General features: G+C 42.1%; 17 protein-coding genes across 44 annotated transcripts in view; 7 read left to right on the top strand and 10 right to left on the bottom strand.

The window, feature by feature from the left end:
* The window catches only part of lrrn3b (leucine rich repeat neuronal 3b), a 19,528-nt gene extending 1,410 nt beyond the window's left edge, over positions 1-18,118 (bottom strand). The window contains exons 1-2 of the mRNA XM_030440204.1: positions 17,729-18,118; positions 1-3,082 (exon numbers count right to left, since the gene is read on the bottom strand). The exon at positions 1-3,082 is cut by the window's left edge and continues 1,410 nt beyond it. Of these exons, the coding sequence (XP_030296064.1) occupies positions 516-2,642 (2,127 nt within the window). The 5' untranslated portion in view covers positions 2,643-3,082; positions 17,729-18,118 and the 3' untranslated portion in view covers positions 1-515. The remainder of the gene's footprint in view (positions 3,083-17,728) is intronic.
* A 143,404-nt stretch (positions 18,119-161,522) lies between these two features.
* On the top strand, positions 161,523-225,064 carry cald1a (caldesmon 1a). Of its 12 annotated transcripts, none has more exons than XR_003986686.1 (17): positions 161,526-161,811; positions 192,825-192,910; positions 202,367-202,504; positions 205,618-206,044; positions 206,140-206,172; positions 206,266-206,481; positions 208,192-208,307; positions 209,790-210,057; positions 211,440-211,577; positions 215,832-215,875; positions 216,112-216,187; positions 217,105-217,248; positions 217,422-217,517; positions 219,253-219,321; positions 219,625-219,676; positions 220,977-221,013; positions 222,824-225,064. XR_003986686.1 is itself a non-coding variant. In XM_030439709.1 (16 exons), the coding sequence occupies exons 2-16, from the start codon at positions 192,834-192,836 to the stop codon at positions 222,835-222,837; spliced, it is 1,893 nt and encodes a 630-aa protein (XP_030295569.1). In that variant the 5' UTR covers positions 161,523-161,798; positions 192,825-192,833; the 3' UTR covers positions 222,838-225,064. The 12 variants fall into 12 exon arrangements, 10 of the variants coding, with proteins under 10 accessions (XP_030295569.1, XP_030295571.1, XP_030295572.1 ...); XR_003986687.1 differs by having other exon boundaries at positions 161,535-161,811; positions 217,108-217,248; XM_030439709.1 differs by lacking the exon at positions 219,625-219,676 and having other exon boundaries at positions 161,523-161,798.
* Positions 225,065-226,169: 1,105 nt separating this feature from the next.
* tnnt2e (troponin T2e, cardiac) lies at positions 226,170-244,035 on the top strand. 7 transcript variants are annotated; one of them, XM_030439266.1, is made up of 19 exons: positions 226,170-226,302; positions 229,501-229,548; positions 229,650-229,657; positions 229,764-229,787; positions 232,648-232,671; positions 233,297-233,317; positions 233,970-233,975; positions 234,292-234,306; positions 234,828-234,848; positions 236,710-236,721; positions 236,912-236,933; positions 237,357-237,417; positions 237,523-237,639; positions 237,733-237,810; positions 238,377-238,490; positions 238,815-238,927; positions 239,143-239,233; positions 240,079-240,119; positions 243,849-244,035. In XM_030439266.1, the coding sequence occupies exons 2-19, from the start codon at positions 229,517-229,519 to the stop codon at positions 243,886-243,888; spliced, it is 840 nt and encodes a 279-aa protein (XP_030295126.1). In that variant the 5' UTR covers positions 226,170-226,302; positions 229,501-229,516; the 3' UTR covers positions 243,889-244,035. The 7 variants fall into 7 exon arrangements, with proteins under 7 accessions (XP_030295126.1, XP_030295129.1, XP_030295127.1 ...); XM_030439267.1 differs by lacking the exons at positions 226,170-226,302; positions 240,079-240,119 and adding exons at positions 226,737-226,846; positions 241,928-241,965; XM_030439265.1 differs by lacking the exon at positions 226,170-226,302 and adding an exon at positions 226,737-226,846.
* A 100-nt stretch (positions 244,036-244,135) lies between these two features.
* Positions 244,136-258,057, bottom strand: LOC115595132 (dynamin-1-like protein). 2 transcript variants are annotated; one of them, XM_030439263.1, is made up of 19 exons: positions 257,807-258,057; positions 257,178-257,319; positions 256,363-256,409; positions 256,212-256,283; positions 253,900-253,986; positions 253,378-253,540; positions 253,172-253,292; positions 252,618-252,749; positions 250,566-250,772; positions 250,236-250,356; positions 249,864-250,019; positions 249,684-249,773; positions 249,480-249,572; positions 248,680-248,733; positions 248,261-248,341; positions 247,049-247,180; positions 246,846-246,955; positions 245,148-245,307; positions 244,136-245,054 (listed from the first exon to the last, which is right to left on the bottom strand). In XM_030439263.1, exons 1-19 carry the CDS (start codon positions 257,906-257,908, stop codon positions 244,998-245,000), a joined length of 2,127 nt encoding a protein of 708 aa, XP_030295123.1. In that variant the 5' UTR covers positions 257,909-258,057; the 3' UTR covers positions 244,136-244,997. The 2 variants fall into 2 exon arrangements, with proteins under 2 accessions (XP_030295123.1, XP_030295124.1); XM_030439264.1 differs by lacking the exon at positions 248,261-248,341 and having other exon boundaries at positions 257,807-258,056.
* A 45-nt stretch (positions 258,058-258,102) lies between these two features.
* Positions 258,103-259,635, top strand: stmp1 (short transmembrane mitochondrial protein 1). The gene is made up of 3 exons (XM_030439273.1): positions 258,103-258,295; positions 258,580-258,633; positions 259,021-259,635. The coding sequence occupies exons 1-3, from the start codon at positions 258,281-258,283 to the stop codon at positions 259,090-259,092; spliced, it is 141 nt and encodes a 46-aa protein (XP_030295133.1). The 5' UTR covers positions 258,103-258,280; the 3' UTR covers positions 259,093-259,635.
* On the bottom strand, positions 259,134-260,564 carry smkr1 (small lysine rich protein 1). Its single transcript, XM_030439272.1, has 3 exons — positions 260,407-260,564; positions 260,198-260,251; positions 259,134-260,098 (listed from the first exon to the last, which is right to left on the bottom strand). Exons 2-3 carry the CDS (start codon positions 260,198-260,200, stop codon positions 259,838-259,840), a joined length of 264 nt encoding a protein of 87 aa, XP_030295132.1. The 5' UTR covers positions 260,201-260,251; positions 260,407-260,564; the 3' UTR covers positions 259,134-259,837.
* A 56-nt stretch (positions 260,565-260,620) lies between these two features.
* dhx57 (DEAH (Asp-Glu-Ala-Asp/His) box polypeptide 57) lies at positions 260,621-269,642 on the bottom strand. 2 transcript variants are annotated; one of them, XM_030439260.1, is made up of 25 exons: positions 269,431-269,642; positions 268,756-268,789; positions 268,494-268,667; positions 268,016-268,378; positions 267,727-267,933; positions 266,689-267,593; positions 266,407-266,591; positions 266,177-266,298; positions 265,777-265,972; positions 265,483-265,607; positions 265,211-265,344; positions 265,070-265,124; positions 264,743-264,957; positions 264,512-264,628; positions 264,325-264,421; positions 264,046-264,219; positions 263,692-263,892; positions 263,210-263,486; positions 262,956-263,051; positions 262,784-262,867; positions 262,492-262,629; positions 262,313-262,387; positions 262,060-262,194; positions 261,789-261,989; positions 260,621-261,673 (listed from the first exon to the last, which is right to left on the bottom strand). In XM_030439260.1, the coding sequence occupies exons 3-25, from the start codon at positions 268,661-268,663 to the stop codon at positions 261,530-261,532; spliced, it is 4,416 nt and encodes a 1,471-aa protein (XP_030295120.1). In that variant the 5' UTR covers positions 268,664-268,667; positions 268,756-268,789; positions 269,431-269,642; the 3' UTR covers positions 260,621-261,529. The 2 variants fall into 2 exon arrangements, with proteins under 2 accessions (XP_030295120.1, XP_030295119.1); XM_030439259.1 differs by lacking the exon at positions 269,431-269,642 and having other exon boundaries at positions 268,756-269,202.
* Positions 269,643-269,671: 29 nt separating this feature from the next.
* Positions 269,672-271,921, top strand: morn2 (MORN repeat containing 2). Its single transcript, XM_030439262.1, has 6 exons — positions 269,672-269,933; positions 270,050-270,082; positions 270,162-270,212; positions 270,289-270,395; positions 270,485-270,621; positions 271,696-271,921. The coding sequence occupies exons 1-6, from the start codon at positions 269,927-269,929 to the stop codon at positions 271,796-271,798; spliced, it is 438 nt and encodes a 145-aa protein (XP_030295122.1). The 5' UTR covers positions 269,672-269,926; the 3' UTR covers positions 271,799-271,921.
* A 650-nt stretch (positions 271,922-272,571) lies between these two features.
* On the bottom strand, positions 272,572-305,526 carry strip2 (striatin interacting protein 2). 4 transcript variants are annotated; one of them, XM_030439719.1, is made up of 23 exons: positions 305,202-305,526; positions 299,334-299,403; positions 296,766-296,840; positions 292,523-292,657; positions 292,258-292,378; positions 291,192-291,260; positions 290,367-290,473; positions 289,491-289,618; positions 289,157-289,345; positions 288,590-288,640; positions 284,667-284,705; positions 283,721-283,953; positions 282,812-282,877; positions 282,664-282,727; positions 282,316-282,387; positions 281,469-281,543; positions 281,151-281,248; positions 280,191-280,317; positions 278,974-279,074; positions 278,555-278,621; positions 278,317-278,421; positions 277,043-277,247; positions 272,572-276,333 (listed from the first exon to the last, which is right to left on the bottom strand). In XM_030439719.1, exons 1-23 carry the CDS (start codon positions 305,310-305,312, stop codon positions 276,083-276,085), a joined length of 2,559 nt encoding a protein of 852 aa, XP_030295579.1. In that variant the 5' UTR covers positions 305,313-305,526; the 3' UTR covers positions 272,572-276,082. The 4 variants fall into 4 exon arrangements, with proteins under 4 accessions (XP_030295579.1, XP_030295581.1, XP_030295580.1 ...); XM_030439721.1 differs by having other exon boundaries at positions 305,292-305,524; XM_030439720.1 differs by lacking the exon at positions 284,667-284,705.
* A 5,208-nt stretch (positions 305,527-310,734) lies between these two features.
* On the bottom strand, positions 310,735-357,438 carry ahcyl2b (adenosylhomocysteinase like 2b). 2 transcript variants are annotated; one of them, XM_030440180.1, is made up of 17 exons: positions 357,019-357,438; positions 328,276-328,384; positions 320,575-320,718; positions 319,560-319,660; positions 319,354-319,456; positions 319,087-319,181; positions 318,605-318,711; positions 318,228-318,344; positions 318,016-318,079; positions 317,087-317,175; positions 316,923-316,993; positions 315,791-315,885; positions 315,193-315,291; positions 313,242-313,310; positions 313,049-313,127; positions 312,223-312,343; positions 310,735-311,277 (listed from the first exon to the last, which is right to left on the bottom strand). In XM_030440180.1, the coding sequence occupies exons 1-17, from the start codon at positions 357,352-357,354 to the stop codon at positions 311,271-311,273; spliced, it is 1,806 nt and encodes a 601-aa protein (XP_030296040.1). In that variant the 5' UTR covers positions 357,355-357,438; the 3' UTR covers positions 310,735-311,270. The 2 variants fall into 2 exon arrangements, with proteins under 2 accessions (XP_030296040.1, XP_030296041.1); XM_030440181.1 differs by lacking the exon at positions 357,019-357,438 and adding an exon at positions 330,671-330,841.
* Positions 357,439-358,254: 816 nt separating this feature from the next.
* Positions 358,255-364,840, bottom strand: tmem209 (transmembrane protein 209). Of its 2 annotated transcripts, none has more exons than XM_030440182.1 (15): positions 364,767-364,840; positions 364,254-364,414; positions 364,043-364,101; positions 363,617-363,748; positions 363,278-363,507; positions 362,953-363,157; positions 362,477-362,652; positions 362,317-362,388; positions 361,958-362,054; positions 361,118-361,243; positions 360,888-360,985; positions 360,331-360,445; positions 360,060-360,157; positions 359,246-359,319; positions 358,255-359,026 (listed from the first exon to the last, which is right to left on the bottom strand). In XM_030440182.1, the coding sequence occupies exons 2-15, from the start codon at positions 364,391-364,393 to the stop codon at positions 358,972-358,974; spliced, it is 1,677 nt and encodes a 558-aa protein (XP_030296042.1). In that variant the 5' UTR covers positions 364,394-364,414; positions 364,767-364,840; the 3' UTR covers positions 358,255-358,971. The 2 variants fall into 2 exon arrangements, with proteins under 2 accessions (XP_030296042.1, XP_030296043.1); XM_030440183.1 differs by lacking the exon at positions 364,767-364,840 and adding an exon at positions 364,512-364,679.
* A 648-nt stretch (positions 364,841-365,488) lies between these two features.
* Positions 365,489-371,507, bottom strand: prdm4 (PR domain containing 4). Of its 2 annotated transcripts, none has more exons than XM_030440818.1 (12): positions 371,440-371,507; positions 371,042-371,104; positions 370,757-370,872; positions 370,450-370,638; positions 369,605-370,360; positions 369,284-369,433; positions 368,694-368,812; positions 368,521-368,606; positions 368,302-368,429; positions 367,624-368,196; positions 366,644-366,812; positions 365,489-366,493 (listed from the first exon to the last, which is right to left on the bottom strand). In XM_030440818.1, exons 3-12 carry the CDS (start codon positions 370,869-370,871, stop codon positions 366,133-366,135), a joined length of 2,646 nt encoding a protein of 881 aa, XP_030296678.1. In that variant the 5' UTR covers position 370,872; positions 371,042-371,104; positions 371,440-371,507; the 3' UTR covers positions 365,489-366,132. The 2 variants fall into 2 exon arrangements, with proteins under 2 accessions (XP_030296678.1, XP_030296679.1); XM_030440819.1 differs by having other exon boundaries at positions 370,757-370,903; positions 371,440-371,484.
* A 2,962-nt stretch (positions 371,508-374,469) lies between these two features.
* Positions 374,470-375,276, top strand: LOC115595672 (achaete-scute homolog 4-like). Its single transcript, XM_030440416.1, has 2 exons — positions 374,470-374,604; positions 374,683-375,276. Exon 2 carries the CDS (start codon positions 374,693-374,695, stop codon positions 375,212-375,214), a length of 522 nt encoding a protein of 173 aa, XP_030296276.1. The 5' UTR covers positions 374,470-374,604; positions 374,683-374,692; the 3' UTR covers positions 375,215-375,276.
* Positions 375,277-379,076: 3,800 nt separating this feature from the next.
* On the bottom strand, positions 379,077-382,493 carry LOC115595250 (suppressor APC domain-containing protein 1). Its single transcript, XM_030439452.1, has 4 exons — positions 382,258-382,493; positions 379,842-380,012; positions 379,439-379,594; positions 379,077-379,233 (listed from the first exon to the last, which is right to left on the bottom strand). The coding sequence occupies exons 1-4, from the start codon at positions 382,354-382,356 to the stop codon at positions 379,144-379,146; spliced, it is 516 nt and encodes a 171-aa protein (XP_030295312.1). The 5' UTR covers positions 382,357-382,493; the 3' UTR covers positions 379,077-379,143.
* Positions 382,494-395,017: 12,524 nt separating this feature from the next.
* Positions 395,018-401,803, top strand: cdkn1d (cyclin-dependent kinase inhibitor 1D). 2 transcript variants are annotated; one of them, XM_030439815.1, is made up of 3 exons: positions 395,018-395,145; positions 397,890-398,371; positions 398,804-401,803. In XM_030439815.1, exons 2-3 carry the CDS (start codon positions 397,894-397,896, stop codon positions 398,860-398,862), a joined length of 537 nt encoding a protein of 178 aa, XP_030295675.1. In that variant the 5' UTR covers positions 395,018-395,145; positions 397,890-397,893; the 3' UTR covers positions 398,863-401,803. The 2 variants fall into 2 exon arrangements, with proteins under 2 accessions (XP_030295675.1, XP_030295673.1); XM_030439813.1 differs by lacking the exon at positions 395,018-395,145 and adding an exon at positions 395,383-395,639.
* Positions 401,804-402,156: 353 nt separating this feature from the next.
* slc37a3 (solute carrier family 37 member 3) lies at positions 402,157-411,542 on the bottom strand. The gene is made up of 14 exons (XM_030439812.1): positions 411,415-411,542; positions 408,961-409,192; positions 407,481-407,586; positions 407,241-407,333; positions 406,769-406,852; positions 405,997-406,142; positions 405,501-405,597; positions 405,316-405,400; positions 405,027-405,229; positions 404,781-404,922; positions 404,453-404,554; positions 404,119-404,318; positions 403,928-403,993; positions 402,157-403,600 (listed from the first exon to the last, which is right to left on the bottom strand). The coding sequence occupies exons 2-14, from the start codon at positions 409,035-409,037 to the stop codon at positions 403,508-403,510; spliced, it is 1,494 nt and encodes a 497-aa protein (XP_030295672.1). The 5' UTR covers positions 409,038-409,192; positions 411,415-411,542; the 3' UTR covers positions 402,157-403,507.
* Positions 411,543-412,645: 1,103 nt separating this feature from the next.
* Positions 412,646-424,237, top strand: LOC115595109 (DENN domain-containing protein 2A-like). Of its 2 annotated transcripts, none has more exons than XM_030439226.1 (20): positions 412,646-412,980; positions 413,964-414,035; positions 415,423-416,529; positions 416,613-416,704; positions 417,161-417,255; positions 417,336-417,545; positions 417,634-417,727; positions 417,845-417,889; positions 417,981-418,183; positions 419,133-419,242; positions 419,549-419,618; positions 420,397-420,474; positions 420,579-420,719; positions 421,133-421,281; positions 421,911-422,088; positions 422,200-422,241; positions 422,862-422,970; positions 423,086-423,349; positions 423,433-423,519; positions 423,624-424,237. In XM_030439226.1, the coding sequence occupies exons 1-20, from the start codon at positions 412,949-412,951 to the stop codon at positions 423,653-423,655; spliced, it is 3,210 nt and encodes a 1,069-aa protein (XP_030295086.1). In that variant the 5' UTR covers positions 412,646-412,948; the 3' UTR covers positions 423,656-424,237. The 2 variants fall into 2 exon arrangements, with proteins under 2 accessions (XP_030295086.1, XP_030295085.1); XM_030439225.1 differs by having other exon boundaries at positions 417,839-417,889.
* The last annotated feature ends 79,765 nt before the right edge of the window (positions 424,238-504,002 follow it).

Raw genomic sequence — 504,002 nt, 5'->3', positions numbered from 1 at the left:
ACCATAGTCACTGTTATTTGTCTACTCTACTAAATCTCCCTTCCCAATATAGACAGGTGTTATTACTGTATCTCTAACTCGTCTATGGAGGTTTTACAAAGCACAGACGGTATTGCTTGGGACCACATGTACAGTTCCACAACTCTGAACACATTTAACAGTCAATTACAAGAGAGTTGACCTTCATCAATCGTCTTCACCTTCTTTCCTCGGCCGGCATTCCTGTCTGAATGGTACTGAAATATATCATTTTGCAGTAAATGCCCCTTCCTGGTTGATGTTAGCTCGGTTTGATGCAACAAAGCCACCACTTCAGCTAGGGTTGAAACTGGGAGAGCATTGAGTCTATTATAAACTGTTCCATCCCAGTCGGGTAATAGTTTTGCCTGTGTGTCTGAGCTGGGGGACCAGCAATGGGTAAGCCTTTGAAACAGTACTACAGATTCGTCCACCCCTGCCCATGGCCTCGTCCATTCAGTGGAGTTGGTGTGTGGTGCTCTACAAAGCAGCGCTCCTTAAAAGGCATTGTCAGATACATTTATGACTGTGGCTTTCACTTCCACTCCGCTTGGCAGTCCCTTCCCTGTAACCCACAGATTTGTAAAGAAAGGAGAGTGCATACCGGTAGCTTCCACTGGTGTCAGCGAAGCTTTAGAGTCGCATTTCCTTATATCCCCATAAAGGTGGTGGTTCCTCAGAGACACATAAATAAGCAGGCATGCCACAGATATCACAGCCAGGAGCACGCCAAAGACGGTGATTACCGCTGCGTCCCATTTTTCTGTGTCCTTGGCTGCCAGCTCTAATCCCTTAGTGGTGACATTGACACATTTGGTGTCATGGTTGTAGTGGATGCTGCGCACATCCACACAGACTTTGTAGTGAGTGGCGGGGCTGAGATGGGTGAGGTTGTAGACCTGGACGTCAGAGGGAACCCTGGTGGTAAACGCCGTGGTGGGATGCTCAGTGCCTGAAGCCGTGTACCACTTGATGTTTGGAGCCAGGGTGCCAGGGCCGGCCTTCCACGAAACCAGGATGGAGTTTGACTCCACTGATTTGATTCTGACATTCAGAGACCCGTTTGTAGATTTGGGGAAATATCCATTCACCTCTACTGAGACAGATTTAAGATCGGCTCCGACTAGATTATGCGCAACACAGGTGTAAAGACCAGCTTCATTTACTGTGATATCATAGATGTCAAAAGTTCCCTCCGGGTGCATGTAGAACTTCTCAGACACAGTGTTAGGCAGGACCCTGGTCCCAGACGGGGTGATCCAGTAGATGTCCGGCTCTGGTTCAGCAAAGGCCCGACAATGGAGAGACACAGAGCTCCCATTCTGTGCTTTAATATGCCCAGGCATGCTTTCGGGAGAGATGAGTGGCAGACAAATCTCCATCATCTCCCTGAAGTGCACCTGTCGAACATGCTGGCCCTCGTACTCGGGAGGCTCCACACAGAACAGAGAATCAGGTTCCATGAAGCGAATGTTGGTTTTGTTCATGTTCATCCAGCGGACTACACAGTCGCACCGTATGGGGTTGCTATGCATGCTAACCTCTCGGAGATTAGGGAGGGACTCGACAGTAATCCTGTGGAGGGCACTGAGCGCATTGCCATTTAGCATTAGGGTTTCTAGGCGCGGTAGTTTGTAGAAAGCATTAGGATGGATATAGGAGAGTTTAGGGTTGTTGGTGGCTTCTATTTTTGTCAGCTCGGGGAGGTTATTGAGGGCAAAGCTGTCGATGGAAACTAGCTCTGGCATGCTATTAATCCCCAGTTCTTTCAGATGGAGCATATCCACAAAGTCCCCTCTCTGTATCCTTGTGATTGGGTTTTTATTTAGGTCCAAAAACTTGAGATTCTTTGCATTTTTCAGTGCAGAATGAGGCACCTCAGGGAATGTGTTATCATAGAAAGAGATGCTCTCCAGATTATCAAGACCGGCCAGCGCATCGTCAGGAAGCTGAGACAGGTTCATTCTGGTGAGAACGAGACTGTGGAGGTTACTGAGGGGTTTGAAGTTCATATCATCGATGGAAAGAACAGGGTTCTCGCCGATCATCAGGATCTCCAGATTTGGCATGGGTTCGAACCAATCTCTTTTAATGACCGTCAGCTTGTTTGAGTTGAGGTGGAGCCGCTCAAGGTTGCTTAGACCCTGGAAAGCCATCGGGGAAATGGAGGAGATGAGGTTGTGATTCATGTAGAGCTCCTGGAGGTTAGCCACCTCAGCGAGACATCGGTCTGGCAGCTCTCGTATCCAATTTTCCTCCATGTGAAGGGAGAGCAGCTGAGGAAGATTCCCCAGATGGACATCACTGATGGAGGATAAGTTGTTTTGCGATAAATCAATCTCTGTGATGTTGGCCAGGTAATCCAAGGGTTGGTCAATCCTTGCAACATTGTTTGTTTGCAGTAATAGTACTTGTGTGCCCACTGGCAATTTCTCCGGCAGGCTAAAGAGTCCCAAGTCATTACAGTCAACTGTCTGCGCCTCCATGTACACCGAACTGGGAGAAAACCAGGGTCTAATCTCGCATACACAGAGCTTTGGGCAATCGGGCCTCTCCTCTGTAGCCACAACAAAAGAGGCCATGGCCAAGCCAACAAAGAGATCCACAAATGACACGTCCTTCATATTGGACCGATTCCCTCCAGTAAGAAATTGGTCCTTGTAGATTAAGTGGTCTGAGCTGTTAACTTCACAAATAATGAATCATTTGTTGCAACTGCTGAGGCGATTGACTCACCGCCCCCCCTGCCACAACCACCAACAACCGCAGCAGGGCTCCCGAGGGTTTTTTTGTCTTGCTGTGTAGACGCCCTTGGATGTAATGACCAATCACTCAGTGCTGACTGCTGGTGTCAGGGTTCAGGGCCGAGGCTGCAGTCAGGCAGACTCGAGAAGGCGGGAGTGGGGAAAAAGGAAAAAATGGATGGAGTGATATTAAACCTCAAAGGACTTGTGTTGGGCACATTTATAGGTATCCATGAAAAACCTGCTCTTTAAAAATGGATGTCCTCATTCACTGATGGCCGTTACTAGCTTCCAGAGTCCACGGCCCAGTCCATTCATACCTGTGTAAGACAAACAAGACAGAGAGAGGATTGGCATGAGTATTACATGATATTGCGGTGGTCAGGGAATGAGAGAAGGATTTGGTCATATTGACATTTGTTATAGGCACACTGATGCATGTTGACATTTGTACAAGCTCCCTTCATGACAGAGAACCATGGATTTACATCTGTTTGACCTTCTAGACTTCATTCGGGGGACTTACCAACCTGCGCCCCCCCCCCCCATTATGGCATTCAATCCTGATGTTGGCCATGTGAGTCTATTATTGGACAAAGAGAAGGCTTTATTAAGATTCTTAAATGGCAGACATGCCAGGGCTTAAGCATTAGCCTTTAGGCCAAGAGCTGCTTAAAGGAATATGTCGCTCACTATGGCAACACGTAAACGGCCAGCCGATGACGCACACCATGTTGAGACAGTAAGACTGTACATGCAAACTAGGTATTTGACACGGATGTGGTTCACACCCAAATATGCAGCAAACGGACAGCCAGGGGAGATGGAATTGCATTTAATGTGTTGACATAATTAATCTGTGTGCAATCAACAAATCTGCACGCTAATAGGATTTAATATTTGGGAAAATTACCAGTCATGCAGTTCAGCAGTGGCCACGCATTGCAAACAGCAATGTTGAGGTTTTTACACACACACACACAAACACACACAGGCCTGAAGGGAAAACATACGTAATTATGATTCTGTGCGATCAGACACGCATGTTCACCAATAACAATAATGAAATCTCAAAAACAGATTACCACAGGATTTATCTGTGGATCTTGCTAAATGACATTTCTTAACTCCACTCTCTATGTTAAAGAACAAACAGTAGTTTAATCTCGAATGAGCAGAGAGTAAACACGATGAATGAATCATCAGCACTTTGCGTCATCACTCACAGGTGTGTCATAGAAACCAATAAGTGCAGAAATTAATTTGATAGAAACTAGTGAATATCTATTGTGGGAACTTTTTGAAGCAGCTATATTAGTGGGTTAGATTAGACAGTAAGAGGGTTGAGGTTAAATATACTGCCCTATATAGCAAATATGGAAAGACTTTGTACACAACCCTTGTGTTAATGGGATGAAGGATCGGGCTGTGACAGATCTTACTTAGCTTTTATATGTACAGAACAGAGTTGCAGGGATAAATAAAATGTTCCAGTTATACTGTGGTGTAAAGCTGACAGCTATCATACTGTGTACTTTTGCTTATGTATGGCATTGAATTTTAGCATACGAATGCAATTAAAAATAATTAAATATCAAGTTTCATGTCTGTCAGGACATAACATTCTATGAAATAATGACAATGCTTTTGTTCAAGTAAGAAACCATCTCAACCGTTGCAACCCTAATGCAGAACAAAACTGTATTACACCATGCTCAAACACACTGCAAGTAGGTTTGCAGCAATATACAAGTTTTAAGGTATATCATGGTACAAATAGTAAAGGTAATAATACCATGTACATTTGCTTTTCTAAGGTATTGAAATCTACTGTATTACTATATATATGTACTACTCTATATATTTCAAGTTCATAATAGGTCTCATATCTGTTAGGACCAAGGGCGATTTTAGACATATGCAATTTAGGCATTGTAATAGGGGGATTAGCATGAAGTCAGATTACATAATTACATTGGGGAGCAAAAAGCGTAACGCAGTTGAAAGGGGCAGAGTCTGTGTAACTCCACGGCCCTTAATGCAAAAATACTAATCATATAACACACGATAAGGTCGACCAATCAAATATGCATCACATCCACAACTCCAACACCATGTCAATCTCTTGACACGGTTTCATGTGTTCCATAACAAATACATATGTTGTATTATTACCTGATTAATAATGTAAATGCTACCTTGTGTATTTTTAATTTATTTTCTGAGGTGGTTATCACAACGTTAAAACCTGATACCGCTGCAATCCTGGCTGCAGGTTTCTTGAAATGTTTCACTGACAATCAATGAGGATAGTGTCTAGTGTGATTTTCTGGGGTTAGGGCTAAATTAATAGTGCTGTTATGAAACATGGCACATTTAACAATTAAAGCTTAAACAAACATTACAGACTCGACACCGCGAGCAGATGTTGTCCTTTGATTATCTGTCATTTATAGTGTAGCAGAGGCGATAGGGCTCGTTCGGTTCTCACAGGAACAAATATTGATTAAATTGTCTGTGAACATCTTCATACGAGAAAAAAGTAACACACTGCAGAGGACAAATAGAACTGTGGTACATCCTCTTCCATAAAGTCTTTTTATACACGGAGTCCCTTTTACCATCATATTATCCGGTCTCCATCGTCTGAAACTCCACAGCTGAAGTGTACCATGTAATTTGTCGTATGTAACCGCCTCTTACCGAGCAGATGGGTTCGATGGTGCTTGGGATATTTCTGGCCTATAAGAGCGCGCACCACATCATGGGAAAAGTCAAGAGAGACAGGGGATGAAATGGAAAGAATCGAGGGAAGAAGTGTGACGGCAGCTGGGAAGTGAGAACAAGGAAGAAAAGAAATGGGTTCATTTCATCACCCTTGCTGTTTCCACCTCAGTGGCCACGGGGGAGATGTGAGGGGAGAAAAATAGAATAATATAAATAAATATATATATATATATAGAGACAAAACTTCTGAAGGTAGAAGAAACGCTGCAGTTTGCCCCGCTGGCTGGGCGAAACCAAGCCAAGGGTTCATTCCTCAACCTCTGCTCCAGCACTGGCTGGAGTCTGGTGTGGAGGAGGGAGGGCAGACACTGAGCTGGGGATGGAGACCGAGAGAGAGGAGGGGGTATTATTTTTCAAAAGCACCTGGCACTTTAATAAGCTGCAACATCCAGAGCGTTCTGATAAACAGGGCTTAGCCTCTCTCCCTCAGCACTGGCTCTTCATTGTGGGCTGATCCGTGCCCTGGAAACACAGGCTGGAGACTGTGATCCAGCCGACAGCGCTCGGGTCTCACCTCTGCTCGCTCTGGCTTATTGTCTCTCTGGTAATCACAACTGCGAGCAGTGTAATGTGTTCAGGTTGCTGTTATGATTGTTATTTGTCTGACCAGTGATTCATAATGTAGAATAAAGGCTACTGCTTCCATTTTGTGATTGAAATTTTCTGTAGGCACTCCAAAATTAAGTTCTAGGAATCGGAAATCTTATTGTAGAATAAGACAACGACTTTAAAACAGGTGTTACTTTACTGCGGAAGGATATTACTGTTAGAAAGGAATTATTGAAAGAAGCAGATTGAGAAAAAATATGTCTTGTGTTTAATGTTAATGTCTGGTGTTCCACATTGGCGAAAAATCTAGGGTGGGATTAGGAAGGCTTTACCGGACAATTTGCAAGATGTTGTGGACCGCAAACACAACATATTTCCCTGCTAATTAGTGAGGATCAAATGATGTTATGATAAGCCAACACTTGGTTCATGAAAATCTTGATTTTAGGCCTGGGTGTGTCGGTTACTGTGTGTATTATTCTTTAAAATGCCAACACTTTGACTGTGGCAGCAGAGTTACAGTTACGACCGCTGTTTGGAATGGTAGTGAAGGGGCACATTATTTTCTTAATTGATTGATTGTTTGCCTATAAAATGAAAATCAGGATCCCCATTTATTATTCACAGACCCAAATCTGACACATACTGTTTGCTTTGTAACAATCCCAGACCCAAAGATCAGCTAAAAAACAGGAAACGTATCCATTTGAGAAGCTGTAACCCAGCAATTTTTTATCCTAAAAGGTGCAATATGTAGGAATTTTACTTCAAAACATTAAACAAAAATCGCTAAGATTACAAGAAAACACTCCCCTGTGCTCCGCGCCTCCAGTCAGATTCGAGGCCAGCTAAAACGGCTGCTAAGTGCACCGCTAACTAAGCTAACTAAGCTAGCTAGCTAGCTAACTGCAGCTACAGTTATAAACAGTTAGTGTTTACTTTAGTGATTTGCTGCCCCCTATTTGTTGAATTTAACAGCTGGCCAATTCTTACACATTGCACCTTCAAAGAAATTACTTCAATTGAATTCAGTTTCCAACCATTCAGTTTAGTGGACAGCGTCACCCAAAAACGATAATGAACTCATTATCTAGTCATCCTAGCGTTGCAGCACTCTTCTAAACAACTGAAGTAGATTGGGACTTGTTTTAAAACGTAAAAAAAAACAACCTGCAAAAATAACTTGGTTCCAGACAACTTGGCTGGTGAAATTAAAGTTTCCTGAAGCCCAACAATCCCAAATTTATTTGAAAAGAAGTTATTTACACTTTTTTGAGCCAGAATTGTCACTTTAGCTGATGAGCTAAAACTATAAATAGTTTCTTTAAAATTCAATATGGGATCACACGTTGTATAAAGCCTGTTGTGGCTCATAAAGTCTGATAAATGGCCTCATGTGATCACTTGAGTTATCATCTGGCTGTTTCGTCTGAAAAATATGCAAGAAAGAGAGGGTTTACCATCGTCTGTAGTCCACACTTTATCTCCGCTTGAGGCTAACGGCTCAAGGTTATGATAGCTGCTACTAGTATAACACACCTGAATCAATTTGCATTGTTAATGTAGGTGCCAGGTTTTGACAAGGAAGAATAATGTGTGGAAAAGAGAAAAGCTATAACCTTCTGCTGCATCGATTTTAATCTTTTTTTTTTTTTCCAAACTTTTCATGTTATAACAGCTTGAGGTAAAATCTACTACAATATCTTATTGCACACTGCGCTAAAACTTTGCTAAGTCGACCCATTACATTGTTTAAAATGTTCTCTTTAGAATAATGATCAACTTAAATAATATAATATCGAATGAATATCAGAAGGACTCACTTTTTCATTATGCATTTATCTCACATTGAATCCAACATGAGCCTATAATGGAATCGTACTCATGTTAAGGGCAGATTTACCTCAAAGTGCTTCCTTTGACATCCAGCCTATGCATTTAAAACAGAGATTTAGTTTGAAATTATTCGTAATGCTAATTTCCAAATGTACGTCTCTGAGGCAACACCGGATTAAACATTACACCCCTTTCATTGTCACAGAAATCCAAACCTTTTACGTGTTGTGGACAAATGTATGTAAATGAGGTTTGATTTAAAGTCGTCGGGATGTCAGCCGGGGTCCCAGTGAAGGGCTGTCGAAGGGAAACATTTGTGCAAAAGAAGCTGACTAGATAGGAGGTGACATCTTGTGTGGCAATGTGTCTGATGCGGCGAACGCACTGAGTCTTCGGGCGTGCTCGCCATCTAAGCAGAGTCGATGACTTAGTTACATAATAAAACAGTTTGGAGTAAAGACAATCAAGGCTGGATGGCTGACTGTGTAACAAAACCAATGAAATGTTTTGACAGTGCGTGCCTTCAGATTATCTGCATGTAAATGAAAAGTGGAACATCCTTGGAGCTTTTTTATTCTTAATCAAGATATGTGTGAGAGGCTTTCGACAACACAGCCTCCATTAAGGATGCACAAATAGAAATAACGCACTTCGTCGCACTTTGTTATAAAGTTGAAATACTGCACCGAACTGCATCCTCTTAAGTGAACAATCCTAATCATCCACAGGCAGTTGCACAGGGAAATTGGTATTGTGCGACTGCATTATGTGAGGCCTAGCGAAGTCTATAATCTTGGAGGCCTTGCACCGTGACTGCTGTGACTACAGAGTCCACACAGCGCTTGTACTAACCTATTAGTAAGAGGGCCAGTCGAGCTACCCAGCCGCAGCCCCCCACACACACCCACTGCTACGAAGTAGAGCTAATTTCCCACAATCCGCTGCTCAGTCGCCAGTAATTGAGGTGGAGGGGAAAAGGGAGAGGGGCGATCTGGAGGACAGAATGACTTGCTGGGGGAGGAACTTGTCGTAGTATCAGAAGTGGTGTATTAACCTCTGGCGACCCTGAAATGCTGTCGTTGCGGGACATATTGACCATGAAGCGGAAGGATTAGCCAAAACGCAGTTAAAAGGTGGGGGGGAAAACAAGGACTTCCAAGAAAAAAAAGACTGTTGTGGTGTATTAAGTGGCAATAACTTGGCTACGCAACTGTTGGACCAAGAGAAATGCGGTTAATATGGCTGCGGCAAATAGAATTCAAAGACGAATGCTTGTAATCTGCGCCTGGAAAAGCCTCTGGAAATCTTCAGCGGAGAGATACATAATCAACAGCCGGTAATTTGACCCGGAGAGCACGAAATGGGATCTCTTGCAACCTAATGTCTAACTGCACTAACGCATTACGCCTCAGCTTTGACATTTGCTCGAGGAGCCAATGGAAGCCTTTTATAGGTCAGGCTAAGGTGTTCACTCATGGAGCTAACACGAGTGCCCAGGTGTCAGAGGAAGGCGGGGGGGGCAATCATTCAAGCCATGGTCTCCAAAGCACCTCCATTACAGTAGGAGGCTGACAGACTAGCCCACGGGCTTTTCACTTTCACTAGTGTTAATCTCGACGGTGAACATTACAGCAAACAAGCTCCTGGTATCTAGTTTGTTTGAGGACGGACTCAACTGTGTGAAATACATCGGTTACTTGCGAACAGCTCATTTGTAGGTTAGTTGGCGACCACAGAACACTAAGGACAACACGGAAATGCTTCTATGTTGATATGAAGAATTTATTAGCATACACCTATTTACACATTCAGCAGGAACTAAGGAACAATTGAATTCCTTTAAATCCATGTGTCTGGCCACCAAGTGCAATTTTATTTACTTTAAGCTCTGAATTGGTCTCATCCAGGATTAGGGTTACAATACCATGCTACCTGCTATTTCCACCAGCTAGTTGCCAACTTTGTCTATCTGCAGTTTTAGAGCTTCATAGTGAAGCTAAGAACTAAGGGTTGGGCAATATGGCCTTAAAATAATAACGCAGTGTTTTTAGGCTGTATACTATCACCATATGAGATTGCTGATAAATAATCAACAGTACTGCTGGTATAATGATTAAATGGGAGAGACAAATATTAGAACAAGTCGAACAGTCTGGTAAGTTCAACAAATGACATCACTTTACTATAACACAGCCTTGAAAATGTCTTGTGCCATATCATGATACAACAACGATATCTAAAGGCTCAAACGGTGTACAGTCTCATGTCACCATAACAGTTACTGTCTTTTATATTGCCTAGCCCTTACACGAGTAAGCAATCTTGACACTGATGGCTTATTTTCTTTTGTGTGTTTGACCAAGATGCATATTAAGTAGGACATTTTACAGTTACAGTTTAAAATCAACTTGTTTTTGCTCTCTGTTGAACAAACTTTGAGTCGCTGCCTCTATATTAGGTCAGATCTATTTTCAATTTTCAAGTTACTTGTCAGCCAACATTTACATAACAATACAGTAATCCGTATCAGTAAGATTATATCCGCTACTATAGTAACAATCACAATATTTGTCAACTATAGCCTTCAGGTAGAAAATCCCTACATCACACACTAGCTTAGAAACAATGCAATTATCTTTTTTTATTTCAGTGTCTTTCATATCTCATTTATGAGAATACTTTTAGTGTTGTTCGTCCGAGATGTTGCTGTTGTGTAGGTGCGCTAGCAAGGCAACACAGTACATGAATGTTACAGTTACAGCTAAAATTGACAAACGCAATAAATATGTTGCTGATTTCACATACAGTACGTCAACAATGCAAATAAGCCACAAGTTGTGGAGCAAGAAATGACACTTATACCAGCATTGCCAATTAGTTTGTTACCTCTTCATAGTACAAGTTACTAAGTTTTTTAGCAATTGCTAATATAAAATCTATTTATTTTAACCACTTTAAGATATATCTGTATTTCAGTCTGGCATTTTTCATTTTTTCAAGTGTTGCTCCATCACCATTAAAAGTTGGAAGCTGCCGTCACTACTACTAATCTGTATATTTATTGACATTTTCCAACTGAGAAGCTGTTCAGAGGTGTCATTGCATCACCATTATAAACTGGTATGTCTCCAGTCCTCGTTAGGCACTGATTCCACTCTTAATTAGTGTGACATTTGACTGAATAACTTGGAATCTGTCCTCATTAAAATGCTGCGCATTGAGGTTACTACTGTTGCCAGGTAAAAAAAAAAAAAAACTCAAATATTTTTTGTTCAATGCTAATCACAAACAGGCACATTCTTTCTTTCTCGTGGGGATTTTTTTTACTTATTTGGCCAAAACTGGGGAGATATTGGGAGATAATTTGCTCTCATGTGGAAATGGCGCCAAGCTCATCATGATATACCCCAACTGGGTCGATGCTACATTTTAAGAGGTTCAGCCGCTGTCAAGGTGAAAAGCTTTTCCATCCAGACCTTGGCAACACCTCACACTTGCTATCCCGCCGGGCTGCCTCCATTATGCTAACACTGTGGCTGGTGTGGACAGTAATGGCACAAATACAGTTTGATTAGAGACCAGTGAGATATGACCACTTTAAATTAATGAGTGTGCACAGTAGGGGCAGAAAGCGTCGGTCCTGGTGGCTCTGCGGCCCTAATTCAGGCAGGCCTGACTCAGGTCGGCCGGGCAGCCAAACAGCCTGGCGGAACTGTTTGTTTTATGCTGTTTATTGAAATGAGTTATAAATCCTCCCCTGTCGCCTCGCGTGGGCTCGGATGCGCTTTAGCGGAGCCGGGGAAGTAAAGGCGATCGCTCAGGTCGGGGGGTGCTCGTCGATGCCCTGCCCGCGTTGCGACAGGTTGACCTACGGTTCGTGCAAAAAAATACGATCATTTGTTCTATAAAACACAAGTTCTGTGTGGCTCACGGCGGCCGCGAAGCAGAACGAGAACCGAGCTGCGGAATAAAAGCTAGATGTAGGTTTTTGTGGGAGCATATTGGCCCTCCGGGAGATGATTATGAGGCCTGCACTGTTTAAGTAGTAACAAGGCAGTATCGCATCTGCTGAAAGGTAGACATTACACTCACTGTGGTAAAACTGGGTGGAAGACATAAAGGTCAGACGTAAGTGGAAAGTAGGGCGCAGCCGAATTGCCTCCTCTTTCAGGAGAATAGCCCATGTATTGTAGAAATGGTTGGCTGGGAATTTTGATCCACTGGTAATAAGCCTCGCAAGGCTTTCTTCTTCAAGTCACCCCCCTCTCTCTCCCCCTCTCGGGCTCTTTCTTCTCTCTCCCTCCTCGCTCTCTCATGCGCTTTTTCTTACGACACTGCGAGCCCCACATCTCTCTTTATAAACCTTGTCCTTTTCATTTCACATTTGTCTCCGCTTTTCAAACCCTCCCAGCCAACATTCCTTCTCATGTTCGCCATTTACATCACGATCCATCCGAGTGACGGGCTACGGAGGAGCTAGGCATTTAATTTAGTCTCCCTGCATTTTCAGGTTCCTCTCTTTCTCTCCGGGCATCCGACTGTCTCGCTGCTCGTTTGCTGTCGGCCTAATTGCCTTCTCAATACTTGTCACCCCCACTGTGCCAAATCTAGCCTATCTGCATACCGTCTGACTGTCTACCTCAGTAGCAGCTATTTCCTAATTACCAATGTCCATGTCTGTGAGGGTTTCTTTTTGGCCTGTGCAGCTTTGACGTTTTTGTAGTAACCCTTCCAGGACGTGGACAAGTCGTGTTCAGGTGTCAGAGCCGCTGCCACGGCCAACTGCCCTCCATCCAGTACAATGAATTCCACATGTTCTTTTTCTTCACTCCACCATCTTTATCTGCCTGATTAATGCAGGACCAGTTTGCACCTCTGGCATCACTTCTAAATGTAAATGCTATAAATGCTATAACCCTAACCCTATAAATCAATTTACAATCACAATAATGCCAAATGATACGTGTCTCGCCCGTGGTCGCTGTTTAAACAAATCTGCGTATCTCCAGTTTGGTGATGTAGACTTTTATTCTTAATATTCCTATCGGGCTCAAGATATAAATAAAAACATTTTAAAACCAATTCGATTGGATTATCTGTGAGGGTTTCTTTTATCTGGAAAAGGAACTGTCAACAAGCTAAAAATGGCATTTTTTAGACCGAGATCCTCTGAGACTGCAACACAATTCCTTTCAATGCACTGTAGACTTGATTTTTGTCTCCAGGGTAACCTGTTTGTATCCATTTCATACTAAGCTAATTGTTATTTGCCTGTTCTGCCATGTTTGACATGCACCATTTCTTGTGAGGTCATTGCCGAGACTCTGATGGGGTGAGGCTGCATGTGAATGTTGAAACAATCGAAATCAAATTACACGCTATGTAAAATGACAATATGTGTTTCTTTGTAGAAAGTGTTCCTCTTTCCGGGGTTAATTTCCGTATATAATGTCACAGCAAGGACAATTAAGTGGGAGGCGCTTCGGGTGGACACTGGATCCTCTGGGTAAGCCCCTAGGTGGATGGGGGGCCCTCCGGAAGGCTCTGCTGTCCCTCCCTCTGCCCTTCACCCCATTGATTCACTCTAAGGTAAGAGAGAGTCCATTAAAGGGAGCCTTTTATGCGGTGTGTATGCATAATGAAGCTTCCTGTACGTAAGTGTGTGCGTGTGGGAGCGGGTGGAAACCACGAATGGTCATGAATCAGCGGTGAGACGGCTGTTAATGTAAAATCAATGCTCCAAATTAACCACAGGACCCTCGTCTGGGATTTTTAAGCCCATTTCTGGGGAAGACATGCCCTTGGGCCGAGTGAGATAGAACACACATGCTGCACTATTGAACGCTGTAGCACGCCCACCTGCACTCACACACACACACACACACACACACACACACACACACACGAGACGGAAATGCACAGAAAGATGCATGCATCGCGCACACACAACTTGGCCGACAACGTTCTCGCAGAGCGCACAGAAAACAAACTGAGCTCATTCGCATAATGCATGCATAGCTCGGCCGCACAGTGAAAGAGCACTGCTAGGTCCCCTTGTCTAATTCACATCGTGCTGCATCTATTAAAATTAAACCAAGGTATCCAGCTTAAGGCTGCCGCTGATAAGGTCAAAGGCGTAGCGAACATTCCAACAGTCATTTCTCCGGCAACATAATCGCACTCACTCTTGACAAAAATCTGCATAATGTTTCATGTATAGCTGGTAGCCAGAATGAGAGAGGGAGGTGTGAGGAGAAGCAAGGGGGGGGGGGATGGAGCCAGCGGCATATCCCTCAAAGTCAGAGCCAAATTGAATCTGCAGGTGCAAATGTGGCATGTGTGCTGCCTCTGAGATGCGCAGCTATCTATATTTATATGAATAATATATGGCTGGTCAAGGGGCCACAAGCCTGCAGGGAATAAGTTCCTACGGCAGACGGAATCAATCATTATATGCCATTGAAATGCATTTATCGCTGGCTCGGACCTCTTTATTATGATTTCATGGGGTTTTATATGGGCTTTCTCTTTCTGTTTTCGTCCCCAGCATCTCCTCCTCCTCGGCTGAAACACATGAAAGATAAGGCGCTCGATTGGCTTTGTGTCCATTGAAAGGTTTAGTAGCACGACGAGACAGTAATTGCCACGTGTATATGTGCATATTGCCGCGCATGTGTGCATATATGCAGGCCGGCTTCATCCATCCATGAGCGTTCGGGTTCGCTCTCGTGATACAACTTCCTCCCGAGCTTTTCATTAGTGCACCGAGGGCCTATACGTATCAATCTGAGTGCAGAACAGATGGACGGCACAGCAGTAGCCCTTAGATGTCCTCCTTCCTCTCCGCTCATGTTTGAAACTGCAATATGGGCATATGTCCCTATCATGTCTAGCTCTGATTTGAATCTGCAGAATAGCAGACTAATTAGTGCTTAATAGCTTTGATTTTTGTTTTTTTTTAATTATTATTATATCATCAGCATCGGTCTACCTGACATTTATCAAATACACATAATCATGTTTTAGTACCTCTTTTGTTAAAGTGGCGTGGATCCAGCACACTCTACATCGTGTGCTAGCTAAATACCCCCAAAAAATGCTAATGTGGGAGTAAATGTCATTGGACACAAGGCAAGCGCCGCATCCCCGTCCTGACCTTTTGATACGGGCCGCGGACACCAAAATGTCATGGATGCCGCCATCAAACCGCGTTTTGATCCTATTGTTTCCCGTCTCTCTTTGTGTCTTTTCGCATATTCCAGCTCTCCTCCGTCCACCAGATCCGAGACCAAACGGGCACATCACTCCCCCTGTTCACTGTTCCCTTTGCCCTCTGCCTGTGCTTATTCCACTTTAATGGGTGCCTGTGTTTGTTTGGGAACACGATGCTATCAGAGAGCCTATGCATGGCTGCACAGGCTTAATCCTCCGCAGCCGTCTTGTGAATATGTTTACATGAATTTCGCTCAGGAGGCCCCCCCACCCCCCACCCGATCCCCTGCAATATAGATCCTGGGGCATCTTGTTACCGCCATTATGGGGGGGGGACAAAACAACATCTTGAGATTAATGCGATTTTGATGGCGCTTTAATTGTATGAACTCCACTTTGACTCTGAACCGGTTGCAGCGTTTGGCAACCCACACATCCACTCACCTCCCGGGGAACCTGCTGCCCTCCGCCTATAGAGAGAAATTAATATGGAACACCTACAGCGCCTATCGTGCTCTCCAAGCCTCCACAAGGCCACTGCAGGCACAATACCTTTCTCCCTCTCCCCCCGCCCGCCGCACTGCTTCTCACTATTTCACACGCGGATCGATAGGCAATTCGCAAAGCCACTCGGTTTAAGCGTATGACTTAGTACGGACATGTAATATTGATTTGTTTTGAACAAATGTGCCCAAATTAATAAGGTGACCCATTACCGCTTCTGCTTCACTGGTCTCACCAGCGTTGGGTGGGGGTGGGGGCTTTAAGGGGCGCAGTGTAGTTAATTTAACGCATTTATTTTTCAGGAACTGAACAAACAGGAAAATAAGGTCCCCAGAACACTGTCTGAAGCTAGAAAGGTGGCAGGGTCCGCCACATATAAACCAAGTAAAACAGTAGTACATTTTTTCATTTGTCTTTGTTTATTGGGTTGATTTAGTCACAGTTTTGTGCTTTTCTGTTTTTTACCAGTGTGGGGGAGTGACTGCATGTAGCTGTAGTGTTACGATGCGAGCACAAGCTTAAGGGGGCACTATGTAGTTTTGAGGCTGGAGGGGTGGCAGGGTCCACCAAATGTAAAAAAAACAAAACAAAACAAAGAGTTTGTTTAAGTAAAAAGGAATCGCTCGATGAAGATCGTTCTCTTCTCTCCCCGAAAACCAAACAGTGCTCCTTTAATAGCCAACCTCGCAAAACATTCTTAGGGTGAGGGTGCCTTCGATGTTTTAGCAGGAATCGCCTTCACAAATATTTGCTCTCGTGAATCGACATCGGCTGAGCATGGTAATGTAAGCGAGCGGCCTCGGCTCGATCGGCAGGAAGTCAAATCATCCTGGAACAATGCGTGGTGTGTGGGCCGAGAGGGTTTTTTTTTTTTCTTTCTCTCAGCGTGCCGCCGCGTCTGATGCAAGGGGCACCGTGGCTCCTCATGTGGCATTTGACCGTGAGTTTCAAAGCGAGCAGCTGCTTTGGGGTGAGTCATTCGCACTGTGGAGGCCAAAATCTATTGTATCCATCACCGGGAACAAGCAGCAGCAACACACACACACACACACACACACACACAAGATTACAGCAGTCACATTGAGCAGCCCCCTTGGTGAAAATCCCATTTGTCATCATCAGCCATTATCTGTTTATCTGCCTTTGAAACATTCATGAGTAACACATCTGCTGCTGGATGACATACATTTTGGACAGGAGAGAGGGTGTGAGATAAAATGGGAGGGAGGGGGAGAGAGAGAGGGTGGAGAGACGCCCCAATGCAGTTAAGGGATTAGTGAATACCTCCCCCCCACTCCCCCACTCTCCCCCTTTCTCCTTCCCCCTCTCTTTCTCTTGCCAGCCGGACCCCTGGATGTGTGGGTGTGCGGGCACAAGCAGGTGAAGTGGTGACGGTGAATGCGCTCCAGGATGACTCTCTGTGGCAGCGTTAATTCCCGCAAAAGCCCCCTGGATGCAACGGTGGAAGCAAGTGTGTGTGTGTGTGTGTGTGTGTGTGTGTAACACACTTTCGTGGCGTGTGTCGGTAACGACTTCTCTGTTTGCAACAGGAAGGTTTAGAGGAGATAGTGGTGGTGGTGGTGGTGGAGGAGGGTGGAGGGGGGGTCGGCCACCATTCTGTGGATTTCTTCGAGACGTGTCTGGTGTGCGCTCACTAAGCTGGACCCGGGGACATGAGACTGCCAGTCCATCAGTCCACACACACACACACACACACACACTTGTACACACACTTGGATTTCCTTAACTAATTTGGCTCTTAGCCGATCGTGAATCCGGTGCGGCTGAGGCGCATCCTGCATAGTTGCGCAAAAGCGCGTCTCCGCGTCAAAAAGACGGGTTCGAGGCCACTGATAAGCACAATTATCCTGCTATATGTTCACTAATTCTTGTAAATACTTCAACGAAACGACGCGTCTTTATGAATTCCACGGCGACGGATTTGGTAAAACGTCCCCGATTCAATGAATTCAGGCGGTTTTTCCACATTAACTTGGAAAATGCGCTGCGCAGACGCGACCGCGCGGTCCGTGTGAAATGTCAGGAATACATTTGAGGAGTAAAGCAGAGTAACTTACCCGATTTCACCATCGCAGCCTTTCGAAGCAGCAGTATGTGTTTTTTTTCTATATTCCCATCAAGCGCGAAGCTCCAATGACGAGGGAGCCCCAGCGCGCAACATAAAGCCAGTCAACAATGTGTGGTCTTATTTTCACGCAGCTGATGAGAAATCAGTCCGAGCCTCCGGTCCACACGGCGAACCAAAAAAAAGAAAGAAAGGGGGGAAAAAGAAGCGAAGTCCAAAAGCAGGTTGGAGAGAGTCTGGAGAAGAGATTCATGTGTTCCCTGTGCCCTTCCCTTCCCGTCTTCACAGCGGCTGGTGAGGGCGCATCTCTCCCCCTCGATCAAGTGTCAGGCGGACCACATAGATGCGCCGCCGTCTCCTCAGCAGTCATTAATATCAGAACAAACCCCGACTCTCCAGAGAGCAGCCAATAGCGTCAGAGAAGCGGGCGAGGTGCGTGCAGCGTCCCTGCTCTGGTTGGCTGAGAGGAGCCGTCAGTCATCTCCAAGAAGCCTGTTCTCATCTATGTCTTCTTCTGTTGGAGGTGAAGAACGCTGCAAAAAATATCCATAAACGCAAGTCAGGAGGAAAAAAAAAAAAAGATAAGTGTCTGTAAAAATATGCTTAAAGCCATTTTGAGGCGTTTTGATGCTTCTACTCAGGCATCTTTGCTTTGGTCGGTATTGTCTGACTGCACAGCTACAGCCCGACCAACAAGAATATCAAGCGTGTTGGATATTGATCGGTGTGCTCTGAGGTCAGGAGTGTGGGAGGCACACAGCAGGACTTGCTGTAACCAAACACTTCAAGTATTTGGAGAGGCCAAGGACCAGTGGTGGAAGTGCTATTTAGATCCTTCACTCGAGGAAGCGCACAGAAAATATAAACATACAAGTAAAAGTTGTGCCGCTGTGAGTGTTAGGCCTATATTCTAATATTGGCTACAAACTTAACAAATATTTACTTTTTCCATAACTGAATAAACAAGCTGTTCTCAGAGGAAAATAATGTCCACCAAAACACTGTTTGAAGCTAGAAAGGTGGCAGGGTCCGCCACATATAAACAAAGTAAAACAGTTTAAAATTGCGTTGTCCTTTAAGGTCAGTTTGTTTATTCAGTGTTTTTCAGTCATGAAAGCAAAGAGAGTTTGTTTATCTGTTTAGTTTGTTTGGGCATAAAAACAACAGTCAATGAAGATCTTTCTCCCAATGAAGAAAATGCATAGTGTTCCTTTAATGTGCAGCTAATTTAAACTATTGTATAAACTGTACCATACTGCATGTATTTTAAAAAACTTAGTGGAGCCCAAGTATTGAATACCCAGAGGTTAAAGTGTTAGCGCACACCCACAAAGTTTTGCCTCCACCGCCTCCATTTCACCGATTTATTATGTCCGTGTCGTTTCGGGCTATTTGGCTTCAACGGAGCATGAAAAGCACAGTATTTCTTCAGAATTGTAGTGGGGTGGAAGTGTAAAGTAACACAAATTAGAATTACTCGAGAATCCTCAGATTTCTACAGTGTGTATGTGAGTACAGTATTGATGGATGAGTAAATATAATTCCATGGTGGCTATTTCTTTTGTTTGGAGCGTCTAGAATGATTTATCAAGTCAAATTCATACTCAAAACCCACAGAGCAGCATATCACTAGAGTAACAGCTAACTGTCACTGCTGTTAGCTAGTTAGCTCGTTCAGCAGAGCATCTACTGGTCCAGTGTTGGTGTTTACACCACTTGCACAGGAGCTTTGGACCGGAACGGGCTAGGTGGTTAGCATGCAAACTTCAGTAGATATCTCTGTAACATAATATACATATGTTAAGAAATGTTATTTCTTTACATTCTGTTGATAATGTTAATGCATTTTTGTACGTTGTCACCAAAATTCTTACATATTGCCCCTTTAACAGGCATTACTGGGTCTTATCCAGTGTGTGGTGGGAAAATGTGTAGTTTGCAGCAGTGTGTACAGCTGCTGTCATATGTTCTAACATGACATAATTTGCAGCTATCTGCTGATCTCTGATAATTAAAGCTTGGGATTAACAATATACATGGCACATTTATACTATCGGTTATTCATTTGTTCTGGTGAAACTGTAGCCTTATATACATAGAGCCAATAATATGAAGCCAATTTGCATTGATTGACTTAACAAGCACAACATAAACAAACTTCAATAAAGTAGATGGTTGTGTGAACCTAAAAAGTTGGTTTGTGGTCCATCAATAAACAGGAGTATAATTCAGAATATTCAATGATCCTTTATCTGATGATCTGCACCAAATGTTAATGGGGTTTTTTTAGGCTGAGACCCATCCTCCATCCAAGTTTCATTGAAATTCCTCCAGTAATTTTTGTGTAATCCTGGTCACAAACCAACAATCTACCAACCAACAAACAAGTAGACATAAGTGTTAACATAATCTCAAAAACTTTGCCTACAATTATTTCCATCACAAAGTTTAACTGCTGGACACAAGATGTCTCCTAAAGTCACATTTTTGACCACGACTGGCTTCCGAACTTGTGATCGTCACAATTCGGTATGTCACAAAATCCTGCTCACTCTTACACGACTTTAACTCTACTCTAAGGTGTGAAACCTTCCTCCTCAAGTCGATGAAGGTGAAAACAGCTCTCTGGTCTCAAACTGCTTACAAGATTGTGGATTGTTTCACTGTGCACAAACATTCTTGAGTAGAGAGGCAGTTTAATAACACACACTTGTGAACGTAACAGCTAATATCTTGAATATAAATGTTTATTCTGATGTTAAGTAAAGGTACTTTAGTCATTTACTATGTCTTTGCACAGTATGACTTATCATAGTTTCCCAGTTAAATAAGAAATGTCAAATAAAGCAGTTGAATATTATATTTTGATTTGCCATCACTTCCATTTCGTAATGGCCATCAGCACTCAAGTGCACTGATGCTGCTGCTTTTCTAGCCGCGGTAGTTGGGAGTTAAATTCATGGCAAACACTTGCAGCCTGGCCAGCAGCTGCCACTCTCTGTGTGCAAAGTACAGTACGTCTGAGATGGACACTTTTTGCAGTGCGGGGGGAATGAGGAAGAAGGCAGCAGGCAGGGAAGAAAATGGATATCTGTACCTATTAGCTCTGGAGCTCCCGACTCAGATCCCAGGAGGATTTCTCACACAATGTTCTACAAACTGATGTTCCTGGAGGTCGGGCAGGGTTATCCGCAGCCTCCGAGAGAAAGACGTACCTCATCTGCCAGCCCAAAGGGGTTCTGATCCAGACTCTGTATGACTGGGGGCTATTCTAACTCCACCTGTGTCTGTTTTCATATACAACTTTGTTATGTTATATACAACCGTTATTTTATGTTCCACCTTCCTGTAAAGCCGTGGAGAGTTTCAGGAGTTTTGTTTGGCCCATTAGTTCCCTTATAAAATATTCAGATTTCATGTAAATTGCATGAAATAATTTATTTTTGAAAGTTTACTCGTAAACGGATGACCTTTGTGAATAAACAGAACACCGTAGACTGTTTAGATTGTTGTCTTTAATTGGATGCAGAGGAGTTTGCCGTGCCCCAGGTGCTACTCACTCAAACTCTGCTAATTATGCAATTCTTCAAATACTTTCCATATTTTCTCCTTTCCTTTTTTGCTTATTCTGCATTTTTCATAATGCCGCTTAAGATTTGCGTGTCTGTGAATTTAAAATACTGCCCTCCGCCTGTGATAATGGGACAAATGCCCTTTCAAAAAACACACCGGCTTTGTATAATGATAGGAGGGAAAAGCAGTGGGCGGTTTTAATCCAATGCAGGTAAAATAGCAATGGAGAGTAATGTGTATGTTCTCATTTTCATCATATTATGTTAGTATGTTCGGTCTCGCTCAGTCTAACATGTATAGTGAGATAAAGTCAGTTATTCTCACTGACAGTGTCCTCTTTTTCACACTTTCTTTGTTCTTCCTGTCTGCCAGCTTCATTGACAGGACCTGACAGAGTGACACATGTATTGTTCTCATCAGCACGTATGTTATAAATAGACAAAGAACAGTAAGGTGATTGATGCCTGTTGCATATTTTAAAGATAGACCAAATATATATTATGTAATATTTATTTATTGGAGTAGAGGTCCAGTTATACATTTATGCACCTGTTTTGCCCTCATTGGCAAACTAGACATTTCCAACATGAGCAGCATTATACAGTAGTATGGACATTGGCTGTGCAAGCTGCTCAGTCCTATACTGAAATTCACTGTCAGACGGAAACCTCTAGTGGCCGCAGTAATTACGACGGGAGCAAAGGAGGAAGTCAGGTGATGTACTATAAAGAGCAACAAACCTCAGGGACGAGGAGTGTTAAATGGATGGCTCAGGCTGCAGTGCAAAATTGGGGGCGCTGCAACACTCGACAGACAAATGGTCATCACTCAGATTGTACATCATCAACAGGTCTAGTCCAGCCAACACAAGTAGCATCCACAGAAACTAGATGGCAAAAACCAAAGGAATGGCTTAACCAACCAGACAATGGACTAGACTAAAGGCAAAGTTGTGGTATAACCCAAGTGCTGAAACAGCATCTGGAAATCGCCTCCTTCCAAACTTTCCATCGTCTGTGTCGGATATATCACTTCTTGCCGTTTCCTGCCTCTTTTTTAATCCTGCCTTCGAGTGTGGCCTTTACCATCAGCTATAAATACTCTCACTCTCCAAAGTGGTCCTTCTCACAGCTGAAAGTGGAGTGAGACGATGGAAGTCACTGTGACGCACATACAGGTCTCATTTGGTTCATTACCATATATAACATGCTAAACACATACTGTGCTTCTTTTTTGTATTTGCCATAGAAATCGAACATTTCAGTAGGCACGATGTAACAGTAACAGCCCAGGTACAGTCTGACATGGTAATGAGGCTCCACAGTGATTTTAAAACCATGGTGCGGCGGGGAAGCTTTCACCAAGTGACACACTATTGCGAAGACTAAAGGCAAGACTAAAGCAGCTCTTATTTGCGAATTACGTCTTAAAAGGGGCAAAATGAATACAAAATTTGTTTTGTAGTGTGGCTTTTGGATTTATCAAGGAAAATGGAAGGTGAGACTATCAACCCCTGGCAAAACATTGGATTTCTTTAGCTTTGTCTCTGTTGCATCAGTCGATTCTTTGATTCATAATTGGGCAAAAACACCACAATCAGACAAACCATTAACAAGAGTTCTGTAGCAAAAGATGTCAGAGTACAAATACTTTGTATACAGCAGAACGTGACCCCTTGCAAAACAGGAAGTACGGTAGCTGGATAATTAATTTGAGGTTGCGTTATGTCGTCAACCTGCTCGCATTTCACTGCTTCAAAGTGTGTTGTGTCTTTGTTCTGCCAAAAGAAGCTAAATATGCTGTTATGTATCATTATTCCATCGTGTGCACACCTGGACCTTGTTCTATTCAATTGTGGAGTATAGTTACTGACAGAGACATGGAAAAACACTTTAGCACACAGACTGTCTGCGTATTTAACCTTCTGCACTTTGAATCCTGTCTTACACGAGATTCTGCAATTGAAAAAGGGCTATGAATATTTAACGCTTCTAATCCCCCATTCACACTGGACAGAAAAACCCTCTAACATCCAAAAACATCTGGCTTTTGTCTTCAATGAGAAAGGGAACAGTCAGCATTCATTAATGGGTCAACTGACTGCAGTAGTATTCATCAGCTCCAGCTACAATCGGCAGTGATGACAACATGTCACCTGTGTGTACACGTTAATTTTCGCCCCTTTTTGTGATGCCATGACACGCGTCGACAGAGTTTTCCATCCGTCTCTGTTTAAGTGACACCTCCAAGTTGGCTTTAACTTTGACAGAGTGACTGGAGTAAAAGACATTGAAAAAAATGAAAAAGTAAAAAAGCAACCACCGGAACATTGTGACTATAATACTTCATACTGTTCCCCATTTTCCAGCACGTTCTCGCCACACCAGAAATACAATAGAAAAAAGAAAACCCATCTCCTGGCAAGAGACCATACTCACACAGCAGCCATTTCCCTCTGCAGTCACACCTAGAGTGGGACACTTGAATGCTGAGATAATGTTATGCTGCTGCGTCCCGGATTACAAGGCATATGCATGTAGGGAATCTCACACATTTCCATAATTTCACTGCTTCCTGATTGATCAGCAACTGAAAAGATGCTGAAATCTGGAAGGCCATATTTCAAGGTAAAACTACATATTTGATAACCTGTTAGCTAACGTTAGTATTCTGTACATCAAGGATGTTTCCCTCCCAGGCATAGAAAAATGTGTCTTTATATTTCAGAATTAATTTACACCTTTCCTATTGTATTGTGTAACACTATCAACCCATAACGTTTGCTAGGAAGTGGTTGAATGCCAACGTTTTAGCTCATGTTTAACTGAAGATAACGGGTTATCAAATATGTTGTTAATCTTGAAATAAGGCCTAGTGTCCCTCCATATGTACACTATAATTATCTTTTCAGTTGCAGATCAGTTGGGGAGTGGTGAAATTATAATAATTTGTCAGATTCCCTTTGTTTATAGAACTTGCAATCTGGATCACAGCCATAAAACATTTGAGCTTCCAGCCCTGAGACTGTTTTAGCCGATTATCCACATTTTAAAATTCTGCATATACAGTTAGGTCCATATATATTTGGACACTGGACAAGTTCTGTTTTTTTACCTGTTTAATGAAACATATTCCAATTATAGTTATATTATCATTTGAGGGTATCCACATTCAAATTTGAGCTCCTTAACATGTGTCACCCTTTTTTAAAAAGGGACCAAAAGTAATTGGACAATTGACTCAAAGGCTATTTCATGGGCAGGTGTGGGCAATTCGTTCGTTATGTCATTATCAATTGAGCATATACAAGGCCTGAAGTTGATTTGAGGTGTGCATTTGGAATATTTTGCTGTGAAGACAACATGCGGTCAAAGGAGCTCTGAGAAAACAGAAAAAACCCATCCGAGAAACTGCTTCAATATTAGGAGTTGCTAAATCTACAGTTTGGTACATCCTGAGAAAGAAAGAAGGCACTGGTGAACTCAGTAACGCAAAAAGACCTGGACGTCCACGGAAGACAACAGTGGTGGATGACCGCAGAATCATTTCTATGGTGAAGACAATCCAATTCACAACAGCCAATCGAGTGAACAACACTCTCCAGGAGGTAGGCGTATCAATGTCCAAGTCTACCATAAAGAGAAGACTGCATGAAGGTAAATACAGAGGGTTCACTGCATGGTGCAAGCCACTCATAAGCCGCAAGAATAGAAAAGCAAGATTGGACTTTGCTAAAAAGAAAAAAAAAAAAAACATCTAACAAATACCAGCACAGTTCTGAAAGAAATTTCTTTGGACAGATGAAACTAAGATCAACCTCTACCAGAATAATGGCAAGAAAAAAGTATGGAGAAGGCGTGGTACAGCTTATGATCCAAAGCATACCACATCATCTGTAAAACACGGCAGGGGCAGTGTGATGGCTTGGGCATGCATGGCTGCCAGTGGCACTGGGTCACTAGTGTTTATTGATGATGTGACACAGGACAGAGGCAGTCGGATGAATTCTGAGGTGTTCAGAGACATACTGTCTGCTCAAATCCAGCCAAATCCAGCCAAATTGATCGGGTGGCATTTCATAATACAGATGGACAATGCCCCAAAACATACAGCCAAAGCAACCCAGGAGTTTATTAATGCAAAGAAGTGGAATATTCTTGAATGGCCAAGTCAGTCACCTGATCTCAACCCAATTGCACATGCATTTCACTTGTTAAAGACTAAACATCAGACAGAAAGGCCCACAAACAAACAGCAACTGAAAACTGCTGTAGTAAAGGCACGGCAGAGCATTAAAAAGGAAGAAACCTAGCGCCTGGTGATGTCCATGAGTTCAAGACTTCAGGCAGTCATTGCCAGCAAAGGGTTTTCAACCAAGTATTAGAAATGAACATTTTATTTTCAGCTATTTAATTTGTCCAATTACTCTGAGCCCCTGAAATGAAGGGATTGTGTTTAAAAAATGCTTTAGTTCCTCACATTTGTATGCAGTCTTTTTGTTCAACCCACTGAATTAAAGCTGAAAGTCTGCACTTCAACTGCATCTGAATTGTTTCATTTAAATTTCATTGTGGTAATGTCCACAACCAAAATTAGAAAAACATTGTCTCTGTCCAAATATATATATTTAACTGTATGTGCTATATTTGGTTTAAAAATGGTATCACTGATGTTATATGTACAGTAATTTATGACACAATGTTAAAAAAAAATTGGCAACCAAAATCCAAATCATCTTCAGCTTATCCATATTCACAAAGGAAATAATCTTTCATGCAGCCTACTTTCTTGGGTGAATTTGGCAGTGATGTCACTTTACCCACAACTGATGCGTGTGCATTTTGTGCCTCCTGGACCTCTATACCACTGAACCTTTACTGTACAAGTTGACCGCGGTGACTTCACACCTCATGAAACCAGTCAAGGGTGCACTCAGTGCATCATAAAAAACCCCCTCCAGCACAGCTGGGAAGTGTCGAGGAGGAGTCAGGATTTCTCGTAGACAAAAAACAGGATATCGCCCCTCTGTGAAGAATATGCATCAAATTTAATGCAATGAAACATCATTTTTGGGGAGGGGAGCTTCCTGTGAAAAAGCCTGAGGTGTTTACAGTGTGAGTTATGCTCTCACTCACTGTTGTTTATTGCAGAGTTTGGGGAATATTCTGAAAGTGTTTCATGGTGACATTTTGCGATGTGTTCCGCAGAGGGAGAAAAGGCCGCAGAGGGCAGTAGAATTTATTGACTGAATTTCACAGTTATAAATGGGTCTTTTACAAGTGACATAAAGAAAATGATCTGTTCTGCGCCTAGGCGGTGGAGATCTGTAAACTTGTTCTGTGTACTGCCAGCAGTCATGGCAGATGTATTGAATAAAGTTTCATTCAATAGACTATAACTTTGCTTTTGATAAATATTGTGCATAAAATCGAAGATGGAGGCCCAGTATTTAAAGCACATGAATTGTTTCTTGCACCGGAAAACATGTATTCCGTCTACAAGCAACAATATGTTTGTTCTCCTTAGGCACTGTATGAACAGCCTGCATTTGCATGTTTTTGGAGCTATGTTCTCTATCATTGTTTTATATGTTTTGTTAAAACCTTAGGATTCCTTTCTGCACTGAAGACAGTCTATGCGGAGATCTCCAGAGGAATAATCGTCTCCAGAGAAAAGCCGTTTACAAAAGAGACCACTGTCTATGCTGCACAGTGTTATTCAAACAATCCATATCCCTCACAAAACCACCCCAAGGCTTTAATGTCTTTCCTCAGACTGCTGCGGTATGAAAAATACAGCTGTAGTGCACGCTGCAAAAATGGTGGAGAAATCAAGCAATTTCATCTAAAACAGAGTCGGAGAATTATAGTTTTCTGCAAACTGGGAAACTTTTTTCAGCAAACAAACAACTTGCTGTCGCAGAGGTGAGACAGTCTGAGGGTGACAATATCTTTGAAACAGACGCATCACTCATTTTTTTCCTCCCTTCAAAGTAAAGTCAGATGATTGAAGAGAATTCAAGGAGCAGGTTGTTTCTCACAGGAAGCAAGTGACTTTGTCTCCGTCGCTCGGAAACAGTATTGCATGAAGTGCTCAGATGTTTTACCTAAAAAGGTAGCTGATTATGAAACATTCTCAATTGAATCACCTATTTATGACCTACATAATCAAACACACCCAGCAGCCAAAAGATTGGCTAATTTTGTAGTTATTATAGTTGGTCTTGATGCCTGTCGACAGGTCAGATCTGACTCATCCAGGTTGTAAAAGACATAAAATCAGAACTATTTTTGAGGAAAGAAGCTGCTCTCTAGTCTGGTGCTACCTTAAATTAAGTTTACATGCACAAGCCAGATCAAGATCTCTCAACAGGAGGCAGTGGTGCTCATACCGCTTTTGTCCACAGGGGCCACCAGAATCACCCAAACAAACATAATAGTTTTTTTGTTTGTTTTTATTAAAGTAAGTTAAATGTGCAATATCTGACGTAAAATTTGGCCTAACCCCTAACCCTAACCCTAACCATCAACTTCATTCTCAAAACAAATAGCATTTCACCGGAGTTACCGCTAGATGTTAGCTAGTTAGCTTAATTAGCCATAGAGCTAGCAGTCTGGACTGGCAGCTCTGCGACCAGGGGCTGGTTGTTGCTCAGACCTTTAGCGCAGGAGCTGTTGATCGCAAGTAGTTGTTAGCATGCTAATTTTAGTAGCCTCTGCAACACAATACTTGTTGTATAACATGACGTCAAAATTGTTATTTTGACGATTCATTTTGGTTCATTTTTTAATGTTTACAACTTAAATTCTTACTTATTGCACCTTTAAAGTTTAAAAAGTAGAATTACTCAAATTTCAAAAATACTTTATAAACCATACAATGAGGTTCTTTAGTCCAGTGGTTCCAAATCGAGTGGTATTGCCCCTCAGAAGGGTCACCGATTAAAGTCGCCCTGAAAGAGTTCTCAAACACAAATATGTATTCATATGTCATTGTCCTTGTCTCTTATCTTTGCTCAGACTTCTGCTTTAAATTCTTCTTTAAGTTAAACCAGTTGTGAAATTTAAAAAGGAAAATGCGCTTAGGTTTAAACGCTGCCGAACTCATCATAGACATCTGATAAATGACAAGAGGCCCAGAGGGGTCAAAAGCCACAGGGGTTCAGATTGACTGGTTTAATCTTTAAAAGTGCTTTGTGTTTTATAAACGTGTCATATGTCTTTTAGTAAGTGGCATAGCAATGTCAAGTCCACCACTTAGGTTTAGAAATATCTCAACAAGTCTTATAGATTGCTATGAAATTTATTGCAGATATCCGTGCTGCCCAGAGGATGAATCATAATGACTTTTCTTCGAAATCCACCATAAAGGCAAACTTTTAATGGCTCCAAAACTTTGGTTTGTACCTAAATACCTTCATAACTGATGAAATTCCCACCAGCCTCAGCTGAACTTTGTGTTAAGTGCTAATTAGCAAATGTTAGCATGGCGTTAGCGTTCCGCTCAAAGCACCACTGTGCGAAAAGGTACAGCCTCAGACCGCCATTAGTCTATGAAAAGCAGCTGAAGCACAATCGAGCTGTCAGATTAATTTAACTGAGTGAATTGTACATCGTTATAGAGGAAACTCTCAGGTGAAGCACCTCAAAGCTGTACTTCATTCGTCTAACTTTCCACCAATGTGAGAAACAGGAGATACGAGTACTGGACACACTGTAGCGGGGCTGTAATGACTGACTGAAACTACGTGTACAAAATCAAGCTCCTTTTACAAATGACTAGTTTATTCAAATTCTATTCAAATTCTGGGTGCTATAAGCTGTCAGCGCTTTGTCATATTTGCACGGAACCTGACAGGGATCACCTGTGTGGGCAGCACTGTGACAGCTTGTATTTTCTGTCAATGAAGTTTGAGTTCTTGTCAGTGGCACGATTTCCTTTGTCTATTGAGTCATCGTGACTACAGCCGCTTATGCTTTCCGCCAAGGTTTACTTCCATGATTTAAAAAGGAGCACTACGTAGTTTTGGAGAAGAAATTCAAACTCAGAAATGTAATATTTACAATAGTAATGAGGTAATACTAACGCAGAGATATTTTTTTTTTTCTGTAACTGATAAACAAGCTGTTCTAATATCCTCAGAACACTGTTTGAAGCTAGAAAGGTGGAAGGGTCCGCCAAATACAAACAAAGTAAAGTAGTATGAAACTGTGTTGTCCTTTGAGGTCCGTTTTTTTATTCAGATTATTCAGTCGTGGCAACGAAGAGAGTTTGTTTATTTAGTTTATTTAGATCAGTCAGTGAAGAACTTTCTCTGAATACAATTTCATCCCCAAAACTACATTGCGCACTTTTTAAGCAAACCGTTCCCTGTGCTCCCCTCTGAGTTTATTTCTCAGAAAAAAAAACAAAAAAACAGAGGGAGTGGTTGTTTTATATAGATTTATTTCAACCTGTCACAGAAAGAAGGAATGAAAAATGAAAATATAGCACCACTCAGTTGTAATTCATCAATATTCTCCAGTGCCGGAGGCCTGAAAAGCCAGCCACATTTCCTGGAAGATGCCATTCATAGCTCTGATTCAAAATCTATTTCCAGCTAATCACACCCACAACAATAGCAGTGACGTCAACCATTAGGCCTCACGGGTGCTTCTTTAAATAGTAGTTAAGACTCACAGCACGGGTTCGGGCTCACAGCGTCTGTCTAAGACTGAACAGCCAGCCCGTGTTTCGGATAAAGCCCCCAAGAAATGACAGACCTGGACGTCAGCGGACTCCACAACTTGAGGTCTCAAAATTCTAATCATGCTCTTTATTTTCTTGGTATTAGCTTTGCATTTGCCGTGGATAAAAAGGAAAAAGAAATAAATCTTGGCTCTGTTTTGTTGCCTGGATCATGCTGTGTCTGACTGATTTAAACTTCGTGCCCCTTACAAACAACATTGTATTCTCTTCTTGATGATTATATATGTAATGGGTGACTTAAGAAAATCCCCACAAATAATGACTGTGACTTGGTTCAAAATCAGCATGCCACATATGACGTTACGCGTAATGTATTTCCTGTTTGAATTTTTTCAAAATCACTTCAAACTCCTCTGTAAATGAATACATAATCAGATGTACAGTTACAAAATACAAGCCTATTTACGTCACCACCCGTGGCGTTGGAACAGGAAAACGTCAATTACTCCTCCATCAATTTGCGGCATGTTCGTCGTTTGTGCAAATCTCTTTATCTCCGATAAAAAAAACGGACAAATGCTCGGAGTCAGCATGCAGGATCCCGAGTGAGTCATTATGCCACAGTATGTGATGACCTACTTCACATTAAAAGACTATCTGGCTGTTGTGCAGCAGGCCAATTTACTTCATAATGATGACAGAAGGAGAGAGTGTGACAGGGAGCAAAAGAATGAGGGAGAGAGAGGGTAAGAGACGTGTCATGTTAGCTCTACAGACCTTGTTCTTCTAAGGCAGTCAAAATGCCTCAGCTGCGCCCACACACCTCTCTAAACCTCCTACACACATACACACACACACGCACAAACACTTCATAGCCTCAAGCACAATCTCTGAGTGTGGTTAAAAAAGAAGAAAAAAAAAAAAACTTCAAGTGGTAATCAGTTTGAAGGAGAATTTAGAATTAAAGTGAAGCAGCTTCCTCAGAAACTCACTATGGTCATTTTTTTTTTTTTTTTGCCGAACACCCACTTAGTGGCTATACATCTGAATCCTAGACATAATAATAGGATTCAATTGTGCAAATTATGGGTGTGACTTCCAAGAACCTCCAGTCAAATAATCAGAACTGTCTTATGCCATGGAAACTGGACGTTCCTTTTCGTTCCGATTATCATTTATTCGTTAAGATCAAGGTTAGCAACTTATTAGGGTGAATACCACTAACCCAATTATTATTGCTCACTTAGGTAATGATTATAAAAGTTTTGAAAGAGCCATCGGTGCGTCAGTTATTATAATATCTTGTTATTTAGCTAGCTCCGCTGAGCACTGCATCATACATAAATGTTTCCCAAGTGGCCCTCCTAGGACATGTAAAGCTTTTTTGTTCTTGCACAAAGTTGTGGATTCAAGATGTTTGAGGGGCAGGCATGAAAATTATTTAAAAAAAAAATAAAAAAAAACCTTTGTTGCGGTTCCGTTAAGGTGGTTTTTGAGTGGTAGTTGTCCCAGTAAACACTCCAATCTCTTTCGTCTCCTTCCTGGTCTTCTGCTGCTTCTCTCTGGGCCGTTTGCTGTGGCATCCAGCCTGTTCGCTCTGACTGATTTGCCCGGAGACACTGCAGCTGCAACAGCCGAAGAGGTTGGTGTGTTTTCTGAAATAAGGAAGGCAATAGGCCGGTGGGATGGGATTTTTTACTTCACAAATAACAGATATGGCACATTCACAAGGGGTTAAGATCACAGACATCCTCTGCAATTATTACAAATGACTTGAGGTTCACAGATAATACTAGCACGAATAGGGCTTTAGAAAGGCAGAAAACCAGATCCCCCAAACTTTACACAGTATCACTCTATTACTACAGCCCCTTGCAGACCACTTGAACAAAGCTTGACAGGCCTGTTGGGCCTAGTTACAGCTGATAAGCTATGATCGGACAGTAGCTGTTAGGGTAGCGGTGTACTGAGCGGCCAATTTATCAGGCCTATAAAATAGCTGTCTTCTACGTTTAATGCGATAGGAACAAAATAAAAAAACATAAACATAAATGTATTAAATGATGCGGTCTGTGTCAGCAGGTCAACTCGGTCACGGGTTCATTCCGCTCAACCTCGCTGGAAGCCCGCGGTGGTTGCCCTGGTGCCCTTGTCAAAAAGATCATACCTCACAAGGAACAACCTCATGCCCTACCCTCCATGTTTTGCAGTCAAGGGAGAGTTAACATTTGTATTCCTCATCATCCTCACTACACTGCACTCACTCCTAAGCCCTGTCTACAGCGCAGCAAAGTTTACGCCATAAAAGCTAAGTTTTTGTCTTTTCACCGTGAGAGAGCTGAGGCTGAGGAATATTGCCTGAGGATGTTTCATATCCCCACAGCCCTGACTGCACACACTCTGCTTCCCTCTTTTATCTCTTTTTCTTAATCACTCGTCTTTTCCTATCGTATTTTATCTCTGCCCTTCTCTCCCGCTTTGTCTCTCTGAGACAAACCCGTCTCTTTTCTCCCGCTGCAGTTTTCTTCCATCCCCACGCCAGTTTTTTTTTTTTTTTAACTTGCCCCTCGTTCTGACTCTTCACATTTCCTTCCACTTCGCGGTTCATATCTGCTTTTTTTCTTGCCTTGCCTATCTTGGCGAGAGTGCAAGCAGGTCACTCTGTGCTTTCTGGGCCTCCCCTCTCCCCTCTCAGCCCGGTAGAATCATGAGGAAGAGGCAGCACAGGGGATGGAAAGAACATGACACGGAGGAGGTGTACAGATGACAAGCCCCTTCATTGGGGAGTTTTGTGAAGTGAGGGAGCTGCTGAAAGGGAGGAAGAGAGAGATGGGAAGGAAGGGAGGGGGACACCAGCAGGCGTGCAGGATGTTTTTTTGAGGAGAAACAGCTCAGGGATGGCACTCGTGGCACGTCTCCCCACAGGTTGGCTGTTCTGAAGCCGCCTCGAATGAACTAGCCCGACTGCACGGCGCGCCGGGCAGATGCTGCTCACATCCACCTCGATGGCTGAATGCATAATGCACTTGTTGTTTACATAAACCAAATCTTACCCGTCTGCTGAAGGTCACGGCGCTTCATGCAACATGAATATATCGAGTCGGGAAGACAGAAGGCGGCTCTCCCAAAGCCGTGTGCATTCGCTTCACGACTCGCGGTTTAACCCATTTTCTTCACGGGTGAGTACATGTGTGGTATAGTCATGTACGGCTAATGTTTTGATACATCTAACTCGGAAAGCATACATGATCATCTGAATCTGAATTATTGATAGGCAGTCGTTAGTTTAACATTAAAGTTTAAGCCAGGACAGTGTGAAACCCTGAAAAGTCATTCGCTGGTTTAAATGATGGAATGCTGTGCCCCCCTTGGTCTTCCTCAACCGTTTCTATCTACTTTTCAGTTGCCTGTCATAACACGTAATAAATAAAGCTCTTTCACATCACAGGGCAGCTGCATTTATTTTGAACAATTCCACATGGAAGGTTGTAAGGCCCGTTGATCACTGCCCATGCCATTCTCTTTGATGTGCACACATACGTTTTTCCAAGTTAAGTAATCCCTGACTGTGAAAAAGGGCTCTGCAGAAGATTCGTGTTTGTCCCTTTGACACTGCGCAAAAAGATCAATGACTGGTTTTTTTTCCCCTCCACGGAGACTGTCAAAAATAGTTTTATCACTGCTCTTTGGATCAAAAAGTTTGACCTAGAGATTCAGGAAGTTGCTGTAATAGTTTCTCTGAGTGAAGCTATCAAAAGTCATTGGATAATTAAAAAAAAAAAAAAAAGCAGGTCAGTGTGGAAGTGGCTGTGTCGTCTTGTGTCCAGCTACCATTGGAGGAAGATGTCTAGACAAGAGACTGAAACGGGTAATGTGGGTCACACTGTTAGCTAGGCCAGTAGAGGTCCAACGTGAAAGATGTCAAGCACTGAAAACAAAAATTAGCGGTACAGTTCTGATTTTCTCTCCTGCGTGTCACAGAGTTAGTAAAGTCTGTGTAGCATGGGAGGCATCACATCTCGACATACAGACTAGCATGTTAGAATTTTTTGCTTTCTCTCGCCTACTCTGACAGCTTCTATCAAGTATTACTCGAAATTGACCCACTTATGTCCAATACCAGGGAGTTGTATATGTTCTATATATGATGCGGCACAAGCTGGGTTGGAGCGTGTTGATGCAGGACAGAGTTCATCTCCCATAAAAAATCGCGCTTGAAGTTTTTTATTATGTGTCAACACAATCTATCCATATCACCATGTGTTTGTGGTTGCCCTAACTTCAACATTGCTTCGCTCAGTAGGCGATTTGAGGGGGGATGCCATTCCCCTTGTTAGCAAAATTACCAAAACGCATCCCCCTTGTTAACCTGACATCAGTCTCCATCCGCAAGTAGCAGATAGTGTGCTAAAATCACAAGTGGCCGCGATCAGCTCCGACGCACAGTGGAGTCAAGCCGGGCACGGCTGCTTTGCGATCCGGCTGCCCGGTTTATTTTTTTTTTTACAAAAGCCGCAACAAGCTGCACAGAGCAGATCGCACCAACAGGAAGTCAGAGACATGGGAACGGCATAGAGTATCCATCCAGTTTTCAAAATAAAACACTCTGTGCAGACTCCCGACTTTATAAAAACGAAAAATTACCAGATAAACAAAGTCTGGCAGGCAAAAGACTCCGCTTCTGAAACGTTCCCCTTATGATGCCGTGTGGAGGGCGGAATAAAACCTGTAGCGGACGCACATGTTTATTTTCAGTAATGTTTAATTTTTTTCAGAGATGAGTTTTTTCTGACAGTTTAATATTAATAGTAAGTTTGTTATTTATGTTCTAAAACTAAATGTTACCTTTTGTGAGTGTTTTTAGTGTGTCAGTTAAGAACATGGTGGCTTATGTTATGTTGGCAATTGTCATTTTTGTGCTGGTTTATAGTTTAACCATTAGTGAGGTAGCTGTTACATTTCCGAGCTGTTTTACCCCCCGTCGAAACGCACCCTGCAGGAGTGACTTTCTCCAGTCTGTATTTGTAGTTTTTAAATATAAGGTCTTCACATCGGACAATATATTCACTGATACCGATATATCTGTGATAATATTGGATAAATAGATATAATAAATAGCTAAAATCGGCCAACAAATAAGTCGATCAGGCTCTACTATTTTGCACAATGTTCATTGAGTGTCCTTCAAGAAATTTAGATGGTAAAAAATTCCAAGTGTGAGAAACATGAGAAAACCCTGCCTGAATAAACTCAGTCCACTGCATACAGTTTCAACGTGTACTTACTCAATACTTTAATTCAGTTATAAAAAAGACCATTGTAGTTGGTAGAGAAGGAAGATAACTGGATAAAATGGAATTGTAGAATTAGAAATGTCATAGTTATGGTTAAGAGTGTGTACATAGGTGTGTCGGGGCAGGGTGATGCTCGCGTAGGGCCCTTGTTAAAAATTAACAAATCACCCACTGGCTTCGCTTAATCAAACCCATTGCTGCCAACCGCAGATATCCAAGGAAGCAGTCACTGAACGTAATACAGAGTTTAGCAGAACTCTTTAAAAGGTACGTTTGTGGTTTTAGGGGAAGACATTTTAGAAGTGAAAGTTTATCACTGACTTTTTTTTTTTTATTATTGCCTAAACAAACTAAAAAACAAACGCTCTTCATTTTCATGACTGAATAAACAAACCGACCTGATGGAACGACACAATTTCATACTGTTTCACTTTGTATACATTTGGCAGACCCTGCCACCCTTCTAGCTTCAAACAGTGCTCTGGGGAACTTATTTTGCTGTGATAACAGCTTGAGTAACAGAAAAGATAAATATTTCTTAGTTTGCATTATCACCTCATTAATATTGTAAATATTAAAGTACTGAGCTTGAATTTATACAAAGGGCCCCTTTAATACTGATGTCCTTGTCTTGTGATAAGGTTTGTCAGGCTACACAGTGTCAGCCCAGTAATGTCCTGAAGAGACAGACACGGTGTGAGGCGAACAAAAGTGCTTGTTAGAAGCGACAATTGCCTGCTTTGTCCAGTGCAGTGGAAGAAAATCAATGCAGCGTGGGACACCTCTGGACAATCCTGACAAAAAGAAACCAGCATGTTGTAATTTTTTTTGTTATGTATGATCAGAGAAAAAGGACCCAAACCCAAAATCCAAAAAGCAGGCAACACAAAAGGGATTTAAAAGCGGTAGACACAGATGAACCAGCAAAGAGTGAGGCACACAGAAAACAAAACACAGGCGTCAGTTTAAAGTAACTGATTAACTAACGAAACAAAAGTGTACACAGAAAAAAGGGTGAGGGAAAGACAAAGACAGGAAGTGGAAAGTAAAACATGATGCACAAGGATATAATCTACGAAATTAAAGAAATCTAAAACCATGACAAGCCATCGTTCCTCCACAGCCTTCCAAAGACAAAAGTCGACATGAAAAGAGAAATGATGTTTGTGCAGGCAGGCGAATTTTGGTCACCTTTGTATCGCATGCATACTGGGAGAATCAGCAAGCTATGACTGCTCAGTGTCAAACATGTAGTCCGCGTGTCTCAGCCAAGTCACGGCAAGATTTTGTGTATTTACGATTGCCCCTCACTGCACAGTAGCCCCTCTGAAGATAAAAAAATTATTGCATATCCTGGTTTTTAAAAAAAAAAAGGGGTGATGCTTTCTGGCTGACCTGTACAGATTATGTTGCGCTCTCCATTGGTCCAATCTACTAAAAGTGATCAGAAAGCCCGACCATGGACCATGTTCTGAACAGAGTCTGTTAATGCTGCTAATCCTGCTTTCGCACACGTTGCTGCACCTTGCACCTTCCATATCATTAAACCGACTGGACCATAATGAAAAGGGCTGTACAAGATCCGGTAGCCTCCAGAGACATCAAAGCACACCTGAGCCCCCTGCACACAGCTGAGGTGGAAGAAAATCCTCTCTTATGCTCACGTCTCTGCTACAACCCGGAGTTGGCTCATTTACCGTATTTTTGTTATTAAAGTGGTTTATTTCAAGGATGTCATTTCCAGCGCATAAGGGAAGATCATTCATCAAAGATTAGTGGTTTGCTGCGGAAGAGCTGCGATAACGCAGCACCCCCAGGCAGTTTGGTCAGTCTATAAAAACAGTCTGCGGTAAGAAATATGAGTAAACATCATCTTATGCAGAGTTTATGCTAATCTAAGTAGTGCAGTAAAATAAAGTGTACAGGCTTGCTTTGCACAAGAACTCGTGCTTGAATTCGCAATTAGAAACAAAGTTGGGAGAACTAAGCGTTGATTCAAAAGGCAGGTGTATCTGACGGCACCTTCTGCTTCCACCTACTGCGATTGTTGCAACAGCATGTTTGTTAAGGATAAGAGGATTTTTCTTTTTTTTTTCCCCCACATCCCACTCTCTGGCTCACCTCTCCACAAATACAGCTTCTCAGCAGCCTAAGTAGGCTACACCGCGTTACGCAACACGAACACTTGGGGACACAATGGCCAAAGTGTTTTTTTTTCCCTTTTTGCGATGTCTTTCCCCCCCCCACCCCCCAAAACGGATGATCACTACATCCCTTTTCCTGTTTGCTGGCGTTCTGTGCACAATATCAGGCGACAATGACTGCCCCCTCAGTGCGAGTCTTCAATGGCTCCCTGAAATGCTTCTTGTTTCTCTGTTGCCTCATTATAATCCTTTGTATGTCCTCCGTGAATGGCTGATGATGATTATGCAAATGCTCCATCGGAGAGCAGCATGGGTAATTATCACAGCAGAGAATGAGGCTTTTTGAAAATCTCTGACTGCTGAAGAGAAAACCATGGGCCTTCAATGTGCGTGAGAGAGTATATTTATCAGTTTGGGCGTGGAGATTGCGGCCATGGTGATGCTTACCAAACCCTGTGACGAGTTCTGTGAGCTTCGTGCATTGTGAGTTTTAATCCCATGTAGAATTCACCCATCTGCACAGGAAGTGTGAACTCTGAATTTTTCCAATTTTGAATCTTGAATCTTGTCTTGCAATGAGGTTAATTACCTCTGCCAAGGATGTTATGTTTGCACCCATGTACGTTGTTTGGCCGGTTGGTTTTTCAGCAGGATTACACAAAAACTACTGAATGGTTTTCCGGGAAGGATTGGTCTCAGCCCAGAATAGACCCAATTAACTTTTGTTGCTGATTCAGAGAAAACGGACGGATTCAGGATTTATTTCTGACCATCTTCATTTGAATTCCCAGTCAGACTAAAGGGAAAGTGTTATTTGCTTCCACATGTTTACCTGTTTACTGTAAAAACGGTGAGTTGACGATATTGATTGCTGTTTATCGTATCCAGTGAATGTGAATTAGCCGACTCTGACTGGTTCACCAGGCGCTCTTGGTTAACACAGCAGCGATGGATGACCGGCCAAAGGTGACCTAACACAACGGTGACGACTGGGACCAAGGTGGTTTTCTTGCGTATTTACTTTGGCTCCCAAGAAGGTTGAGTGATACAGGGCTATCGAGTTTGACGCTGGATTAGGCTTGATTAAATTAAAGAGGAGCATTGGACCACTCCACTGACTGCCAGTCTAGTTTTATCCTGCAAAACCAGTTTTAAGGCAACTTGAATTCATTAGAGCCTGTTGCAGGGTCTGCCCATCACTTATCGACAGGTTGAGTCTGATTTTTATTTGCACGCACCCATAACTGACACCTGATGTATGATGATTTATGAGACACATGCAGAGCATCAGCATTCAGTCAGGCACTAATGAGGGCAGCTCGGAGGTGTAGGTACCCCCGCGATGAACAGGTGGGCTCCTGGCAGCAGACCTCAGCATGTTTCTCGGAGGTGTGAAACTCCTCTTTATGGGTGTAGAGGTGTACGCGGAAAGAGAAACAGATGGATTAAGACAGACAGACTAAAACTTGTTCTCGAGAAAGTGGGAAAGGCAAAGACTCCCAGAGTGAGCCCAGCTTTGAGAGCTTTAGTACCCAGGCTGAGAGGCCCCGACTGGGGTGAAGGGAGGAAGACTGCCTGGGGTCAATTAACCTCCTGAGCTGCCCGAGCCGGGCTCCAAGGAACACTGGTTTTTATAGATACTGACGATGCACAATTTGTCTCCTCGAACTGCAAGAGCGCTTGCATAAAGCAGGTCACCGGGCAATGAGGCGTAGGAGGCATACCAACTAAAAACGATCCCCTCGTCTTCGGCCCTGCATGTCACTTCCTCTCAAGAACTCGTCCTCTAGTGGGGCCAGGCGCCGGGCTAACTCTTGAGGGAACTTTCCCGGCAGCAGAAAAAAGTTGGTCCACAGCAGAAATTGCATTTTCAATTGATCCATTTTCATTGTTTTCGAGAACAAAGGCATGTCATCTCCAAGCGATCCGAACAATGGGTTGAATCCAGAATCAAGTGGACTCGGAGTGGCTTAGATCGCCGCAGTCATTGAGGACAGAAGCACAACATAAATCATCACCCCGGAAAAAAGTTGCCTGCCCCTTTCAAGGAATGAAAGTCCATTTGTCAGTGAAGTCAGCAAACTTCCCGCAGTACCCGTAGCTGCATGGCACGCCGCCAAATAACCCGACTGAGCAGCAGGGCCGAGGCCGCAATGTGTGCATCTGCGAGGGTATGACATACTCCATTCTCTTCTTTCGCATTCCTAATGTGATTAAGTCAGCCCGGTTAATGTAATAATCCTGCAACAATGCTCAGTATAATGCTCCAATCAATGCCAATTAAATGTGCGGGCCGTCCTTCTATTGGCCCCTGACGATGTTTGCTCCTCCTCACCTCCGTCTCTTTCATCTCGAGCAACAAATAAACAACAATGACGAGAGATGAAGGGGAAGGAGGAAAGTGACACCGCCATTCACATGAAATATAAAACAAGAGCCTTTCAGTATCGTCTCTGTTGCCTTCATGTAAAGACAGGCGCTATCTCCTCGCTGTCTTTCTCCCAAAGTCCCTGTCTTTCTTCCTCTCCTCCCATCGCGCCGTGGGAAGCTGTCAGAGAGGGCGGCAAGCGCACATCACAGGGAAATGGCAGCAGTGCATGTAGTGGCCTGCGTGGATCGCAGCCGGTCTAAGGGCCATTAAAACTCATCATGATACGACTGTCTCAGCTGCGGCTCTTAAGAACGGGGGGGAAAGGAGGAGGAGGAGGAGGAAGAGGAGTCAATTGGAGGGAGGCGAGGAGGCAGGCATTTGGCGTTCACCCTGCCTTCTGACCGCAGGGAAGCTTTTACACATCGACGAAGCAGTGAAGGGTTTCTCCCGCTGTTTCTTGGTCACCCTCCCGCAATTTGGTTGTTTATCTTCGCCACATTTTATATTCCATCTCTTTTCATAGTCACTGCAAAAATAAATCGACACCAAACCTGTAACCTTCTTCCGGGCACAACTCCTGGTGATTTTTCCTTGGTTTGAGGTGGAAATGAGGATCACTTAGTCTATTTCTATTTTCTGATTAGTTTCATCAGCTCAGTACAGCAAATAGTTTTCACCTCTTTTTTCAAACCAGATTCAGAATAAGGGTGAAAGCCAAGAAACACCAATCGGGCCGGAACAGACCAGAGTTTCTGGCTGGCAATCTAAGGGGAATGAGGTCCCACTTTCGCCAGGGACAGATTCAGAGCGAGGGTGAGAGCCTCCTGTGTGTGATTCCCCACCTCCCTTAAGCCTTCACAAAGAGGGCGTCGTCACACCGTGGTTGACTCGGAGGGAAATGCCCCAAGCTGCTTCCACTCCTCAATCAGGAGTCAGTCTATCCACCCTGCACACAGGTGATCTGAGTTACCTGCAATCAGTCTTGAGGGATTTTGAAAAAAAAACGCCCAAAACAAAGAAAGATAGCAAGTCTCAGACAATTGGACTGCTAAAAACCAGAAATGTCAGAAAATCAGGCAGATAAAAACAATATTCTTTTAACTAAATAAGACATGTTAGACATACTACTACATATGTTGTGTACGCTGAATGTGACTGTGTAACTTCTTGGTGCCTCTAGGCCAGGACTCCCTTGAAAAAGAGGTTCTTAATCTCAACAGGATTTTCCTGGATAAATAAAGGTTAAAAAAAAATAAATAAATAAAAAAAATAAATACTAACCAGATTTTGACATTATTTTTCTGATTGTATAAATGTGTTTTCAATGACAAAAGAGAAATTTTACAATTCTATCTCCCCACCAGAGGAGGCTCATCCATAGAGGCAGGGGAGGTTGGTCCTCCTCTATTTCTGAGAGGCAAGAGGAAGATCAGTTTTTTTTTTAAGAAAGAGTAACTGGTTGAAATAAATCATTACAAATCTCAGTATCATTTATAAAATATGATATATATATATATATATATATATATATATATATATATATATATATATATATATATATATATATATATATATATCATAAAAAAAAGTTTCTTCTTTGGAAGAAAATCCACTTAAAACGGTTCAACAGCGACAGCTGCAGACGGAGGAGACAGAGCAGTCTGTGAGAGGAGCAGGGAGCAGGAAGGTGGGGGCTAGAGTAGGACGGAGGGCTTCTGTCCTCCATGGGAGGGATCTCCTTCCATTCACTCAATGCATTTAGGATTTTTTCATGCTGATCTATGATTGGCTAAGACACGTCAAATGACGCACTAAGGGAGGACGTCCTCCCTTACCAATCAGCAACCAGAATACAAGATTGACAGCAGGTTGGTCCAATAACAGTTACCAAATTTCATTCTCACATTTATACAACCATAAACAAAAAATACTTATATGTATTTTACAGCTTTCACTGCCAGCCATGCTCGGACAAGAAATATGGAGTTTTCAGCGATATTGGAATCGGTTTCAAAGGAAATATAAGCAAATTTCTGAAAGAAAAAAAAACCTGTTCAGAGAAATCAGAGAGAAACAGTCAGAAAGATAATTCATAGTTTTTTGTTTCGTTCATCCTGCTGGAGGACATAACATTAGCGGCACGACCAGGACAACAACACAGTTACAGAGCACACAATACAGAGCAGCAACAGATGCACTGTTGTGTAGATTGTGTATTGACAGCTAGGGTGGCATACTGGTTAGAGCGGTTACCTGCCACACAGGTGACAGGGGATCACATCCCGGAAGGGGTACACATTGGTGTTTCTTTTTTCTTGTACATTAGCCATTTAATGAAATGTTTTTTTAAAGAAGTCTTGTAAGTCATTGTTTTATTGCTTAATTTTCATTGAATATAAGAAAGTAGGGTTAAGTAGTTGACTTGTATAAAATAACATGACACCGTGGACTGGTTTTCCTCCTGTCCTCCCCAATTTTTTCAGTCACCAGCCACCACTGCTCCCCACCATCCACTGCATTCAGGTAACAACACCGCTGTTGTTCAAATTATCTGCACCCTCAAGTGGTTGCCAGTTTGTTAGTTAGCATTTCTGCATTTCAACATTGCTAATGCTTGCTAGCTAATGTTGGGGCAGTAACTATCTGCACTGGTTTGGTTTTCCGAGAGTAGTGGATTTCACAATAATTTCAGAGGTACTTGGTGCATCTCGTCTTTTCTCCGCTATTTAGAATTGATGATGCCATAACTCAGAATGACAAAGTGATATAAAGATAATATTTAAGAGGCATTTTAGACGGGGCTTTGGGGGTCCACCGTCTAATGACTGGGATGTGGAACTCGAGCTTACATGGTTAGAAATGGCTTCCAAATATCTGTCCACTGTAGTGAACGCCATGCATGAGAGGCTTATTCGACTGGATCGATTGAAAGAAAATTCACCTCAAGCTACTTTGATAACTGATTGAACAAAAATATCAACCACAGGCTGATTCCAGCTTCTTTAGGGTGCTATATGTAAGAATATGAACAAATTCATGGGCAAAATGTCACCAGAGTAACCACGAGATGCTGCTAGCTAGCTGCTGTCCTGTCAGCTGACTCTGACTAAACTGGGATCATGCAGCAAGATGGAAATGTTGATGTTATTTATGATTTATCACCTCACGAGGTACAAAGTGGCATTCGATTAGCATGCTAACTTCAATAGAAAACTCTAATATAGAAAACACTATACAGAGATGTCATCGACATGATGTCAAGACTGTTATTCATTCACTGTCTGGTGAGAATTTTCGATCATTTTTCATTGTTCCAAACAAAAGCGAATAGTCTTTGGGTTTTGGACTGCTGGTTGGACAAAAGAGGCAATTTGGAGACATCACCATGGACTATAGGGAATTGTGATAAATTCCTTTGACATTTTCCAGACTAAACGATGAATCAATAATCAAAGTAATGGTTAGTTGCAGCCCTACAACCTTGGTGATACAGCGGCTTTGTGGTGACAGTCTAGGAGAAGCTTGCCCTAATACACCTCAGTATGAAAAAGGAGGACAGGCCGGGTAATTCATGTCTCTGCTCTTCTGGAGTGGAGAGTGACAATGGTGGGTCGGCCCTTCCCTTGTACCAGCAATGCCTTTGAAGAGGTTGCTGATGCACAATACCACTCCAGTTCCGCAGGAACACTCTGCCACTCCATATCACAATGGACTCACTCAAGAGGGGGGCAGAAGAACAAGCACAACACTTTGTATCGAACAGAATAGTGGAGTGATAAATTGGGTAGCCTACCTGCAGCACTTTCAGGGCTCGTGTCCAGCCGCTCCAGAGGGTGAAACAAAACCGAGTCCTAGAGATGTTACGTGTGGATGATGTCACTTCTCAATCAGCAAGATTGTTTGCAGGCAGCTCATTGACTGAGGTCTGTTCCATTTACCGCACCATTGGAGGAATCAATGGGACATATAGTTAATGAGGAACAACTGGAACTAATGGCTGTCTGCTTCAGTGAACACTCATGGGCCTGAGTGCAACATCCGATTTACGCTTATTATCTTGCATTAAGCTGCTCATGTTATCAATTAGCAACTTTGTACATTTATGGTATTTACAGTGGATTTTTTTCAGGACTATATCATGATGCTTGTTAGAGATGGCATGCATTTTGTTCATATTTTCTCATATTAAAGGTCATATTGATAATATTTTTAAGACAAATCATTAAAAAAAATACATAGGAAAAGTGTAGAGTAAAAGTATCTATTTTCCTTAAAAACATTATACTAATTGTAAATCAGTACTGTTTAAATGTTTGTTGGGTCCACAATGATTGTTTTTGTTTATCAGTGTGCAGGAATTCTGACAGTTGGTTACAGATTCTGACAGGGTTTGAGACCCATTAGTCTGTTGGTAACACTGTTGGTATCATGGTGTCTGTGTTTCATCAACGAAAAGTCTACCTAGTTTCCAGTTTGTGGAAAAGAAGGTAAGTTGTATTGCATGCACCCAGCATACTACTGTATATTACCCTATTGTTAGCTAGCTCGCATTAGTAAAGTTAATGTTAGCAAGCATGAGCAAAGTTAACTAACGTTTGCCATCTTGCATCAGCAACGTTAGCTTACGTTTGCTAGCTAGCATTGGCTTACATTTGGCAAAATCGAAATTCCTCAAGACAATGAGGTCCGTTTGTAGAGTTAAACTGGATGAACGGACAATTTTTTGCCAGCAACAGTTTCAGCCGCTGTCTCCCTGTTTCCCATTGTCGGCCAGAGACAAATAAAAGCTGGCGTGAGCGAGGAAAAGTTGTGGAAAGTGTGTTTAGACCGCACTAATTAGCAGAGAGGCCAGCTGGACAGCTGATGTTTTATTCTACATGCTTTCAGTTACTATCATATGTATTTATGCATTTTATTCTATTGACACAGAAAATTTCAAAAAAATGTGTCATACAGTGGATGAAATCAAGATTAGTTGTTAAATGAGGCATAATTTATTGGGTGAATGGAGCATTAATTGTCCAAAATGTATGGGGTATGATCCATTCTTGTCAATGAATGATGCTTGAATGTTTTGTTCTGCATTTGTGTCAGTAATCTACAAAGTGTCACATCTCATTAGGAGCAACAATCCAGCTTTTAAAGGTGTTATTGATAACATTCCGCCATGTTAGCTGGTTATCGTTAGCTAGTTATGCTTACGTAACTTATATATTATTGTATAGTTATTATTATGCTAATATTGAAATTGATAGTATGCTAATATAGCTAATTGTGAATGCAATAATGAGGGGGGATTGAATGCCACATTGTTAGCATAAGCAACACTAACATGGCTAAATCATATCAATCAAGAAATACAGCATGAATCGAAACAAGAGATGAAGATAAGGATATAGAATAAAAAGCAAAGTAGACAATGAAATAAGATAAAGTATACAATCTCAAGTGTTCTCAATAACGCCTTTAAAAGCTGGATTGTTGCTGCCAAAAGATGTGAAACTTTGAAGTTGATGGACACGAATGCATAAGAAAATATTTCCAGCATCATTAATTTGTCATTGCCCATACGTTTTTAACAACCCTTTCAACCAATACATTAAGCCTAATCAAGACAACAATCCTTATTTCACCCACCATATGATGTATAATAGGTTTTTATTTGTCTTTTTCTGCCAGTGCAGTCAAATGTCAATCATCCATATAATAAAATGCATAAACTCATACAAATAGGAAGAGAAAGCATCTAGAATAAAACATCAGCAGCCCAGCTGGCTTTACTGCTAATTATTGGGGCCAAAACACAACTTTTCTTTCTCTTAAATAAGCTTTTATTTTTCTCTGGCCAACAATGGGAAACAGGGAGATGGTGGCTGAAACAGTGGCTGGCTAAATATGGGCCTTTCATCCGGCTTAACTCTACAAATGGACCTCATTGTCTTGAGGAATTCGATTTTCTGCCATTCTGCGTGCACGCTGTGTCCCTCTCTGGGGCCCCCTGACTGCAGCGAGCGAGGCCCTTATCAACAGCACTCAGGGTGTGGAATTGAGGAATTGAGTTCTGCCTCCAATCAAACCACGAGACAGAGCGACAGGGAGAGAACAGGAGGGAGAGGATGAAGAAGAAGGGAGAGAAGGGGAGAGGACGGGGATAAAATCTCTAGATGCTTCCACTCGCCCACTTAGACACAAGCCACACACACATCACGCTCGCTCCTGTTCGCAACACACGCATACATTATAATACCACGTGGACACACATGAGCGCACGCACGCACTGTGTCAAATTTGCCAGTCAACCCATTGATGGCGCTCCCAGTGGGGAAGCTTTTATACGCTCTAATTTCCAGTGTTATCTTCCAGTGCTCGGAGCCAGTGCCCAAATAGAGTTGTTTTTATCTACCAGATAAAGGCCGTGTGTTGCTTTAAACGCACGTGTGAACTTGAGTGCGTGTTTATTTGGGTGTGTGTGTTGATGCTCTGTGAGGCATGCCCACATTTACAGTACCACTATTTGCACAGTCCACACATTGCTTTCTGCATCCTGTCCTTGAGAAAGCCTGAGAATATTTTTGTCCGTTCTGGTTAAAATTGCATTTGATGTTGAAACAGGGGAAGAAAAAAACATCAACTATTTTGTCACAGAGCCCATGCAATAGTAATTATGAATAATTGTGAAATGCCATTAGTCTTAATCAAAACAATAAAAATGGTCTGAACCACATGAAGGAAAAAGTAATAGCTGTCATGTATAAGCCCAATTCCGCCAAAATTGGCACACTGCGTGTGATATGAAGAAAAACAGCATGTGATATCTGCAAGTCTTCTGGTTAACTGACTTGCATTTACAGTATACGGTGCTTTTCTTGTCCACTGGACAGTCAAAGCACTTTACAAGGACATAATATACAAAAAACGCTAATGGCAAATGGCTGTGGTGCAAGGAGCAGAGCTGCTGATCAGGCTAATCAATATATTCATTATCTGCCATACACACACACATATACAACACACATACAAACTGATAAACCTTATTGTTTTTTGTAAATATAATTTCTTTTGCTGCGTGGGGTCCCCTCTCTCTCCCCCGTCCTTTTGTGCCCAAGATCGAAGCGTCAGTCTGAAGTACCTCGCCTGCTACTAAACCTACTAAATATTTGCCTTGTGTGAGCGTTGTTGTTTTTAAGGAGACGTGCGAATTGACTGTGACACGCTAATTCAATTAGCTGAAGTCCTTGTTCGTGCATTACACGAATTATGACGGCGCCCATTGCACCGAACTCGAGAAAGAGACTATCATTCTCTTGTGAGATCCACTTCACCAGAGCTCTCATTGCTGTGACGAACCGTGAATGCGGCGCCGGCATCTTATTTTTGTCACTGCTCTCTCTCCCCCCTCCCCAGGCGGATGTCATGCCTCCCATTAACCAATTAACCAGAGAGGGAGCACAAGGGAGAGAGAGAGAGAGAGGGAGAGTCTGTTACAGGTAAGGACACGAGTTCACACTCGTACACCACAAATACACACGCTGCTACTATCCACTACTTTCTGATGTGAAGTGGTGCCATTTGCAGCAGGGCAGAGTGCTGAGTCACCTTGCTTGTGAGTGTCATTCGCCAGGACACGGTAACTAGGCCCAGTGGTGTTCCTCAACCACCGCGGGGCACAGAGCCAGCGTGCAAGGTGTCAAGGCTAAGTTACACGTGGAGGTGTGACATTACCGCCAGTTGTTGGGACAATAAAGCAGTGTTGCCGGCTGCTCTGCGGGAGCTTTTTTACCTACTGAGCTCAGGTTATCTTGGCCGCAGCCTCTCCCAGCTGCGCTCTGCGGGCCAGGCTTCGCATCTCAAGTAGCAGTAGCCGAGAGGCAGAGTCGTAATTTAACCTTTTTCTGATTTTTCATGGATGTGGAAGGATTTGTTGTTTTCCAGCCAATAGGGGCAGTTATGGGTCATCCGCAGGCTTATTTTTGCTTTAAAAAAATTTAAGGTGAGACAACCAATGAATAATTCAGTGTGTTCAAACTCATAAAGATTAATGTCAGATGCACTTACAGAGCTTGGAGGGGGGGGGGGGGGGGATATCGTCTTATAACCTTTAAAAAGAGCCCTAAGAACAGGTTAAAGGTAATGGAAAAAAGGGTGGAGTATGTTCACGTCGAGTTGTGAGTCAATATTTAGCAACTTTACCAGTCAGAATATTCAGGTAATAGCACAGAACTTATCCAGTCCAGTAATGTGTAGGTGGGTTATGGGTCCGTTTTTGAAGGAAATAATGCGTTTGAAAAAAAGCCTCATTAGATAGCAGATAAAGAAACAAATCATGATGGATGTAGATGCAGCTTTTATATTATTCTGCAAGAATAAGTGAATATGCAGAGTTTTAAATTGGGTTTTTCCTGGATGAATGTCTTGTCTGCCTGACATTATGTAAAAAATAAAATACAATACCCTGCACCAAAACATGATCTTTTCTCCCTGTGATGTCTGCATGTAATACAACAGCCACCAGTCGTACAAGTGCTCAGGGCACACATGCACCCTGGTCCCTCCCACTGGGCAATAACATGCCCACATATAGCCTGGTAATGATTTTTAGCTGTGGGGAGGCGAGCCTCACATGCACCGCTAGCAGTCGTACCAGAGCAAATGATGTTGCTCATTTAGCAAGCACATTGATATGCTTCACAAAGCTCGAATTATGATGGGGAAGTGTGTACAAGCACCTCAGGGCTGTTGACGTGTGTGCCTGGGAACATATGATGTGATCTTTACTGGTATTGACTGGCGATCAGCAGCGCCGGTCCATTCATGTGTGCGAGGGAGGGAAGTTGCCCAGATGACCTTGACCAGTTCTTCACCTCTATTATTGCTTCTTCCCTTTTATATATGAGAGCATGAAGGAGAACAGTTAGAAGTATATGCTCGAACTTGTGAGACCCTGACCGAGTGTAGTGCTTTCAAGATTGAATGGCTGCTTGTGTAGCATACAAAAGCGCTCCATCTGCACACACTGCAGCCATTACTGCTATTTTTGCACCCTTTCTTATTTCAAATTATGTGGGCATGTCTATTAAATGAGTAATCACGTTATTAAGTATTATTTTTGGTAAAGATTCAGCGGAACAGAGGCTGAGATATCCTGTATACATTTCATAAATCTGTCATGCTGCTGCCTCATTTGGCAGTTTGGTCGACCCTCCCTGTCTGATCCCTCATCTTTCAAACTGCAATTTGTTGTATAGTTTTTCAACCTGAATACTTTATAAATGAACAGAACTTCTCTCAAGCTCTACAAGTTAAAATGGTGAAAGGGCAATTGTTCCCTTCTTAAAATCACAGCTCAAGTCCCAGTCCGGGCATACCACTGATACGTTCACATTTATATTGCCAACATTTGTTCTGCCGATCAGGTGAAAATAATGAATTATACATAACAAATATTATGCCTGAGAACTAAACTATTATTAAAATGTAAAACTACCTGCGCTTCACAATGTATTTCAGATGAGACTCGATTAAGAATAAATCAGCTAACTGACACAAAGCTGCTCTGATACTCTTCAGTTTAATAAGTCGTTTTGCAAGTGCTTGCATTCGTAGAGTGAAGACGTGTGTGTGTGTGCATGTGTGTGTGGCGAGTGTGAATAAGGGCCTATGCAAATGCATATCTGCAGGTGCCGTACGAACTTGAGCAAAGCCACTGCTCGAGGTCCGCGCATGTAATTGAGGTCAGCCCACTTGCTTCCCAGCCTTGTTCTCTAGTCAAGTCTCACCAGTTTTTTCTTTTTTCTCTCTGGTCATTTCTCCGGCAAAAATGTCCGCCATTAAAAGCGCCCGACAACGACGGCCATAATCCGGCCCCATTAAGAACTCGATTCCCCCTTGTCCTCTGAGGACAAGATGTAATAGCTCAAAAACATCTATTTAGGCGGATGGGATTGGATTTATCACAGGGGCGTTTTTCATGAATATAACCTCATTTTATCATCAGCCGAAGCACTTTTGATTACGGGCCTTAATAAGTGAGTGTCTTTCAGTAAGGTGAGCGCCCTGCAGCTGACCTGGACCTATTGATAAACTAGAGGAGTCGGCCATTGGGAAGTGTTCATTTCGTCTGCCGTTAGTGAACCTTAATTAAAAACTGGTAGGAATAAAGGGCACACACCTGCAGTCCTACACCTCACATCACTGGGGAGTGAAGAGGACCTCTGAGGATCTGAGCGGTAATGAAACTTCTGCTATGATCAATGCAGGCTCTGTGTTAGCGGCTTACTCACGGGATGGAGACAGTGCATGCATGCGCGTGCTCCCGGGAGTTATGAACTAGCACGGGGCCAGCCCTAAATGCGTTTTGATTTATTCGTGTAAGCGCACAATATTTTTCCTCTACATTAAATGCTGGCTCGGAGGCTAACCTTTACCTCTTGAGTGGAAGCCCGGTTCGGTGGAAGAGGGAATTATTTCAGGGTCAGACGCTGTGCACATGAAAGCTCCGGCTCGGCACAGAGTTGTTGTTTACTGCACTGGGAAGAAGCATTGGAGATTTCTTCGGGGGGTTTAAAGCTAAAGGGGGGTTGGGGGGCTTTGAAGCAAAAGAGATGAAGCAGGACTTCTGCACGCAACATGAAGACATAAAGAGACACGCATGGTGTTTTAAAATGAAGCACTGACTCCATTATCGTGCTTTTTTTTTCCGCCAAATATAACGGCGCGCAAGCTCACTGCGATAAAAAAGTCTCCCACCGACTCAGCGAGCCACCCCTGTCATTCGGTCACACCGGGTTCACTTTGTGATAGCAGGGCTTTAATTCATTTGTCTTGTACGGGGGCAACTCCTTGACCTTGTGGAAGGAGATTAATGAAGAGCTTTAGTGGTGATGAAGGCTATCAGGCACCATGCTCCCCTCGTCTAATAGAGCAAGAGTTTTACATAGCCAATTATGTCGTTTGCATTCCGCTTGTAAGCACAGCTCTGTCAGGCGGGGGAGCCCGGTGGTGTACTCGCGGTAGTAAAACATCAGGGTCATTTGGACAGAGGAGGCGGGAATGTTTTAATAATTCGATTCCTAATTTTTTTTGTGATGATGAAAATGAGAGAGAATTGAGCTATTTCTTTCAAAAATAGTCACCTGAACAGCTGATCTAAACATTTGACATGTCATCTCGCACAAATAAACTACAAAGAAGACGTCCGTGTGCCACTCCACAGTTAGACACTCCGGCACTTTCACAGCCTCTCTGATCACATGGTACAAAGTGCACGAGTGCAATTGTGAGCCATTACCACTCTCTGGCTGCAATTATTGTCAGCCAGCTTCTTTGGGTGTTCTGACAAAGGGTGAAGAAATATACGCATAGGAGGGGGTGATAGAGAAATCTACTGTAATCAATAGGTGTGTAATTGGAAGCTGTCAGCTAAATGTTTTAGTATCCCTGTTGGTAATAGCGGTTCCGTCGTTTTCTACACAAGATAAGGCAATTTGGTTCAGGCTAAAAATTGTGCTCAGCAGGGCCCTGTGTGATGTGAGGGGGAGCCGTCTCTCTTTAACCATTCAGAGCGGATGCGTCTTTGATAATGTTCAAATGACAGGCGCGCTGTTCGCTCATCATAAAGTGTCAGGCTCACTTTTTACTGATGGAGGATCTTTTCAACCCCAGGATGAAGAGATATGAAGAGTGATTTGTACATCACATCTCGCAAGAACCCTTTGTACTATATGTTTTCGCTCAGTATAGCTCGTTATTCTTGCATGTCAGAGCTAGTTTTTTTCTCTGAGTTCAATCTGGATGAGTATATGGGTGTCATTGTCCATGATTGCAGCCGTGCGGTTAGGTGCCTAGCAACCTTAATGGATCCTGAAGTGTTTTGGGTTGTGCACAAGAGTGTCAACAAAAGGACACTTTTCAGATGGTGGAAACTTAAGTTTTAGTGGCGCCGAACCATAACCATCAGCTACGCCGTGGCATTTTAAAATGTGCTTTTTTGCAATTACCCTAATGGAAAATGTCAGATTAGGAAGCAGGAACAACATGTTCCAATAAGATTGTGACATGCAGGCTAGTGCACATGTTTCAATCTGTCCGTGTTAATGGTGTACTGGGTTCTACTGAGACACCTCAAACTGATGCACTGTATTTTAGTAGATATGGATATTTAATATAATATTCCCTATTTCAAGAAACAGGGAAGTTACAAGTGAGATGATACCAAGAATAGTTTGATAATTTGGGAAATTGGCTTTCTTGTAGAGAATATAATGACGGGGCGGCCAGGTAGCTCAGCTGCGGGCCCAGGGTTTGAATCCACTCTTTGCTGCACGTCATCCTCCCTCGCTCTCTTCCCATTTCCGGTCATCTCTCCAAGCTGTCCTGTCTAATAAAAGCCATGAATAGGCCAACAATAATAATAATAATAATAATATAGGAGAAGTTGAATGATACCACTCTCACGCTTGAGTGTTAAGTGTTGAGCTGGAGCCGGACGATGATTTGCATGGCTTAGCATAAAGAGTGGAAGCAGGGAGATACAGCTGGCCTGGCTCAGTTCCAAGGTCAAAAGTAAACCTACACTGTACCATCACCTTTAAAAGTGCAATATGTAAGTTGGAAATGCTAGACTCCAGGAAAATCAATGCATCCGGCTACTATCTGTTGAACCCATAACTCTACTCTGTTAAACTACAAGGTTATTGAGCTTCAGAGGTTACTTTGAAAAGAGAGCCAGGCTAGCACTTCCCCCCTTTCAGTCTTCATGCTAAGCTAGGCTAGTCACCTCCATGCTCTAGCTTTGCATATTGATAGATAGATATAAGAGTGTTATCAGTCTTTTCATCTATCAGCAGAAAGTGATTCAGGTGAAAATATTACCAGCCGACGTTGTCGGGGCTTGTAAATATGTTGATTATTTTGGAAATTGCATTCCTTGCGGAGAGTTCCATTAGAGAAATGATCTCACTTTCATGCCTGTGTGTTAAGTGTTGAGCCGGAGCCAGGAGATGATTAGCGTAACTATGCATAAAGACTGGAAACAGGGAGAAACAGCCGGCCTGGCTCAGTTCCAAGGTCAAAAGTACACCTGCATTGAACAGTCACTGTTAAGCTCACTCATAAGCATGTTGCATAGAATTTGTTTAATCAATTCATAAACACCAATGTAATGAGTGCGATTATGAACTTAAGATGTGCATTTATGTGCAAAAGGGGATTCTAGACTCCGAGAAAATCACTGCATCTGACCTCTATCTGCTGAGCACATGATCCCCGTAAAACTACAACATTACTGAAGGTGAGAGGTAACTCTAAAAAGAGAGCCAGGCTAGCTCTTTACCACCACTTTCAGTACTTTGCGCTAAGATTGGCTAATCACCTACAAGCTTTAGTTTTAAATTTGATGGACAGCCACAGAGTGGTATCAAGCTTCTCATCAGCAAAAAAGGGATACATTTCAAACTATTCCTCAATGTCATTATTGTACGATCGATTGACTGAAAAGTGTGGGCCGGCCTTTTGTTAGAGTGTAGACTGAGTGGTTTGGCCCTGTGAATTCAGAGGGCGACAGATGTCAGAGAGATCATTGGAAACCTGGTCATTTCCTGCCAGTGCCAGCCACACGGCAGCATCGTCTGCCTGACTCGGTCCCCGTGGATCGGCCGACGCTCCCGAGCAGGCTCTTAAGTGGGATCCGTGATGTTGCCATCAACCTCTCTGCACTGACAACACACTCTGCGGTAGTGACGGCTGTGCGCCCGGGCCCGTCCCCGAGCATCTGTTCTGTCCTCTCACTTTCTGGCTGGTTTCTGACTGTCACTCCGGATCTGTCTACATGCATCTTCTGTCTTTGTACCTGTCTGTAACTGCTCCTGTCTCTTGCGCTCCCTGTAGGTGTCCCTCTTGTGGTCTGTATCAGTGAATCCCTCACTCCACATCTGAGGATTGTTTTATGTCATCAGTTTGCTTCCTTGTCTGAAGTGGTCACTCAAACTTAAAGGTCGTTGGGTTCAGCATTCTGACCCTTGTCTGCCCTCTCAGTGCTGTTCTTTGTCACCAGCTATCCTGCTGGCAATAATAACCATTATGCCCATATTAAACCATCCCTGTAATCTCTGCCATAAGCTGTACACGCTTATAGTCAAAGTTTATGTCAATAGTACAGTATGTGAAGGTTGTAAAAGGCTTATCCCCAAAGTATGTACATTCAATCGTTGATCAGTACAGATCAATACTAGAGGGTTGATAAAGGTCAGAGTCACGAATCAACAGACACTGGGCAGACACTTTGTTGAGACGGCATGTGAGCATAACAAATACCATTCTGTACCCAAACAATAAGTTGAACCTGAGAAAATTGTATGGTCCAAGGCCAATGCCAGTTGTACATGGCAGGATGTTGTTATAATGTGCATCAACAATGTGAGATAACTTAGGTACGAACACTGTGCCACTATTGTGAGTTATCACAAGTTCTTCTGAGCTGTGAAGGACTCAACCCTGTAAATCGGCACACAAGAGTCATTCGATTGAGATTCGTCTAATATTGTCCAACTACGTTCTTAACCAATCAATCAATCGATCAATCCACGATGGAGTTGCTGAGCTGGTCAATGAATGCCATCGACAGAGTGTTCTCAACACGGCGTGCGGGTTCTGGTGAACCGACATGCCCGGACGGGACCTTTATGTCCGGCTACGTTATGGATGGTTGGGGAAAGTGGAGAGTCATCTGCCTTGCCGCACTGGATGTGGAAGATGTCGAGGACGTGTACATGTTCACGTTCATGACAATTGGAACGATCGCTTTGGGATTTGGAATCTTTATGCAATATTGGAAAATGAGAAAGATCGCTACTGAGCAGACCAGTGCGAGGGCGGACAACGCCAATACTCGGAGTGCTGTGGTCGGGATACGCTCTGACATCTCAACAATCCGCGACTTCGTGATACAGATGCGAGTTGATGTAGCCACCAATCGGGAGGACATGGCGAAGCTAGCAGCCATAAAAGCTGCAGAGGAGACTGATGAATAACATGAAAATGCATTAAAGGGCTCTTACACCATCCCAACACCATCTCAACAAATAATAAATACACTGGACTTTTGCTCTCTCTCAATTGGATATTCTGACTTTGTGGCAAGCCTGGCTATAAGATGAGGCCATAAGATGAGACTGTTGTTCACTCATGATGGACTAATATGGACACATGTGCAGACACACATGTAATCTGTATGTACTGTCTAGAGCTTGAATTCAGCTCTATATGCTACTGCTGTAATATGTTTTGTCAAAGATCATAACAAAAGAAAAAAAGAGAAGAAAAGAAAAAAGTAATTTGCAAAAGACAAGAAAAGATCAGAATGAAGATTTTATACTGTGGGTAATGGGGGCGGGACTTGATAAGCTTTGGCTTCTCCCGCTTTTCCCTTTCGGCCATGTGTGTTGTATTATTTGAACAATGATGAAATGTGATGCTTATGAATTGACATGTCCGAAACAAACAACATAAATAAATAAATAAATAAATAAATCCTCCACTTGATGATGCAAGCATGAGATGTGTTGTTCAGTCGCATCCCAAAGAGCTCTAATTATCCCCCTTCTTTTTCTTTTTTTTTTTTACCAGAAACAACAGAGTGTGCAGATTATCTTGCCTGTGACCATGCCAAGTTAAGGGGAGGTGAACAGTGCCTGCCTGTGCTATACAAAGAGTATTGATAGGTGTAATGGTGTATGTAAACAAGAGCATTAAGATAAGATTGAAAATCAGTAGAGTAGTCATTCAAGAAAGCAGCCAAAATCACCCCGATTGTGGGTTTGATGCTGATAATAAAACACTGGTTTTGTAAAGTGAGCTGCCGTGATTGCCAAACAAGCCCAGTTACACCCCGGTGTGAAGTAGAGGGTCTTCATCACCATTAAAAATGCTCAATTTTGCAATAATTGCCGGTTTCTTGTTTATTACCCTGCGTATGTCATGGCTACTCACCAAGATATGCTGACAAGTAATGTTAATTATAAGGTCAACTCATTTACATAATAATTGGCAGGACCCAAAGCACAGAAGCATCTGAGAGCCAATCGTGTTCATGTAATGAAATTAAATATTGTATCCGTCAAAAATATCAACACTGATACAAGACCAAGACTTTCAGGGGTTGAGACTAACTCAAGACCAAGACCTGAGAGCCTCAACACAGAAACAAGACAGAATCTTTGAGAGATTGAGACCAAGACTGAAGTGTATCAATGCTGAGACAAAATGAAAACTTTGAGGGGGTTCTCAATGAGTTCTCTTTTTCTGAGGCAGAGAGAAGATTCAGTAAAACTCCAACTGATTCTGAGAAGAGATTAAGACCTTTAAAAAAAAAAAAAAAAAAGTGATCTTGAGACCAGTCTCAAGACTAAGGCCCATCTGGAGTAGTTCAACATTACCATGCTATATAATATAATCTGCCGATAAGGGGACTGTCAATGAAAATAATCAAAAGAAGAGACGTGGCATGAGGTAACATGACATCAGCATGGAAGTGGCATGACTGGTAAGCAACCACCATTGCCGATGAAAATCTATCTCAGACAAAAACGTTTACAAAGTATTGTATTGAAGTTTTAATCAAGTTGCGTTCAGGCATGTTCACCAACTTCCCCTCTCCTTATCTAACGTATCATCTGGTCTTTCTCCAGAAGCTGACAACGGCAAACAGGGGACTTAATGAACTGCACCAACCTGTGAGTGAAATTACAGATTTCTCTGAGTTTGAATGTTGTTGGAAATATAATGCAATACAAAACTCAACAGAGATGTTACATATTACATGTTTAATGCAAAACATGAATGGCAATCATTGATGTTAGCCTGAACTGGTCATCCTATGTAAAGGTGGAACAGCCTCAGTAGACCAACTGCACCATCCCAGGAGCGCAAATACGAAACCGATGCCGACATCTTTGACCAGAGATAGCACAGGCAGACCATGTGATGGGTCAAACCTGTAAATCGAGAAGGTAGACCATAACAGTACCGAGGTTCTCCCTGGTCTTTACACGCTGACACATACACAGTGTTTGAAATAATTTGCAGACGACTCGGCATCAAACAAGAAAGGAGGTGGGGTGTTGGTGTGGGGACAGGGGGCTGGGCTATGCAGCCTCTAAATAATGAGGAAGGAACGAATTCAGTTGGGATTTCTAATTCTGCCAGACTGTGATTAATCCCATCAGTAAACAAAGCAGAGGTCATCGTGTTTTGGAGAACTCCAATTAGAGAGTAATCAGTGCTAATCAGACAAGCTGCTCACCGGCATCTTGGTGATTTCGGCAGTAAAGGGCTCTCTAGTGAATAGTCTGCCCTCCACACTGAGAACAGCCGACCCACACTCTGTGATCCTGTGTTAAGGGAGTGGGAGGCAGAAGAAAGAAAGGAGGCTAATTAGCGGTGCCATTCATTAGTGACTGTGTGTGATGTGTGCCCGGGTGGGCTGGCGAAATGTGAGTGCTGTTCTGACGTTGCGAGCGTGCTTTAAGTCAGTGTAGGTCTTTGCGTGTGTTAGCCCAGGTGCAGTTATATCTGCGCACGGCTTCTCAGATTAAGAGTCAAGAAATCGGGATATTCATTTGCTTAGATATCACCAGAGGGCATGCTGCTACAGATGTAAATGAACAGTGACTCACTGTTTTCTTTTGGTGTCCAGTCTTGAATCATAAAACTTGCCTTTGCATCTGATGCCAGCATTCAAGGTTAAAAGGCCTGGCTGGATGAGATGGTTTGCCAAACGATGGGACACTTTACATTTGCAGCTACATAGGGAGAAAAAAAAAACACCTATCACCTTTATTGTAATAACTACATGGAAAGGCACGGTTTGTTGTGATATCACTCTCAGATGCATGAAATCAACCATAGCAAACTGTCACTTCTGCGCAGTGATGTCAAGGGAAAATCGAGGAATAGTTTGAAATCAGGGGAAAACACGCTTTCATGCCTCGTTGCCAAGATTCAGACACATGGATCGATACCACTGTATGCATTTATAGCCAGACCTATCTACATAGCACTGTGTCAGCGCTGCAGAAAGGGTTAGCTGCACCAATTTCCAGTCTGGTGTAGGGGAAAAAAAACACTCTGTTCACTTGTTTGTATGTCTTTAAACTAATCACAGTAACCTTGGGCAGTGCTTAACCCACAATGCAGCAAAGGTGCCCCTTGTTTTGCATGTGGGGAAGCGAGTCCTGGTATTAAAATGCTTAAATCCCTGCAAAAGGTAAGAGCTGTTAGCTTCTTTATATTCATACTGTTAGTGACCAGGCAAGTGTTGGAAAAAACTTGATCATTTTTAGCATGAAGGATGGTGTTGTTGTTGTTGTTTGCTGTAGCGACATGGACTTTGAGAACAGTTAAGTTAAACTGGTGTGTTCAATATCAGTCTGGAGCATAAAAACTAGTAACAGTCGGAGACAGCAAACATGGCTATGCCCAAAGTTAACCGCCTCTGGCACTTTTAGAACTCATTTGTTTATATATCTATACAAAAACTGAAGCAGAACACTGACAATTTGTTGGTTTGACATACTTACATACTAGTGACTTCCTGGAGTCTGGAAGAGACGGGGGAATCGGCTAAGCTACTTCTCTCCAAACGCAGCAACAACCACCTCCTTACCTCCAAAGCAGGGTTGCCCAAATCTAATGCAGCGGGCCAATTTCAGCCCACCATAAGGTTCATTTTAGATGTTTCTAACAAACAAATAACAATAAGTTTAAGAATATGTATATATATATATTTCACCCTGTGCAGGAAGTCAGTCAATTAAAGGAAATTAGAATTCTACTACAAACACAATAGGTGCTGGCCCACCATTAAGTTTCAGTTTTGCCCCCTCTCGCCTCCTGCTCTAAAGTTACACAAACCAACCACTTTTCAGTTTTATGGCAGGTTGTGTGCCAGCACATTTAGATTAGATTAGATTAAATCTTTTGTTATTGCTCTGTATAAATACTTTAGCATCTAAACTGCTGCTTTTGTACCAGGACTGATATTTACCAAATGTGCAATACTTTTGTTTACACTTTTCACTTTTACTATTATTGCATTTCAATATAATTATATAATGTTTTAATTTTTGTGTTTGCTTGCCTGCTGTTCTGCGAAACCACACTATTAATCATGACTGCTGCTATTGTACCAGGACTGATAGTCAGTACACACCCAATGTCCAATGCTTCTGTGCACTTGTGGCTTTTTACTTTTATGCACAAATCCTGATTTTAACATAGAAGTGTTGTGGTATATTTTATTAATCTCATTCACTTTCATAAAGTTGTTTTTCTTTTTGATATATTTATATGACTGCTGTTGTTATTGCTACTAGTGCTCGTACTGTTGATTTACCCATCCAACATACTTAAATGTACCACTGACCCCCCTGTTAAATAACCTACATATGACTAGTAAAACTGTAACTGAACGCCAACTGAAATCAAACAGAAGTGCGAGAAGTGTTGTGGTTATTCAGCGTTATGTACATATGCACAGAAGTGATAAATAGAATTAACAGCAGGAGGAGGATTTTCTTCTTCGTATTGAATGCACAGAAATGAGACTAGTATCGATCTGCTCATCTGGCTCTCAACAAAAAAATGCATTTTCCAAAATGTCGAACAATCCCTCCCAACAAATATGATTTGTTATTGGTGCTCCAAGCACACCAACAGACCTTTGTCTCTCTCTCTCTCTCTCTCTCTCTCTCTCTCTCTCTCTCTCTCTCTCTCTCTCTCGTTCTCTGTAGCAGCATGATTGGTCCGCAGGGAGCCCTAATCAAATAACTCGCAGGCTATTGCAGCTGCCTTTTCAGCCACTTCGGCGGAATACGCACAGATGTCGGGTGGGTTCCCTTCTGGCCTATCAGACCAAACAGTGATGTAAGGCTTTAGTCATCACTATTACCTGTCTCAGTTTCTGAGACATTTATGGGCCAAGGAGTGAGGTGCTATAATGAGTTTGTGTTTATTGCTAACGTGTTGCCCGGTAGAAAATGGCAGATCCTAAGTGATTTGCGAGTTTAATTCCTCCACCTGGCCCCTCTGATGGCCTATTGTCCCCCCCCCACCCCTACGCCACAATATACATAAATGACATGTTAATGACTCGTACAATGATAATAGCTTCTGTGGGCGGTGATTTGTTGGGTCCATTCACACCTCAAGGTTATCTGTGAATCATACTTCAGACTGTGAGCCATGATTGCTCAACAGAAAATCAATACACACTTTTAAGTTGTTTTAAGGTTTCTCTTTCTGTCGGAGAAAAATAAAAGGATTGTGTTTTTGTCTTGAGGCTTTGGGGAGGGTCCATGATCAATGTTCATTATGTCATCGACATGTCGAGGTCGCTCTTTTACTCCCTCCTGATGAAAGAGCAGTCAGGGCTGCGACTGCTTTTCATGCGCTAAGCTGTTTCATGTCTTCCTTGCATTGCATTTACACTGCACAGCAGGTCTGATTAATTTTCATAGTTGTGTTATTCAAATGAAAACTTCTAAGGGAAGAATCAAAGGGCAAAGCCACAAACAACTTGCTGACACTATGCTCCATACCTTTCTTGTTCTGTCATGTTTGCAGAAACCTAAAAATAAATGCTGTTTTGGGGATAGAAAAGTACCACCGTCGCCCCCTTTTTCCCTAAAAGACTGATTAAAAAAAGAATGTAGCCTCGCCTTGGCTAGCACAGCCTCCAATTAGCATCTAGTTAAGCTATTTGGAGTAATGTTACTGTGGAATTTGAGGGCAGTCCGTTGGGAAAGTCTTTCTCGCTGAGGGAAGAAAGGAATCCTTATATCCCCCTTAATTAAAACATGATTTACGCTTAGTCCCAGCTATGAAGTTGCCTTTGATCGTTCTTTTGTCAATTAAAAGTAAGTCCTACAGCAGATTACAAAGCACTCATTACAAGCAGGTTATTCTCAAGGACACGCAAGTTCTGCTTTTCAAGTAAAGGAGCTGCTGGGCGGGTTAGTGCAAGGACACAGAAGGGAAACTCACGAAAATGAATAAGATTCCCTACTTATGTGTTATGCAACTCTTCTGCAGCGGGCTCGTCCCTCAAGAGTCTCTCACACCTCCTCATTCTCCCTCCTCCGATGCCTTATTCCGTCCTCCACACAAACAAAAGTGGACGTCTCGTTGCTGGCGTCCGACGCGCGCCTCGATGTTCTCCCTTCATGTAACGGACGCGGCTGTTATCAGCTGAATCCTGGGCTGCACATCTGCCAAAGTCCTCACGCTCCATTTACGCCCTGCCATGCAAACACCAATACAGCACTTATGCACTTCAAAAAAATCTTAGCTTGCCTGAAAGATAAGGGCAGCATGAATATTTAACACGGAAAGTGCTTTTGGATACTTGCAGGGGAAAAAGGGGGCACGGCTGGTTTAAATGTCTTTAATTGATGAGACCGAGACAAAGAACGAGCATCCGGCTGCCCTGTAGTCACCTCAAAGCTGTATTTGGGATATTCATCGGCCGTGATGGAATGAATAGTATGTCAGAGCATTGAGTGCAGTGCTGGAGGTATTCTCCCGCTTTGAAATTCAGCAACAGAGGCTGAAAAAATGGTGTTATGTCACCAAGGTTTATCTGGCATAAGAGAACTTCATATTCGTCCCTGTAATAAATCTTCCATACGCTCCTCATACGCTTAATGGAAAAGCTGAAACCTATTCCACTTTTTTTCCCTCCCCCCCTTTCCAGGCTTTTTTTGTGCAGACTAAAATTGCCATTTTGAAGTTGCCGTTAGGTCAGACAAGAGAAACTCTAAGAGCTGTTCAATATTCGACTGCGGATTCAATATTGCTAATTCCCCTTCTGGCCCGGAGAAAACAGCTTGCCATGATTTAAGCTGACAGCCCAACAGCAGAGTGTATATTTGAATGAGACAGTAAGATATAAGACCCCCTCCTCCTGACATTAGTCACCTTGCACCCTCACAATCTATCGTAATACAGCGTCATTGCTTCCTTGCCATTTCCCGGCCGCAACGGCCCCTCCCACGCCTCCGTCTGCTGGGTTGTAGGTGTAGATTTAAATGGAAATCGACAGGATCAAATGGGATCAATTTTTAAATCCGCTGTTTGACAGAGGATGGAGTTAGAGGTGGGTGAGCGGAGAGCGAGAGAGGCTTTCCCAGCGTGGAGTAATATCTTTCATGGCTGGAAAAAAAAAAATTGAAGATTTGTGCAGTCGAGCGGGTAAGAAAAACAAGCCAAGCAGTGGCACGATTGACAGTTTATTTAAGAGGCCATTAACTTTACATACGTTGCTTTGAAAAGACATACACTTGAGTTGCAGTCGAAGGCCCCAAGGCACAGAGTTTCCTCGCATCCGCGATGCCGAAAAAAACACACTAGATTAAAGCGAACACTTCTCTAATGAAAACATTTATTGGCTCCTCAAGAATGAGCGCCCTGTGTTGCTACTTATATTTCATGTTATTCTGCTAATAGAACCAGGAGAGGTACAGAGCACATGACAGCTTGACCTTTTGAAATTCATGTTGGTCTTATGGAGACATTTCACTAAGAAATGTACATTAATCACATTCTGTGTATTTTTTGTGCCATGAAACTTCACATTTGAAGTCTGGAACACAGGGCTCGAGTCTACCGGCTTCCTGCTGTCCCAGGGATGATGGAAGATTTGTTTGGGACAAACAGATCCTCCCTGAAACAGCATCGGTATAAAAAGAGATTTTTATATGTATGTATTTATGTATAGGCCCAACTATTGTTTAACAAAAAAAATTGAGCAAGAAAAAAGCATGTTTTGTCATGCTCCTACTTTCGTTAGCCTGCTATCACTGACTGGCCAAGCCTCTACGCCAACCCTCATGCTAACCCCACATGTGATATACAAACAACCTGACAGGTTAAAATCGATAAGGACAGAGTAAACTCTTAATCGTGAGGGAAGACGCCCTATATTTACCCTGATAATGACCAACAAAGCTGTGTTAAAATCAGCAGAAGAAATGCTAGTTAGCCTTTAGCAGTTAGCAGGGGTAGAGTGTGTTTTGCTAACGGAGCTAATAAAGCTAGCATTTAACAGAGTATATAGTGTTTGCAGATAACAGCCCAAATAGCTTAGCTAAGTGAGCTAATAGAGCTAGCAGCAAACAGAGCTTATATAGGTAGCTGCTAACAGACCTAATACCGTACAGCAAATGGAACTAATAGAGCTAGCAGCTAATAGACCTAATAGCTTATAAAGTTAGTACCTAACAATGGAACTAATAGCTTGCAGCTAATGGAGCTAGCAGCTAACAAACTAAACACACAGCAGAACTCTGCAGTTTAGGGGAACACAAGGCATTAAGGCGAACTGCAAATTAATGAGACAACAAATCACGTTTACAGTCAAAGGGGCACTTTGTAGTTTTGGAGAGGAAATTCAAACTACTTATAAACTAATATTTATAATATTATTTGTGACGGTTTGCATTCACTTTTGGGTGGTAAAAAAATATAGTTTTATGGAATGGTGGAAAGAAATTAGTCTGGAGCCCTGTTGGGACAAGTGATCAAGACAGAGAAGAGGGAGAAAGCCAAGAAAAACAGTCACTCCAGTGTCTTCATAATTGCCCTTTGTTTGCCTAGATGGGTTTTTGTGCATATTGAGACAAATAATTTGAAGAGAAGAAAAGATTTGGCATGAAAAATATATGTCAGAGACAGTTGCACTTTAGAATTAGTTCTCTCTTGTCGTTTTAACTTCAGAGTTTGTCTGCAACGTCTAGCATTTAAAGATTCTACTTTAACACAGCCATGTAATTATCTTACACAAACAACACATTTGAAGAGACTGGCAACCTTTACAAGTGTCTGCACTTCTGCACCCACATTCTGAAAAGTCAGGTTATGCTTCCGAGAGGAGCGATTAAACTGGAAATACTGTTATTTACAAATGTCGCACTTCTTTCCATTACAGCGTAACTTTAATCGTTCATGTTTAATGCATTTTTGCTTTTGTCAAGGATTTAAATGGCTTTTGTCCTTGAAAAAAAGGTGTGTCAGAGATATAGAGGAGAGGCAACATCATATTTGAAACAGGAAGCAATCAGGTTTAAGGGAAATTGGTGCCTTTAAGGATGTTATTCTTAAGAGACCAGAACCAACAATATGATCGTCCATCTCTCAATACTTTCCGTCTTCCATCTCCTGTGGCACGAAGCCCCAAGCCTATTTGTTCATATGAAAGAATTACATTTTTATAAATGGGTCACAAATGTAAAGGCCCAGTCATACAGAAGAACATTAGTTGTGGAATCCTTTCAGCTGTGGATAAATACATATTTGGTGCTTGAGTGAGTATTTACAGCAGCAGCAAAATAGACTACTGCCCATGTTTACTGTAATAAAAAAACATGTCTGGATCATAAAGTAGAATTTTGGGTTACTACTAGAACAGGTTTACAAGCTTAAATGCTCAAAAAACATATCAGTTGTCTCATACTGTCCAGTGCTGCATCACGGAACCCCCCCTTTCTCTGAAATGCTCTGTTTTAGCTCCTGTCTCTTTAAGAGACCCCCTTCCGAATACACAGTCTCCTCTGATTGGTCTGCTCACACATGCCTGACCAAGCATAGCTAACAACAACAGAGCAGCTGTGCTATTGCTATATGCCAAACTAGTCGCTAGGCAAAAATTATGCAAATGTGTAACATGGTAAAGTAGTGTGATGTCAGAAATTCATGGTATTAAAGGCGGGACTACTGACGAGGCGTTTCAGGAGCAGTGTTTTATGTAGGAGAATGGAGCTTCTGTTGGTGTGGACTTGCACAAAAGCCTATTCAACACACTGAAGGGCGGACAAAAACAACACAATGTGACTAATCAGATCAATGCTATCAGATCAAATAATTGGTTTGGCAACTTTTACTTTATTAGCAGAATTAATTCATTGTTGGTCAGGTCTTTTTTATGGGAATTGTTGAAAATCTGAAAATACAGTATATCACCAAACCCATAGTGTTCCCCAAACCTCGAATACTGGACATATAAAATAAAATGGATCCAATATCAGTCAGACAAGATATTTCATCATGCACATCAAGTACTTCTCTGGTAGCAGTGTGGCAGACCGACTGTCCATCAACCTGAGGGTCTAAATGTAAGCATCTATGACAGAGAGCCTTGCTGAAGAGTCCCTCATGTTCATCAGTAGTTCGGTAGAGTTGTCCTGTATTTGATCGTGACCTCCGACCTCCATGTTCATCCGAGCTGAGTACAGACCTCCCTCAAGGCCTGAGTGCAATCGAAAACTACCTGATCCTAGTCCTTGCTCATGCCTGAAACAGCTTGGGATAATGTCAAGGGTTTCTCCCTCTTTTGTTCTGTGGCACCCAGCTGGGTCGGATAGGGTACTGACTCAGCACAGTGAGGCGGCCGCAGCAAGGAGCTGATTTAAACCACCGCCGAACCAGGGCTCAACTTTCATTAGCCGCTGTCATTATTCCCCAGCCGCTGTCTGACAGATGGCATTGTGGGATATCGGATTTTATGGCAGGTCATCTTTCATATCCAATTTCTTTTCCCATTTGATGAGAAGTTCTCGCTCCAGTCAAATTCATTTTGCAGTTTGAATATTGATCGGACTCTGCACTCCCTCTTTCTCTCACCCGCCACCCCCTCTCTATCACTCTCTCTCTTTCTTTACCGCCTGCGAGTCTCTCAAGACTTAATGGTCTCTTGCTCTTGGCACTCGGTCTGAGACGCTGCTGCTTGTCTCTCTGATGTACAGTGAACCACCAGGAAAAAAATATGAATAAATATGAAGTGGATATGGAGGTCAGTTAATAGGCCTGCATTTGTCAATTCTCAATGTTCAACTCTGCATTAATACAATCATTCCCTATAATTACTGTAGGGCCTAATTACCAGAGCACATTTAAATAAAATTGAATCGGTAATGCAGTACAAACAAGTTTAATGGCGTATAGGAGCACACTGGCATTATAATGCCGCTCTGCCTAATCTATTATATCAGCAAATCCTTTGAGGGCTGTTGAAATTAGCTTTAGCCTCACCCTGAAATAAACCGATGGCTTTTGAAAGGTACTGTGCGTCTCGCAGTCGCTCTGCAAGGACATTAGGGGTCAAGATGTGGCTCTGATATGGCAGCAGCAACCTTTTATTCCCTGTCGGTCTGGGTTTTTTTTTCATTTGGCAGACAGGATATAGATGGGGGATCAGTTGAGATATTTTGCCTGTGCAGACGGTGACCTGACAGAACCCTATTCCACCTGTTTGCACTGACAGAAGCGCTGCCGGAAAATGGCAGACCGTAATGACCCATTAAAAATTCAGTATTTGGCGTAATGAGATGATCGTGCCCTGCCAGTAGTGTCTTGGATCTGAGGAACATTGCACAGAGGAGGGGGCACGGCGACGCAATATTACATTCTAACTGATAAAAGGCTCGAAGGGGACTCTAGATATAAGTAGATTGGGTAGATGAAGAAGTCTTTATCATGTAAATATGACTTGCTTCAGTGAGGCTGTGAAATATGGGGCCTTTGGTCAGAATGAGCTTTGTGTCATATTAGTGTAAGTAATGGCTCCTTTCTGAATAACACGATTTACTAAAACAACCCATAAAATGACTTTTTTGGTTAGGCACGGAATGAGACAATCCAACCTAAAACTCGCAAAGCATGAAGGAACAGATTTGTCTTGGCGAAATATTGCAATTTGAGAAGTGATCAAGCATGAGATAATGGAAATTTCAATCTGGACCTGTTCATTTCAGAGAACTATTTTCGCTCTCTGGGGCTACAAGGCAAGCTGTCAGCGATGGTGACACCTAAGTGTTCAGAATGCAAAAAAACTTTGATGCTTGTTTGTTTTTCTGCCCCATCAACTCGGTTCCCACAGAGGTATGTCAAATACAACGAGGGCTGCAGAGAATCAACACAGCTGCCTGTTCTTTTTCTCCCAAACCTTCTTATGTGCAATCACATTAGAGAGTGATAAGCCAGATCTCTTCTGTTTTAATGCATCAGTAGGCTTGGACATCGTTTTCCATCACGTTCCCATGGGAGGCTATGGGATCTCCATGGACCAGGAGGTTATCCACTCATGGACTTTGAGCAGGCCTGGCAGGAGTCAGCTATAAAGAGCCCCTGGCCAACTTAACAGTGCATGAAACACAAAAGCCTCCGTGGTCCACTGGTCCTCCCCAGGGTCAAAGTGAATGGAGAGCATCACAAATAGTAGGATATATTTGAGCGTGTGTGCAGAGGGAGGAGAACAGTAACGTCTCCTGCACAGCATCTGTCCAGTTGCCAGAGAGACCTTCATCCCCTCCCTGAGCTGTGGAATGTACGGAACAATGTGGAACTGAGCTACAACTGGCTGGCAAACGACCCCCAGCGTTGTATCACAGGCGTGACACTGGAGCCGGCTGCCAAATCCTGTCGTCACGGGAATGAGGCCTCAGAGGTTCTCAGGAGACTCTTGGCGGAGAAGGATAGACGAGAGAGGCATGTGTTTTTCTGTGTTCCTGTCTGCATGCAACTTTGCATACAGGATTTAACATCGGATTTGTGTTATGTTTTTAAGTCATTGCCAGGGTTATTGTTCCAGTCAGCATTTTGGGGCTTTGTGTCTACATGTGGGTGAAGGGGATGTACCTCCCTTTTGTTCTTGTCATGCCACTTTTGTTTATGTGCCTTCAACAGAGCAACTGATGTAAAAACGAAAAGACAAAAAGAACAAGCCATGCTAACAGGGCTGTACTTTAAGCTGAATGCTGCTATGCTCATGACAGTGCTAACAATGTTAAAGTTTAGGAGGTTTATTGTTTTGTATGCACATCAACTTAGTTTTGTGTCCTCGCATGCTAACATTTGCCTATTAGCACTAAACATAAAGTACAACTGAGGCTGCCAGATGCAAACAGATGTTCAGTCTTAAACCAAAGTAATAGATCAGTTTAAAGTTGATGTAATGACTGTGCCCTCTGAAGAGTTAAACGTTGTTACCAAGCACACTAGTGGGGCGATGCATGTCTGTTCCATGGATTTCATTGAAATCCATCTTAAAGTCGTGGACACACCACAAATGTCACCTCTGTGGTGGTGTAAGGAGATCCCCATAGTTGGCTGGATACCTAATCTGGGGATCATGAATGTTTTGTACTAAATTGTGTTCCAAGTCATCAAGTATTACTGGTTTATAAGGAGCTGCTTTAGCTAATACCATGATGTTGGCTAGTTGTCTTCCGGTCCGAGACATAAATCATGAATTCTGATGTACAATTATATAAATTCCAAAAATTTCAAGCAACACAATACTTTTTCAAAGATCTATCATCAAGTTTTAAATCAGCAAGCAAGTTGAGTCATCTACTGTTAATTCATAAAGTCAGTTTGTTTAGTACTCTTTGATAGTTCTCTTAAAGGTCCCATTTGTAAGGAAGTTGATTTATCAATACTGTCGTTTTGGGATTGTAGGCTGGGTCGGCCACCACCCCAAAGCATCAGCGTGTAGAGAGTTTGGAATGATACACAAAAATCAACTCCTTACAAATTGGAGCTTTCAAAGCATCTCTGATATTTGTTCTACTAGTGTGATTTAATTCCATTATGTGATGGCTCTGTAAATTACAGTGGATTAGAATCTAGGTGGTAAGAGATATCCCAAACCCGACTTGTCTTGGTTAATAAAATACTGTTGTGTCCTGTTGTTAAAGACATCCCTGAGGAAGATTAGAAGACTGGCATTTCATCTGTTCTCTATAGGAAGCCATGAGAGAATTCTCTCCCTCTGAGGAATATTTGTGCACATTGAACAATGGTGAGCCAATCTGGTGTCTTTATTCTGAGCTAGTGGAGTTTTTAATTGTTTTCAATCATTCATAGCTGAGCATCAACAAATGACTAGACAGTGCTCATGATGTGACAAAACTAAAGCTTTGATTACGCGGTTCAGAGTGTGAGATGCTACATACCATTGTATGAGTCAAGTCTGAGGTTTTTCAACAGACGAGTGACTTACTTTGACCCTCCGGTGGTCACAGAAAAAAGTCAGGGAATCACTAAAGGCTTTAAGATCCGTCATTTGTGCATTATGGATATCTAAACCAAATTTTCTAAGTAATCCATTCAGTAGTTGTTGAGATATGTCAATCTGGACAAAAGTGGTGAGCAGACCATCGAAAGAGCAGTGGCACTACCATGACATAACTTTTGACAGCACCAGTTTAGACGTCTGTGTCTTCAGTATGTTTAATAAAGAATACTACTAACCTGAAATACTCATCATGGTATCTTAGTTGCCATGTAATTCGGAAGTCCGTCCTACAGTTTCACAGGTTTAATCACTGAAACACGAGTCCTTCAGATATTATGGTGCATATTTTAGTGCAGGATTTTAGCAATCTGAAAATAGAATGGAAACCGGAATGAAATGGCCAAATCCTGTAAGAAATAAATGAGCATTCATACGTACAGACAAGGCGAGCTCAAAAGTATGGGTGAGCATCAGCACTGTTCTTCATGGCAGATTGCCTGTGCTTGCCATCTGCTTCTTTAATGCATCTAGAAGGCTCGTGAATGCCAGTTTCTTCAGCCTCAGGCTAGATGCTGTCCTAAGGTAGACCTACCCCACAGGGTTAGGGTGAGCTGTAGAGTTCAAGCCTTAACCTGCACTTCCTGGATCAAAAAGACATGTTTAACATTTGAACTAATTCATCAATTCTATGACAAAATGTACTGGAAAGACACCTGCATGAATATGATTGGACATGACAATTTAACTTGTAGCCACCCAACTCCGTCAGTGGTCAGAGATTGTGAAGCATGAATCAAACAGCTGGTGTAGTGGCAGCTCCAGTGCATCTGAAGGGAAATCAGGCCAAATTTTTAGGTAAAACTAAACGGAAGCAGTGAAATGATAGGGATTTGTCAGATTTGTCCCTTTGTTTACACGACTTGCAATCTGGAACACAGCAGTACCACAGTTAAAGCGAAACTCTCGCCAAAAAGCAACCTCTTAGTGTTCTAAAAATAGCGATTTTGATGCTAGCATATCCTGCCCCATGCACTCCCGTTCAAAATTAACGTGCCCGAAACGGAAACTACGGTAAATCTTAAAAGTGCCTCTTTCGTCGTAATTATGCTTTTACACGAAGGTTTGACTCATATTCAATCCCAAATAAAGCCTCTGTTGCTTTTTGGCGAGAGTTTCGCTTTAAGCTTGGTGTTAGAGGAAAATGGCCTCATTGTAAATACGGTCAATTGCTGTCACTAAACTACCGCAGACTTTTCTCCTTTTTGGTCATTGGATACATTTTTGATGCTTTGAGGCACCAACACAACTACCTACCTGTTACTCTCACGTCAGAAACTGCAGAGACAAGAAAGAAACAAGTGACGAAAAATACAATTTTTACCGTTAATGCACTCTTTCAAATGAATATGTTGGTTAAAAAAAAACTATTTCAAGCTAAGACTGACCTTTTCAAGCATTCCATACAGTTGAATTTCTTTCTCTTTAATGTTCAGCATTGCAGCCTTCAATTACTCTTTATGTGTTCCCACTTTTCTTGCATTCCTCAGCTCTCTTCTTCTATACTGCAAAGGATTTACAAAGGTTGCTCTTGAACTCTTGTTTCTCCGGTTCAGACGTCAATAATGCCGCTTTGTTTTGGCCCGTAAGTCAGTAAGTGAATTGCATAAAGGCCAGGCCGTTAAATGTGTGGGAAGATCGTCTGGCGTTTGCATAGAGGAATATTAATAGGGGCCATTGCTAACTTCACAGGAATTTTTTCATTTGGAAATTGGCTCGTCCACTGAGGTGCTTTTGAAAACTGCTGCCAAGCCTAAAATAATTAGGCAGTGGTAAATATTTCATGATGGAGTGATTTTAGTGGTCCTAAAATCTTTGTCAGCTTTATAACTAATGCCAGAATAATGAAGCTGACACTTGGGGCAAAAAATAATTATATCTTAAACTCGTAAGGTCACTAGAAGTCAACATCTTGTTTGAACTTTGAGTCAAACCGAGACGGGATGGATTGTGGAGTCGTGGACAATGTTGTAACATGCTGTAAATGGATTTTGGTGGGCATGCCAATTGATGTCGCACTCCAGCTCTGGCTCTCATGTGAAGCATAAACAACAGATGTGCGAGACAAATGGAACATTTGATGCATGTTAGCGTGGGCATAAAACTGTTCATGTCGCTGCAATCGACTCAACCGCGTCCCCGATTGGAAGCGCCACCCAGGTTCAGCTTGGACCTGAGCACCACCTGACAGCTTGAGGCAAAGCTCTGGGCCAATACGCAAAGATGATTGAGAGCATGATTCACTTTCTCCGGTTTCTAATTTAATGCAAGCTGCTGAATTGAGTTTCCTTCCTTCCCCTTCTTCCTGAGAAAGTGGGGTGAGCATGTGTTCCTCTTCCTCCTCTTCCTTCCCTATTCTGTGAGTCATCTTCCTGCGGAGACAGGTGTTCTGATGAAGATTGATCTATATGAACATTTACTTTGAAAATCCCACCCACAGCAGTGGATATGTTAATACAGACATATAACCATATCATTCAATCTCCCCAAATCGTCCGCTTACATATTCACAGCGTAATGTAAATGAAGAACTGCCGGCGCGCAGCTCCCATCCAATTACTGTCTGGGATGCTAAAGGCTGCCACATGATGGACAGCTGAGCATTCTGGCAGCAGAGGATCTGAAGCTCAGAGTGGGATCTACGCTGGGGAGGGAGGGGAAAATTGATTTTGATGCTGAGGCAGAACAAGTCAGGTGCAGTGGAAGCATGTTGAATTATCTTCAAACAGGAGTAGTCACTGGTGATGAACAAATCAGCGACACACACGAACACACACACTCACAGGCCTCTGGGTGCGCTTGCCATGTGCGGTATGAGTCACAGAGGAGGCTTAATATTTTCGGGCTGGGAAATAACATAGATGAGAATTCCCTCTTTGCTCCTGGTGGGGAAAAAAAAATAAAGACGACACTAAGGGACTTCGTTTCCGGGACAGTTTCAAAGAGGAGACAGTTGGTGGCTGCTGGCACCGCCACGCAGCGTCGCCCCGTCCAAATGATGGCGGAAATATTCATTCAGAGCTTGTTGCAAATTTCCAACAAAAAAAAAAACCCACTCTCGACATCAAACAGTTTTCTTGGACACGGATCACAGAAACTCATGCAATCGGCGGTGGATAATTTTAGATGCTAAAAATACAAATTAGGTGGAGGACGGCCCCTAGAATGTTCTGCATGATCACAATATAACAAGAAGACACTGTGTCAGCGATGCGAAGGCCCTGCCGTGAACAGTATCAGAGCTGCAGCTGCAATCCAACACACGCCACCTATCGGCCGGAAGAGTAACAGCAGCGGCGACAAAAATATAGAAATGATGTTCGGGTTTCAATGTCGTGGTGCTTTTACTTTCTTTGGTGGGACTTTTGTAAACGGCAGCTGACTTTGGCTAGTCAGCCCTGTTAGCCGCGCAGTTAGTGGCTGTTACTGATATTTCTTCACATTCTGTTCATGATTTAAGCACATTTTAAATGTTTGTGTGTTATTTTTTCTAAAAATGTGTATATATTCCACTTTAAGCACTGTTACTTTGCCACAAATCTGACTGCTTTTCATCGTAGTTGTTCCAGAACACTTGCAAATTAAGGTCAGCACGCCTCTAGGTAAGAGGGAGGTGGTAATGCAGAGTCGGAGCACTTTAGCAGTTTAGTTACAATGATAAAGTGCTCATTAACTTACAACATTTTCATTAACAAATTAACCCATTTGTCTTTTCATCAAACCTAGCAAAAGCAAAGAGTACAAATGGATAGGCAGGCGCTTTTATCTTTTGAATATCTGGCAGGAATGTGTCTCAAACTACCTCACAAGGCTGCTTGAGCAATTTAATTTCAATACGGCTATTTCCTGTCATTATAAAACATGTTATTCATACGGTTTATGACTCATATTTTTGTGCCTCAAATGAAATAAAAAAAAAAGAGGTAACTTATCTCGCTTTATCAGAAAAACATACAAAGACATATTTTTGGTATCTTACCGTGCAGATAGTCTTGGGTTTTATCTGCTCGACTTCTGAAATATCCACCTCTGCTGCCACCACAATACAGTGGCGGTGAAATGTGATGTTGTCTGAGCTAAAAGCAATCAAAAAATGACATTTGAAAGACTCGGCTGTGTTTTTTTTTTTGTTTTTTTTTCTTGAAAAAAAGAGTTAATTCACAGACCCCCATTTTTCACTGGAGCCACTTCTGCACCAGAGAAACAGCCTCTGTGTGAAAACTATTGATGCTGAGGTCTGTGGATTATCCCGAGTAACAGGGCATTGTTTCTGGTAATTGCTGTCATATTTTCTCTCTCTCTTTTTTCAATTACTTTGAGGGACTGCATAATCAGCAACTCATTTGCATTTTCTCTCAGTTTTACTCTTTACTTTCTGTTACCAGAAGCATTTTCTAAGCTTGCAAAAAAGGACCTAATTTACAGTAAACTGCGGCGGAAAGTACAACGAGAACATTAAAGCCGTGTGAAAATGAGGTTTGAACAATCCACTATTACTGGGAAAAAAACTTTTATAAAGCAAAAACTGCTGCAAAATGAATCATGGGATTTTTTATAAAACAAACGGAGGGTGTGTTTTTGGTGGAGCAACTGAGAATGCCTGTAAATGCTTTTGTTTCGGCAGAGTTTGTTTGTTTGCGTGCCTGCTCATATTCACTAAAAAGCCAAAAAGAGTGAACGCATTGGGATGCAGGCGATGTTGCCCCTTCTGGGATAAACTGCTTATTAATCTTGCGCTTTCATTTGTGCATCATTTACCCCAGCAATTCTGCCAAAAACGCAGCCACAACTGGCGTGGTAAATACATAAACAGCTCACAAAAATAGTCCTCCTCTGTCCTGTTGTGTCACGGTAATCACACATTCCCTCCTGCTACTGTTTTCAATAATTCAAGCTGTTTATATCACCCTTAGTTAGAATGCAAAGTATGTGTGTGTTTGTGGTGCGTGTGTGGACGGTTTGTTATATATGCGTCACATATTTATATTTGTTTCAGACAAATTTATCTTCTTTTATTGAAGACCTGTCAGTGTGCATGTATTTTTAAATCAAATTAAAGCAGCAGTGGCTGCCAATCGCCGTGCTCCTCGCCGCCGTGTGTGCTATGAATATAAAATGACTCTGAAGTATATGCTCTGCAGACCTGGGAAGCATCCAATACTGTGTGTCCATCTTACCTTGTTACTTACCCTTCCCCGGGAGACATTTTTATCATGGTAATCTCTCAGTGAGTAGACTGAGAGTGTGTGTGTGTGCGGCTGTGAAGGCTTTTCCCCCTGCAGGGATTCCCACGACCAAGCTGTACACAGATTCATACAAACTGCATGGCTGCACCTTGTTCCATGCCTTGTTTGTTTCCCTACAGTGAATAATGGTTTTAGTTTAAACAGTAGTGCACTTTCCCCGGCCCCTCCGTTCTACTGTTTTTGTGTAATGTATAATTCAGGCGAAACCAGGAAAAACGCTGTGTTTCGTTTCCCCCACACCACCTTCGAACACACGTTTTAGAACTATGGGCAGTTTGGTTTCAGTGCACACTCAGATTTATTCAGCTCAGGTAAATTATGAATATGTGTTTTTCAAAAAGGCTGTGATAAAAAAAAAAAAAAAACGACCTTCCTTACATTAAAAATACATTTATTTTTTTTTTTTTTTAAATGGGCAAACAACAGAAGTTAAATAAGGAACGACTGTAGCTCATCTGCATTGTGCAAAAGCAGTTTGCAGGGTAAAGATAGCTTTTTTTAGCTTCACCCTGCGCACACGTGAGGGCAGGAATAGAGAACGAAAGCTAGATCAGGAGTTCACTGTTTTTTTTATGTTGCCAGGGTGTACTGGATGCAAACAATCCCCCCGACAATGCCTGCGGGGGCTATATGCGAAATTAAAAGCCACGGGTGACAAGTTTGACGCCGCATCTCAACGCGAGTTTTGAAGGGCTCATTCATTTGAGATGCCGGGGTCCATTATATGCATGAATCATCATCATCATGCATTTCCATCACATTCACTTCTCGGGCTGAAATATGCATTAGGTTTTCCATTATTTTTTTTTTCCCCCTTCTTCTCCCTTGCGAGAGAAAAAAAAAACGCTTGAAGTTAGCAAAAGTAAGCACATGGTGAAGTGAGGAAACAAGGGTGTAATATAGATTTTTATTTCATTTCCGAACAGAGATCCTTTGCCGAGATGAAATGCACAAAAGCAGAGACGACACAAAGCGAATGTTAAAGCTTTGTTTACGCCATAACAGCGTATTTCTTTGTCTTAATATGTTCCTTAATCTAGTTTCTCCTTCGTGCCACAGTCTGGTCTGTCGCGTTATCGTGAACGATGTGGAGCTCTGCTGGAAATACGAGGCAATTCATCCGGGGTTCAGTGGTGCTGGTATGCCACTTAAACATTTTATTGTGCATTACATGAAAGGTCCAGGTCACCGAGTGGACGTTTTGCTACGCTTCTGGGCAGAAATGAGCAGGAGCAGGGAAAAAACATCAAGATTTACCACACACATTTAACACACACACACACACACACACACACACACACACACACACACACACACTCGAGATCCGTCCCCGTGGGTGGACAGGAACCACTTCCTCATCCACGCTGCCTTGCATAACGCCTCTCTGCTCTGGATTGCGTAGGGTACAGCCAGTCGCAAAAACTCGCAGGGCTCCTTCAGAACTCGCTCTCCCTCTTGCCTGAGTTTGTTCCTGCACCCCAACACCCAAGAGCTAGCACCAGCAGGCGAGGGGAGGCCCCTGCAGCTCCCGCTATAGATCAGCATCGAGGTCTGACACAAAAGATTCCAGGCAGACGAGCGGTGGAATTCGCTCGAGGTCAGAGCTCAAGATGTTTGGCAAAAGCTCTCTCGCGGTTGCCAACTGGGAGACAACCTACAAGGTTCCGAGACTGTGTGAACCTCGCTCAGCCTCTGGCATGTGTGCAAACCCCCTAAAGGAAGCAATATCCACAACACTTGTAAATAGAATAGGAAATGGATATTCAGAAAAAGTGAAACTTTCTGAAATAAAATCCCCCCCAGGATGCAATGCACACAGACACACACAGGCATTCTGATGTGTTCACCATGATTTATACAGTTGATTTAAATCTCATTTAGGAAAAATGTTGTAGTTGTGAATAAGTTGGATCGCTGCAAGTCTGGCTGGGCGTGAGTCAAATTCTCTCTACGCTTCATGCATCATAAAATTGTCTTTATCTTTTCTCGTACGGGGCTCTCCAAGTCAGATTCACCACCTTCTCTTAAATTTGATGAACGCCACCTGCTCACGAGGAGATTCAATCGTTTGCATAATTGACACCCACATAATTGGCTGCCCGTTCTGCTCCAATTGTGAGGGAGTCTCATTCACAAGAAATGTTACCTGAGTGTTAGAAGAACTCCAGCCCCGTCGTCAGAAAACAAAGAGGGAAGATGTTAATGAGATGGCGGCAAACTATGACAGAAATGAGAAGATTTTTTCAGACATGAAGGTGAGATGTTCAAAATTGTGGGAGTCGACAAAGTGTGTGCACGGCAGGAAGTTTTGACCTGTCATAGCTCGAAGACTACAGGTGAAACAAATTTTACTAACGATGCCTCAGTTGCATCGTTAAACAAAAGTGTTCCGGTAAGAGATGCTCGCGAGCCAGCCTGCACAGCGCCGGCAACCTGGAACGAGTACAGCTAAATGGAATTGCTTGTTTTTGAAAATTATCAATTACGCCTCTGCTTTTCCTGTTGCGGCATCCGCAGCTGATGGAGTGAGAGACTTTCCCTAGAAAACTACTGAAGTGTAGAAGCAGCCATAGTCAAATATGACAATAAATATAAGGTATGTACAAGGTGGTTTATACGTAAATACACAACACAGGGTTGCACAAAGAAAGTTCTTTTAGCGACAAATTGCAGAACATACATGCGGATATTTACATGCAAATATACATGAACACCTAGTTCGTTATTTGGATTTGCGTCAGGGTGGATCTAAGCAGCAGCAACAACACTGTCCATTCACTTTGACTGGGTGCGAGCACCAAGCATCAACGTTATACACACAGAGTCCACCTCTCTGGTGGGTGAGCTTGTTTGTAACTATATATTAATACATCTTGACAGACTGGACCGGATGAAGCCTCAGGCCTGGCAGCTGAGATGAACCCAATGAATTCATCCTCTCTTTCCAAGCTCTGCGAACTGGCACTGTCACTACTAGGTCTGCAGTATCATATTAATGTGATATTATAGCCGTGTCGCAAATTTGTGCCAGTGCCAGTTTGAATAGTTTTGATGCAGGTAGGTATTCTGCATTTTCGTCTTGTTTGTGTATCATGTCCCTGGTGCGTAAAGGCCCTGAGGCAGAGGTTTTTACAAACTCTGATCCTGCGGGTGCCTCCTGAGACAAAATCTGAAACTTCACCTCCCAACTTCCCCTTTTGTTGAGCCAAAATTTTGTTTACATTTTGGCAAACTGGCCCCGTTTTAAATATGCTAACCCTGCTGGCTTTTTGAATGACTTGCATTCTGATGATAAAGCCACTATGAGAAAGGCTTTGTGATATTTCTTCCTCGTTGATACAATCTCATATAATTGTAGTGTCTGGATCTCTTTTTGCTGGTTTGCAAGAGCACCCGGCATAATTTCTATCCACGTTGCTTTACATGGAGCGACCAGGCATTTACTCTATATGCCGAATATCCTATTAGCAGTTCCTGTTTGCACTGAACCACTGGATGTGCACAGATCACTATCGCTGGGTTACTTTCATACTGAAGAAACCTCACAAATGTCTGCCAAGTGGTTTTATCGATGCATTAGTGATGGACATGGGGAAAAAAAGGATAGAAATAGAAATCACACAAAATACAAAAATATTATATGCGGACTGTGTCTTTGTGTTGAGATATATATATGATGCACTCTGCTTCTCCACATTGGGAGCTGTCCTACATACAGTAAAGGAAGTAAACTTTAGGAAAGACGGGCTATACATTAATCAGAATTATACAAAGCCCCAAAGAGAAGCGGAAGAAGAGATTTAATGTTCAGTATCCTTGCTTTTGCGTTCCCTACCAAAAGTTTTAACATTTAAGCAAAAAAGGCACTAAGACAAAGATTTACAGGAAAGAAGTGATGACTCCAGCTCATGATTTCGAAGGTGCAGCATAGACAAAGAGGATACAAATGGAAAAAGCCTGGAGACGATGAGCGTACAGCTCAGTGTTATGATGTTGCTCCTAATATTTAATACATTTGATATACTATGCAGTTTGAAAAGCAAAGTGTCTCCATCATCGGAAGAACTCCTTTAAGCCGACAGGCGTCGTAAAAAAGATTCACAATAATGGGCTTCCATCAAGATCGCGGTGAACTCTTGTCGTCACATCCACAACTATCCATTAGACACCTGCTCATAACGGCATCCTTAACCCCTGCATGCTTATCCGGGCAAGCGTGCCCCTCCTGTAAACATTTAGCACGACAATTCTGCTCCGTCACCGGTGAATGATGCACAGGTAGAAACCGCAATATTGGCGTCCAAACAATAGGCGAGGCACTACCGTTAAGTATTTCTCCAGAGAAATCTAAAATCATGTTCTCTCAAGGACATTGCCGACCGAGCATTAAAAAAAAAAATGGAAGAGGGGAAAAAAAAAAAATGGAAAGGGGAGGAGGAAATTGCAGAGCACCCTGTTTCGCTCCACAGCTGTTTACACAGTGCTGCAGAGGCTGTAAATTCTAAAGCGCTGAAGCATATTGGGCATCATCTACGGCACCCATCATTCCAGAAATTGCCTCTCTTTACCCAGCTCTCTGGAGGAAGCACACAGTTCATTGCCGTGCCCCGCGGATCCCTTTGCACTGTCACTTTTGGCGGTGACACTCGGGGGCCCCATAAACAACCAGCCTGTGCACTACAGTATCTCAAGGGTATGAGCCCCGGATTGGACAGCTGTCTACTCAAAGATATAAAGGGAAATAATGTTTTCCTTACCTAGACCTTTTCTCCAGCTCGTCACGGCAGGGGGATGTCGGGCTTCAAGCAAGACATGAAAGCCGAATGCTGTGCAAGCTCCCAAACTTTTAGAATAATTGAATCAAATGCAGGACCATTTTGTTCTCTACGGACAGATCTGCAGCGAGAAGATAACCGTATGCTTGTATTCGTATTGCAGCACGTTGGAGTGCAAAAGTACAAAACTTGTAGCCAAAGCACTCTGAATAATCATGTGCCACTATATACTGAAGATGTGTACTGTATAAAAGATGATAATAAAAAGCAAGAGTGTAAAACCATTTGTTCATTCTGTCACTAACTTTCTCTCATGCGCTGTGGAATACCTCCGTTTCATTTAGGCGTCAGTTAAACATTCAGAGAGAAGGTATGACAAGTGCTTCGTCATAAACACAGAAGGTCCCAATCTTTGTGGCTTCTGACCTCTTAAAATAAAACAATGTACCCCCATGACCCTGCTGTCACCACCTGTCTGTTGGATGTGACCCATTAGACAAAAGAATGACTTTGCTTTAAAAAAAAAAAAAAAAATTAATATGAATAATTATCAGTGTCCTGGAGAAATAAAATAACCCAGAAAGTGACAAGAAAATGAAAAATAGAGAAGAGTCTACTCTACTGGTACTAAGTTAGCATTTTTGCACTTCCTCTCAAAGCCAATGTTTTTTATTAACGGGCTTTTGGTTGAATATCTGACATAAGCATCTGACGACACAAAATACATAGATGGATCAATTTATGGTGAGGTTTGTGTAGAAGATGGCTTAGTGGTTGTGACGCCGAATTCATGCAACCGGCGATGTTAGCTTTTAACTTCTGGCTATCACATTTACGCTTCAAAAATCATAAAGCGGAGTTCATGTGTGAAGATGATCATGCTGAACCATAAGTTCAAGTAGTTTTTTCACATTTTCTGCCGAGCTGAACTAGGGCGACGCCAATTTCCGAGTTAGCCACAATAATATGTCATCACTGCAGCACTCTATATAATGACCCATCAAATGCAGATTCATCATGCTATCCACTGTGGGGCCCTGACCTGTCAGTCACAGAGAGAGTGGCCAGTTAACTTCTCTGCTGTCATTATATTTGATTTTAGCATGATCCATTTTTCTGTTTGAATATCGTTGAGATAATGTGGGATCATGTATGTACACATCTTACCAGTATATGCAACAACAGGTCTGGTCATGTTTGGACACTTTAATTCAGAAATGACAAATTTTGTCTTTAAAGCAACATTATGTAGAAGTTTGGTGATTTGGCGCCCCCATGGTTTCTGAATGCCACGCCACTGTTGTAAATAAAAAAAAAATCTAGCGTTATTTCAGACAAGCTAACTAGCAAGTGGCAGAAATATACTTGCAACAAGTAAGGCTTTAAAACAAAAAGTTACGAAGTCCAAATGTCACTGTATTTTTGTAGTTGTTATGTTATGGTTGAAAAAAATTACATACATAAAATTGCTTTAAGCTTCAACTAATTAAAGCTGCATTATGTAACTTTTGAGAAAATTAAAAACAATCCTCCTCAATGAAAGAATAAGTAGTTGAATTTGTCACACACCTGTTCAAAGGCAGTCAGGGGTTATGGTTGGAGCCACTTGATGTGGTGTTAACGTTAGCTTAAGGTAGCTAATGTAAACTGAAATTAGCAAAGAGTAGAGACAATAAATATTGCTTTATAACAGACAATTCCAGCTCACTTTAGTGATTATACAACTCCTGTCTTCTCGTTGTACTGTTACACTGTGTAGCCTGTCACCGCCGAACACATCAACCCTTTTATCACCAAAGAAAAAACAAGAAGTAAACACGTCTTACCTCGCTGGGAAACAAGCTTGTGGTTTTCCTGCTTGTGGTCTGATTCCTTGTTGATCTCAGTCAGGCTGTATGATAACAAAGTCTCGACGGCAGCTGACTCAAGAATCTCTTGAGGAGAGTCAATACGCCAAACGGACCAAACTTTCTGTATCAATATTCGAGTGACAAATGCTGATCAGTTGAAGGACAGGTGAACTTTTCAAATTGTGCAGCACACACAAGTGTCTCAAAAAGACTGACTCCATATCTGTCAAATCCATTCACTGCATTAGTGCAACTGTTGGCTGTTAATTCCTCCCAAGGTCACGTAGGCGGTCTCTGGCTTTTTCACACTGGCTAATTATCCAAGCTCCATCTTTTATTTAATCTGACACTTTGAAGGGCTTTCTGTTGGCCCATCCCTCATTTTTAATAGTATTGATTTTTCACTGATCATATCGGGCCTTGCATTTTCAAAAAAGATGCTGCCAGCTTTCTTTTTTCTTTTTTTTTTTATCCTCTCATCTCATCCCATCCACCTCGCAGCCTTTTTTCACTTTTATTCCTGTCCAAAGTGTTTCAGAGCTGGCAGAATTGTAACTGCAAACACGCATCTTCTGCTCAGCAATTATCAAAGGGGGCAGAGTGGGAGAGGAATTGATCTGCCGGCTCGCGGTACAGTAAACAAAGCCTCGCTTGTCCCATGTGTGCCGTGTGCAATTATGAAGTGCAAGAAGTAGCAGGTTTTGCATGAGCTATAAAAAGACTAAAAAAACAGTTGGAGCCAAGAAGGTGCCAGCAAAGAAACACTTACAATTAGCTTTAATAATGCGTTGCGGTTACATCTAATAAGCACTTTTACACTTTGTTTTGGATCTTTTTCATGGCATGTCTTTAACATTTACATACCGTTGCACAGGTGGATCAGCAATGTCTTCGCAGGACGGGCGCCGTTCCCTCCAGGCGCGGCGAAAAATAGCTTTCTGAAGAAAACAAACATTTTCCCCATTTCCCACATCAGCTATTCAATTCAATAAGCGTGTTTGTCACCTCTCTCTCCCTTTCGCTCTCTGTCATGTCCGCCTTCGATGTCACTGTATTGTCTTCTGGTCCTCCGTAGAATCCATTCGTGCAACATTAGATTTAAAGTCTGATATGAAATGTCCCAGGGCGCTTGGAAGAGATGGATATATGAATAGCATTTAGGAAAATAAATTGATCTTTGATGCTTGTCCTTCAGGGGGAGATTATGTGACATTGGTTACTGTCAACAGTCTGTTCTATTTCTATTTCAGCTGAGCGCCATGGGTGAAAATGCACTCATGAGGTCCATTGGAATCAAAACAAAATGGGCTATTACCCTTCAATGTGATATTTCTGAGGCGATGGAAATGAAAAGAGGTCTCTCATTTGTGCTGCAGTGATCTGGTTATAGGTCTAATGTATAAAGTTGGAGGGAACCAAAGAGGTCCACATTTATCAATTGTTGAGTAGGTTTGGAATATTAACTGCTTTATACAAGGCGAAAACATACTCGATTCATAAAGATAATGTGCTGGTGGAATTAGGTGCTGATGGATTCTGTATGTCTTGTAAAATCTCAACACATGGCCACATAATAAAATCAGATTTTTACATAAGCCCCATCCCATTCCCCCTCCTCCTGTTCTCCAATTGCACATGAGTAATAGAGACCATCTGCCTAAAAGATCACAGTCAGCAGAAAGGCATCGCAAAGGGCCGCGAAGATTTCAATTATCAATATACCATTTAATACATCGCCGCCAGGCCAAACAGCCTGGCGTCTCGACAGGGCGAGATGGAGAATGTTATTTCTCAAACACATTAGCAGATAGCTGCAGTTTGGCTTTGTGGTGCAGCGGCGTTCAAACCGACCTCCATCCATCAAACTGTACTTGGATCGCAGAGATGCAGGAAAACCCTTTACTTACGCATGGGCAGTCGCGTTCGAGCTCACACTGGGTGATTAGAAAAAGCACAGTGCCCCTCTGAGAGCTGAGCTTGATTTTTGTGATGAAGAGATAGGAAGGATAATTGTAGATGTGTCAACTGTTGCATGAAGGCCTTCGATGCCTACAGGCGCGTCGTTAGATCCAGGGCTATTCACAAAACATTTGGGGCTATAGCTGTGACTAAACGTGGCTTGTTGCATACGTGACATCACTCCCAGAGATGCAAGAAGAAACCAAAGCGTGTTACTTAGTAACGCGTTACTCTAATCTGACCACTTTTTTAGTAACGAGTAATCTAAAGCGTTAATATTTTTCTAACCAGTCAGATTAAAGTTACTTATTCAAGTCATTGTGCGTTACTTGTATTTTTGTCATTTTCCTTAGTAAAAATATACATTTTAGCTTTCTTCTTGCATCTCGGGGAGTGATGTCACGTATGCGACAAGTCACGTTTTCAGCATGACGACAACTCACATGTAACACCACGCAGCGACACAAACAACAATGGAGAGTAGCCCTAACACTTCGCAAAATGGTTAAAAAAAATGGTTATTTTACATCGTCCACCCTTCATGGATTTAGAGCTTTTGCAACTAAAGACAAAACTTTAGGTCCAAAATGTCTATGGTTTTTCAATGGATAGAAGTGCCAACACTATGACCATTTGTCCATTGTTTCCCCAGACTTGTAAGCCATGACAGCGGCATGGTTCTAAAATTGGTGATGTTCGTCTGTCAGTTAGCTGGTCCAGACTGAAATGTCTCAACTACTGTTGGTTGAATTTCAAACTTCAAATGAAATTAAACCTGATTTGTTCCTGTCAAGATAAATAGTAAAAAGCCCCCGTAACTTTTATCTAGTGCCATCATCAACAAGTCCAAAACCAAAGACATCCCACCAGCCTCAGCTGTACGTTTTGTTTTGTTTTGTTTTGTGCTAAGTACTAAACGTCAGCATGTTAACACTGTCATTAAGCACATTAGCATGCAGTTAGCATATTGCTCAAAATGCTGCCTCAGAATTATGCAGCTGCTAGCATGCTGCAGACTTTGCGCTCATCGTAGCATTACAAATCATGACTCTTTCTGACAAGAACTTTATTAAACCATCTTGTATAGTGTCACATGCCATGAACGTGTAAATTGTTCTTAATACCAGGAGGAATATCAGCATAAACTACGAATATACAGCCCATGTTGCATTAAAACTTTATTGCCATATACAGGGAAAGAGAGAATGAAGTAGAAGCACAGATATTCAGTGTGGCGAGACAGCACCAGATATCCATAACCAATTAGATCAAGAATTATTCATAGAACTACAGTATAAGCAAAACACCCAGAAAGCATGTTGAAGTCTGGGTGCCGCTATAGAGCAGGTATGGTGACCAGCGATGCATAAAGTAGTTACAGTCAATAATGTATAATTCCTCAGGCTGAAACATGTTATACTATGAAAGATTTGTGCCCATAAATGGTGGCTCAGTGTGGAACTGCAGCATCAGGAGAACCCTGAAAGCTCTGCTCTCAGAACATCTTCATTAGCTGGAGGCGTACTGCAAGAATAATATGTTCAAGTATTATCTGTGCACCAAAAGGGAGAGTTCTGTGTGCACATCTGAGAGTGTCTACTGTACGTGTCGACAGATGGATGGACAGGTGCCTGCATGCGTATGTCTGCACCTGCCTATCAACTGCCTGTTTGAGTTGTGTATGTACTCAGGTATGTGTGTAAGTCTTCTTTGTGTGTCTGTCGCTGTGTTCAGATCATGGTTTTGTGTTTGAGTCTTAAGCTTTCACCATTTGGTCGAGAGAATTCAAATAACATGCTTTGCACAGGGACTTTTGAGTTTGGCTTGGTTGTTTACCAAGAACACACAGAGTAAATCTGTCAGGTTTCCAGTAAATCCTTGAAACTCTGTATCTCTTTTTAAAGTTTTTTTTTTTTTTTTTTTTTTTTTTAATTTGGGTGTACTCAAAATCCATCCAACCTTAATGTCTTTGTCTGGTTTTTTCTCTCCTTTTAACCGTCCCTCCAACCTGTACGGTGACACATTATCACATGTCCTTGAAAGAGATCTCATATTATGTCAACAGAACCACCATGACAAAGCAAACACTGTGAATTAAGTGGCATTAACATACTGAACACATCAATTAATATTCCATTCTCTCAAATGTCTTTTGTAAATATTTAAAACAAGCCTACTGCCTTGCCAGCAGCTCTGTGAGGGTGTACTTAGGCACAGCAGTGTTTTGAGCTCAGTGCTGACACCAGCAGGTTAGCATGGTGACAGTGACACTGTTAATGAGATGAAGGTTCGCAGGTATAACCATGTTCACCATCTTAGCTTAGCATGTTTGCATGGTTGCATTGCCTCATTAGCAGAAAAACACAGTACATACACTATATTGCCAACAGTATTCACTCACCCATCCAAATAATTGAAATCAGGTGTTCCAATCCTTCCATGGCCACAGGTGTAAAAAGCAAGAACCTAGGCATGCAGACTGTTTCTACAAACGTTTGTGAAAGAATAGGTCACTCTCAGGAGCTCAGTGAATTCCAGCGTGGTACTGTGATAGGATGCCACCTGTGCAACAAGTCCAGTCATGAAATATCCTCGCTCCTAAATATTTCACAGTGCGCTGTCAGTGGTATTATAACAAAGTGGAAGCGATTGCGAACGACAGCAACTCAGCCACAAATTGGTAGGCCATGATGCTGAGGCACATAGTGCGCAGAGGTCGCCAACTTTCTGCAGAGTCAATCACTACAGACCTCCAAACTTCATGTGGCCTTCAGATGAGCTCAAGAACAGTGCTTAGAGAGCTTCATGGAACGGGTTTCCATGGCCGAGCAGCTGCATCCAAGCCATACATCAGCAAGTGCAATGCAAAGTGTCGGATGCAGTGGTGTAAAGCACGCCGCCACTGGACTCTAGAGCAGTGGAGACGCGTTCTCTGGAGTGATGAATCACACTTCTCCATCTGGCAATCTGATGGACGAGTCTTGGTTTGGCGGTTGCCAGAAGAACAGTACTTGTCTGACTGCATTGTGCGAAGTATAAAGTTTGGTGGAGGGGGGATTATGGTGTGGGCTTGTTTTTCAGGAGCTGGGCTGGGCCCCTTAGTTCCAGTGAAAGGAACTCTGAATGCTTCAGCATACCAAGAGATGTTGGACAACTCCATGCTCCCAGCTTTGTGGGAACTGTTTGGGGATGGCCCCTTCCTGTTCCAACATGACTGTGCACCAGGGTAGAAAACAAGGTCCATAAAGACATGGATGAGAGAGTTTGGTGTGGATGAACTTGACTGGTCTGCACAGAGTCCTGACCTCAACCCGATGGAACACCTTTGGGATGAATTAGAGCGGAGACTGAGAACCAGGCCTTCCCGTCCATCAGTGTGTGACCTCACAAATGTGCTTCTGGAAGAATGGTCAAAAATTCCCATAAACACACTCCTAAACCTTGTGGAAAGCCTTCCCAGAAGAGTTGAAGCTGTTATAGCTGCCAAGGGTGGACTGACGTCATATTAAACCCTATGGATGAAGAATGGGATGCCACATAAGTTCATATGCGAGTCAAGGCAGGTGAGCAAATGCTTTTGGCAATATAGTGTATATATAAATAGGGATGCTATTCAAAGTGTCTAGTCATAAACATATTGGACAAGTTGAAATTTTGAAATGACTTTCGAGCTATAATTATAGGGTTCTTCCTCTAGGGACCATAGCTGTACATGAAAAGAAGGACTGACCTGTGAAAAAAATGACTAAATGTGTTAAACAAAATACCAAGGCATCCAAAAAATTTTTCAGAATCAGGGGATCACTAACACAACTATAGGGTTCGTCCTCCAGGGACAATGACTGTTCATAAATGTAAATTTTGGCCTGTACAAAAAATTACTAATTGTTTAAAAAATTTGCCAGTGCATCCAATAGATTTTCCAAGTTTCAGAGTCAGGAATCAGCATCAAGACTATAGGGTTCATCCTCTTGGAACCATGAGGTACATATGGATTGCCTTGTAAATGTAAAATGCCAATCTGTTTAATAGTTTTTATATATTTCAGTCTGAACTTAAGTTGTGGACTAGCCCATTTCCATCCCTAGAGCCAGGGTGCTAAGACGGCTTAAACGCCAAGTAAGAGGATTAGCCGTTGCTAAACCAAATAACCTGTTTTGGCTTATAACATGGTTCATAAACGTATTTGCTTGAAGTTGTCATTCTGATAAGATTACTCTCAAAGCTGACGATAAAGCGAAACTGCTATTGAGATGTAGAGCTATAACACAGATGATAAATGTGAAGGTCATCAGTTCTAGCTAGGCATTACACTTACCTGGGTATGCAACGTGTAACCAACTTCAACTTCAGTGCTTATACCAGGTTCAGCCATCAGACAATTAAAGTTCCAACAGAATTACCACATCACAGTTTAATGCCTCCACCAACAATGTATACTATATATGACATATAGTGAAGGAATTCAATAAATGTTATTAAGCATACTTTTTGGCAAAATAGAAAGTACCACTAAATTGACATGTATGATTCCAGAGAAACATGCTGTCTTCATTTAGAGGCTATTTTTACAGAGGAGGCTGGAGGACTAATAGAGATCTTGGTCACACGGTGCAACAACAAAGACCTGAACAGGAATATGATCAAAGAAAGTTTGCTTGTGTTGGACTGCCAGAGGAACAGGAGCCCCCCTGTCCATGATGTCATCCACGGAGAGGAAGTGAAGACGGTAGTCTCATGCAAGTACCTTGAAGACCAAATCAATCAAATTGAACTGGACTCAACACTAAAGCGTTCTTCATGAGGGGACAGAGCAAACTGTTCTTCCTGAGGTTTCTTCCATGCTGCTCATTAATGGGAGTAGCTCCTTATCCGAGGTGATGGTCTTAGCATAGAGAATGAATTTTACCGTTCAGATTGTGAAGCCCCCTGAGGCATTGTTGATTTGTGACATAGAGATATATAAATAGAATTGATCTGTCTGGACTTTGTTAAGCTTTGTTGACTATGTTTTCTGTCCGGTTTTCTGGTTAGGGCATGAGCTCAATAAGAGAGACAAAAGAAAATGTGATAAAGCTGATGGAAGCCATGACAGTACTACACAAATGGATGTTGCTGCGCAGAAGCTACAAACTGTAAGACGTGGATGCTTCACACATATCTTCAACCCGGCAGCAAAGCAGATGGTCACGATCTCTCCTTCTGTTCCTGTCATGGTGCTTGGTAATGGCCAAAGAAAAGGCAGAACATTATGATGTTCAAGCGAAGTTGACCTTTGGCCTCTGGAATACAAAATGTAATCACTTCAAATTCAACAATTGTGTGAAATATTATCATAACTAGCATATTTATTCTTGGGTTAAGGCCAAAGGAAAGTTTGGTGACTTGTGACCTTGACCTTTGGCCACAAAATTCTAATCAGTTCATCTCTGAGTCTGAGGAAATTCTCTCAAGGCCTCCCAGAGTTATCTTGTTCATGAGAATAGGACGGGCAGACAGGCAGACAACCTGAAAAACGTAACGCCTCTGGCCATTGTTCTTACAGCACACAGGCATAAAAAACGAATTGAGAGTAGTCGAGACTCAGTGAGCTGAAAACCTGGCTCAGCATGTGTTCTTGGATAAACTTAGTCTTGAAAATAGAATGAGATGTAATTACCATTTTATAACCTCTTTCGGCATTGATCTTACACTGTAGAGTACAAGGAAAAGCTCACATGAATTTATAATGGAGTATTCTGATGTGAGCGCTGGAACAATGAAGGATCGTGCTTTCAGATGAATATTGGCATACTGGTATTTCACTCAGTGAAGTTATGTCTGTTTCTCAGTGGGAGCACTCTGGGAAAGAGAGGGAGTCTTTTGGGTAACTCGTGAAAATAAAATTAAAACAGACGTGTGGTGTTTAGATTCCTTTCTCCTTGAGTGCATGATTTAGAAATGTATGAATTTGTAAAGCAGAATTGTTCCAACATTTAATTTATTTGAGGTGTTTAATCAGTGGGATGGAAAAAATGCGTTGTGTAAATGTGAAATTTGTCCGTAAGCACATACAAAATGCTATGATCGGATGTACACATTTAAAATTTTACATACTGGCTGCATGGCTCTGTGAACTGCAGTGTTGGTCAGTCCTGCATTTTGGTCCAAACTGAAAACTTTCAACTCTTAAACAGATTGCCATGAACTTTGGCACAGGCACTGGTTCACACGGGATGAATCTTACTGCTACTGATTATCCCGTGAAAACATCCACCTAATGAATTGGCATCATCTTGAACAGACATTGACTCAATCCCTGAAACGATCTCCTCCAAGCTGCACCATAAGGTTAACATCTGTGGTTTTAATTTAAGTTTGGGTTTCAGTGAAGTTTGACAACTATTTTATGGATTGGCACGACAACTGGTAGAGACAAGTTTATAACTTTTATCATCCCATAAATGTCCATCTCGTGCCATAATCAAACAGACATTTTCACCAGACCAAAGTCACATGGCAGCCATTTCTTCCGATGTCATGCTCATGCTGGGATTATGTTATACCACTGTGTTCAATGTTGTTGTATCTCTGATATCTGGAAAATTGTTTTCATTTCACCGCTTTCCGATTGACAGCAACCAAAGCAATGATGGAAAGTGAAATCCTGTGAAATTAGCTAGGAAGTGGTTGAGCGCTAATGTAAGCTGTTGTGGAATGGGTTATCAAATTTGTCGTTTTACCTTGAAACATGTTCCTACAGATTTTCACTATCCATTGTTTTTTCATTTGCTGATCAATCAGGAAATCGAAAAATTCTAACAATTTGTAAGATTCCCCACATTTATAGGATTAGCGAGCTGGAACACAGCAGTACCAGATTAGCAACCTGAGCATGATTTTAGAGGAAAATGTCCGTTGTGCGAATATGCTCTATTGTCCATTATTTTGATTTATGACCCAAACTAATGACATTCCCATCCGCCTCACTTAGCTATACTTTGTGTTCTGTGTTTATTAGCACATTTTTTAGCATTAAGCTCAAAGCAAAGCCTCTCAGAGCTTCTTGTGAGGCTAAATTCTCTTTAGGAGGTGATGACTGATTGCCGGCTGTAGGTCAAGAGATGAAATTTGGCTTTTGTTGTGATTTGTAATCACTATAAGATTAAACCGGAGGTGACCAATGGGCGGAAATTTGTGTAATCTTAGCTTCATGGAGGGATGGGACTGCAGAAACATATCCAGTACATTTTTCACAGTTTTTTGGTAAAGCTTTCTGTTGCCATGTTGGTAACACACAACCAATTTACTGTTAAACCCTTACAGAATTACAAGGGTTTATAGCCTAATTAGCCATCCATTTGCACTTTAAGCCTCTGACAAAGATGCAACCCCAGAACAGGGCTCTAGTCCAGACCACATCATGTCCAAGTCAATTAGGACCATCCCCAGTTGAGTTTGGAACAAAAACAGGTCTAAGGGGAATTGAGAGAAGCCAAGCCTGAAAAAGAGTAAACCAAGTTCGATTCCCAATTAGGAGCAAAATATGCTACAAAATATTCCAAATTATTTATTATTATTTAAGGTTTAGAGATGTTACTGAGAGAGTCTTGATATTCAATAAATGCAGGAGTTTTGTACTCTTCAACTTCTACCTCATGATCCCCAGCCATTTGCTGCATTGCAGAACACAGTTTAACTCTCTTGCAAACAAAAGTAACAAAACTCAAAAAGTCTGATATTAGAATGTTTTCCCTGTCAGTGACTCATGTTCTTTTTTATTATTATTCATGTGTCACAGTGTGAAAGAATTATTTAGCTGATGTCCCACCAGTCTCGTGCCATAAATGTGAGAGTTGCCACCTCTGCTCCAACAATCCTCCAGCAGGCCCCGAGCATCCTCTGTTCCATCTATGCCCTGGCTGCCAAACCTGAACATTTGCATCTTCCAAATTTGAAGTGTGGGTGGATAATGGCAAGACCAAATGTGTAAGGCTCTTTTCCATCATGTAGATCTTTTTTATGTTTAAGCTGCACAGCAGCAGACACCAGTGACCAATAGAAGAGCTTATCACTGCAGACAAATCATGCGTTCAAAGCTGCTCCAGTCTCTGTTATTTTTGCCAACATCTGCTATGAAGACTCAAGGTTAAACTTGCCTCCGGGGTAACCATAATTGTTGCGAGCATATGTTGTTTATAAGCTGTGCTGGAGCTTTTAAAAGAAGACAAGATTCTCCTGAAAAGAAAGGATTCATCATAAAATGTGTTAAGAAATTGTTAATCAGTGAGACTAATTGCTTTTTTTTTAATTCATGATGTGCTTTGCTATTTAATAAACTATAGAAAATTAAGGACATAATTGAATAGATCCCTTTCGGCAACATTAGAATTTCAATTGTCTCACCTGTATAGTTTGGATGTTCCGGTCCGTAATGTCTGGCATGTGATTCACTCGCTCTGCATTGTGAGATGGGCATGCAGCTGTTTTGAGTGCCCAGATTACATTTAGTCCCCTCTGGAGCGGGAATCAAATCCTATCACAGGGTTCTTAGGCAGGCTCCAACTTCCGATTAGTGACAGCTAACTAAAAACAGTCTGTCCTCGGGGACAGCTACCATCATTCTAATGTATGCCAATTTGACTTTTCATTGCTCTGCCAAGGACAGAGTACCACCTGCTGAGAAATCTGATTTTATGTACATGTTTATGGATGTGTCGGCTCCAGAGACCCTGTTTGAGCGATAGCTCAGCACTCCACAAGGAGAAACCTGCCCTGCCCACTGCCACACCTCTGTAGTCGTTTATCATAATGACAAGCAGAGGAGAGACTTTCTCCATATCCTCACATCCTATCAGCTTACACAGAGAGGACATCATGCCGGCAGACCACTGACAGGTGAGAAGAATTAAATACGCTGGGAGGGAAATGAAGACATTAGCCCCTTTAACATGGCCTGTTCAAGGCTGGGTGGTGTGCTATTATTCCGCCTTGCCATTCTGTAAAAAACTTACCATTATGCCATTATTGTTTTGCCTTTTTGCTGGCAGCAGAGGTGGTAATAGAGCTGAATTGGTGTTGAAATGGTCAGGTGGCAGAATGAGAAACACATTGTTTAGCAAAGAACTTGAAACTAGCTGACTGGTGCATCATGTCACCTGTGTCTTGACCAAAAATCTGCAATCGAACACACCGCAAAGACTTCAGCCAACAGTCAACTAGCTCTTACATACTGCAGGAGCTTGAGAAGAAACACCTTTCCACACCTTTGTTGTCATCTGCCTGCTGTGTCAGGGCCCATACAGGCGCTGTTGTGTTACATGTCGAGCCTCTTTCTCTTCCTGGATTTGGTTCGCACGTGGCAGCAAAGAAGAAAAACCTTGGCATATATCTGATGGTCATACCACATGAACTCGACTTTCAGTGGCAATAACAAAAGCACACTTGAAGAGAGCAGTCTGATTTATACAGAACACCTACATGACCCTTTGACCCCTCTCTCATGTCTTCACTTAATGTACTGTATTTATTCTGACACATCAACCATCAAGTCAACTACATCCGCACTCTCTCTGATGATATTACCGAGGTGTGCCGACTGTGGACCATTTACACACTTTCAATGGCTTCACTTTTCCTCAATACTCCCCTGATCGTTTGAAATTCAATTATGCTAATCATGGCTAAGGTCGGGAGCATACAGGCACTCTGCCTTTCTTCTTTGCTCTGCCTCATCCGTGTGCCTTTGAGAATAATTATTCTTAAAAGCATATCATTTAGGCCCAGTTAGGAAGCGGGAGCAATTTGTGCGTTTTAGAGTTTGTTAGGTCCTCCTGCACTCTGTTGACTGGTCAGAGGTGATGGATACTCAGTGTGGTGGCAGTGTTTCTGAGGTGTCCCAGGCCTCCACAGGATTTATATTTTAATGAATCCTTTGGCTTCATACTGTTGGTGTAAGTTCACAAAACACTTCATGTTAGCACAAAATGACCTGCAGTGTGCAAGTTATGAGAATATTGATGTTGACACAAAACATTGACATACTAGTAAATAAATAATTACTACTGTCTAATGTGACACAGTTATCCATTTTCAGGCTGATTTGACCATTGACTGACGAATATCAGTCTCACCACTCTCGCAAGAACATTGTGGTTTACAATTAAAACAGAGGCGGATTAAACTTTTTGCTGAAATTAATCCTTCACTTTTTTCACAATTTCTCGCCATCTACCTTTGATTTTGACTGCTAAAGGACAACTGTTAGCATATTTTATCAGAAGTAGCTAGCTACCTAGATAGCTAACTGAGCTAATGTAAGCTCCATACAGCCTGTCCTCACCAGAAAAAGACCATTTAGGTTAACTGTGAAAGCAGTTTATTACGACCCATATGTGTATTTCTATTTAGGGAGTGACCTCAAGTGGCTGTAGTTATTATAACAGCAGCAAAGGAGGAAGTCAGGCAAAGCTGAATAAAGAGCAACACATCCACATAGGTTGGGAAGTGGGAATGAATGGATGGTCCCAATAAGCTAAGGACTTTCAACCAGGAGACTGCTGTTGTGTCCGATGTGTAACCTACAGTTGAGGTTAAGTTCTTTTAGCTCACAAACATAGTAAAAGTACGTTTACATTTTAGTTGCTATACCTAACCAAATAGTTTGAGTGCCTAACCCTAAAGCTAGCTGCTTAGCAGAACATATTTGGACTAGCAAGACAGAGGTCAGATGTTGACTTCATTGTCATGTTAATGTGTTGGATAGAACTAGAATTAACCACCCAATCTAAAAATGCAACATACACCAGTAATTCTGAATTTTATACCTTGACAGAACAGAGAGAACACTCCAGTCATGGCCTCCTGCTGGGGACTCTTGGCAGCATTTTCTCATCTAGGATCCCAGTGATAAATACAGTATATGTCTTCAGATTACATTCCCATATTCTGACAGTTCAACATGCCACTTTGAAAATAATTTGTTAACACGTTGAAGAATAATAACTCGCTTTGCAACACTAAAAACTCTGGTCTTATTCCTGAGCTCTCGTACAATACACCGCGGCACAATTCACCAAGCTTCTTATAATGCAAGAGCTGTTTGGTAACGCTCAGAGCCAGCGAACTAATAATACCATCTGGCCACGTCAACACGAGTGTAGTTGAATCGCTCAAAAACCAGACACAAACAGTGAATCGAACATGTTGTTTCAAGAGGTCAACCACATTCTGAGCTCCAGCACCTCGCAGTTTTTGGGTGTTTTTTTTCTTCTTCTTTGGGAACGGAGCCCAATCCTGCTTTCACATTTAAATTCTCCTGCGTGTAAAACAAAAAGGAAAGTCAGGGGAGGGCTGCTGCAAACATCTGTTACTGGAAATGTATTAGCAGAGTTTTGGCCCTTTATATCCTCCCATTTTAATGTGAAATATAACATGGATCGCAGGAAAGTCAGGGTTTCTTATTTGAAAAAAAGGGCAATAACATAACACGTTTTTTTTTTTTTAATTGGGTTGTGCACAACGCCAGTATGAATAAATTGGAAGGCAAAAAATCCCAAATTTAGCGTGATGGACCCTTCTGCACAACCAACAGAACTTTATTTTTCCAAAGGCGAACAGGCATTCCATTTGACAAAACATCTGACTACAGCCCGCAGTTACAGCTCGGTTTCTTTATTTTAAAAACACAGAGGTCACTTAACCTGATTTGCATTAATGTGCACACATTTGCTTTTGCTCCAGTTGGTTGCTGTGACTGATAATGTTTTGGGGATATTCACATGGGGGGGGGGAAGAGAGGAAAACTGAATTGCCTAATGTACTGTAGAGAACAAAATGTTTCATAAATGTATTATTTAGCTTGATGAGACCGCCTTGTACCTCCACCGTTGTGCCATCTTTCAGCAGGACTAACTCCATTATCTCTGCAGCAATTTTCAGCAAATAAAATGTGGTGATTTTTGCAGAGAAAAAAAAGGATCAATGGTAATTTTGACTATTTGTTACCATCAAATTTCTTTAAGTGAATCCACGTCTTAAACTACATGCGTTTCACTGAGATTACTGTGCAAAATTGGTCATGTTCATTGTGGGGGGGGGGGGTATATCTGTAAATTCTTCTTCAATAACACCAATTATATGATAACTTGAGGTGGAGAGCGTGAAAAAGAGGAGAGGGACAGTAAGGCGAAATTGGAGAGCATGAACAGTGGGGCTGAGATATGATAGCCATTACAGAGATGGCAGCTTCAGCCGGGTCGAGGACATGGAGGTCATTCACAGTGGGACTTGGCCGAGCATACAATCTCACCTGCCAAGCAGCGAAAGCAACTTCAGTGGCTGGGCGATACATGGCTCCAAGAGGAGAGAGGAGGGCTGTCCTTGGCTGCTGTGTGTTCAACAATGTCATCTTTACAACAGGTGGATATATTTTACTCTGACTGCAGGTGTGAAATGCCATTCATATTGCCAACACCTGGCATAAAACACTGGGATCTCTCCAAAACAAGCCTACAGTGTAAGCTCAAGCTGATGTGTTTTACATAGTCACACCACACGATGCCAAGCTGACCACCAACTCTGACATCTAACCAGCTCGCTCCTTGATGGTTCACCAGCTGGTATCCAGTGTTGAGTAAATAACTTAAAATATAATCAAATACTTAAAAAAGTAAGCATATAATTCAAAAGCAGAAGTACTCAGTTACATCACTCATTACTTTAGGTACTCAATACTAAACGTAACTCTGACAAAGGTGCCTTTAAAAGGACACATATTCTCATATTCAGCTCAGTGGTGCGTGGAGCCAAAAAATCCAGACTTTCCAGGTATAAAATGACCTGGATCTTCAACATTTGTGGGCCGATAGAATGTGGACATTAGAGACTTCTGCCAACCAAGTCGTCTAACTTCCAGTTTAGCACTCGATCTTCTTGAGTAGGGATGAAAAGACTTTATCATGCGTCTCCTCGAGACCCTCCTAATGTTACCGGACAGAGTGTCTCAAGTTATCACAATGATATTAGTCATATCACGGGGCTAATGAGAAAAAAGTCTTTCTGGGCCGCAGTGCGTCACACGACAATGTAGTTACGCAGTTCGGCCACTACGACAGTTGGCTTCAACGCCTGGTGCTATTCCTGAGGGCTTGAATTTAACACATGTAGTTACTGTAAGTCACTTTGGACAAAAGTGTCTGCTAAAATTCCTTTAAAATAAATGTAAATGAAATACTTAGTAATAATAAGAGTTTTTAGGGCAGACCATGCTGCTCTGTTGAAGAGAGAGTGAGGGGAGAGTTCGGTGAGCGGAATAGAGAAGCAGCACATTCAGCGTTGAGCTGTGAATGCGTGTTGCTAACATCCAAACTCTGATCCCCATTCTTTGTCTAGGGAACTCAGAATATTAGTTGAAAAGAGTTAAACATTTTTTGGTCATGATTGAGTTCATTCCAGGGTCTGGCACTTGAATTCCACTGTCTGTTCAGCAGCCTTCACAAAAAGCTTTTCAAATCAGAGGTGGAATTAGATGCTTATATCGATGAGATGAAAGGATCTTGGAAAGCTAATAGCTAATGATGAAGCAAGTTCATTTGACATGGTTTCATTTCATAACCACATTTTTCAAAAACCTTGTATATAGTTAAATGAACTGCGTTACATAATCACAAATATGCACTTTTCAAAGTTTTATTTTTTTCCTCTGAAAACAGTTGGTTATACGTCCACATGTCCAGCCCCTGCACCAAGCTAACACACTGAATGTGATGTCAGCGCTCTATAAAACATCCAGTAAGACAGTGAACAAATAACGGAGATCGATGAAGTTGTTACTGAAAGAAAAACTGAATTATTTTAACGCATTATTGCCCAACACTGTTGGTATTAGAGTTGTAAAATCAAAGAGCATCTAGAGAGAAATGTTGATTTTTTAATTTTCCATTATTTCTAAGAAAATGTGTTGCTACAGTCTATGCAAAGCCTCCCAGAAATACATTACACATGACAACAAAACGGAAAGTCTTACTAATTATATCCTCGCTTTGCTTTCTCTTGTCATTTTAACAATGCAGCTTCAGATGAGAATGGTGTTTCTCTTATTGACTGGCACTGCAGTCATTTTAAATGAAGCGATTTTGAATTATCCATGACCCGCTGGAGTGTTGAACATGTAGTCTGCAATTAGGCGATGATAACAAATGCAGCCTTAAAACTCTGGGGCATATGCTGTCAGTCCCTGATAAATAAAATGTTTAGATTGACTGTGGGGGATGCTTAGTAGCCACGCTTTCAACGAAAAGCATAAGCAGGCAATTTCGACAAGAGAAATGCCAATGCCTGTGAGTGACAGAGCCATGTGTTAATATGATTCTAATGCACCGCAGAGGCATGCGAGAGAAAAAATAAATACATTTTAAGAAAAGTAATAACTAGATGGAATAAATTCATTTCAGGAAATGCTGAAAGACAGAAATCTACATCCCAAATGTCAAACAAGATTTTGGAGGAAGATGGAGTGTCAAAGGCAGCCTGACTTCTTCAACTACATCAAGGCACCTTGAGTGCGATGGCCATTAATGTATTCCAAACACCAAGACAGTTTCTTAGAGCCACAGCTGTCCCTGGCTGCAGCCCAACCGCCAATCATCTTGCAGAGACAGACTCATTCGAAAGTTGAGCCCAAGGCAGAGTTGAGGCAGAGTACAAACATGAAGGAGAACCCATATGGGAAAGGATCGAGGTGGAAGAAAAAATGAAATAAAATGTGCAGTCCGGAAAGTGAAAGATAGCCCCTGGTGGGGTTAAATCGCTGTGTAAAATATCTCTGGCTTTCACACACATCTTTGATTTGATTTATTTGATGACCTTAAAGACACAGTAGGAACAAATGAAAACACGAAGGTTGCCCCAAGAATGAAGAGGCAAACTCTGTCTCTCAGCTGCAACGTAATAAATTAGTAAGTACGTATCAGAAATAACAACCTGGCAACCTAGAAACTGCTGTCTCTGACATTATTCACAGTACGACTAAAGAGATTCTCTGACCTCCAAAACTATGAACTGTTAGTGTGTTATTATGACTGGGGAAAATGTTGCTGTTTTCATTGTAGAATTCTTGTTCATTTTTTAATCAATCGCCTATTCCAAACAGAAGTGGACAAAGGCAGCCTTCTCCTCTCTAACCAAAGCTACCAAACACCAATTTTAACAATTATCAAAATGACTACTGTCGATGGCAGGGCTCAAGTCCTGATGGCAGTGTTGTATAACTATCACTTAGCAAATGCTACGAAGCAAACTGAATTGAGCACTGCCTACAGCCAAGCACATCTTCTCCTATCGCTATTTTAGTAATGCTACACTGTGAGCAACAAAGTGTGTTGACATCAGAAAGTAGAAAGCTAGTTGTTATTGGCCGGCAGTGTAGCACTGAGAGTTCAGATTCCACATGAAACGGCTAGTTGCTTCAGCATAGTTACCTGTTTCCTGTATAAATAAACAGCCACAGCCAATAATGCAAATGTTCATTCCACCAAACCCCATCCCCTAATCACAGGGTCGCCAACGCTGACTCTCAGTGGACTGGTAGCTGCCAGTGGTCACGGTCGGACCAGGACAGAAAATCACCGCCTCTGAGCAGACGGAGGCTGGTTTGACGAAGGGCAGTACTAAAATGATGTTCGTGAAAGCTTTGATACCTGGCAACCTCGGGCTAAATCAGCAAGGAACGCGAACTACAGCAAACTACATACAGCTGCAGTATAAAACTTCCTTTAGCAATAGAGCTACAAGTATCTGTCTACAAGGAAACTCCATAAACCAATTCCCTACTCTAACTGGCCTGTGTCACCGTTTTCAGCTTTCAGCCACGCTTTTGGCCAAGATCCAGAGCTTTTTATTGAGAAGCTGGTGGTTTGTTAGCAGTTACTTTCATAACAGGTTAAGCCATCCATCCAGAGTTTCTGAAGGCAGAGCTGTGGCTAGTTGGCTACTTAAGTTGATGATAGCTTGAATTTGGTTTCACATTTTAATGTTTCAATAGGTGTTTTAATTATAACTTAATGGCTAGATATATGGTGTCATGCTAAAAGACAGAAGCTGAAGCTTAAAAGTAGGGATGTCCCGATCCGATCTGTAGGATCGGGATCGGAGCCGATCTGGGCATTTATCCGCTGATTGGAATCGGCAATTTTGAACGTGGACCCAAGCCCGATTTTTATTTTATTTTTTTACGTCAGAGCACAATTTGTGGCAGAACGCAGACGCGCGCGTGGCGTTGCTCTGGCAAACCTGTGAATAAAGGGTCGCAGTTTGGAAATAACGTCAATTAGAAAGCGAAAGCAGTCCAACGGCAACATGTAACATCTGCTATATGGCCGTTTCGCGGAGCTGCGTTTTGCTACTCATTTGATACAGCATATACAAAACAAAAACTCAAAGAATACAACGTGTTCACTCGAGAGTACAGGCAAGGAGACCAAAGCAGCAAACAGTCGCGGATACTTTCAGTTATGAGAAATATCCTCAGCGACATGTCCACAAATAATACAGAGAGGGTCATCAAATGAATCGCTCTGGAAAACCAGCTCATCTCCGTGGTAGAGGATCAGGGTTTTCTTCATCACCTGGAGTTTTTGCATCCCCAGTATGCCCTACCATCTCTGCATTACATTTATTCCACTTTCGAGTTACAACATGCCGGTATATGCGCACTAGTTTTGTGGGTCTCATACAGCAGAGCATGTAAAGCAGGCAATCCAGGAGATGCTGAACGCGTTAATAGACAAGCAACGTACCAACGTCATTTTATGTGACAACGTAAAGTACATGAAATAAGCAAAGGATGATATGGAGGTACCAAGCGTGAGCTGCGTCTCACACACACTTCAGCTGGCTGTACACGAGGGTCTGCTGTCACAGTGCAGCGTCACACACTCACCTGCTAACACAAGGAAGGTGGAGGCCAATGTTGTAATAGCATATGCAGAATAAGAAAGAGCTATATTAAAGTATATACTTTGTTTCAACAAAATAATAAAAACCTATTAAGGAACAGCTTAGATGCAGGTACTTTTTTTCTTAATGCAGCTGTATTATCTAGGAAAATATTAGTTAAGGCTAAGTATCGGATCGGGACTCGGTATCGGCAGATACTAAATATTAAAGGACTCGGATCGGGATCGGGGTAAAAAAAACCTGATCGGGACATCCCTACTAAAAAGCTATAGCATCATTCTAACATACACTTGTTTTGAAGATATAAGCCTACCGTTTGACAAGTGAGAGAGGTTAGATTTTCTTTTCTAGTCCCTTCACCATCTTTAAGAGGTAGTTAGCAGAACAGCTGGCGAGGATCCTTCCTTGCCCACTGACTTGTAGGAGCAGCATTCACAGGAAACAGAGGCGTCAGTGTGTTCTGTACGGAGTGCTCCGGTCCCCATGGGGCCCCGCTGCTGCATTTGTCTTGTAAGACTTTGTTTTCAATGATAGCGACCCTCGCAGTCCCTTTCTCAGCTCAGCAACAGCGGAACAGAGAAAGGCATCGAGGTGGGGAGATTGCCCTTGAAACGAGTAACAATGGCTTCAAGTGGAATGTGACACGTGTCTCGGGGGTCTGACAATATTAATCTATCTGCCAATCACCACAGGCATCCAGTCCGCTCCCACACCCCCAGAGTGTGTATTAATTAAGCCGCTGTCACACTAAACGAAGAAGTATTTGGTGCATAACAAGACAGTATCTCTAAAGTCATTATCCCGGACACCGCGTGGGTTGCAGAATGCTTTAGTGTTATTACCCTTGTGAGATTCGGTGCAGTGCTTTTTGGGTGACATTTTTATGCGGTGTAGTTTTATGAAATAATGCACTACGAATGCACCTGTCAACACTAGTCTTTCCACCGCTGTATATTTAATGGGCTGACGTGAAATGAAAAAGCTGATTTTTTTTTTTTTTTCATAGCTTATTTATCACTTCAACATCGTCTTTGTCGACAGTGTCAAAAAACTGGTTGTAGGAACATGTAAAATCCAGCATCTCTTGTCACATCAAGCCCCTAATCTAAATGGGGGATCGGAGTGAAGGACATTGTGTGTACGCCAGCTGACCGTGTTTCCACAGCTCAGCTATATAAAGAAACGTTCTAATGTGACTCAATGACAGGCACTTGGCAAAAAATTAGGCTACCTTCCTCAAGGGTCCCTGTCCGTTTCGCACGATAATTGAAAATAATGTAAAAATAGTCGTGTGCCGCGGACATGGGTTAACTCTCCAAGGACAAGGTCAAACCCCTCTCCCTTTACTTTAATTTCCACATGATTAATTACACACCCGAAGTTGGTCGGGGAAGTGTGTTTTACAAGTTCTGTAGGTTGTTCTACACCGATTTCTGAAGCTAATTTGATTAGGGTCACGCTGGGAGTCTGACTCGGAGGGCGGAGGAAATGAGATGTACATAATATACAAGACAAGTGCAAACATATCTGCTCCATTCATTCATATATTGCAGCCCGGTTGCTATTTCTTCCCACCTCCTGCCAGGACAAATTGACACAATAGCTTTAAATCTGATCATCTCGAAGCCGATTGTGCTTCAGAGGAGGATAATAGACAGACATACTCAGACAGACTGTGAAATCAAACTGTTCACACCAATCAACTGTCAGCTTTCAAGCACATCACATGCAAGGTTTGGTTGCTATGGACACTGCTGGTGTGAGGAGCGCCAGTGACATGAATCAACTCGAGACAGACACACAGTTTGATACTCGTATAGCTGCTCAGGCTCCTGTATCCCGGATATTTTCCCCTGCAGTGAAATAATTTCATCTTTATCAACAATCAATCAGGAAGTAAACGATATTCTTAGATTATAATGAGCGTTTCAGCCCTTAATCTTCTTAGAAATCCATGATACGGCCGGAGTAATCCCACTTTGATTTCCTGACTGATCAGAGGAACATGATACTAATCTAGATGTCCAATAGGATTACTTAAATAATGAGCGTGATTATACAACAACGCAAAGGCTCAACCCATGCAGTTAATTCAATCACTACATGTTGAATCTGACACATTTACCCTCAGTTATGGCTTCGAATCGAGGGTGTCAATTCTCTCAGAACGTATTTGGATGGGTAATGCTTATTTGTAGTTTCAAACTACTGTAATTAACAGCAGAGCTACATGGCAGCATTTTGATAGGCATCATCAGTGTGCAGCCCAATCGACGTGATAAAATGTGGACACTTCACATTTCTGCAAACCACAGATATACTCAGATTTATACATTTCATATGTATTATTTCAACATTATATAACAGCAAGATGCTCCCATTACATGTGTAAGAGCTGATTTTGGTGGCAGGAGGTGAAGGTAAAGGATGGTCATTATGTTACATCGAGACAAGACTGAAACCAAGCCAGAGACCACTGTTTTAACAAAGGACCACAACATTTCAACATTTACGAACATGAAACATTGGGTGTTTTAGTGAGGGACCACAACATGTCATCATTTGTAAACGTGAAACAGGATATTACAGTTAGTCAAAATGGCTGCAAACTAGAGACCACTGTATAAGACTGTTTGGACAAGGGACCAGAGCATTTGAACCTTTGTCAGCATGAAACCACTGGAAAATGTTAACAAGACAACAGGACATTTTCCAGCCATGTGAGTTGAAACAATTGGATATTTTTGAAGAGAAAATTCAAAAACATGATCTGCCATAAGAGAGACCATTGTTCAAGACCTTTGAGGAGGGACCACAGCATTTTAATTTTGTTAGTGTGAAACCACTGGATCATTTTTACAAGACTTAGGAACATTTTCCAGCTGCGTTAGTGGCGAAAGATCGAGGTAAGCAAAAACATGATCTGCCAGACAAAGAGACCACTGTCCAAGACTGGTTTGATGAAGTCCCAGAGCATTTCAACTTGTTATCTGTTAGCGCGAAACCACTGAATAGTCTAATCGAGACAATAGTACATTTCCAGCCATGCTAGTGGCAACCAACCTGGATATTTTGGATGAGAGTTAGGGGCAGTTTTCAACCGTGATTGAGGTGACAGAACCAGATAAGCCAAAGCATGATCTACTCCTAACACTAACTAAGTAGTAAAATAATTGAATTGAACGTCAAGAAACATAAAGAAAGTTTTCAGCCCAACTGTGATTTGCAGAGATATCATCGGCAACATTTATACTGGTGATTGTGTTGCCATGTGCATTATAGGAGAAATAAATCAAGCACATACAGCATCTGCATAGAAACATAGTGCACCTGCGACTTAATGACATAGTACATATGGCTCCTTTCATTGGAATTCATGGATTTCCCCCCATGAGTGGATTAAAAGCATGGGACAAATGCATCGACAAATACAAAAAATAGTAAATAAATCATCACGTTACGATATAATGTAAACTACTGTGATTGACATGAGGTTTTATTTGCGTCCAGGTCTCCAAAGCATTTACTCAGCCACACTTCAAAAGCTTCCACAACACACTGAGTGGGAGCATGATTAATGTCATTTACTGCTAACCACCGTTACTTACCACTGTACGCGCTGTAATGCACTCTAACTCGCAACTCTCTGGGGCTTTAAAAAGGCTTTCAAGTTGCTGTATTTGATTTCAGCAGGATTTTTAATGCATCTGCTTTCCAGTGGCAACTTGCAAATGCCTTAGCCGTTGTTGCCTTGCATTAATGCTCGCTCTAAAGCTGTTGTGAGCCTGATTGAGCCGTCCATCTCGCTGCAATTTCTTCAACGTCTTGCGGGCTTACTTTTATGCCGGCAAGGGAAAAATCAGACGGCTGTAGCTTATGGTATGGTGTGCAGTCGTATGTCAAACTCCATCGTTGTCACGAAAGTTGCAGTGTACTGCATCCATTGTGTGAGTGTGGACAGAAGAACAAAACTAATAATGAAAGTTTGAAGTGGCCTCGGTCCCTCACTGCAAGCGAGATCATTCAAACTTTGAAGTTGAAAAAAGAAACATTCCGAAAATATACAGCCCCCGTAATCTACAAACACAACGGAGACAGAGAATTGCTAGTGGGAGCTGGTGCCAAAGGGAGATCCAAGGCAACTTCAGATTTGTCAGTTCACACACACACACACACACAGGCACACACTCAAATTCACCCATCTCACCTACGAAACACACTCACTAACAGGCAGACACACACGTACCCCCAAAAGACATATTTGCTCTCAGACACAAATGTGTGCCTTCACATTCATACGCACAAGTACAAAGTACAGACTAGTGGGGTTTGTTGTCAAAATATCATAAAGACAAAGAGCCAGCCTCCTCTCGGGATGACTGAATTTGATCAAAGCAAAGCTTTGTTCCGAGTCTGGATCACTTTTCAACTTCTTAAGCTAATGAACAGTTTAAGCCGGCTAATAAAGTCGTCTGCGGCTAATGAAGTTGACAGTGTTTTTGTGTTGTTCACAGCACATTCCAAGAATAACATTGTTACAGTATTGTCGTACAAAGCCGAACAGCAGCAAGGAGTGAAAATAGGAGGATAATTTTCACTGTTTACTGTATCTCCCGTACTGTCACGGAACAGTCAATGTTCAGGTATTTTCGGATCATTTAATTTCTACAGCTCTCCTTCGGCGATGAGAAACGTCCCATGTGGTACACAAAAAAATCTCTCCCACATGCAGTGTGCTGCCAGCCTGCCACCCCCAGCAGTCCACTTGGCCATATTGTTGACGTGCAATAAAAATACAACTGTAATTGTCCATTAATCTGAGGTTGATCAGCATTCATTACGGTCCATACAGGGAGGCCATTGAAACACTGCATGCCTCGTATTGCATAATTTTACGCAGTGGCTTGATGGCTTAGTTTACAAGAAGGCTACATTTATAATGTTGGTTTAACTCATGTGCAGAGGGAGTGAGTGATCCTCCAGCCTGTACATTATATTAGCTTCAAGGCTGCAGAAAATATTCAATGTGTGATTGAGCTGTTCGCGCAGTAATGATACAGAATGCAATTAAACACCTAACTGTTTCATTTTGTGGTTTTGGTTAGATGGGATTTAAATGTCTATATGTTGTTACACATTTTATATACTCTATATTGTTATAGTATTATATTTTTACTGAATAATTGAAACAGTTTAAATACTTATTTTCTGCAGTATGCGAACACCAGTTCCAGTGGCACTTTTCCTATTCGCCTATTCTCTCCAACAGCAAGTCAACAAACTCATTACTTTTTGCAGGCTTCCTCTAAAGAGAAAAAACCTTTCTTTGATATTTTAAGGTGCAACATGTAAGAATTTTAGTCTAAAACATTCAAACATTAAATTATCAGCAGTGTATGAAGAAAGAACAGTCTTAACGATATGTCAAAGGCACCTATGTTTTTTTATTAGAGATGTCTATTGAAGTTAGCATGCTAACCAGCTAGCCCCTAGCCATTTTGAACCTCAAGAAATGCTATAATAATCAACATTAACCCGGTGCTCCGACGGAGGGGACTGTTAGCAGCAGTTAGCGGCCATGTTTGGAGTTGTTTGGAGTATGTATTAGACAGGTGGCCAATTCTTATATATTGCACATTTAATGTTTTGCTGCTATTCTCTGCTACTAGCCAAGAAAAGTTGTATCTCACTGGGATAGTCATCATGTTATCACCTAAAATTTTGTTCCATCAATGTTGTGTCAAATGTTTTCCATCAAAAACGGTATTGACATTTGACAATTTTGAAGGTATTGAAGTTTGACATTTCAGTATATTGATAACATTACATTAGTTGCAATATTGATTGATACATTTTGTACATTAATGCTGTAATCTTCACAGTGTCAGTGCTAACATGGTGAAGTTTAGCAGCTATAGTTTGACAGCACATTAGCAAAGTACAAAGTACAGCGAAGTCTGAGGATCAACAAAGTAATTTTAATCCGTCCCAAGGGAGACATGAATGCCTGCACCAAATTACATTGCTTTCCATTAAATGGTTGACGAGTCCTTTCACACCAAACCACTTAAGTTTAGAGTGATTATGATCCATCCTCTGGGGACCATGACTGTCTGTCTGAAAACTGTAATGGCAGTCCATTTAAAAGTTGAGCTACTCCGGTCTAGACCAAAGTATCTCTAGCCCATCTGGGTTCTGCGGATAATTCCACATTAGATTTCATCCTGCGACAGCTGAGCTTAAAACTTTCTCATGAAAGCCAATCAGACCATGATTTGGATCTTAGATATAAAGGATAATGGTACCTGAGTTTAAATAAGCACATCTGTTGTTTTGTTTGCCACCTGGAAATTTTGTTTACCCGCATTCTGATACGACCTATTGTGGTGCTGCACCCCTTGCAATGTGTTAACCACATATGTTCATTTGGCAAACACTATAAACACAATATATTGTGCAGAGCTACTTGAAAGGCACCAAACTTCTTTATGCTGCATTGTCCTTTAAATAAAGCATGCTCATACTGTAAGTAGGATCCTGCACCACCTGCCAATCTCTTCCCCGTAATAAAAGTGTGCTTGCTCAAACAAAAGACGGTACGTGCCTTCCACTACATTGGCATAGCAAAGAGAGGGAACTCACAAATCACTTATGGCCGAGAGACAGTTTTACTGCAGCACTAACTCTCCCTCTTCACACAAACACACATACACCGACACTGAGGCCGACCACGACGGCATGGTTGCTAGGAAACACCTTGGTGCCAGCTCCCACAGTATCTGACCTGATTAGTTAATTGCAAAAAGTGAGCAAGCCGCAAAATTGCTCTAACTGTCATCGACTCACTCAGGTTGCAACCCTTCAGTATTAAGTAGGTGATAGCTGTTTAAAGCTACCTCCTCAGTTAGCATGTTTTAACAGGTTAAGACACCGGATAAGAGGTTCAGTAGACTCTAAGCCGCTGCCCGAATCCACCAAGTTGGCACCAGTTTTGTTGAAGTGAAAAAGCTGTTTGAATTAATTAAAGGAGCAGGAAACAGTCTTATTCCCTGTTTTGTCTGATGGAAAGATCATTGCAACTCTCTACGTCTGTTCAATATGAAACTAGGGCTAGCACTTGGTGAGCTTAAAGTTGTATCCAGTTGTCTTTATGCTAAGCTAAACTAACCAGCTGCTGACTAATGGTTTTTTTTGCTGAAAGGACCAGCCCGTCCTCATCAGTAAAAGGTGTGAAAGCAGTTTATAACACCGCAAATTAAAGTTTCTTGTAAAGCGGCGACCTCTATTGCAGTTCACAGTTAAAATTAGTGGTGGATATACTGCTCCAACATTTTTGCAATGTTTTTGAGTTTCCTGGGCCACTGACTAGCTATGTAGCTAGCTAACTACGCTAACGTGAGCGCCATGCAGCCTGCCCTCATCAGAAATTAACCATATAAGTTGACTGTGAAAGCAGCTTATTTCGACTCATATTTACATTTCTTGTTTTAGCAGCAACCTCTAGTGGTTGCTGCCATCACCGGGGCAGCAAAGGAAGAAGTCAGTTATGTCACTGGTATAAAGAACAAGACATAAGAACTGTGCCACATGAAAAGTTGTATTTCCCAGAATTATTCTTAGACAATGTTTAATGTATTCTTTTCACTAGTACCAAATTTATAAAGCAGATGTTCCTATGTTAACATGTTCAGTCTGTTAGATACATACTTTGTTTACAAGTGCAGATGACCGTTAGTTGTTTCCATTGGCATTGGGATTGATATATGATGTATATCATAGTCTTTTTTTCCACTTACCAAAGAGCTTGTAAATTATATATAAATATCACTTTCAGCACCAGTGTGATTTTGCTGATCACTAAACCCATCCTTCATCAGTCCTCCATTGAAGTACAGAGGGGAGAAGACTGTGACAGAAAATGACCTTTGCCTCAGAAAGGAGTCATTGGTAACCCAATTAAAAGGAAATGTCACGCTGGTAATTGCGTCTCACAATGTGAATCATCCACGTGGGGTGGCTCGCACTGAATCCAGGCACGGGGTGATATGTGGCATTGAAGTCTCACTTCCTCTCCGTTGCTCCCTGTCCTTCTCCTGCACTCTCTCCAGCTACCCAATTCCGATTATTTTTTTCTGTCCACTTTAAAGTTATCGGTTGTTTAACTTTTTAGAACTAAATTTTGACTAATAAAGTGTTTCTGATGTTTATCACAAAAAACTTATCTTGTTACAATCCCTGAATCATTATAGGTTTCACATTTCCACCCACAGCACACTTGTACATTGGACAAGAAATGACTTTCAAACTATTGGGGTTAGTGTTAGTCACAAATGTGATGTCACAAACAGGGCAAACACTGAAACTTAACAGCAGGGTCCAGGCCAAAACACAAGTCTAAATGGTACTGGGGTTCCTACTGACTTCAAAATGTCTCTCCGCCCACACCATTAGCTAGTTAGCTCAGTTAGCAATGACGTTAGTGGAGGTGAAAGTTTGTGGAAGTGGAAGTTAGTGGATCTAAACAGCTAGTATCCATCTTTTCTTTGATCTACTTTAGCTAGGTATCTAGCTAACTAGTCACAATATTTATCTTATCACTGCTATCTAGCTGTAGCTAACTAACTTACCCTAACCCTAACCAAATCTAGGCCTCCATCCATCCATTTATCCAGCTATTCATCCATCCTGTACACTCACATATACCCAGCTATGTACTGTATCTAGCAGCCTACTAGCTATTTAACTATTCCCGCTCAATTTCTCTTTTGTCCTTGCAATTCACGAAACCCAAGACAGAATCTGAGAGTGATGTCTGGCAGGTGTTAAAATACAAGACATTTGTCAAAAACCCAAGGTCCAGTGGAGGAGGCAGAAAAGATGTGATTCGGTTTTTTAAATTAGACTCCTGACATTTGATTCGCAGGAAATAATTATTGCAAATCTAGGACAGAATTGGATCTTGCAATTGGATGGTTCCGATTTGTTAAATACATGGGCTGGGATCATGATGATGGCCAATATCGTAAGACATTCTTGGCCCTATATTTACTGTACTGTGAGCTAATGTCCCAGGGAGATAATAGAACAAGGTGAGCGTTGAAAAGGAAAAATCAAATCACCTTTTTTTCCCCACTGGCAGGTTTTTCCCTCACGCAGAGATATGGTTTAGTGTATGTACTGTGCATTGTATATTAAGATATAGTATGTTGGTGATAGCAGATTGTATAATCTTCAGCCTGTAATCTAGATTGCTTTTTTTTTTTTTTTCACTGCTAAATGTAAATGTTAAAACAGATTCAGGCGCAGATGGCCGCTCTGCCTCTGCACTACAGCACAGCAGATGGGAGGTCTCAGCCTCACATTCATTTTGCTCTCCATTCCAGTTGTAAATCAAAGTTAGAGGGGTTCCCCCCCGTCTTCATATCTTCTTCTCTTCCTCTCGTTTGTTAAACCTTGCTTCTCTTATCGTCAGCTGGGGCAGCACATCCTGCGGCCTCATAAATTAGGTGAATAACGCACAGCGCTCCGATTATTGCACGCTTAGTTGATATTTTATTGTTTCAGGATTACAGCGTTGAGACAATGCTGGAAATAGATTGGGAGTATAAAGGTTTTGGCTGAGTGTTGTGCTGAGACTTAATTCTTGTGGTTGGTCGGTTGAAAGGACGGGCGTGGGAAGCATTTGAAATGTGGGTGGAACGAGCTGACAAGGGTCTGTCAAGGTTCCCCTTAGAACATTTCTAACAGCGTTGAAGTAATTTCCTGTATTCTCCATTAATACTTTGATCTGGGTGAATTAACACAAGAAAATGATGGTACCATGTGCACATATCACACATGTTTCATTTTAAATAGCAAATAATTCTCAAAAGAGATGTAATGAAATATCTAAATTAGTCCGACACTATTAATCATAACAATAACACAGTTATTAGCTGCCCAGCTGTGTTAACTAATGTAACGGTGGAACTACAGTAACAATGATAAGATTAAGAAACATTTTAACAAATTAAATAAAAGCTTCAAGCTATAGCTGCTCCCTGCCTTGATACCCTTCATCCTTTTTTATTCAGTTCAAGTGTTCTTTCTTTTCCTCTTTATTTCAATCCATTTTTGTAATTATGTAATTATCGCAGGACTCGTGCCGGAGCAAAACTGCACAGCTCACATGCATCCAGTTGAATTCTAGTTGTAGTCACATTTACCATCTTTACTTTCTTCTTTCCTGTCCTGTTTCCCTTCTTCCTACCTTGTTCACTCTCTGTGCTCAAGGCCTCTGTGTGGTGACAGTGTGTGACCCACCTTAACTTAGCTGCCTGGCATTTGGGCATCCATGACTAGTTAGCATCCGTGACTAGTTAGCATCAGGGCCGCACTCTTCAATCTGCCTCTGTGCTGGCTAGCAGTGAAAAGCCGGTATGGAATTGCACTGATTTGGGAATTCTCCCAATAAGAAAGCGGAATGAATTTTACAAAGAAGCACCAGACACAGAACAGACGGTTGGGGATGAAGCCAATTATTCTAAAAACGTCTAGTGTGATGGCTGCGACGCCTATGATTACAAGAATGAATAACTTCCAAAACTCAACAGCTCTCACAAAAGCTTTAGCTGAGCATGCTGGGAATTTGTTTTTGGAGGTCTTGAAAATGCACACCAGGTACTCATCTCAACATGTCTATTCTCTCTCCTGTGGATGCAGCAGAGAAAAGGGCCTCTCCGATTGTTGCCAGTCCGAGGGCTCGACCCCAGAAATGTTAGTGCATTTCTCTTTTGATAGGATTATCTCCTCCATTATTGTGAACGAATGCAGCCTTGCAATGTGGTGATGGCTCTTTTTCATGTATTGTTCCAATCTATAATTGCTTCTTTTCATGAATTTTGTGGGGAAAGGTTAGGCTGGTAAATCTTACAGTTGCTCAGCTCTGTAGTAGATTATCAGCTGAACCGAAAAGGGGGGAAAAAAACAAAAAAAAAAAGAAAACGCTGGATTTTCTGTAGAGTTGTGGCCATTTTAACAAATCTTTGTTTGTATGGATCGCAGAGGGATTGTGCTCTCTTTTACTGTTCAGCTTTCACTCAGACATTATTGAACTTTTCAGAACAACATAACTTTTTCGAAAAAGCACCGTGGCAGTCAGAAAGACTTAGCTCAGTTGATAAGTGTAAAATGAATCGACGCCCTGGGCAGAGATTATTCAGTAGATTTTTTTTTTTTTTCTTTACAGCGCTAGCACACGTTTTATCATAATGAATCCAATCATTCAGAGGGCTGCACTGTTTTGGTCTGGGAGGAGATTATAAAGTGCCGCGCTTTTTACGGCTAAATTTAATGACATGTTTTCATATGCAATGCTGGCAGATGTTCGTTAAAATGGATTAGAGTGCAGGATATCTGCAGCCCCTCTCTGTTTTAATTAACCGATACCTCTGATAAATATTTAAAACCTTGGCAATGACATCGCCACAGAAGGAGGCACCCAAGGGTAGATTAAGCCGAGTTTTTTGAGCAGTGTTTATACTTTTAAAGTACCGAACTTCTCAGTGAAATATCCGAGGGTGCTGGAGGAGTTACGGCTTGCTCGAGCAGCAAGGAGTGTTTTGATGGTAAAGGGCTTTTGAGTGATGAGCAATTTGTAGGAACAGATGTAGGGCGAGAATCTGCATCATCACATACAGTACAAACAAGCCACTGGATATAATGTAATGCATCTGCTAGGCCGGGCATGCAGATGTTACGCAGACACGCAGGGGAAAAGTATTATCTGGAAGACGCTGCTTATTATCAGTGTGCATCCGAGCGCGATCTCAGAGGGACTTTCTGCACCAGTCGTGCAAGTCTGAGGCGGCACGGCAGCTCGGATCCGTCGATAATATGCCATGAAGTCGATCATCATAACGTCCCGTTGATGTGTCTATATTGAAAGCTAATTCCCTGATTAGCCCGGTTTGAAGTGAGAGATGAGCCTCGTCGCGTCGCGCTCCGCCGGCTGCCCGCTGTCATCTCTTTGCCGTGCAAGCAGCGGAGGGAAACTGGCCGTTTCATTTAGATACTCCGTCTGTCTGAACGGGAACTTAACTGTTGTAAAGACTTCGGGCCGCTGCAGCGTACCAGCCAACAGACCAATTAGCCTGCAGATGAATTTGTCTTTCTCAGCAAACCGCATGGGACTGTGAGAAGTTTTCGGTTCAAACTAAAAGACAAGATGGGCTGGGTTTTCTTTGCCTCACACAACCTCCTACACCAACATTCTAAAGTTTGGAATCTCAATTTTAAAAGGGCTTAAAAATTCAGGCACCAAATGTATTATTCAGATCAGAATTCGTTTTTTTGCCCTTGAGGAAGAATAATCGAATGATAACTACCTGTTGTAAACGTTTTTTTCCCCCAAATAAACTTCGATTCCGAACTTGTTTTCCACTCCAGTGAAAAAAAAGAGTGCAGGCTAAGTGACCTGAGATCACTGTGTCACCGCAACAACCCCTCTGCAGTCGACTCAGCGGCTGGATCCAATGGGTTTAGGCTGTGATTTGCCAGTCCGCATTATGTTCATGTGATATTCCAATATTGCTTAACCTCGAACAACCCTCCATTTTCTATTTTGGAGTTCTGAGGAGAGCTTCGCTCAAGTAACTCGGCTCCAAATTCCAGTCTGGAATAGGCATTGCTGTGGATTTGAGACTGAAAGAAGAATGAGTTACCCTTTAAATCTGGAAAGAGTTTGCTGCTAAGCTTCAAATTTGTCTTACCACTACCTTATTGTGTTCTTGTTTCACTGTTGCACAGAGGCATCTGCATCTCGTTCTGCCCTTTCCATTGTCAGTCTGGTTGAACCATTGCACGCCGTTTTTTTCTTCTGCATTTACAACATTACTTTTGTGCCGAGCCTTCACACAAAACAACATCCGTTTGTATAGAGGGCTTTCTCCAACCTGAAAGCATGAGAGACTGAGCTGTAGTGTATTGAGAATTTTTTAATGTGGCCCGTTGTTAGAATGTCTGAATGTGTCTGTACCTTCCAAAAACATTACAGAGTTATTTGTATTTTCTGATCCGTCACCATAATAATGTTATTGTGGTTTCTGGGCTTCTCTTCTTTAAGGTGTCGGCGTGTAGTTTGATCATAAAAGGAGTCTGCGGAGTCAAGGCGGGTGGAATGAAGAAGCAATCTTTATTGAAACAAAATCTAGTGCCTTGAGTCCTGATCAGAAGCGGCCGTGTTCTGATATTATCAAATCTGTGGACAAAACAATGCCAAAAAATGCTCTGCCCTCCGCTCCCTCAAAACCTCAGCCTTGGCTTCTTAGGAGGTTTTTCCAAATGCCACCCCCTGTTTCTTTCTCTGCACCGGCCTTTAGAGCCCCTTTCCCAGTAAACACCCACTTCTTCTAATTGGTTATTTTGGCGTATTATCCAATAGCCTAGGAGTTGACCTGTTTCTCTACTCTTCTCCCCTAACTCATCTGACCTGGCTGTGGTCAACTGTAGGTCTTGTCCCCAAAATGACCCAAATGGGTTCCCCATCTCTCTATGGGAACATAAACGTTTGGGCATCTCCCACCATTTGGCGGGGCCAACCTTAGGTTTTAGTACTTTATGATGGCCTGCTGACCTTTAGCCCTCACCAGTTGAAAAATTACTTCAGGACCCCTGGAGCTGTAATCCTCACTCTGTCTGCACTCTTTAACTCACATGGGGAGAAACAATTAATCATCATTTAACCTACACTAAGTAAATTCAAAAATCAGAATGTGTCGCCATCCAGACACCTCATTATGCTTTGTTAAGGCAACTAAAAGATGTTGGTTAAAGCAGCACTCATTAGCTTTTTGCAAAGTAGGGGGCAGAAAACCACACCAAGCTTGGCAAACATGTTGACATATCATAGTAAGTATATGTAGCTTAAACACACAATATGCAATTCCGGCTGTTAAGTGTGTCTCTGTCAAAACAAGACGAAAGACATTTGCAGAGGGTTGTGTGGGAGTGGTGCAGAGCCAGAACCTCTGGAGGAATAAACACCCCACAGTCACATTGGATTCTGCTCGGGTCCAATGTGAGGAGTGTTCAGAGATTACTTGTAAACTTTAAGGATTAAAAAGTGGATTTATCCTCCCTCGTGTTTATCAACCTGACTGCGGCAATGATCCATGGAGTTCACCTCCATTTACGCATTAAAGTTTCGACTAGGCGAGCTTTGGTTGGGGTCACATGGAGCCATTTGAGCCATTGCTAATATAAAAATGTTGACATGAGCAGCTTTAACTGCAGGGAATTATTCTGTTTATAGTAAAAAAAAATAAATAAATAAATACGTGTGTACTTGAAAACACTGATTAGCCTTTGTAGAGCAACATCATTGAACCCCATTCTTTAGTTCCACGCAGTCACCTTCTGCAGGTCACATGCCATTAACCCAGTAGAGAAGGAGCAGCAGACGCGTACTCTTAATTTGCCAGAGAAATTAAACATTGTTTATTTTGGCCTCAACTCTGACAGAGTAACTCTCCCATGCCTCTCATTAGCTCTGGCAATTTCCTCCGTACAGACGAGAAAAGAAGGCTGACTGAAATCCAGTTTAAAAATTAAAAGACCATAAGCACCCCACTTTACCTCCGCTGACAATTCGTGAGTGAGGTCGGGATTGTAGCTAGCTTTTGTGAAGGGGAAAAAAAAAAAGAGCAAATATCTTCTCTCTGCACGGCGAGACATCACAATCAACAGCAGAGGGGAGGCTGGAAACTGGAGGTTTATTTGCCTGCCACTGTTATCAAGATTTAGTGTGGGTTCACCTCCTTACATTAAAGCAATGATAATCTTTCTGACAACTCCTGCATCAGTCAGAGCGTCTGGCAAAAGGAAACACTCTGCCAAATGCACTGTAGAGAAGCTATCTCCAGAATGGTTATGAACAGTGTAAATCCATCAGCCAGACCCACGCCATTCTCTCATCCAATCCCTTATCGCGGTGATGAACGAGAGGGACCGCAAATCAGTTTTGGGACACGCAAAAGATTTATCAGTTTAAGTGCAGACCACTTCTGATTACGGTAGTTCCTTTGAGCGAAGCAGAATTCGACGTTATCAGGAAGCGGCACGGCCATTTTTACCATTTAGTGATCCGGAGGGTGTCATTCATGCTCACATGCCTCAATGTCTGTGGACACTTATGCAGCAGCTATGATTTGAACTTGTGAGGCACCTCAAATACATGTCTTCACTGGTGCAGTGCAAACGTGGAAATAGCTCGTGAGACTTAACTGGTGAGCTTTAAAGCATAATTGGGTCTGGCACAAAGCTGTGTTGCTGACTTCTTAACCTCCTGTGAGCTGGTGCCAGCCTCAGATCTGAAGCCAGAACTCCTCCGGATTTTCCAAAAATCTGGGTTAAGACTTTTGCCATCGGGGAGCCGAAGCTTTGAAACGACCTGGGTTATTGGCGCTCAGGCCAGCAGAGTCATCATCATTCTATCACTCTTTTTTTTTTTTTCTTTTACAACTATTCATGTGCATGCTTTTATGTCAGTCTGAGGGCTTACTAATGCATAACTTTGAGCAGTGGTGTAAAAAGTACCCCCAAATCATACTTGATTAAAAGCAAAGATATCGTGTTGTTATGCTACTTTGCTAAAAGTCACCCATCGAAATAGTACTTGAGTAAAAGTTACTTACTTAGAGCGTCTGATATGACATGTGCTGAGCTAGTAGAAGTCATTTTCTGGCCATAAATTAACTTAAGGATCAAAATTACAAGTGAAAGTAATCTAAACATACATTTACATGTTTGTATAAACTGTATGCTTCATGATGACGTGGTGTTCGTCAGTGGGGCTTTTGATCAAAGAGATTCATTTTTAAAACGTGTTGCTCTGATGCAGCAAGTAATCTGCAAAGTAATTAGTAACTGAAGTTATCAAATAAATGTAGCGGAGTAAAAACATTTGACGGGGAGCAGTACGGAAATACTACCTCAAAGAAGTACTTAGTAACATTCCATCACTTTATTTCTATAATATTGACAGGCTGCATGACGGTAGATTCTTATGTATTAACCCTCCTATGATGTTCCAGTCAAATCTGACCGATTTACAACTTCATAATATCCTAAACCTTTTATTTTTCTTCTGATTCTCTCGAGGCTTCATGATATCCTCCACACTAGGCATTTGAACATATAAAATTTCTGATCAGCACTTTCAACTAATTTTGAGTCATCTAATCAATTTTGTAACACCCATGGTGTTCCCGGTCAAAATTGACCGGCATATGAAATGAATGGGTAATACTAGATTATGTTCATTCCTTAGATGGAAAACATCCCCATGTACACCCACACATCTACATCCACAACCACAAACATCATCCCACCCTCACACACACACACACACACACACACACACACACACACACACAGACACATACACAGTATATATTCCCCCACGTGTACCACACATTCCAGACTGAAGAATTAGATGTAATTTATGGGAAACTGTCTCTTTCTCGCGCTTATATGCCCACCTGGGAGCCACACACACTCTCCAGACCTAACAATGTATCATACCTGTTCAAAGGCCCAATATATACCGATTTACACATTTCAAACTCAACAATTAGGTGTTTGTTATTGGAAACGATCTCTTTCCCATGCTTATGTGCCCATCCCTACACGTGAACCACACTTTACAGAATAGACTATCTTCTCATAGACAACCTATATAAAACTTTATTTGTGCCTTTCTGTCATTTGACTCTGTGACCACTATGAGTAGGAAATTTACTGTAATAGAGGCTCTGGACTGATTTTTTGAATCAGATGAAGACGAGATCGAAGTTTTACTGGATATAGAGGAAGATGTGTCAGTAATGGAAGACAACATCCATCCTGATTTTGATCCAGACCTTTATGAGACTGACCAGTCAACAGATGAAGAGGCTCCAGAGGAAGAGGCACATGGAGAAGAGGCACGAGAAGAAGAGGCACCTGAGGTGACATTACAGTCCAAGGGTGGCAACTTGCTCTGGTATTCTTCCTCCCAGGACAGAGGAGGCAGAGCAAGAGTGGAAAACATTGTAAGGATGACGTCATGGTCAACATGATACGTAATATCTCGTGTGGATGACATCAAGTCCAGCTTCCAACTCTTTTTACCAGAGTCCATGGAGGGAATTGTACTGGACATGACAAACCTGGGGGGGGAAGTGTGTGTTTGGGGACTCATGGAGAGAGTTGGACCAGGTAGACCTCCAAGAGAGTATAAATAAAACAAGTTAGCTACAAATGTGATGCCTATGTTTGCAAGGCACACTCCAACCTGATTGTACAATGCCACTCCTGTGTCCTATTCCAAGGCTGTTGAGCGTTCCTCCAGTTTATGTTTTCAATTTCGAGGGCTAGACAATGGGTGGGGGTATTTCACACTGAGAAAAACAGCTATTGATGGATTTACAAAAGAATACGGAAATGTTATCAAAATGCACCCAGAAGCATACATTTTGGGTTGAGACAGAGGCGCACACACACACACACACACACACACACACAGATGACTATTAATGTTGATTTTCTGATGTTCTGAGAATTTGGTCTTCGTTTTGATTATTATTATAATTTTCAGTGTCTATTCTTTGTATATTTACTGCAGTTATGCATGTTCACAACTAGTTGGAAACATTGTTTACAGCATTAAAGGGTGTTAAATAACATTTGGTAAATGATTATGTTCTAATTATGTTTTTTGTGGTAATTTAAGAGCAGTTAAACCTGACCGGTCAAATTTGACCGGGAACACCAAAGTAAGGGGGGAGAAACGAACATAATACAAGGGTTAAAAAAAACATTCATTTCATTAAGCTTTATACAAGACAATGCAGCGAAGCACATTTTCTACGCTGAGAGGAAATCCTTTGCACTGGATGTTGCTCTGACAGCACTTTGTTTTCTGTTGTAACAGAAGACGCAATCATTTTCAAAGTATCTTTGCTCATTATGACAAAACAAGATTCTTTGATTCTTGAATCGTGAGACTATAGTTATAATGAAGCCCACAGGCTACGATGAATGACAGCTGAATGTTACACAGATGAGCAATAATTGGCAGAACAAGATGTCCTGTAGAAATAATCCAGAATGATTTTTAAGAAATGCCTCTGCAGTTAACCAGTCGCACAACTGGAGAGACGAGTAGAGCCTGTGAGACAGTGTTATTGTGCTCCTTATGTAGAATTGGCTCGTTCAAATGTTCCTGCTCAACTACTTTGGCGTGACCACTTGCAGCGACTTTCCACTTATCTGTTTCATCAGTATTTCCTTCTGGTGCCACTATGATGTGAATTTTTTTTCATTTCACGGAGAGGAAATGAAATATTCTTTAAATTAAAGTCAAACAAGGAGTGAAGCCCCTGTACCTATTCAGGAGAAACATCTGTTTTTATGCCACTGATCCCATTTCACCTGCTCTATGCTGTCTTCAAACCTGTAATAACTGATGCTTTTTTACCTCTTGGGGACTGTGCAAACACAACATGAACATAATATGACATTTTAAGTTGATAGTGAACTTGTAGGTTGCTTTATTAAGGGAGAAATGTGTAAGAGAACCAGTCGAATTCAAACAAACAAAACCATCGTATCATTCAGTGACTTCCAACTGCTGCTGACTCTAGCTGCTCTTAGCTAGTTAGCTCAGTTAGCCATGCAGTTAGCGGTCTCTCACTCAAACTCATTACCACCTAAACAAGCGCTGCTAGTAGGGACACAGAATTCTGGAAAACAGGAAAACTATTTACACCCCAACATCCGGAACTTCATGCCAAGAAAGGGGCAAAAATTAGCGTGTACGGCCAGACGACATGTTTCCGTCCCTGCCAATGTGGGCTGACGACTTAGACTTCATTATCCCAAGCAGATAATAAATAGCCATAACTACTGCAGAGTCATTTGACCTCGGAATGGACTCTAATTGAACCCTCTCCCATTAAAGCTTCGTTTGATCTCTTTAAGCAGTAACTTGAAAAAAGTGCTCCCCTCTAAAGGTGATAACTGCGCAAATTAAGTTAAGTTATTTTACCCTAATGTCGCTGTCTGTCTTCCACCGGTTTTAAGGAAATAATATCATTAGCATGACTCGATAATGAAATCACTTCACAGCTCTCCAGGTGTGCCAGCGAGTAGTTCAGCCTCAATCTCTTGTGATGTCACCGATTCAGTGAGAGGGTCAGTCCAATTAAGAGTTTTGAGAGCTGCGTTTTTTTATGTTTTTTTTTTATTCCGCTCAGGTAGATTCACATCTCAAGATGGTGAGAAAAGAAAAAGAAAATACAGGCTCCGTCACACGCATGACAGCACTCCACGCTCTGAAGTCGACAGATGTGTGTGAGAGGGACACAAGAAATAAAAAGTGCGTGGGTGTGTGAAATGACGAGCGTGAGTCATGTACTGTATGAGTAATGTGTTTGCACAATGCTAATTACACCGACTACAGAAAAAAAGGGTCAAACAGTGTGTTCAAAGGAGAAAGTGAGGCGCGTGTCAAGCGCTAACTTTCATTTTGCCTCTGCAGCACAGCTTGATGAATACATTAAAGATGCAGTGAAAGTGTGGGTTTTTTTTTTTTTAGCATAGCACAGCTCTTCTGCAAAAAAATTCAATCAGAATACATCCGAAAAGATAACATACAAATCCGGGCAGATCTAGAGGATCAGGTACAGGAGAGGGGGAATTTAGAAAGGGGATGTTTTATTTCTAAATTCAAAGTGGCAGCGCCCCGCACTCGGCTGCCTGGCGCACCTATCACAGCAAATTGTTTAATAGGTATCCATTTGTCAAATTAGATCAGAAGCTGATATTGAGGTAAGACTGTTCATATCTCCTATGGGATTCTATCAAGGCAGCGAGGATATTTTCAATAGGCATTAATGCGATTTGCAGCCTCACTCCGCTCCGTCTTGATAGCAGGCCGGAGCATCCGCCGTGCTGGAAACGAGCAGGCTGCCTCGTCCTCTATCTTTCTCTTCCTCCTCCTTCTGTCATGTATCATTTGCTCGTCGCTCCTTTTCGAAAGCAGCAATTCTCACCAAAGTCGACGCACTAATCCCTGCCCATCAGGAGCGAACTCACTTTAAGCTCCCCTGAAACATGTACTGCTGGTGGAAGAAAGGTAACAGCTTTCATCATCTGAAGCCGCATTACCGTCCAAAGCACCTGAAACTTTTTATGACAAGGAACTAAAAGGTTCCTTCACACCTGCCAACGCTCGTGATTATTTTTGCCCAACCTTGTCTTTCCTCTGTGCTCCTGGCTGATTGTTTCTCCCCACCAATCCAGATTTCATTGAAATCAAATGAGCATTTGTCAGTTTCTTTGTAGGACATGTGTCGTGGTCGCCGGCGTCGTCTTTTGGGGGACATCTCTGTTTTCAGTAATGCGTCAAACTCCTACAAAAAAACTCTTATCTTAATCCTGGATGTCTATTAGATGGCAGAGATGAGAATACGCCAATGACTCTGCCTGATGTGCAGCTATAGGAGTTATATATGGGGGTTGGGCGTCGAGGGCGGCCTTTTTCCCAGCCTCATCTTGGCAGGTATGTTCCTTCATACAGTAGATTTAGAGATGATGATTATTATTTTTGCGCATGACTAAACAACAACAATGTATTCCTCCTGCAGCTCGGTGCTAATGAGTCAAAGCACGATAAACGAAAAACAGATTTTTTAAAAATGGCCCCTGAAGTAAATACTTTTATGGTCTGATGGCCCTGCAGCGGAGAGCGCGTGTCACCTGCTATTCACAGCCGTGGCTCTTCGAAACTGCAGGAACCTGATCGGGTTCAGACACTGTCGTTTACACCGAGCGTCGCAACATTCGAATTTGACATAAAGACAGAGATGCAACCTTAATGCCCCGTTTTTTCAAAAGTCTTTTGCAGATACATGAGGGCTAACTACTTAACAGCCGTAATAACAGTCATTTGACAAATGCATGCTATCAGACAACATACGGGACCCTGAGTGCATGTATTTTTAGTGTATGTTGACACAGCTCAGATGCATTATTAAATCCCTCTGAAACGGTGCAGTGGCGTGGTCCGTGAGTTGACCTCTATAGGGGATCAAATTGCTGCTGCCTGGGTTCTAAATTAGTGCCATCATCCTGCCCAGCGATATGTCGGATCAAACCTCTTACCCTGGCCACATCTCAGCCATTATTTATTTATTTATTGAAAGGATCCCCATTAGCTGAATGCCCTTGGCACAAGCTAGCGTTCCTCGGGGCCAATAGCAACCGCATCATATTTACAATAAACACCCGTCCATAAAGTAACATTGTGTCACATGTGCAGCTCATGACGAGATGAACATGAAATCACATTAGAACAGCTGCTCAGTAATGCATTCTTGAATGTTATTCGAATAAAGATTTGTTATGAGATCTACAGATAAGGAGTTAGATTTCAGACATGGAAAGCCACAACATAGGATGCTCGAACGAGCGCATGAGACTTTGCAGATTCTTTTGTTAAGGTATGTTTAGAGTTGTTTACCCTCCCACTCGTGCATTTACTCCTTTGCGTTGATTCGTTCGGACAGGTGTGAATAATGCCATTTGAACTCGGATGGCACGGAAATAACCACACCGAGCTCCTGAAAGTGTCCGTGCTGGTCCTGTTCCAAGTGAACACGTCCATCATGGTTAGCTGAACTCACCGGGTGTAGAATGAAGTATGTTTCACCACCAACACCAAAGGCACTAAAATCTTTAAAGGTCTAGTTTACTGAAATGGTCCCTAATAAACATTGTTACATGTCACCCGAAGGAATCTCTTGTAATTAGGTTGTTTACACCTAACGCAACAAATGAGAGCCCGGTCAACCTTTCCACAAAGATTTGCCACTTGCCCTGGCTGCAGAATGTCAAAGTGTGCGTGGCACTGGGTGGGGTATGGATTTGCTGTACAAGCAACTTGTGTTGAATTGTTTCATTTACTTTAAATGGCTTTAATTAGCTTTCATTTAATTGGTAGAGGGAGCCAGTGCCCAGGGTGAGGCTTTGCATTCCCGAGTACAGAAACTTTCTATCAGTTAAGAAATTGCACTCTGGCATAGCTCTGACAAAGGCCATTTTACACTTGTCGAAGGCTATTTGAATCCAGCGCAGGAATGGCAGAGTCCGCCACTAACAATATAAGCAATTATATAAGGGGGTTTTTAATTAATGCAAGAACATTAAATGGCCACTGGTAAAAGAAAAAGCTAACCATAGGTAGGGTCATGTCTGTAGCCAGATTTATTGAATATCTTCAAGGTCATATTGATACACTTTTTTATGTAGACAACTTTTTTTATATTTAATAAAACATCTACAGAGCTTGTAGAAATGCACAGAATAATATCTCTTTTAATTTTGAAGCAGTCATTTAAAAATGTTTGTTGGGTCCAAAATTATTGTTCTATTTAGGAATTCTGACAGTTGGTTCCAGCTTATACCAAGTCTGTCGGTCAGTGGTTCAAGTCTGTTGTGTCACGTGATATTTGTGTTTCGTCAGCCATCAACAGTCTCAACAGTTAAAAACGTAAGAATGGCTGATTTCTACAGAATGTTCCCACTGTGCTGTTGTGCTGTTGCCAATGTTAGTTTCATTGACATAACCTTAGCGACGCTAGCTAACGTTTGCAGCGTTCGTTTGTGCTCACACTGGCAGCAGGGGGAGATGAAATGCTACATTTAGTGTCTGAATGTCATCAATCACACCTGAGAGGATCGTAATGTTATGTTGTGTTTTATGGGTATTTCCAGCAGTGGATATGCATGAACTGACACTCACTTTCATAACCTGTGGCTAGCAACCTGCATGGAATTGTTTCATTTTGCTTAAATGGCTTTAATTAGCTTTCATTTAATTGGAAGAGGGAGTAGATGCCCAGGGCAAGGCTCTCGCATCCTAGAGTTGAGTACCTTTCTGCCAGTTAACAAATTAGACTGAGGCCCGGCTCTGATGAAGGTCTTTTTACAGTCTGCACATGAGGAGCTGACTGAAATGGGCCTCCGATGGTGAAAAGAGACGAGGGCACTCACTATTAAAAAGCGTAAAAAGGGAATGCTAATGTTCCCAGCACATGTCCAGATGCGGGAGAGAAAGCAGAGAGATAGTAAAAGGTGGATTTTTCACCCTGTTTCATGAAGTCATTTGTGAGCGTTTTATCAGCAGCTGTCACATCTGACACATGCTACGGTTTATCTGCATGCAGTCACATATCACAGAGAGTAAGTGTGACAGCAGAGGGCCTCTCGAAGGCCAAAGCAGGACCTCCATGTCTAAGAGGGGCACAGAGGCACACAGCCCTGCATGCGAAATATTGACGGGTGCACACACACACACACACACACAAACACACAGCGATTCTGTTTAATCTCAGCTCCCATCCTTGTCAAAATTATGTGAGATGAGATAAAATCGATCATTTTTGATACATCTTAATGAACGATTCCATATTTGATATTTTCCCTCAGTCCCTGCATTTGGTTGAGTGCAGCCTTGATATTTTTTTTGTGGCGAGCCGACCAGCTGATGACTCTCTGTCACAGTTGCTGTTTTTAAAGACACGTCTCAACTGTTTCACTGATGTGCCTCTGCAGAAAATACCATTAACAATTAGGTGAGCAACCCGCCCTCCTTCACAAACACAGATAAGCAAATGGGCGAAATGCCTAATTTAAGTGTATAGTCATGCCATACAATCTGAGATACTCGTGATTCTATTCATGCAGTATTTGCATGAGATAAAACCACATCAGTGAGGTGCATTTAACAAACAAACAAAGAAGCCAAACAACGAGATGTTTTGTCATCTCAGCAATGAAGTGTTTCAGTCGTGCATCACACTAAAACAAAAGCTTTCCACTCTTCCTCATAAATATCATCTAGATGCATTTAAGTAAGTATGTTTAGTTTAAAAAACAGTGTATACTGTGAATCAATGGTAAAACATTTTTTAAAAACTGCAACTGCAAATGCTTTTTCATGGTTTTATCTTTAAAAAGACTCCTTCCATTGCACAGCAGGCACGGCAGATAGGAGATTTCTAAGCCCGCCCTAGAGCCTCCAACAGCCAATGAGTGATCGTGTCTCTCTGCTTCTTCTCCTCTCTCCTGAGCCACTAACACACCAGCCTCTGGATGACCGATGCACCATGCAGTAGTTTAATACAGTGTTTAAAGCCAAAACACTTGGCAAGTTTATGTAGTTTTATGTGTTTTGCTCCTTGAGTAGGCTGCTTTTCCATCAAAGCAGTTGTTTTTGACTATTGCATGTGCATAAACTCAATCAAGCACTATAATGATGATGTTAATAAATGACTAGTAATGTCCAGTTGCAGTGATATTGTTACCTAATATATATATGGACCATGTCAGACTACATGATGTGGACTATTTTTTTCCAGGTTACAGAAACAGTTGCAGGTCAACTGCAGGCTTAGCTTTGATTTAAAAAAGTGTAGGCGAGGAAAATAAATAAATAATTCAGTGTGTTCAAACTCTTCTAGATCAATGCCAGAAGCACCTACAGAGCTTATTTAGCTTATAACCTTTCAAAAGAGCCCAAAAGCATCCCTGTACTCCACGTGTTTCAGCGACAGCCTTGAATTCATTTCACGGAATAAGAGAGGGTTCAAAACATAATAGCATCAAAACCATGTATTTTCAGTATTCATTGGACAGATGACGCCAATTGGCGAGACAGATTTGCAATAACTATAGCAAGAATATACAGAACCAAACCAAATGAAACCGAGACGATGAAGCACAATGTGTAAACCAAGAATGTTGCGGATGAAGGGCAGCCTCACCAGCTGAGCCACCGTGAGTGTTTACCCACACACGTCATTCAGCTGACAGAGGGGTTGAATTTCACTCGGTCTGACCTCTCCCCGGCGCCACCGGTCCTCTGTGCACCCATTACCGAGCAGACTTAGTAAATTGAACTAATCATCTTTGATTAACTACAGACTCCGGGCTTGTGATACAGCAAAGACAAAGGTCATTCTTCATAATCCGATATGACATCGCGGCTTGAATTCTCGAGGCAGTGTGCCGAGGCAGTGTGCCGTGGCAGCGCTTGTGCATGCACATAGCGCGGGGGGTTAGGAGGGGAGCGGGGACGGTAATTGCACATCATTCATTTAGACGGATCGCAATAGGGCCTGACTGTATGAAACGGACGCTTACTGGAAAGCTTGCGCCGTTTCATGATTGTAAATGTGCCGAGACTCTCTGAAAGCCAAAACGCAACAGCCGTGCAGTGTGGGCTTGAGTGTACCATCATCTCGGCGAGTGGGTTTGCTCTGTTCGGATTGTGTTTGTCAGGATGTAACATGGAATAAGCAGTTGAGGATGCAAATCGAGACTTCTGAAGCGGTGGCATTAATAATTCAGGCGCAAGTCTTCATCTGTAGTTTGGAAAAACTGATAGAAGCCCTCAAAAGATTCCTCCGCAGCATCAATATTCGATGTGTTTGTTTTAAAGACGGCTCCGCTTCATTAAAACAATTCCTGTCTGTTCGGCGGGCCGCGGGTTTCATTTTCATCACCAGCCATCGCTGAAGCACTGAACCTCTCGCCACCCGAATGTTTCTCGCCTCCAGGAAACACTGCAGTGAAAGGCAGACACCTTGCTGACAGTAAAAATATCCACGCCCTGATGCTGAGGGCCAGCTTCTTAGTAATATCAACTGTGTTTGCAACAAGGTGTCAAGGCTTTGCAGTTTCATCGTCAGGTATAGGTTTGCATGAATATGCAAAGCATCGGGGCTGCCAAGTTGCCAAAAGCTGCAGCAAAGCAGAACTGGTACAGCAGAGCCCATCACTACTGTGGAGATCTAAGCTTCCTCCGCTGAAAGTACACATGATTTATTTCATATGCCAGTGTGAGTGCTCGGAAGCCTACAAATGGAGCCATCAAAGACATACTGCCATTTGCTGCATGCTTGCTCCAATACGGCTGTGATTTGGCTCTCTACGTTTTAAACTCATGGGCAAACCCCTTTGCTGATAGGACTCGGTAAGCGGCTCGACTGTGCCTGAGAAATGTCATTTAGAAAAATCATGTTTTGTTTTCAGCGAAAAACGGTTTAACACATTGATTTTACTTTAACCATGTTTGGATCTGTTTGCAAATTTCATTCCATGTCGCAGTATAGATACGGTAGGAGTCTTCGCCTTTCTCTAACACTGATTAAACAGTTTACTTAAGTCAATATCAGATCTTCGAAAAAAAACAATTACCGCATTTGTTTTCCACAATATTGTTAAATGACTCATAATCCATTTACGTCTTCAGGCATTCATTTCACAAACAAGAAGTAGCTCATTCAGGCTTCAATTTGTGCGCTTCTAGACCCAAATGTTTGCAAAGCTACTTACCAGCACTTCTCTGCAGGGAATGCAAAGCTCGCCTTGTTAATAAGAGAGGGAGAAATATAATTTGAATAAGCTTTTAATCTGCAGAGAGATGATCCAAAGGACTCAGCTGCCTCTGCCTCCCATTTCAGGACGGAATCTCCTTACAATGATGGGACTCTATTATCATTCTGCTGCACATACACCCGTGAACAAGAGGAAGATCATCTAACGAGGACAATCGAGACAGTAGGCGAGATGGCGAACCTACGGTAGAGCTCGCTTGAATTTCTTCAAGGAGATAGGAACTCGGTGACTCTAAATAATAATACTGTAATAAATAACGCAGCTGGATCTTCTTTACCAAAGTCAATCATCATCCGAGTATCTCAGGTTTACACAGGCACTGGTCTCATTATTCTGTATGCTCGTACCTCCCAACATACATGCGGTGCCCTTTATTCTTCCGCTGTACCCAGGGGTAAAGGTGATCATTTACATTGGATTTCTTTATCCAAGTAGTTTACTTTGCTGCATTGGAAGTTCTGTCCATTATATCGTACAATGTGGTCATTACAGAGTCTTGTTTTTTCCAGTGAAAAGGCAAAGGAAAATAGCGTATTATTCGCCGTCGGTTTAATTAGTTCAAGCAGTGGCTGCAGCTGGTAGACTGCGAAGCGTTTGGCGTGGCACAAACATACATGCCTATAATAAATGACAGACAGGATTAAGAGTCTTTCTATGTTGCACTGTGCAAAGCGCATGGTTATAGTCAAGACACATGCTGCTAAAAGTCATCTATGAGTCGCGTGTTAAACAGTGAATATGTGAATGCTCCACTGCATCCAATGTCTGTTTTATAATGGAACATCTATACATTTAAAAAATATAAGAATTTTTCTGCACTATACAGTGCTTTAAAGCTAGTGTACAGGTGAACCGACTGTGAACTCTAGTCTATGGTTTTTGTTTAAATTGTTGTTTTCAATCCTGTTCATGAGAGCACAACAGGCCTGAATGGGTCCAAGCCTCGAGATAAATGTTCAAGAAGAGCAGAAAAAACCTAAAACATTAACAAAATTGGTTGAATTTAAGGAACAATGGCAGCCCTTGGTCTGCAATCAGTTGGCATCATCTTGTATGTGCACTATTAGACTTACTGCTAGTGTGTACCCAAACGCAGGTACTTGTACCACAGGGGTGCCTTTCTGCGGTGGCCATGAAAACCATATGTTGAGTTTGTGTTGGCTGAAGGTAATGAATACATGCTTGGAAGGGGTAGCTAAAACAAAAGACTAACTGACCAAAAGCTATTGAATAAACAGTTGACATAGTTCAGTTAAAGTCATGGATAAATGTCTGGAATTGTTAGCTGAAAATAGACTTGACATAGCTACCTCAATTCTTCTTTCAGCTAACGATTTCAGATTTATCTATGATTTTCAGCCAACTAGTTGGCTTTTAGCTTCATGGATAAATGGCTAGAATAGAAGAAGGCTAAAAAAAAGTTGTGACAGTTAGCTAAAAACCATATTGATAACTGGTTGGGTTCATTAGCTAAAAGTATTACAGCTGACATGGCTGAAAAGAATTGTTAAATGGTTGGAAGAGTTAGCTAATAGCAGGGGCGTCGCTAGGAGTACAAAACATCCAGGGCTTTAGCCCCGCAGACAGTGTTGCCTCAGTTACTTTAGATTAAATAGATTAGATTAAAAAGTAATCTGATTACTGATTACTCCTTCAAAAAGTAACTTAGTTACTTTACTGATTACTTGTTTTTAAAGTAACTAAGTTAGCTTAAGTAACTTTGTTAGTTGCATTCAGCAGCTGCCGACAAAACCCCTGCCACCTCAACATAGAAATGACAACCGGCTTTACCAATAATCACTTTATTGGAAGTGCATTTTTAACAGTAATGCCAAGCACGCCATTGAAAGCTTGACAGTACTTTGTCGCCAGCACAGTCTGTACAACGAATCTTAATATTCTCTTCTTTAGCTGACACAAACTCAATAAAATGCCAGCTAGAAAACACACATCTTTCTCCTCCCTACATTGTTGTTTGTTTTTGTGTTGCTGTATGGTGTTAAACGTGAGTTGTCCTCATGCTGAAAACTTGTCACTTGTCGCATATGTGACATCGAAAATTGGGCTGTTAAAGATGCAATTTCAACGTAGTTTGAGAAGGAAAGGAAGGCCAATCGTTGGGGTCCTCATCGTCATATTTTAATTGCAAATAAAGGTAAATTTCCCTCACTATAGGCCTACTGAGTAATGTTTTCTTTGCCTCATTGTCTATCTGCATCAGGCCAACAGTAGGCTTTGTAGGGTATTAAGAGAAATCATCATTTAACAGAGACTACACACCCAGACTACGCCCACAACCACAATTACATTTTTCAAGAACCTGAGCTGATCAAAGTATTATCAGGGGTTGGGGGAGATGATGTCTCACTCTCCATGTCTTCTTGCTCTGGCTGCAACTTTTTTGTTTCCATAGAACCTCCATATATCTATAATAACTAACTACTATAAATGCTGCAATGTTACTAAACAATAGGCTAATAGACGGGCTCTGGAAATAACAGTGACGCATAGAGGGGGAAAGAATAACACTGATGCTGATGCTGAATTTGCAGCCCCAAATGCCCAGGTGCAACGACACGCCTGGCTAATAGTAATGCATAGGTTAGCTTACAGTAATGAAAACACATCTATGGTTGTAATGTTCGAATAATTTGCTTAAAGAAAGCTGTTGATTAAGCAGCTGTCATAGTAAAGTTGGATAAACGTCTCAAATCGTTAGCTTAAAGAAGATGTCAGTTCTTCTGTCAGCTAACGATTGCAGCCATTAATTCACGACTGCTAGCCAACTAGTTAGCTTCTATCTTAATGGATAAATGGCTAGAATCATAAGCTGAAAGATGCTATAAGAATTGACAAAGTTAGCTAATAATCATGGCTAAATTGTTGGAACATTTAGCTGAAAGTATTCAATTTACAACTGACATAGCTTGAAAAATTAGTTGAAAGGCTAGGATGATTAAGCTGATAGTAGCTAATGGATAAATATAGTTAGTTTGAATGGCTAGTTTACATAGATACATAGTAGGAATAGCTAAAATCAATATATGTTTTTAAGCAAGTTGGAATAGTTAGCTTAACGTGTAGTATACTTTTTTAGTGGATAAAATGCAAATGCAAGTGTAGCATTCACAAATGCACACTTTAAAAGAAGACTATTCAGCTGGATGAAGACATTGTTGTGACTACATCCACTTCCTGGATGCATGGTTAGAACACGATGTTAGGAACAACTCACATAAAGGATTGAATATTTCAAATTGCTCATTCAACATAAACAAGTAGAGCAATAGTGAAAGTGAAGAAAGCTGTCATAAAGTACAGCGCATGCTGCTGTGACAGAGGGCGCAGCATTGTGAGTTTTTTAAAAGGGAATGTTTGAGATGCTCATTTTCTTCATTAGCTTCCATTGTTGTGACAGCCCGGTGATAAATTGGCTGGAATAGCTGAGTCATGTAGATACGGTGTTTGAGGACAGACTGCACTTGGCTAATTACCGCTCTAAAAGACAACAAAACAACTCTTAGCGCTTGACAAATTCAGACAATAGACCATTAAGTGCACTTGAAATCACCGAGTTATCATCAAGGCCTTTTTTTTTTTTTTATCCCTGTGTAATTATTATTTTTTTTACAGCGAATGTTTGTGGGGAGGAAGAAAACGCTATTCATAAGCAGGCAGTGTGCAGCTGAGATTTCAGAGGGCAGAATTAAACTTGCAAATTTCTATCATCTGTGATTAATGCCGATACATATTCACTACTAAAAACAAAATTAATGTTGAAGCCACTCAGGGAGGGAAGATGGAAATCAGGGCAGATCTAAAGATACCGATTGCAGACGTGGGAAGAAGAGAGGAAAGGAGGGTGAGACTGAACACCGACTTTGACTGGTGTGTTTCTTCTGTTGCGTTATGAGAGTGATTACACGTACAAAGAAGAGTCGGAGTCAGTGATAGCGCTTTGTTGGTATTCATCATCAGAAGCGTTCTGCTTCAATGAAACGCTCACATTTGGCTCCAATTGTAATGATTAGAAATGCAGTAAAATGGGGAATGTGTCCTAAATTCATGTCTCCTTTGGGGATTTGAAAAAGCCGTTTTTTGCTCCGATCTGGAGAAAGAAAGAAAAAAAAAAACTCTGCAGAGAAAAAAATGATTATCTGCACACATGATATTCACCCTGAAGAAGAAAAACCGAAATCTGCACGAGCCGAAATCAGAGGAAAATCAGTGGGTGTGAGCAGGTATGTCAGTGGAGTTTAGTCACTGCATTAGGTCGGGATTATTGACCACAGTGATTTACTCCAGCCCGTTTAGTTTCTGGCAACTCTGAAATCCTCCTCATTTGCAGAATTTCACAGAGAGATAGTTAATGCTGAGAGGCATCCGGCCTTGCTCTCCGCTGCTGCTTCACAGCGGCCATTCAGCTATAAGCAGCTGAGTGGAAGTGTAATTATTGTTCAGGCAAAATTCCCATTTTGAGAGAAATACCAAATTCAGATAAGACGGGCCGCGGATCATTTGTAGCACTGCCAGTTCTTTACAGTGGATGTACAGTGGAAATAGGGCATGGTATATCAGGACCCTCAAACTGTGATGTCGTTGGAGAGTATGTGATGTTCTGATATGTTTACTCGAGCACCATAATGTGCTCGGTAATGAATGCGGTAGCTTGTCGTAATGATGCTGGCTTCCTCGACAATAGGTGTTTTCTTCCTCCATTACCAGACAATTTCCCGTATGTGAGCGGGCCTATTTGCGCTGTCGACTTTAGGAGCAATGAGTAATGCTAATAAACTCCCCTTTTGCAGAGCGCACCTCAGCTCGTGCATCAACATCGTCTGTTTCGCGTGCTGATAATTGCCTTTACAGTAAGTCCTGTGCCGTCCCCCCTGCGATGAATCACCGCTTTCGCCAGGCTCGTCTCGGATTCGTGTTCACCTCAGAGATTGCATCGACGCACAGGAGCCCCCAACCCCCCCTCCTCAATGGTATAACCCCCGCTGTGAAGAGTCTTGGGGGTATCAGATTGCCAAGCCAAACAAAATCATATTTCATTCTGCGCCTTCCCTCATCCAGAGCCTGCATTCAGGGGGAGGCTTCACAAAGCAAAATTTGGCTTATAAACCTGGAAGACAGAGCACTGAGAAAATTATGCAGGGGGGAAAAAAAATATATATTGTTTGTGAGTTTGCGGACGTGTGTCACTCGGATAACCACGTTAGAAGAGCAACGGTTTATAAGATGCGGCTCTCCAGATGCTGCTCGGTTGCGTGTCCACACATAATAAATGTGGAAATAAAACCAATAGCATCTGTGATAGTCGCCCAAGACTTTACTTTAGGGTGTATCAAGACCCTCAGTAATAAAGGCGAGTTTAATAGGCTGCTCTGTCAGAGCGGAGCTGAGGGATGAAAAGGGTTCCTGACACCAGCTAAGCCCCAGAGAACTCCCAGCAGCAAAGGATTGTGGGCTGGGGGAGCTCGAGCCAGTGCATAGTCCTGATGATTATCCCGTTCATGGCGAGCTGCATGGCATGAGGGGGCATGGAGTTTCTACCTCTCAATTAACATCATCACAGCCACACTCAAGGGGGTTTACCAAGTGTGTGTGTGTGTGTTAAGGGGATAACAATGACCAGCGGTTGTCAAACAGATCCCCCCCCCCCATAAAGCCATCATGCTGTGCCTGTGGCCGCCATGTCGCCTAAGCCAATTAAAAATCAATTAATCAGCTCAAGTCTGTTCCCCCACTAATGGACTATGTGTGCTTGGAATGATAAGGCCCTTCGTTGGTGTTGATGCTCATATACCTCCATCATCATTACATTTCAACAAAAGCTCTATTCTGTTCAGATCTGGCAGATCTGGAGCCGACTGAAAGCAATTTGTTCAGGGTTACAAGTTAATTAGCTTGTACCTCTCTCTTTGTTCCCACACGAAACTTTTTGGATCATTTTAAATCTGTATTTTTGCTTTACCTCTGGGCTAGACCGTGAGGCGTTAGCTCCTACTTCCGACAGAGTGCCGCGGGAATGGTTCCTAAGGGCCCGGAAATGAGTTAGCATTCTTGCTAACCTCCCTCACTTGAATCAAGGAAGTAAAACAGTTGTTCTCTGTGCAGATTGTAAAGCTGACTGATGCAGTGTGATTGTGATTTTCGGCTCCATAAATAAAAATGAATTAACTTGCACTTCCTGTTCTCTCGTCTCAAAGTTAGTGGGTTTTTATGAATGGGTTTTTGGGCAAATGCCTGAAATACAGTTTGTGGCTGACACACGCTTAAGATATTTTCATGCTTTGTTCTACAACACAAAATAGGTCAGTAAAGAGCCAAGGTTGAAATAAAAATGTTCATGTGTCAAAAAATAGTTGCTAACAAGTTTTTAAATGAAGAGGTTGTCAGAGACATTTAACATCATCCCGGCAAGCACGGGGACTCATCTACACACTCGTCCATCTTTACAAGCAGAATTTAGTTGTAGAACTATTCTGACTCTAAGTTGAAATCTTGTATTTTGAACAGTAGTAAAGTGTGTATCGTATAGTGTAGTAAGACACCAGTGCCCATGACATTGAAGTCTCTCGACTGCAATGCATTTCATTTATAGCACAACGGGATGGCTTATATGCTTAAAAAATAGGTATCACAAAGTAGCAATCATTCGTGAAGGTTATCTTGCTGAATAAAACTTGTATCATAAACTCATGTTTACCTTGGACCTTGTTATCTGCAATAATCCAGTATTCAATTGAAATATCCTGCAGAGGGAACCACAGCGATGCTAGCGTCCGGATTAGCCAACAAATATAAAAGATGGGCCAATAAGGACACAAATTGTCATCTTTACAATGCATTTTTTGTACAGACATGTTAATTATTGCACTTCAGGATTGCTGTCAGCGGTACTGTGTGACCTATGAAAGAAACCAAGCTATGTCCATCTGTTTACAGTCTTTATGCTAAGTTTAGCTAAACGAGTTCCTGGAGCTAGCTTTCTATTTAGTGTGCATCTCGGCAAAAAGGTAAAAATATTAAGGAAAATTCAGATTTGTATCAAAGCAACTATTATGAATGTAAAACAACAATGTATAAAGTGACAATATTAAAGGGGTCACTCGTACTGATGAACCTACCTGTCACCTGATCTCTGTCGGCTAGCTCTCTTTGGCTTACAGCTCACACTTTAGCTGTCCGCTAATTCCCCTTTTTAGGTTCACTCTCACCAGTCATAGCCTCATTTATGGCAGCAGCAGGCAGCCGTTTTCAGTGAAAGAGCTCTTAAAACAAACTGCACATTTCCTGCTCATTACCAGATGAAAGATAGACGCAGTTAGCAACTAACTGGTGAACATAGTTGAGCAGTTAGCAGCTAAAGAGCTTGATATTTCCCCTCAGGAGCTGGTAGAGGCCAAAAACAGAGGTGGACACATGACTTTATATGAGTGACAGTGTTGCGCCGTAACTTCTGTATGTGTTACTAAGCAAATGGAAATTCCGCCATATCGATCGGTCACAATTTCTCTTTGTGTGTTAGTCTGTTTTTAGCTCCCTCAATACTACTTCCTATACAAGCATCCTCCTGCCTCCATTCCTGTCCACCGTCCTCTGTCAGCGAGAGCTTCCTCCTCCTCACCACGTCGCATAGAATTTCCTCCCTTGATCGGATGCATCATTCTCTCCGGCTGCCTATCTCTGCTCCATCTCTATCAATCAGCTTCTTCTATTCCTTCCCGCAGCTCTATGTTTGGCTCCCCAGCCTCCCTTCCTGAGGTCAGACCTGTGATGGACAAGCCGGCCGATACTGACAGTGATCCACAGTGCTCTGAGGCTACCAGGGGTGGCCTCTAGCCCGGATCGCCTCCCGTCAGTTCCCGTGACAGTGCACAGGATCTGATCGGGGCGGAAAGAAAGAGGAGAGAAAAGACGAGGAGATTCTTTTTTTTTTTTTTCTTTCTCGACGGCCGCTCTATAGATGATGCAGACTTTGTGGCTGACAACGCGCTGTCACCTGTAGAAAGGCAAATCGGCCTTTATCAGCGCCCCGTTGTCACCTCCTAGACACTGTCACCCCCGCAAACAAGTTGATCAAATGTGTCACTGCCACTCCGTCACACACACATACACACACACACACACAGATAACCAAGAAAACATACACACGTCGTCCCAAACCAACACCTGGCGGCGGTGTGAGTGACAGCGGCATACACTGAGCGAACGGAGCGGACACAGTTGAGTGACAGAGATGTCGCTTTCCACAACAATGCAATTAAAAGCTACAATAATTGCCTTCAAGAAGTGAGTGAGGCTGTTATGTCGTTGAGGGGTTGAAGGATTTAAAGACGGCGACGTTTTTAAAGGCTCCTGCTTGACGATGTGAAATCAAAAATGTTCACCTCGACAGTTGCCACCAGAACTCCCCCTTGGCTTCCCTTCCCATTCCCTTCCCTTCCTCCCCCGTATATGCATATTGGAAAATGGATTCATTGCGCTGTGCACCCTGGCAACCTTCCGTTTTCATTACCATCTTTAACAACTGTCCGTGGCATGTTTACAAGGCCGCTCATTTGAAATCATGGCATCAGTTTTTTTCCTCCTTCCCCTTCCTCCCGCACTGCCCGTGGAGGCGCTCAGAGCAGAGGACCTCTACCCCCTAGTGGCCAGTGCAAGCGGTGCAGCGTTGATGTCACTGTACAGGGTTTGCCTCATTGGGAGGAAAAAGGCACGGTTGCGCACCACTGAGTGATTTGACTCATATTCATATGAATGATATGGTTCTCTGGAGTTCCCTTTTTTTCAGCTTTATCAAACACATGCTGAGTCATGGTAATCCGAAATAGCAAAAAAAAAAAAAAAAAAAAAAAAAAAGGGCACCTTAATTGCAAAGAGTATGTGAAATTGGGTTTGAGGGCTTAAGTCACTGGTGTGCAGTGAATCCACGCGTGTGTTGGCGAGATTACTTATTGTGCAGCCTTGATCATACATATGCAAATGCTCCCTCATGATCCCCGAGCATTGAAAGAATTACCGCTAGCATCCGTCACACTCACAGAGTCTATACTGGCCCATATAATCACTCAGGTTGAATTGAGGGCAAGTGGGTAAGAAAGGAAGTGTTTTTCCTTCCCTCCACATCATCATTCAAAGACCAGAGAGAGAGCGAGCGCTCCGACGTACAGCTGCACAGCTGCTATTGAATCATTTCCAAAGACCTTTTCTTACCACGCACGCTGATCGGGTACAGCTTTTCGGTAAATATTTGATAGTGTGGCCTTGTGTCTTTGAGACACAGAAGAGCGTCCGCAAGGAGTTGTTTTTAGGTCAGCTCAAAAGACTGATCTTCTTCTTCCACTTCTTCCTCTTCGTCTCCCTCCTCCCTTGCCCATTCCCGGTGTAAACCGCAAAGGGCAGGATGTGATAGGCGGAGGAAGATTTGTTTGAAATGTGCCCCAGTTCAGAGGAAAAAAAAAAAAAAAAAAAGGCATCAAGCATGTGTGTGTAAGTGTGTCAAGAGATAACGGAGGAGGCCCCCTGCCTCTCGCTTTTCCACCCACGGGGTGCACAACCGATTCAGGGCTTTCATCCGTGTTAAACAATGCGCCACCTTCTGCGAGGGAGCAGGGAAGTGGTGATAACCCAGGGACGGATAGGGGAATGGTGTTTGTTGGTTCGGATTCGGGAGTTAAAATATACGAAAACGCTGTTCAAAGTCGTACTGTGTCGAACACCTGCGATGTGACGCCGGTTAGCTTGTGTCCTGCGTTCAGTAGGTGAATGGAAGGAACCTGCCAATCCCTGAAAGAGGGGGAAGTCAGGAACACCGCTAGCTGTAGCCTAGATTTCCTATGTTTATATGATCATTCAGGTGAAGTGACACCACCAGACCAAGCCATCAAGTCACAAAATATTTGAGGGGAGAAAGTTTTGTACCGGGGTGAGGGTTGTTATGTAGCTGGGTCAGGTTTTTGCCATCCTCCCTCATAAAAATGAGCAAATCACCACCTGCCCGTGTTAATTAATGAGCCGTTCTTGCAAAAAACATTTAATACATAGCCTTTCCATCACGAGGTGTAATTTCTTGATCCGTGCAAATGCACATTTAGCCAACATAATAAATGGCAGCTTTTACTTTGAAGGAACAGAAAAAAAATCCCTCCAAAGTGACCATTAAAATTCATGCATGCAGCGTTTGCTGGAAACCGTCGTCTCCGCCTGATGAATTAACATTTGTTGACAACATTTTTATACAGTGACATTATGAGACATGCTCCGCGTGTTAATGGCACACTCCTGGCGTCGCTAAGTAGTCACACCTCCCACAGACTTCAAAAGTAACGGCGAGAGAAATTCTGTGTACGTGTGCTGCGAGTGTGTGTGTGTGTGTTGGAAAGGGGATCGGGGAACCAGTTGGCGCCATCAGTGAGGGGTCACCGGGGACCCAGTTAATGGGAAATCGTTATGTAAATCCAATCTAATTAAAATTAGAACCGCGCTAGTCAAGTCTAAGGTATGGATGGGGAGAGGGGACGTTTAAATCACATTATTACTGTGCCTTATTTGCATAACCTAATTCACCGTCATGCAGCGTTTCTCTTCACACTCATATCTGGTTGCATCTCTGAATAAAATCCAAACAAATAACCGAGGTGTGTTATTGGACTCGGATACAGCTGAGTTATTACATGGGGACCCGTCTCCACTAGACTTTCCAAAGTAAACACATGCTGGTTTTTTTTTTCTCTCTTTGCAGCTTTATCCACGATCCAGAGTATCCCCTGGTAACAGGCTTGAGTCACTCCCATCACGCCCGACGACGCATCAAATCTTCCCTCAAACTCACCTCATCGTCAGGATTAGCCTAATGGCTGGCACGCGTAAGAGCCGAGCTGCAGGCCTTTAGTTTTACCGCCCCGATTGCCGAATCCCCGTCATCTGATTAGGAGGCTTAACTTCTTCACTCTGATACACGGCGATGCTGAGCCTCATGTGGGTGTACAGTATGTGGACGTGAGGGGACGACGGCGAGGGGGGACTTTTTTTAATTTAATCGATTTCGGCGTCGTGCATGCATGCCTCTCCAGCACACACTGGATTACCTGATGTGCGCGCACATTACCCTGCCGTTAAATGTGTTTCTGCTTATAATAAATTCTCGTTTTCTTCTTAAACATTGAGGAGATGGATGGAGATTATTGGAAAGAGATACAGGAGGAGAGGGGCGTTATGATGCTGGGCCAGGGTGAGCGAGATTTACTGCTCACCAGATTTATTTAGAAACGAAAAGCATGGAATCAACTCAGTCTTTTCTAATTCACTTGATGCCAATATAACAACCTTATTTCAAGTTGATTGAACTTAAATTCCGAACTTAGAAAAACACAAGTTCTTCTAACTTAAAGTCTTTGAACTTGAAATGTTGCGTTGGCTGAATGTACTGTCCAGAGTTCAATCAACTCTTTAAAAGAAACATGATCAGTATATTAGTATATTTCCCAGCATGCATTTCCTAAGAGTTAAAAGTCTCGAGAGCCTTCTTTTTCAGAGCCATGATTACAGTATGAAAGACTAAATGGGAGTTGATTCGTCTTTGTAATGGGGCTGGAAAGCTCGTGTTGACCCAACTGAGAAACTGATTTGCTCGAAAGTAACTTCGACTTAAGTCGGGACTTACCTCAACTTGTTTAATCTAATTCAGCCAACTTAAATTTTCCAGGCAGCCCTGACACTAACTTTTTTTTAAAAAGTTAAAACTAAAAGTTGTTTTTATTGTGCAATTAAAGGACAACACTGTCAAATATTTGAAAGGGAAGACAGTGAATTGCTCTCCAGTCAAAGTTACACTCGCATTTTTCATTCGCACTGCAGAAACCTATTAGAAGCTTCGTTCAACATGCTGCAATTTTGTTGAAGGCTGATAACAATTCAATCAATTTATGGGTCGGGGTTTCGAGTTTTTCGCTTCCAAATGAGGGCACGACAGAAAAAAATTGGAAAACATTGTGTTGGACTATTAGGAGGTATTTGTCTTTTGAACTAGTTGGAGTTTTGCTGTATTGGATATGCTGTATATATATACATATATATATATATATATATATATATATATATATATATACATAGATATATACACAGCATATATAGATATGCTGTATATATATATATATATACATATATATATACACAGCATATATATATATATATATATATATATATATATATATATATATATATATATATATATATATACTCATATACTCATATATATATATATATACTCATATACTCATATATATATATATATATATATATATATATATACTCATAATCTTCCCAACTCATGGACTTCATTATCATCTTTGTCATGTGTGGGTTTGGGTGCATAGAGGTCATTTTACAATGGAGCAAACCTCTTAACTCATCTTTTACAGGGTGATAAAACATTTTAATCAACATACACCAGTATGATATTGACATATTGTATTAATATAGGTTGATTTATTAGTACCTTGAACTACTTTTATGGCATTATTCTCAAGTTTGTCATGTGTTTTATGTTACACCCTGATATATATTGTGAAATTAGAACTAGAACCATATCTCATGGATACTTATTGGAGGTTTCCCCCGAAGAAAATCCCTGATATTCGCTCTTTGATGCATGTTTAAATGAGTTATTAGACTCCTTGAAGTGAGGAAAGTCATATTTGTGTCTGACTGTAGGCCTAACTCTATAAAGCGCCTTAATACACCGCTGAAGAATCGGGCCGTTTCAGTTTTCTTTGAGCTCCCAAACACCTGCAGCTTAAGCGATCTGAAGCTATTTGTACAGCTAGGTAGTGTGTACGTGGGGCTTCATAAATCCTTACACGCTGATCTGTACACGAGATGATTCAATATCCGCTTTTTTTTCCAGAATCAAGCCATGGGTTTATATTACCTGTAAGACACAAATGCTTTTGTGAGTGCACTAAAGGCTTTTGTGCCTTAAATCAATCTGCCATATTTCAGCAAAACCTGAAAGTCCTCTTCAGGGTCAGCCAATTAATTTGTATTAGTATGTAGGGGGATGGCAGCAAAAACTTTGGAAAATGAGAGACTTTCAATAATAAAAGCTTCATTTGGAATTAGAGTATTAATTTTGGGGCCCTTGGACATTCTTTGTGATGGTGTGTGTGTGATAGTGTGTGTGTGACTTGGCATGTGTTCGTGGACCATCTACAGGGGCCTGTTCAGCTCATGCAGAACAGCGCTGTGGGACAGTATCAGGTTACCTTGCATCACTGCGCGCAGACAGCTGCGGAACAGTTATTTTTGATCATGGGACAAAGCATCCTGTAGATTACTACCTCAGCAAATCTTTTGTGTGCGCACACACAATTGGTATTTGTGTGTGTGTGTGTGTGTGTGTGTGTGTGTGTGTGTGTGTGTGTGTGTGTGGGGGCGGGAAGCATCTTCTCGAGCTCATCAGCAATTGCGTTTTTTTTATTTCCAGGGGAACGGCACGTCCCCGTCCCCTCTGATGTCTGTTTGTGCTCAGACGGCAAGGTCGGCCTGACTCAGACAGACGGGCACAAAAGCTCTGGATGCGACTTATTCCACCACCCAAGGCCGCGCACACCTTCAGCAGCTGCCACACCATAACCCACACTGAACTAATATCCACCTGCGATTAACCTCGCATTACCGAGCCCAACGTGTTATCGTCTGGAATTCAGAGCCTTCGGGCAGCACTGACTCGCGCTGTAGCCTCGTAAAATGCGCCATTAAACAATTATGAGGCTTTACGACTGCACCACCTGACCGTAAGCATATCTGCAGCCAGTGTTGTCTTTGGAGGTGGGCAGGAGTGGGTCAGGTTTCATCTGGGATGAGGTGTGGGCTGAGACTCACCAAAATTGTTGACCTTTAATCTCTCTGGTTCTTAGAAATGTTTTAATACGGCTACACTGAGACACTGGAGGAGCTGGATGTTGTCCAGATAATAACAGCTTGAATAGTTAGTAGCACATGTCATAATGAGTCATTCACAAAGAAAGATGCAGTTTTAAAGGAGACTTCTAATGCTTTTTCAACTTTTCCCTCATATTCACTGTTGAATATATGTTCTTGTGCACATAAATGATCTTGAATGTTGAAAAAAACAGAAACTCTTTTCTCCTACAGAAAACACTGCTCCTGAAACACCTCGCCAGTAGTCCCGCCTTTAATTCCGTGACTCAGTGACATCACATTATGTCATGAGTCAGACATTTGCATAATTTTTGCCTAGCAGCTAGTTTGGTAAAAATGTAAAAATGTATTTAGCACCACTGCTCTGTTGTTGCTAGCGGTGCTGGGTCAGGCGTGTGTGAGCTGACCAATCAGAGCGGACTGGGTATTCATTAGGGGGGGCCTTCGAGAGACAGGAGAAGGGGAATACAGCAGCAGCTGCAGCACTGAACAGTATGAGAACACTGATGTGTTTTTTGAGCATTAAGCATGTAACCCTATTTAGTTGGAACCCAAAATAAATGAATGGACCTGCAAATAAGCATACAATGTCTTCTTTAAAAACCAGTGCAGCGCTGCAAGACATTTTAGGAGTCTGAAGAAAATGACACAGTCTGACACACATAAAAAAAAGACCAGTGGTGGAGACAAATTTGCCTGGGTGGAATTTAAATTAATGATGATGAACATTCATTTTTTGACTCTTGTTATTCTGTACATGTTTTTTTTTTCTTCTCTCTGCATATAATCCCTTGACGTATGCAGTCTGCTGCGTGCGGCACTGAAGGTTCATCAAATGTTTCCAACGTTGACCCAGAGATTGAACTGACCTTAGAGGTCAACGGAGAAGCTATTGCCTGCGCTGCAATTACAGATAATGGTGTGTTTCTGAGATAACTATGATTGAAAATCACCTACATTATGAAACAAAAACAAAGATTCGATTTTGCCGTCTAAAGCAGCCTCGAGGTTTGTCACTGTATTAGCTGCACTGATGTTAGCGTCATTTGCACTTTAGCCTGAAGGTGTTTGCAAGGTTGTTCAGTTTCCAATAAAATAGATTTAAGTCTATTCTTGGATTTGTCTGTGTGGGTTCAGTGAAGTTTATCTGTCTTATTAGTTTTAACCTAATATTTACACCCAGCAACTGCCTAATGACCAAACTGACTGACACAGCTAATGTCAGCTTGCTCTGACATTTAGATTAAAAAGTTATTATGGAAAATGGTCTTCTGACCTGACACTTCATCAAAATGCAGTTCAATTTTAAATTAGAAAGATGAATTCTTAGTGCTGCATCATAGGCAACTGGACGAGTGTCAGTTACCTGAAGGCGTTTCACCTCTCATCCAAGAGACTCCTTCAGTTCTAACTAAATGGAGGGGAGTTGCAGTCTTTTAAACTCTGTGTGGGAGTGTCCTTACAGAGTCATTAAGGACACATGTGAGCGCTGAGTTTCAGAGTCATTAGGGCCACTTGTGCGTCGTTGATTTAACCGCTTTCATGTGGGTTGCTAGGGGTAGGGGAGCCCTAACTATCATTTTACTTCTCTTTCAAACCATCTGTCTTCTCTGGCCAAGATGTTTACATTGTTGTCCTCAAAGGACTGATTTTTCTCCTTCAGACATAAGTGGACAGCAAAGTCTTGACAATATTGGCCAGAGAAGACAGATGGTTTGAAAGAGGAGTAAAGGAATGCATCTCTGTCAAACCTGAATGACTGTCTTTGAACAGAGGAGGTGGCCTAAGACATCACTTATCACCCAACTACAATACAGCTTAACAACCATTCACACCTGGGCTCACCTAGTCCATGCAACCCACGTGAAGACCGGTTTGACCAATGACCCACAAATGACCCTCACGACTCTGAAACTCAGAGCTCACGCATGGCCTTAACGACTCTGTAAGGACACTCCCACACAGGGTTTAAAATCCTGCTACTCCCCTCCAGGTAGTAAGAAATTAAGAAACCTCTTAGATGAGAAGTGAAACATTTTCAAGAAATGAAACAGCACTCAGAATGATATTTTAAACGTGACCTTAATAGATTTACAAATAGCTGGTGCAGGCCAATCCTGATTGATGACATGTTATGAAGGTAGCAAAGCTAACTGGCTAGCTGGCATTTTCCCCAAAATGTACCCAAACCCAAATCTTCCTTTTCTCTCAAGTGGATTTCACAGTTTTATCACTACTCCCGAACAGAACTGCCTCTCAAATGTAAGTCATGGGATAATCAAGTGTTGCTAAACGAGAGACAATTACTCTTGGAGGGTTTTGTTTTCATGTTTCAAGAGGTTTCGCAAACATCTAAGATGAATATACAATTTGGTTGTTATTGTTGTTTCGGAGTTAATTGTCTAGCGGGGATCACTTGCGAAATGAGAATGTACGAGTGATGATGAATACAAATAGGTCGAGTCTTCCTCATACGTGCCTGATTGCTTTTGTGTGTGTTTGTGTGTGTGTGTGTGTGTGTGTGCGTGTGTCTGTATTTCCTGTGTGCACACGGCTGGTGTTAGCAGCACCTCTCCGAGTCTTCCTGGAGGTCACAGCTCATATCCTCCCTCATATTTTAAGCGAGAGAATTCTCCCAATAAAGCTGCATTTTATTGGTGTCAGATCGTTTGCCTGTAAAATGGTGCATTGGCTTCATTCCCCCTCCCGTCCTTCTGATTCTTATTCATTTTCAACCTGCAACGCTTCTCTTCGTGTGTGTGTGTGTGTGTCTGTATTTGTGTGAAAGAGAGAAAAATGAGCTCCTGTCAAGAGGCTCTGTGTAATGTATTGTAACCTTCTAACAAGATGGCCACATCCTGTTCCGTGACATTGTGACATACAATACACAACACGTGTGTGTGTGAGTACGTGTGTGAGTGCGTGGTTGTGTTTCAGCTCAGGGGAGCTAATAAGGCCACTACAACCAGCAGAACGATGTGTCACAATGAAGGTCACAAGTTCAATCCCTGCATGTAATGTCACACCGGTGACATTAAGGCAGACGGCCTCTTTACTCAGCCGCCTCGTGCCGGTCTTTGGTGCAGCAGACACCGTAGCTGAGACACTATAATGTTCCCTAAGCCTCAATTACAGCATGAAATCTTATCTCGTACAAGTTAATGTTCTCCTTCAAAACATCTGAAGGGCAATCGGCCACACAAGAAGGGAAGACGGAGAGGAAATCAAAGAATGTGGATCTTTTTAAAAACTTCTTCACCTTCACTTTTTTGTGGTTTTCTACACGAGATTCCATCCAAGGACCCTATTAACCCACGGGATGAACTTTCGTCCCCCCTCTCAGGTGCCCTCATCTCTGCGTGTGATGAGGGAGAGAGGGTCAGCTGTTTTTATCCCGACGGGGACCGCCGGGACCTTGTCGATCTGGTCCCCGGAGAGTTGGCTGTAATAGCATTTTCTGTTGAAATCATAGGACAAGATACAGCCGGGGCGGGGGTCAGCATGGAGGAGAGGAGACCAGGAATGTCATGGGAGCATAACACAATTACATGCTGAAAAACGGTGCTCTTTCGGCCAACAGCTCCTTTAATCAGTGGCACGTACGTTAAATGAGAGCAGCCTGTAAATATTTATTGGTCAAACATGGGATGAATCTAGCTGCCCCCCGGTTATTTAAGTACAGATGATCAAAATAACAATTCTGTTGTATAGCAACATTATGTTAAAAAGGTCAAAGTCCGCGCCAACAGAAGCTCCTCTCTCCCACAGAGAACACTGCTCCTGAAACGCCTCATCGGTAGTCTCGCCTTCATTTCCGTGACTTGGTCACACTACGACATCACACTACATCAGCTAATGTTAGCTTGCTACCACTGAGATCATAAAAGTGTTACGGAATAAGGTCTTCTGACGTCACACTTGATTTAATTGCAGTCAAGTAATAAATTAAAGAGGGCTTAAAGAGACAGGAGCTAAATCAGAGCATTTCAGACAGAGGGGTAACACAGAGCCGCAGCACTGGACAGTATGAGAACACTAATATGTTTGTTATGAACCTGAAAATGAGCATAATGAGGCTCCTTTAACATACCGCGCTGTTAATTTTACATATAATATGCAATAAACAGTCCCCCTAATATGAAGCCTTTTACTCGCCATAACTGTTGCAGTTCATCGAGATGCAAAAATCTTTCAACACACAATTTAATTACACGTAATCAAATATTATGATCTTAGAACAAGTGCAATACGGTAAGACATGCCCAGCTGTGAGTGCATGCCGACCGTTTGCTTATTGCACCGTGTCGGTTCTCTTCATCAGGAAATCCGAACAAGGGCAACCTGTCTGAGGGGTGATTGTCTGGCTGTCACACAGTCGTGCATCTCAATCAGTCATCTCCTTAATAATGTGCCTGTTATTGATCGCAGGAGGGAAATGATTTGCTTGCTCCCGACGTGTTTGTTTTGTCGCCCTCCCGTCTTGACACGGGGCATGTAAGAACAATTATTGGTCTTGATTTTGCTCCTGGTGATGATTCTTTTGTCATCCGGGGCGGCGGCCTATTTAATCCCTGAGCACCTTGGATAACAGTCGTTTTAATGATTTTGCATGTCTGTGTGTGGTTGGTTTTTTTAATTGGTGTTCTTACAGCCCACTGCCAATAGTATCCTGAAGTGATTACTGAGTTTTAAAAATGTTATGAAATTTTATTGGCCCTCCAGAAGAAGCAGCCAAAGTAAATCCAGCAAGAGCTTCAGTAAAATGAATTGTGTGCACACAAATTAACAAGACCAGAAGCAAGGCTAATATCGCTAATACCAGACAACTCAGAATTTCAAAATTTCAGAAAATTTAACCAAAAAGAGTACAATGGAACTAGTCAGAGCTAACTTTGTGATCTCTGGGCAAAGGCTTGGGGTGTTTTTGTAGACCTCAGTTTTTATATTAGTCCAGTGAATGGAATATTTAGATTTGGTTCCAACTGTAAAAAAAATGGTGTAAAATAAAATGTATAACGGTGTCTGTTACCTCATGTGTCGATTTTTCTTTCTCTGCTGAGGATTCACTCGAGTGCACACTTGCCAAAGGAGCATCAGTTTGTCACGGTCAGCCAGGTTTTTTGTTAACTCCTGGAACGCTTTGAGGACAGAAGTTGAATATTTCACAGAAGAAATTGCAACCTCATACTCTGACTAAAAAGCAGCACGAGAGCTTTGGGACGCAGTGCTAAGGCACAGTGGTGCTTTGAGCTAAATGCTAATGTAGGAATGCCCTTTTTTGTAGGTATTTTAACCAAAGTATTGGGCCAGTTAAAGTTTGAATCTAAGGATGGTGCTAAATGAAACGTTCCTACATTTCTGCATCCTGCGGGGAGCGTGAATATCTGTGCCAAGTTTCACCGCAGTCCATCCAATGGACCTGCTAACATGGCTAAGACAGTTGTGCAAAACAGAACAAATCAATAAAAGCAACTCGGTACAAACACTTGCACTTCCTAAAGCTAACCTTGAAAGTCTTTTGCTTTATTAGCCAATTGTTCCTGAGTGATATCTAAGAATTTTGGTTAAATTTTTTTGTGACACTGTGCGAGTGTCCAAAGCTCCCGTGTTAGTGGTGTAAACACCAACACTCACCGAGTCCAGGAGCTCCCAGTCCGAACCGCAGGCCGCACGGCTAACTGATAAACGAGCAAAGGGTAGCTACAGTTGAGACAGATAATCACAAAAATAATCATATGAAATAAGTTCTTTGTTTGTTTTAAGACTGTTTAATTTTGTATCTTTTGACATAGAAACCTTGAAAATTGTAGTTTGACGTAATGACATTATCTAGGTGTTCACTTAGCATCTTTTTACAGAGCCAGGGTATGGCTGAAAGCTCCAGGTGAAGATAGTAAGTGGACATTTTTAAATGTGTTTTCAGACCTCTTTGGTAGCAATACTGAACATGGGGTAGAATATCTAAACACGTTTATGTGACTTCTATAGCTGTTACCTTACCCTCCGGTTTTGAAGCACTAAAATGTGACTTTCTGGAGAGGTCTCATTCCCAGGTCTTCAAATACTGACTTACATTTTGCTGCTTTAATATTTATGTTAAAACAATATTAAACTGCTAATACTTAGGACTCCTGTTGTGTTAAAAACACAAGTAATGACAGCCTGACAAGTGAAGGGATGACAACACAAGCAGTCGCACCACAGATCAGGCTCTGTTTTGTTTACACTTCTGAACCATTTGCGTGGATCACAGGCGCATTTCCAGTTTAAAGCTGGCGAAAAAAAAGCAGTCAGCGACGGTGGAAATGTGCAAGGACGCTCTGTGTTTGTGCTCGGGTATTTCTGTGTGCATTTGTGGACGCAACCCCCCCTCCTGCAATCCTGGCGATGTGCTCTGACACACTGCCTGCTGTTTAGAGGTTTGGGGGATAAAAAGGTCCTTACAGCAACTATCGTCCGGAGGGATTTTTTGCTTGCAATTATTTGCAATGTTGTGACAGTTCCGTGCTGTGAGGAAAATACAAAAAAAAAAAAAACATTAGTGCTCCAGTACAGATGCCTTATCTGTTCATATCCAAATAACCTATCTGTACTGGGTCACATCCCTACAGGCTATCACTGAGATGAAACCACTCTTCAGCCTCTGGTATCATGAGTCTAATGGAGGCTCATGCACCGGAATCTAAGTGCTAAACACTGTGTGCTGGGTGAATACCATCCCCTGTCTCCATTACGCTCTATAAACTTAACACATGGTTAATTGACATGGCAAGCTGCTAAAAAATGGCCAGTGCCTCAGTACTGGAAGTCAGGATCGCAGAGGCAGTGATAAAGGAGAGTGTAAGTGCTCTCAACCGTCCTGCTCGGGGACTTCAGGTACAGAACAGCTGCATCGTAACTACAGAAAACACATCGAGATTTTGGTCGAAAATTAGATATCCTGCCTTTAGAAATAGCACCAAAAAAATATCACACATGACGGCAAGAAATCTTAGTCTCCAAAGGCGCTCGTTGTTGGCCTTGCTCTTTTATTCTGACAGTAGCAGTAAATGTTTTCTGGCTACAAACTCTGAACTGAAGGTCCCACTTATTTGAGCGTTTAGCCACATCTCGTGACCTTCCTCAGAGGATGGAGTCAGGGTTAGGGTTAATGTTAGTCTCAAGTGCTAGAGATTACCTGTTTGACTTGTTCGCCATGCGATGGCAGTTGTTTGTCTCTTTGGTGGATCTTAAATCAGCTCTTTCCTGTTTTTTATATTAGCAGTGGAGTAAATTTCTATGTGCAGGCTGTCCTCTTCAGACACATCCTGTCTGTGCAAGCGCCTTTTTTATGACCAATATTAACATTTACTGTCAGGTGGGACCCCTAGTGGCCATAGTAATTATGACAGGCGCAAAGGAGGAAGTCAGCTGAGGTAAACTAAAAGCCACAAAGTAATCACATGATGGAAGTTGAGGAGGATGGATGACTCAGTGACTCGGTGAAAAAGCCCGGAAGAATAAGCACATGGAGAAGTTTATCCTATCCGAAAGTTGTCCTTCAGCCCAAAACATTTTTTTAACTAAACCTAACCAAGCTTGTGTTGCCTAAATCAAACCAATATAAGTAAACAAATACATGAACACTGTCTGTCAATTTAATCAATATCATATTTTCTGAATGGGATTTGAACCCAAGTACACTCACTCAGCCACAATGGCTTGCTCCAAGTGGGGTTTTCAACAATGTTTTGTGAGTTAAACGACAGTCCTGGAGCGGCATTAGTTTTTATTTTCCAGGTACAACACCAACTTGAGTCACTCAAACATCAAAACGACATGATTATGGTCCTGGAACAACAATAATTATGATCTTCTCAGAGCAACACCAACCTGGCAACATTAGATACGACCTTAACTTACCTCAGTTATGCAACATAACTTAAGTTTACATACTTATTCTAAACCAAACTATTATCTTCTCCTCAACCTATTAAAGTCATTTTTAGTGCCTAAACCCAACCAAACTGGGACCGCTTCACAATGTCAACCCAAGACAAAGTTCCAGTTCACCTGCCGCTGGTACTCTCCAATAATCCTATTATCACCTGACTCTGGGGTTCCCTCTCATGCATTTTAATATCTTTCAGCTCATTGTTTTTGGTTGGTTTAACAACCTGCAGTTCAGCATCAAACAGTAGAAAAACAAAGTTAACAACTAGTTGGTGAGCATCATATAGCGTTTTGGCTGCTAAATAACCAGATTTCAAAAGGCACAACTCAACGTGAGTGTTGATGCTGCCCAGTATCTGCTGGGTGTGGAAATGAGCCATTGGCTGTGAGCACGTTTGCAAGTGTAAGTGTTGGTTTTAAAGCAAACCTTCCGAATTGGCCATAAAATGTGAATAGAAAATAAAAACAGCATGACTCCACTGATTTCAGGACAGTGCTGTATGATTTCATGGATGAGCTTGGATCAGAATAATGTTATATTTGCACATTGGTGTTGCTTTGGTGGGATTTTATTTTTAACCAACACATGTAGGAGCACTTTTTGAACATCTGATTTGCATGTTTTGCTCACAGCGGCACCAAAGGTACATATAGTGTTATGTCTGTGTCCTGCTCATACTGTAGACTCAGGCAATTGGACGCTCATGACAATCTGTCTTGTGCCTTTGTCGGCCTGCTGTGGCTTCTGCATTGTTCTCCGTAGAATTGTGCATTTGTTTGTGTGATTTGTCGTCGCTGTCACTCAACTGTCAAATATTATTTCGCACAAGAGCCACTGACACACTGAATAGCCTCATCGCAGGCCCCTGGATGTATTGTGCGCCTCAATACTTCATGCGCTTCTTGTCCAGATTGGTTCAGAATAGGCTCATATGTGGGTAAATTCTGTCTGTTATATCAAAGACACTTTATTTGCCGCAACCGTTCCCACTGGTTTGTCAGATAAACAGAATGTCTGCTGTATACTTTTCTTTTCAAACATCCACTTGAAAAGACATCCAGCCACCTGTCTGGTTGACGGCTGGGTGAAATTTTTATAGGCGTTGCTTTTGCATGCCATTTGATGATGAATCACTGCCTTTTTCTTTCTTTTTAGGTCCATTTTTTTTTCTTTTCCTTCAGCGCTCGCCCGAGTCTGTTCTCTTCACAGGAGCTCTGTAAGGATTTGCAACGAAAGACTGACACCGCGGATGATGAGCAGCACGATATTGAGGTGAAGGTGGCCCGGAATGAGAAAGAGCTACTTGTCTTTGTAATGGAAATGAACACAAGTTTAACTCTGTGTCAGAATTTTTTTATGAAAAGCTAACCATACTTGTACTTTACCTGATATAACCTCCAGCCCCTTTGAAGATTGACTGATACACTCTCATCCTAATCCCCCCCCCCCTCTAAGATTATATCTATTTACATCTCCAACCACACCAAAGTGAAGTTGTGATCTTGTATGCACTGCCTGAACTCACGGGGGAATCGCAGAGATTGGTGTGAAAAAAGCCACGCGTCATGTCAGATTGTATTCTGCAGACTTTCTGATCTGCTCTAATCTATAAAGGATACATCATAAAGAGACACGCTATAATTGCGCTGAATTCACCTGCAATGTATCAACATCACACTTGAAGAAACCACACTGGCCGTCTGATCTATATTCAGTGTGGAAGCCTGTTTTCCACCAGTTAAAGAAAGCAGATGAAAACATAACCTTGACAACAAACAAAGATTCCCACGCTAAATCACAATAATGAGATATTTTTGCTTTTAATCTCACAATTTTAACACTTATCCAATAATTGACTTGTGTCTCGTTATTTCTACAATTGATCTTATAATTATGACTCTTTAAGGTAATAATTTTTACTATTCCTTTTATATTTAGGACATATATGGCGCATCATTTTGACTTTCTACTTCCTAATTTTGACCTTTTATGCAATAAATTTGACTTCTCATCACATAATTCTGACCTTTCATCACATTTATGACTTTCATCGCTAAATTTCGACTTGTCTCTCACATAACCTGACCTTTTAAGATCATAACTTTGACTCTTGATATCATAATTGTTATTCACTACGGGAATGTTTTTTTCAGCGAGCTTAGTCTCATCTTTATATCTTTTCTTTTTTTAACTGGCTGAAATGGGCTCCCATAGATTTCATGACTTTAGATCGTGTTGGAGCAACAAATTCACATGATGTCAACCCTAAAGCGAGATAAGCAGTCTGAGGACCACCTCGAAAAAAAACACATAGAAGTAGGACGTAAAGCCACAGGCAGCTGTTCACTCTACTCTTTTTTGTCATGGAAGCAAAAGGCATTTGATTTGACTCACTGCCTGGCATTTTACAGACGCAGTCCATTATCTTCACGTTTTCTCTCTCCAGAAACAAATTAAGTAGCTGTTATATCTTCCATCACAGTCAATGATGTGACTCACTCTCCTGCCAGGTTCACTACACATTATGAGGGCTGTCATTGTGTTCGGAATAGATGTCCTTGTAAGCTCCTCACTGTAATAAGAATGTCAACTCAAATGTGAAAGTGTGTGACAGTGAAACCCCTTGTAAAAAAAAAAAACACAATCATCGCGTCTGGTAGAGGTAATTCATGCATGATACACCATATGTTTTTAAATTATATGATAGTTCTCTGCACGCTGTCAAGAAATCGACATGTTTTTGACTCTCTTTGGACCGCTTAGCAAGCTAGCAAGCTTAAATTCTGGATAGTCAACATTACCGGAAAACAGCACTTGGAAAAGTAACCAAAAAATGTGACCTAGTTTGGAATCATTGCTTTTGCGGCTACATCCTGCCACCACTACCTTTTCCCTTTGTGAGTTGCAATCAAATAAAAGTCCTCCACTCAAATGCTTGTGTCCTTAATACTGAGAGGGACGTGTTCCCTGCATCCCCCCCACAAGACGACACCTTTGAGGGAATTAAGTATGACATTATAAAAATGGTCCACCTAAATTGTATGAAGATGTAAAAACAGTTATATCTATATTTTTGTATTTTCATATTAAATTTGATATGTTATAGTCATTACACAGTAAATAGTTGGTGAGTGTAACTAAAACAGCGCTTTTTAAAAAAAACACCCAGCAAATCAGTCTGCGCTGGAGTTTAATGATCCCTGACCTTGGAAATTGCTTTCAAAAATCTGTGCATTAGAGGAGCCTTGCCTCAGATTCTAAGAGCGTCTCAATGCCTTTGAATGGTAATGTGAAAGCTACCACAGTTGATGAGATATATGTTGTATGTAGGTCAAGGTTACATCAAATGCACCGTGATAACCCTAATACAGTTGGTGTTACGTACATGCAGTTGTTTTTTTCAGGTTAATTTTTTTAACACTGTCTGGTTAGTTTTAGATACAAGCCCCACTTTGTAAGGGTTAGGAAAATTTCAGGTTTTGGCTCGGAATACAGTCCTTGGTCGCCACAAACACCGCAGGATATGACCTGAAGTCTCAACTAAGGTGCAAAATGTAAGAAATTTAGTTTAAAACATTAAGAAATTAACTACGACCATCAGCAGAAAGAGAATGAATAACATTTTTTGCCATTATGTCAAAGACGTTAGCATGCTGACCAGCTAGCTCCGGGCCTGAAAACCACTTTCTCCCTGGAGTTCAACAGGTGGCCAGTTCTTATTGAACCTTTATGCAGAGGTCTCCTTAAAAATATCCAGTGGCTTCACAATTACAAATGTTAAAACCTAGTCTGTAACCCCGGTCCCTCTGCCTTCTTATATAAAAGTCAGGTCAGATGCGTGTAATGTGAACGTGAAATGACACTTATTGTTGAAATAGAAAACGTATGACACATACGAATGTGAACTTATCTGTGTTTTGCAGGAACATTAAAGGTGCACTATGTAGTTTTGGGGAAGACTGTTTTCTTTATGCCTAAATAAACAAAATAAACAATCTCTCTTTGTTTTGAATGACTGAATAAACAAACTGAACTCAAAGGACAACACAGTTTCATACTGGCGGACCCTGCCACCTTTCTAGCTTCAAACAGTGTTCTGGGGACCTTATTTTCCTCTGAGAACAGCGTCTTTATTCAGTTACGGGAAAAGTAAATATTTCTAATTTTGTTTCATTACCTCATTAATAAAGTAAATGTTAAAATGGATTGTTGGATGTTTTATATGCAGCCATGGTATCGAAACATGCTCATTCCCTTTTGTTAAGTTGCCCTCGATCTTACATTTAAAGAATCAAACTCTACACACGGCATTTTGACTGTTCTTTCCACACAGTCAAGAACCTCTCAGTAATGAGGAGGAGGAACAAGATCGAAAGCGCTCAGATACTTCAGTCCCATTAAAGGCCCTCGAGACGTGGCCCAATCAGGTACCAGCTGACAGGACATGTGTACTGCAGAGTAACTACAGTGGGTGGGTGTGATGCACATGAGTGCACTGGGAGTCTCTCTGCTGTTACTTACAGCTCTGATTCCCTTTCATATTGTTGGCTTGTTTTTGCTGGAAGGAGACGGACCTGAAAGTATTTGAAATATACTTATAGATCTCCATTAGTGTAACACACATGAATCTGCAGGATAATATCCACTGTGCGGTCTGAACTGCTGGTGGCAGTATAGGTCAGGGTGCCGACACCAGAACAAATTAGGCATCTGAGTCATACTTACCAATGTTCACTTTGTCATAATCTCCACCAGGGGCTGTCCAAGCATCACCCTCCATTCATCCATTCATTCTTCACCGCATGGGGAAAAGGGTTGCAGGGATGACAGCACACTGGCATGAGAATATTGCACTTGAGCCTGCTGGGTAATTAAAGAGAACTGGCCCCAAAGACACTATGCAGCATATGTTAACTTCAGGAGGAATCAGTCCTCGGCTCGTTCAGGAAGAAGTGTTTTTCGAAAAAAAAAAAAAATACATGTTGTGACTGTACGTGTCAAAACTACATGTCCACATGTAGAAAATACACACATGTGAAAGAAAACACAGATTCTCGATCCAGTTCTCCTCCTCGTGTCATTCTGCTTCTTTTTTCTTTTTTTTTCATGCTGAACAGATGGCCTTGTTGTGATTGGACACAGATGGGGTTTCCGTGGTAATATCAAACATCCCACACAATGTTATATTTGCCCCGGATTTGACTCCAAAGCAGAATTTCTTTTCTTTCTTTCTTTCTTTTTCTGTCTGCTGCCGTCTTATGTGTGTGTCAGCCTGGCTTAGAGTGAAAGAAGCAAGGAGAAAAAAGCCCCATAAGAGCCCTCCTGCCATAAGCTGCTAATATTACAGTGCAGCATGAACTGTCTCTGATAGGCTTCAGATTACCTCTCATGTATCAACCAGAGTCTTTAGCGGTGAGATCCATCCAGTTACAGATATTTATCTTTTTATGTTTGTTGATGTGGCGGCGGCGCTGGGATTCCGAGGAGCCTCTCGGAGGTGTCATGGGAGTGATTCAGTAAAACATCTGTGATGGGAGGTGCCCACTTAATAACCTCGGTGACATCCTCTCTGCTCTCTCTTACTCGCCCTGCTTTTTTAACCCCGCATCAAAGCCAGGTTCCTACATGTGTGCTATTGCATCGTGATGTTTTAATGGCGCACTACGTAGTCTTGGGGAGCACGTTTTATGTATGAGAAGAAAAAGATCAAACTGAATACGTAAACACACAAAAAACCCATGAGTGCATACTGTTTTATTTTGTTTAGATGTGGCGGACCCTGCCACCTTTCTAGCTTCAAACAGTGTTCTGGGGACCTTATTTTCCTCTGAGAGCAGCTTGTTTATTCAGTTTTGGACTAATTTAATATTTCTGAGTTTGTGTTATTACCTCGTTAATATTGTAAATATTAAAATTCTGAGTTTGAATTTACTTCTCCAAAACTACATAGTGTCCCTTTAATAAATAAGAAATCTTTTGGCATCAGTATTTTCCTAGTATTTTCCTTTAGACCTGAATATATTTCATTTAATGTTAAACCAGCACTGAAAAGATGACTTACACCACTGACAGTAGATATTAGGTGGATGCAAACTGTATATTTTTGGTCATGGGAGCACTTGGCAACGGTTGCCGCCTGGTGAGCGTTACCAGATGGACTGGAAGCGACAACAAGTGCTTCCTTTTTACACTCTGTGTGTTTGAAAAGCTCTCGCACCTGACATTGGACTGTTTGAAAGAGCACAGGGCCCGAAGCTACAAATCTCTTTTCCAGTGATGTATCTTCAACAGAAGAGGTGGATTGTATCTTTTCTGGAGTAATGACGGACGAATGTAAAAACACCTCTCCTCATGAAGTTTAATGTGTTCTTCACACCACCCCGTGGGGATGCAGTCCAGAGCTACTTTGATGTCATGAAACGCAGCATGAAAGACTTTTTTTCTTTTTTACCTTGGAACCACATTCTTCACATAAATGCATCGAAGCAATTTTTTTGACAAACACTCACATTCTCCTGACAGCGTTCGACATTTCGCAAAAAGTCAACAAACGAGGGATTCTGTGTTTGCTTTGCTTAGACTTATAGCTGGTGTGACGGAGTCCCCCAGGGACCCGTCCCGGGGCCCCCTGAACATGTGAAGGAGTTAGAACTTGAGCCAGGTGGGCCACAGCAAGGCTTTTAATCCCTGCCTGAGCCTCCTGCACGCTACATGTAATTGATCGTTATAAATCATTGTATATGATGGAAATTAGCCGCGAAAGGGGGTCAGAGGGCTTAGTGCAGGGAGAGGATTCACATTAACAGCAGAGGCTCACATTTCATATGTAACAGTGATACACAATGTAATCAGTGATCTAATGTAGACATATGTTAAAACAATGTACATAGTGTCATAGTCCATCTCTTGGTTTGTCATCCAATATGAAATATCTCCACCACTATCAGATGGACTGTGGTGCATGAAGGATGCATCCCTGGTGACCTAAAGTTATTACAGTGTTTTTGGTTATGTTATCCAAAAATGTTAACATTATCATTGTTAGATGTTGGTGTCCAAACATGCAAGGGTATTTCTTGTGTTTCTGTGTGTTTGGGCCTTCACACATATGTAAAGAGATTTCAGGTCAGAGAAAATCGACATTTATGTCTGGACGGGCAGAAACTGAGATTTTTGTGAACTATGACAGGCGGTGATTAGAATCGCTAGAGATAGTCCAGTGAGATTTGTGCTGGCTTTTTGATCTTGTGGACCAGTTATTATGGTCAGTGAAAATGCAAAAGCTTGTACTACAGCCCAACAACCCAGGTTCCTCAACTCCTCCCCAGGGCTCTACCTCACTGAGGGCAGGACTACAGGTTATCGACGCAGAGGCCCTGAAGCTTGGGTCATTAGCCTCTTTGAGAGAGGAACACTGCAGAGATTTTTTAAGTGGAAACAATGAAGTAGCTGTTTCCTTTCCCTTCCTAATTGGGCCTTATCAGTGAAGCATCATTGGCAAATGTGAACTGGGAGTGTGTGTTATGATATTGGAGGGGTTTTAGTTTGTACATTGATGGAATGGATGTTAGAATTTCTTTGTTCTGAAAGACATTGATAACACTTGCGATTAAAAAGAGACAATGGCTGCTGACAGTGTCTTCATAAAAATAGCATTATCCAGGAGGATTCTGGGAAGAACAGTCACGGTTCTCTGCCTCATTCACAGTATTTTCTGAATTCGAACTCTGAACTCCCTGTTTACAACAGCAAGTGAATGCCCAGTGCATGTGAATGGCCAGGTGTGTTGTACAGATAGAGATCACTTCTAAAACGGTGCTAAAATATTCATCCTGATTTCTTTTTTTTCTGTCAAATCATCCTCCTTTTCTTGGGGCCCGACAGTATATCTTCATGTCTTAAGAAAATGAAAAGACAAACGCACAAAATCATTTTTGTATCACATGTATTTTTTCAAACAACACTTTTAAATCATGGTGTTTTCAAGATGCACTCAGTTTGTATTGTACACTGGTAAAAATGCCTCTTCAAAAAGAAGTTTTAAAAAACGACTATATCCCTGAAAATGCTACTTTCTACGTCTTGTGTTTTATGGTAAGTGTAATCATATATTTAAGGAATAGATTGAAATTGGACAAATACATTTGGTACGATTTCAGGTATTTGCAGTATTAACATGAAGGGAGTATTGTATCGTTTTCATGGGTTTCAATGGCCTGATCCACACTGTATCTATTATAATGCGACAATGTTTCACATCCTTTCCTCACTCATACACTCAATCCCTCCCAGAAAGTTGGTGGCACAGATGGACACATCAATCAGATATTCTCAGGATAATCTTACTGTTTGTCTGTGGAATTTGGCAGCCCACTAGCCAGTATCAAGTCAAACATGAAGTGCACACCAGGGAAATAATCCAGATGTTTGCCGCTGCAGGTGTCTATCCTTTTGTTAGCATTTTCTCCCTGAAAGTACACAGTAGAGAGAGGTCCAGGAAGGAGAACAGGAGACAGATCCCACTGATAAAAGTTCTGGACTTTACCCAGCTTGCTGTAGGTATTTGGTATGCACATCGACCAGCTAGAGATAGCAGATTGCGATGGGTGTTTGTCCGATTTAAGTTGACGTCATCGCTTTGAACAGAGAGATCCCGAAATGTCCTCATTTTTCATTTTTCATAAAACAAACTTCTTGAGCTGCACTGTTGCGGTTGCAGGATAACATATGGGACTTTCATCATTAACGAAAACACTTTTCTGCAACTGAACGCAACTTTGAAGGCGAATCCCATCCTCGCCTCCAATGTCAGTTTTCACGCAATACGGCAACGTCGCTCTTTCATCTGATTTAAAGCAATATGATGAAATAGGAACATGTCAAAGGTTTGTTAAGAGCAATGTGCTGTTAAAACCTTTATAATTGCTTCTGAGGTGCTTCATCTGACGCAACATTTTGAAGGTATACATGTCAGGTAGATTCTAGCAGCACGGATCCTTCTGGCCCTGGGGGGCTCCGAAGATATGTGCATCTTTGATGGCTCACGGAAAGCAAACCAGAGGAGCCATAATGTTTTTTCTCAGAGCGCGGACAATTATCCGTGTGTTTGCTGCTACCTCCGCTGGCGCTAATGTGGTTAAGACTTATGTGGTGGTAAGTCCATTATAATGCAGTTAGGCTCTCAATAGAAACAATCACGCAAGGCCACAGCCCCGAGGAGGCCGAGGCTGAGGTAAACACCTGAGCTCATGCTTTGAATACAGCAAGAGAGCTGAGTGGAAGGGAATAACTATAAACATGCCGCAAGCCCGAGCATCATTTTTTAAGCAATCGAATTATGTCATGAAGTGATTTTGCAACAAGGTAATGCGGGTTTTCGTAGCCAAGACGTTGTTTGCAAACTTGAAAGTGAACCTGAAAGAAAACCTGCATGAAGAAGGATGACAGGTTTATCTTAAAATACATCATTTTTCAAAGGAATGAAGATAAACGCATTCTCAGATTTGTTCGCCTCCCTCCACTCCGTCTTTGTCTCTCCTCTCTCCGTGCGGCGGGGCCCGCCACACACACACTCGAGCACACACTCTCACATGCACGCAATCAACAGACCGCGTTTATTTTCCTCTTTATCTTAAAAAAAAAAAAAAAAAAAAACACACATGCAAAAGAGCAGCGGCGCATATGGGGCTCATTTCTGCACCGGTGGCCTAATGCTCTTAAGTTCACTCTTTGTTCTGAGCATCATTGTTTTAAAGGGGGAAGACAAAGCAGAGCAGTGTCTCCGCGCTGCTGTTTCGTAGTAGGAAAGTAGAACACTGCACCCATTGTGTTTGTCACCTCCTAACTTCCTGCATCCTTACTGAAAATTGCTGACGGACAAAAGGTCACAAATAACAGGGCTGCATTCGGTGGAGAGAAGCAAACATGACACCACACTTTTATCAATATCCTCGTATGAAAGGAGTGATGCTGAAAGTAAAGTTGTGGCTGCAGCTAATAAACTGAAGAATCTCATGTTTTTCTTTGAATTTAGGGGTTTCTGCAACCATTGTAGACTTAAAAAATATACATTAGAGAGTATTAAAGGTTGATACCAGTCATTTTTTATTTGAATTTGACTGTAAATATTAAAGGTTCTGAACAGGGGGCTGCATATCATCAGTGTAACTGTAGCTGACATTAGCCATTTAGCCCATTAGCAGTGCAGCTAGTGGTCCAGATTGTGTTTGTTTACACCACTAGCAAGGGAGCTTTGGACCGGCACTGGGCAGGGGCTAGCTGGTTAGCATGCTAACTTCAATAGATATCTCTGCAACACAATACCTAGACCCATAACGCCTAAACAGTAATGCCTTATCAGCAAATGTTAGCATGCTAATATGGGAAAACATTACCTGCTAAATATCAGCATGTTAGCACTGAGACAGTCAAATGTGGTTTTTGACATTTTTGTGTAGGTAACTCCTGAAACTAGTAATGATTTGGGGCCATTAAAGGAAAGGAAGCTAAAACATTTTATGGGTAATTTGTCTTTTTTCTTTTAAGTATTATCCAACATGTTCTCAACATACTAGTCAAATATGGCAGCTTGATTAGCGGCCTAAAGCCTCTGACTTCTACGTACACCTTCAGCATCGGTTTTGCGCGTGAAGGGCTTCGTGGTCAAGTTAGCAAGAATACATAATATGCAACTTCCAGTTTGACTTTCAAGATTAAGCTTGCTGACATACAGTATACATATTCTGACATATTTTGACTTTTGGAATGTTCATAATGTTGTCAAATGGTCACGGTTTGGTTCGGTTTACGTACCAAAACTACTTTTAGTTCAGGAAAAGATCATGCTTTGGGTAAGAATAACTATGTTGAGGTAATTTACATTTATGTTAACTTATGTCCAGAATCTTGGTCAGAAACGGGACCCCAACTCAAACAAGTCCATTGTATGACCTGTCCAATCACCCAGACCACTCACTCTCTCTACTACTGCGCTAGAAGGGCACAGAGAACTGACACTGGCAGGGTAACCTTCACTTCAAGCTACGAAGCATAGGAACACTGACCAGGCTGCATGCATGCTATATTACCAATTGCTCAGAGAAGTTGATGCATGCTGTTTGATAAGTTCCTTGCTTGCTGAGTTTTTCTGCTCGCTGCGATACCTCCGCTGAGACTAGTTTGGAAGGCAAGTGTCTGACAGACAGACATGGTATACAAACCAATACTGACATATCTTGCACTTTCACATGAATAGTGGGGTATTGTTTTGATTTATTTATGACCTGTCAACAATATATTTTCTGTCATGTGACTCTTTTATATTATTTTTTCCTATGAAGTTTCAGTTAACCCAAGCTATATTTCTCCCCAGGGTGGCTTTGCTGCAGTTCAAAGTCTGCCGGTGTGAAATAATTGGCGACTTCTAAAGCTATACTTTCAAAGAAAGCTTCCCTAACACTGGCTGTAATGTTTATGAGACATCAGGGGTGCACTCTGCCTGCATAGATGGTGCCCTGAGAACTATAGCGACTGATTTAAGCTGAAACTGTCGGATCATCGAGGAGATTCCAGTATTGATCAACACATCAGACCGTCATTCAATCGAGATCCGGCACGGGCAGAAATCGAATCGTGTCTTCCTGTTCGAGGTAACTACAGCGGAACGTTTAATGTCGTTATCTCGACATACAAAGCTCATTTTCTCGTGATAACAGATGAATTTATCTTGTTATGTCAAGCACACAATGAGATAGTCGATTTATCACAAGGAGAACATTGGTTACAGTCACAGTCACATTATACAGTGTGAATTATCATCATGAATCACGACACGGTCAGCATTGCCATGCGTCGGCATCAGAAAGCTGACTGGGAACATGCAAACATGGTGAGACGCAAATCATTTCTATAGACAGGCTGTTTGATTGTTGGGTCTCGGGAGAGCTGATCTGATCTGTTTGGTCGATCTGTCCTACGTGGTCAACTTCAGTTTGTGTTGGACGCTGAGTGAAGTAGACTAGTAATGGTTTGATCAATGATGCACTTCTTCATCTGATATTTTCGGCTTAAATCAGTTGCTACAGTTGTCTAGACGCTATCTAAAGTATGCATGCTAGCGCAGCGCTCCTGATCTCTGATAAAAATTGTCAGTGACCCTTTGCTTTTCTGGAGATAACAGGCTGATATGTCAATCTCGAGATAAAAAAAGCCCATTTTCTCATGACAAGAACATTAAAGCTGCTGTAAGTGATGTATTTTTAATGAAATAAATGTTAAAGTGCTCTATTCCAACAGTGATCACTGTCAGAGAGTGTTACCCTCAATATAACCCTCTTCCATTTTTACAAAGCCTAGCCGTACTTCTGCAGCTGTGTCGGTGAAAAGCAACATAAAGTAATCAGTGACAGATTACCCTGCACAGACAGTAATATCGTGAAAATAACTTAACTAGCAATATAGCAACTTGCCCGACACTGGTAGCGACATTATTGTAACTATATGTATAAGCCGACACATCTTCATTGACTGATATTTTACACAAAATAAACAAACTCTTTTTTTTCATGACTGATTAATAAACTGACCTTAAAGGACAACACAGTTTCATAATGATTTACTTTGTTTATATGTGGCGGACCCTGCCACCTTTCCAGCTTCAAACTGTGTTCTGAGGAGCTTATCTTCCTCTGAAAACAGCTTGTTTATACAAATTTCTGAATGTATAATATCGCCTCATTAATATTGTAAATATTTAAATTCTGCCCCTTTAAAGTAAGTAACCAAACATGATGTAACAACGGGGCCATGTTTTATTCTTCTGCATCTTCATGCTTTGTTGTGGGACAAAGCGTAATGAAAATGAACTTTTCACCCCTCAAACGCAACACCAGAATCTCTCCTCCTGGGATATTTAAAGGGTCAGTTCATCCAAATTACTACTAAAATTTAGACTTTCTCTAAATCTCAAGTGGTATCTTTCCACCCAGATAGTTTTAGTCCATAGAATTGATTGCTTGATGCTGAGAAGCTGTTAAAATTTAACCAAATTAGGACCCAACACAGTGGAGGCTGAGTAGGAAACCAACAGAACCACAGAAGAAACAGCTGCATGTCCACTGTGCCGGGAGAAATCTCTCAGAAGGCGTAGGTCTCTCTTACAGTTATAAACGTCTATGATTATCACTTGTGAGCTTCTTCTGTTGAGTTACCACCACATTAACATGGAGGCACGCAGGCCTCAGTGGCTGCAGGCTGCCTGTGAGCACGCAGCCCTACTTCTCTTTTTCTTTCCTTTTTTTTTTTTGCTCAAGATTAACATTTCATCTGATCTCTCCTGACAGATGATTTTCTTTTCAGAGGCCCCCTGAAGGATAACCAACTACAAAAAAAAAGAAAAGACAGAAAGACAGAAAAAGAAAGAAAGACAGAAACAGACAGTCACTTTCGCTTTTTCGGGATTTTTCGCACCAGTTGCTCGCAGGAGCTGACGTTTTTTTTCTTTCTCATTTGGACTTTTGTAAAAACTCTGTGTGTGGGTGCAGCTCGGCGGGATTTAAAGAGCAGACTGGAGCGAGCAGCGACGACCGAGCCAAGAGTAGATGTGCGATTATGTCTTGAAGGGAGGGGCCTGAACTGGTATTCAGTTCGGTTTTTCATCACTGGAGTGTAAGTGGAGGACCCGACTGCAGCCTGGCTCCCCTCTCCTCTTCCTCACTCTCGACTCGACAGCTCTACTTTGTCGCCGGTAAGATCCACAGGTAAGCGCGCAAAAACACGTGACCCGCCCCTGCGTGGGGAACGATCTCACATGGAGGGATTTGGATGAATAAGTACCATGCTTTTTTTTTCTTTTTTTTTTTTAAATGTGTTCATGTGGCGATGGGAGATGATCCGTGCGCATGGGCTGCTGCCGACGCTGGTACTTTTTCAGGATACGTTGGCTCCGAGCCGCTCCCCTCCTTTGTTGCGCTTTTCTTTTCTTTTTTCTTTTGGCCGCCGCCGCCGATCGCAAAAGTAAACTCGCGATTGTGAGCCGTGAAAAACTTTTCTATGGAGGCCGAGGATTGAGGCTGTCACGTAAATGTTTAGTTAACCGCGGGACAAACACAAAGAGAGAGAGAGAGAGAGGAAAAAAAAAAAAAAAAAAAAGTCCAGTCCTGCAATTACGCGCACAGTCCTGCAGGGGCGAGGGGTGCAACCAGAACCAGAAACCACTCAGAGCTGGGGGGATTTATCGTTGACATCACTTTCTTTTTCTTTCCTTTTTCTTTTTTTTGTGTCTGTCAAATTATTATTTTTTTAAATCATTGCAACCTCCAAACCCTGAAGGAGAGCTGTGTTCTTGAACCGTGCAACCTGTTAGAATCTGACATGTGGTAGGTGTGCAAAAAAGTTGGCTATGAGCGAAGAACGGGCCCCCATATGGCCACCGGCGCTCCACATGCTCCTTCTAAAGATCAGGTTCGAACGTAAGATCCTGCTGAGATTCCAGACGGCAACTGATGGAAGCACTTAAAGGTGCATTATGTAGTTTTGGGGAAGAAAGAGAAAGCTCTTCAGCGACTGATTATTTTTTTTAGTGTGCCAAAACAAACAAACTTTTTTGTTTTCATGACTGAATAGACTGAATGTAAAACCTTGAACGTCAACGCAGTTTTCTACTGATGCACTTTGCTTATGTGTGGCGGACCCTGCCACCTTTCTAGCTTCAAACATTGTTCTGGGGACCTTATTTTCCTCTGAACACAGCTTGTTTATTCAGTTATGGGGAAAAAAAACTACTTTGTGTTATTCCATCATTAATACTGTAAATATCAGAATTCTGTGATTGGATGTCTTCCCCCAAAAACTACATACTGCCCCTTTAAACCACATCCAAATCCTTCACGTCGTATCGAGGTATCACGTTCTTTGCAATTCCGCCACCCCGGAGGCGAGCGGCTCTCCTCCGCTCTCATTGTACTTGAGTTGGGCAGCGAGTCTTTCGATATCAGCTTTATTACACAGTAATATCTGTGAAATAGACGCATGGAAAATGGGAGCGAGTGGAGGGAGGGTGCCTCAGAAGGTAGATCTGTAGGTTCTCCTTTTCTTTTCTGAATGCTTTCGGGGGCCAGAGACGGCACAGTAATTGCCCATGAAACTGTATCTGATAAGTTGTGCAGTGTTTGGAAAACACGTGGAGAATGTCCTCCATTCCTTATAAGGCGCAGGCCCGACCTGGTGACAGGTGATTGGAATAGTCTCTGGAATGCGGTGCAAACAGTGGGCCCAAACAGTTTTTGTCTGATGGGACACTGTCAGGCCCTGTCAGATGGACCACAGTACACCCTCATGGACACCAGCTGATATGTTTATGATGTGGTCATCTGGATTGATTTTAAACAAGATGCTATTTAACATTATATTTCATTATTATTATTATTACATTTAAATTCGAGTCTGTTACGATTCCTCCATACGTGAAATCAAAAGGTTTAGGTTGGTTCACATTCATACAGTGAACATTAAGGTGGCAAACCTGGATATTTCAACCATTTATCCATTACTGTTAGCTACCATCTCAACTGTTTATCCATTAGTTTTGATCTAAATACCTTATTTCAAATTACTTTTAACTCTCAACTGTCTCTATTACTGGCTAACTAGCCTGTTCCAACTATTTATCCATTACTTTCAGCTACATTTCAACTATTTATCCATTAGTTTAAGCAAGTTTTCCTATTTAGCTTTCAACTGTATTCATTACAGAGCTAACTAGCTATCTAGAAAGTTAGCCTATTATATTAATATAGCATATTAATACTGCGCTTTTAGTTGTTAAAACATTTTTTCCACTACTTCCAGCTTTTCAACATTTTACCAATCCCTTTCAGTTAACCATTTCAACCATTTATCCTTTACCTCTGGCTAACCACTTAAAATAAGTTCACCCAAAAATGATAACTCACTTCTTTATCTACTCACCATCATGTGGATGGAAAATAGGGTGAAGTTTTGTAGTCCACCAAACATTTCTGGAGCTTCACAATAAAGGGGTGTAACATTCACATGAACAAACGAAGTAGATGGCAACTTGTCCGTTGAACTCCAAGTCTCCGGAAGCCCTTACACCCCAAATTAATTTGAAAATAAATTATTTACACCCTTGACGAACGGACGGTTGAGCTTGTGCACCCGCTTCAGACGGGCTGAGCGCTAATGCTTTTTGCACAGCAGCTACATTAAAGATTTTGGCTTTGAAATGGGTGTAGATAACATTTTTTCAAGTCAATTTAGGATTTTAGGGCTTCCGTAGACTTGGACTAAGCCAGATGAGCTTTATGGAGCAATTTTTCAAAACAAGTCCCCGTCTACTTCAGTGTGTCAAGGGAATGCTGCAGCGCTGTATAGCTGTAAAGCTCCTGACTTGTTTTGTGGACTACAGAGTTTCACCTCACTTTCCATCTGCATAAGGTGAGTAAAACATTTAATTTCTGGGTGAACTTATCCTTTTACCATTGGTTTTAGTTATTGGAACTTACTCTAAGCAGTCTAGTTAATCTGTTTACCCACTATGTTTCGCAAATGAGCCTTTTTCAGATTACCTTTAGCTACGTATTTCAAATGTATCCATTAAGCTACTGAGTTAAGGCTACTACAGGCTACTACTAGCTCGCTTCAAGTGTTTATCCTTTACTTTTAGCCAAGTATTTCAACAGTTTCTCCATCACTTCTAGTTGTCTCAACCATGAACCACAACTTTTTCACCATTTAACCACTTCTTTTATCGAACTATTGCAATCATGTATCCTTTACTTTTGGCTAACTGGACTACTTAAATTGTTTATCCTAGATTTAGCTAGCTAACTTAACCATTCATGATTAACTTTTAGCTAGGTATTCATTACTTTTGGCTATTTCAGTCTTTCACAACTTTTAAATTTTCTGTCATTCATACTTAAGCTAACTATTTCAGTAATTTATTCATCGCTTTTAGCTGTTCAAACCTCTCACTTGCTAACTACAGCCTAGCCTACTTTTCACACCCTCTCAATGGCACCGTGTTCATGAGTTACAGCTGAGTCAACATGTTTCTAATCAATTATCATTTTCTATTTTGTCAAATTGGGCTACTCTATCTTTCAAACTACCCCACAGCAGCTGTAGCAGTGTTCCCTGGGATAGAAGCAACCTAGGAGTTTCTTCACATGCATGTACACTTTGCCACAGCTATTTTTGGGCTAAAACACACACGGAAAAAACTTCAGGCTTTTCACTGAAACGCATGTAGTGCTTTGTAGTGTACTTAGAAGGGGATTTTATAATTGGCACGATATGATATGGGTGCACAAGAATCTGGAGGTAATTGCACAGAGTGATAACAGGGGTTTGGCAGTGTGGGGCGAGAGCCAGGGCCAGGGTTAGGGCTGGGCGGGCAGGATGTAGGGAACACTGCCATGCATTTCCGGAGTCTGGCTCTGGACTGCACAGTGTGGTGAAAGCTTCTAGTTACTGTACGCTGGCTCCCTCTCCCTCTCTCCCTCCCTTCTCTCATGCACTTGATCAAAGTTAAATGTTGGAGCAGGTAATTATTTTCCCCTCGCTCTCATCATGATCAACATGTGTTGAAGCACGTATGTGTCCATGTACCGCTATGAGTTAACATTCGTGCAGAATATGTGGGTGCTTTGTTATAGTTTGATCCTAGATACTCATAATCCAGCGCGGTATCAAGTTCCAAAGCAAGAATCCAGAGTTTCCTTGCAAGGCAATAGTTTCTTACCACCGCTGAGCGAAGGCAGCCAACCAAGTGGCAAACTGAATTTGAATAGAATGGAAAATTGGCAGGGGCAATATTTTTAACACAAATGATCAGATCATTCTGTTCTCTTTTAATAGATGTTTACCTATACTGTGTTCAGTGTTACGGCTTTCCAAATGTGGTTACGTTTCCACTGATTGCATGCTGACATGTCCGTCCAAACATACATTGTTTCTGCACAGCAGGTGCCAGAGCTATTTTCTGGTTTCTTCTCTGAACGGATCACTGAAACTATGTCGAGCAGGTTTCCTGTGTTCTACTCTTTTTGCCACATGGTTTAATTTGTGAGTTTGAGATATCGATGCCACCAACCACAAGCGAAACGAGCGCTTTTCTCTGTCATTAACGGCGTCCTTGTCATCAGTGTTCACCAGTTGCCTCAACTAAAGTAACTTTAGGTTTTAGGTTTGTGTCTTCTGGACAACAGCAGGAGTAGGATAGGGTTCAGCTCATTCCAAGTGATTGTGATTGACGTGCAGCCAGCGGCTCATGGGACTCGGGCCCTGGAGCGGAGCCCCACAGCGTAGTCGTTCTGTTCCCCCTCGCCTTTGAATTCGATAGCATGTAATTTGAATGTGCTGCATCCAGAACCGCACACTAAGTTGTATAATATGGTGAGCTTGCATGGACGGGTAGTTGGAAAGAATTCTTAACTCTTTCACCGGGTAACGACGGTCAGCGAGCGCTAGGCAGGAACTGGTTGTGCTGCTTAATTGCTTGTGAAGTCGTACGAGGGCATGAAACCTTAGATGATGTTTGTTTCGGTCATGGAAAACATGCAGTCAGACTTTCTTCAGGTATCTGTGATATAAAGTCAGGATTCCTCTCCCAGCCGAGCTGACTTGGAAAAGTTCTGTAGGGGAGTATCCACAGTGTTCTTGGATGTTCTGGCATTTGTTCTCAGCTCAGTTAGATGCTGGTTTGTCTCTTGGGTGATGGAGAATGCTTGCTGTCATCCCCCCTCCTTCTAGTTGACCCATGCCCCCCGCCATTGGCAGATACACCACCAAACTCAGTCTTTATAATCAAACTGCATTTACATAGCTATTTTTAAGCCACAGATCCGAGAACAGCGATCTTCCTCCCAGGATCTTCTTATCCTTTACTTGACTTCTTTGCAAACTATTCCCCAAACTTTGATTCTCCTGACTTGAAGCAGTCATGTGGGCATGAACGAACTGTGTTTGAATTCCTCTGGGCTTTAGTCACACTCTGATGAAGACGGTTTGTTAGATCAGCCTCTTGCTTGTGTCGTTCTCTGACTTTAAAGTGCTATCACTCAAGGCCAGATTGCCTAATAGGCAGCGTGGCATGTCGGTGTTGGCATATTGGCCCACCATCTGCCGGTTGCCAGATGCCAAGTTGGAGTTTCATAGCTATAAAGAAAAAAAATGATATTCTTTGCCCTCTAACTGATGATTTAATTCATAAGGCAGCCTTGCTTTATATCTTAAAAGGTAAAAATCTCCTCTCCGACTCACGTGATCTGCATTTCATGGGGTTTTTTTGTGGATGATTGATTGCACGAGAGTGAGGTCAGCGCTCCTCAGCAGCGCTTCTGATGTCATCCTACAAAGATGCATGTTCTCCCCTTCGTTCCCCAAAGCAGAGCTATTCGGAGAAGTGTACAATGCTTTTAAGAGGGACATTTAGCCTTTGGGCTTCTTCTCATCTGATAAAACAAGCACAGGAAATGTCTCTGTTAGCTGATTGGCCTTGTGTTTTCCTTCGGCGTCCTCCCACTGGGGCTCCAGACATGCACAGAGTGTCCCTGCGGCAGCGAGAGCCACCTTGCTCGTCGCTCACCTAACAGCTACATTAACTTTCCCTTTGCCCCTGTCCTTTTCTTTTACACCAATCTATTCTACCTTAGCCCATTTTCTCTCAAAAAAGAAATGATTACTATAACGTTCTTTCTCACTTCGCCCTGCCTCTTTTCTCCGCCAGCTTTCCATTATCCTCCCCCCCGTCCTCTCTTCACCTCCTCCTCCCTTCTCCTCTGAGCCTCTCGTCTTCCTCCCATAGTGTCCCGAAGCTAAACAAATATGGCTAATCAAGGGCCTGTCAAATCACCTTTTAAAAGTCCCATATTTTAGGGTAATGGGGAATTAAAGGAACGAGGAGGTAATAAGGTGATGTAAATCCCAGCGGCGTGTGTGAAAAATACCATTGAGTGTAAACACATGACCGGTGAGGTCATGTGTTTACACAGTTAGCAAGGTTAACCGCTCTATGAATCGCACAGGGGGAAACAGACGGGGCAGTGTGTAGGTCAGTTATAGGCCTGTTGGATTTATGCTCGTGGCTACGGAGGTGGTGTGTCTGCTGAAGTGTGTATGGCGAGTGTGAAGGACAGCCTGGAGAGTCCGTGTTGGACGCCTGCCATCATGGGAGTGAGAACTGGCGAGAGCGAGATCGGGCTCGTATGTGGTAATGATGGAAGTGAGGACTTACCTCATGCACATAAAACAATCACTGTGTCCTTACATGGGTATGCACATGAGTCAGACCTCTACTGTAATTGTTTCATTCTTTGGAAGGGCTTCAAAGTCGAGAGCATTTTTTATTCTAACTGAGTTCTCATCATATTAATATTTATTTAAAAGTCTTGGTGTGAAATCTTAGCAGAATACCATGTTCTCAGATGGTTTCACAACTTAGTGGTATTTTTTGGGTTTTGACTTATGGTTACTTTGGCCGTTCAGTCAGCCATTTATTTTCTTGATTAATCACTTAATTGTTTAGTCTGAACAGTGGGACAAGGTTATGTATTCAGAAGGGTTGTTTGGTCCAACGAACAGTCTGAAACACAAAGAAATTCAGTCTACTACAGTGAACAACTTCGAGGTGGTGGAAGAACTACATGTTAGCATTCTTTGCGTAGCATAAGTGAATTAAACATGCATTAACTAGGTTTTTTTGTGCCTTTGGGAGGCATTGGAAACAAGCCGCAAAACAACATTGACATATTATCACCATTTTAACTTAAAGCTCGTGTGATCGTTTAAGCTAACTTCCTGTCTGTTTTGCAGTTAGCGGTGCCATCCCTCCTCACCATATGAAAGGCAGCAGTAATCGACAGACGTAACAACAAACAGGAGGATCCGGCTCTCTTGTGCGTTTAACAAGCAGACAGGACCGCCTTTTTATGGAGTTCTCCGTCTTTATTGTCCTGCATATATCTCTGAAGCACAATACAGACACATTTTGCTTCTATTCTTTCACTCTCTGTCTATAATTGTAGTTAATTTTCAAACTATTTCGACTCAAATTCTTACATATCGTCCCTTTCAAGGTCCATATTATCAAAACACAAACCACTCAGGAGTCACTGTAGGATAATGTGAGATGAGGGGTGTTTAGTTGGGTGCAATCTGCAACGTCACCCTTAGATGGCACTAAATTCTACGCCACTGAACCCACTAAACACTACCAAAAACACAAAGCTCAAAGATGCTAAAATGTTCTGTAGAACTGATGGGAACTGCAGAGTCGAGTCACTATGAGCAACACCTTTCAGAAACCAGACATTACCTGCTCCACTGTTGATATAAAAATATGGGTATAGCTTTAAGCCATTCATTGATAATTTGTTAATAATTTTTTTCACTTGTCGCTATAACTTACCGTCAAACGATCAGAGATGGAGAAAGGAAGCTGGCGAGCGGGACTAAACATAATTGCAATAAAATGCAAAAATATTACCGCCGGATACACGTAGATGGTTTTGTAGGTGTCCCACACTACCCAAGTTATTTGTACTGTATTAATTGAGAGACCCCTAGTGGCAGAAATGACACACTGTGCGTTTAATCAACTCGCTTCATCACTAAATAAAATTTAATTTGTTCATAATGTCTCTCAAAGCTCTCTCCGTCGGGTATCTTAAGTCAGACTTTGCACATGTGTTCTCATAGCGAGGCACGTTGTTTGAAATGGTCCACATCCATCTTTCCCACCCGGATAAGCCAGTCAGGCAGCAGCACAGTCAGAGGTCTGCGTCGGGGGGTTGCAGTCGGGAGCAGTGGTAATTGTTTAAGAGTGCATTTATAGAGTGTACTCTTTGTGCCTCCTAATCAGAAGCATACTCGGGCATTTACATATGAGCCTCCGAGGATTGCTCAGGAATGCATTACGAGCGAGACAGGAGGACGGGAGGGCCAGAAAGTCGGTTCTAGTGGGCCATTTCTTTCCACTTCACATGTCACTGCCCTGTTGAGAGGGGGTAAGATAAGTGATTAAGGCTCAAGATCAAAAGCACAGAACGGCCGACGCAGTGTGATACACCGGGGAGCAAATGTAGCGGGCGCGTCTACAGTTGTGCTTTCTTTAATTTTTAAGACATTGATACCAACGATTTCTCACAAAAAAGAAGAAATCCAATGCCCTCATCACCGTCTGCCTATCTGAGACCTTTATAGATTAGATCTGGGGTTTTTTTGTGGATCCATTTCAGCGCGCGTCAGGTAATTTGTCAATTTTTTCTCCCTGTACTTTTACTCGGGTCTGGCGAGGGGACAAGGAGAACAAAAATATGGCTTCAGAAAACCATTTTAATCAGACGGTGCTCCGCAGGGACAGAGGCTGGCATAGGAGAGCTCTTTACCTCATCAGAGCTCTGCCAGTGGTGATTGGGAGAAACACTCAGTCAGGTTTTTATTGAATAACCCCAGCTCTGTACCGTAGGGGCTTTACTGTAATAGAGCAGCGCTACGGCCGCCGAGGTGACAGCCAAATGGTGCTTATTAAACTAAGGGATGATTCATACTATATGCCCTACTGCAGTTTAACCTTGTTGGAGGCTTACGCTTTGACTTTAATACCCAAGTCCAGTCGCATTTTTTTTGTATGGCTGAGATACATATGCGTGCGATTATCCTCTGATCAGACAGCGGAGCTCACACATTTCCTTCTTAAAAAACAACACATGAACACAGTAATTCAATACAGACAGTAATTTCATTCATCTTTCTATTTAAGTTGTAAAATCCACTGGTGTGTGCAGCAGAGTGGTTCTGATCAGAGCTTTCTTTGGATGTGCTCATTGCCGGAGCACCTCGACAGGAATAACAGCCGCGGGTCCCCTCGTCTCCACGTATTTACCCAGTACACAGCTCTCTGCGCAAATTGAGCATGACGTCTAATGGAGTGTGAGTGTGGATTAATTACCCCTGTACTTAGACTGATGGCTCCTTCTCTTCTGATTAATGATGACACATGTCACACGGAGGAGGGCACCGCAGAAACATGGGAACAGCTTCATGTCAAAAATGAGATTTGTGCCATTTGGATATGATGGCGTTTACGCTGAAAGAGTCGGATGATATGAAAACAGTCTTGGTTTTAAATACTGTTTAAGTCAGAGGTCAGTCGGCGTGCTGCACTGCTAATTCTCATTGCATAAAGATAACAAGGACTGTTCTGAATACACTTTCGGTCTTTGCTGTACTTTCTTCAAAATTTCGCCCATTATTTACTCATATACTTTGCTATCAGTGTAATTATGAGGCTAATGAGAGACGAGAACTAAGGAACTGTTTAGAAAAGAAAACACAAAAAACGTGCAGACTCAGCACAGTGAAGGACAACATGCATAAAAAGCGCTAACAACAAAATGATTTACCTACATAGCCTACTCTACAACAGTAGTAGCACAAAAATTAAGGCAAAAATTATGAAGTAAACACAATCAACATTATCAGGCAGGCGTGTAGCTCGCATAATTGGTTCAATCAAGTATGAGAGGTGGGAGTGCCGCTCAAACAGAGATGTTTTTTTGGATTTAGTCATGTTTGTGAGCATAACTAAAACTTACAATTTACAATTCCCGGAATCTTGATTGACAGGTGAATTCTCTGAATTTCATAAATGCATAACAACATTTTTTGACAGTGAACTCTTTAATAATATTTTATATAGATGTGGACTGAGCTAGACATTTTGATGGTGCAGTATTAAATTTATCAATCCTCCCTGGTGGACAAACTATGTAAAGGCAGCTCTGTTTCTAAATTACCTAAAAACAACTTTGGCATTTCTTATTGGCAATTTTGTGATATTTACAGGCCAACTACAGCTGTAATAAACTGTCAACAACCTGAACGATTTATAGTGCAGCCTCTGCGTTGGTTGTGTATATCGGTGTATTAGCATGTTTTTGGCCTGACTTGGCTTTATTTATAGGGGGTGCTGGAGGGATCTGCTTTGAGCAAATGGTCTTGTGCATTTGTTGAGGGTTCATTGGATCACATGTTGAAGATGGTACAGATGCACTAGAGTGCACAGGAGGGATTGGATGGGGGTGCCCATTCTGGCTGGCCTCATTAAACCTGCCTTAATGAGAAACAAAACACCCAAACGCCCCCCTCCCGGAACAATGGGTTTTTGTTATCAAAGAGTCTGTGTCCCGTGTATGATGGAGTCTGGCTTGCGTCCCGGCAGATTTTTCATGAGGCTCAGTGTGCCTGAGTTGAGCCCCGAGCCCCGCCGTGCCACTCACGTCTGTGACAGCCACCTGGGAGACCACCTTGGAAAATGGGCCCCTATTAGTTCAGGTTAGACTTAATGACCAGTAATGGTACACCGGCCAAGCCAAACTGTGCAGAAGGGCTCCGGGCCGGCCGAAATGAAATACCAGTCACTCAAGCTCTGAACATAAACACAAGGTGGGTGGTGGGTGGGTGGGTGGGGGTGAATAGGTATGTCTGTAGGTGTGTGTCTGTGTGTATGAAGGAGCTCTGACATCAATCTATGCGTTGTGGCGCAGAGTCGACCCAGATGGAGGAGACAGGTTTCGAGCGCGAGGAGATGGGTGAACCCCCATGGACAGATTAGCGCCGTGGGGTGGGGGGGGGGGGGGGTGGGGGTGGGGGGGGGGGGGGGGGGGGGGGGGTGTTGTACGGCCGTTGTTTTGGGTTTATTCCCGTTTAGCTCTGCTGCTTTGTGAACCAAATCTCATTTCCAGTTTTGCCATCAGCTATAAAAAGCTCGCAGCAACTTCAGCCAAGCAACCAGAGAAGCCTCCTAAGAGCACCGCTCAATTATTTACAATTTCATGGCTGTCTGAGATATGTGTTATTCTAATAAATTTAGGAATTAGGAGGCTTAAGTACCACACATATATTAACCTCTAAAGCTGAATTTTATCCTCAATTTAGTGGTAAATGCCACATCACGCTAATGGCATTCAATGATGATTGCGTCTTCCATGGTCTAAATAGTCTGCGGTCTAGAATTAGCGCGAGCGTTAAAAGTAAGAAACTCCGACCATTTCAAACGCTGTGATATGAGTTGATCAGCCACCGAATTAAATTACTTTTAACTCCCGGGGAGCCGCAGAGCTTCCAGGCCTGCAAAAGTCAGACAGAGAAACATAGTGTAATCTTCAATGAAAGAGACAAAGACAGAGGAAGAGAGCGAGCTTTGTTATGTCTCATGAAGCTCTAGGGTTTCCTGGAATTTCTGGCAATGGATTCTGAAGTCACATAACTGCAAGAAAAAAGCGGCAGACATGGGGTAACTCTCTTGCTGGACACATTCTGCTGACAAAAGCTGCCCCGCCACTGTAACACTGCAGATGTGATGATCTCAAGTGTTTGCACTGGTGGTCAATTTTTGCCTCTAGGCTGTCCAGACACACCCGCAGAGAGGCCAGAGTATAAGGTGACACACATTACCCACTGTAGATCCACAGATTAAAGACCCAGGTTGGGGCCTTTCACCTCGGGGGGGGGGCTAGACGCGTAGTCGTCTGAGCTGGCCTGCTGCCACAGTAATAACAACAGCCAGCACAGCCATGCACGAAAATGAGATCTGGTAAAGCTAGTGAACTTTAGCCCTGTGGAGCCCTGAAAGGATTTGAGGTATGAGAGGAGTGGAATGTGTTCTTTGGAAGGAGAGGTGAGCTCGCTGTCACTTGGAGAATGTGCATCCGCCTGATTCAAAAAGCAATGCTAATGCTTTAATATCTTTAAATTTGATACCGCAAACCACGGAAAGATTAGAAAAAAATGATACGTTTTCCACAGGGGTATGATGTCTGTTGGAATTTCATCTTTGTCTGAATGGAAGAGCCTCACATATCTACTTCCTGGCATCATATCTATCAACCAGTGTAGGTGGACTGGGATTAGGACTGGTTTACTCCACTGAATTTTGTGCTGACTTCTGCAGTCCCTTTGTCAGGAGCTGTACAATGGTTCTTCCTCCTATAACCACAGTATTTTCTTCCCTCTGCTTGCACACTCCCTGTTTCGGCTTACAATAGGAGAGCTGTTAAGTCAGGTGTTGCATTTAATCGATAAGAAAGACCTACGGTTAAGTATTGAACTTTTCTTATTAAAGTAATGCATAACCAATCCCTTTTCCGACTGCAGAGAGTGTAGATAAATGCAAATGGGTAGCAAATGGGAGACATAAAAGAAAGAGACAAACAGACAAAGCTTTCATGCTGTTTAACAGATCAAAAGCTGATGATTGTTATGCGCCCAAAAAAGTATGAATGCACAAAAGGCAGGAAATAAGAAAAGTGCTTGGAGGTATTAGATTAGTGTTAGGTTTAGAAATATTCAAAAAGACAGCTTTGAAAACATTTTATCCAAAAGAAAATGCTTCCAGTATGTTTGCTAGGGATCAAATGACGACTTGTAATATGGAAAGTGCCGCTCAGAGTGACAAACCCACAGAAAATTATCACCCAGCGGTGCAGATCCTCTCGGGCTCTACAGGCCCTTTTAGCATCTTTCAGCCTGTTTTTTTTTTTTTTTTTGGTGTGGGGGGGGGGGGGGTTTGTTTGTTTTACAGCCTGCATGTTCACTGTTTTTGGCTATGCATCTGCTTTCAATGAAAACAAAAATACGCATCTTATGAGGAAAGAGGAAATTTTTGCATTTAGTACTAGAAAAAGATGTTTCACTCAGGAAGTGGTGGAGACCAAAACAGAGCTAAACGTAGAGTGAATATTGGAGTGACTTTTGCCAGGTTGGCAGAAAGAGGACTCAAAATGGATGTTAATGTTGCTTCTCATCAGCCGGATGTGTCAATAACAAGAAAGATGTGGGTTTTTTTAAATTATTAAATTTATTTTTTGCCAAGATGGCTGCCAAGTGGAGAGACTTGCCTTGAAGGGTCTTTTTGGAACTTCTGCTTCTTATGCTCGAAGATGGTCGTTGGGTTATGTTAGCGGACTCCATTTCAAAGATGACATTGGCTACTTCGCCCTCTGTTAACAGAGCAGAGAGAGGCATTTATTTATTTATTTAGTTTATTTAACAGGGACAATGCACGGCTCTCAGCCGTACCAGAATTAGCTCCTCGCTAAATTTCATCTGTAGTCCCTGGGCAAGAACAAATAACATAAATCTAACACAGACAAGCACATAAAAAAAAAAAAAAAAAAAAAAAAAAAAAAAAAAAAAAAAAAAACTCATCACACAAACAGCCTTTCAAACAACAACAATAACATGGTTTCACACTCTTAAAACACAATACAACACAACAGGAATAAAATAACAATGTTAAAACACAACAAAACAATATTAAGATACAGCACTAAAAAGATTACAAAATAGTGAGCTAATGTTTGAATTTATGGTTGGTGGGTGCATAATTGAGTAGATTTAAGCCATGATTTTATCTTAGATTTAAAACCAGTAAATGTACTAATGTCTCTGATCTCGTTTGGTACAGAGTTCCAATAATTAGTGGCTCTGACAGAAAAGGCTGATCTGCCAAATTCAGTACGTCTGTGCTGTACTGCACAGTCACCTCTGCGAGTCGTCCTCGTTGTTCTCTTGGTGTCTGGGCGCAGTGATATGAACTCCTTTAACGGAGGAGCGGCCAGATTCTGGATTACCCTGTACACTAAACTAACATCGGCAAGACACACTAAATTTTCAAAAGCCATGGCACTCAAGAAAGTGCATAGCTCTTGTTTTTCACGCCATGTTGCGATCTTCTCGCGTACGGCCATTGACAAAGTGATTTAAATCGCTACAAACTTTCACACAGAGCCCCTTTAACAGCATGCTTTTTGCTAACACGTTGCCATAACTTTACCGAGTGATAATATGCAACAGATTTGTTTACAGCTAGCCGTCAACTCAACTAATGCTTTTAAAGGTTTAAGGGTACTCATAGAACAATCTGGAGCGAGAATCGTAACGTATACATAAGCACCTTTAGGTAGTCGGACTGTGATAGACCGAAGTGTGCAGCGTAACTTGACGCTGTCGAAATGCCTCTCTCCTTAAAAACACCATTTACCTTCACTCGGTCACTGTCATGGCCACTGAAGCCCATTTATCAAGTGTCTGCTGAGTATACTGACTGGAGACATCTTTTCACACCCGGCTGAGGAGTACCAGCACATCCACCATTAAATGGCGCGGCCCCGCATCAGCTGAATGAGATCATGTCAGGGCCGCACGAACACTCAGAGAGACAGAGAGGCGAATCTCCGGCTGTCTGTGGCTCTCTATTATCATCCCTTTTTCTGACTTGTGTGTAAAGTCCCTGAAGAAACCGTCACATTTCCCCCCCCCCCAGTAAGGCTGAACCCAAAGCACCATCGAGGGATCGCTCCACCTCTCCGCGCACGCCGTGAGTAATAGACCCTCTCGGTCAGGTCATCTCGCTCGCTCGCTCGCCCGCAAACCCACCCACAAACCTACCCCGCTCCTTAATCTCCTCCTATCTCTCTCCAGGAATGCAGCCCTTTATTTTGAAAAATACCTTGTCATGTAATACCCTTGAAAAAGCCTTGCAGCGCACTTAAAAAAATTGGCATTCCGCTCGGTGATTTACTGACTTGTGTGTTAAAACAAGGCAAGGGAGATAAAGATTTATGACATTTTTGTGAGTGATTGAAATAAATATGTCCGCAGAGAAAGTGATTTTCTTTGTGTCCGCCTGGTCAGGCCGTGATGCATGTGCAAAAAAGGCAAACTTGTGTCGGGTGTTTGCGCTCAGCTGTCATGCTTTCAGCGGGCTCTCGGTACGTGAGGGCATTGCATCATGCTTTGGAGCCTCACTCTAACCTCATGTATGTGTCCATGTAAGGTATGATGGCAAGACGTTCTCCCCTCTCGTGGTTCCAGCCAGCCACATAAATCTCTCCGCCGTTTATATATGTATTTTTCATCCTTCCGATTTTCTCTCTCTCGTTTACCAAAATGTAACGTCTCCTCCGGCCACGGAGGGCCACACGTCCGTCACGACCGAGCCGCGGCTTTCATGGGAAGCGCTTCACAAATGTAGTGCAGAACTCTTTGTGCCTTAGAGAAACACATCAGGAACCTCTCAGGCTTTATGAGAAATACATTTTTATGTTCCACTTAATGTTTCCAGCATGTCATGTTATTGCCCGTATACCAGAGGCTGCTGGCTGCCGTGAATCATACTAATCACTTATAGTTTCTTACATTTTAGTCACCGAGCTTTGGCACATGTGCTGAGTGAGTTGTCCTTATTAAGAAAGTACAAGTTGAGGATCCTGCCCGAGGGCCTTTCAGCCAGGCACACTGGCTATCTTTCAGGGCCTTTTAGCCAGGCACACTGGCTATTTGCACCCATTGAAAATGTGATCTGTACAGGGGCACAATATAGTTTTGGAGAATGAATTTAAACTTTTTATGAAATTGTGTTGTGCTTTAAGGTCTGTTGAGATATGAAAATGTAGAGAGTTTGTTTCTTTTGTTTGTCTTCTGATTCAAAATTTCTCCCCCAAAACTACATTTAGGTTTCTGGGTGTAACTTTTCCTCACAGGTCTGAAAGGTAGTAAGGTTTTAAAGCATAGCACAGCTTGTTTCTGTCCTGTTCCGTCCTCTTCTTATCGCCATCACCAGCCAGATAAACCGTTCTCTAGCTGCAGCGCCAGCAGTAGCAGTGCTTAGACTAAAACCCACCATATATCAGCACTCATGTTCCACGAGTCTCCCTGGTCAGCTCACTAGTAGCAGATTAATGTCCTGTTGAGGAGACACAGACTCTTGCACGGGCCTCATTTACTCTGACAGAAGGCAGGTGTTAAGACGGGCTGTCCGGGAGGGACAAGAGGAGGCTGCTTTTCCTTTGTAAATGGACACGAGAGAAGGATGAGGAGGGGATTCGTGACAGGTCATGTGCATCTGTTGCTTGAAATGAGACAAAAAAAATGAAATACCATTGATGCGAGAGGTTTCCATGGCCATCTAATGACCTGTTGAGATGGCTTTTTTCAGTGCATTGAGATTACCATCACGGCCCTTGTGGTTTCATTCAGCATCTGTCTGTCATTATTTATTCATGATCCTATTTAATCTACTTAAAATTTGTCACAGAGCTCCTTGAGAGACTCAATGATTTTGTCCTTGTGTCTCCCTCATAACTGGTTTGTTATGACAGGACAATGATGTGGAAATATTGGATTTGTTTATTCATTAGCCCTGCGCTCTTTGATACAATTACAGTGCGGTTTGCAGTCTTGGCCCCTTCATAGCATGCATGTTCTGGCATCGCATTTGGTCCTGAGTGACAAAAACAAAAGATGAAGGCTGAACTGTAATGTCCTCGTGGAATTACACAACACACTGTTAATATCGCATGTCAGGTGCAGGGGTGCATATTTATTGAGATTATTGGACATTCTGGATATTTGCTCCAGAATATTTGATGTATTGTTTTTTTCATGGAGGCTCTTACGTAAGAGGGCTGCTGTGGCGCTGAAAACTAAAACCACCCAGATCCTGTGCAAACAGAGGAAAGAGAGAGGCTTATTTATCACTTTGTTCCCCCCGTTCATTGTCTGGCAGCAACACAAAAGATGTAAAAAGTAAAAAGTCATATTGTCCTAAAGGGCGATATTTCAGTAGAGTATTAAATTCAGCTCGATCAATAGTAGAGTGTTACGATGCTTGTGGACGTCTTGTACCATCAGTTGAGACAACCTATCAAAAGGTTATTTCTCTTCAGGGAGATGCTGCTTCAGTTAAGTTTATGCTAATCTAAGATGCTAGTTTAGCAGGGAGAAAACAGTTCTGACAGCCGCAGCTTGGTGTTTTTAAATTTGCTTTTGCACAAATTAAGCAAACAAATCAAGCAAAGCAATTTCAGCCAAGCTCCTTGTCTTTAAACTAAGCCAAGCTAACAGCGTCCACTGGCTTTGGATTCATATTTAGCTTAGCATACAGATGTGAGAGGGTTTTCAATTTTGTCATCTAATTCTTGGATTAATCTAATTCTTGAGCTTGGTTGCCTACAAACGGGGTAAACAAAGTAAGTTTGGCCATGTGAGGTTAGCTCTTCCCCCCTGCTTCCAGTCTTCGAGCTAAGCTAACAGCCCATTGGCTTTAGATTGATATTTAGCTTAGCATACAGATGTGAGTGGGCTATTAATTTTGTCATTTGACTCTTGGGTAATCTAATTATTGAGCTTGGTTGCCTACAAACTAAGCAAGGCAATTCCAGGCGAGCTCTTTCACCCTGCTTAGTGCACCCTGCTGGAAGAAACAGCATAGAGCAGCACCAGCAAGACCAGCATATGTTGTGTTTTGGTGCTGGTCTATGCTGGTTTTTCCACCAGGGCAGTCTTTAGGCTAAACTAAGCTAACAGGCTACTGGCTTTAGATTCATATTTAGCTTAGCATGCAAATGTGAGAGGGGTATCAAGATTGTCATCTAATTCTTGGCAAAGCAAATAAGTGTATTTATCAAAATGGCTAACACTTCCTTTAAGACTGTAAAAATATATTTTAAAGATTTTTTTCATCTGTTTTACGCCACCGTCTGTGTTTTGCGCATTGGCCTATATTTGCAGCTTGTACCATTGTATCATATTTCCTTTACATTATATTTTCTGTAGACATGAAGCAAACAGAAAGAGCCAGGCTAGCTCTTGCCCGCAGTTTTCAGTTGTTATAGTAGCTAAGCTAAGCGTCTGCTGGCTGTTGCTTCTGAATGCACTGTAGGAATGTGGATGATATCAATGTTCTCATCTAACTGTTAAAAAAAGGGAATAAGCAAAGTAAATATTGATTTAAAGATGGAATACAAAGGTTTTGATTTGTTTCGATTGACAGTTTTTTGTTTTTTTTTAAAACATATACACAAAGTCCCTTATTTTATTCCTGTTCTGAGTTATGACTTTATTCATCTCCCGGCAGTTTTCCTCCTTGCAGTGCACAAATGCTCCAAAGAATGTCTCAGATAATTTGATAAGTTTTCTTGTTAAAATGACATAACCACATAGACATTTTTTTGCAGTGCAGCAGTGGCAGGAGAATGTCGGAGCCAGTCCATATAGCGGGGGGGGGGCAGATAAACAAACCGTTTCTAACTTGAGCGTAGGACTGTGGCGCTCGAGACGGCTGCTTTTTCACCGAGAGGAATGTTCCCTTCCAGGGGGGCTCCGACTGCTGAGACTGGGGCATAGAGCTCATATGTGAAAGTGAAGAAAGCTTTTGTGTGTGTTTTAAAAATGAAATGTCAGCGCAGTGAAAGGATCGGTGTGCCTCTCTTTCATGACTCCTGAGTCTCGCGCAGGTGTGCGCGCCTGCGTGTGCATTCTGCCGAGATGTCACGGCAGGTCCAACATCACCATCAGTCATGCTGTTTTGAGAGCAAGCCAACTCTGTGGCCACTGTGTAGTGAGTGTGAGAGCTCTAATCTCACTGTGCACACAGCATGCAAGAAAGCCTCCCCCCCTCCCCCCCCCCCCTTTTTTTTTTTCTCTTTTTCCCAGTTTGGTTACGGGAAAAGGCAGCATTTTTTCCTTCCATATTTGGTCATATGGAGCACCGCCAGTGAGCAGTAGCCTTTTGATGCCGTACAAACATCCCTATTTTGTGTGGGATTTGTACTTTTTGGAATGCCTTTTCTCCAATTCCTGCCTGATTGTGGGTGCAGCATCTGAAAGTGCACTTTTAAAAGGGACACCAGCCTTTTAAAAAGTCAAAGCCTGAAGGGGAATTGTGTTGGCCGTTTCACAAAGAAGTTGCCTCTGTTTTTTTTACAGTATTATTTATGATTCCGGCAACAAGAATCCGGCTTCTAATGCAAATGTCCCCTCTTAAAAAAACAACATTTAAGAGTAAGAGTTTTATAACCCCTTCTTTTTCAGCCAACTGCTACATCAAGTCCTCTCTGGCAGTTATTTAATTTGGTAAATTGGATCAGCAGCTGACAAATAAGAATTTATCATCTCAATTCAGTGGTTAGCTTTGAAGGGCTTCAAGCGGGAATGTGAAACCTGCCGAAGCTGGATTCAGTTCGATCTCTTCCCAAAAAACTGAGAATAAAAGACGAGTCTGCAGCTAAAACGGAGCCTCTGTGTGCTAAAACCTGCTCTCCAAAAAGCTGCGAGATTCAGATGATGGATACGACATGTTGGGGCAATGTTTTTATTGCAATTCAAGTGTGACTTAGCTTCAGGCATGAGGTTTAAGGACACATAAACACACCCTCAACCTGGAGGAGAACGCCGGCCGCTGAAGCGCAGGTGTTTTCAGCTGTCTCTCCACAGATGGGAAAAAGGTTATAATACCTTCAGATCCAATGCAGTGATGAGCAGAATGAGACTCCCATCGATGTGTGGGATCGGGGGAGGACAAAAATAATTTAAAATAACAGTGAGTCACACTCTAAATATACGACAGATGACAGTGTTCTCAACGTTTATCGCTGACAGTGGAAAATAAAACACAGGATCCAAGAATGCCACAAGGGGAGTTATTTGTTTTTATCAGCGCAATGCACAAGTTTAGAGAGTATCAGACTACAGCTTCCTCTCCAAAGGGGATTTGTCTGTTTGAAAGATAATTGAAGCGAATTATATTTGTAATCATGAGCGTATCACAACGTACTGACTGAGACAGCAAGACCGTGTCATGAGGGTTATAGCTGAGTTGCGCAAGGATACTTTCAGTTTTTAGGGTCTTGCATTTCAAAGTATCGGCCATCATTTTTATTGACTGTGATTAGTAATCACTAACATTTGGGAACATGACAAGATCGTTCCAACAAAGTCTGAGTATTTGGAAGTAAAACTGAAAGCGCATCCAATATGTTGCTGATAATCTCAATGCACAGGGAGAACAGTGAATGGGGGACTACTGTATGGCAAGTACAGTGGGTCAAAATTGAGCCTGGAAGTATGTCTTTTTAAGTGAGCTGCATTCCCATGTTACCACACTAATTAGTGTGGCAGAAAACAATGCAAATGCATTATGTTTTCTTAAAAAAATACCAGGATGTCCTACTGCCAGCATGCTGTTCTGACCAACAGTTATCTGCGCAAGGGAACGATGTGTCATATCAGAGGGCAGACGACAGCACATTGGCTCAATTTGAGTTTATTTTTTTTATTTACTAAATGAAAAAAATAAAACATGCATTTGCACCTTTTTACTGCTGTTTAAAATAATTTACATTATGTGCCAAGGAATTAAATCAACTTTTAACTGAGGATTTTAATTGGGTAATAATTTCTCACTTGGCAGGTCTCTGCGTTTAACTTGGCGAGTTGTATTCCATAAACAATGATGGCCAAAGGACAAAGCAAAAAGCCAAGTAATCAACCAGATAAAAGACAAAGCAAAAGATTTAAAAGATCCTTTAAAGACCCTGAAATCTGTTTTCTGAATTTGCTTCTTTCTATGAGAGTGTGCTGTGTGTCCTACGCTAACATACATTTTCACCAACATTGTTACTTTCATTGGTTCCTGCATGAGACATTTCTTTATTCGTGTTTTTGTCTTGGCATCTCTTATTAGTTTGAAGTAGGCGTGGCTCAGCTGGACAAAAGCGAAGTCGTGTACCTCGGTTTCGCAACATTTGAACAACATCTGTTGGGACTGATCTGAAGCAGAATGGTTAACTCAAAAAATCGACTTGGAAGGAAACAATTTTTTACTGCGTTTTGTGGCTTCACTCATGAATACTTGTCGTTTCAGGTCACTGGTTCTGTGATAGATTCAGTGGATGGTTATTTCCAGCAGCGCTTAATGTAACCTGCCCGCACCCTGTGAAATATAAAGCACCAGAGGTATTGAGGTATTGAGGTATCCATTGAGATTTTCTTGGCCGTGTGTGTGAACAGATAACCTCAGTCAGTCTGTCTCGGTGTGTATGATTCACAGGGCACAGAGAGGTGTTATGGAATGTGAACCATTGTCTGGGAATGCACGAGTCTCCTTTTTCTTCACCAAATGGAAACTTCACATCTTTAACCTTCAGGGTTTTCCTTACACCCATGTGAAATTTTCCCCTTGCTGGTTCATCTTCTATCTGAAAGCTAAAGTCAGCACAGAAGAGATTGCGGGGGTGATTGGGGGGAACATTGTGCCTGATCACTATGAATCTGAAGTCACTAAAGACAACGCATCTTAGGCATCCAAAGCCCATTTTCTTGCCCCAGCCCCTTAAAACCATCAGCATGTTATTTCGCCACATTTCACTTGCTACTGCGGTGTTAGCTTCTCAGGTTTGCCTATGAATACCCGCCTGCTCATGCTCGGTGAAATTTTTCCTCATTCGAGCCGAAGCCACACTTGCAAAAATTTGTTTTGGATGAGATAGAGTGTGAGCGGAAAACAGATGGTATTGAGATTGAGCTGAGGTCTGATGCAGTTGGCCACCTCTTGTGTTGCCTTGAATATATAGTCGCAGCTGAAGACCTCGGCTTTGACAACAGGAGCTATTGTGGTTGAAATTCACACTGTGGCACGCAGATGCAGACAAAGACAAATAGAGAAAGGAGCTCGTGGGGCTTGGACATGGGTAATTCGTATAAAATTATACCACGTACTAACCTTAATTCATAGCCAACCAGCCCTTAGTCTCCTCATATTATAGCTGAACACAAAGTCTGCAGCTGTTGGCTAAGCTACTGCATTTTGGGCCAAGAGGGGCAGAAATAGTGAGAAAAGGGGGCGAGAGTTAAAAAAAAACAAAAAAAAACTGCAAAGGCAGTACAGGCGACCGATACTGGATTTTTGAGGCTGAAACCAATATAAGTATATAATATATTAAAATCACATCACAAACCAACATTTTATTTATACACTGAGTGGGGATTTTAATGTTAAAAAAAACAAAAACAATAAGGTAAAATGCAAATTTGAATGAAATAGTATCTACCACAACCTTAAACAACATTTAAGGAGTTTGTAATAAGAAAATAAAAAGTTCAGCCGATAAAACTCTTGATCAACAGATTGAAATAAGCATTAAAGGTAAATTGAAAAACTTTTCATGTTGGAGAGTTTGTAAAAAGGTTCATTATAAAATCTCTTTTCCTTAAAAAGATTATTATGATTAATAATGAATCATTTAAAAATGTTTGTCTTGTTTACACTGTTTTATTTTTCTTGCTAGTTGCAGAAAAGAGGCATGAGTTCTACTTTTAAACACAATGTACTGTCCTAATGTTAACTAGATGGCGTTAGCAACATTTACGTTAGCTAGCTTTAGTAACATTAATGTTTGCTAGCTAGCATTAACACCATTAGCTTACGTTTTCTGGCTAACATTAGCAGCGTTAGCTAGCGTTACCAATTTGTTGAATCTTGTTAGTAACACCTTTAAATAAACACTTAAATTACAGCAAACAAATCTTTAGCTTTTTTTGTACTGCGAATTTTGTCACTTACGTACTACAGCTAACGTTTACATCACAGGTCTACATCTAACATCTAAGTAATTAGCGCTAGTGAATTTGAGAAGCTGGAACCTGAACTACACTTTGGAATTGTGCTTCAGTTTATTCACAGTTCCTTCACTGCCTTGCGAATGATGAGCTAACGTAACACGCTACCATGAAAAGCTAACGTTACTGTGAAGCAGCTGCGTTTTGCCATGTCAGGAAACAGCCCTGTCTTTGTTAAATTTTGAATCATCCGTGGTGTTGAATCCAAAATGCTCCCTCACATTACTTCTCGATTGAATGGCGTCATTATTATCTGTTCAGTCTTGCTTTATTGCGTTAGCGAATTGAGCAACAATAGCCTAGTTTACTGCCTGAGGTCAGATGGACTCACCCCTTGCTGGATTACAGGGCGCAGCATGTTGTGCTTACACACTGGGAAATATCAAAAACATCATTACTGACTGAATATTTAATTGTTTCCCAATTCAAACAGTAATTTGCGACATCCCCTGTTGCACAACCATATTCAGTATCGGCCAATAATACCAGTCCACCAGTGTATCGGTATCCGTCAGCCAGAGAAAAGAGATTCTAGATGACAGATGAAGCCGAGACAGGGACAAGCGGAGATGGAAAGAAAGAGAGAAATTCTTGGCATCGGCGTGCCAAAAAACCTCCAGTGAATTTATGAATGCTCATCCGCAGCCGCTCTGCATCCTGGGACTGTAAACGTGTTAATGCTGCCGATGCCTGGACGTGTGAGCGGAGAGCCATAACACAGGAAAAACCACAACCACAGGGCCAGCTTTCCAAACACAGCACTGTAGGTGGTGATGGATATCACACATGTACACACATTTTACTGAACCATAAACACACACGTACCCTACTCGCAGTGGCCTCGCGTATTTCCAGCGTTACAGTAGTAAAAGCGCGCGCTCACACTCGCTTACAGTGCACGCGGAAGAGCGAGCGATCATTCATGTACTTCGACCGCCGCACATCTGCAGACACTTTCCCCGCACGCGTTTACATAAAGACGCACGCAGAACACATTTACAAATGTAAGTCTTGTTTGTTAAATGCTGTTTATCGTGATTGCGCGCACCCTCACACACAGGCTGCACATATTTTAACTGCCCCGTCACACTTGTCTCAGGAGACTCCTTACCCCTGCAGAAAACGTCGGGTTTACCCAACTCAAACTGTCCCCAGAGTCTCAGCCTAAACAGCTGTTAGTGTGCACTACCTACAGGGATGCACTATCTCTCTCTCTTTATTTCGCTGTTTTACTGCGGGAGCTTTATCTGCGTGATAAAATCATCATAAAATGATCGTTCTTGCCATGCCAGAACACTCGCAAAATATATCGAAGCCCAGACTGAACCAATAGACCTCTGTCTCTCTCGTTTTCTCATCTCACTCGGCCTGCGCAAGTTGACATCCAATCCTGCCACAAGTGTATGATTTACAGTTGAAAGTTCCTATAGCTGTTCGTGGCAGTGGAGGAGCGTGTCAGCGTTAGTGGTTGTATTCCCACATGATCAATTAGCTCCTGCGTACGTACATGCACTTGAAAAATCGTTCTCAGCATGGAGTCTTTAATGATGTGATTAAGTACGATACTGTACTGCACCAATCAGTGGGAGGAACAATGTGCAGCATGGCTGTTCTTCTGTGAAACAATAAGTCCCCAACATTAGAGGTTTTGACCACCACTAGTGGCGTTATAAAGCAACGTTTTGTTGATGTCACTGCAGTGAATTTTGCCAATGCACAGTTAGCATTAGCATCTCTCTCCACCCTGGCCATTAGACACCCATTGACTTCGTATTAAAAGGATGTAAAATGTGATTGTTTTTTAAAAAAACTGTATTACAAAGAGCACAAATTTAACATGTTAATAATTCTAAGCGTTATGTCATCCTTGGTTAGCCGCCAGGGCTAATTTGCTGACCTTTCAGGTCTTTTATCCGGTGTTATTTAATACAGTCATGATGTACCCGCCTGAGCACATGGGCGACACAGCTGACATTCCTGCCTACAGTTTCATGTTATTTCTGTTATTGAAAGTCAATCCAGTGAAGAAAAAAAGCAAATCTAGTGAGAAGAAAACTGCTAGCTAGCAAAGAAGGATGCCAAAGATGCAAAAAAAAATCGGCTTTGCAAGTGTATTTTAAGTTTTTATAGAGTGCTGTGTTAGTTAGCATTTTACCATTTATGGATCCCTCGTCTCAAGGTCAAGGGGTTTTCTGAACTTAGTTTTACAACATAAAAAACATAATTTATTGTCCCAGAATTAGATTATAGTGTAGACTAATTTAGACTACAAAAGTTGTCGCTGACATTAAAAGCATCATGCCGAACACAGATACTCATTTACTTACTTTTCCCTCGTTACAAATGGACCGTAGTTGCAAACTATTCTAACTCTAATCTTACAACTACTAGACTGATCAATTTATAGAAAACTTGTATAATAATTTTGTAGTGAGCCGCTTAGTGGTTGTGACGTTTAAGCGATGCGACAGCAATGTAGTCTGTTTGTAGCCTAATATTAGCTTTTTGCTTCTAGCGATTTATTTTATGCTTGGAAAATCACAAAAGTGGTGTTCATCTGTGAGGATTATCTTGCTAAACAAAATGTGTATGTGTCATAATCTCGTGTTCGCCACAGATCTTATATCCAGAGATGTTCCAAAATCCAATTAAAAAATCCCAAAGGCTTTTTGTTGACGGAACCAAAGCGATGCTAACTAATAAGCCATCCCTTGCACCACTCTATTAGGTCTCAAGGATACACTCAGAACAGTGAAAGAAACACTAAAAATGACTTGAATTTCAAGAAAACTCTGCAGTCTGCCATTTAAGCTAAGATGACTATTAGCAGAGCCAGACAGAGAGGTCGTGTGGCAGTCATCTCTGTTGTGAAAGAGAGGTGATTCACACATGGCAGGCCAGTCTGGCAGACCCATGACAGTATTTAAAGACAGGCAATTCTGCTGTCACAATAAAAGCCTCAAATTTGTCAGAATGTGGAGACGACTGTATTTTCATCCTCTTCAACTTTTGACTAGAAGCCCTTGTTGACTAGGTATTGATAGGCGGAGACAGCTTGTGTCAAAATACTAGAATCCTCACGCTTATGAAAACTCTGTTTTCACAGGAAAGAGACCATGTCCTAAAACATATCGTAACTATTCATTATTGCCTCAATATGATTTGACAGTATCTATTTTTATGTAATGATCTTACAACAGTCAGAGCATGAGCACCATGAACACCTCAATGCGATTTGGCGAGGCTGTTCTTCACTTCTCCAGCATACCGCTGTAGCAGGTGGACCAAATATTTTCCTCCATTGATGCAAAGACTAGAAAAGGCCAGGCTTTGTGCCAGATTAGCCTTCACATTCCACATTATTGGAATACTTCTCTTCACCTGGACACCTGCGCAGCTGTGACTCTATAGCTGCTAGACATATAACTCCTCTCCTGTCTGCGGAGAACAGTGTGGTCCTCTGGAGGCCATGAGGAGAGCAGCAGCACATGTAGCGTGGCTGTGTTTGCTTTTATGTCCCTACTCTGTAAACTTGGACAAGTTTAAAATGCACAATTCCATATATAGGGGGGCTATATGTACAGATACAGTAACTTCAGACTGGTTTGTGTTGGCACTGGTAGAAGGCCCAATTTTTTATATGCTACATTTTTATTTAAATGAAAATTGAAAGGGTATATGGTTAAGAAATTAAATTTCCAATACTGTTATTGTGACCAAATAACCCGTAACAGGGCTAACCTAGAAGTTGGCATCACCCTGGTTACCTCCACAAAAAGCCTATGGGATTTTTTAAATGGATTTTGGATTATTGCAGAAAATTTGCTCTTTGGCCAGCACACGTTTTTGATACTGGCATATTTTATGAAAAAATGTGAAAATCCCTCCAGCGCTTGTTAACCATGGAACTTTTTTCTTTTTCCCGATCGAGACGAGGGAAGCAGAAGTGCAAAATTGCTAATTAATTTGCAGGTTTAGGGCTCATTGCATTAGCACATTTTAGCACGCTAACAAACTAAAATGAGAGAGTGACCATGATAAACATTATACGTGCTTAACATGAGCATGTTAGCATTGTCATTGTAAACACGTTATCCTGATAGTGTTAGCTTGAAGCACTGCTCTTCCTGGCCTCACAGAGCTGCTTGCACGGTAGCATGTCAGCAGTTGACAATCATTTACTTACTTGTCTTACCACGTTGCTAGACAGTGAGGGATTAATGTGAGATTTTCATGTTTGTTGGAAAAGTACGCCATGTTCCAACGTGTTTGATTCAAGTATGTCACAATTAAGAACTGGATTTTTTTTTTACGGCCGTAAAGGTCATTTAAAAGAAATGAAGCTGTGGATGTATGTGTGCGACTGAGCCTCGTAACCAACTGTAACAAGTCACCATTGTTTCTTTTATTTGCCAGCCTCACAGCTGGCAAGCACATAGCTCGCGCTAAGCTAGTTTTTGCTTGTTTATCTTCCCATTAATTCCCTTTATTCAACAACCAAAGCAGTCGCTGCGCACATTAAAGATCCAAAGGAGGAGAGTTATTTTCTTTCTTGACTGGCATGTGAATGAGTAATTGGGAGGCTCTTTCAAGTCCCCTCTACTAAAATCAGAGGTTAAATAGGAGCATTCCTCGCATAGCTCCATAACCATAATGTGGAGATTAATGTGTTTGTCTAAAGGGTTGCGAGGGGACGGTCGCCCCGAGTATCGCAGGAACAAATCAGACTGAAAAGCTGCAGTCTTCTCGTCTCACAGAATGCTAAGCCAGCGTTCGGAACATTTCAGCAAATCCAAAAATAGATGTGCTGCTGGCCCATACTTATTCCTCAGCCTCACTCCCAGACTGCCGCTCAAATTTACTTTGTGCCTCATTCGGCCGATAGGGGCCCATTGTTTTGGTGCTTTTAACTCAAGGCTTCGTGAGAAGATAGAGGCATTATAAGGTGGTGTAATCCCAGTGGCTGTCAGGATAATATCAACTTGGCTTTTAGGCCTTCTTAAAAGGCTGGCACTTAGACACTGGGTTCTGTGCCAGGGTCTGGCAGTCTCGACAGGTAGTAATTTGACTGGTAAATGTGTCATTATAGCCATTGTGGAAGGTTGGTGCAGACAGGGGGAAGAGAAAGGGGGGAGAGAGGCAGGAGAGAGAAAAGAGAGACGGAGTAAGAAGGGAGGGCGGGACGGATGGCTGGATGGATGGATAAATGGTGGAATAAATGGACGGATGCAGCGAAGGGGAGGAAGAAAGGGTTTTACGGTGGACAGGCGAAGACGGGTCGAACTTGTAAAAAGTCTGCAAATGTCACAAACTTGTGACTCCAGGTTGCACAACTTTAAGGAATGCCGTCATCCATCTCGCTCTGCCTCTGTTAGCTTTTGCAAAAGTGTGGGTGGTCCCTGCAGTGATATACACAACAGTTGCATTTCGACGTCGTACCGAGGGCCTTGTCTGCGAGCCACAGGCTTCCTCCTCTGTCCTGCTGTTCTCCCATGTGGAGACAAGACAATGTGACTGCGCTGCATTCACCGAACAGCTCTATTCCTACAATATTTATCAGCTTGGAAAAACTCCCCATTATCCCAGGTTTGTTATTCACATAGACGCGCATATACGTGATCCACCCGCTGATCGTTTTGTTGACAAACCTTTTATTCTAACGACACATTTTTAAACGATCTATGACTCATTTTTATACAAAAGCGAACACCCGATGAAACACAGTCTCCTCGGCAGCATAAATCATGCATTATTTGCAACAATGGCTCCAAATTTAAATGCTTGCCGTGCTTGCGTTACTAATAACTTTGTCTCCCTTGGCGTTGCTGGTTCTAGGAAGTATGTGATTAGACTGGTGATGTTTGGAGGCCTTGTCGGTTTTAGTTATTGCTCTCATTTTGTCTTAATTACGGTTGTATGAATAGCCCTACATCCAAGTGCCTCCCCCGCTCCACCCCACGTTTCATAAATGACACTGGAGTGCGCGTCTTAACATAGAGAGTGAATTTTTGCGGTATTTAAATTATCTCTCCCTCCTCCAAGTCTCTACGGTGAGGAGAGACGCGGCTGTGTTTACTGTACAGGCTCAGAGGGGGGGGGAGAACGGGTGAGAAGATGCAGTCGGGGGTGGGGAGGGGGGTTAGGAGTATCGGAGTCGTGGTTCCTTTTGTGTTTCCTGTCCGTGCGAACATCTGCGTGTGCTCATTAGTATGCTTATGAGCGCGAACGAATGCACATAAATGTAGCACCTACATGCTTGTGTGCATGCATAGTCACACACAGATGTCCGTGTTCAACAAGGCCCTCTCTGACCCCAGGCATTAAAACATGCCTTACAGCGCGCAGGAAGCCGGCCTTAAGTGCAGAGTCATGTCCTAGAAGCTCTGACATGTAGGTAAACAGCACAGGAAAAGCCAGCAGTAGAGATAGGGAGGGTGGGGGAGGAGGAGGGGGAGGGGGTGTAAGACTGAGGGGAAAAGAAGGAAGGAGGTCACTGAGGAATGGAGGGAGGGACGACTAGCAGGGAGGGGAAGCAAACAGGCATTTGCCTTTTTTCTGTCAGCTGAGGCCGGACTGTGGGAGTCTATTAACAGACGTGGTTGTATTGTGCCTCGGCTTTGGAGAAGGCTTTGTGAGAAGCTGGTATGGTCTGAAGGGAAACACGTTTGAAGGAAGGCTTATTCAAGGTATGACAGTCGTAGTTTCTTCCTCTGTCCTGCTGCACTTTAAAGCATCTTATTTCCTGCCACAGTCTGCTTTGCTTTCTAAGTATTTGAATATCTTCCTACCCCAGGAGCTGTCATGCACCTTTGTCATTTTCCCTCAAGCACTCAACCAACGCCTGCTCACTCTGCTCCCATGTACAGTACATGTTGCCGGCGGTTTAGCGGGATGTACGATGGGAGGCTCAGCAGCTCCTGGGTGGTCTCTGTCCTCACTGCACAGCCAGTCACGTTCCCTAGCGGGGTATTTTTAGTGAGCGTTGCTCTTAACTGATTGAGTTAACATCCTGTGTTGGCTTCTCCTTCCTCCCTCTTTCTGCATCTGCTCTTCTTCTTTCTTTCATGTTTCTGCCACATTCCTGTTTTCCACACACAACAATTCTGTGGTCATAGATCTAGCAGCTAAGGCTGAGACTTGTATACACGGAGATTGGGCTTCACGCTTCTGGTCAGCGCTGTGTGTAGATGGCTTGATTGTACTTGATTAGTCCTTAAACCTCCCATTTGTAAAGGAGTTGATTTTTGACTCATTCCCAGCTCGTCAAATACTGATGCTTTAGGATTGTAGGTTGGGTCGATTCAAAAGCATCAGTATTGAAGAGTTGCGATTGAGACTCAAAGATCGACTTTTTTACAAGTCCTGGTTGATTTGGTTACAACTGTTACAAGTGGTAACTGTGACTTAGAATATGACAATGACCCACTGAGCAGCAACTCAACTCTTCTCGTTCTTTGTAAACTTTAGAAATGCTGATGATAACATGCTCAAAATGACCATCTTCTTTGGTGGATGTATTTTTTAATAAGCGATAGCTTTTAGCATTATCCACAGTGAGAGATGCCTTGTGCTTCCTGTGGCTGCTTCATAATACAAGCTGCCCATGTTTGGCATCAAGGGTTCAATATGTTAGAGTGAGTCACCTGTCAAATTCATGCTCAAAACAAATATATGGCAGCATATAACAGAGTAATCGCTAACTGCTGCTAACTAGAGCTGCCATTAGCTACTTAGCTCAGTTAGCCGTGCATTTAGCGGTCCAGATTGGAATCCCGAACCATTCCCTGACATTCTGTTGATGATTTTAGTTTTTTGTTTAATGTATTTAATTTAAATAATTAAATATTGCACCTTTAAATTAAAAGTTCTCTTGCATGTTCTGTTTATAGACACAGAGAGGCTGATATCGATTAGATGACGAATGTAGACTGTTGGTAAAAACCTGCAATTGATGCTATTCTTCAACCTTTTGCTATCTGCGTGTTACCATTTTCTCCCCCACACTCACAGCACTGTGGACAAGTGATTAAATTGAAAATCATTCCTCCTGTGAATCCTCTGTGTGTGAAGGTGAAGTCATCAAAAGCAGGTTTTCATTTGATGAAAGTCTGAAGGATTTGAGCAGTATTTGGATAACCACATATCAGAAACCTAAACCTTGTTTGACTGTGGAACCAGCTCTGCCCTCTCGGGACACTTAAATGAATGCCTTTCTGTCTTTCTTTCCTATCTTCCTTCCTGGTATTGACTGAATTAACATGTCTGGTTCAATGATGTCATCCATCAGGGCACAATCATGGAGGAAATGGACTTTGAGCGGCGCCGGGAACTGAGGAGGCAGAAGCGGGAGGAGATGCGCCTGGAGGCCGAACGGTACGACCCATTTGGTTGTCTTCCATTCAGATTAGTGCTCCAGGTTTTTCTAACTCATTCTCCTGCAAAGAAAGTGTTTTAAAAGTCAAACGTCCACAATGGCTCCATTTGTACTCGCTGCCACATTGCAGGCTACGTTGCTGTCACCTAAGATCTTACTACTTAGGTTGTGTGAAGCTGAGGGAGCGGCCTGTGTTGTGTAATGAAGCGCTGGTTGTCTGATGTTCATGCCAAGTTGGAACAGGAGGGAGCCGGCTTTAATAGCTCAGACCCTCCCCTGGGTCTTTAAAAACATCGTTCAGCAAATATTGGTTTCCCCTGGCTCGGGCCAGGAGAAAAAGAAGGTTGATAAGAAGTCTGATAAGCAATGTGATGACCTTTAAGTGGGAATGTTCAATCATGCCCTCCCTCCCTCTTTCCAATTTTCTCTCCCAGATTCTGTGGCCTCGTGAACTCTCTTTGATTCAGTGGATGAAATTGATTAAACTAAAGTTCATTTCGGCAAATTGATTGAGCGGTAACACGCCAAGTGGAGTAATCAAAAATAGTAAAAAGAGGGTTTTTATTGTGAGAACTTGATACATGGTGTGCCAAGGAGGTATTTTACAGGGCCTTTTCACAAAAAAAGCCTCCTCATCTGTTCTGCAGCCCGTCCAATTAAGGATGAGGGCGATGGGGATGCAGATACCAACCAAGGTCGCTTCCCTGTTTGATGTATCTGTGAGAAGAGTTTTATTGGAGCCAGTTACTCCATCACTGATGAAAAACAAGCTGACATAGGTCTGACCACCACTGAATACATAGATGTGTCTCTCTGATAATTCTTTTTTATGACACAAAGAATACGTGAGCAGCATCTACCTGAAGCTATGCTGAAGGCCCTTTAGTCAAGGTAAAATAGCATTTCTCTTGAAAAGGAACTTGCAGTCTGCAAAACAGCGTACATCATCTACAGAACTGAAGGACATGAAATTCAGGGCTAAGTCATTCATCCAGGCGTTGAAAATAAAGCGCCTGCCAGCTTGTGTGGGTAGTATGGATGATGCTAAGTTTATTTGAAATTGAAGCTATTTATTTTGGTCTGTGAATCAGGCCTGCCTCAATGGCTCGATGGCTTACCAGAGATTTATGGTATCCGCATAAATATCACTGATAAGTAACACGAAATTGCAAAGCAGTTATGCCAAATATACTCAATCTTTGTAGTACTTTATAAACAGCATTAATTGTAATGCTGTTTTGATTGGTATGTAAGCCCCACAAAACAGTAGTACATATCTTGGATACAATTCTCCAAAGTTGTATCAATTGATCTTTCAGTTACTGGGAGGCAGTGGAACAGGCTAAAAGCACAATAGGCACAACACTGTATTATAATTTTATAAATATTGCAAGGCAACGTGTCGGCGAACAGTTGTCAACTAACATATTCAACATAGAGCAATGTTATTGTCCAATTGGAGTCATGTTTAATGGCAACCTGGCAAATTACAAGTTACATCTGTCTTTTAGCTCTGTTTTGGTCTCCACCGACTCCTAAGGGAAATATGAAATATGAGCTCTGTAGCTGCTGAATGCTATTCTGCTTTCACCAGCTAGTTGCTAGTCTGACTCACTGGATGTATATTATGGGTATTTTAAAAAACCCTGTCTTTACAGGAAACAAAAACAACCTCAGAACTAGCAAGCAAGCAGCTCTTACCTTCTCAATTCCCCCTCAACACTATTTTGCAGTGGCACCCTCACCCTTTCCTTATAGCAGGATGATAAGTGGTGCTAAAGATGCTTGCATGGGATATTAGCTCTGTTGCTATCTTTTATCTGCCTGTCACTTGGTGCTGGGCAGGTAGCGTACAGAGGGTTTATCAGACATGTATCTTATGCTATAAAACAGCTGTCTGCTCTGTCTAGAAACAAGGTTAATGAGAGCAAAGTTTAGGTGCTAGAGAACCAAAACAATTAGCTTAAAGATGCTAAAACACTCTGTTGACGGAGGATAGCTGCAGTCAGATGATATTTCTCTGTGAGTTTGTCACAGTGGGACTGTCTTTACACAAAGTCATTTGATCTATTGGTAATCAACAGATATAAGGGCATTTTTTAAATTTAATTTACCAAACGGAGAATTAATGGCAGTAATTTCTTGTATGAAATATGAACATCGTACTCATACCCAGCTGTTGTAACCACAGGATTAGGATCCCTATACATTCTAACTTTGTCTAGCGTTGCCTTTCTTGGCATCCTTTTGCTTTCCCCTCTAGTCGACTTTTATGCCTCATTTCCCAAGATGCACTCTAAATAGCTGATTGAAGTGAAGGTTAATGCCGTTGTTATGTTTCGTGGCCTAAAACCTCCATAAACCCCCTGCTGCTAGAATTATTTATGCAGTTTTGGAGTGTTTATGTTAACATGGAGGAGAAGGAATTTGGCAGAAAATGTAGAACACGAAGGGTCGACAGAGGGAAGAGACAGGACCGACTGACTGAGAGAGAAATGGACCGAGAGCGAAAAAAAAGCGTAAAAGGTCGTAAGCGCCTCCGACATTTACATTTTCGGCTCGGCAGGAGTTTGCTCATGACTGTTTATTTGGTCCGAGCAGCAATAATTTCAGCTGGCAGGCAACGCGCCGCTCCTGTTATTGATAAAAGATTACATCTCTACATTGTTTCCCTTTCTGCCAATATATTGAAACAATCAATATTTACATGCCCCTCTTGGTTGGACTAGTCAAAACCACATGTTGTCTCATTGGCCGGCTTCCATTCAACCATCACCGAGTGCGCTGTGAGAAGCAGAGAGCGCAGGGAGAGTGTGGGGCCATATAATAACGGCTGTAGGAATGCCAAATTCCTGGCTATTATAAGTGTTTACTGGCCAGGTCTCCATGAGCTGTTTCCTACATGCTGGGACAGAGAGATTGTCTGTGTGCGAGGAGAGGGAGTGTGTGTGAGACATGTCTTCTCTTTTTTTTTGGTGTATGTCCGCGTAAATGCGCTCATGTGGTGGGGCGTGCATGTGCTATAACATGCGCATGTGAGCGTGTGTGTGTGTGTTTGGATCAGCATCAGGTGACGAAGGCTTGACAAGCTCCATTCACTCTTCTCAACTGCAGCTGAGTGCATGTGTGCAAGCGCGCGCGTGCGTGCATGTGTGTGTGTGTGTGTGTGTGGAGGGAGAACAGCCAAGCCTTCCCTGTTCTGTCTTACATCAGTCTCAGTCGTAGTTGAAAAGAAAGAAAGTGAAAATGATTGTTAACACAGAGCTGTGCAACGGGCTTCAATTCACATTTAGTACAATTTGGTGAGGCCACACACACGCACGCACACACACACACATAGTTTTCTGCTCTGTTTAAGTTTCTCACACTGTACGCGCTTGCTCATCGATGTTTCTGTACATTTCTGTTCAATGAAACACCCGGTCGCACAGGAATGTCTCGACTGTTCTGGTTTTTCCCCCCAAAGAGAGGGCTCATGGATGTGGAATTTTCCCAGTCAATTCAGTGACCGAAGGGTACTTGCCTCAGCCAAAAATAGTTTTCTTTTGTAACAGTGATAGTACGAATGGTTTACAGAGAGAGCTGTTGTTACTCCCTGCTTAAATGCGGCGGCTTAGCCTGAACGGAATATTTACACATTGGACGTGGATGAATGCTCTGGATGACCACAATGGTGAGTCATCACTGTTGCATGTGAGACGGTTAAACGAGACATATTATGCTCATTTTGGGTTCATAATATTATTTTGAGTCACCATCAGAATCAGTTTTCTCGTCCTCTCACTTTGAGCACTCTGTTTTAGCTCCTGTCTCTTTAAGGCCACTGCTCCTGAACACCCAGTCTACTCTGATTGGTCAGTTCACACAAGCCTGAGCAGAGCAGCCGTGCTGAATTGATTCATACGTGCCAAACTAGCAGTTAGGCATTAGAATATGCAAGTGTGTGACGTGGTGACATAGTGTGATGTCACAAACTCACAGATGTGATACTGATGAGGCATTCAGGAGCAGTGCATTTCGTGGGAGAGAGGAGCTTCTGTCAGAGCAGATTCTGACCTTTTAAACTCTAAAGAGCTTTTACATGCTGGAGAACCTATATAAAACACTTCAGACAATAAAAAATAACATTTGGGGGAATTGGTTTATTTGCTTTTTTGCTGTGAAAGTGATAAGAAGATTTATAGAACTCGCTGCTGGTCACTGCTTCCCGCCAAGAATAACAGTCTCCCCATGTAACCCCCAAACTAAAACTGGTAGTTATATCACTAAATTTTTGTGCTGCTCGTAGTCGTTGTGCTAAGCTAAATCAAATTTATGGTACAAGTATGGGGGTAGTATCAATCACTCTTGACAAGAGAGCAGTAAGCCAGCTCCCAAAATGTTCCTTTACGTTGAAAGCAACTTATTTAAGGCTCAACTGAATGAGCCATGTTGATTTTGGAAAAGACTTTCGTCTGTCATGTCCTTTTTTGGAAGGGTTTATTTTTTGCCATTTTCCTCCATCTCCCTCTCCACTTCCTTGTTTTTGTCATACTCCTTCTCCTCTTCTTCTGGGTGTCACTGTCTTTTTTCTTCTCCTTCTTACTATCTATCTGCTCTCCCTCGTCCTGCTTCCTCAGCTTCCTCCCTCTCGTTCTTCTCATCTTCTCATCTTCTTCCACTTTCCCCCTCGTTCTTCTCACACTCTCCAAACCTCGTCCTCCTTCTCCTCCTTCTTCACACCCTCTTTTGGTCTCCCTTCTCCTGCCTCAGTTCCACTTTCTCTCTCTCTCTCTCTCTACTCTTCCTCCTCTTCATTCTCGACATCTGCCCCCTCCCCTCCCCCGAGAGACCAGGAAGGGGCCGAGGAAATAACACCCATCCTCCGTGAATGAGCCATGGCAAACAATCCCCGCCCTGGTTGAACGGACGGCTCCAAACATGACCTGGTCCTGCATCATAAACCTTTTCGCTTCTAGTCGGGAAGAGAGAGGGAGATGGAGATAAAGCAATGAAGATAGAGGAGCGAGAGGTTGAGCCACGTATGTCGAGCTCACCGCATCAGCTTGGAAGGGAGATCAGCTATTGTTGCAGGTTTTTTTAAGCCAAATCGTACATTCCACAAGAGAGTGCAATTTTTTTTATATTTTCATGAAAGAATAAATGTAGTCAGGAAGAATTTTATCACAGCTAACATTGTGTTTTTTTGGAGCCCGCCCAGCAGAGAGTCAGGGTGGGGAAGGGAGACAGACGGGGTACGTTGTGGTTCTTTGGGCCGGCGGTAGGAAGGGAAACGGTCCAGGGAGGCCAGCGTGGGAATGGGTCAGCATTTCTGACAGCGTAAGCACAGCCCCCACCCACTTTCCCTCTCCCCTTCTCTTCATCCATCCCTTCCTTCTCTCCCCCTCCCCTCCGTTCACAGCGGCTTTTCTTCCCTCTCTATCTTCCTCTTTACTCCTCTCCCTCCCCCTCTTGAGGAGGGGAGGGGGGGTGAAGAAGTCTTTTCTCATGGGCTTCTCCCAAATTGTTTTCACTGACATTTCTGAGATATTTCGCTTGTAAAGAAAATATTTGGACATATTTCTCCCTAATAGGCTCGCTGATGGGGATGTTTTGTGTGCCTGTCCTCTGCCTGAAAATCAGTTTTACAGTACCGCGCAGCATGTGAAGGGAACTCGAGCGAGTGAGGAATTTACGCTCATGTGTAACGAGACTTTTTAATTTCCTTTTCGGCTGCATCGGCCACATGTGTGTTGGGGGCCCATATTAGCTGTCAGTCAACGGTGTGTGTGCTTGGCCACCCCTTCAAAAAAAAAAAAAGGAATCCGTCGCATGCTACGTTCTGACAGACAGGACTTCGCACCTGAAGTCTATAACTGTGGCCTACACATCATTCTGTACAGGAAAAGGTGTCGTCCATGATAAAATCTACAGATTACTCCTTTTTCCATTATCGCGCACGCCCTTTCCCTTCCCGTTTTTCATTTCCCACTTCTCCTCTTTATCGTCATTCTCATTTTTTTCTCTCCATATGTATGTGTCAGTATGCTGATAGGGTTTGGGGCTGAGGTAAGGAGAGGGATAATAAATCAGGGCTTTGGTTGTGTGTGCGCGTCTCTAGCCAAGGACTGTGATTGACAGGAATGCTAATTCAGCTTTTAGGAGTTTGTTCTTCTCTCCTACTGAGGAATCTTTAACCCTGAGACTGTCGTCGTCGCCGCCACCACCAATAAACTCTTTTGTTCCCTTTTTAGCTGTCGTCGTTTTCCCTTTCTCATGACATTTGGTGCTGTTTCAGGGGTGGGTTAGTCCTTTGGGAGCTAAGGCAGTTTCACTTCTTTTTTTTTCTCTCCGCAGAGACCACATATCACTCTGGCATTTTAAATAAGAGTTAATATACTTTCTGCTGCAGGGGAACTAAACTGGATATGACAGATAATGAATAGTAATGAAAAAAAACTTTTTGTTTGTGGGGGGAATATTTTTTTTTTTTACAGCCAGACTATTTGTATTACTTTTGAAAGATGGAAGTAACACATTCTTCCTCTTAGAAATAAAAGAAAAATGGAATTCAATAGGGGGCAGCTTATCACCAGAGCAACCACTAACTGCTGCTTACCGTAGCTGCGCTGAGTTAGTTGGCTCAGTTAGCCGTTCAGCTAGTGGTCCGGACTAGGAGCCGGAGCACCAGGGGGTGTGTTTGTGTTCACACCACTAGCAGGGGAGCTTTAGACTGAGATGGGCAGGAGTCAGCTGGTTAGCATGCTAACCTCGGTAGATATCTCTGCATCATAATAGGTAGAGGTCATGAAACATGAAAACTGTTATTTCTTAACATTATGTTGGCAATTGTAGTACATTTTTGAATGCTTACAACAAAATAAAGTTACAGTGGGAAGAGTTTGCAAATAAATTCGGTCTGGAAAGACGGACAAGTGTGAAGATGAGTCTCCGTGTTTGGAATGATGGCTTTTAATGCCCCGAAAACCTCTGTAGTCTCATTTAGCCAATTGTTAGCAACCACTTTTTTTATTTGTGGGTTTAAGGATTTAATCCTGTCTGCACCCTTTTATGTTTTGCCATTTATAACTCATGGCTACATTGGCTTGTGTTCAGCAAAAGTTACCCTGGATAGCTTTAAGGCTGAAAAAGTCTAATCTGGATGCTTAAAGATGCTGAGTTATCTGAACTAAGTACACACGCACACGTGTAAAGCATTGCCTGACGTCACCAATGTCGCCCTCCCATAGGTCCAGCTTGGGCGTTAACAGATTCATCTGTTCTGTTATGACAACATTCCTCATCTGAGAGAAAGAGAGAGAGAAACGGGAGGCGTGGGGAACAGCAGAGGGGAAGGAAAGGAAGAAGGAAACTGTTGTTCACAGGCTGTAAAAAAACACAACATGAACCCAAGCGGCTTTAGCTCGGCTCACCACACATGTAGCAATTAACATGCAATAGCACGCTTCGATGGCTGACCTCAAAGGCTGCGCTGTGATGTCAGGTAGCTGGGCATGTGGTAAGCAGCAGAAGTGTATAAGGTCAGTCGGGTTAAGACAGATCAAGCATGGAGCTGAGTTCATGGACGACAGGTGGCCAGAAATACAGCAGCCCCAGATCCGATTAAATTCTGTCTCTGGTGTTGTACTATTGGATATCTTCAGTTTATAATGCTTTCATTTGTAATACAGTATTAAGTACACTTTACTTTTTGGGTGTAGCCTCTTCCCCCTAAACCTGTCTGCTTCTACTGCAGTTAGATTTCCTCAGAACGACTTTGGACCAGCCCCAGAAAAATGTCTCAACTTGTCTCTTTCAATCAAATCTAAGCACATAAATATACAGTAGTTGACTAGCCAGCTAGATGGCGAACAATGGAGTTATGTTGATGATTGCATGTGGCCACACCCTTCACTTAAACCACTGCATTTAATAAAGACGTGCATAATCCACAGCATGCCTGCTTTGGATTTTGCTCTATTGAGGATATGGGCGGTTTGTAGTTTTTGGCGATGTTGGGCTTTTTTTTTTTTTTTTTGGAAGACAAGACAAGAAAAACCACTGGAGAGAAGGAGCAGCAGTACGATTCTCAATGTCTAATGCAGAAAAACAAAAATACCATCTGTTGTTTCAGATATAACCTGATGTGACCTCATGATAAACCTTCTGCAGTTATTGCTTGACCAGTTATGCATAGTGGTAAGAAAATATACCAAAGCGGAACTGTTTTTCATAAACTTCTTGTAACTGTATGCATGAACTTGCATGTCATGGTAATAAAAGCTAAACATGGGCCATGAATATTATCAAAAGAGGAAGCAGTAGAAACAACAGGCTGTCATATGGCTGCCCGTAACTAATTCAAGCATAAAGTGTTGTTTTGTTGTCACCTCAGATTGCTTTCTCGCCGAGAAAACGTTGAAAATACTAGTGCTGCTGTCCTATCTGTCCGTTAGCCTACATGTACGGCTACAGCTAGCAGCCGGCTAGCTACATTTAGTCTAAAGTCTGTCAGCATGTAAATTGATAGTGTTGATCTCACAAGATACAACTTGGTAATTAATATTTTTTTTTTAAAGGACAGGGCAGAATTCTTTTAAATCTCTGGGCAGAGGCATAGCTAGCTGTCCCCCCTTCCCCCATCCTTACAGTCTTACTGCCAGGGGCGGTTCTAGGGGGGGGCCAACAGGGGCCAGTGCCCCCATAACTCTGAGACCGGACCCACTGCTTTGTCTGAATGAGGGATTTATCCATTTTTCCAGGTTGTGTGTGCCCCCTAACAAAAAAGCCGGCCCCAACCTGGCCCCCCTATTAAAACTGGTCTAGAACCGCCACTGCTTACTGCTAAACTAAGCTAGCCCTTTGTAGCGTCAAAGTTAGCGTAGCTTCAGATATGAGAGTTGTACTGAAATTGTCAAACTACTCCTTTTAAGGAAGGAAAGGTGATATTTTATGTTGAAATGGGCGTCAAAAAAGTAGTAGTAGTATATGTAAAACAAAACTCGGTCAACTTGTTCAGCTTGCTCGTGGCTGGTGTTCGTTTGGCCCACACCTCTGCAAGTTTTGCTCTGTTCCAACACTGGCCAAAAAAAACCAGCGCGAGCACAGTTTCTCTGGCTCTCTCTTATCCTCAGCCAAGCCGTTTCTCCGGGCTGAGTTTTTATCAGCTTGTGAAAAGTGCAGCCACGATAAGAAGTATTGCTTGTTGCACAGATGACAGGTCAGCTTGATAGGAGAGAAAAAAGGGGAAAAAAAAAAAAAACACTCCCTACAAAATCCTCTAGGTTCGGTCACTGTGATGATTACAGTGCAATTTAAAGAATCATTCCCCTTTGAAGTATCTGACCATGATGCTAAATTGAGGAAGGGGAGAAGGAGATGAAGGGTTGAGAGTTGGAATAAAAAAAAAAAGAAAAAGACAAAGAAAATGTCCCTTTGTTTCCTGACCCTTTCTTTTCTTCCTTTGTTTCCCTCAGGATGGCGAGGAATGATGATGATGAGGAGGAGGCGGCCCGCGAGAGGAGGCGCAGGGCACGCCAGGAGAGGCTGATGAGCAGGGAGAGCGAGGAGCCCAGCGGACAGCCAGACAGTCTGGTCCTGACCAACAGCCACAGGTGACACATGCAGGCCAAAGCAACACGACGTCTCTCTGTGACAAATACGTCGCCAGCAGCCGACTGCTCGGCTCACAATTTTTTTGTCCAGCTGAGGAGGAAAAAAGAGCAACAAGAAAGAGGGAGAAAAGAGGGAAAGCTGTCACTGTCATATCATCCTGTCTGGATGAAGGAGGAGTACTTCATCAATAAATAATCAACACAAGTTTTCTGTGGGAAGAAATGTCAGGACGACTCAGAAGAATGCCTCCAGAAATTCTTTCACAGCCTCTGTTGTAGAAAGAATACAGTGTTTTGGGGGAAATGGGAACAGTCGATTTTTTTATTCCCTCATCAAACAACTGACCGTTAGCTGTGTAGCTGTATCTACAGCTTCTGTTAGCTTTTCGTTCATGTACAGCATATATTCAGTTCGCGGTAATGTTCTTTTCAAAGTGTAGGTTCAGACAGAAGAAGAGAAAAGCATCTTTAGATCATTTACCTGGCAACTGGGTAGTTGGGTAGATTAAATAAATTATTTTGCTCTAACATTACCATGTGCTGCGGCTTACTGTACATTCTTGTTTGAATATCAAACCACATGTTTTCACTTTTAACGTCACACAAAAAAAGGCTTCTAGGATGAAAACTAACCAGTTTGTTTGGCAAAATGGATGATAATATGTAAAGCAGCAGGTCTTTGAGTTAAGATAGCAGAAGAGAAAAGAAGCCTTTAGCCAGCAACTTTTTTGCTAGCTGTAGCTGTTTAAAGCAAATGTTATTAGTGTCGCTAGCTAATGCTAGACCAGTAGCTAATCAGTATGCCAGGCAAAATGCTAACATTAGGCTAATACCCCTGAAGTCTTAAAGCATGAGGACCAGCTTCCACACAGTGGGGAAATATATTAGTAATCTAGTCCCTCAAAAATTTTAGTTAGGATGTGCTCATTGGTACTGGAAGTAACACTTAGGTATCAGTGGTCGTAAGCTAGTTAGCCACATATGCTAACATCTGGAATTTACGTCAGAGCATATAAAGACACTGTTTAATCTGGTCCTCACACTCTTGAGCTTCTGTTTATGGTTTAAGAAAGGTAAAAACCCTCCATAACCCTCCAAACCCTTAATACAGCGTGTATTGTTCTTACTGCAACCCTGTGTAGGCTACACCACTTCAACATGTGGAGAAATCCAAAGCTCTACAGGCTGACGGTGCCTATGTTGGCTAGCTGACATAATTTAAGGTGGTGAATGATGGAATTCAGTGAAGTGGCTTTTTCATGACATTCAATTTTTTAACCAATGCAAGAATTGACTTTCTGCTCAATGCCAGCCATCAAAATGACATCCATACCATGATCTCATCCCCATCCAACAGACAGACTACAAAAGAGGCTAAATATCCATTTCTATGCAGTTCGAGGCGATGAGATCAATCGTCTTGGCCACAGTGGAAGTGGTGGGCTGCTCTGACATCTAGCAGCACAGACACGGCTTTGTGATCGTGAATGTTCCCCCTCTATGAGCTCAGAGATACATCCTGGGCCAGTCAAACAACAAGGGGATTGTGCAGGAGGATGCTGAGGCAGGACCTAGTTTGACGAGCCATTGTTGATTGTGTGGATGTAAGGATAATGTTTGCCAGACGTTTAGGTCAGAATATTATGAGTCATGATATTTGGAGCGAGGTGGATGGATGTACAGCTGGTGTTTGGTGGGCTGAAGAGATGCACAGTAAATACATGTTTTCATCCAAGCAGTCGGTTGGTCACTTGGTCCACCATTTTAGCTTATAACTTTGGTCAGTCTCTGACTTCACACCTCGCGCCAGCATCAGGTCAAAATTTGAGGCTGTCCGATAAATTGGTTTATGAACAAATCCCTTTGAATTAATGACAGTCCCGTTAGTCTCAGCTGTACTGTAGCAGATGTTAGCATGCTAACATTTTCATAATGGTGAACATGGTAGAAAATTGTACCTGCTAACAACAGCACAATAACATTGTCTTTGTAAGCATGTTAGCATGCCGAAGTTAGCATTAAGTTCAACTTCTAAGGTGCTAGGATGGATGTACACTTCCAATCCTGCTTATATTGTAGTTGGTAGTTACGGGTAATAACTGAGCGAGTGCATATGAAATAACTATTTGTTGCGTATGAGCATAAAGGGACCCAAATGCAAGATGTATAAAGGCAGGCAGGTAGAAAGACAAAGTTGAGCTTCAATGACAAGAAGCTGTAGTCCACATATTGGAAATGCGAAAAAGGGCAGAAAACACCAGGAGCAAAACAGATGAACTAATACAAAGAAAAACTGAAATACACAAGGACTAAAAAAATATATTATATGCAGGTGCACAGAGAAAAGCGGGAAAAATAATTCTACAAAATAAAAATAATGAAACATCTAAACTCAAAACCAAAACCATGACACCGATGAGTCAAGGATAAAAAAAAATAATTAAAAAACAATGACTCCGGACCTGGAATCCAAGATGCATTTTTTGACTTTATGTTTATTTTCAGGCCTGACTGGTAGTTTATTTTAAAATGAATATCTGTGGGGAAGACAATACAGCCAATAGTCAGCCTCGTCCACATGCTGGCTCGGGAGCTGACAGTGATGTGGCAGCCACTTTCTGTAAACTTTGATTTCCTCCCACAGAACTGAATTTAGTCTCTTTTTTTTTGCAACAACAAGTTTGCTTGAGCTCTTGTAGTGAATTTCTTTTTAAGTTACAGTCAGCCAGTCGATCAGGTCCCAAAGATTACAAGAAACTTTACTGGGCTTGTGCTGTTGTTCAGTGTCCCGTGTCAGGGAATCTACTCCAGAGACTGTCAGTCCGTGTCAGAGTGCAAGCTAATGCTCAGTCAGCATCACGCTGCTGCACATTAATTACATGTACTCATATCCAAGCCTGACAACTGCTTAGAGTGAACATTAGCAAGACTCTCGCCACTAAACAACCATGAATCTGTTGAGGGTTATGGCCTTGACCAAGGGCATCTCAGATAATACTGTGCATTCAGTTTTCTACCCACATTTTCTTAACAGCTGACGTCTGTTGCTCTGACCTCAATCATTAACAAAAGACCGCACAGTGAAATGTTTGTCTCCTCTTCCCTCCTCCCAGCGTGACAGAGACTGTGAGCAGGTCTTACGAAGGGGGCGGCGGAGACGACGATGACCAAGCCCTGCAGGAGCGCATGGCCAAACGCGAGGAGAGACGGCAGAGGCGCTTGAAGGAGGCGCTGGAGAGACAGAGGCAGCTGGACCCCACCGCGGCCGAGGACAACGACAGCGCCGCCGCCACGGAGAAAAACAACGCGGAAGAGGAGAGGCCATCCTCCTGGCGTCGGGGTCGTTACCGCGAGGATGAGGAGGAGAAGACGGAGATGTACAGCTCGAGAAGAGAGGAGAAGGAGCCAGAGGAGCCGAGGGAGGAAGAAGAGGCCGCTCCCGAGGGCGGAGAGGAGGCAGAGGAGGGTGTAGAGGAAGAGGAGGAGCAGAAAGTGGAGGTGGTGGAGGACAAACCGAGAAGGTCTTACTTGAGAGAACAGGTGAGTGTCCAGCTCGTTCTCGCCCGTTTATTTTGAGACGTTTGTTGTACCCGTGAAGCTGACGGTCGCTGCACATGTGATGCTTGTTTCTGTAGGAATCCACCGAAGAACCTAAAATTCAAAACGAGGTATGGTCACTGATTTATAGACTTCTTCACGCACACCCTTGAGTCGCTCGCTGATCTTTCTTTCAAAGAGCTGCTGTAAACCTTTTGTCATAGGAGCCCACTGGAGGAAAGACACACTCAGTAGTCAGTGAGAACTCAGAGCAAGTCAACAAGTCATCAGACTCAGAGGCTGAGGAGGATGTAGTAGCGTCAGAGGAGGCTGAAGAGGTACCCGAGGATGATCATGTAGATTCCGAGTCTATGACACTCAGAAATGACACTGAAGAGGACAATGAGGTAGCTGAGATACTGCACTCAGAGGATAATGAGGTATCATACATGTGGTAAGAGTTTCAGTGGAGGTGTGATTCACAGCACAGAAAATCTCTCTGGGTAACTTCAGTGTCTTTAAACTGAAATCTTCTTGACACAAACCATGAAAAAATTTTCTTTAAAAAAACAAAAATAAAAGGCGATCTTGTTGTGATTTACGTCGGAGCCCGATGCTGAAATTACCCAGACACCTCGTGTCGTCACAGTGTGGTTTGCACCGTTTGCAAACTGGTGGTAACCCAGCCAGAGTTTTTATGAGGTCAGATTTTTGATAAGGTTAACACGATGTCTCACAAGAGTGCTCACAGTGTTTTTTTGTTTTTTTTTGCATGTCTTTTTCCACCTCAGCAACACCAATGACACTGACTCCACTCCAAGAACTCACTCCAGCAGAGGAACATTATGTATTTTGAAATAATAGGTGTCTCGACATTATGAGGAGAACATTGAGCCATCACGTCGTGTGTACACTTCCAGTCAAATGTTAAACGCCAGGCGGATCTCCAAGTGAAATGGGAACTGTTTGTGACTTTTCTACAATGTTAGAAATGACCAAAAGTCAATGACCTGATGAACTTCAAATCCCAAATGTATTTGTATTGAACGGGCAATACGTCAGAATTTTGTTTGAAGAAATTAACTCAAATTATCAACAGAAAGTGAAGAAATAGCGGCTTTGTCTTTATGATGTTAATGTATCTAAAGTGAGCATGCTAAACAAGCTAACCCTGGACCTTTCTGGTTCTAAGCTCCTATGCTAGCAGTTTAAACACTAACACTCCCCTGGTCCTCCAGCTTCTAGTTCGTACCACTAGCTGCCTGGCTAACTGAGCTGTCTAGCTAATTAGCCACAGTTAGCAGCAGTAAACATTTACTCTGGCGATATGCTGCCTTTGAGTATGAATTTGACAGGTGGCCAATTCTCACTTAATCCGCCTTTAATGCATATTTCATCTGCAGCAGCTCAGTCTGTTCATTTTCAGTCCAGACAGGCCAATGATTTGAATGGATTCCATAAACTGTGCCTGCCAAACTCTTCTCCGCACAGTTCAAGGGAGTGTTCTCTGAACAGAAATACCCTTCTGAACTAAGCATTTTAATTTTGTAGTCAGTCCAGGTCTGTTTGACCTCTTTTGACCAGAGCTCCTCTCAGTTTCTAGATGTCTTCAAAGACATCCATGTGCTTGTTAAATCTAAGAATTTTGCAAAGACCTTATCAAAGTAAGTGTGTATTAAAAGGCCAGCTTGCATGTCGTAAATAGAGTCTTCATAAGTCTTAAATCTTAAGTCTCAAATACTCTATAAAGTTAAAAAATGTACAGACTTTGATAGATAGCATAGAAAGATGTTCTGTCCTACAGTTTGATAATATATGATGTTTTGACTGGCAGTGTACATATTGAGCTCAGACATATAATGATTATAATTTTCAAAACTTGAATAATGTTTTTGATGGCGGTGGACAGCCAGAGACAGAAAGTAAACAGCTGGAGACACTCCAGTGGTGATCACACGTTAGTTAATCCTGTCTCAGTGGTAATTCTGGAGTGGACGCTGTGTGATGTGATCTTCTATGTTATTTTGTTTGGGGTGTGCACTCGTTCTGTTTCTCTTTTGACATCCTGTGATGTCACACGCCAGACTCGGCCTACTCAGCCCTCCCGCCGCTTGCGTTCTTCGCTCACCTGTGGTTTCGTTCTGTTGCAGGTGAATGAGAGAGGCGGGGCCAGGGAGGAGAGGGAGGAGCGGGGGAAGCAGAATGGAGGGCTGTACGAGGAGGAGCCGGCTCCCAAACAGCACAGGAAACCTGAGAGGACCCTCAGGTACACAGACACAACAACACACATGGACTGAACTCCTGGTTTCCACTGAGGCCTAATTGGGGATAGCCAGGCCTGATGAATTATTCAAGAAGCTGTGTTTTTAACAAAACTCATCAAAATACATGCCCTCATTTTCTGGCAGTTACGAATACGTCCCTGAAGCTCTCAGTTTATGGGATTAGTCGGAGCAATTTTGAAATATGAAATAGCAGGAATCAAAACAGAATCTTCCACCTCATTTTACCCATTTTCTCCTGTTAGTAGTGACACACCAGCATGAACTTTTTAAGCCAATATACAATATTATCCCTTTTCGGTAATTTACTTCCTGTTTGAAATTCATTGCATAGGATGACCGTGTGCAAGTTTAGATGGAAAACTAGTTCAAAATTTCGTTTGTTCAAATTAAGGCACAATGCTTTTATTCTGAAATCTCCATCCAAATGGCACCAGTACTGACAGTAAAAATACAGCAATTCTTTTTGATGAAACTGATATAGGTTGATTAAAGGTGCAGTATGTACTTTTGGAGGAGAAATTAAATCTCAGAATGTTGATATTTACACTATTAATGAGGTACTAATACAAACTATAAATGTTTATTTTTTCCATAACTGTATAAAACAAGCTGTTCTCAGAGGAAAATATGGTCCACAGAACACTGTTTGAGGCTGGAAAGGTGGCAGGGTCCGCCACATATGAACAAAGTAAATTGAAATTGTGTTGTCCTTTAAGGTCAGTTTGTTTGCTCAGTTCATTCAGTCAGGAAAACAAATACAGTTTATTTATTTAGTTATTTTAGGTAAAGGAAAAAGAAATCAGCCAATTTCCTCCCCAAAACTACAAAGTGCACCATTAAAACAAAAAGAAGTAGACATGAAAGGATACTAAATATCTGAATTGTACTATGGCAAATATGATTTTACTCTGAAACGCTATAGTGGATAAATCTTCATATTTGTTTAAACACTTCACAGTGTTTGTATGTTGCTTAACAGCAGCAGTTAAACCAGACAGGAACATTTATTTTACGTCGCTCAGGCTGGTACAAAAGCAAAAAAGCGCTCCCTTAGGCATTGGTGAAATAATTGAGAAGCGTATCTGAATCAGATTTTAAAGCAAACATACTGTTATTGCTCAGCGTTCAGGAGCAGGAGTGTGTTTTTGTACATGGGTCACCTGCAGTTAATCCCCAGCGTGAAACACTGGATGAAACCTGAGATGTACTGTAACGTTATCCTTGCCGAGGTGATTCTTGGTGTTTGTTTGAGTGCGTGTGTGTTTTTGCCTCTCTGTCTGTGTGTGTTTGCTTGTCCATGAAAGAGACAAATCCTCGAAGTGTGCATTTAAATATTCAGCTCGCATCAAATGTCAGGCGCTCACCTGTGTGTCGGCCAGCTTTGCGTCCCACTCATGCAGCCTTTGTTTTACACTGTAACCTGCATGTGTGCTCTGACCCGTGTGTGTGTGTCTGTATCCCAGCCGCGGCAGCGTACGTTCCCCTGAGGTGTCCGCGGGTGAAGACCAGGACGACGCAGCCCGCCTCGAGGCAGAGCGCAAGCTGGAGGAGCTGAAGCGCCGCCGCGACGACGCGGAGAGCGAGGAGTTCGAGCGGATGAGACAGAGGCAGCAGGAGGCTGAGGCCGAGCTGGAGGAGCTGAAGAGGAAGAGGGAGGAGAGGAGGAAGGTGCTGGAGGAGGAGGAGAGGCAGAAGAAGGAGGAGGAGGCGGAGAGAAAAGCCAGAGAGGAGGTAGAGGGAAACGGATGATTTTGATGTCATTCTATGTTTCTGTTCTTGCTACTTCTGGTCCCTATTGTAGCTCCAATGTCTTCCGAATTAGTTTTTAAAGTTGAGCTGAAATTGTAATTCTCTGCACCTCTTTGTGTGAGGAAACGTAACCAATATTTGTATAAGAATATTTGACTTAAGCCTCCTTTTTTTTTCACACTAGCATTTACATGTAGCCGTTACACCTGTGTGAGCTCAACCCATGCATCACGGCCATGCTAGTGCCACAGTGACGTTATCTCCCTTTCCTTCACCGTAATCGTGAGTCAACCTATCGGGGGTCGCCATTCGTAACTCACGCGTGTCATTCCTGCCTGCCGCCTCTCACGGCGACCTCATCCTTTGTGTATCTCAGACGCGATAACCTCCCCCTTCCTCCGCACTCACATCTGTATTCGAGCGCGCGACCCTCTTTCATTCTTCCATCTCGCTCCAAGCGTGGCCCTCTCACTATAACCCCGACCGGTCTTCTTTGTTGATCTTGGCTCCGAACGTGGCGGCCCGTCTTCCCCGCTATCTGCCCCTGTTCTTCTCCTCTTGTGTGATGTTAATGAGGCCTTTTGGTTTGTAATTAAAAGATGGCCCAGAGATACAGAGAGACTAATTAACCAAGACAAGGCTGCTGGAGAGGGGCTGATATACTGCCAAGCACCAGTCCTCTTCTGAATACAGTACAAATGGTTCATACAAAAAAAAAAGAAACTGTTTATAGTCTGCAAGTCTCAAGGTTTCCAGAATGCCTTTTTTTTTTTTTCCTGAGGCCTAGCGATCACTGTAAATAAAAATGTACTCAGAGTAATTGAATTAGTTCCTGACCTGCTTCATTAGACAGAGTAAGGAATTCAATTAGAAAGTGAGACATATCTGTTGTGTGGCTCGGCTGCACTCCTGATTGTTGGTTGGCTGTCATGTTGGTGATATATTCTAGTCGGAATGATAACCCATTATGATATAAATACGTTTCCAAGTATTTCAACTTAGACCCAGATCTTGAAAGATTTTGCATTTGCTGTTGCAACACTCTCGGTCTGTTAGTTCGTTCCCAGGCTGAATCCTCTATTACACAGGAAGCATGTTTTAGGTTTCCAGCAGCAACAGTGGTTTGTTTAGAGTAAATACAAGAGAAACTGGGCCGCCAGCATGAGCAGCAATATCCGGCGTAGCTGAGCTGGCAGAGAACAGAGCGCCACCTACATACGCTCCGATTGAGTTAACAGAGTTCCCCGCTAACTCCAGAGATGCTGCAGGATAAAGAATAACAGAGATGTGGAGGATCGGGACTGGATTTCATTCTCATGTCGTGCCCGAACCACCTCAGCTCCAAGCGTGTCTGTCTTTCTCAGGAGGAGAAGAGGAAGATGAAGGAGGAGATTGAACGGAGGAGAGCAGAGGCAGCTGAGAAGAGACAGAAGGTGGAAGACACCGTGGACGGGGAGGAGAGGCCCTTCAAGTGTGTCAGCCCTCGAGGCTCCTCTCTGAAGGTGGGTCTGCCATTTCTTACCTCTCGCTTCCAACAGTGTTTCATTTGCAAGTCGACCGTCTGCTATGCCTCATGCTTTGTAGTTATTGTTTCTCTGTATGTATTTAATCCTCAATATGATAACATGGTAGAGTTACCACTCAATATTGGTCGTATTTTATTTTTCAAAACACTGGGCCCTTGATTTCAGGCCATTGCATTGACTTTGGTTGAAACATTCAAGACTTTACTAAAATTACTAAAAGATTGTGCACGAATAACAGTTGTAACATTATGACATCTATTGTGTTGCATTGTTTCGTATGCTAACCAGCTAGCCCCAGCCCAACTGCGTTCAAGCTCCTCTGCGCTAGCAGCGTTAACACTCTGAGCTCGCAGCTGGGACAACTAGCTGCATGGCTAACTGGGCTAACTAGCTAACAGGAGCGACAGTTCGCTACAGTTAGCAATTACTCTGGTAATATGCTGCCCTTTATATATCTTGTGAGTATGAATTCAACAAGTGGCCAGTTCTTACATATTGCACATATAAAAGGCTGACATGATGGGTAACGTTGGCAGATTTTATTTGAAGGAGCTAGACCTGTTAGCTCCCTGACCTAAATGAAAACACTGTCCACAGCTCACTTTTACATGTGTGCAGCTTCCTTGTTATAAAACAGTCTTGAATATTAAAACTGAGGCTAAAGCTGCATGTCCAGGCAAAACATTAGCATTTCCCTCATTTGACGATTCATGCAGAATTTCTTCAGTTGCATTTTAGGGATAGTTAGGCCAAGTATTATAAGTTTGATCAGGAAAACTGTAAAAGCAGAGTGTCATTTTGTATGTAGTAGTAAAGTTTGACCGTCAAATGTCCCCAAATCCAATAAAAAAAACATCAGGACGGAGCTGCTAGGATTCTAGCATTACCCTACCGTCTGGTTATAGTAGCTTCCAGATGTCCACACGGGGGGATATACTTGTCATGAGCTTTTTTCATAATCCGTATCCCCACAAACTGAAATAGTTAATTAAATGTTTCTTGGCATTGGAAGTAATATTGTTGGCAGTAAGCTAGTTAGCCAGAAATGCTAAAAAACACTTAATTCAGCATTTATGTCCTGAACCTTTGTCCCAAAACAACCTTCAAACTATTAAATTGCCAAATATTGCTCTTCCTACAGTCACACAAAGCTTCAACATGTGGCAGAATTTAATGCTTGAAAAGGCCAGTCATGAGCTTCTCACGGGAGCGGTTTGGCGAATGCTCAATTAATCAGCCAAATGTTAAACACAGATAATTCAACAATTGTAACTATAAAACACGTTGCCTGTGTTATATTTGCATCCCACCCAGCACAGTCGCCAGCATAATGGAGTCAATAGAATAGCTCTCCAAAAGCTGCAAATCCCACTCATCCGGCAGTGCAGCAAAGCTCAAGCTAAACATTCAAAATATTTGGGGAGATTAAGTGCCAGATGACCCTCATCTGCCCCCCTCACCTCTTCAGCTCTCTGCATGAGGTGTTATCTGTCTGAGACGAAGGTGTTCATAAATAGAAAGAGCCCCAATGAACCATTTCAGAGATCTGAAAAAGCCAGCCGCTGCCAAATTTGTATTTTTCAATCTGATGTTCACTTTGGAGTTCCGCTGACTCGTTAACCTGTTTGTCACCAGTAACGCTGCACTTGGAAAAGCAATCCAAATCAAGCCATTGTGTGCCCCTCCCCATCCCGTCCGAAGATAAATGGATGTCACGGCTAAGGAACGTTTAATCAACTCAAATGTCCATCCATCCATCCATTTTCATCCGCTTATCCGGGGCCGGGAAGAAGAACGTTAATCACTCAATGTGAATAAATGTTTTCAGTGTTGCCAAAAGCCAACTCCCACACACTGAAATTCGAGGGGGATTTTCAGCCAGTGGAGAAAATCTAATTAGTGACAGTTAGCAGTAATATCCATCTGGCCCGTCCCAGTGAGACTCCAGACTCCAGGCCCGGCTTTAATGGTGTGTGAGCTCTGATCGTACTGGAATCAAGTACTTATAAGTATTTTTCTTTTTGGTCAGTTTTGTAAATAATGTGTTCAACTGTTGCTCTCTACCCCGCTGCACTCAAGACAGGGCTTTACTTTGTGGTCATGTTCACTGTAGGTACATCTGTGTTTGTGTGTCTGTGTGCATCTGGATTTATGTTTCATACATCACACACTGTGTTGTGTATGAACTGTTGATTTGCTGTGTTACACATTTTGTTATGTGACAATGTATAAACATGCCAGAATACAGTTGCATGCCATGTTTTATTGTCCAACGTTGGAATGTTTTTTTTTTAATTCTTTACGCCATACTCTTTTATACCTGAGATAATAGACAGCCAAAGACATGATAAAATTCACATTTAAAGCAGTTATATTATTTTTTGCGTGACTAGAACAAGCTGTAAACACACCACAAATATATTTACCTGATAAAGTTGATATTTAATGTGTTAAAATACATGAGCAAATACAACATGCGCTGTCTGGTGCTGGGTAGTTAGCTATTGTCAGTTTATCAGAGCTTTCTTATTGAAAACAGCTCCCTGTGGCAGCTGGAAAGTTAGGAGTTAATGAAGTTGATATGGCTAATTTCATGTATCAGCAAACACTGACAAATATGGAGCAACGTTAGCATCAATTAGGAATCGTCTTTCTGGTCACTTGGTGAATCTAAATCCAATATTCACTCGCCTTTTTCCTCTGTTTTGGTTTCCACCAACTCCCACGTTCAACAGCTAGCTGTTCGCTAACTTTGTTCGTCTGCTCTCTGGTGCTGAGACAGTAGCATACAGTTGGTTTATCTGAGCGTTCTAGTCTAAAACAGCCTCCTGCTACAGCTGGAAACATGAGTTAATGAAAGCTGAGGTTCTACCTGAGACCATTGGTTTTTGAAGAACCCTTTTTTTGAAAAATTGTTGATGAACCCTTTATGGTTCTAGTCAGCGCTTTTATTCCTAAGAGTGTACAATTAATTCTACTATAATTATATTTGATCCATTGTCCAAGTAAAGTTTCATCTGAGTAACACAGAATATGGAAGGCCGTAAAAGAACACATGAAAATTGACTTATATCGGTCTCACATATTGGTGCTTCTAACTGAACCACAACATTTTTTATTTCTCACTTGAATGTAACATTTTCCAGGTCAATTTCTGCACTGACTTCCAGCCACTGCAGTTCTTTGAGACCTGTCAGCTTTCTATTTTCAAAATTGCATGCATGCCACTGAGAATATACACAGTTTTCTTGACGTATCGTAGCTCCTGTTAGACCAATACAGTCTGAGTGAAGTATGCATTGTTATCAGCAATCACCTCACAGTGGAACACGCAGTCCCAGAAGCTCACCCACATGTTATCAGCAGTAACCAGCATAACCCCGCTCCGTATTGTAGATAAAGTCCAGTCTTCTATGGAAGAGAGGGACGGAGTGGGGATGCAGGGAAGCGATTAGGGTTAACAGGATTACTGTAACTGCGTTCGGATGGCTACAGCTCTTTAAAACGCATCTGAGAATGGGGAATTTCCTGTCGGGGAGTATTTTGGGAACTCCCACATTCGGTAGCAGCCGAGCGCAAGGTCCCTTTTTCACAGGGAGAGAGCTTTTTTCTGCGCTTTCCTCTTTTGTACATTTAAAGGTTTTTTTTGGGAGCGTCCAAGGAACGCATGTGTCGCCCCCCTCTCTTGTTTTTTCTCATATATCATAAACAGTCCTCTGAGATTCCCACAGTCCAACAGCAGAGATAGGAAAGAAAACATGCTGTGTTTTCTCAGTGTGTATGTGTGTGTGTGTGTGCGCCTGACTTTCAGAGGATTTTGCACGTGGAGGGAACAATCTGTTTCATTGTGTGTTGCTGCTCAGGAGACTCCTTCGTATTGAGCATATGAAGAAATTAGTCAAAATGATATATTCACCATGTTTAAGATGCCGTTGCAGTTCAGTGATTAGTTGAGTACATAATGCTTCTCAAGCCATGAATCACACAGAGTCATTTGTGCGTCAACACGTTGATTTATGATCTCAAATCAGGAGTGGGATTAAAGAATGAAACTGCTCAAACAAACAATAAAGGCAGGAGAGAAGCATTGAGATCAAGAGGAGGGCTGGGTCTAACATCTGTTTTAACTCTACTGAAGAGTGAAGGAAAATGTTTGCAGTCATGTATGCATGTGCGGAACATCACTGTAATATTTATTAACTTAAGAGCTCTAATACTCTTTCCCAACAGATCGGAGAGAGGGCAGAGTTCCTGAACAAGTCTGCACAGAAAAGGTAAAGACATCCAAACATATGGTTTTGCTCCCAGTGACAAAGCATGTTAAACCTTACACTCCTGTGCTGCTGAGTAGAACAAATGTACCCTGGAGTTGAAGTTTCGTTCCTCACTCGGGGGGGTTGCAAGTTTGTTTCTCTCAAGGCGCTAAAGATGAAATGCTTGACCACACTGTGAATAATATTCAAAGTGGTCCCCTGCTGTGTGTGTATAACTATTTGCTCTCACCCAGCAGCTCTGTGAAGGCGGCTCACTCTCCTGTGGTGTCCAAGATAGACAACAGGCTGGAGCAGTACACCTCGGCTGCTCAGGTTAGCATGCCTTCAACTGTGGCGCTGCAAAAGATGTTTCACTCAGTCACTTAGTTATCAGTTATCATATAAGTCTGTATACTTAAAAATACATGTTTGAATCATCTCACCTAGTTTGAGTTGATCCTTTTTCATCATCTGTTACACTTCATCCAAATAGGTGGCTCACTTTAACGTGAAAAGCCAACTCTGTGTTTGTGCAGCTTCCAAAAACAACATTCTTCTTTTATCGTCTCACTAAAAGCAGTGGGTGCTTCTCAGTCAGGAGGACAGTATAAAACTGAGGCCTGAGGTCATCCTCACTGAGGCGTCAACACCATGAGTCACATTGAAAATATGATTTATGACAGGTTGGAAATAAAAATGAGAGAAATCTATAAAACCCTGAATTTTGTTACCCATAAAATTGGCAAAAAATTGATTCGCTGATCTGATTTCAGTTTTAGTACTTAGTGGTCACACATAAGCAGTCACGACTAGCGCTGCATGCTGCTCCCTCATGCTTATTCTTTTTAAAAGAGCTACATGTAAGAATTTCGGCGTAAAACGTTAAAGAAATAACTTAAATTATGAACATAATGCAGAGAAATGTGTAAAAAACACTGTACTGCGTTGTAGAGATGTACAATCTACTGATGTTAGCATGCTCGTCAGCTAGCCCTAGCCTGGCCTGTGTCTGAGCTCACAGTCCTGAGTGACCTTCGACAGGTGGCCGAATCCTACATATTGCATCTTTTAAGTATCTCTCTTGATTTGAATACCAAAAGTCATATTTCTAAATGCACTTAGAAACTGTAAGAGTTTGTTGCCATCATTATTTGCACTTCTGTGTTTTTTTAATCTAATGAGGTATCCGAGCTTTGATGTGAGCAGCCGTCCCTGCCGTTCACCAGTTTAAACCCACCACTTTGTCTCAGCAGAGAGAGAACAAGGAGTCTCGATCCCCTCGCTCCGGAGCGGCCGATCTGCCCCTGGTCACCGACAACATACGGAGCATCAAGAGCATGTGGGAGAAAGGCAACGTGTTCAGCTCGCCTGGAAGTGGAGGGAGCACATTCAAGGTAAAAAGAAAAAGGAATGGTGGAGGCTCTGAGAAACTTTTCGGTGTGTGTGTGACTGGAGCAGCGAGAGACAGAGAGAGAGAGAGGAAAGAGCCCAATACACTGGCACTTCCTGCTCAGCCCCGCTGACGATGACGACCAAGCTTTGCTGACCTTTGACCCTATCCAAACAGGAAGCAGCTGTGATGAAGACAGGCGTGGCGGGCCGCATCAACGACTGGCTGAATAAAACCCCAGAGAGCGGCAAAACGTCAGGAGGAAGGCCAGCGGTAGGTCGCCGCTGCGAGGAAGTGCAGTACATGCAGTGTACAGAGAAATACTAGAGAAAAATGTAAAGCCTGATTGACCTGAATACATGTAGATTTCTGTAAATTTGTTTTAACTTATCAAACAAATTTTTCTTTAAATCTCAGGATCTACACACCTGCTTTAAATGCCCTGTAAAACATTTCTTTGGTAGATTTAGTGACAACCCCAAACAGTACTGAAGGGGCTGAATAGCTGAAATTGGGGGGCTTTTTCTATTATCAACAATACTTTAAAGGTGCAATTTGTAAGAGGTTTAGTTTATAACTTTCTAGAAATAAAGTACAGTTATCTTCAGAATATGAAGAAGTAACAGGTTTGACCTTTTATCAAACACATCTTTGGCTCGTGTTGTAAATCATCTACCAAAGTTAGCATGCTAATCAGCTAGCACCGGGCCTGAAAACCTCTCCCAGCTGACAAAAGGTCCTGTGCAAGTTGTGAACGCCAACTCTCCAGCTGGCTGCACGGCTAACTGAGCTAACAAGCTAACAGGAGCTACAGTCATAAACAGAATACGGTTAGCAGCAGTTAGCTACTCTGGTTATATGCTGCTCCTATTTGTTTGGAGATCAACTGGTGGTTGATTCTTTATACTGTAGAAGTTGACAAATTAATGTAACTTTTAGTCTGTTCAAAAATGTTTAAAAGCTCCTTATGTGGATATTATTTTGGATTACTGAAATTTGGAAATAAAAAGATCACAGCCACTGTAAACAAACATGTTACATAAAGATACGTAAGAGAAACGATGTAACCCAATAATCAAAAAATAACAAAGTACATCATAATTTGATACTTAATTCTGCAACTATACAGAATGTTACATAAAATCACAGTCATCTTTACATGTTATCAGCCCATATTTCTCCTGTTATGATACAAGGATTCAGTAGAAGAGTCAGATAAAAATCTGAGCTGCATTCACTCCACACACGTTGGTCAACATCATAATAAATTTTAGTACTCTGACTCAGATATCCGCCATTCGGTATCATTGTTATTATAACAACGTCACATTACCGTTGCTTATGTTCTGTCCACTAGATGTTTTATAATCATTTTCAAATGATGCAGTGGAGCCAGTCGGGCCAAGATACTATCTTTCTGGCACCACCTGGTGGACGTAGAGGGAAATCACTCAGGAAGTGTCTGAGCTTGCTGCAGTCCCCTCTCACGTCTGTCACATACATCACAGACCTGGCATCAGTTTGTTATGCAGTGTCACTCACGCATTTTATCTCAAGCTTATCATAAGCTTTGCTCGAAGACGAACTGGGAGCTTTTTTTCAGTCCCGCTCATGTGTATCACGCCTCTCTTCACCCTTATCTACAGTTGAGCCAAATATTTATGTTAGAGCTTTTAATGTCGCAGATTATGGCTTGAAAAGGTAACACATGGCAGGAAAAGGAAACTTTAGATACAAGTGTCCACCGCAAAGTTCTATGCATTGTGGTGGGACGACTTAAAAAGAGGATTGCCTCAGACTTTTAGTGAAAGTGCTATTTTCCACATCCTCCACACAAGCACCTCTCTACCTGACAGCATCTATCAACCTTTGCTCTCATACCTTGAGCTCCCTGTCCTCCTCTACATCTCATACTCGCACTCCGCCATTTGCCACAATATGACGGCTATTTTTCAAATTGACCCGCAGGAGGTCGAGCACCACTGACATAACGCGTTGTCTTTGACAGGACCTGAAGCCTGTCGACGTCACCAACAAGAGGAGTCTATGGGAAAACAAGGGCGCCTCCCCAACCAAGGTAGCTATGATTCATTTCAAACTATTCACCAGTCCAGTACCAGTCTCACCCATCGGGGGGAAAATCCACTCCGTGGCATGCCCTGGAGGATATCCAGATGAAGCTTCAGCTGTGCCAAATTGGTTGGTGGTCTTGGAAGGATTTCCCGTGGTTTCTCCTGGCTTTCCAGTTGTTGTCAATCAGGAGGGTTTTTTGCCTCAGTGATGTCGGTGGAATATTAAGATGATCTCACAACATTTTGACCCTGGCGTTGCAGCTAAGGGAGTAACAATCACTTGTGTTTGTTTTTTGTTTTTTTTAAAGAACTCTCATAGCTAGTTGACCTCACCATTAAATCTGGAATAAGCCTGGAGAGGTAAAAGAGTACATTGTTTCCTCAAAGCACGTATCACAGAATGAGCTCACACTCTGCTGTCACGCTGTCGACTGTTTTTTTTTTTGTTTTTTGTTTTTTTCGCCCTGCGTTGTTGGCTGCTCTGCTGCTGTTGGACACTGCCGCTCATTTTAATCACGGCGATCATATCTAAGAGTCGTGATTTGACAAATGCGTCTTGCATTCCGTGTAATTTTCTGGCAGACTCTCTGTTTAATATTATTCATGTTCCATAAAGGATGTGATTATCCGCATTTCTGTAAATATTGAGCAATAAACATCAGCCGCTTTCCAAAAAATGCACAGAGGGCATTAAGGAGTCTTGTAAAGCACGTCCGCCAGATGTTCCAAGTGGCGTAAAAGCGCAAGGAACAAAGCGAACACATCAACCGAGCCATAGTAAAGGCAATTTTAAGGGATTACGCCGTCGACTCCATTAACACCCATAACTCGTTAAAGCCGACTCAAACGAGATCCAGAAGATTACGGTTTGGTGTAAATTCTGCGTCGTAAAAAGAGAAAAAACTTCCACAGTGCGCCTGTTGTCCAACTGCTTTTTTTTTTTCTTTTTTTTTTTCTTCACGAATGGCTGAATCACATCACCGCTCCTTCTTCTGACAACCACAAATCACAGCTCTCAGCCCAGCTTCACTTTATACCACCTTAATGCAGAAACTGTTTACAGCATCCTTTACAAGTTGGGCGCCTTGCTGGGTTGCGCAGTATTGAATCACTGTTATCACCTCACATTTTCAAACAAGTCCGACTGTGTATAAACTTATCTTATCTTTACCCCTATACATAGGAAAAGCTGTGTTCATGGAGCTGCATAGTAGTTGTCAAACCAAAGATTTTATAATAAAGTGCGACAAGGAGGTTCTACCTAATCAGCCTCCTCTAGTATAAACTTTCCTGCCTTCTTTCCTTCCTTCCTACCCTGCTAGTAGTGTGCTCCTGCAGCCAGCAGCTGCAGCTCAGGCTACAGGCTGTGGTCCGCCACATTGAGTGGTGGAGCTGGAGGGCACCAGGCGGTGGTCTGCGCTGACGTAAAAAGGGCCCTGGACAGGAAAGGTAGCGGTTAGCGACCTTGTCATTAGCTAACCGTGCTATGATGTGATGTCAGTGAAGGCAAGATGAGCAGGATAGCGACTGGTGAGGGAGATCTGGAGAGTCTGTGTAGGTGGAGATGTAAAGATCAGAAGTTGGTCGAGGCACTAGCTCCCTTTCTGCATCCGTCTGCATCTGTGCTGCCTTATTACCTTCCTGTCTTCGTGTCTTGCAGGTGGCAGGCAGAGGGGAGACCAAATCAGTCGCCAACGGTGAGTTCTTACGAGGCAACAGACTCTTGGAGCTTGTGAATGGGTGTGAAAAAAAGACACACAAATGGATGGGCAGGCGGGGGGAACTTGTGGCTCCCAAGAAACATCGCCTTGCTCTTAGCTTGGCCACAATGGGTTTCCTTCTTTTTTTTTTTTTCATTTTTCTAATTGCTTTCAGAAAACAAAACACAGGGGATTTTCTCAGCCCATAAAGGAGCGCTTAATCCTTTAGTTGAGGTTTAAAAAAAAAAGAAATGGAAAGAAAAAAAATTTTGTGAGATTTTTATTGACTCTATCAGTGACTATATGCTTTTAAATGCACACAGGCAGCTGACAGTGCTTTGATTTAAAGATAGAAAGGGAAGGGAAAGATAACTGACCCTGCTCTAGCTACACTGTGGAAAAAACTTGGAACTCAAGCCACCAGTAGATGTCACCAGTGCAGCGAGAAAACAAACACAATCCCTCACTGGCTTCCCACCAGCGAACATTTTACAGTTGTCTTCATGAACTAGAACTTTTGCAAACAGTAATCACAGAGTTTCCAACAGAATGGCGTTTACCTAAAAGCATTTGTATTTTACGAATGAGACAATCAACTGTCTTTTTCAGAATATAATATACATATTGTGGCTTTTAAACATCCACCTCAGTGTACGCATAAAAAATAAAGGTAAAAAATGTTAAAAATACTTAAGTAGCCGTTAATATACCTGGGCCCAAGTAAAGTCTACGTGTTGGTAACACCAAATTATTACAGAGAATGAAGGTGCGGCCATCTCCTTAAGTAAGTTGTCATATCTCTAGCACTTTGATTTATACGACACCATGTGCCTCAGAACACATCACGCACCTATCATACCACCAGCTTGCCGTTTGGCCTTTTGCGACGCAGCGTTTTAAGGATGCCATTTAAACATTGTTTGCTATTTTAAAATCTGATCTAAGTGCAGCCTCCTCCTCCTTTTGTCCCCCCAGTTGGCAGAAGAGAGATTTTGGCCTTGAGGGATTCCGTACATGTCTCCCTGTGTGATGCATATTCAGCGCACAGGATCACACACACACACAAACACACACACATATACACACCAATCTCACCTCTGTAAACCCACTCGACAGCCATCTCGACGCCACTCGAACCTTTCAGCCTTTCCACTCATGTGCACGTCCACTTGTGCTGCTCAGACCACAGCCGTGCCTCCTCGGAGGGCTGCCAGCCCAGTTTGTCAGATTAATGGTTGGCATGTTGGAGATTAGCACGCCATCACAGTCTGACAGAGGATCACAAAGGGCTTTGTGTAGATTTTGGATTTCTTGCTCTTAGTTGGCTGCAAGACCTTACAGATATTTGACACCAGCACAATGGACCATATACAAGCCAGCAGCCACACACTCTCCACATGCTTGGGTCTAGTAGAGAACTTAGGGGGCTTAATAGAGAACTTCCTAAGTCATTTTCACCATTTTGAGGAAATGTAAATACTTTTGATTGATGATCAAGCAAACAGCCTCTATAATATCCCTCTCAGAGTCCGACTTGTTAATGGAATCACAATGATAAGACCATTGAACCAGAAACAGATTAAAAGCAGAAGAATTATTTTGATTCTTTGTGTGGAAAATTGAAAAGAGGAGGGGGGAAATTTAAAGGAAGCGTCAAGTTGCCTTTAAACTGCATGTTAACTGCATGACTTCAACACTTCACCCTGGTGTTTGTTGCTTTGTTTGACCTTCTGTGCCACAATGTCAGAGTCATGAACCCACACCTGTCTGCAGCCACTGACTGACTCATTGTTCTGTCTCCCACCAGGTATGGGCCACTAATGTCTTGAAGGAGCCACTAAAGCTGGGGACCACGACAATCCAAGACTCTTCCTATGACTTTGTCTTAAGAACCAAATAATGATCACATCCTAAGAGGGACCCCACGAAAAAAACGGAGGGACAGGAGAGACGCTGTCCAAGCACTGTACCGAAAACAGCATCATATTTTTGTACGGTTGCGACGTATAGTGCCTTTGCACAATGATTTTTTTTTTTATTTTTGCTTTCTAAAAGAAACAAAATGCTGTGAAATTTGGACATTTGTAATTACTATTACTAATTACTTAATACAATCCTGCCAGGAAGAAAAAAAAAACCCAAACAAATTAAATTTAGATTTATCTGTTTGTGCTCCATGCCGATAGAGCGGTTGAGATAAAAGTTTCCACATTCCAAAGAGATGGGTGAAATCAGTTCTCCCCCTCATACAGTACATTTTCCATCTCTTCTTATTTTTTTTTTTATTTATATTTAAAGCAAAAGCTTCACACATTGCTATTTTATTCAACGTTCACCAGTTCAGGATAGAAATATAAGCACTTCTAGAATTTAGCTGAGTTCACTTTTATTATGTCTTACCAATAGTGCAGCAATGGTCTGAGTAATATATGTTAGCACATGTGATGTTTTTGAATATGACCTATCATACTGTATCTTATATAACATCTTTATACTCGTAACAAAAGGTATTTTTTGCTTTTTTTGTATCCAGAGACTATTCACCAACAGGCAGTTATTTCGGGTGGTGATAGGAGTGTTCAATATTCAGAAGGCCATTATGACTTTTATTATCCTTTATGTCATTTTATTTATGTTTTGATGTGTCTCGTCCTTTTTTCTACTCCTAGCTGTTTTTGTAGCTTTTTTGTACCTGTTGGTTCACTTTAAAATCTCGAGACATTCCTCTTAAAAAAGCAGGCGCGTGAGGCACCTTCGCTGCTTAGTAGCTGTAGGTTTTATAACGTAGGAAAAATCGGCAAACCAACTCTTTCTTAAAGTCCACCAATTTCACACATTTAAAAGTGTGTTTACACGTCTTGAGGAGTACTGCTGCATATATGGGGGGAAAAAAGTAGTAGCATAAAGCCTTTTGTGGCTCCAGAGGAAGCTGCATGTAATCTTTTGTAAATGACTTCCAGTGATGTCACTTAGCTGCTACGTTGCATTGTTGGTAATGTAGGCATTGGGATACAAAAGGTGATATCTCTGGTTCTGCTGTATCAATTTTGATCATTTGAATTATCATTTAAACGATGAGTCAAACAATGTCATAGAAGGGCAGTGCTACACCAGTGCTCCTACATTGCCCACAATGCAACTGGGCTACTCAGCAACATCACTTGAGGCAATTCACCAGATTACATTCAGCTTCCCCTGGAGCCACAAAAGGCTTTATACTTCTTTTTCCACATATGCAGTAGAATTCCCCAAGACCTGTGAATACTCTCTAATGTGTAAAATTGGTGGAGTTACCCTTTAATCTGCCTTCTTTATTGCCTCTATGCACACTCTTCTGCTCAGCGATGACTTTCTTATTGAGGGCATGCAAAGTAAAGCCAAGGTGCCTAAGCATATAGCAAGATACTATTACAGTACAAGGATATTTACCACTATGTAATTTCTTCTGGCCTTATGATTGCAATGATAGCATTTACGACAGCTGAGGTACAGTACGCGATAGCCTCAAAGCAACTTAGTATCATTATTAAGACTTGTTTCTCTTTCACTGATGTTGTCTTAAGTAGCACATTCCCTCTCATAGTTCTTGCGCGTTGCAAGCTTTTGATAATATGAACGGTTTGCCGGGGCATTAGATTGATCAATGTTACTGCTCAAAAGTCTGACAATCACATTCCATGGCTCCTGAAAAGAGCAGGGGAGCTCGACCAAAATACTTTGAAGTGTGATTTAATGTGACTTTTCTGTTTCGTTTTTTTGTTTCATACAGTGGTTTCATAATGCCATATTGTTTTTTTTTTTTCCTTTTGGTTTTGTTCTTTTTTTTACAACTTTATGTCCATTTTATGTTTTTTAAAAGTTCTTTTATTTCCATGTTTAACCAGACACTTGTTGTTTGTGTAGTGCTAAGCCTATGCAAAAACACACTATCTGTAGTCTCTCTAAACACTCCCAATGTCATACAAGTGGGCAGTTTCCAACTGGATGAATGTTTTAAACATTGTACCCTTGACTCAAACGACAGCAATAAAGACATTGAGGTATTCCACATTGTTAAGTTTCCTTCCGTAACTCCAACACTTCACTACAGGCTACATTGTAATCCTTGGCTCAGCTTTAAAAGGACAGACCGAGGGCTCAATCATTGTCAAGTCCTCTGCTGCGTTCAAGTGCTGTTAGGAATATTGTAAAAGGAAGTTGCAGCCCTAGTAGCACATAGCACATGTTTACTGTAAGCATGTTTAAAGGACAGAATAAGGACCCGGTCCTTGGCAAGTCCTCCGCTGCCATAAGTGTTGTCAGAAATATTGTAAAATTGGTCTTTGCCAACGTGAATGAAGGATTTTATCATAATCAAGAAGTGGTAGAAGGTTAGTGGTAAAAGTCAGGCACCATTTATACTGCTGCGCTAAAAGATTTGTCATTAGTAGCCTCGGTGAATAGCATACATTTGGTTCTGTCTGAATTTACCACTTATCAACCAAATAAACGAGTAAATGTACACTACTGCAATCACAAATATGTTAAAAATGTATTTTATGTTGTGACAATGCTGTGCCTGTGTTCTAGCTAGGTTTAGGTACAAAACACTTCGGTTGTGGGCAGGGAAATAGCATGTTTAGGCTTTAAGTAACTGTTTTGGTTGCCACAAACATGGCTGGAAATGTTCCAGAGGTCACCTTAAAAAGTATTCACTTGTTTCAGACTGTTGAAGGTAATAAACATTCAATCAGAATGTGATAAGATTACAAATGTCAATCTGATTGACAACGTTATATTCTGGCCACTGGGTTAAATTTACGGTTAAGTAGTTAGAGTTGCAGTGAATCAAATGAAGACGAAGAGGAAGAGGAGACAATATAATTTATGTAAATTTAGAACCACGGTGGGCCAAACACTGAACCTTGCGGAAAACCATCAGTAACATTTAAAATGTCAGAAGGCACATCCTACATTGCACATTGTAGGAGAGGTAGTTTTCAAACCATAGGCGACTGACAGAATCGAACCAGTTCAGGATTGTTTTCTTGAAAGTGTCATGGCCAACAGTATTGCATGCCTTAGATAAGTCTATAAACAGAGCAGCTGTCCAGGGCAAGTCCAATGTCATGTAAAACTGTAGGGAGGCTGCAGAAATGGTACTGAGCATACATCTTTATCCAGCCTGAAACGGAGAGCGATATGAGACCTGAGCTGATTATTTACAGAGGAATCCAATATTTTTGCAAGATAACACAATTTGGAGAGAGGACGTTAGCCAAGCTGTGGGATTATCCGGTTAAAGATGTGAGTAATGTGTTCTGAAGTCCGCGGCACTGGGAGTTCAAGAGAAAAGAACTTTGAAATCATCAGCGACGGCGAGAAGAGCATCAACAAATTCTCTTAGACGAAACTAAATGAATGTTTTAAAAACTAGTTTGCATGCCTTTCACCAACTTCAGCACAAAGCAGCTCAGCGCTGTTTCAAAAGTCTCAAAAGCAGCAACAACGAAAAGCAGAAACTTTACAAGATCTGTTTAATCTCCGGCCAAGTAAAACTTCCAGGTGGGACAAGTGGTGTTTTCAAATTTTCAGGCTGTCGAATGTAGCAGATGGCAAGGAGCACTTGAAGGCAGCATTCCTCTCCAGGTATAACTCATCTTGTGCCTCCCAACAATAGAACTGACAGGTCATAACCAGTCATAGAAAAGATATGTGGTCACATGATGGACAGGGCTGTATTAAGTGTGCTTTTTGGTTGGGAGGATGGTTGAACCTTCTCCTCTGTCCGGATGTGAAAGAATAACCCTGCTTGCTAATCCAGACTCTTCCTCAGGAGACGCACAAGGAGGTAAGACCCGAGCATGACCGTGACCCTGCGGGGTGCAGAGCTGCAGCGAAGATCAATAACATTGTAGAAGTGTTCACGAAACTCCTTTTGGACTCATTTGTTTTTCGACACAAATCTCAATTGAGTTCCTGCTGAAAAATGACACGAGCCTCCTCTGCATGATCTGCAAAACTGGCTGTTACTCACACAAAGTCGTGAGTGCTGAATTAAATTGGCTCAGACGTTTGCCTAAGTAGGCTCTTAAAGATTTTATGATGGCTTTTCTTTGATGTATTCTGATCCGAGCGGGGCGAATGCTGCTGGAGAAGGTGCTAAGCTTCGCCCCTGAGACTGCAGTGTTCTGTAGCATGCTTTGGGCTTTGACTTAATGCTGCCCTAATGCCGAAACCAGTGCCCGCAACATTCCTGCTGCTGTCAGACTGCGTGTTATTTCACAGTTTCAGCCAAATGGGGGACTGACCGCATGCATTAAAAGCAAATACAGGTTTAATACCCCAGCCATGACAGCCCGCTGGGAATTTCTCTCTGGCTTTTCCAGTCAGTGCTTTTCATCAACCGGATACTCTGTTTTCTCCTTTTCTATCATTCTTAATCTCACTCACTTTCCCCTCTTCATATTTGTCGTCCCCCCCCCCCGCCTCCCCTGCCTTTGACGTCAGCTGCTCGGTCTGATGACACAAGTTACAACCACACAGGGGACTCCAGACACCACAATGTTTGAATCTGAGCAGACATGTAACAGAATGTGGACGGTAACCATATAGGGGGAAGTGTAAATAGGGCACGCAGAGAGGGAGAGAGAGATCGAAACTGCAGCTGGCCTCTTTGAAATAACTTGGAGGAGAAAGAGCAGGAGCGTGGCCAGGCAGAGAGAAAAAGAGGGGCCAGGACTCATTTTCCTCATCCTGACATCACTCATGTACATCAAATAAGTTGCGGTTATTCACAAAAAAACCAAAATTGGAATGAGCTTGTTTTCTATGATGAGGAGCAGGCAGACTCCTGAGAGGCATTGTTATAAGAATTGCTTCCCCCCCCCCCCCCCCGACCAGCAGCTGACCAAAACCGCAAACAGCAAAAAATAGCCCGTCTGAATGTGGGTCCCAGCTCATTGATTTACTGTGAGTACAGTGAGGTGAGCCAAATCCCATTGTCTTGCAGGAGCAGCTCCACACCTGTTCAAAAAGCACGCTCTATTATTCTTAAAAATAGACCCTCAACCCGCCCACCCGCCCACCCCACTGTTGCAGCCCACCGACACCGGATTTTACGATCTGGTTATTTATCAGCCCATGGAAGGAAACAAATATTACAAGGCACAGGGGGACAGTCATGTTCGGACACATGTATTTATATACAGCATGAGGAACTTCAGCTATCATGGCCTTATTAAATCCACCCGTGTGACCTTGACATCTACACCAAACACCCCGCTGTGAAAAGGGCTTGATCTTGTCTAAGTATATTTTATGAAAATAAGAATCAGTATACCCGAGAAAGATACTGTATGTAATGCATAGAAAACAAACAGTAACCTCTGTTTTAATTAAAAGGGTAACTCTTCTAATTTTACATATTACAGTGTGTTTACAGTATTGCTGCATGCATGAAAAAAGTATTACAGAGCCCTTTGTGGCTCCAGAGGAAGCTGCATGTAATTGTAAACTGCCTCCAGTGGCGTCACTCACTGTTGTATTGTGGGTACTGTAGGTACCAGGTTTTGAAATATAGTCCACTGTTGACCTCATTATGGCTAGTTTACTGAAAATTGGTGGAATGTCCTTAAATCAACCAAGCGTGTGTTTCCAGACGATGCATTTAAAATCAGATGAAACTCTTTCGCCTTTGAAAGAGCAATGAGACGTTATGCGCAAATCTCGGCCTAAATCACACTCGTCACGCTGGACGTTTCCTTTGCGTCGCACCACTTCAGAGCCTTTTGAGCGCCTGGAAAATTGTTTTTTCCGAGTGTACGTCTCTGAGCCAACATGATATGCGTAGCTTCAGATGCATCAGTCCGTCCCTGAAGGACTCGTGCAGTCCTGGTAGTTTTTCTGTGCTGTTCAGACTCCAGTCGGCCGCCTGCAGCCTTGATCAGTGCCAAGAGGAAATGGCTGAGGATTAGGCCTGGAGCTGTTTAAAGCCCTGGGCCTCTGCTTTGCAGTGCCCATGGTGGAATCATTTCAAATTCTACAATAGCTCCAATCTCACAGCATGAAGCCAAGGTTTTTTTTTTTCTTTCTTTTTTTTTTATGTAGGTTTTGGTTTAGTTGTTTGCACAAATGATAAAAGCGCTGAAATGAGAAGAAAGGGAGGGAGGTACAAACCATCTGTCCGAGGGAAAGAATCCTCCGGAGCTTGTAGAAACATTACAGTCGATAAGATGAAGCGGGGAGAAATCAAGGAGACAAACAACAATACAAATCACAGCGAGAGAAAAAAAAACAAAAAACATTCAAATACAAAAATAAATATAACCAGCTCTAATTAAACGGAGCTCACGAGAATTGAGAGTCTGGTTATTTATGTGTGTGAGGTGGCTGCATTCTAAACAAGGAACAATTATGAAAAAATACACCTAGTGTGTTCTGTGTTGAATTGAGGTGGTGATTCTTGATGTTCTGATGTGCTGTCTTCCTTCCTCCTTTACGCAGCTCATCTAAAATCAAGATGTCTGAAGAAGAAGCAGTCGAGGAGATGCTGTGAGTACCTTCTTTATATTAAAGCAGCATTTTTTTATATTTTTTTTTCATTTCCACTGACTGCTCCAAAAGTTCACATCTTCACTTCTCTCCTTTTTCAGGGAGGAGGGTAAGTAAGAGTTTGAGAGCGTTCGCTTTGTTTTTTTTTTCGAAAGCAAAATGTCACTTTCAAGCTTCTGTTGCTCGACGTACCTGACCTGATTGTGTCTCCTCAGAGGAAGAAACCCAGCAAGAGGAAGGTAAAGGCTTCTGCATGGCTTCACGTGTGTGTGTGTGCGTGTGTGTGTGTGTGTGTCTCGTCTTGTTTCCGGTGTGTCTGCTGCTGTTACAGTGTCTGCTGTCAATGATAAAAGCCACCTAGCAAGCTAGATGAGTGTGTTTTCAGTTTGTCACTTTTATACTTTATATACTTTAGACTTTCAATACAGAAGACTGAACAATGTTGGACGTGTCACAGCTTACAGACATGATATATATACGATAAAATACTAACACTCTCACAGTATTGTATTTCACATGCTTTGTATTTTATATGCTAGGCTATGTCGCTGTACTGTACCCTCCAAAACCAAAATGCAGTAGGCTAGTGACACATCTGAATCTGAATAAAGACCAAAATGTGACTTTCAGACATTCATCTTACAACAAGAATATTAGCATGCCATAGATATGAATTATTTCACCTCAAAACAGAGCTAAAAACAGCTAACTGGTCACGTCGCTACAGCTAGCCTTTGCTTCGGCTACATTGACGGACCAGTTTCCTACAACTGAAAAATACATTTTGACAATGAAACATTTTTTGTCATTCATATAGTTTAATGCATATTTTTGAGGCTAAATCTCATTTAAAGTATGTCAAAAACAACAGCTAAACTAGTCCCACATAGATTAGCTTAGTGTAGTTTAGCTGAGTAGCTGTAGCTTACCGTCATCTCAGTCTCAAACACCATAATGGTTTTGTGTTTTTTCCCAAGGGCACAGTGTAAAAAACAATCTGCTATCAAGCAGTATACTATATATTGTGTTATAGCCAACAGTTTTAACCTACTTAATATCACCTTATATTGTTAATCTCATATTACATTGTTTTATACTGCTTTATAATATAATGTATGACATAAAATTTTACATTTCTATACTAAAACTGACAATCACCAAGTGTAGGACCTTCTATATTATTCTGGCACATGCTCTTAAAGTATATGCTATATTATTTTTTTACTCTGCTGACTTTGCTGCCATTGATCACACCACTGTATCACTGAGAGTACAAACCTGGTTGTGGGTTTATAATATAAATTATTTTAATTAGAATTAGTCATTTAAATTTAACATTTTGTATATTTCTAATTTTTTTATTACTTTGCCTGGATTTCCGTGTTGGGGATCATTTAAAGGCTTATCTTATCTGTTAACAGTGATGAGAGGCGTCGCGGTCTGCCTCCCTGTCACTCCTCTCCAGTCACAGCTGGGTTCTTCCTGGCCCTTCAATGTTATTCTCCCCTCATCCACCAGATGCCCTCAGACTTCCCCTCATTTTCCCCATTACCTGACTACCCCACCCATCCACACACCTGTTCCCTGGCATACTCCGCCCACTCTCACCTGGTTCCGCTCTGCCTCATCATACCTTCCCAGCCCTCTCCCACTCACACTCCAGTTCATCCTGTCTGCCTTGTTGGATTTTTTTTTGCCTCTTGTGTTATTAGAGTTTCTGTTATCTGGACCTGTTATCTGTGAGCCTGCCTGGCTGCGGTCTGCATGTAAGCTTCTGACATAAATCACTGAAGTTATCCGGCTGCTAGTACACCCATAGATGTATGTCTGTGTGTCGAGTGCGTAAGTTGATAACTCTGTGAGGCCCGGGGGGAAAATGTAAGGACAGCATGTGGTTAATTAAAGGGGTAACAAAAATGTCAGCAAGGTGATGAGTTTTTTAAATGAGTGACAAAAATTAGGAGTACAACGAGAATAAAAAGCTGAGATGAATGATACCACTGTTATGTCTGTACAGCATGTAGCTTAGCACAAACACTGTATGCAGAGGGCAACAGCTAGCCTGGTTCTGTTTCCTCGCTTCCTGCCGTTGTGCTAAGCTAAGCTAACCGACTGGTGGCTGTGGGCTTAGATGTAGCGTACATGTGAAACCGGTGTCGATCTTGTATTGAAACTATTTTCAGAAAATAAATGTATTTCCCCAAATAATGAACCTTTTAAAGATGACAGGGCCACGTTTGGTAGCATCTGAGTTGCTTGCTGCTCCATGAAAGCAATAATTTCCATTTAAATGACTGTTCAACGTTCAAAATGTCAAATGGTCCATGATTTCAAATTGGATATCGCTGAGAAAAAAAAAAAAATGAACAAATTTATGCAGCAGCTTTTCTAGCCCATTAATCATCCCACAACAGCTCTTATTTCCTTTGGGTGGAGCGACCCCTGCAGCTGGTTGGAGACCACTGGACACTAAAAACTAGCTTTGCTGACTCATCAACATTACCGATCTAATGACGTCATCATGAATAGTTTATCTGTCATCTTTCTGCCTAACGAGTACTTTTACTTTCATAGTTGTATGTACGCTCAGCTGACAGTACCTTAACTTCTGTAGGATTAGGTGAAAGGGTGATGCTACGAAGTAAACAGAAGCGATGCTGACATTTCTCTCGCCGTTCTGTCATGTGCTGAGATCAGGCTTTGATTTCTGACATGCTACAAACAGCTCAGGGGCTCAGTTTCTGATCCCAGATCATTCCTTGTTTTTTTTTTTCTCTTTAGCTTTGTTGAGAATGTCAGACAGCAGCATTGGTTTCACTGCGTCCCCAGAGACAATATCACAGTGCTCAGAGTTTGACCAAATCCCAGCCTTGAGCTGTTTGCCAGAGTCTCATTGATCCGGTAATCCTTATTTTGTTCGCTCAGACATGGAAGCACTGAAGGAAGAAAGTTTGTATGACTTGTTTTTGTCAGTATAAAAGCCTTTTTCTTTTTTTATGTTTGTTTCCTTTACGCAGACACTTGCGGGCATATTATTGTGTGGGCGGTGACATGTTGTCTTTTGGCTTCATTAATTATTTTTTGATGCTTGTTTTACAGAAGGAGCCGCACCTGAAGTAGAAGGTAATTCTCTCTTTAAAAATGTTTCTGTGTCATTATAATCCCCATCTGTGCTTCTTTTATGGAACATAATATTTATATGGAAGAAGGCTTGAGATTAAACGTGCCATTTGATATTTTAATAGTTTCATGCGTGGAACTGCTCCTATAACATGAGCCTCTGCCATCATAAATTCTGCATACAAACCCATTTTACATTAATAACACAGACTGCGCAGTGCAATCAAAACTTAAATGGCCTTTTCTAGTTTTACCTCTCATCAACTTCAGCACCATTCATTTACCTCTATCAATATTAGCTTTTCTATCTTCATTATTAGTTGATCACGACTATGTTTGGCTGCCAAGAGGCCTCCTGCTTATGCAAAATAAATGTACACTTCAGAAGATTATGCATTTGCTTTAATATGACAATTTCCTAGAATAATCAAATATTAATCATCTTATTCATGATTATAAACTGGCTGTTTTGGATATTTTATGGTTGTGAAGTTATCACATATGACCTAGTCTAGTGTTCTTATGTCATTATTTATAAATATATTAATGGCACATTTATCGTCGAACTTCACTTTGTGATGACAGTGTGACACATCTAATCACATTTCATTGTTTCACACCACCACAGAGCCTCCTCCTGCAGAAGAAGGTAACGACCCTTTTCTCCTGTTGTGTTTTGATATAATATACGATGTATTAAGTGTCCACTGGTCTAGCTTTAACAAAAATGTTGCATACATATGTAAATAACGCTAATTTTATAACACTATATTACCCATTATATTACTCATGATTCATGAATGGTAAATTTGTAGTTAATTGAGCTTTAGTCAATAGTTATTTCGCCATAAACAATGAAATGCTTTATAAAACATTTATTAAGCAGTTGTAAAGACTTAAACAGCAGTGGCAAACTTGACAATGGCCATCCAAATGTTTATAGACGTACGACACGGTACTTATAACGTATTAGAAACATCAGTTGCAACTTCTTACAACTATATATATATATATATATATATATATATATATATATATATATATATATATATATATATATATATATATATATATATATATATATATATATATATATATATATATATATATATATATATATATATATATATATATATATATAACATTACATATTACAGGTTTTTATAAAGCTTCACCCTAACTTTTGGCTAAATCATAGGTAACATTAAAGTACCATATCACGACCATTTACTGATGAATTATTCTCCATTTATTGCATTGATTCTGATCGCTGATCAATCGCCTTTACACGGAGGCTGCAGGAGAAGGTAATGAGATTTTTCTACTGTTGTGTTCTGATATAGTATATGATGATCAAGTGTTCATTGGTCATCGATCTTTTGTGTGTGTGTGTGCGTGTGTGTGTGTGAGAATAAAACACAGTTTTGCTTTTTGAACCATGACAACTCTCTTATGGCACAGACTCCTTTTCTTGAACTTTAAGTCAAACTTTTGCTTTTGCCTGAACCTTCTCCGTGGTGACATTGACATGTTGTCGCTTTTCAATGAACTTCTCCTGATCTTCTCTCCATTTCTTTCTCTGATTATGATTCCTGTTGCCTGTCCAACATTGCCTTTACAAAGAGCCTGCAGAGGAAGGTAACACATACTCTCTGTTGAAACACATACGCATGCTGTGACTTAATAACACAATCCAACTCTGGTTTGTGCGTCCCACATACAGATGTTTAGTTAAGTAAGAAGACCTTAGAGCTGAGATATTTGTGGGAAACAGTAATGGTGACTTTGAGTCTTCCCAGCTCCCCGTTTACCAATGAATTATGCAGTGTAAATATCTTCCCTTTTTTATTTTTTTTTTCCCCCTTCGCGCCTTAATATTCTGATAACACTCTTCTATAAAGGAACCGCCTCCACTGTCTGAAAGTAAAACCCAGCTTTCGGGGCTCGAAACCCCCCAGAGTGCTTACACCAACCCAGTTTGACAGGGCATACAGACACTGTTTAGACTTTCTATTGCTCTTGGTGACAGCAAAGAAAGTGTTCCATATAAAAATATGCAAAGCGGATATCTGGCGTGAGTGAAACAGAATTTGCAAATAATCAAGTGAATCCATTTGTATGCTTCCAGCTGATGCACTAACTCGTCCTTTTTGTCACAGATTCTCCGGCCGCAGATGAAGGTACTGTAACTTACCGACGAGGCTGTAACACTGTCTGGTGTCTTTGCTCGTCCACGCTTACTGACACGCCGCCCGCCAAGACAAAGCATATGTTGTTCTTTTGAATACAGCTTTTTGGAGAGTGTGAAGAAACCAACTTCACACCCATTGTCAGAATGCTGCTACACATTCAGTTACACATGCTGCTCATTTTATGACAAACGAGTGTATTGGATGTGTGGAAAATGGCTACAGCAGAGAATAGTCTTTTTATAGACAGACATTGCATTTTATTTTGATAGTCCGCCTGCTGAGAGCTTTGCTTTGTCTGTAGATTTTTAAGGGATTGGTGCACAGATGGCTGTAATTTCAACTACAAAACAAGATCTATCAATGCACGACATGTAAGGATTAATAGTCAATTTGTGGTTTTAGTAAGTACGCGTAATAAAAATGCAAATGCAACACTTGTTTGAAGTAAAGGTTTTAAGACTTTTTCGGAATTATTGCTCTCAGATAGCCAGCACAAACGTGTTAAAGTCCATGTTGGTGAGCTCTTCACCTTTTGCCTAGATTATCCCTTCACCTCACAGGTGTAGCACATCATGAGCACACAGGTGTGTCTCAGACTGGTCACAATAAAAGGCCACTCTAATCTTGAGAACAGACATTTATTAGACGCCAAAATATGGACTCCACATGACGAGGCTTACAGGTATGCATGTTTCGTTCACAGATACCCCCAAAAAAGCTTAATCTAGGATACCACTCAGTAGAGCGCATACCTCCGCCACAGGGTCTCTCTTCACAGAAGATGTTATGACTTGTCAAAGTAGGAAAAGCACACAGGATGGCTCAGTTCCATTAAATGTCCCAGTAAGCCATGTTGGTGAGTGAGCGTGCACAATACTGGATGCAATGGAAAAAAATCTCAACTAAATGGAGTAAAGCCATCATTAATGTAAGAAACTGCATCTTTGCTTTTCCTCTGACAAGTCATAATGTCTGCTGGTAAAAGGGTTTATCCAATCGAGCCTAATGCATGGCATTGTGTGAACTATAATGTAAACTCAAATTGTACTCACTCATAGATGGCAGCCACCTTAATGCAGCTCTGCAAGCATTGCTCCCTGAGAAATAAACAAATGTTTCAAAAATATCTCAATATTAAAGAAATTAGAAAATAAATCCTGTATCCACACTGGAACTTAATTGGGTCTGTTCTGGGCCACGACTCATCCAACATTAACGAGGAAATGCATAAAGATGTTTTTTATGAAGTCCTGCTGACAAATGAACAAACAGGTAAAATCATAACCTCTTTGGTGGAGGTAACCACATGATTCCCGCACACCTGCACAGTAATCACTAATGTCTCATTAGCATCTTTATGCTGCACCTGTGAGGTGGATGGATTATTTTGGCAAAGGAGAACAAGAAGCGTTCACCAACAAGGATTCGAACAAAAGTGTGTTCATTGTCTAACACACTTGTCATTAACTGTACAATTTACATACATTTTGGAATCAAAGATGTCAGCTGAGCATTGGGGCGATAAACAAAGAATAGTTTTTACAGATTGTTTGTTGAATATTTGCATATCTTAGGTCGTGTGAGTGGTTCAACAGAAGTGTTGAGAGAATAGGCATGTCTGTTAAATATCTCCAGAGAAACGGAAACTGATAAGCCAATAATCTGTTTAAATGTCACACAGACTCTGTAGGTGTACAGTCTGCCAACATCCAGCTAAATACACTGTTTCAATACTGATTTATTTACACAAAACGTGTGTGTGTGTGTATCGAGTGCATTTGTGTTCGCTCTGTTAGTGAGGGTCATTAATGAATTACTAATATTATATTTAAATGTTCTCGACCTACAGGAGAGAATCAGGGTGAGTGAGCACCTTCTTTTAATGTACTAAAGCCAAACTCTTGTGACGTTTATATTGATATACTGTTTTGGTATGATTAGTATTTTACTTTATTTTAAGATCAAATAGGACATTTACTTGTATCAAAGATTAAAACCCAAAACTAGTGTTATATTAACTGTGATTATCCTTTTTTTTTTTGTCGCAACAGATGACTCCAAACCCAAACCAAAGTAAGTCATATTTCATTTGAAACTTAAAGGTGCACTATGTAGTTTTAGGAAGGAAATGTAGGTCTAAACAAACAACATATACAACCTCTCTTTGTTTTCCTGACTGAATAAACTGAACAAACAAACTGACTTTAAAGGACAACACAATTTATACTGTTTTACTTTGTTTACATGTGGCGGACCCTGTCACCTTTCTCGCTTCAAACAGTGTTCTGGTACTTTATTTTCCTCTGAGAACAGCTTGTTTAATCGGTTATGGACAAAATAAATATTTCAGAGTTTGCATTATTATCATTATCATTAATATCGAGTTTGATTTTCTTCTCCAAAACTACGTAGTGCCCCTTTTTAATACACATTAGAACAACTAATGAGTCAGAGGTCGTTCTTAGTCTCATTCTAACCAAGAAATGTTGTTTTTAGGGCATTTGCTCCACCTTTATCTGTGCCAAAGATACCAGAGGGGGACAAAGTCGACTTTGATGTAAGTGGACCGAGGCCCGAATATCTGGAGTAGTTTAGAACTTGATTAGGGTTTAAATTAAAAGGTCGTTAAAGGTTCTCATAATGTGTGTCTGTGTAACTGCAGGACATCCACAGGAAGCGTCAGGAGAAGGATCTGACTGAGCTGCAGTCCCTGATCGAGGCCCATTTCATCCAGAGGAAGAACGACGAGGCGGAGCTCGTCGCTCTAGTCAACAGGATCGTAAGTCTTGCGAGGAAAGCCGGATTGACCGGAGCGACGCACCGGCCCGGCAAACGATTGTTAATTTGTGCGTCTGTGGGCATGAATGTGCAGGAGAAGCGTCGCGCCGAGAGGGCCGAGCAGCAGAGGATCCGCGCTGAGCTGGAGAAGGAGAGGCAGGCTCGTCTGGCCGTGAGTTTTCCCTCCAATCGTCATCTCATCTCTTCCAAGACTTGACCTCTAGCAAATAATCTTTCTTCACAAATACAATCAGTGTGTCGGGCATGTTTGTATCTTGCCAAGGGGGTCTCCTAAATCACACATTATCATAATCACACAACTCTGCAGCTTTTTATCAATTATCGGAAACTTTTTAACTTGTTTGGTTTTACCGGCAGGTAGGACTTAGCAGGTAACTCTTTTCCGTTTATAAAAGGTAGATTAAAGTTACTACCTTCTTGGCGCCAAAATGAGCAACTAGCTGGTGAACACGGTGCCACATTTAGCAGCTAAAGAGCCAGACGTCACCCCCAGGAGTCTTTGGAGACCAGAGAACTCAGTACCGGCCTTACATTTGCCAGGTGGACCGGAACACAACTCCAAATTAAATGATATTGTACCGTTTTGGCTAGATGTGTAATTAGGCGACAGATTCTGCCATCAGTATTTGGTGCAGAAGTTAAAGAGACGAGGTGGGATAGGTGTGGCGAGTTTTTCTTTCCATTTCCGCTGACCGTCTCGTGCAATCTGTGTCGCAGGAAGAAAAGGAGCGAAGGGAGCAGGAGGATGCACGGAAGAGGCAAGACGAGGACGCCAAGAAGAAGAAGGCTCTGACGAACAGGACTCAGCAATACGGCGGCGTCCAGCAGAGGGTCAGTCAACACACACACACACACACACACACACACACACTGCAGCTACACATACAAAGAAGGGTTGGCAGGTTGTAGGTAGCCACAATAACAAATATCCTGAAGCTCCATTTTTTTTTTTATGTGTGGTTTCAAGTGTTTGTGTTAGGAAATACATTTTATTGATCCTGAGATGAGCGACGGAAAGATGATGATATATGGTTTGTGTGTTAGCACTTGAATTTAATAAGAAATAGGATCAGAGTTTGAGCTTTCGCGGCCTCTTTGATATTTTCTCTCTTTCATTCTTTCAACACATCCTCTTGTATTTATTCTCCCATCCAGCAAGACGGGAAGAAGGGAGCGAAGAAGCAGACAGAGAGAGAGAAGAAAAAGAAGATCCTGGCAGACAGGAGGAAGCCTCTCAACATTGAACATCTCAGCGAGGACAAAGTGAAGTAAGGATGTCATGTTTTTTTTTTACAAGTAGTCCTTGTTCACAGCTCCGTAGACGGGCTAATGACAACATTCACGGTCTGATGCAGGTGATTTGTTTGTGAATAAACTCCCATCCACTTTCCATTTCCTTGTATTTACAGTTTTTTGCACGGCCTTTTAGTTTTTCTGTTGCTGAAGTGCTCCTGTTTTTTTTTTGTTTTTTTTTGCTCAATAGGGAGAAGGCCAATGAGCTGTGGCAGTGGCTGCTGACACTGGAGGCTGAGAAGTTTGACCTCAGCGAGAAACTGAAGAGACAGAAATATGATGTAAGTGCTTCGCCCCCGCGGGGTTCATGTGCCAATGGCTTCATGAAATGGAACATTTTTTTGGTCAGTTTTTTTTTTATAAAACTAAGCTCAGCTACATTTTTTAACAATGGTGTCAAAGTTAAATCAAGGAATACTTTACCATTTTGGGTATTAAATTAGGTGTTTGCTTTTTTCTATGAGTTAGATGAATGACTGATAGTGGTAAACGCGAAGCTGCAGCTAGCAGCTAAGTTAGCTTAGTTCAGCAAAGAATTGAAACGGAAAAAACAGCTAGCATGGCTGTGTCCAACAAAATATAATCTTTTGGCTTGAGAGCTTCAGAAGTGCTGGTAGACAGATTTGGATATCTATAAACGGATTTGGGCTACTTTCAGTCTTAACTTTAAGCTAAGCTAAATGGCTGATGGCTCTAGCTAGCTTATATTTACCACAAGGACATAAGAGTTGTATCAGTCTTGTTCAGTTTTGCATAGAAATACATTTGTTTCCCAAAATGTCCAAACAAAAAAAACATGAGTTTAGATACACTAGGCTACATGAACTCCTTATCCTTTAAGATAGCATATTAAATGGCAAGGTCTGGTTAAGTTTTTCATAGTCCAGGAAACATTCCTGGAGCTTCACAGTTTCATGTTTACCTTGTTTACCATCTTAAATCCACATGTTGCCAAACTAGCATTTGCAATTTGATGAAAATGATAATGACAAGAAACTCAATGGTACACCTACAGCCATGAAAAAGCAACAGAATACGAAAGCCGAAACCGTACGTAAGCCGACTGCTTCAAAGTGAAAGTTGCCCTGGGGGCACCGATCTAAAATGAATGTGGCTTGACTTCCAGATCAATGTACTCCAGACCCGAATCAATGAGCAGCAGAAGTTGTGAGTAACTGTTAATGAGGAGTGTGAGCCTCGTGGTTGTTGTGTAGTTTTGCTGTCCGTGTGTTGACGGGTCACGAACGGCGTCTGGGACAGTGGAGCAAGAACAGAGCTGGACGGTGAAGCAGGTAGTGTGTGTTGATGGTCGTGTTAAAATCCGTAAGAAGAGATCCAAGAAGGCAGATGTTATATTGACTCAACTATATGTACCATTGTGTAACATCATGTAAAGAAGCCAGAAACAAAAGACTCTAAGGGTAAACTTCAGGAAACTATTTGCTCTCTCGCGGAGTTAGATGTAAGCTTTAAACAGTCCATATTCACATGACAGCCATTTTCCTCTGCCGTCATGCTCAGAGTGGGGAGCTCAAACATGCTTTGTTCCGGGTTTGAATACATGTAATCGTATGAAATCTGACAATTGTTATCATTTCACCGCTTCCCAATTGATCAGCAACTTAAAAGACAAATGGAAGTGAGAATCTGGAGGGACCTGGGCCATATTTCAAGGTTTGATGTTAGCATTTAACCACTTCCTAGCTAATGTTACTGTCTGATAACATTCAACACATTTTAGACACATTTAATTAAACCTGGAAGTAAAATGTGTTTAAGTTTATAACTCATTTACACATTTCCAATCGTGTCGCGTAACACTATTAAACTGTTATGTTAGCTAGGAAGTGGTTTAATGCTAACGTTAGGTATTGTCTAACATAATTTACTCGCTATTAAATGTGTTGTTTTATCTTCAATCATGGCCCGGATCCCTCAGAGTTTTCACTTTTTATTTACCTTTTTACCCAATTGGTCTATTGTTAGCTTAGTTTGGCATTAAGACTGGAAAACTAGAAACAGCTAGCATGACCCTGCCTGAAGGTAAGCTCGCGTAACTCGGATTAAACAAACTTAATATAACATGAGCCCTACTGCTCCATGCTAGATTCGCAATGTGGGTACGCAGTAATTTTTTGCTAGTGTTGCGTACTTGGAGCTTTAGTCGACAGGAGAAACCAGACATGGTTTACTATTTTGTTTTTATTTTATTTGGCTCTACCAGTTTTGGCAGACAATTTGCCAAAGCTTTGTTGGCTTTTATTTTCCCCAAGTGGGAGATGTTTATGCTGTCAAAAAATATCTTGGACGTGAAGATTTTTTTCCAACTCAGTTGTTCACAGATACAGTATGAATGATATTACCTCTGATCCAGGGTTCAAAAAGTCATGATAGGCATGTTGCCTTTTCCAGTCTTTATTCTAAGCTAAATGGCTGTAGCTCCACATTTAGGAACATGCAAGTGGTACTGAGCTTCTCATTCTTAAAAGCAGCTTCCCGAACATGTCAGTCACTTCATTGTGCCTTGAAGCCCATGAACGGAAATGTTTTTGAAAAATAACTCTTCAAAATACTTGCACTCCGTTTTTAAAAAATTGGATCCATAAAAGATCCATCTCGTCTCCAGCAGATGATTTCAGCTGTCATACTTTCTTTCCCAGTTTTTTGACAGCCGTAATTTGATCTGAAGTCATGTTTTGCCGTCAAAGGAGTCTCATCTTTCGCTCCAAGGGACAGTTTGTGTATTTCAGTTCTGAACTCTTTGGCCTGTCCGTCCGGATTTAGTTAAATGACCATCACAGTCAGGAAGACTGAAGGTGAGTCCCCCATCTGCAGACTAACTTCTCTGGAGGTGAACATGTCCGAGCTCTTCTTTTGGACCACGTGGTCCGCTCTTTTGTCTCGGCTTGTGTCCGTCTGTGTCTGCTGTTGTCCCTGTGCTCAGTCACCCCTCCATGTTTGTTTGTTCCCCACAGATCAATCTGCTCATGGCTCGTGTTCAGGCCCACCAGAGGTAAGGAGTAGCCATCTTTGACGTACGTCTCAGTACTGCCGCTGAGACGTCGACCTTTAAAGGCACTTTGAGGTGGTTTTGGTCCTTATTTAAAGAGCCTCGGGAAACAAAACCTTCCATACTGGCACAACATCTTCATTTGCCAAACTCCTTAACATATACAAAGACATGTGCTGATCTCCAGTGTGTTATCCCAAGGCCTTTTAAACTCACATAATCCTACTTGATATGAAGTGGGGATCATGTGACGCATGTGAGCACCGAAGTAGTTCTAACTTTGCTCAGCGCAGATCTCACCTTCCTATGGCTGTAAACAAGTAAAATGTGGAGTTTTACCTGTTTCAGACGGCCACGGAAAAAAGATCAGCTCAGTAGTGGAAAGTCAGCCGTTTTAAGCTCATGCGTACCGTATCTTTCCTTTCTTACCGTACTGTACCAGTTTCCTACTGTGCTTAATATTCTTTATTCTCTTTTGACCAAAGTCTTCTCGTTAATCTATGACTCAACATCGCGCTTTCCATCTTGATCCAGGCAGTCTTCGTTCCAGATTCACAGCTATATTTGAGCTTTGAAGCTAGTTTTTTAAAAAAAAAGGGAAGCAGTCCCAAAATGCAACATATTTTATATACTTTCTTTAAAAACTGCTTTGTGAAACAGTATCAGTTACACATTTTGAAATGTAAATCCGAACAAAACCTCATGGAAAAAATGCTTTTTAAGAAGTTACGTATGTCGAAGTGTTAACGCAGAAAAAGAGAGACGTCTGTGTCGTACCAGCCGGTAAGTGTCTACATTCTGATTTTCACGGCAAATCTCTAGTAAACTGTGGATGTGTCAGATCTTATTGGCAAAGATGCAAACAGAGAACAAAGGCAGCGTTTCAAAGGTAAGGCTGCGGCTCAGAGGAAACAATCTTCATCTGCCAGCTGCGTGAAATCGTGTGCTTCTCCCTCTTCTAATAGCATGATGCTTTGGTGTTTTGCCCTCTTCAGTCCTTCTCATCCCTCCACTGTAATTTCATTAATGAATGTTACAGTTAATAGGGAACTACAAAGGCATATACACTAACAAAATGTATCACGTGAAGAAAAGTCAGTCTATATGCATTCAAGAATATGTGCTCTTATGTCTGTAGAAACAGGTATCGAATGTTGGTGTTTGGAAATTCATATTAAGAATTTGTTATTTTACCTCATCGTCAAATGTTGAGCTACATGAGCTACCTTACTGAAAAGAAACTTACTTTGATGCTAAAATATTGGCATGTTTTTCAACGAACCCTTCTTTCATTCAACAGGAGCTTGAAGATAAAATATTCCCTTTGAAAAGTTATTTGACAAGAAGTCTGTCTAGAATAGTTTTCAGAGTTTTCTTTAAATTGTATGGAGACCCAAAGCATAAAAAAATTGATAAATGAGACGATAAAAAGTTAATTAACATTTGTGACAGACACAACTCAGGTCATTAAACTTTAGTTAATAGTTATGTCACTGTTGACAAACAATACTTTATAAACCATTTAAGCAATTAATTGTTAAGGTTTATAAACATCAGTTGCAACTTAACAAAATGTGATAGTTAAATATAAAGCCATCACCATTTATTAGTGATGGTGTTACTGGATTACTTTATTAGATGTTTTCAACTTAAATGAAATGTATTTTGTCATTTGATTAGTTATTTAATGAATTTTGAACCCTTTGGGCCTCCATACCACACAGCCACTAGAGTAAAAAACATCCAGCGATACCCAAACCTGCTGTGTGTTCACTCTGTGAGGAACACCAAATGAAACAGCAATGCCAGACTAAATAAATATATGAATAAATATTAATTTATGCATGCACACCTTAAGCTGATTTTTTTTTGTTTTGTTTCCACAGCGCCAAAGGAAGAGGCAAGGCCAAGGGCAGGGTGAGATAGATGCAAACGTCGGCAGGAGCTCTGCAAGGAAGCGTCTGAAAATGAGCAGCAGTATCGACCTCAATGATAGAAACGTACGTTTAAAACGATGGAATAGCAGTAAAACAGCTGGTTGTAGACAAACAATTAAAAGACTTGTGATTTTGATTCGTGTTGTGTGGTTAAAATTTCATACAAATGGATGTTTTTTATGACTTCCCAACAATCCTCACCATCTGACGGCTTAAAACCAAATGAGTCCAAATCATTCGACTGGCAATAAAATAGCTCTATTTATTTTTGGGAACCATACACACAGAACCACAGTGCACCATAAATTTCACATGTAGGCAGCGATATGTAAACAGAATTAAATGACCTACCGCAGCAAGCTGCAGGAGTGCTCATTACGTTTTCCACACAGTTAAATAACACAATAAATAAAGATTCTGATGGTGATACAGTGTCAGAATGGTGGACTTTTCTATACAATACAGTGTGGTGACAACAGTGCAAAAAATAAAGTGATGGAGTATGTACACAGGTCGGAGGGCTAACATTTCCTGCCATTTTAATTCAGCGAACCAAATCCCTGCTCTGACTTATGAGGTTCCATGGTTTGTGACACATGACAGCTACTCCTAAATGGAAAGGCTGCAGATGAGATGAATTTATTTATTTGTTTAATCTTTTCTCATTACCCCGAGCTAAAACATTTGCAGAATTCTTTGTGGAGCTGCCAAAGTGGCGTCAAAACTTTCATTTCCACCTCACACAAAAGTCCATTTCTGTTCTGGTTAACCGCCGTCTGTCAGAAATGAAAAGTACTTCGCCTTCGGCTGCACTCTCGAGTCCTTCAGGAGCCTCAGGGAGGGGCGACTACAGCTTCTAAAAATCTCAGCTAACAGAGGCAGTGTATTCTCATACACTCAACAACACCAAGCATTTTAAATAAACAACTTCAATTAACTTACATTTCGTTCAGGTAGCTTGTGAGCTAATGTGATACCTACTGTACATTAGAGCAGGGATCAGAACAGTGCATTTTCATGGTACGCCATGTTCAGACATGATGAGTGCATGGAGCGTCGGTCCGTCAGGCATGATGAGGAGATAACAGATCAGGCTTTTCACCACATGTGTGTTTCCCTGATCTCAGCGATCACCTGGCTGGCTTTTTGCAACGCCTGTTGACAAGATTTAAAACAAAAAAGTGAAATGGTTGGTATGGCACCTCAATTCATCGGGGAGAACAACACACCAAAAGGCTGGAGTCTTACCTGTAGCATGTCAGCGGACTCCTTGCGCCGCTGGGCCATGTCCTCCGATTCGGTCAGCAGGTCGTTGAGGAGGCCAGATTTATACAGCTGGCCAACAAGCTCGCTCTGGAGGCTGTCTTTCACATGGTTGACCAAGAAGTGCATCACTGCCTTCGGCACACTAAGGTGGAGAGAGAGGGAGAGAGGAAACAGGCCGAACAGATGGTTGAGAACAAGGATGCAAGATTGCCGGGTGATTGTTTTGTCCCCCAGATGGCGGGGCTCGAGTTTGACCCACCAGATGGCCGCGCCTGTCGAAGTATCGAGCTGTTGAAGTGCAAGCTTTGAGTTAAATACAATATATTTTTCCTTATTGAGCTCTAGGGGGGCTTACACTCCAGAAAACCTGGCAAAAATTCACTTTGGTGGCATGGACACAAGGGTTAAATGAAGCCAAACCACATGACACAAATGTTGATTATATCACCACAGGAAGTGCTCAAAGATTCTTAACACGGTTGTTAGCTGATTGTTAAGGTGGGTTTAGGTTTAGGTTTACAACCATCGTGTTAATTTTCAAGAGAAAGGAGACTTTTAAATGTAAGGCTGCCAATCTTCTATATTTATCTTGCTGTAAATAAATTACATTAGAATATCCAATGTCTTTCAATGCTTTCCCACTGTATTATCCTGTCTATTTGGTACCAAGGCCATTTGTTTCAATCTAACATAAATCTTTACAAACAGCTCCAAAATATTTAGTTTCATCTTTTAAAATGGCCCAGTAAGTTCCTTAAAACAGGCTTTTTTAGAAAAGTAATTCAAACAGTGGTAAACTGTGGTAAAGTGATTTGCTTGGGACTATCATGTACTAACTTGTATTAAATGCAGCAGGACATTGGCAGTTCAACATTGACTACAGAGTTTGTGTTCACGGTAGGAAAAAACATGTAAACATAAATGCTTGATTCTTACATATTGCACCTTAAAGAGTTTTACAAAATCTGAATGCACAGAAATCTAATCTAAGTACTTGAGCAATATTTTGCTAAAAGTCGTTATAGAAATGTGAATATAAAGTAAGAGGAGCTTCATTGGAAAACTCATTCAAAGTTCAGCTTCATGAAGAGAGTTTTGTTGGAAAAAAAAAATTCTCATCAGGTTCGTCATTACTGCGGTTCAAAAGAGTCATTATACCAAATCTTCCAACTGCTGCATTATCATATTTTCTGGTCTTGCCCATTATTAATCTCTTTCTGGCAGGAGGATTATGAAACTTTGCAGAAAGTGCTCCAGGTGGATATTTGATTTAACCTAGAGACCCTGCGTTTTGGTGCCGTGCCATTTGAAAATGTTACCTCTCGTGGTGGAGCAGCTGGCAGGAGAGACATGTCTAGGAAGTGGCTAAAAACCAGAAATACCTTTCGTTGATTATTGGATCATACATTATTCATGAAATGTTGGGATGGAAGAGTTACATTTTGTATTAGACTGCAGGACAGGACAAGTTTTTGTTCAATGTGAATAACAATTTTTTTTTCCTGCATTTCTATCTACTTTATTGGTCCTTTTCTGCATTTGTATAATGTATTTTCATTCAGTTTTACACCCTTTACTACAACTGCGTTTTACAGAAGGCTATGATAGAGGATGCGTACAATGCGTTACATTATATATAGTATTTTAAAAAATTGAATAACAAAATCTGAACTCTCCTACCTGTCCTGAATATTCTTGCGAACGATGAGGAAGTAAGACTTGATAAGGCGCTCGATGACCTCACAGTCCCGCTGCTCACGTGACGACAGCTTCCTGGCAACCGGCACAGGCTTGATGAAAAAAGAGGGACGAAGTTTTAATCGATCGTTCAGTAATCGTTCGTCTTCATGATGCAGCATGCTGATAGGCTGATGTTTAGTTACCACATCCAGCAGGTTGACAACTCCTCTAAGAGGGCTCCCAGGTCCAGAGCCGGGGGCTTCCTCTCCTTTCTTCAGCATCCCCCTCCAGGTCCCTGTGCCGTCCTGCTCAGCCTGGGGCCCTGCTGCCGGGGCCTGAGGAGCCATGAACACAAGACAAATGAAGGAAGAAAAATGTGATCACACAACCAACCAGGGTGCCAAATTATTATTACAGTAGCCTTCGCTTGTCATTAGGGTTCACAGGGTGATGATGGTTAGGGTATGTAGCACAATAACCTCGACCACGTCATATGCAGAAGTGCAAACACAAATCAAACCGGCACAAATGGGGCAGAATTAAATGTTTCGGAGGTGAAGTTGGGAAGACACCTCCTCTGCTCTCACAGAAAGGAAGTGAACTGATCTATTAAAGCACCAGTTAAAGAGAAAACATGAAGGTCAGTGCAGTAAAGAAAAAACACAAGACTAAGAATCTACATGCTGGCAGGTCTGTGGCGCTTTGAGCTAAATGCTAACATCAGCATGCTAACATGCTCACAACGACAATGCTAGCATGTTGATGTAAAGCGTGTATCATGTTCACCCTGTTAACTGTCGTAGTTTAGCATGTTACCAAGCTAGCATTTGCTAATTAGCATTAAACACAGTAGCGCCAAGGCTGATGGGAATGTCATTAGTTTTGCAGGGATTTGGTCCAAAAAACGAGGTACTGGATACAGTCCATGTCAGAATGTGATAAAATGTTGACTAACAAATTAGATCAAATTAGTTTTAAAGTGCCATTCTGCATTTAATTTTCCTGCAATCAAAGCGCAATTTACAACACAAAATGGACCAAACAGGCCTGAGCATAGGGTGTATCACACAATTCTTAGAAACCAAGTACTGAAAAAAAACAAAGCACGCAAAGTATTAAGAGACTGGAAAAGGGAACAGAGGGAGAGGAAGGTATATTCTGTGAGACAGGTGGACCAACTTTGGGGAAACAGACTCTGCAGGAAACACAACAGTTGTTAGTGCGAGTCAACACAGGCTGGAGGACAGCGTCACAAGAGCATGGCATCAGCAGACAAAGATCAGAGTGCATGCCAGCAGCCCATGCTCAGCTATCCATTCATCCATCCATCTATCCATCCATCCATCCATCCATATCCATCCATGCTCCACCACAGCCAGCCCCGCACAGAGCCAGCGAGCTGCGTACGTGCCCACCTTGGCACCGTCCATGTCTGCTCCAGACGCAGGGGGCTCGCCAGAAACCACAGTTGGGCCAGCCGGGCCTTTGCCAACAGACTAGCATGAGAGCCAGAATGGAGAGAGAAAGAGAGAGAAAAAAAGAAGCACTAAGAAGAGAAATGTGGAAAGACGGAGGAGAGGAGGGCTGGCAGTGGAAAGTCATATGAGGGGAGGATAGAGAGGAGGCTGTCTGAGAGGGAGAGAGGAGATGTGGGATAAAATTCCTCGATGGAAACTATCCGAGGCATTTGGTCCACAGATCCTCATCCTGTAGTGCTATGAGTAATTAACACCGCACAAGTCCTCTTTATGCTCGGGACGGCGCAGACGGCAACGAAATATTAGAACAGATGAGCTTTTGTTGTTACATTTCAAAATAAGGCTGTTGCTTTTACCTTATCCCTGGGCACCGAGGACGGCAGCTCTCTCATCCTGTTTCTCCTCTGCTCCTACAAACACACGATGGCACCAGTGATGACAAAAACTTCAACACGTCCTCGGAGAGTGTGTAGGGCAATTAACTTTAAAACTCAAAAAGAGAATTTGTTCTATATTATTAAGGAGAGTGTGTGATAAAAAATAAAAGAAAAATTCTACAGAGTTTGGTACAAGACTGACATTTCTAAGGAAGCAAAGAAAACCAACCATTATAATTTGCATTTTTATGAGAAATGTAATAACAAACTGTGAAATCTAATCACAACTGAACACTTGCAGAAGTTAAAAAAAATTTTTTTTGTTCCCTTACAAGTTGCTCAGAATAGGCACTGCAACTGACGATTATTTTTGTTTATTTTGTTTTGATTAATATGTCGATTATTTTCTTTATACATTGTAAAGACCAAACAGCTTATCAAAGTTATAAATGTTGAACAGCACTGAACAATTGTACACGCCAAATCCAATTTGGCCATCTTCATTTATTAACTTTCATTTTCAGATCAGAAAATCAGCTTCTGAAATTATAAAAGTTTCCAGTTATTATCAGTGGTTAACTTTGAGATGCATATTAGACTTTGAATATTTCAGCTTTTGTTTGCTTCCACATGTTTGAGTTGAATAATACTTTTCACATACAAACTTTTTTATAAATATATGAATACATAATCCCAGGTCTACAAATAAGCAACATCAGGTTTCACCTCTTCTCTCTTTATTCCTGCAGAATAATGTATGAGTTGTTATGAGTACAGACCTCTATATTGTTATTCAACACCCCGCAGGCGTCTGCGAAGTCTGGATGTTTGGTGTTGATGTAGGCCAGCTCTATTGCCACCAAGTTATGCACCTGCGACGAGAAAACAGGAAGACTTCAGTTATCCATCGAATTATGATTCTCATTAAACACTGCGGCCAAAACGATAATAACAAATTCAAATAGAGACGAACGTGATGGTACCATCTCATTGGTGATGGGCAGCCTCTTCCTAAGGAGGGAGGTGACCACTTCCACGATGGCCTCGTGGAGCTTCGGGAATCTCTGCAGCTCCTGGAGGACAGAACGTTCTGAATATGAATGTCTGCCTGCGAGGGGGAAAGATAAATAAACGCGAGCGGTTGCTTTGACAGAGCTGAGTACCTGTGTGCTGTAGTTGCTGCAGTGCTGGATGATCCTCTGCATCTCCTCGTGGACCAGCTCCACGCAGCGCAAACTGGGCTCCTCCAGGCGTTTCACCTGCTTCTTCACCAACAGCTCGAAGGACACCTCAGGCACAAACAGCGATGGACGCGGGCCCTGTTGGAGGAGGACGAGGAGGAGGAGGAGGAGGAGGAGGGAGCTGCGGGTTAGCAGTTATTACCCAGATCAAATTGTCAGCTAAGCGAGACTGTATTTTTGGAAAAGCCATGTTTGTGTTGTTTCAATAGCTCACTGAACTAACGATGACAAGACAAACACCAGGGCCCCTTAATGATGTCACATTTTACGAGACAACGCTGCAGCGGCACTCACAGTTGCGTTCCTTATGGCTGTTAGGATGTCTATGGTGCTGAGTCCTCCCAGAGGATCCACGGACTCCAATGTTCTGCCAAAAGTCTCGTGGAATATATAACAAATTCTGGCTCCACCGCACCTGAAAAATAGCAGCGAGGGGATATTAGCTGTGATGTGAACCCCTTGGCCCGCTCTCCTGTCAGCTCTTCCTTCACAGAGGCGGTGCGTGCCTCAACTTACAAGTTGTATCATATTAAATGATGAAACCAATGCAGTTGTTTTGCTCATTTTCCCCGCGCTGGATCAACAGCATCACCATGTGGCTGAGCGGGGGAGAGGTTTACTCACAGCTCTGCTGTCTCGATGTATTTGGCCGTGCCCTCGATGGTGTTGCAGTACTCCGTGGCAAACTTGGTGATGAGCTGGAGCAAGGTGGCACTTTGGTCTTCGACTGGCTCGCCGTAGCTGCTGAGCAGGGACTGGTACTGGGCTGCCAGGACGTTGATCCGTGTCTTCAGCTCAGGGAGGCAGTCTCGGATGTGATGCATCAGTAACCTGGTATTATGGCAAGAAAGGTCAGTGGGGTCAATTTATATGCAGATGTGAAATGATGTTCCGAGACGTGCGTCAGGTAAACATCTGTTGTCAATGAAAGGAAGAATCCATTATCTTAACAGCTGGCAGTTGTTGATAAAACAGCATTAAAAATGTATTGTAGAACATCGTCTCCGTTCATTAATATTGAGCCCATCAGCCCCGTTATTACACGCTCAACTAACTCTTCTAAACATCTTTGTGCTTTAACTTTGTGTCCTCGCTGGTAGCCACCGGCCGTATCTTTGTTTGGATTAGGATAAGAAGAAGCGACTTGCAAAAAAAACAGGTTAAAATTCATTTCCATCTTGCTATCGACTGAAACATTCTTCATCCAGATGATTAGAAGAGTGTTTGAGGATTATGTAAATACATTTAGATCAGCTTAAGTGTTACAAACAACCTTCTGGGCTTTTTAAAAAATTGATACATAAGAGGGTTAGGTTGCTGCCAAAGCTAGCCAGCCATGGCTACTAGCTAGGGGAAGGTGTGGGCCGACGGTATTAGCGAATAATCATCAATCATTAATCTATTAACAGACAAATACAGATGGGCATAAAAGCATCAAAAGGTACGTTACAAATTACAAACACTTGTTTTCAAATATATCACAATAAGATATACAATACTGTCAAGAGGAAATGTAAATGATTAAAGAAAGCCATTCTATATAAACTGATATTGTTACATTGTTGAACTTGTTGAATAGCACCAGACAGGAGCGCAGCAATTAAAATACAGTCATCATTTTATGTTCTTTCGTTTATCATTTAGGTAACTTGGTGTTTACTTTATCTGTTAACTCTAAATGTACAGGCCAGACTCTGACTTTGCAAGGAACGTAGATCAGATCAGTGGTCTTCTAATGGAAGACTAATATATTATTAATGATTAACTGATAATCAAGTGAGGTAGCAGACTATAAATTAAACAAATTGCCTAAAATCTGAATTTAGTTCTGTGTGTACATTTTATTCTCATAAATAAAGGCTATGGGGATCTGGTGCACAGAAAGGAATTCTAGGAGAGGTACTTCTGCACACCAACAGTCTTTTTTACAGAAAATGGCACACCCAAAATAAACTTGTTATTATTCTTGAACTCTTTTGATTGCGGTCCTGAATCAGGTCGCTTTTGAAAGGAAACCATTTGGAGTTCACGAGTAAAATCTCTCCCCAACAATTGGATGGATTGCCACAAATCAGGTACAGCCATTCATGCTCCCCTCAGGATGAATTAAAAAGGATTCGGGGGGGCAAATCATTTGTTTGCACATGCACCCAAAAGTCTGTCAAGTGCGACTAAGCTCTTCCATCGGTCGCTCCAGTGTGTTCAGCAGGTCAGATTAAAAGAAATGTAGCTGATTTTTAACAAACGCCAACTCGGTGTGTAGACAGCTGCCTCTGAACAAACATAGTCATGTTTACAACCATTTACATAATTTGTTAAAAAACCACATTAAAAGGGTTTTATCTGGTCAACTAAATAATGTGCTGGTGCACCTAAATGATCAAGTGAGGTGCACCAATGCAACTAGTGTACAACGTTAGTATGGAGCATTGATTAATGACTTTGAAAACCCTCAACTTTTCATCGAGGTGAGAATTCAGCTCAAAGCACCATTAAACTACCACCACGAAGTGAAGCCTGTCTTTAAATCTTGTTTTTCTGTTTTGTCTGCCACCCTGCCGCGAAATAAGCAACTGCTGGCACGGTGATACAGTGATCTTGAAATGGTTTACAACAATAGAAGCAGGAGGCTTCAATAAAATAGTCTGTCACGGTCAAATTAAATATAACGTCGACCTGTTGAGAGTTCTGGCCAGGTATTTGGTGCCGTTCCGGTTGGCCAGCGATGGATATTTCTTCTGGAGGAAAGCATGTTCATCTCGGATGGCATCAGCCACGGACTTTTTGTTGTTGATGTCCAGCTGGCTCCTAAAATTGCAAACACAAAAACACACCAACAGTTATCCTGGACAATAAAAGGAAAATACAAGTAAATGTCAGGACATATGGGATACAATCTTATATTTACAGTATCTTGTTATCCTTTACTCTTATAAAATAAAGCGCTTGTTCTTATTAGGCTGCCAAATGCACTGTAAGTCATGTTACTGCATGTGTTCTGAATGGAAGATAATAGCTACCGATGTTCATTAAACTGACCTCAATGATAATGGCAGCTTCTAGCAATAGATACTGATATAAAAGCATTAATGTATTATACAGTAGTGCAGTCATCTCTGCTCTCTACGTCTATATTGCACCTCTTGTCTACAGTGCAACACTCTTCTCTCTATAATGACTGTGGAGTGTTTCTCGATGTATTCAGTGCGGTAAATGTGGTTTCTCCCGACCTGTTGACAACTCCGATGAGACCCAGTTTGACAGGAATGACTCGGCCCATTAGTACGTCCATCGCATCGGTGCCGGCGTCCATCAGGTCCAGCTTGGTCACCACAGCCAGCGTCCTCCTGCCTGGTGAGGCACAATCATTCAAGTCAGCCATTAAAGGTATATTTAAGCTTGAAAAAAAATCTGATTATCAAAATGTTTTCCTTACCATCGGGGTCGACCTCCCGGGCCACCTTGAGGGCCTCCGAGGTGGCCATGTCTGTGTTGGCCGCCGTGACAGCCAGGATGATGCAGTTGGGGTTGGAGATGTGCTTCAGGATTAGATCTCTTATCTGAACCTCGATGTCCTTAGGCTGATCACCCACGGGCACCTGAGGGGAATAACGCCAATTAAAAGCAAAGAAAGTGTCAATTGGGTTCCTTAGCATGCCGCAGCGAGGGATTTCTCAGATTAACATGTGTTCATCCAGAGGGGAGGAACTAATGAGGCTGGAATCAAAGCCAGAATACTCTTGGGCTTTGTCAGCGGGTTCAGAAGGAATCAAGAATTAATTCCCAGCAGGCAACACATATAAAATACACAAAAGCATCGACCACACAGGAAAAGTTAACACCAGTAACCAAGCAGATCTGGTAAATCTTGGTTTTTAGGGAAAGTATAACAAGTTTCCCGAAAGGTTCGAGCAGATCAAAGCCTCGTCATGGGGGAGAAGGAAGTAAAGCGTGTTACCTTAGTGATTCCTGGCAGATCCACCAGTGTGAGGTTGACAACGTGAGGAGAAAATATCTTCAGATGGATGGGTTCATCACTGATCCCCTGCAGAGGGACAAGAAAAGAACAGACGTGTGCTGTGTGTTGAAACAGCTTAGCACTGTTTTACAGTTAAAAATATGCCATTTGGCAATTTTTTTTCTTTTTTTTCTTCCTGGCTGTCAATTCTGATGATAAGAATATTAATAACTGTAAGATTACAACTGTCACGGTGCTGTTTGTGACACAGCTGGGTGTGCACTACAGCTCATTCTCTGATGAATAAATATCCGGCAATGTTTTGTTTTTTTTACAGTTTTTAGGGACATTTATGCTTCATTTGTGATAGTGACAGCTGGAGAAAGACACTAAGAGCAGGGAGAGAAAGAACGAGGACCTCGGGCTGGAATCAGATCTGGGCAGCTGTGGTAAGGAAGGACTCAACCTTGATACACAGTCTACCAGGTGAGCTACTAACACCTGGCAATGTTTGAAAAACCCAGAAGGTTGTTTAACACTTCTGGCTGTTATGAAGGTGCTCTCAAATCTTGAATGACTCATCTGAACATCTGGATTGCAAACATTCTGCCAGCTGCAGGATAAAGATTTTTCAATAGGGACACACCGAATGTTAAGTTCTGGGTCGCGGCGTGAACAGCAACACCCCCCCCAAGCCCCCTACTCAATGATTACAACTTTCAGAGACATGCATATGTTTGGCCAGTTTTTGAGAATTATATAAACATCTTCAGAACAGCTACGACCTTCTTTTTTCTCTCCATGTTCCCATTTTATTTTTTAGAGAAACTGATCCTTAGCTGTGTTACTCAAATGTATCGCAACAAGAAACTAGGTCTAGGTGTCTGCTACAGCTGACCTGGGGGAGGGGCATGGGTCGTCTGGGAGCCTTAACTTCCAATTTGGTAGACAACCACCCTGGGAAACCAGTTATCGTTAGTTGGCTATGTGAAGAGGTATTGCTATCGGAGAGTATCGCTAGCAGTTTGACTAACTGCTACACTCCACAATAAGCAGCTCAATCTTGTGTTTGATGACAGAACAGCTCTCCTGAAAGACTGAGAGCAAAGAAGTGCAGGGTGACCGGCTTGGTGCTGGAGTCAGTGGACAGTTAAAGGTGCAATAAGTAAGAACTGGCGAGCCGTCTAAAGTAATTCTGAAAAACAGCGTGTAGCATATCACCAGAGTAACTCACTAGTGCTAACTGTAGGTGCCAATGGTCAGTTAGCACAGTTAGCCTTGCAGCTAGTGATACAGAACAGGAGTCTGGAGTGGCATTACAAGACAGAGCGATGGAGGGCTAGCTGGTTAGCATGCTAAGTGAGACAGCCTTTGGACATTTTTGCGGCAACACTGTTCATTTTTTTATGTTTTAAACCAATATCCTTACGTATTGAATCTGTATGATAGGTTCCAGAGAGAGACTGAGTTTCTCTGAGTTTTAAACTTCTGCTGTCAGAACTTAATCTAATTAAAAGGGCGATGGTCTCCATCCTCACCATTACACTGACTAGCTTTGAGCTTTTGAAGAGGCCGTTGCTAATGTGAGACACTCGACACACTACTCAGGGAACTGTGGTTGTGTATTGTACACAATAACCCAAAATTTCACAAGCGAAAGTAACTTCTTCTTCTACTTGCCCTCTTTTCTCTTCCTAGAAGCGTCCCCGAAACCCTTTGGGGCCCAGTAGCCCTGAGCTACGTGCCAAAAAAATGTTGGTATGATTTTCCACTGTGGTCTAAAATTTGATAAACATACTTTATAAGCTCTGCTGTGAAATTCAGTTTCCTCAGCTCAGGGCTAAATCCACAGTCGAGCCTTTGCTCACATACTCAGATTTGGGGAAAAATAAGTTATGTATTCTTTCATCTCATTGTGTCTGGATCATTTTAATGCTCTGTACATATTATTTGTCACTAATCCTTACTTCGCCTAAAGCTAACCCAAAAAGTGCCCCTAGTTTTCGAACTGGCAAAGGAAAGAAGGAATACATTTCACAGGAACCAAACCTATGTCATTAGCTGCTGCAGAAGTTAGTAATGAGTTGCCCTTAAAGTTTTGTTATTTATTTCTATGCAAATCTTACTATAATTAATCAGGACCTTATCATATCTTCTACTTAAGATTTCATCTTGATTGTGCATATGTTTCTTGAGAATCACATGTCCTTTTGCCGATTACTCTTCAATAAACGTACTTCACCTTTCTTAAGGTGCTTTATTAGTAGTTGACTAATATCAGAAATCATCTCCATCCTCCATCCATGTCTCACCTTATTGTTCCCTGATATTCGCTCCGTCTCATTTTCAATTTCTTGCCTGATTTCATCAAAATCTGTGTAGATCTGCAAGAAGAAAAAAATATAAAAAGACAAGCAAGGGTCAAGATTATTCATTTGATGTTATGTATCTTCTAATTCTTACCTTATTTTTCGTGTGGAGAAACTTGCCCCACTCTTCCCCGTCTCTGTCTGAAAGACATAATAACACAGTACAGGTTACAGTTACAGCTCGGGAGTTAACAATGACGGATGACTGACTCTGTGCAGGAGGCTAAGCAAGCACGGCTAACAGAAGGATCGACGCCTGACGACAGTTACTGGTCTGGTGGACAAAGCAGCTTGAGTTACAGGAGGAGGAATATGAGGAAGAGGAGGAGGAGGAGGAGGAAGAAACACAGCTAAAAAAAGCCAATCAAGGGCTGCGGTCGAATAGTCTGATTTTACTTAGGAAGGTTCCAAACTGAGTGAAATGACCCACAAGTATCTCAGCCATGATAAGAGCCGGTTGAATCATCTTAATGCTGAGCTTCAATGCTTCCTATTTTATCTACATTTAGCACTGGGTACACTGGACGATCCTTTATGAAAGGAAATGAGGAAATAATGTTGGTTAAGTGCAGTCAAGCCCTTATGAATTCTCCGTCACATCTTTCCTTGAACCTATGACGCTTTCCTTCGAGAAAAAGTCAAGAAAAGAAAAGGATGTACTGTTTTTTGCACTATTTGACCGCAGCCTAGGTCATCGAATGTGGAGACACCTGTACAATGCACCTTTGTGAAGTTGCGCTTTTTTCGCACCCTGGCACCTGCAAGTGATTAAAGGGACAATGACAGAGAGAAGACTGAGCGCCAGCATATTGTACAACTTCTTTCATGCTGGACACAGAAAATGAAACTAGAATTAGTGGTGTCCTTGGTCTGGTACACTTCTGAGATAAGAGAGTTTTTTGCTCTTACCAATTTCATCATTCTTCCTTGCGTCTCCAGGATCTACATGGACCAGCTGGAGGATGAGAGGTCGCCTGGTTACGACACCGGTCCCTCGGGGCAGCAGGTCCCTGCCCACCAGGCTCTCCAGCACTGAGCTCTTGCCACTGCTCTGGAGACGCAAATCACAGACAGGGACACGAGTTGGATAAAGGCTAAAGAATGGACTTCCTGATTGAACACATCACATCCAGCGTAGTCCTCTCATGGCCTCATGGTGGATCAGGGCTGCAGCCAACACAGCTAACTGCACCTGTCTCTTCCTCTAGCTGTGACCTGGTTTAAGCTGACAGAGGTTAGTGTGTGTTGATGAGGCTCTTTAAATAGCACTGATTGAAGATGAAAATAGATTTCTCTCACACTGCCAGTGCAGACTTTGCAAATGAGATGTGCAGCAGTCCAGCTTGATAGGCAGTATTTGTAACTACGGCCTCTGTGTAGCCTCAATTCATGTTGGTTAATGAAGATTTAGCTTTGTTCTAAATGTAGGTAATTTCTTCTAATAATTGTATCCACATCTGTGCATGCGTTACAGTACATCAAGGTTATCTAGCTAGCATGACAGCCGCTATATCACAAAATGCACAGAGCATTTTTACCTGAGTCCCCACCACTGCTATCTGCGGCAGCTGTATGATATCCGCCCCCACCGTGTTGAACACGTCCTGGAGCTTGTTTATCACGGGGATAAGAGCCTCCATGTTCGCGGTTTATGAACAGAAAATTAATAAACCAGCTAATTTCGTGATGGAGCCAAAGTCATTCAATGTCCCACCGACACCACCATTGCAACAACACCCACTGTGCGTACGGACGAGAGGTTTTGTGGCGTGTCGGGAGTTGTAGTTTCGCAAACTGGAGACGACAACAGCGCAGGTTGAGGAGAAGACTACAGCGTACGTGCGCCTAAAATAACGCGAGCGTGCATTTTCGCGCGCATGCGCACACGCGTTGTTGATGACTAGCTAGCTTTAGCACAGTAACTCGGCTGGTTTCCTCCCCCAACTCTCAACTTACTGCCTAACTTTGTGTCAGTAAGTTGGTCAGTTGCTGCTAAACCTTCGTTATTCACCATGTTACAGTTCCTGGTGAGTTTAATCGACGTTAAAATGCATGACAGCGACGTTTGACAGGATGCTGACAGATGCGAAGCTAGCCTAGCTAATGTGTTAGCCTGAAGATAACTTGCTGTTAATGTCATGTCTGTGTTAGTTTTCTGAAAACAAAGCTGAAGAGCTGTCACCAACCATGAAGATAACAGTTAAACGTTAAAGTCACTTTAATGAACGTTCGTGTGAAACTTCTGAGATGTTACTTCATCAGTAAGTCAGATGTTTTCGGCCTTAAATGACATGTGTTGTTTGTCTTCCAGGCTGGCTTCACCTTGGGAAACGTTGTGGGCATGTACCTGGCTCAAAACTATGATGTAAGTTTGACTCCATCTGATCTTTGTGTGAATTCAACCTAAAGTTGTCTGCTTGTCACACGGACTCATCTCTACCACGCCCTCCATTGGACAAACCGAGGGTGTCTGCCTGGTGTGGTACTGCAGGAGCTATTCATAACCTCCACTGACGTACCATCAACTTTATGATCAATAATAAGGCCTCTATTATTGATAAAAGTAGTGTGGACGCTTCTCGGTATAATGCAGTTCAGTTTAAAGTTGAATCAATCCCAGCCATCATAAAGGGAGGATTTATTGGAGAACTTTGTATGACACTGCACTACTCTGAGCTACGTGTAACTAATAAACTGGTATCTGCATATGTGTATCAAGATTGTAGTGACTGTACTGCGGTTGCCCCTATAGGTTCCCAACATAGCCAAGAAGATCGAAGCCTTTAAAAAAGACGTGGAGGCCAAGAAGAAGCCCCCAGAGTGACCAAAGCGGGACCATGCTGCAAGCAAGAACAGAAGAGACTCTGGAGAGAATCTATTTATTTGACAGGGTTATTATATAACAAGCATACATTGCATATAAGGATTGAAAATGTAAAATATGTATGAGAATATTAACAGTGCCTGGAACCGCATTTGTTTCTTCCTTTTAGTTTTAGCGGCGTGTTCTCATTGTAGCCTATTTTTATAAGATAAATGGTGCAACAACAAAAAAAAGACTGGATTTAAAGAATATTACAACTCACTGGTGGGATCACTTTAAGTCCAGTATCATGGCACTGTTTTCTTGCCTTTTCTGGGACGCACTGTGGTGTTTTTTTTTAACTTGCACATGACGTTCATTATCTCCACATTAGGTGTAAATAATGTTCTCCAAATTTAAAGTTAATAGAAGCTCTTCTGGTGTCGCATAACACAAAGTTTAAGCATTTCCTTCGCAAGCTTCCAGTTTATCCATAACAACTGCCAAACTTTTTATGACACAATTCTCAATCGCTCTGCTGGCAATAAAGTTGTTGATAATGAATTCTGAAGTCTCTGCCTCATATGTGAAGTCAAGATTTACTGGCACGATTTTGCGGTTTTATATGAATTTGTTGAACGAAAAAGAAAGCTTCCATATTGCTGCATCGCACTGGTTCTAGCAGTTGAACTTGTCGTTACTAATTTTGCCCACCAGATGGTGCCATCAGTAAGGAAAATTTTCTCCAAGGTTTGGCAGAAATGTTCTACTTTTTCTTCTTCCTTTTCGTTCCCTTCTTCTTTTTCTTCTTCTTATTTGAATGTGGCCACCCGAAGCCTCTGAACTCCAGACAGTCCACTGCGTTGTGAGCAATGTAGTAGACGTTCTCCATGGCTGCCGGGCTGAGGATGTCCACCTCTGTCTTGGCGGTCTTGGCACTAGCGGACCTCTTTTTGGGTGTTTTTGGACTCCCAGTCTTCTTGGCGGGCCTTGAACTGTGGGACCTTGATTTCCTGGACTTGGTGGGCTTTGAAGAAAATAAGAGTTTAATCCAATTAGGTTTGATTCCTCTACAATTGAGTAGTTTGGGTTGTCCTGTATAATAGTAATGTTACATATACTTAACCATAATGAAAGATGTCAAGGTCGCTTTCAATATGATGATAGATCATTCACCCATCTGTAAAATTATGTTTTTACACAGAGGAATGCTACAATTAACAGGGTTTTGGTTTTTTTTGATCATTTAAGCATGGCAGTACATAAACAGCGTCCTCAAAACACCTTCAGCTCTTTAAATATTCACAAATATTAAAATATACATGTTTATCTTACCAGTTCTGGACTTGGCACTGTTGTAAGTGGCAACTGAATGGCTTCAACTGGGACAGTGATACCCTATTTGTTTATGCCCCGTTGTCGTAGAGACAGGACGGACTCGCTCATGAATGAAGGGGTTGGCCTCACCCACGAGCCCGTAAATTCTTTTGTTGCATCCAAGACAGCTTCAACTACAACACAACGCTCAGTAAGAGAGGAGGAGCCAACATTCAGTCAGTCTTTTGCTTTTTTATTTTGAGTGCAGTGGAATTCATCACTTTTTAAGACAATAAGCTTTCAAATTCTTTGGCAATTCTCACCAAATTCTCCAGATTTTAAAAAGCCCTTGCATTCCCACATTGTGAAAATGCAGTTGTTTTTTTTTTGACATCACTGTGACATTTAAATACATTCAGTAAATGTAAAACTACCAGATACCATGCAGAAGCTCTTGGATTTCTCAGTCATGCAATATCAAGAAAATATTCACAACTGTAAGTGTCCAGCCACTGTGAGGATAAGAAGAAAATCCAATATGGACCCAAGAAACTTGTCAGTTGTGAGCGAGATACGCACAACCCAAAATAAATATGCACTGTTTTCAAATGACGTCAAAATTCAACAATCAGGTTTGCGGAAATGTTACTGCACATACAGCAGTAGTGTGGCATCCAAAAGTTCTATTGTTGTCATGATAACACCTGTGAAAAGAAGCGCTTCGTTCCAGCAATAACAATGATGGAGGTTTGGTGGAGCACCTGCATAGAGCCATCATTCTCTTTGAAGGCATTTTTTTGCTTTGAAAAGCCTCGACTGCAGCAACACAATAATAGCTTTGTTTTTCCGTGTAAACTGGCGCTGAATTGTCTGGCGGCGGCAGGGTGGTGTGGTGATCAACTCCAACCACAGGAATTCACTTCAAGTCCGATATCTACCCTGCTGTTCTCGATACAACACAAATAATAACCAGGTTCGTGGTTGTTGACCCGTACTTCTCTAAATAATGGAGCGACATGATATTTAAATTCACTTTGTGGCAGTGATGCAGGAGCAGAACGACATTTTCACTGCAGAGCTCCATGCATTTAAGCCCTTGAGGGTGACAAAAGAGGTGAAAAGTGGGCGTTAAGTAGCAGAGCTACTGGGTAGAGATGAGTTGCACGATCATGTGGATGATGCGGGAGCCGCGGGGGCAGCTGCACAGGTCCATGCTCGGGTTCCTGATTTTGTCCTCCAGCAGCTGGTCCAGTTCCCAGCGCAGCTCCTTCACCAGCTCAGCCACCTGAGTAACACGCATATTTACAGAGGCCAGTTCATGTGTGTAATTTGATTTGCTTGTACAGTGTTTTTCTGTATTTTTTCATGATTTAAACTATTAGATCTCCATTATTTCTGACCTGATGAGAGGCGGCAGCGAACCGGATCCAACCATCGTCGAGCGAGATGACGAACTCTCCCTTGTGCAGCTCCATGTTGACCTGCCCTCCTCCGAACAGCACCAGCGGGTACACGGACACCATGCTGCAGTCCCTGATGAAGATGCGGCTCGTTTTCACCTTCTCGTGGTAAACCAGGTAGGGGCTGTTGTAGTGGCGGACCTGGAACACAAAAGAAGGGTCAGGAGGCTTGTCGCTCCAACTAGCTGTTCACTTCGAGACGGCAACTCACCGTGTAGTTGACAGACGAGGGGTGCACGTGGACACAGCCGTCGTCCTTGGTCATGAAGCGGAGCTCATTGGCTTTGGGCTGCATCTTCATCGCTCCTTTGCTGGTCATCTTGTAATTCCCCTGAGGAGCTCGAACCTGGAACAATGGGATGGAACACAGGATAATGAGTGTGCGAGAAGAGGCATGGGAGGTTCTTCCTAGTTATTACAAGCTTCACTTTCTTATTCGATGAATACAGAGAATGAATACACACCTGGACCACATTGGGATAGAGGGCAGCACAAAGCATGGCAGACATCAGCCGGATGTTTTCAGCATTCGAGTTAGCCTGAAGAGGACAAAGCAATATTATACAACTTATATATCAACGTCTATTAGAAGAACAAATAAACCACTTCCAGCACTGCTAAACTTGTTTTTAATCTGTGTTACCTCCCGGCCAGTCGCCTCCAGAACACCATCCGTGCCTTTAGAGCTTGTGCGCTCTATAATCCTGGCCCTCAGTCCCTCTTTGATGAAGCCGATGTCAGACAACAGCTCAGCAAACTGCCTCTTGAGACTGGCGATCTCCTGCACACGTCACAATAGATTTTTCTTTTTAAATAAAGGCATTTTTCTTGGACCGCTGAAAGTATTTCTAACAGAAGAACACAAAAGATGAACACAATAACCCTGAATTACAAGATTCATATCAGTTATTTTGACATGAAGCAAAAATGAAAACCTGTAAGCCTCGCCAAGACAGGAAGTTCTCCCTGCAGTAATTGTAGCCGGCCTGGTGGCCATTCTTTGCAGCACAGCACCATCCCTGCAGGAGAAAATCCATCACATCCATCATTTGAAAAGCATTTTTACATATAAAACACTGAGAATGTGTGCTTGAGTCTAGCCAGTACCTTGTATGCCTGTAACAAAGCTAGATGGTCACTACTGGCCAAGGCAAAGGCTTGTTTCTTCTCATTGGCTTCATCCCGTTTGTCCCATGGAGACACCTTGAAAACAGAGATGGGATAACAGATATAGAAGTATCTCCACATTTGACATTATGTAGGTTCTTCTCCATTGAAAAATATCACGAAGATCAAGCCAAAAGCGGTTCTGTGATGCCAAGATGTGACGCATATCTCAACAGTGGCGAACGGTGTCTTACGAATGGTGATTTGAAGGCCAGACTGGCAGCGATGGTGAGCGCCGGGTCGAGGCAGCGAAAGATGGCACCGAACAGCATGAGTTTCCCAATGCGCACGTCGACGGGCAGGCAGGCCAGGTGGTAGCCCAGCGGGGTCAGCTTCTCATCTGCAGTCAGGGCGCCCAGGTCCCGCAAACGCTGCTTGGCCGCGTCCAAGCTTCCCATCGCCGGCGGCTCGATGAGCCGAGAGAAGACAGACTCCAGCGTCTGCTCGGCAAACACGTCCAGGATCTTGATTCTGTCGGAGAGAGAGGGAAATTGTGAACACTCGGGGAGGGAAACATTTTTTTATGCATATCCTAAAATCCAACACGGTGATATTCCATTGGCCCGGCTTCCCCTCCATATACAAGCATAAATCCAGTCATAAACCTCTATAATTTGTATTTACAGAGACAACAAAGCAGGTTAACGTTTTGCTAAAAGCAAACAGATGGATCTACCGGAGGCAGAGCTGCTCCAGAGGCACTCTCTGGATCTCAGGCAGCTGTTGCTCAGCCAGATGGTGTTGGAAGCAGTGGCTGGTGAAGAGGTGGAAGCAGACGCCCGAGGCCACGCGACCCGCTCGACCCTTCCTCTGCAGCGCGTTGGCTCGAGACACCCACGAGTCCTCCAGGCTCTCCATGCTTTTAGACGCATCGTACCTGAAGAAAAATACAGCAGATGTAGATTTTAAAACGTGAAATTAGAAAAGATGCTGTTTTGTGTGACAGCAATGTTGTGGTACAAGTCACAGCCCCTGTGCAATAAAATACACACATTTCCATACAGTAAATATGTGTACAATGCGAGGTTACCTTTTCTCCTTCATCTTGCCGGAGTCAATGACGTATACGACGTCGTCAATGGTTACCGAGGTCTCAGCGATGTTTGTAGAGATGATGATCTTTGTGACGCCCTCTTGGGGCCGGTTGAAAACTGCCTGCTGCTCCTCATTGGACAGGGTGGAGTGGAGCGGGTACACTGCACACCTAACAAGGGGAAAGGACAGCCACATTAGTCAGCAGGTGACTATGACAATTCGACAGTAACAGGAATTACATTTGCAGAATAAACGCACGACTTTAGTCACAGACCTGGTGGCTCCCCTGTTGTTAAACATTCTGTTGGACATGAGCTGCTCGTAGAGCATCTTGATCTCAGCCAGGCCTGGCAGAAACACGAGCACCGCACCTGGACACAGAAACCAAAAGATGAATTCCACCATAAAGTTCGCAATAAAGATCCTGCACAGTTTTGAATGTACCTTGACTAGCCTCTTACCTGGAGTGTAGTCGTGTTTTCCATCTACAATCCACTCCAGCAGGCTCTCCACCAGATCCATGTTGATCTTGTCCAGGTCCATTGCAGCGATGGTCTTCAGCACAGACTTCTTGGTGTCTGCATCGACAGAAAAACATTTATTTTAAGACCAAGGAGGTACAGTGTAAGCTTTAAACCTAATCAAACTATAGAAGAGGTTATTTCAGTTTATGTTAACTGTTAAATACTCACCTTTGTATCTGACTGTGAGCTCATGCAGGCCGAGCTGCTGGTCTGGAACAGAGTCTTTGATGAAGTCCTTCTTACAGAAAGACATGAAGTTCCACATGTCATCGCCCAAGTCGTCCACCAAGTCCCTCGACTCTACTCTGCCTCCCCGTCCGCTTGTGGAAGACGAATTCTGTTTCCCTGAGCGCATGTAAGGACTGCCATCCTCAATGACGTAGCTGGTAAAGAAAGACAGCTGTGATATTTTGGATCTGGACCTCTCGTCTCTCCCCGTGTGTGTCTGTATCATTTTGCTTAAACACTTGTTGAAGTGATGGAGGATGTACTCACCGGGCTTTAGCGATGGCATCTTCAAGGAAAAACTGGTCGACAGGAAAAGTACGTCCTGAAATGAGAAGAAATATCTATGAAATAAGGTGTGAAGTGATGTGCATATCATGTCTTAAACTGATACCATGAGCGGGAACTTACCTGGTATGTGGATAGCGGGACAGTTGTAAAAGTACTCAGAGAAGAGGTTGGCGTTAAGCGTCGCACTCATTAGAATGATCTTCAGGTCAGGCCTCTGCACAATCAGGTCTTTTAATACCAACAGCAGGAAGTCGCTGACAAAGAGAAGATGAAATAGAGAGACAGACGGTGACCAAAAAAAAACTGCTTACAAGGTTGTGATTATTTTGTACATTTTTATAATCCACTGAGAAGCTAACATATGCTTGAATGCACACTTTCTGTCATCTCACCTCTCCTCCGTTCGCTCGTGCACCTCATCCACAATAACGTGCGTGACGCCTGTGAGGTCCGCCTCACCCTCCAGTCTCCTCAGCAACACACCTGTGGTGCAGTACAGCAGCCTGGTGGCAGATGTCTGACAGAAGAAAGTAGTCGGGGTAAGTAACTGTTTTATAATATAAAGCATGGCTACACATACCAAGAATATGTTGCATATACTTCAAGTTCCTTTGGACTCGGTGACTAAAAGCAGATGGCTTGATATCTTGCATACTAGATGTACATGTCAATTGTGCCCGTCGTACCCTGACAGTCTCCAGGCGGATCTGGTAGCCCACTGAGTTGCCCAGACACTCTGCCCGCTCCTGTGCCACTCTCTGGGCCACAGAGATGGCAGAGATGCGGCGTGGCTGAGTGCAGATGATGTTGGCCACGTCGTCCGCTCGGCCGGTTAATGAGGCGTCCAGAATGAACTGAGGGATCTGAGTGGTCTTACCACATCTGCAGAGAGGTAACAGAAAGAAGAAGAAGAAAAAAAAAAAACGTTAAACACAATCTTCTTCTTCTTTCAATATATTTATATGCAGTCCTCTAGGATCTCTATTGGGTGTCTTTTATCACACATTTTTCACTTATCTTTTGTAGGTGTAAAAATGAGAAAAAGGAAAGAATAGAATGACTGCCAAGCTGTCCTGTGTGACCCACCCTGTCATCCCGCTGACCACCAGCACCTGGCACCGGTCTAACAGATCGAGGATGTTTTCTTTTTCTTGCCAAGCTGGCAGTTTCCTCCTCTGCTCCAACATGGACCTGAAACGCCTGGATGACTGGGTGAAGAGAAGTATGGTTGGACAGTGATACATTAAAAATGCATCCTGTTGGAGTGGATGTAAAGATAGATTAATTGTCGACAGCAGCCTTTTTTTTTTTTTTACCTGTTTCTTTTGAAATTCTCGACACAGCTTGCCGTTTTCTTGCAGCAGGTTGTCCATCTTCATGCTGTGCTTAGTCACCATCTTCTTCCGCAGATTGACATAACTCTCACTCTCGACTGGAACGGCCTCATCCTCGTCTTCATCATCCCTTTCATCCAGCTCCTCTGCCTCTGCCGTTTCTTTCACTTTAAGGACAGAGATGATGTCATTTCAACTCACACATGTAAACACAGTGCTGAACTCCGGTGAAATTAGCAACAATAAATAATCTTTTTAACTCACAATCTACAGGTCTCTGGTTGATGGGTGGAGCAGTCCTTCTGCTGGTGATGTGATTACTGCTGCTAGCACTACTACTCCTACTTTCCTCAGAAGTACTGCTCTTCGCACTCTTGCTCTTTGCTATAGCAAGCGATGGTGGAGGAACCACAACAGGCGGTGGCGTGCTGTATTTGTGATGACTAACAGCCAGCAGTTCATTCATGGTAGTGTCATCCTCGCATATGGTAATCAGAGTGTAAACAACAGGCTCGTTGCTCTTTGCTGCAGCCAACGCTTCTCCAAACAATCTTTCGGTCACAGTGAGCCTCCCTGCAGCTCCAACAGACTCATCGGTGGTGCTGAAGGCGACTATGGGGGCCTGAAACGGGTATCGGTTTCCTTTGGGGAAACGGATTTCTAGTTCATACTCGGGAGGAGAAAAGCTGCTGAAGCCGGGTTGGCTCGGGCCCATGGGGTCTGGGGAACCAGCCCCGGATCGCCCTTTTGTGGGGAGCTGGTGCTTGAATTTGCATTTGTCCCCAAACCGGCAGCCTTGTCCTCTCATGTAGAATCTGCATACATCATGAATGCTTACAACTCCTCCACCGCCACCTCGACTCCCGACGTGCCGGCCATTCCTGGAGGCATTATCTGCGAGGAACGAGAGGTCCAGGGTAACTGCCCAGACTGCGTTTGCAATGCGCTCACTGAAGCGCTCGCCGTAAATAGCAGTTAGAGCCAGAGCCTCTTCCTGCCTCTGGCTCAAACACTCGTCCATAGGCACCCCCTCAAGGCCGTCGGAGGAAATGGCTTTCTGGCCGTAGCGCTCGCTGAAAATCTGGAGGAGCAGTTGTTCTAAAGTGGCCCCGAATTCCCCTCCACCAGACTCCAGTGCCTGCTTGCTGCGCTCCCTGTCAAACCCATACCTACAGATAGATAATATGAAGGTTAGAAGACTAGCTAAGTTTCACCAAACTTTTTTTTAAGTTCCTGACAGCCCAGATCAGAAAAGGTTAACTGTTAACTCCAACATCATAAATGAACAAATCTGAACATCACCTGCTGAGTTTTCCTATAGCAAACAGTGAGATGACGGGTTCAGGAGTGGGCCCTTCATCACCAGACTCATACAGTTCATATCCTGGGCTCTCTGCCCTCTCCACAGGCTCGTCATTAGTTTCCCAAAACTGGCCTTCCTCGCGGTGGTCCAACTCATCGATTTCCTCTTCATCCTGTTCTCCCCCCGAATAATCTGAATCGGACTCACTGAGGCAGAGAGGACATGAGAGTTAAGAGTTGACGAAGCAGGAACAGATCCCCAATTAGTCTCTTAGTAGAATGTACTCACTCATATGGCTCATCAAAGTCCTGAGACTGCAGATCCCGCAGCAGCTCCTTGAGTTGCTCTTGGTTCTCATTAGTCATAAATATCCTCTGCATGGGCAAGGTGTTAACCTCCGGCCTGATGCCGTCACCTGACTTTGAGCATGTCCTGGGCCTTGCCAGGGACCTTGGGAGAACCTTGCCGCTGCCTCTCCCACCACCTCTGCTATCCCTGGCTCGATCTCCTCCTCTTCCTCCTCCCCCTCCTCTTCCTCGATCTCCTCCTCTTCCTCCTCCCCCTCCTCTTCCTCGATCTCCTCCTCTTCCTCCTCTTCCTCCCCCTCCACCACCTGAATGACTGCCGCCACCGCCACGTCCTCTGCCAGGTCTGGAGGCAAAGCCAAGTAAACAGAGGGGAACAAGAGAGGAGAATTAAGATGTGAACACGATGAGTGCGATGAATTCCACATCCGATAACGGATTTGTTGGTTTTGACTGTTTACCGGCTGGGACGAGCGGGTGCAAAATTAAGGCTGAAATCGTCGTCGTCATCCCAGTGACCGACAGCAGCTTCTTTCCGACCTCCACCGCCTCCACCTCCACCACCTCCTCTTGGCTTGTTAAATCTCCCCCCTCCTCTGTTTGGCTTCCCACCTCTCCTCCTCGCACTCATGTCTCTGTTCAAACACAGATGATGACGTTTCAAAGCACAAACACATCACAGATTGCTCTAGATGCACTGCTGTCAGATCAAAGTCCACTCACCTTCACTCAGTGTCCTCTCATAGCGGTAAACAATCTGTGGAGAGACACAAAATGCATAGCTTGAATAAATTCTCTGAGCTGTGGGAGTTCCCAGTAATCCTGGATACACCAGAGAGAGAGAGAGGGAGCTGATAGCTGCCGACCCGGGCAGAGCGAGGCTGCTACTGTACATCCACTGCAGTGCACAGAGTCGCACATAGCTGTGGGCTGGCTCATTGTGGCACTTCAGTTCAAGTGCGAGCAATGAGATGGTGGCTGACACACACAACGCTGGTGGCTACAATTATGCAATCAAACCAGGCATGCGGACTTAACAAGCCAACCGGGGCGGCGGCCATTTGACTTCAAGCATGGCTGGCTGATGTGTTAAGTTACCAAGTTATGAAAGCACGGGCTAGAGCTCCCATCAGATAAAACACGGTGGCGTTTTCGTGCGGCGTAGCCCGGCACGTCAGTCAGAAGTTGTGCTCGAAGCTGCGGCTAGCTAACAAGCTAACAGCTAGCAAGCTCGCTCCTCACTTCTGGTTTTTACAAAGCCGGCAGAGAGACTTTCTCACGAGACAAGTCGAGAGGTTTGGTGTCTCAAAACGCCACACATGTACAGAAACATAACATAAAGTGATAACGTGTAAAAGTACTGGAAAAACTTAACTTTCACAACAAGTGTGTACAAACCTGAGGCAGCTGTTCAGACCACCGGCAGCTCGCATCTCTCTGATTGGTCGAAACTCCGGGGTTCAAAGTTTCTTTTCCGGTGTCGCTTGAGCGAGGAAATGCAAAAATAATTTGTATTTTTATTATTTACGCAGTATATGTATATTATAGAGTACATTTGAGGCAACATGTGTGATGCAAAATTGTTTTTTCATGAAAACTAAAGCTATCTCAAAAAAGCACTTTTTTAAAAAGGTCGACTGCGCCAAACCCGTATCCATGGTAACATCGGTTCGCCCCCAGTACTAAACAGACTCCTTGTCTAAGTGGAGAAGTCAGGACGGGGTATTTTTAAAAGTGACACAGCGAGCAAATTTTAGCAGGAGGTTCGCTTGTGTCGTCTTCGCAACTCTTTAATCAGTTGTTTGAGTTTTCACATTCAAGAAGCTGGCCGCTGCGAAAGCGTTTTCCTGTCGCTTCTGTCAACCATCTGCCGCCCCGGGGGAAGCTGTCACTGATGTCTGGTGGGGTGTGATTGTGATGATTGCGATGATTGACACACACACACACACACACACACACACACACACACCTCTGTTTTCTGCCTGCTTGTCTAATTCGGGATGATTTACACTTTCAGACAAGAAGAAAGGTGATTTTTTCCGAACTCCAGGTGAATATCCAAGTTTCACACCTGAGCATATTGTATGACAGCTGAGGTGCTTGAGCTAAACATGTGTGTTTGTTTACAGGGGAAGGACCCATAAAGGTGTCCTACATTTTCCCAAATGGAGACAGATATGGTGAGTGATGGTACAGCTTCACACGTTTACATAGCTGTTACATACTGTAGGTCTCATCATCTCTTCTTCTCCTCAGAGGGGGAGTGCAGCAAGACTCCATCAGGGGTGCTGATGAGGGGTGGTGTTGGGAAACACACCTCAACAGATGGTGTCACATACATCGGAGAGTGGCATGACGACAAAGTATGTATTTGCATGTGTGTGTACACTACCTCCTCTGATGCCTGTGTGCTTGTATTTCCCCTCATGCTCTCTCTCTGTGCCTCTCACAGATGCATGGCAGAGGGACCCTGAAGCATTCCTCTGGTGCTTTATATGAAGGAGAATTCAAAGACAACATGTACCACGGCGCGGGGACTTACACCTTCCCAGATGGCTCTACTTATAAAGGCCAATTTCATGAGAACAGGTAAAGAAATAAACAATTTTTCTGCACTTGTTGTGTCATTCCTTTAGTGTGCTCTGAAAAGAGTCCTTTATGAGTTTCCAAATACTGTGTAATGTACTGTACAGCTGTCTACTAACTGATGGCAATGGTTTCGGTTTAGCCGTCTTTCATTAACAGATTAAAGCAGCAAAGGCTTCAGTTGTACATTTCTAAAGCCATCAGTGGCAGCAAACCAGTGTCAGGATATTATTAGTTCATGCAGGGCTTCACAGTATGGTAAAAAAAAAAAAAAAAAAAAAGAATCATATTGATATTGTTTTGACAGATATTACAATTCCAATTTGATCCAAAATGATTTGGACTGATACATTTTGTACCATCATTTCGGTTTACTATTAGAAACTATTAAATCAGTTGTTTTCCCTTCCCTTCAGTGTGTTATATGTTCTTGTACATGTAAAAGATCTTGAAAGTTAAAAAGGTAATAGTCCATACAAACAGAAGCTCTTTTCTCCAACAGGAAACACTGCTCCTGAAATGCCTCTTCAGTAGCCCCGCCTTTCATTCAGTGACTTTTTGACATCACTACAGAATCTTGTCACACATTTGCACAGTGTTTGCCTTGACTTGAACATAAGAATTGATTAAGCACAGCTGCTCTGTTGGTGTTAGTGGTGCTGTCTCAGGCATGTGTGAGCTGACCAATCACAGCAGACCTGGTATTCAGGAGGAGGGGCCTTAAAGAGAAAGGAGCTAAAACAGAGTGTTTCAGACGGAGGGGGAACACAGAGCTGCAGCACTGGACAGTATGAGAAACTGAAGTGTTTTTTTTTTTGTATTAAAGCATGTAAACATATTCTAGTGATAACCCAAATTAAAATTATGAACCTGAAAGAGAGCATAATATGTCTACTTTAAAATCATGTTGATGTGACATTAGTCAGGGTCTGTTGCAGCCTTTGTGATTTGGATATAGCACTTAGCCACACTGTGATTTTTGATCATTTTGATAATGTTATTACATTTTTCAAAACATTGTGTTGATGCAGATATATCAAATGTAACATGTTTGATGTCTGAACTGGTGTGTTCTAGGTTGGAGGGAGAAGGGGCATTCGCTAACACACATGGACTGGTTTGGATGGGGGAGTTCCACGGCAAAGCAGCGCTCGGCCTGAAAATGCAGCTCAACATTTAGGCATCATAGTACTGCAACGTCTATAAAACACTGCATGGAATATTTTATGTTAAAATTAAACTGTATCGGACTGTATTTTTCATCTCGCTTCGTGCATGTAATAAATACATTTGCTGTACTAAACGCTGACAGGCTTCTTTCTGCCCACATCCATTTATTTTCTATATATTGGTGGTTAACCATCCATGCAATCAGTGAGTCATGTCTCCTGCCTGGAGTCACTCTTTCAGCCCCATTTCCTGCATTACTGGTCGTGGTGCTCCAACACAGCTAGTGTCTCTTTGCATAAGCTTCATTATCACTCAAAAGACGACAACATTTTTTCTGTCTTTTTGTCACTCTGCTTTTATAAAGCTTGCTGTGAGAGGACAGGTGCATAATATACAGAAATACATGTTATTTCACTGCACACATGTTTCCATCTATAGAAAATGAGCATTATTTCCCACTCAAGTAGAAAAAGCCTAAACAAAACTAACGTTTTTTAATTTCTCCTTGGTTGCACCGTTTCTTGACTATCAGGGTGAAGGACGAGTACAGGACATCACCAATCACAAAGGGGCATATACTCACGTCCCCATCCACAGCATGGATACCCGAACTGTTGGAACATTGGCCCGGGGAGCTGTGTGATGTGATGTGAGTGTGTGGTCAGTTGACCTTCAGTGTCAGTAAGTGTATGTGCGTGTGTGTGTGCGCACAGCTTTTCCACCCACTGTGACCCTGAAGGACTCCCCCAGCTGATGAATAATGACTTCACAGACAACCACACAAACTGTTCAACATTGTTTAATAAGCAACTCTGATATTGTAATCTGTCATTCTATTGGATAATGCCTCTATGGATCCGTCATTGCACATACCCCTGAAACAAATTCAGTACTGAGTATTCATCTAGACTAAACAGATATGGAAGTGTGAGTAACAAAAACACATGTATACTGTATTAACGTCCATACGATGCTAAACACTGTCTGGTAAAATACTGTACCAGATACAAGAAAACAGCTATTTTCATTGATTGTACAATTTTCAGGTAGAAAATAACTTTTTTTTTTTTTCGTATTGCAAAACCTTCAGCTGTGACTCCAAATGAAAAGCCTCAGATATGCTCATGAAGGCAACAACCATGAAGTAAAAATAGATAAATGGCACTCAAATTTGGCACGAGATACAAAAAAGTACACCTGAACTTGAAATGTAACCGACGTAAAAACAAACTCACCGTGAGTTATTGTGTGTAGTGAAGATGTCTAGCCTGCGCGGTGAAGGTTATTTGAGTACAAGAGTGTGACGATAAATGTGTACTCATCACTACAGGTAGTGAGCTAGATGATGGCGAGGAAGCTTTTAAAACCTTTGCAATATATTATCTCCATAAACCTGAGAATATATAAAGTATACAATATTCTTTTTTTTTTTTTTTTTTAAGTTTTCACCTTCCTGATGAAGAAAAATAAATCCCCTTGTGATGCAGAACACTGTGACTTTTAGAAGAAAAGAAGTACTCTTCTAATTGTGCTGGAAACATCGTTAGACAAAAGAACAAATAGCCATTCCAAATACCATATTTAAATGTGTGAACAGTGGCCATGCACATATGCACAGAGAAGACTGAGGTCGAAATTATTGTTCTATACAAAGATAATACATGACTTCTTGACCCCCCCCGAGGCAAGTAGATAACAATCTGAACCGAGCAAGAATGATATGAAAGAAAAGGTCGACCATGCTTGTTGTTGTTTCTTGTGCTTCAGTTTCAGACATTCCCAGGGAAACGCAGTCAGAGCTCTCGTCTCTGGAATCCCGCTTTAGGTAGTTGGATGTGAAGAAACGACTAAGGTACAGTGAAGACGAACTAGAAAAACAGCACCATTTTCGTGACAGCTGTGTTCTTCCAAAGCAAGGGGTGGCGAAGTGCTCACCAAGGCCACCACCAAGGGGGCTCAGTGGTTTACGTATTGTGCTGTTTGTCGGGCGAATAGAGAGACAGTCAGCGGGTTGAAGCAGAGTAGTTAGCTTAACGTTTCTGGTCATTGCTGAGGGCGCTAATAGCCGCAGATGGTTCCACAGTGAAGCTGGTGGGGCGGTTAACAGAGACGTAAATTTGCCAAAGCAAGCAGTTAGTCTTCATTTTTAAAGTCCTTCCGCTAATAAATCCCCAAAATCCAACCTAATAGAGAGTGGCAGGGATGAAAAGTTAGCATCGACCTGGACCCCTTAACGAAAAGGATGGATTATTGGATTGCTGCAGGAAATAAACTCTGTGGTAAACACATTTTGTTTAGCAAGGTTATCTTTCAAACTATGCATAAAAACACGTAACGCCTAGGTGCCAAACTGTAAAGGGCTCATTAAAGTGAAACTCTCGCCAAATTGAATGCAAATGCCCAAAAGAGACATAACATGGAGGAGAGTTAAGGTGGAGCGCTACTGTCTTCCGGCAACAACTATCCACGTGATATGTCACGTGACTTTTCTGGCTTTTGATTTTAGTATTGCTTCTTATATGAGGCTCCTTTTTCAACTTCAAGGTCAATATTGTTTTGCGCTAACAACAAAACAATTAATTATCCGTGCATTTATATGGAACTAAGCTTTAGGAGCGGTCCACCTTAACTGTCCTCCATGTACTGTTGCATTCGGAGATGGAACCCTCTGGGTGGCAGGACGGCGGCTAGCAGAACAAGCAAGTTTCATGTTGTGTTGAGCCTTCTTAATGTTTTAAAAATAGTGATTCTGATGCTAACATAGCATTTGCCCCTAGCACTCCATTGAAAATTATTTCAACCCTGAAAACAAAAATATGGTCAATACTACGGCGCTCAAAATACGGCACTTTCGTCATAATTATGCTTTTAAACAAACGTTTGACTCGGGTACATTCACAAAAAGACCAGAGGTTGCATTTTGGCGAGTTGCACATTAATGCTCCCGTTGCTTTACAGTTGGTGAGAACCAGTTATACGGGACGTTTTTACCCCAAACAGCCACAGGGGGCAACAATGAGCCCATTCCACGCGCAAAAACAAATAGTAGAGTGACACAAAAAGAGAGATTAAAGATTAATCTGAAAGATTTTCAAATTTAATTTTCGGTTTTAAAAGAGAAAAGTGACACTTTGGTTGTTTTGGTAACATTACCTCTGTTAAAGAGTAGCGCAGAGCTTCACTATGGAACCATGAAAGGACGTACCGGCGTGTTTGATATGTGAGCATCTACAAATCCTCGATGACATCAGTGATTAACAGGTTCAGTTTCTGTGACTTCTGGTTTTGAAATTTAAAGATACCAAAGTTTCTAAGATACCTAGAATAGGATTCTATAAAAGCTTAATGTTCTATTTACCCAAACCTGTAAAAGAGAACCGACAGGATCCAGTTTCTTCCAGAGGATTCTTCCTTCAAACCATCCTCTCCACATGTGCCCATTTCTTCCCGTTTCAATACACACATACTTTTTACAATCACGAACAAACCCATACACTTATAGCTGGTATATTTCCATTTTTCTTTTTTTGGTGATATATTATGCGAGATCAAGTAATTTTGTAGCTCCCACTTACTTCTTCATTTGGACTATCAAAAATGACCCTGTGGTTTGCTTCCAAAAGGCCTTTTTTTTCTTAGAAAATACATAAGAAAAACTTTCAAATCTGTCACTGACAATCTAAAACCCCGTACCTACAGTAGGCTTTGTGTTAACATAAAAAAAAGGAACAAACTGATTATAAATCATTGACATTTACATCCTTATTCAAAAAAGAATCATCATACAATGTGTAAGCACTCCCGTCGATACAAATAAATTGGAAACGTTACTGAGGAGTCAAAAAAGCACCAACTTTTTAAAAAGGAGGGGCGTATAAATTGAAAAGTGAAGATATTTTCATTGGGGGGCAGTAAAACTGGCCGACAGTCTCCTGCTACAGCGGCTTCTTTTTAACTGCTACCTCTGATCTTGCCTGTCACGTCCATGTGTGTTCACAGTAGTCATAGGCACATGTTAGCGTCAATCGTGTCTGTGTGTGTGTGTGTGTGTCTATGTGTGTGTGTGTGTGTGTGTGTGGCATCTATTTGTGGCGAGCTCACAGCAGGATGATTTGCAGGAGATTTGCTCCATTTTGCCCTTCATCTCCCCATCACTGGAGAGCCTGGGTGGCCTCTCCATCTCCAGCTTTTTCCTTTTCACCCTCCCTCCTCTGGCTCCCCTAAAAACACACCCTAAAAACCACTCTGACAGGCTCGTGTGTGACTTCTCCAACCCCCCCACCCCAACCCCAAATCACGGATTCTGCAGCAGCCCCTCCCACTGGATGGGCTGAGAGAAGACCTCTCTCTCCAGCCACATCTCGTAGCTGTAATGGAAGTCCTCGGGCAGCTCCACGCGCTGGCCCAGCACGCTCTGCAGACAGTTGTCCACGGGCGTGAAGTCCCCGTTCTTGTTCTTGTCGTAGCGGCGGCTGTTGAACTTTTCGATGCTTTCCCGCAGGGCGCACTCCTCTGCCTGGAAGTCCCAGGGCCGCGCGTCGATGTCTGGGAACAGAGAGGAGGCATTATGCTCTTTTTCTCTCAGTGACGACAGAATACACAACACACCTGTAGCCGGACTGATAACTGATCTTTGCTTCCATTTCGTCACCTTATTTCCCCCCTTTTTTATGCTTCTTCCCATACATCTCTCTCACACTCATGGTGACAGATCACTTGCTCTCCCGCGAGGCACGGTGACCCTGAAAAGTCCCTCCTCCTTTCGCTGTTGCTATGGCAACGCATTCCAGACTGTTCGGCTGAGGTGGCTGCTGGAGCATTGTATTTCACACACACACACGCACAGCAGCTACATACACGTACATGTACAGCAACAAACTTGAGGTGTAGATGATTCGAACAACAGTGTGTGTGTAACGTGAATGCAAGCAAAGAGACAATATGCCACATTTAATGGCTGACCGTTATTAATAACACCTTTAAATTCTCATAACCATGGTAAAAAAAGTCAAATTTTCCTGTTTGTTTCCCTTTTTGCTTTTTAAAAAAAAAAAAATATATCTATTTTAGTTGATTGTATAAACATACCACAAATGAACTTCTATTAAATTATTGTTTTACGTTTTAATATGTTTCTTTTCCTTTCATAGTAAAACTTACATGCTGCCCGTGGAAACGCACATTTAAAAAATAAAATTCAAACATGAAACTGAAGCACGAAAAGTTGAGAACGCTTCATGAATTGGCAGTTTACCGTTTCCGTAGGCCCAGTCGTCGTTGAGCCTGTGGCGGACCTTCTGGTAGATGGCCGACATGGTCTTCATGTTGCTCTTCCTCCACTGGCGGCCCAGGTACTTGGTCTGGATCTTGAGCAGCTTGAGGACGTAGAGCTGCATCATGGCCTGCTTCACCTTCAGAGCTCTCTTCAGGATGGGGGCAGACTTGAACACCACCAGCATCTGGAAAGGAAAGGAAATCTATCAGAGGGGAATTGTTGTGAACTACCAGAAGCATACTGAGGACAAGATACCCATCCATGGCTGGATCAAGTCCTTAAAATGGGAGTCCTGACAACAGACTGAGCTTGGTCTGGATTTGAATAAAAAAAAAAAAGGCCCACAGACATCTGCTCTAAATGACAAAAATAAACTGTTGTTTAATATATCCATTAAAATGTACATGGAGTTACTGTCCTGTCCTGATGGATGTGAACCTTGTTTTTATTTTCCCTTCACACATCCAAGACCACACAGCCCTGCTGGGCTCCTGGGTGTGCACTCAGATGCTGATGGGTACACACAGATGGTAGATCCAGTCATGCATCCAGTTTATAAAAAAACATTCAGTATTATGTATTATATACTTGGGTTTTTTTGACGGGAATGCAAACATTTAGCAGATTTTCTTTTCATAAAGGTAATTCTAGAGAGATTTTTTTGTGATTAAATGTTTTTATTTTTGATAAAGACATTATGGTTGCAATGTTACACAACAGAAAGAACCCAAACTTTCCTCAACACAGGACGCATGAAAATAAAATAACATGATATCTAGCAGGCTGTATATGTGATAGTGTCCCAGATGGTTCGGGAAGCCAGGAACGAGCTACAGCCAACTCCTCTCCTTTCTACTTCTCCTCCCTGCTGTCATCCTTAGTAGCTCTTTGAACCCAGTCTCATTCTGCATCTAGTTAGTTTACTGGGGGCTTTATTTGAAGGACAGGACAGGCAAAGTGTGAGAGGGAAGAGAAAGAGCGAGAGGGGTTGACATGCAGCAGAGGGCCACAGGCTGGAAATGAACACAGGCCACTGAGGCGGTGACACAGCGTCTGTACACGGGACACGCACTTTACCAACGGAGCCCGTGGGGTGCCCCATCCTGCGTCTATTTGTACTGAGCATGCATCCAATATCCAACAGATATTCCTTCTTTCCTTTCTTGCTTGTTTTTCACCACAAATCAGCGCACAACGACTTGGACTGCTCGCGCCATGTCACGTCTGGCGTGTGTGATCTTGTGTGCGCTCACCATCGTCCTGGAGTGTTTCCACTTGGTCAGCTTGTTTAATATTCTCAGCAGATTGATGCAAGAGAACAGGTTCCTCCAGCAGAACTGGTTGCTGTCTCCAGCTTCCTGAAAGAACACACACACACACACACACAGAAAACACACAAAGGTCACGATGACACCTGGAAGGCTACTTTACTGGCTGACCTTCATCCAGCCAGGATAAATCAGATGTCACGCTGACAGTGTTTCCACTCACCAGGCTCTCAGCTGTAAGCTCGGGCATCTCGTGGACCACACAGTGGGGAAAGTCCAGCACACATATACTGAAATGAACACACAAGGAAAAGACTCACAGTTTACACAGCACGGTCTGCTTTTCAACAGCACTGCAGCGTCTTTCACACCTGAGTCTCCTGTCGTTGCTTCGCTGCTGTGACGCCATCTGTGCCACCTGCACCTTAATACTTTCCTGTCTTACAGCAAGTCCTCGAACACCAAGCGCATTTTCAAAGGGAACAGACAATGGAAATGGTTCAAATTGTTGTGACAATGAAAGTGGACGCAAGATTATACAATTTTCCTGAAACTCCTGCATCAAAACGAGCCTGTGTTTTGTTTAAAACGTTGCAGTGCTTTTCGTGTGAGTATAGAGTAAGAGAAAAGGATCCTACACACCTGTTTTTGGCACTGATGTAGGACATGATGTTCTGATTGAAGAACTTGAGGATGAGTGGGATACAGTTGGCAAACACCAGGTGCTGGGAGACGATCTCGAACTGCAGGGAGAGAGGAGGCGGCGGTGAGGAATAGTTAAGAAAGTCTGAGAGTCTGGAGAGGAACAACAACTCATAAATAAAGAAATAACTTTGACACTCGTAGTTCTCGGTTTCCTCTTTTGTGCTTTCTAGATGAGGCAAAGGACATTTCTGAGAAGACTAGGACCTGGATGAAACTCCGCATGATGGAAAATCCATTTTTCAATAGCGAATAGAGGAGAAAAAAAAAAAGTAATCCTGTGGCTGGTAATCCTGTATCGCTGATGAGTTTCCTGTGTGGGGAAAAAAGGTCAAAAAAACGGGGGATTTGGTCAAATAAATCCATCACCTCGTCCTGGAAGCTTTGCAAAGATTAAAAGCAGAAACAACTCTGCTGCATAAGCTTTCATGAGCTCATATTTCAGCATTTTATTGACTTTCGTTGCTAAAAATGTGATATGTTTGACCCTCTTTTCTCCATGTAACAGTTCCATCACGGAGGATTCGTCCTTAAAGTCAATTCTCATGATAAAGTACGGTTGTCAAATAATGCATAAGACTAATTGTTCTGACTACTGCAGCTCATGCGTCTGCATGTAATCTGCTTTTGAGGCAGCAGAGGGCGGTGCTACTATAACGTACAGTGTGAAGGAATGTCCCTTCCCAGCAACAGAAAACAACCCCTTTCCCCTTCAACCAGCTGATTATGGAAATAAAACAAGATATAAGGGACCGATCTTCATTTAAAAAAAGATTTTAGACCAGATTTTAGACCAGATGCTCTCTTTTCAATCTGCCTTCATTCAGCTGAATGAAGCAGCTGCGAGCGTACGAAGCTGATTCACAAGATTGTGAGGTGTAAGTGGGGGGGGGGTGGAGAGGACGATGAAAGGAGGAAAGTAATGGCATGCTTGACCGGATAATCAGGTGGAGGGGAGCGGAGGTGAGCAGGAGGGGGGAGGTGCATGGATACCAGTGGATGTCTGTGTTGCTGGGGGGAAGGCGAGATTGAAGAAGGAGAAGGAGGAGAACATAAGAGGAGAGAAAGACGGTAATAAGATGTGCCTGTAGGAGAGAGGACTGGAGGTGTGTGTGTGTGTGTGTGTGTGTGTGTGCGTGCATGATCGTTTGTTTAACCTGATAAACATGGTTGAGTTTGAAGTGCTTGAGGAGCAGCAGGAGCAGAGCAGAGATGGCCTTGACGATGATTTCCTTGTGGCGGTTCACATCGATTCCCAGCTTCATGCTCTGGAGGACTGTGATACTGGAGGAAACACACACACACACACACAAACTGTAAGCCTTTGGGGTCGATAATAATAATAAAAAGTAATATAGCTTTGTCTTGAAAACAGGGCTCCCACACATTCATAAACATTAATTCAAAGGACTTTCCGGGCGTGATTCTCTGAAACGGCACTGTTTGAAACATGGATGCTTTGTCGTTTTGCTTTGTCCAACCTGAAAATGAGCATAATATTCACAATCGTTCGATGGTTTCAATGACCTGTGGGAACCCCGCGATAAAAGAAAACACAACCACGAAGAGACAGACTGTTCGTTCTCCTTTGAAAACAGATACTGAGATACTGATACTGATCAATACGTTGGTGACTCATCTGATGTTCTTCCAGTTGAAAGTGTCGAACTAGATACTGTACAGTGTCAAAACAAGATGACAAAGTACAGATTAAAGTACAGTACAGCCTTGAGAATGTCAGACAGGGTTGAGAATCTGTTGAGTCGGATGATTTTTTAAAATTCTGTTCTCTTTTATCCGTGTCTTTCAGCTCTGATTCTATGCTGCACGTCAGCTAGTCTAATTCCATCTACCCCAAAAAACATGACACTGCTTTTAAACAGAAAAAGATCGAGTAATGTAAAAAGTGGTGCTCCTCCCTTTACATCCTTTAAATAATGGACTACCGCTCAACAAACACAAGTTATAAATGTCGGAGACATCTGACAACCTAACAAGTATATTTTATCTCCCAAGTCTCTGATCTAAATGTGGCTCTAAATGTCTGCAGAAGCGTAAAAATAGCGCTGTTGGAAGAAAGATTCACATCATTAAGCTGCAGCAGTCTTTCTACTTACGGCATCTCCTCGGGCAGCACATCAGCCAAGATGTTAATGGAGTCGGTTTTGGCTTTGGAGGTTGGAGCTGCAGCCAGCAGCAGCTTCAGGAGGGCAATCTGACACAAATAATATACAATATTACACCTATGTTTCTGTTTGAGATGTGTATTTGTTGTGGAACAATCGTGTAAAATGTGCTCTGGATTGCTCCTAAGAAATGCTCAATGACGACTGTGTTCACATGAGTTCTAGCTACAGAATTTTAAGCCAAACAAAATAGACAAACAGTGTGAATCCAGGTTAGACGATGCAAAGTGGAAGTTATGAGCCACTCACCACGTACTGGGAGAGGTTAGGAAGCATGCCCAGGTACAGCATCTCTGTCGGCGTCTCCTCCACCTCCTCCTCGCCCTACACAACACAACACAACACAACACAACACAACACACACAGAAAACCACAAATCACAAACGATATACTGTTCACATTCACAAAACAATCACAACTCAGAAACCAAGAACACAGCCTTGTTTCTAACCTCATTAAATATTCACCACATTAAATATTCAGTTAATCTATCCATGTAGCTTAACATAAACAAAAGCTGAAAATAGATTAAAGGAGCAGTTCACCCATAAATGAAAACTCAGTCATTATCCACTCAGCCTCATGTCGATGGACAGTCTGGTGACGTTTAATTCCTGGAGCATCACAGCAAAACAGTGTTGCAGCATTCTCCTCAACAACTGCTAAACAACCCAAGAAGAGTGGGACTTATTTGTTATAAAAACGCAGAAAAACAACAACTGAAGAACATAAAATGGCTCCATACAGCTTGTCCGAGGTAGTCAAAGTCTCTGGAGGCTCTTGAATGTGCACTGAGAGTGTAAATAAAGTCTTTTTTAATCAATTTCGGGATCTTGGGGCTTCCAGGACATGGATTACACTGGGCGAGCTGTATGGAGACACTTTGCCCATAACTACTTAAGTTGCAATGTGGTTCTGCTGTGAGGCTAAATAAATCTTTTGTGGACTATGAAATGTCCCCTGCCTTCCCAGCTACATGGAGGCGAGCAGAACATGACTGAATTTCCATTTTGGGCGCACTATTCCTTTAACAAGTCCTTTCACTGTCACATTGCAGCGTCATGATTATGAAAAATGTCACGGTGACATCACTGACCAGAGTCAGAGGACACTGTTGCAGCTCGTCCTCCCTTTTGATCTGGACCTCGGCGATGGACACATATTTGTGCTGGAGAACAGAAGACAACAAAAAAAGGACACAAATCACATTCTGTATTTAAAGATATCTAAGTGCTAACTAACACCCAGGGATGTAATTATCTGTTTAGCTAGACAACACAGCTTGTTTAAACAGTATGGATTTCTAAGCTGCAGGGAGTATTGATTCAAAAACACTCCGGCCATAATGAGACAAAGCAAGGGAGAGAAAAAAGATTCACAAATGTGAATCTGTGGATCCGTGGAGCTGAATGACTGACGAGGGAAACGCTACCCGGTGACTCACCTGTTTAAGAGTCTTGACGCTCTCATGAATCGGTCTGGGCAAGCCCACCAGAGTCTCTATATCACTGCAAAACAATAAACACCATTACAGCAGGCTGAAAGAGGGACGCACTTGAAGGATATTTTTTTATGTCAGATGAAATACCTACTTCCCCAGAGTGAACCCGATGAACTTGTTCCTACTGGTCTCCAGGAAGTGCTCGATGTCCTTCTCCCTGTACGCACACACACACACACACACACACACACACACACACACACACACACACACACACACACACACACACAGAGACGGGCTGCAGTCAGATTTTGGATTCATGTGAGAACACCTGCTGCCACAATCCTGCATATGAACGAGCAAACTAAAACAGCCCGTTTTTTCGAGGGTGCGCTCACGTGTGTGCCCACGCCCACACAAACAAGCACAGCACGCGGCATTAGCTTTCTCAAATCTCATCAGTCACACTGCTGCTCTCTGTATGAGGGGTTCACAGCCTCCTACTGATTAATCAGGCCTGTGTGTTGCAGCACACTGATCCAAAGACACAGAGGTAGAAAAAGGTTCGCTTAAGGTTGACAGAATATAGGCTTTCTGATCATGAATGCGTGATTAATGATGTGTTTGCGTCCTCTCTCTGATTTCTTATTTATGTCCCCAAAGCAGAGGCAGGACCCCCGGGAAGACACACATGCTACTGTCTGGGATACACAGATGGAGAGCGTATTGCTAGACGATCACGAGGAAAGAAAGCCGCTAGGGAGTTTTCTAATTTTGATATTTCTTTTAGCTCCTCAAATGGTGGCACGGAATCAGGGTGGCAAATGACACTCGCTGCCAGCCAAATGGTGTTGAGTCCTGACCGTGGGCGGGAAGTTTTCTCTACTCTAGTGGACAAAATAGGCTTCATTTGGAGGCTTTATTCTGCGGAATAAGAGCTAAGTGCTTTTAAACTCATGAAAAAATCGGCCGGGGGTCATTCGGAGAAGCTAAAGAAATGAGTAGCAGTATTATTTGTCATTTGTCTGTTGATGGAGAGAACAAGAACATTGCAATTAACCTGACTTTAGGGGCCCAGGGGAGGCCCTTAGGGAAGTTGACCCTTTCCGTGGGGGGTCTAAGAGGAGGCGGCGGAGGCGGCGGCTGGATGATGACATCCCGGTCCAAGGGGTCCACCTCGCCCTCAATGCCGCTGTCCGTGTCCTCGGGGTCCTCCTCCTCGTCCCGGGCGTCATCATTCTTGAAAGGGTCCCGCTCGTTGTAGGTGTCCAGGCTGTCCTGTTTGACCAGGGGCTGGGAGGGAGAGAGGGGACATGTGGGTCAACTGCACTGGGAAGACCTGAAGACAAGAGTCACATGAGCTGTAGTCACAAACTTAAGAAGTAATCAAAACTGAGAAACAATACAAGTCAACCACACAAACGTTACCTGATAGCGCATATATGAGCTTTAAAAGGGCACTATGTAGTTTTGGAGAAGAAAATCAAACTCAGAGTTGTAATATCTACAATTTAAATTAGCTACTTATACAAACTCAGAAACATTTATCATTCCCACAACTGAATAAACAAGCTGTTCTCAGGGGAAAATAAGGTCCCCAGAACACTGTTTGAAGCTAGAAAGGTGGCAGGGTCCGCCAATATTAAATTCATTCAGTCTCAAAACAAAGACACTTATTTAGTTTGTTTAGGCATAAAAATATCCTTCAATGATGATCTTTCTTTTCTGATTACAAATTCCTTCTCCAAAACTACACATTTAACACCTTTAACCCTGAACAAGCAAACTCATGCTGTTCATTGTTCAAACCAAGTCTTGAGTTGAAATATTTTATTCACTTTTCAAGAGTTGGGACAAGCTGACACAGAATATATACTGTGAGATACTGTCACATAGTGTGAAATAAAATGATTGCCATCTTAGAGATACAAAAGACAAAAACTACTTAATTCAACTATATTAATACTGTTCCTTATCTATTATATATAGCAGTACTTGATATCTACCAGTTGCACAGTACACAGCTGGCTACATTCAGACTGCAGCTAGAGTCAGGGGTACACAGAACAGATAAGGTGAGTTTCTTGCAGACAAAGCATTACAGAAAGCTGCTGACAGGGTCACTTCTGATATATCAGACTGGCCACATTCAAAACATACTGTGAGCTACGAGGGCTGGAAACAACAAAGATCAACTGCTAAAAAAATCAAGGTGATGAAAATGCACATGAATTGAAAAATACAGTAATAATGCATGAAGGGGTTTGATTCATTTTAAGCCGATCTGATTAAAATCATCATATTAACCTGTGCAGACATGTTTTCTCATTTTCATCAGCTTCAAGTATTGTTTTGTTACTTCAGCCCCCTTGTAGTGAACAGCCTGACAAATCATAACATTCAGTTACCATTTAGAGAATAGTTAAAAATAAAAGGTTTGCCTATGATACAGTAGTAATATATAGTTAAAAATTCAATCTATTTAAAATATGGTTTGACATTTTAAGATATGCTTATTCTCTTCTGTACAGAGAGGGCAGTAAGAATTTGTCCGTTGAATATGGAGCTACAGCTAGGACACAGTTAGATTAGCCTAGCATAAAAAACTAGGGACCTAAAAAAGATAGCAAGGCTGTCTGTCTGAAGATTAAATAATTAAACCACCACCTCCTCTATAGCTTACTATTTGGTATGTTATATCTAATTTATTAAGTGAGTAGAAAATACAAAATGGAAGAGTTGTGGTTTTACGACTGTTAGCCCAAATCGCAGTAAGCTAACTTACTTGGCCCAGTCAAGAAACATAAACATTGTCTAATTCATATACTGTATAAAATGAAATGTAAAGGTTACGATACAATATTAGATAAAATAGTTCAACATTTTATGAAGTATGCTCATTTTCTTTCTAAAGAGAGTGCAAAGAGAAAAACAATACCACCAACACGGCCTAGCATAAAAACTGCAAACAAAAATACATATACAAGACTCTGTCTAAAGATTAAAAAAATCCACCAGCCAATTTATCTAAAGTTTATGAATTGATATGCTGTATCCACTTTGTTAAGTCAGTGGGAAACACAAAATGAAAAGTTGAGGTTTTACAACAGTTAGCCAGAGTAGCATTAAGCTAGCCAAGTCAAGAAGTATACAACTTCTTAATTATGCACTTCTTTATTTTCTTTACGAATTTAACAAAGATTTTGTTTGTTAATCAAAAATTTCAACAGGTGCCGCTGATGAGATTTTTTTTTCTTTGAACAAAGCTTGCTGACCGTTTTACCTTGTTCCCAGCTTTTATGCAATGCTAAGCTAACGGTCTCCTGGCTCTAGTCTCATAGTTAGCATAGCATAGCATTAGCTGTATCAAACATGACCTCTAACTCTTCGCAAGACTGTGAATACGCGTATTTCCCCAAATATCAAACTCTTAATTTTTTTTAAAATCTTTCTTTAGTCCTCTACAAAATACGTGTCATGTTGATTTACCAAAATTGACATTTTCTCAAAATGGCAGGAGAAGGACAGCTTTGCACAGCAACCGCAAGCAACTTCTCTGATTTAACTTACCACACATCTGCACTTCAAAAAAAACACAGGAAATTACAAGCAAGAGCCAAATCGGGACGAGACTTTACATCAGGCTCCATTATCTACAAACAAACCCATCTCAGTTCAAGTGCGAAACACACATTCAAACACAAACACATATCTCAGTTCAGACAGTTTCTCCGATGAATGACCGTGGCAACAGTGCAAGCATCAGGCATGAGTCAGCGCTTTTGGACATTAGTCGAGCTAGTGCAGTCGATGTATTATGGCGCGTCAGTGCTAGTACTAACGCCGGAGAAAGTGAGGAGTCTGGTGAGTGTATGGTGGGAAGGAGGGGAGAGAGGGAGGGAGGAAGAGGTGTTGTGGAGCCATTCTCTATGGAGAAGCCATTCAGTGCTGTGTGGGAGGTAAAGCTAGTGTTTTGTTTTTTTTTCTATCAGGGTTAGGGGACAACTGCTTTCAATGACATCCATTCAAGAGAGAGGTCAGCTGAAAAACCAAATACAACGCCCACAGAGGAGGTAGTGTGTGCAAGACGATCTCAATTCAACTCCTCAATGAATGCATTTTCATGACGTTGACCCCTAGTCCAGAGTCTACGGTGCAAGGTGATCTTTGAGGCCAAACCTGGCAGCAATGTGATGGAAACTACAGGGGGGATGCTACTACAGTAGATGCCTGAAGTGACCGTCTGTATGGGACTGTGGATAGTGACCGCTCCAGAGCCAATGACAACAGCCAGCAAGTCAGCCCTGTCTCTCAAGCCCCGCCCCTCATACTGAGCAGGAGGAGGAGGAGGAGGAGGAGAGAGGAGGAAGAGGGCAGAGAAAGAGTAGGGGGAGGAGGAGGAGGAGAAGAGGGGAGGTACAGTATGAAGGTGTTAGTGGTAAGGAGAGGGATGAAAATGGTGGAATTAGCACACAAAGAAAAAAAAAGGGAAAGGGAGCAAGATGAGAAGCAGGAGGACAGCAGAAGAGGAGAAATATCAGGAGGAGAGGGAACGAGTGGGAAAACAGGAGGAAGAGTTGAGGGCATAATTAGGAAGGAAATAAGATTTTGTGTGTCAAGCGGCAGGGGAGTTGTGATGAAATGGGCATGTATGGATGAGAAATGAATAAGCAGGAGGATAAGCAGGTAGAAGCCAAAGTAAAGTTGAAAAGAAGAAAACACGTCAGGTGAGGATGATTAAATTAGATACAATACAAAATTAGTTTTCCTCTGGTGAGAGTAAGATACAGGTTTTTAATTGTGTCCGACTGGAGCGCTGACAGTGTGCGCCCTCTGTAAAAGCTACGTGAAAGCGGGATGTAATACACAAATAGACCCTGAGGGCGGTGCTGGTGCAGTGTGGTGATGTGGTAGCGTCAAGGGGTCAGAGGGCACATTGGCAGCGACAACAATGGCGGAAATTGCCAATAAATAAGTCCCCATCTGTACTTGTGTTGACACGTATAACTTCAGTACAATACCTTGGAAAATACCGATGTTCTACAACACGGGGATCAGTACCAATCCAAGACCTTTACGTCCATGCTCAGCAGAATATGTTGAAAAAGGCGCATTAACGACGGTGCTGATATTGTCTTTTATCCACTGGTCATTGGAACGAGGAATTAGACGTCTCAACTGAGACCAAGTAAATTTTGATTTTGCATCTAGTTCTGTTCTATATGATCTTGTGGGATCCTCCTTGTACATTGGACAAGTATGTGAACAATTACATTCACGATGCAGCTGAGTATCTATGTGAAAACGTGGTTGAAAAGAAAGTATCACCGGCCTTAGATGAGAAAATCAATATGAAGTCTGAACACTCAGGTGGATTTACGTGTCCAGTGGCCCGGACCAGACGACATCCAACACACAAGTTTCATGTGAGGATCAAGCAAACAAAATATAGAAGTGTTAACAGGCAGAATGACCTTCACCAGCTGCAGCGTCATCTTCAGCATCTAACTCTCAGCAAAGGTTTAAAGAAGCGTATTTTCCAAATGCCAGATTATTCTTTTTAGTATCGGAAATGAGGCAGGATGCAACAGAACTACCTTCAACCATAAACTGCATTTCTTATTCATTTAATTTCCTAAAATGATGTAGGTGCTGGTCGATAGTTTGGAGCATTTACATAACATACTTTACGCAGATTTGATTTGTCATTTTAAACGGCTTTGTTGTCTGACATGTTGCGTTCTCAGTTGTGGTGCATCCTGGCATGAATGGATGAGGTTAAAAGACAAGAAGAGAGGAGGAGGAGCAAAGAAAGAAGGGAGAGAGAGGAAGGTGGCAGGGATCTTGGAGAGCAGTGCTACAAGTCCAGCTCAATGCAGAAGAGAAAATGCAAGGAAAAGAAAAAAAGTGGGAATTCGTGGGTAAAGACCTGCTTCTTGGGAAAGGGACTGTCTCCTTCCAAGCTATCAACAAAGGCACTCTGTGGGAACACAAGGAAGAGGGGCAATGAGAAAACCAGAGGGTCATTAGAGAGAGAGAGAGAGAGAACCTGTCCAGTCAAAGCTCTACTACGAACAAACAGGGGTTGGAATTCTCAAAGCCGTCCCGGCGCCAATATCATCTGTAGCATCGCTGACTTACGACAGAGAACCAGTGATGTTGGCACGGAAGAAGTTTTGGGAAAACCCGACCCGGCGAAAGAGTTTTGGAGGGTGAGTTACAGGAGGAAATTCTTACAGGGTCACCTGACTACAAACAGGTGAAGCTGTTTGACAAGAAAAAAAAAAAAAAAAAAGCAAATAGTGGAAGAATTAGTCAGGTTAAAGTTACCAAACACACTCTTCCCTTGTGTGTTACTGGGATAGATTAACAGCTTGCACAATACTGTGTGTGTGGGAATGTATGTGTGTATTTGTAGTTAAATAGGGAGTCAAACATAAAGTAACTCATGTTTTATCCCTGAGTGACTGAGGGTGGTGTCGAGGGTGATCGTTACCCTGCGGCTGCGGCGGCCTCTCTTCTGCTGCTGCTGCTGTTCAATGAGCTCCATGGCCGAGGCCGGGGGCGAGGCGGCTCTCATCGCCCTGACCACCTTGATGCTGTCCTCCGGCAGCGGGGGCAGGTTCAGGCGCTCCCGGCCCCGCACTTTCATCTCCTGGAGCTCCTCGAAACCCCCCAGGGTGAACTGTAAGGAGAGGACAGAAACGTGCTAAACTTGGAACATTATGGCCCCGTAAGTTAATAGAAAACAAGAACATACAAAAACACAAAGCTGCAAAAACAGATGACGTGTATCATTCGTTAGTGTTTGAAATGTGAACTGCACTGACCAGTATTGTCTTCCAAAGCAGCAGCAGCACCTTCTTCATGGGGAAGTGCGGGGCGTTCATGCTGCAGAACTTGGTCACCATGGTGAAGAGGAGCAGGGCGAAGGGCTCTCCGTTGTACAGAGGTGAACCTGAGGGGACACAGGTCAGAGTCAGGGTTTATAACGTTTGGCCACTGTTCTATGAACTTTTTGGTTATTCTAACTTAGTTTTTTTCTAACGCAGGATGAGGATTTTCAGCCAAGAGTGAAGGCTCCGTGCACATAGCTTGTGTTGAGGACGTCACTGTGCCCTTAACTTGTGAGATTTGTTTTAAATGTATATCTGAAAGTATAATCATGCTTTAAATACAGCAATTTAATTTCGTTTTCTTCACAGAAATACCACGAGGTGCTGATGGCAATGCAAAGTTGTTTTAGCAGAAATGGAGCTTGCTATAGGTCTACTGTGTATATATATATATATATATATCAGAGGAGGCTCGTCCATAGAGGCAGAGGAGGTTGGTCCTCCTCTATTTTTGAGAGGCAAGAGGAAGATCAATTTTTTTTTTAAGAAATAGTAACTGGTTGAAATAAATCATTACCAAATCTCAGTATCATTTATAAAATATTATATATATATCAGTGGCGGCTGGTGACTGAAAAAATTGGGGAGGACAGGAGGAAAACCAGTCCACGGTGTCATGATATTTCATCAGTCAACTACTTTATACTACTTTATAATATATATATATATATTAAACTTTACTTAAAATCAGGAAGGCTTTTCAACCCAACAACCCACCAATCCACATTTCTGAAAGTGCACTACCACAGCAAGAGTGCCTTGTAATCGTTCAGTAAATGAACACACACACACACACACACACACACACACCTAGCTCATTCTTAAAGGCCTCTCTGGCGGCTCTCCACTCAGGTCTGTCGTCCTCCGTTTGAACTCTGACGGTCTCCACCATCAGGTACATGATGCTCAGTAGCACTCTGCATGAAAAGAAACAAACAGGTTGACCACAGGTGACTGTGACCGTGTGTGAGTTTGCGTGTGTGCGTGGTCGGCATTTAAAAAACAATAATAAAAGGGCCAAAAAGGTCTGCAAGTACAAGAGACTATAATACGATGAGTGACAACGAGAGTTAAGTGCAAGAAGCAGAGGGGGGTTTTGTGCAATCTTGCTTGAGAGGAAATGACTTCTGTGCTCAGCGAGGATAAAGCCCCATCCATTCATTATCACCTGATGTAAGTCAGGCTGTGTTTTGTGCATTAAAAGCTTTGTTCGCTCAACAAAGCCCCGCGGCACGCTTTGCGTAAAATGAATAAAATGGTTTTCGATTTTTGGTCCAGCAATTAGTTGCAAATCCACTCCTCTAAGACTGTAATTATTTATAAGTGTGCGACTGGGGAACGCACAGACGGGGCTCTGCGCATGCGTGAGCGCAGGAGTGTGTGTGTGTAAACGGTTGTTTCGTTCCAAAAAAAATCTATTCCATTGAGCAGAAGCAGGGATTGAAACTGAACGTGAGGGAAAAGGGACAAGGAGAATAATTAAATTTTGCAGATTAGGCGCGAGTGTGTTTTTTTTTTTTGCGGCCAGATGGCGGAAAAGTCGGGCAGGAAAAAGACGGAGCAAAGAGAGCAGGAGAGGGAAGTGAGAACAATGTGGAGGTTGTGATTTGCGAGTGATGTGATTATAGTGCTCACCTGAGCTCTGTGCTGTCTGCGAGGGAGATGGCAGGCTTCCTCACCGCGCTGCTGCACGCCTGGTTGTTACTGCAGACACACACACACACACACACACACACACACACACACACACAAAAAGTAAATAATTGCATAATCTTAGTGGCTTGTCTGATAAAGAAGAGACAGTCGACACTATGCGATGAGGACATACTGATCCATTTTGAAACACCAACAACAAAGCTCTCAATTCTAATGTGCTGGATTCTTCATGGTTTTTTGCATAACCAGCCAGTGCCTCAGAAGCACCGTGTGTGTGTTTTGCGCGATTGGCTTGCTTACGCCGCTTTGTTGTGCAACATGGTGATAGTCCAGACTGTGCCATGATGCCTCAGAGCAGCTTACATAACAACAAAGAAGCGCTGGATCCCGACTGGGGCCGAGGAGAGGCAGCAACAAAGATGACTTGAAGGAGCCTCGCCGGGGGGGGGGGGGGGGGGGGCGTTTGAAGCGCGCATCACAGACATTGTCGACTCCCTCAGTGTCTGTTTATCCCCACGAAAACTCCTCTGACTCGAGTGAGATCCTCTAACCGCAAAGAGGAGCATTTGGAGGAAACAAGTGCGAGGGCTGAGGGACCAGCGCTTCAAACACGGGAGGGATTCGGAGAGTATTTGGATCTTGTAAGTGAGAAATAAACATCGACTCTGTCAGTGGCGTGACACCCTGCTGCTTATGAAAGATCTCCAGAAATTTTGAAGACAGAGATAAAGGTTGCCGTTATCTGATGAACTCCTCCTTTCCTGTATTGCCACAGGCCCTTCGCCCGAGGGGGAAAACACAATTTTAAAAAGATATGAACTGTTTTGACTTTTCTGTTGCAGTGGCTGCGCTTGCAACCTTATGTCCCTAGTTGTATGAACGAGCGGCAGCAAGTCTGTACCCTCGCCATGCAAAACCAAGGTGGGGGTGACATTGTTGCATTGCTGTTGTCACTGCTAGGCGTTTTATTTTACCTCCACAGCAGTTTTTGTGGTAAAGAAAAGTTTGCCATGACTCATACACATGTTCTCCGTGTCCTACTCACTCTATCTCCATGCTGAGCAGCTCCAGCAGTGCCGTGAAGATGCCCATGTCGTAGAGCAGGAAGACATTGTGTCTGGACCAGTGGAGCACGTCCACCTCTGTGTCACACTCATCGAACACTCCTGGGGGGATAAAGGGTGTTGGGTTTTAAGATTCCCTCGGTTTGTTTGGCACCTGGATCAGAGCCACTATATTCTGCCCCTCTGTCTGCAACAGGTCTGCATTGGAGAAGGCCTATTGCTGGTTGTAATGTGTTGCCTACGCACCCTGAGCCAGGTAGAGGATGGCCCGGGCCACCTTCAGCCTCTTGTCCCTGTCCGTCACCTCCAGCGCGTCCAGCAGGCTCATCACGTACGCTCTCTGCTCGTCCAACGTCAGCTCGATCCACCTCTTGCCTCGAGCTACAGGAAGGACAAGCAAGATTATTTTCAGGAGCACTTCTCCCAGTATCTTAAGCAATTTGTCCTTGGACAAGATACTGAACCCCAAACTGCTCCTGACGTGCTGGTCGCAGGGGCAGTTTTGGGGGGGGGCCAACAGGGGCCAGTGCCCCTCGAACTCTGAGTCTGGACACCCCTGTGGCCCCCCCGACAGGGAGTCTGCATTAATAATACAATGACAGATTTCTTGCAATGATTTTGTTTTGAAGGGAAAGGCAGAAATAAAGTGTCTCAGCAGTTTACTACCCAATCAAAATTGCTGAAATTGTAAACACTGCTTTGTCTGAATGAGGGATTTATCCTTTTTTCCGGGTTGTATGTGCCCCCTAACAAAAAGGCCGGCCCCAACCTGGCCCCCCTATTAAAACTGGTCTAGAACCGCCACTGGCTGGTCGGCACCTTGCATGGCAGCCGCTGCCATCAGTGTATGAATGTATGTATGACTTCATGTATGAAGTCACTTTGGACAAAAGCGTCTGCTAGAAGGTAAATGTGTATTCTTTGGGGCATTTTTCATTGTCTGAAAGAAGGACTGTCTAAACAGACAGGAAACGAGAGATGAGAGTGGAAAGGTTTAATGAGTTTCATGATTTATGTATTAAAGTGTCTGAACAGCGGCAGCTGTGAGGTCAATGCTAAACCCCTGCACGACTGCAAAGCTCAATTCTGAAATGGCTTAGCATTTACTTAAAATGCTAAGCTACTAAGTAGTGTCTGTTACACAACAAAATTTGCCTAAAGTTTGCTAACATTAGCCACCATAAGCTGCTCATACCAGACCAAGTAGGCTAAGGCTGTAGCAGCAATCCCCCTGAGTGTATTTAACTTAGCAATGCAGCGTTTTATTGCTTGAGAATGCAACTTCTTACTTATATCATCATACTCATTAGCTTACTATAGCTAAAATGCATGTTAGCTTACTTTGCATTTATTAGCTTACTATAGCTATTATGCTTGTTAGCTTATGTAGACAAATTAGCTCACTTATATTATCATACACATTAGCTTACTATAGTTAAAATGCTTGTTAGCTTTCTGTGCATTCATTAGCTTACTATAGCTATCATGATTGTTAGCTTACTGTAGACACATTAGCTTAACACTACTTACATTATAATACTCATAAGCTTAGTCTAATTATCATAACATTAGCTTACTGTAGCTTAGTGTAGTAATGCTTATTAGCTTACTGTATTGTTATACTTATACCACACCATACTCGTGATGTTTTTCTATCATAAAGCTTTATCGCCTGGTTTTAATACTGTGTTATCGCTAAACATGTTCTGTTACGTTAATGAGAAAAACACATCTTTTTTCCAAGCTATCTTTAAGTCAACATGCTTTGCAATATGGGGATCCATTAAATTACGCCATCTGGGGGATAGCCTCGTTTCTGAGAGGGGCTTTTATGCTCCAGCTTTCCTCAGCAGTGACACTAATCTGCCCTGCCTTCCCCCATCGTGTCTCACATTTAAACGCAAAGGTTGTACAGGAGGATGATGACTGCAAAGGATCTTAGTCAAACTGTTAATTTTACTGGATATTCACCGTAATTATGTTATCGCGTGTGTCAATGTCGGGACTGACTGCTGCTTTGATCTGTCATCAGTTTTTAAAATTACGTTCAGGCCCACTGCATCAGCTCTGGAAATAGCTGAAAGGTCGAGCGATGCCAAAGCATACAGAGCAGTAATTAGCGAAGTTGGTGGCATCATTGGGAAAAAACCTAGAAGTAAATACAGTATTAAAAGAAATGGACGTCTGCTTTGGCACGGATTCAAGCCCTCTTTTTTTTCCACGGACTAAGTCCCCTATTCTTAGACTCTTCACTTGATTATGCTGACAGTAATAGGCATTAAGAAGCGTAATATCATCCCAGTCGGTGGAACTCAGACTCCTACTTGCAATGCCTTTCCTACACAAGTCAGAAGAGAAAAAAAGCTTTCTAATTTCAGTACTGTCTCCAAAAAGCTTCCCTGTCTTCAGTGAGTATCTTAAATCCGATATGTCGTGACAATCACAGTGATTAGGATTAGAAATGTATGGGTGGTGGTTGAATAACATTAACTCAGTGGCCCTGACAGACAGACAGACACACACACACACACACTCACACACAGTAAAGCAGTAAGCCCATCTTCTGACAACTGCTCACTGAATACACCGCACAAAATACACACAAAATAATGAAAAGGCTGTGATGTAAAGAGGCAGCTCTGTGCTCTATCTCTGTAAAACAGCAGCCAGAGAGACTCTCATCTAATCCTACTATTCATTACCACTCAGCTCGAAGAGGAGGTGACAGATGAAGAGGGCGACGCTCGTCCCGCTCTTTTGTCTATAATGTGTGCCTCAGTCACTTGAGAACCTCATGGCTTCTTGTAACCATTCTGATGCTTTATTTCCTCTTATTTTTCAACTGCAAATATTCAGAAAAGGGCATTAATGTGTCTGTTTCCACACAAGGCGATACAATCACATTGCATTTAAGCATGATCTCTTGTCAGACCGACGATAATTCATGTTGGCAAAGCTGCTTTTGTTCTTGGTAACCAAACATTAAATCACACGGTCAGGATGTGACCCATCCCATCTGTATCTGTGGGGATATTCATTCTTTTGAACAGCTTAAAAGAGCAGAGCTTTGATGTGCCCGGTCACCCTCGCCTCACACAGGTCGGCTTAATAAAAAAAGAAAGAAAAAAAAAAACACACAGCGGCACACTGAAGAGCGATGCCGACTCATGTTGCACTTCAGAGGTGAGTTCAATCAAATTACTTTTACAGCTTTAACACAACAGAATATAACTTGACTATAAAGATAGTAAAATACTGACACTTTGAGTAGTAGTGCGATGTGAGCTGACAGCCTGAAGGGTCAGTATTTGATTTCCTGAGGATGAGACTCAAATATCCATTATCTTTCACCAAAAAACTTATTTGTGTACTATTTCCAGAACTGCACAGTAATAAATTAGCATTAGAGGCTCTGTAAAAAATACATTCAATTGTTACAATCGGGTTTGTGACAAAAACCACTGATTAAAGTGAAACTCTCAACAAAAAGCAACCAAGGCTTGAATATGAGTCAAACCTTCGTGTAAATGCATAATCACAACGAAAGAGGCACTTTTAAGATTTACCATAGCTTCGTTTTCGGGCAAGCTAATTTTCAATGGAGTGCATGGGGCACTGGCATGCTAGCATCAAAATAGCTATTTTTAAAACACTAAGAAGGCTCGACACAACATGAAACTTTGCTCGTAGCATCACCAGGGTCTCTACACATGAACACAAGCATTGAGAACATTGTGTGGGCGGATCGTTCCAAATATCGATAGTATCGATACCAAGGTGAGTATTGGTATCGGAATGATACTAGCGTGATGAGATCGATATTTTGAGCTCCCAGTCCAGACCGCTAGCTGCAGAGCTAACTGAGCTAACCAGCTACCAGCAGCTTCGGTTAACAGCAGCTAACAGTTTCACTAGTGTGCTGCCCCTTATTTGTTTAAAATACGAATTCCAGAGTCCATTCTTACATACTGCACCTTTTACCTTCAACACATTTTATCATTTGTGTAATGTGCCGGGAACATTCTGTTTAGTTAACCTTCGCCGTCTTACGTATGGATGCTGTTATCACAAATATGCAGCCAACAGGCACATTCAGGGCGACACAAAAGGACTCCGTGAGGCTCTAACAGCAGTAACACAGTTGAAGGAGCCATCAAGGTCTCTGGTGATAAACATCAGCAACAAACTGCAGCAGCTCCAGTCCACTGCCTGTAGCCGTTTTTGTGTTTGATATGGCCCAGCGAGGCAGAGTCTTGGCAGAGTGTCAGTAATTTTGACCCCATTTTGTGTCTCGAACACACCGCGGACAGCTCAGCTTTTAACTCTCTCTTCACCTGAGCTGCTGACAGCGAAGGGGGACGACACGCTACAGGTCATCTAAACACATTCAGGGATGTACAAAAAGCTTTTCCACGGCCATTTGCAACCTTATAATCTCTCACCCACACACACCATCACACACATACACACACACAGTCAAACACAGTACCATGACTCCTGAAGTCCTCCTCAAAGTAGTCTCTGTTCAGGGCAAACTCCGGCTCCTCTGTGTAACTGTAGAGCTCTGTGGACAGAATAAAGTGCAGGATTAGAGACAGAAAATTAATTAGCAATACAAATACTAATTTTAATCGCTAATCATTGGTCATATGTCAAGAAAAAAGAATGGAGACAGCTTCTCCAGTATGACTGCACATCAGCAATATGACTACGAGGATGGTGGAGTGAATTGAGTGAATTTGGAGAAAGATGGCTGATTGTTGAGTCTCATTCCCAGGTGGTCAAATAATCGCAGTTTTGGGGGGTTGGTGGCTCAAGCCGAGCAGAAAAAAAACCTTTGTTGGAAAAAATTATCTCAACTCAATTGATATTGAAAACACTGATTAATTTTAGCCCTAAATAGAAGTGTAGTGTGGAGTGAAACAGTTGGATTGAAACAGAATAGCATAGAACGGTTTCAATAGAAATGTTCTGTTAGAATAGAAAAAAAGAACATGTGAGTGGAACACAATAGAATACAATTGATCAAATAGAACAGATAGAACACAATAGAGAGTTTAAATACCATAGAAGATGCAGAATAGAATAAAAATAGAATAGAGTAGATAGAACGGAATAGAACAGAACAGATGAGGCAGAATAGAACACTTTACCCACAGAATCCAATAAAATAGAATAGATCAAATATAATAAAATGGTAATAATGTAATATACAGCTAGAATAGAGTCAAATAGAATTAAAAAGCTACGAAGGAACACAATGGTTGGAATAGAATAGCTACACATAGAGTAGAATAGAACAGATGGAATGGTTAGAACTGTTGTAATAGAATAGAATAGAATAGAATAGCATAGAATAGAAACAGGAGACAGGTAAACTGTGCCACCCTACAAAAACAAAACAGACAAATTTAAAGCTCCTGTCTCCTCGGTGCTGATCTCATCTCTGTTTGATGCGCACTCTAATGATTTGTCACGTTGCCGCGCATCTCCTCCTGCTCTGAGCGCGGTTGTCAGCATTCACCCCCGAGGAGCTGCCGTGACTGACTGTCTGTTTGTGTGCGCGTTTGCCAAATGTGACTAACACTGTTGGCACATCAGCTGCCGCTTGCCGTCTACCAAAGGGGCAGTCGTTTTGACTCAAATTCATTGTTCTTGTTCAACATGTCTCTGCGCACATCACCTGCCTCTGGGGACAAAAACTGTGCTGGACGGGAGAGGAATCTATAATACACACTTGAAAAAAAATATCACACTTAATCAAATCAATAAAAATCCATAAGCACCGTCGGAGTCTGTCCTTCTGTCGTCCTTAAACCAACCTCCAGGTCACACATGAGCCATCACCAGATACATAGATGCTGGAACAATTCGCATGTATAATCACTGTGTTTATTATTACTCACAGCATTAGTCACACAATGTGTCCTATGTCTGGAAAACATGTCAGGACCAGAAGATTTTGTTCTGTGCCTTCAGCAGTGTGTCAGCTTAATGTCTCGTTTTCATGAATAACACTGTAACATAAAACAGCTGAAGGAAACCTGAGGAATGCAGATGCAGTATTATTTTTCCAATCAATAGCACATTGTACTGTGTATGCTAAGTAGAACCAGCGGTATTACTGTAGGAATTCTGTGGGTGAAATCCTGTGTCACACGTAAACAACCGTTCACAATTTTTTTAGCCTTAAGTTTGACTCAGTTTGACATTAAAAGAGAACTGGATAAAAACTACTGAAAGTGCAAGAAAAGGATCAATTCAACCAAGAAACCAGGCCAGATGTGTGAACAAAGGTTCATGACAAACCAGAATTTGTGCTTACACAAGACTAAGAGCCAGAATAAGTGGGATAATGTCCTCCGACATTCAGGTGTTATGGTAATGAAGTTGTAACCTTTAGTTGTACAGAAATGGTTGGCTAGGTTGACATTTAAAGATAGCTGACGTGAAATATTTCATTGTCCTTGGTCTATGTCATCTAAAGCTGGATGCCCACCCGCTTTAAAACTAATTTAGGCGCAGCTGAGGCTACAGTCATGCTAGCTTCTTTGTATGTAAGCATAGCAGCGCATCGAGCTACATGCTAACATCAGCATCTTGCTCTCATAAACAATGCTTGTATTCTGATGCTAGGGTGCTAAAAGCATGAAGACGTTTTACGCTAACACTAGCTAGACTGTTGGGAATGGCAGCAGTTTTGCATATTTGGTTACAAACTAAAATAATGGACTAATTAAAAAAATTGTGACTTGAATCTGAAATGAAAATGTCATGGCAATCTATCCAATAGTTGCTAAGATATATCAGTCTGAATCAAAGTTGTGAATGGACCAACGGACCAGACATGGAGCTAAAAGATTGCATCCAACAACATGGGAAAATCTGAATGCGGTGAACAATATGTACAGGACATGGAGTCAGAATCACAAAAAATGCAGCATCTACTGTACGAGCGACGCAAATGGCGAGCAAGCTTTTAATATCAGGGACATTCATATCAGGATTCATTATCTGAGCAGTTTTTTGGGGGAGTTGAGTTTCTTGTCTGTCTTACCTGAAAGCTCAGCAGTCAGTGTGTCCGTGTCTCCATACTCAAACTCCAGATTAGGAGACTCCATTGAGCTCTGAGAAGAACGAGAACGGAAAACACACATTAGCACATACATTATAATTTGACACTGTACACAGCAGATCACAGATGTCCTAGCACCCCACATGCAAACAGACACTCAAACATACTGTAGGCTATACACGTTTTTTTTTTTTTTCAACACCTACCACTACTCTGTACTCCACACAGCACCCACGCACACTCTGCAGGCTCGTTCACAGTTTCGCCTCATCGTGTGTCTTTTGGGAGTTTTGATTGGCTGCTGAAACTCCAGGCAGCGTTGATTAGCTGTTTACATTTTTTTTCCTCTCAGATCTTCTTATCTAGAGCCACTCACTATTACTGACGCTGTGTATGGGCACGCCGCTTTAATCAATGTGATAGACTGCCTGACAAAGCAGATCTGGTGGAGAAATAAACTGCAGTGATGAAGAAGTGAGAAAAGAGAGGGCGCGGGAATCGACCAGGCCCCTGTTTTTGAGGCAGATTAACTTCTGTATCCAACGGAGGGTCTCGCCGGGTTCTGACTTTAGCCTTACCCTGTGATTAGCACGTGGCCCCCACACAGACTGCACACATTAATTTTCTGTGAACGCACTCACCGACAACACGCAACCACACAATCTTTTGCTGAATCTTTCATAAACTCTTTCTTTCGTGTGGGGATGGATTTAGAATGGGTTTGAAAACTTTCTCAACTCCCTGGAAGGCATGTGATCCATACACGTGCAAACACACATTTAACGCAGGACAGGCAGACGTGCTCACACCGTGAGTACTGAGACTGTCAGTACTGTGAAACTATTTCTTCCCTCTAAAATAGAGAAGCAGAGAGTACGCAGTAAGGTCACGACATCATTAAAAAAAACTTTACAATGAAAACCACAATGTTCATATTCCCCATTTTGTTTTAAGCCTGTCATAAACCAAAGAGAGCTCTGACAATAGCCAGCTAGCTTAGTAGCAACAGTGTTAACTTTCCAAGCTAACTATATCATTTAGTGGGTTACAGGTAACATTAGGAAAATACTATAAACATTCAGAGTAATGAGTACCATTAAATAAAGCACTACGCTAATAAATATTCCATCTATGTGTTTCTCTAACTACGTACCGACAAAAGTTTTTGTCTTGGACTTGTTGCCTAGCCTAAGCTTTAGCCTCAGTCCTTTAGCATATTTGTCATGTGGCTAGTTCAGACCCTTTTGCATGGTCTTATTTTAAAACAAATAAGCTCTGAAACGTGAGAAACTTATCTTGAGAAAGACAACCAACTCATGTGGCTAACTTAATGTTGACATTAGCCTACACTAGTTAAGCTAGGCTACAGCTGATGAAACAGTAAACTCTTTCAAAATCCATGGTTGTCAGCTAGAAATGGGAATCCTGCTTTTGTTTACTTCTGTGTGAAATATTTATATAATATTTATATTTAGACCCTTTGCGTCAAAAATGACCGTAAATTAGAGCGGTAAAACTGACACCATTATCACTGTAAACTATATGATCTTTCATCATTGTAATGGCTGTGTTTTAGGCCATAAACTACGATGGTGAACATGACAAGTATTTAGCTTAAAGGTGCTTTATGTAACATGTGGCACTAAGTTGAACTTTACAGAAGCGTAATTGTAAATTGTGTTAAAATGTTACATATAGCACCTTTAAAGAACTGCAGACAAGCTGACTTACTCAAATTCTAAGTATTGTAAGTCAGTCAGCACAGAATGAGTCACAATAAGACCAGCCAATTTTTCAAATAAGACCTTCATTGTCTGATATGTAGCAGATAAACAGAGTGATCAAAGATTTCAAGCATGACATCCACAATCATGAAATTCACAAACGTCAGAGTGTAACTTGTTTATCGTTAACGGCTGGGACAATTATAAGCTTGATCACATAAGAAGATGGAAACATTCTTGTTTATTATGTGTTATCTCTCCGTTAGGGGGGGTGTGACCTGATGAAACTCTCCCTACAGGGATGATTAAAGATTCATTTTGCGTTAACGAGAATAAAAAAAAATAGAAAAGAAAAACAACATCCTGGCAGCGGGGGAAGTCTCCGAGCTGCGAGTGTGTTTAACCCTGTGAAAACAGCCCCAGGGCCAGGACTGTAAATAAGGATGCGCACTGAGTCAGCGGTTCTGGTTAAACAACTCCATGTGCCACCCGTCATGTCTCCTATAAATACTTGCTGCAACCAAGTCAGCATGGACTGGAATATACAGGACGTCAGCCTGCAAAGTTTGTTTATGACACCGAGCCGAAGCAATGACATTTGATGTCATTACCGCGCTTGTAAACTAGGAAATGAGAACCACTTGGGAGCGCAGATGATTCAACAAAATTACCCACAACTCCTCAGTGCGAGTGAGGACAGCCTGTAGGTCTGGGTGACCGGGTGCCTCACTTTTGCTTTAACAAGCTGCTCTGACAATCATTATGACATTACACTCATTGTAAAAATGTCAAATCTTTTGTTACTGTAAAATCAATGCCATTAACGAGTCGGTGAACAACCTGAGATATGCAGGAGCTATCACAGACTTGTTGTGTGATGTTATCTGTGCTGCAGGCCGATATTCCAACACCAACATTCATCCACTGCTGCCAATGCACAACTCCTACCCATTGTTCCTGCGGTCTGATGGCTCAGTCTGTTAAAAAACAGCACTGAGACTGCTCCTGAGTAATGATTAGTTATCATTAATTAACCAGACTGTTTAAATGATAAACTGATTAACTGTTTACTCTGTAAAATGGCAAAAATGTGTGGGGAAAAAAACTCATCCCAATTTCTCAGAACCCAAAATGACGTATTAAAATCTTTCGCCCACCAATTGTTGGTGGCGGAGTCCGCCATTTTTTGGCTTAATTAATTTAATCCAAACACTTTTCATTCACTATCATAAATGGCCAGGAAAAGCAGCTAATGTTTGATATTTTCCCTGAAAACTAACTTAAATGATAAAGTGATTATCGTAAATAATTGGCAGTAATTGGTTTCGATCAACTCGCCGATTCATTGTTTGATAGTTTCATCAGTGGTGACACAAAAGAGAGAAAGACTGCGAATCTTTCACATTTGAGAGGCTCGAGGCAGAGAACGTTTGACATTTCGCTCAGCTCGAACATGATGACAGTTAGCAAAGTTGTCAATGACTTTTTTTTACGTCAATTGATTAATTGAACAAGCAGCTTAATCTACCATCTGTCTGGTGAAGAGCCGACGGTCACCGAGGGACAGGAGCTACAGTGACCGCTCTTTCCAGCCCCACTAAGATGTTTCTTTAATTCCCGTGAGCGTCAACACAGACAGCTCTGCCTCTCTCTCTCTCTCTTTCTGTGCTTCAACTGCTCGATTTACCCCCTTCCCTCTCCTCCATTTTCTCCCCCTCTCCACCACCCGTCTCCCCTCTCTGTCGCCGGCTGATAACGAAAGCCGTCCCTCGCTCCAAACTGGCAGCGCTCCTGCGGCTCCCACACTCTGCACCACATCGGTGTGCAAACACTGGGCATAGTGTCAAAGCAGGCCACCCCCGCTCCAACCGACATATGCCACATAGACGAGAGATGGCTGCTCTACCCGGCACGAATGACGGACAACTTACATACATGAATGAATCCGATCAGCTTCTAGTGCGGTGGCCCGGGACCATCTACACATGACACACTGACGTTAAGTGCTTTCAACATCCATGTCATCAAACCCACCACCAAACCATCAACAACCCCTCGTCCCAGAATCCAACGGCTGGGAGATGAACATGCTCTAATTCCCTCAAAACCATTCAGCGTTCACGTACAAAACACACACACACACACACACACACACACACACACGTCGTGTGTTATTGACTGAATTATGGCCTGGAGGAAAGATTCCCACTGCTTAACTTCTCCAGACAACCTGGGGCTGAGGAGCCCATGAAAACCCATCTTCTTCTAATTTTTTCATGAGGGGGTGTATCATAGCTGCGTGGCACTTAAAGAAGCGTCATCAGGCTGAAGAAGAGCAGAAAGCCAGAGTGGGTTTACTGGTTAAACTGGGTCTGTGGGTGATCCTCAGCCACTACGATTGGACAAAAGGACATCGATAAATCTAGCATCACTCGCAATTAATCATTTAGTCTATTACTGAATGCCAGAGAGTGGTCAAAAAATGAGCCAAACGGATGTCTTCAAACTGCTTTTTTGGTCCAAAGACATCACAGTGATATAAAACAGAGAACGGCAGCAAATCCTCACATTTGAGAAGCTAGAACCAGCAAGTGTTTTGTATTTTGGCTTAAAAAAAATGACTTAAACAACAATATCAATAATAAAAAACGTTGCCCATTCATTTATTTTTTTGATTGAGTTCCTCCATGAGTCATTCCGGATCCAAAATATTGTTAGTTGAGCATTTCGCAGAGGCCCTAATTCCAAATACTGATCAGTCAATTAAATAATTAGTTTATCATTATCCGCAACTATTCAGATAATCAAATAAATATTATTTGCTGGTTCCAACTCGTCAACTGTGAGGATATGCTGCTTTTCTTCATCATTCATGATGTTAAATAGGATGTTCTGGGTTCTGATTGCTCATCTGCTAAGTGAGCGATGTGCAGAGGCATTTTTTCACTATTTACCATCATAATACAGAGAAAATGTTAAACTGATGAGTCCAAACAAATCAGACTAATCAGTGATGGCAATAACTGTTGCTTTCTGGCCAATTACAAGTCGAGTATCTGCGATTTCTAAGGAACAAATCGTGCTGATAAAACAGAATCTCAAAGGAGCACTACGTGGTTTTGGTGAAGCGATTATAATCGAAAGAGAAAGATCTTCTTTGACTGACATGTTTTATGCCTACACAAACTAAATAAACAAAACCTCTTTGTTTTCATGACTGAAGAAACAAAATGACATACCGGTTCACATTGTTCATATTTGGCGGACCCTGCCACCTTTCTAGCTTCAAACAGTGTTTGTTTTTCTGAGAACAGCTTGTTTGCTCAGTTATGGAAGAAAAGAACATTTCTGCGTTTCTATTATTAGCTCATATTGTAAATGTAAAAATTCTGAGTTTGAATTTCTCCTCACAAAGTACGCAGTGCCCCTTTAATAAGCCTAGGGCTACAACTCATTATCACTTAATTAATCAGTCTTTAAAGTCATCAAATGACTTATAAAACTATATAACGTTTAAAATAATGACAAAATGTTATCAGAGTGAGTAAAGTCTTGGATTGGTCCCTTGAAACCGCCTCTTATTAAGATGCTACTGAAAACTGACACTGACTTGATTTTATTCCACAGACCAACTAAATGAAGGACACAGGCCAATGTCAACCACGAGGATTAAGGAGTGTACAGATATTTATGGGGTGACTCGACGAATCCATAACTATTAAACACTGTCTAACACTGACATGTGTATCTAGTAGTGGTGGCGGTGTTGCTCCTGACAGCAGCAGTCACATTTCACCACCTGCATTCTCCAGCCTGAGCACCACTGTAGGATTACTGCTGGGTTATTTATAGGAGCCGGTTGCCAAAATAACACCTCGGTGTCTGCCTGCCTGCCTGCCTGCCTGCCTGCCTGTCTGCATGCATGCATCCTCTCGAGCCAAGACAGCGACTGACTGCATGGAAAGGACATTCAGCTGATCTGAAAGCTCCCCAGCAACAACACACTCACACATACATGCAGAGACACACACTCACACACACACACACACACACACACACACCTCCAGTGCGCTGCTACACCATGAGCTGTGGTAGCCGACTGTACACAAACACATCTCCGATTTACCTCGGACTCCTTTTGCTGATCCTTGAACACATCTTTCCCTTTCGGCCTCTGTCTGTCGCCGTTATCGTTAAGGTTATTAATGATAGGTACCTCCATGTCCTCCGCCTGCATCTTTCCGTCTCGGGTTCGGGCTCACTTCCTCCTCCGCGGGTAGTGCATACCGGTCCGCTGGACAGCTGAGATTGCACCGCACCAGGAGGAGCACCGGCTCCGGAGCTCCAAGTTGAAGATCTCCTCCTCCTCCTCCTCCTGCTGCTACTGCTGCTCCCCTCAGTTTAGTCTGTTAGGTTCGCTGTCCCTGTGCGCCCCGAGAAGGCGGGGTTAGAGAGGCAGAAAGCAGCATCAGCTGACATGAAAGTAAAAGGATGAAGTGATACAGTGTCAACACACTGATGGGTTCGTCGTTGAAGAAACTAGTGCTGATATCAGTGGATTAAAATTGAAAACAGTAATGCATCATTTACTGAGAATCTGAATGGCGGACCCCGCCACTAACAGTGAGACTAGAGGAGCAGCAGGTTTAAATTTCATTCCTGGACCTTACATGAAACAATCTGGTTGGAGAATGGAAGTATTAAACATAGGATACATATATTGGCAGGAATTTTATTAATATTCTTTTTTTTTTTATCGTCTGAAACTATGAATCGTTGTGTTTTCGGTTCTTTTCAATGAGTTCACTATATATCTACAGAGGGAGAGCAACCTCCATGATTCAACGCAGTCCGCAATGTTGGACCAGAATGTTTTTCTACAATAGCCTGGAATGGACAAACCAAACACTGACCCTAGAGAGGGCCTTTTGTGGGTTTTTTTACACATTTTTAGTGGCCACTGTAGCGGTCGGTGAGGCCAGGGTTGGTCGCAGTCCTCAACCTCACCGACAGATGCCAATAAATCCCACACACTTGACCTTTAAAACCCACCAACTGTATTTATAAAAGGCGGAAATGATGATGAAGCCTAAGTCAGTTATTTTATGCTTAGCTTAAAAGCCAAACAACGCAGTGGCTACAAATGATGTATTCTTGTTTTCTCATCAGCGCTATTGCGTGTTTGAACAATAAATTAATCTACTACATTTGAATATGTGATTAAAAGTTATGGTAACCACCTGTCAGCCTACTGAGACCCTGCTAAGCTAGGCTAATCACCTTTTACTGCAGCAGAACTACCTTATCTGTGTCCTTGTCTTTTCAATTAGAATACATTAATCATTACATACTTGATATTGTGTTACAAACTTAATTACTTGTATGTTACTTGTCAAATACGGGCAACAGACAAGCTAGTCAAAAGATGGTAATCTTTAGCTACAGGCTAGCTTCGGCTGTCTCACCTCCCCTGCTTTCCATAACTTGCCGGAGTCCAGACACTGTGGTTTGGTTTTCACATTTGTTTTGTGGCTCTTGCTGATTTTATATTCAGTTTTCCCACCTGAAATGGCCCTTTCCTGTGACATATTTATTTTAAAGTTGTCCAAAAAAAAAAAAGGCTTATTATGGTTTTTACTCAGTTTTGACCAAATTTGTTGTTCCTGCGTTTAAGCTTTTTAAGGAAAAATAGTTGGTGAACCCCTCCAGACCAAACTGTACCCGCTTTTGCTGTTGGGTGAAAAAAAAAGATGCGTCAAGGTTAATCAACATTAAGCAGGACTTTTCTCCTCCATAATAACAGGTCTAGAAACACAATATGCTTGCAGGGGTCCAGACCAGTTCATGTGTCTGTATCTTAATGTGTGTGACCCCCCCACCCCCCAGTTTAAATGTTAGATGAAGGTGAAGGTCGGGCCCTACTGCAGACACTTCACCTCCTGTCACCCTCCTTTTAGGGGAGAATTGAATTATTGATATGTGGAGGTGGGGGTTAATATGAAGGCTGGCAAACACTCCTACCCACCAACACACACTCACAAACCCCCGACTGCGACACTTAAGATGACATGATTGGATTGTACAATTGAGTGTAGGCAATGGTTTCTGGTGAAACGTGAGCACATGGCAGGGCAGCGGGGGGACGTGAGGGGGCAAGTTCATGATTAAATGTATATAAATTATTCAGCGGTGGTTGAATCAATTCAGGCGCATGTCTCACAGAGCTATAAATCCAGTTAAACAGATCACTGACAGAGACATCACTGATATGCTTTGGATGTAGGGCAGCCTTGAAGAGGTCCGATTAAATATGTTATTTCTTCAGTTTAAGGTACATGATGTTCCCATTGTCAACACATCTGTTCAATACACGTAGTTAACATACTTCTATTACATTATGACTACATAATGACATTGTACTCTATGTGTGTCAAACACCCCGTTTAATAAATAAAGGCTCAGAGCCAGCTGCTGATGTCAGAGACGTCCCTGTCTGATCACTGCTGCCTCGGATGAGATCACTGTGGCTCTGACAGACTTCAGCAGCTGAGGTCTGACCCCCGACTCCCCTTCCCCCCAACACACACCGACTAAATCAGTCCACTATGAAATAACACACATCAACAAGTAAAAATGGTTGTAGTAATTACAACAAATAAACACAAAATGGTTACAATTTTTACATCTTTATTCATTAAGATTACAGAATATTTTAAATTATTGCTCATCATCTACCATTATCACTTGCAATATTTAAACATAGGTTTTTTTTTCTTTATTAGACAACTTAAAACATGTTTGAGATTTTTGCCAGTTTGCACTGTATGAGGATTTACAACAATAAATACAGGAGTTGAGAGTCTTCTTTTACCTTCCTATACTTTTAAAGGTTGTCATATCTGTATATAGTATGTATATACATATATGATGCTGGTGTCGTCCCCCGCCCACCCACGTCTTGGTCAGCTTACGGCTGACAAAACAAAAATATGGTTTCTCCCCCTAACGCACAGGCTAGGATCCTGAGGCAGCTGTTAACGAAGCAACCATGGCCTACAAAGAATGGGTGTGTACAAACACAGAAAGACATTGAGAGACACACACACACACACACACGCACACACCTCGTCATCTATAGTCAGCTTTCTCTCAAGAGGTCACATACTCTTAAACACACATTCACACTTACAAAAAAGGGGAAAAGAATAAGACTCAAGACGACAATTTTGAGAACTACACTGACAACAGGTCACATTACTTTAAGAGGGGGTTCACAAGGAGACAGAAATGCACACATATTGGCAGGGAACAATGTGACATTGAGGTTCGTATGGGCTGTGACACAGTGTAGGATCTTGTCATTACATGGTGGCATATGGGCGTACCCTGGGTTCATCTGAGAAGCTCCTACACACCTTTACGATACATAATTCTTTCAACTTTAATTTAGTTTTTACCAAATTTAACAGGAATAGTTTTTGACATTTTGGGAACCATCATTCGCTTTCTTGGCGAGTGTACAATTATATGTATTGTTAGCTTATCTTAGCATAAGTCATTGAAGGCAGACTAGCTTGGGCATCTTAGATTAGCATAAACAAAGCTAACTGGCCTTCGCCAAAAGGTAATAAAACCGACATAACAACTCAGTTGCCAATGCACGCATTGCATTGGTTTGTTTCCTCTGTGCAAAAACTGAACTTTAGATGTGGTTGGACTTTGCTACCTTTTAGCTTCATGATAAGCTAACTGGCTGTTGGCTCCAGCAACATATTTACGGTACCAACATGAGTGATATATTTTTGCAAATCGCTGCAAGGAAGTGAATATGCTAATTTCTCAAACTGTTGAATTATTCTTTTAAAGGTGCAATATGTAGGAATGTCAAAGACGTATATGTATCACATTGATGCTAGCATGCTAACAAGCTAGCCCGTAGTTATTTCGTACCTGAAGAGGTGATAGTCCGACAGTGGAACACTAACACTTCTCTGGGCTCTGAGCACTCAGTCCAGGCAGTCAGCTGAAGGGACCACTAGCTGCACTGGTAACTTGGCTTACTAGCTAACAGCAGCTACAGTTAGCGGCAGTTAGTTGCTGTCTTTGAAGTCGTTTAGAATAAGAATTTGACAGATTGCCAATTCTTACATATTGCACCTTTAAAGCCTTTGGTTGGTACTAAATCTTATGCACAGTGATGATGTTACTCATAATGCAACACAGAAACATAATCACATGACATGTGCAGGCATATTTGTATATTGTGTGAGCAAATATATTTATTCATCTGGTAAACAAAGCTATTTGTGCCATTTCCTCCTGTTGAGAGGGTGTAGAATGATATTACTTCTTAAGATCAACATATTTTCAGACCTGAACAATGAGCCGCTGCGTGTGTGTGTGTAAGCACTTGATCTCTTTCTGAGCAAGTAGAGCTGGCAGCGTCTCCCTGCAGGTTAGCAGAGAACCTGATTGGATCAGGTGCAGAGCCGGTGTAGCGGCAGGGTGCACTTGGCTGTCAGGTGAAATGACTGTCAGGACTTTCTAATTTGCGCCGTCAGGTCAGCTGGGGACGAGCTGACGAGGATGGCATTGGAACAGCTCTTTATACTGGTACAGTCTGAGCTTTTCAGCTCAGCAAGAAGAAACTCAAACATTTCTGAGATAGCGAGTCAGAGATCTAAAGAAAATGGATGCAAAGAAAATAAATCATGGTGGAATTCAGATCCCAGTATTTAGTTTTTTAAGCTGAACACCATGAAGATATCAGTGAGTACCAAAGAGTTGTGGTGTGTATGGAAAGTACAGTAAATCTTATCAGCACCATACTTTTCAATAAGGACCTGATTGATGAGATCTGCTTAAGTACCAGCCTGGCAGAAACTTGCTGCACATTTGGTATCTCTTAATATTCTCTGTCACAGTATTCAAAATGAGGGTTTAAGTACATTTATTACACTTATCATTAGAACATTTAATTGCTTATCTTGATGACATATGTTGATTTTTTTCTCCAAAAAAGTATGGTATTAGATGGCGCAGGAGAGAGAAAGATAGAAAAATCTTAATTTCAATATAAATATCTAAATATACAGTATAACCCTTGTAATGATCTGACAACCTGCCATGCTTCTAATACAGTATAGTCATTCTCGGTAAAGGGACAGAAAGAAAATGAAAAAGGTGAGCTCTCACTAGCTTGAAATACTTTTCATCACTTCAACACTGGCGCCACATGAGCAGCTGGAAGAAAGAAGCAGCCAATGAGATGGGTTCACTGTGGCTTTTGAGTGACGAAGTGCCAAGAACCAGTCACCATCCAGTCATATATATGTATATATAAAAAAAAGAAAAAAGGTATGACAAACTACAGGCTGATCAGAAGGGACAGAACGCATAAAAAAAAAAATGTTTAAAAACAGACACAACGGTGAATCTCAATGAAATGATCAAATAAAAGACATGATATGATTGGACCCTGAGATCCCGCCCAACCCCCCCCCCCCCCAACCCCCCCCCCCAACCACCACTAGGTCTAGCCCCGCCCTCTCAATATTACACAAGAGAAAAAACAAAAACATAATCACAAGTAGAAAAGGAAAAGACAACAACGACAACAAAAAAGGACAGGAAAAAAAATGTCCATCACTAAATCTCCAAAGGTCATCTTCATTCACACAGATTTTTTTTTTAATCAGGTTTTTTTTGTTTTTTATATAGTATATATCTTTTTAGCATCAATAATTTCATCTTTAATAGTTAAACAATAAAAGATCTGGCAATGGGAAGGGAGGATGGAGGATTTACATACAACTCGACACACAAATGAGCGTCTAAATTGATAAATGGTGGTGGCGGTGAAATGACAAGTGGAAGGGCAGTAAAAACGTCTTCGAGAGGAAGACGTTGGGGGAGCTAGCTAATGGAGAATGGCAGAGTTAGAGTTAATGTTTTCATTATGGTTGTCAAGCGTGAATAAATAAAACGACTGCCATAAGCGCAGGGAAAGCCACGCCCCTCCGTCCACCCTTCACCCCTGGGCTCAGTCAGAGCTCCTCCCCTTTCCCCCAGATTATAAAGCAGGTGTGTTGACTTTTCTGTCCGTCCTTCCTTCTGTCCTCCTCCTCCTCTCCCTCTATGAGTCTGTGCCATTCATGGAGTATTTGTATTTCTTCAGTCCAACCCCAACACTGGTTTAATACCTTAGGGAGAAAGAGAGAAGGGGCACCTGTTAGGATATTTGCTGTAAATACAGGTAAAGGTGATGAAGCATTGAGACATTTAAGTGCTCAAACAATGGCCCAACAATCACAAAAGGATGTTTGGTGTGCATTTTTAATTGTAATCTAGCGTCCTTTGAAACACTTTGTGTATGTTTCATGACTGCACTGAAGCGGAGTGTGTCTGTGGTCCAGGCTTCCCGATAACTCTACAAGAACCTTTTGTGTCTTGCCAAGTGTCACTTCAAGGTTCACTTAAAAAAAAAAAAAAAACCTTAATGTATTAAGGTTTGAGGCTCATGTATCTTTCCTCGTGCTATTATAAGTACAGTTACATAAAAATCATTCAGCTAGCAGACGGGTGGCAGATTATGTCAATAACAAGGGATGGAAAGAAAACCTCAATATTTTAATGGGGGTTCTGTTATTTTAAAGTTTAAGAAACATTACTTCTGTAACAATGTACTCTAATAAAAGTAAAAAACAAACAAACAAAAAAACTAGTAATGAAGTGACGAGTCTTCCCAGGTAAAAGATTTCACCGATATGCATTAAAACAACTTCAGGAATTGGACTCTCCTGGTTTAACTTTCATTCATAGCATAAAAATAATTTTTGGTGGCCAACTCAGTAGTTTCAGTATGTAGCAAGTATCGTGCTTAAGTGAATACACCTGTTTATTCAATGTGTCAAGATTGATTCATTCTCATTTTTCAGGCTGTTGTACATGTGGTGAACAATAATGAGGCTGCCACTCAAAGCTGTAGTGCTTCAGCCTTCTCAAAACAAAGACAAAAGTTGTTTTAAATACTCATATTAAACCAATTTGATATTGGCTTTAGACTAAACACAATTCTATGAAATCCCAGCGGTACATGTGCAGGACTTAAACTTGACATACAAGGCTGTGTTGAAGTGTTTTCATACCTATAGTAGTTTGGCTTGAAGGGCCCGTTCTTGTTCAAGCCCAGATACTTGGCCTGCTCGTCACTCAGCTCTGTAAGATGTGCGTCAAACGTGGGCAGATGTAGGCTGGCCACATACTCATCTGGAGGGCAGGAGAGAGGAAGAGCATGTTAGCATTCAGCAGGGGTCTGTGTTGGATTAATCATTCAAATGAGAAACTGAAGAGAAGTAGCAGGGAGGCTTCGGGATTTACCGTCTCCTCATCCCCTCTCTTTTCTACTGCACTGTCTTCCATCTTCCTCCACATCTGCTTTTCACTCTCCTCATCCTTCTTCATGTCTCTACTTCCTTCCCTTCCTTCATCTCAGCCCTTCCATCCTTTCATTCCTCTCCATCATCTCTCTGTCAGCGAGTGCTGTGGCAGCAGCAGCAGCCAGCACTGACCTACATTTGGCTCCCAGTTTTTATTTACCATGTATGTGCTCTGCTCTCATGCACCAAGGGGGAAGTTAAGAAATGTGGCAGGCTGTATGCACGCACACATGTGTGCACAGACACACAGGACTTATTCTGCTGTGAATGATACGCTAACCCAGGGAGACGACTCTGGACTGAACAGATGAGACTGGCTGTGTTGTCTGTGGAGTTAGTGCAAAATGTCCGCAGGCCCCCTGCAAACTGTCTGTAATCGCTTCCTGTTTGGTGGCTACTTAAGTACCAAACAAGGAATTTTTTCTTTTCTTATAAACCTCCCTGAGCTGTTACCTTACTCTTTTTGTGTTGCACGCATCATGCATTTTTTGTTGTCTTTGTTCAGCTTTTATTCATGAACTGACAAAAATCTTACCCATCTTCTTGGGCAGCAGGTAAACATCCTGTTTGTAGCGTCCCTCTGGGGCATTGTACAGCTCTATCAGAGCCAGAGCCTGGGCAGAGGCACACAAGTGTTACTCACATACACACATTTACAATAATGTTAAACGGAAACAAAAGGAGACGCAATGCACAAAATGCGCTATGTAATGAGGCAGAAATTATACCTGGGTAGTGGCGGTGATGGAGAGCACGAAAGTGGGCACAGTGGAACAGCTGAGGTTCAGCAGACGACCCTGTAGAGGAAGAAGAAGTGACACAAGGTTTGAGAGTACACTTAACTTTGCTCTTGAGAGGACAAAGGATGTCCAGGACGTGTGTTAGAAAAGAGAAATCTAAGATCCCATGCAGTGAAATTCGAAGATTGAAAACTTTATTTTTGAAATGTCATCTGTTTGTTTGCTTTCGTCTCTTCTCTGACAGTGAACTGTTGCTGCTGTCTGAGATGCTGCATTGCAGGGAATGAATCTGGGAGATTTCAAGTGTTGCAGAAAATTAGGTAGTTAGTATGTAAAACTGAAGCACTCTGCGGCGAGGAAGAGGGGGGGGGAACAGAGAAAGGTTGTATTGGAGGTGCAGGGAAACAGCAGAATGAAAACTGCCAATAAGGTTTTAATGCCCAGTTTTGTAATGCTGTTTATTATCATTATAATAAATTTGTATTTATTTATTGTGAAGGCCATTAAGTCCTTATAAGACACCTATTATCACAATGGGTTAAGAGTATATCAGTGTTAATAATGACATCGTAAATGTGTTAATTGTTGGACTATATGGCATTATTAAGCTTACAAGAAATTTGCTAACAGTTTATAAGATTATTAAGAACATTTATAAAAGTTGTATAGTTTTTCACCAATACATTTCAGATAAAAAGGGTAAATATTTAAGAATTTAAGTTCAAAACGTTCAAAAATTAACTAAAACCAGCCACATAATGTGAAGAAATAGCAGTTTGACATTATGGTGTCTGTGTCTGAAGTTTGCAGGCTAACCTAACCTTTCCTAGTCCATCCTGGTCTAGCAAGTAGCAGCTAGCGGTTACTCTGGTGATATGCTGCCCCCTGTTTGTTTTGTGAGTGAATTTGGTTAATTTCTTACACGTGGCACTTCTAACTAACTGACCTATTACATCATTGTAAATGAAGGTTACTTTATTATGTATAGCTACCAAATCTAAAGCAAGAACAATGCCTTATTAAGATAAATAAATCCTTTATTATATGTTTATGTTCAGTGCACACTAAAAGAGTCATGACTCATCAACAGACAAACAATTTTCCCCCATCACTCCCATACTCTTCGCAGATGGCGTGTGGTTTGTATTGTGGATGACGGCATGGTCTCTTTGATTCGCAGTGATTGTTTTGTCTGCCAAAACACGTCTTTGCTGCCCATCTCTCCAGCTTAGCAATAGAGCCAATTGTAAATGCATGAGTGTGATGTATAGAATTACACTGCAAAACAAAGAAGGATGGAATAATAGCTTCTGTTTTTAAAGCTTTAAAAAGAAACTCAGCTGTCTTTCCAGACGATGTATCACTTCTTTCAATAAATACCATTTTGTGAACTCTATTTCGGAACTGTTGGAACAGAGCGTGATAATGGAGGCGGAAGGGGTGAGGACTGCTGAAGATCAAACAGCAGCAGAGGCATGGGCATCAGTGGGCTGGCAGGTTGTATGTCTGGCCCTGTCAGACTGCTCTCATTCTGTCACGGCTTGTAGCGCACACACGCGCACACACACGCGCACACACACGCGCACACACACGCGCACACACACGCGCACACACACACACACACACACACACACACACACACACACACACACACACACACACACACACACCTAGCCTTAACCTGCACTGTGCACATGCAGTGCTGCGGGAATGTGCGTTTCTACAACTTTATTTGTTGACGCTGTTCAACTGGATGTTTATTAAAAGTGCACGACTCGAGTATTGATGGCTAAAAGCTTCACAGACACATTACCATAATGTCTCATCATATCTGTGTAATTACATCACAGTCTCAATTTCCAACTAGAAATGTTAAGTTCTTCTAGCTGTATGTCCTCTGGATGAGAGTGTGCGAGAGTGTGATCCAGCATGAGTGTACCTCAGCCAGCAGCACTATCCTCTTGCCGTCGGGCCAGATGACGTGGTCCACCTGAGAGCGCACTCTCTCCCAGGTCAGCTCGGGAGTCCGCAGGCTTGCCTAAAGAATGAGCACAACATCATCAGTGGCTGTTTGTTTTGCTGTGGCCTCATGTGCTGCTCATTTCTGTTGGACATCACGGGCATTTCTGAATCAGTACAGACTGAAGTACTCTTCCTCAAGAGGTGAGTCACAACTTCCTCTTGCTTCCTCTACAACTTATTTAGAGAAAATCCTTTCATTTCCCTCATATTTTCTCTAGTCCTAGCACTCACGTCTCAGTGTTTTGCGGTAAGGAGGAAACAATCAGTGTACCATGATGCTCGTCTTCGCTTGCTATTAATTTGTGTGATTTTACCGTATTTTAATGATGCACACACTGTAAAACACTCTGCATGAGCTCACGAGTTAATGTCCTGAAGATTTTCTTGTAAATATATGTCTGTATGCCTAAATTTCAGTATAATTCAACCAGTCTCTGTTAGCTGACTTCAGAAATAAGCAGTACCGGGCCTGTAACCTTCACAAGTTACATCACAAATTTCTGTTGGTAACTGACCACATCAATCTCGGTGTTGGAGTGTCCCATGTTGCATACAATGCAGCCATTCTTCATGCGGTCGAGATACTCTCTCACCACCACGTTCTTATTGCCTGACAGAGGGAGGGGGAAAGATGAGAGGGAACGAAATATGAGGTCAAATGCACAAAGAGCAGTGAGACGGCAAAACTGTGACACGGACAACAAGAACATGACTGACAGAGACGGCACGTTTTATCAAACGAGGAGAAAACCAAAACAGAAAATCTGTAGACCGACTGTATCCTTTTCTGTAAAACAAGGTTTTTATAGTCCTCCATTTAATTACTCCTTATCTCACCATGTAGCGTAGTTAATTAAGTCTGAAAATGTGATTGAGTTTGACGACTCCACCTGCCTGCGTTGTGCTTCTTTAACAATACGCACGTCTCTAACAGAACTTGCAGTGGAGACAGTGACGGTTTCTATCTGAATTTTTGATCCAAACTAGAGTAATTCTATAACAAAACTTGCTAACGCCTGTTATTTGTAAACTGTGAACATGGATGGCTTCCATTTAGCTGCGATGGACAAATCATTTCATATGCAGCAGTCAGCAAGACTGATTTACTTACTCCTCTACAGTAGCGTCATTAATTAACTAGGAACCCAACCAGCTTCTGAATTTTGCTCCAAGGGCTCTAATGAATCGACCTTAATGAATCCACCAGTACATGACCTTATTAGAGCTAATGCCTGTCCCGTTTTATTATTTATTTCACAGCACTTTGTAACTTCATTAGAAAAATCCTGCACAAATGCCGTGTCTCTTCTTCTTCTTATTATCCTCTTATCTTTCTTGTTCATCTGCAGTCACCCTAACAAGAGTCCTCTGCAATCGGCCTGTCAGCGTCATTAGGTAACGAAGCAGGGAGACAAGTAATTCTCTGCTCCAATTAAGTGTTCAGGACAACTCCCTGGCCGCAGAGCTGAGGACTTGATTAGCGTCTGTCTCCCACTGATGACACTGACAGAGTATCTGTCCAGTTATCCTGAGCCAGCACTGACACGGGGCGACTAAAGTCTATGTCTCGCAACTCAGTTGTGGAAAGTCCCGAGTAAATTTTACTTGACTAGCCAAATGTGAGAGAGATTGTTCTTCTGGACCGACCTGTGCAAGTGATGACGATGTCCACTTGTCTGATGACTTCGTTCAGTTTCACCAGCCTGAAGCCATCCATGCTGTGATCCGGAGAGAGACAACAAAGAACATGAGACTAATGCGATGTCAACCCAAGCGGTGAGCCATGAGAGACCGTGCAATCCGAGTCTTACCACGCCTGCAGGGCACAGATGGGGTCGATCTCTGTGACGTAGACGATGGAGCCCATTGCTTTGAGGGCAGCGCAGCAGCCTTTTCCCACCTGAAGTTGACAGACATGCAACATTATCACACAGTAAAAGAGAAAGACATATGTAATCACTTACACTGTTCTTGACACTGCAAGTGTTTTAAGATTTGATTTAAACTAAATGACAGTTTCTTTCCATTCTCACTATGTCATAGTAGTTGGCAGATCCTGCAGTAAATCAAAATGTCATGGTGTTTTGTTATTTGTTGTAAACCTTTCTCTATTTATAGTTAAACAGACTCTCTCCAACTCCTTACACTCGTATTTTGAGTTGAATTCTAAAAAGGGATGAAACACACTATACATAAAGTTAAAGATGAAAGCTTTAGTTTTAAACTGTGATTCTTACTGTACATATCTAACCTTTAATGATATAAAGCTGATTGTTATAATATTGTTCATATGAGGCATGATAATCCTTTAGCTGTTTAAAAGAAAATTTAGAAAATGTTGATGGCATGTTTAAACTCAGGGCAAATGTTCTCGAAAAGCAGCAATTCTTGAATTTAACTAATAAATCAGCTATTAATGATGAATTATTTATTACAGCATTTCTACATATATGGACCAAGATTACAATGGCAAAACCATGTACTCTGTATGTCTGTAACAGTGAACACTTGGTCAAAATGCTGTCATCAGCAGCGAGCCTGTGTGACAGTCATGAGGATTTTGTATTTGTGCAAAGCTCTCTGATATCACAATTATCTTATTATCTTCTAAACTACACCTAAATCTATGACCTTCAACAAGTGGATTTATTACACTTTAATGGTTTTTCACTATTTAGTATTAAAGATAAGGAGCACTGTGTCTGAGCCCGTAAGAGAACAACAAAAATGTTCTTCTTACCTCTCCGTATCCACACACCACCACCTGTTTGCCTCCAAACATGACATCAGTGGTCCTCTTCAGGCTGAGGACAGAAACACAATTAATTCACCGGAGCCTCATATTTATTCAGACTGTGTTGAGTAGAGAGGAGGTGGTTGTAAATGCTCTGCAAACACTCCAACAACAAACATGTTCAGTTTCACGAGGTTCAACAGGAGAGTGTTTCATACCCGTCTAAGATGGACTCCCTGCAGCAGTAGAGGTTGTCAAACTTCTGCTTGGTCACAGAGTCGTTGACGTTCATGGCGGGGACGCACAGTTTTCCTGCCTTGGACAGCTGGTACAACCTGAAACGAACAAATTAAAGAAAGATGTCAACAATTTGATATTCTTCTCCTTTATACACACAGCAATTCTGTACAGGCGTGATCACAGTATATTGACGTTTTCACCACTAGATGGCGATGTTGCCACATGAGAAACTATGTGAGTGGTCATGTCTGAGTTTGTGTAAACATTTTATTGTAGATTCTCTCATTTTAAGATGCAGACAACTGGTTTTATCTGAGGCGATGGCATATTTTCAACCCTTGTGAGCGAGTCCCACCTGTGCACACCGGTGACACTCTCCTCTACGATGCCCTTGATCTTCTTGAACATGTTGGGGTATTTTTTATAGATCCAGTGAGTCAGATCTCCTCCGTCATCCAAAATCTGACAAGACAATCAAAGTAGAGCGGAAAATGAATATTGGACACAGGAAATATGAATGAGTAGGGTGAAAAATATGGAGAAAGCGCAGGGTCAGTTTAAACTCCCTCAGTTCAGTAAGTTCACTGAAACATGTTCAACGACAAAATCTTTTCAAGGAATCATTCTAAAAATATTCAAAATTTTTCCTACAGTTCGGTCCTGAATGTCTAACAAATGTTATCTTTACACCATTTAAATGTAAATACATCTCAAAATACTGCTGCACACATTGTCTGTCCCCTGCCATCGAATAGACGCACTACCACCAACAAGATAAAGAAAGGAATATAGTTTCAACATGTTTCGGCGGGCTTTATTCAGAGTGTAGGTGTGTACCATGTTGGGTTGCCAGCCTTCCACGTTGACGCAGCGATCAATGCACCACCAGAAGTCGTCCTCCGATTCACCCTTCCATGCAAATACACTGAAACCTAGAAGAAGACAGGAAGCGTTTGATACACAGCAGACTGAAAAATATTACATCTGCTGGAAGATATGAAAGAGGGAGAGAGCATTTGAATATTTCAAGGCAGGAGAGAAGAAAAGGGCAGGTGACACACACACACACACACACACACAAAACTACCACACACACATACTTACCTCCCTCTGCCAGGGCAGCTGCCACTTCATTCTGGGTGGAGTAGATGTTGCATGCTGCCCATCTGCACTGAGCGCCCAAAGCGGACAGGGTCTCCATCAGTACCTGAGGAGGAGACAAGAGAGGGTCAAGTTTGACTTTTTGTTGTAGCTGATGAAGCATTATATTGTAGGATGTGTGTGTGTCTGTGTTTTGTATTTCTACTCACAGCTGTCTGGGCAGTGATGTGGGTGCAGCCCACCACTTTGGCACCGGCGAGGGGCTTCTCCCCCTGGGCTCGCTTCCTCAGAGCCATTAGGGCTGGCATCTCTGACAGAGGAGGAAACACAACAAACAACACATGAGCGGAGAGAGGAATCAGCTGGATGGTGAAGGAATTCCCATCGTTTAATCCTTCTAATACTTCTTCACTAATCCATCGACTCGTCCAGCTGAAGAAATCACTGATGCAAAGTGGTGTGTGTGTGTGTGCATGTGTGTTTTGCCTGCAGGGTTCAGCTGAGGCTCTTTGTATGTGAATAACATGTGTTAATGTTTTGATTCTTAAATGGCATTCTCAGTTATAGTGACAGGGGACATATTGCCACCCAGCATCACACACACACACACACACACACACACACACACACACACACACACACACACACACACACACACACACACACACACACACACACACACACACACACACACACACACACACACACACACAAAAGCAGGATGTAGTATGCCCTTATTTTTGTATTACTGTAGTAATCGGAGGGTTTCCATTCATGTTTTTATGCGAGTGTTCAATTTGAGCATAAAACAGATAAAAAATAAAAAAAAACATAAAAAAAATCAAAGTACACAAACAGAAACACTATAGGAATTGCAGGAAGTTGGTGTATAGATAAAAAAAATGGTTTAATGGTACAAGATTTGAGTGCTGCATCAGAATGCACACACTAATGAATAGCAAATTATATTTCCTGCGAAAATACATTGTGATTGCTGACAGCTGAACTGTATCTTTTTCACCACACTACTGAAAAACCATGAAGTCAAACTCTGTCAGCGTAAGAAAGTAAGATGAAAAACGCATTGTGAAAGGAAATCTGGTTACAATTTGCGCTACGTTTCGGATCAAAACTTGTCTGCCTACTTGTACACAAGCCCCGTAAAGCGGTAACCTTCACGTTTCCCCCTTTCATAAGTGAACCGTGACAGATTTTTGGTTTTACCTTGCTCTGCGATCTCGATCTCTCTGCGTCCAAAGTCGGCCTGTTTGATGTTTTTGATGCAGAAGTCTCCGTTGCCCTTGGAGTTCTTCTGCTGTTTGTCCCGAGGAGACGTTTCATCGTCAGAGCTGTCCGTGTATGACGCCGCTAAAAAGAAAAGACACACATACACAGGGGTATTGTGAGTAGCCACACAAAAATCTTTGAAAGCAATTACTGACATAATCTTTTCCTTCCCCCAAATCATTTTATAAAAGCAGAGGCCGATTCCTACTTTGCTGTCATTTTGCTACTTTTTCCAACTTTATTTAAACTGTGAAACCTTTAAGGAGGTGTCCTACAACAATTTAAAAAACTCTGCATCTGTATACTGCTGCCCACAATGTTAAAGCAACCCAAATAGTAACTTGATTGCCATACTCGAGACAAGGATAATTAGTTTTGGACAGCTATTTTTAAAATGTCATCATACTAAACTGGAACTAAACCAGTTCAGTCTTGTGCTGTTAATGTGATTTCTACTTCATGGGATAATCTGGACGCTAAACCTAAAGCTAAATGCGACACTGTCGTGTGTAAGAATTTGTGGATTCAGATCAGCCAAACGTTGACTGGTGGAATGTGGGTATGAACACAGACCACACATAGGAGTATCATGAAGAGTGTCACCTGACAGAAAAAAAGCAAAGAAGTCTTGTGTGGAACAAAGCTAAAATACTCAGCATCTCTCACAAAAAGAGGTTAAATTGCATCATTTGGTTTGATAAGAAACATGAAAGTAAGACAATTAAAACACAGTGCTTCAAAGATGCTATGGCGGCTCAATCTAAATGTGGGGGACATGGACAGTAATGTTTGCTGAGAGCAGTCAGGGGGTCCAAAGCCGGATTTCACTGAAATGTCTCAGTCTGGAAGAACTGGATTTTTTCTTTTGCATGGACCACAGCCAACGCAGGGATCAACAGGTTCGGCAGACTCTTCAGACTCAGAACATGGCCTGGCGAAGCCTGAGGTCTCACAGGGATCAACTTTATTGATGACACAAATCTGTTCTGGGTAATCGAGGAATCCTTTGGGGGCAGATGTCCTCCACCAAGCAGACCTGGAGTTAAAATAGAGACGGACCATTTTTGGTTCAGTCTGTGACACCCATCAGCCAGGCCTCCGATGATGCACCCTGACACATAGCAGCCTCAGCCCCACAAAGACCAAACATCACAGCCTCGGTGTCAGTGTGTTGACAACCAGCTCATGGATCAGTCTCCTAATTCCTCCTCCCATCACTCCCCGCCTCACCACTGCATCACCCCTTTTGGGGGATAAACTTGAAGCTCTGACATTCAATTCACCCCCAAAAACAGCATACTGTCTGCCTTCAGATTAATTTTTGTATGTTTTTATCAGGAACTTAGTTAGACCAGGACGACACTGTAGCAGTCCTTATGCAGTCAACCCCTCCTAACTGCCTTTTTTTTTCCAGTGCAAGCAAACTATTGACTGACTCAGCATGTGATGAGGCCACAAACAATAAAAGCGCACACTCTGGACTTCCAAGTGTCTGAAGACTGAGGTGACCGACGATGCAGTTCTCTTTCTTTTCTTTGAGAAAAACAGGTGTGGAAGAGGAGAGGCCTTCTGCTGACTGTCCCTGCTCGAGTCTCAGTCAACAATCTTGTAGATAATTTCAGTTCTAAAATTACAATTGTTACTAATGCCATTGCCCCACTAAGGTAATAGTAGTCTATGGTAAGAACAAAAATAACCCATGAAGAACTACCATGATGGGAAACACAAATGAGAAGATGGTTGAATATGTGTTTGCAGGTGACGCAAAACAAAATGAACAAGAGAATTATGACGTCTTTAAAGAGAGACTTGCATTGACAATTTTGAACTGAACAATGCAAGTGTCTATGTTGCCCTTGCATCAAGTTAAAACCAATTCCATCAGCAATTTAATCTTAACGGCCATAACCTTGGAGTCAATTGTGCATTAAAATCGTCCTCTTGCTGACTTGATTGCTCTGCAAGTAGTCAACACCTCTGACTCTCACTTAATGACAGCACATTTGAGGGCCTCTCTTAAAAAAACTCATCTAGACACCTCGGTAATAAACAATTAGAGGCCCCTATCAAACCTCCACCACCACATTTTGGTTAAGTTAAATCAGAGAAAGGGCTGTTTTTTCAACAGCGTAACCCCTTCCTGGCCTTAAAGTATTTCTACCAGAGCACAAAACGGAGATTTCGCATTATTAGTCATCATTGGAATACTTTAATACTTTATTAAAAGTCAGAACTCAAGTCAAACACAAATTTTAGTGTAGTCACAGACTTGAACCTACATTTTAACCAAAAACATTTTAGATAATTACTAAAATGTACTGGCTTCAAAGACTCGACTTTAAAATTCTAGTTTTGGTTTATAAAAGCACTGGATGGTTTAGGGCCAGAACACATTTCTGATCCGGTGCTCTGTTATGAAGCCTCCAGCCCTCTCAGATTGTCTGCTTTCTGTTCCCAGAGTTCAAACTAAACATGGAGCGGCATCATTCAGATTTCATAGACCACATACCTGGAACAAAATCTCAGAAAAGATATGCTCCAGCTCTCAGTTCTTTAAAGTCAAGACCTACAATTTTTCTGTTTGTCACTGAATGTTGTTATTAAATTAGATTTGGGGCTATATCTTCCTTTCTTTCACTGCATTGTATCTCTGTAATCCTTTTTTTATTGTCCTGTTAAATCATTCTTAGTCCCATTTATGTGCATCGTTTTATATTTTCTTGTATTTTATACTGCTGTGTTTATTCAATATATTACATAAAGCACTTTGAATTGCCTTCTTGTTGGAAGGTGCCACACATATAAATTTGCATTGTCCTGCCTTAGCCAAAGCTTTAAGGTTCCAAAGTGCAGAGCAAACACAATGTGCCTTTGGCTCCTTTATTATGAATAAAGCCTGTGCTTTCCCCAGCCCTACAATTTAACTTTGGAGGCCATGGACTGTGCACAGCACCGAGTTTAACTGATCACAAAGCTGCCTGCAAAACCCTATCAGCCAGCAGAGCAACTCCAGCCTTTTGCACAGTGTGAAACTGCAGTAGAACGTAACATAAACAGTACAAATGTTCTTTCACACTTGCACGGTAAAAAGAAACACATCATTGAGAGGCATCATTATGTGAGGCATCACCTCTGTGAGATATAAACAGTACTGTCCTCAGCCTAAGGCAACATGCTTAGTAAGGAGCTGCTTCTTTGTCTGGCACCAACACTGTGTGGTCCCTGTGCCTCAGGCTGACTCACTAAACAGGTGCTGTCCTCCTTGTGCAGAGCAGGTACACTTCCAGGTAATGCCAATATCACTCCTACCACGCTTTGTGACCATGACCATGCACCAGTACCAGATAAGAGTGAGTAGCCTGCCAGAAAATGTAACAATACTGTAGTTAAAGAACACGCTGTACTGTGCCAGGAGGGGAAAGGCTTTAAAAAAAGAAAAAAGGTAATAATCCATGAGTGTACCATTTTCTTTTGAAATCTCCCATCCGTACTGACAGGAGGAAAGGGTGGGGGAGAGTGTTAGCCGGGGAGATCTTAGGGGTCATTAGGGTGGATGTACTGACACTTGCAAAGGATACTGGGATAAAGCAAAAGAGCATGCTTGTGATGGAAATCTCCAGTATCTGTCTTTTTCAAAACATGGAATTATGTTAGACAACTCTAGAAGCTAAAATGTAGAATATACTGTACTTGCTATCCCACAACTAAAAACCCAACAATTGATCTCAGTCCAGGCATGTTATGAGAGATACACAATTTTCAATTTAAGGCTACCATTTCTTGTACCAAACCGAAATGGGCAGTTAAAAGTTTAAACATCGCTGCAACAGAATCACAGATATCATCTTTGTTTTATTCATTCTCCTGCATTGTCCATATTCATGCCTACTTTACTCTATTATTCATTATTCCGAGATTCCGGTGTGTCCTGCTCGTAGCAGCTAATGTAGCCTATAGGTGGGACCTTAAAGCAGAGATAAGGAGCGGTCAGGAGTTTGGTAATCTCTTGTAGTCTTCAGACCTAACAAGTGCTGACTTAAGTGAAATCAATAGAGGAGTTTAATAAGCTCCCTCTGGAGCCAAAAAGGGCTTCATACAACACTGTTCACTTATATAACAGGACTCACCAAGCCCTGAAAACATGCTTGATGTTTACATTGGTGGACCTCCCTTTAAATGTGATGTAATGATCAACAATGAACATAACATTTAAATTCTCTTTTTTCCCCCCTCCAAAAATACAATACTTTAAACTACGTTAAACTTGTAATATAGTTATTCATAAATATATCTGCTTTATTTCCATAGACATCTTAAGAGGATCCCTTATGCAATGAAATCTATACCAAAGTGAACATGGCAAACTAATTACTGGTGTGTTCAGTTTGTCCTCTGCACTGTGGGAACCATCAGAGAAATTACAAGCAATCTGCTGAGAGAATTATGGGAGACGACAGGGAATCAGCAGAGAGGGGGGAGTGAAAAAAAGGGAAAGAGCGTGAAACAAGAGGGTTCAAAAGGGGAGACAGAAGGCCGGCGCAAGTTTCTGAAAGCGGCACTGACACATTTCACTTAATTTTCAATCGCTGGCGGTGATAGTTAAGATGTTAACGGGACAGACAAAAATGAGCATGTCAAATCACTGAGTGAAATAAACGCAGACTAAGTGCTCTCATCACCATCTCAACATTGAGAAAAAAATTACAGATCATTATTTTAGTCACGAAGTGACGGCCTCAGGCTTCAGAGGAAGGTTCTTGGGAGGTAGAGTGATTTAATGAGCCCTGATCTGGCTCCAGGAGGGAGGTGAATGAGAGCTGAGGTGAGAGAAGGAAAGTGAAGAGAAGGAAGGAAGGAAAGAAAGAACAGGAGGCGTGTGTTAGAGGGGAGCTGGAACGAATCCAATTCTCACATGAGAAAGTGACTCAACATCCAGTGCGCCAAGTTTTATCTTAAAAGTGCAAACTAAATTCAGAGATGAATTTGAAGGTGACATTTTATTCTTATATTCAGGTTCTTATCTCTATTTTAGGTTACTACTAGAAGTTTAACAAGCTTTAAAACTCACATTCATGTTCTCATACTGTCCAGCTGCAGCACTTTTTGTACCCTCCGTCTGAAATGCTCCGTTTTAGCTCCTGTTTCTTTGATTACCTGCTCTTTCCATCAAATGTCATCTAAATGGGGGCAGCAGTTATTTAGAATAATGTTTCTAAACCAAGTGACCAAAGGGATGATGTGACAATGAGCAGTAACAAATACCTTAATCTGTAATTTACGTATACAATATTTTTAGGCATTAGCCAAGTCTCTGTTTTTTAATAAATAATATTAGCATTTCCTGGGTCAGGGTTAGGCCACCGTAAGCCAAAATGAGGTGCATTTCTGCTACAGCCTCACACCAGGGGTTGGTCATGCCATGCCACGCTGCTGTGGTCCTGCTGTGGTCATTTCTCTTGTGAAAAAACACTTGCATCATGCTAGAGCAACCTGACCACTCATGGTTGAGTGTTTTTAATTTAAAAACAAAACAGTGACACATTTTTAGGCTGATTTTTTCTTTTCCAGAAAGAAAGAAAGAAAGAAAGAAAGAAGCACAAGGTTCTTTTCTTAGCTGACACTTACTGGAGATGCTTGAAGACTAGGAAATAAAATAAATAAATAAAAACATGTGGCTGCCTGCAAAATGTGCTGTTGGGAAGTCACAGGAACAAAATGTTTCATCTGTTCAAAGTTAGAGTGCTGAATATTTACCAAACTGATTTTTTTTTTCATAGCATCCCTGACCCTGAGGGGCACTTAATACTGACTGGCAGTCCATTTGCCAGTCTGCCATCCATCTGTTTGTCCATCATATCCTGCCACTAGACACAACATTATGCAAGCGGTATCACACACAAAGGTTAATTCATCATGTTAATGGCATCATTGCCCTGTGAATGACCCAACACGCAGCAGGAAGTCAAAGAGCCCTCATACACGGAGCAGCTTAAAGAGAATGTAAACAAGAGAGAAAACAGAAAAGGAGAACGGGTCAAGTTATATCAAGATCTCTAATCATGATGCTGTGCTACTGTTTCTCAATACCAAAGAAGGAACCTTTTTCTGATTTTGCCTCATGGACACTTCTGGAAAATGCACATTCACATTTAATGAGAGGTTTCAATCTCCTGATTTGGCACTCAACAAAAAAATAAGAGAAGTGTATTACGTGGAAGTCCTGTGTGTGAAACTGAGGCAAGCCAGAGGATGTCTCGGTGTAAAAAGTGTGTACAGCTGTATGGAAGCGTAATTAAGCAGGTTCTCGTCCAAAAACACTTGTGTTGATGTGAACATCTTCGATTGGTTTTGCTGCCTTGAGGAAACACCTTCTTCTTCTGCTTCATCACCTCAATCACAGCAGAAACAAGCAGCTGATTAATAAACCATTCAATCGTCTGTAAAATTAATTGGCAAGATTATGACTGTTTCGATATCGCGATAATTATGATATTCAAAAATTAGATATTGATATTGTATTAACGATACACATATGATTACATCGTGTGATAATTCCAGCAAAGATGTTAGGCCTTGTGCATCTTTGCTTACGAGTTCATCAGGTTGCCTTTTCACTGGTACCTCAGTGGAATTGTTCTTTCTGTATGAACATGTTTTTAATCATAGTTCGAGAATCTCTCCACCTCCCTTCACTTGTATTTTGAGGACAATTCATTTGCCCCAAAAAACTGAAAAAAATTTAATACGAGTTAAAGATAGATTTGATTGCCAGCATTGTTTTTCAAATTTCTATAGACATCGGAATGCTTACAGTAAATTTGTTTGGTGATGATAATCACATAATGAAAATATGATATTGTGGCAGCCCTATCCCAGCTTGAAATGTTCGATTGTTCCATTTGACCGCTGAGTTCAAAACCCAATTTGAATACAGCACCTTTGGTTGAGGGAAATTAAAAACAGCCCCGACAAGACAATGGATTGTTTACAGTCAGATATACCTTCCTTTTACATAACTATTCCTTACAGTTTTACTCGGACATGACAGTTATTTATGAAAACGAGTCAAAATGAGCAGAAGAAAGGATGTGGTATAACTGATGGAACTCTCTGGAGAGTTGAAAAGCATAATAATATGAAGGAGGATGAGTGTTTTCTCCTCTCTCACAGGCTGCATCACTAATGGATTTTAAAACTCATTCCACTGGTAAAACCTCAACTAACGACCTCTGTGAGCACTGAGACACCCGCTTCATGAATTTCATCAAACTCACTTATGGTGGTTGTCTCTCGAACTTTGTCTCACACCACAACAGTCATGTATGACACTACGAACTCAGCCATTGCTGCCCTCGTTTCCCTCTTTCCAGTACACCGCCAGCAGCTAATCCTCTAACACAGCCAGCAGTTTCACATGAACTGCAGTGTCAGAGTTTGAGAATGGAGAGCCCAAGAGGGGAGAGCTGAAGTGAGCTAAAGAGAAAAGAAAACGGCCAACTATTGTGCCAGGTCGAACGCTTTCCTCGTCTTTGGTGTTGTAAAAAAAAAACGTAATGGAAACATGTCACATCCACCGGCATGTCCGATAGTAGGTTATTGAGATAACGCAATCAGGCGAGAGTGTGCTTGTGTGTTTACCTGAGCTGTAGCTGTCTGTGGAGGACTGGGAGATGGAGCGGGACAGGGAGCGCCGGCCAATCTTGGAGGGACGCTTGTTGAACTCCTGTTTCTGATCAGCAAACTGAATCTGTTGTCGGACAGGGAGAGAACAGAAAACGACAGAGATCAGAACTGTTTTAATCTACATTAAACTAGAAACAAACATTGTTTAACAACTTCTTTTTGTGGGCACACCAGGCTTTGCAAACACACGCAGCTCTTGTACGAGGACACAAACTGTAGTAAAACATTAACTAGGGTTATGATGACATCCAACAGCCACTCAATCAGAGGTATCTTTAGAACTGTATCTTTAATGACTCCAGTTCTTTTCCAGGTCATGTTGGGTTTATATCAGGACAGCTTTTTTTTAACAAACAGAATTAAAACAAAATGTTAGGAGATTAGAAGGAACACACGAAATATAGATTAAAAAAAAGAAGATACAGAACAAGTACACTACAGTCTCAGTCAAGGAAGGAGACCAGCTTAGAGTTCAGTCTGACTTTTTTACCAGATAATGCAGACAAAGAGGCTTTTATCAACAAGGCCACATGGCTGACACAAGGTCCAACAGTTCATCCTGCTTCTGTGGAATGGAGGTGACAGTATTGTCATGCCACACGCTGACCACGACTATCGCTATGTTTATCTTGCCGCTATTACAATAGCCTGATGAATCATAATTTATGTCCTGATAATATTACAGGGTGTGAGGAGCTGACTTATTACCATCATAAAACAAACGCAACAAGAACAGGACATGCGGGTTGGGGTGGTGTGCATGAAAGGTTTTGTGTATAATTTCCATTTAAAATCTGATAAAAGTTGTTGGAAAAACGCCCACAAATCACAGGAAATCTTTCTGTCAAGATATGCACTGGAAAATTAGACTTTTTATTTAATGCCACAGTCGTCTGACGGAGGTGGTGGAAGGCTTCAACGATTTGATAAAAAGCAGCAGCTCATTCATTCTCCTCACTGAAAAGAAAAGACCGACCTTGAGTACGACGCAAGCGAATACTTTCAGGATTTTTTTTCTAATCAGAGAGAGAGCGAAAAAACATTTTCAAACTCAGACACATCATCTCTGTCATTGTAATCACATCAGGTAGCAGGAAGCTGTGTGTGTGTGTCTTCAATAATTTATTCATTCTCACAACGTACAAGACTTTCAGTGTTTGACACAGAATAGAGCTGCTGTCACATCACGAAGGACATTATAGTCAAACATAACCAAAGCTCTACAAAACATTTTCCAATTTCTTCCCTTTCTTGAGTAATTCCTGGTGGCTATTATACAGACAGTAGCGTCAACACCTTTCCAAACAAGCATGGACATCACAGCTCCCAGAGAACACCACCATCAACCATATCCCATAGAGACAAGCAAGGAAACAATTTCCTGATACTCCAATACAAACTAATGTACCATTTGCTCACTTTTGCTGGCTAATGAGTCACTTCAATTTAATCCGGAGACTGATCTTCTCAACCTCCAGACAATGATTGAAGCAGATGGTTCGTTAAATATCAAACTGTAAATGTACTTGCATTTGAGTAGCATGTTTAAGACTACCAACTACTCAAAAGGTTTTCCAACACATGCCACATTTATCCATTCAATATATAGGGAGTTCTATCTACTATGCTCCATAATATTGCTATGTTAAGCCACTCCTACACCGATGGAACAGTGATTGCGAACAATTTGGGGTTCAGATTCTTTTCCAAAAAACTTCAACAAACCAACGGCGGTTTGGATCAAACTATCAACCCCTCCAATCAGTAGACCACCCGCTCTAGCTCCTGGGCCTCAGCCCAATGACCGTCATCCTCGGAAACTGCTTGGGAAAAAAAGCTGGCAGGTGATTGGATGAACCATTCTTCTGTCACAGGTGTCAACTTCAACAAGTAATTTGTAAATGAACCATATGATGTAGTGGTGAAGCACTACAAGCAGAGCCAGTTTAGTTGTTAATCAAAAAACTTCTTTTCTATCCAGGAAAGCCTTCTTTTCCATTCTTTGGTCTTGTTCCGATGAAGAAATACTCCAATTCTGATCTGATGCCGGAGTAGCATCTATGCTGACTAAAGGAGGCAACATCATTGTTTTCAAATGAACAGTCCCTTCTGTTGCTGTCACACCTGAACGATGCCTGTAGATGCCAGTAGTTCTTCACAGGATGCTGCTCAAGGGTCCGAGCAACTGTGGGTTGGACCGAAGTGCGTATTTAGAAGTTGGCAAGAGGGTTTCTTGCATGATCTCAAGTCATCTTGTGAATCCAGCTGCCTTCCCAAGGTAAAATCTCACCATCACCTTCCTACAAACTGCTGTAAAACCAGCCTAATCCATTCTGCCCTGTAGTCTTACCTTTTTCACACAGGGCACACTGCTTTCCTCATTCTTTTTCTTCTTCAGCATTGCTGCATGTGTGTGGAGTGTGTGTGAGATGAAGCTGCAAGTTATGTCTGATTTGAGGCCTTGTGCATTAAGAGGACCTCTTCTTTCAAGGTCTGACCACTTCACAGGTTCCCTTTTCTCCCTCTGCCTCTTTTTAGCCTACGCTTTCCTGCAATCCAGCCAAAACTGGTCCAGCCCTGTGCCGGCAAATACAATGCGATGAATTGTTTCCCCTTCCTTTCATTTTTTTCCCTCCCTCTCTCCCTCTCTCCTACCTCTGTATTCTTGTTTAATTGTCGATTGTTCAAGAGATTGGGTTCCCTGAAATTGTTGGTATCAAAACCTAAGCTAGACTTTGCCCCTGCTGACCCAAGATGGTTATGATCTGTATTACTGGGGCTGGGTGTCGAACAAGTGATGGAAAACTAATGAACAATGCATTTATTGCTCAAGATCTAGGGCGGGACATCATGGAAGAAAAAAAAAAATCCAGTAGTTGCTGAGACAATAACAAAGCCGCAAAAGTCAACCTCAAGCTGTCAACAGAGGAAAAAAAAAATGTACACAGTTTAATAGCAATCTCACTTAAAGTCTTATAGATATTTTAGTCTGGGCCAAAATTGCAGGCTGACAGATCAACCATTCTGCTACAATTTCTAATAAAAATACGCAAATAAATACAATCAAATCTATATATTTAACAGTATACATGTTAGAAGATTATAAGGAATAAACAGATGCACGTTGGGAGGGCAGTTTTCATACTGATAAAAAGACAAAACTACTTCTGTGGATCATTCAGGAGGGCAGCTGATGGTGCTAATGACCCTTGACCCCAATACCAGCTATAATAGGGCTATTGGTCTCTTCAGGTTTAACGGATGGAGGTTAGATGAGGAGCTTTAGAAGCTCAGAATTGCAGTGAAGGATTGAGGGTCATTTTGGGAGCTCAGGAGGAGGGGATACAGGGGCTTATGACATGTTTTTGGGACAAGATTACCACACGTTAGCTCAGGGCTCAGAACAGCGGGTTCTGCCAGAGAAAATGACACAGTGGTTTGTTGTGTTGCTGCACAAAATGAGAACTAAAGACAGAAGGCTAACCCAATTCTTTCTCACCTTTTTGGCTACATTGTGACATCCAGGATTATTATTATTGCACATTAAAAGCATACATGAACAAGGTAAGAACAATTTAGGAGGTGCAGATTGGGATGAATCTCTAAATTTACAAATGAAGTGTGTGGTATTATGAGCAGCTACATGCTGGTTATGAAACAAAAAAACATAATTACTAATCAAAGCTACATGACCTGAGTTCAAACAACTAGCATGACTTTATTAACCTAACATGACAGAGCCTCTCATAGAGACTCATTATGCCTTACGTAAGGAAAGCACTGAGGACAACTAATGGGGATGGCAACACTCTACTGCTCTTGCTCTAGTACATTAGCGTGCCACCTAAGTAGAGGGCTACATGACTCAGCATCATGTTAAAAAGCATTTTTTTTCCAAAACACTGGTCGCTATTTTGGAAAAATCATTATGCGGAGTGCATCAAAACAGAATTTAGAGAGCAGCAAGAGGCAGAAATGCCTTCAAGTCAACCAAAAACCTTGTAATATTGAACCTGATATGATTTTCTTTCATTTCCTATTTCAAATTGAAACCTCAAGGCAAATACTCCAAGAGACAAGAAAAATATTTAGCTGAACAAAGAACAATCTCATATCAACTGTAGGGTGTAAAGTAGGCTTTTGTTCTTCTTTTTAACTTCTGCGACATTAACGATCTACCACCTTCCCTTCGTCTCTCCAATTTCGCCGTGCACTCCTCTACATTATGGATGGTGACTGATTGGGAGGCTAATGACATGTGAATAATGAATGTTAACTCAATACTAGGACCCATGGGCGCTCATCCAAGACTGCCACCTTCTAGCCACGCTTTGTTTGTATGTGTGTGCATTGAACAATTTAACTGGATTGGAGGGGACCAAAAGGTTGAGCTGCTAAACTTGTAATGGTAAAAACACCAGCATTGGCTGAGGTCCACTTACCCGATAGAGAGTAAAGGGGCTGTGTGATACTGGGAGTGAGGCCACATTTATTATGCAGGACTGTGTGGGTTAGCAAGAATTGGTCAGCACGTTCACACTTGATTTTGATGCTCGAAGTACTATACAGATGCATGTGCACAACACAGACGGTGGCTCCTAATGTTGCTAAGCAACTTTCAGAAACCTGTTTCAAGCTTGGGACCCTTTTGCCAAAAACTAATGCTCTAGGTGCTAAAAACAAAAATAAGAAACAACCCAATGTTGCATTTAATTTTCCTGCGTTTGCACTGAAAATAAAACAACAAACACACAGGCTTGACAGACTTTCTCCACTGATTAAGACACCTCAAACTAATTTATCCTGGGCGGAAATATTTCACATCTTGAGATTCCTTGCGAAAAACTTACCACATATTAAGCACCTGATCAGGAAAGCAGCTAAGCAAAGGAAGCATGCATATGTGCTTTCATGCTGACAGTTAAAAGACAATCCTCAATTCAAGCAATGTGCTTATTCAATTAGAGAAAGAGGAATGATGCTAGCAAGCTAAAGGAGAACTATAAAAAGGGACTTTTCAGCTGTGTCAGCTGGGGTAGAGAAGGAGGCCCAACCGTAACCCCAAATAACTTGTATCCTTTTAACTCCAATTGAAAGCCCTGAAGCAATGCACAGCAACCATGCAAGAGCAAATGCAAATTTGACCTCAGAGATGACACATACACACAAGCTTTGTGTTCCATCTGCTTAATGAACTCAGTGACACTACACAGGGATACTCTAAATACTACCATAAATACCAGAAAATTCTAAATCTTATCTGCTGCCATAATCAGGATGGGCTCTTGTGCCCCCCAAGAAGGTCATGGTTTGTTCCAACTTTGTGGTAAACAGTAATGTTTCAGGACAGGGCAGAGAAGATCTCTAGCTGAACACAGTCAACAAGCTAGCTGAACGCCAGGGGATCTGTGGCACAGGGCAGGGAGAACGTCTGGGCCGGCCCGGTGAAACAACAGAAACCCCCTCTGGGCGAGAGACAGGGAAAACAAACAGGCACAGATGTACTGTGGCAGCAAATGTGATGAGGTGTGATGCTGTATGGCTTCCCCCACAGCCAAATCAGCGGAAACTGATACATTTGAAAAACTGATGCTGTTACATTAAACCCTCAAGACTTTCAGTGAATTTAACAGTAGCATATTTAGCACTTTTAAGCACTCCATAAACATTTCTATAATGTAGTTGTACTCAGCAATTGTAACTTCTCTTAGGAAGATGTGTTTTACATTACAACTTTCTTTTGACCATTAGGGCTGCAACTAATTATTTTGATTATCCTATAACCTGCTGATTATTTTCACGATTAATCAGTTAACCATTATGTCTATAAAAAGGTCACAATATATTCTGAAAAGGGCTCTTCAAAATTTCCCTGAGTGCAAAGTGAGGTCTTCATTTGTCCACAGCCTGAAACTGGAAGACTCCTACTTTACAGTCTTAAATCACCATTTACCATGCAGTCATTCACTATTCATACGCTAGCCTCCATTTATGAGCTCCGACAGCAGGAATTAGATTTACGCAACACAATATCTGCTTACAACTACAGTGCAGTGTGTTTAATGATCAGTTATAAACTGCTTTTAAATGCTATTTGAAATACAAACTGAAAACAATTAGCCAACAGCATATATATTTCACACTACAACTGTAACAGTAGCCAGAATTTTGCTGTCCCGAACACTACCACAATACTCAGCATTACCTTGGTGTTCTTTGATTCTCTGCTCTTCTCCATAGTCTTGAAACCCACAATGTTACACTGTCCGCTTTATCTGAAGACAAAACTGAATCCCAACCTCCGATTCACAGGCTTCAGAGACAAACATATGATAAATCTGAAACAAGTTTCTCGTTGCGCAGACTGTACCCTTACTGGGAGGCAGACAGAACAAAATATTAACTACAGACGCTGTAGCAAAAACAATGCAAGGAGGGTGGGTTTGGTTACAGGTAGTGCTGTGTTTGTGTATGAAACTTGAATCTCGTGTGGCGAAGAGGTGGCACCTTGGCCTTTTGTAAGACTATTACCTCAGAGTACCTTAAAAACAGTAGGGTGCTAAATGCCAAGGTGAGAAATCAACAACAAAAAAACAGCTGAAAGCCAACTTCAGGTAAAAATGTAAATCAACCGTTCTTTTTGAAGTCACAAAGCAGAATGAAAATGAGAATTTGTTCCAATCAAACAAAAACTTCATTATTTCCCGCACAAGAACAATGCACATATCAAGCACAACATGCTGAGCTCCTTCTGCATTGCAGCTGCACACAATAAGCCTTTGGCACGACTTCAAGGAGGGGAAAGATTTCGTCCCCCAAAAATTAATGTTTAGCTAAAATGTTTCCAAGTCTTTGCAAGCATGCTGAAATCCAGAGGGAGATTAGTGTGATGTTTGGCCATACATCAGCAGTGAGTGACTCCTCATAGACGTCTGGAAATGGTCAATCAGCATTCTGATGTTTAAGTGACTTTACTTGATGACTTTAAGTTAAAGGACACCTCGGCTGCTGCAGTCTGACGTCCTTGGTGATGTCACTGACTGATGAGCTGACAGGGAAGTTTGCACCACCAAGACACATTTGTAAATAAGTGCTTACAGGCCTGAGGTCAGACATTCATTGTTTGGCTTGTGTGTTTAACCAGGTCTGAGTGAGCATGTCTGTTCCCCTCTCAGAATGATCTCCCACAAAACCACAAAGTCATACAAACAGCACCTGTGAAGTGTTTTGGCTTTTTTTTTTAGATACTTAACATTTATTTTATAGCATGGCGGTTGAAACAGTTTTGATAAACCAATCGGTTTTTTGTTTATATCTAAACCAAAACACTAATAAGTACCTACCTGCTGTCTCTCAAACTGGATCATTTCCTGTTTTGCTTCACCTCTTCCATGAGAGAGAGAAACATGATATCTTTTGACATGGACCATTGGTCTGGCAAAACAAGCCATTTAAAATTGTTGCTTTGGACTCAGGGTCAATGGGACATCATTGGCAGCAGCCTATAGGATAATTAATAAGTTAATAAAGAAGAATCATATCAGCCAAATATTTTACAAATAAAGAAGGCTTCATCATCATGCTGACATTTCTTGTGACTCTAGATCATGTGTGTGAATGGTGTGTGTACTCAGCTGTAAGAAAGGGGATACAAGCGGGTATGTGATGCTAAAGAAATAAAGCAATGTCTTCACAGCTGTGTTGTCTGCAGGGTTTCCAAAGTTTCTGCAGAGGGGCTGAACATTTTGTAACATTCATAGCAAGGTCGATTGCCTATGTTGTAATTGCTGGTATTTATCGGCTCGAGCTCCATCAGCAGTGATGAAAGTCTGACAGGGTGGTCATGGTAGCTATCTGCTTTTTTCAGTGGGTGATTAATTTTCTACCAGTTTCTGTTCTGCTCTGTTTCCTGTTATGATTGAGCTCAACAGAAGGACTGACATCAATCATCCATTTTTTGCAGATTTAGCCAAATTTAAAAAAAAAAGGGTACAATAGTAAGAATTGTAGTTTAAAACAATCAAAAGAATAACTAAGATTATCAAAAGAATGTGACAAAACAACAGGTTTGACATTATGTTATGGCGCCGCCCCCCTGCCAGCATTCGCCAATGGGCCATTCACTGTACCACTTATTGAGCTAACTAGCTAAAAGCAGCCAAAGTTTGCAGTTGTACGCTGTTAGTCTGGTGATATACTGTCCCCTATGTGTTTCAAGTATGAATTTTGGCAAAAATGTGTATACAAACAAAAATACATGACTGTACAATAATAAAAATATGTTCAATTCGCTGTACATGGGCTTTTCCTTTGCTTACACAGCCTGTTTCCACACCTGTGTCGGAAGGAACCGGATCTTAATCAAACACAATGGGGTCATGGGCTGAAGCAGAGACCCCTGCAACAAACCCAACGCTGGGCCCCCTGAGCTGTCATTTGGGTCTGAGGCCCCTTCTCAAAGCACCGCACAGGGATACATACAACTACATGAATACCACATATGGTTGCAAAATCTATGTTACTTAAGCTATATATCAAACTATGTTGATTTCAACCACATGTTTCTTTGTTTAATGACCAATGTGCGTCACGGATTACAAATTCAATAAACTCATAAAGCTGCATGTAAATTGGATCAACTTCTCAGCCTATCCAAAATGAACCCTTATCATTAACAATGATCACCTACAGCCTTGAGGCGGACAGTATGAATCACTCAAAGGTTGCTGCTGACTAACTTTTGTGAAGCATTAATGTACTGGAAAGAAAACTGAAATATGATGATGTTCTTTGAGGCATGCGATCTTTGGCTTCATCTGCTGCGATCCACGGATATCAAAACAGTTTATACACTGCCTTGCCGTGTTCAGCTCCCCAAAATTTAACCATCACCTTGAACCAGTCAAAAGTCCATGTGCCTTATTATATTTTCCTGCATGTTTCCTCTGAGTTTCATATATCTGATTCATTTCTTTGTTTACATGGTGCCTTGTGCTCATTATTCTTTATTTCTAAGCTTGAGGCTTAAGTTGTGTGCTTCTGCATGACTATACAAGCAGAGGCTGAAAGAACAGTGATCCCTTCCTGTGTCACAGGAGGAGATGCATTTGTCAGCGCTTCCATCTGGTGCCAAATGTCATTAGATAAAAAGACCTGAAATTGCGTAGACATTTGTATTCAGTGACACGCTTTACAGCTTTTTGAGTTGAAGATTTTCTCAGGTGAACTGAGGACAACAAAAGAGTGACTGAGGACGCAGACTGTCAGAATAATGATATGAAAAAAACCGACACTCTAGCTCTGTCTCTCGTCATTTAATCATATTTATAAACTGACCCCTCAATTTCTGCCACCTCAAGGCAGCCTCTCAAACTGAGGAACATCTATAATTGTGGCCCTGAAGACACAAAAAGCTGACCAAAGACAGCTGAGTACTGTTTCTAGACCTCAAAGAGCCATTGTCTGAAGAGACAAAACTGAATGCGAGAAACCCTGTGTTTGTCTTTGTGTCAGATAACTGAAACCCCATGTGTGGTGAAATGGAGCCTCGTCTGACTGACATCTGATTGTGTGTACGTCATTCGCTGATAGAGAGAACGCTGACAACAGCTGTGGTTTCTGATGTATCCCACTGCAGGCGGGAAGCCTTTTTCTATTTAACTCAATATGAGCAGACAAGCAGAAATAGCACATTGTGTTTTTTTCTATACAAGCTTTCAAGGTGATGAGAGGATGCTATGTAAAAGGTGTCGGGATGATCACATTAACAGTAGAGCATGAACGATACTGGATTATTGGTGCCAATGCAAATAATGATATCGGGGGGAAAAAAATCAGATACTGAGATATTGGCTCATACTAACACATTTTTTAGAAGGATCTCTCAAATATGGTTATCACATACTACCCATTATATATGCAACAGAAGGACATTTTACAGTTAACAATGAACTTTATTGTGCAAAAAGACACCAGTGCAATCAAACCGCAATAACTTAAAATCCTTTTAAAATCCTTCAACTTTCTAGTTCATGCAGCTTTTTAGAAGTAAAATTCAAGCAAAATTCAAGGTACCTAGAGCACTAATTTAGAGACACTTGAAGCCTTCATTGCCACATCTTAAGCACCAATTGTGGTAAATAAACTTAACAGAATTAATACCTACAGAAATTATTTATATTTTCACTGGGTTTATAATGACACCACAACTATACCTACAGGATGGTTTAATTTCAAATGTGAAAAAAAATGTGGTTAACAGTTAAAATTTAGCATTTCCCAAACTTTCAATACTTGTATGAACTGTGACTTCAGTAATATTGCAGGCCCTTAGGGGCAAGGGTGCAACAACCTCCCCTTTTCAATTAATGAATCCAGCCATTAGTAAATCTAACTGCAGGTACATTTTGACTTTTCCAAGCATTGACAAATGTTGGAGGATTGGTCACCAAGATAAGGTTTCCATTGCCACTCCAATGTGTAACATGCAAATATATCAAATGTCAAAAAACATCTCCTCTTCGTCTTAGTTTTGTTGGTGATGGAACACGAGCTAAGTGCTAACAGCCCATCATTTGGTGAGGCAGACTGGGCCGGGCCAGCAGAGACCTGTGCCAAGGCCCTTTGAGAGGAAGCCCAAAGGGAGAAGAGGGAAGGAAGTGTACTCCATCAGGACCAGTGGGAAGCTGGCTGTTTATACCTCCTCACCGCTGCTCCCCCCTAGGGGGAACCCGGCCTCCATGGCTGCCAACGCAACCTGAGCTCCAGCCAAAAAATGCACACTGAATGGGGTGTATGTGCCAGGAGTGGGCATTAAAAAAACCCCAGTAATTTATTATTTGGGGTTGTGTATTTTCTACATTGTTATTATTCATCTTGACAGAAATCTGGACCTGATATTTCAGCAAGTTGAACTTTATGACCACAGAGCAGAATGGTAGCAGAGAAAGGACAATGTATTCGAGTAGGAAAGGGTGTAAGAAGGTATTTTGCACTCTTAAGTTTACTTGAACTTTGTATTTAGTTCACATTTTTGGTATAACGTGAATTTTTAAGTACCTTCAGTCATACAAAAGCACAGGATTTTAGGATTTTGAAAAGAAAGTGCAGAGAAAGATACACAGGCCATTTATCAGGAAACACTGTTTTTGGTTCTGGTTCAACGCACCCCAATGTACCAGTGACCCATTTCATTGTTAACTGAAAACATGAACAGCTACTACTGTATTTTAAGTGTTGTGTCAACACCTGCTCTGTTCTGGGAAGCTAGCACTGGCCAGGAAATCTCATATTACCACACAGACACACAGTCTGCATCAATGATGGAAGGATGATTGTGTGATATGCTTTCCATCCAGAAGCGAAGCCTGGTAGTTAGAATGTAAAATTTGTGGAGAACTCTTCAGGTCATTAGGGGTTTTCACAGACAGCATGACCACTAATAGATGACAGCTATCAAAGTTCATGGTGAACGAACTCTACAGCCACAGCCAACGTTGCTTTTAATGATCTGTGTGCCCCCCGCCCCCCCCCCCACCCCCCCCCACCCCACAGTGCCTGGCTTCTGGGTATCAAGCCACATGTCCATGTGATGATAGCAGTATAAAAGACGATGACTAAACAAAGTTCAAAAGTAGAAAACACAGGCTAAGAAGATCAGACAAGCTAAGTGCAAGGATGAGAACTCTCAAATCAAAGTGCCAATGGGCTTTTAATAGCTTTATGTTTGGATGTCGTCTGCTAAAAAGGCCTGGAAAAGTAAGTGATGGTCTTAAAAGAAAAGAGGGACTGCAGGGTGAGGCAAGGAGAAACATGTCCGGCTAACGGCTTAGCGCTGTAAACAAAATGTCTGCAAATATCCTCAAAGCTAAATCCTAAAAGTGCTCCTGCCAGACTGTGCCAAATCTGGAACAAAAACACAGGCCGACATCTCAAAATCCTCTGAAAGAGAGACCATCGTTAGTGTTGGTTTGTTTTTGAGATTATAGTATATAAAATTAGATAACACCACTTTTGCATGTTTAAACAGGCTTTCATAGAACTTGTAACAGTAGAAAAAATTGCCTTAAAGATGCAATATGTAAGAATTTTAGTTAAAAATTTAATTTGAAGAAAAAACACTTTGGATGTTCAGACATCTATACCTTATGTTGAACAGATATCCACTGAAGTTACCATGCAAACCCGCTGTTTATGGCTGATGACAGTATTTTCCCATCAATGGAATGATAAAGAGATCTAAAAAATTCCCTTTTTAAAACTCCAATATGTCAAAAAACAAAACAAGACTTATGTATCTGGCCCTTTTCTGTTCAGCAAATGATAATACCTCAATGCATATTATGTTATTATATTGCTACTTAAATTCAATCAGAGCGGGACTTTTTAAGGAAACTCAAGGGGACGGACACAAAATGTCCTGACTTCTAGTTCCAAGTATGGATTGAGCTCCAAAAACACAGGAACTTATATTTCCCATGATGCAATTCTCTACTGTCTCTTTCATTCATTCAAGGAGTTGCCAAATCTATTACTAAAACGTGGCCTATGTTTTTTTTAAATGAATGATCCAATATATTGTGGTAATTTGAGACTCATTTTCACTCCTACAGGCCCGCGCTAACACACACAGGCTTGTTTGGCAGTCATAATGTGTCTCCCTCCAACTCAGTCAATCAAATTCCTCCCGGGGCACAAATAAACATCAGCTGTGTGTCCTATTATCGGAGGGACATTAGAAAGAATCCACTGGAAGTAAATAGCAGTCACACAACTTGATGAAGAAGTATATTCCTGTGACATCTCTCTTGTTATTCATGCAGCCTTGGCTCTTAAAGTCTTTTTGTTTAGCCGTCTTTTAGGCGTGCGTGACAGGCTACCGGACACAGCAGCGGATGTCTTGTTTTTCAGCTCTCCCACGCACAGCGCTCAGCAGAGGACATGCACTTGTTTGCGATTTCTTCTCCCCTCATTTCTAGTCACTTTCACTCTTTTTCCTCATTCTTTCCCACTGCAACACAACCCTCTTCCTTATACAACTTGACAAACCGAAGAGGAGACCATGGTGTTTTATGTGTGTGGTTTCAGGAAGCCCTTGGATGGCACATCAAAGACTGGTGCACATGTTTCTCTATGCTTTCAACCGCTATTCCTGGTTTACTACTGTGTTTGTGTACAAGAAAAAACAGAAATAGGCTGCAGCAGACAGACAGAGAGGTGCCCCGTGTTTTTCCCTGCGTCTTTCTACCACCACTCACACACACAGTCTCTTCCCTTTCACAACTTTTCCTGCCTCCCCTAATTGAAGCTAGATCAAACACAATCCTAGCTAGCCGGGGATACGGTGCCCTCGGATTCAACTCGCACGGCATCTGTGTCTGAGGAGGGAAGAAGTACAGCCTGTGCTGTATAGTGTTTGTTTTTTTTATATCCTTCATTCTTATTTGATTTCCATCTTTCACAGCAGGGTCAAAATAGAGGTCAGCCTCCACGTGTTTACATTACACCTTCACATTCAAGGACATTGTTATCTGCTGCAGTTCGCCATGAAGGAGCTGAAAGGTTTGCTGGTCTTCAGAGAGCACGCTGTTGCTGATCGGCACATTGGCTGACAATCGCTGTTGCCATAACTGTTGAGTGTGGAACAGGCTGTCACACTGCAGGCTGTGCCGCCCCTGGACGACTGCTGGCTTCAGTCGGATACGAGAGCAGCATTTCGATAACTTGTTTGTGTTGCATAATATGCTACCAAAGAAGCAGTGGGGATTAAGTAGTGTTTGTTTCATTAATACCATTTATATTCATAACACAAGAACGCATTATAAACTGAATTTAATAAAGAATTAATGCTTTTATTATTTCACTGTTCACTTTAGAAACCATTTTTATTTCCTGTTCATTTCTGTGTTGAGAGCTGAGCAGTGCTTTATAGCTTTGAATAAAATGCTTTTGACTGTTATAGTCATGATGGTGGTGACATGAAAATGCATAAATTCAATGTCTTGCTTGTTATTTTACAGCAGTTATCCACATACTGGACAGACAGGAGATCATAACTATGATTAGGGCTGCATGCTTAAAAATATCACATACATATAGATACAACAAATCCCAGGAGCTACTATTTTGGAGATAAAAAAGGCTAAATGTGTTAGAAAACAGCATGGTTATAAAGTACAGTAGTGCAAATCTTGAAAAGAGAATATATTTTTTGCTACAAACCCCAACAAATGTCACACCATCATAATTTGAATAGTTTTCGAAGTAAATATGAAAATTGTGATGCAAAACTTTTGTGCAGCCCTTAGTTCACAGTTAGATTCACAGCGTCTACCTTTTGTCTGAGTCATCACCTAATTCACACATCACCAGCCTTTTCTGAATCACAGGTCAAGTTACCGTGTAACACATGACTAACACATGACATACACATGTATGCAGTAGAGTCACCTTCCCTTTCATGTCTAACTGATCTGTCACACTGAAATTAGACACAACAGCAGCAAATAAAAAACCCAATTTATATTGCTCTGACACAGCTTAAGAAGGGTGCAGCACTTTGTTAAGGTTTTAGTTGTTTTTTTTAACGCAAGTAATTCATGAAAAATATGGGGACCAGATTCAAAATAATAATCTGCATTGGGAAAAAATTAAAAACACATCCAAGTTTCCACTGGAAAAACAAAGCTGCTTTATATTGATCTGGGTGGCAAAAAAGCCAGAGGCAGAGAACCATGCACTCAAGTCAAACCACAGGAAACATCAGACACTTTGCTGGACAGGCACAAAAACAGGCTATAGTTCTTGCAGAGAGGCCTGGCTCTTAGTGAAACAGCTGTGTAGTTGTAAAGCTCTGGCAGCCAGGCAAACGAAGGGATGGACATGCAAGTAAAAGAGAGGCGATAGAACACAGAAAATAAACATGAGGCTGGTCAATGTGTGCCTGTGTAGTTCAGACAGGAGGTGGGAGCCAGCTGTAACGATCTTGACATGCCAAGGGGTCAACATGGCGGCGATTCCCACTGCTTGACTATGCACGCATGCAGTTATCCTTAGGGCAAATGGCTTTACGCAACATGTGAGATACAACAGGCTGCTAGTAAGTCTGTGTTCAAGAAATCCTACTATGCACATAGCCAATCCTGACAGGCTGCTCCAACCATGGCTCGATTACCCTCCTATCATCCAACAGCGACCAATAGAAAAAAAGAGAAGTAGCGAGGAAGCAGCTAGCGGGAGGTGGTGTGTGCGAGTGTGCATAACAGAGCACAGCATGTTGCCCTAAGGGCGGCTGTGATGCAAGAATGGGCCATGCTGATTTATATACACAGACAAGTGCTCAGACTGTAAATAATGGCACACATACACGCACACACATTGTCACGAGTCAAATGTACTCACACACACACTTGGCAGTTACGGAGCCCACACGCAATTACCAGTGGCCTAACACGTGCCCACACAAACACCACATGTATATAACACAGGGTTTCACTACACTCTGTGAGGCCACGTCACCAGCAGCACCAAAAGAAGTCCTCCACTACTCGCTCACTCTGCACCTACATATATTGCCAGCATTTAACACAGTGAGAGACGAGAGATACATTAAACAGATGAATTGTTAACAGGCCCAACTACCTGCTGCTGGACAAACTGGTTTAAACATGTTCAAGAGCATGAGTAAAGCAGCACAAGTTGTTCTGATAACATTACAATCTTGAGTTAGAACCAGAACAATGACACCCCATGCTTGAAATGTGTCTTATTGAGTGCAATAAATGACAGTGCACCACATAAACACAAGCAACAGGAACAAGCAACAGGCAAGATGGACTAGCAGCTCTATGAGGCTCAATGTCAGATTTGCTAACATGCTCACAGTTATAATGCCAACATGCGAATGTTGAGCAGGTATAAGGTTCACCATGTTATTTCAGTGTGTTTAGCATGCCAACATTTTCTTATTAGGACGTCAAATTAAGTTCAACTGAGGAAAGTAAAATGCCTGGCAGGCTACTAAATCTAGCACTCACTTGAGCTAATGATGGAAATAGCTAAGGAGTCAGCCATCTTGCTTCCTCTTCTCACCTCTGTTAAGGCTTGCATATGTGCAGTACCCATTTGGCAATGATAATTTAAGATAACATTTTTGAGGTGCAAGATTGTTTGTAAGTTTGCATCTATGGCACACTGTGTGCTTGTTCTGATTCATTTACTTAAAGATTAAACACGACAATCAAATCTAGCCTTTATTGTTATAAAGAAAGCTATTTATATTGTGGCAATTAACAACTGACTTTGGGCAACTGCCTGTTCTTGCAATTCATGCAAAATGTGAACAAAGGTGTCTATACAAAATTTAACTGCAAACAATCCAGTAGTTGTTGAGATATTGTCACTCACACAGCTCATATGTTTAACTTTATACCAAAGACCTTTTGCTGGTGTGAGCTGTAAATGAGAATCATAACCTGTAGCTAAAAAAATTTCCAACTAAACTACCTTCATTTGGATGATTCTAACTGACTCCTGTAGCCCTTAATAATGCCACTGATGCTATAAAACAATGGAAAGAATGCAAGGTCATCTACACCAAACACTGCCCACTAGAACAATCCCTGTCCTTCTGATACGGTCTGATAGACACTGTAAAATCCAGGGACACTGATACTAGAGGAGAACTGGCAATGAATGATGGGGCTTAGTGACAGATTAAACCATACCTGCTTCTTAAAAGAGAGGGGGAGAGACCAGCCAACACACTCGGGGCTTTCTGACTTTTTTCCCCCTTCTCGTTCACATGCCTTTCCCTTCTTATCTTCCTCTGAATGGAGGAAGAGTGCCAAGTTTGCAGGCTTCACATGTCATTCAAGGACAAGTTAAAGCTTTCAATTAGTTTTTATAATTTACTTGAGGGTTCTCTATGGCGAGACCAGCTCCAGTTGGTGGTTTCCCCCTAAATTGCAAATTAAAATTCATATGAATTATCATATCATCCTTGACTAAACCAACTTCAGTGCTTCTCTCCCTCTCGTGACATGCGCATGCACACAAACAAGCACACTTCAGTTGTGTAACAGGGTATTGCTGCCCATGTAGACCTAACTAGGGCACAGTTTGGAGCCAGAAGGCTTAGACATCACATCTAATAATGGTGGTCAAATGCCCTCCGTTCATGCTGACAGCAAAATCATCAGCATTATTATTGATTGAATCGTTTGAAAATCTATTGTTTCCACTCTATACCTTTGTCAAACAGCAATGGATCAACAATACCATGGCATTTACACAAATTAAAAAGCAAGCTGTGTCTACTGTATACATCCATACTTATCTGTTTACCCATGCAAACATCCATCTCCATCAGCACACGCTTTGCATCATATTTTGCAACCACTCCGCTCTGAGGAGCCAATAAATCCTTTCACTGGATTGAAAAACAAATGTAATGTCAGACATAACGCTAACTGAACCCAATAATCCTTTCGTCAGCAAAACTAAAGGCCCCAAGTCTCGAAAATCAGTGGTCCATATCCAGAATCGCATGTTTGTATTTTTTCTTCCCTCCTCTTGAATTGCCAAGAATAGCGCTCTCCCTCTGTGGGGACGGTATAATTACATCAAAGGCACACAGACGGGGGTGCTGCTGGTCTATTTCTGAATAAACGCATTATGGGGTCAATGATCTATGTTTAATTAGGAGCGTGAGGCAATTCTTCATTAGTTATTAGGATGGATTTGGATTTTGTTTTTAAAATCCTCTTGATAAAAGCTCTTGATCACTGAATGCAGGCAAAATAATAAGTAATGTGAGAAAATAAATTGTTTAAAGCTGCTCTTAGTAATATTTCTATATCAATAATCAAATATGTTGAATGAGACAGGTGTCTCTCAGAGTGATGAACCCATAGATGACTGCTTCGACTGAACATTTTAGCCTCATCCCGCTCATTGTTTTAGTTCCCACAACATCAACATTTAGGGCCACTTTCAGGCTCTGGTTAGAAGCTTTAGCTGAGCTAAACGCACTCCTGAAACACAGGTAGAGGTAAAAAGTAAACGGTGAAGATGGTTGAGCATCTAGCTGCTAAAAAAGGACAGATATTTTCCTCATTAATCGGTTAAGACCAAGAAAGAGTTAAACGGAGAGTGAATACTGGATTTGGATTTGTCAGGTGGCCAAAATGACGATTTTAAAAGAATGATGACATTGCATGGTATTTGCTGGATGTGTACTAAAAGAGGCTTTGAACACACCACCTACATGTTATCACAATATATTTGCTTATCAACAACAGCTGTTTAAGGCTTTTGTGGCTGTTAAACTGCGGCTGACACTGTAAACATTTAAAGATTTGTTGGAGGAAAGGCTGATCTTATCCGTCTGACTTTTGATGACAAAACAATAGCATGTGGTGCATTTAGCAAACTCTTCCATGAGGAAGTGGTGGTTCCCACACAATTCCTGTTTGACTGGTTAGCAGTAGCATTGTTACATGATGTATTTGGGTATGTGTGTATTGTGAATGTACCCTTCTCTATGTAAATTACAAATAAGGATTCATCTATTATTGGCCTGGTTGACTTTCTGGGCCAATGTGCAGCATTTTTCCGATCAGTGGTGTTTTCTTCGACAGATTTCTGATGAAATTAACATATTTAAAAATTTGCTACTTTGCCTCTGACGCAACCTCCTCTCACACAATGGCTCCCCTAACACTATCTCATTGGTCACACATTTGCTTTTACTTTACATAATTAATAGCATATAAACAAAAATATTAATATTAATGTTGTGACAACCTGGGCATCACTTTCACAAAATATTAACATTATGAGATTTAATCATCAGTAGTGTGGATATAAAGAATAAGAGGGTTAAGGCAGGCGTTAAAACAAGTAGAACAGTTCAGAAAATGACATCACTTTATTGTATGACAGTCGTCAAAAGCAGGAAAAGACAACACCTATGCCTTGTAATGAGATCCAAACATCTAAGGTGATAAATAGTCTCATGCCACAATAACAATATAATGAACATATCGCCCAGCCATAATAAGAATATACATAACAAGTAAGGATGTGTATATCCATTTCCAAACCCTGTGGTGATTCAGGACTAAACAGCTACTGCCTCTGTCTGCCAGGGGTTGCTGGTTTGGCCTGACTAATAGGAAGCAGGGCAGACAGATGGGTGTGTGGGGGTTCATTTCAGGCTTTGTGAGGGGCCTTTTGTGAGGCAGCACTTTTTGAACACAATGTTGGCCCTTTGTTCACATGCAGTGCTTGAGTATGGAGCTGCATTCCTCGTCATGCTGCATAGCCCGTTCGGTGTTAATGTCCACTACTGTCTACTGATCCTCATGTTAACACAACACAGTGGGCAAGTGGGCGCACACACACACACACACACATTAACTGTGTTGGTGCGCACTCACTTGTTCAACAGTAACTAAACCAGACGGGGGTTTAAAGGCTCACACTACGTTGGCTTCTTGTGAGCACATGGGTTCCAGGAAGGCTCTGCTTTTCCCTTCATTCTGCTTGCTGCACTGTTCCAAGAACATGAGCCTTGTAAAAAGCCTTCTGATGGAAAGACGTGTAACTCAATGAGCCATGTGCTCTCAGTGATAGCAAGCTGCAATGACGAGGCAGGAAATGAATCTCAACCGGGGAGTCGCAGACGCAGAAATGTGTGGGTGGTGCACTCAGGAACAGGGAAGCAGAGACACAGAATAGGTCAAGTACAGTACAGGTGTTTTTGTATTTTTTATCTTTTCCACCAAATACCACAGAGGACAGCTACACACCTTAATGTCAAGGTATCCCTAATTAACTATCGTCTGAAATGTCACAAAAGGTCCGCACGATCATTACGAGAGCTGCTGGCTAAAAGACAAATTTCACTGACATTTATGAAATTGCATTAACATTTGAACATGAGTTTATTTCAATAGAATTAATTAAAGCTAATATAATAGTTTTGCCTCATATTGACTTTACATCTCGGCAGGAGTACAGCTGAACACACTCAGGGGTTCTCCAACACACATTTGCTCTTTGTGTGTGTGTGTGTGTGAGTGCTTGTGCTTCAGCATTGACAACACAGATACAGCTGGTAGTGTTTGTAACACACTTTGTTGAGCTGCATATTAAAAGCAGTGGTTTTACAAAACTGGAAACAACTCTTCTAGCAGGCTACATCTGACTATACTACTGTTCTAATTTACAACTCTCTTTTTAAAAAGATGCAGATTGGAGGATTTAGAAGATCTATTCACAGAAATAGAATACAATATTCTTGCTTATGTTTTGATTAGCGACAAACAGACGTGTTAGTCCAACTTAATCCGGATTTTTAAAGTTCATGTAAACATGTTAGTCGGACTGAAATCATACTAAATCGCATTCCTCAAAGTTGGACCAGATAATGTGGTTGGAAGATTTCGCCTCAGTTGAACCTGAACTGGCCTCTGCTTTCTGTGCATGCACCAGGCATTAACCAGGAAGTCGTCCATGGCATCGATCCTTAGCAGGAAGCCAGGAAAAGATAGCTATGAGCTAAGCTATGACCATAGCTCGACTTAAGTTTGCATGGAAACACAGGGTAAAGGGTAGTTCTTCCTTGGCAAGGAAAGGTATTAATTCTGCCCCCTCAGAGCACTGATTGATACCCTCTTGCCTTCTTAATGCAACCGACAGTGAAGTTGCATTTTCAATTACATGTCACGACATATTTTATGCCTTAGACTAGCACTGTGTTTGACCAGTGTGTTATGTTTTAACTGGGTCATGCCCGCATAGCCTGCAAATTTTGTGTTCCCTGCATGTTGCGTTCTTCACGAAAATGTTCTGCCCTTGTCACCACACTTGTGTCTTCAGACTCGGACTCATCCTCTGAGTTAGGATAAGAATCTGGCACACTACTAGGCTTACTGGGGAGAAGATAAGCGTCAAGAGTTCCTTTCGCCATTGTTTGATGAAAGTGAAACCTTCTCCTTCCACGCTCGGAACAACTTTAAGACCCTCCGCCTCCACACATTAGCCTGCCACCTTTAATTCCAGATTCCAGATAATTTGATTCGCCCCTTCCACAAATTCATTGGTCACACATGCGCGTTTAAATGTAAAATTTAGTCGCACTGTCTCAAATTTTGGACGCAAAATGGGACCATGTGGTCCCAGTCTGGAGCCCTGAAATGTACTGACTGTCTCAAGAAAGACAGCCTTTGGTGTATTTAGCTGCAACTGGGGAGGGTGAGGAAAATGACGTTTGCTTCAATGAGCCACCATGCCACTAAATTCTTCACACTGGACTTTTAAAAACTTTTTAACCATATGCATTTGCATGCGTTGAATCATTATAGTTAAACTCATATGTTGATTCTGTTCTGTTTTGAGCAGACCAACATAATTTCAATAAATATTTGAGGAATCAAGAGAACACTGTGATCTCAAATCTTCTGCGAGAAAACTGATTCTAGTTTTCGTACATCCAATCATGCAGCCCTCGACTGCCAGAAAATCCCGTCTGGACAGTGATGAAGAGATCACTATGTGGCAACCCAGGGGTGAGAGAAACTCAAACTGGTGTAAAGCACCGATGGTTCGTTTCCTCAGTCACCCTCTGTGGCGTGGATGAAGATGGTTAGGGAGGTGTGATCTCACACATGCTTTTGCTGCGTGGCGCTGAGATTTACGCTGCGATAACGCGGACAGAGAATGTACCACACATGAATACAGTCTGACTGTGGGAAACCTAGACAGGGGCTTGAAAAACAAACCAATTAAAAACAGAGGAAGTGGTGACATTGGGGTGGGTGTAATTTGTAACTCAGAAGAGTTAGTGCTGAGGTTTCATTTATTTTGGGTAGTCTGTCAGTCCACTTTTAGATGTGAACAAAGTATTGTTGAGCAGCGTGACATGAGGCAAATAAGACCAGCGGAAAGAGAGAGGACATGAAGCGAAAATAAAAGTGTTGGGACATGGTAATTTGAGGATGAGGAGATTGAGAGCACCAGAGAAAGATCAGATAAATCATGGTTTCACTCATGGGTCATTAAAAACAGCGTTAAACCGCGGCTAAGTGCACCGAGGGCAAAGTAGGCCAAATATACTCCCTCTTCCATGAGTGGCACAGGCAGCTAAGACATGCAAAAATTACACAACAGCACCACTGACTTCCTATAACTATTTTTTTTTTTTAGACACATTTCTTGTTCTGCTGCCTGGTAGAGTTTCACAGTCATCCAGACAAACAATTATCTAACCATCTTAGGTTACCCAATTATTACTTTATTTAAATACAGCAACACTGCCCATCCACCAATTATAAAAACATGACAGACAGCTATAGACAGAATTATTCTTGCAGGAATTTAGGTGCAAAAGTGAGAAGCAGCCAATCAGATGGGGTGTACCAAAAACACAACATTTGACATTTAAACAAAAGTTTAACCTCAGACTGGTCAACAAGTCTAAAAGTAAGTTGAGCACAGTGCTGGTTCATTTAACCAGCACTGTTCCATTAGCCACTGACATTTGTCACAATTGACTAGGACGACATAACATTTTACTGCAAATGATGTCAAATATTATTTAAATGTGAAAATGTAAAAAATCATCATAAGTTTTAACTGATTAGCATTTCTGGTGCCAACTAGCTAGGGTAGCAACGCCCAATCACCTAGTTCACTAATGGCGAGTTGCCAGAGGTTACTGTGGAAATGATTATGGATGATTTCTACGGTGCTCTACGGAACAGGCGCAAGTAACAAAGTATAATCACTGATGTAACAACGGCATTTTAAGGCTTTAGAAGCATTAGCTATGTGGGCTACGCAATAATAATAGTGTTAGTAGTATTCACTTCATAAATTCACTAACCTAGAACTTAATGACTTAATGATGTGTTGTATTAATCACAGAAAAGAACAAGAATTAGCAGCCTTGGATTCTGGTTAGGTGACCGGACACACTGGAAGTCACGCCCATAATTCGTGTGAGGTTTCAGAGGGCTAGGAATAAGGTAATACAGAATGAGGCATACCTTACATACATGAATATATAAACACGCTGACGTGAGGGTGAAAACGTTCTGCCCATACATCATGTCACCTTTCGAGCCTATACTTCTACAGTATTAGAATGTAATAAGGATGTTCGTTTTTCAGCCATTTCTTAAAAACACCATCAGTCTTAGAAATGTCTTCAGTAATTTATGATTGTTCGTCGTACCACAGGGGCAAGGTATCTGCTATAGAAACCCTTGAACCGATGCCTGAGGATACATAAATACTGGTCATAGATTAATCATTAACATGTAAGGTATGCACTCAAAACATGAAAAAAAAAAAAAACCCTCCGTTATCCCCACCCCAATTCCTCAATGCAGCCTTGGTCAAGCGTGCACTATCATTAGCACATGCCAGCTGGCTGGGGCTCTCCACCATGCCTTGCCCAGACAGTGCCCTCTGATCACATCCAGGGACATACTAATTCAAACCTACACCCTCTCTCTGTTGTGTTCTCCAAACCCCCTGGGTTACGGCATTTCCATCATCCTCCTTGCTTCCCTGGTGACCTCTGACAATGTTCAAACTTACTTACTGTCCTCCATGATGACTCAATAACCAGTGAAAGCTGTTGTCAGCACAGCACGCAGCACAACAGGGTTTAATTTAATATAGGGCTTCACAGAGATAGCAAGGCTTTAGCTCCTGTCACTCGGTTAAAAAAAAACTATATTTATGATACTCTTAAAGATGACAGGCCCACTAAAAGACGACCATGGAGCTTAAAACAAATCAGAAACTCTGTACTATATGGTTTGAAAGAAAAGGGTATATTAAAGTAATAGTTTAAAAAAATATTTCACTTTTGAGCTTGTTTTCTAGTCCAGATATCAAATATGATCCAAGCTTTTTTGATTCCTCCATCAAAAGGAAAGGGTCTGAAAAGATGACATGGTGGTGAGAAACCTACTGTCAATTTTTTCCAAGAGCAAAGTGGATATTTGTGCTGTGCTTTCACCAAAATGTTATTTGACCTTCACAAGTCAACATTTTTCCTTTGCTCGTGGTTAAAAGGGGTTAAAGACTGAAGGACGGCTGAAGTTCCATCCAATGCTCCCTTTCCCTCCCTCTCTCTTCCTCGGGGCATTTCTCACCATGGTTCCGCATTCCCCCTGCCAACTCACAGCATGGGGATGTGTGTTTTGTATGTCTTAGGAGACACTTTTAATCTGTCTAATGTGGCAGAGTTTCTGAGGCTGCTAGTATGCTCCAAACAAAATCACATTTGGTGCTTTTTTAAAAAAAGGTACTACCGAAAATAGCCCTGCTGGCAATTCCTAGTATACTCACTGTGACCTTAATACCATAAAAGTAGTACGTAAATGCTTTTTATCGACACAGATAAACCTGCTAAAAATAGACAATTGTGCCTTTTTCATTCTCATGTGTCATGTTTGACATCCCAAACACACGGGAAACCAGGTAGCCATAGAAAGCAGTATAGAGCCCAGAGGCAATGTCACAGTGCTCACTTTTTATGAATTAGATTTCAGTCTCCCTTTCAAACAACAACGCCTGAACGATGTATGATCTCCACTTGAACAGAGACAAATGTTTATGCCATTGTCCAGACCTTACATGAATGTCCTAGTATCTTGCCGAAAAAGGGGTGAAAATTAGCATGTCCACCCAAGAGTCATATTTCCATCACAGCCAGTCACAAGTGAAGCTGACAAAAACCCATGACCTAGAGGAGAGTCATTTGACCCTGGAATGAATGCAGATTGAACCCTTTGCGGTTGGAAGACAAAAGCCAGATCTTAGTGGAGATTGTTGCCATTTTTAAGGCAAAAATTTGCAACAAAAAAAGTTTAAACTTCTAAAACAGTCGCTGGTGTCGTCATGTGGAGAGGAGTAACATCTTCTCAGAAACTATAACATGTCATAAACATGACCTCATTGACCACTTACAGGCCCAAACAGATCAGCTCAGCGTCAGAGGTGACTCACAAATGAGAGTGCATATATGTTCTTCTTTGTAGCCCTGGCTAACAAACACACTGAGACCTTCTGTTAGTTTAATTAACTTCTTTAACCATTTAACTTCAGCTCTAATAGATTCACCAAGCTGCATTTCTTTGCTTACTGACCTTTCCCACCACACTGAAGCCGCTGCAGCGTAGCAATTTGGCTGGCTTAGACAAAGATAATTAAAACAGAATGACATCAGTACAAATGCTTAGGGATCAGTGAGTTCCTGAAAAGATTTTCAATGGGCCACTAGAGGAGTAACTGCAACTTATACAAATGCAGAACTAGGAGGAAGAAAGGTGAACATTTACTTTTTGAATACATAACTTCTTACAGTCATCTTTCCCAGTAGTACAGCCACAGGTCACTATAAGCATGTACATTACCAGCGTGCACTACCAAGAACACCAGCTTAGTATGTGACATAACATTACATCAGAGTGGGATGACCTCCCTTACACACTGTTCTCTGGAGTCATTCAAAAATATCACTGTACACGCTTTTCTAAAATGGTTTTAGGATGTTCGGCCATTGCCAAATATCAAGCCAGGGGGGATGTGTATCATGTAGGCTTTAGCACTGCAACGAACAGTTATTTTCATTTGATTTTTTTTTTTTTTTTTTTAGCTTTTTGTAGACTAAACAAACTTGTGAAAATGCCCATCACAATTTTGCACAGCCAAAAGTGACGTCTTCATATTTCTTCTTTTTGTCCAAACAACAGTCCAAAACACAAAGACTCTTCATTTATTATCATAAATAATAAGAGAAGCAGCAAATCACTATTTTTAAGAGGCTGGAATCAGTACAAGTTTAAGAATTGTGCTTGAAAAATGACAAATAAGTATAAAAACGGCTGACAATTTTCCAACTAATCATTGTAGCTCTTGCTGACTTACAGAGTGAAAAGTCTTGTTATTCAACATATCCAACAGGTGATTATCTTCTTTAAATTAGGCCTCCGTACAGGCAATCGGGCAAGTGAGCATACTGACCCAATATGCTTTGCTGCAGCCACAGACAATAGACACATACATCAATCATGCTTGCAGCTAGTCCTGCTGCCTGCAGAGCTCTTTGCTGGTTTGCTTCTCTCCCCAGCTGGAGGCATCACCCTGGATTTTCCAGAAGTTGGACACAATTTGTGTCACGCAAATGCCGGTTACAAAGAAACTCATCACTGACATGAAAAGCTAACATGTAGGCCCACCTTCAACAGAAAGCTGGCCTTTTTAATCCCCTCATGTGGTGACATGATAAAGGCATGGATTAAAAGCTGGCCAGTCATCCAGTCACTCAGTCAGTCAACACTGCTGCATGCTTGCCTGCTGCCTGCATTCGTGCATTATCAGCCCCACTGCTTGACTTAACCTTTACTGCACTGACAAGCAGAATTCAGCAGATGCGCAGGGCCAGGCTGTGATCATGTATATCTATAATGCAGTGTGCCATAAGACCCACTATGCTTCGAGATCTATAAATAGACTGGAAGCAACCTTCTGTCCCTGTGGAAACAAATGCAGTGACGAGGCAATGTCCAGTGAGTTTAAATTAATATAATGCACAGATCTCTGCTCGGATGTATTCATCTACTGTCTCATTATACATTAGTAAAGTTCTGCATTGTTTGCATTGATATAAACAAAACTCTTACCCTACATATGCTTAGGCTGAAATGATCCCTGCACTGAATTAAAAATGGATTACACAAGCTTCCGTTGACATAGAGAAAATCCTTCACATCACTCTTAATAACAAATGCACTGATAAAGAATGAAAGCATCTTAAAATGATCACTGCTCTGATTAGATATAAAAAAGCATTACTACACTTAGTCCCAAATGAAAAAAAAAAACATTGAGCAGGAGCCTAGATCCCCTACCAACCAACACCTCATGTTTTATTCCAACATAAGATACCTTGTAATTTATTCTAAATCAGCTGGCCTTAGAGAGTCACATTCAAAACAACTATGATTTTACTTTAAGGAATACTTTCTCATTCTAAATGAAAAACGTGTGATCCTGATATTTTTCTACAAAAAAAAAGCTTATTGGAAATTCTCTATACCATGGTCCTGTACATAAACTTGGTCTTCTCAATAATCCAGATGTGGCTGTCGTTGTCCAGCACATCTGGTTGTGGGTTTAGGGCTGCTGTTGGTGCTCTGTTCATTCTCAAACTGTCCTGTCCTGCTCTCACCCAGTGAGTCTTCCATTATGGCTGTCTGGGTGTTTTAGCGGGTGTAGAGTGAGATCTGGTTGTACTCCAACAACCTTGCAACTTATTTGTTCATAATGAAGAAGACACACTGATTTCACCCCATTTCAAACCCAATTTTTTTGATGCATCGGGCCTGCAGGAGATCAATGAATCAATTTCTGAACGTGACCACTACTGATAAGGGCACTGCAGTGACCCCAGGTTATAAATCACTGTCAACTGTTAATAATATCTCAGATCAGAATAATAGTTGGAAGCTTACTCAAAGGATTCCTTATCAAACATTGCCCTTTCCTTGAACATTGCCCTTCATTAGAACCTCTGTCCTAATAAAGGCTTTGTGACAAACGATAAAGATAAGATGAAGCTGAGCAGATTTTTGGATCCTCACTTACCAAGTTACGCGCACAGTAAGTCAGTCTGACCTCTGAATTAAGTCACAAGGGCAGGAACTCCCTTCACTGAGGTATTCATAGGTGCTCTTAGGGCTAAATCAGGCTTGAGAAAACTAGGTGACAGGAGTGCCCCGGGGTCAGGGATTACCGACTACTGTTATGTCTGAGTTGGATCACACACATTGGGTGGCAATGCATCTGCCAAACTTACCTCACCAGGGCATGTATTGTAAACAGTGAACTGTGAATATGATAACATGCTGACATCAGTCATCAGCACCAACACCAACCTTTCTTTGACTTTACAGTATCTGATTCATGTGTGTCACAGTGAGAAAGCTAAGCTCTTACTGAAAACAACCACACACAGTTACATCATTTGCCAGCACCCTGCAGTAATAAGATACCACGTGTCCAAAGACTGGAAAGTTACAAGTTACGTTTTCCATCTTTTTTCTTGTTGACCAGGAAAAAGGATAACTATTAGCTCAAATTTCAAAAGACAGATACCTAAGCATTCATTTCAAGTTACATATTCAGTACATATTCTGTATTTTGTTACGATGCGCAACATTATTTTGTTGTCCAAGTCAAACAAATAATGAAAAAGAAAAAAAAAAAAGAAGAAATGTGTATGTTGTGTTTATAAAAAAAAGGGTCTAGCCAAGTCTTTTCCATCTTAAACACCACAATACCAGCCAAACTTGTGAAAACAGTTGGATACTTTGATGAAGCTAATCCAGAGCCCATATCCTAAAAACAGAGCCATGTCAGCCAAAATTAAATGGCTAGACTTATTTTTGAAAACGTGTTCAGCCCTTGTTGCACTGCCTACAGTGTTATTAGCACGGTAGCCCATTATTAAAAGCATTACTGACACAGCTGAATCAGCTTTGGGGACCAGCTAGCCTGCTAGCATCGTCACACAATGCGAGCTTTCCCAGCGAGCTTTCATTGCGGCGAGGTGCTTAGTGCTGGTCCAAAACCACCGAGGACATGGCAGCCGCTGAGAGAAACGCTTGTCCAGCTCACCTTTTTCATCCGCGGTGCCTCGGCGACGGTCCCGTCACGGTTGACAAAAGCCTCTCCGCCGTTCTGCTGCGGGTCCGTGCGCTTCATAGCCGACGCCTGCGGCATCTTCGCGGGGTTCGGGGTGAGCAAGCACAGGCTGTCTTCCCCGGCTTTCGCGGAGAGCTCCCCTGTCGGGGAAGCAGCTGCGGAGGAACCGGCCTCGTGCGGGTCGCTCCTGGCGAGGTGCTTGCCCTCCGAGGTCGGTGTCATCGGGGACCCAGCCGGCATGTCTTTACCGGTGGGGACGTCTTTGAGTTCGACCTCTGCCATTTTCGCTGCCACAACCTGGACTGACATCGCTGCAGTTTCACAAAGTCCTTTTTCCAACACAAATAGCGAGTCAAACGGATGTGAGCGGTGGAGCGACGCTGCCCGAGTGCATTGTGGTCCTTGTAGTTCCTCTAAGTATCAAAGAAATCTCCACCTTGCGTCACCTTCAACGCCATTGACGGGCACATGACTGACATTTAACAACACATTACTCTTACACACACAATAAAATCACCGACGTTTGGATTTCATTTAGCTGGAAATCAGGTCCATTCGAAAAAAGTGACTACATTTCCCATCAGGAAAAGCTACACTGCAAACTGTATCATGGGAAATTAAGTTTATAGTAAACGAGGACGACAATAAACTACAAAACAAACGCGTATAATGCCAGATTCTGCTGTCTCGTCACAGGGAAATCACATCAAAATTCCCTACATGATTTTCTAAAACTTGCCAGTGATTTTATGAATTATTTCATCAACTCTCTGTCTCACATGTGTAAATTAATAGTACAAGGAAGCACTTTAACATTACAGTAAATTATGAAGTCATGTCGCTAGACAACAAACCAATACCAACACAAAATAAATGTGATTGATTTATTATTCATTTAGCCCCAAGTCTTTAACTGAATGCTGCCGCACATGACACTGCATCACATCACATTACATTACTGATGCGGTGGATATGCAGTATGTCACATGAGATAGTGGGACCAGGAGTAAGGTCAAATCATAAAAAGTGAACTACATTGCCACCAAGTGGATGTCTATGAAAGTTAAAGCTACAAGGTTTTTTTTCTGTCCTTTTATTTTGAACTCATGAGACATTTGTAAAAGGGCGTTATTGAAAACAAACAAAAATGTATTAGGTCTGAAACTTGACTGGCTAACACAAGCAATAAGAATAAATGGCACTCAGATCTATTTTGTAAAATAAGCTATATTAAGAAAAAGTTTGGTAATTCAAAAGGTTTCTCATCGGTTCTTCATCACATATCAAAACAATTCACACTTTTCATAGTTGGGTTGCATCACAGCCTACTGGGAAGCTTCGCAACTACAGAGTACATCAGTTTAGATTTTTTTTGTGTATGGCTTCCATTTTCAGAATTCTTAATTTCTGTGGCTGACTGACTTCAAGCATGCCAGGAGCATCTCTGCTGCAGCAGACATTCATTGAACTACAGGAACAAAAAAAAACAACAAAAAAACAGCATACCAGAAATAGAAACACAAAGTCAAGTCCACTCATACTGTATTCGCATTCGTGCTAAATGGGTCCGAGCCCTTTACCACCCGCCAGATAAATCTGAGGTATATTATCTACAAGGCTGCCATGCTGGTACATTCTCAAAATACAAAATCAGAAAACCAAACAATGTTAAAAAATACAACTCTTTACTGTATCATAAGCACACGTTGGTGTCACATACTTAAAATGTCAATGATAATACAGATTGTTGGCAATTTGTCCACCAAAAATTGAGAAAATGTCCAAAAAAGTGAAGTGCTGCTTTCCCAAAATGCCCTTGAAAGAGCAGTCCTTAAGTCGAGGTGGTATTCCTATCAGAGCTGCCACACAGCATCGTGGAAAAAAAAAACCACTTGAAGGTTTGTGTTGCTTCCAAAGGACGACGCTTCAGTCTTTGAATATCCACAAAATGTTGACCCCAGAGAGGCCAAGATTAACTCTCCTGAGGAAAGAAAGTATGAAAAGCAATTTAATTATCTGGCAGAAGACAAGCAAGGTCAAATCAATCATTTTCAATCAAAAGGCAATCTGCTCTTTGGTGTGTGACCTTTCTGTTGAAGATGAATCAATATTTCATTGTACCCGGCGATACAATATACTTGTGTCAAAGATGATTTGAGCTAGCCAGCTTTTTACAGGATTTTATGGTAAAAGTACTCACCCCAGCATCCCTGACTCCTTAGTCTTAATAACATACAGGAACATGAGGATTGTGTGGAACAAGTTGTTCCTGCCCTACAATAGAAAACAAGATGCGTTCATGTTATTGCTTTACACTTGAAGAAGACATCCTGTACGATGTGTGAATGAGACATCTGTTCTGATGCCTTGAGCTTTCCGGATTTTCTGAGATATCTATTAGATATATGTGGGGAAAACTAGGATAAAGAGGGCCCCTAGTTACAAATCTCTCCATGTTATATCAAATTCTCTCATTTAAAATGAATCGAGAGGAAAACTCAAAACGAAACCAGGCTTACAGGCAAACAATAACTTGGTCAGAAATGTTAAGATTCTTTCAGAAAAGGTCAGAAAAAACAGTGATCACGCAGTTTTATCACTGGCCCCAAAAAATCTCCCATAAGAAGCAGCTTACAGAATGACATAAAAAGAATTCACTTTTTAAATGTTTTGCTGAAAATCTGTCCCGTGCAGTAACATACAGACTTTGTCATGTCTCACTGTCTGACATTTATGCTACGATGTTCCCTGTGTTTTTTGTATGTCTGTTGTATTTACGATTCTGCTTTTTTGGGAAGGTCGATCCTTAAGGGAGTCATTAAAGATGATTTGATCTGATGTTTGATTTACGCTGCCTCCTCAGGAAGATCTATAAATATCAAGACTCGGAGGGGACAAAAATAAGAACACACTGTGAGACAGGCTTTACTTTGGTTCTGATTTTAAGCCAGTGAGGGCGAAATGAGAGCAAAAGCAGTTTTGTATCACTGAAAACATGTTGTTTTTGCTGTCACCTTGGGTAGACTGTAGATATGTCCCTGGTAGATGAGCTGGTAGTGAGGGGGAGTGGTGCTGCTTTGGTGGATGCAGAAGAGGTTCTCCTTGGTAACATCTATGAGAGTTAATACAAAATGGGGAGGAATGAAGTATGATGTGAAAATAGCGAGGTAGGTGCTGTGTTTGACGATCGAGAAGCAAACAGAAAATCATAAGCATTAGATTAGCATTCTTCCTGTTTGGTCAGCGTGTGTGTGTGTGTGTGTGTGTGCATGTGAGTGCACCTACCAGGTTTGTCTGGGGTGTGGCTGAAGTGTTGAGCAGTGAACGTCTTCCCGTCTGGGTACTTTGGGTGTGGGGGTAGTCTTGAGTCCAAGTACGTACAAAATACATGCATGAGGATCTAGAGGGACAGAGAAAGTATTACTGGAGGTAACTGGCCCGGACAAGCAAGAACATTTAGAAAAATGAGCTTTATTTTTTGCATTCGATACAATAGTTCTGACACCTCTGGGATAATACAAAAAAGCCAAACAAATTAAAGGGTTGAGTCATTTGACGGAAAATTAATCGGCAACAATTGGATCATGGTTAAGGTCAAAGTTCAAGAAAAAAATGCCAAAATTCACAGGATCAAGTTCTTCAATTGTGAAAATTTTTGAGGTGGGACAAAACAAGGTATCTGAGAACATTGCCTTAGGCTCTGAAAAAAATAATACAAAGAATCATTTGTTGGAGCTGCATCAAGATTATGAATCAAACATTGATTGGACCTGTTAAGTGACATTTTTAAATGGTGACTGGTTTGAACCACTCATTCAGTGCAGGTGTGTGTGCAGACTCACAGCACAGTCAGAGGGGAGGTCCGTGTCCCACTTCCTGTTCTTCAGATCTCCACCGCTATTCCAGCGAAACGAGCTCATGCAGCCGCTGTGGGCCAGCTCTGACAACACAGGATACGCAATAAAAACACACAGATAAGAAACTACAACTCATACCAGCGTGAAGTCCGATTTTTTTTCATCACACTCCATCGCAGTTGGCAAAAAAACACACACTGCATGCTTGAACCTACCTTTTACGCGCTCAACTAGATACTCCTGGTTGGGAGTGACGTCCAGATACTGAACGATGGAGTTCATGGTGGGGATGGAGGAGGCTTTCATCACTGCTGCCTGCTTCAGGCTGCTTATGCTGGCCTCTGGTGGAGAGAAGAGTGAAGACTAGTGAGACTCTGAAGTAACTAGTACACATTGAAATCATGAGCAACAGCTACTGTAGTGTTTATATTGCAGAAAAGTAAAAAAAAAAAAAAAAAAATGTTATTAACTGGAAATGTGTTTTCCTACACTGCCTTAGTTTTGTGCATTCTTTTTTTTTTAAAGATTTTTTCTGGCATAGACACCTTTATTAAGCAGTAGTCAGATAGGAAATATGGGAGAGAGAGGGGGGTGTGACATGCAGCAAAGGACCTCCGGCCGGAATCAAACCAGGGTCAGCTGCGTATGTGGCATGCGCTCTAACCACTAGACCACCTGCGCGCCCAGTTTTGTGCATTCTACTTGTCGGGCAATTTAATAGAAAATCCCCAAAAATCAGTTCTGCTTACTACAACATGAAAACATCTTCCCTCGTCTTAGCTGTGCACATAAAGTATGATAAGAGCTATATCTAATTATTTTTTGCACAACAAAACTTTTAATTCTCACTATGGCTGAGATGCTTTTCTGATTTTATGTCAACTTTCTTCCAATGGCATTAATATAATATCACTTACTTAGAAAAACATGATATTTCTAATACATAAAATAAGCTTATATTCTAGGGTCTGTGACAGTCACATTTAGGCATTGCCAGCAGCAGTGTCGGGACCAAGTGCATGTTCTATGATTCATGTTAACTGAAGATGATTCACCTCCTATCTGGAGCTCAGGGCAGCCCATCCGCCTGAGCTGGCTGTTGACAGAGTCTATTTCCTTGACCAGCGGGACCAAGATGGTGTCACTTATCCACTGTGAAAGACACAAATAGATTTGATTTCTAATATATTTCCTTTATCAAGTCAGCTCTACAGATCGTAAGCACTTTTTCAGTACATAACGCATACATTTCCAGACTCTTGGAAGCCTTTATCATCACATCTACATTATTACCATGAATAAAATTGTTAAGAATAAACATTACATCATTAATGTTGAGAAAAATTACCAAAATTAGCAAATTCATGCGGAAGTTTCCAAAATATGTAGTTCTAAAAAATGCTTTAACACTTACATTTCTAAGCTTGGCTGTCCAGCTGTCAATGCTGTCTACTACCAGGCGGCTGGTTGTGATTCTGGCCCACACCTACATAAGAGGAGGGGGAAAAAATATAAATAATGCTGCTGCCAATGATACATACATCAAACAAACCATTCAGTGCTAATTTAAAGACCTCTTCTGCAGCTTGTTTGGAGCCCAGGTCCGTCTCATCCTTGTGGGCCGACGGGGCCTGCGAGCGGCAGGCCGGCTGGTACAGGAACTTCCTCAGGCTCTGGGCGTAATCCCCCACCGAGCGGTTGTAGTTCCAAAATGTCGGGCTGTGGTTCGGAGACACAGCCTCTGGACTCCCTGTTGAGAGCATTGGTTCTTCATCATGATGTCTAATGGTTTTCATCACCAACTTGAAAGGCAGGCTCTACTTCACAATGATGTCGACAGTGATTTCAGTCATTTCCATGAACACAAAAATATTTACGTTGTGTATAAATGTTAAACATAGGCAACTACTTCGTGTTTTAAATAAAATGTGATAGAAATCCAGAAATATACGCATTTCAAAATATTGTACACACACTCCGATTCTCACTCCTTTTTAGCAGTGACTGTTTATACTAGCAATTGAGTTCTTTCAGCACTGGGATACTGTACCTAGTTGGCTACGGTGACTCTTCTCCTCCTCTACTCGGAGGAACCTCTCCAGGCTTTTCAGATCCTCCATGTAGTCCTCCTTACTTCCAGGGGAGTTAAACACTGAAGGGGATGTGCGATATCGAGCTCTCAAGCTCGAGCCTTCAGCTGGTCCGATGCTGCTGGCGTAAGGCGAGGAGCCGGGGGAGGTACTGTAGTTCAACACCTGAGAAAAGAAGCATTAATTTAATTCATGAACGTTGGAACATTTTTTATATTTTCCAGTTGATAAAGAGTCAATCCATTACATTTTTCCTTTTTTATTTAAAAGCAATGATGGGTGTACCTTTCCAAAGGCCACTGAGGGGGAAAAGTGCCCTCCCGCGCTGCTTGGAGTTGATGGGTTGCTGAGAGGAGGGCTGTAACCGGGTACACAGCTAGGGGAGAACTTTGGGCTGGTGGTCGCCGGCCGCGAGGGGCTGAAACTCAGCACGCTTTGGCCCTGCAGTGGAGACGACTGGGCTGGAGCAGGGGTCTCCTTTTTTTCTGGCTTTTGGGGCGGAGAGGCCTGGATACCTTCAAGAGAACAGACCGGCGTACTTGATTAATCCCACACTCAAAACTGAGGACTAAAGTGTGTTTAAATTACAAATTCTAATTCTGCAAGCAAAAGAATAAGCCTTACTTGTGTTTCTCAGACCCAGGAGTCGATGCTGCCCAGGAGATACAGCAATGGTGGAGGGAGACATTGTGTATTTGAAATACTTCCAGAAGTCAAAAAGAGCATTGAGGCTAAATACAGAGGCTAGCACCAGTTCTGTGAATGAGGACAGAAGAGAAGAAAACACTTAGCGTACAGGGTCTTTCATAAGTATAAACACATAGGTGCCTGTTGGTGTCAAATTAAATTTCAGATCTTTAAGAGATCAATTCTGCTGTTAAAATTTAGATTAATCTGAGGGTATTTTAAGTATGGCTGTAAAAGAATGCACTGTATTTTCCCAAATCAGACACAGAATGTTATACTGATCAGTGCTTAAGTCGGATAAGTATACTGATTAAGTCTTTTAAAACCAGCAAACATCCTTAAATAACAGCACAGGGAACTCACCGATATACCAGATAGGCCAGTAGGTGATGTTGTAGTATCGGCTCAGCAGTTTCCCTGACCTAACAGACAAGTAAAAACAGACACACAGGTTCATCACATTGTGAGCTGGATGAAGAGGTATCGAGGATGGAGTGACAGTTCATCTGTGCTGCAATACAAATAACAAGTTATGTTTGCAAGGGAGCACACGAATGATCTTGGAGCCACTTACATCTCAGTGTAGATCATGCCTGCTAGGGACATGTTGAGCACAGCCCAGGCCAGGACTATCTGACGAGCCTGCTCCTCCCTCCTCATCCTCAGCGCCCTGTCTATCATACTGGGCATCCCCTCCTTCTGCGGGGTTAACATGATGTTATCCAAATGTTCAGGCTGAAACGAGTAGAAGAATAGACTGTGAGCCACAACGAGCACGCATTGTGTTACACTCAAAGATATTAAAAAATACTTAAAGTTATAACAAACTAACAAGTAGGGCGCGTTAGAGAACATCACTATCCCTTAGCTAGACTTCAAATTACACTCAGGCATGACATGCTAGCCCACCTGCTAGCTAAACGGTTAGCTAAAGTTAGCTAGCTTAGACATAAACAATCCGGCTTTTCCAAGCAAAGAGTGCTTCTTAGTTTATTTCAAAGTGTAAAGCTAATACTACAGTATTTATACCAAAAGTTAAAGAACCGTCATACAAAAACAATAAATAGAATTTGTAGTTAATTCATACCACGCTAAAGTGAATGACAACCACGGCGCTGCATATTTTGTATTTTAACCGGATGTTACATCAAGTACTTCCGGTTACAGGATCTCACTGGGCAAAGGTTAAAAGAAAGATGTTGATGTAGTGTTCCCACAGCAGACGTCTTAGACATTATTTTAGAATAAATTATTTAGATTGTCTTAGCTAAATAAGTATAAAATATCTGTAATATCCTTGTGAATTTTGCTTACATTAACATGGAGGACTTAAACTGTCCTAAGCGTAGATTCTCATGGCTCTACAAGTTTAAAGTCTTCGTAATTTAGCTAGATTAAATACATTTAGATGCCACTAAATGCATAAAAAAATATTGAAAAATAAATGCACATTAATGTATTGAATGTGACATAAGTGTATATTTCAGCATTAAATTGCTCCATACATTAATGCAGTGTGAGACCAGATGATTTAATAGTCATCACAGTTTACTTTTGGTTACAAATTGTATCGAGGAAGCAAAAAATCCACATGTCCGTTGGAGGCAGTGTCCAACTATTTTATCCATTATTGCTGGGCATAGAGTGAATGCCCAGCAGGTGGGGAACAAATGACTTTCAATCTGTGATCATTAAGGATAAAAATCAATATAGACATAAGAAAATGATATAGACACAAGAATACGATAGTCAGTCAAGCAGAAATGTGTGCTTTCAGCTCTATCATGTATATCAGTCAATAACATAAACCAACAGTAATTGTTAATTTATTAAAACATTATGCAACAGATAGGATGGAACTATTTAACGTTGAGGCAAAACTCACAAGATGAGGAATAACACGTTAATGCCCAGGTTCCTGTTTTTAAGAGGCTCATTTTCATTCACAGAAATTTTAAATTAAAAAAATGATACAAAATCTTGCTTGTAATAAATAAAGAACAAAAGCGAATACATATTTTAAGGACTAAAAATGCAAGAATATGGCATCAGAAATTTTAATTGTCATTAATTGTGCATCTACAAATGAATCAGCGATTCATCCCATGTTAGTGAGTCATGGAAAAAACAGATTAAGGAATAACAACGTATGAAAGATAGCTTATATGAATCCCATCAGCTAATATTACACAGGCCTGAGTTCAATGAATAGACAGAGTAGCTTTGTAGAAATACAGTCTGATCTTCATCAGCTGGCTTATAATACGACAAAGACTATTTTATTATAGCAGCATATGAGACGAAACATTATTGTTTTAAAATTTGGATTATGCAAGATGTTAAAATAAAACATTTGATAAAGTAACTCATATTTGGCAAAAACTAAGAGGTAAACGTCATTAATGCAGTAAAGTAAATAAATAAACAAAGACATCTCAAGAGGCACAGTGTTGTCAATGAGGGGGTGACAGGGACTTTTCAGAGTTATATCCTCCGACGTCTAAACCGCAGTCTTCATTGCTGGCTGAGTCAGCGTGTCTCTCCCCTCCTCTTCCCCTGCCATCATCATCTTCTTCTTCCTCCTCCTCATCGTCATCTTCCTCATCCATGTCCTGCTCCTTACGGGACGCTCTCTCCGTTTTGGGCCCTTTGCATATCTTGAGGTGGCGGGTGAGGTGGTATTTGGTGAGGAAAGCCTTATGGCATTTCTCACAGACAAAGTCTCGGCGGCCCTCGTGAGAGTTCATGTGCTTCTTCAGGTGGTTGGTCTTCAGGAAATGCTTGTTGCACTTTGGGCACTGTATCCGCCGTTCACTGTGGTGGGAATATAAAGATATAGATATAATATAGAATATAAAAGAGACACATTATATAACCTTTGTGCGGAACACATCTTAATTCCAACTTGTGAAATAATTGTGATTTGTGCAGCTTTTCATAGAACACAATGAATGAGTTACATACTGCGTGTGAGAGAACATGTGTTGTTTCAGGTCGTGTTTCCTGATGAACGCCCGGTCACAGAGGTCACACTTGAGCTTCTCTGCACCAGTGTGGATGAGCATATGTGACGCCACATGAGATTTCTGGGTGAAAGACTTCTCACAAACCGTGCATCTATAGTTCTTCTGACCTGTTAAAGGGAAAAAGAGTTTCAAAGAGTTGTGACATTTCATGATTTACACTTATTCGCTCACAAGCTGAGAGTGAAATGAGAAAAACTTTTAACCATTCTAATATCCATCATTCCAATGTGAAGCTACAGCCAGCAATGGTTAGCTTAGCTTAGCACAAAGACCAGGGGGAAACAGCTTGCCTGGCTTTGTTCAATGGATACAAAATCCGCCTGCTGGCTATAGCTACGTATGTCACTGGCAGAAAATGACACTGGTATTTTCTCAATTAAACTCTCCACCAGAAAGCAAATGAAAATGTTGTAACAATGTTTCGGTTATTCCTTGAACACCACATTCATCAAAGCATCATCATATCATCGGATTCTCAAATTTCCAGTGGTCCTTGAAGTATTGAAGTATTTTTCATCTAAAGCTCTCATTTACAATTTTGCCAGATAAAGAACATTTAACCAGCTCCTGTAAAAAAAAACATTATATTCTGCACTCTTTAGTGCCACTGGGAAGCCTTGAATTACTGACATGCAACATTCAGGTGACGAGAAGACAGTCAAGCTGAGTTTCTTTTTAGTAATTTTGGTAATACTTGCCAGCACTTGAAATGTTATACGTGTCATTTTGTATGGCACTATAACTGAGGACTAATATATTACAGTGAAAATGTGTCGATGGGTCCACAATGAGTGACATCTTTCTAGGAAAAACTTCAAGGAGTTTTGTGAGTGGTTCATTGGGAAAGCAAAAGAACCGGGGGTTAAGTCTGCTAGCTATAAAGACAGACGTTTAAAATTCCATGATCCTGGTACAAACCTGTGTGAATCTTTAGGTGCATCCTGAGGTTGCTGGGATCACTGAAGGCTTTACTGCAATATTCGCACTTGTGAGGTTTCATCCCCACGTGCCCCATGAAGTGCACGTTGAGCTTGGTGGATGTGATAAAAGCCCGGGAACACATGCTGCACTTGAATTTCTTCTCCCGTACATGACCCTGACCTTTTGCTCTGGAGGTAACATTATTGTTAGAGTTTCTATTACTGCCGCCCCTGCCGCTGCTGTTGTCACTGTTTGTTTGTCCTGCAGCGTGGGCGTGGCAGGGCCACGGGGAGGAGGAGGAGCTTGAGGTCCCATTGGTCAGCTTCTCCTCCTGGTGAGTGTGTTGCTGCTGTTGTGTCTGCTGCTCCTGCTGTTGCTGCTGCTGCTGTTGCTGTGGTTGTTGCTGTTGCTGCTGCTGAGAGTGGTCCTGCTGCGATGGGCTGTGGCTGTGTGGAGGCTGGTTATGGCTATGGTTACTGTTATGGCTGCTGAGGTGAGACTTGAGCTCAGAGAAGGAGGAGCACTCCTTGCCACACTGGCAGATCTGACCCTCAGGCACCTGAGGAACACCTGCGGAGATGTAGAGAATGGTAGGATACTCAGAATACTGTCTGGTAATGGATAACCATGACAACGATGGATCAGAGGAGCTACTTTCATCATCTGTCATCTCACCCATCAGCCTGCAGTAGTCTCTGCTGTAGTAGAAGAGCAGCTCCTGGTCTGGGTGGATCTCTGTGGTAGTACAGAAAAACAGTTTCCCGTTGGCAGGGTACGCCACCAGGTTCTGCTCCTCACGGGTCCTTAACACACATCACACACAGCAAATAGGATTGTTTTAAAACCATCCTGTTTTGACTGAAATCATGTCCAACACCTCAGAAATCCCCATACCTTGCTTTGCGGACAAACATCATCCAGTTGCACTCATTCTCGTCCGTCGTCACGATGTAGAACTCCAGCACGTTGTTGTGGTACATCTGTAATACACAAACTGCTTCATCAACTTATCATGGTTTTGTACAAACTGTGACAACACACGGTCCAACCAAAGCCACTCCACTGACCTTCCATATTTGCGGTGTGTCCTTTTCAGGCCAGTCAGAAAGATCCACGTTACTACAGTGCTGGCCCACCATTGGCCCAAAGCAGGTCCTTGGAGGAATAACGTCCCGCGCAAAAACTCCTGAGAGGAGCATCAATACATCTTGTCAGTTATCTAATTGTTCGTCTATTGAATGTTTTTTTTTTGTCTACCCATATGCACTACTTTTTAAATAGATTTTCTTTGACAAAAGATGAGATGATAAAGATGACATGTTAATAAACAGCTTGTGTGTGCAAAGTAGTCCTTAACCCCAAATGATACTGGAAAAGTGACTAATCCTCACACTGTAACAAAATGTTGTGTCATTTGTCATTTTTCCTTCAAAATTAATATAAATGACTAACTGAATGCCAAAACAGTTCTTTATCATATCATCAACAGTTGTTAACATATATTGATCAATTTAATGTTACTCCTGTGTAAACAAAACAAAAAAGAAGGTATCTTTTCATTATATATAAAACTGACTAAAATCCTGATGTCATTCAGGTTCTCTCTTCCACACAGGGACTTAAAGGCATCCCCTGATCGGTTGGCGTATTCTCTTACCAAGCGGTTCATCAGCCACCGAAATGCGCAGGCACAGTGGGCGCGGAAGAGAGAGGCGAGCCCGACTTTGGATGGGCGCGTCGGGGATGAAGGTGACTGGGCCGTGCTCCGGGCAGTCTGAGGTATATGAGCGCTCACATAGTGTGCACCCTGGAGAAAATAACAGCATAGTAGTTGGTATTTAGTTTATATATATTTTCATGAAATAATATGATTTCCAAAGCTTTACAGCTCTATTTAATTTAAAACACAAGATTTTCAAATCTGTTGATGTATCCGGCTCTGTAACATCTGAAGAATGTATTCCAAATGCACACTCACAGATGGTGTAGGCAGTGACCATGTTCTCCTTGTTGGAAGTAGAATCCTCAAGCTGCAGGGTGGAGTTGACCAGCACCAGGTTGTTTTCTGGCCCCAGCGACACCTCTGCAGTGATGGGGGATACATTTACAGCCTCTAGCCCCATCCCAGAGTGTCCATGCAGTGATACAGGCTCCAGCTGGCCCTGGCTGGTCATGGAGCCAGTGAGCACCACACTGACAACTCCCGAGTTCAACTCCCCGTTTGAGTGGAGTTGCTCCCCTAGTCCCCCTGCTCCTCCTCCCCCTGCGTTCCCCACTCGACCCCCCATGTGATCGGGCTCCATCACCACTGGCAGTTCCAGTACTGGGGGCCCATGAAGGGGCATAACTCCACCTGATGAGTCCAGGCCCTCGTGTGGCTGAGGCTGCCGTCCACCTCCGAGCTGCTGCTGAGTGTCAGGCACCACCCCGACTCCATCCATAGTGGCTAGCTCCTCTCCCATCCGGTCAGGTGACATGGGGCTGCTGACACGTGACTCCATGGCTAACCCTGTTGAGTCCAGCTCATGAGCACCAGGCTGATGGAGGTCTGCCTGGCCGCTGACCTGTCTGGAGTCCATGGGCACCAGGCCTTGTTCCAGTGGGCCTCCAGGGCCACTGTAGGGGTCCAGAGCTGAGGGATTGTTGCTGGCAACAGACAGGGTCCCGTCCATGTTAAGGCTGCTGGGATGAATGTACTGAGGTGGTGGACGGTCTGCCAGATAGGACAGGATACCTACAGCAGGGGAGGAAGAGGAATATTTAGAGTCACCCTTCAAAAAAGAGCAGTGAGGATAAAAACCCAACAAACGAAGAGTATTCCACCTGGCAGTATGTGTCGGAAGTAGCTGCTCTCCAGATGAGGGTAGGGAGGTGGCGGCAAGGAGTAGTTCCTCTCCGGCAGGCCGCACATCACCCCTCTATCGCTCAGTGGACCCATGGGGAGCATCAGTGAGAGGGCAGAAGGAAGGGAGCCCAGGGAAGGACCCAGGCTGGGGATGGCCACCGGCATGCCTGAACAGCAGATCATAAACCGAGATTCAGCTCAGCAACGAGAGAAGACTTAGAGACTGTCACTGAATATGTGATGCCAAAGTCTTTTAACAATGGATCTAGTGTGTTTGTTTTGTACCTGGGGTGGGGATGGGGTTGTGTGTGGGGGAGGTGGGCAGACCCAGGTGGCTGGCACTCACTGAGGGCACACTGAGCTGGTCCATGCCCACAGGACTCAGGTTCATGTCATTCATCCTGAAGAAACGACATCAGAGTGAGACCTAGACTGAGCAACCAGCCAGGATGCAGAATAACATCCAACATTTAGCTAACTGTTTGAGTGTTCTGCTGCCGTTATAGACACAGTTAGCAACATCAAGACATGGTTTAGGCAGGGGTTTATACGCGAGCTAGCTTAGCTTACCTGAACTCAACAACTGATGCCCATCAGTAACCGTGTCCTGCTGAGGGGTTCATATTTCTCTCCCTGTGAAATAAAACAACTGGTATGAACAGTAAAAACTTAGTGCACCGGCCCGCTAATCACAATCCTTCTATACAACATATTAAAACAACTAAAACATCATAAACGTGTCGTTTCAAGTGACTTGTTTGCAACTAGTTAGCGAAACACATCAACCAGTTTTGTCACAGTGCTAGCGTTAGCATGGAAAACTTACACCTACATACACCGTTAAAACAGGGAGTTATTAGGTGTTTCAGCGAGCTCAAAGTACACTCATATCGCGTCAAAGCCATGTCGCTTCAATGCAAAGTAATTACATATGTGAAAAGGAAGAAAGCAAAAAAACAACAACATACCAGCACAATGCCTCCCTGAACGGGGCCATGACAGCGTACTGCTCTGTGTGCGCATGCGCACTTGCGAGATAAGAATAGAGTATTCGGCTGATCACAGGTCAGCTCTCTGTCTCGATTCACAAAAAGCGGCCGCTACCCAGGGGCCAGGAAGACAAGTTGTTTTATCTTCCGTATTATGTTTTTCTTTTACTGAATAAACAAGCTGTTCTCAGAGGAAAACAAGGTCACCAGAACACTGTTTGAAGCTAGAAAGGTGGCAGGGTCCACCACATGTAAACAAAGTTAAACAGAATGAAATTGTGTTGTCCTTTAAGGTGAGTTTAATCAGTCATGAAAACGAAGAGAGTTTTTTAATGCACAAAAACAAATTAGTCAATGAAGATTTCTTTCACGAGCTCCTGTTCAATGGAGGACATAAAAACTCTTCATTATTATGCGATTAAAAACTAAGGGGTCAGTATGACATTTGGATATCATTAATATAAGATAAGATAATCATTTATTAGTCCATTTAAATATGTATTTATATATGTATATTAATTGTCTGTATATGTTTATATTTCAAGAGAGTTCTGGCCAACATAAGAAACATGTGAAAGATTACTTTTAGAGATAGCACCTAGATGACATCTTATAAGTAGTTCACAACCTCTCAACTGGGGGTTCAGGGCCTAAGATTGGGTCACATGATAAATCTGAAGGGTCAAAAGACGAAAGATGTAGATATATTGTGGTTGCACAAATTAATGCATTTCTTAAATACTGTTTTTCTGTCCTATTCTGAATTAATTCACCTCTTCAGGCTGCTAAAAACTCTTTAAAATGAAGCGATCTAAGAAGTTAAGATATATTGTTTATAACTTAACAACTCACATACATGCGATATGCAATATGTAGGGAGACCAGGGACAGTTGTAACAGGGGACGGTTGTAACACCTTGAATTCCTCCAATGAGAAACAAGCTAGAGTGATTCCTGCTGAAGAGCGAGCCAGATTTGAAACTTCCTGACGGTGTTATCTAAAAAAGGTTGTTTTTTAGGTAAAAAAATTACTTTTCTGTCTGATGCACTTTTTTGGATGCTGTTATAAGATCAAATCTCTATGAATTCAAACAAGTATTATTAGAATCACTGTTTTGTAAGCTAAAAATAGAAATGGCTAACTAGCGTCAAGTGTCAAACTAGCAGTCAAGCTGGCTCACATGAAAACTTGGTTGGTGATACTGGGACGGTTGTAACGGGGCGTTACAACCGTCCCAGTATCACCAACCAAGTTTCATTTATATTCTAAAAACTAGCAAAGTTTAGGGATAGAGTTGCAGATATTGGTATTAAAGGGAAACTATGCAGTTTTGGCAATTTCTTTGCTGTTTTCTCACTGGCCCAAAGTTGCATGGCTGTTTTTTTCCGCTCACAGACGCTAGGGGGGAAGCGAGACGGCCACCATTCAACCCAGAAAGTCATATAACCATTCCAATGACTCCAAAGCTGTTAAGTTAAGCTAAAAAACTACATAATTTCCCTTTAATGGCAAATTAAAAGTGAAATGTGCACTGTGCATTGCAAATTAAATGTAAAATGTCATCAAATCACATTTTAAGGTAATTATCTTTTTTTTATATAAAAGATAGTCAGTGGAAACATGTGATTGCTTACAGAATGCCAAATATCAGAAAGAGGAAGACAGACAGGGGAGTCCCATTTCCTGTGCTTGAAAGGGCTGCCGATGAAATCAGAGAGGGAAAGTCAGTCAGGGGAGTGGCCAAATCATATGGCATTTACCATGTGACCCATGTGAAACTTTTTTGAGGTGTTCTACCCATGAAATAATTTTGTTGTATTATAATTTGACGGCTTCGGGGCGCAGGTAGTCTAGTAGTTAAGAGCGCATGCCACATATGCAGCGGACCACAGTTCGAATCCTGGCCAGAGGACCTTTGCTGCATGTCACACCCCCTCTCTCTCCCATTTCCTGTCTATCCACTGTCAAATAAAGGTGTCTATGCCTGAAAAAAATCTTTGGAAAAAATAAAATGAATAATAATAATAATAATTTGACGGCTTCACCTCTTTTTTGTCATGTAGTATGAAAAAAAGATAAACATTACTTAAAAACATGAAATGAATAGTCACAATAACATGACTGATAAATAATATTTTCCATTTTGACTATATGATTGATTCATTATGTATATTTTAGACATGTTACAACCGTCCCTGACATGTGTTACAACCGTCCCTATACACTGGGACGGTTGTAACAGTGGAGAGACTATATTAAAATCAATTTTGCAACCTGTACATATTTCATAAAACCACTTGAATACATTATTTCAGCATTTGACAGATTGAAGTTTATAATAAAAACAAATTGGTTATTCCAATGTAAATGTTTTTTGATGTGTTGCAAAAAATTGCAAAAAGTGTTACAACTGTCCCTGGTCTCCCTATAACAAACGTTAAAACTTCCCTAAAAAAAAGTCAACAGAATGTGAAGGAAAAACAGCTTTGTTTAGCATGCTAACCAGCTGTGTTGCATTACAAAGCCTGTTTAGCATGCTTACCAGCTGTGTTACATTACAAAGCATGTTTAGCATGCTAACCAGCTAGCCCCCTGTCCATCCTGGTCCAAATCTCCTGTCCTAGCAGTGTGTACACCAACATTTCCTTGATGCGAAATGTTGGACTGCTAGCTGGACGGCTAACTGAGCTAACTAGCTAATGGCAGCTGCAGTTGACAGTAGTTAGTTGTTACTCTTGTGATATGCTGCCCCCTACTTGAGTCCGCCACTGTTGTTATAGGTAAATTAAATATATCATTTATTAAAATCATATCAATCAAGTCCGTTATCATAAGCCCTTGAAGTCTGGCTCACAGTAATATTCATGATAAGAATCCCCTCACAGTGTCGACGGAAGGAACATTATGTAAACAATTTTATCTTGATGAGAGAGATACGGCTGCCTCTCCGCCCAGGATCACACCCACCGTCCCTACAACCTCAAAAACCCAGTGAACAAGCTGTCACACAGATTGACTAAGTCCCGGACAGGAGGTGTTTACTTTGAAAAGATCCCAGTCTGTAGTTCTAATCACAAAGTGGCGAGATTTAAAAGGAGACCCCTGCGCAAAACACGAGATGATCGAGAGGAAGCTCTGACAAGGTGAGTTTCGTCATATGGAGCAACATTAATTGCAGATAGTGTTCAATCTAAATGTTTTACCATTTTTTTTATTCATAGAGAGGCGTTAATGGAGCATGTTTCATATGTCCCCACGCTTGCTCTCCACGGCCTCTCCATGGATAACACCGGAGCGCACTATAAGGATGCGCTCCGACTCGGACTGCCCTTCCACCTGGACGCCGCATACCTCGATCCCGTGCACGGCCAGAGGTTACCGTACACACGGTTCTCCTATTTCCCCTTTCACGGAGCCCTCGGCGTGTGCGATTACTCCTTTGAGCCTGCGTTCATCCGCAAAAGGAACGAACGGGAGCGGCACCGAGTGCGCTGCGTAAACGAAGGCTACGCGCGGCTCAGAGAGCATCTGCCGCAGGAGCTGGAAGACAAACGACTCAGCAAGGTGGAGACACTGCGGGCGGCTATTGACTATATCAAACACCTGCAGCGCCTGCTGGACTTGAACGCGTCCGGGATGGAGGTGTCACTCGGAGACGCGCTTAACCGTGCGCCGCTGCAGCAGAGGACAGAGTTCAGCAGTGATGGAGAGTCCAAGACTGGCCTCTGCGACAGTGGGGGGAGAGTTTACTAGCTCTCACTTTCGTTCTATGTGATTACTCTACATTAAGTTTGTAAAGAAAGTAAAACATACACACTGACACTATATCCACTGTCTGATTCGATTCTTTGACCACCAATATCTTTTCAAACAAAGAAAATAATTGTGATTATTTTCTGGTTGTTGAGCACATCCTCTCATTACAGTAAAAGGTTTAGTGTCAGTCCATCCAATTCCTCTGAACTTGACAACCTCATCATCCAATGTTCTAATATACTGAATAATCTCCAATGGCTTCCAAAGGTACAAGATTGTGATTGTAATAATACGAATGAGACTGTAATTGTAACCAAAATCATGTCTTTAAATGGACAGCTTGTTATATTCTCTCATATCCTTCAAATGCTTGCTCCAAATGTATAGTGTTGAGAGAAGTATTAGGAGTAAAAGTAGCAAAACTGTGCCGGGAAAGTAGTAGAAAGTATAAGAGTTTGATCAGCAAAATATATAAGTCTCACAAGTAAACTCATCGTGCAGTTAAATGTTCCCTGACAGTGCTTTAGATCTTTAAAGGTCCTATTTGTGAGAGCAGTTTTTGTTTGAGTCTCATTGTCAACTCATCAGGTAGGGCACTATGAGACTCAAAAAACAGCTTTTCTTACAAGGACCTTTAATGACAAGCTCTTATACTTCACATACTATAGGGTAGTTACATCTACAGCAATGCATATCAGGGGTTTAAAACTGTTTATTGCTTTGGACATGAAAAATTGTGATAGTAAAAAAAACAAGTGGCCTCACCATTCTCTCAGCAAAGGTAGTCAAGTAAATGTATTTAGCTAATTCCACCACTGCACGTAGAATCATGTTTGCTTCACTGACACAAAATGTGTCAAAAGGCCACAGTTCACACATTGTTTTGCTGAACCTTTTTAATCCACACACCTTCATTATGGTGTTGTCTTATTGCTGTAAAATCAAAAAACCCACTAAGGGAACAAGATGAAGATGGGCCTTTTGTTCTTTGACCTGTAGCAGGAGAAGCACATCTCCAGTACTGTTATCTAAATGTAAAGCAGCCATTTAATCCTGTTATTAATTGCAGCTGTGATTTTCCTGCCGTGACATATCACCAGTGATGGAATGCATCAAGTACTTTTGTTCTTCTTTCTCAGAGAAAAATCTGACATTAGTTAATAGTTAATAGTTACTTAACAGATTCAGACAAATACTACAACATATAAATCAATTTATACATAACTTTCATTATTGTAGATTGAGCATATAAAGTAACTGAAATTAGCCCAAACAAGTGATGTCCTCATGAATGCATCAATAATATACTCCAGTAGTATATATTACTGATGGGCAAAAAGAGTAATTAGATTAATTAAGTAATCAGTAGATAATGATGACTAACAACTAACAACTTAGTATTACAGTATGTATTACTATACTTGGAGGGAGTACTCCAAAGGAGTAACTAATGATTAAGTGATCAGTAATTCATGAATCCACCTGATAACTACTCAGTATTATGTTTCACATTACTTTAAGGCTCACTAAAAGAGTAACCAATGATTAAGTAATCAGTAATTAATCAATCTACCTGGTAACTACTCAGTATTATGTTTCACATTACTTTAAGGCTCACTAAAAGAGTAACTAATGATTAAGTAATCAGTAATTAATCAATCTACCTGGTAACTACTCAGTATCATGTATCATTTTATTTATGGGGGCAAACTAATGATTAAGTAATCAGTAATTAATGAATCTTCCCTTCATGCCATACTGTGTTTTGTTTAGTTACAGCCAGTGGAAGTGAGCATTATATTGACAGGTACGGAAAGCACAGAATTGACATCTCAAACCTCAAGTTGTTCATTCTCTTGTTGTTTATTAGTTACCTGAATGCCCCTTGACGACCACCTACTTACTGCACTATCTGAGGGCTCACAGGAAGTTTTCCTCTCCTAATATCTTAAGGAATGCATTTATCAGGGAGCCCTCAGCCCCGCAAGAGGATCCTCCGAAAAGCACCTCCTCCCCTCCTCCTTATTTGTGTGTTTACACTTCCCACCTCCGCCGACCTGCACGGAAACAGCTCGCAATCTGCGAAATTCACCAATACCGAAACCACAAATTTCAGGGGGGAAAAGGCGAACATGATATTGTATACAAGTAAAAGGGGTTTGGTGGGACCAGCAGAGTGCAGCTTAAGTGAACCGTGCTGCTATGGAAGAATGGCATTGACAACCACAAAAGCATGACATACCCATAACAAAATGTGTTTGGCTGAATTAGACCCAATAATTAGCCAAGTGCTGGTACCCCCGGGCTTGATGGTTCAGTGGCACTCTGAAGATAGAGAACATGAAGCTACTTAAATGAAAGCCTCTGCCAAGATGGATGTTTTCTTTCCTGATTCTAATCTGATCCCAGCACGGATTCCTTGCAAGCGTTTTCTCTAATTTACAGGAAAAGCTGTTGTTGATGCACAGGTGTGCTCTAATAGAAAAATACAGTGATGTTCGTCACGTTTTCTGGTTCATTCCAATTTATTTGTGGAGTTACATCACAGGTGGTCAAAATGTTTCTCCAAACAACTGCACTAAGCCTTGTTATCTCAGACCAGCAGATACAACAGAACACCCGTATTGTGCATGCTCTCTTCTATCCAGCTTATTCACCTTTTTTTTGTGACGACTGCAAGCCGCAGAGACACAGGGCCACCATGGCCCTCGGAGTAAACACAAACTTCCAGACAATTACTCCAACATAGACTTTGTGGGGACCAAGAAACGAAACTGATCTGACTCAGGACGCGAAGCATAAAAGAAAACGAAAACATGCTGGAAGAATAAAGTAGAATAATCAAGCAATGAGTGCAATGACGAAGACAAACTAAAATGACATGACCAGACAACATGTGTACGGGTGTCAGACAGGTATCTTGTGAACAAGAGATACCAAAAGGTTGCTGACTGAATGGCTACAGATTTGTGCAGCGCAGGAGGGAGAGTTCCTGCAAACACGCACGATGACTCGGCGAGATAAAGTTTATCAGCTGAAGTCAGATCAGTGCGGGACCACCGTGAGAGGCTGCAGCGACGTGCCGAGACAGAGAGCCCACATTCAGAGACGGAAGCGGAACAACTGTGGGCAACAGGACACACAGTGATGCAGGAGTGTCCCCTGCATGCTGCAGGAAAATACTGTTGCACTTCAGCTTAAAAGTTTTAAAAATGTTCATCAGCTTATCTTGCATTTGAGATTTTTATAATGATGTACATTTTGCATCTCAGCACTGCTAGTGGCTACCATACAAATAGTCATTTAACCTGTGGCATGTTGATTTAAGAGTTGAATAATGCTGTTTTTCATCAAATCTGTAATAAGCCAATGACATTTTCATTTTCCTAAGGGAATCCATGGAAATGAACATGTCTTATAAACCGATCAGATGTTTTGAATGTAAACCTCTAGTTAAACAGAGGGGAGAGAAAAGAATCATAAAGATGCATTAAATGGAAATACCTGAGCTGATTTCTGCCACACAGATTATTCTGCATTGTCAGGTGTTTCTTTTCTTTTGTCTACCCTTGCACCTCTTTCAAAGATATACTGTACTGGAAAGCAGACAAACTTCGATAAACTAAAATCCGATATTATCATGACTATCAGTATTACCTCCACAGGAAATAAGGTTAAGACAGCCGGTGCTAATGGGAATTTACTCCATGGCACATAATGACAGCAGGGATTGGCTTTAATAAATTCAGTTACTGACTCATGACAGTAATGACATGTAAGTGACACATCAGTCAGGTTAGTCAACTAATAAGCACAACCAGATTGTTTTGAAGAGAAAACAGAAGACATCGACGCATCTTTTACTGCCATTTATTCATTTAAATACATATTTACAAGCGGACTAAAGTCAGCAATCGTGTAGTCAATCAATGGGTCTGCAGTTCATCCAGCTGTTCGAGGAGAGCGCCTTTCTCCAGCTCTAACATGGAGATCCGCCGATTCTTGTCACTCACCTCCTGTCAAAGGAGAAAAAAAAAATCTAAATTACCATTATCATATCACATAGGCACAAACAGAGTCATCTATCAAGAGTTGTGGACAATGTAAACAAAAGCATCCCCTGTTTGAGTCGAGAGGAAGACAATCATTCCTGTAGAACCGTTCCAAAATAAATCAAGGCAAAGTAGGAATGTTAAGGAACTACATGTTCTGTTTTCTTACCCGAGTCAGTACTGTGTTGTGCCATCGGAGGTCGCTGTCTGCCACCCCCTCAGGTAGAGAAGGGATGCTGCCGCTGGTGACATTGGGCTCGCTCATCACTGAGCCCAGGGAGCCGTTCACCCGCTGGATGAGAGACCTGAGGAGGCAGGAACGAGCCTGCGGAGACACAGAAATATGGCCGTTTAGCCATCAGCTAATAATTGTCAAAGGCTATTGTTAATTCTTCATCATTTAGACTTTTCTTAAACTATGTTTCTCAACCTGTCCCACCTGCATCCACGACAAGCAAGTCTTTGTTACCTAAAGGTGGGTATTTGGATGCATAAGTGCCACAGCTAGACAGCCTATTAGTTTGTGTTCAATGCACCATATGTATTGAATTATGTACTGTAAAGCTCTGTACCTCCGCTGTCCCTTCCAGGCTGCAGCAGACCCCACTTTGGGCTTCGATGCTGTCCTGCCTGGCCCTGTTCTCCTCCAGCCTCTGGAGGTACCAGAGACGCGTCTTCTCCAGGATCTCCAGCCCGGACCACAGAGCATCCTTCTCCTTCTCTAGATCCTTCATACGCTTAATCTGAGATGGGAAGAACACATCTCCATCAGGTTCATGTAAAAGGACAACACATTGAATTTTAGGTTGTGATTTTATAGCCTAAACTGGAGTTCTCCTCCATGGTTGTCATGCAGGAACACCTTTGTGACCTGATACCGAGATCAGAAATCATAAATGTGATGGCTGAAGCAGAAAAGTGCCCACAAATATGATGTTCAGGTTCAGTGGGTATATGCGTGTGTTGACCAGGGGGCTGACAAACAGGCTGGATCATCAACCGCAAACCACAAACCGCCAACCACCGGCCTGATGTAAAGCAGCGTGATCGGCCTGTTGTCTTCCAGAGGCCCCCAAGGCTTTGTTTACCACGAGCGGAGCCAATCTACAGAGCAGCAGGAGGCCTTTAGTTCTATTGTCTACACTCAGTTGGATGACATGCACGTTAAATGGGCTCCAGCAGAGCTAACAGCGCTGCAACAGCACGGAGATCATAATATACGACGGCGATCATCCACCTACGGTGTCATGAGGTCAGGAGGCAGTCAGCAACAAGATGGATCAGAAACCTGTGACACTGATGTTTCAATGACTAATTCTAGCAGTTTGAGTAATCAAATTATATATCATTCATTAAGAAAACTCCACTGATTTGTATCACGCCACCCGAAAACGTACTGCCTCTTGTTTTGCGTCCGCTCGACAGCTGACTTTGTGATGACGTACAGCTAATAATACGATTCACACTCAGTGGAAAGTCGGTTATATTTTGCGCTTGGCAGGAAGCTGCGAGGGTCAGACCTGACATGTGGGAATGTGTCAGGGGGGTGACTGCAGCCGCGCTACCTCCAAAACAACACTCGGACACGGAGCGAAGAGTTTAGGAAAGACTGACTGAGAACACAGCAGCTCTGCAAGCATTTCAGTCAGATGTCCAGTGTGAGAAAGCAAAGTCGAATTCACGTACACCATGGATAGGTTGCCAGTTCATCGCTTTGGCTGACATTAGGAGAAAAACAACCGTTCACACCCACAGGCAGTTGAGAGACAACAATCAACCTAACCTGCATGTCTCTGGACTGTGGGAGGAAGCCGGAGCGCCCAGAGGGAACCTCAGACAAGGGGAGAACATACAAGTTACAAGCACTACGAGCAAAGGCCCCAGGGGGAATGAAAGCCATGACCTTCTGGTGCTAACAACTGTGCCACACATGACAGGATCCACAAAATATCCAAAAGTCCCCTTTCTTTGTGGTGCCTGTTACATTTTTTAGTGGGGAGTGGTTTGATGCCAAAAGTCATGGTTGTTGTCAATTAACTTCTTGCACTCCTTCCATGTAATACATCACCAAGCAAGAATTCAGGAACTGCTTTAACTGATGTCATCTAACATTTAACCATAATAGAGATATATGTGTAAATATGCTCAGTGGCCACTTTATCAGGTACACCTGTACAATTAAGGAAGTCCAATACAAGTGCTCTGCCATGAAGTCTTCTTTTATCATGCCCATGTTTTTTACACTGTTATAGAGGTGTGTTTCTTTTTTTTTCTTAATCTGATCGCCAAAATATTTTGATTAAGAATGTATCTACTGTATGTGAGTAAAAAGTACAATATTTGCCTTCAAATTGCAGTGAAGCGAAAGTATAAAGTACTCAAATAAAGTACAAATATCTCAAAACTCCACTTTAGTACATTTACTTAGTTACATTCCATCACTGCCAGCACAAAAAAACTCCTTTAATGACCTAAATAATGACCATAAAATTGAATTTACACGACTTCGATCAATATCACCACATATGTTTGATATGAACATGTATATGTTGTGTGTAAACCTGTTTTTTTGTTTATCTTCTAGTATCACCTTAAAATCAAACATTCAGTGTTTGAAAAATGGTGCAAAATGACCAACAATAGACACTTGAATCATTCCTTCCCCTCTCCGGAGGAGTGGGAAAGGTCACACCATGTGCCTTGTGCCAAACTGGTGACACTTACCCAGACTTGACAAGCGGTAAATGCTTAACTTTAGGCAATGAGTCACACTTGGGAAGAGACCACTTTGTCTGCCTTGACAGAAAACGTACAGTTAGGATGTCCTACAGTCATGTTGTGCCGAAAACTGGGAAACAAAACGCATGTAGGTATGAGTATGCACGGCAGCTGATAAGAATTTACAAACACACTTATGACGGGACTGATTAGGATCAAACACACACACACATACACACAAACACGCACAAACACCAACTCCCTCCTCACCCATAGATAGAAGCGTAGGGCGTCCAGGCTGTAGAGGTTGGTCCTGAGGGGGATGATCACCACGGTGTAGGAGCCAGAGCCGGAGGGACGATAGGCCATGGAGAGGAGATCAGTCACTACTACCAGTGCCCCATACAGCTGGCCGGACAACAAACAACAAAACACAGCTAGCTCTCCACCGGCTGACTCAGAATAATACCAGAGAGAGAATGAGAGGGTGTGTGTGTGTGTGTGTGTGTGTGAGGGAGAGAGAGAGAGAGAGAAGGCAGGAGTGGAAAAAAAGCAGCACGATACACAGGCACAGACAGCATGGTGCCCCCAGGGCAAGGTAATGAAAAATTCCACATGTCACTGCCATGACTGGTTAATCGACATCCAGTGACACTGAGTGAAAGAGAGAGAGAGAGAGAGATGGGGTGGATGAGAGGTGAAACTGGCAGAACAGGAGCAAAAACAACAATGAGAAGGGCAGGAAACGTGAAGGTGGAGGTGTGGATGCAGGAGGATACAGGTGCGATCAGCCTCTAAAAACCTTGTTCGTCCTAAATCTCAGCTGCACAAGCAGGATAGCGTCGGCCTCACACACTTTTGATCGTGTTTCTCTGCTCAGAGTACTGGAAGAATTTTTCTTTGGATCATGTCAGCCTGCAGCTGAAGTGTAAACATGACGCTCCTCTGCCGCTGCTGCTGAATGAAATGTGATTTTGGGTTTCAGGTGAGCACTCTGTTCCGACATGCTCCCAGGAATGTGACATAACCTGGAGAGGCTCCGTGCCAGCACAGGGGCGTGGAGGACTGTATAGCTGTTATAGGACAAACAAGCAGAGCAGTCGGACAGAGTTCCAGCGGGAGAACTGAGGGATCCGTGCACAGCGACATGAACGATGTTACTATGAGCGCTCAGCTGTTCAGCTGGTCAATGCCAGCACAGAAAATCAGTAACACATGATTTATATTACCGCCTTGGGGCCAAACTGGCTGCATGGAAATCAACAATAAGCAATGGGGGGAGGATGTTTAGTGCACTGTGATTTATGTGATTGTTTTTTTTTTACATTTTTGACATTTCATTGTATTCTTTTTGGCTTTTATGTGTTCTGTTTTTACAGTTATGTACATTGTAAGTGTTTTTTTTTGTAAAGATGATGAATAAATAAAGTTTATTTCATTATGATGTATTTTCATGATTCCTAATTAAATTTATAATACTTATTTTGCAAGCTGATTCGAGTTAAAACAAGTGAATATCTTTAATTAAAAAATGTTCTCGATTATTAGAAAAATGTGCTTACATGTGCATAAAAGTACTCATAATGCAGAAAGGTTGCCATGTATTTTTTTTTTTTTATTCAATATTATTCAATTGTTAATAGTGATGCATCTATGTATAAGCAAGTAATTTAATATTTGTGGTTGAGGAGCAGCTATAATAACAATATTAGACACTTTAAAAGCCAAGTCCAGTGAAATCAGGTTCAAGGGTCACAAGAATGTCTCAGGGGTCATGAGGTGATTTATGAGGTAGAAAAGAAGGTCTGTTACAATTTCAACAGTGCAGTATGTAATCATTTAAAATCAACTAAAAGTATAGTTTCATACAGTTTTGACGTTGGGATTTGTCTACAAACTGTTGCAAAGTTACAGACTGAAGTTAGCATGCTAACGGGCTAGCCCCGGGACGTCCGTGCAAACACCAACACTACCCTGGTGCTCCAAGCTTCCCAGTCTGGACCACCAGATGCACGAAAATAATGAGCTAACTAGCTAACGGCAGCTACAGGTGGTGGTTACTGTGGTGATACGCTGCCACCTGCTTGTTTAGAGTATACATGTGACAGGTGGTCAATTCTTACATATGGCAACTTTAATAAAACAAACTAAAGGTTTTTGGAGTTGTCTGTGATCTTTATGCTTTATATGTGAAATGTTTTTTTTCCTTTTAAGCTCTCAAACATTTTTTTTCAATGAAACCATCTGATGATTTTAGAGGATAAATATCACTGCTAACAACTCAAGGGCCCCAACATTTCTTTTCTTTTTAAGTTGCCAGAAACCAACTTTGTCCAACACAGGGGCAAAGACAAATAAATCAATAAGAAGTAGAATAAAAAAAAAATAGAAATGATTTTAAAAAAAAGCAAAGAGATGAAAAAACTGAATCCGTCATCTTTAGATTACAATAATGTTGCACGTGTAAAAAAAAAAAAAAAAAGCTTAATTATTAATAATTTATTCACATATTTAGTAAATATTTACAATAAGACAAGTGCATACTACTAACAGTGTCTTCTTACGTACTGTCATTGCGTTCTTACTCATCTCCTCCCTCCACTGGCTTAATCCTTAAACTGAATCAGTTAGTAGATGGTAATACATTCTGTCCAGTTAAACAACAAGTCCTTAAATAGATCTATTTGCAATTCTGAACACAAAGTCAGTCTTTCCATTACATCCATATTCCATGTCGTATTTAAACTTTTTTAATTCTTGGTACCTCCAGATGGAGCCATTTCCCAGTCAACGTTTGTCTCTGGCTTCCTACCATTCTCCACAAAAAGGTCAAAGTTCAGGGAATTCTTGAACTATGCGACAGAGGTTAGCCCCATTAGAGCCACACAATCTCCAGCAACTTCTTTCAAGACCTCAGCATTGGCAATCATTTTAAAAAAAAAAAATCATATTATGCTTCCATTAAAATTCACATCATGTTAAGCTTTGAGATGTCTTCAGCTGGAACGTACAGATGTCCTCCCAATTTATAACATTCCCCTTTTACCCCCTTCATTATTCACTCATCTTGTTCTTGGAGACATTATTCTGAACATCTTTAACATGATACTGTATTGTATTTCTGGAAATCAAGACCGAAAAAATTCAGAATTTCAGACATCAAATTCTCTCTTGTGAGTCCTACAACTTCAACGGGATCTAAAATGCACCGGTGCTCTGAAGCTCTCACCACACTGCTGAGAGGCAATTTACATACATTCAGTACATATTGTATTTTGGTTTGCACAGAGGGTGTGACTGAGTCTGTTCCTCCTGACAGCAGACATCTTGACAGACCTCCCTGTCTGACGCCGTCACCTCGGGGCCCTCCCACGGATCCCACCCACTGAATCATCACACGGCTGTACAGAAAAACCCAAGAAACACAATGTGGGATATCTTTTCTATTTGACTTGAAGCTTTGATTGTCTTTACATGTAACTGCATGGTCACCCTCTGTCTCCCTGAACTGTCTTTCTTGCTTCCTGGCTGCAGCCCTGCTTGATCACCAGCAGAGAGCACCACAAGCACACACGGCCTGCTGGAGCTGTGGATCCTGCTGAGCGCTGACATTTTGTGACTCCTCATGATGTCCTCAGCAGAGCGGGAGTTTGCGGCTCTTATGGAAAGCACTAGGTGGCGCAGCACAATGAAGCCTGCAGAGAACAGAACGTTCCTCAAATGTGTGTCAACTGTTTTTTCAACCTGCGCCCTGTGCTGTAATGTGCTTTTGTAAGGCTGGGCTCACCAAAGGAAAAAGGAAAATGACCTACTTTAGACCGTTAACATAATTATTCTACCATTTCAACGCAGGAGAGGGCCCTGTGAAATCACTTTTAGGCAACATGTCTTTACAGTACATACTGTAGGTATTCCCTGTATCTAAAAAAAAACTGCATTTCTGTAGTATTCTCATGTCAGGTGAGGAGCTGAGGCCAGTCAGCCCTGAAGCTTCAGCAGTTGGATCAAAACATGGGATTAAGCTGCTACACAGGCATGACTCTGTGTACTCCAGCATCTCTGAGGGGCCTGCAGGGAACCCATGACCCCCCCTGTGTTACATCATGAGACACATGATTCTCCCCAGAATGAAGCCTAAAGCTCGACATGAGCTCATGTTCACATGAACATGATGTGTTTTCCACTGTGACTTCTTATTTTCAGCCTCCTGTAGCGCTCTGGGAGTTAACACCGAGGTAAAGAGCGAATTCGAGATAACAATACAACCAGAGGCCTCTGAAAAGCAAGAAGTCAGCTCCTTTCTTGCAGTTTTGCTGTTATCACACAGATGCAGCATGCCAGATCATGATGAGATTCTACTGTGGGCCCCCTGAGGGGGAAGTCCATTTTATCAGACATGAGAGTGTAAAAATATGTGAATACAGGCTACATTTCACACATGTATTCACACCACTGGGTTGTTGAGATGCACACACACACACACACACACACACACACACACAAACACACACACACACACACACACACACACACCAGTGACCCACTTTCCCTCTACACTGACTCTTACAGTCACTACTACTACTTTGTGGCCGAGAGTGGGCCCCTAGTTGCTTCCTGTCTCACTCCCTCGTACGCACACACGTACACTTTCACACACACATATTTGTTGAGGCTCTCTCGCTGTCACTGCTGCTTTCGTACACACTTATGAAACCACTCAGAGTGAAAATGGACGCACACACACGAGCAGCCAGAGGGGTGGTGTGCAAAAAGTGTGTGGCGAGGCTCAGCCAGGCAGGATTGAGCCGTTTTCCCGGGCGCTCCCTTCGCCTCGGCGGCCCACGCCAGCACCGGTCACTCAGGGCTCACTGTTCCAGATCATAGCTGCAAAGGAATCTGATCCAAATATGTAACCCCCAGCCCCACACACACCCAGTTCAGTCAGGACTGAAAGAGCTGCATCTCTTCGCACCCTCATTAGAGTGTGACACTCTGCCTCTTGTCCTGAGAACCAAATCAGAGCAACAGATTGTGGGAAATGCACAAATGAGACAAGTGAGCAACACTGAAGGTGTTCATGCCAAAGATACTAAAGTACGTTATGCTACGGTAACATTTTTTCATAAATACAGCAACTGAAAGCTCAAATTGAGATGGCAACGTGGCAACACATCTGATGGTTTGAGAGCTGATAAGCAGATTTATTTATTTGGGTTTTTGTTTTTTTTTTGTTTTTTACCTTTCATGATTTTTACATCTTTTCTAAAGACATGCTAGGTAGTTTGAGAGATAGTCTAGATCTCTGAGAGATTAAAATCTTGGATTACGAGGCAAAATGTCTCAAGCTGCCCACAACTCTCAGGCTTATGCAAATTGATTCATTTTAAGGGGTCAGATGCAAAACTTGTTAGGAACATTTGGTCTATACTGGCCTACAAAGGCTGACCTAACTACCCTTATTATGAAACTGAGACAAATGGCTTCAAAGATTTTCCACTGTCTTTAATCATTTGTTATTTTTTTCAGTTATTTTTCAAAGGTCTTCCTCCAGAGAAAGTAAACTGAACTTCATATTTACAATTGGTGGCATGTCCCTCTCAAACAGGAGCATGTGAGGACTTCGAGTATGAGGGCCACTGTTGCATACCTTAACCCAGCTGGCCACGTCACCATTAATACCGTGGGCCCCCAACACAGGGACTCCAACAAGAAGCCAAACAAGTCTCCCCTTACCTCACCCTTTATCGCTCTTTCCCAGTGGTAGAAAGTAACTAAGGACAATGACTCAAATACTGCTTTTCTTTTCTTGAATTGCGGCAAACATTTTGAGCTTTTTGCAGCTGGACGAAACAACAGAGCAGTACTGACACTCAGTTAAGTGAAGGATCTAAATACTTCCTCCACCACTGCTCTTTTTAAAGACATGTCTCGTCACCCGGGGGGGTTTTCTGCTCAAACCCAGACAGGCTTCGCTGCTCAACATCAGAAAAACCTGGCAACAGATATATTGTCATGGTTGGGTGAAAAGTTGGTATCCCCATTTGATCAGTTTACCTAGAAAGGAGAACCAGCCACAGCTTGATCGCGCCACTTTATAAAAAAAAAAACAGCCAACCTTGCTCAAAAGAGATCTAAATCCACAAATGCCAAACAGATACAGCTGATTGTTGGCAGATACTCTATCTGATAGTAACAGGTGTTGGACATACGTATCAGATTTTTCGTGTAAAAAAGAAAAGGAATGTAACACAGGAGGGGTTTCTGCTCAACATCCTTAGAGTTTAAGACAACAACATTCGGATCATTGGTTGCAGGCCAGGTAACAGTCACACACACGATCACTCAATCCCTCATTCATTTATCCTCCCATCCAGCCGGTCACACACACACAGACTCACAAATATGTTCCATGCCCTTCTCCTTCTCCCTCTCCCGCAAACGCGCACATATTGTCACGCTCATGCGCAGCCCAATACGCCAAGGCCGCTGCCAGATGCAAACCAGATGTTCCCCCAGATGCAGATATGGGAAAACACATCAGCTGAAGCACACCACCTTTTCACCTCAGCTGGATGGAGCAGAAACAGATGCTGGACGCAGCTTTCCCGGAGTTATGAATGGCAGATACAGTAAAAAAAAAAAAAAATGTACAGTTAAATCGCATTGAAATTAAGTGTACAAATAATATCAGGGGAGAAAGTGGAATTTGCTGCATTTTGAGGGGAAAAATGTTACATAATGTTTCACTTTTCAGAGATTTCTTTCTGTCTTTAGTTTTGACATTGAACTCGCCTCAAAGTCACCCCAGCAAAAGCCAAACAAGAGCACCCCCCCCCCCCCAAGACACAAATGCAGGGACGAAAACAAAGGATCGATTTACACCCGCCTCGCCACGCCCCACCCTTCAACCCCTCCTCCTCCCCACGCCCACAGACACACACCACAAAAAGAACAATATTTGATAGAGCGCGATGTTATCACCTCAAAACACAAGACGTGCTTTACATTTACAGACAAGTCCACTCGTGCGCAGACTCAGACCACTCGGGCCACCACTACTCTAAGGAAATAAATCCGAGACCCCAATCTATACGTTACACCAGTAACCCCCCCCTCGGCCAGCCCCTGAGGACCCCCCTCCAAAAAACAAACACAGTGAATCAGGATCTCCTTGGGCACATTTCATCTTAAACCCGTTCACCCTGACATGCTAGCTCCCCTGGTGAACCCCAGACAATATCCAGCTGCCAGCGAGCTGCCTCGCACTCCCTGCACCCCAAATTTCTGCAGACCTTAACCCAGAATACACACATACACACACACACACACGTATGAAATCAGAGTACGGCTCATTCCTCATCCTTCCCCCACAAACCCCACCTGTGGCCTCCACAGCTGGGCGAACTCTGCGATGGAAACCCCACCTCCTTACGTACGGAGGTTGTGACGGGTCCACTGCCATTTCTAATTCCTCTGTTTACCTCAGTACTCCCCCGCCACCTCCACTGAGTACAAAGATCCAAATTTAGTTTACACCCCACACATTGCTTGCATTTGAAGATAAGACAACGCAGACTCAGCTGCATTGTGTACACAAGCCTGGATGATAAGTTGCTCCCAGCACAGTACTAACAGTAGCAGTTTATAGCAGTGAGATTGGAGGTCAAACAATAACTACGTTAGACAAATGCTGTTAGTAAAGCACCATAGTGGTTTACTAACAGCATTGTTTAGCTGCTACGCACTTAAATACAGTCATTAATAGATAGTTAATAACATTTCAACATAAAAAAATTCTAAACATGAGGAGAACCTTGTTGTATATTTTGTTGGGTTGTGGTCTTACATTGTCCAAATGTTTCCAACAATGTCCGAACACAGAGACATAATAATATAGATGTCAGAGGATAATCAAATTAATTAGGATACATCACCTGGGAACCATTAAAGTCTGTACAAGTGTTTTCACAATGTAGGCATGGGAATTTTCTGGGATAAGTGAAAACTTTGGCCCAATAGTGGTGCTAGATGAGATTAGTTAAGGGAATCACCAAAGGTTACTGGGCTTCATCCTCTGGGGGGGCATGAATTTTGTGAACATCCTTTGAATAACTGTCAAAATCTTCAAGATGAGTACAAAAAATGTCATAATCCGAATGTCAATCTCTTCATTTATCAGGAATCCTATCCGGGGGACCATGAATGTTCCCACAAATTTTGATGGCGATCCACCCAACAGTGGTTGATTTATTTCAAAGTGGTGCACTGACCCACAGACTGACACTGGCATCGTTTGAACCCCTCTGCTAATGTGGCTAAAGATAAGGGCTAAACTGTTGTAGCCTACAGAAATCATTTGCTTCTGTTGTGCACAGCTTGTTTTGGGTTAGATCTCAATCTACTGAATATGTGTTTGTATGTACACATGTTCACTTGTGTGTGTGACCTGCTTGGGGGTGAACAGACATGTTCCCAGCATGTAGAAAGAAATTGGCACATGTGAAATTACCATTTGGCGTAGCGCTCTGAAAGCTCGCCTGAATGATGCACACACACCGTTTCCTTTCTTGCTCTTTGACTTGCTTGAATTGTGCCTTTTCCGATGCCACGTTGCTACACCAAGTCTCCCTTGTTCTCCAGATCGTAATTTGTTGTGGTCTGTCAGTAAATTATGACTGACGTAAGCAACTGACTGTCTGTGGTATCTTCTTCTCAGTATTTGCTGCCACAATTGAAAGGCAGAAAGGATGTGGAAACCCCCGCGCTGCACCTGTGAACCAACAACTTCCTCTCCACTGTCTTGTGCTCTTTTCTCACCAACGAGGACTTCCTGCTCAAATGAGACAGGGTACACACTGTACATCCTCTCTTGGTGTCCCACTCACTTACTCAAACCCTCAAAAGTTCAATATAGCCAACTGAAACATCGGCCTTCTCTGGAGTGAAACCAAAGAAGATCTTGATCTTAAAAGAACAAAGTGACGCAGTAAGTAGTACTACTTGTGATATGACATGAGGTGTTTGACTGCACCATAGGCTGTCTGATCAATCACAATGATGTAACACATTGGTTTGTGGACTACCACTTTGAAGCCTCGAGTTCCGCATTATAGCCCCTGCCGTCTTGTTTTTGGAAGCAGCCACATTTAGATACAAGCTTTTGATCTGATCGCCAACACGAGGACACGCCATGGTAGTAACTTGATAAATGTTGGTTTAAGGAACTTTTGCGTGGGCTTAACTTTTCCTTGTTAGCTCGGTCCGTTTATAATACTGTCTGTTGCATATACCATCGATTAAAGCCATATTTCAACCGATGTGTGAACATGATATGGGTAAGTTGCAAGGCTGATAGTTAATCTTTTCAGTGAATTACTTTAAAGGAGTAGTTCTACATTTTTGGGAAATATGCGTATTAACCTTATTGCTGAGAGATGAGAAGATTGATACCGTGGTCAGGTCTGTATGCTCAATCTAAAACTATACAGCCAACAGCCAGTTATCTTAGCTCAATATAACCGGACCTGACTACACATAAAACCGAGGCTATTATTATGCACTTTGGTTTTTGCATGTTTTTTTTAATTTATTTTTTTTACAAATAATATACAATATATCACTAAGTATAGCATATTTTGATAATAAGGGAGATTCAGGCTAGCATTGTCCCCCTGGTGGCATGAGAGCGGTGTCTTGGTCTTGCGTTATGACCAAAAATGTCAAACTACTCCTTTAAGAGGATAATCTGGTGGTGGTTTGTGAATAAGTTCTTCAACATCTACCTTCAATTAGCCTTTAAGCCGAGTTCATTTTCTGTGTTGTTGTGAACTCTGTTGTGAGCGGCATCTTCTGAGAAGGCTACACTTCAAACTGCATACATTTGCATCACACGGCCTGTGGTTGCAGGACATAGGTATGTCCAGCTTCCTAACAGCTTCTCTGTTGTGTCCTTTGTGTGTTTTACGCCCCGGTGAATCAGTAACATTTGAATGAAAAGAGGTGAATTGATTTTTCTTCTCACACTAGCGCAAGACCCACCGTGACAGCTCCCCAGCACGTCGTCTTCTGACCCAAGTCACATTGTAACTGTGTGACTGTTGTTTGACAAGCACGCTAATGTATTCAAAGGGCACTGACCGTGGCAGGGAAAACAATGGGCTTAATGACTGCGTTGTTAAATGTAACACACAGCACAGGATTAAGGACTGGAGAGGGGGGGAGGCACACCAAAACACACACAACACTGTGGACAACAAGAAGGAGGATTAGGAATGTAATGTGGAACAATAAGCTGACTGTAAATACAGGTCAGGGAGCTGACATAACAGTGAGGGGATCATGCTGCTGAGGACTCATTGTCTGCTCAGGAGCCCTCAAATATGACAGTAAATAAAGCCCACTTGACACACAGATTAGCGGAGCAATAGGGAACTGGGCCACAACCCTAATTGCCTATTATGTATCACGATGGGAGGGACCTAAAATAACTCAGCATGTAGACAATAAATGCGTTTTTGTGCTGACAATACGATGTCAATGACGGGGCACATGATCCATTTATCATCACATCTAGGGCCGCAGCTAATGATTAGTTTCCCCATCTACTAATTTGCCGATTATTTTCGCAAATAGCTGATCCAACTAACACTCCAAAAACAATAAAAAGCAGCACATCCTCGCATTTTAAAAGCTGAAATCAGTGACTGTTTCGCATTATTGAAACGACTACAGAGATTTTCAAAAGCGATGGCAGATCGACTGATGGGTTCATTGACTGATCATTGCAGTTCTATTCACATCTTTTGTTAAAATAAAGTGGGTAAATTATTAGTGGGGTACCTTTGGAACAGTGGATGTGGATCTTTCTAATTAGTGGTGATTGAACAGTATCACTTGAAAGAGTGCAAATTCAAAGGAAATCTCATGTTCATCAAACCCCCTCCATAACCCAATAATTGGGATGTGTCGCCTGAAACTCTTTAACTCACTTGGATGCACTTGTTTTGTTTGCTCTGAGCTGCCTTGAACTTTTTCTAAGCTCTTCCAGGAAAATAGCCTCTTCATATCAAGAAACATTCCACAGTGGTGACGTAATGACTCCCAAGCCGCCACACTGCTGTCACACAGATCGCACACAAACAATGACCTTCACCATGGCCGCTACCTGCTTTGGCTTATTAAAGCAGAGCATCTGATAAAACACTTGCAGAAACCTTGCTTTCATTCAAAGTGTCTGAGTGGCTTCAGCTGAAATGAGGCTGGCCAGGCACTGACTAATGTGTAAAAATAGTCAGTGTGTGTTTGTAACCGGGAGCAACCTTCCTGAGTGAGGGGCGTTGGTCGGCGCGGGGGCCACTCAAATGACTCCCATATTGTGTCACTGAAATGCTATGCAACAACGAGGCCCATGTAACACGCTGTAACAGAGAGCCTATGTAATAAGAAGAAACAGGAGAACCTATTTGTCAATTACAATAGGAAGGATGAGCCGGCAGTATCTCGTAATAGTTACGGAAAGAAAGAAAGTGTCATAATAGGTGTAGGACGTGCTACTGGAAGCCTAACATGATGTAATAATGAAAGGCAACCGAGCGAGAATTTAAGAACTGGAAAAAATTGAATAAAAAGCAAAACAAAAAAAAAGAAAAAGAAAAAAGAAGAAGTGAAATTTAATACTTATGGCGATAAAAGGGAAAAAAAATCTGCTTCTTACACATGGGAAAATTCGATAAATGCCTCCATTGTTATTTTAAATGTAAGAGCTCAAGCAATTAATCTGCTAATTAATCCCTTGTTTAATCAGCGACATAATGACTATGAAAGGTTGCAAGACCAAAATTGACATACTCAAGTGCCTTTTTTTGTTTGGCTAAGAGTCCAAAACCCCAAGATAAGCAGTCTGATGCTATATAAAGTCTCTGGAACTATAATTGAGGAATGTTTGGCATTTTTGATTAAAGGTTAACTCCGCTGATTTAGACATTAAAGTGTATTCACAGGTCTAAGTGAGTACTAGGACTACTTCGTATGTGAAAAAAGCTGTATAAAGCCTTTTGTGTCTCCATAGGAAGCCATATGTAATATCATACATTTACTCCAGTGATGTCACCCAGTGGCTAAATTGCATTATGGGTAAAGTAGGTGGCATTAAAAAGGTGATGTGTTTTGCTGCAGCGATTATGATAATTTGTTTTTAAACTGCCGATAATAAGTCCAACAGTATTATAGGAGTGCAGTGCTAGCCCACAGTGCAACTAAGCCACTGAGTGACATCACTGGATGCAATTAATCAGATTACATGCAGCTTCCTCTGAAGCCTCAATTTTTTTCCACATATGTTGCAGCACTCCTTAAGACCTGTAAATACACTTTAATGGGTAAAATTTGCGAAGTTACCCTTTAAAACCCCTGATCTCAGTTGTTGCAGATTAGTTTTCTGCTGCTCAACTATTTGCTTCAGCAGCTCTAATCTCTTTTATTCAAACATCAGACTGGTGCTTTTATCTGTGGACTTTAATCTAGGTAGCTATAAAATACCAAGGTACATTAAAAAAGAAACAGTATATATGTCATAGAATGTGTCAAATAAGATTACTGTGTTTTTAATTTAGAAAAACTAGTTTTATTTCCTGAGACAAAAAAAATGTGTTTCTATGTATGTTAATTTGATTTTGATTTAACATTAGAGGTCAAGAAGTCACAAACATTTTACGGTAAGGAAGTGAGAAGCAGCATGGTTTGTGCTTCACCTACTTACTTCATAAGTGACTAAATGTACATGATCATGGCATGCACATGCCTCCCAGTGCCTCTTTCCACTTCATGGGCCTGAACTCCATACATGTGTGGATGTGGGAAATTTGCGGGAAAAGTCAAAATGGGGCTGTCTTGACCTCCCAGTTTCAAGTCACGTTGCATTTCAACGTGACTGAAGTCCGTGGGCTCGGTGCCAAAGGAAAACGTGATGCAAACATTACACGAGAATGTGTGTCACATTTGCTGGAGAAGGGAAATGGCCGCCATTGCCAAGTTATTTGACCTACTTCTAGCTGCGCTGAGGGAGAAGTGAGGCACTGGCGCGCAACAGAGTGCAGCAGCAACAGGTTGGAGCAGGATCGCAGAGAGAGAATCGGAGCTTTTTAGCATCTTAAAAAAAGGGTAAGACACTATTTATTATAGCTTTTAACACTTAATATGTATTAGTATACAATAAAACAACGTTAAATACACAGTTGAAACTTTTTTTTTTCACTTAGTGCATGTTGGATGTTTTTCTGCGCACGTCTTTTCTGCAGCAGCACAACTGCAGCTTTCGCTGCGTTCACTTGTCTTACACATTTATGATTGCGTTGTTTACCTCCCGGCGGCTCGCCAACAATGACTGTTTTGATGGCGACCCACGTGATCGTTGCTGGGACGTACCCTCTTCTCCTGTCTTCTAAATCCTTTACAAACAACTCGCAGATAAAGGCGACAAGCGCGACCCTCCTGTGGGCAGTGGCTACGATAGTGTTCAACGTGACAGTGTTTGTTTCCACGCTGCTGTCACGAACGCAGCTCATTTCTCTGACTGGACCTGAACTGTGCGCAGTTTGAGGGCGAAACGCTCGAGACGTCAACTTGTAGAAACTTTTGAGACATTGACGCTGATGGTAAGAAGATAAATATCATTTATTTCGTGTCTTTTTTCTTGACGCCATATTAATTACGAGTATTTTACGAGTAATCATACCAAAGCTCTAACTCTTTACTTTTATATATTTGGTTAAGCTAAAGTGCACGTAACGTTACGTTAGTTTGAGACGTTGATCGCCGCGTTGCTAGCCGTTGACACGCAATTCTATAATGTGAAAAAAGTACATGTTAACTAATACTTTTATATAGTTGTTGACACTCTTCAATGCAATATTAAGTGGCTGTTGTGTGTGTAATATGAGCGTGAAGTGCTTTGACAAGATGCGGGCTGTTTTGTGTGTCGCATCTCATTGACCCACATCCGCACGGAATCCGACTGCGTCACGAACTTTTCCTCCGGACTCGTTTTTTACGAAGGCAAAAAGTGACTTTTCTGGTGTTGTTTTGACCGGCATTGCAAAGTAATTACTCTCGGTTGCAGAGGCAGTCGTTGCATTCGTAGTTGTGTTTTTTTTCTATAGTTTTGGTGGAAGTTTAAAGTGGGTTTTCTCGGCGTTTTTTTCCGGAGACACCGAGCGAAGTGGTAACCCGATCTGCATACCGCGCCCACTTCATCCTCAGCACAAACAACTTTCACTGGCAGAGAGCAGCAGCCCTGTCGGTGAAAGAGAGGCAGTGCTGGTTTTGACTTTACATTGTTTCACCGAGGTTTTTTTTTCTTTTTCTTTTTTTTTTTTCTTAACATTCATGCGGTTCTGAAGGAAGTCGTGCGGGTTAAATCAATTACTGATAGTGATTAAAGCAAAGTCAGAGCTTGAAAGCGCTAAAACTGCTCGCCTCCTGTGGTTGCAAACACATGTTTTCTAACTGTTTGTAATGAGCGGGCGGACATGGTGAAATTTACAGGCTGTTTGACTTGTGGAAGTGCTCTCACTAGCTATACATTCTGTATGTGTCAAACAGTTTCGCAACGCTCTTCTCCCCCCTCCTCCTCAGACCTTCTAGGGTTTTTTTTGTGTGTGTTTTTTTCCCCCCAAGCAGGTCCGGCCCCTTATTTTTTGTCCCCAGGCTAATTTTGAGCTTATATAATGGCATGTTGGTGCTTCTTAAAATGACTGTACATTCTCCATGCTGTTTTAACTGTGAGACCCGAGAAACCACAAGCGACTTAACCATTTACAGTTTAATTTGAGCAATTACGCAGTTTTAATGACTGGCAAACAGCCCCAATAAAACTGGAGAATTAAGCTATCCTATGTGAAAACTACTCGCACTGAATCCCAGAATGTGACGCTCTCTGTTTGAATCCATTGCCATTTTTTGTTCAACTGCTTAATATATCTTAGATGTTTGCGCAGGGCCAGATTAACCCACTATGGGGCCCCTTCTCAGCTACCCACGCCCCTTGCCCCCTGACTTTACATTGTGGCCGCCTCATTAAATGCAAATTTCTTTTTAGGTATATGAGTTAAGTATAAACAGGGCCCCCATACAAAACAGGGCACATGATACAATTTTCACACTGGTTGCGCTGGTGCACCCACACAGTATACAGCAGTATAACTATCAGCTCTATAGTAGTTACTGCCCATCCCACAGAGAACACATCGTCGTGTTTTACTGCTTCGAAACAGCTGATAAAGCAAGAACCGTGAGTTAAGTGCAAGGAACGAGGCTCTAGATTCACCAAGGATGTGGTTATCATTCACCTACATGTAAAATTAAACCACACTGTGGAGATAGTGCAGGTTGTGACATGATAAACTTGGCAGAATATCAGTTACCGGTGCAGAAGTCGATGTCAGAATTCAACAGCGCTGCTCTAATTAAACGTGGCAGGAGGCAGCTGGGGTATGTGGGAAACATTTTTCACAAGGAGTCTACGTGGGCCTTTTCTCTAAGTGACTCTCTGACCTCTACAGTCGACCTTTGACCTGCAGACACCAGAGCAGGTGGAGAATCCGGTTAACTCTCACACGGCAGGCCAGTGAATTATGTTTGAGATTTATATGGTGTAAGTTCAGTTACCTGTAGCTGCAGTAATTACTCAGCGGGTAAGGGCACACATGTGGTTGATCACATAAAATATAAAGGCGCCCAAGAGGGCAGATACAGCTGGTGGTGGGAGGGGTGGGTGTTTGTGTGTAATCTATGCCAGTAAAAAGCCAGCTCACACCTCATTGAAGCTCTACAGGTCTAACAGAGCCAACACTCCACCTCTGGCCTTTCTTTAACACTGTGTGCTGCATGTGTTTCTTCTCTTACAGGGAAATGGCGTTTGCCTCTCCATCAACATCAACAGCAGGACCAGCAATGGCGTCTGACTCGGAAATGACATGCCAGGGGGGCATCGAGACTTTGAATTTGAAGGTGGGGCCAGTGCGGAGGAATCTCTTCGGGCCAGTAGACCACCAGCAGCTGCAGAAGGACTTCGAGCGGCTGCTCTGCATGAGCGTGGAGGTGGCCAACAAGCGCTGGAACTTCGATTTCCAGAGTGAGAGGCCGGGAGAGGGCTCCAACATTGAGTGGGAGGAGCTCAGGTGTCAGGATGTGCCGGTGTTTTACCGCAGCTGCACGGTTAGGCCGGCAGGGCTGCCACAGAATAGAAGACAGATTTCGCCTTCATCAGGCGAGAGTTCCCCAAGGTCCAGCAGCTCATGTGGGTCTGGGGATGAGTACCTGGAGGTGACCACAAGGGGGTGCTACCGGCTCAAACGCAATGGAAAACGCAGGCAGGCTGCCATCACAGGTCAGTACGCCCAAAATTTCTAAATTATGCTTATTTATTCTGTTGCTGACAATTAAATGAACATGATGCCACTGTTAGCAGCTGCTTAGCTTGGCACGAACTGGAGTGTAAAAAAATCAGGAAACATTTTTTTTTAAATGTTCTCGCTTTTTTACTTTACGACTTACCTTACTTTTGGATGGAGAAAGGCTACATGTTCCCTGTTTTCAGTTTTTGTGTTTAGCTAACTGGCAAAAGCTTCTAAGCTCTCAGCAAGAATGTTAAAAATTGTGTTTCCAGAAAAGTTTACCCTTTCCTTAAACAGTGCTTTTATATCTTGACTCACATCATGATTCTACTGACTGTATCAAGACACCATCAAGGAAAGATTTCAGTTAATAGACTGTCTGGACGTATTTTTCCTGACCTTGAATTGTCTTTTTCTCTCATCAGATTTCTTCAGGGTGAAGAAGAGGAAGCTTCTGCATTACAAAGCATCGTCTCGGCAGTAGAGAAGCAGACTCAACGGCAGATCACTTAGTGGTCGACATCCTTCACCTCACATTGATGTTTCATATCATATGTAAATATGTAGCATTTTGTAACTGACTGTCCACAAGCTCAGACAGCATGGGCTTAAAAACTGACATCACATACCTTCAGTTCTCAGCACAAGGAAGCTACCATTCCCCTCCTTAATCATGCTCAGACCCTAGAAACGGTTTTTGTTGATAATTAGAAATATTCTATATTCTATACTGTTTTCCTCAGCTTCTGACTATACTGTGAAATAATTTTGAATGCACTCTTAATAACAGAAACAGGCTCTAGTTATAAGAGGTTAATTGTCTTCTGAATGGGCCTTCAATAGTATTTGACCTCATTTCTCGACCCGTTTTTTCTCCCTCTTGCTAAAAGTCATAAGAGGTTTTGATTAGAGGAGTTACTATTCCTGGCCTCGTGTCACACTTTGCCTTCAGTCTCACCCCTGCGGCTCCCAGAGCACGAGTCGAGCCAGAGGTCAAAACCTCAGCCAGCGCTCGAAAATTTGGCAGCACGACTGTGATTAGCTCCAGGTTAAAGGTCAACGGTGGAGGGTCAGCGGTTAAGTGATTCAGTCATTGTCATACAATGAGAGTAGAAATGATAACGTTTCATATCTGACTATTTATTTATTATCAATGATGCTAGATCATTTTCAAAAAAAGATAAAATAAAAAAAAAAATAGACAAGCAAAGTGTAAAATAAGGTATTGAACCAACATTTGTGGAAACCTGTGACTTAAGTGTTAGACTTTAAGTCAGTCACTTTTAAGTCAGTGCTCATATAGACTCCACCGTTGCCGCTTAAAAATTCGGCCCATAATTATTTTATACCATCCCAACAAAGCAAGAATTATACAAACTATATTCCCTTTTTGCATAATGGGGCTGTAAAAACATCTGTATATTTGTTTGGCAACCAACCTTATTTAGTATTAGCTTTACGCTTGTACAATGTAGCATTTTCAGCTCTTTGCCTTCACATGATTTCCACCATCCTTTTCTTCATGAAGGTGTAGCGTTCAACATAGCGTTTTATCACTGTGACACAAGTCGGAGGGATCGAAACTTTCGATCCCAATTTTTTTTTTCCTCTAAGAAGAGTCGAGCTGCTTAGCATCTTCTGTCGCCACGAAGTTCTATAAGTGTACATATATAAGTGTTTGTGTGAATGAGTTTGATTGGTGTTCATTTTGAGCTTTCTCACAAGTTGTTGAAGTTGTGGCAGCTGAGGCAGTTGTACCAAAGAGGAAATAGCTGTGCCATTAAATTAGAAACACATCATTTATAACAAGTGGCTCACTGTTGGTAGGTCACAGAAGGATTTGGTGACTCAAATAGGACATGCCTCCTCCTTTGTCCCTACAGTCATTCAAATTTGTATATGAATATAAAGCCATGCCCTAGATTAATCCACTCTTAACTACCTCATCAAGTGATTCAGTTAAACAAACAAGTTATATACACACAAAATTTAAAACCAACATAGCTCAGGTTGTTTATGTCTACAGGCGAAAGAGAGACAGAGAGACCGACACAAAGGGGAGAGGGGGGTCTGATTATTGTGTTGTGGTAAAAGCTGTCGAGGTTCAGCACTCGGCGTTGAGTTTCACATCAGGTAAAAGAGTCAGTGTGTCAAAGTGGGGCCCAGCTCCATGCAGAGGAAACTCGGCTCCCCCGAGGGGGGAGGGGAGAGGCAACTTTTGTTGTCGCTCTCTGCCTCGCTCTGCTCTGACAGCTCTCCCGGAGACGGAGGAGCAGTATTAGTGGGGGAAGGGATGAGGAAAACTTTTAATAGAAAACCAGAAAACGTCTCAGACCCCTTCTGGATCAAAGGATCTCAGCGGCCAGACAAGTGGCCCTCGAGTCAGACGTGCTTTTGTCTGCCTCCCTTTTAGAAGTCTCTCAGCCTCTCTTTCATGAAGCAGCCCCCTCAGTCTCTGTGAGAAATTGGCATGAAAGCAGTTGTTCATGATCATGTTATTCTTTCACGGCCATATTTCACAGCGCTAAAAATAGCAAACACGGCTGTTTAGAATTGTTTGAATTTGTCAGGATGGCTTGTTTTGTTTGTCAACGTATCTGTGTGTGTGTGTGTGTGTGTGTGAGAGAGAGAGAGAGAGAGAGAGAGAGAGAGAGCCAGTGTTTGTGTGCAGCTATCTTCTCAGTGCATTTAAGAGGAAACTTTCAAAGTCTATTAACTTATTTTGAGTTTGTTAAGTAGGGAAATAATTGTAAATTCCCTTTTTTTTTTTTTTTTTTACTATAACTAACTAATTGTGTTATTTCGGAAACTATACCTTTGCACTACTTCAAACATTGTTGACAAGAGAATTATTTTTTTATGGTAATCTTTAAAAAAACAAAAAAAACAAATACTTTCTCAGAAACCGGGGCACAGATTAGGAATTTTCCAGACATTGATAATATAATAATAATTATTATATTACCTTTTTCCTCCAGTAAGATCTGTCATGCTGTTAGACACATTGTATAATTGTTATTCTTCTTCATAGCCGTTTGGAGGAAATACAATAAAACTAAACTGGTAAATGTCAAGATTGAGCTGTTAGTCTCACTTGGCCTAGGCAAACTTTGCTTACCTAATTCACCTGTCGCAGCTATATTAAAGTGAAGCCTTTTTAAAAAAACAAAAAGTGTTGTATATGCATGAATGTAATCTTTTGTACACCATTTGTAATAATTTTATTGTAAATTAATACTGGTGTATGTACCCTTGCAACATGTAAGAAGTGTATTTGTATGGGATCAGACTCATCCTTTGTGATGATATTTGTATAGAAAATACTATATTGTTGGGTTGTTGGTGCACTGTTGCCTTTCATGTTGTTGATTTCATAGTGTGCTCAAAATAATAAAATGTAAATGAGATTGATATAAACAACAAAACTGCCGTCTGAACTCTTGTTTCTTTTAGTGTTATGAAAGACCAAAACTTGATGGTTTTTTTGACTTAATAGCACCACCTGGTGGTTTTCAGGTAACATTACACAGGAAATAACCAGAGTACACTAATTACGTTTACTGGATTTGGCGGGAATGTGATGTAATGAAACTTAGAGGCTATAATAAAACAATTACTATATTATCTTCAGTATTCTGTAGGTGTGAACTAGATATTTCACAATTTGTTAAATGTAATATGCATTTATTTTAAATGAAAATTTGCATTTACATTAAAACATTTAAAATAAACAAATGTAAAAAAAAAAAAATAATTATACCACAGATAGTGTTACACATTCCACATACATATCAATGTTCATTTTAATTACATTTGACTTTGCATGTCTCATTTTAGACACCACTGCTATTGGTTTAGCACAAGGAACCTGTCCCCAAAGCACTTTTTATGGTGACTTGTGTATCTGCATGCAACAGAGCAAAGTTCCTGTTGTGTCAGTGGCTGTAAAATCACAAGTTCTCACAGATTACTGACCAAACTGTCTCGACATGTAGACAACATTCGCAAAAACTTCCCAGCATATGGCTGCTGTGTTTCCCACAATGATTGTGAGTAAATATAGTGTACAAAGACTCACGGTGATAACTGACCATGTTCGGCAACAGATCAAACACAAACAAATGTGTTTCATTTTCAATGTCAGTGTGGAATAAAACACTTGAAGTGTTACATGTACAGTACACTGTAAACTAATTATGTGAGAACACAATGGAAGATTCTTCTGGTTGTGTTTCTGTCAGTTTGTTTTGTATGAGGGGTTTCCTGGGATTTAAGACACTAAGATTTGAGGCATAAACAATCCAGTGAAGTAAAAAAAAAAGCAACAAAGAGCAAATATTTGTCAGTGGCCGACACATTTACATAATCAAGAGGACCAGTCCCCATGATGGAAAGGCTTTACAGTAAAGTTTCTGACTACACAAAACTGTAAACACAATAAATCAAGTGGCTTTGAGTTTCCCAAAACACTACAATGTAGGTGGTTCACTAAAATCTTGAAGACTTAATGATGACTGTCTGATTACTACAGTGCAATAGTCATTATCTTAACCATAAACAAAAATATCATACATAAATACAAAAGCTGACAGTCAATTTCTACATTACAATTATTATTCACATTCTTTCAATAATCCTGACCTACAATCTGCCTCAGAGCGTTTGATCTTTAAGTTAAGAACTCCTGATTAAAACATGTACATTTAAAAAATCTAAAGTTTTTACATCCATTTAAAATCCTAAAATATATATACATGAGTACATTCTGTGATGAATTCACAGAGTGGTTGTGCCTGACAGCCAGGTCCCTTTAAAAGCCTTTTTAGTTAGGCACTTCAACCTCCAGATCCTTTTTTTTACATTTCAGCCTTGTTGTGAGCGGATAAGACTGCAGCGTTGTGCTCAAAGACTCTCTTCCTGCTCACAGACAAACTCGGGCCATGCTTGTGGGAATAAAACTGGTGTCACTCTAACTCCAGGTCACCATAACACTCGTGACTGTGAGAAAAAAAGCATCCACCAAACCCTTCCACCTCATGAAACTCACAGAGAAGGTGAGTGTCTGTGCAGCCTCGCTGTGTCGCCATTGATAACAGTAGAAGCATCACGTCTGCTTTATGTTAATGCTTTCACAACTGGCGGCGCAGCGCTTGTCTGTCTCTCCACATGGCGCGCACCTCTTTGAAGAGCAAGGGAGTGATGAAGACAATGCTGCCCCCTGTCTGTAACATAAAGACACAACAGTCAGGGTTACAGGACAGTTTTATTTTTATGTTATATAAGGTGGTGTTCCTGTTTCCTGTTTTTTGGTTTGTATTACTGTGTGCTGTGGTTAATGTATGCGTCTAATGGTTCTTGCCATTACCAATGAGCAAACAAGTGATAATTTTTTAAAAAAAGAAGAAGATATAGTTTTATCAGCTGGACATTAAATGGAATGGCATTTAAAAATCATATTTATGTCAATGTGCAAGAATCTGCAAGACAGGACAACTTTTCACTGCAGTGTTAATAAAAAGGCCTCTTGTGATTCCAGGAAGTCGTCTTACCATGACGATGAAGAAGTAAAAGACACACATCCAGCCTAGCTTGCTTTCAATCAGGGACACCAGGTACTAGAAGAAGATGGAGATATAAATTAGGTCAAATTTAAATCTGCAGGTGGGACTGCACTTACAACCAATCTTTTCCTTCTGTTGTTTACTGAACACAGGCTGCCTTAAGAGATGTTTTTGTTCACCTGCCCCCCGGCAGCTCCCATACTCCCAGTTCCATCCACGATGCCAGTGACAGTAGCCAAGGCCTCCTGACTCCCCCTCAGAGCGTCCTGCCGGCCCAGGTCAGCAGATATGGCCGAGCTGATCATATTAGACGGGCCGCCAATGAAGAAGCCGGTGGCGGCCAACAGCGCGGCGTTGATCACCTGGTCGTTAGGTGATCCTGAGAAAGAAAGAAGGTAGAATTGTTATTCTGTTATTCCACCATCAGCCTTATATATATGAGTTTCTGCTTGATTTCATTAGTCCATCACAGAGGGAAAACAAAACCAAATCTTTCAATGACTCTATACTCACGGCTGTATCCCACTAGGGCTCCCATCGCCAGTGCCAGGCTGGTGGCCAGCACCGGGGCTCTCTTTCCCATGAAGTCAGAAATCAAACCCTGGACTGTCCCCCCTGAAACACAGAAACAAAACAACACGGTGAGGAAAAGGCAGCTTACATCCAAACTCATGATATAATGTATAAGGAACAGAGGAGGAGAGATTCTTTTTTTTTTTTTTTTTTTTTACTGTACCAGAGTCCATTGAAAAAAGTGATAATTTTTAACAACAAAATTTTTGAGTGAGACCATGATGAAACATAGGATGGAATAAAATGCATAAATTCTCATGCCACTTACCGATGATTCCTCCAACATCGTACCACACAGACAGGCGGTCGGCCTCTGCCTCCTTCCAGCCGTAGTTGTTGCTCAGGTAGAAAGGAAGCCAGAAGAAGAAGGAGTAGTTGACCAGCTTCAGACACGCATAAGCCAGGGAATACTGCAGTACAAACAGGGACAGAGTCAATATGGTGTTTGTTTGACTTAAGTGCTTGTTCAAGAGCACCACATTTGACTTTGACTTGACTCGGATTGTGGACTCACAGGCAGCACTCCGGGCAGACAGAAAGCCTGACAGAAGCCGATGGCCTGAGGAGGCTCGGCCAGAGGTTCGTCTGGCTGCTGAATGGAATGGTGTCGCCTGGCGTACACCTCCACCTCCACCTCGTCCTCCTCGTCGCTCATCAGAGGTTGGTGGCTGTCTGTGTCCGTCTCTACTGGGCCAAGCTCTGACTCCAAGCACAAACCTGACACACAAATGTTAAATGTTAGATAGTATATCTTCAATTATATCAAGAAACACCATTTATACTCTGATCCTTGCTGTTCTTACCGACTTCTTTTGGGGAGGTAAGTAGGCCGAAGAACACCACCACCCCACCGGCAAACTGCACCACTGACGTCACCAGGAAGGCGTACTGCACACAGCAACAACAAAAGACATCATGTTAGCATTTAGTGGCTGAGAATGTTATCAAAACAGGTATCGCAAAAATATAAAAAAAAAGTGTGTCTTACCTCATATCCATACTTGAGAACACTGGAAGCCAGGAAGGCTCCCAGGATGTTGCCTACAGAGGCACAAGCACTCCACAGGCCAAACACAAAACCACGTCTGAAAGACAACAACAAGTTCACTTATAAATGACATATTTTTCATGCCTTTAGTTTCAAATTCAGATATTGTGTCTCTTAAAAAACACTTTTTATACTGCACTTTTTGAACTAAATGCAACTTCAGACTCAGCTCAGTGACTTGCTACTTCTATATTCAGCAAATTATGTTTACAAGTCCTGCCTGTGAGGAAAAGTTCTAAATGGGGTCTATGTCTCAGCAACAACAGCGATGAATGGACGTCATTGTGCGGGTGTTTCCGTGTGTGTCGAGCTCGACTTGACGGACACCAACTTGACTAAATATTTCTAGACTTGGACAGATGTTGCAGTTGTGATCTAAATAAAGTTAAATTCAGACAAATGGCAGTTCTGTGAAAAAGAGGAATGTCACACTCACCCCGTCTTGCCGAACCAGTTGCCCATGACGGCCACCACGCAGGGCCAGACGGCCGACTGCAGCAGGCCGTTCAGCACCCACAGGCCGCAGTACAGATAGATGTTGTAGATGTGGAGCCATTCCGTGAGCGTGCCGAACACAAATTCCTACAAATGCATATATAGATACAGTTATGTTCCAAAGTATCATGAATACAGGCTATTGGGAACAAATGTTATCTTATCTCTATTATTGCTTGGTGTAGATATAAACTGTATCAATGTCATCAATGAGCATTTTTTTCAATTCCACATTAAATTTCCCTTCTTTCAAGACTAAATCTCATCATAGAGAATCACGTACTCTACATGTGAAACAAGACACACAGATGGGTCTCTGCATGACAGTCAAAACATCTGTATACTTGTGTGGGGCTAGCCATGTGTGAAGTTGTATTGAGTGATTCACACGCTTTCTTTTATTCAATATTCATCCCATCTTGTACAGCTGACGGTAGGCCTGTCATGGTTTGCGACAAACATCTAAAAAAATCCAAAACTTTCTGGCTTGAATTATGCAGTTTTCAGGATAAACACCTTCAGGTATTCATGTCGGCTGTTTGTTGCTGTTCGCAAAAGGTTGGTGACATTCTTATGTAAACAAACACACATGTGAATCCAGATTCATCACCGCTTATTTGAAGACATTAAAGACAGTGATCACAGCTAAAATCACTGAAAAATAAACACCTCATTGTTAGTAACACACAGCCTAACACACACTATGTACTGACCACTGCAGCAGAGCCACACAGGCCGAAGCAGAGCACGTAGCGGAGGTTCACTCTGTCCCCAATCACACCGCTGAGATACAGACCCTGTGTGGACAGCACCAAGAATCAAATCGATCCATCAATTGTGTTTAAAACGCAATACCAGTACAGTTTGCTATTAAAGAGAATACATAGGACTGAACATGAAGCGAGTAAAACAATATAATTTAAATAAACAATTGTATTTAAAACATCAGAGTTAAAGGAGGTTTAAAAAATTAGATGGACCCGACTCAGCTCCAAGTTCTAGGCTGGGCTGTAAGGCAGTTAATAAAGGTATGTACAGTCACTAGTACAGTTTAATGTCGCTGCTGTCAGAGGTCATTCCTGAAACATGCCATCATCAGCTTCTGCCCGGTCCACCAGTTTCTGCAGCAGACGTCTCCTTTTTTCAGACTGCTGTTAACACATAAAAATCGTGTTCGCCACTCACCACTGCGTATGAGAAGAGGAAGATGGAGTCCAGAGCTCCCAGGAACAGAGTTGCCTGCTTTTCATCTTCAAACAGATGATTGTCCCGCCATGTCTGGGACAGTCGGAGAGAACACAGTTAATCAAGTGCGACAGGGGGTTTAAATGTCATGGACGCTCTAGACTTCCAACAGCCAACATATAACTTTGGTTTTAATGTTGTTCTTATTGAACCTGTGTTGGATTGCTTGCTGCACAGTACCTCGCCCGGGGAGAGACTTTCATTCAGGACAGATGGTGTCCACTGGGCCGAGATGCTCACTTTCACATTGCTGAACGTCTTCCTGGATGCATGCAGCAGCACATAACTGAAGAGACAGAAAACAGGTTTAACCAGCCAGCTTATGCAAAAGGAATTAGGTAAATATTAATGTGACCATCCATGTGGAATGAGCAGGTCAGAGTTCATACTTCAGCTGGAGGAGGGGATGTAGATTCCTAAATACTAGTTCCAAAATGTTTGAAAAATGGCTTTCATCATATTATCAGAATATACCATATTACCTACTTGGGCAATTAATAATCCTTTAAAAGTTCTTGTTAGGAGTCTTGGGCTACATAAGGTGACATGAGGCACGCAGGAGGTTAAATTCCAAAGAACTAGCAGTTCAATTCTGCTGAAAGAATTTACAGGAAATATCTGGAATGCATCATCTTTATCTAAGAAACAGGAAACACAAGCCCGAACTTTATGCTGAGCAGCAGAATTCATTGCATGCTACTGCCTGCTGCAGATGACACTTGGCTTTGATAGGAATCTCCTGACGTGGACGCAGATATGCGATATCAGATCGGCTGTAATTAAAGATTAACAGCACGGGCTGTGGCAGGAAATGAACCAACATGATTTCATTCCTGGTATGTTAAACACTGCTGTACATTCTCCATTTTAAAATTCAAATGACCTGAATGTCTTTGCAGGGTTTAATACACTTGTGGACTCTTTTTCCCCAATGAGAAAATATTTAGATTCATGTTTTCTACTTTTTCACTCCATGTAGAAACCACCTCTATTGGAAATCCTTCCTTATTGTCTATGTTATCTTGATCATGTCTGGCCTGGGTTAGCCAGGCTCCACAGACCTTTTACCTATATCAACAGCTCACACCCATTCTCACATGTTTCTGCACTAGCTACATTTCACTTTTATCCGACTCCCACATTTGCTTGTGGTTCATTCTTGTGACTGGCTAGTTAGGAGACTTTCATTTCAAAACTGCTTTGAATTTGTTGGGAATATGATTATTTTTTGATTATAGGAAAGTAACAGACACCAGGGATTGTAGTAAGGCCCTGATCACTGGAAGTGGACTCGAAAGCAGAAAGAAAGTGTCACACACTGGCTCCTAATGCATTTCTCTTTTAAATTTGATAATGTTTCAGCCAAAAACTAACCAACCACCTGGTTGTTGATCTTGAAAAAAGCCTGACGGATGAAGCATCATCATCATACATTACACATCATGCATATGGAACCGAAGTGTGTGACTCTTTGTTTCTGCTTTCAGGAAATCTCATACCATCTTTCTCCACCGCTCTTTCAAACAATTCAAAATAATAAAACAAATAATAATAATAATAAAAAAAAGAAAAAAGAGGACATGTCTGCTATCACAGGCTCATCTAGAAATTAACCCAAAGGTTTGACGGGGACCTTTAGGGCAGGGTGGGACAATATTACCTAAAGAAGGTGAGGAGGAAGGCAATCAGATGATGATGGGTGTACTGTGACAGGTAGCCACAGCACGAGGGAGGCATCACAGGTTTGGCCGGAGGGAGGAGGAGGAGGTGGAGGAGGAGGAAGGAGGTAGTGGTGGTGGAGGTGGAGGTCTTCGGGGGGAGCAGCAACAGGACAGGGAGGGGGTTCAGCTAATGTCCCGCTATGCACATCACTTGGGGAACAACAAGGAAGCCTGAAAAGAAGGAATTGGAAACCAGCGTTACAACAGGGCTGAAATTAACCAGATTTTTTTTTATTGTTATTGTTATTAATCGATTAGTTGTCTTGATATTTCAAATGTCTGAAAATGATGAAAAATGTCAGTGAGTGTTTCCCAAAAGCCCCAGATGACGTCCTCCGATGTCTTGTTTTGTCAACAACCCAAAAATATTAAGTTTACTATCAAAGCTGTGCAAAGAAACCATACAGTATTCACATTTTAAAAGCTAACAGCAGTGATCATTCATGCAGTGATCCAAAACTTAATGGTGGACGTTCCTTTTCAAAGAACACAGTGTTTGAGTTCACCCAAGGTTGTGATGACCAGGTGCTGAATACCATTTTACCTGATTTTACCAGTCCTGGCTGTTTCCTGTACTGCTACAGGCAATACTATCTTGTTGACAGTATCCATCACCTTGGGGTAAAACAGGAGTATGAATAGATGTATGTGATTCGAGTGCTTGGGTGTGCTCTGGTACCTGCAGGTATCAATGGGCCCAGTGTATAGTGACTGCTTCTGAAACCACTAAACCTCCCCCACCGGCCTGGTTTAGCTGTAACCATTCATTGGCTCACATTTTTTTTTAGACAGGACTCTATCAGCTTAAACTGAAGACTCGGATACAAGTCTTGAAACCAATCTGATACCGGTGCTTCTTCTCTCATGATTTTAAATGGGAAAGATGAAACCTGAAACTGCGGTCGTACATAATGAGAGTGTAATTATTGTGGATCTGTTACGTCACGGCCAAGTCGGGTCGGTATCTGCAGCAATACCTACTGAGAACAAAGGAAAAAAAATCTATGCTAACTAGATTTTTCTTCCGTCTTACATTCTCGTTAAACTACCGTTCACTGTCCCTGCAACTCTACTATAGCGGCAACGCTCAAATGTGTCCTCTTGGCACCTTAAGCGTGTACTCAAATTACATGCCAGTTTCTGTTGCATTCACGTGCTTGTGTTGCAATATATTGGCAACGGATGGGTCTACTGCTTACTATATTAAATTAAGAATTAGTCTGGTTAAAACATATATTTACTGTTAGAAGGAACAGACAATAATTATGTTATTTTTGTCTTGCTTACAGACAGACTTTTGGGAAAAACTCCTGTTGCACTCAATGATGAGGCACTGTTTTATTTTGAGAACCATTCACACTGATATGAAAGGGAATTGCCTTACTTTCACTTCCTTAATAAATCGTCGTATAAGCAGTTCACTCACGTTTTGTTTTTTCTTCTCACAGAAAGTTCTGGGTATCTGCCAGGCAACATTTACTGTATCTGGTTGCGTACACTGTCTGCTCACACTAACTTACACATCCAATGCAATAAACACATCCTTTCTCAGGTGGGAAAACAAGACAATGGACCATATGAATATGTCCTTTATGCAAGTAAAAGGGGCCATTTTTAAAGGGTGACACAGTTTTTACTTATGTTGTGCACATTACCCAATGCAAAAATGTAATCAACAAGATAACCAGTCATGACAGGACTTCTGTTATTTCAAAAACCAAAGCTTCCTGAGCAGTTTCATACTACAGACACGTAGGCCAAGTAGTTACAGATAGTCAACCTCACCATTTCACCACCTCTTATCAGGTAGTAAAGCCACTGTGCCCCGCAGCAGTGTTTATTAGATAAACCCCCTAAAGGCAAAGAAACATTGTTCTTTGACCGGCATATCCAGCCCCCTGCAGATCCAGTAAATGACAGGTCGGACTATTAAACGGTAGTTACACTTTATAGAGCACACCACACTGAAAGGGAAACTATAAGCAGGACGTCCTGTTCAAATGAAGCTATCCATTTTCAGTATAACAGACGGGCTCAAGTTTGTGCCTCCCACTGCTCCTGTGTTCCGAGAGATGATTTAGCTTGTTCGTAGATGAACAGCTCATCTTTAATTTAGCACATACGAATATATAGTCAATTAAATTCATTTTCCGAGGCGTTTTTGTTTGTTCTTAGAGCAAGAATTAGCCATTTCTACTCCATAACTGTCTCTGTCCATCTCTACCTCAGAGTGACAACGAACATATGCTACTTGGTGACAGAGCCTTTAGCTTCACAGCCGGTTCCGGACCCATTTTAGCTTTAAAAATCATAAGAAACGCTCTCAGACAAAGAGCTGATAGTTACAGTACAAAACATGTGGGATAAACAAACAAACGACAGCGTTTTCTTACCTTTCTGCTCAGGTAACCGTTGGCTTCTGGGTCGCTCTCGGTGTGGTGAAAATATGTGTTTACTGTGGAGTCCTATGTCACGGACGATGCTGCCAGCAGAGCACGGCGGCGCACTGCTACCACCAGCAGGACAGGAGTGGAACTACAGCCGTAAGAGCACAGGGAGAGGAGGAGGAGGGTGACTGTAAAGACAGCTGTTCAGCTCTCACCTGTCACGGTGACACTTGTTGGGTAGAGCCAAGCTGTCATTGGCTACAGGAGGATTTGTACATAGTTTAAACTCTGCACCAAAGAAACCATACTTGTATTAAAGGCACTAACACTGCGGCGAGGATCTAGCACTGAACTTGGTCAGCACTTGAATTTTGGTAAGACTTTTACATATATATATATATTATATATATTAATAATACCCAGTTTTTTTTTCTTATTATTTTATATTTAGACAGTATGTGCGTTTAAACTGTATGTTTGTACGTGTGTAATGCACAATCAAGACTGGACATTGGTCCAAAATTTCATTGTGATTAAAGTTAAAGGTGCAATATGTAATTTTTACTTTCAACACCATGAATGCTATATATATATATATATATATATATATATATATATATATATATACATATATACATATATATATATGTATGTATATATAAAATGAGGATTCAAAAGGTTTATTTGTTGAGATAAAGTATGGAGTGAATGCAGCTACGGTTGTGGTTAAAGACTCATATGAAAAATAAGATTTTGATGAAGAAAGCAGCTTTGGAAGTGGATTAAATAGAAAAAAATAAAATACATGACAATCTAAGTTGTACTTACAAGAATTTAACTGTATGTGTTCTGATTGTTGATGATTTATATAAAAAAGTGTCTCTGAAATCTTAGAAATTTCCCTCAGTTTCTTTTTTTGGGGGGGGATATAACGAGTTTAGAAGCCTTATGTCGTTTCTTTGCTTGTACTGTTCATTTGCACATGTCCTTGGGACGCTCCTTTTCATTACTGCATGGAGGTGACTATACACTGCAGGGCGAGGAGGACGGGCTGACATGCTACAGCTGCATGAGCAACTGTAGCCCAGGAACAGTTGTAATGTCAGTTCCAACGAATGTCAGATTTGGAGGGAAATAATGTCGTAAAAATGACGTCTGTCCAGTGTGTCAGTGATTTCCCTTCATAATGTCAGCTGTGAGGGAGTCAACCAGCAGACATAGACACATGTAAAGAGAGAGAGAGAAGAGAGAGAGAGGGAGGGAGGAAGTCATGTTCAGGCTGTGTGTGGGCAGCGAAAGAGTGAATGAAAGCTGGAGATTTGAGACAGGGAGAGAGGAGTGTACAGCAGTTTGAGGTGAGACCCTTATGTCTCACTCGATCAAACATCTGACGACTCACTTTGAGGCTTTAATCGAGATAGAGAACCCACCGCAGAGGGTTTCACCTGGACACACAGCACACCACACCGGGGTGGTTCTGAGGTTATACCAATGGATACTCATTTAGCAACGTCGGCTTCATTATGCTCCTGTTTCACTAATGAACACATGGAAACTGTACGACAGAAGGAGGTAAGAGACAAATCTATTCTGACGTGTTTGACATACATAATGTGGTTTCAACAAACTGTGTTGTCTCATATTTTCATACAAACGCATATCTTTTCCACTTAGTCACCTGTAAAAATCAACTTGAGAGGAGAGAAAATAAGATGTGATGTATTTATTTGGAAAAAAATAGAAGGAAAATCAACTTTTTCCTAAAAGCAGCCTCATGTGTAAGAAAAAACTGCCAACACTTGCTTTTTCTTTTAATCGGGCCGCTCTGGATGATTCCTTATCTTTATGAAACAACAGATAGGCATCTGAATGCCTCGTCTCCCAGCTAATCAGCCATAGCCTGCGTCTTTAAGAGCTGTATGCAGTCCCTCTGCTCAAGCTGCCCTGTCATTTTGACTACATATCAACTAAACAAATGGTGACAACAGCCTCAGAGCTGGGAAATGACCAAGTGCTATCTTAGAGGCCACTGAACTTTGAAACACTGGCCTTTTAGAGATGTGAAAGTATGTGAGTCAAGAAGAGGAGAACAGAGCATTTTGGTCGCTGTGAGGGCCAAAGGTTGGACTCCTGCAGCAGAAAAGGAGCATACATCAATACAAGACGGGAAAGAAAAGGCTGAGGAGAGTGGTTCAATCACGCAAGAGCTCCCTTATGACTGCTGAAATGTTGGTTTGTGTGATGAACTGCTCGAGGGAGTCGCACCGAGTCCTTGGCTGTCATGTTTTTCCTTGAGTCTGCCCAGCTGGCCTGTAAATACAGTACATTACCAGCTGTGGATGAATGTTCACATCGTATAAAAAGTGAGCCTTAACATGACCGGTTGTCTCTAAAATGAAAAAAACTCTTCATGATTGTCAGTTTCATTGACAAATGTCTGACACTAATTGTCAGTTGGAGCCAAGCCAGACAGGATGCAAACAATCTTAACATTCAAACTCAAAGGAATGCATATAAATTAATTGGCTGAATATGGTTTCCTCTTCATCTTTTAGGTGTGCAGGGATCATGGAGGCCTCTAAGAGAATGCCAACCAGGCCGGACTGTATCTACGCCACTATCAACAGGTTTGTATCAGATTTAACATTTACACTATTCCTCACAAATTCCTCTTGAGCTTGAGCAATACAGTTAGTAATGCAGTATAGGGTGCCCTTTTGTCATCGCATCCATTAAGGGAAAGTCACAACAGGTCTTTCAACTTTGGGCTTCCCATTTCCTCCCGTTTATTTATTAAATCATAACGGTTTGATGAATTGGGCCCCAGTCCAAGTATGTGTTTATTTAGCGAGGCTGATGAGAAGAAGATGCTCGGTCATAGGGTTGTCCTCTGGCATTTACTCACAGGCTGAATTTTCCCACTGTTGCCAGAAAAAGACTAAGTGTCCCCTAACTGGTAGTCACAGAGACTGTACTGGGAAGTTTGGGAAACTCTGGAAGCAGTCAGAGCCTTTAGTTGACACAAGTAGGCTCATAAATATTATTAAGAAAGTGTAATTGTAATGTATTTCACTGAGAAATTCTGTAAAACTATGTTTCCCAACCTTTTTTGTCTTTACTTCTATAGCCCTATCAGATGAACTCAAGAAACTGCAACCAAATGTGTGCATTTCAACTGATTTCAAAGCAGACATTATTTTTTGGCCTATATAGATGCATTTATAGCATTTATTCTGTACAATTGATTAAGTTGGTTTGGTCAAGTTTTTTTTTTTTTTAACTACTTCTAGGCCACCACTTGCACTGGCAGACATATTCCAACTATCTGTCCATGATTTTTTAGATAGGCTGTGTCCAAGTTTAACAATTTCTTGGTAAGAAGGCCTAGCTTCTTCAACTGCTGATTCTTTAGCATACTTTTAGCTTACTGTTTCAGCCATGTATTCTTGAGCTAATTGTTTATCCATTAGGCTTCATTTAGCTAATATTATTTTTCTTCTAGCTATTTGTCTGTTCTGACTGTTTGTCAGTCATTGGTTATATTTATGCTTAGCCATTACTTTAAGCTAGCATTAACTGCATTGTTGCTGTCATACTTTTAGCTAACTGTTTTAAGTCTTAATATATACAGTAACTTTCAGCTTACCATTTCAACTAAGCTATCCATCCCTTAGTTTTAGCTCACTATTCCAGGCGCTTGCTTGCTTACAGGCTTCAGGCCCTCTCAGTGGCAACAAGTGTTGTTATGGCTCCAACAGACATAAATATCACAACGGCCATGAATTTGTCATGAAACATGATCTCAAAAATGCATGTGTATGGATATTAATTTCATTTTTTATATTTTTGTGTGACCCTGACCATGATTATCTGCTAAACTCCATGACGGGCACACCAGAATCCAGGCTACCTTAGCTGGTAGCCTACATATTTTTGTGACGAAACATTTACTACTTTATGTTCATTTGCAACTTCGTAAAACTCAGAAAACATGTTTTTTTCTTTTGTGTTTAGACTGAAGAACGGCCGTCTTGGTGAGCTAAGCGGCTCCCATATTGCTTCAGTGGAAAACAAGGGAACTGTGCAAAGAAAAGAGGGGGCACCAAAACTCCCCTTCACCCAATTAGACAACCTGAGCAACCAGAGGGAGGAATCACTCATCATGGCTCACAGGAGGTCAACTTTTGATCCTCACAGCAATGAGAACAATCTCCTGGTAGGCAACAAACTCTCAAGATCCAATGGAGGCAAAATCAAGGATAAAATTTCTCTGTGGGAGGGAAAAGAACCTCCTCATTCACCCATTACCTCAGGTTCTTTGGGCCAATGCACCAGCATAAAAAGGACAGAATCTTTGACGAAAAGCAGTGATGAGCAGAGTACGGACAGCTCCAGGAGTGCATCCAGTAAGATAAAGCAAAATCTCGGGAAAGAGAATGGGGATTCTAGGCCTTGTTCACCTGCTGAAATTGGGAACCAGCAAAGAGGGATGCTCAAGAGCAGCAAGCCCAGTGAGAACCGAAAAGGAGAGGATTGCAGTAGAGTTGTCCACAAGGAAGAACAAGATCATGAGAAAGAGAATGTAGAAAAGCTTGGGGATTCAAGGCCTTGTTCGCCTATGTCAGCAGTGCAGCAGCAGGTGGGGACGCTGAGGAAAAGCAGCGACAAGAGGACAGCCGAACAAACCAGCCAGGAGAAGAGGGCTGTATTTACTCTTTTCAAAAAGCTGGAGGCTATGGGGGACAATCACGGGAAGACTCCAACAGAACTCGGAAACTACTTCAGCCCACCAAGCAAGGACAAACGGACAGAGGTGAAGAAGAAAGACTGTGAAGTCATGGGTCAGACTAGTGCACTGCAATCCTCTGGAGTCAGAGAAGGAAAGCAGGACCAGGAGAATGTGTACACGGAACCAGGAGCACCCCCCATCAACCCGGTCCCCAAACCCCAACGTACCTTCCAACATCCAGCTACCGCCTTTGTTGGGAAGAGTCAGAAGCAGGGGAGAGGGCAGAGGAACCTCCCACCACTGCCCTCCAACTCTACGAAAACATCCTCAAAACCTCCCTTGGGTGTCTACGGAAGACCGAGGGGTGAGAGAGCCAGAGACAACATCAACAGGTATAGGGAGAACAACAATGTCATGTTTTGTTGTTTGTGGCTTTAGTCACAGTTTGACCTGATGTCTCTCTTCATGGTGACAGGAAGTCCTTTGAGTTTGAAGACCTTGCAGAGTCAACCAGCCTGCTCTCGTCTCGCTCACTGTCTCAGGAACATCACTATGAAGACATCCCCGGTCAGTCACCTCTGTTATCTTTCACTGATTTCAAATTGAAAGAAATAGCTTGACATTTTGCAAGACATAGATGAGAACATCAACACCTATCTCGTAAATATGAAGCTACATCCTGCAGCCGGTTAGCTTAGCTTAGCATAAAAACGGGAAACATGGGGAAACAATTAGCTGCTATCCAAAGATAAAAATTATGTTCTGTAGTCACTTTGGTTTAACTGGCTACTCATTGTTGGACTGATTCGTGTGTGGTATTGATCTCCTCATCTAACTGTTGGCAAAAGAATTCAGTATTTCCCAAATTGATGAACAATCTCCTTAAATTGAACTGAAATGTTGACTGTACAAACTGGAATGAAAACTGGAATCCCATATTGTTTGAACAAAAGGACCTCTTCGTTTTACCTAGAGATGCCTATGAACATGTGTTGAATATTGCCGTCTTTGCTCTCCTTGCAGATTCATCCAAAGAAAACCCATATGAAGACATCGAGTTGGATAGCCAGTGCTCCCAGCAGTCTTTGCCCTCCTCTCCTGGAGCCGATAGTACCAAGGTTCCTACAGCGCAAGCCGAGCATAACACTTTACGTTTATGTTTGAAGTATTTGGAAAATTGATTCAACTCTGTCTACAGACTTCAAGGCCCGGCTTCTTCAGGCAGAATTCAGCCAGGAGCTTCAAGCTGCTGGACCTGCGGAGAACCAACCAGTCGACCCACAGCACCAGCAGCGGCGGTGTTTCATCTCCACCCCAGCTCAGCCCCCCCTTCACTCCAACCGGGCCCGAACACACTTCCTGGCCGCCCGGGGATCTCTACAGCCGTACCTGCCGCAGGATACCGACGGTGTGTGCTTGAGTGCTTATTTTAGAGCTGAGGAAATAAATCATTCTGTGCTGTTTCTTCACACTGAGTCAAAGCTTTGTTCCAACAGGTTGTACTGAGAATCAACAGCATCTTTGAGGCTCGGATCGGGAAGAAACATCTACGGAGGATCTATCATTACGCTGAGACAAGCTCAGGGAGAGGTGATGACGGTTACATGATGATTATCCAGAGAAAATTAGACTTCATTCTACACATTTTCTTACAATGTAAAATAGTAGTTTTGGCTAAAGAGACATGACTTTTGTTTGCAGTAACAGATGACAACAGTGACTCTGAGAGTGAAGTTGAAGAAAGAGCAAAAGGTAGATTACCAGACACATCCCCATTTGGCTTACCGTCTTTTGACAGCTTTACATTGTATATCACCACACTGTACCTTGCTTTTTCCCTCAGCTCATCGTCAGCGTCTCAGGTCAGTCCAGTCCATACTGAGCCAGCCAGGCCAGGCTCAAGTCCACTACAATGGCACCAAGAGCTCCCGGGAAAAGGACCTCCACCAACGTCAGCTCTTTGAATATTTTCTAGTTGTGTCGCTGCAGAAGTCGAAGGCTGGAGCCCACTATCTGCCGGAGGTCACGCAGCAGTTCCCCCCGAAGGTCAGGACCCGAGGCTTGCTTCGATCGTGTCTTGTTTTTTGTGCATTTTTCTTTTGAAAGGGACAATTCCCAGATTTCACACATTGAGTTAAGTTTACTCACCAAACAGTATAACATCTCTGTAGCTCCAGATTCAGTAGAGTGCAAGGCCCAATAGTCCCCTCACTCTCACTCATAATTACCAGCCAGCTGAATACATCTGATTATTTTTTTTAATCAAGATTCATGCATTATTCTCTGAAAATGTAGAAAACACAATGTTAAAGAAAGAGAGACATAAATCCTTCATATGGATCTGCACCAAAAGTTTATGGGGTCTATTCTGCCCTGAGACCCATCCTCCATCCAAGTTTCATGGGAATCTGTTCAGTAGTTTTTGTGTAATCCTGCTGACAAACCAACCAACAAACATAACTTCCTTGGAGGTATTTATTCCAATTCAGGGTTTTTTAACATAAAACCTGAATAACAAATTGCACAAGTCATTTAAAACAGATGGGGATTTAGGAGGCAGAAAGAAGCTACCCAGTTGCATTATGGGCAGTGTCGAATCCAGCCTTTTATATTTGGACTCCTACTTAACCTTTGTTGCATCCGTTTTGACCATTCCCCTTTTGAATATGTCTCTTGTGAGTTCATAAACTTTATGGAAGCACAACACAAAATCCCTGATGTCTCAAAATAGAACGCTGCATTTTATTCACCCCGAGACAGAAAAACTCCACATTCAAAACATTCTAAATATGTGACTGATCAAACTGGTTTTGTCCACACGGGTGTCCAGATACAAAAAAAAAGAAGGTCCTAGCAGCTGCTTTAAACAATCTTGCACTTGTTAATATGAGCACTCTCCTATGTTGACTATACATGAAATAGTAATGGAAATTAGGTTGCTGAAAATCCATGAAAGCAGTGAAAAATGAGTCCCATTGCATCACTGCTTTTGCAGCTGGAGCGCAGCTTCAAGTTCATGAGGGAGACGGAGGATCAGCTGAGGATCATTCCTCAGTTCTGTTTCCCTGATGCAAAAGACTGGGAACCGGTGGAGAGCTACCCAAGGTGAGGGCATAAAAAATAACCTAATGCTGTGTAAATTAAAGCTAATTTAATGGTCAAAATTGTTATAAATACCCTCCCCAGACATATTTGTCTCCTTAGCAACTGAACATGTTGAATACTGAAAATTGAGCTTTTTTATTTCTACGTGAAACCCTGATACACATGACTGCTGATACAAACATATGAATGATGTATGGATAAATGCCAGTATTACAGTTTGTATGTATATAATTATCCATGTATATACAATCAAAATATGCTAATCACATGTTTATTTGTGTATTTATTGTGGGTCATCCCTCATAGTGAGATGTTCGCTTTTGTTTTGACCGGAGAGGATGGGAGCAGGAGGTTTGGATACTGCCGGCGTTTACTGGTAAATAGAAACAAGTCAAATAAATAAGTGCACCGCTACTGAACAGGAAGTGGCTAAATACCACAATGACGGCTGAGTAAATAAGCGTGCCAAAATAGTCGGCGTGCCTGTGGGAAAACAGTCCATCTCAGAGTCTGGGAGGAAGTGTGTGAGACTGGGAAAGTGTGTGTGTGTGTGCCTTTACATGGTTCTGTCTATGTATTTCAACAGTATGTGTAATTTTCAGCATAACTGATGTGCATATGAACATTTTTTGATTTCTGAAACTTATTTTGAAAGGCCAGAAGTATACCTGCAAGGTGCAACATGTAAGAATTTTTCAAACATAAACATTAACAAAAAAAATACAAAATACAAAAAATATCAACAGAATGTGAAGAAAAACGAGTTTTGCCGTCATATTAAAGATGTCTGCGTATTTTGTCCCGACTATCTACTGAAACTAGCAGCTAACCAGCTAAACCTGGACCATTCTTTTTCAAAACACCACTCCAAGCTCCTGTTTTGGACTGCTAGCCACAAGGATAACTGAGCTAACAGCAGCTACGGTTAGCAGCCGTTAGCTGTCACTCTGGTGATATGCTGCCCCCTCCCTGTTTGGAGAATGAATTCAAGAGGTGGCCAATTCTTACATATTGCACCTTTAAAAACCCAGTTGCTACTCTAAAAACTACACATAGCTGTTAAACTGTATTTCTCACACTCAGAACAGGCAAAACATTTGAAACATTTTCATTTAAAAGTAGCAACACATCAACTTTCACCTTTCTGTTTTCAGCCAAGTGGCAAAGGCAAACGTTTACCAGAGGTCTACTGTATTGTTAGTCACCTGGGCTGTTTCAACCTGTTCTCCAAGGTAAGCCACCCCAGCTGGTCCCATACGATAACATTATTGACATAAAAAGCCATTAAGCAAATTCATGGTCTGTGTGTGTGTGTGCTTCTTTGTGTGCACTGTAGGTGCTGGATGAGGTGGAGAGGCGGAGGGCTTTGTCTCCAGCCCTCGTACAGCCTTTTATGAGAGCCATCATGGAGGCTCAGTTTCCCGCCCCGGGCAGAACCATCACCATTAAAACTTTCCTCCCCGGCTCAGGCACCGAGGTCAGTGACGCTGGAGGCTATCTGAAGCAAAAATTGAAACCGGAGCCTTCAGAAACATTGCATTTTGGCAGTAATAATCTCATATTTAGTGATGTGAAACTGGAGAGTGTGAGCATTTTTTGGCACGCTTTCAGTGGCGCCCCCACATTGCATGTGCCCCGGCCCCTTAGCGAGTGCACCCCCTCCCCCCACCCCGAGCAAGTTATAAATGCATAGTAAGCTTCTATCTAATATTAAACAATCTATTTATTTACAGTAAATTAAAAAAAGCCTTGTTAACTCATTTGCCTAATTAAGGTCACAGTTTAATAAATGGCCCTTTAAAAAACACAAACTTAGTATAAATTAGTATTTATATTGGTGTATAACTTTGTACATATGTCTTATATATCTTGTATATCTTGTATTCCCAGGTGATGGAGCTCTGTCGACCCTCTGACTCCCGCCTGGAGCACGTGGACTTTGAGTGTCTGTTCTCCTGTCTCAGTCTACGCCTGCTCCTCAGGGTGTTGGGGTCTCTGCTGCTGGAGCGGAGGGTCATCTTCACCGCTGATAAACTCAGGTCGGTCTCTTCAGTGGAGCCTTCATCCTGTAGGGACATACAGAAGTCCGTAGCTCCCCTCCCTCTGCGTGACAGTCCTTAAGAATATGACGTTGCACTAAACATCCTTTCCCTCACTGTTTATGTAATTATGGAGCCGGCAGATATTAGGTGCAAGCAGCAGGGAGGTTTTCATTATAAAGTTATCAGAAATGCGGGTGGTCCAGACCCAGATTTTAAAATAAATCTATGGCAGACCCAGTTTTATTCAGGGAACATGCCAGAGAGATATTTTGAGGCCGGTCTGTTGAGTTTCTTTGTGCCGGGGCCAGTTTGTTTGTTCTGCAGGAGAAAGCCAGTGGGAGTCAGAAAGAGCGGTCACACTAGTAGATGACCGGAATGCAAAGTTGAGTGACGTAAATGGATGAAGTATGTGGATTTGCTTTCCTCTCTGGGAAACGTTCTTACTTTGGGGGATACTAAAAGTGATCGGACGGTGTTTTAGACAACAGCACCCTCATGTGGTGAGAAGGAGTACATTTCTGTATCCCTCTGTCCTCCTCTCCTCCAGAGAGAAAGCAAAAATGAATCGTATAAGCTTTAAACATGCAATTAACAGCATCCCATTGTCCCTGTCTCTGTCCTCTCAGTACTCTCTCCCAGTGTTGCCATGCTGTCGTGGCGCTGCTTTACCCCTTCGTATGGCAGCACACTTACATCCCCGTACTGCCCACGGCTATGCTCGACATCGTCTGCACTCCGACCCCGTTCATCGTCGGCCTGCTGTCCAGTACCCTGCCTCAGCTCACTGAGCTTCCCCTGGAGGAGGTCAGAGAGCCCCTAACTCATCTATCGAAACATGGAATCAGATTCATCACATATAAAAATGGAAATGGAAAAATCCTGTACATTATCATAATAACTGTCTTCTATGTGCAGGTTCTGGTTGTGGATCTTGGAAACAATCGATTCCTCAGACAGGTAGGCCATGCGTTCAGTCATGTTTGTGTGGGTTTTTTTTTTTTGTAGCTCTGCATGATCCAATTGTGGAACATTATTAACCAGAAATTAGCTTCTTCTTAAAGGTCCCATATTATACTTGTAAACACTTGTTTTAGGTGTCTACTTGAAAATGTTCTTATACTTTCCATTTCCGTAGCACCTCTATTCACCCTCTGAACGCTACATCCTAATGCCTGTCTCTTTGAGAAATCCTCCAGAAATGGGTTCGTCTGCTCTGATTGGTCAGCGCTCGCAGGCCTGAGCAGACCATGTCTTTTTCATGGCTGAGGGCACTGACTGTATAGTTGTGACATCACAACCGGACTGAAGCCCCTGACAGCTCATTTAAAGACAGAGTTTCTAACCTTTTTCCGTGGATTGAGTACTTGATACTTTCACATTATTTATACAGCAGCTGCATCTGCTTTATTATAACATTTTCTACAATATAGGACCTTTAAAGGCTGACTCCACCAATTTAACACATGAAAATCACATTACCTTTGTCCTACTTTTTTTCACACCTGAAGACACACTATAATTTGTTTCCCTTTAGCATACCTGCAATTGGTTTTAAACTCCTGTTTTGTCACATTCAGCTGGACGATGAGGACTCCATCCTGCCCTCTAAACTCCAATCAGCCCTGGAGAATGTTCTGGAGAGGAGAAGAGAGCTCGCTAACGAAAGAGGAGGAGACACACCCAGTGGTGAGACATAACAAGAACTGGAACATAAAAGATTTTAGATTTTTTCAACTCCAGCAGCACCTTGTGGCTGTGTTTGTATGTGTTTGTACAATATGTGTCTCTTTATTCCCTTCAGACCAACTTAGCACCGTTGTGTCCGAGGCCTTTGTTCGTTTCTTCGTCGAGCTGGTAGGCCACTATCCACTCTTCATCACCGGAGAACGGGAAGACGGCTACTCTTCCTCTTCCTCCTCCCCGGTGCCCTGCTCCTTTCAGCATGAGGGTTTTCGTAAAGCGATCCCGTCCAAGACCGTCCGCCGCTTCCTGGAGGTCTTCATGGAGACTCAGATGTTTGGATGGTTCATTCAGGAGAGAGAGCTCCACAGGCAGGCTCTGAGAGGTAACGAGCTGCAGTTAAAAAAGAGGTTCAGCCCTTAGAAGGTGATCCAATGAGTCACGATTCTCTCTTTTTTTTTTCCTCAGGACTGTTTGAAGTCAGGGTGCAGGAGTATTTAGACTCCATCCACGAGAATGAACACCGGAGGGTCAACAGATTTCTCAAAGGCTTGGGTAAGGTTTGTTTCTGAGTGATTCCGAGCCAGAATATTTTCAAACAATCTACTGTCGGCTCATTTTCACCTTGAACCCCCTCTGTTTCCTTTGCTTTGCTCCAGGAAACAAGATGAAATTTCTTTCCAAGAAATAATCGCGCTGTGATGCCGCAAAAAGCTAAAGACAAGAAGCACGGGAGGAAGGAAAAATTTCACGGACTGCAGAAAAAATAAATTATTATCTTGAGCGCTTTTTCAGCGCGTTCATGCCAGCCTCATCTATGTCAGTGTTTCAGACTGAGGGCTTTTGCTCAAGGACACGTGATTCTTCAAATTGTTTCTGCCAAGAAAAATCCTGCCGTGTTTCACACGAGACTGAGACTGATGACTTACAGAATTATTCTTGGTTCCTTTTAAAAGTGTTCTCTTCAGGCGATAACACTCAGAAGCACAAACAACAAAAAATAAAATAGGTGCCTGTAAACCGCGTGCAAATCCTGAGTGTATTAATGTGTGTTCGCAGACGTGGTGTAGTGTCATCTGATTCCACAAGGGGGCAGTAGTATGTCTTTTCTGATTACATGATCTTGGCAGTGACAGTGACAGACCAGAAATGACACAGACCTGCTTCCCCGCTCTTTAATGCTTCAGTTTTCTTATCAGTCAGAACAGTGACAACATCACAAGCGCCTGACTCTTTGACAATTAAATAAACATTCTCTGTTGGCTGTTTGGAAGCGGTGAGTTATTGTCTATTTTTTTCCCTCGAGCCCATAAATCATTGCATTACACGTTAAGAGTTCATGTTAAATTTAGTAAATCCCTTTCCTCTGAACCAGTTTCCGGTTTGCAGATAATTGTAAAAACAAAATGTATCCGATGACACTGTGCACATTTTACAAGATGCGTTTTCGTTACACTCGTGGAAAATCCTGCAAGGAAAATCAAAGCCAAGCCAGTTGTGTTCACTCAGCATTTGTGTGCCAGCTCTACACAGTGAGTAATCCGCATGCCACCCGTTTGCTAACCATTCACTGCTGTGTTTGTGTGTTCGAAGTTATTTGGCCCTTTTACTACAAAGAGCCTCGGTTCAGAGTTGGTGGCGGCTCTTCTATTTCAGTCTCTGAGTCATGGAAACAAAGCAGATCTTTAGCCCACGAAGAGGAAAGCACATCTTTGTCAGCATGAAAACATAACACAGGTGCAGAGCAGAGCATAGTAGTGTATTGTCTGAGGACCGGTGGGCTCAGTTTGTGCCTGCTGAGCAAGCTTAAGGGCCCCCGGGGGCATCGCGCAGCACCTAACCTGTCACCTTGTTAGTGGCAAGTTCACACACACCTGCAGACACAGATGTTGATGCATATACACAGATGCACAAAGTGCAGAGTACGAAACAGATACCAGCTAATGCACACATCCACACACAGACATTGTATATACATAAAAACCTATAGAGACACTGCATTGCTGTTACCATAGGGTATATGGAAAGACTGTGGACTAGCTGGTTCATAAAAGAAAATATTATATATACAAATACATGTAGCTGCTGCTGTAACGCCTGAACGCTAAGCAACATGTTAAAACTAGCCTAACTAACAGGCCAGCAGGGAGTTTAAAGTTCCAATCCTGGTTAAATAGTCATCTTTTTTCAAATGATGTATTTTATTATTATCATTTTAATTGTTAATTTGATAGGGACAGAGTAATTGAATGAGCATAAGTATAAAAAACACAATGTAACCAAGCCAGATTTGGCCAGATGACAACATTAATATAATATAGAGAAATACAATACACAATGCAAAAATAAACTAAAAACATTAAAGCTAATCACTAGTTAGCTATCTGTCTGTGTAAATGGATTTTAACCAAAGTAAAGTGGATAAACAAGTTAAATAGATGTTAGCTCAAAGCTTTGGCTAAGTATTAGCTGGTGGTTTACTAAACGTAATGGATGAAATAAAAATCGGCCTAGCTAGTCTAGTCTATTTGAAATACCATAGCTAATATTTGATAAATAGTTAAAGTTGCTAAAAGTAATGGACTTTATTTTATATTTAACTAAGGTAATGGATGAACAATTGAAATAGGCTAATTGTTAGCTAAACATATTGGCTGCCGCTAAATAATAAGTTGGAGGTTTGCAAAATGCAGTGGATGAGTATAGCTAACCTAACCAATGTTGAAATGGTTATAGTTGAAATACTTCTACCTGAAACTATTTGGTAAATGGTTAAGATAGCTAAAAGTAAAGGTCGAAATATTAGCTAACGGTAGGCCTAATGGATGAACAACTGAAATAGACGTTAAAGGTTTTGGCTAGGTGTGCAGCTGGTGGTTCGCTACAAGTAATGGATTAAATAAATAGCACGGTTGAAACGTGTCACTGATAAAGGTAGTTATTGCTTATCTTGGGCTACCAGTGGGTAATTGAGGTTCAATGACAGTGAATCTGTCACACTGTAACAAATATGAAAATCATACCGCAGCTTCCTATCTGGCTCCCAAGGTGGGGAAACTGTGGTGCTGCGGGGCGCGAGGCGTCTCTGGAAGATGAATGGATGTGGTGAGTGAGGAGCATTGACGGCTGCTGAAATGTTTGTTCACTCGCTCCAGTTTTTTGGCGCATGTTTGTGTGTGTGTGCACATGGATCACCACACCAAACCCGCACTGTCACGTACTGTTTCCTGCTAAACACCTGGCTGCCTGCTCAAGACAACCGGCTCGTTAGTGCGGGGGGTAATTACGGTTTTCAATTAATTCCAGGCAGCAGGGGTCGACCCCCAAAGTCTTAACATCCTGCGCTGGAGTTTTTCCACGGCGAACCTCCCTGCGGAATATCTCTCACCACTGTAACACAAGTGTCATGTGTTTTCAGTCAGTCGGGGAGAAAGAGCGCTCTTATCTGCCACTTTGAAACGACAATACCTTGTTGAAACTCTAATCTCCCCTGCAAAGTGCCTTCCAGAGGTCCCCGTCACCTGACTGGATTCCACCTTTTAGAGATGCTACACGGTGATACCACACCACGCTGGTAATTGAAAACATCTACCTGCGAGTGAGAACCTGCCGCAAGGCTCAGCTGTGCAACGTGGCTATTATTCCGAGCAGAAGTAAAATCATACAAACATCACGCGCCATTAAAGGCAACCACCAATTCAATTATAAAGCCTCTCCAGAGATTTATTGACCTCATTCCAAGGCTCGCAAACTTGCATCTGTAACCCTCTGGAGGTTGGCTCTGCTAATTACATGATTTATGGCGTAGTTTATGGAGGCAGGGGGGTGCGGCAACCGAGCAGCTTTTGCCATCAATCAAAATGAAAAGTGTAATGTCATTTTCCGTCATTTTTTTTTTTTTATACCTCTTCTCCCACAACCCTCAATCAAAAAGGCTGCTTTGGCCAAGGTTGAATTTGCTAAAAGGCTTCGGGTCACTGCTGTGGTAACGTGCAATTTTGTACAAATTGTGCTGGTGTGCTGTGGGTGTTTTTGTCATCACAACACAAACATGATACCTACAGGTTCCCATAGTTTTTGTCGTGACTGGTTGAAACTTGCGATCTCTAGGGGCATCGACCAGGGGTGGACTCAGGATGTTTGAGGGGCAGGGGCGAAAAAAAAATATAGAGGGCACCAGCAGGATGGGGTGGGGCACCAGTGTGCAGCAAGTCATGGCATATTTACAGTGAAGAGAGGACACTTGACTACATTTTGTCCACTGGAAAGGCATCCTAGAGGGTATTCTCTCACATTTTCTTCACTGAAAGAGCACCTCAACAGAGTTTTATTCCTGGGCAATCGCTGACCCCCCTGCAGCCCCACCAGTGGCCACGACAGGGGTGCTCCTCCGAACATCTCACACTGATTTTAATTCGCCTGACGCTGCCTGTGTGAGAGCAGAAGTGTGGGAATAACCAAGGAGAAAAGAAAAAAACCCAGGAAAGTGAAAAATGGCGGGAAACGGAGAGGAGGTGTGCAGAGAAAGAGCAGGAGTTCGACGTATGAGAAAAAATACTTGTGCACACACTAATATGCCTGCACAACACACACGCACACACACACACGCATGCATGGAAGTTCCCGAACATGCACCCGTCAGCTTGTTTTTCGGAGCTGCAGGTGCAGTGTCCAGCTGCAACCCCTGCCATGCATGCCAGGGGCCTGAATCATTCCCCCCCCCCCCGTACAGAGGAGGAGCCATCAAAGCATATGGAGAACATAACAGCGGGAGGCGTTGGGAGAGGAGCACGATGGAGGAGAGGAAAGGAAGAAGGGGAAGAAGTGAGGTGGTACAAAGTAGAGAGGAGAGAATAAAGGATTAGCAGTGGCTGATTTCCATTTCCCGGCTGCAGAGCCGGGTTACAGCTCGCAAAGTGGGTGGAGGAAGTGGAGGAGAAAAGGGAGGAGGGAGGGAGAGCAGGACATGCACAGTAAGGGTAGTCTGAGGGAGAGAAAACCATTGTGGGTTGTGAGTTTGACCCTTTTTTGTGGCCCGTTTCTTGCTCTTTAATCTCGAATTTTGAAAGGAAGAAAATGGGGTGATCGAGGCTGAGGAAAGGGTGTAAAAGAGTGAGAGAGAGAGAGGGATCGAGAGAGGGGTTGTGGGGGGGGGGAGCTCAGGCCACACACATAGATTTCCAGGCTTGAGGGTGCATCAGTCAGGCCTGTCTGCATGTGGTCTGCTGTATGTGTCCAAGTTTATCCACACCACTATTACACCACCATTAGTCATGGCATCTGATGACAAGGGTTAAAATCCCTCTCCCCCCCTCTCTCTCTCGCTCTCTCTCTCTCTCTCTCTTTGGCTGTGTCTCTCACTCACTCATTCAGCACCAAGGGCCTTTTAAAGGGTCGCACCCCTAATTTCCTTACATTTTCCTATCTCACCTTACATCGTCTGACATTGTGTCTGTGTTTAGCGTCGAGAGGAGTCTGTCTGGAGCCTGACGAGTGGACACACACACACACACACACAGTCAGACACACACGCACTCACACACACGGCGGCCAGTCGGGGAGGGGATTCTTTGTCAAGAGCAGTTCCAGGGTGGTCTGGTCCGCAAGTGTCAGTACATAGACTCATCGCTCTTCATGTGGTTTGTATGTAGCTTTGTGTGTGTCCTGGAACTCCAATATGTCATCCTATTGTGCACAGTGCAGTAATTACATGAAAAAAGACTTAGCGTCTGTTGCATGAACGCTAATTCCTGCTAACGATGCCACAATGAAATGCATTTTATACATGTAATATTTACTGTTGTGCAAATGCATAAATACAATGATTCATCCGTCTGTTACATAGGCAGTGAATGAGTAAATTCAGTTAGTGATTTCGAAACATAGCTTGAGATTTAGCCAGCTAGCAGCTCCGTGTAGCTTACTTAAGAGTACTTCTACTTTAAGCTAACCAAAGCATGCTAAAATGCTCAAGGTCAGGGTCAAGCAGATTTACGTGTTAACATTTGCTAATGTTACCTGATGGCCTATCAGACATGTTGCTAGCACGGTTATGCTAGCATGCATGGTATGCACAGTATGTGTGTTGCAGGGATGGCGTGTTTTTGTAGGCTAACCCAGAAGTTAGCATTGCCTTGGTTCTCTTGTGATTTTCCCATTGGATTTTGGATTATTGCATAAAGCTCTCCGCCAAACACGTTTATGATATTCTTATGTTTTGTTAGCAATAGTCCTCACTAATGACAACTTTAATGATTTTTGAAGCATAAATGTAATCACCAGAATTAAATAGCTGACATTAGCTAATGGCTACATAATAGCTACATAATTGCTACATTTTACTATGAATTGATTCAACTACAAGTTGTAAAGTTAGAGTAAGAATGGTTTGCAACTAAATAATTAATGATCCCGACAACTCTCTGTAGTCTCATTTAGCCACTTGTTAGCAACCGCCTTTTTTTTAGACACAAATATGTTTTTTAATTCACATGGTGGGTATTATCTGACACGATTTATGATGTAGAACGAAACGTTAGAATATGTTAAGCTTTTTTCAGGCAGTTTTCAGAAAACCCATTCAAAAAACCCCATGACTTTGAGTTTTAGGGCTCATTCCTGCGTCGCTCTATGTCTAAGTACATGCGAGTACACACTGGCGCAGTCCTTTCTGTGCATTCTCCCTCACCTTTCACCCTTCCTCTTCAGTAAGCCTGCCAACATTAACAGTGCGACTGCCAGTCAGCGTCCACAACAATCATCTTTTCCTGTATAGTCTGCCATCTGCTAAAGACATATTGGAGATGAAATGCGATCCACTCATACCTGCCGCGGTGCTTACCCCGGCACACTTATAGTTTTCAGCGGCCAGCGCGACATAAAACAGCTTTACTGACAATTACTGCTCGTATAAAGAGGGAGAATATGCAGTAACGCGTGGTTTTCACATTAACAGCAGGCTTGTGCTTGAGTGTGTGTGCGCTTCATGTGTTTTTTTGCATGTATGTATAAGACATTGGGGATTATATGGCCACTTGCGATGCTAATATGTTGATATAATTTCATTTTTTGGGCTGATGTCAACTGCAGTAATGGAGGGTGGACTAATGTGCAGGCATGCGGAGCACACCGAGTGCGTTGAGAGAGCGGTGCTATTTGCAGAGAGAGAAAATTGCCTGACAACTGTACGCGCTGCCTGTGAGTAATGTTGCCATGAGGAAGTACGCCCATACAAATAAGCTCTGTCTTTAAGCTGTCACTCACCCATTCATCACCCTGTGTATTTATTCCCCGGGATTAGAAAATGCTTATCTCTTGGTGGCCGTGTTTATTTTGCTCTAGAGCTGTCACAAGAGTGCTTTTAGCCGCTGTCTCTGTGTGTGTCCAGAATGATCTACATCTCCACTCAGGTGTGGGGTTTTCATTATTTGCCAATCTTGCTTTTTTTGTTTTTTTTTTGAGCTTCAAATCTTCTTCTTTGGCTGAATTTGGATCACGATTATCCTGGACAAAGGCCACAATTCACCAGCATTTGACTCGCACTTTGGATAAATAAATAGCTCCGTTTTTTTTTTTTCGTTCAAGCAACCTTGAAACTTTCCAAAAGTTTCTCCTACATCGTGCCAAGATACTATCAAGTCCCTAAAGATATGCAGTATATTGCTCTGCTCTGAATATTGTATCTTTACTGTAATACTTTGGCTCCTGATGCTCTCCACTTAAGATGACAGTAATAGAAAACATGCTGCAATGTAAAAAAACAAAACAAAACGTATTTTCGTCCTCTTCATTTTCCACTTCAGCAAGTCTTCACATTGATTTGTGCTCCTGTAGCGTTTTAACCGGTATATGTCTGGAAAGTTCTGGAAAAGGTTATAGGGAACTTTCCACCGGTGCAGATTGTGGACAGTGTTGAATCAGTTACTGTGTGGGTCAAAGAAAAGGTTTTTACTACCCCACCATGTCATGATGTGACTGATGTACTGAAAATCCATTACTGTAAAAATGAGGGCCTGAAACATATGCGACATGTATTCACTTAAAATGATTTGACAAGTTCCGAAAAAAGGGAGAGGGAGGGACAGTAAAAGTTTGGCAAGGAGCCCCCCGAGCACATGGCAAATACATTCGAGTGCACAGTAATAAAGAGGAGAGTGTGTGTGTGTGTGTGTGTGTTGGAGAGAGAGAGAGAGAGAGAGAGAGAGAGAGAGAGAGAGAGAGAGTGTGTATTCGTGCGTTATTTGAGTGCAGTTTTGATAAAATTCCATCTAGTGCTGAGCTGCTAAAGCAAATAAACCTCGCCACAATGATTCGGACATTCACACACAGAAACGAGACACTAAACACACTAACACACTTACTCGACACATATACAGTAAGTGCGTTTGTGTAATTCTGCTTCAAAATGAATGAAATACCTGTTTTTCATGAGAAGTACAGCTTTCACATTTTTAATTCACAGTTTTGAACAATACATTTGATTTTTTAAAATGGAATCTCTTTTTTCTGTTTGTGAGGAGTTATGTTCCCAAAATGTGCAGAATTCACAACCCTTGCGCCCCCGTGTGGTACTGTCAGAACCAGGTGAGCGGGTTGACGGAACTGGGCTGAACAGCCTGTGCGGACATCGTGAAAGAGGTGAAGAGCCCGACGACGATTAACAGAGGAAGCTAAAGGAGAGAATAAGGAGACATTGACTGAGCGAGAGGCATTAGATAATCTCAGACTTTTTACTTTTCGGCGACGGCTTTGCCAACTAAATGGCTGCAGACGGACGCCAGGCTATATTTGTTGCCGTTGAGTAGGAAGTTATGTTAGCTGGCTTTCTACGTTTTTGATGTCTTGTGGTGTTGCACTTGCGTGATGTTTGGCTGTGTTAGCAGAGTTAGCCTGTAAAGCCAGGTGTTATTGTCTCTGGTTCAGGTTACATTAGCTTGGCGTGACTTCTCCGAGTTGTGTGCGACTGCTGACTGCTGCGGGGGGAAAAAAAAAAATGCCTGAGCATGCATGTTTACTTTCGAGGCATACGTTTTCGAGACACAACATCGTTATGATGTGCCGAGCTTAGTTTGTAGCCAGCACGTAACATTCCATCACATCTGACAAATTGTTATGACACTTGGATTTGTATTTTTACTTGTGTTGGCTCCAGAATCACAGAAAAATACAAATCTCGGCGTAATGTGGCTTTTAAATTGTCACGCAGACCCCTGTGGCCGTGCAGATGTGTTCCAAGCAAGTTCTTCACCCTCGCCTTTTGGCATCACTAGAGCTCCATAGGTTCAAACCATATGTGTCTGACAGCTATACCTCAGCTTCCTAGACAAACGGCCTTTGTCTACTCTTCTTCCCAGAAAGGAGAGATACCATAAATGGATACGATCCATACCAGATCTTTCATGGAGGTGGAAAGATAATAGCAGTTCTCATATTTAGCAAAAACGCTGAAAGGCTCAGGGTGCCTGGACAAATACCACTGTGGACAGCTAATTTGCTGTAAAACATCTTTGGAACACAGCATGGTGCTCTGAAAAACCCTGACTATCAAGTTATGTGAATCGAATGGTTTGTCTCTGTGCAGTCCAGCTTCTCACAACGTGCCAGAACTCAAGAGATGTTTAGTGCGTCACCCATTCACAATTAAGGGTTCACCTTCAGTACCGTTTATCATTTCGTATTCTTAGAATTAAATGACCTCTTCTTCTTAAATGTATGTAGCACGTTGCTCACGTAAAATGTTGCCTTTAATGACCTTAACCTTTATGGAAATCCTGTGCTCTCTTATGTTCTGACTCTATATGGGTGTAACATAAAGATACGAGCATGTTCGGCTGCTAACAGACATCATGGCTGACATACAGTACAGTATGTACAGTTCACATGAGGTAGCTGGACCCTGTTTTGATAAATGTGGGAAAAGGGGAAGTGGCTGGGCCGTGTGTTATCTTATCTGTGTACCGTCCAAGCCGCTGACTGCGCCGTGTCCCGGGAGTGACAAGCACAGTTGTGTGTGTGGTAGCTGGCAGCCGCCTCGGGACTGTCTCCCTATACAACAGAGGGAGCCTGAGAGACAGTGCAGAGGCTCGAGCTCATTCTCCCCGGGATGCTCCACTGCAATATAAGTTGATGTGTACAAAACTGTCCAGAGAGAAAAAAAAAAAAAAAAAACCTTGAAGGAAAGTGCAGTGTAATTGCACTTAGCTCATGAGCCCGTATTTGGCCAAAGAGCAAACTGAAGACCTTTAATGACCTACAGGCCAGAGGCATTTAATGAAATCCTCTGAAAGACATATGGGTCAATTTGGCTGCAGTAACCCTTGAACATTTGGTTCCAAAGTGAGATATCCATTATCAGAAAAAGGTGAAACTTCCTCTTGCCAAACAGCACACAATGAAATAGTGAAAAAACATCCATTGACAAAACACTGTTACATGTTGGATTCTCTTTATTTTAGAAACAGTGATTAATGACCTCTCCCAAAAGTCTTTTCCCCTCTAAAATGAATGTATTGCATCTTCGTTTTCTGCTGCTACAAAGGCAACATTCCCACACGGGTTCAAACCTTTTCAACGTTGGAGTTTAGACCGAAAAAAGCTGATTGATTGACTAATGGACTCTCGCCAGCGTGTCCTCATTTGAACTGTCTGAATCAGAAGGGCCTCGGCTGTGGCGGGAGATAAACTCAGCTCTCTCCAAAACCGCAGCAGGTGGCCTGTGTTTGGGTCGAACACTAGCTTAGTATCAAGTTACCTCCCTATACACATGTTATCAATTAGTATAGATCCTCAGTGTGATGGAGCCTATTGCTCATAGTTTTCTCTTCCAGCGATTTTGAAGGGAGGGCAACAGTAGTAAACACCAGAACCTGGCGAGACCTGCAAAAATGCAGTTTACATTTCAGCAGCTTTTATAATTAATTAAGTGTTGAGATTTCAAATAAACCTTGGAGCGGGTGGTCTACTTGTTGGAGCTTCATTCACTGGTTGCATAAAAAATGTCATAGCGGCAGAACTGGCGCCATCATAGATGTCCATTACTGATAAATTGACTATGCATTCATGTTTACATACATAACATCCAGGCAAGAAAAATGAGCTTTTGTACGAAGGACACAGGTGTAGCACAGTAGTGCCGGCAGTGGAATTCCTAAGAAGTGAGGCAAGCGTCTGAAGATCCTGGAATCTGACTGGAATCTTAAGAGAGGGAAAAAGGTTGTGATTCACCAAATTGTCCGTCACTTGGTCTTATTCAGAAATATGTCTGGGGCTGGTCCTATGCGAAACACTTGTACAAACAGACTCTGTCTTTTTATACGCCTTGGCTGTCAGTGGCTCACAGAGCTGCCTCCGGGGAAGGGTCTCCTTCCAGTCAGTTTCCACTCAGAAGGAACCAAAATACATCCTGACCTGGCTATGGAGGCCGTGACATTTCAGATGGTGATCATTCAAGAGAGACAGACAGGGTCAATGTTTAAACTGTTCAGAAGATAAAAATGATTTGAGTGAAATTGATCCCAGCTTGGTACTTCTTGATTTAAATGAGAGATCTCTTGCAAAAAGTAGGTGTTAGCAAAGGGCATCAATAACTGCCTTGGCACTTAATGAGACAGTCACATTGTGTCTTTAAAACCAAAGGATTAAGGTGTGAATGTTGCTTTGGCTCTCAAACCAAACTCTTATCTGATGACAAGGCCTTCAACTTCTGCCTTGTATCACAGAGATCGTCTTGGATTCCTGGTCTACTTTGACGTGACATCAATTGAAGAATACAGTTCTGGGTAAACACAGTTTTCAAGGTAAGCAACTGTTCCAGATCTCCCTGTTGTTGTTCTTCCATGAAGAAGATGTGTGCAACAATCTAATCTTTAACTGCAGCAATATGTGTCGTATGTGCAGATTATTCTTAAAATATGGTAAGCAGATACGCCTAAGCTCATGACGTTGTCAGACGTGTCAAACTTGGTCCATGGAAGACCCTGTAGTCCTCTAATCATGTGAGCAAGAGAACATACGCATAAGGAAGGCTGATAATGGCTGACCTAATGGATTGTTTAACCTAAGTCCCTAAGTCCCTGATAACCATCTGACTGTCCACTCCCAAATCATTGCAAAGGAAACTGAAGAGACCAACAAGTATCAACAAAATGTCAATCTCAACCAGCAGTGTTCAAGACCAGCTTTGACATTTTCTTTGCTGCTAGAGATGCTGTAGTGTGTGCACACCATGTGTGAGGCAAAACCTTTAATCCACACCCTATTACACTTTGTCAGCTTGTCATTGCTTTGGCGGCGCCTGTACGAATTCATTCATCCTCCTGCCCCGGGTTGCTCCCATGCCCAAACTCACGCATAATAAAAAGAAATCAACTGGCTGAAAACATCTGTAGTCTCATCCAACCATAGTGGAGAGCACATCCTCTAGCATAATTTTTCAGTTTAATCCGCCTCGTCAATAATCCTACAAGTGGCACCAAGGTGATTGATCATCTGTCGTCTAGTACGTGTGTACATGTTGCGTGTGCAACGTACACGTACGTTTGGAGAGGATGATAAAGCAATGAACACTGAACCCTTTATTTTTTTGGAACCAGTTTGCTGATAAATGCGAGGGGGATTGGCCAAGCCCAACACAGGCGTGAATAACAGTCACACAAATTGTGTTTTATTGCCATTAAATCCAGATGTTCGGTTATGGGAGCATTCGGGGTAACAGGTACCTTAGCCCGTAGCCTCGTCAGGAACTCTCTAAATCCCTGAGCTCTCGGCCCTGGTCCTGATACAGCTCATTAAACTGTGATTATACTGCTCCCAAGGGTTTGGGCAAAGGACCAGCTCATTATAAAGGCAACGGAAAACAGAGCTCCCAGAATGAATCGTAATAACGCAGTGCACCTCCAATCATTATCATCTGCTATGCTAATTTATCTCAAATCAAACGGCTTCGGATTGAATTTTAAGAAATGTGTGAGCTTTTGTAGTGTTTAATAAACATGTAACAGGAAACCGAAGCTTGAGCTGAGAAAAGGAACCTGTACTAGAAGGTGCTACAGGCTATTACCATCAGAATTAGTGCTTGGCTGACCCCGCATGCTTTCCCAACCACTCTGCTTTCCAGCTAATGGCGTGCTCAACCTCTCACCTATCACAGGCAGTTATAAGGGATCTGGTAGGACCCGCAGCACATTTATGGCAGGGGTCTGGTCAAATTAAGGCGACCTGATAAAGAACAGATTTGAAACGCAGGTGTTTGAGAGGAAATGGTAGGGAGGTCCAGTTCTCACATGGGATTTTTTAATCAGGATGCTTCACCATTTCTTGGCAAAAAAGTACACTCTTAGGTGCTCAAGTTAGTCAATGTAATTCAATAATAAGAAATAAAGGTATTAATGTGTACTGTTCAATTTTCTGCTTGAATCGAGACATCTAACCCATGTTGATTTTAATCACATTTTCATTGGGTTTATTTTAATAAATTCCTCCAAATTACCTTGCACAAATACTTTCTACCACAAAGTGATAGCTTTAGCTTCTTGTAGCTTCAGCCTATCTTATTATCTTTGGCCAAACAATCTGCTTTGATTGTCCATAATTACTGTTTAAGTTCATTGTTATTTCTGCTATTCTGTTGCTCTTTAAAGGAATACTTTGACATTTTGGGAAACACTTGTTTGCTGAGAATTAGATGAGAAATTACGCCATATTCATATTTGTACAATGAATGTGGGGATACAGCCAGTAGAGTCTGTCCTCATCAGGAAAAAATCCATATAGGTAGACAGGTTAAACAATACAAACCATATTGGAGGAAGCGAGAAGAAGTATTCTAAACAGTGAAAAGTCCATAGACAGAAAGATTAAACAAGCAGGACTTTTATTTAGGACACTGCTGACAGGGTGAGTTCTTTTAACTTTGTAACGTAGTGAAGTAATGTCATGTGCATAATGTTACGTAGGGTTACTTTGGATAGGTAGGTTGTAACGGAAGTGACATAAGTGTCTGTAACCATGTTTTCTTAAAACCTAACAAAGTATTCTTATTGCCTAAACTTAACCTAATAGTATCTTGCCTAAACCTAACCAAACTGCTACTGTACACCAAATGTCCAGTATGTGCGCCACTGGTATGCTGCAACAGTCATGTTCTTTGGGATACGCTGACAAACGACCTGCTGAGGCGTTTAGGTATGAGGATAGGTTGGCCAATAAGTGGTTAGATTAGCTTTGCAAGCTGGATACACCATAGATATAGAGACTTTTCTCTATCTATGAGACACAATGTCAAGTTGTGAATTTGAAAGGTGTATAAAGTTTGTTATGTTAAGCAAAGCTAGCCAATTGCTAGTTGTACCTTCATATTTAGTGTAAAACAGCTAAACAAAAAGTTTACATTTGTACACAAATTGCAACAACCCAACTGGTCTATTAAAGATCAAAAGCGATATCTGTGACCTGGTGTGTTGCGTAAAAAAGAAGTTACTCAAACACTTGGTTACTTCAGGCTCCATTTCACTACTCTAGGAGTTGCACTAAAACCACTTCACTGCCATAAATCATCATCATTTCCACAATCTCTCCCTCTATCTGTACCTCTGTTCACCTACTTCTGCCTGGTATTTCAAGCAGGCAAAGATTAGAAGTGGTGTCAAGTATCCTGCTCTATGTCTGGCATTGTAATGTTCCTCCTGTGTTTTGACAGTCATTAATGAGGGCAGATAATGCAGTGGCGGAGAGTGTTAAAGCCTCTAATGGAGAGCATATCCAAATGTATGCCAAGACAAGCATTCTTTGTGAAGAGAGGACAGGATGTTACTGTAATACCTTCGACTGGTGCCAGACTGTGGGGATTGGCCTCGATGATAGCTGAGTGCAGTGGATGCCAGGCTGAATACCAAGACAGTGAATTTACAGAGGAGGCAGACTGAGGAAACAATGGCTTTAACAGATACCAATGAAACCTTGAAAAGCCCTCTTTACTAGGGAGATACTGCACTAAGTTATAACTGTAATTAAACCTTCTTTAGCTGGCGGCCAGTCATTATTGTCTTTGCAAAATAGGCTAGAAAGCAGTATATTTTTTAAAACAAGCATGTACTGTGTGGATTAGACTGTGCTGAAACAACAAGGGCTTTATTACCCTCCACTGTAATTTTAGACCCACTAGCTGTGTGGGTCTACGGCTGGCAATGGTCCAGGCTCAATAACTACGGGATGGATTGACATGAAATTTGGTGCAGCCAATAATAATCCCATGACTTTTCCTCTAGCGCCACCACGAGTTCACATTTGGTAGTTTTGATTAAAGTAAATGAAGTCAATAAATGCCATGAAATCCGGAATGATGCAATATAATGTTACATTTGGCTGATTAGCAAATGCAAGCAAGCCAACATGCTACACTAAGATGGTGAACATGATTTAACAGACTTAGCGGTATGGTGTTGTGGCTATGTTGTGCCTGCATGGTGGCTAGGCTCAGCTCGGAATAGCTGTTTTTCCATTGATATAAGTTGTTGATAGTAACTGGTACCTCTTTTGTGTGTACCATGTTGACATTTATACAGTTGTGTCATATCAATTTTACATAACATGTTTATAACCTGACTTTTATATCAGGTGGTAGAAGGGAGGGTGGTTGAGTTGAGCAACAAGGCTGCCAAGCCAGTGACTGCATTTCAAGAATAAGTGTGAAGCCACTGGATATTTTCGACAAGTTGCCACACAGTCTAAACAATTTTAAACGTGACACAACTGGGTATTTTTTAAGGATACCCCAGGAAGATTTCCAGCCTCGTTTGTGGCGACAAAACATGCATATTTTTGACAAGAAGTCAGGACTTCAGTGGTGACAAAACCGGTATTTTTAGACCAAAACGTGAACTTTTTCAAAACCCTAACAGAGTGTTTTTTGTGCCTCAACCTAACCAGACCATAAGCACTGCCCTGTCACAACATACATTGGAAAATCGATTCTCAAGAAAGTGAAGTTTCAACATATCCATGGTTTGTAGGAACATGCATTGCCAACATTTCTTCTGGCGATTCCGGCTAATGACTGTTCTGTTGTTGTAGCTATGGAAACAATGACTAACTCGAACCCAAACCCGCCAAACAACACACACCAAAATGTAAGTGCCAGATATTTATAAACATAAACATGCCGGTATGCATTGTTTTTCTGTCGTACACGTTTGCCAGATGAAGCCCAACTTGTTTTAATTACCTTTGGATTTGACTACATATTTACAAAGACTTCCTACTGGCATATTCTCATTCAGGTGTTTCCTCCCAGACAGTAGATCTCCAGTGTGCAGCATTTCCTCCTCTTTGTCTTTCTGTATTTTTTCTATTTAATTTATAGTCTGGTCTGCTGATCTTTTTCCAAACAGTCTTCTTATTAAGGCATTTCGGCACTAAAGCAGGCCAGGAAGAGGAGAAAATGGAGGGGCATGACATGGGGCCAGATTTAAATGCACAGCACTGTGGTCACATACCGTACATGCCAGCCTGCTTGAGTAACCAGGACACCGGGGGCCTTAAAACTGAAAGGTTCTTTAACCGAGACAGTGTGAAATATGAAGGATACTGAAGCCCAGAGCTGCACTCCACCTCATTCCGGAGAGAGCTCATGTGTCATGTTCTCCGGGCTCCGACTCAAGTGTTATACAGTGCTGGATGTACACCATGAAAGGGTGGTAACCGTCGTCCTGTTAACAAAACCGAGTCTGTGCACCGGATGTGTTTATTTTAAAATCTCCAGTAATTACTTAACTATGCCTTAAAGATACGCTCGGCAGAAGAAGAATGCTGTGTGTATATTTAGAGTAAATGCTGGGATAGTTACAGTCAAAACACTATATAGCAGTGCTAATACACCCCTGACGTTAAAAATGAACGGCTTCCTGGCACTAATGTGCTGGAAAGTCATTCAAGGGGGACCTCGGCACTCATTTTCTATTAACGTTACACAGAACATTTTCAAATCTGCGCTCTGTTGAGAGCTGTGGTCGGTGTGCCATCGGGAGAGCTTTCAAACAATGGACAGAAGGGGTTTCCGCTGCTTTATGATGGAGAACCTGAGCCGTGGCTGCCTGCCATCCACAGTGTATGGGCCACAGTTAAGAGGAAGAAGCTGGCACCGAATGCAGCAATGTGAGGGCACGCGCTCTGATGCGAAGGCGCACACGTCACTTTGATCTTCAAAGCAGTCTGATGTTCTTGCTGAAAAGACAGAATAAGCCGCTCCTGTGGTGTGTTTTATCCATTAGAGGCAAGGCCAGGGAGATGACTTTAAAGGGACAGTTCATCCACAAATCAAAAATACACATTTTCCCTCTTACCTAGATCTATTTACCCATCTTGATCATTTTCGTGTGAGTTGTCGTGTTTTTTACTTGGCTTTTGGCTTGTACAGCCAAGCTACAGCTCCAGGCTTCGAACCCAACTTTCGTAGTGGCCGTGTAATTTCAATCACGTGATGCACTGAGGCCCATAAAATACTTCTTTGCATGAGCTTACATTGTGAAAAAGCAGCTATAAAACTGTTGACAAATTTATTTGAGCATCACAACCTCCGCGAAATGGCTAGTTTCTCTATCATAATTTGAGGTATTAGGTCCAATAACATTTGGGAATCTATTCAAGTGAACCTCCCTTAGCTACAGAGCTAGTAGCAAGCTAATGTTAACATTAGATAGCCAATGCTGAGCTAAACATGTTTGCTAATCGTCCATAGGTGCTGAGGTTAACTTTCACATTACCAAGTGACTGAATGAAGTTAAACTTGTCAGACATTTTCTTTAATTTTGATGCGCCTGTGCAAATAGAGATTGCTCACGAGTTCCAAATCTCAAGTCTGAGTCAAGCTAAGTCACAAGTCTTTTAAGGGCGAGTTTGAAGTCAAGTCTCAAGTCACTGAGTGTGCGACTTAAAGGGATATTCTGGTGTAAATTTAATCCATGGTCTAAATCACTGTGAAACTGTGTTAGACTCCCTCTCGAGAGATCAAATTAGGAGACCGCTAATTTACGGAGTTTTATCAACCTCAGAAATGACCACACGACAACAATACATTAGCAGTAAATGGGTCCAAATATAAACCGCCACCGAAAAGCCACAAATAATGCTCTAGAACAGCACCAAACTTCAGAAAAAGTACAAATAGGGTCTCAGCACATAGTCCGAGGCATCTAACCTCAGCTAGCTTAGCTGGATTTCTACTGAAAAGCTGACTAAATTTACCACTCTTCTACAGCAGCTTCCTGTTGACGGGAAGTCCTGACGACTCGATTACCGAGTGCAGTAGAGTTCCGCGGCTCCTGGATGAAAATGTATGATTATGACTCCATGGAAAAGCAATCAAAGTTCATATGTGTCTTACCTGCCAGTTTATAACAGTTATTATCGAGAGCGGACAGGGAAAAGAACGGAATTGAGCATTTCTAATCGCATTCGGTAATCGTCGCGTCGGGACTTCCCCGACCCGGAAGCTGATGGAGGAGAGTTGAACTATGTTTTTAGCATCCCAATAGCTTCCCTAGCTAAGCTAGTGGAGGTTAGATGCCCCAGACTATGTGCTGAGACCCTATTTGTACTGTTTCTGAAGTTTGGTGCTGTTCTGAGCATTATTTGTGGCATTTTGGTGGCGGTTTATATTTGGATCCATTTACTGCAGTGTATTGTTGTCGTGCGGTTGTTTCTGAGGTTGATAAAACTCCGTAAATTAGCGGTCTGCTAACTTGATCTCTCAAGAGTTAGTCTAACACCGTTTCACGGTGATTTAGACCATGGATTAAATTTACACCGGAATATCCCTTTAAGTGCCCCTCAAGTCCAAGTTGCAAACTCGAGTCCCCCATCTCTGGCAGAGGGAAAGTTGTTAATGTATGACACTGCTCACAACAGGGTCTGTGGATCATCTTCAGTTACCAGGTCATGATGTCTGCATGGCCAAATAGTGCTACAGGTGAGAAGATATGCATTTTTGATACTGGGGTGAAGATTGGTTTCAAAAGCAAACAAAGAAAATATTATGTACAGTATATTCACCACTCTGACATCATTAATCTCCACTTTAAAGGAAATCTCAGTAACACAAAAACACTGTAAGCAAGCCTGACAGATAAAATTTCCATTGAAATCCGTGGTGAGACTCTTGAAATGACGTGTTCAACCTACTTAAGTGGTTTCAGTGCAGCTCAAAGAACAACGAAATAAAAAAAAAACTGAAAACGTCTCTCTCGTTTGCTCTGTCTCTCTCATTCTCACACACACACACACACACACACACACACACACACACACACTCGGAGGAAGCTTGTGTTTTTTTGCAATATTGTGACTGACTTATCACGGGAGGTCCAGACCTCTGCCATATGCTGAAGCCTGCAGGTGCAGGAAACTGACAGCTCTAAACACTGGGCACATTTGGGTGTATCACACGCCGCCTTTTGATACTCGACCCAAAGCGTTGACTTAAAAGCCTTGTTGCATTGTCTGTGAAGTTTTGAGAGCCTTCAGTAAAGCATTGAATTGAACAGAAGCCAATTTCTTTCCACCCGCAGTATGTTTGTCTAACCAAACGGCAGCAAGGGTCAGTGGGTTCAGACTGTGTCCTTTTGGATTCTTCACTCTCTGAAAAAAAAAAAAATTGTCCCTTTAACTTCTTTGATTCTGATTCGTGCAAATGAGTTCTCTGTCGTTTTCTAGATGAACTGTTACTTGAGATGTGGACCCAATCTGGAGTTGGAGTGAAACGTTTTACATCGAGCTGGCATGTTTTTCATAAAAGCGCAAATTCAAAACTGGGTGAGATGTTAATTTTTTTCAGCGTGGTCCATAATTGTTTTTAAAAATCCAGATTGCTCACATCTTCCCTCTCTACTGGGCGGACACACGAGAGGGAAGCTCTCTCAAGTCTGCTTCTCAAAGAATACTGAAATAGGTTATTTGAACCATATGATGCGAATGAAAAATTAATACATGTTTTTTCCCTCTCTGTGCAGCTGTGCATGCTGATTAAAAACACTTACTGTGCCTTTTGAACATTTTCAGAGTGATTAACAACATAAAAGGGCTTTTTACTGGAATCTGAAGGTTGAATCTGAAACCCCAACTTTAAGAAAAAAAGAAAAAATGGTGGAGGCTGCAGAATGTAATAAACAATAAAGGTTTGAAACAAGGCTACTCTGACAAATATTGTCTTTGGATGGCAGCCAGATTCTTGTGCCAAAGGCAAAAACTCATCCAAAGCCCAGAGTACTCTCAAGTGGGCCTGAGTGTTGTTTTGGAGTTGGAGGCAAAGGAGAATAGGCCAATGGCTCCCTGCGAGATAAGCTATTAAAATCCACTCAACACACAAACGTAGAATGGCCCAAATATGCGGTTCTTCAAAATGTACACCGAGCAGACACAAGACAGATCATGCTTTTGTGAAATTTTGACAGGCTGTATGTGAGTGGTTACTTGTGTTACGGTCCACATGCAGGTAATCCTAGTTTAGCCCAAACTCATCTAGCTTGGCTTAGTCATTCATGTACTGTGTGCTGCCCCATTGTTGCGTTATATCCTGGCCTTTGTGTGCGCTTCAACTTTCACCAGAAGGGACTTTTTGGGTACTTTGTGAGTGTGTGTGTGTGGCAGCTTTCATACCATGCATAGCTGCATTTAGGAGGTTTGGGAAGTACCAGACATTTATCAGTGACTGCATTCTTTTTTGCATACTTTAAATGCAAAAAGGTGCCATAATTGCATTTAGAAAGGTTTGGGGAGTACCAGATGTTTATTGGTGTATGTGCATACTTTTTGCATACTTTAAATAAAAAAAAAAAGCTGTCTAAAAATACTGTATGCTGGTATGGATAACTGTACTTCAGGGACTCTTTAAATTCTTAGAAATGTTGCATGCGAACCAGAATCTGACTTGTTTTTGAGTTTTTCTTATCTGTAGCTTTGTTCTTCATCAGTGGTAAAGAAACCTGAAAAAGACCGAAATGCACAGTGAGCTATCTCTCGGATTACATTACAGTTTGACATTTTGGCCAATATTATTTTGATTGCTTGTTTACAGAAAGTTAGGTGAAAAATCTAAAACCACTGTCATGTCTGGTCATTAACTCCAGTAGCTCCAGCAAGCAGCCATCTAGCTCAGCTGAGCTTATGAGGCATGAGCCCCCATAGCATGAGGACTGAAAGCGGGGGGGAGTTTGGGACGGCTGCCTTGGGGTTTGTGGTTTTAGTCAACGCATCCTCATACCTTAACGACTGAATAGGTCGATTGTCCATGATTCCCAAAACAACAAGACTGTTGCAGTGGGCCAGCGACAGCGTGCGTACCTGATCTTCGCCTCACAGTTTCGGCTTAGGCAAAAGAACTACTTGCTAAGGTTAAGTATACCATCCCAAGTTGGGTTAAAATAAGTATGTGACTAATGTAACTTAATTTTCAAATAAATACTACCACCCAAATGTCTGGGGTCACTTAGAAAACGGCAATTTTTTAAAAAATAAAGCAGTATAGTAGAGGACTATTTTCAGGACCCATCTCTCCTGTGGCCAAATGGCACACTGAGTTGCAAATCCAAGTTAAATGTGTTAAAAAGCTAATTGATCATTACAAGATCATTGTGCAATCATGTGATCAAGCACATCTGAAAACGGTTGTGCTGATTAAAGAAGCAATAAAATTGGCCTCCATGGGTTAGCTGAGAATCTGGAGCATCGTCAACATTTGTGGGTTTGATTATAGTGTCAAAACAGCCAAAAAAGAACTTTGGTCTGAAACTGTTCTCTCTATTCTCGTTCTGAGAAATAAAAGCTACTCCATGCGAGAAATTGCCAAGAAACTTCAAAGGACAGTGCAAACTGTCTCTTACCGCAATAGAAAGAGAAGTGGGAGGCCCTGGTACACAACAGAGCTAGAGAGACTGTAGTTTGAGAAACAGACTCCTCACAGGTCCTCAGCTGGCAGCGTCATTAAATGGTAGTCGCAAAACAACAGTTTTAATGTGAAGAGTGAACAGGCGACTGCAGAGTGCTGGTCCTCTCAGCAGAGCAGCAAAGAAAAAGCCTTATCTAGAGACTGGCCGCGAAAAAGGAAACAATTGAGCCCCTGTGCATATGTACACCGGTGTTTCTTAAAACAGAGCTTTCGCTATGCCTTTTGGCCTTTTCATGCACAAATTCGTATAAGCTTTTCATACACCTTTGACAAAAAACAGCAATTTCCAGGATTTCCAGAAAGTTGTTTGTTTTACCCATCCTTCAACCCTGTCACCTCTTGTGCTAACTTTGTCGCTGTTTATACTACTCCGTCTGACTTCCTCCTTTGCCTCTGTAGTAATTACTACATCTACCAGAGGTTGCCACCTGGCAAGAAATGCAAATATGGGTCATGATATGTTGCTTGAACAGTCAACCTATATATATTAGCTAGCTTAGCTGTTCAGGATGAGTGGCTTCTTGTACATGCTATGCTATATGCCCTTAGAGAGAATGAGGTTAGCTATTTTCTCTCGTATACTAATTTACTAAGTTATGTTGTGCCAGTATTGTTCCTGGCAGTGTTGATATGTAACTATAACCTCAGTAATGCAATACTGAACCCATCATGGCTCTGTGTGTGTGTGTGTTTGTGTGTGTGCGCGTGCATGTGTGTTTGTGTGTGTGTAGAAATAGCCCGAGGCCTCTGTCATCTTTCCCATGCTCCACTGTCACACAAGCCCACAGTCACGTCTCAAGCGAAGGTATTTCCTCTGTCGTTATTATCATTATTAATAATATTTCTTCTCATAGCGACCTGGTGAAGACCCTTGTGCTTGGCTGCATAGCTTGCATTTTTACACACAGGCTGTTTATACAGCTGCGTATCCTCCGGAGCCCCGGATCGGGCCGAATTGGGTAACACAGATGTTAGGGTTCTGCCCGGTGCCATCTGGTAGCTCTGGCTCCCAACAGAACTCAGCTGGACGTGGATTACACGGTTGACGAGCGGGGCAGAAGGTAGATACGGTGTCAGAGCGTACAGTGTGGGAAATGCCAGAAGAAGAGGAAAAACAAGGGAAGAGAGGGGACAGAAGTGTGATGAGAAAGAACAGAGAGGAAATGAAAAGGGGGCATTAGCTAAGAAGTGATGGAGGAGGGGGGGTTAAAGTGGTGAGGGAGGAGAAGGGGGATTTAGGTGTGTAAGGAGGCTGTAAGTGGATACAGGAGAGAAGAGGCAGTTGCATGGTGGGAAGGGAAAGTGGCGGTGGGGGAGAGACAGAGGGGTGGATGGTGGGAACGTAGCCTGTGAAACTGTGGGCATTAGGAAGCAGGAAACAGCAGGTCGAGGGGGACAAAGTGCAAGTGTTGGTGTTCTGGTGAAAAAAAAAAACACCCCACACATGTGCTGTAATGTTCATTTTCTCGCTCGCTTGACAGATTTATAAGTCGTGGCTTCATTGAAACCAATTAGACGCACAGGCTATAACTGTAGAATCCAAGTATCAAAAGAGGAGCGACAACTTTATGAGAACATCAAACCATTTGAGAAATGTGGTGTATTTATCGGTGCTGACACACTACTGATAGATGCGATCTCCACATCATTCCAGCCAAATTCCAGCCAGTTCCCGTTCCACTGCACTTTAAATCACTACTCTGCAGCCATGCTGGCAGCTCACCGAGACACCACTGCTCTAAGATGCTAAATGCTAATGACAATGCTAACTTCCCGAGTAAAATGTTTACCGGCTGTTAATAACATTCACATACTGGCGCTGACATCACAAGTGGCTGTCAGTGCTTCGCCGATCAGAAAACAGTCACTGCCAGCGAAATTAGAATAGAATTGAATCAATCAAGTCTATTCGAATTTTGCTGGTTTACATGCAAATGTCTCTGCAGAGACTGGTATTTGGTTACTTTTGTCACAGAGGCCAGCAGAGAAGAATGCACACCCACCTTCCAAATCTCAACCACATGTCGTACATGTCAGATTGCCGAACCACGTGGATTGGCAAACTGTGGCAGTGGACTCAAGTTTAGGATCAGCCTGGTGTCACCAGATGGCCCATGAATAACTCTCCAATGACTCAAGATATTTTGTGTGCGCGTACAACCCATTACCCCCCCCCCCCCCCCCCTCTTTTTTTGTGTGTCAAGAAAAGTCATTTGATATGATATAGAAAGTGAGAAAGTCCACATATAGAGTCACACATGCCAGTTAACTTCCCTTCCTGCACCACCAAAAACATTTTTAAAATGCTGTCTGTACTCCATCTAATAAGATCACAGTGTACATTTTGATCATAAAATTACAGTGATGTCTGAGCTCTTTGTGCACTTGGTTTAACCATCTGTGTGCGTGGGTGTAATAATGCATCTGCTTAGTTTGACAATCCGTCTGCACAAATTTCCACAGGAATATATTTCTAACATATGACCCTCGTGGGACTCCATATTTACAGCGTACAAGTACAAAAGAAACAGCAACATGAACGTCTTAGAACCTGTTCACCTACGCGCAGGCTGGAAAAATGGTTTCAGACATTTTTTAGACAAAGTGTTACAGTGGTGAATAACGGTGCACACACCACTGACAAAAGCAAATGAGAATGAGAACAAGAATGGCTTTCTACGTAGTTTTAGGCATACCCTCACCAGCTCCCTAACAGCGGCCCATCTAATATTGGAAAAATCAACCCGCAAATGAATCCCTTTACATGAAGTCATCAGCATTTCTAAATTATGTCATTTGCTTTACCACTCACTCCACTGGTGTTGGAGCAATCACACACACTAAAAGCTGAACTCATTCAGGAAATGGCTGAAATATAAACCTTCCAAGCCTTTTAAACATGAAATAGTACAATCTTAACTGCTCTTGACTCATGAACTTTTACATCAGGGAACAAAGAACGTATGGGAAGTCGCCAGAAAAACATCACTGATCTGAGAACTGTTCTTCACCATGTTGGAAAGATTATGCATTTTGATTGCAAACATATTCCCGGCAGGTTTTTTTGCTGAGTGAATTAGTCAGTCAATCAGCAAGGATGTATACAGCTGTATCGTGTTGAAAGAGGGTCAGAATTATGAAACATCTGGACAATTACTTCTCTCCAGGGTTTTGAACAACAATCATGTGACTTTGGCACAGAGAGGTCTGTGCCATCTGACCTGTCATACTTGATACTCCGATGGTACCATCTGGAAAAATAAATCATAGAAAAGCACGATTATATTGCATACAGTGCGTAGGAATATTTAATCAGTGCAAGACTTTGTGATCTTAGCTTCAGGGAGTTTCTGACTAAGTCTATCTGAACTAGTCCAAGCTTACTGGTGTCTTTCTGACTGCGGAAGACAGTTTTAGAACTAACAAGAAAGTACGCACTAGAACTTTGGTGAATCCTCCACAAAGCACCTCCGTTTTTCCTTCTTTTAACTGATTATTTTCTATATTATTACTCTGGTTTTCTCATGAACCCTACTCCACATACCAACTTTGTCCTTGAACATTTTGAAATGAGTTTGATTTCCTACCAGACGACATCGCGCCCACATGAGGAAATGGAGGTCGCCGCGACAGACACGTTAAAATGCCATATCGGCCGGGTCCGTTTAAAAGTCCGTGCACTGTCTACAGATCGTAGCCTTGGGCCACGTCGGTCCCTCCCTCCTCACTGCCTTTCCTGTCTATGCTCCTGCCACTCTTTGATTCAGCTCAGCTGTAATAACAATAAATCAGAGGTTTACAGGTTGTTTAGGGTGGAGGGGAAGGACGGGGGTGAGTGGAAGGAACGTGGGAGTAGGACTTTATTTCATTTAACCTTGCTGGGTCCCACTGAGATCAGCAGTCTCTTTTTAAAGAGACGAAGGGAGTGTAAAAATAAACTACAATGCACATGAGTAAATAACACAGTTTAAAGACAGTCATAAATCTGTCAACTGTAAAAATATACAAAAGAAGAGGCAGAACGGCTAATTTTTGATTTGTCTGGAAGTGGGGACGTTATCCTCCCAGACGAGGGTGTGGTTTTATTGGAAGAGATTGACACACTTAATAGGAGCTTATTCTGAAGGAACTTCCTCGAGGGTTGTTAAAGGAAAAGGACAATTTTTACTGCCCCATAGGGAAAGAAATCACCATAATGTAACCTGCAAGGTGTTGAAAGGGTTCATGATCAACACCAGTCACTCAACCATATAAAAGCCATGTTTCAGGTCGTGTTTAGGTCGGTTCACATTGACCTTTCATAACTCTGATCCCCATCACCCCAACTGGATGCCCCATTTTCAACTTCTAGAAACCCCTGGACTAAGGGAGGCTGTCGGTTTGCCCCAGACAGGTGGTTCTGGTCAAGCAATTGACAGAAAGTGCGCTTTCACTTCCTCGTGCGATTGGGCGGACTTGTGAACCTCAGATGTTGAAGTGCAACCAACTGCAAACCCACTGTGACGTCACCCACTGGTTTGTGGATTACCTTTTTGAAGCCTTGAGTTTCACAGTCATCGTCATCTTGGGTTTTTGAAACGAGAAGGGCCATATTTGGATGAGAGACTGGAGCTTTGGAGGGTATCCTGAGAGGATCTGACGGACAACATCAGGACCAGCGTAGAGTAGAGAGAGTCTTGACAACGAAAGTTCAAAGTGTCGATCTCAGATAGTTCCTGGAAGTTTCTGGCAGGCAAGATTTTGTAATTAGGAATCAATAGATGCATAAATATTCGTGGCTAACTTCCAGGAACTACTATCACACTGATGAGTTTGGACTGCACACTGAGTCTTCACAGTTGGTCACTTTTAGGGGGTGTAGGGGTATTTCTTACAGACCCTGCACCCAAGCAAAAGCCTTTTCAGTTATCGTGGCTGATGAGACTTCTGCTTAGGTTGAAGGTGGGCCGAGTCACCTCTGATTAATAGGAATGATAAAAAGGTATATTTTACCCCACTCCAACAGGTGCAACCAAACTGACACCAGAGTCAAATTTCAGGTTCAGGTTCATGTTACTTTATTTTTTTTACCAGTATGTAGATTTGGTCTGTGTTACAAGACAAGGCATCCATCTTGCTATACCTTTTATAACAACACTGTCAACAGACATACATCAATAAAACACATAAAAAGTAATCATGGCTCCAATAATCAACACATAAAGGAGAATGAACAATAAAAAACCCCCCACTAAAATCAGTATGTATGCATCATTATGTTTGATTTTTTTTTCTTGAATCTTATGTTTTAATCAGAGGTGAAATTACCAAAGATGTATAGACACAGGCAGACATTTGGCTTCCAGACTCAACATGAAATATATCATTTTCGCATCTTGAAATATATATGAGAAATAAGGATATAAGAGGATGTATAAGTAATTAAGATGATTTTTATTTTATATAGTCAAGATATCCCCTCAGAGTTCACACCTCTGGTTGGTGGTCCACTAGGGGGCGGTGTATTCAAATTGAAGCCGGTCTGCCTGTTGCACAGTTACTGAGGTCAAGTTTAAAGGCCCCTTTTGATGAAAAGTGACAAAACATCCACTCTAAAACTCTCATCAACTCAAAAACTCTTTCTTTATGCATCATTTGGGGTTTTTGATGGTATTTTAAGGAGGTTTTTTTTAAGGTTTCTGCTGTCAGATCAGGCTTTATTATCACTGGAATCAGAGTGTGCAAAGATTGCATCAAACTGTGAAGATTAAGAGACATGTGTCTGTCAACACATGTTGTCTCTGCAAACAGAAGCCCTAAACTGAACCTACACTTAGTCATAGTGCAACACTGAATTTAAATCAGCCACCATTTCACTGTAATGTGTGAGAAATCGCTGTTACGTTTGAGCGGGACACTCTTGCAAAATGTGTTGCTGAAAAAATTACCCAGCAGTATAAAGTGTTTCTTTACGACACTTCTTCATCTCAATGTGTCTCAAAAAGACAGCCCATAACTTGGACCTGTTTTTTTTTTTCGTGTCACAACAGAAAAATTGCAGGATCAAAGAATCTCCCTCTCTCTCCCGCTCTGTCTTGCCACAGACAGTTAAATTTTTACTCCTTCTCTTCTCACAGAATCCCAAAACAATTCACCCCATAAAATCCAGACTCGGTTTGCCATATGTGAAAATGTATGGCTCCCACGGGTGCCCTGAAGGAAAATTACTGGCCGCGAGACAGCGATAGAAGATCCTTGTTTTCTTGCTTTCCTCTCTGGTAAAAAAAAAAAAAAAAGAGAAAAAAAAGAAAAAGAATGTGCATGTACTCAGTGGGACTGGATGTAGTTTTGATGTGGCTGGGTGGTGCTAGTCAGGCCTTGTTATCCGCAGTATCCTTCAGTCGGTAAACCTGTCAGAATGGGGGGAAGCAGATCAAGCTGTTCCTGCCAATCGTGACTACATCTCTATAAGGAAATGGGAGAAGTGGTTCCTTGGGAAAAGAAAGGCTTTAGAAGAGACAAACACAATTTGCCCCTTCCATTATTCAATATTTCCTCAAGTTTTCCTGAGACTAAGACCTCAGAGTCGTGTTAGCGGTTTGATCAAATTCTTGAGCATATGATTTATATATTAAAAATTCTTTCTTTGGAAATAAACGCCCAACAGTTTGCCATCGCTGCGTTGGAAATAGGGTGGAGGAAATTTTGCGAGCAGGGCATGAGAAGGACTAAAGCTCTATTACGAAAGAGTGCAGGAGCGCAATTCACAAGGATTTTGAAGATGCAAGAGGAAAGCGAAATGGACTGATTGTAACTTATGGTCAGAAAATAGTGAATCAATAATTTTGTTAACACGGCCACACATTAAAGATGCAGTATGTAAGAATTTTAGTTAAAAACATTATAAAATTAACTAACATTACTTAAAATTAACAGTAAAGAAACGATAGTTCTGACATAATGGAATATATTATGCATTGTATCGCGGTGATATCTACTAAGTTAGCATGCTAACTGGCTAACCCTGGCATGTCCTGTTCCAAAACTCCTGTGTTAGCAGTGTAAACACCAACACAAGCCCAGTAGTCTTATCCATTCTCCCAGTATGAACTGCTAGCTACATCGCTAACTAGCTAATGGTAGCCATCATTAGCAGCAGCTACCGGTAATTCTGGTGATATGCTGTCCCCCCCATTCTTTGCACCTTTCAAGCAACTGCAACAACACATGCGTCCGGCCTTTTGCTCGTTTACTTTTTATTTTTCTCTTCTTAACTTCCTGTCTTCGCCTCTTTCCCACTATCATGATGTAACTAAATCCCTTTTCTAAACAGGGTTACCATCGATGCATGCCATTTAGCAGCACATACCATGTATAATATTCCTCATAACCCCCATTTGTTTTTAATCTGTGACTGTGCTGATGAAACTGGTTGTTGGGTCTGTGTTGATATTATACCCCTTTGCTCATTCAATTTACTTTGTTCCTGACTGCATTATGGCATTATGTTTAAGTGCTCAATATTTAATATGCTTCTGCCTGCTTCTGTATTCTTTAGATACATTAATGACTTTGGCTACCTTTAGCTTGGAGGCTCAGTTAGCCGTGCCGCTAGCTGTTTACACTGTTCGGACAACACAGTACATAGACGTCTTTGATAAAACGTCAAAACAGTTACTCTGTTTAAAAATTTAATTAACTTTTTTAATGCTTTAGTCTTATTTTCTTACATATTCCATCTTTAAAAGCTCCATTGCACTTATTTCCAGGCCTCTTGTATACTTTTGTGATAGTAAGTGGCACCTTTGTATCAATAAGGCTCCTTCAGAGTAAAAGTTGCAGGCTACAGCTGCAGTTTCCACCTTATTGGTTTATAATGTTTTTGTTTTTTTTTTAATTCAAGGGAGGATAGAAAGAGAAAAAACAAAATCTAAGCATGACTATTGATTCTTGTTTGTTTGGGTCATCCGCCTGTCACTGAGCCCGAGGCGACCTCACATCAATAACTCTCCTTGTCCTGTTCTTCTGAATCATTTCAGTCAGTTAGCTGGAAGTGAACATGGGGTCGCTTCCCCTTAGGACAGTGAGTTCATACAGGGAAAAAAGTCATTTAATTTCACAGACGGTTGTTATGTTGTTTTAATAGTGAAACCATGCTGTAACTAACAGTCTGTGCAACAGTGGGGTTAAAGGTCTGCATACCAAAACAAGAAACCAGAAGTAAAGGGTGCAAGTTTGAGTTTTATTGCCATTATCTCAGAATTCCCCCTGTAACTCAATTCAAGAGTTTCCTCGTCTTGTAATCTGTCCCAGTTGTAGGAAGACGGTGCCATCTTTTTCAGATAATGCAGTAGTTGGCAGCTGAACTTTATGTGCTTTCCTCATCAGATGAACACACTTGAGAATGCATGCACATTTGTATGCATTATATACACTGTACGGAAGCCAAAACATAGCATTTATTATGTAAACACACATACAGTAGAGACACACTGGCACACTTAGCTGTAATGGATCATCACAGTTATTTGTTATTAGAGTTTTGTTCATGTGAGGTCAAAACTAGCAGATGCAAATACAATAAAGTGGGATGTTTGAGCAGCGTTTGCTCTGTTGTTACCACTGATATGTCGTTATTGCACTTACTACGACTAAATTGTTGAATGAGACAGGATTTATTGACGGGTATTTATGATGTTTTTATGAGTTAGTATCTCATTTCACACTGAAAGTGTTTCGCTGTATTCAATGTGTTGGATCACCTTGTCTTATGGCCCTGATCCAATATGTCTACACAGTAATATGAGCCCGAGCTCATGTCACACACTGTTCTCTCTTTCTCTCTGTTTTTGTCCTGCAGCAGTACATTAAAGAGCAAGACTACATTAGAGAGAGCTCATATTCGAGTAAAAGCAGAGATATCACGTTAAAAAAGTCACAAAAAATAAATAGTGCTTGAGTAAATGTATCTGATAGGGATGCATGATATATGATAGGCCAATAAAAGTTGATAAATTCCGCAGTTCTCAGTCCCCTCCCTCCTCGCTACGTCACCACACTTACGAAACTCCTTTGTTTTTTTCAGTGGCAGCTCTCTTTGAATCTTTCTTTGCTCAGGCGTTTTCAGTGTTTGGCCTTTTTGGTAGTATACGCTGTCACACGGAGCTCTGGAACTCTAACAGAACAGGAGTAACCTCTCCTCTCTGCACGTTCACTAGCAGACAGGACCGCCTCCTCATGGAGTTCTCTGTCCTGATTGGATAAAGTGGGACAGGGATACCAGAAAGTGTCTTTTCTCTTTGACTGCATGACTGCAAGGATTGCTGATTTACTTTTTATTTCCCCCCCTTATCTTGTGTGCTGTTTACTGTTGTAACAATGTTTCTCTTGGCCAGGTCACTCTTAAAAAAAGCGATTTTGATCTCAATGAGGCTTTTACCAGGCTAAATGGCAATGAATGTGCTGAAGTATCATAAGAGACAAGTAAAGTCAATTGTATGTAACCCTAACCCTATGTATTATATAGCACTGTACACTATGAGTATACCGATGATCAGTCAACTATCAGAATGCACTACATTGGCTCTGAAGCAGCCTTCAATCTTAAAAATCTAATTAAAGGAGAACTTCGGTCGATTTAAACATGCAGCTTCATTGCTCAAGCTACCCTTGACTTGCCAGTACCGAAGACGTGAACAAATTTGGTCCAGCCATTACAGAGCTCCGTGAACAGAGATGTAGCATTGAACGCTAACAGCATGGGGTCAGAACTTTACACTGTGTTTTAAGCATCTTAACATGCTCCACATCTCACACCAAAAGACTCAAACTGAATAAAAAAGTAGTTAAAACAGGTGTGTTTGTGCAAGCAGCTACATACCTGTTTGTTGACATCGGCGTCTTCCGGTAGCTAGACCAAACTAGTCAATCCGTCGAGTGTGCACTTACTCCCTCACTGGCGGAGACGGAAACGTATTCCAGCATTTTCGTGTTTATGTTCATAATGTACATGTCCATGTTACAGCCTGTCATGAGCCATGAGCCTTACAATAGCCTGTTAAGCCTGTTAAGTGCACACTCGATAGATATGCTAGTTTGGTCTTGCTACCGGAACACACGGATGTCAACAAACAGGTAAGTAGCTGCTTGCACAAACACACTATTTTAACTACTTTTTTATTCATTTTGAGTCTACACGCTACAGTGCTGTGTGCTAAGGTGTCTGCTGATGTTGCATAACTTTTGGTGTGAGATGTGGAGCATGTTAAGACGCTTAAAACACAGTGTAAAGTTCTGACCCCATGCTGTTAGCGTTCAATGCTAAGTCTCCGTTCACGGAGCTCTGTAATGGCTGGACCAAATTTGTTCGCGTCTTCAGTACTGGCAAGTCAAGGGTAGCTTGAGCAATGAAGCTGCACGTTTAAATCGACCGAAGTTCTCCTTTAAGCTCTCAAATATAAGCAGTGAAGTTAAAAGTACTGCATTTGCCTCCAAAATGCAGTAGAACGAGTGTATGTAAAGTACCAAAATGCTCAAGTAAAGTACAAGCACCTCAAAATTGTAATTACCAACAGTCCATCACTGACATTATATAAGTGATACTCTTTCCAAATGTAACCACATGTAAGCTGTGAACACGCACAGCTGAAGCCCATGTATGTTATTATACGCATTCTCTGATTGCTGCGTAAAAGACGTAATAGCGGCTTAAGTATTTTTTGTAATCATTATTGCTGTTTTGTCCAGCTCGTTTGTGAACAATGTCTTCACACCACAGCTGCGAGTCTCAGCTTTCAATCTTGCTCTCTAGTGGAAAATGTGAGCGTTCAACAATGCTGGGAAACTTTTACTACACCAACATGTAAACTTTGAAGAAGCTAATTGTGTGTCATTATGCCCGCTACATCGCTCTGCTACTCCTCCGTGTTTATTTAACTGAAAGCAAACCCCAAAAGCTCGACTCTAATTGTGTGGTTGGTTTATTTTATTTGTGTAACGCAGCGCCGTGTTCCTTCAAGCTTTGGATTATGTTCTCTGATATATCCCGACGCACCGCTCTGTGCACGGGCTACTTGCTTTGTGTCTCTGTGCAAAACATTTGGATTGCAAAGTAGTATTTTTTTCCCCTTTGAGCAAAAGCAAAAAAAAACAAAACAGAGAGAGCGAGAGAGAAAAAAAAAGCCCTCTCCTGCTTAAAAACCATGCTTTAACATTTGATCTGAGTGCTAACATGTGCTGCCACACTGATGTTTATAATATAGGTCAGTCCATATTGCTTTTGAACATCTGCCAAACGCTTCAAGTTGTCCTTGTTGTGACCAGGCCGGACCATGAAAATGAAATGGTGCGTGTATCAACAAGTAGGCCGCAAGCATGCAAAGAAGACACCCACACATACACACACACACACACACACGCATCACCTGTGTCTGCTTCTCCTCTCGCAGGGACTGATATAATTGCAGAGAATGGGGCTCGTTGGGATGAGTGCTGAGAGACAGAGCTGACTTGCATCTCTCTTTATCTGACTGGGAGAGGGGCGATGTGGCAAACCTGGGTTTCATAAGCGTCCCACTCTCTGACTCAGACCGTTAGTGTGTGGTAAGGCTTGCGCGTCTGTTGGGGGAGAGGAGGAGAAGCTAGAAGTGAATCTGCGGTGCGACCAGCGAGCGGAGCATGGAGGAACCCGTTGACCTCGGAGTCCTTCTTCCTCCCCTTTCATTCGCACTCCTGCCTCTTTCTTTCATCACGTGTCTATCATGTACCCACTTTTAATAATAGGCCACAGCATGTGAGTCATGTGTTGGAGTGTGCTGGCATGCATGCAGAATGTGTGTGTGTGTGCGTGTGTGTGTGTGTGTGTGTGTGTGTGTTTAGTATTGATCAGGTGTCTGTGGTTGGTGTAGAAAGGGCCGGTCTGGACAAGTTGGATGATGCAACGGCTCCACACACGTCTGTCTCTTTTTGGCTTTTGGTTGTTCAACTTTTAATATCCTTAACTTTGCGCACAAGTTCACATCGTTCCCTTTTAATGAATCTACATTTTGCTGAAAAGGGATTCCACCTGAAACCAACCTAAACGTTCCAGGCCGGTTAGGGTTTTTAGATGTGTGTGTGTCTGTGTGTCGTGGGGGTCTGAACTTGACAGTTATAGTTCCTCATTATTCAGACCTCAGCAGTGGTTTCACAGCCCTGTGCGGTTTGCTACACCAGACAGCAGTTATCAACAGTCTATCGCTCTCTGCATCGCACAACCAACCCCCGTCTGTCAGTCACACACATCCCACACGACATGCAAACAAGTGTTAACCTGACAGCAGATATTAACACGCTCTGCGCGGAGTTAACTGTGACATTTACAGTAGATGTTTAGCGTGAGGGATCTGATGATTCGTGCTCGTGTGGTTAATTTTCTCCCGTTTTTAATTGTTTATTTCAGGTTTAGCGGGCCACAAAGGTTTCAGTATGAGAAAAGAAACGGTTGGTTATCTGTGCCACATAGGTTACGTGCTGCATAAATCTGTCCCAGCTGTGCTCAGTCACTCCTCACTGTCCCTGTCCTGTGTGTGACTGATTAAGGCCCGCCTTTGATCGTGACTACGTGTGTGTGTGTGTGTGTTTTGCGCTGTTCATGCTTCACGCGTGTGCAAATGGTGGGTCCCGATTCCAGGCTGCATTGCTCCACCTTGCATCTTGCGGTTTTGCACTGTCAGGAAATGATTTCGAGACTTGCTGACGGACATCAATCAAGCTGCAGCCTTTAAGAACCGCATTGCCGATTTCCAAGTTTGGAAACTTATCAATGCACCAAAACCAAAAAGAGTTTTTCCAGAGATGCAGTATTTTTTTTGTGTGTTTTTTTTGTTTTGTTTTCCAAGAGCTGTCTCGCCACTGTCCACAATTTGTTTTAATTATTTCCAGCTGTGAGAAATAGAGTGGTTTCTTTCTCCTTTTTTTTTTCCTTTTTCTTTTGTGCTTTGCATTTCAGAACAATAGTGTCCATCAGCAGCACATTCAGAAAGCCATTTAATTTACTTTGCAAACAAAGAAAAAGTTAGATCTGTTTTCAAATGCCCTCCCTTCCTCACAAAACGACTTGTTAAGCCAATTTCATTTACATATATATATATATATGTATATATATATATATATATAGAGAGAGAGAGAGAGAGAGAGAGAGAGAGAGAGAGAGAGTCCTGCGTGTTTATGTCCTTGTTTACAGGCAAGTAGTTTTCTTCTTCACTGCCTTTGTTGTGGCCCAATTGCCTGCAGTGGTGGACTCAGGATGTTTGAGGGTGCAGGGGTGAAAATGAATAAAAAGGGCATCAGCTCAGCAACTTCATCAGGTTTTACCTACCATAGAGGTATCTCCAAGTTTAAAGAGGCACTCAACAGACTTAAACGTTAAAGATCAGTTTAACTACCACAATGAATACGGCTCAGAAAGCGTTGTATGATGCCTTCTGTGACCCTGAAAGCAGCTCTCTAAGTCCAAAGTTTTTTTTTTTTCCAGATTGGTTTGTCACATTTTTATGGGAACTCATGTGATACAAAGTGGGGTTTTGGCTTTTAGAGATTGCTGTTATTACCAGACAGATCTGGTCTTAGGAAATATGCGTTCAGATTTCATTATTGGAATTGTAGGAACCAGGGATGTGGACTCGGGTCATTGCGACTTGGACTCGAGTCGCCTCAAAACTGTTTTGACGACGTGCAACTTGACTTTGCAAGAAAACAAACGGCCTGAGACTAGAGTGAGACTTGAGACGTGATGACTCAACTCTATTCTACTGTGTTCATTTAATAGGTAGGTTATGGCGAAAGAGGATAAAAGCAGGAAGAGGAGTTTGTGGCTGACAGCCTAATCATAAACATGCTCCCTTTACCATGAATGAAAGAAAGAAAGAAAAAAGAAAGAAAGAAAGAAAAAGAATAAAGTCACAGAAACATCAAAACCATCTCAAACATTATTCATGTCACATTTTTTTTGCGATTTGACTGTCCCCAGGGTGCACACCGGGGACAGCGGCAAACTGCGCTCAGATGTCCGGGAGGCCTGGCAGCGTTTAAACTCTGTAGCTTTGCATCACGTCTCACGAGAGATGAGAGGACGCAGAGCATGGCCACGGGGTCAAAGGCCGCCATCGCGCTCTCTCTGAGCTCTGATCGAGTTACAGACGTCTGAACCCACTGACACATCGGCGTGTGATGAAAGGCTCTGCTGACTCATTTGAAAACCCAAGGAGAGGTTATTTATTTGTCAGTGTCAGGCTTTTAAAATTAGAACAAAGAGAAGAAGAAGGAGGAAGAGGACATCAGTGAGGCTCATATTTGCTCGTGAGTCATGCGAGGCGTTGTGGCAACAGCGTGTTTCGTCCTCTTTTGTTGTCGATCGCAGAGGCATTGTCCATGACACAACATTTCCATGTTGCAACACATACATAAATTGTGTGTGCTCCGAAGTATTTTGTGAATTTCTTTGAGTTCCATGATGTTTTTTTGGACACAACTGTCCTCCTTCATTACCCAAAAACCTTTGCAAGCACCTGTCTTTGCCTCTTTGACATTTTACACCGACAAAACCAAGTGGCACAAAATGCCTGCAATATGACACCAGGGCTCTCACTTTCATCTTCCTTCACCCATCAACACTTTCGAGCTTTCGCTGCTACAGATCCTCCTATTGTCTGTAACCGCCGTTTGTCATGTACATCACGCCTGACCCCGAAACCCTTTGACCCCGTTGGTCTTTTGAAGGAGACACGCCGCCGTCAGATAGATGGATGATTTTCTGTTTTGTTGTGAAGACTTTGGTCAGTTCCTACAGCTGCCCGATAACCCCACGGGGGCCTAAAAAACGGCTGACAGCGAGCGTTCTTCACATTCCTGCCGCTGGAATGTTCAGCTTTCTCACTTTGTTGTTCGGGGATCTGGTGACATCATCATGCATCATATCCTGGTGGCAGACAAACAGGTTTTGAGACGCACGGGCTCACTTAATGGGGGGTTTTTGAAGTCCCCAAAAAATACAGGAAGTTTCTGTGCAGAAGTCATCGCGATGATGCATCGCACTCGGCATGAACTTGCTGATGTATGTGTGCTCTAATAGTTTCTGAGGCCTCTTTTCTGGAAAACAAGCTTACCTTGGCTTTGAAGTAAAAACGTCTTTTGTAAATTGATCATTTGCTCAACCCCTCCCCCCCGGACAGCTGTCCACCAATCATGGCTCAGCAACCATTACTAGGTTCAACGGGCCTGTCAGGGTTTGGGTTTTCCCTAAGAGATGAAGCACAGCAGCATCAGAGCGATGCCCGCCATGTAAAGAGTTTGGAGGTTGGTGCCTTTCTTTAAAACTACTTATGTGAAAAAAAAGTAGTATAAAGTATTTTGTGACTCCAGAGGAAGCTGCATGTAATCTGATAAATTCCCTACAGTGATGTCGCAGTGGCCAAATTGCGGGTTGTGGGTAATGTAGGCACCAGGTTTTGAAAAGGTAGACAAATGTGTGGAAAAGAAAAAGCTGATATCGCTGGTCCTGCTGTATAGATCTTGATCGTTACTTTTTAAACTGCCCTCAATGAGTCCAACAGTGTTTTCTGAGGTGCCATGCTAGACCAGTGGACTGCAATCCAACACATGGAAACTTCATCACCCAAAACGCAATTTAGCCACTTGAGATTCCCTCGTCATCAGGAAAAATTTGTCAGAAAAGACATGGTGCTTTCAAACAGCCCATGGAGAGATTATGCCAATCAGAGGCAGAGTAGGCGGTTGCAAGTGGACAGAGCAGTGGGAGCCATCGAGACACGTTTCTGACAAGGACGGGGATTAGCAAATGGGAAACTGAGACATGAAATCTGAACACAGATGACATAAAAAAAAAAATCTACAGCAATAAATAACCTTTGTTTTCATTGTGTCAAATTCTTCAAGTGCAGACTCTTTGTCAGCACTGACATGACATAACCAGAAACTTCACACATGGTGAAATATAATCCCTCCCTAAATCCGCTTTAATTCAATGGTTTACGCACGTCAGACGCAGACGTGGTTTTGAAACACTGCAAGGCTATGCTGCTAATGAAGGTGTATGTTTTTCTGGGTCTTAGCTGAGCTCAAGTGATGAGACGCTGAAAAGCTCAATCAGCGCCTTGGCGGGAGCAGGTTGAGAAAGAGGAAGTGGTCCCTGAGAGGAAAAACACTACAGGGATCAATTTAAACTACAAGCCAACTGTCCCTGTTCTTTTGTCTTTTTTATTTATATCCTTTTTGTGCTTTTGTCTTCGATTAATGCCACGGCTTTCTGTCAGCCAGGGGACTAGTATCTCTTTATATCTGCTCCGAGTCATTAACCAGGGCGGATATGATCATTTTGTTGGAGGTCTAACTAATAAAACACTACGACTGGTCTACGTTACGATACAGTCAATGGAGAGTATTTGCATGACACACAGAGACTTTGAACAGAGGCAAAGCAGCTCCATCATGGCAGGTTCAGACACATAAAGCCAAATGTTAATTGTCAGTCGGAGGGGAGAGAGGGGGGAGACTTAGGGTGTGGCAGGGAGTCTGCAAAATCCTCTGAGCAAATATCTTTCTTCTCACTGTCTCCCTGTGTTATCCTGTCTTGTTCCTATATATTTTCTATTGCAAGACACAAAACAGATCAAAAGATGACAAAATGAAAATTTGGAAAAATAGCAATTTTGTGATAATCATCTGTACATTTACTGTTAAACTTGAAATGTCACTTCAGTGCCACTTTGCGTCTTTAACCTAAGCAAGTTCACTATGTCTGGTTAGTTGGTCTGGTCAAATGCTACCTGTATTGAGCCTCTTTGTACCCAGATCGATATAAATAGGATTATCTATTTGGCGGCCGGTCACTGCAAGTGTTCTTTGATTTAATGTGACCCGTGATTGGCCCAGTGCCAGAGCAGATACAACCGATACACGCTGTTATGCCTCCTGAATGTTCTTAAGCAGTGGCATTTCAGGAAAAACTGGAAATGCGAGAAGCACGATAAGCCATGGAGAAAACGTCAAGCGGGACAGATGAGCTGTTGTCACAAGGCCTGTTTGACAGCAGCGTGATCTTCTCCTTTAGAGGACATGTTACAACTATTGTTAACCATAAGATAAATGGTTAAATGGCTGAATTCCTCATTTATGTCGCAACAAAAATTTATTTGGGCAGGCTCTAGTACGCAGGTTGGTGTGGGAGGTTATACACACTCTCATGGATTCCCCTACTGTTGTTCATTTTTTTCCATTCCTTCAGTGTTTTATATTTGTTCTCGGTCATCAAAAACATCTTGAAAGTTAAAAAGACGCTCCTCTATCTCCCGCATTTAATTCTGTTTCACACGTGTTATGTCTAGCGACTGGTTTTGCACGTAAGATCTCATTTAGCACAGCTGCTCTGTTGTTGTCAGCCGTGCTGGCTCAGGCATGTGTGAGTGGACCAATCAGAGCAGACTTGGTATTCGGAAGGGTGGGGCTTAAAGACACAGGAGCTAAAACAGACCATTTCAGACAGAAGGAGAGTTCAGTGTTGTACTGGACAGTATCAGAGAACTGTTTTTTTTTTTTTTTTTAGCATAAAGCATGTTGACCTATTCTAGTAACCACAAATAAAATGACCTGATAATTAGCATATATCTCAAATAATATCAAATAAAATGCCCTGATGGTATTGGTACCACTTTAAGGATACTGGAAGCCTACTGGTTAAAGATTGTACCTTCAAAGCCTAAACTACTGTTGCCATAACAAAATAAGGCAGGTCCCTCCCATTGCACCTGCACGACTGAGCACGCCACTGCTCAGCACAGCAGCTAATGCAGTTACAACCTCACAATTAGTCATTCAGCAGAACAATTGGACGGTTAATTAGAGACTTCATCACTCAGCGTTGGGGGAGCTGTTGGGTCTGTCAGGCAACATTTAATGTCCATCCTGTTCCTTCCTTTCCTGCAAGATTTCAATTTGTGACCACTGTTCCCCTTCATCCTGACTTTTAAGTCGCTGCCATATTTAATAATTTTGTAGCTTTCTTTTTGATTGGATGCAGCTGCACTTTGGGAACGGATTACTTGTCAACATGAGGCAAAAATAGCGCTCTGCTGTGTCATGTTGCTTTGAAAACTCCCCGATTGCCAGACCTGTTTTATAACTGACAAAAGCTGTGATTTAGTTCATTTTTCCATGTGGTGTTTCAAACATCTGTCATCCGTTGAAGTAACTCATCATTTCATCACTCAGCCAGTCCACAAGGGAAGGGTTTCATTCCTAAATTTGATATCTGTTTAAAAACGGCAACATGCTCTCTTAGAAAATGATTGCCGTGTGAGATCGTCAAGAATATGAAATACTTAAATTGTGAAGGATATAACCATCTGCACTTACGGATTCAACATGTGGTGACAATGTGCGTTCAGAACAGATGTACAGTGTGTTGCAGTGAAAACCCTTCACGCCGACTTGTCCAGCAGCCAGCCAGGCACTCAGCCCGCGTTCTCCATCTCCAGTCCTCGCCCCTTCGGGGACAGCAGCTGGCAGGACGCCCTGTGTTTTTGTCTCGCTATGCCTGTCTGCCACTCGCGGTTCCCCTTGCTGAAGTTTCGCCTGCCTCAGCCAATCACGGTGCGCCTCAGGTCGCCTCGGAGGCCAGACAGGGCGGTGTCCTCTCTGCAGACAGGGGCTGGAAGAGGAGCTCACGTGAGACCTGTTTATTTGTCGGAGGAGAGATAGAGGGAGCGAAAGATAAAGGAAAAAGAGACCGAGAGGGAAAAAAACGAGCGAGAAAGAGAGAGCATGCCTGTGAAGTGAAGTCGAGAAAATCTCAGTTGGCGGGAAAAGCAGGAAGGGAGGGGAGGAGGGACAGAGGAGGGAGGAGGAGGAGGAGGAAGAGGAGGAGGGAAGAAACACGCAGCACTGGACTCTGCATTTATGCTATAGATATTTCCACTCATCAGCTGTTAGTCATCGCTCTGGCTCACAAGCTGCACACATCGCTCTACGTGACCAATTACTTTACCCAACCGGGGACTTTATTTGATTATACTGGTTGGCCTTTCTCACTTTAAAGGAAAGTCTGGAGATTCAATTACATTATTCAGTTTTCCAAGGTGAAGCAGCTGGTGTACCTTTTGGAGGAGGAGAAGGAGAAAGACGGATGAGGGAAAGCAATATCTTGTACTGCTATGGTGCCCGACGCCGTGATCCAAGTCTCTGTTACTTCTTTTGGCACAAGGCATCAGAGTCTATAATTTCACTTATATCTGTCAAAATTTTGAAACAAAAAAAAAAGAGAATGGGAAAGCCACAGGTGCGTAACTCAGATTTGCCATACACACCTAAGTGCTATACAATAAATAAAAAGGATTATGGTTATAGGGAGGCAGCTGCAGTCACGAGTAAAGACGGATAAAAAATAGATGATAAAGGTGGGACCGATGCTTACACGGACTCGCTTAAACAGCAGGGCGTAAACAAACAAGACAATCAAGAGTTAAAGTTGCAGGAATTTGGATGGAGTTCGGTTGAATTCCGCCAAGATCGACATCGAGGCAAATTACCGTCTTCAGGATAAGATACAGTCAGTGAACAGTTCCCTGGCATTTGAGCTGACTACAACTGGTGTTACAGTTTAGCGCAATCAACTTGACTGGCCGCTCCAATGAAGGCCTTAAGAACACATCTCTAAATAATCTCCACATTAGGACATCAAGAATTTATTTATTTTTTTCTTTTACCTCCTAAACTTTGAATTAGGAAAAACGCCACCTACAATTGTTGGGTCTGAATTACTACTCAAATTACTCAAATAGCAAAATGCTGAAGTTTAAACCTGCAGTTGGTTTTAAGACTTGCGCTGCCCAGAGCTAGGCAGCACAAACTCCTGATACCCATACTCCCTGAAATGCACACGCAGTATTAAAGATGTTGCTAAAATACTGTTAAAACCTTTTCCAAAGCAAAGGAGGTAATATTAGGCAGCTGCTAAATGCTCCATTGTAGGTTTAGCTAATAGCTTGCTTAGTCTGTGTGTCTGTCTGTGGGTTTATCAGTGTTTTGTTGAAGTGAACTACAGTTTTTTCCTTCTCAGTACCAATTCGGAAACCTGAACTTGCATATCAGCTGATACTGAATACTAGAAAAAAGGAGAAAATTGTTACCGAAATGTAAGTTTGCTGACATGTATTTTAAGTCACACAAGTTGTTTACTGTCGGTGGATGTTAGCTACTGGAGAAGTAAAAGGAAAATCAGTTCAGGGAACAATGCTGTTGAGAGCTGTGGGACTTATCCAAAAACATTAAAGCTTGTTTTGGTAAAATCAAAACAATGACCTGAAAGATGCTAAACGCTCCGCAGAGCTGAGGGGAACAGCAGAGTCTTCTGTATGTAAGTTTGTCACTGTATGCAACACCTTTCACATCTATGGTATACTCCATACTAGAGCAGCTTTTAGTGAAACTAATGAAGAACAGTTTCTTCCCATCTGCAGCTTGCCTCATCAACAAGGCCCGTGACCCCCACTGACACGTAGCCCCCTCCCCCCCTTCACCTACTTTACATTAATGTAAGTTTTAGTCATTTTGCACATTGTCGCCACTGCAACCTTGCACAATCTAGGTCAAACTTTTTGCAGTACGGGACCAATCTGGAATCTTCACCCACTTTAAAATCGGCCACACTCTATTTATTTATTTATTTATTTAGAGTTTTTATAATGTCTTTTAAGTACTCTTAGTATTGTTTGTTGTTTTGCACCTACAAACCACAGCAAATTCCTCATATGTGTAAAATTACTTGGCAATAAAAGCAATTCTGATTCTGATTCTGATGCTTGTCACATATCTAATGTCTTATGGTGTGCATGTGATGGTTAAAAGTCCTTGAATCCTGGTGGTGGACTGACAGAGGTTCAGTGTCTTCCTCTGGAACGACACGAAAATGACAAACTGATAAATATCGACGACAGATGATGATTTCTTTTCCGTGGACGACGTGACCTGTGACGTCTCTGTGACCACACTGTGGCCTCGATTTTTTTTGGTTTGCATTCATTGAATGTTTGAGTGATTTATGTGACTGTTCCTTGGAAGTGTAGCTTCACACTCTGCCAGCAGCACCTGTTTTGCTCCCATTTGTGGCTATCTCTGTCAGTGTGCACCTCTTCGAAAACCACAAACAGAGGGAGGAGCACCCGTCAAAGCCCTCTGACTAAATCATAGTCTGACAGTTATCAATGCCGAAAAAATGTCTTTCTGAATGGCTTTTAATTTCCTTCTATGACTTTCTCGCAAGACGTGTTCCAGAAAATGTCAAAACAGCCTGTGTGATCCAGCAAACAACTCTGAAAGGCAAAAAAAACAGATTTTCATTGAAAAGTAGAACTTGCCAAGCTCCACATTGCTGTTATAAATCAGCCTCGCCGTTCATGTCCTGTGTGGATAATATCCCAACTGTCTTTGCAGCGGCTCCCTGCCCCTGTTTTCTCTACTCGAAATCTTGGTGGGCCTCCAACTAAAGCACAGGCCCCTTTTTACTGGCTGCCTTCACGTTTCCATCACTATCACTTCACCGTTCGCATCTGCTGTGGGTCTCATTTCTCTCTGTCCCATCCAAGAGGTCAGAGCTTGGTCATAATTGAAAAAAATATGAGATGAATGAGGGAAAATCATCTAAATATTGTGAAAACAAAGGGGGGAAATGCGGTCTCTTTTGATAGCAAATTGACCAGCTGAGCTTTATTTCTTTGCTCAAATTGTAAAACAAAGAAAAGATGTTGTTCCTGTTTTTTAATAAAGCAGAAAAACTCCGTCGGTTATTACATCAGCTTCATTGTACTGTAATTGGCCTTACTTCACTCGCTTTGAAGGTTTCCCCGAGCCAACATGGATTCACACAGAAAAGAAAAGGCTGTGTAATTTTCTTCACCTACAGGTGACCCATGTCTGATGGCTTTTCCATGTTTAGCCTTCAATGTACAGACCACATACAGCTCATTATTGCTTCTGTGGAAAACCCAGACATCAAGGCATGGCACAGTCATTTCCATTGACTTCCACTGATTCTATTAGATCTCTCTCTGTGCCCCTGTAATGACCTGGTAGACTCTTAAACACCTAATTACTGATTTAATAACTAACTCATTTATGCTGTAAGAAAGTACAGTACGTCAGCCTCTGTATCCTCGGGATCTTAAAGGGCCATTAACTTAGATTTTTACTCCCTCATACAAAGGTCCATAATACATGCAGGAGTTTCATAAGTTCGTTAATCAGTGCCAGGATCTCGGCTATTATTTTCCCAGCTGCTGCTACAGAATGTGCGGCTTTTAAAAAGTGTATAGAACAGTTTGTTCTCTTTGTTTTGGAAACAAATGGCCCTGCCCACTGGGACACACCCGGTCAACCAGTCAGGCAAGACATCTATAGTCATCAAACAATGACAATTTACAGTAGCTTTAATGGGTGACGCCTTTGTTTTTGTGGGTTAACGACCGCTGAAGCTCCATCAGCGTTGTAGAGTTTGACAAATTCAGCGACAGAAAATTACTACACCAAGATCATCACTTCCATAAGAAATTAAAAACATTGTTTTTAAATTACGTTTTGTCCATATAACTATGATTTAGCTACATAACTAGCAACCACAGTTGTCGTCGAATCAGTGTAGTGAAGTAGAAAGCGTTTCCCTCCAAAAGGAGAAGTCGAAGCCGATGTTAAGGGAAGTTCTGTCGTTGACAAAAAATTTCTGGAGCTTCACAGCTTTACGGTATTGTGCCATTCTCGAAACAACTGAAGTAGATCGGGACTTGTTTTAAAACATGAACACAATCCCAAAAAATTTCACTTACCACATATGACATAATCTAAGTCTCCACAAGCCTTGAGATCTTACATTGATTCAGAAAGACTTTTTCAAGGGTGAAACCTTCACCGACACTGCTAAGCTAACAGCGTTAGCGCGCAACCGGTGTGAACTGGGTACATAAAAGTGTAAATAATCTCTTTTATTCTAAATCTTTGGACTTCCCTACAATTGGATCATGCAGGACGAGCTGTATGGAGCATTTTTGCTCTTTCAAACAAGTCCCCATCTCCTTCAGCTGTTTAGGAGAACGCTGTGTCTCCAGAAATGATATTTTGTGGACTACAAAACTTCAGTCAACTTCCCATCGGCATTAGGATGAGTAAATCATGACTGAATTTTTGTGTGAATTTTCCCTTCAAGCATTTCCATTCTTCTACTGGTTACCCATGACACACTTTTACACACAAAACATGATCTATTTATAAAATTTCTTGCATTTCTATATATTAAAACTACTGGAGAGCCGATAAAGTGATTAAAATTAGCTCAACATAGATTAGTTTTAACATTTGTATGTGTCTTACACATTTGTGCTTCAGTCAGTACATTAATGTTGTAACAGATAATACAGTGGCATGAAACAGCAGCCGTTCAGCTGCATGAGGAGTACTTTTACTTTTTAATATCAGTACATTTAGAAGATAATACTTCTGAACTCAACCAAGAGTTTGAATGCAGTACTTTCACTTAGCAGTAGGAGTAGTTTTACCTTGTAGTATTACTGCTTTTACTGCTAATACTTCCTCCGCCAGGACCATCCAGAAGCTCTATCTACTGGAAAAACAGATACTCGTCTTATTATCCTGTTTTATTATATCATGATGGTAACATTGCCAAAAATATAAATCTAGTGTGAAAACATGGCCTGAAGTGTTCTGGCATTGGAGCCCTCAGCAGCAGCTTTTACCATCACCATAACGATACAATAAACAAATAAACTCCGTCTACGGGCCCCCGCACGGGACTCCGGCATTCTTGCGCAGTGATTAATGGGAGTATTTCACCTGCTGCTGTTTATCTACACACTGTATGTGACATATTGTTCATTGTCGGGGCGTGGCGCATGAAAGAAGAGAACCGTGTTTACCAACTCTTGTTAAAAATTTCACACGGACAACAAAACCACAATGCGAGCGACACGCATCCGGATCTCCTTATCTGGGTTATGTCTTTCAAAACACCAGATTAAAGGCCGTCCCACTGCGTGTCATCGTCTCGTCAAATAAAATTCAAAAGATAAAATCGTGTCATGCAGGCGTGACGTTCGCCCTGTAAGAGCGCAGCCCGCCCGTCTACGTTTGTATGTTTGTTTGTTTTGCTAAATTGTGAAAATCAGGAAGGGCAACACTCCCTCTCACATGTTTAATCTCATAATGGCGTCTCGTAGGCAATAAAGATGTTTGCTCAGGCACTCTTTATAAGTCCCAGAATATATATTTATACATATATATACATTTTTCCACTTAAGGCCTGCGCACAGAGCGTGCAGCCAGCGTCGGAAAAGCCTTCAAATGGAATTATATTAACCACCTGTTCCTGATCCGGGGGCATTAATGGACGGGTGGAAGTCGCGTGTGCTGCCTGCCCTGCGGTTCAGACATGGTAAAGACATAGACGGAGAGACGTACAGCCCTCTCCTCGGGCACATAAAACAGAGACGGGTCTAGGCACGATAGGGAGGGGGAGGAAGGGGAGGAGGGGGAGGACGACGTGTGCGCTGGTGAGAGGGGTGAGGTAAAAGCAGGCATATAGGGGAAAAAGTATAGATGATGCGAGGTGGAGTGAGGGAGGTTGCCTGGCAATTAGAGTTGTTTACAATACAAGGCCGAGACGTCTGTCGGCCCGGTGCAAGGGATATTTCCTGCCATGCCTTGCACCTCGCCGCGGACGAAAACTACTTAAGGATATTGTCGAAAAGCGTCATCTTAAAGCTGCACCGCGTGAAACATTTTAATCAGAAGAGAAAGATCTTCACTGACCGACTGCTTTACGCCTGAACACATCAAATAAACAAACTGTCTTTGTTTTCACGACTGAATACACTGAATATACAAACTGACTTTAGAGGACAACGCAGCCTCATACTGTTTCGCTTTGTTTATATGTGGCGGACCCTGCCACATTTCTAGCTCCAAACAGTGTCCCGGGGACTTTATTTTCCTCTGAGAACAACTTGTTTATTCAATTTAGGGGGAAAAAAACAACAACATTTCTGAGTTTGTATTATAACCTCAACAAAATTGTTAATACAAAGTTGAGTTTCTCCATAGTGCCCCTTTAAAAAAGGGAATACAGCAAAACAGAATATGAGCTAGAAGGCAACGAGAGGCCGTTACTCAGAGGTAGATGCTCGGACTTAGTGCAGCATTAAGTTTTAACCACCTCAATATGTTCCTCATACTCTTCATCCTCGCTGTCTCCTCCTCTGCTCCCTCTCCTCCCTTTCCTCCTCTCATCACGTCTAAACCCACAGACCGTCAGCACCAGCTGGCTGGCAGGATCAGTTACCCGGCTCGTTCGGAAAAGCTCGAGATGACTTCAGGTAAATGAATTCTGCAAAGAACCATATTAAGTGCGGTCGCGTCCCTACGTCTCTCTGCCCCCTTTTTGTGTGTTCCGAGTGAGAGGTAATTCGTTTTGCAAATGTCCAGCTTTAAGGGGAGAAATATGTAGGCTGGTTGAGAGAAACATGTCCTTATTTAGCTTGAGGTGCTGAATCTATAAAAAGAAACGATCTAAATGCAGCATTTTTTGATGGAGCAGTATGGTCTGTGGCAGAAAGACACAATAGCGGCCAAGGTTAAATGAGGCTGGCGTTATTCTATATTTCCTATCAACAAATAGAAGTGAACAGTGCATTTTCTGGGGACTATTTTCAGCTGCGGATGAATACACAATTGGTATCTTAGTATTTAAGACAACAGAAGAGCAGCTGTGGGATTGACTCAAAATAAACTACGTTGCCCAGTTTTAATGTGATGAAGGAACACGTTACCCCGTGCAACACTTGTGACTTAATTCTGCGTTTCTTCATTGTTTTTGAACAACATTAGAGCTCTGAGCTACCCCGCCAAGACACTTTTTTGCAGGGGCACTGTCGCTGCATCCTAGTCTGAGCACCACCCAAGATGATTTTGACCGGCCTAAAGAAATGCAAACAAGCCGGAGATTCCAAGAAAGGGAATTAGTGCGGCCGTACCTTTTATCAGCACTGTGGAGGCCTGGCTATGTTAGACTACACACGTACAAATATGAATTCCTTTTCTATCAAAACCTGTTCTATTGTCTTCTTCATCACCAGCGATGACATCACATGTGATAAAAAAAAAAAAAAAAGCTCCTCCTTTTCTGCACCGTGCTTTGTCATCCATGTTTATTTACCTTCTGATCAAATAACCAAATGTTACTAAAGGCTCTCAGTGAAACCCTCTGGCACTCCACCCCGAAGATTATACGGTCAAGGAGCCAAGGACGGAAACAATAACAAATGACAGGCTTTGTCTAAAGTGGCTTCCTCGGCTCAAGGAACACATTTCGAAATCTAGACATTATTTTTTGAAGCAGAAGTTGTAATCCTCCCTGTTGTTTATTGATAGTACAGCGTTTCTGTAGGTGTGGGTGGCTCTTTTCTTTGTCTGTTTAAGCTTTTGTGGCTTTTGCTGCTTGTGCTAACTGCCCACTTCTTCCTTATTCTGTGCCAAACAAACCACCGCTGCGATCTGACCATAAAGCTCCGGAAGACGGAACTGCCTAACAGCTAGGTTTTAAAGCTGGATGACATCTTTAAAGGGCAGAATTACTGGAGCTTCAAATTATGATATATAATGATAAGAAAGTGAGATAAATGAGCTTAGATAAGGGAGAAATCAGACAGGAGTGTTTTCTTTACCCAATGACCTCACCGCAGCGTGGAAGGCCCAGATCTGTGTGTTTTTTGTGTGTATGTGTGTGTGTGTGTGTGTGTGTGTGTGCTTATAGCTCGGCACGACAGCAGTGTTTGCACCCGCTTCTTTCTTCGGGCTGAGTTTCGGTGACATCATTTATCAAACAGGACTCTTGCTTGCTCAGACTGCGGGACTCAGACACACCAAGCCTCTGTTTGGTTTGTTTCTCGGCCACGCTGGTCTGTGTTTGTGAGAGGATGAGTTCACTGGCTGTCTTAAGCTACATGCTGCAGGCTACAGATGGTAGACTTATGACTCGCTCGTGTGTGTCTGTGTGTGTCTCTCTGCATTTGAACGTGTTTCAGCTGTATTCCAGCGAACAAGGTTAGGGTGTCCTGGGGCTCTTGCAGTATAGAGGCTTAAATTTGGATACATCTTTATGGTATCTTTTTTTTTTTTGCATTTTTTTTTTCAAATGCATGTATACAGCATGGTAACATGCACAACAGGAACATGATGCGCAGAAGTCTGGGGCTCTGACTGCGTGTGTTTTGACTTTAATGACACAGGGTACAAAGTGCAGGGGATGGCATTTGTAGTATAGTGTTGCTGAGGACACTCAGGGGTGAAAAGACTAGCAGATAGCACCACAAGAATCTGCCATCGCAATAAATTATCAGTGGGTGCTTGACAGTCATATTGTCTCCTTTTGATCCCCCTTTTAAGGTAGCGATCACCGCACTCTGAAGGCGTGGGGATTGCTATGTGTACAGGTAGCCCTGCAACCTTTCAAACAATTCAATTCAATTCGCACGTCATGACATATTACGTTTCATCATGTGTTTTTCATGAGCAACAGTGCACACACTTTTTCCAGTTGTGAATAACGTAATAATGTTAAACGTCAAAACAGAATGTGTAGTGTTTTGTAGTCGGTGATGAGAATCGAATATCAACTTCACTTACATACTTTTTTAACCCAAGTGTTTCTAGTATGTGTTTGTAGCACAGCGGTGCGTTGAGGTATATGCTAAAGCTAACATGATTATGCTAACAGCCATCTAAGTTGAGAGTGTTGGCATGCTAACATTTGCTTTGACAGCTTTGCTTAGAAAGACAGCTCCGCAGACACTTTTAATGTTACTTAAGATATTTATGTTTACATTGATGAATGCTATTTAGAGGAAGATCATTCAGCTCTTCCCTGGAAGGCGGGAACTGGAAGTCCCTGTCCCCCTCATAATTCTGCATGTGCGTCAAACAGTTGTTGACCTGATGATGGCGCTAGATGAGCGATCAGGAGGTCAAAGTTTGTACAAATCATCCTCGGGTGACTACATACTGTATGTCTGCACCAACTTTTATGACAACGCATTCAATATTTGTCAAGACAGTTAACTCTGAGAATCATCACCAAAGTCATTAGAGTTTATCATCCAGGGAAGTCCAATAATATGAGGCAAATCAAATCAAAAAGTAAACAAGATATTTCACCCTAAAGCGAAGTGCAGCAAAACAGTTTCTGCTTAAAACAATATAAGCACCAAAACAGCTGTGACGAGTGTGTAGCACATGCTGAGTTTCTGTATTACCAGAGGGGCACAGGTTAGGATAAAACCCACAGCACAGAAAACTTGCACTTCACGCTGTTGAGAACACCTCCATGAAAATAAACCCTAAATGATTAGTTTTAAAATGTATGCACTGATAAAACACAAGTGTTTATCCACGGACCTCCCTGGGGAAGAAAAAACCCTGTGGTGGAAATGCGCATGGTGCACTTTTCTCAGCTTTCTCAGCTCGGCTTTGATTACAGTGTAAACACAAATTACTCCACATTTGTGTATTTAGCAACCCGAACCGCCTCTTCAAAAGACCTGCGCTGCAGATCAGTCTGACCAAAAAAATTCATGTGCAGCATTTCCCAAACTAATTTTAGTTTCCAAACAGTCGCAAGCACAACTGCGAAAAAGTCAAACCCCTATATACGTTTTTACAGAATTTCCTCTTTTTGTTTACCTAAATGCAGCGTGTGGCAGGTGCTGGGCAGCGGTGCGGCCCACCCTGGCTGCGGAATACAGAGTGTGAAGTGTGAACTCGCTCTCCGGGGATAGGCTGCTGCATATTCGCGGTGAGGCCCAGAGCATGTGTGTGTGTGTGTGTGTGTGTGTGTGAGTGTGTGAGTGTGTGTGCGTGCGTGCGCAACCTGTCATCAGCGCTGATGAGTGATTGAGCACATAAGCCTGCTCACACGCCACATCTCAAACAAGCTTGCGCATATGCGTGTGTACTGTACGTGTGTAAGACAGCATTCATTCTGACTGAGTAAGTCTAGTAGAAGCCAAACAATGCAGCCCTGCTCACACCCTATTAAGCTGTCACGGTGCAACCATTGAACTTACCCTATAATCTTTACTATAATGGAAGTCCTTTTTTTTTTTTTTTTTACAGTAATTGTGCACTTCTACAACTCACAGAGACACACACACCTGTCGCACACACACAGTAGGCAAAACGGTCATAAAGCGTTCGTTGATGAATAGAAGAAGTGTAATCCTTTGCGTACAAACACCGACGTGCTCAATGCCATGCAGCAAATGAACCCACGTGCTGCTGTTCTTTCCTGTGACCTCAGCTGTGAGTTCATTCCTTCCCCCCTCGCACATATGGAGCCCTGGCACCGTCCCGGCTCTCAGCTGCTGCCCTGCTACTATCAGCACATTTTTAATTGCCTGGCTTTAGAATATAACAGCCTCTGTGATGACAGCACGCTTGTTTATTTTTATATGCAACCATAAAGGCCCCGATCGCCTGGACCGTATAAGGTATATATGTGGTGTTTTTCTCCTCGGGCCATTTTTTTAATGTTTAGCGGCGAGCAAACAAAGCGCAGTTTGGGGTAAGTAAGGAGCTTTCTGGCGGAAGGTGGCTGTCGGACGCGACCCCTGATCGTTCATGCGATTTTAGCGGATTGAAGTAAGTGAGCAAAGGTTAATGTCCTCTGACTGCCTCACTGTTGCCTGAATAAACAGAATGCGCCACAATATTGTTAATATTACCATGGGAGCAGAGCCGAGTGGGACAAACGGTATGAAATGAATGGAAGCCCCGAGTCTCACAGAATCGCGGATGTGAAATGTTGGAAAGATCGAGTCCTTATTTGAAGACATCAGGGTAACTTACTGTCAGACAATGGCAGAACAGCCGGCTGGTTGCACAAGCTCTCCAGGGTTTAATTCACAAGACTCTCATTAATGTGATTTAAGGCTATGATACCATCAAGATCAACAACTAATTTAATGGGGACAAAGTAGGGCGAGGCCCTACTTTGTCCCCATTAAATTAGTTGTTGATCTTGATGTGTCTCATAATGAAACTTAACAAGCAGCCAAACAACATTGCAGAATAATCCCACAGCCCTGTCACGCAAAACTAGATAAACCCTCACCCTGTTAAAACCACAGTGAGCAGCACTTAGTCACGGTTCAAGTGTGCCAACCACAAGTGATGCCATCGTGGCCACTGACAACATGCAAATGATGTCAAGATACTGCATTTACTGTAAGACCAGGAAGGAACGAGCGATAAAGCTCTGAATAACATCACTTCCTTTCTAAGTAACTGACAAAAGACCATTTTCTCACGGCTGCCATTTTCCTCTCGTGTCACGCTCAGGGTGTGAAGCTCAAATGTAGCGCTGTGTTCCAGGAAATCTGACAAATCGTAATTGTTTCACCACTTACCGATCAATCATTAACTGAAAACACAATTAACAGTGAAAATTGCAATGTGACAAGGGGCCATATTTCAGGAAAATCAACATATTTGATGATAACCCCTTTAGCTGACCCTAGCCAACAGCTAACGTTAGCATTCAACAACTTCCTAGCTAACAGTACCATTTTACAGTAGCACACGATATGCTATAATAAGGGATGTGTAATCTAACGTGACGTAACATAACATAACACAACGTTGAGTAATGTAACATTAGCGTAACAAAGCTAACATTAGCTGAAGGGTTATCAAATAATTAGTTCTACCTTGAGTAATGGATTGACATCCCTTCCCATTTTCACTATCCATTTTTTTGTTTTGTTATTGCTCTTCAATCAGGAAGTTGTGAAATGATCTTCTGTAAGATTCTCAAAGTTTATAAGACCTGCAACCTGAGACACAACAGTACAACAGTTGGGCTCCCTACCCTAAGTGAGTCATTTGAGGAAAATGGCCGCCATGTGAATATGGTCTATGGCCTGATACAGGAAGCAGTTAACTTCTACCTATTTTCCTAATGTTGTCATAATGACTGTGTTCCAACACCCATTACTGTAGACAGCATAATGTACCTTACGTGTAGAGGCAGCAGTGCAACCCAATACTGGATGACTCTACAACACACCAGATCACTTTCAATGACGATTCTTTCTTCATTGCAGGCATTTTCAGAATCATTCTTCTCAAATATCTGCCAGTAGCACCTACAATATTGTTCAAGCAGCTATAAACTTTATATTACAGTAATAATGGGTTAAATGACAGTGTGCTTGTAAAAGATTTTGCTCATAAGAACTGTATGCAGAGAATTATCACTTGGCTCTGCAGTTTCAGTTCGCTTTATAAAGCTTAACATTTCAGCTCGTGATCCCCAAGCCGTTACTTTAAAGATTCAAGGTTCAGGATGCGTTCAGGAGTATCACAGCCTGGGGACGGAAGCTGTTCCAAAGTCTGGCGGTACAGCAGCGGTTACCTCTGTATCTTATGTCAGGCAGCAGCAGGTTGAATTGACTGAGGTTGCAGTGGGTGTTGCCTTTTAGTATTATCTGGGCTCTGTGCAGACACCTCACCTCACTGCATCATCACCCTATATATAAAGGGCACACTACTTTCTGCATTAGCCCTAAACAGTGGCTTTCTATGCAAACGATGAGGCACCAGATCATCCGATATGACAGTAAGTCAGGTGGATACTTTGCTGCTTTCAACTGCTTAAGACTGCTTTTGTCTTCCTGGTAAGATGGCATTTTAAGTAATTCCCCTAGAAGTGAAACCTGTTCAAGAGGTGTGGACGGTAGTGGGTGTGTAACATCAGCTGATGAAGGGCATGGCTGAAAAATGAAAACTAGCCGTCACAGCTTGTCTGACATCGAAAATGCATCATGAATTACACTCGCCCTGCAGGAGTGCTCGTCTTTCATGTTGGCCCTGTGACTTGGGGAGTGTTTTCCTTTCATTTCCTTTGATACCCATCCCTTTCCCGCCTTCTAGTGATATCAGAAGCCTCCATCTAGAAAGTCCCAGCGCCCAGCCCTAGAAACGTGCACTTTCTTCTCTTAATCATCCCACCAAAATAGCTGTGTCATCCCCGTGTGGGTGACTGTTTGCCCGCACAGAAATGAAGCACCTCACTCAGAACCACCCTCATTCATTCTAAATCAATGCCACAAATATGTTTGGGTTTTTTTTTGTCTTATAAGCAGAGAATCTTGTATATAAAACAGAGATAGTTTCCCACAGCACATTTGACAGGCATCCACACCACCAAGTATCAATAAATCTGAAAGGGAAAGTCCCTTGGCAACAGCACCGGCGTCGTGACAAACAAGCTGAGATTCATTGTAAGAACTCGTCTAGGTTATTCCTGTTCACACTGCACCAGGCCAAGAACTGTAGCCGAGGGTAATGTGAGCAAAGTTCACCCCACTCTTGTTTCGAGCTTGTTGTGGCAGTGTGCAGATGCTTCGAGCTCTGAGCTGATCTTTGACCGTTGTCATGCAATACATGTGTTTACAAGTACAGGATACACACTGCAGTACGTAACCTGTTCTACTTCTTGCGCTGCGCCGTGTGCTCTCAGTCATACCTCAAACACCTTGTGTACATAAACACTAAGTGTAGATCTTAAGGACATATGCTGTGGTGAAAAAAAAAAAACAATGAATTGCGTGCCGTACAAATTAAGTTGTGTTCAGAAATGATCATAGGCCATTATGACCAGTTGAATTAATCTCAACACAAATATCATTAGTGAAAACAGCACCTGTAAGAAGGCCATGTCGCACCTGTAGCAACTAAACTATACAAAAAAAAGGGTGTGACAGAGAATTGTCAGGTGGTGTGTTACATCATTCTGATAGCTTCTCCTGCTTTTAAAAGAAAAACATCTGTCACAGGTTTTGGTAAAAGAAAACATGCCGGGTCAGATTAGGTTAATATAAATACAGATTTCAATTTGATTCATTAGATTAAGCTAAAAAATAATAAATAAATCTGATCTGCTTACTTTTCTACTATTCTAAAATCACACCAAGAAAATACCACACCTTATACCATAAATGTGTCCTATATGGGATGCTCTGTGGAGGAAAAGCCATATTTATACATGAACATAATCATAAACCAAACCAGGCAATCCTGAAAAATGTGAGTATAATCTCAGAACACCTTCTCCAAATGTAACGGGTATGGGTTGATTATAGTCATTTATTTTTTGCTATCTGATTACATGTATTCTGTTCTACCAAACCCTGCCAAGCAGTAGCTTCCTGTCTTTCATTTGACACCTGACAGTTAGCAAAATTAGTTTTCCTTTCATTTCCTTTTCTATCTGCCAATTTCTAATAAACTTGCAAGTCACTCTCTTACAACACTGTAAAATCCCCCCCAAAAGTGCCTTTGCTAACAAAAGACCAAAACGAAAGGGGCAATTGTATGGCTACTCACAGATTACAACTTTAAATGGCAGTTTGTACAGTAAGCTGGCAACCCTGGTGACTCAATGTGTTGGGAAATTAATGGAAATGAAAATAATTGACTTTTTGAAGTAGTTTGTCACGCCCCACCCGAAACAAATAAACTGCAATGATGTGTCACATAACAGTAAAGGGCTGATCGGGATAAAGTGCAACCACAGTGATGATGTCAGCGTTGACACAATGAGGGCACGGGCCTCAGCTGACAAATAACTGAGGAAAAGGCCTCGTGAACCGAGCGTCGCGCAGGTCTGGCTTCGACATCCCACACCACTCATGACATGTATTTATCACGAATTGGCAACAAATGGTCTCCGTGCTGTTAATTTTATAGTGTTCAGTTGACGTCCTGACAGAGTTTTGTGTGCCTGCACAAACACAACACTTCACCATGATTGAAAAGGCTGTTGAAACTGGCGGTAACACTGACTCACTACCACCTACTACTGTGCTGGGCTCTGTGGCAGAATCAAACAATCCCAAACACTCCCGTTGTACGTTCACTGGGCACCACGTAAAGAGGGTGTGGGTCAAAATGGCAACTTTTTCCTCTGTATTTTTGTCCTTGTGGCTTGTGTAAAATATCTATATTCTGTATACATAGCATGAATAATAGGACACCCAGAGAAATTGAGTCATGGCGTGAGGGGAAACTCAAAATGTTTACTTTCATGTCTGCTTTCTTTCCTGGCTGCCTATACATAGAAATACATGTAATTAACCAAAACCAAAATTGTAAATTGCAGTGAGAGTCCACCTGTACATTAAAGATTCTCCTTGTTTGATTCTGTCTCATGTTCCTGCACTTTGAGACAAGTGATCCCAGATTTGTTTTTATTGAGGAAAAACACATCAATCCTATGGACGTACCGTGTGGAATATCAGCAATTAGTGTCTAAAACGCACTCACAGCACTGCAGTGATGAAGAAGCAGGTCAGCTAGCCAGGCTAAATGTACAGAAGACAGAAAAAAGAGTTTGAGAGCAGTCGAGGCATGGTGAACCAACTGAATGACAGACAGTTTGCATCATCACACTAAACTCTCTGGCTTCTGTTGACTTGATAATTCAACCTGGACTTGATAACCACCATATATTAACTGAGGAAGAGAGAGAAAAAGAGAGAGAAAGAGAGAGAGAGAGAGAGACAGAAAGAGTGAGAGAAAGGGGGTAACGGCGTGCGACGTGAGGAGTGCTCCCTATACTTAGTGAACTTCTGGCGTTTTAATGGGCCTGACGTAGTTCCATGCTGCGGTCTGAGGTCTCTCCACCAGCATCTATTTTCCCTCAGAAACTAAGAGTTGGAAAAAAGCACGGAGCATTTAAGCAGGCTAAAAATGTATCTGATGGCAACCACCGTTGGCTGAAAATAGCCCTAGAAGGGTATTATTATCATTAATGAGGGATAAATTTGTCGGCTGACTTATCCCGGAGTCATGAGCACTTAAAATTATTCTGGAGTTTGCCCTTTTTTTGGCCGCTTTGGCAAAGCTGAGCGATCAAGTCTGTCTGAGGAATGGATGGGCTCCTGCTGATTTATACTCATAAAGTCAGCTTCCCCCCGTTGAGCAGAAAAGATCTTGCTGAGTAAAGATCGACCAGCTCCTCTTAGATTTAGCTGACACAGAATGAGAGTCCCAGTGTGTTGCTTTAACGGCCATGCGGAACTGTTTTGCATGTTTCAGCCTATTAAATTCAAATCACCTACACGCAACATTTCTGTTGACCTTTTTCCAATGCAAACAACATGTTCGAGATTTGTTTCCAGACTAACGGCCTGCCATTGTTTCCAGTTTTATACCAGTATTATGTGTATGATTCCACATCGGAGGAATCATATGTCCACTGTATATAATTTTTCTGCTTCCTGATATAGGTATCAGCGCCAGCCCCAAAAATCGAATATTGGTGGAGGGTGGAGCTGGGGAGGAGATCCACTTGTTAATCACACGGTTGCCACGCCCTAAAGTGCACCCTGTTTTATTGTTTATTTTACTCTAAATGGGACAATAGTTAGAACATCATGTTGTGTTGAAGAAGGCTTGAAACTAACCACTGAGGCAATAAACTCATTAGGAAACGGTTTACTAAGGTAATAAATCAAGTGAGAAGTACAGTCATTTTGTCATAAGCTTAGATACAATCCAGCTTCATTTTGCAACCAGTGGAGATGCCCCTCTGCTACTGACCATTAGAAAGAATGCAGGTTTAAGACACTTCTGCATTGGCTTCCCTTTTCAGAGCCATGATGACACTCGATGAAAAGTCAGTAAGGTTTGTCTTCCTGGGACCATCAATGTCTTTACAGTTTGCTTTACAACAATCTCAGTTGAGGAGATGGACCAAGGCAACTGACTAACTGACCGACCAGAACTACCTTCCTTTGAGTCATCTATCTAGGACGGCTAAAAGTTTCAAATAAAACACAGTGACTCTCGGAGTTTTCTCCTGACTTCCCAATACTCTTTAAGGAGCAGCATATGGCCTAGGTAATGACTACTGAGCGGATCCAACGCACTGGTCAGCATTTCAGCATTTGAGGACCAAATTTTAGACTGCAGTCAAAGCTATCATGTCAGAATACAACTTAAACTTATTCACTATGTATAGAAATACAAGTCCATTTCCATCCTGTCACAATAGAACTTAAACTTTTTCACAAGTTCTCACCTGGCCACATTCTGGAAGGCAGTCAAATTCACTAAAAAATAATCCACCTTGCTGCAACCTCCGTGTTATCAGGTCAGAGGGATATTGGCTTTCAGCAAACACTCTGTTGCTGCCACATGCCACAGAAGTCCTTCCACATAATTAACTGAATGCATTTTTTGCAAGCGCACCGCATTTAAAGTCTGAATTGAATTTCTGCCAGAAAAGAGAGCGTATCACAGGGCATTGGGAGGTTATTCAGTTATAAGTAATAGGTCTCTTCTCGTTGTAATGGTCACATCTGTCTTTATGCAGATGATGCTGTTTTTGGTTTTTTTATTACTGTGCTGCTAATTATAATGCTTCATTCTGCACTGCTTCTGTTCCGGGAGCAATTTGGAAATTACAACTCACAGTCAATCCATTGTGAGATGCTTCTACATAATAATGCAAATAAGTTAGGCAAATAAAGTACATTCTGTTCTCAAGATCTACAGATACAGCAATTTGCATAGCCAGTGTGAGCATGTTCAATATCAAGAGGATTATAAATCATGAATACCTTTGCATCAGGGTTAAATACAGACAAAGAATGCCTTGAGGGGAAATTGTAATAAAAGCATTTTTCCCTCTTTTGCCCTTTTGTACTGAATCAGAATCAGTTAGGGGCCAAAATAATTCCTTCTGAACTGGGATTTTTTTCAGTATGCCATGTATCAATTCAATACACTGCTACCTCAATTTGATTTTGTTTACCTCTTCATTATGTTATTTTTTGTATGGTTTATTGATTGATAAGGTGATGATACTCAGAAACATAATAACTATTGGCACTAATTTACCTTCAAAGCCTTGACAAAAATATTCCATCCTCTCTCTTACTGCGCTTCAACAGACTTTTTTCATGCCAATAATTGACTGATATGATACTGACATCCAAATTCTGCAAGAAAAAAACTAAAAAGAAAAAACAAAGACTTAAATAAACAAGTGCCAATGAACACATGAAACACAGATGCACACATAAAAAAAGATGGGAAAATAGACAGAGACGGGAAGTGGAAAGTAAAACGTGACACACAAGGGTACAATATATAAAATAAAACAGGAAACAATTGTTCTACAGGATAGCGCGCCTTTTTCCGGCGACATGGTCTTGCATTTTTCTAGCAAGTATTCTCAGCTTTTCAGTGCAAGCTGTAGAGTCACACTGGTTTTACAATTCTTGCATGCAGCCCTGCTCCAATCATGATTTCTTGCCCACGCTTTCCCGAGGCGTTTCTGATGTGGTCAGGCCTTGCGACCCGTTTCGGTGTCATCCAACCTATGGGATATAAATAAAAACTAAGCAAACGGCAAGATAATGCTGACACTGTCAACACTTCCAGTTTTGGATGGTAGCAATGGGTGTTTATGTCATTACATCCACTGTTCGTCACTGTTGTTGCTGCATTTTTATGCACGCACATGATTTGGGAACAAAATGAGAAGGGATAACACGACTGGACATCTGTAGCCACAAAAACCAAGACCCATGGTTTCCATGGCACAGCCAACAAACACACAGACACAAAAAACATTTCTTCCTTTTAATCCTATCTCAATTTAGAAGTTTTCCAACCCAGTGGTCCTTCATGCTCACAAAAGCTTCATATCAGACCAGAGAGCTGATTAAAGACTTGTTAATAACGATTATATTTTATCCATTAATGCAGATTCCATCACACACTCTCTTAGATGTTGTCTCTGTGAGGTCACACAAAATAAAATACACATTTCATTTACAATGCAGTAGCTTTGTTATCAGGTGACAATTTATTCTGTATTAGTTACATTTGATGTGAAATTCTTATTTGTTGCAACTGAGCATCCAATCTCTTTATATCATAATCTTGGTTACTTGAGCAAGAAATAATCAATGGATCGTTGTGTTTGAACACACAAGCACTGCATTATTCTATACAGGATATCCATGTTCCATATGTTCCTTAAATGGGGCCATAGGGTTCATGATGACGCATTAACCCTGGATGAACCAGACTGAAAGAGATAAAGGAGGTGTGACGAGAGAGTCAGAGCAGAAAGAAAGAGATAAGGAGAAGTATGATGAGGTATGGTGTTCCTGATGACAAGGCAGGACAGGCGGGGAGTACTGGAGCACTGTGTTCAGGGAGGGAGGCTGTGTGTGGGAGAAGGGGGGTTACAGTAGATGGAGGCAGTTGGGTGAGGTATAGAGAGAGAACGGGGGGAGGAAGGAAGAGTAAAGTGCAGAGGAGAAAGGGAGGACAGACAGAGAGTGTGAGGGAGTAATCTTATCTTGGCCTGTGTATCACAGTGGCCTGCTCACACGCACACGAGGGAGTTCTTTATCATCAGCCAGGAATAGTCAGTCTGACTCCTATACTGTGTTTTATAAAGGTGAGGACATATTTCGACAAAGGATTTGTCAAGGACTGATAATTTGCATTAACTGTTTACATTTATTTGTGTAAACTACCCTTATGGTGGTACTTAGAATGAGTTACACATACTAGAACAGTAAACACAATAATCTGTGGATATGCACTTTTATTGAAACTTGTCCTTGGGTTTATGTTGACACTATTCCATCAACTGTGGAGAAAATTTGGCCTTGCTTTCAGGTAATTGTAAGTCTCAATATGTCAAACAATTGCCATCGCTTGCGTTTCGGACTCTTCTAGTCAAAGTGCATTTGGTGAACTGGCTCTTCTTAAAACGTCTCTGGTTGGGTTGGCTGCAGGGTGTCAATTAACTCTTGAAAAACGCCTAAGAACTAATAGGTTGTTCCGGTGGAACTGTCTGTTCACTGTTCTACATTTAGATTTAAATATTCATTTATGCGCTTTATTATACGCTATAGCCAGTTTCTAATCTGAATATTTTATTTGGTCCTTTGGTGCATCATCTGAACACCAGAGGATGGCGCCTGTAATAAACAAACTGAAGGAAGTAGGCGACACCGTCACTCTAAACACAAGCCAACCATCATCTCACATTCCATGTGCTATTTAACTCACTACTATCTACCCCTTTAGGTGTCCACAATCAGGAATTAATGAATAATGGACACCTCGTTTGGTATTATTCCTTTCATGAAGTGTTGATTTCACTCAGTGTTTTGAGAGTTTTAACCATTTTTGAGGGAAACATATCTATTAGAAGGAAGTTTACACACATTTGAATGAACACCAAAGGGAGGTCATATTTTCTACTGACGTCCAGTTGAAGGGAAAATGTAAATAACTATACTAAATTAACTATACTATACTACTAAATAACTGCATGGAGGGGTGTGACATTATTGTAGCAGATCAATAAAATCATAAAATACCACAAATAAACAATGAGGTAATGTGTGATAGCTCTGCTGACAGAGGAACACTCCCACTGAGGGCTGAGCCCGTCGCAGACATTTATTGACTGTAATACACTTTTAATCACCACCCGCTCAGCTTGATTTATGAGTGTCACCGTAAACCTTATACCTTTACCCTGCACACACAGGTACATTTATCTTATAGCTACTCAGGGTCACAGCTGTGTCACAAGCTTTAAGTACACACCTATATACACAAATGATTTTATACATTTACAAATGAGCAAACACTGTATGCTAAGGTACACAGCCACACCCACTTGCAAATAAATGGACTTGCACTTTACACACACTTGTCCGTATACACTCCTGACTGCTGGCTGTTGAGTGGATGCAGGCTTCCTTCTCATTTTTTATTCATTCATTTAATCGTATTTGCATCACAGCAGGCTTTAATAAAAGCTCAGAAGCGCTGCTTTTCATTACTGCCTCTCTGCTACAACTTGACATTCGTCTCAACATACATCTTCAAGAGGAATGCGGGGAAAAACACTGGCACGGATTCCAGCAGTGGTTTACCCTCCCGGACAGGCTTTACAGTCGGGTCGGAAAAGTACCTCTATCTGTTTGGAAATGTCCCCTGCCTGCAGAGCAGAAAGGGCAGCCTGCCAACACGCTCTGCACCTGTGTCTCCGCCCAGCAGTTTTTGGAGGGAAATAATTTGGCTCCAGTCGAGCTGCTGGTTGGACCAGTTTGGTTGTTAATGCTGGCTGTAAAATAATTCCTCTCGTGTGTGTTTGTGTGCTTGTTTTCCCCCTGTCACGAAATCCTCCTAAAAATCATGTTAGTGACACTAAATCTGCAGAGAAACTTTAGAAGGCTTGTTGCAATGCATATGAAGGTCATGCTGATACACTGAAACAGCCATTTTTATAAGATAAATATCCTTGAAACAGAAAAGAAAGGTCCATACTCTACAGTCTATGATCACCATCAATAATAAATGGTAAATCTATAGTTAATAGTTATTTAACTGTTAAAGTTGCAACATGTAAGAGTTGAAATTGAAACAAAACTTGCATATCTCCCCCTTACACATCCGTGACTTTCACTACGGTTAGCTTGATAGCTCAGTTAGCTGTGTAGCTAGTCGGACTACCAGGTGGTTTTGTTGGGAGACAGAGGTTTTCAGCCCCAGGACCAGCTGGTTAGCATGCTAACTCCAACAGATATCTCTTAACAACGAAACATAGATGTGGTTGATATATTAAAAAAAGTTATTTCTTCACATTCACCGAACCTGAAGACACCACAGATGTGACATTAAGCCAAAGACGTCTATGTTTCGTCTGAAGTTACTATGCTAACCAGCTGGCAGTCCAAAGCTCCTATGCTAGCAGCGTAAACATCAATACTCAGACCCTGCATGGCTTACTGAGCCACAACGTAATGGTAGCTTGGACGATTTACAGAAGACAGTCAGCAGCAGTTAGTAAGTACTCTGTTGATATGCTGCCCTATTTATTGAGATGAATTCGAGGTTGCTGATTCTCACATATTGCACCTTTTACTATAGAGTCACTGTTTGGTGATGCTTATACAGTGGTGCAAATGCAGCCCCAAGATAACATTTTACTCATCAAACATATTCCAACAGAGTTTTACAACAAGTGATTTGAACCAAGTGACCTCTGAATTTGCATTGACTCCACAGAGGTTATTAATCATGAGGCAATGATTGTGAAATGTTTCTTTTTACTCATCATTTCCTCAGTCGCCAGCTCCCACACAAGGCGCAGAAGAGGGCAAAACAGGATCTACAATATTGAGTTCCACATTTTCATGATGAGACCGGTCGAACCTGCATTTGTATGCATGCATGTGTGTGCACGTGCATGTGTGGTGAAGTCAAACACCGCCGCACCCTTCTCGTAGTAAAATCACACACATCATCGTACCGCAGCCCAATCATAACCCCACTTGCAAAGCCGCAGTAGCAAGATGACAATGTGCGCTACATTATCAGCTTTGACATCGTGTTGTGCTTTTAACCCTTGAGAGCAAGTTGGGGTAGTTTGCATGGATTCTGTCATGTGGTATTTTAATAGCTGACACCAGGATGACTTGGCATGTTGTAGATATGGCTGAAGGTCGAACACATGTGTGATTTGAGTGCCAGCGCTTTTTCCATAATTAATCAACCATATGTGGCTGCTCAGTATGGAAAATATTCTGCTGTTTCCATATGTTTTGGCAGGAAATCAAACATCTCGCACGTCTCCCATCATGTGTAAAATCCACTGCCTACTCACAGATTGGGATGAAACTCAAAACCTCCCGTTTTCTTAATCCATTTAATTTCCCATTGTGGCGCACAATTGCATCTTATCTTTCCCTTGTTGTTTTGTCCTTATCTGTAAGTGTCTTTGTTATGTGATCACCTAGGATGACTTTTATGACGCACCTTTGGGAGAGATCTCCCGCTTCAGACAGCTGTCAAAGATAAAATCTTGTCCTCGGAGAAGCAAGCCTTAGAGCTACACCGTGCCTGAGCAGCTGTCAAACAGCGAGAGACGGGAGGTGAGAAGAGACGCGAGGGCAGGAAGAAAGATCACCGCTTTAGCCTTGAAGCTGGATAATTTCCAAACCACAGCCCAAAAGAAAAAGAAAAACTTATTTTCTCTCTCTCTTTCTCTCCACACGAGGCTCCACTTGGTCTCTTTAAGCAGGCCCTAATTAGATTAGTGGAATTTATAGTTGCCCGAAAAAAAAAAAGAGGAAAACGGTAGAAAGAGAGGCAAAGAAAGAAAAACTCCAATAATCAACCATGTCGTCACTCTTTGATCTATGCTCCTTGTCCCCTCCAAACACCCTTCATCACCCAACATTCACTCACTCACACACTGCTCTGCCCTCGGGGTTCAGCGCGGTGAGACCCTGCGCACGCGAACCAGCGCCTGTCTTTCATTTATCCTTTCCAAAAGCAAACGAGAGAGGTGGAGGCCAAGAGAGACAGAGAGAGAAATTACAAGACGTGCTCCCAACATTCCTTCCAATTTAATGGCCGCTGTAGTATGTCCTGTTTTGACAAGGAATGAATTTGGGCCCCAATACTCTCCACCATTTCCTACCAGCGGATGACTTACGGTGGTTGGAGGAGCATGCGAGAGGGGCTCTCTTCCAAAAATGCCAGGGTGTCAGTTTTGGGGGTTGAAACATTACCTGAAGCTCATCAGTCATATGGAGATTTTCTGCTTCCAATCGTCATCTTGTCGAGCATTCATCAACATGCGGTAAAAACGGTGATTAACATGGTGATGTCGGAGTGAATCTCATCACAGGCTGATGAGCAGAAAAAGGTGAAAGTAAAGAAAGTCCATGTTTATTCACCGTTGGTTCGTGTAGTGCATGGCAGGTTCCATCTGTTGTTTTTCATTTTTCCTGGTTTGACCCTGGATGAATGTTATCGCCAGCTTAGGGTGGATGCTTTGTTTGTGTTCCCGACCGTGTTTTTTCTGCAATTTGCTTAGCTCAGCTGAGTCCCAAAAGCAATCTTGAATAAAACAAAAATGCTGAATATAAACTATAAAATGGAAAATAACAAACACATAAGAGGGTACGCGTGGGTTTAATAGGTCAAGGTTAAATTAATGGATTTATCTACTAAACATCTGCTTCTATCATCTATTGTATTTTTTTGTATTAAAGCAACAGTAGTGATGAATCCAAAGGGGAAGAATTCCTCAGCTCTAAGGAGTTTTGTAGCGTCTTTCAGCTTTTTGTTTTGGTTTTCCGGCCTGCATCTTTACTATTTTGGTTCACACTCACCGCTTTCATAGCTTCATTTTCAGTCATAAGAGTAACTGTTTTCATTGAAAATATATCTATTACCAGCTCAGCACCAAACGGGACACATACACAGCTATGAAGCAGTTCGTGTCAGACTGGAGCGAAGAGAAGCATGTTTCTTGACAATTAGCTAAGGCATAGTACAAGTTCGTGTATAAGCTAGCTAACCACCCTGTTTAGTTGTTGTACATGTTACACCTCAACCTCGACAACTCGCTGTTGCTTCGGCTAAGGGAATAAATCTGAGCTCGGTTAAATTGAGAAACATGTTCTTCCTTCAATCCAGCAACGTTTACATCTGTATTTGTTTGCTAGCTGTCTTTGCTCGCACGTTGTCGTATATGTTGCTGTGTTACTGGCCCCCGTTGATCAGTGGAGTGTTGAGAAACCATTGGTAGGAAAGTTAAACGCATCACCCATATGGTAAAAACCAAATACGGACGCAATCATAGAAAAACAGCTCTATAGCACAACTAGAGGTCAAAAGCAACACAGGAAACCGTTACCGGTACAGTGTTGTCACAGCAGTGGCACTAAAATCTGTTCATGCAGGTTTAATGAACACACATTTATTTACAAAATCTATAATATAGTTCAACAAATACATTCTGATGAAGCGGTGGTGTGTTTGAGAATATGTGTGCATGCCCATACAGGTCTGTCACACACAGACAAGATGTATGTTTCAGAGATGAGATCAGCGCAGATTACCTTTTCGTCTCACAATTTTGCTTAAGTGCCCTAATGTCTCTGTGCGGTCACATGTTAAAGTTTAGATTGAGTTTCCCCTTCAACAAAACCTGCACGGCCCCGATAAGTTCTCCACTTATCTCCCTCCTCCATCTACCTTCTCCATGGCCCACTGGCTGCACTCCTGATGGGAGGAAGACAAACAGTTTGACCGCTGACCTTGTGCTACTCCAGTACCTTTGAAGTGGACTGGCAATCTGCCCAGAGGTGGATGGCTTTTTTAACTACACTGGACATTAGAGGGAGCAGTGATAAAGCCACTCCCTCCTTTTATAGATTGACCTAGATTAGAAAATGGCCTCCCTGAGGGCTAATAACATGATGAAAAGGTGGTTTAATGAGATACGTCCCAAACGACTGACCATCAGTTAACTGAAGGCCTTTATGGTCCTGCGTCATACATCTTGGAATGTTTACGTTTTCTTGGCTTGTCTGGGTAAAATCTTGACTTATACTTCAAACAGATCTTAAGTAATATTGGCTACCTGACAAATGAAAACCAACACTGACTCAGCTTTTTATCTCTGTTGTGGAATCTCTGAAGGACTCCCGAAGAAAATATCTGGGTGATTAGCTGCTGAATGCTCAACTGTGTTCACTATCACTAGTTTGGTGGTGGGCAAGTAGGGTACAGTCAGCTTCTCAGAGCTTTTTCTATGAGCTACGTGCCGGCGTTCAATGTGAGCTGCGGAGAGTCTCACTATTAATTCTCTGTTGATTAGCTCTAAAAAAGAAGCCATTTTGTCTTCACACTTATTCATTCAGTTCATTGTTAACCGTGAATTTTTGTGGTTGTACAATAATTACGCGGTAGCCTTTGCTGAGCCTCTTTAGTGTGAAAGCAAAATGCAGGAACACATAATTCACAGGAACGGAGGGTTCAGCTAATTACACATAAACACTTCAAGACAAAGAAACTGATTATCTGTTCTTGTAAGTTATTTTGGTAAAAGAACAAATGTGGTTAAGTGCACAGAGCGTGCTCTGCGGTGTCGGTTCTGTGTGAGTTTCTACTCCAAAGGGGCGTGGCCGCTGTGTAAATCTGTGTGTGTGCGCTCTGGTGGTGAAAATGATTATAAAGGCCTTATGCTGTTATCAGACTCCAGAGGAGCGTGTCAATGTACGATTACTGCACGAGGCACAGAAACTCCAGTAGTGGAACACAAGATAGGAGAACTGACGCTGATAACGTCAAAATCAAATTCATGGTTTCCTTGCAGTGGTTTCCCCTCGCTGCAGCTCATGTGTTTGATTTAGAGGCTGCTGCTGCCAAGCGTACCAGTCCTCCCTCTCTTTCTCTAGTAATGGCAGAAGTTGCCTGTGAACGCCAGGACATTCCTGCAGTTGGGTGGTAGGATTTCTCTATTTCTTTCACTGCCTTTTCTTTCCATCTAAGTCCCTCTCTCCATTTATCTCCCTTCCTCTGTCAGGTTAGTGAAAAGCTGCGGGTTCAGCTATCTGCTCTCTGTTAGCTCTCCTTTCTTTCCTTTTCCTTCCTTCTATCCATTTGTGGGCCAGAGAAAAAACTGCCAGCACTGTGCACGTTTGTGTGTGTGTGTGTGTGTGTGCGTGCGCGGATGTATGTGTGTGGAGCCCTTGGGATGTGACTCAGTTCGCAATCTAAGACAGCCCCTATCATAATGACTGCTCATTACCTACTATGCTCTCATATAAAGATATATTTATACACCCGAGGACATAACCTCATCGCTCATCTACATAACAATTATGGCTATTTTATAGGCCTCTTTGGAGCCATAGAGGAAGCTCAGAATTCACTCCGTTGCAAAAATGGCCTGGGTGACAGACAGGTTGGGAAATTAACAACAGCCACCAGTCATACTCTGGTTACATTTTTGCTGTGGCCTGTAAGTTTGTCTACCAGTCTCTTTGGCAGATAGATAAAAGGATCAGTCAGTTGTCCTATTCGCCTTTGTGTGGTTAGCTGGTAAAATAGTTAAAGATTCACCAACCACTGTGGCCTGCAGACAACAACGAGGTTCACAAGATAGTCTAATAACCTAAATTTGAAAAGTCTAATGCCTGAGAGTCGGTGTGTGGAGGAGGGTGGTGGTGTGACACCTGGGCAAGATGGCCGTCACGCAAGAGAAACACTGTTCGCTTCCTTTTGCAACCAGTAATTTCAGCAACCGTAGGGACATTTTGCTGCCGTCATTGTGGCAACAAAACCGGCTATTTTCAACGAGACATCACAACGTTTTCCGGCCATGTTTGTGGTGACAAAACCAGGTGTTCCAAGTCAAAACAAGATTTTTTTTTTCTCCCAAAGCTAATCAAGTGGTTTTGGTGTCTAACCTAAAGAAATGTGAAGGAGTCGGTGAAAAAACGTTTAATTGGTGACATGGTTGACAGCCATTAATCTGAAAGCTGCATAAATGATATCAGACAAAAAAATATGCATTTTCTAAGCAAATCAAAAAACTGTAATATTCATGACTAAAAAAGCAACATCTTCTTATATTTGCATCCAAATAATGCTGAATTGGAGTGGACAACAACCCACAAATAGAGAACCCATCACTTCAAGGTTATTGTGTAGGATTTAGTGTCTCGCCGTTAAAGTTGCAATCAGTGGAATACTGCTCATCTCGCCCTCTCCTACAGTGGCCACGAAAAATGTAAAAAAAACTTTAAGTATATTCTTAAAAAAGTAAGAACCCTGCACTTCAACCAGTGTTTGCCTTGTCCTCTCAACATGGCGATCTAGATGGAAGTGGACCTGCTCGCTCTGTAGATAGAAAAAGGCTCATTGTTAGTTAACAAAAAGAAAATGGTGCGCAGTTTTAGACAATTATACACTAATTTAAATATTATCATGAATTTTTATTTGGAACTAGATAACAAATTTTACCCTTTGGGTTTCTTTAGCCAACATTTAGCTAGCTAGCACGATAACTCATCTGATGTCAAGAGATTTATGCCCTCAGACTTCAGCTAAGTGGAAATGAGCTCGCCATCCATCTACCACTGATTGGTTAACAACATTTTCCAGTGCATTGCCGTGAACATGAGCAAGGTATTTTATTTTATTTTTTGCACTGTTGCATATAACATTTTTAAAAAAATTGCAAATATATAAGAAGGATTTGTGTCTTCAGTAGGACTCAATGGGCTTGAAGCTTTCCAAAGTCAGAGAGAAGGGAGTAAAAGGATGTACTATCATATTGTTGGTTTTGGCCTTTTGGTCTGATTTGTTGACAGCAAGAAAATACAAAATATTGCCTGGCTTATCCTTTAAATAAGGAAAATAAATCTGTAATCATTGTGACCACAAAATTGGGTGAGTAAAGGCTGGAAATCATATGACCACGTTGCTTACAGCAGCAAAGTAAGCCTTCTTGAAGACATAAAAATAACAGGCGCTCTGTGCCAACCTTGGAGAGGCTGAAAACACATGAGAGAAGTCAACACTCCTCAACAGTAAGAAGAGCAAATATCATGAAAAGGACTTTAAAACAACAACCTGGCTGGCCTATGTGGCTGGAGTACTTCATGCTTAATGCTTATTCAGGAAATAGTGCTTCCTGATCGAGGGGCAGCCGTTTATGATACCATGTGACTGCATTTTAAAAATCAAAAGTTTGGAAAGCATTAAACAGCACTCCATAAAATGCTGAAAGTAGAACTATTTCTTCTTATTATTTTTTTTTTACTATCGTCGTGTGTATGATACACTATCAGATGATAATTTCATGATGTAGATAAAGGATTATCTTTGCTACTGGTAAACACACAAGCTCACTTCTGCAGAAGGACACCGTGTATTCCCTGGCAGCTGAAAATAGAAAGAAAAGCGGAGGTGTCATAAATTGCAACATAGGTCAACATTGCACAGATGCGACACTGTGGTGCAGAATGTGTGAATAGTACAGGGACATGAAGGATATGAAGCACATGTTGAGAGTCTGATACAATGCTAAACCTTAAAATCTAGCTGAAAATATTAAACTAATGCTCTGACTGATATGCAAACAAAAAATGATTTTGATGTTTTCATACATTATTAAGCTAATATAAAGCCTGAATGTCAACTTTATCAGAGAACCATATTGCTGCCATTCACACCTGAACTTTGACCTCAATCTATTCATGCATGTGTCTGTTTATTGTTCACAGCAGACTGCCCTTCGTGCCAGTGCACTTGGCGCAAGAGTACATTTGCTTACGTGTGATCCTAGAGCTTAATTACAGTTAATAATCGACCGATACAGCCACATTAAAGCTTATCACAGGCTAAAAGCATCATCATCAGTCATAAAAAAAGGGGAGGCCATGCTTTTGGATCCGGCCCAGACGTGCGCAGGTGTGTCTTGTTGATTTCACTGTGGATGGTGTGGACAGATGGTTAATGTCCAGAGGGGAGATCGGTGAGAAAGTGCTGACCATGCTGATTTTTTATCCCTCGGCTTGTGGAATAATATCATGCAACTGTTACTGAAAACATCTGTTTTCTTCAAGGAAGCAGCTAAATCCAAAGTCTCCTCTGTTCACTTTCATTAACTTGCAACGAATTTTAGTTTAAAAACATTTAAAAATTAACGAAAACTATAACAGCTCTGATGTTATGGCGTCTGTGTGTTGTGTTGCAGAGATATCAACCGAGGCTAAGCATGCTAACCAGCTTGCCACAATCCCACCGAGGTCCAAAGCTCCTGTGTTAGTGGGGTTAAAACCAACACTCTCCCAGTGCTCCGAGCTCCCAGTATGGACCGCTGCCTGCACGGCTAACTGAGCTAACTAGCTAAAGGCAGCTACAGTCAGCAGTTACTTAAGTGATATACTACTCTTCATTTGTTTTAAATATAAATATGACAGGTGGCCAATTTGTACATACTGCATCTTTAAATACGTGAATATATTTGTTTATTTGTGAGAAAAAAAAAACTTGGCTCAGTGGTTTTCCTCTTAACGGTGATGAAGTGGATGTGACATTTGGGCTTGTGGTTTAGCAGGAGACAGACATGTTGTTTTTCTGTTTCTCACCGTTTCCTCCTCTTTCTCTCTCTCTCTCTCTCTCACACACACACACACATACAAACAAGAGGTTCACCATTGCAGCGCGTGGGTGCAAGTTTCTTCCTTGTTTGATCTGATCGATGCCAGAAGTCGTCGGATGTCCCCTTTGCATGTGTTGCGCGGTTTGAAATGTCGTCTCTACAAACTACAAACCAGATTAAAGAGCTGCTTTAGAAGCGAAAGTTGTGGTAGCTTAAGGACGTGTGTGTGTGTGTGTGTGTGTGTGTGTGTGTGTGGACTGTGAAAGTACATGGGTACGGTAAGCGCGTGGGCCATCAGTGACCCTGATACCACAAAAAAAAACAGCCTTTAGACGTCTGCCGTTTTTCTTTCTCTATGTTTTTCTCACACACCACCAGGAAACCATTTTTCACAAAAAGCAACTCCACGTCTTTCTGTCCATCTCTGCTGCAAGAGCGAAAAGCATCCTCCAGCCAAACTTACTCACTCATGGTATGACACTTAATATGAAAGCATCGGATAACGTCAAAGAAACAAAACTGCGCCTTCTCACCTTCCTCTGCGGTTCGCTATACATCAAGACAATAGTATACCGAACCTATTTTCAACTTAGCAAACCAGTCACAGTGCATAAGGCTCATCTTCTCTCACAGCAAAAATGCTGATGCACATCAACAGCGGCATGGAGCTGAAGCTGCAGATGTGGGGTTTTAACATCTGTAAATCATCTCACTGGGTAAACTGAGACGGTCAGGATAAATGTGGGCAGTGGAGGTGAACGGGATGCGCTCCCCTCTCGCTGAACTGGACTCCCAACTGTGGTTGTGGTTGCACTGGGCAGGCCTGAGTGTGGGTTGCGTTTGTCTATGTGGAGCTACTCCTCCAAACTAAAAGCTGGAGAGTGTTCTTGCACGAATTTATTGTTTGAGGGAGGCAAAGAGCAAAATTGGCGTAGTGGCTTATCATAAATATATTGTTTGGGATATGGTCTGGTTTTGAAAGATAAACGCACCCCACTCTCAAAGTTAACATCCAGTTTATCCACCCCTATGCATATTTGATCAAACACTTGCTTTAATCATCTTGAAGTTGTCAAAATGCATTTTGGGAAACATTCTGAGAGAAGGACAAATACTAAAACGAAGCAATAACTCAATTTTATAAAAAAACAAACTGAATTCATCAAACATCAGAGTTCATATCATACCACAGCATGTAAGACTATCTGCCCTTTTACTTTAATGATCCACAGAGTCAGGATAAAGTTTTGACTTCAGTTACTAGCGGGTAGACTGGTACAACGTTTTGCAAAGTAATTTGTGAGTTTCTTCTGGAGCCACCATGAGGTTAACACTTGAGGATTTAAATGAAAATGCCTCAATGACTACGGGAATCAAGCACACAGTCCTACTCTTCAGGATGAATTTGTTATAACTTTGGTGCTCCTTCACTTTTTACCCATCACCATCAAATATCTGCCAAATACAGCCCGTCCTCCTCGGGAAAATGCAAGCACGTCATTACGACACACACTTAACGTTTGAATCTTCGGCGGCTCTCTGTGGAGGTTGCAGTAGTTATTACGGCTGTGGAGGAGGAAGTGAGGGGAAGTAGAATAAAAAAAGACAGCGCAAATAGGGCGGAGGTCTGGGATGGTGGACAGATTAAGCAAGCACAGGACTTTCATTCAGGAAACTGTTGTTTGTGTCCCGTATGAAACCAAACGTCAACGCTGAGGTCTTTTAACTTTGAAATCCCAATAATGCCACTCCCATTAGCATCGGTTTTGTGCTAATCAGCATGTTAGCTTGCTAATAAGATAATCTAAGAGGGCAAACATGGAGATCTGCTAAACCTCAGCATGTTAGCCTAGCACAGCATAGACTAAATATTTATCAGTACTTGATGTGCCTTAAATGCCTCGAATGATATAACGAAGGAGCTACACAATAAAGATGAAAATAGAAGTGAGAATCTGTTGCAAAAAGAGTTCATGGCCTTCTCACACTATGGCCTCATTAGATTTGTCGGTCAGCTTGGGTTTTTTAGCCACAGTCAAAACACCCTAGAAGAGGTCAAAAGTTTAAATTCAGAAGATCCCCCCCACCTTGAAGCTATAGCCTTTCACCTCGCTGGCCTCGCAAAAACCTCAGCGTGTTTGTGTGACTGGAAAAGAAAATCATAAAGAGGACGATTAGCCCTGAAAACATTTAAAGCTTTCTAATCTGCGTGAGCTTGTGTGTAATAAGGAGATGAAGAAACAAAAGGAAAAACATGGAGGGGAAAGAAAATAACCCAGTGTACGAGGTGGTGTCATCCTCTAAATCATGCCTCTGCTGAGCCACAGCAGCTCGCAGCTTTTTTTTTTTTTCTTTTCTCATTCACACTTTCTCTGTCGTGAGCCTTGACATTTAGCACAGACGCTCTAATATCCTGCCTTCTACCACCTCAGCAGAAGCTGTGATGACAGCCACATGCTATACATCACTCTTCATTTACTGCGCGATACGTTTGCTGCGGCAGGACAGCTTCATTATGAAAACTGTCTCATCTGCAGGTTCGTTCCCATTAGCAGCAGTATGTGCCAGCAAAATGGAAAGGTCAAAGGTCACACACAAGGTTGTGGTTTTGGTTTTGGTCTGCAGGGCCTGGCAATGCAGTCTGAATTTGTATGCAGTCAGAGGATGTTCTTCATGGGAGGCTTAACTCAGGGATGAAATAGTCACTAAATATGACCTTGGACAAGATGCTCAACTTAAAAGTCCAGTCGTTTCGAGTAAAAATAAAGGACGGTAAACTTTTCTTCAGGGATGAACATTTTCCAAAGCACACAGCTTTACCATAGTACAGTAAAGTAGGTTTGTGACTTTGTGAAAGCTAATGGTTTCGTTCATTTCGGCGAACAATAACAGTCAATCTGCAGACTACGGTCTCCTCAATTAATTACAGTGTATATTTAGTAGTCTTCACATCTTGGTCAAGAGTTTGAGAGGTAACATAGTTGAGAAGATGGAGTGATGTAAGTACTTTTCTCACTGGTGTGTTCGCTATACTCGAGATATGAGACAGGAGAATCTGATCAGCTCTATGGATGGCAATGTCATTCACTCAACTAGTACAAACTTTTGTTCCATACTATGATGTCTCAACAATTTTTGGATGGATTGTCACGATACCTGGTACAGATATTCATGGACTCCTCGCGATTTACTGTTATAACTTTACCGTTAAAGGGTAACGTATTTCAAATTCGATGTTTTTGTGTTGACGTGACTTACGGCGACAACCATTTTCATGTATTAAGGCTCTTCACACCCATTACACCCCACTTAGACCTACCTCTTCTTTTTGTGTGGTCACATCAATGGGTAGGGTGTCCTAGTACTAGTTGCTAATGTTAACCTCTAAAATACTGCAAGGGGCCAGAAAATGACCAGGTAACACAAGAGAAATCACCACAGCTGAAGACACCGTATGTCCGGTGCCATCTTTTAATGTAAAGGCCGTATACAACAGCTGATGATGTATAAGGGTCTATAAAGGTTGTCTGATTTATAGGGGGAGATTGTAACCCCTACCCCTTGTAACTCTGTCCTGAGGGGCAAAGGGGCTCCCGAAGACGAGAGGGTGGGGTTTAAAATCTGAAATGGGATTGAGCCCAAGTGTCAACACGTTGCGGAAAGGATCCCTACAGAGATGGGCCGTTATATTAGGAATGAGAGACTTCTTGGTAAACCAGAAACAGCCACTTGCCAAAGCAACCAGACTCCATTTGCAGAAACAGTAATTTTGTCATTTAAAAACACACTTCATCCAACAGGAAACCCAACAGCAAGAAAATAAAAACCCAACAAGACCTTCTCGGTTCCTCTTTCCAATGTTCCAACAATCACCGAGTCTGGTTTGGTCAAATTCACCACATTAGATGCTAAAGCACCAGTGAGAGGGATCAGAGATGCTGCTGGGGAATAAGCAAAACGTTTAGAAAATTCAAATTCAGATCAATCCAGTTCTTTGGTTTATGACCACATACCTGCTGGCAGGCCTCAGCTGCACTTTTGTTGCTTTAGCGCTAATTAGCCAATGTTAGCATGCCGACTTGCTCAACTGAGATTGTTAAACTGATTAATGTTAGCATGCTGACATTAGCTCAAAGCATCATTGCGCCAGTAGAGCCTCAGAACATAATTTTGAACTATGAAACAGCACGTGACAGTAAAGTCCGGGAGGTTGGAAGGCCACTAAACATGCTAACATTCAATTTGGAGTTGGAGGATGGGACTGGATTCAAACCAGTCCCATCCTCCAACTGGATTACTGAACAACAATCAGAAAGCTTTGGCTATATAGGGTAAAATATATGTAGATTGTGGTGGGTTTCCTGTCTAGAGTTTGTTTTAAGTTACTAAATTTGGTTTTCATACTTTTGGAAAAGGTAGAAAATCAAAGTAAAAACTTGTGGCGTGCTTTGGAAAAATGGTTTGGAGTAAATGAAAACATAAATTATCAAAAGTTAATGGGTCAGAAACACTCAAAAATGCCACATACATGGCCTGTGCAGTGTTTGCTTTTTTAAACGACTACAATATTACAACTTTGGTGAAAACAGAGAAGCATTGTGGTTCATATGTGCTGATATGTAACTTAAAAAGCATACCAGGCTGGTCACATGATCCATGAACCTTCCTCGCCCTCTTTAAGAAGAAAACAATCTCCCTGCAGCCTTCGCGCAGGGATTTCAGCCTTTAACATTTTGCCCCCTCCGAGGGTCGTGACCCAAACTCGCCCAATCACAGCACCAATGACACACATCACAGGAGTTTGTTTTGCCCTCGCCCTGACCCGTGAGTGCTGATACTTCCTGTAGCCACACGTCTGTCCTCGGGTCAAACATTACTCACCGCCTAAAACCCCAGCTTAGAGGTCAAGTGTTCAGAGATCATCAAGGCCGAGATGTTTGCTTTGTTTCAGTAAACCAGCGATTTCTTACCAATTATGTAACTAGGAGATTAGCGGGAAAATTGACCCTTGGTGCATTCCAGGGCGGATATTACAAAAGGTATGGGTGAGGGAACATTTCTTTAAACTCCTTTTTCTTCCTCAGCATGCACACACACACACATTCAAACACACATATTTTGTTGGGGTCTAGCTGTCTGTCTGGCCGAGGCTCGCGTGCCATTTACCAGCTGCTCGAAACCTTGATGCATGTACGCGGAAAAGACATGGCCCCGGGTTATTAGCTGGAGCACGAGTCACCTCAGCAGTTGATTGTTGCCTCATTTCAACCAAGTTGTTCCCTCCTCACACACACACGCACACGCACGCACACATGTCATCAAACCCTCAGGGCCAGATGAAAGAAATCAAAGACATGTGACCCACAAAAGGATAGAAGAGGGGCTACGATGGTGCATTAGTGTGTGTGTGTGTGTGTGTGTGTGTGTGTGTGTATGTGTGTGTGGAGAACTTAAAATTCAACAGAACATTCAGTTGGCCTTGAGGTCATAGAACAGTTTGTTTCCGTAATACAGTGGATTCATTCTGTAAAAATATAATACCTGACATTTACCATGTAAATGACGTAAATGATGCATGCATGTAACCATCGTTTCTTCACCTCAACGGTGTTTCTATCAATGTATTTTAGAGCACATATTGTATTCTGCATTAGAAAAGGTTGATGGAAACAAAAAATCCTGAAAACAGTCGACAACACCTTTTCTGAACAAGTTTTTGCAGTGCGTAGCATTACTGATCAGCTGTTTTTTGCTCCCAGAGAAGAAGAAAGCTACTAAAAGTGGCTGACATGAAATTATAATTTTTTTTTCTATTGGGCTCCCTTCTTCATCTTTTTTCCTTCTTTTTCATCATCATCATTTTCACTCGTAGATGGCCAAGGCCACATATTTTCTTTTCTTTTCTTCCCCACCCCCCATCTGCCCCTTGCCCTTCTTCCCCTTCTCCTTCTTCTTCTCCTCATTTGAGATTTATTGGCGGTTGGCAACAACTGGTTTTGTTTCTGGTTCCCAGCCTCTTCTTGTTTTACTTTCTTTCTTTGTTTATTACAGCCATGCCTAACGAAGCCGAGACTTCTGCCAAAACTACGCTTTGCATACATAGCCTAGTTTATTCGTCTCTAAACAGATAATAGAAATGTGCCTAATTAGCATTTCTTTTTTCTTTTTTGCAACACTTTAAATTCACTTGACAACTGATGAAAAACACAGCTATTGATATCAGCCTCGCTGTTGGCTCCTCACTCTCGCTACACCGTGTCACATTTGCTACTGCTACTGCCACGGGGGCAGCTTTTATTGTGAAGCAGTGACAGGAAGTGAGTCCCATCTCTTCACAATCCACAAAACAACAGTTGAAATTGAATGATTTCAAATATGAACACCGCCAACTCCTTTCATTGTCTCCTGTCAACTCAATGAAGTAAACTATTTGCACTGTGCCCACCATGAAATCTGATTTGGGTTGTAATTATTTTGGACTTCCTTCCTCATTAAAAAGAGACATGAGCTGTTTGGCTGCACTGTAAACAAATACACCAGTTACTCATCTCTTGTGCCTCTGACAAAGTAGCTGCTCAAAGCTGATGTTTGTTGTCGTATTAAAAGGTGCAGTGCAAAACAATTGACCATCTGTCGAAATCAAAACAAAAAGGGAGCAGTGTATTGTTACAGTAATCGCTAACTGTAGCTTCTGTTAGCTAGTTAGCTCAATGAGCTGTGCCCCTAGCAGTATGGACTGGGATCTCTGAGAACATTTAGCTAGTTAGCATGCTAAGTTCAGTAGATAGACAACATCGGCATCATTGTATGTTATTTCACATTCGGTTGATAAATTTTACATTATACACCATATTTTTAACTCATATTTGTACGTATTGCACCTTTAAACCGCAAATGTGTGGCCAAATCTACCAGAACTAAAACAACTTAAGGTTAATTGTGCTGTTAGAGGTACAATGTGTTAGAATCTTCAAAAACAAAAACATTAACTCAAACAAAAATAACTAAAGCGATGATGAAAATATACTGAACTTAGCATGCTAACCAGCTAGCCCCGGCTCATACCAATCTAAAGCTCCTAAGCTAGCTATGTAAACACCAACACATCCCCGCAACACTTAGCAGCAGTAAGCAGATATTCTGGTGAAATGCTGCACCAACTTGTTTTGACTCTGAATATTGCACCTTTAAACTGAATGCTAAACACTGTGAGTCTCCACCCTGCTGAAAACACCAGCATAGCCCAGCACCAGCTGTTTTTTCCAGCAGGGCACAGAGAGCTCACAGTGGTTTTATTAGTGTACACTTAGCAGTCATTTACTTCCATCCATTTTTTTTTTTTGTTTTTTATCAAAGGACATCAGTGTGTGCATCAGTAGAGAACATAGCAGGCCTGCACTGTCTTGGTGACCCCTGCTGCAAGGCAAACTAAACACTCCAGTACTGTAGCAGCAGGCCAGCCAGCATCTGAGGCCACACAGCCAGGCTTGCATGAGTCACTCAGTCCAGAGCGGACCAAAATGTGTAAAAACTTCACATTGGCAGATTAGTTTGTTTACATCCTGCACTGGACGTGATTTGGCCAGGCTGACGCAACACGCAGCCAAAAATCCTGTCTTCTCTTTCCTCCCTTTGACTCGCTCCTTCTCTGCCTCTTTCCTTCTTGCTTCCTTCTTTTCTTTCTTTCCTCCTAACTATCTCCACTTCATCTCTCCCACTCTCGCCGCTGCCAAGAGCACATGACCATGAGGCAGGGAGAAGCGGAAAAATAAAGCAGCCCTGCCCTTGTAAAAAAATAAAAATAAAAAAATAAAAAAAAAATTAAATGAAGTACAAAAAAAAAAATCTGACAAATTAATAACAACACGAAACAGATGGGGAAGTTGTATTTCCAGAATAAAACAAGACATTCGTAACAAAAACAAAAGCGGCGTTTGCCAAGTTATGAGCTCATACTTTGTAGGCCCTCTGCTGAATATCTATTCATAGCGTCAGCTCCAAGATGTCAGACTTTTATGACCCATTTCTCCTCTCGTTATCTGCAGCAACAATTAGGGGCCTGCAAATTTAAGGCTGGGAGTATGGAAGTGTTTTCCTGACTTGGAGGCAAACTCAGGACAGCTCACAGTGAACCGGTGTGTGCAGGGACTGATTAAACTCCTCGCAGTGCTCAAAGACGCTGGTAAAAGTCAGCTGCGGCTTTGTTTGGAGGAGTGCGTGGGCGCCTTTTTTCTCACCGAGCTATAGAATAATGATGAACAGGGTCAGTCTGGGGTAACACACACACACACACACACACACAGACACCCACAACCTACAGCGTCTGTGGTTTTGAGGTAATGCCTGGCACAGCTCGCAGAAATTCTTTTAAGTGGTGATGTCAGATGGGCATCATGGCATACTGTAAGAGCTACTGCCTCCACCTTGAGGTTAAAGGTTTACCTCTTTCTCTCCTCTGAAAAACTCCGTCTGAAAGGTCTCGCCTGCTCTAAATCAAGATCTGCATTCTTACTCTGTTAGCGAAGCCCTCACATACACCGAGGATGCGAGTGGTTTAGCTCGACATTCATGTATCACGGCAAAAATCTCTGAGAACAGGCTTACGTGCGATGAGCTGCCGGCGCCAAACAAAGCAAATGGTGTCACTTTGTTAAGAGTCTGCACATCCACACAGGTGAGGTGAGTTGTAGCTAATTACGCCTCTGCTCAGGCTGGAGCTGAGGGTAACTGTGGGGATGCCAAAGTCGAGGCCCCGACCTAACAGGTGGGCTACAGAAACTAGTCAGGGAGCTGTCACTCAAGTCTGTACTTACCAGCACATTCCTGAACTGAGGTCTCATCAGGTGAAAACACCTGCGTGGATGAACAAAGGTTTTCGAAACATTAGCTGCGTGTTTAAATTGAGGATAACTCTCACTGAATTCAGCACTCACCCGAGACTCGGTTCTGTCTCTTCCTTTCCTGTCTCCTCTCTTAATGTTGGTTGTGTATTAAAGTGCATTTCCCCTCCAGCTCCAGTACATCAGTCAACATTACAGCAACAAACGGTATAGAGAATGTAGGGTAAACACAGGTCAACGGAGGCCAGGCACACCCGCGGATCGCTGCTGCAGTCTGGTTGATAAATGGGAGTGAGGATAAATCTGCTTTTTGATCCCGAAAGTTAGAAAGCAGTCTTTGAGCTCTCTTTCCTTCTGTAAATGTTTCTGGATCAGAGCAGAATCTGATGAGAGTCCTTTAAATGGACAGACCCCTAGAAGTTACCTTATGTGCGTTTAAATCTTGACTTGAGGGCTAGTTTCTCAGATGGTGATTCTTGTTCAATCACCCCAGCAGCCTCCAAAAATATCTGATGAGCTCAGATTCTGCCATTCAGCTTTATTTGGACTACTGACAAGGAAACTGGACACCAAGCAAGATGGTGTAATTCTAACTACCAGGAAGATTTGGGCCCGATCAGTCCCAAAGAGCCAGATTGTAATATGAGAAGCTGGATGCCATGCTCACATTGTTTTTTTGCCCTGTTACCGGATTCAGAAAGATAATTTCACACATACAGGATTAAGTGCGCGACTCAAAACCCAGTGTATTCACATACATACATGCAAAAATACAGTTGTGTACAAACACAATCATGACGTACTGATCATGAGAAAAATGAATTAACACAAGTTTGTCGAAGCGGGGAGGATTTTTAAAAACACCGGCGCATAGAAGAGAGTTCTTTTAGCTGCCATTTTAAACAGACCACCGATTTGGCAGATCTGATGGAGAGGGGAAGGCTGTTCCAAAGCTTAGCTGCGGCCACCACAAATGCACAGTCACCTCTGGATTCGTAATAGCTGATGCATTTTGGAGACGTGCTTGTGAGGAGTGAGTAACGCACGTGAGGAGGGCATTAATCGTCTAAACAAGAGGAAATTAACGTATGTAAATGCTGCAGTTGGCAAATTGGAGAACATTCAGAATACTTCAGTACTTCCATGCATTATTTTTTTTTTT

Source organism: Sparus aurata, chromosome 14 (genome assembly GCF_900880675.1).
Source record: "Sparus aurata chromosome 14, fSpaAur1.1, whole genome shotgun sequence".
NCBI lineage: Eukaryota > Metazoa > Chordata > Actinopteri > Spariformes > Sparidae > Sparus > Sparus aurata.
The sequence above is the reverse complement of the archived record's forward strand: the minus strand, read 5'-3'. Positions and strand labels throughout refer to the sequence as shown.

Bases quoted from the DNA above. Each gene is read 5' to 3' on its own strand.
- morn2 (XM_030439262.1), top strand. The intron at 270,083-270,161 runs GTGAATATCCAA...GTTTGTTTACAG, and splicing joins TGATTTTTTCCGAACTCCAG to GGGAAGGACCCATAAAGGTG. The intron at 270,622-271,695 runs GTAAAGAAATAA...GGTGTGTTCTAG, and splicing joins GGCCAATTTCATGAGAACAG to GTTGGAGGGAGAAGGGGCAT.
- prdm4 (XM_030440818.1), bottom strand. From the start codon at position 370,871: ATGAATGACATGAACCTGAGTCCTGTGGGCATGGACCAGCTCAGTGTG. The intron at 369,434-369,604 runs GTGAGTGTGCAT...TATTTTCTCCAG, and splicing joins GGTCACTGCCTACACCATCT to GGTGCACACTATGTGAGCGC. The intron at 368,813-369,283 runs GTAAGAGAATAC...TGCTCCTCTCAG, and splicing joins GGTGGCTGATGAACCGCTTG to GAGTTTTTGCGCGGGACGTT.
- slc37a3 (XM_030439812.1), bottom strand. From the start codon at position 409,037: ATGCCTCCCTCGTGCTGTGGCTACCTGTCACAGTACACCCATCATCAT. The intron at 405,401-405,500 runs GTAAGACACACT...TGCTGTGTGCAG, and splicing joins TTCTCAAGTATGGATATGAG to TACGCCTTCCTGGTGACGTC. The intron at 404,319-404,452 runs GTGAGTATAGAG...TTTCTTTCTCAG, and splicing joins AGCCCTAGTGGGATACAGCC to GATCACCTAACGACCAGGTG.
- cdkn1d (XM_030439815.1), top strand. From the start codon at position 397,894: ATGGCGTTTGCCTCTCCATCAACATCAACAGCAGGACCAGCAATGGCG. The intron at 398,372-398,803 runs GTCAGTACGCCC...TTCTCTCATCAG, and splicing joins CAGGCAGGCTGCCATCACAG to ATTTCTTCAGGGTGAAGAAG.
- tnnt2e (XM_030439266.1), top strand. From the start codon at position 229,517: ATGTCTGAAGAAGAAGCAGTCGAGGAGATGCT. The intron at 232,672-233,296 runs GTAATTCTCTCT...ACACCACCACAG, and splicing joins AGCCGCACCTGAAGTAGAAG to AGCCTCCTCCTGCAGAAGAA. The intron at 238,491-238,814 runs GTCAGTCAACAC...TCTCCCATCCAG, and splicing joins ACGGCGGCGTCCAGCAGAGG to CAAGACGGGAAGAAGGGAGC.
- strip2 (XM_030439719.1), bottom strand. From the start codon at position 305,312: ATGCAGGCGGAGGACATGGAGGTACCTATCATTAATAACCTTAACGAT. The intron at 299,404-305,201 runs GTAAATCGGAGA...CGTTCTTCTCAG, and splicing joins ATCAGCAAAAGGAGTCCGAG to AGCTCAATGGAGTCTCCTAA. The intron at 290,474-291,191 runs GTGAGCACTATA...CTTTTCATGCAG, and splicing joins GCAGACAGCACAGAGCTCAG to AGTGCTACTGAGCATCATGT.
- LOC115595132 (XM_030439263.1), bottom strand. From the start codon at position 257,908: ATGGAGGCTCTTATCCCCGTGATAAACAAGCTCCAGGACGTGTTCAAC. The intron at 256,284-256,362 runs GTAAGAATTAGA...TTCTTCTTGCAG, and splicing joins TTCTCCACACGAAAAATAAG to ATCTACACAGATTTTGATGA. The intron at 246,956-247,048 runs GTAACTAAACAT...TTTTTCATCAAG, and splicing joins TTGTCAACCTGCTGGATGTG to CCTGTGCCGGTTGCCAGGAA.
- LOC115595250 (XM_030439452.1), bottom strand. From the start codon at position 382,356: ATGGCCTATCGTCCCTCCGGCTCTGGCTCCTACACCGTGGTGATCATC. The intron at 380,013-382,257 runs GTGAGGAGGGAG...TTCCCATCTCAG, and splicing joins CCCTACGCTTCTATCTATGG to ATTAAGCGTATGAAGGATCT. The intron at 379,234-379,438 runs GTAAGAAAACAG...CTCCTTTGACAG, and splicing joins ACAACACAGTACTGACTCGG to GAGGTGAGTGACAAGAATCG.
- dhx57 (XM_030439260.1), bottom strand. From the start codon at position 268,663: ATGAGTGCGAGGAGGAGAGGTGGGAAGCCAAACAGAGGAGGGGGGAGA. The intron at 262,630-262,783 runs GTTTTCATTTTT...TGACGTGTGCAG, and splicing joins TGTCTTGGCGAGGCTTACAG to GAGATCGCCAGTCTCAAGAG. The intron at 261,990-262,059 runs GTGAGTTGCCGT...TTTGTGTTCCAG, and splicing joins CCTCGTCTGTCAACTACACG to GTCCGCCACTACAACAGCCC.
- LOC115595109 (XM_030439225.1), top strand. From the start codon at position 412,949: ATGAACACATGGAAACTGTACGACAGAAGGAG. The intron at 417,256-417,335 runs GTTCCTACAGCG...CTCTGTCTACAG, and splicing joins CTGGAGCCGATAGTACCAAG to ACTTCAAGGCCCGGCTTCTT. The intron at 423,520-423,623 runs GTAAGGTTTGTT...GCTTTGCTCCAG, and splicing joins CAGATTTCTCAAAGGCTTGG to GAAACAAGATGAAATTTCTT.
- cald1a (XM_030439709.1), top strand. From the start codon at position 192,834: ATGGAGGAAATGGACTTTGAGCGGCGCCGGGAACTGAGGAGGCAGAAG. The intron at 216,188-217,104 runs GTTAGCATGCCT...ACTTTGTCTCAG, and splicing joins AGTACACCTCGGCTGCTCAG to CAGAGAGAGAACAAGGAGTC. The intron at 217,518-219,252 runs GTAGGTCGCCGC...TGTCTTTGACAG, and splicing joins CGTCAGGAGGAAGGCCAGCG to GACCTGAAGCCTGTCGACGT.
- stmp1 (XM_030439273.1), top strand. The intron at 258,634-259,020 runs GTAAGTTTGACT...TTGCCCCTATAG, and splicing joins ACCTGGCTCAAAACTATGAT to GTTCCCAACATAGCCAAGAA.
- ahcyl2b (XM_030440180.1), bottom strand. From the start codon at position 357,354: ATGTCAGTCCAGGTTGTGGCAGCGAAAATGGCAGAGGTCGAACTCAAA. The intron at 318,080-318,227 runs GTATGAAACACT...TTCTGTCCTCAG, and splicing joins AGGGAGTCCATCTTAGACGG to CCTGAAGAGGACCACTGATG. The intron at 312,344-313,048 runs GTAAGATTTTTG...CCTGCCCTCCAG, and splicing joins CCTGCTGCCCAAGAAGATGG to ATGAGTATGTGGCCAGCCTA.
- tmem209 (XM_030440182.1), bottom strand. From the start codon at position 364,393: ATGTTAACCCCGCAGAAGGAGGGGATGCCCAGTATGATAGACAGGGCG. The intron at 363,508-363,616 runs GTAAGGCTTATT...GTTCTCTTGAAG, and splicing joins CCTGGGTCTGAGAAACACAA to GTATCCAGGCCTCTCCGCCC. The intron at 360,158-360,330 runs GTAGGTGCACTC...TAACTCTCATAG, and splicing joins CCACACCCCAGACAAACCTG to ATGTTACCAAGGAGAACCTC.
- LOC115595672 (XM_030440416.1), top strand. From the start codon at position 374,693: ATGGAGCATGTTTCATATGTCCCCACGCTTGCTCTCCACGGCCTCTCC.